At 35.8% G+C, this 438,663-nt stretch overlaps 3 protein-coding genes and 1 long non-coding RNA gene across 6 annotated transcripts; 2 read left to right on the top strand and 2 right to left on the bottom strand.

Moving 5' to 3' along the window:
* Window positions 1–73,378: 73,378 nt before the first annotated feature.
* LOC128922089 (tigger transposable element-derived protein 1-like) lies at window positions 73,379–74,146 on the bottom strand. The gene has a single exon (XM_054231577.1). It carries the CDS (start codon window positions 74,144–74,146, stop codon window positions 73,379–73,381), a length of 768 nt encoding a protein of 255 aa, XP_054087552.1.
* Window positions 74,147–75,487: 1,341 nt separating this feature from the next.
* LOC114803656 (uncharacterized) lies at window positions 75,488–160,103 on the top strand. Of its 2 annotated transcripts, XR_008470649.1 has the most exons (6): window positions 75,488–76,136; window positions 76,196–76,364; window positions 112,225–113,166; window positions 154,653–154,725; window positions 158,192–158,956; window positions 159,117–160,103. It is a non-coding gene; the product is annotated as an uncharacterized LOC114803656 (long non-coding RNA). The 2 variants fall into 2 exon arrangements; XR_008470648.1 differs by lacking the exon at window positions 112,225–113,166 and having other exon boundaries at window positions 159,117–160,098.
* LOC105209507 (uncharacterized) lies at window positions 93,579–94,287 on the top strand. Its single transcript, XM_011179923.3, has one exon. The coding sequence runs from the start codon at window positions 93,717–93,719 to the stop codon at window positions 94,209–94,211; it is 495 nt and encodes a 164-aa protein (XP_011178225.2). The 5' UTR covers window positions 93,579–93,716; the 3' UTR covers window positions 94,212–94,287.
* On the bottom strand, window positions 99,229–328,235 carry LOC105209508 (limbic system-associated membrane protein). Of its 2 annotated transcripts, XM_054228208.1 has the most exons (11): window positions 326,949–328,235; window positions 279,849–281,321; window positions 149,975–150,112; window positions 128,718–128,918; window positions 127,385–127,506; window positions 119,182–119,332; window positions 116,924–117,021; window positions 113,407–113,528; window positions 108,518–108,698; window positions 103,104–103,277; window positions 99,229–102,656 (listed from the first exon to the last, which is right to left on the bottom strand). In XM_054228208.1, exons 2-11 carry the CDS (start codon window positions 280,306–280,308, stop codon window positions 102,423–102,425), a joined length of 1,881 nt encoding a protein of 626 aa, XP_054084183.1. In that variant the 5' UTR covers window positions 280,309–281,321; window positions 326,949–328,235; the 3' UTR covers window positions 99,229–102,422. The 2 variants fall into 2 exon arrangements, with proteins under 2 accessions (XP_054084183.1, XP_054084190.1); XM_054228215.1 differs by lacking the exons at window positions 279,849–281,321; window positions 326,949–328,235 and adding an exon at window positions 169,262–169,725.
* Between the last annotated feature and the right edge of the window lie 110,428 nt (window positions 328,236–438,663).

Here is a 438,663-nt window from a genome sequence, read left to right as displayed (position 1 = left end):
AACAGTGAAAAATTTCAAATATGAACAAGTTATACCCACAACCAAACGACTCAGTCACTAGGAGCCTCATGTCATGTTCGGTTATGCTATTATAAGAGGTTCTTACATCATAGGTTATAAAGATTAAATATCAAACCAGAACTGACCAAGTCTTAATCATAAGACTGTGAAAACCTTGCGAATTCTCATATTGTTCCATCGATTGGCTAAAACAGGGAAAATATAACTGTTCTACGTAGGAAGGTAGGAGTGCTGCTATATATTTTATGGGCTTAATTGGCACTAGATGGGCCATTTTGATGCACTAATCGTAGACCTTTTTTTACTGCTTATATGCTCTCGATGAACCGACTTCTGTCCGATATGCTTTTAGTAGACAACCATTCAAGGTTTGATGCCTGATGGAGCCCAAGCGTCCTGTGTCGCATTTTCGATAGGGCTGGGCATTCACAGAGAAAGTGGAAATTTGTGGTTCTTATTCCCTTCTAGTACACAACCGCAGCAAATGTTATTGTAGGGCATGCCTATTTTCAATGGATGTTCTCCAAATGGCCATTGCCCAGTTATTGTAGCTGTGAGTCTGAAAATACTTTTCCGGGACCTTTTTAATAAGACCCTAGTTCTTGTCTTATCATATTTCAGCCATATCGGTTTAGTTATTTTACATTTGGTTGGACTTTTCTATCTGTTCTCAGCAAATATCTCAAATTGTGAGTTGAGCGCTCTTCTGTTCGATCCTAGCGAGCATGGTATTGGCTTTGGATTCGTCTAGAAAGGTTCCTCGTTTTTACATACAAATCAAAAAGAAGCAAACTATTAAATTGCTATCCACCGAGGAAATGACCCATGATCAAAGAAAACCAATAAAGGAATTTACGGAATAAATTTTTACTGGACTTCACTCGAAATTACTCAAACAGTCATCCACAAGGAAAGTCCACATGATTACTTCTTAAAGCTTTACTCACAAATGTCTAACGTGGACATTTATCGTTATTAATGTTCAAAACAAAAACAAACAAGCAAATTAATCCCTCGATTTGTCGAATGGCTTTAATCTTATGCATTATCTTTAATTTGAGTAAACTATATTCGTAGTTCTTTGGCCCTTCAGCGTTGCCTTGAGTAGTAAAGAATACACAAACATTAATTCAACAACAATCAGCTGATGTATACCGCACTACTTCTTCTTTCTTAGCAAGACAGTCCTGATTGAACTATAGCATCCTCAATTATATTCTACCAGAATTCCCGATCCGCTACTAAACGCCACCACACACATGTGGAACTTTCATCTCTTTGAGGTCATCGATCACTGGATCTACCTATCTTTTCTTTGGTTTGTCCTTAGTTCGCTTTCCATATGTCTTTTTCTTGAATGCTTTTCTCGGTGGTTTATGATTCGACATTCTTTCCACTTGTCCAAGGGTATGTGTTATCTTTCAGCCTAATTGGACCGTATATTTCGAATGTTGCTATTGGTTCACGTCAATGGCTTTCATCTTTTGGTTTCTCGACAAGAGTTTGGACTTGAATAATTTGTTATGGCAATTGCTGTGTCATCTTTGGCACTAAGCACCATTCCAAGATACATAAATTCTTCTACAGATGTACTATACCACACTATTAATAATTTTTGTTTTGGCAGATCTGATTAAGGCCTATATAAACGAGCTATGGCTCCAGCAATACGACGTAAGATGCCATACAGGTGTCTTAGTGTCTTAAAATTTGGGTGTTGAAGTGCAGTTATCTATATCTGATCGTCTACTGAATTACTCAATATTGGAATTGAGACGTTTCTTGCAGTTTGTGATGACATTTGGTTGAGTCATCAACTATTGAACTGACCGCTTGGGTTGTTGTGATTAAAGCCGAAGTTATAATTTGTAATTTTCTTGAACTAGCTCGGAGTATATATCTATCAACTATGGCAAGTATCGTTATATATTCTTTTAAATGGAAAATAAATTTCGGGCGAAAAATAAGATAAACCAAATCTTGTAGAAAACTCGTAAAATATTTCAATCAAAATTGTAAGAAATGCAAGCGAGACAGCATCTCGCATTGGCAGAAGCCATTTCAGTGTAAAAGCTCAGTTCATTACGAGTAAATAAATGTGTTTGTATGTATTATGATTATACTACACTTTAAGATTTTGTAGCATATTCTAGGGTCTGTTGTTGCCAACTTTTGCAAAGCATTTACTGCTACGTAAATATGTTAATTTAGACACACACACACCCACACATACATTTACATATAAAAGTATGTATGTTTGTAGTTGAGTTGTGTTTTAAGTATTTTGTTTTTCGCTACAGCAACTTAGTTCCACACACCGTTTGACGGTGATGGGGAGTGAGGTCTTCGACGGGCCCCGCCAACCATTATTACTCATCCTGAGTGCGGCACTTAAGACAGCCACTTTGTTTAAGTGAAGTGCACAAATGGAAGCATTGAAAAAGTTTTTAACTTTTCAATTGTTTTCTTATTTTTTTGTTGTTGTTTTTATTTTTTGCCCTCGCATGTCTTCCAATTACTACAATTTTTATGATGGAAAAAATTATGTAATACATTTTTATTGGCAATACCGTGTTCGATTTGTACTTATTACACTTTTTATGCTTTCATTTCGCTTGTTCTCCGCACTTTATTTGCTTCTGTTGTTGTTTTGTTTTAGCAGCACAGTTATACGCTTAGCGGGTGGAAATATATTGGAATCAAAGTAAGCAGAGAGTGTGGAAAAGTACTCCACAACAATGATAATAAAGCCAGTACGAAACAATGCAAGCTTAGTGTCGGTGCGTAAAAATGCTCGAGAAATAAAGGCATTTGCCAGCTTGATAACGGCGTTGAACTTTTCTGCGTCGTAGCAGCGGCAACGGCGGCATTAATGTGCTCGGTTGTACCTGCAACAATTATTTAAGATTTCTTTTGTTTTCTTGTTTTCTTCATTTGGCGCGTAAGCGCACTCGTGAAGTTTTATGACTTTGGTTTTTTTGGTGTCAAGAGAACGTCTACAACAGAAAGAAAGAAGAAAGAAGACTTAAGTCTTAAATTTAAATGCAAAGTGTCTATACCCGCGTTTATAATCTTCACAAAAACGCATGCATCCTTTTTCGAAAAATACAAATTCTAAGAAGTAGAGTTTCAAAATTTGATATTTAGTGATGAGGAAACAGATATGTAGATGGATCATAAGTATTGTAGGGATCTACGGCACCCTCGTCATACTGACTATAAGCGCAAACATGACGGTGTATCTCTAATGATGTGGGCTGTTCTTAGCGCCAAAGAGAAGTCTCCCATTTGCCTTGTCCCGAATCGTATGAATGCAAAATATATAAGGAATTGCTCGTTCGCTGAGGCATATGATGGTGACAACTGGGTGTTCCACCAGGATAACGCGCTTATGCACGTCGCAGGGTATACTAAAGCCTTTTTGGAGTCGCGTAATATTTCCTAACTTCGGTGTCCGTCATTAAGTCTAGATCTGAATTAAGAGGATTTATGGGAAATACTTTCCGCAACATTTTTTTATTTTTTTTTTTTTTTGCTGAACAAAGCAGTACCATGGTAAATGTTTTCGTTTCTTTAAATACTACTTACTAACATCTAACCAAAAAAAAAATAATAATAAAATATGCAATGGTTAAATAAAAATTGAGAAAAATAACAGTGCACAAATATCAATTTTCCTAAGGTATATACGCATATGAGGGCTATGATATTTCCTGAATCGATTACACTAATTTTCGCCACAAATTCACTTTATTTTGTTAAAATATCTCCCATATAAAAGGTATATAGCCCACTGAATGTTCGAAACCCCAATCTGAGTGCAGCTCTTTCCTTCTTCTGTTTTAAATTTATGGCTTCTGTTGTTCTAATTTTGGGAAAAATTTACACTCTGTCGAAATTTTATTGCAACACAAAGCTTTTGTCCTAAATTGGAACTAATCTAAGCTAAAATCTAAAGCTGGTGATCGAAAGCCATATCGAATTGTCTACCTCAATTTCCTACTGGGTGTATTCATATCTCTCACACTTGTTTGTATTGCGTCGAAAGTAATTTTATTACAGCTGTCAGCTGTGAACGAATTCGATGACGTTTTATGACAATATTTGGACCCTAAAATTATACAACAAAAACAACAGGAAACTCACTGACTTTATCTTAACAAATATACGAAAATAAAACAAATAAAAACACTGTAGACAAACCATTCACATTGTTTTTGTTGCTTTTATTTTGACTACTTGTTCATAAGCTGTTGGATTAGTGTGGAAAAGTTCAGTTCGAATCTTCAGTGAACAACTTAAGGCCACTCGGCTAAGAATTGTGAATTTTTGGCAATTAAAATGATTTCGGATGCATTAGATACTCATTATCCTACTTAAGCGCTTGTTAATTGATGCCTTATGCATTAATTGCTATGCGCTTACAGTTATATAACGGCATATTATTTTAAGCTTGTAAATATTGCTGGCTTATCAGAGAATCGCCGGTAAACTTTTGGGTTTTAATTATAGATTCCAATTATTTTACACAATTTCTTTTGAAGAGTTGTTGTTGTAATTGCTGTATTGTTTTTCAGAAACATATTTTCGGAAGCAAATTAATTAAAATTATATTGCTCTGTTGACTGCAACTAAGCTGTGATGAAAACTTTTTATCATTTCCATTGTTGCTTATTCGCAATAAATTCGAAAATCACTTTTGATTTAACGGTATACAATTTTTAGGTAAACGGATTAGCATACTAATACTCATTTGCATTGAATATTAGAAGAGATATATACACACTCACAAAATCCCATTTTTCGCTTTGTCACAAATCACATGATTTTCAACATTTACTCACGGCTCTATGTGTAACGCTGACTTGCATTCAGAAATCGTCATTGCCATGCCACATCAAGGTGCCACTTTTATGCACTCATATTGTGTTGCACACGCATAGCCAACATAATTAACATCGTGTTGCAACATTGTGCACACATATTAGCCAAATATACACACACACACCCATAATACTATATGGTTGTTGTTGTTATTGCTGTTGGTTGCTGTTGCAGGCAAACGTCATCGCATTGCAACATTGTTAATATTGCCGTATATATTTCAATTAAATGCATGCCAATTTTGATTGATGCTCGGGACATTTGTGTTGACAGCTCAAATCTGTGCAATGACGGTGACGTTGAATACGGCATGCTTCATATGTATGTATGCATTTGGGTATGTATATGTTTACACACATAAATGTGGGAATACCCAGTAAGCCTTAGAGTTTCAAATAGTTTCACATTTTTTCATAATAATCCCCTCGTAGAAGCCCCCCTCCTTATTTGCGAAGAACTCGGACAGCCAGATTTCACCAAGGGCGTTCGCCATGCACAGGAACAGGTGGTAATCACTTGGCGCTATGTCCGGGCTATATGGTGGATGCAATAGAACCTCCCATCCGAACTCCTGTAGCTTCTGACGAGTCATCAATGAAGTGTGTGGTCTGACGTTGTCCTGGTGGAACACTACACCCTTCCCGTTGGCTAATTCTGGACGCTTCTGGTTGATCGCCCGCTTCAAGCGGTCCAGTTGTTCGCTGTAGATGTTAGAATTAAATGTCTGGTCATATGGGAACGGTTCATAGTGGATGATTCCCTTCCAATTCCACCAAACACACAGCAAAACCTTCCTGGCCGTCAATCCCGGCTTGGCCACTGTTTGGGACGATTCACCGTCATTCATATTGTCGTAAGTGATCTATTTTTCGTCGCCAGTCACCATCCGCTTCAAAAATGGGTCGAGTTCGTTCTGTTTCAGCAGCATATCGCAGGCGTTGATTCGGTCCAGAAGGTTTTTTTGAGTCAAAACATGCGGCACCCAAACATCAAGCTGTTTTGTGAATCCAGCCTTCTGCAGATTGTTTGGTGATTAACTCCCATCTCCTGGGCGATGACACGATATGCCACACGCCGGTCTAACACAATCTTTTCCATGATTTCATCTGTATTGGTCGTTACAGATCTTCCGACGGCTGGCTTATCCATGGTGTCATTTTCACACGCTCTGAATCGTCGAAACAATTCCTCCGCAGTTCGTAGTGTTAGAGTACCATCCCCCAAAACACCAGTAATCTCGCGGAACGTTTCTTTAGCGGATTTGCCTTTAACGAAGGAAAACTTTAAAATGGCGCGAATTTTGATGTTAGTGAACTCCATGTTTACATGTCTATAACTTTGGAACTGTTAATCATGCATAGTGTCGTTTTGTTGGTTATGTCAAGACCTTTCAAAGATGTATAGTATTGCTAGATACGAGCTCTGTAGCGCTTTATACATACCCGCGAAATTCCAAAGACAAAACGGAGGAAGGGAGATATTTGCCAACCTAAATAAAATATATAGACCAATCCAGTTTCCAACTCAAATAATATTACAATATTTAATATTTATTATTGGGTTTAAATGGAAGGTATATGAAAATTCATTGCTATACATAGAAATATCTGCAATAGGAACCACAATCCTATAATCTATCGTTAAAATATGGTAATCGAAATAATGAACAAAACCTAGATAATATCTGCAAAAATTATTGGGAAATATGCCTGATCTTTATTCTACTCTTTATGTAATACACTTCTCTAAAAGTTTTATCTCTTAGCGGTAATAGTAATCTGATTGATTCTCATTTTGTTGATTGGGTAATGCTTCAAACAGTTTATGCTACAGTAGTTTTATTGCAATAATTTGACACTGTGTATTGTAGTCATCAACTATCATGCCAAAAAAGCCACGCCAATGCTTCAAAGCGCTATGAAACATAATCTCACTATTGTCTTCCACTGGCAGTTATTCATGATGTTATTAATTCCGTACCAATTACTAAATAATATTCAAAATGAAATTGAAGCAATATTTTAGTGACTAATTAACGGCTAATTAATGAATTCATCTAGTTTTCACTTACCAATTTATTTGCCAATAAACCTTTTGATAAAACAATAAATACAATTTTTATTATTATGTTCAGTTGTCAAGATAATACAATTATTAGCCACTTGACAAGTTCACCTCCAAGTTCCTAATCCAATATACTATATAATTTTTTCTCTCTGTCTCTCCCTGAAATCCCCACATTTCTGAATGCAATTTAAGCAAAGAAAAGAAGATAGATAGATAGATAGACATAGAATTTCAGCGTCTAAAATTTCACGACATTCTATATATATGTAATATTTTTCGATTTCTACTCTGCTGCGTTTATCCATCAAACATCTGCTATTATGTTGCAACATTAATGCCTTTCTTAGTCAACCATTCTTACATTCACTCTTCGCTCGAGTCAACGACCAACAAAAGCGCATAAACAAGTATTTTTGCAGAGCAAGAGAGACAAACAGATTGTAGATAAAAATATTTGAATTAAGTGAGGACGTTGGACTACAATTAAAAGTTTATAAAGTGAATAATTCCTTTATTACCTTGAAGAGGTAATATATAAAAGCATATTACAATATATCTCTCAAATAAAGTTACTTGCTAATCAAATTTGGAATCCTTAAGATACTTGAGGAACCAATTTTTTGAAGCTCTCTTACAACAGAACATCTTCAACGCAGCGTGCAACAATTTCCGTTGTATACTTATACGCTATTCCTGAGGAAAGGTGTATATAATGATTCTACCAAGATACAGCCAGGTTTCGAATCCAAGATGCTCTAAATACAAGTTAAGACTCACACTATGAATTGCGCAAGGACTTAATTCGAAAATTTCACTGAGAATAGACTACGACAATTGTCTCTTCATAAATTTTAGTTATTAGATATTCAATATATTTTTGCAAATTCAATCAATACAGGGGGCATAAAATATCCGTGAATTTATTTATTGGAATATTAGCGAAGACAGAATTCAGAAATAAATACACCACGATCTGCCCGAACCTCAAGAACAACGTATTTGGATCTACTATATATCAGATATTCGGGTAAGACTTCTCTTGAATTGAGAAAGAAACAACTTTTTTCATTCAGAATTTACATTTATTGTTGTGTGTGGTGTCTAGCTTTCTTAGCAAGAGGCACTATTGGACAACACTTTTATGAAGATAAAAATAATATATATATAACATATATGGGGGATGGGGTCATATGTAGAAGTTCACGCAAGTGAGGAAAGTTTCTGATTGCCATTCACTTGGGAGTGGCCAGGAACGATTCTTTTGCATATGACTCAAGCAGCTCACGACTTCCGGTTTTAGACCAAGTATCCCCTGGGTAGCTAACAGACATCCGTTTGGAGGCGAGCTAAAGTGAGAAGGCGAAGCCCGCTTGTGCGGTTGTGCGTAGGGCTTGGGACCCACCACATAAAAAAATCTCCCCAATGAAAACAAACACCGAGCCTCGGATGAGAAACCCCCCTTTTGATGACGACCCCTGCAAACGTACTAAGGATCATGATTTGAGGGCATGCACCTGGAATGTCCGGACTCTTAATTGGGAAGGTGCCTCTGCCCAGCTGGTTGATGTCCTCATACAACTAAAGGCTGACATCACCGCCGTCCAAGAAGTGCGATGGACGGGACAAGGACGGAAGAAGGTGGGTCCTTGTGACATCTACTACAGCGGCCATATAAAGGAGCGCAAATTTGGTGTTGGATTTGTGGTGAGAGAGAGACTCCGTCGCCGAGTCCTGGCATTCACCCCGGTGGAAGAACGTCTAGCCACAATCCGCATAAAAGCGAGGTTCTTCAACATATCGCTGATTTGCGCCCACGCCCCAACGGAAGAGAAGGACGATGTGACCAAAGACGCTTTCTATGAGCGCCTAGAACGCACCTATGAGCGCTGCCCCCGCCACGATGTCAAAATCGTGCTTGGCGATTTTAACGCCAGGGTGGGTAAAGAAGGTGTCTTTGGCACAACAGTCGGAAAATTCAGCCTCCATGACGAAACATCGCCAAACGGCCTGAGGCTGATCGACTTCGCTGGGGCCCGAAATATGGTTGTCTGTAGTACCAGATTCCAGCATAAAAAAATTCATCAAGCAACGTGGCTGTCCCCTGATCGAAACACGCGCAACCAAATCGATCACGTTGTGATAGACGGAAGACATGTCTCCAGTGTTTTAGACGTGCGTACGCTCCGAGGACCAAACATTGACTCGGACCATTATCTAGTAGCAGCAAAGATACGCACTCGCCTCTGTGCAGCAAAGAACGCCCGTCAACAAACACAAGGAAGGTTCGCCGTCGAAAAGCTGCAATCACAACCGACAGCCGAACGATTTTCTACTCGACTTGCACTCCTGCTCTCTGAGAGCACTCATCAGCATCTCGATATAAGGGAGCTGTGGAACGGCATCTCAAACTCATTGCATACCGCTGCAGCCGAAACAATTGGTCTACGGCAACGCCAAAAAACCAGTTGGTACGATGAGAATTGTCGTTCCGCAGTGGAGAGAAAACAGACTGCCTACCTCGCAACGTTGCGATCGACCACAACACGTTCGGGGTGGGATAGATATCGAGAACTGAAGAGGGAAGCGAGACGCATTTGCAGACATAAAAAGAAAGAGGCCGAAATGCGTGAGTATGAAAAGCTTGAAAAGCTGGCCGACATGGGTAATGCTCGAAAATTTTATGAAAAGATGAGGCGATTAACAGAAGGTTTCAAGACCGGAGCATTATCATGTAGGGACCGAGAAGGTAATCTGGTAGCGGATGTCCAGAGCACACTGGGATTATGGAGGGAACACTTCTCCGACCTGCTCAATGGCAGTGAAAGTACAACACCAGGAGATGGCGAACCCGATTCCCCAATCGATGACGATGGAATAGATGTTCCATTACCCGACCATGAAGAAATTCGAATAGCAATTACCCGCTTGAAGAACAACAAAGCGGCGGGGGCCGATGGATTACCGGCCGAGCTATTCAAATACGGCGGCGAAGAACTGATAAGGTGCATGCATCAGCTTCTTTGTAGAATATGGTCGGAAGAAAGCATGCCTGACGATTGGAATCTTAGTGTGCTCTGCCCAATCCATAAGAAGGGAGACCCCACAATCTGCGCCAACTACCGTGGTATAAGTCTCCTCAATATCGCATATAAGGTTTTGTCGAGCGTATTGTGTGAAAGACTAAAGCCCACCGTCAACGAACTGATTGGACCTTATCAGTGTGGCTTTAGACCTGGAAAATCCACAATGGACCAGATATTCACCATGCGCCAAATCTTGGAAAAGACCCGAGAGAGAAGAATCGATACTCACCATCTTTTTATCGATTTTAAAGCTGCCTTCGATAGCACGAAAAGGAGCTGCCTTTATGCCGCGATGTCTGAATTTGGTATCCCTGCAAAACTAATACGGCTATGTAAGCTGACGTTGAGCAACACCAAAAGCTCCGTCAGGATCGGGAAGGACCTCTCCGAGCCGTTCGATACCAAACGAGGCTTCAGACAGGGTGACTCACTATCGTGCGACTTCTTCAATCTATTGCTGGAAAAAATAATACGAGCTGCAGAACTAAATAGAGAGGGTACAATCTTCTACAAGAGTGTACAGCTCCTGGCGTATGCCGATGATATTGATATCATCGGAAGCAACAACCGCGCCGTTTGTTCTGCGTTTTCCAGACTAGATAAAGAAGCGAAGCGTATGGGTCTGGTGGTGAATGAGGACAAGACGAAATATCTCCTGTCATCAAACAAACAGTCGGCGCACTCGCGTCTTGGCTCCCACGTCACTGTTGACAGTCATAACTTTGAAGTTGTAGATAATTTCGTTTATCTGGGAACCAGCATTAACAACACCAACAATGTCAGCCTTGAAATCCAACGCAGAATCACTCTTGCCAACAGGTGCTACTTTGGACTGAGTAGGCAATTGAAAAGTAAAGTCCTCTCTCGACGAACCAAAATCAAACTCTAGAAGTCTCTCATCATTCCCGTCCTACTTTACGGTGCAGAAGCGTGGACGATGTCAACATCCGATGAGACGACTCTTGGGGTTTTCGAGAGAAAGGTTTTGCGCAAGATTTTTGGTCCTCTAAACATTGGCAACGGCGAATACCGCAGGCGATGGAACGATGAGCTGTACGATTTATACGACGACATTGACATAGTTCAGCGAATAAAAAGACAGCGGCTACGCTGGCTAGGTCATGTTGTACGGATGGAAGAAAACACTCCAGCTCTGAAAGTATTCGATGCAGTACCCGCTGGAGGAAGCCGCGGAAGAGGACGACCTCCACTCCGGTGGAAAGACCAAGTGCAAAGTGACCTGGCTTCACTTGGTGTTTCCAATTGGCGCCAAAAAGCAAAAAGGAGGAATGAGTGGCGCGCTCTGGTGGATTCGGCTATAATCGCTTAAAGCGGTTCCTACGCCAAATATATATATATATAACATATGTTGACACAGTAAATAAAACGCTGCGCACTGACGCTCAAAAGGACATTCCTTCAGCGCTTGATGACACAGACACACACAATTTTTTTTTTGTATGACCTGGGGGTCTTACAAAGTGTGTTAAATGTTTTTGGGGTCGTTGAATCCGAATCTGAGGTCCATTCAACCCCATCAGAACAGGGTTTTAACATAAACCCAGAAAACCAATACGGCGGACAGAGTATTTAACTTCATCGGATTTGCTTGAAACTCGTCGTTCGAGTGGTTTTCGGCCTCGCTGATTACGAATCCTGAATCTACATTTCAAAATTCAAAATGGCGGATCCTATACGGCGAACGCTATTTTTAAAACTTCATTAGATTCACCCGAAACTTGTCGCTGATTACGAATCCGGTGTTGGTTTTTGAAAATTCAAATGGCGGTTGCAATATGGCGAATTTTTAAAATGTGTTCACCATATTGGTACGCTATTTTAAATTTTTGAAAAGTAACGTCAAATATGTAATATGCAACGTAATTATAATTAGTAGTCTTATCCTACATGTGATCTTGGGTTTACAAACGAAGCAAATCTGACGAAATTGTCCACGTCCCAGTTAAGTTTTATTTCTAACGCACGTCTCTATACTATCAATACCTCAGCATATTACAACCCTCTCTACTCGCTAATCCTCAGGAATGTACAAAAATACGGAAATTAATTTGAATCTGGGTGTGAAAGTGTCTTCGTATTCCTTCCACTCTGTGATTGATTTTAATTATGTTTTACTCTCTCTGCTACTATCGTGTTCATTTCTCAGCTATATTTTTAAAGGCCAAGGCTTGAAAGTTTATAAACTATAATAGCTAACCTGTTCACTTACTTTTTACTATTTTTTAAATGCTTTAAATACAGTCTTGCCTTCACCGCACCAACCCATTTGATCAGCTATGGAGTTGAGCGCATATTTCCAAAGCGATTAACACTCGCATTTTTCGTTTTTTCAAGTTTTTCTCGTATTTAACCTTCGGCGCTGTTAAGCCAGTCGCTAGTTGTCATCGTCAACTCGACGGTGAACTGCATACAAAATGTAAAATGGCTATCTAGCTTTATTGTTGTTGCAATTTCTTTAGTTTTTTGTTGCTGTATTGTCATAGTTACCGTTATTATTGTGCTTTGACTTTTGCATTTTGCATAAAAGCTTTATGGTTGCGGGGAGTATGCGTCGTAGCCATGCCTAACGGAAAGTAGTTGCGAGGTAACTGTGAATTAGTGGAATTAAAATTGTTGCATAAAAACGACAATGGAAAATTGCTAACATAGGAAATTCTAATTTTTTATGGCGCTCATAACGGTGCATTTATTAAATGGCAAGTCAGGAAATCTGAATGAATTTCAGTTTTTTTTTTTGCTGATAGTTCGTATGCAATTAATTCTAAGCGAAAAGCGCTGAAAGCAGAGTGAATGAATTTGCCACAAAATTTAAAGTAATTTTTCAATTCACTCTAAAATAATGTATCTCAGTTGTTTTATAGATAACCTTAAATAGTACAATATTTAAGAGTTTTAGTTAACGTATCAAAGTAAAATTATTAATTTTCCAAATCAAGTACTCGATATAAAGGGTCCAGTATAAAGTTTGAATCAGTTTAATAATTTTTGATAACAAATTAGAGTATGCTAATCTAAACATAGCGATTTAATTATATAAATACTCGTATATTCACAACGTGAGCGAGAAACCTGGTTTTCAGTACACCGGAGCGATGAAAATCTATATACGGTACATGAGACCTAAGGTAGGTTAGGTTGTAAGGCTGTTCCCCATAGGAAAATACACGTAGACTCTGAAAAACAGTTCTTTGTGAAGCCAGAATCCCCCCAGTTTAGGTATTAGACGTCAACAAAGCGCATTGAACCTACTACAAATCTGTTTGTTCGCAAAAGTGAGAACCGATAAATATTTTTACTGATCTTCCAAAGGCGGGACATTCCCGAAGATAGTGATGAGATGATTCCACCTCGTTTTCCTCCATACAGCTTCTACAGCTAGCATCCGGTTAGATTTTTAACCTAACAGCTAGGATCGTGATGGGACAATGGCCAGTAAGAAGCGCTACGACTAAGAAGAGGTAAGCTTTACGAAGAGCTCGTTAAACCTTGGTACCTTATATTGTGAAATTTGAGATTCCGAGATCTTCATATTCGGTATAAGGGTGTAAGATAATGTATGTATGGGCATGAAAGCAGTCTGAATTAAACCAGTTTTGACAATAGGACGATTATTACTAATCAAAAGGAGGATATACTTCCTTTTTGTCCAATTTTCAAACAAATCTGCAGAGTTGTTAATTTCAAATGGTTAACGGGAGATGAGCGTGGTCAGTTTACGATTTCATACTAGTGAAATGTCATATAGTAGTGAAAATGAGTAAAAAACAAACTTTGAGAATGTTCAATAGTCAGTTAACCTCTAAGAGTATATCTAAAGACTCCCAGAAACCCATGTGAAGCCTAAGTGTGAAATATTCAAAAGGAGATTATGAAACTACTTCAGAAACTGCTTGTCTATTGCCAAAGATGTCTGGAACTACTTAAAGACTACCTAAAAACTGGCAGTAAGGATGAAGAAGAATGTGTTTTCCGGCACCTTACAGTCGAATCCTGTCAGCAAGATCTTTTAAAGAAGCTGTATCGAATCACCTCATTAAAGAGGAATTGTAGTGCTAGGTAGGCTATTTTCAAACAAGACATTGTTTCAACCAACTCCTGTGTTATTTATTGGATACCATAGATTTATTTTAATTAACTACTGATTGTCAACTTTTAGATAGGAAATGTATTTTCGAACAACAAATTAATTAATTAACAAATTTAATGGAGAAAGATGTTTTTGAATCAATAAATCTCTCTGCGATATTTAAGATTAAGTTTCAAGTACTCTCCAGTAAATCACCAAAGTATATCTCAAAACCTAAGGTTTGCTTAAGTACATAGATTCATTACCGCCGGTTTTCATAATTCATAACTCGTATACTTTACTTCCGCCAAACCACTTCGAACAAAAGAGTGTCAACAAACTCAATGTGACCCACACCTTCCGCCGCAATACAACAAAACACAACTAGCCATATTAATTAAGCCATAAATTCCACACACAAAACCAAAAAAAAAACCTAATAACAGTAATTCAGCAAAAGTCGAATGAAAGTGACGCAGCGGCGTGTGAAGGCGAGAAACCACAAAGCCACAAACCGCAAATAACAATTAAATTTGATTGAAACATAAATTTCAGTGAATTTTCACATGAATTCGTTGATTAACATAGAAATTTATGTGAAAAGGAAATGCTGCAACGCGGCGGCATACGCAAAAGTCAATGCAAATAAAGCAAACATACGCTTTTATTTAAAAACGCGCACATAAACACACACACACACACACGCAACCGCAAGAAGCCACAAAAATATTATAATATAACTTGGCGAACTACACTACACTAGTTTGACTGACTGCGAGTTATGCCAATAAAAGTGAACGAATCAAAAGAGAACAACAACAACAACAACAGCAATAGCACAAATAAGCAACAACAAAAGCAATTAGTATGACAAAAGGCCATAAGCAAATAAAGGCAGGCGAAAAGTCAAGTAAACAGCAAGTTTGAAGCACACCAGGGCGTATGAGTAACCGCTGATGGCATATGGAAAAAAGCCAGTAACATTAATGAAGCAATGCCGCTCAAACAGTGGGCTGAATGCGAAATGTGCACATGTCACGTGATGATTGTCATGCACGCGTACAACAACAACAATTACTGCGTGACTCGATGGCGACGGCAGAGAGAGGACAGCAGTGTGGGAGTTTTCCATAGCGCGTACTTGCAGAGGCGTTGAAGCGCAATCTTAGCTACAAGGCGTTTCATAATTATCATTTTCGCCACTTTTTCGACGGCATCTCCATTTTCGATGACTGAGTGATACACCAAAGCGAGCCTGGCTTCTTAATATCACTTCAATTAGTGCACTCACTGGTCGCAGTTGTCATTTGCGTGGCAGCAGCACTGACTTGACATTTGTTGACTGACTGTTGTCGCCATCAGCCATTGCTCGTTTATCACTCATCGCTTTGTTGTCGCCTCACCACACACATACACAACTCAAATTGTGTATTAAACGGTTTCAATGAACGCTCAAGTGGTGGCAGTGGCAGAGTGTGGCACTTGAGCGGTCTTGTTGTGTAGTTACTTCCATTCTCATAACTTTTATTGCTTTGTTTATCCTATTATTTTCGGTTTTTATTTCGGCTATCGGCAAACATTCAAATGCAACAGTCTAGTCGCTTTGTTCCAATACAGTTTCCCATTTTTACTTTGCTCGTGTTAATGACTTATGTTTTATGACTTAGTTAGTTGTTGTAATTAGCAGTAATTTCTTGTAATTGAAATAACTGTTATTTTTGGCTCGTTTTATTGTTTATGCGCGCGTTGTTGTGACTTATTGTATTATTGCTTTTGTTGTTTTTGCAAATATGTACTTTTTGGGTGTGTAAATTGGCTAGGTGTGACAAGGCCAACTCAATTAGGGCAGCGATAGAAATTACTTATCACTGGGAGCGCCATTGTTGAAAGTTGTCAGAGTTTTCCGTTACTCAATTAGTGTAAAATATTTTGTCATATAGTTCGTTCAATAAAATATTTGGTTAGTAGTTGGGAAGTAAGTTGAGGTTATGTATGAAACTAAAAGCTTGTTAAATCGTTCTGATCAATATAGAAGACGTGACTATGATTTTGTAAGCTTTCGTGACCTCTGATCGGCGATCCGTGAACCAAGAGTTCCTTTAGCTCTTTCAGAATATTTTTGTCCAAAACAATGTAACATGTTGTCTGAGGTTCTCAAAAGTATTCGCAGCTAAAGAAGAGGGGTTCTGTTTGGACTGCAAGCAATGCAAACTCATTAGCCTTCCAGTTTCCCGATACATCTTAGAACCGAATCTGTTGCTGATATGTAGACCCGACTATCGTGGGATCGTAACTAGCAGAACTTTGCAGAACCTCTTCAAAATGCTTAATACCAGCGCCACAGAAGTCTAATGATTTCTTCAATCAAATAATAAAGAACATTATTTTGGTAGTCCAATTAACTCGCTAAGTTTCAGTCTTTTGAAAAAAGTGATATAAAGCAAAATTTGCTCTAGAGGTAAATAAGGTTTCAAACATCGTCGTCCCGTCCCTGTGAACAGTCAGAAATTCCAAATTGTAAAATGTTTAGATTGGAAAGAGTACTTTAATTTATTAGAAGATTATCCAATATTTAAGGTAGATCCGCTTTTGTCGTTCAGGTTTATGTTTCAGATAAAGATCTATCTCGTCGAACAAGAGAAAGAAAATGAAAATGAAAGCATTTATTTATTGAAATAATCCATCTATCATATAAGGTTTTGTCGAGCGAATTGTGTGAGAGACTAAAGCCCACCGTCAACGAACTGACCTTATCAGTGTGGCTTTAGACCTGGAAAATCGACGATGGACCAGATATTCATCATGCGCCAAATCTTGGAAAAGACCCGAGGGAGAAGAATCGACAGTCACCATCTTTTCATCGATTTTAAAGCTGCCTTCGATAACATGAAAAGGAGCTGCCTTTATGCCGCGATGTCTGAATTTGGTATCCCTGCAAAACTAATACGACTATGTAAACTGACGTTGAGAAACACCAAAAGCTCCGTCAGGATCGGGAAGGACCTCTCCGAGCCGTTCGATACCAAACGAGGCTTCAGACAGGGTGACTCACTATCGCGCGACTTCTTCAATCTATTACTGGAAAAAATAATACTAGCTGCAGAGCTAAATAGAGAAGGTACAATATTCTACAAGAGTGTACAACTGCTGGTGTATGCCGATGATATTGATATCATCGGAAGCAACAACCGAGCGTGGACAATGGCAACATCCGATGAGACGACTCTTGGGGTTTTCGAGAGAAAGGTTTTGCGCAAGATTTATGGTCCTCTAAACATTGGCAACGGCGAATACCGCAGACGATGGAACGATGAGCTGTACAATTTATACGACGACAATGACATAGTTCAGCGAATAAAAAGACAGCGGCTTTGCTGGCTACGTCATGTTGTTCGAATGGATGAAAACACTCCAGCTCTGAAAGTGTTCGATGCAGAACACGCTGGAGGAAGCCGCAGAAGAGGACGACCTCCACTCCGGTGGAAAGCCCAAGTGCAAAGTGACCTGGCTTCACTTGGTGTCTCCAGTTGGCGCCAAAAAGCAAACAGGAGGAACGAGTGGCGCGCTCTGGTGGATTCGGCTATAATCGCTTAAAGCGGTTTCAACGCCAAATATATATATATATATATATAATCCACCTAGACATCTCATTGCATTGGTAACTTGTCTGCTTCGCGACAGATTAAATTTAATTAACTCTTAGAAATATGTGATTATTTTTGGACTTTTCGCTCTCGCTCTTGTTCTGTCTCTCTCCCTCGGTGACTTCATTTCATTCACATTTTTCCTGCTTCTAATAGAAACCTCTAGCTATAATAAGCACTCATCAATACATAAATTTCCCTACAAATTTATCTCCGACCAACTAGCACTCGCGCCGCTTTAGAAATTAGCCGCAGGCACAGTTATTTAGAAAAACGTATAATTTCAAACTATCACAGCTCCGTTGCAAACTTTTGCGTGGCAATCAATTATGCGGCATTTGACAAGTTGTCAACACTGTGGCTTATGGCGCTCAATCGATTTGCCAGCACTGACAATATGAACTTTTCTATTCAATTAATTACGAACAGAAACAGTTGACAAGTACCGCTAATCTAGCAAACAGTCGTTGACTATTAATTGCTGTATTAATGGGCAAACAATGGGCAATTAAACGCCTAAACGTCGAGCGAATAAATAATGCTAAACAACAACAAAAAATAATGTTCATTAATTATAAAGCATTTATGAAAACGCTTAGAAAATAATAGCTAAGCCCTGATTGAAAAGTAGTTTAAAAGCGTTTAAAAACTTGAATTTGTTTATTTTGAGACTAACTGTTCAAAGTGTCAATTTTGTTGTGGAAATGTGTACTTCATCAGTTGTGTTTCAAGAAGAGAGGAACTGTTGATATTGTTGTAATAGCAGAAAACTTTCCACAAATAATTTATAGAGTGCACCCTGTTGGCAAACCTTGGTTGGATAAAAATAAGGATCCTTTCCCGTTTTGTAGAACCGACTGTTATGGGAATGAAACCATGTATATTTCTCTCATAACAATCCTCAGAGTAGACCCGCCTTCGTATGGCTATTTATCGACGTTTTCAAGTAGGAGATAGAAATTTTTTCCCACAAGTTCATAACCCTACCAACCAGACTTAATATAAAACATTATATCGATGTCGGAAGATGATATCTCAAACTTTCCAATACTTTGTATGAGAAAATTTAAAGAAGAATTTGGCTCCGCTCGTATTTTACACTCCTTATTTTTCCGAGAATATAGTTCTACGGAGTAATCTGCAATAATTATGGAATTAAACTGGGATTATGATTTACAAAAACCGTGGTCCACGACAAAACAATAAAAATAATTAAATAAAGTAACTGTTTATGCGCTCAATCGACATATGCCATTACTCACCAGGTCATCCCCACAACACTAAGCCCACGCTTTGTCATCTAACCGTTTTTACAGTTATTTTGTTACTATCAGCGTAATTTATACTCTCATTACTCGCAATCTGCCATTCAACACATTGAATGATGTTCTGCAGCTTTTGTTACAGTGATAATTTTCTCATTCTTCAACAAATCTTCAGCGCTTGTCTGCTGGACGACATTGCTTCCAGTTGGATATTTGTCATTCATTTACAGTTACTTTCGCAACTTTAACTTAACTTCTTCACTCTTTTATATTCCTAAGAGCTTTAAGCCACTCAAAGTTGGTTTAATTCCCACGAATGCTATGACGAACTGCGTCGCAATTGATGCGAGGCAGTGAAATGGCATTGTTTGATGGGTGGACGTAGTCGAAGGGACTGGTTATTGAAGGCGGGATGATAGCTAACTGGGTGAAAGTAAATTAGGGTTATTCAGAGAGTAGTTTATTTCCTTACATACTAATAATAATTATTACTTTTATTTTTGTCAGAATTAGGTTATATTGTTTCAAACCCATTGATATTTCTCGAATTATCTTTTTTAAAAAACTCCTTCTGTCTTCTTGGCTGTCTTTTCGTCTTTTTGGTGATTAGACAGATGTTCTTCTATACTATAAGGTTGAGTACATATTATTTTAGTGAAAGCTCAAAAAGCTCTTTAGTATGCTTTTAGCAAAGTAAGATTCGATCCCGCTTTTAAGTTCACAACACGCCAAAACTTTTTTTCCCGCATATGATTGTCAAAACATTTAAACTAGCCTGTAGCTTTCGAAATAAAGCTTAGTGAAAGTTTTAGAAAGAAAAATCACTCACATTACTATTTAACCAAATACTTCTTTAAGTCTCAGTTTAATAAAAAACATTTCAAGCCTTCCTCTCTAATGGTGACCTATTAAGAGTTGCTATCTTGGAATATATTTAGTATCTCCAGCAGTATAGAAAAGTAGTGAAAGCTTTCTCAAACACTTTCACAACTGTATCTAAGTATGTTTTAACAACCTTAACCACAATATTCGCTAGCTAAAATATGTTTCGATTAATTTCACTGTTTCCAAAAGGCTCTCCTTAGTCTCTCATAAAGTTTAGAGACTTTAGAGCTTACTTCCAACGTTTAGTAGATTCTTTCAAATCGTATCACTGCGTGAATCACCCTAAAATTATAAATATATTTTGACATACACTCGCTTATATTTGTGATCCGTTCGCCTTCCTCTAAGACAGCTTCAAATAACTGCTAAGGGTGGTGCCCGCATTGTGTCAGTAACTGCGAAATATTGATACATCCGTCGGAAATATTGTGAAATGTTTGTGATGAGTTTAACGCTTGCGGCATTTTAACACAGACGAATATATTTATATAGAAATACATAATATAAATAATATATATATAGCAAATAGCGTGGGTAAGCGCTTGAGGCTCACAGCGAAATTCGACAGTTAATTATTTGCTAGTTACTCTAGTTTAATCACTCATAAATTACGTGAAAAGTAGCGCATTGAAGTGCTTTTCAAGTTCTACGGCCACTTCAGGTTGTTAAGTAACACAAAGTTGAGTGGCAAGTTTTCAAGTGCGCTGCCCCATATATATATATGTATGTGTATATAGAAAGTTGTATTTCTTCGGAGGAGAAAGCAGTACGGTCAGTATATTGACAATATTCATATCTATAAATTTATATATCTAGATATTATATACAATTTTAGTACATTTAATAATATGACGTAATGAATTGTTTTTCTTTTGGGAAATTTATTTCATTTCATGCTCAACTTATCGTTGCACAGAAGTATTTACTAAGCACTGAATATATAGTTATATAAATCATTTTAAATATACTTACTATATACTACAAGTAAACTATATATCCACATACAGAAATAAATGTGTTTATTGTTGTTGTTGCTAACTGTTCTACACAGCTTTTGAATATTTAATTAGCAGACCTGGCCATGCGCCATGTGGCAGGTATTGTACGTAAATAGAAATCGAAATTTAATCTTCTTGCTATTAATAAGAATATTAAATAAGCACGTTTGCATTGTGCAGTGAAAATTTCGAAATATTTCCGATAAGTAATTTGCCAGCATTTGCCATGTGAATATGGATTATTATTAAATTGTCTGTTTGTCTATGCAGTAAAATAGCAAATGTATGCTCTTTATTGTTATCATAGTCATTAGGCTAAAGATTTTTCAATTATTTTCATTAACTAATATCTTATATGTCAAAATTTCTATTTGAATATAATAAGGAATTTTAGCTTCTAAAGATTTTATAATAATATTGTCAAATAATTTAATTTAAAAATTATCTTTAAGAATTTATTTTAAATAATTGGCACACAAATTAGTTTTAATTCTTATCCGACTTCACTAATTTTCCATAAATCTACAACATATCGGAGATTAAATTTTAACTTAATTTTCTCAAGATTATCTCACATATTACACGATATATACGGAATAAAGACCACCGGAAGTTAGAAAGTATTTATATTAGGTATATAGGGGCTAGATGAAGTTATGTCCCGGTTTTTCAACTTCTTACCACAGTCACATTTTAACACGAAAAATATTTCCTCTGAATCTTTATAAAATTTCTGAGAGATTTCAGTAAAAAAATAAGCAACAACCTTGAAATGCTATAGTCCATTTTCGACATCAAAATATCAAGGAAATAATATTTACAAAATTTACTTGCAATTGGTCCAATAGTTCCTGAGATATGGTTTTTGACCTATCAATGGGAGACACTATGTCTATTTTTTATACCAATATGAGTCGAGCTTTTCTGTACCCCCTTTATAATAAATTAGATGATGAAAAAACCTTCTTCTGAAACGGAACGAACTCGACCCATTTTTGAAGCGGATGGTGACTAGCGACGAAAAATGGATCGCATACGTCAATATCAAGCGAAAACGGTCGTAGTCGAAGACCGGTCAATCGGCCCAAACAGTGACCATGGCGGGATTGACGGCCAGAAAGGTTTGCTGTGTGTTTGGTGGGATTGGAAGGGAATCATCCACTATGAACTGCTTCCATGTGGCCAGACGCTTTATTCTATCACCTACTGCGAACAATTGGACCGCTTGAAGCAGGCAATCGACCAGAAGCGTCCAGAATTGGTCAACAGGAAGGGTGTAGTGTTCCACCAGGACAACGCCAGACCACACACTTCGTTGATGACTCGTCAGAAGCTATGGGAGCTCGAATGGGAGGTTTTTATCGCTACCACCATATAGCCCGCACATAGCGCCAAGTCCATGGCGAACGCCCTTGGTGGAGTAAAGTTGAATTCTAAAGAGGCTTGTGAAAAGTGGCTGTCCGAGTTCTTCGCAAATATGGAGGGGGCTTCAACGAGGGGTATATTATGAAGTTGCCGTCTAGATAAAAACAGATTATCGAACGAAACGGCGATTATTTGAACTAAATCCGATCACTGTAACACTTTTTTTAAATCATTGAATACAGACCAAAAAATGTGTGCTGCGTTATGTTAGTTTGAAGTGAAACTAAGCGCCGTAGAAAACTCCTCCAAACATGCTGCTCCGTGTATTTCAATATATATATATATACATAGGATAAATGGATATTTTAGGCAACAAAATGTATTTTAGTGCTGTGAACGAGATTTTATGCTACTTGCTTTATTATTGCCATAAAATATACTTAATGTGAGTTCAACAAGGCTTTTCAATAGATAACATGTTAGAGACCTAAGTTCAGAAATCATCTGCGCCGGTGCTATCGGTACTAGACTTTTGGCTTCTTTGCTTAGATGAGACCAAAAGACAAATAGTATAAGAACAATACATTAGTGGCTCAGCCTCTCAGCTTTCAGATTGTGTTCTACTAAACCATTCTTTAGATCAAGACATAAATCATGGTTGTATGGGTCTTTGAACACAGTACTTAGTAGTCACTGTCGACACTAACTACGAGTATATAGAAAAAATCTTTTGACTAAACCGAATTTCTAGAACCATTGCTACTTGCGGAATTCTTTTCATATTATTTCCTTTCCAAATATACACATATTATAAACAGAAAAATTTACGCAACACATTTTAAAGCGCTTCAAAAAGTCTAAACTTCAGCATTCTGAGTTTTATTGCGTCGAGTATGTAGTAAAAATAAACACTTCAAAGTGTATAATAGAGACTAAACTCGACGTAAATACGCACCATTGTAAAGTCGTTAAGTCACATGCGGAGCTGAGGCAACTGCAATAAAGCTACAAGGGTGTACAAGTACAAAGCAGCAGCAAGAGAAATATGGCTGGCGACTAACTTATGGTGTTAAAGTGAAAAAGGGGAGATAAAGAAAGAATTGGCAGCAGCACTTACATATTTGCTTTAGACATGTGTACATGTAAGATTTTACAAAAACAAAAACAGGAACTGTCTAAATTTACCGTATCAATTCATTTGGAAGTGAGAAATAGTGTTGGCGTCGCCAACTCGAACATCCGCCATTACTCGTAGATTTACGCACAATTCAGCGTAATTTACGCTTTCAAAGGAATTATAAAACAAAAAACGAACAACAGAAGTAAACTCAATAAAGTCCGGGCAGAAACTGTCTTGAGTTGCTGGAACTTTGGGCCAAGTTTAGGAAACCAACTCTTATCTTATAAGTGGCTTTGGATCTTTTACTTGGATCATCTCGTTCTCGTTGTAGAGGCCATTTTTTAGCTTTCATTATAACGGTAAAATATCGTTGCTCTTGTAAGTCGTACGAACTGCTGTCGGAGTTTTGGGAAATTCATGTGTTTGGGTTTCTGTCCTCTTTGTAGGTATACTCTGGTTTACTTTCCTCCTCATTAAACCTAACCTGTCTCCTCTTTTCGTTATTTTCGTTGCGTTTCTACAGCTTCTGAGACTAGTAGGATCGAGTAATTGCCGAGTGCTTTCAGTTGTGATTCAAACTTTATGATTTTAAAATTTCCTTATATTAAATACTATACCGACTCTTTAATGGAATGAGTGTTCTAATCAATTTTTTTTCTATGGAGATTTTATTGGCAATATAGAAACCAAACTAAGAGACTTCTTGGTTTGTCCTCTGGTGTATAAGAAATGGTGTTTCAAAATTCGATGAAATCGTTCAACCATCTCTGTTTCCAATTACTTCATCCTGATCTCGAAATGAACTTCGCTTTAAATTTTATTAATAAAAAATTGTATCTTCCAAATACATTGTCTTCGCACAAGTGCCGTTATCGTCTGCTGGTGTCTCTTATTTTTATGAAAACATTTGCCTTGATTTCGAGCACTTCCTCGCCGCGTATTTGAATTTACATTGCACTATTTGCGCACTTTGTTCATAGATCGACGCAAACAGTGCTTCGAATGTCTCCTTGCAATGGATATTGTTTACTAAAACAACAGCAGTCGTCTCAGCAGCAGCAAGCTTCCGTCGTTTCCTTATTTTTTCAGACAACAACTTTCTTTATTTCACAAATGTTGTCTTTGCGATTTTTTGCTGCCTTCACATGCGTTGTTTCTTCCCTCCTCTACTACTTTTTGCTCACACAAGCATTTGTGTAAAACAATCGCTACAACAACTACTATCACCATTACAAACACACGCTCGTTTCCGCTAGTTTATTTGTTGTAGCTATTTGCACTAGCACACTGGGTGTATTTGTGTTGTTTTTCCATCGAATTTCCTTATTGTTTTCTTAGTTGGCTGCGAAAACACAAGTTCAAACTCCGGCAGCATTTTATGTGCTCACACAGCATTGCCTAAATGTTGTTGTGAATGTACTAGCGTGCATGTGTGTGTGTGTGTTTGCAGAAAGTTTAAAACGTTGTTATTTTCAGTTTATTTATCTATGTGTGGTTGTTGTGCGCGTGTGGGCGTGTATGCAAGCAATGTGAGGTAAGCTCAGCGCTGAAACTCAAATTTCGTATATGAGTATATGAGTATATTTATGTGTATGTGAGCTGTGCAAATGAAATGGCACGTGAAGTGCAACAATGATATTTCCCCGTAAAGTATGCATCAGTTGTTGTTGTTGTAGCAGCTGCACTCGAAATTTATGCGCGATTGTTTTAATTATCTACTTATTTGATTTGAGAAAAAATCATATGCTATTCATAAGTAAAAACATGTTTTTTTAAACACATATGTATACTTAAATTAACAGTACGATTATTTGTAACGGTTTAATATAAAATTGCGTTTATCTCGTTTGCTAATAAATCCAATTATTATTCATTATGTAGGAAAAATATAATTATTGAGGTTGAATGGCAAAAAATCGTTTGCAATTTGTATAAAAATAACACTGAGTATTTAAAATTCCACGAATATCTCATTTTATATTGTTATTTAAACTTAAAAAATCGCTTCTTATTTTGAAAAAAGCACATAGAAAAAAATGGAGAGTTTTGTGGTCTGGATTGACAATCATGCCTCCTCTCTTTAAGGTTGTTTCCACAGAATTCTAATTGTATAAACAGAATAGTTTCATTCGCAGTATACCGGCAACATTTGAAACCTTTCCCAATTTTTTGAGGGCAGACATATTGAATCACCATCCATCAGTATCAATTTCCATGGAATTTATCGATTTTTTTTATTATGGAAGGTTATGACTTAAACGTGGGTCGAAGGAGTCACCTTCGAGTATTACAGTGGCATTTTGTTGATCTAGGTGTTAATAATCAGAATTGTACTGAATTGTATGTATGTATATATGTGATTAGCGTGGAAACCGTTTAGCTGGTTATTGCCGAATCGATGATAGCGCGCCACTGCTCTCCTTCCCTCGCAGTTCGGCGCCAGTTGGAGATGCCAAGTGTAATCAAATCGCTCTCCACCTGGTCCCTCCAACGGAGTGGAGGCCTTCCCCTTCCTCGGCTTCCTCCGGCGGGTACTGTATGGAACACTTTCCGAGCTGGAGTGTTTTCGTCCATTCGGACCAGTGTAGCCACTGTCTTTTAATTCGCTGAACTATGTCAATATCGTTGTATAAATCGTACAGCTCATCGTTCCATCATCTGCGGTATTCACCGTTGCCAATGTTCGCAAGACCATAAATCTTGCGCAAAATTTTCCTCTCGAACACCCTAAGAGTCGTCTCATCGGATGTTGTCATCGTCCACGCTTCTGCGCCATATATCAGGACGGGAATAATAAGCGACTTGTAGAGTTTGATTTTGGTTCGTCGAGAGAGGACTTTTCTTTTCAATTGCCTACTCAGTCCAAAGTAGCATCTGTTAGCAAGAGTGATTCTGCGCTTGTTTTCGAGGCTGACATTGTTGGTGTTGTAGATGCTAGTTCCCAGGTATACGAAATTATCTACGACGTCGAAGTTATGACCAAGAAGCGAATGCGCCGACTGTTTGTTTGATGACATGAGATATTTCGTCTTGTCGTCGTTCACCTTCATACCCATTCGCTTCGCTTCCTTATCCAGGCGGGAAAAAGCAGAACTAACGGCGCGGTTGCTACTTCCGATGATATCAATATCATCGGCGTATGTCAGGAGCTGTACACTCTTGTAGAAGATTGTACCTTCTCGGTTTAGCTCTGCAGCTCTTATTATTTTTTCCAGCATCAAGTTAAAGAAGCCACACGATAGTGAGTCGCCTTGTCTGAAACCTCATTTGGTATCGATCGGCTCGGAGAGGTCCTTCCCAATCATGACGGAGCATTTGGTGTTGCTCAACGTCAATTTACACAGCCGTATTAGTTTTGCGGGGATACCAAATTTCGACATCGCGGCAGCTCCTTTTTGTGCTGTCGAAAGCAGCTTTAAAATCGACAAAAATATCTGGTCAATTATGGATTTTCCAGGTCTAAAGCCACACTGATAAAGTCCAGTCAGTTTGTTGACGGTGGGCTTTAGTTTTTCACACAGTACGCTCGATAGAACCTTATAGGCGATATTTAGGAGGCTTATTCCACGGTAATTGGCGTAGATTGTGGGATCTCCGTTTTTATGGATTGGGCAGAGCACACTGAGATTCCAATGGACGGGCATGCTTTCTTCCAACCATATTCTGCCAAGAAGTTGATGAATGCACCTTATCAGCACTTCGCCGCCGTATTTGATTAGCTCGGCCGATAATCCATCGGCCCTTGTTGTTCTTCAAGCGGGTAAATAAAAAAAACAAAGCGAAAGCAATAGCATCTATTTGCTCATATTAAAGATTACTAATTTCATAGAAATATAAATATGATGATCATTAGAAAGTCAATAGCCGCCAAAATGAACATGACAGCTCCACTTCATAAAATTTTGTTTCATGGCAATACATATGTCTATAATGACTGGCCATGCTTTCCTATGGATACTGGAGATACCTACAATCCAAACTTCGTTGAAATTCATATAAACAATTCCCATTTTTCAATGTAAGTAAAAACTTTAACCCAGCTGGCAACTCTGCTCTTTATTGGATTTCATTGTTATAAACAATCCTTGTAGTGTCCTTGTACAACCACATCATGTCACGGAAAAATATTCATACTTTGACAGATATGCATAATAATTTGAAAAGGCTGTAGCATGCCACTGACGCAAGTCCGATATTGATGCAAGGGTGTACACACATACAAATATTTGTATATATGTATGCAGATGTTATACCAAATGGTTTTATTGCGAAACGAAAGCGATGAGGCTCAATATGGACTGACAGCGAAACACCGTTATGGCTGATCGCCATCGTTCGATTGATGTAGCAATTTAACAACAAACACAGAGGGCGACGAGGGGAGTGTTGCCAATAGCCATGGCACTTGTAGCACACTTTCGCTTATTGGCTCTGCTCGGATGGCGTTGGGGTACATAACATTTTCAATTGCCTCAAGGCCATGATGCCTACAAAACGACGGCTGTTTCTCTGTTACTGGCGAAAATGTATAACAAATACAAAAACAATAAGAAATGCATGGTAAAATGGGAATATACTGACGCATATAAAGTAAAGAACAACAGTAGGCTGCGAATGATTAAAAACAAGACGAGTTCATTTGTAGCGCACAGTTCAAAGAAATTGCGAATTGCGAATAGTAAGGAGAATACAAATACATACACTTTTATCTACGTATATACATACATACAGGCGTCTGTGCAATGAAAGCAAACGAAAGAGAAATTGTATTGACGACATCAAAGGGCGAGTCGATGAAGGCCATTTGAAGGTAAACAGCAATCGATGTGCAGCTGTGTTTGGGTGTTGGTGTGGGTGTATGTGTGCTGTCACTGTTGTGTAAATAAAATGAAGCGAACACAATACAAATGTAAACAGCTCGGAAATGTAAACAAACTGATCGATAGAGTCAATAAGGAGTAAAATAAAATATATTGCAGTTATTTGTAACAACAAAAAAGCAAAGTAAATATATAGAGTACGTAGTAAGTTAATAATATTAAATCCTGAAATATCATTTAGTTATTAAAAATGGTGAAAATTTGGCGTAATTTGCGCAAATTTAAGTTTTAATTTGCGGTTTTGTTTGAACTTCATTGCTGTTGACTAAATAGTTTTTAAAATTTTGAGCTGAAATCCCACAAAAAAACTACTTCATTGATAGGAGTCTACTTTACATGAAGACTGTGGCTACAGGATTCAAAACTACGCTTCTGATTTCACATATTTTATATATATATATATATCTTGGGACTAGCTGATTAAAACCGTAGCTGATACCATACATTCACCAGATCCACAAACATATATGTATAGGCCTTGGCTCTTATGAAAAAGTTGCGAAGTTGAGTAAATATGGTGGTACAGAAGAAGCGACGAGAAGTTTCATATACATAGATCCATCTCTTTGAAATTAATCGAAAAGATGCCTTCCATCCAGAAGCGATCACCAGTTCAGAGCCATTACAAATTTAGAAACTCTGCTTGCAAGATTAACGTGTTTCAACCAAAACACAAATGTCCCTCACATAGGCCAAAAATAAAAAAAAAAATTAATCTCACTCATCTCCGATTGTCCAAACTTCTCATTTGTAAATTTATTTCAATCTCTGCACGGCTTACTAGAGGATAGCATCATGGTTTTGGGAGCAATAAGAGCAGCACCGTAAGATATCTAAGGGTTATCGATGGTTTAATGGACAACAACGTTTATAAAAGTTTTTTGGAAAAACATATGCAGTCTTCATTGGATTGCTGGCATCTCGGAGGCTCTTAGATATACCAACAAGACGACGACCCTAGGCATACGGCGGCTTAGTGAAGGAATTCCTCTTGTATTTTGCTTTTCCTCAGCTGTGCTATGTAAGTGACATTGGCACGGAATATTTATTATGTATCTTCACCTAGCAAACAATCCTTGAAAGAAGCTCTGAAAAAGTAGTGGTCTATATTTTGCCTTCGGATATAGAAAATATGGTTCTATCTAAAAGTAGTTATTGAAGAAGGAGGTAGACCAATAAAATACTAAATTTATTTTATTCCCTTTATATATACATATACGTTTATATATTACGTTTTTTATGAATTTGTTTCGTGGGTTCAATAAATCTTTTTTTTGCTATTATTTTCTACAACATCTTAAGAATGTTATCCTAAATATCTGAATAATAGTTTCGGAGATCCAGCCTTTGGAAACAAACTTTAAAGGCGTTTTTCTCGGAACCGTGTTTTCTAAGTCGATTGTCAAATGTTCACGAAAACTACTCAACCGAAGGTTTTTTTCGTTTTTCAATTATAACTATTTTAAAGAAACAAAATGTCAAAATTTTTTATGAAAATTTCAAAAATTATTCTTTAAATGTTATTTGTATGTATCTATAAGACAGAAAAAAGTTTGAATTGAATAAATAATTGTTTACATAGAAAAAAATATTGAAAATATGCCTTTTTTACCCAGCCATGTAACCTGTTAAGCAATTATTTTCTTCTAAATGTTGCTGAAGCGAAAATAGTAAAACAAGATGTTAAAACTCATCAAAAAATTGTTATATTTTCGATTTTCTTATGTTTGCTACTGCAACGACGACGATTGGTCCACTCGTGAACCGCGATCACATGCCGTTTCATGCTTTTACTGGGACCAAGTTTAATTCTTAAAGTAAAATGGAACAATAAATTGCCAAGAAAATAATGGAAAACTGGAATAACGGTCTATTCTTATTTCATCTTTCGAGATTTGTACGAATTTATTTATTTATTACAAATTTTATTTTTCTCTTTTTACTAAACATAATTCACATTTTACTATATTACAAGCAAAATATATTATTTTTTATTTTTATTTTATTCATTTCAATTTTTGTTTTGCCAAAAGCTAAAGCAACATTGCTTTGGGAATGGTAGACTCTGAACTAAACGTCATATTTGTTTTGCAATACAGCAACTTCACCGCCACTTCGCACGTTCTCTAGACTAAATGAAGACCAAATAACGCGAAGAAATGTAACGGACATTGTTTATTGTCTGAATTTCACTTGTTCGGCTGCTTTTTCAAATATTTTCGTTCACAAGACCGCAGGCTATTAAATTTAGATGCTCATCATGCTGTTGTTTCTATAGCGAAGAATAAGCAATTGGCCGAAAAAATAATTTTTGTAACTGTGTAAATTGTGACTCGTTGCTGGAGGCGAAAGGTGAGGAAAGTATGGCTATAATTGCGGCTGCTCGAACATTTGTGTTTGAAAATTCGCTGACTTTTTTTAAATCGTATATTTAAAGTATATAGTACGAATAAGAAATATACTTTTTTAAGAACTCACCACTTTCAATTCTCTCCAGCTTTAAAAATATCTTCTTAGTTCATCCCTCTCGCTCTCTCCTTGCAACACACAAAATTCTTGGAATTCTTTAAGTTGTATGGGCACTTCTCTGTGATTCTTTAAATCCCATTACCATATCACATTTTGTTGTTATTATTGTCCGCTGTTGACCATTACGGGCAGCTAAAATCGTCCAACTTGACAGCAGACAAAGTTCACTCCAGAAAGCTTTAATTTTTCGCATTTTTTTGTGAGTAGAGTCAAAAAATATTTAAAGGCAAAGTATGTGTGTGTGTGTGTGTGAGCGAGTGCTGCGCATTCTTTGCATATGCACTTTAGATTCTATTGTATATATTATGTATATACGCGTGTGTGTGCGTGTTATCGCATGCATATATTTGCATTAGAAACGCTGCTTAGTCCCTCAAATCACTGAACTGGTTGAGTGACTGCAGTCAAAGAGCACTGAGTGGCATTCCAAATGCAATTTACTTAGTTTTCAGGCGAATTTCCAGCTTTTTTTTAGTTAGCATGTTGCAAGCTTATTATATGCGCTACAAGTGCACATGGTGAAATATTCTGTATTAGGGTGGTGCTCAAGAATTGTTCTCGTTTCCGACACTCAACTCAGTCGAAAAAAAAAATTAGAAAAATTACCCTAGGGGATCAAAATTTATTTAAGGTATTTTCAACTATTTTTCTTTTAGTTGATGAAAACATTAAATAAAAGAGAAATAAATAATTAGAAAAAAAAATTACCCTGTGGGGATCAAAAAATATTTATGGTATTTTCAATTATTTTCTTTTTAATTGATGAAAACATGAATAAAACAGATAAATAAATAGTTAGAAACAAATTACCCCATGGGGATTAAAATTTATGTATAATAAATACATACATACATACATAAATATTTTTCTGATTTTTTTATTTTATGAAAACATGTTCTTTCGTAGTTTAAGGTCAACCCTAATATGAAAATGTTTTCAAAAATTTTTTCGACTAAATACTTAAGAAAAATGCATTTAAAAAGTGTGTTCCCACATTTAAGGACCACCCTAATATAAAATGTAAAGCACATACAAATATGCTTAGAATTGTAGCAAATATAGTATAAGAGTAGTTCTGCGTGCTGCAATGGAACTACGCAAAATTGCGAAGGAATAAAATTAAAAAAAAAAGAATAGAAATAGAAACAGCAACAACAACAAATTGCAATAGGAATAAAATTCCGAAAAGAAGTCTAGTCTATTATTCACTGACCAATGTCCATACTGAAATTCAACTGACTAACATGCTCAACTGAGCGTATGTATGTATGTATGTGTGTGTGCATGCCTAGCGAACTGTTTATGCATAGCGTCCGTCTGTGTGTGCGACGGAAGCGTCTTTCACATGCATGTGCGTCATTGCAGTGGCGATTTTGTTGCAAAAGCAAACGACTTCCGCTAACCTATACTCGTAACTACGAGCACACATGCCACATGCTACATATTGCATTGTATTTGTGTATGCCGCTCGTTATTGCTTTGAGCCTCCAATTGCATTGTTGCAACTGTAAAAGTACGACACACAAAAGCTTCGTTACATCAGTGCAACCGACAATTTTTGTTCTCCACATGCTCGGTATATTTCTAATTTCAGCTTTACTTCCTCGTTGCATTTTTATGCATGCAACGTGATACATTCACAATGCCACTGGCGTACGACGAACACATTCGTGTAGCCGAAAACATGCCTCAATTGCTACGAGTTATTACTAATCTTCGGTCTGCTTTTTTTTTGCTCTAACTTCTCATTCATTTTTAGCAATTTATCAGCAACAGTCGGCATTAGGCCATCTAACGGTTTTTTTTCTGTGGGTTTATTACTTTTCATTCCGTTTGAGGGTTATTCATATGTGTGTATAGTTCTAAGACTTTATGAATTTAATAATAAATTGCTGAAGAAATGGTCAGCTTAAATGTTATTAGTTTTAAAAATCTTAAATTCGAAAATCTCGGCTTATTGAAGAGTGCGTAGCTATCTTGATTTTATTCTTCGTAGCCTTTTAAAGCCGACTCCGAACAGCTGATAAGTGTTCTTCGAAGATTTATCGGAAAAGCATTATTCTTAAGTGGTAGTAACCTCTAGACTGGACTTGTACGTATATTTAATTCAATTTTTCATAAAATATTTTGAAGGATTTTATTCGAAAAATTTAATAATTCTACAAACTGAATGCTTTCTCTCAATGACTGAATGATTTTAGGGGAATAGTTTTACCACCCGTATTTAAAAGAGCTACGATAATCATTAGGATGAGACCTAAAAAATGGCAAATGTGAGGCACAGACCCTCAGTTAGAGTCTGTCAAAGAGTCTCCAGATTCTTTAGAGATCTTTCAGATATATCGAATTTTGAGATCGATGGTTTGATTACTTAAGAAAATCTTCTTGTATCGACAAAACGTCTTATATTTCTCAAAAAACTGTTGCAGGCGATTGATTTCCACCAAGACAGTGCCAACGGCTAATCTTCATCTCGAAAAATCGGCTGACGTTAAGCAACACTAAAAACTCCGTCAGGGTCGGGAAGGACCACTCCGAGGCGTACGATACCAAATGAAGTTTCAGACAGGGTGACCCACTATCGTGTAACTTTTTGCTGATGCTGGAAAAAACAATACGAGCTGCAAAGCTAAACAGAGATGGTACATTCTGGCATACGCCGATGATATTGATATCTTCGGAAGCAACAACCGCGCCTTTTGTTCTGCTTTTTCCAGACTGGATAAGGAAGTGAAGTGAATAGGTCTGGAGGTGAATGAGGACCAGAGGAAATATCTCCTGTCAACAAACAAACAGTCAGCGCACTCGCGTCTTGGCTCCCAATGTCACTTTTGACAGTCATAACATTGCCTGCCTTGAAATCCAATGCAGAACCACTCTTGCTAACAGGTGCTACTATGGACTGAGAGTAAAGTAAAGTCCTCTTTCGACGAACCAAAATCAAACTCTACAAGTCGCTTATTATTCCCGTCCTGATATATGGTGGAGAAGCGAGGACTTTAGCTCGCATCCAAACGGATGCTTGTTGGCTACCCAGGGAATTGTTTTGAAACCGGAAGTCGTGAGCTACTTGAGTCATATGCAAAAGAATTCTTCCTGGCTACTCCCAAGTGAGTGGCAATCAGAACCTTCCCTCACTTACGTAAACTTCTACTTATGACCCTATCTCCCGCGCAAGATTTATGGTCCTTTGAATATTGGCGGCGGCGAAAACCGTAGACCGATGAGCTATACGAGTATACGACTACATAGACAGCGCATAAAAAGACAGTGGTTTCCTGGGTAGGTCATGTTGTCCAAATGGACCAGCTTTGGAAGTGTTCGATGCAGTACCCGCCGGTGGAAATAGAGGAAGAGAAATCCCATCACTACGTTGGAAAGATCAGGTGGAGAGCCACTTGATTTCACTAGGGATTTCCAATTGGCGCCGATTTGCGAAAAAAATACCTGAATGACGCGCTGTAATTCATTAGACTATAATCGAATGGTTCCTACGCCAATTACATACATACACAAGGTTCTAAGACAGTGTGGTCCAACAGAAGGACCAGCAGACTTTTGCGTAGTCACATTAAAGACAAAGAAGGCTTCTGGATACCCTGTTAAATCCAGCAATATCTAAAATACCTAATTTTCAATATCAAAAGTGAACATTTAAGTTTTCCAGGTCATGGTTAAAACTCTTAAATAAGCAAACCCAAAATAGTTATTTTAGCAAAGTCCATTTATTAATAAGCGCCCGGCCACTTCTCATCAAAAGGAATGAAGAAAAATGTAAACGTTTTAGCAAACTTAAAGGTAAAAGTGTGTCTACACACACATATGACTGATAAATATGCACTTTTGCAGCAATGCAGAGCTCACAATTTCATATGTAATGCCATTTTCGATAGTTGCAAACATGCACTTTGTTGTTGTTACTATGTTTTTGGTACTTTCATTGCAATGGGACCGCAGTCGTTTACGAAAAAGTTACGAAAGCACGTTTCACGTGGAATTAACAAAACTTTATGGAATTTTACTTAGCGATGCATGGCAAAGTTTCGTTGCATGAAATTTGGTATAAAGCAACAATAACAACAACGTTGGCTACGACGGACGCCGTTGAAGACGAACAAACGAAGATAACAAATATCGAAGACTGCACTGAACTTGAAAGACACGGCCAACGCCGAGGCATTTGTATGCACGTGACTGCATTGGGCACGCCCATAAGTGAGCGGGTGGCACAAAGAGTCCACATATAGGCAGATAGATGTTTGTGTGTGTATTTGTGAGTTTGGTCGTTTGCCATTGGCGTGGTCTTCAATTTAGTTCACTTCAGCTGTGGCCCCATTTAAAAAAATACCTTCTGTTTGTTTGTTTGTGAGTGTGCCCGTGTTCGTGTTTGAGGGTCGTGGTAGTCGTACTTTTGCTGAATTTGCATAGTTAAATGCGCACACGTAAGTGCTCTCCAAGGGTATCAGACCTTTGCACCGTCATACGCGGCTACCTCTTTTGGCCATGGCAGTCCATGGCGGATGCGTAACTTTTCATTAAGTTGTGAGTGTTTGAATGTCTCTGTGTGGGTATATAACATTTAAGATGTGGGCTTTGACATGCAAATGGTTGGTGATATTTTTTGTGGAATTCAGTATATAGAAGATTTCTGAAAAATTTCGTTACTCTATCGATTTTTCGTTCTTAATTTTACATGGTTTTACCATTTTTGATTGGCTTAAAAGCAGTTTGAAGTGGAAAGCGTCATGTAATTCTTGTCTTGGAAGTTAAGTGCATTCGAGAATGAGACAGCTTTATATATATTGGATACAATTTCTTCTAAAAAATATCTCAAGAGTCCTAGAAGGTGTTCCAGTGGTAGCGGTAGTAATTCTTGTAGAAAAATATGAAGAATTCTCTGAGTACACCGAATAAAAAAACTTATCTTTTGTAATTTAAATAATAACCTGGATGTAATCCATGTAAGTGGATGACTCAAATAGCACAGCTTTAAATTCCATCTGATTCGTTCACTGAACAATACATAAATTAAGAACCAAAGAAGACGTAACTTCATGACTTCATGTGAAAAATGTCAAAGCCCTAGATACCGGACTTTTGGAACTATTTAGAAAGTTGAATCTCTCTCGGCAATCTCAACTGTAAAACATCGGTTGGTCACACCCATCTCCTTTACTTCATTAGGGTACAGTTCAAAAACACTAAAAGTACAAAGAACTTCTTTAGGAATATTGCCATAAATGCTAAACAAGAATGACAAAGAAGACCGTCTTATGAATCAGTCAAATCGGTTAAATTAGCTGGACAATGAGCGTGGCAATCCATATTCTTAGGGGATATTTGGTAGGTAGGTAAGTATAGTATATGTCAGATGACGCACCCAGGCTTTTAGGAGGCTCCTTGTGAATCCACTAGGTCTAGAATCCCCTTACATTACAATGTCCTCTTTGTACAACTCTGTGGCCCTTATGTAATTGAATAGCTCAAAAAGTTCGATCTGTGTAACCTCCGAGTTGTCGTCAAGAAAACCGAGTCCGATTGTTGCGATTTCTTTTCCTTGCTTCGCATTCGCATCGAAGATGTACAACCGTCTTTTCTTCTTTTATTTCTTGCCAGCACCTACAGTATCCCTTCTATGGTATCCCCAGTCTGTCGGCGTGTCTTCCTATCAGACAATGAGCTGTTAGTACTTTTATTAGAGTTCTTATGTCCTTCCTTTTAAATTTCAATAGCCGTTACGTACGATCTTTATACCAATCAGGCCACGTTTATCTGCTTGTTGAGCAAATCATAAATTCTTTCCACCGGGACTCAGCCCAATCAGTGACCTGTTTATCGATCAAAGGTCTACAAGTGGTACATGGCATGTACATATATATCCCCTTTTTTGGTATCCAATTGCAAGGTTGCGCCTAATCTGACTAGTTCATCTGCTTCGCAGTTACCTGGAAAGTAAATATGGGATAATGATATGACTCGAAAACTGGAAGCGAACCCTGTTTCTAACTGGCATTTACGAGTGTAGTGTCCATCTTCAAACGCTAACCACTGCTCAAATTTATTTAAACATTTATATAAATAAAATTTCTCTCACTTTAACTTGAATTCGAATTTAATTTTCTTCTCACTCCCTCACTGCACTTAATATTCTCCAGGTCTCAGCGGCGCTGCAATGCAACTCACTCGTTTTCGAGTGTTTTAATTTTCATTTCGATTGCTTTCACACCGACTTCTCGCTGATAATTTGTTGCATTACTTTGGCAATGCGCTTTTCTACTTTCATTTGCGTTTTAATATTTTCACTTTTGGCGTTGTTGTTATTGTTATTAGTGTTGTTGTTGTTGTTGTTGCCTATGTAGTAGTTGCGAAAGTTTCTTGGGTGTCCGAGCGCATTTTATTTATGGTCAATTCGTTTGCATGCAAAATACGAAATGCGAAAAAGCGAAGCGCGGCTTTCAAGAATCTGAAAAACGAAAAGAGTGTCTGATACGGCTAAATTCGGCAGTCAGGAGTATATAAAGGTGTGCGTGAGTGAATTGAGTGTGTTTGCATTTTATGGTGCAGCAAAGTTAATTTTCATAAATTTAAGAGTAAAGTTGCTCAGTATTTAGCTGTCAAAGAATGGAGGCGTGTATATTTTTAAAGTACTGCTGACTAACTGTTTTTGCTTTGCATTAAAGCTATTTGCTTTCTTTAGTACAAAATTCGATTTAAATACAATTGAATATTGACTCAGTGAATGCAAATGACGCAGCAAATCTATTTTAATTTAAATTCCCCAGCGATTAGCGGCAATTTGTCGCGGATAAAAGTATTTTCGCGTATTTGTTATTGTTGCGGCTTTTCGTTTAGCAATAAAAATATTTTTAAAATGCCATTTCAATTAAGTATTGTTATGGTAGCTGCGCCAAAATAAGTAATCCGTGACCCAACTCAATGCGTAAAAATGCAAAATTTTTATTTATACGCTACTAAAATCTATGTACATATAGAGCTCACCGCCACCACAAGTCAGCCAAAACTGTCAGTTGTTATCCGTTATCCTTTATCCATTTAGCCGCAACTACGCTTGCAACCCGCCGCTCAATCAACTGCATAAATTATGCAAATCTATTGCGCGCAAAATGCTTTGAGGGGTATAAAAAAATAAAACAACAACAACAAATCAACTGTCAAAGTATTGGCAGAAGATACAGAGCTGCGGCAAAAATGCAAAAAGTCAAAGAGTCGCTGAGAAAATAAAACAAAAACAATTTTTTAAGACACTGTGCGCTAAAAGTCTAACAGTCAGTTGGCGGAAGTATGTATAACGGTGTTGTGGTGTCTTAAGCGCCACCAAATCGTTTGATGAAGAAAATTTGAAAATGATTAGGGTTTGGTGTGTTATCCATTTCATTTCTTTTGCAGTGTTCGATTCCCTCTTTGTGTGCTTGTTTCTTGGTGTTTACTTAGACATTTTCGCAACTCGTTTGCATTTTGACATTCTACTGACGGCCCACTTAGGGTAAAGTTTGACAATGCTACTTTTGGTTACTCATACGCCATGTGTTACTTCAGGTATGTGCATAGCAAGGTCTTTGGAGGTTGTTAGTAAGAAAAGTTAGGGTAATCTCATTAATATTTTCGTGTTGTTAATACGATCCCTCTTGAAACAAGTCCAATCGTGTTTTAAGAACGAAAAAAAATTATGTTGAAATAGCAATAACCATATGAAAGGATCGTATAACATACCTAACAGAAATAGTCTTTAGTTTTCATGGGTTACTTTAAATCTTAACCCTTGTCTGAATGCCTTAACCTTTTTTTCAATTTAGACAAAAATGTATATTTAGTATTCTAATATAATATTAGGTTATTAAATATCGCCTGTTTATCTTTTAAATTTCGCTATGTAAAAAGCGCTACAGAGCTTGTATCTGGCAATACCATACATCTTTGAAAGGTCTTGACATAACCTACAAAACGACGCTATCCATGATTAGTTTGGATCTAGCGTTCAATAGTTAGAGACGTGGAAACATGGAGTTCACTAACGCCGAAATTCGCGCTATTTTAAAGTTTTCCTTTGTTAAAGGCAAATCCGCTAGAGAAACGTTCCGTGAGATAAATGGTGTTTTGGGGGATGGTACTCTATCACTTCGAACTGCGGAAGACCTGTTACGACGAATACCGATCAAATCATGGATTACATCGGGTTAGACTGGCATGTGGCTTCTCGTGACATCGCCCAGAGTATGGGAGTTAATCACGAAATCATTTTAAACCTTCTACAGAAGGCTGGATACACAAAAAAGGTTGATGTTTGGGTGCCGCATGATTTGACGCAAAAACATCTTCTGGACCGAATCAACGCCTGCGATATGCTGCTGAAACGGAACGAACTCTACCCATTTTTGAAGCGACGAAAAATGGATCACATACGCCAATATCAAGCGAAAACGGTCGTGGTCGAAGGCCGGTGAATCGTCCCAAACAGTGACCAAGTCGGGATTGACGACCAGGAAAGTTTTGCTGTGTGTTTGGTGGGATTGGAAGGGAATCATCCACTATGAGCTGCTGACATATGGCCAGACGAGTAACTCTACCATCTTCTGCGAACAACTGGACTGCTTGAAGCAAGCGATCGACCAGAAGCGTCCCGAATTGGCCAACAGGAAGGGAGTAGTGTTCCACCAGAACAACGCCAGACCACACACTTCGTTGATGTCTAGTCAGAAGCTACGGGAGCTCGGATGGGAGGTTTTATCGCATCCACCATATAGCCCCGACATAGCGCCAAGTGATTACCACCGGTTCCTGTACATGACGAACGCGCTTGGTGGTGTAAACGTTGAACTCAAAAGAGGCTTGTGGAAAGTTGCTGTCTGAGTTCATCGCAAATAAGGAGGGGGGTATTATGAATTTGCCGAAAAGATGGAAACAGATTATCGAACGAAACGGCGCATCTTTGAACTAAATCCGATCACTGAAAAATTTTTTATGAAGCATTGAATAAAGAGCAAAAAATGAGATATTTGACAATCTAATATAATTCCTTAACTCAAATTTGTCTCCCTACCTTTAACCACCCTAATAAACGCATAAAAAATCAGATTGCCACTAAAAAGTAGTGTTTTCGAAATTGGCAACTTTCTAGCTTTACAGAACTTATCAACAAGCAATATTCAATTCTTAAATTTCACAAAATTTGTATGTCCTTACGCCTCGAATTTGTTGTCATGTATAAGGTACGGTAGAAATAACGGCTCGACAACGCCGCCGCATGTGCAATAAATTATGCAAATACAAGAGTTCGGAAAATACAAAATCCATTAGGTTAAAAGGAGTCGAACACACAATGAGCTTTGCGCCGACCTTTCTAATAGCTGACGCCGCCAATCATATATCATGAGCGAAATTTATATAGTCATTAGTTTGAATGAAACCCTCGAAAGCAAAAGCGCTGAACTGCTAAAGTATTTTTTTTTATATTTTATTATTTTTTATTATTTTATTTTATTTTTTATTCTTTTTATTTGAATAAAAATATGTAAGTCGCTGACTCGTACAAACTAAGGCCCCAAAAGCGTGCTTTTGTTTCAGTAAAGCATATGTTAATGACATACACACATGCGTATGGTTGCCATAGTTTTATTTTTTACGCATTTCGTAGCGCTCTTTCCACATAATAAAATTGGCCTACGTTGATCTCCACTTGAAATCACATAAACCAAAATAACAACAACAATCAACTATAATATATTCAGGCAATTTTTAAGCCCCATTCAATGTGTGTTTTTATATATTTTCGCATTTTCGCCGTTTTTCCCCCCAATTTATTTACGCAATTTCGCCCGTTTTTTATTGGCATATTTCGCATATTTTCGCAAGGCAAATTGTATTGTGTTAAATGTTGACGCAATTAGGGTGATTTGTTGTGTTATCTGTGTTGTTGTCCGAGCGTGAAAGGATTTGCGTGCGAAAGTTGGGGTTAGTGATTTAATGGTTTTTATGCTCACATTAAGTTTACGGATGTTTGTGTTCGTGTGCGTGTATGTGTGAAATGATAAAATGTTAATGTCGAGAATTTAAATAAAGTTTTGTTAAACTTGCTTACTTAACTATCTATGCTAATGTGATGCATTTGTGTTATTAGTATAATGCTGTCACATAATTTAGCAAAATAAATATTGGCAAAGGTAATGGATTCCTAATGACGAGGTTATGCGCTGCTTTAATTAAAAAGCAATGCAGAAATATGATTTATATTTAGAATAAAAATAATAATATTTATAAAATAATTTAATAAAAAATAATTTTTTTTTTATTTTTCTTATAAATAAATCCATCTGAAAACAAAAGTTTCTAATACGCAGTCATGTGAAAAGAAACTTCCATACATTGCGCACCAGCTGTTATGTGAATATGCAAACAATGAATGACTTAGATTTACGAATTACTTATAATTTACTTCGTGAACTTCGTAAGTAGGAACAAATATATTGAATGGGTTGGAAATATTTAGGAAACCTTAATCAGGTACCATTCTTATACCGAACAGCTTGACATCAAAATAACGCATTGGAATGCATTAAATGATAGACGAGGCTCGAGGAGCATTTATAAGTAAATTACTCTTATATTTGGGAAAGTGAAGTGAATATTCGAGATTTATGAAAAGCCATTAAATGTTCGAAAAGTAACTGTTTGAGCTGACATTTGCGTCAAATCCCTCTTTGGATCACATTTTCAAGCAAAACAGTCGATGAAATTCGTTATCGATAGATGGTGGCTCACTATATCTGCGGAAAATGAGTGAAACAGGTGAAACTAGATTAAGCAATGCAGTTTCAGATGGCAATTTGATTCAAATACCACTGAAGAAAAATCATAACGATTTGCTTAAGTTGTATTCAAAAATATTCTAGTAAATTCCCACTTTAAGGTTGAGTAAGTTCGCTATTCATAACTGTATTCGCATACAATTTTTTCTTGTATAGATAATGCTATAAAGAGTTGATTTGCATCAGTATAATATCAATTGGGTTTGTGAAAAGTTTGTGAGAGAGCAGTTGTATAAAAATATGCCAAAACGACGACCAATCACTGATGTCACAAAATGGCAAATATTAGCCTTAACGCAGACTCAGAAGGGCTGAATTTAATGACCGACATCCTTCAAAAAACCCGTTTTGGAGTCAACAAATGTGGAAATGGCGGTATTTAAAGGCGAAGGAGTGTGGAAATTGAGTGGATCAATTGTAGACCGAAATTTTCTCGGATGAATACAAGTTTAATATCTATGGTATCCACCATGTATGGGGAAAGTCATGCAAACGGTTCAGCGGAGAATGCCTACAAGTAAAAGTAAAGCTCGAAAATTTTACGAAAAGATCCGGCGACTAACTGAAGGTTTCAAGACCGGAGCACACTTCTGTAGGACCTCCAGCGGTGATCTAGTGGTTGATGACCAGAGTATACTGTGTTTGTGGAGGGAACACTTCTCCAGCCTGCTGAATGGCAGTGAAAGTACAACACCAGGAGATGGCGAACCCGATTCCCCAATCGACGACGATGGAACAGATGTTCCATTGCCCGACCGTGAAGAAATTAGAATAGCAATTACCCGCTTGAAGAACAACAAGGCGGCGGGGGCCGATGGATTGCCGGCCGAGCTATTCAAATACGGCAGCGAAGAGCTGATAAGGTGCATGCATCAGCTTCTTTGCGAAATATGGTCGGAAGAAAGCATGCCCGACGATTGGAATCTCAGTGTACTCTGCCCAATCCACAAAAAGGGAGACCCCACAATCTGCGCCAACTATCGTGGGATAAGCCTCCTTAACAACGCTTATAAGGTTCTATCGAGCGTACTGTGTGAAAGACTAAAGCCCACCGTCAACAAACTGATTGGACCTTATCAGTGTGGCTTTAGACCTGGAAAAACAACAACTGACCAGATATTCACCATGCGCCAAATCTTGGAGAAGACCCGTGAAAAAAGGATCGACACACACCATCTATTTGTCGACTTTAAAGCTGCTTTCGACAGCACGAAAAGGAGCTGCCTTTATGCCGCGATGTCTGAATTTGGTATCCCCGCAAAACTAATACGGCTGTGTAAGTTGACGTTGAGCAACACCAAAAGCTCCGTCAGGATCGGGAAGGACCTCTCCGAGCCGTTCGATACCAAACGAGGTTTCAGACAAGGTGACTCGCTATCGTGCGACTTCTTTAACTTGATGCTGGAGAAAATTATAAGAGCTGCAGAGCTAAATAGAGAAGGTACAATCTTCTACAAGAGTGTACAGCTACTGGCGTACGCCGATGATATCGATATCATTGGAAACAACACCCGCGCCGTTAGTTCTGCTTTTTCCCGCCTGGATAAGGAAGCGAAGCGAATAGGTCTGGTGGTGAACGAGGACAAGACGAAATATCTCCTGTCATCAAACAAACAGTCAGCGCATTCGCGTCTTGGCTCCCACGTCACTGTTGACAGTCATAACTTTGAAGTTGTAGATAATTTCGTATACCTAGGAACCAACATTAACACCGATAATAATGTCAGCCTTGAAATCCAACGCAGAATCACTCTTGCCAACAGGTGCTACTATGGACTGAGTAGGCAATTGAAAAGTAAAGTCCTCTCTCGACGAACAAAAACTAAACTCTACAAGTCCCTCATCATTCCCGTCCTACTTTACGGTGCAGAAGCGTGGACGATGTCAACATCCGATGAGACGGCACTAGGAGTTTTCGAGAGAAAGGTTTTGCGGAAGATTTACGGTCCCTTAAACATTGGCAACGGCGAATACCGCAGAAGATGGAATGATGAGCTGTATGTGTTGTTCGACGACATAGACATAGTCCAACGAAGAAAAAGACAGCAGCTACGCTGGCTGGGTCATGTTGTTCGAATGGATGAAAGTGCCCCAGCTCTAAAAGTGTTCGATGCATTACCCGCTGGTGGAAGCCGAGGAAGAGGGAGACCTCCACTCCGGTGGAAGGACCAGGTGGAGAAGGACCTGTCTTCACTTGGTATTACCAATTGGCGCCAAACCGCCAAAAGGAGAGATGCGTGGCGCACTGTTGTGGACTCGGCTATAACCGCGTAAGCGGTTTCTACGCCAGTTAAGAAGAAGAAGAAGAAGAAGAAAAGTACACTACCTAGTAAGCTGTGGCTGTTTTTCTTATAATGGACTAAAAGGGATTCACTTAATTGAAGGTAGAGTCAATGATGAGGCATATACAAAAATTCTGGAAGCCAATTTTTAACCTCCATCGAAGAGCTGTATCAACACCAAAACGAGGTCATCTTTCAGAACGTTTTTGTGTCATGTAATTGGGCCAAGATTGTAAGTATTTTTTTTTTTAAATTATACTACCTGTGAATTATATTGATAATAGATTATTTATAACTAATTTTGAGCTTCTTCCTTACTTTTTTTTGCAAGTTAGCGATTTTTTGACTAAAATGGGAACAAATCAGTTGATGTGGCCTGGAAAAAGTCCGATCTAAGCCCAATTGAAAACCTGTGGATGATCATGAAGGTACTGGTAGCAGAAGAACCAAAAAGAACTGGATTACGCCCTTTTGAAGAGGTGATAGTGCTATTTTAAAAATTTTGTGATCAATTTTGTAGAATATTTCTAATTTTAATGTTTCGAAGAATTTCCCTCCAAGGCGGTTTTCTCAGACGCTTAATGATGTAATCAATCAGTAAGGGAAATATATACAGTAGAACTTCTTTAACTCGAGTCACCATAATCCACAAAAAAACTTCGAGTTAGAGAGACTTCGAGTTATACAATTTTCATTAAAACATACAAAATTTCAAAACGCTTAAAAATATCGATTTATACACAGTATGATTTATTTACTTCGCAAAAAGTTTTATGTACATACTTCAAAACATGTTTTCTGTAATTTTGTTTGTAGCTGTTTGCTATTGTTTGGCTCTTGACGTCTGTATCCCATGCCTTTGTTACATGATTTTAAATTTTGTATTCGGCCCTGGTCGAAAAGTTCGATTTATGAAAGGAAATTTGTATGAAATTCTACTTCTATTGCCAATTCGAGTTCGAGTTATCGAGAACTTCGATAGAAGTTCGAGTTATGGAAGTTCCACTGTATCTAAGAGCTAAGAGAGAGAAGTGGCCATAATAAAGAACTATTTATTCCGAGACAAAGCTTACATCACCATGAATTATATACTTGAACGTTACCAGAACTAGTGCAGATATACATATATCTTAGAAACAAACTATCAGAGAGTTTACTACTCTCGAAAAGTATTTCACGTCGGGATTTTTGTTGATAAAAAAAATAATTTGTTTCCGAAAAGCTTATATTTATAATTTTTGTAGAGGAATTTTCTACACATTGTCGCTTTAGGGACTTAAAGTAAATTGTGTTTTAAAATGAATAAAGTCACTTGGGCATGGAACTAAGAAAAATCGCAAATATTTCAAAAAGTATCGGAGAAAAAAAATATTTTGTTAATTTAGATAGTCTCAGAGAATCTGAATATTTTGTAGAAACCTAAACCCCGTAGATAATTTTTTTCAAGGTGTTTCAGGTGATTTAAAACATCGACTGATTTTCTAATCTGCTCATTATACTATAAATATACATAAAGATTTTACCCTTATCATATATGTATATACCGATTTTTCCAATATCTACTCCCTAACATTTCAATTCTTTAAATTTATAGTTTATAGTTTTCTTTTCTCTAGCCTTTAGTTCGCTTGTCCAACGAGGCACATCTTCAAAGTTGTTGCAGCGTAAAATTGAATTAATTTCCATCAAACTTTTCGATTCATTTAAATGTGCACAAAATTATAATTGTAAAAGTTTCAGCTCATTTTCGCACGCATTGAGGGCGCAGTTTGACACTTTTGCATAGAGAATTTGGTGGTGGTCGTTGGCACCGAAGTGCCTTCGGCATATTTGCTATTAATACAATATACTTATTTGCACAAAAGTATTCGCTGGCTTTTAATTAGCTCATTATTCAGTTAGCCGTGGGTGATCGTATCGCTCACCAACTTTCGCACAATTCATTTTCATTATTTCCATTATTCATCAACTCGTATACCCGTTGTACGCCATTCTTTTGTACTCCACCATTGAATTAATTATAAAGTTTGATTTCGATTTTTTTCATCTCTAAATCTCTAAATGGATGGCTAAAATTCGATAGCATTATGTATTTAGTTGGACAATGCTGCGCTTGTTTAAAGTGATTTCAGCGTAGAGTTTTGATTTAAATGTGTGTTTTGTTAGTATTTATAGCTTAGAGCTTTCTTTTTAGTATATACTATACTTAGTATTTCTTTTAAACAATAAAAAATTACTTAAGCAACAAATTTGAGATCCCAGAGTATGAGAATTCGTCACTTTTATTTCCCAAATTATGTTTAATCTGAAAATGCATCGAATTAAGGATTTCATCTACTAACGGAAATCTTTATATTTCGATATGAAGATATTCGGTAGAAACGGTAATCGACAGTGGTCAAAACTTCTTAGAAATTTTTATATAAAATTTGTTATACAACTTAAGGAAGTATTCGTTTACTCTCTAGTGTCGAATTCAACTCTCTAATCTTAAAGAAAACAACATTCACCAAAGGAAACTAAGGTAACCAACATGGACCCTATGAGTGGTTTTCACCTTACCAGTGGATACATTTGAAGAATTTGATAGTAACCATCATCGATTAGTTTTTTTTACCACTTTAAGTAGTCATATAAAGGGTTTTTCAAATCGGACGCTACAAAAGGAGGAATGATATACGATCCAACAACGAGCCGAAGTCAGTGGACTCAACTTTAAGAGCGCTACGTCCAATTTATGGTCGTCATAATCATCCTGTCTGACCGCTCAATGATAACCGACTATTTTTGGATCGAATTGTATGTTATGGACTTGGAAAATGTGCGGTTCCAAACGGGAGGGCGCCACAACCCATACAATTAATGTCAAAATCGATTTATAGAAAACCAAGTTTAGTGAGCTTGTTATCTCATGAAAATTGGGTTCAGAATTTCATTGATCTCCCAAATCGTTTTTGTTTTATTTAAAATCTTGTGTAGCACTCTTATTGAAAAACCCCTTTATATACCCTCTCAATCTTTTTTCCTAATTATTTTCTCAATAAAAAAAACTTTCTCAACATCTTTAGCTTCATGGAATATGAGCACAATATAAAATATTTAACTTTGTTCGTCCAACTGATTGGATTTCAACCCTCAACTGATTGTCTAACATAAACCGTGGTCTTTAAGCCGCTATCAAATTAGATGTGATAAGAAATGCGATCTCGTCTCACTTGATAACAAAAGACATGCTGAATCAACTGAAGGAAGCCAGTACAAATGGAAGTATTTATATCATCGTAAAGAATAGTTAGAGATTTTAGGTCTTCGCATTGATTCCAGTGCCCCAAGTGTAAGTTTTCCCCAAAAATAAAGAATTCACGTTAAAATCTCGAGGAATTTGACCTAATTCTGCTGAAGCGTTATATCGCCAGTTGCTTTTCAAAAAAAGTAATTTATTTCCCCTTTACATAGTGTTCTCTCCTAACTTCAAGTTGAAAAGCTATCTCCACTCCACACGCGCATACATACAGCTCTGTCTTGCTATTGAAATTCAAATGAGGCTTTATACTTTTTGCTGGTAATTCGAGGAAACGAAGAAAGTGCACAACGAAAGTTGCGCGAATACCATCTGCTGCACAGTTAATGGGCTAAGACTGATGAATAGAGGTGGGAAAGGAATTTTTTTGTTGTTGTTGAAATATTCTCCTTCATAGCAGCCACCGAATTGTATTACAAGCATTATTTTGCTCTTTCACTTTTACCTGTTATTCGCTGTTGCTCAACAATTCCATTTTGCATTTTCGCAACCGCACAATTGCAAACTATTTTGAATTTCTAATGTTTTGACTATCGTGCTTAACACCGCTGAATAGACTCAGCATATTCTATGGTGGCAAAGAAATCTTACAAAAATGCGCTTGGCGATTGAGAAATTCTTGGTATAGTTGTATAACTTGCATAGAAATGGTATCTTGGAATATAATGCATTTGATATTGAATTTTTTCTCCTCTCTTTCTCGCTTTTCGCGTCACATTATGTTACGGCGTTTATGCAAGTTTGCATGGAAAATAAGCAAAAAAGCTTAAAGTTCAGCTAAATAAAAGTTTATATCAACGCTTTGTTTGCATACAACGCGCTGTTCGCTGTGATTTAGAAGCGAAAAAAGAAAAGTAAATTTCAAATAATAATAACAAAGGACTTGAGGCGCACAAAAAATCTACGCAGCATTCTCAACAATGAAACGCAGGAGTAGAACAACTGGCATTTTTACCTCGCATATTGTGTAAAAGTTACTCCAATCATCGTCATTGTGCTCGTATTGCCTCAGTTCGCTCCTTTGTTTTTGCTTACGCCAGCATGCGAGTCGCTTCAACTCGCTCCGCACCGCCGCCGACCAGAACTTCGCAGTGACTCCATTCATTTTCGTGTAATTGCTGTCAATTCCCCACATTTATCGTCGCACTCTCTTCACTCCCAGTCAACTCTTGCTCACCTCTATCCGCGCTTTGCCACCTTTTCTTGTTTTTTGCCCCACCTTGTCTACTTAGCGAACTTGCGAATTGGCATCGCGCTGCATTGTCGAGTTTCACCGCAAAGTTTCGTCAATGCGGGAATAACAATAAGGATAATAATCATAACTGTGACACGAAATGGATGCGCACAATAAGTTAAAATAGCATAAAAATTGAAATAAATTAGTATCCTGCGTCTACTTATACTTTCTACTTTGCTGCAACTTTTTGCCAATTATTTACTTTTCACTCGCACCGTTGAGTCGTTGTGCGAGTAAACATAGACAAAAAGAAGCGGAGCTAATTAAAATGCAACATTTCAGTTGTTCCACTCGAATTAAACGCGCTTCTTGCGTTTGGGGTACCGGTGACTTTTGAAGGAAAGCGAAAATTGAGTTCGGAAACTTTGAGTTATGGAAGTGAAATTTTAAAATTTGACTACAGACGGCAAATACATACATTTCACTTAGTCGAGTTGCATACCACATCACAAATTATTGGAGAATAACACTTAAGTTGATGAGAAGTTGATTGAAGTTGTGTTTTACAAGCAGATTTAGTTAAATGATATGATTATGGTCCTTTCCTATAAAGTAAATTTCTATATAATTCTAATATACGCCAGAGAAATTGAAAATTTGTTAAATTAAAACTTAGCAAAGTCGCGCACCCAAAACAAAATCAACTAGATGAATCGGGCTGCTATATATATTTCTGGCCTAGGCAACACTAAGTGTAAATTAACTCGTGAACATTTTCGTGCGATCATTTTTCACAACTTTCGACGTGGATTATCGCGACAAGAGTGCATCGATGAACTAAAATCTTTGTATGGCTCTGAAGCACCATCCTATAGCACTGTGAAAAGCTGGTACAACGAATTCAATCGTGGCCGACGCTCGCTCAAAGACGAATTCCGTGAAGGTCGTCCAAAAAAAGCCGTTGTGCCAGAAAACATCGATGCCGTACGTGAACTGATAATGCAAGACCGTCATGTAACATGCCTTCAGATAGAGGCATGCCTATGCATTTCTCCCACCAGCATACAATCGATATTGCATGCACACCTGGCCGTAAAAAAGGTTTGTTCTCGTTGGATCCCGCACAATTTGACAATCGCTCAAAAAAAGGCTCGTGTGGATTGGTGTAAAGAAATGTTGGAAAAATACGATCGCGGTGCTTCAAAAGACGTTTATAAGATCGTCACGTGTGATCTATCTTGGATCTATGCGTATAAGCATACAAAACTGCAATCGACCGTGTGGGTCTTCCAAGACGAGTCAAATCCAACGAAAGTATTTCATGGAAGAAGCACTTCGAAGCAAATGGTCGCCTGTTTCTTCGGCAAAACTGGTCATGTGGCGACTGTTCCGCTTGAGCAACGTAGGACGGTCAATTTTGAGTGGTACAACACCATTTGTTTACCTGAAGTCTTCGGAGAAATTCGAAAAATGAACGAGAGAAGACGAATCATTGTGCACCATAACAATGCGAGCTCTCACATATCGGCTCAAACCAGCGCCTTTTAGACCGGCCAAAACGTCGAATTGATGGGTCATCCGCCGTACAGCCCTGACTTGGCACCCAATGACTTCTTTTTATTCCCACACATCAAGAAAATAATGCGTGATCAACGGTTTTCGTCGCCAGAAGAAAACCAAGCTTTGGAGGTGTCTCAATCGGAGTGGAAAAAGTGCTTCGAAAATTGGTTTGAGCGCATGTAAAAGTGTATAAATCTTGATGGAGAATATTTTGAAAAACAATAAACCCATTTTCGTTGATAAATATTCCTAATTTCATTATTAGGCCAGAAATATAAATAGCAGCCATCGTAGAGAGAGCTCTACTGAGAAATAAATTATGTTCAATGTAATAACCCAAAGCAAAAGGAATGTGGTCCTGTACCATATGTTACGATAATCGGTTCGATAAGCAGATGTTCGAAAATGAACTTTTTAGACAATAAAAATTGAGTTCAGAGCAATTAGATTTAACATTAGTCAGATATTCACTAATCGTCACATATTTAAAACGAGTATTGAGATCTCTCACGTTTTTCCAGTTTATAAAATTACTCTTTATGTCTAAGTATCCTATCCTTACACAACTTAAATTACTTATGAGTTCTGAGGGAGGGTGACTCTTCTAAAGAAAAAGCATTAGCCTACTTGATAAAGCCCTTTGCATTGCCCTATCTCAACAAGGTCCCTCTCACCGCAATAATAGGAGTACTGTTCAGTAAGCACGCATGCGGTGAATCTGAAGATTTTGTCAAGTAGAATCTTCTAGACGCTTTCTCTTCCAATATCCAGCTTTTGTCAGACTGAGGTCGAAGCAATTCGGTAAGCATTCCTCCGGCGAACCCAGCGAACTGGCTGGTATTGATATTAGGCGACATAATAAATTTGTTAAAGACTCTAAGTGCTTTGTCGGTACGTGAGAGTCGCCTTGATCCTTAGATAGGCATGTTTTTGTTGGCAACACAAAGAAGAAACATTTACAGCTGTCCAAGTGGGATTCGCTGCGATCTCAAATGTAAGGATCAGCTTTCTAACCTAACCTAATCTACCTTGAAACTATCTAATTAAAATGTGAAAGCAATATTAAATCGGTTTAGGTTACGTTAGGTTAGTCTGGTGGGCCAACAGACCCCGCATAGACCAGTTATGACCCTTAGCGATACCAGACGGAGTCCCGTCACGTGTTCCCTGTGTAGTAGTCATCTGATAGTATAGCCACCGCTTAACGCGAATTTTAAGAGATGATGAGGCCTCACTAATGATATTTCCTCCAACTTATAGTACTATACCTGAAGTGTTGTCTTGGTAGTGCAGGACAAATGCACAAGAGTTGCTCCACTGTTTCCTTGGTGCCCTGCTCTTGACATTTCCTGCATTCCTCCCGATCTGAAAGCCCCATCTTATAAGTGAACGCTGCTAGCAGACTGTGACCAGTAAGTATGCTAACCATGGTCCTACAGTCCCTTCTGCACAGTGCTAGTAGGAAACTTGTATATTTCTGATCCACCGCTTTGCACATGACCTTTGCGCTATTGCACCCCGGTGGATTCTTCCATCGCGCTTTGACTCATCCTGCATCTATCTATTTCATCGTAAAGACAATGCACGGATTTTCCAATGTCGATTATGTTTTCGGGTGACAGCTGTAAATCGGTTTAACTCTGAGTTTCAAACTTATGTGAGTTTGTTAATGAGCAGAAATTTTAAAATGTTTGAAGACATTCATAATTGTTTAGATTCGCCAGTTACATCAAACTCTTTATAAGAGCTACTCTGTTGATTGACTAATAACCAGTTGTTTATGATTTTACAAATCTTAATTCTCTTTAATCACGATTACCATCCTCCAAACTAACAGCAAATAAAAGAAACATGCTAACCTTTTGCCCAAGTTGCATATTGTGCGGAATTTTAATCGCCAACGTTATTCGAACAAAAGTCGTGTCACATCGTTAACCAACAGTAATTACAAGCTACATATCTGGAACTACCCATTCGTGAACACGCGAACTGCGCCCGCATTGGCTGTGCCATGTTGTTGTCAAACAATGTTTCTATTTCAAATATCTCACTCTCTTCGAAAAAAATGTACAGAAATAGCGAATTTACAAGCCCATTTAAGTGGCTAATAACTGGTTGTAAGGCGACGCGTAAATTTTCACTTTTCAAATACAACTACACGACACCATGAAACCATAAATTAAAAAGGTCATCACTGTATGTACAAACGGTGTTGCGCGTCCTATAGCGGTGTATAGTAGTCGCTGGTAGAGGGTATTGATGTAATGCTTAGAGAAGTTAAATGTGAGGGTAGTTTGGTAAGTAGAGACTACTTGAAGAACGGATTTTTTCATTGTAGACTTATTTGTTTCCCAATTTGGACTACATTTCTAATTGATTGATAATTTTTCAGAGCTTTTCATGACAACTTCGGTTCTCCCTAGTCTTATTTCGTTTGAAGATATACATTTTTTTAACGGATCTAGGGAATACTAAGTCTCAAAGTCCCTACAGCATAATGAAGGATGGATACACTTGATTTACGCTTCCTTCATGTAAGATCTCTTGGAAACTATATTGTTTTGAAAGTTCTCGAGGGTAAAGTTATGGATAACCCGACTCATCTTGACTATTCTTGATTTAGTGTTCGACTGAAGAAATCCAGCATATTAACAGCGTCTAAGATCAATAGGACATGCTTATGAACTTAGTATAGTTAGGTAGTATATTAACCACTTTAGTTGCACAAATAATGTAAACCGGATTGACTGGATAGCGATCATCATCGAAACAATTAATGTGGACCCTGTACTTTCTCAAGATTATTCCTCAATATCCTCATAATTCTGAAGAAAAACTCAAATATCGCGAGCTTTAAAGCTAACCGCGTATTATCTCTAATTCGCAAACACTAAAACCCCTCCCCTTCTCACACTCATCTAAGCCTTATACTAAATTGTCGAATTTATCACAATTCGAGCAATAATTATTGCGCTTTATATAGGGATTATTTAATTTGGAAGTTTTGATTTATGTAACTTTCACCCATCACTTTTCAAAGGGAAAACATTTGCTTATTGCCAGGACCAACAACAAATAATACACAGACTAGTAGTTTGTGCCAATTTTCATCGCCTGTTTGTGACTCATTTGTCGTGAAAGAGGCAAAGTGCAGCGCTGTTGGAGGCTTTACGTGAGCTGCATTTATGCAACACTGCAGGTGTATGTATGTATGGTGTGTGCGTTTGTTCGAGGCGAAATTGCATGCGTTGCATTGTGTTGTTGAACAAAGTTCGCTTATCAGGCGAGAACATGAACTGCTGGAATTTCATTAGGCTTAGGTCATGTCAACCTAGTCGAATGGTCATATGTCACGTTTACCCCACGAACTATTGCCCCCTCGATTTAGCTGCAGTAAAGGGCGTTTTAATTTTAAAATTTCCAAGTGAAAGGACTTCAGTAATCTTCAAAATCATGGTTCGGTTGAAAATTTAATACAAAAGTTGTTGTTTAAATTTTGTTGTAGAGTCTTTATCTATATTTAAATTTCCAATGTACCTCACAAAGTTCACTATATTTTGGCTCATCGAATGGTAAAGAGGGCTTTCCTACTCTCCACAGACAAGAAACCGAACATTTTATTTCGATTTTTGGCAACAATATTCCTTTCAACGGACGAAAAAGCCAAGAAAATTCGAAGGAAGAAGAGGGCGAAATTGAAACAATTTGGGATGGTTCTACCATTCGATCATCCATCTCAACCATCTCCGAATCCTGTTATAATATAGAAACATCTTGAATCCAGCATGTTGAAAACATTCAATCCAGAATGTATATGTAACCAAGGAGAGAAAGGTTGCAAGAAAACAGAACCCAAGTTGTTTAAGTGACTGGTCTTTGAACAGCGGTTTGGTGTTGGAAACCCATTATCTTCTAGTTGTTCTTTATTATGTAACCGTCACATCCTTGCAATGGTCAACAGATTGAGTTTTTTTGGCGTATTGATATAAGTTACTTTTGATTTTCCGCCTCTTCTCCATTAATATAATCTACCAATGGTTTTCAATATATATTTTTTTGATGATCTGTTCCACTTAATAGAACTACAACTAAACATATATACATACATACAATTATAGTTTATTGTTTACTCACCTGGTCACAAAACTTCTCACAAATGCGTGCTAATTTTATGCCCAACTCGGTCTAATAAACAGAGAAACAATGTATGAAACTCCAATAAAACAACCACAAAAAGAGCAAAAATCCCTGAAACTAACCGCTTTAACTGTACATACCACTGCTGGAGTACCACTATAAATGAATTTTAGCATAAATTACCCACAAAGGAATACACGGAAGTTCATTTATTTGTTTGGTTTTGCTTTCTTCATATAAAGGGTGGCTCAATAAAAGCTACGGTGACTTATATAGAAAATATGATATGAACTGCATATGGAAAAGAGTTAGTACAAACATAATGGTTAGTATATACAATTTCCGATGGGTTAATATGCATCATTAATAAATCTCTTTTCGAGAGATGTTTGACTTTAGATTTAGAGTGTAAGACTATTCTTTTTTATCAAGAAGTTGTTATGCTGATTTTTATTTTTAAAATACTTTGGTGTCAGCGAAATTCCTTCAAAAGTCTCCTCTACCGATAACTCTACTATTTGAGAGACATAAAGCTTTTAGAGGGCTTCGTGAGATGGTATAAAACTCTCCTTATTTTAGTTTTGCCAACAAATTCTTCTATAAGTTATGCAAAATGAATGAAAATTAAACTTCAGTCGCACGCCCTCTCTTGGTTCGAGATTGCATAGTTCGTTTAAAGCCGAGCGTCCTTGTGTGACTCGTACCAAAAGACCTATAAAAGAATCTAGTTGAGAAGTCCCAAAACCAACCAACTTATTCGCCTACTACTGATACTAGAAACTAAAATATTCTCTTCGGAGAACGAGCGTTAAAGACATACAATGAGATTTAATAGATAAACTAAAGAACATCCCGGTAGCCTGTGAGAAATGTATGGAAAATAGGGTTAATCGGGATACTTAATACTATAAAGATGTTTCTGGAATTAGTCTCTTCTCCCTGCTCAGTGTTTTCAGAGGTAATTGACGAGTCTGAATCTTTCAAACAAAAGATCAAGCGAACTTCAAAAATCGCTGGAACTGTTATTTTTGAGGTTAGCTCAGAGCTCAGAGCTCGGGTCTCCCGGTTTTAAACCAAGTATCTTAGAGTTCCAATTCCCAAATCTTCATGATAAACAAAATATTTATTCAGAATGAAAATAAAATCCATAAAAATTTAAAGAACTCATAAACCAAATTACGAATCTCTAACTAAAGCACCCTTTATCCATATGAAAATGGCAAAATAGTTTGTTTTTTTTTCAATCCGGAATTGTGTAGATTACATCATGGCTACAAATACACATTTAAATACTTATGTAAGTCGAATGTAATCACTCAAGTTTAAATTAACATTTCCCGCCGACGATTATTTTAATTGAGGGACAAACAGAGTCGGAGCGTAAAACGTCAAAAAAGGACATGCAAATCGTAGGCAATGAATTGCAAAGCATTTTTATGAGTACACATGGGGTGGTATATGCGTGTAGCATTTCGAAATGTTTAATAAATGCAATTTTTCATACTCAAAATGGACAAGAAACAAAAAAAAAAATAATAAATGAACTGGCAGTGCAGGGGACCTGTAAATCCTTACCAGCGCGCTGACAGGCAGTTCAGTCGGTACCTTGTTCGCAAGGGCTTTGGAATTTCGAAAATTAACATTTCATACAAATAACAAAGCATTTCGATTTTTATGCAAACAATTTGTAAAGGCAACATAAAAACCGTGTCATAAATGGAAAAATAAATGAAAAAGAAACAAGAAAAAATGAGAGCTATAAAAAAAAAGAAACTTTCACGAGCGATTCGCGTGTAAGTCGCACTAAGCTGCTGGCGGTGGTGGTGGTATCGGTGTGGCATGCCACATGTAGCGAGTCGAAAAATCAGTCAGCTTTCCCGCCGCCAGGCACATGCAACCTGATGTCGCTAAGACACGAGCAGCAACGAAATAATGCACAATTAATCACCGCAGCGACTCGCAGGCAAACAGCCAACGGCACAATTGCCAATGAGAATAGTGGCGTTGTTGCTTAAGTGCGCACACAGCTGTGTACACCCGCCCGACTGAGTGAATAATTAAAATTTTAACTGCCGCAAAATAAGTGGAGCCGAATTGGCTAATTCGTCCTTGGCGCCCAAAATGTGATGCGCACTTGTCTCTGGGGTGATCTCAGGCTGGAGCGCGTAGCTCACAGCTTTTGGCTGCTGCTGCTCGGCGACATCAACGTAAACAGCAATAATTAGCGGAACAACAACAATGATGGCATCAACAGTCGCATATTTGCACACTTAGCAGCAGCTGACAGGCGCTCTCTCAAGGTGTACTTGTTGGTAAATAATTAAGACGAGAAGTGTGTTATATACACGTTTATTCACTTGACAATTACTCGGTCCGCACATCGGTGTTTCCCGGTCGCCATGCGCACATCTTATCTAAATTGCGCTCGAATGCGATTTAAATTAAGTTTATCACGCTTCAAAATGTACAAAATGTACTACAGATTTGCCCAAGGGGGCAAGCAATTAGCGAGTGAAAGTGGAGCAGGCGTAAAATGTGTATGAGTGGTAGATTTTGTGTTGTGATAACGATAAGAATTGATGAAATATATAGATGGTGGAGTCAAAAAGAAATACTAAAAATTCAAAATTTAGTTTAAAAAGGTGTTGGATACACGGTATGGACTTGTCTGTCGCCAGTTAAGAAACACTACTATGCTCACAGTTTCAATCAGTACTCGCTATACGATTCATTACGTACAATTAAAATCTTTGACTTCTAAAACTGTGAGGCCAAAATTAATAAAAACGCCTTAGAAACCAGTAACCCTCCCTCTCTGTACTTTCGGAATTTCGTCATCTTATAATTCATATGATGATATCGGACACTGTCGCAGTTGTAAGAGAGTAATTAATCTTATAAAATCGGGTGAAAGTGTTCGACGACAGTCTCATCGAGCTGAGAGGCTTAGTAGAGAGAGACTTCATCGCTTCCCCGCTCTTGATTGGCGGAATAGGACCCTTGTTACTTGGTAACTGCCTCCGAATGTTGGAACTTTAACCAATTTTTACTAAGTAGATCGAGCGAGATAGTGCAATTTACTGCTATGAGCTATTTATGTCCGATATGCTTTTAGTGGACATCCATTCAAGGTTTTATGCCTGATGGATTCCAAGTGTCCTGTGTCGGATCTGCGATAGGGCTGAACATTCACAGAGAAAGTGGAAAACTGTTTCCTTATTCCCCTCTAGTTCACAGCCTTGGCAAATGTTATTTTAGGGCATGCCCATTTTCATTGCGTGTTCTCCAAATGGCCAAGGACCCGTCATAGTAGCCGTAAGTCTGAACATGCTTTTCCTGGAGATCTCGTCTTATCATATTTTGGCCATATCTGTTTAGTTGTTTAATATTTTGTTGAATTTTCCATCTGTTCTCAGCTAATTGTTTGAATTTTAAGTTGAGCTCTCTTCTGATCGATCCTAGCGTCAATAGCATGGACTCAGCATCGGATTCGTCTAGAGCGGCTCCTGCCCTTCCGTTACCGAAAATGGTCCTGTGGCCGGGAACCCAGACCGAGTCTAATTGTACTTGGCAATACTATACATCTTTCAAAGGTCTTGACATAACCTACAAAACGATGCTATGCGACGGATTCGTCTAGAACGGCTTCTGCCCTTTCGTTACCGCAAATGTTCCTGTGACCGGGAACCCAGACCAAGTCTAATTGTACTTTGTCTTCTAGGGTGCTCAATGCCGAAGACAAGGCCAGGAGCGCCGCCTGACTATCTGTAAATATTATTGCTTTGTGTATCCTCTCGTAGTTAGCCAATAGAGCTTCACAGACCTTCTCTATCCCAGTACTTCCGCTTGGAAGATGCTAGCCAAGTTCTTTAGACGGAAGGAGCGAGAAATCTTAAGGTCATCAATAGTTTTTCTGGTTCCATCCACCTAACTCCTTAATTCTTATAGTAGAACATGCTGCTATTTTATGGATATAGATGGCTATGGGTAGTTGATGTAGAAACACATTAAGTGCATTGGTCGGGCAGGACCTAATAGCACCTGTAACCCTTACGCAGGCTGCTCTCTGTATTCCATATCAACTAGGTAATCAAAGCAAATTATTTTAATGGCATTAGACTGTTTCGATTTGTGTATCCTAACCCCGAACTTAAAAATTGAATGCTAACTTCAGTGATGGAATCACATTTCGTATACCAGTTAGTCTTCCAAATAGCGACTTAGAGGATTTCAATGTTCACTGCCTGAATGTTACCGAAAACAAGGATACCACATTAAAAATGCTCTCATCTTAAAGTTGAGCGTAACCACAAGCGTCATGTAATTGAAAAGGGTAACATACATATATAAACCCCCCCCACCCACAACACACACACTCACAAGGAGAACAACTACAATTATTCGTTCCAACTTAAAACAAAATAGCAATTTACATATTTTTTGCACAACAAGGAAGCAATAAATTTCGTTTTCGGGTTGAAAAAGCCAACAATTTCAGCATAAAGATTAACATGGCATGTCGGGAACAAAGAGAGAGCAAATGCAAAATGTGCTACCATAAGATAAATGAAAAATTCTAATTATTTTCTTCAGCGTACATTTTAGAATTTTCCACGCTCATTGTTGTTGTTGGTTGTGTTTTTTATTTTCGTTGTTGTGCGCTTTGACATGGCTGAACCATTGGCTATTTCGAGCTTATTACCAGGCGGCACAAAAGGCGGAAACATTTTTCAAATTCCACTTAAAAAATAGGAGACGACAACAAGGCGAATTGTCGCTCAACTCACAACTCCACCTCCTCTCTTTCATCACCACGAAAGCAGAATGAAATTATAAGGACTGGACAGCGAACGTAGTAGGCGAACGTCAACAACAACACAATAACAACAAGATGGACGTACGAGAGAGCAACAGCCGCAGGCGGACACAAAACAAAGCATCAACACACACACACACACACATGCATCGCAAGTGTGGACGCCAGCCAGCCAGGCAGTGACAGCGACAGTGACAACGACGACTACAACAGCAACTTGTCATGTTAAGTGGAAATTATGTGACTAAGCACATGCAAGCGCCAAGCCGGTTGTTGGTTAGGGCAGGGCAGGGCCTGCGGGGCACAGATAAGAAGCGGTTTGGTGTCGGTATGACGAGGTCATGGCTAAGCTGCAGCTGCTAACTACAAAGCGGACCAAACAAAGCGTACGGTGTTGTACAAAGCACATGGCAATTGGCGGCGAGTGACCCGGTAAATTAAAATTTTAACAGCCGGACACAATGCGCCGAAATGTATGCTAGCATTTGAGATAGTACACATAGGCGGTCTCAAAACAGCATATTACAGCAGAGTTGACCTTACATGCGTGGTATGCTGTGGATAGAAGAAGATATTCGAGATATACAGCACATATGGGAAGATGGAAAGGGGTTCTCAAGTAGGCCTATGAAGTTCTTTATATAAAAACCAGAGTATCTGCATCAACTGTCGGCTGATCAAATCTAGTAGAGGTATACAGGGTTGAATTATATTACACAGAAGATAACGGAAGGAACTGAGTTCCAAAGATTCAAGTTTTGAATTAATTTACCTGACCACATTGATTTTCCAGACGTCCGCTCTCCTATTAACTTTGAGTTCATACGGAAGACCTGTGACAACGAATCACAGATCATGGAAAACATCGAGTGAGACCGGCAGTGTGGCATCTCGTGACATCGCACAGGAGATGGGAGTTAGTCACCCCATGATTTGGCGCAAATGGTGACTGGCGACGAAAAATGAATCACATACGACAATATCAAGCGAAAACGGTCGTTGTCGAATGCCGGTGAATCGTCCCAAACAGTGGCCAAGCTGGGAATGACGGCCAGGAAGGTTATGCTGTGTGTTTTGTGGGATTGGAAGGGAATCATCCCCTATGAGCTGCTCCCATATGGCCAGACGATTAATTCTACCATCTACTGCGAACAACTGGACCGCTTGAAGCAGGCGATCGGCCAGAAGCATCCAGAATTGGCCAACAGGAAGGGTGTAGTGTTCCATCAGGACAACGCCAGACCACACACTTCGTTCGTATGAGAGGTTGTATTGCATCCACCATATAGCCCGGACATAGCGCCACCCCTTGGTGGTGTAAGGTTGAACTCAAAACAGGCTTGTGAAAAGTGGCTGTCCGAGTTCCTCGCAAATAAGGGAGAATAAGGGAGCTTCTACGAGGGGCGTATTATGAAGTTGCCGTCTATATTGAAGCAGATTAGCGATTACAGATTGGAAATAATTCCGCATAATTCTGAAGGTTCTACATCGAGTCGATGTTGTTGTAGTTGGTGAAAATATTATCAAAATAGTTTTGAAAAATACTGTCGAGTTAACAGCCCTCGACCCAACGGCGATCGTACCGGTTACGTAGACCCGAGTGCCTTGGGAACTCCAGTCAGACGACATGTAGCGTAAAGTTCGGCGAGTAACTATCATTCACCAGATATTAATATCATTTAGACTGTTCCAGCTGCTTAAAAGCAGTCATATTAAAAGACATATGTACAGCATTCCTTTCCTCGCTTGTAAACATAATCAACAATATTTTAACGATGATGTTCTCCAATTTACAAGTTCGTTCTCGTATTTTCAACGAACCTGACGTCCCTTTTGTACAATAACTATGAAAGACCAAGACCAAAATTCCATCAAAGAATACTAAACTCAGGACATGCCATTTGGAAAACCCTGCGTATTATGAGATATTTCACTCGAAGCATAACCTGCTTGGGTTTTGGCACATAAAAGCTATGATTATCACTACCACCAACACCCTCCCGCAACAGAATAACACAAACGCACACACATATATACATACAAGCATAAATGAGCAAATGAGCTGGTCAGCCAAACGTTGTCTTAGAAGAGGCGACGCAAGCCTTAAGCGCTGGGAATTAACAGTAGCGCCAAACACTTGCCCTTCCTGCGCACTCAGCGTCGCTGGCAACGCATTAACGACCAGCTTTTCACACTCCACAGCCGAGTAAGAGCGCTGGGCCGGCGCTGCCATGATTATTTGGGCGTTTTCATACAGATTTATGTGCACATTTATGCATGTGTGTTTACGCTGTGTTCTACATAAGTACATTTAAATGCGTATTTATGAGATTTTCTGAGAGTGTGTGTATGTGTACGTGTGTTGGTGTGTGCTGGCCATATTGTTTGCGGCATTATTGTCCTGCCAGCGCATTGTGGCATAAGTGGCAGCGGCGACAATGACATGAAGCATAATGCTTCAGCGGCGTCAAACAGTAAGCGAATATGACAGTGAAAAATAACCCACGCAATGTATGCATGTACTAAGACTGTTGTTGTCGCTGTTGTTGTGAGCCTATAAAATCACTTTCAACTCGTCAGCGCTGGCAAGTGGCGCGTTTGCGTGTGTAACCTGAATGCGGAAATGTAGAGCGAGGGGAAATGAACGAAAGGAAAGCGTTTATGTACAATGACTACAGTAAGTTGTAAAATTAATCGCGTCATAGTAAATGTAACACTTTATAAGATGTATATCTGCAAAATTTGTACTTTTATCCACCAAGTAGTGGTGATAGACTCAACTGAATTCAAATCTTTTGTAGATAATTTTAGTCGTAGATAATTTCGTTCACCTGGGAAGCAGCATCAACAACACCTACAATGTCAGCCTCGAAATCCTCTCTCGACGTACCCAAATAAAACTCTACAAGTTGCTCATTTTTCCCGTTCTAGTTTATGGCAAAGAAGCGTGGACAATGACAACTTCCGATAAGACGACTCTTGGGGTTTTCGAGTGGAAAATTTTGCGCAAGATTTATGGTCCTCAGAACATTGGCAACGGCGAATACCGCAGACGATGGAAGGATGAGCTGTACGAGCTATACGACGACATTGACATAGTTCGGCGAATAAAAAGACAGCGGCTACGCTGGCTAGGTCATGATGTCCGAATGGACGAAAACACTCCAGCTCTGAAAGTGTTCGATGCAGTACCCGCCGGAGGATGCCGACGAAGGGGAAGGCCTCCACTCCGTTGGAGAGATCAGGTGGAGAGCGACGTGGTTACACTTGAGATCTCCAACTGGCGCCGAACTTCGAGGGAGGAGGAAGAGAGGCGCGCTATCATCGATTCGGCTATAACCTGCTAAACGGTTTCCACGCCAATTATAATGTAATTACATACATACATACAAACTTTTGGCGAAAATTCTAACGACAAAATTTGACAGGTTTTACAATGATGCTAATAAGGTCTCAAAAATTTATTTTTGTTTTGAAAGCTCCAAATCTTAACTAAAGTATCCAGGAAAAAATCTAACGAAAGACATAGAGCAACTGAGTAACATAATCTCAAGTTTTTAGGAAATATGTACAATCTACCGTCGGGTTATTTTAAGGAACTTTATTTGATTGGACTCCAAGCAGAATTGTTTAGAAAGTTCCGCGTTTGATATAAGATTGGTCGGAAGGTCATCATAACTCTGTAATCGTTTGCAGTATCCATCCCATTGATGGTTTAAGAAAGAGTAGAGGGATCTACAATTGATCAAATGAGGTCTAAAGTTTTTACAAATGATCGAGACAACTTCAAAGGTAGAATAACTGTATTAAAATAAGTAAGAAATGCTTTTGATATCTCTGAAATGACTCCCACCGTAATTTACTGAAACGATTTATTTGACGATGTGGTCTAAATGAGTTGTACATTTTTCACAACTTTCGACGTGGGTTATCGCGACAAGAATGCATCGATGAACTAAAATCTTTGTATGGCTATGAAGTACCATCCTATAGCACTGTGAAAAACTGGTACAACGAATTAAATCGTGGCCGACGCTCGCTCAAAGACGAATTCCGTGAAGGTCGTCCAAAAACAGCCGTTGTGCCAGAAAACATCGATGCCGTACGTGAACTGATAATGCAAGACCGTCATGTAACATACCTTCAGATAGAGGCATGCCTATGCATTTCTCCCACCACCATACATTCGATATTGCATGAACACCTGGCCGTAAAAAAGGTTTGTTCTCGTTGGATCCCGCACAATTTGACAATCGCTCAAAAAAAGGCTCAAAAAAAGGCTCAAAAAAAGGCTCAAAAAAAGGCTCAAAAAAAGGCTCAAAAAAGTGCTTCGAAAATTGGTTTGAGCGCATGCAAAAGTGTATAAATCTTGATGGAGAATATTTTGAAAAACAATAAAACCATTTTCGTTGATAAATATTCCTATTTTCATTATTAGGACAGAAATATATATAGCAGCCCTCGTATAAGAATTAAGTTCTTTATCTTTCTAAAGATGATGCCCTAGAGTAGGATGTAATAGTACTGTTGTAATCTAGCTTTAGAAGACTGGACTGTGACTGGACGGTGACCTTGACATATAAAATATGTAAATTATATCGGTAGACTATATAGGGATTGCTTTGCTTTAATTTTAATGAACAAAATTAGGAGACAGATCTGGTCTCTTAGAAAATGTTTGTAATTTTTATATATTTTTTGAGAGTCACTGTAACAACTTCCACATATATATACAAATGTACATTATATATCAACATTACATATGAATTGCTTTCCTTTACACTCGCCCTCGCATCCGTCCTTCCTTCCTTCCTGACTGTCGCTACTGTCCTGTGTCGCGTCATCGTCTCATAGCTGCCGCTGCCGCTACCACAGAATTGTGGGTTAATATGATTTATGAAAATTGTCAGATTAACATATTTAAACATGGAATTACACAAACAAGCAACAACAGCAATGCCAGCACTATATTGGATGGTGTCATATCAACGTTGTCTGGGCAGTTTGCGAAGCGCATTGGCTCATTTGTCCATCAACTCAATGCGTACGCTTTAACTTGCTTATGTTAAATTGATGAGTCAAGTGAGGGATGGCGTGAAGGCGGAAAGCAAAAGCACTATGATTTGTGTTGCGGCTCAAAAGCCACTTAACGTAAGGATTTACACTCGCATACATATACGTGTACATGAGCAGGTGACACTTTTGTAACCAAATTCAATTTTTTCTCAACCTTTAATGCGGTTGCCTCAGTCAACTTTCACTAAAAATATATACTTCTTGATATTTACAGTTCTACATAAGTACATATATGTACATACATGTGCCCTCGTCCCTTTTTGAATTTGTCATTTCATTTCTTTTAATTTTTTATTTCGTTTTTTTTTTTCAAACTTTATCCGCCTACTCTCTGCTGTTTTCCTCATTTTCAGTTGTGGATTCAAGCGTATTCAGCGGGTCAACGGGAGTGCAAAGTTGAGGTTACAATGTCACATGTCCTGTATACATTTCATATTATCATTGATGTGACATTTATTGTGGAGTCCTTTTGTGTCGCATGAAAAACGACAGTTGTCATTACACTTCTTATTTATCCATAACACACACACACATTCACTTGTTTGTTGTCCTTTTTATGTTCTACTATTTACCGTTATGTAAATAGGGAAAAGTCAACAGAAGCAAAGTTGAAAGTGTCTCATGTGGAATAAATGCAGGTACTTTTGGGCAAACACAAACGCACGCATTTTAAGTACCGTTATTATCACAACATACTCACATACATATATTTAAATATTTTTGAGATTTCTATATGTAATATATATTTTGTATATATAGAGATAACTACGCATATTTATTTTTATCAAATGTTTCATATCATCACTGCAATCATGTTCACATTCACATTGTACAACAACAAATGCACATATCACCGCATAAAGGTCATCTTGTGTAATGTGTTATTAAATTTTTTTTCATTTGAGTGTTGTTGTTACATACATTGCTTTGTGTGTGCATATGTTTGCCGCTTTGCCCAAATAATTCATCAACTCTGTTGAACTTTTGTGAAAGTGTGATATCGGATTTCCTTTGTGTCAACAGATTTGGGTCAAAGATACTTATTTCATCTCACATCTAACAAGTACTGTAAGGCTATGTTCAGAGTATGGCCACGATCAAAGCTACTTATATCAGAATGGAAGATTTATAGTGGCTCAATTTGTAGAGCAGCTAATATAAAAACATAAATACTTTAGGAATATCAAAATATGTATATCTGTTTTAGGGGTATGGAATATTGTTAAAGTGACGACTATTTTGTTTAATTAAACCCAATAACGCTCAAATCAAATCTGAAAACGATAATCATATTCTGTCCTAGAACTTATTTTCATCATTTCTTTTATGGATATAAATGGACACCTTTTTGCTCTATTATCTCGCATTGTACCAGTAGCTTAGTAACTCAATTGTTTTAGACCACCAAGTGGTCCACCAGTTTTCCCATTATAAACTGTTTTGCAGGATTATCCACTGAATGTGTTTCGTAAAGAACTCCCCATTGGCTTAAAATTCTCTTGATGTGATTTCATAAAAGTCTTACCTTAAACATTTTTTCAGTTTAATACATGTTTATTTCGATTTCTAACAACCTCTTTCGACTTATTACATTTATAACAATTGGAACACAAAGATCGCCATATTAGCAGTCATTATAATAACATCGATGTCAATATTTTTTTTTAAACAAATACGTAGGGGTCTGATTGTTTATTATATCAACTAAGCTATCTACTCGTTTTTGAACCAAATCAGTGGAGTGATATTTCATACTATAATTAGTTGAAACCTGTCTCCAAACTGGTTCGCCACATTTTCCTCGATCGAATTTTTTGCCCTTAGCAAAGCATGCAAGTGGCTCTTCACCACTTGCATTCCAATCGGAATTATCTAAAACTAACTAAATTCTTCCAGTTACATCATTCGGCATACCAGAGCCTACCAAATCGTCTTCATTTACCACCCCATTATGCACATATTCAGAATCATCACCTTCTTCTCTATTATCCAATCAACGGCCGCATTAAATAATGTTATTAAATCATTCTTAAAACCCTTCCTGTATGCCGTAATTATGCTTGTGGAAATCACCTAAAAACGTTGGTAATTGTTAATGGTTATGACCATTGTCCCCAATTGTGGACATCACTTTTGAATGTTATTTTGTTATTTTTCAACAAAATACCACTTCCAAACGCTTGTGCACTCTTCACTTAATATATTAGTCCAATCCTTTAGTTTAGTTTCACAATATATTCGTAAATATACATATTTGCAATACATACTAAACAAAAGTTATGTTGCCAAAATGTCTAATTTTGAAACGCTAGAAATTTCATTTTATTGACACAATCCTCACAAGTTTTTGTTTGCATATACTACTCGTGTCGTCTATATATTATAATTGTAGTAACATTATAATTTTTTGATGTTCAAGATATAGATATCGCAAATTGAAGAGGTGTCCTCGTATGGGGAAAGAGAGCGGTAATGGGTTAAATCGGAAAAACCTATCAAATATTATTTTGAATCGATCGATCTTAGGATATACCGCATAGACTTGAAGTAGCTGTTCAAAAAATTTGTCGAGATCAAGTCATTTAATATTAGAGGTAAATTCATAGGCCCATTAATACTATACATACTAGGCTGTACTTTTCCTCTATTTATTATGTAGAGTGCTCAATTTTTTTAATGTTTATTTCTCTTACATATTTTTCTGATCCGTAATATTTTGCTTCTAGCTTAAGAAATCATATTTTAGCTAGTTCTGAAGTGAGAATTTCGAGGAAATAAGTTGGTTATCACTTCAATCTCATTTGAATATCCTCTGACCCGTTAATCTTTTAGAACTATATGTTTTATATAATCTAACAAGATACCGTATATAACCAAAATCAAAACCGGTATTTTAAATGTTCACATATCAGAGAGCTAGTAGAACTAACTCTCCTTACAATCAACTGCCTTTATTAACAGAACATATTTAAAAACGGTGTTAATGAATACAAATCGTACAGAATGTTGCCATAAGTTCGACTGACTATGTTTTCTTAGGATTGGATAACTGGGTACAAAAACTGTATAAAAGTGTGTAAAGAACATGAAAAATTCTCTGTACCACCACATAATTAGCTAAAACAAAGTTTTTATCTCAAATTGTTCACATTAAAATATTTAAAATGTGATATTAAAAATAATTGACCGATCAAACAGCTATGATACATATAGCTTTAAAGCATATCTGAATGATAAATGCATAAAATGCATAGTTCGACAGTTTTCACAAACTCAATCTTCCTTAACCTCAAAAAGAGTCAATTTAGAAAGATTTTTCAATCAAATTCCACAAGTTTTACTTTTTGACCTTGAAATATACCGTAAAATATAGCACAACATAGTATTTCTGTCATTGTATAAAAGAAAAACATTGCATTAAAATTCATGTACGTACTTAGCAACCTCTCCACATATGTACAGTTAGCTACAAGGTATAATTATAAATCAAGTTTCTAGTCACATTTTCGGACCAAGGTGATAAATCAACGCACATTTTTCGTATGTGTGAACAGTTCACACAAAAGTGACATATTTCTATCAGACAGTGACGTGGATTACATAGCAATAACGGTAAAACTGTTCGGACGGCCACGTGTTGTTCACATCGTTAGGAAATCAAGTTTAATGAATTTATTGACTTATATGTTTCTATGTGTTACATTGGGTCTATTAAATAATTCCAACAACTACTATTCACCTTTGCGGTGGTAGGAGAATACGATAAACTGAGAGAGCGACCAGTTTTCTTTTACGAAATATGTTTATACCACTTTTACCTTGGTTTTTTATAAATATAAGGGTATAAATGTTTTTAAGCCCTAATGCCCTGACTGGCATCATTTCTAGAATTCAACAGCAGAATTATCTGAAAATGTTCGACGAAAGTATTTTTAGTGTCTGTCGGGATTTGAGGTCAAATATATAGACTTTTTACTGGAAGTCAACTCTTGTTCTTTGTTAGACTTGTTTTGTTTTTAATTCTGTATTTGGCACTATACCACAAAGACCGTGTTTTGACTACACCAGCAATTATTTTTTTCTGTATATATATGTATGTATATCTAAGCCACTGTTGTCACGCTTTACTCAAATAAGTTAAATAAACAAACAGTTATGTAAACAATGTGAGTGAGTTTATCACCGGCAAATACGTTCCATGTATTTGTGATGTCAACAAAGCCAAAACGGAAGTGTCAAAGCTTTTGATTAGAGGTATTCGTGCAAACACAGACGCGTCTTCCATCATTAAATATAATAAACTTAGATATGTACATATGTACAGAAGGATGTGACTGAGTTAAAGTCTTTGCTTAAAATATTAGAAAAAGTATCGAATTTTTTTTTTAGCTTTTAATAAATTACAGAAACAACAAATTATAGATTATAGAAATATTTGAATGAGTTTTTCTGTTGTTATAGCCCTTTGTCACATTAAATTATTATCCTCAACAAATTTACAAACAAACTTAATTGGAAAATCCTTTAAAATTTTCGTTTAAGCCAATTATAAGTTTTGAATTTCTTCTACTTTTATTCACATTTATTATACTCTCGCAACAAAGTAACGAGAGTATTAAGCTTTTGTTCACATAACGGTTGTTTATGTCACCAAGAATTAAAGGGGGTAGATATGGGGTTATATATACATATATAAATGATCAGCATGACGAGTGGAGTTGATCCGGATGTATGTCCGTGCAAGCGATAACTTGAGTAAAAATTGAGATATGTAAATCGGACCATTGTCACGCCCACAAAATGACGAAAACCGAAAACATATAAAGTGTCATAACTAAGTCATAAATAAAGTTTTAGAAGTAAAATTTCGTACTAAGGATCGCACTAGGAAGGGGCATATCCGGATTTAATTTTTTTGGGGAAGTGGGAGTGGCCCCGCCCCAAAATGGGTTTTTTGTACATATCTTGTAAACTACTAAAGCTATATCACCCAAACTCTCTATAGTAATTTCTTTTAGGTACTACCTTATATAGTCCAAAAATAGAGGAAATCAGATTATAACCACGTCCACCTCCCATACAAAAGTTATGTTGAAAACCTCTAAAAATGCTTTCATTCAGTAAAGAAAGACACAAGAAAACTTTAATTTTATCATAAAGTAAGTACAGAAAGGCTGCATTCAAAATGGTATACAAAAGTTTGAATGGGCGTGGCTCCGCCCACTTATGGGTCAAAAACGATATTTCCGACCAATTTCAGTGATATTCGGTTTTTTAATAGTTTCCTTGCATCCCAATGATATTTTGTGAAACTAGGTCAAATTGGTTCACAACCACTCCTACTTCCTAATACCAGAACTTTGAAGTCAATCTGAATCGTTTACTTTACAATATATAAAGTAAGCACTAGTGAAGATAACGGAACAGAACTTTGTTTAAATACTGCATTTATAGTGTGGCACTCCCTTTCTAAAAATCGCCGAAATCGGACCATAAGTTTTCAAGGACCCACATATAGAAAATAAGGACCTCAGTGCTTCTAATCTTTTTTTCCGAAAATATTGGTAAGTCTTTTAGATATTTTGAAGAAATTCAGAGCGAATATGTTTCTTCTAGTAATACGTCTCTGTGCCAAAAATGCTGAAATCGGGTAATAACTTTAAATAGCTCCCAAATACCTAATATAAGGGTTTTCAACTTTCAATGGACTTTATACCTTATGTATGACGAAATTGTGTATTATATTAATAAAATTAAATAAGTAAATTGCGACAGTATAAAATGTTCGGTCACAACCGAACTTAGTCCTTCCTTACTCGTTTTTATTGTGAATTCTTTGATATTTATAAATACTGATTTAGCACAAAGTAACTGAGAATATTTGAAATTTGAGCCAATAAAAGGGCAATTCCACTTTTAGCATTCAAATGATTTCTTTGAAATTGTTATTGCTGTCAGTTGCATGTACACTTTTAATGATTGCGCTACAAATAACTGTGAAATAAGTTATTATTAGTACAATGCTTGCTACTGATTTTGCATTTTGTTCGCACTTCAAATTTGTGTATCGTAGTGAAGAGTTTCTACAAAAGTGTAGTTTATTATAACTACTTGCGAGTAACAACAAAATAAAGTTTTTATATAAGTGTGCTTTAGAGTTTATTTTATAATGCAATGTCAGCTTTTTGTGAGAAAAAATAAAATATTCTGTTCGTTAACTTTTCAAAGATATCAGAATTTTTCAAAGTACTTTTTACTCAGTAGTCATTAATTTGCTTGCTTCGATTACAATGCACTTGCAATTACACCTCGTATATTCGTTGGTAGTGATGCTTCGGTAATCATTAATCATTTGCCTGATGCTTAAAATTGTAAAATGTAAAAAATACGAAACCAATGTACTTAGTGTTGGTTGTATTTTTTGTTGTAATGTTTAGCATTTCGTTTTTCCACAAAGATTAATTGCTGTGTAATGAGTTGAATTTCTGTTAAGTATTATGCTGTTTAGGCATACTAATTATATAAGTAAGTTAATAATTGATTTTTACGTAAAAATTTCTACATATTTTACATGCTATGATTATACTTATATATATAATATATATGCACATATAAATACTTATATAATATATTATTCATAAGAAAATTATTTTCCTAAATTTACAAAGTAAATTCTGACATTCGGGACCTTAGCTATTTTAAACAAAAAATTAAATTTGAATAGTCATTTAAAAGCGGGTGTATTTTACTTGCTTTATCTATTAGCTTTCATTTATGGGTATATAAATACTTTAAACACAATAAAACTGGATAGGTACAATATATTATGTTAATATCATTTCCATTTAATTAAATTGCTTATAATTATTATTCGTTCCAATCCGAATCCAATCTTTGACTGATTGAGCCTTGTCAATTTGGTTTTTTCTTATCAAAATAACAAAGCACCTACAACTACAGCTGTTATGATCACAAACATCCATTAGCTTCAAAATAGCAGTCATGCATAACAAACAGTTTTGAAGCTTACTATAACAGCCAAAGCAGCGCAGTCGACGCTGTCGCTGGTAGGTCGAGACTTTTCTGGCCTTTAGTTCTTGGTGTAAATATTACATATATGCGAATTTTTTAAAAGACTCACCTTTAACGACGTTATGTTGGCTTCTATACGTTGAAACAGCAATACTTCTGTAACTCTAGTAACACACAAACAGTCATTTAACTAACAAAAATGTCTCTCTTTGCCTGCGCAGCGCACTCACATACAATTTGATAGACTTCTGCGCAAAAATTTTTTTTTAAATGTTTATTACACTTTAATTTTCACTTAATACACACACTACAACAATATTTAATTAAAAAAACTTGTTTTTATTTAATATTTCCGGCAATAAACACTATTTTCATAGATATTTCGCGAGCGCGACTAAGCTTGCTGTTTGACAATTGAAATGGCGGCGGATACTGGAATATAAGTGCATAGAGTTGCATTTGCTTTGATAAAATCGCACTTGTGGTATTCATAATGTGTATTAATAATGCATGAATTTTAAATGTGATTTTAATAAATATATAAAAAAAAATAATAATAATAAATGTAGTGCATAAGGACTCGTATTGGCAATATATTGTGTGAATATGTATATCTGATTTATCGTCTTCGATCTTTGACTACTGATTTGAGATATAGTGGAACTTCTCTAACTCAAATCATCATAATCCACAAAAAAAACTTCGAGTTAGAGAGACTTCCGAGTTACAGAAGGTAATTTGTATGAATTTTGACTTCTATTGCCAATTCAATAGTTCGAATTATGGAGAACTTTGAGTTAGAGCCGTTCGAGTTATGGAAGTTCAACTGTAGTTTTATATAAATGATTAAAAATATTGTAACAATTTTCACAGCATCCAGCAGCTTTTTACTTCAATTCTGTTTGTATAAATCAGCAATTTAGAGTATTTAAATATTTTATTGACATTAGTTACAAATAATAAAAATGTATTTATAATACTCTCTGAGTTTCCAAGATTTTTCAACTAATTTACAAATATGAAATCATAAGAATTTTATGGTTTTCAAAGAATCAATATACATTTAGGTAATAATATATACATATATATATATATAAATATATATAAACAATTTAACAAATCAGTTATATATTCCTGCTTATTTCAGATTTTTGCCGTAAAAACGTTGATGTCATACGAAATGAATACACTTAATTAAATTCTCAGCACACGGTATCCAACAATAGATGGCACTATAATTTGAGCAGCATCCTGGAAGATATTTAAAAAGCTAGTGTTGCCAGATTGGTCAAAATTTAAATAATAAAAATTCATTTATGATCAATTCTACATTTTGTATTTGCTGATTCCATTAAATTTAATATTGCTTTAAATATATTAATCTTTATTTTTAACAAATTTCAGATGTAGCAATGCTGAGAAATTTAAAACATAAATACTAACGAAATGTTGCTCGTTTTTTATCCTAACTATGGAAATAAAAAAATCAGAATTTATTTTCAAAAAACACTTTTTTGTGACTTTTATAAAATTTAAATTTCTAAACTTTTTTTCTATATGTGGCAACGCTGGCTTTCCAACAGGCTGTCGAGTTCCGCCGCCATTTCAAATGTCTCACATTTGATTCCAAATCGCCTATAAAGTAGTGCACTTTTTATTAAGAAAAGTATTTATTAAAGAGCTCTTAAGTGAAAATAAGTGTTCAGTGATACAAATAATGAAAAAAAATCATAAAGTCAGTATAACTGGAAAACGGTAAGTTTTTAATTATTGGTAGAAAATATTTGCCGCACATGAACATATTATACACATATATATGTACAGGATCCATAAATATGAGAACTGCACGTAACTTGGAAAGAGAGCCACCTTTTATAGCATTTTGTTGTTGTTAGCGGTGGAGAGTCATTTTATAGCAACAAAATTATAGTTCCAAGTGAAGGCAGCATTATAGTGTTGCATACTTTTCGGCGGTCAGTAACAACTGTTATACAGGCACGCAGTATGTGATCACTCATGTAACAGTTTGAGAGCTCAGGCAATTGGAGTAAGACAATTTGGTAAATTAACTACACTGGGGCCCCGGTTTGCGTCGTTAATGGGGACCGTAGAGACGCGACGCAAAACGAAACGACGCAAATCGAAACACATTTCCTCATATACTTACTGCAAAATATTTTTAATTTGTTCCTGAGTTAAAAAAAAAATGCAACTTTTTAAGAAGGCATTTACATAGCATACAAAACATTTATTTTAATCTATATATATGTTTATATCTATAAAAACAAACTCACATTTTTAAAGCAAAACAGCAATTTAAAAAAGAAATGCGATGAAATTAAAACCTTAGTCGTCCAAAATTTCTTCGGGCTGAGTTACATTTTTGCATAAAAATGCGTCCAAAGTTTGTTGTATAAAAACTGCTTTTTTCTCCATGTAAACATTTTTGTAGCATTGTATGGCGTCGGAAAGAGATTGACTTGCCTTGGCACTACGATTTTCATTGGGATCATTGTTGCAAAAAATTTCAATCGCCTGTTCTACCAGTTCCATCTCTTTTGCAATTTGCGCAGTTGTTAGCTTTTTTGGTTCTGTTTGGATAACGGTCGGATCAGTTTCATCATCCAATGTATGTTCAGTACCAAAAGTTAATAACATTTCGTTTGTGAGCTCTTCATCCTGTAAGTTTAACAGTTCGTTGATATCCTCAATCCCCATTCCTTCAATATTATTTTCCCTAGCCAGATTAGCAATTTCTTCCCGAACAGTTGGTATATCGTTAATCGGAACATTGTTTTTAAGCAAGCACTCTGGCCATATATTTCCCCAACTTCCATTCATACAAGTCACTTTAACTTCTTTCCATGCAAAACCAATATTTTCGACAGCCATCTTGATATTGTAATCCTTCCAAAACTGCGGTATGGTTAATTTATCTGCTTTATCAGTTGCTTCTATAAGTTGAGAAAATGTTCGCCGTAGATAGTAAGAGCCTTGATCCATCGGCTGTATGATAGTGGTGGTGTTAGGAGGCATAAAAACAATTTTTATATTTTCAGAAATATCATCTGAATATATGGGATGTCCTAGAGCATTGTCCATCAGTAACAGCATTTTAAAATCAATCTTTTGAGAGCAACAATAATCTTTTAGTTCGGGAACAGCGCAATTTTTAATCCAATCTGTAAATAGCGTGGCAGTCATCCATGCTTTCTTATTAGCATGCCAGTGAACCGGAAGATCACTTCTTTTCACATTTTTAAGTGCTCTTGGATTCTCAGACTGGTAAATAAGAAATGGCTTGAATTTAAAATCCCCTTCTACGTTTCCACCTAGAAGAAGGGTAAGTCGATCTTTAGAGGCTTTATACCCAGGAGCAGATTTTTCGGCCTTGGAAATGTAGGTTTTTTTAGGCAACCGCTTCCAATACAAGCCAGTTTCATCGACATTCAAGACCTGCTTGCGAGAATATCCCCCTTCTTTGACAATAGCTTGTAGTTCAAGCTTAAATTTTTCCGCAGCAGGCTTATCAGCGCTAGCCGATTCTCCTTTTAGAGAGATATTATGCAAATTTGCCCTAGATTTAAAGCGTTGGAACCAACCGTTACTTGCTTCAAATTTTTCGGAACTTCCACTGCTTGTTGATGGAGTATCATTCTGTAGATCATGAAAGATGCTGATGGCCTTATTTTGAATAATCATTTTGCTCAGGGGCACTTTTCTTTGGTTCTCATTTTCAATCCAAACCGACAGAAGAGCTTCCATTTTAATCAACAGCGAACTTCTTACTTTGACTTGTTGTGACTGTAGCGAGGTAGCAGTTTTTGCAAATTTTGTGATTTGGTCAGCATCTCGGTTGCAAATTGTCCTTACAGTAGACGAAGCTAAGTTAATATGTTTTGCGATGTCAATGGCTTTTTCACCCGACTTAAAACGTTTTAGTATGTCTAATTTCAATTCGACACTGATTTGTTTGCGCTTTTGACTCATTTTTTCGCGTGATTAATAGCCAACTGAAACCGCAACTCCGACGGAAATTCTCTGCCGAAATTCATATTTCTATGTGCAGCACTTGCATATATGCCGATAATTGGGAATCCCCTTTTTACGGAAAAAATGTTTTTTGTAACTGAATATGTATGTATATACATATGTACATTGCTGCATACGTAGGCATTCAAACGACCGAAACTGAAATTAACGACGCAAATTGAAAACATTGTACAATACATATGTATGTACTAGAGGTCTCTAGTATGTACATACATATTTTGCGACGCAAATCTAAACGACGCAAATCGGGTCGACGCAAACCGGGGCCCCAGTGTACTAGGAAAAGATAAAATTATTGATAATAAATTATTTTAGATTAAAGAAATTAAAGGAGTGCAAGGTTTGTAATAAAATATTAATAAATTAAAATTAAATATATTAAATAAATATTCAATATAAATAAATTATATTGACAGGTTAATGCACCAAATGAAAGAATAAACTCATACATATTCATGTCGATAAAACTGTCAACAGTTTTGAAATTAAAATTAAATGATTTTCGATTGATATACGATCTTGCCTTTAATAAATCGTGTAATGAAACATTTTTTCGATAAAAAAAAAAATTACCAATTCAATTTACTCAGTTCATCTACTCTAAAGTCATAAAAAAGCTCTTTCAACAACCAATCGAGCAATCAACAAGCTAACATTGTGAGCTATGAATTAAGCGACAATTTTTTCAAACTTTTCAATATTTTTATATTGTATAAGTATAATAAAGTAAATTTCGACAACAACAATGCTTTTAATCACGCCTACACAGACATGCACAAAAAATTAGCAATGCGCTCAGCCCACTGTGGCGTATGCAGATTTCGGAAATAAAATTTATCGTTACATTGATAAGAAATTTTAATTAAACTCCAAACAAAAAAGCAAACATCGCACATCAGTCGATGCGAACAGATTGAATGGTGAAAATCAAGGCGGTGCTTAAAAGGGATGACACAGTGCCATGTTGGTGCGGGGCGGTAAATGGCAGACACGGCGTGCAATTGAACAGCAGTCGGTGGCAGTTAACTCATATGTGGACATATGCATGTATGTGAGTAGGTGTGTGAGAAGTTGCATGCAGACCGGTCACCTTTTGAATTCTCTTAATAGGTTGGCGCTACCGTTGATGAAATTCATTGAATGAACTTCAATTTATCGAAAATTTCATATCGGGCCAGAGAAAGCGCAGACAATTACGGAGATACAAGTCAAAAGCAGTGGACGCATTGATGCAAGCACTTTGTTGCATTTAACGGTGTGTGGTGTGTGGCAGCATCAGGTGAGTTCTTTGAATTAAATAAATTGGTTTATAGCTTAACACAATTGGGCATATGCAAACGCGTATATTTGTATGTATAGATTCATCCTTATTTTTTAATGTTGGTTTTTTGAAGCTTCAAGCTCTCATTATTAGCGGCTTTGGTATCGTATTTAATAAATATTTATTTAAATTACCGTTATTTATAAGTGGAAAATGCTTTTCGCAGGACCTTCACTTCTCCATAGGCTTACCATTAGAGAATCCTTAGCACCTTTAAAATTATCTATAATTCATGCTTATATAACTCTACTGATTTCGGTTGAGTTCCACGGAGTGGTTTCCACAATATTCTATTTATTTAAATGTTCGATGATATTTGCCTAGTCAAAGTCCACCTTAACTCTGCAGTCGGATCTTTGTTTTGTTCCATGTCAATCCTCTTCCAATATTCTCATGATCCAAGCTTATTCATCGTATATTAAGGGATTAGATCAAGTTTTTTAATATTGAGTTTCCTTAGCCGGAAGAATATTTCATTGCAAACTGAATCAAAATTGCCCACTGCTTGTGGATAGGGATTCTTCATAGATTTCAAAGAAATGATGAAATTGATTCTATATGTCGAGAAATTCTATGCAGTTTCAAAAACTGTTACCATTGGGACCCGAAATGGTAGAAGAGAGATAGATATTTTCTCTTGTTTACGTTCCTCACCAGATTCATTCATCTCGACCTTATAAACAGGCTGCCTAATATTGCTATAAATCGAAATAGTAATAGCGACCGATTACAACGATCTTAACTACTCTCTATTTTTGAATGAAATGAAATTTTTGGAGAAATGTTCCCTCCGTTTATCTATTTGGTTCTTTGATCCAAAGACAATAATGTATCTTTTGAGATAGAACGCGAAATATAGTACCATTAATGTCGATCTCAGTTAATTATAATGATTGGCGATTTTATAAACATGACGACAGAGATAAAGAGACAAAGAATTTGACTAAGTTTAGTAATATCATTTTTTCTCCAGTGGTTGATACTCGACTTGATCTTATGGCAAGAAAAGTTATCAAGAGATATAATACTTTCCACAAATATCCAGTTTATCAACTTTTACACACACCTTTGCAAATTCCAAATTGGCATGCCATTTTTTTACAGAAAAAAATCTAAAAAAATTTCAAAAATAGTTTAGGTTAGCCTTCAGCGGTAAATGTCAATATACAATAGACGAAATAACAAAAGCAGACCATACAAACATTGACCCAAAGGCTACACTACACAATTTCTTGTTTCCATTTTAACGGTAAAATTGCTATTGTCTTGATGCATTCTGCTGTTGCAACAATCGACCTCAACCCATTATGCTATATATTCATTTGACCGGTTCGGCTTTCAAACCAAATACTCAAATACTCAAAAGGACAAATAATCGATATGCCAAAAAATAAAACTCAAAATAACATTTGAATGGAAAACAACAAGCATGGCACGCCGCTGATTGCAATTGCAAATGTGCGGTTCAAGGTATCGCAGTTGCAACAGTTAGTGGAACAAATGAAAAGCAAGTAAAGCATACACTAAGTTCAGGTGCAGCCGTACATTATATATTCTCACAATTTGCAAGAATCAAATGCAAGCAAATGCTTCTTAGCAAAACTTATAGAATATAGGCCATTATTATTCTTCTTAGCCTCCCGTCATCTGTAGACTTGGAAAGCTGTAGTTCGATTCCGACCATTGAGATGATAGTTGAAGCGAGATCAAGTGAAGTCTATGATATTTAACTTGGAAGTCAATGATCTCTAACGAGATCGCGGGTGTTCAATGGTACTTTGTGGGAGGATCAAACTAGGAGTCACTCGAAATCATTATAAATATCAAGCTACATATTGCACGCGGGTATACAAAATATTGTATTGATCGTCGCAAACAGCCCTGGCTACGGTGACAGGTGTGAACAATAAATTTTAATAATCACGAATAACAAAACGAGCAAATATAAAAGGAAATAACAACAACAACATGTTGCAGTTCAACGTTGCCATTCGCAATAAAAATAAGTTTTATTTAAAACTTTTGAATTTCTCGAACAGCAATCAGCGATGGACAGCGGAAAAAGAACAACATAAGCGTATTATTGTCAACAGAAAGAATTAAAGACTTCTTCTGCCACCATTCTGCATTTTCGTTGTCTCCGCTGCCATTTTATTTTTCCATTTCACATAACTTTGTAGCAACTAAACAAATTTATTTTTAGTTTTTCCAATTTAAGACATGCTATATGCATATTTATAGTTCTAGAAATGTGAAAATAGTTAAAGTCCTTAAAATTGTATTTTCTCTTATAAAAAAAAATAATTTATTTTTAATTTATGAATTTGTAGTATTTCGAAAATGTATAAAATGTAGATTTGAAAGAAGAGTTACTCATTATTATTATGGAAAAAACGTCTTTGACTAATATCCTCATACAAATATTTATATGTGCATTTTTGTTATTGATTACACTGGATCACAAATTTGAATTTGTTTTTTGTTCCACGGATGCCACTATTCAATTTGGATGTGAAATGGCTCGCTGATTTCGAAAATCGAGTAAATTTTTTTTTATGGATACGTTTTTGAGATATTTGCAATTTACCGTTATTCGACCAAAAAATAAAGGTGTCTTCATTTAATCATGTATATCTCACTGACCAGTTGAGCAATCTCACTGCAAATTATAGAAAATAAAAGTAAATGAAATTTCCTAAAAATATTGTCTCTCCATTTTTCCATAGGCCTTATAATTTCTGAGAAATTGATTAATCACTTCGTGTTTTTAAATTTTTTTATGAAAAAATTAAAAAAAAAAATAAACTTTGGCAAGAAAAAAATTTTAAAACAAAATATATTTTTTAACTTTTTGTTTATTTTATATGAAGTCCTGTTCCTTTATAAAAAAATAAGCTACCAACGAACAAAATCCATGTATAAATAGGAAAGTTGTACATGATCAAATAAAAATATCCAAGTCGCGCAAAGTTAATGTATACGTATATGCGTATTGTTTTCGAATATCATTAGAATAAACTAATAACGCTATTCGTTTAAAAAAATCAAATAATATCTTGGTAAATATATCTTGGTAAATTCATTAATATTTTTAAGGCCAACGTCAACAGCAGGTAGTATTTTCTTTTCCCTGCTCGTTAATATGAAGGAACTTTTTTGTTAAGGTAGGTTTTGCCTTTTTTTATTTTTTCGCGATCAAGCTATATATAAGGATAAATGCCCCTTAAAAGTTCATAATATCTGTAAGGCTCGCAGGGTTCCAGTTTATAATTACAATATAAAAAACCGTGAGCTATTTTTAAAAATAAAATGAGTAAACGTACGCGAGAATTTGAGTGTACCAACGATCCGGATATGTTCTGTTACATATGCGGTGAATATACTCTTGTACGGCATCGGAGGCAGTTTAGAGATTCGATCCAATCTATATATTCAAAATATTTTGGTATTGATCCTAAAAATATTGATAAACCATGGACTCCGAATATTTTGTGTTCCTTGTGTCGAATAATATTGGTTCAAAGGGAATCAGGATCAACAAAATACGTATTAAAATTATGAAACTATGCATCTTTTTATTTAATAGTAGAAATTTAATGTACCAATGATATGGCGAGAACCTACATGCCACTCAGAAGATTGTTATATTTGTATGACAAAAGTACTTGGCTTTGGAAAATAAAGAAAAGTGATTTATGCTAACGTACCTACCGTTTCATTGCCAGTTCCACATTCAGCTGAAGTTGCGTTGTCAACAGCAGTATCTTAAGGATCATCTGAATATGGGAAATCAAGTTGTAATGAATTTTTAATGGAAAACGAGACAAACGTTCTATCATAAGCGCAACTAAACGATTGGATTAGAGATTTGGAATTATCCAAGGAAAAGCTGAGCTACACGTCTTTCGTATGCAACAATTTCAATTCGTGTCACCCCATGTTAAGGTGACATATTATAGAAATCGTCACGAACCATTTGCCAAACACTATACGAAGGAAGATAATATATGCTATTGCAAAGGCATTCCGGGATTATTCAAAGAGTTTGGTCAACCATAGAATTCCGAGGATTGGCGATTGTTCATAGACAGCAATAAACTGAGCTTGAAGGCCGTATAAATGCATAATGGCAACAAAAAGCCCTCGATCCCGATCGCGCAGAAGAATCGATACCAAGGTTTCTGGGACGTCGGTATGATGGGTGACTACTGTTGGTTTCTCATAAGAGAAACCGATCCTAAACTAAATAAACGACAAAACAAAACACATAATCACTTCGACTATAATGTAAGAACATCAACTTAAGACAAAAATAACACATTGTTTTAATATATAAATAAATGAGTTTATAAAAACTAAAAAACGACATGAAAATTGACTTTTTACTTAACAGAAACAGCGCATAGCTAGATATCCCACCCCTACTTTACACACTACATACGCATATACGTATACATTGACTTTGCGCGACTTGGATATTTTTATTTGATCATGTACAACTTTCCTATTTATCCATGGATTTTGTTCGTTGGTAGCTTATTTTTTTATAAAGAAACAGGACTTCATATAAAATAAAAAAAAAATTAAAAAATATCTTTTGTTTTAAAATTTTTTTCTTGCCAAAGTTTATTTTTTTTTAATTTTTTTGTGGCACAAACCACAATCTCTTACAATATTAAATTGTTATTAATCTTTATATTATATTTATCGATTTGGCAACATCATTCCAGTAAGTCAGCAATTCATGCGCACTTCCAGGAATGCTGACACGAACATAGCATAAAAGGAAATAACTAATAAATAAGTAACAGTTAGGTATGCAAGCACCTGCTGGTATAAAACTTAGTGCATAAGCCTAATTATGTCCTTTTTTTAACTTAGCAGCGACTACGTGCGCATCGTGCAAAATATATTATTAAATTAATTCTAACCAACGCGTTTTATTTCGGGAACCACAATAATCACCACATTTTTCATAAAAAAATTTTAAAACACGAAGTGATTAATCAATTTCTCAGAAATTATAAGGCCTATGAAAAAATGGAGTAGACAATATTTTTAGGAAATTTCATTCACTTTTATTTTCTATAATTTGCAGTAAGATTGCTCAACTGGTCACTGAGATATACATGATTAAATGAAGACACCTTTATTTTTTGGTCGAATAACGGTAAATTGCAAATATCTCAAAAACGTATCCATAAAAAAAAAAATTATTCGATTTTCGAAATCAGCGAGCGATTCCACATACAAATTGGATTATTGCTGTAAACCAGTGTTATTTTCCTTGTTTAATGTAATACTTTGAATTTCGGTAAATGTGGAACAAAAGCTTGATATGGAGCTGTTACTCTGCAACGAAATTTCGTTCATACTTTTTGTTCGTTCGTTGTACCGTTACTTTAAGAATGTACTTGTGAATTGGGTATTGCATAGTAAATATTTATATGTGCAAAATCAGTTAGCTGATCTTTGCTGATAGTGTAGCGGCAAAATCTTTTGTCGTTAAAATTTGTTTGCAAAATTCTTGTGGGTGTATTAACTTAATGAATTATTAAAGAGTTGATCATATTCATTTAACATTAAGTCTAAAATACCTCGTGGTATATCAGACAAGGAACAAGGAATAATCATAGGAATGCATGGAAGCGGCTCCAAAATGCATCTAGACCAAAGCGACATCGAAAATATATATCAAAATTTCTTTAAAACTCCACTAATTATGGTATAGGGCGACGCAGCGGACGAAAAGCAACATTGATGATCGGTGTAAAAGGATGATTCGACGGCTAGTAGTTGCGGACTTGATAAGCAGCGGTCAAATAAGGATCTAGTTAAGACTGCAAATAACTAGAAATATAACTTTTCTAATTATACATAAAAATCAGTCTCTCAAACACACCTCCATGGTACCTAAACCAACGCTGAAGAAGGGTACAATAAAGCACATTTTAGGTTTGCAAAGAAATACCAATTCTGTGCCGATGAGTGATAGAATATAGTCTTTAGTGACGAAAAAAAATTAAATTTGGTCGGCCCAGATCATTGGTCGAAATGACGATCCTGCTACAAGCGATATTTTGGCAGCGGTACCTTGGTTTCATAAGGCTGCATTTTGCTGCTGTGGAAAGCTATCTACATGTTTTATATTCACTCAAATGAATGCTAGTATTTATGTAGATCTTTTGGACAGAGAGTTTATAAAATTTGCAGGCAATATTTTTGTCCTGTAACAGGACATATCAGCAGGACAAGGCTTCATTGCACACGAAGAAATCTTTACCGGCCGGAAAATTCTCTTATTACAATGGGATCGCTGGGGGATCTTCTCTGCTGCTGTTTTCCAAAACGGAAAGCAGTTTAAGACACTACGTCACCTTAAATGAGACATAAAGCAAGAATTGACCAATATTTACATAACTATTCTTCAATCATTTGTTAATTCTATGATAAAGCGGCTTAATTTAGTTTTAACATATAAGGACACTGCTAAAGACTATTAAAATAAACATATCTTTCAGTTAAACTCCAATGTATAGGATTTACTGGTACAAATAGTAAAATGCACATATAAATATTTACTATTAGCTTAAACTTAAATTCTGTTTTATAGTTAAAAAAAAAAAAAAAAATTGCAATTTGTTAATTTTTTATTTTTTATATCGTATGCATTAATAATACCAAACCTGCATAGACAGAAATATTTTGCAATTTTGTAATCTTTTAATTTTTTGTGCAAAAATTCATGCAAAACCGTATTTTGCAGTAGCCCCAACCAAGCTAACATTCGCTTTTATCTAGTCTTGTTCGGTGTGGGTTGTAACTAGGGATGGCAACGATTAATCATTTGATTAAATTAATCGATTATTTTCATTCAATTTACGATTTAATTGCATCGAAACACCTTTTCTAATTACTCGACTATTACTCGAGTAATTGCAAAATAATCGCAAACAGCATTTTGAAATTTAATACATTTTATGCTCATCTAAGTTAGCGTACAAGGGTCGAAATTGGTCGCATCAGTCATTAATGACTGGAAACGGTGTAAATATAGTTAAATTCTAATATGTCAACGTAGTTTAAACGCATTTACGTTCAGTTGTTTGAAGAGCAATGACGCCAGTAAACGCGAAGTGTGGAAATTTTTTGAATAAAATAAGCAATAACTACGTTAAATGTCAACTTTGTAGCAAAAATTTAAAATTTTCTAATAACACATCAAATATGTTGCAGTATTTAAAATTAAAGCATGCAACAGTAGCCTGCAAATTGGTGGTAAGTTGGAGCAATCGTTATTACATTTTAAATTTCTTCTAGTTGTATATAAATATATGTATACAAATTAGACTCTGAAATCTAGGAGTAAAGACAATGTTTCCCTAAGTGATGATGACACTGACACCATGATTGAAATGCCGAGTTGCAGCAGCAAAATACATTAATGAAAGCCCTTCAGCTTCGAAACACTATTGATGCTTGGGAAGAAATGAAAACCGTACGGACTTTCAAAAAAGTATTGTCATCTACTTGGTACCTCAGTACCAGCTGAGCGGCTTTTCCCAAAAGCGGGCGCAACTGCGACCGAAAAAAGCAATCGTTTGACAACAAAACGTTTATCGAAATTGCTTTTTCTTCAAACTTGGTTGAACAGAGAATAAAATTTCTTGACTTCAATGAATATAATTTCATTTATGCTAAGACAAATGAATTTTTAATACGATATTTTAATTTTATTTCCGTTTTTGTTTTTGTGTATATACCAACATAATTTGAATGTCTGAAATAAGAATATAGTCTCCTATATTTTATTGGTTTTATTTTTACGCAAAGTTGCAAAACATAAGGTCCAGACCCAATGCTGGCTGGCTTTACTTGCTTTGCTGTGAGAACTGTCAACACTGAATAGAACTATACTAGAGCATATGAAAAGAGACCAAATGGAGCTTTGCTTCAAGCGCTTGAAGTTACGAATAGATCTATGCTCTATTTGCCAGCGCTTCCTGGGCTCTTGACATTTGATATTGTAACTAGAGTTACCAGTTTGGGCGAAATGTACCAATTTCAATAATTTTTTTGATGCTACATTAACACGCAAATATTTATCACATATGCGTTTGCCAGTACAAATAGTTAAAATGTAGAATATTTAAAATATTTGATATATGTATGTAGAAATTTACAAAGAGTTTATAATAATATAACATTTAACATGAAACTATTACCAAGTTTTGATTGACTTTTAGATTTACATAAAATTAAGTGTGTGGCAACAGTGATTGTGACATTATTTTGAAAGCGTTCAAAGCGCTCATTTGGTCATACAAGCATTCAAAGTACGCAAAGTCAAAGAGGCAATTCTTTTACTTTAAGATTGCTGTACATATTTTGAAAAATTTAATACCATTGTGCTACTTAACTTCAAATATAGGCCATTTTCTCTTTTAGGATATGTCTGGGACTCTGTGATAGAGCATTATAATACAAAATTCGGCGCTGAAACCTGGTGGTGGTCTTTATGCAATTTAGTATTATTTGAAAACATTGGAATTAATCGATTAATCGATTTTTTTTACATTAATTGCAATTATTTTTTTTATATCTTGCAATTAATCATTTGATTATTTAATCGATTAAAAAAATTTTTTTGCCATCCCTAGTTGTAACATATGAAGCTATGGGATGTTGTCGTATCATACAAGAAAAGACGTCTTGACTAATCCTGTGTGTGTTGCGCCTAAATTCTGACTAAAAAGGCTTTTGATAGGTATTAATCGGCGTAGATCGCTGATAGTCTTTATTACTTTCCATTTGTCGGCTAGCATCAATCATATCTGGAGGTTTTGAAGCACTGTTATGTTGTAAATTATTTTGGGAGAGTACTCTTATTTGCTTTTACAAATTTATAGAACAACTCAAGTACCTAAGGTATTATGTTAACTGAACAGTTTGTGTTTTCCTTAAGGATTTGTTTTCTAAAGTCATAAAATATCTGTAGTGTATTTCCTCACAAAAGTGTGTATGTTTAATGCCCTATAGGGACATAACCGTATTATTATGCTGTTACCAATATTTATAGTTTTTTTCTTTTCTCAATGTTTTTCACCTTGCGTTATTGCCATTCGCAATATTAGTTTCCTATTTCATTTGACATTTCCGATTGCGAAATATCAATTTCTCTTTGAATTCATACGACAAAAGGGTTGCCCTCCAAGGTATGTGTGTGTTTAGTGTTCAGTGTTCGTACAATCGCTGGTGCCAAAGTAAATGAGTATGACCAAATGACATGCCAAGTCGACGATAATAAAGCTGAAACACTTCAAATAACTACTTCTACATTTGGACGATAAAAATTGACAGCAAAAAAAGCCATTTTCGAAGATATAAAAAATGTCTAGCGACAACACACGAAATATTGACAAAACAAGAAACTACAAGGAGACAAGGCGTAGAAGAACAAGAAGAAGAAGCGTCTATTTTTTGCCGCAAATCGCATGTCTTTCTCACATTTCACTTCATTGTCCTACAACGGCTTGTGACTGCGGAGAGCCGGGGAGATCGGAGCTGTGAGTAAAGTAAAGTCTTTCGCATTTTTGTCGATCGTTCATTTGCAGCGCATTTCCGTTTGTGCTTGCCACAGTGGCTGAGAACATTAAACTGCAATGAAACAAATAGCAATTTTGGCATCGATATCAATGAGAGTTGCAATGCAATGCCGGGTGCAGCGGGTGGGAGCGCGAGGTGCTGTCGGTTGGCAATGTCTGTGTCCTTTGACAGGTGTTTGTTGAAATTGTTTTCTGTTATTGACAATTTTCTATTTTCATACACGCTGTTGTTGTTGCTGGTGTTGCAAACTTTATTACGCAATTGCTTTGGTCCTTGTGCATAAATTGTAAGTGGTCGGGTGTAATTCATATTCGCATATGAAGTATTAAGCGCATTTCTCTAGAAATAAAGTTGACAAAGTCAAAAGTTTGAATGTTAAGATACAGTTAAAATATTGATTACAATTTAAAATTGGATGACTAAATTTTTATGGAAAAAGTGAATACAGAGAACACCTTGCTTAAAGTAGCAAGACACTTGATCCTGGACTGAACAATACAATCCTTCGTTCTAAGGTATGATCTTCGGATGTGAAACGGACGCAGTTTTATAACCAACCAATGGGTATCAACACGGAAACATTACCTATTTTGTAAAATCAAGAGAGCTGCGAAAATTACACTGAAAACCGTATAATCATGATTAATCAAATTTATACTAACGTCAAGGTAAAAGGTTGACAAATATCTCCCTTCCGCCTTTTTGTCTTTTGAATTTCGCGGCTATATATAAAGCGCTACAGAACTCGTATCTGGCAATACCATACATCTTTGAAAGGTCTTGACATAACCTAAAAAACGACGATATGCATGATTAGTTTGGATATTGCGTTCAACAGTTATAGACGTGTAAACATGGAGTTCACTAACGCCGTAATTCGCGCTATTTTAAAGTTTTCCTTCGTTAAAGGCAAATCCGCTAGAGAAACGTTCAGTGAATTTAATGGCGTTTTGGAGGATGGTACTCTATCACTTCGTACTGCCGAGGAATAGTTTCGACGATTCAGAGCTGGTGAAAACGACACCATTGATAAGCCAGTTGTCGAAAGACCTGTAACGACGAATACCGGTCAAATCATGGAAAACATCGAGTTAGACCGGCATGTGGCATATCGTGACAGAATTTGGTCAACAGAAAGGGTGTAGTGTTCCACCAGGACAACGCCAGACTACACACTTCGTTGATGACTCGTCAGAAGCTACGGGAGCTCCAAACTAATATGTACGCAATATGTATAAGCAAGAAATCTTATTAAGAAACCTTAAGATAAATGTTTGTGAAAGTCAGACAAGCTCGAAAACATTTCTGCATTCCATTTGCTACTCTTAAAATACCCACTGTTCAGCGCAAATTGAGCCTTTCTCTTAAGGAGTTATTTTAACAAGAATCGGAACCAACCTATAGCTCAAGAAGAGTTCAGGTATCGAGCGTCACATTTAAGATAGTCAAAAAGTTAGGTCGATTTCGGTTGAACTCAGATCTTGGATAAAATTAGCATTTCACTGAGAACTGGTTAGACTAGAAATGTATTCTTTTGCTGTAGGCCCTAAGGCGTAGGACCTCTAGAACTGTCAAAAGTGCTGCTTTTGAAGCTGAATGTTTAAATCTCTTCAAAAAAAGAGTAACTGTAGATTGAGCAGGCTCTGGATAGTCACTAGCACCTGCTCTGTCGCAAGATCATTCTGGCCCAAAGTGAATCGCAAGAGGTCAAGATAATTCTTTGCCCTAAACAAAGTAAATCTTTCTCAAGTTATAGGAGTTCTAACTGGCCATTGCCCCATCGTGATTCACGCGGTCAAATAAAAAAGTTTACCGGATGCTAGCTGCAGAAGCTGCTTAGAAGAAGATAAAGTATAATCCTCCCAGCATTTCCTTTTGGAATGCCCGGCCTTTGCGAGATCTAGACAAAAAAATTTGGATCTCACTTTTTTGGGCACCTTTGCGAATTAGCGGATACAGAAGTTAAAAACCTTTGAAAATTTGAGGGGGTTGAATTGTATGACATCACAAAGGACTGCTCTTGATAGTCTAAGTGGGTTCCCCTTTTTTTAAGAAACCTAACCCTAACCTAACTGTATATTAAGTATAGTAGTAGTACGGTAAATAATTCATATTTACGTGATGTAGACTAAGAGACTATCCAGTAGGGCGTCAAAAAGAAGCGTATCAGCTCTGATTCGAAATTCGTCGATCTATCTTTGGAAACCGGGATAACTTACCGATTAAACTTATCAATAAATCTTAAAAATAACTACACAGCACTAAATTAAGGAATACAAAAAATAAAATAAAATAAACTCAATCAAAACCGCTTTTTATTGATACGAATACAAACTACTTTGAAAAAGTGAAATCGTAAATAAAAAATAAACTTCAATTTGCAAGTAATTTATTCATATAATTATACTAACAATGTTTAATGATTGTATCCGAATTAAATTTATTGCAGCATATCAAATTTATTACCCAGCCAGATTAAGCAAACAAATTTGTGAATTAATTCAATGCAAATTAAGTGTAAAAGAAACAAAATTTCAAATAAATAAAATAAAATAAAGCCAATAATTTGTGAAATATAAATTGTGAAAACCCATTCATGGCTGTAGTTGCATGGACATCTATGTGAATGCAATTGTATGCGTGTTTATATTATTTATTTGACATGCTGTTGATAACGGCGCTTACCTGTTTGCAACAAAACAGATATACATTGCACGGCAGTTTGTGATATCACACTGATTTTGAAGCTGCTGTATATGGAGAGCTTTTGAGAAGATTTCGAAAGCTTTTGACGCTTTCACAAAACTTTTGACATAGTTCTTGGACTAAGAGATTGCTTCATGGAGAAGATATTTTCGAGTTCTATGTTGTCTCTACATATTCAAATAAAGAAAAGAACGAGATCATATGAAGTATAAGAATCTCGATCTGAACTGAAACCTGTAGCTTAACTAGTTTGACTTTCTCTTATAGAAAGTTGATCACAAAATATGTTTATGTTATAGTCGAGTCAGTTTTTTAATCTTTTTAATTAACACTCTTCTATTATTTTCAAAAAGACCTTTCCTTAGCATTCTATCCACAATCGAGTCAATCTGAAGCTCATTGTTGTATTCTATCGACCCCTTGAAAACAGATAACTTAGATAAATGACTTAACTTAAATGAAAATAATGTTTTCGAATATATTTAGTAAAGTGTTTAGTATATTGGACTTAGTGTGGACTTATTTAGTATTAACTTTTTTAGAAGACCTGTCTTACGTTTAAAAAAGGGAACTTTGTCGTCAAGTAAAGAAAATTTTCTGCTGAGTTTGAAGTTACAGCTAAAGTCAAGCACTCTCCTGAGCATGATTTGAAGATTGACAATGTTAGAAGTCTCTAGACTATGTATGTTCCCAGAGAACATAACCTCAAAGTTTCAACAATTAAAAATGTGTTCTGTTTCCATATCGATAGAATAAACCCAGCATGTGTATTCGTATATGTAAGAGAGAGGTTTCCCCTTTCCAATAATTTACCACAACACGGAGTGTCCCACATTTAGCTGTCCACAATATGCCATGAATCCATGGACAACTGAATGACAGTGATACAACAACAACAAGCTTCCACTCCTACAACGGCTGTCACTAAAATGTGTTCACAATGCGCGAACTCATTTCCTAATTTACATATTTATTAAAAATCTACAATTTTTAATTACACGCGCTGCGGTTGCTGTGGACTATGTACTCGTAGATGGCTCTGGGCGCGGTGCAGCCACATTTGAGCATATGCTGGTAATCAACTCATTTGCATTACATTATGTTAATAAAATTGATATTAACAATATATTACGCATAATTTGACGGCAACTAAACAGAATGATTGTCTAAATATGATTTTTGCCGAAATACACATTTGATATATTTTGAATTTTAATTCCATTTATGTATGGGAGTGTTGGGTCAAAAATTATAAAACCCATGCATAATTTACATATAAACTGGTATGATGGAGTTGGGTGCATAAATTTAATTTAAATTTTATTCTTAATAACATTAATTGCAGTTTGAAATAACCAGTGGACTAATATGTAATGACCACCGCGTATCAGTCAGGTTACACAGTAACTTTGGGTATTCACAAGTCTGGAACTATAGTTTAATACTCAAAAGGTCATCTAAATGTAAAACGGTATGTTTCAGTGTCTTTCAAATAATTCATTATCCGACTGCAGAAGTCTTCAGATCTTACTTCATAAAGTTTTACCTGCTATTTGTGGACTTCTTGGTTAATATTCGTTTTCTTCGACCGTAAAAGTACTTCTTGTAATGATCGCAGATCTCTTTATTCACCACTTCGAATCCGGAATACCAGATACTATAGACGAGTATTTCTGCACTTGAACATTATACAGTGGAACTTCCTTAACTCGAAATTATCCATAACTCGAACTCTTGAATTGGCAATAGAAGTCACATTTCATACAAATCTCCTTCGATCGAACTTTTCGACCAGGGCATAATACAAAATTTAAATCTTTACTATCGAGACAGAATTTTAAAACAGTCCCTCTATATCGTATAAATCTATATATTACAGGTTTTTGAAACATTTATGTTTTAATGAAAATATCTATAACTCAAAGTCTCTCTAACACGAAGTTTTTTTGTGGAATATGGTAGTTCGAGTTAGAGATATATTCGGACAGGATTCTTAAAACATCAAAGTTCGTCGAAAATTATTTCACAGGTGAACTCCAAATATTTTTCACTTCCAAAATCCGCATTATGAACCTCGTTTGGTTTTTGAGTCTGCAAAGCCTTTACAAACAAACAACCAACAACAATTAGCGATTATTCGTTGGCAATTTACTGTGGTTACGCCAAAATAATTTGATTATATGCATACGCCCCGTAAATGCTCTGAATTAATGCACAGTTTTATGCACCCAAACTATCACACATGCGTACAAATTTGTAGAAATGATGGACTGCAGTTACCCAATATAGTTTCGCTAATCAAATTCAGTTAATTACGCGCACAATATTGACCACAAAATAGCAAATGGATTTGTTTATTTATTGGCACGTTTTTACGAAAATCTGCATGCGGTTTCGCTTATCGCACCGGACAAATGAAAATCACGACGTTAACTGGGGCGGGTATAGAATATTTAAGTGCAGTAGCTTTTGAGGATTGTTAGTGAAATGGTGCAGTGATGCTTAAATTGAATTGTTTGAAATTAATAATTTTATTTATGGTTAACGTTTGTTGGCAATGCGATTATTCTATTATATGGCACTTTATAAGGGCTGTTCCTTAATGAGAAAAAATTCAAGTTTACTTGGAGCTTCATTTATGATTATATAGAACCGAGTGAAAGAAAATAAATTCAAATATTGGACTAAAGTTTGTTAAAACGAAGATGTGTAGACAGTCGGCATTTAAAAGTATCAAAGGAACATGTTGGACAAGTCGTTCTAGAATATTCAGTAAACCGATTAAAAAATATCTTTAGTTATCAGGACTCGCCCTCTTTCTATTCACAGACAGTAGAACTCCGATTATCCGGAGCAAATAAAACCAGGGCTCTTTCGGATAATCGAAAATCCAGTTAATCGATTTCAAACCAAATCAAACAATATTTTAATTATAATAATTTTTTTTTATGTCATGAGCTTTACATGAGCTAGATCGACAGAATTCCTCTCAGCTGTACCCTCCGCGCGGGTGTCGAATGGACAATGGGAGGCGTTGTTTGTACTGTGGTGGTCTTAAGCTGCCCTAGGGCGGGCAATACAGCAGGCGTCACCTAGCTAAGGCTGGTGGACTCCCTCTTTCATTCCCTTATGGTGTTCGGTTTGACATGCAGCCCCACAGGGAGGTGGATGGGGGACTGCACTGACCAATGCTAAAGAGGTAACTGGCGATAAGTTTAAAACGCCAGGGGTAGAGACCCCCGAATCTGAAAACTCATAATGGAGGAAGGCGCTGTTAGTAGAAACGCAGAAAAGGAAGAAGAGCTTATTCGTTCTCCTGTACAGTCGACCGTGGGTACCAACTCTGGCAACAAGAGAGGGCCCCGGAAGAGGCCAAGCAGGAAGGAATTGAAGGCTAAAGCGCGATGTGAGTCGGCAGTCGGAATAAGTAACCGATTTGAGGGCAAGTCCAACCTGAAGGAAGAGGTGCAACGCCTCAGATCCAACGTTTGCAAATCGTATTGAGCAGATATCGCTGAAAAGAGGCAGCGGACGACCAGCCGACAACATCCAAAGCAGCGGCGGCAGCCAGTGAGGTTGCGAACCGACATTTGATCGTCACGCTCATTGACTGCAGCAACCCGCTGGGGCAGATGTCACAGGAGCGGGAAGCAGTGGAAATTAAACTGTTGGAAGCCCCATTCGCGAGGATGAACGCCAATCCAAGTGTACCCATGCCAACATTTTATGGAGCGGTGTGGCTTGGCGTGGTCAAAATTCTGAAATGCTAGGATGACACGTCATTGACATAGGTGAAGGAAGCTGTCACAACGCTTCTGAACCTATGGAAAAACGCGAAACTTGAGGTGGTAGACCGCAGTTGCTTTCTTTCGGTGCCCAAAGCTGCAATTATCATACCTAGAGTGGTAGACCCGAGGCACGCTATGCGACAGCCGGAACGACAAAACCAGGAGTGCCGAATAGCGACTGGAAGATATTAAGCGTGGCGAAATCGACAAATGAAGATGGAGGCCAAAGCTATATCCTTCAGATGGACAAAGCGGCGGATGACATTTTGTACGCAAGTTTTCGGGAAGATGGAGTCTCATCATCATCTTCTCTCTTTTTACTGTTCAAATCGCAATGATTTCTTCATCAGAATAAACTTCTTATTTTTAAAAGATTGGCAAATGATATGCCAATAAATTTTCTCTGTGTAAACTGCCTTAGGAAGGCGTCATGATAATGTAATATACCAAATATGATTCAAGGCATTATTGTCAAAAAAAGTTATTGCAAAGTCAGTTTAGTAGTCTCAAACATAACCTTATATGATAAGTGGTCGTTGTTGAAGGGCGTCTAACCAAATTTATAGATCGTGGTATGAAGTTGTCATTTTTCAATTCAATGAAAATCAATCTCTCTCCGTGATACCCTGTGTCAACATAGAGTTTCGCGAAGTAATTATAGACTGAGTTGTAATACTACTTTTGTCTATGGCGTAATGGTCGTATTTGTGCTAGGGAATAGGTGTACCAAGTCTCATGAACATATCTCAATTATAACTCAATTTATTGTTGTCACGAACAGATGAGCAGATAAGAAATCCAGAGATCAATTTCTCTTGATCGAACAAAACTGTTATAATTGTGCGGATAATCATGCCGTTTAATCAATCTAAATTAAAAATATAAAAGCTTAATTGCTTCATTAAAAAAAAATTTGTTTCTGTTTTTATGAAATCATTGTCTGCCATATGTCTTCCAGCTTCTTAACGCGTACACTCACAAAAATTCAGCGCCTAATCTCGTAGCAAACTAATGGACAAAGGTTATCGCGCTATGTTTAGAGCACAATTTGAGCTTACAGCTGCGGAAGCTACTTGTCGCTTCGACAATTTCAGTTGCAAACGAAATATCAGCGAGATTAGTGTGTTATGCAGTGTTTTTGAAAAACTGAATTAAATTTTTTTCAAATCGAACATAACAACAACAAATTCTACCACAAGCAACTAACAACATGCGTAGACTGTCGTTGCTACACTTGACCTTGGGCATTTTACTCTGCCTGCTGGTGACTTATAAACCCGCTGCTGCACTACGCATCAATATCGGGCGTACTACTACACCAGCAGCAGCAGCAGCAACAACAACTAATATTGTGGAATCGAGCACCCCAGCTTATCGTCCAATCTATATCAACAACAACATACCGAATATCGATGCCAGCTGTATTGTACGCTATAAGTGTGCAGCTAAATTGAAGGGCGTCAACGTGTCGCCGCGGCCTTGCACTAAATATTGCGTGAAATTCATTGAATGCCCGAATGTGGAGAAGGTGGCCGGTTCACCCGGTCACTGCTTTGAGTTGGATGCGGATGCACTGCGCCAACATTATGAGAACCTTTCTAGAAGAGGCGGTATAGTGCCGCTCATGGAAGTAGCTATGATAGATTTTCCATGCCGTCCCGGTTTTCTACCCGACGATTTGGGCCGCTGCCGTGAGGTTTGGTGAGGAGTGTGGTTTTGTGTTTGCTTCAACTATGTATGAAAAATGTGCACGAAATAAAGCCGTGGTGAAAACTTAATAATTGTGTTTTAATTTTTAATTGAAATACATACGTACGAGCATATTTATAGGTATAAATGTTCCTAGATTACTTTTTGCTACTCATCAAAAGGTTGTTCAAGTGTTATCGCGTCTACGTTTTGAAAAAATAAGCTCAAAATCAAGCTGCTGATTTTGAGACACTAAAAACATTCGAAAAAACAAAAGCTATTATTTATTTTAATTAATGTTAGACGAAAGAGGAGGTCATAAATTGATTAAGATGTGTAATAAAGTGTGAAATAAACCAAATAGTATAGTTCAACAAATCTTTAAATTATATTTCAGCGACTAAAGAGAAATACTTTAAAAAATGTTAAAGAAAAAGTAATGGTATTCTTTCAGTGAACAAAAATTTTGCTTAAAATAGTGCACGGTTTACTACTTAAACTGAATCGTTAGTCAGGTCATTTCATCTGTAGATTAGGCTTAAACGAAGAGTGAGAGAACAATTACACATCTACTGCACCTTAGGCCATAATTCGCTCACTTGGACGTTGGATAGGATTTAGTGGAGGGCAATATAGCGTGCTAGTGTTATTGTCCTGGAGCCATTTGTGAGTTGCCGTTGCAGTGTGTTTCGGATCATTGACCAGTTGGATGACAATGTCTGATCTATTTTCAGCTAAGTCATTTACAGTGCCAAATGACTGCGTAGAATCTCAATATAAGACTCTGCCATCATTCGTTCTTCAATTCTCGCCAACCATTGGTCGTCATGCATCCCCATACCATAATGGAGCCTCTTTCAACCTCCAGCATCCATGGCTCTCCATGTGCATTAGCACCCATCCGACCCCAAACGGTTCATTTTGGTTCATATTGGTAACGGTACCTTAAACACCAACCACCAAAAGTATTTAGTTGGTTTTGTATTTGACTGCGTATGTAAGACGGAATGAAAGAAGAAATGACTATTCTACGCAAGGGTCTTACTAGAGAACTAGAACTTACTGTCGAACTAGAGAACTTCTTCTTGATGAGAGAAAAACTTGACGAAATTTCTATCTCGCACTGGTACAAAAATTTTTTAGGGGTTTAGCGTATATATAGGGTTATATATATATATATATATATATATATAAATGATCAGGATGATGAGTAAAGTTGAAATTCAGATGTCTGTCCGTCTGTCCGTGCAAGCGACAACTTAAGTAAAAATTTGGATATTTTAATGAAACTTGGAACACATATTCCTTGGCTCCTGAGCAGGTTGCAAAATCGGACCACTGCCACGTCCACAAAATGGCGAAAACCGAAAACACATAAGGTGTCATAACTAAGCCATAATTAAAGCTATGGAAATAAAATTTGGTACAAAGGATCGCATTAGGGAGGATGTAATTTTTTTTAAGTGGGCGTGGCCCCGCCCTTAAAACTTTTTGCAGTCGTTTCTTTTAGCCTTTTCCTTATATAGTCCCAAAATGAAAGAAATCGACAATTCAAAGGTTATTTTGAAAATTACTAAAAGTGAGTTAACTCACTAACGAAAAACGTCATAAACACTAAATTTTACATAAGAAATGGCAGATGGAAGCTGCACTCATATTTTTTTACAAAATGGACAATGGGCGTGCTTTGAAAAATTGCAGTGTAAAGGCTTACATAAGATCAGTAATTCGGTTATGTGTGACAAATGAGACGAATTTATTTCCTAAAAAGTACATAAATATGAAAAATCATCGTAAGTTGTTAAAGTGCGAACAAATCCGAAGGGGCTTTCCATACTCTTTTTTGCATTCAGAAAAATCGTTTTTTACTTTTTTATTTAGTTTTAATTCTTCTAATTTCTGTACTTTATTTGAAATAAAAGTTCAATGTCACGCAAATAACACCTTTCATAGCATCTGTGTATTCGAAAATCTTCCAGTACCTATCTATCTATGGCCGACAAAATTATACATTAAACCATTTTTCGACTTCTGCTTTACTGTTGATGTACGAGAAATGCTTTCAATTTCACAAGCTGTTAATTCACTTACCCAATGATTAATTACCAGATGGAACCGAGCAACAAATAATAAAAGCGCTTCATTTTGTTTACATCTAATGTGTTCTCTTTTATTCATGTATTTATTCATCATTTATACATACATATGCATTAATATATATATATATAGATAGATATATACTGTATATAGTATATAGCTTAAGTTTTTTTTATTTATTTTTATCCGTATTGATGCTTACTTACACATACACATACATATTTATGTCATAATAGTATTAATTATAATAATAACGCAATAATTTTAATATTTAAATGTAATTACTTTACTCGCTTCATTTTATACTTATTTATTAATCAATTAAATTTTCTTTTCATTACATTTAATCAATCATTTCTATCTGTATGTATGTATGTAATTTTGTATGTGCTGCAATATGTGGTATAAGTTGGGTAAGACAACAAATTTGTTTGCTTGATTTGTTGCTGGCGCTGCTTGTAGCGTCACAGACGGGAATATTTCATACGCACACATATTTATATACATACATATTTTTTATAGAATATATAATTTTGCCATATTTTATTTACTTATAAAATACAGTAATTATGCGCCATATGTATATGTAATTATGCAAATGTCAATGTAATTACATTTTACCGTATGTGTGTGTGTTAGTACTCGGCAGTTATTGGGTGGGGTCTCAGTGTATAAAGAGGGGCGAAGTTGTATACTTTTCTGCTGCAAAATTTGTGTCGTGTTAATTTAAATAAATTTTATTTACAGTTATTCCTTTCAAGTTATAATTTTATTTAATTGCAAGCGCGTTAATTGAAATGTTTAAAATTCAAATTAGAAACATTTGTTAACCAAAAATAATATGTTTATATAAGAACATGGAAAGCAATATGACAAAATTTTTTAAGCGTTAAGTAATATAAATTTTTATAAATTCTCTTTTTGTTTTATTTATTTATTTTTTATTATTTTATATCATATTATTTTTATTTTGGCGCTTTTAGTAAATTTTTTTATTTATTCAAATTTTTAATTTATTTTTGTTGCATGTATCTCTTCTTGATATTTAATTAGTTTCAATATGCGACGATTCTCTTTGTACCATTGCTGCGAGGACAGTTTTGATGATACGGAAGGCATTTACTACCTCCTCTCCCGCGAAAAAGAAATATATTATTTTTATTTAATATTATTAAATTTTATTTCATTTAACATGTTTTAATTATTTATTTACTTTTCATTTAATTTACACGAATTTTCCAATTTTTTTATTATCAATATTTATTGTATTTATTTATTATTGTATTTCATTCAATTAAATTTTTAAATTAATTTTATATATATTTTTTATATTTACATTATTTAATATATTTTAATTTTAATCATCATTTATACGTTAATTTAATTTAATATAATTTTATTTTATTTTATTTTTTTTATATAATTTAATTTAATTTATTTTAATTTAATTTAATTTAATTTACTTTTTTTATTTATTTTATTTTATTTTATTTTATTTTATTTTATTTTATTTTTTTTATTTATTTTATTTTATTTTATTTTATTTTATTTTATTTTATTTTATTTCATTTTACTTAAATTTAATTTATTTTTATTTAATTTAATTTAATTTACTTTTTTTATTTATTTTATTTTACTTTATTTTATTTTATTTTACTTTATTTTATTTTATTTTATTTTATTTTATTTTATTTTATTTTATTTTATTTTATTTTATTTTATTTTATTTTATTTTATTTTATTTTATTTTATTTTATTTTATTTTATTTTATTTTATTTTATTTTATTTTATTTTATTTTATTTTATTTTATTTTATTTTATTTTATTTTATTTTATTTTATTTTATTTTATTTTATTTTATTTTATTTTATTTTATTTTATTTTATTTTATTTTACTTAAATTTAATTTATTTTAATTTAATTTAATTTAATTTAAATTAATTTTATTTTATTTTATTTTATATTTTTAATTTTATTTTATTTTTTTATATTTTATTTTATTTTATTTTATTTATTTATTATTTAATTTAATTTTATTTTATTTAATAGTATTTTACTTTATTTTATTTATTTATTATTTAATTTAATTTAATTTAATTTTATTTAATAGTAGTTTATTTTATTTTATTTTAATTAAATTATAATTCAATTCATTTTAATCAAAATTAAAATTTATTTAATTTTTTATTTAGCAATTAGGTATTATTTAATCAAATAAAATCATTTATCAGTAAAGTTGTTAAAAAATTAAAAAGTAAATGAAAATTCTTCACTTCAAATTATTTGAATATTTAAAATATATATATTTTTTAATCAACAATAACGTCAACTAATTCCAGCTTTATTTTTGCTCATTGCGGCATTAATTACCTTAATTACTGTTTTTCGACGCGTGTGCTTACCTTTCTGATTAGTTTTTTATACAAATTTGTCTATGTTTAATTATTTATTTTAATTTTACTTTTTTTCATAATTTTTTCATTTCATCTTTGGTTTCTTTGCTTTGTCTATTTCTATATTCACTAGTCTAAGCTGCATTTATTACGATTTCAATATTTATAAATTGTTTCTGTTGTCCTTTTTTATGCACTTAATCAATGCAAATGTTTTTGAAAAATTTCTAAAGTGCATTTTAATCAAAGTGAAATGATTTTTTCTATTTTCACACATTAAATTAGTCGGCGTTCTCTTGTGCCCAAGCAAAAACACACACCACAGTTGCAATTTCACTTGATTTTATTTAATATAACGCTTTTAGGTTTACACTAAGCTTTGCTTTTGTTGTTTTTTTATTTTTGTTGTTGTCTATAAGTATGCGTCGAAATTCACATTTAGTTATTTGCCATTTTCACCATTTCTTCCTTGCTTTTTTGGTTTTTGTCTGCGTGGTGTTTGCTTACAATTACAAATTTACCGTTTATTTTGTATGTATGTGTGTATCTGTGTGTGTGTGTGTTAATTACTTACAAACTAGCCGCAAATATACAATAATACATTAATAATTATGAGCTTTGAATGACCTCAAATGTGCCATCGCCGTTATGTTACTACATACATAAATAAATATAATATTTATTATTTTCATTTAAGTTTTTTAATATATTTTTTATAAAAGTATTTTTTTTTTGTTGGTTTATGTTTTTGTTGATGTGACTTAAAATGCTATTTACAGTGTTTATTCAAATAAATTACTAACTTTGAGAGTAAAAACTATTTCAAAGTTCATTAAATTTGCGTTTACAAGCGGAAAATACTCCCATTTGCTACTTTCATATCAATAAAACTTTATTTTCATTTGCTGGTGGTATGCTTTTTATCTAACTCTACACACACAAACACCAATACATATGCATATATATGTGTGTGTGTGACGAGCATTTCAACTTCATCTCACTAATATATATATATATTATATACTTTATACTTATATGTATATGTAAGTGGTGTTCTTTTAATTGTAAAAAGTCGTGTGCATGTGTGCGAAAATTGAAATTCCCAATTCTATTTGAATAATCTCTGTGTTCTTAGCTCTATGAAATATGCTTTATTTTAAAATTTAATTTATTTACATGTTTCTACTAACTAATTTTCTGTTTTTTTTTTTACTTAAATCAACACTCTGTATTTACAATTTATGTTGCTTACTTATTGGGGCTGCAGACAATGGCTTAATTGAGTCAATTAGTAATATTGTGCTATGCGCAATAGTGTAGACAATTTAGTAATTGACTTAATTAAGTGGATGTCTGAATTGCCTTGTAGCATTAAAATATATGTTGTCGCATGTGATAAAAATTAACTTAAGACAGAAAAAACTCAAATTGTTTCAATTTGGTTACAATTAGTTGAAATCGGTGATATTGTAAGCACAAGTTTAGTCTCGTTGCGGGTTTTGCTGTTGTGGACCCCAAGAATAAATTTTTAGAGAGAAAAATTCGTTATGTCTTTAATAATCTCCAATTTAGATAAGTAAATTTTGCATTGAAAATTTTCCATTCTCACCATCTTGCAGCATTCGTGCTCTTGAAACAGCTATCAAATCGTTTATGTCTCAATATTTGTGCGAAGTCTGTAGGTTAGGTTAGGATAGGTTTGTAGGCAGATCTCTGCAAAAACACAGAAGATCTCACTTAGACAGCTTAGAGCGCTGTCCATTGTGATACCAGTAAAACTCCCTATGGATCAAAAACCCTTAAGATTCAGCAAAACGTTTAGAACCTGTTACGAATATCTTTAGACGGCTAATGTCGATTCTAGCCAATTCGCTGGGATCGCCGAAAAATAGCCTTCCGAGGTGTTTCAACCTCAGTCTGGCAAAAGCTGGTCAAAAGAGAGGGAAATGCTTGGATGGTTCCACCTCGAATTCCTCCATACAGCTTTGACAACTTGCATCTGCCACGATGCCAAGTCTCAACGCATGGCTACCCATTGGGCAATGTCCAGTAAGCACACCAGTCAAATTCTGTAACTATAAGCATTTTTATTCCTCAATTCAAATGCTTCCTCTTGTTTAATTTTGGTAGATTCACACATAGTCAGCTAGTGAGACAATTCTATGAAAAGATATAGACATTTTTTCCGTAGTTTGTATGGAAAATACCAGTTTTGGTAGTACGAGACACTCTTTTGTTGGCCACTCGGTTCTAAAAATAATTAAATATGGCATTGGAAGACCAAAAACTAAGGCCAGAATTCTGTAGGGGTTCTTTTAAATTGTATATGTTTACTAAAAGTGACTGAGGCTTTAATGAATCACTTTGCAAATTTTAGGCTAAGAAAGCTGTTCTCCAAACCTGTAAGAATACGTTGAAAGTGTGTCTTACCGACAAAGAAAATTATTATGTGGCATTGAATAAACATTTCATTTTATTCGACTAGGCAGACGTCACAGCGTTGTATTTAAGTTGGATACATATTGGCAATTAGTTAATTCTTCATCACTAAGTCTTAAATTGCTGATATATTCTTGTTTGGTAATTAACTAAATTATCAATTAAAGCGGCTCTTGAAGGGAAGTATATTCAATCACTCTTTATTATACAGTTTTCGGAGTATATCTTGAGAGCTTACAATTTCATTGTCAAATATGGTAGTTGTAATTATGTATATTAGATTTCTTGCAAATTAAAGGTTAAATTACTGGAATATGCTTATTTGGCAATTAAGACTCCATATTAAGAAGAATATAAGCGGTTTGACATTTAAAATATTTTTGGCGCTAGAGGGGTTTTAAAGAAAAACTGCTTCAGCCTAATTAAGTCAATTAACAAATTTTCTAAATTAATAGCATTTTTAGACATCCAAATTAAATGTTTTTGTTTTTGCTTTTCATAAGAAGTTGGTAAGTTTTATCAGCTCATTAATATTTTTAGCGGCGACATCTACCGTAGCTTTTTTTTAATAAAAAAATCCAGCCAATCGCAAAGAACGTATATCGTACGTCTTTGTCGCAGAGTTGCATTTGATTTTCAAGTCGATTAAAATTCAATCAAAAATTAATGTAGATTTTATTCTGTATGGTAAATCGATTTTAATAAGCGTTTTAATCGAGCAGATGCCGGTTAATTGATCAATTAATTAGCTGTCTGTTAGGTATTTAATGAGACTTCAGTTAATTTACATACGCAATTAAATCAGGCAATAGGTAATTCTATGTATCTAGACTAGTTAAAAATTGAATATTAAAGAAATGCTAAAACCCGTTAGCCGCTAAACTTTTTGCTCTCTTATTTAAAGTCCAGCTTACTTGTTCACCTTTCGCCGACTTGCTTGTTATTTAATACAAAATTAATTATAAAGCAAATTAAGTAAAGATTTGATACGCAAAGGATACTGTAATTGCGTTTTTAAATTTAATACTTTTTTCTGATGCTGATACTTTCAATCATGTTGCGGTTTTTCTGCTTATCGCAGTAAATTTGTTTTCTTACTTTATCTTAATCTACATGTTCCACGTTTTTGGTATATTTTTTGCTCTCGCATTTTTTTTTTTTTTGCTTGACCCTTGGCTTATCACTTAAATTGAAAATAAATAATCAACAAAAGCATCGAATTACATTTCTTACGTTAAATTAATTTGCCGCCTTCGTAGCTGCTGCATTAAGACGCGCGCCTGTTCGTTTCGCTCGCTTATCCCACGTTGAGGCAAATTTGTCGCTGATGCCGGCGTTGCAGCAGGCAACTCGCCGCGATGGCGAAGAGCGCACACCATGCCATGGTGTGTCTATGCGTTAGCGTTGGCAATTGCGTGCTGCCCGTGGCGGCGGAATTGCTGCGCGACTTGGAGCTGGCCACCACTTCGGCGTCCTCCGGCGGTATGTCCATGGTATTGCTAGCGACGATAAATTGAAAGATATCGCTGACCTGCAATCACAAACGAAACAGTAATGAAGCAAATGGACCATGCGTGTGAGTAAGACTGAAATAATTAATCGCTACTGTAAGAAAAGTAAGTGAAGTATGCTGAGAATATACAGCGCAAGTCAGGAAAAGCGGCGCGCAATACCCATGTCATTGCTATGTGGCATGGTGGAAGCTGAGATTTGTAGCGCCACGAGTCGAAGTCGGTGCGTGCTGGCGCAAGTCGCCAGATTGAGATAAAGTGTTTGAGTGAAGTTTACGATGTGCGTAAATAAAATTTATGCTTTGTTAGCAGCTGCGGTGCGGACCGGCAACCCACGCAAGGCGATATCTCTGACTACTCTGAAGGAGTAGTGAGTCTAAAGCAGCTGAGTACAAGTACTCTACTCTTTACTGCATATACAATTATTTATTTCCTATAAATCTATGTTTGTATGTATGTGCGCTCACCTCATTCCAACCGTAGCTATTTTTCGCCTGCACTATCGCTTCGTAGTAAGCGCCAGGATGTAGATTCTTTATGGTATACGACATGATGTGTGTAAGTGGCTCCGATGCGGGACGATGTTCAGGTGTCAGTATAAAGTCATGCCATCTTCCTGGTTGCTGGAATGTGTCATTCATCTGCAAAGAGACGCAATAAAATGTGAAATCATCATATATATATTGTTGGGAGTGTAGATCAGAGTAAATTTAATTTATTATATCTAGAAGTTGAGACATATTTTATTATAAATTCAGACACATTTGGGTTGTCCTTAAAAAATCTTATTGTAACGATTATTAACTTATTTGCATTGAGCTCAAACTTACTTCAAACGTCTATTAATTAGTTTATTAACTTGTGTGTTCAATCTCTTATGTCTAATGTAATTTGGACCTAGTACTCCTTAACTTGAAAGTAGGTGCTAATACGGACATTTCAGTGAAGATCCAGAAGAGGCTTATATATTTCACTGCTATACAAATTTTATACCGCAATGGATATTCTCAGAGCAGAGCGTTCGAATATAACTTTCAGAGCTTTTAAAGCTTCTTATAGCAACTCTGTTTCTATCACGTAATAGTTCGAAAATCTCACGGAGAAAGTTTATTTCAAAAAACTTGTACAAAGTGTGTACTTATATTAAGTTTAAATCATCACGAATAGAGAACTCTAATGTTCATAAAGGCTCTTTCTACTATGCGAAGAGTTATTACGTTTTGTATTTCAAGGCTGAAACTCATTTGATATTTTTGATATCACTTAGAGATCTTTTCCATTACCGGAGCCATTCGTCTTGCTTTCTGGGGTTACACCTAAGGGCGGTATTACTAGAAGTTCAGACTTGTTTTTGGAATCTACTTTTCATGGATGAAAGAGGCGACATGGCAAACATTTTGTTAAATATCGAGTGGTTATGAGAGGTCTTTCGCATTTCTGATAGATCTGAGGCATTGGTATTGCAATGAATCCGAGAATTTATGGTCTCAACATTATGGAAAGAAATTCTTACTAACTTTTATTATTTATTTAGTATATTTCATCTATAAACGAATTGTTTTGAAAAGTGTTAGAGGTTTGGAGGTTATGAGGCTATGACAGATTCTATATTGCATACAATCAATGGATAGTTTTTCTTTAGTAAACTAACTAAATTCTTATTCTACTATATTCTTAGGCTATTTAATCATCCTCTTTCGCAGTCCAGGGGACCAAATTACGACGATTTTGCAGTGGAGGCGTGCAAGCACTAGCTAGAGTAGATATTTAAGGAAATATGGGGGTACTTTGTATTCTTATGACTTTACAACTTCTTGTGTTCTTGAGAGCCGACTTCTATGAAATAAAAAAATTATATTGATCATCTCGTGACGCTTTAAATAGCAACAACTTTAATGAACCTATTATACCATTAATATTACTTTCAGAAAAAACCGCGACAAATTAAGTTTCCAAAAAGTAAACACTACTCGATTTATTTGTATTACCGACGACCTTAAAAGTAATTTGTTGGCGCGATTATTGAAAAAAATATATAATAATTAATATTACAGTAGTGGGAAATTTTTTAAAAAAAATTTTTTTTTTTATTTTGTTCGCTGGCGTGTAAAGCCCTCAGGCAGCTGTCAACGATGAAAAAAAATACACACACACATGCTGTCCTGAATAATTGTCGAGCATTAATGAAGTATGTGATTAAAATTGTATTAAAACAGCGCCTGTAAGCTTAAATGTAAACCAACGCAAGCAAACACACACACGAACACACACAGAAACAAATTACACGCGAGTGTAAGCGATTTTGTGCCAGCAATATATCAACGCTCTTACAACAAAAAAGAGATTTACGCAATCGGCAAAAGCTGCGAGCGTTCGTTGCTTGACTGCTTGCGTGCCTGTGTGTGTGTGTGTGTGTGAAAGAAGCACCTGTATGTGCGTATAACGGTGAAAATTGCACTTAATTATTAAATGAAAAAAAAAAAAATATGAAAAGCATATGTAGCATATTTGTGCCAACGGTGCTTTCTCTGTTGTTGTTTTTGTGCACGGCAATATGGAAATTAATAACAAAATGTAAAAGAAATTAATGAGATTTTCTTTTTAAAAAGTGTGGCAGCACACACAGTGTTGTTGCTTGTGTCAAGCTGCATATCACTAGAAACCCATATATTCGCTTGTATATTTGTATGTTTGTACTTAATTGGAAATTCATAAAAGAGTTGCAATATAATTGGAAAAACACATACATATCTACAGTTATTAAAATTTGCCTTAACACCCTATTGATAGAGTTATAAACAAATCCATCACTCTGCAAGTGAGTGAGTGGCTCGTTAATAGCCAACATTTTGCTTTACAAATAAGTAAAATCTTCATCCGCATCTACTTGCTGCTTGACTTTCTGCTCATTAATTTGTGGCGTTGGAGATTACTTTAAATAAGAATAATGTAAGCAATCAATGCATTTCTCTCAATTAACGTGGTTTTAGTAATGAGTAAACCACTTGAAATCTACGACTTCATTGGTTTATGCAAAATCTAACGGCCCATCGCCTGTTTTATAACGGTGAAAATAATTTCAATTTCTTTATTTTTTTTTTTCAATATCTTTACGATTTTAATGGGACTTCATTAATGATTTCCATGCAATGCAATTAAGTAAAATATTACTTTTAATGACTCGACTTCAAATATTTCATAGTAACACAGCATAAATGTGACACAAATTGTTAACGGTACTTAGTAAAATATAACTGAGTGTAAAATGTATACAATTACGGTAAAGAAAATTATGCCAGATATTGCAAATTACATCATTAGAGCTTAATTATGCTTAATTAATGAGATTTCTTTTATATTTGTTCTCAAAGTTTGAGTAAGTAAATAGGTACTTGTGCTCGTCAGGGCAAATGAAGCTTCGAGAGCTTTTTCAAAGCTTTCCAATTATTGCCTTTGTGAATTGACTAAATTATAAGACTGTTGAACTACATACGATTCAGTTTCATATTAAGCAGCTATTTTTTGGATAAGTGTAAAGAGAATTCAAGGAATAAATATAGAAGCTTGGAGTAATTAGTAGTTCAGTGTGTAATTAACGATTTTTATAACCTTTTCACACAGGAGCTAATTGATCAATTAACCGTACTCTACTCGATTATAACGCTGATTAAGAACGATTTACCAAACAAAAATAATAAAAATCTACACCAATTTTTAATTAAATTTTAATCGACTTGAAAATGGAATGCAACTCTGTGGCAAATACCATACTTGAAATTATATACACGTTCTTTGTCTGTGAGTTGTTGTTCACGCTACACGATGGTAGATGTCGCTGCTGAAAAATAGCAATCAGCTGATGAAACTTACCAACTTCTAATGAAAAGCAAAAACAAAAATGTATAACAGCTGATCGGTTATGGAGTAGCCGGCAGTGTGAAGGCCAAAAACTGGTTTCTCAATCAAAATATTAATTGATCTATTACTTTGGCTGTGTGAAAAAGGCTATTAGTAAATTATCTAATTTTATATCATATTAACAAATAAAGTTTAAAAACATGCTTGCTCTAACTTTTCTTAGCGGTCTGTCAAGCATTTTATTTTTGGTGATGTTAATTGAAAAATAAATTTTCAGCTTGATTTTTAATCAAATAATAACCTTTTCGCATTGCAGTTAATTGATTAATTAACCGACCCTTGCTCGATTAATGCGCTGATTTAGTTCGATTTACCATACTAAAAAAAATTCTTATTTTACTACATCACTTTTTAATCGAATACAAATCGAGTTGAAGCAGTAATGCAGCTCAGCTACTTGTTGTTTACACTGTAAATTTGGTTGTGGATATAGATAACACAGCAAACAGCTGATGAAACTGGCCAACTTCTAAGAAACAACAAACACAAAAATGCCTAACAACTAATCGTTAATCGTTCTCAATTGTAATCTCAATGCATTAAATTATTTTGGCTGTGCGAAAAGGCTATAAGCAAGGATATTAGCATTTTTAGGAATGAGACAGCTTGATTGAGGCTAATTTAAATTATTATACTCCTTCTTCTTTCTTGTGTAACTAGTTATAACTCAAACACTTGAAGTCTAAACACACACTTTTTTAAGTTTTTAATACAGTTTTACTTTTTTCCAAAGGTGGCAACGCCTTCAAAAAGAAAATAGTTTGTGTATAAACTTCAGCAAATATTTTTATGTCTGGCACATATTTTATAATATTTGAGTACATTAAAATTTTTGAGACAGGTGGCAACTCCTTTTTTTTAACATATCGAAATAATTTTTTTTTTCAAATATTTTGCAATTTTGTATTATTTTGAGCCAATTTAGTTCTCCAAAAACGATATTTAACTTAACGAACTTTTCAAGAATCTCAATCCGGAATTTGGTCCAGTTAGCCTCAACCTTAGCGATGAGTAAACAAACAATTCCTATTTCAATGAATATTTTAACGACCCACAATTGCAATGACATTATTTTTTATGCATTTATTATTATTTTTATGTTAAAAAAATCCACAATTTGTTAAACAAACATCGTAACCCACTTAATTACTACCATAAATCTGCATAATAAATAAACACTCAAAACCAGCTTATGGTTAGGAGACCAACACACAGGCACATATACACACACATATCCATGCATTTGAGCGTCGTGCTGGCATTGCAACGAGGTGAAACTAAGCTCTGCCATAAAAATGAAATCGAAAAATAACTGTACTGTGGTTAAGAGCAATATTTGCTTTAACAAATGCATAACGGTACAAATTACATAAGAATAAGTCACAAAAAGAAAGCGACGTGAAATAAAAATCGCGAAACTAGAAATATATTTCAAATGTTCGGCATTTTTCGATTTGCCAATATAACTGTGTGTTTTCGCTTTTACTCGAACGCTTGGTTTGTTTTTGTTTTTTTTTTACTTTTTTATAACCGAACCAATAAAATATTGAGAAATAAATGGGTCAACGGCGTTGCTGTCAATACTTTTGTTTTATTTTTTGTTTTTGGTGAATTGTAGCTACAATATTTGCAATTTACAGTTACCCGGTGTATGGGTGTGTTTGTGTTTGCATATACTTCTATACAGTGCTCGTCGCTATGCTTTATCTTTGCACAGAATTTATTTATTTGTTGTACAAATTTACACTCACACACACAGACATACACTTGCAAATATTGCAACAATTTCACTTTAGTTGCACTTTTCTATGCCAACCATTTCGCGTTTGTTTACTTTCATTTTCTAGGTTCATTTTCTTTTTTTTACCCTTTATTTGCATCCTTTTTATGTATACGTTTTTTAGTTAGTTTTCGTTTATGCCATATACAAATACAACAACTATATCACATTGAATACACTCACCAATACACGGCGGTAGAGCAGACGCACCTCCTGCAGCGGTGGATAGCTATCTATTTTCCATGTCAGATTGTAGCTGTCCGATGAGCGACCCCATTTCGGTGAGTAGAATTCAGCTGGGCCTGGGCGTCCAGACAGCTCCATGTACTTGCGCGAGCGTCCGAGTGAGTTATCGGCAACACAGCTGCAATGGGTAATTGGTATTTATTATTTATTTGTTATTATTGTTGTTATTGTTATTGTTGTGAGCGTTGAGTGGATTAAAAGTATAAATAAAATGGTGCAATGAAAAGGGGAATTAAGCGTAGAGCGCACAATAAGCAACTAATGTTAATAAATTTCAAGTGGACATATAGATATATGTATATATATAAGTACTATATATATATATGTATAAATATTATATACCAACATTCTTAACGCAAAATATTTTTTTACCAACCAAAGTTTATAGTACTTTTTTTTACTTTCTCCCATACATACTTTGGTCCTACTTTTTTAACTGTCGTCCCCATTAATGTTTTTGGGGACAGTAATGGCGCCGTCAGGTGTGTGTGTGTAAATCACGAAAATGTGCTTTTGATTTCATTTTTTTTATGTACACGTGGAAAAGGGTCAGCGCTTGCCATAATAAATTATGGTTGGAAAATTGTTTTTGACCACATTAAAGTTATTTGCTTTATTTGCTAAAGCAGTAGCACGCACAATATAACTGTAGGTAACAGTACTTAAGGTTGCGAAGGAGTGTTGTATATAAAAATAATGAATTTTTCGACAAATTTTGCTTTACGATCGAAAGTTTCTTCCTGAGTTACTTCAATAGTATCATTCTTCATTAGAAAACAACTAGTCCAAAATCATATATTGCCTACTGCATGTTCAAGTTATATAAACTTAGGTATCTTAAAGATTATATACGAAAAGTACTTTATCGGATGCACATTGAGTAGCATTCTTGTTATATTCTCCCATCGAAATCGATGGTGGTCGCAATATATCGAGGGAATTATGCTGCTTTTCAAATGCATGTACTTTCTTCTTATTTTCTTTGGGATCTACATATATTAGGATTTTCTACCAAAACCTGTTCCCCACAAGAAAAAGAATACACTCAGACCTTACAGTGTATAGTCCTTTGTGAACTCAGAAAAACCCTAAATAGATATTAGGACTCGTCAATGCGCCGTGAATCGACTACAAAACTGCATATGTTTTTTACTTCTAAATCCGGAAATTCACAAGGTAGTTAAAAAACAAAGATTCAAGCAATTTTAGTATCGATCTCGCATAGGTGGAACATTCTTCTTCTAGAAAACTTCTGCAACTAGCATCCGGTAAAATTTTTAATGGAACAATGACCCCTTCAAATAATAATGTATTATTGAGAGCTAGACGTCTCACGATTTTCTTTGGGTCAACAGGCTCTTGCGACTGACTAGAGTTCAGCTGGAGCCTGACTGTCTAGTAAAATATCACAAAAGAATAGGTAGTCCTCCTACTTGCTCCCATTCTACAGTAGTTAGTACAAACGTACCTAGCCTTGAAAGCTAATTATCAGCCTTACAGTCTTAGTCTGGTATTCCTCTGTGGCCTGGCACCCAAACTAGTCAAATCGGTATCGTCTGAATGTGACGGTAGCCATTTCCTTACCAGCCTCGAGCTCTAACTACTAGAGAGAATCGTCACTTAACGAAGGATGCTACCTTCGAAACAATAGATCCGTTGCTACCTTTAAGCATCTACTTGCGCTTTAAAAAACGCTAAAATAGTCGTGAAGCGTTTTGAAGTCTGCACCACACAAGGATCCCACCGTATATTAGTTTAACTTTAGTTTTGTATAGCCAAAGGGCTACTTAGTATAACGTAGACCCTTGGTTCATATTAAAAAAATTGTTAATATTGATTAAATTGTTAATATTTATGCTTGTTCCCTGCAATTGATTTTGTGAACAAATTTTACTGTTTCATATGAACAAAATTTCATTTACAATAAGGGAAAATTTTCGAATATGAGAGATTTTCCCCATGTGAAATTCAAGTTACAAAAAACACAAATGTGTGAGTTTTTTGATTGGGAATGTCATTCACATGAAATTAAGGCAATACAATAAGGCTGAATATATCATCCATATGAAATGAAGACATTCCAAAAGCTACGAACAGACAATCATTTGTCTCAAATAACAATTGAGAGGCTCGTTTCAATATGCTGGATCTAATATTTTCAGCAAATGTATCGAAAGTCAAAAAATATTGCAATTTATGGGGTCATCACGCTACGTAAAATTTTGTCAGAGGCTATTATTATATTTTTCTGAAATATTATTTTGGTACCCAGTTTTTAACGTATAGAAGGAATCGAAAATGCCAATAAGATGAACAGGTCTTGGAACTCAATCAATATAAGCCAGATGATGAGCACTCCAAAAGCGTTATATTTTTAAGAAAGAAAAAATTCAGATCTCAACTATCGAAATATGGAAGGGTTCATCTCACATCTATTAAGTAGATCGTCATTTATTCCTAGTACTCTAATCTAAAGCGTTGGTGGCAGTGTTCGTATTCAAATTTTGTGTGTGTCACGTTTTGTTCGACCAAATTGTAAATTTTCTATCTTGCATGTGTTCTGGAGAACAAATTCGACAGTGGATGGCAGTGTTTGCACGAAAATCCATATGAAAAATTGGATTCGAATGAAAACGCTTAAACGAAATGTTTACACGTTTCTACACATGTTGTTCGCAAGAAATGTTTGTACTCGTTGGTGGGCAAATTAAATTCTTGTTTGACACACAGTACGACAAAAAATTTGAGTGTAGGTGGGCCGCTTAAATAAAAAACTCATGACATTTTGTCGAGTCTCTCGAACTGAGGCATGTTTCCTTGGAAGATATTGGGAGACACAATAATTCAAATTTAACTAATAGCTCAAACTGAACTTCAATGCCTGTGCAGAACTCCGATTGGCCGATCATGAAACAGATAGTTAAATCTTTGAAATATCTTGAAAAGGATAGGGTTCCTTCATGATCTAATCATTTGAAATATACTCCGCGTTAATTTTTTTTCAGTATATGTATTTGAATAATCTGGGACATGATCGATCCGAATATGCTGTTATTTAATGGACGAAATAAGTTTAAGAAAATGGTTAGTTTCACATAAAAACTATTTCTATAATTTTTTAATGAAGAATTGAAGCAATTTTCAGTGAATGAGTTCACTTTTGCCTATTTGAAAAATTAAACTCTTATTCCATATTGAAGAAACACTGTGTATGTGAACTCGTATGTAATTTCTGCGATGAAATTTAATACAAAAATATTTAATATGCACTTATGATGTTCGTTTGAGCTACTAGATGGCGTTACTAGTAGTTATATTAATGAGAGAATTGTGTAAAAAGTACCTCATTGCCAAATATATACTTGTAAGTAGCAATTAATTGAAAACGACCACTCCATCAATTTCATATACTGTAATCATTCTATGCTATATGTACGCCTTATATCTCGTAAACTCTTTAGTACATTGCAGCATACAAGTTCATGTGTGCACATACATTTAAGTTGATAATTAATTTATTGCTTTCCTCACGGGCTTATCCAACAGCAGATACACCAGATTACTGCATTGAGAGGACTTTACACATACTCAACTAAAAACTAATTTCATAGCGAAAATGTAATTTCCTTTTCGATTTGGCACAGACAGTCAAAGCAGACGTCGCACAGCACCAACCCCGTTGCACACAAAATTACTCAAAAGCCAGCGGAGTCAATGCAGAGACAACGGATAGCGGACAACGCCCGCACAGGTACACATATGTTACCAATTAAGCTCACAGACACACATATATCTTTGGAAATAGATGCATATATATGTACACTCATCCACATATACTACATATATGTCAATCAGCGCATTGGCGTGTCAGAGATTTAACTTGAACTTCACATCACTTCACTAATCTCGATGCCGTCGTCATCGGCGTCGTCGACGTCTAACTTTCATGCGAAATACTTAGCAGCAGCCAATATGGCAACTTCCGTTGGACTTTCAACTTTGCCGCTTTGTTGTTCGTCTGATTTGTGTGGTGTTGCTTTTCCATTATTTTCTACCCAACATTTTTTTCTTCACATTTTGTCTTTCGTTATTATGCTTTTGAGGCAGACAGTTTGACATTGATGTGAAAAAGTTACGCTGCCCACACATGCATGACGTGAGCACGCACACATACACATCTATAAATAACTGCAAACACACACATATATGTATAAAAGAGCACACGCTCGTGGTATCACCTGGCGGCATTGACTTGCGCTGACGAGTGGCGCAAGTATGAGTGGCAAGTAAATGGAAAGTCAGATGACAGTATCCATGATTTGACTGCGAAAACTTTGTCCTGCTGTTGGAGGACGGACAAAGGCAGGTATATAACAACACAAAAAAAAGTACCAAAAGCAAAGCCAACAAGTACCAAAGCAAAAAAACAAAAAAAAAATGTATTGAACAAAACAAAAAAGTACTAACTCGATTGACTAAATCAGCGCCACAAGCGGCAACAAGCAAATAAGCGAACGGACCAGAGCATGAACAATGATTTGTTGCAAAGCAAAGAGTCAACGCTGCACATCCAGCGCCAGTGGCAAGTAACTATATATATTTTAGTTGTTTTGTTTCCATTTCTTTTGACTTCCTTCTATCCTAAGTCTTACTGTTATCAGCAGCTTGCCTTTGTCTCGCTCACTCTTTGCATTTATTTATTTTATTTTTTGTTTTTTGATTTTCTTTATTTTAGTTGCTGTATTTTGTGTCTTCTTTTTGCACTCCTCCTCACTTTTATTTACTTTTCTATTTATTTATACGAGTTTGTCCAACTCATCACTCACCTGTAGTTGCCAAAGTCCTCCTGCTGTATGTGGCGTATGGTGAGCGTGTGTCGATTGCCTCTTGTTGACATAATTCGCCTATCGGTCGTTTGTATCGGAAATGAGTTTTGGTACCAGGACACCTGTGATGAAGTAAAAAAAAGCAAAAAAAAGTTAGGTTAGGTGGCATGTTCAACAACAGTGATTTCATAAGTATGTTTATAATATGTGTAATGTTAGGTTAGAAAGCGTTGAGAAAGAAAGAATTTTGCTTAAGTATACTAGATTAGTGCATGAAGAGCAAGTTTTTTACGCTGCTAATATAACAAGAATTTCAACTAAATTTACTAAAATTATTTAAAAAGGTCTATAGTAGAACTCTTGGTATTCGACTAATCGACTAACCGAATAGGGCATAATAATATTCGAATAATAATATTCGAATAATAATATTCGAATAATAATATTCGGTTTGCACTATTCGAATAATCGTTAGTCATCGACTATTCGATTAACCGCTAATTTTCGACTATTTTCAAACAATTTTCATTTATTCAAATGCTCCCAGCGGAGCAACTATTAGAATAGTCGCAGCAGAACAACTATTCGAATAACCATAGTAGAACGATTTTTCAAATAGTCGTAACATTGCGACTAATCGAATAGTACTAACCGGTTAATATTCGTACGAACGGTTACAAACCGGATATTCGAATAATCGGTTTTCAGGTTAATCGAATAATTTTAAGAGCCCTTGTCTATAGTCCCTCAAAAATAAAAAATGTGTACGAATTGCGGTCCAAATCTGTTGAGTCGCACTGTGCGTGTTCATACATACACACATATATATGTCTCTCTTGGTGTGCTCAAGCAAAACAGACTAATGATATTAAGCTCGTAAAAGTAATTGACGTGTAAGGAAGAAGTTTTAATGGAAAATTGTTGAATATACAAAAACCAAAAAATAAAAAACTTCGAAAATACGGAAGGTCCATAACTGAATTGAACTCAACGGGTAATTAAGCTTGACTCTTTTGGAATGAAATATTCGATTTTTATTATATTTTGTAGTTTTATTTATATTATTACTGAGATCGGAAGGACGGTGATTTCATCCAACTGCATGTTGAAAAAATAGTTTTTCTTATTGCGTTAGACCATAGGTGTGGAAATTTTGAATGTGTAGAAATGCGGTGGGAGACAAATTTTTGGTGCGATAATGTAAGTTGTGGATATGTAGAAGTTAAACTTCCTCCAAGATACAGAAATAGCTGTTGACTTCCTGATTTTCAATTATTACACCCATCACACCAGATCTTGAAATTCTCTCGAGTGCATAAAATATAACCGTTAATATTAACCTACTGTTGTATTTTAAAAAATCCTTTCTGTTACATAAACTTAATAAAGTTCGAAAATTTATCTAAAAAAATCCAAGATTTTCTAAATATCCAAGATTTCACTAGGTTAGACGCATCCGTACTTACAATAGTATTCAGCGTAGAACTTTTATTTTGGATACAATTAAATAATGGTTGATATGCAAAATCCATGGTTATTCAATGATATATCAGGGATAATATTCTAAATATTTTAAAAACTAAAAAAATTGTGTTTTTCAAACATTAAGAAAATTTAAAAAAAGACCATATTTTTTTAGTCACTAGAATAGAGGCACTTCAAATAATTGTATATATTGTAATAATTGTATAAAGTGTACTACTTAATTTGTTGGCAATAACTTCATATATCTGTTTCGTCCTTGAATGATACAGAGAGTCTATGTAATTTAGCGAATTCCTACTTCAAGCAAGTTTTATTGCTACGATTAAAGGTTCTTTATCTTCGTATTGTTTTCCTCCTTCATAAACTTTACATGAAGGCCAACTCCAAATGTTTTCAAACAAGTTAGGATCCGGAGAATATGGTGGTCAAGTTATGATATTAACGTCTTTACCCGAATAAGTGACTAATCGAGCGTTATGAATCTTGTTGAAAAATCCATGAGATAGATCTTTTAATAATTGAAAAAACTGACTCTAATGTTGTTTTGAACCGCTCAATTTTCGTTTTCTGATCAATAAACACCCTTCTTCTTTGCATAAATCATGAAACGTAAAACAATTTATCACCGATCCATGAGTCTTGTGTCGGAATGAACACTCCAAGTAACTACTCTTCCTCAAATAGAAGCCGTTTTTCTTTATGAATGGTATCCAGAAGTGGATATTTATTCATTTTGAGACGCTAAAGATGTTTTCCATTTCTGATTGCACGTGGAATGGTTGACAAGTTTTTGTTTACTAAGGTTTATTAACTGATCTTAAATGCCGACTTATTGGAACTGTAACCAATTCTAACAATTTTATGATCCGATCGTGTTGTTTTCGCTGTTTAAATTTTTTTTATATTCCTCTGGATCTTTTAAACATCTATCAACAGTTCTGGAACGGCACTTTATTTGTTTTTCAATATTTCGATTCAATAGCCTTTGTGAGTGAAAGAAGTATATTTTTAGGCGTTTCAATAGGTTTAAAACATTACCTTTTTCTATTGTTTTTTTTTCAAATATTGCTAAAAAACAATTGATATCTTAATATTACGTCTTTTATTCATGAAAATAATTACTTATTTTTATACAAGACAAAAAAAAAACCGTTAAGTGCGTCTAATTCAATGACCAACTGAAAGCGCATGTGGATTCATCGAAGTTTCTAAAGTATTGAAATCACAGTTATGCTTGCACAAGCCAAGCAACTATGAGCGTGATTTTTTATCGAACACGGTTTGAACTTTCATAAGAAAAAGGTTTTACTCATCTAAAACATACTTGGTAGTAAATATAACGGGTTCTTTAAGGAAAAAATGGGTGCGTCTAACCTATGACCAGCAGGGTGTGTAAAAGCAATGATCCATGGCGTATGCGTAATATTAGATCTTAGTTTAAAGAGTCGTTTTTTGAGGAGAAAAAAATCATTCCATTGCTATATATTCTAATATATTAATAAAAAAAATGTATATTTAAAATGAAAACAAAAATTTTTTGCTTGAAGTAGAGTTTGTAGTAAAACCCAATCCAAGAGAAAAAGATAAAGTCTATATAAGTTGCCAAAAGAGTTTTAGATTTTATTAAACCTTTAGTTTAATTGAAGTTGTATGTGTATTTTTAAATTAAAAAAGGAAAATTTTCTTTAAAATGCTATTAATTTTTATTAATTTGTAATAATGTATATAAAAGGACACCATGTCCTTGTACAATTAAGACGCACTTTTAGAATGACGTCACAGCAACGAGGCCTCTGGACAGTTTAATTTATACAAAACTCTTTAATTTATCTAATCTAGTTGTATATATTGCAATAAAGTAAACAGAGTCTTTAAATTAACAGTTCATGGGTCTACTGTAATATTGCGGGCCAAAAAGTGTGCGCCACGTCGTATGAGTAACTTTTGAGTAAAAAATAAAAAAAATGTTTTAAACAAGAAAAATTTCATAATAAATCGAAACTTATTTACATTAATACTGCTGAAAACTCACCGTGGCTACCGGATCAGCGTAGACTATGCATACCAGTTTTGCTTCGAAACCTTCACCAGAATGTATCCATGACTTCTCCACTTGTATATCGGGCGGATCTACACGAAAAAATTATGAGAAAAAAGTTTGTTAAAACGCATATATTTCAGCAAAAATAATTTAATTGGCAGGATAATAAAAGCAATGTAATAATTGTCAAATTATCTCAGCATTTTTCGCCAAACCAAGCGGCAAGCACATGCGCTATACAGTTATATGGTAGTATAGCACGTAAAAAGGGCGTAATAAGAAGACGTAAGAAATCATTTATCTGCACATGAGAGACTCGTTAAGCGCTGAAATTGCAACGTGCGCTTATAAACTATTTTTTTCCTTGCAACAAAAAGTAGTAATATGCTCAGAATTTCTTATATTATGAGAGCGCTGCATACAATTACCGCTGAAACGGCATAAAAAAACCGACAGAAAATATGTATTGTTCGCATGTGAGAATTCATGAAATTTCCAACTGATTTATCAAATATAAGTTTCCACTTTTCAATTTGAATGAGGCATGCAGCGTAGCGAATTGTTCGCCGGAATGAATGTGCAGAGTGCGATATGTGGCGTTGCATGAGCAAAGTGAATGCACACACACACACACATTGAGACGTTTCTATTGCTTACTGTACGTTAAACATATATTTTCACAAGCCTTCATGCTTCGTTTTAGTTGATTTTTTTTTTTTTTTTGTGTTTTGTGGACTCCTCAAACTCCGTTCGCAAACGACCTGCTCTGGCTTTTTAGCATTTTCGTCTGCGTTTTGGCGTCGTTTTTTATCGCTTTACGGCAAGTTATTTGCATATCGCGCAATGCTGCCACTTAAAATTTTTTAGCTATTTCTGCGCTCGCACTCCAGATCGGCTCCTTCGCCACGTTGCAACATACGAGTATTCCTCGAAGAAATTTCTCATGCCACTCAAGTCTAAAGTGTTGTGCGTGGGAAAAGCGAGTTGCAAGCACACACACACATACAAAATCATATGTGTGTTGCGTGTGTCTTTCGCTTCTTCTCCTACTCCTGCTTCTTCTTCTTCTCTTTGCTTCAGCTTTTTCCCGCTGCCTTAAATTATTTGTACATTTATCTTCCGAAGCGCATAATCATTCCAGAAAGTCGTCGCACTAGTTGACGGGCACATTGTGAAAAAAGCAACAACAAAAAAAGTGAATTTTTGAAAGTCTCAACGCGCTTTTGATGAATGGTGAAATGTCGGTAACAAAAAGCGTTGAAGACTGCGAACATAACTAAATCGAATTGTGGCAGTGGATTTGGTTGCTTGCCGCAAGGAGTAGTCTTCATATTTTTACTTTTCATGGAATACGAAATTTTGTTGCAAATGTGTGCAGAAGATAGTTGACAGGTAATGCAATGAACCAGATTTGTAGGTTTCTTTTTTTTTCAAGGGAATGTTTCTTTTTACGATAATTAAGGAATTGAAGGATTTCTTTAAAAGCTTAAATGAATTTGGTTAGTGTCTTTAGCGAAGTAGTACTCTAACAGGGCCTTTCAGCTGGCGGAACCCTGTCACCGTGTTTACTTGAAAATGGTTCCCATAATCCGAATGGACCTGGAACTGTATCTGAGATCTGTCACTTCGGCAATAGGTAGGTCCCAGAAATCAAACTCAAACAAATGAACTGAATTCGCCGTCACTTAGCTCGGTTTCCACTTGAAGAAAAATTCAACAGTAATAAATCAAATTCTTAATCGTATTTAGAAAGAAATTAGCAAAGGCATTACTGAGAAAGCTTTTAGGCAACATTATACTGGAAGACTTGTTTTTAAAAATTCTACATACTCGTCACCTTTGTAACAGTACTTACAGTCACTTGAAAATCTTCTAATTTATTTTCAAAAATGCAAAGGCGACTTTTATGAGCTTTAAGCTATTCGAGCAACGAATTTAGGAAGCTTTTGAGCTTTTAAGCTTTCGTGAAAAATACAGAAATCTCTGCAGTTCTCAAAACGCCTTCAATTAAGCTAACATACATTAAACTAAATTTACTTTAATTTTAACAAAGAACCTTTAATAATATACAAAAAGGAGCATTATACTTCATTTGTCTGTTTTTTAAATCTATTAAGTTCCTTTTTCATTTGTACACTCAACCATATGTATAACAAAAGAAAATGTAATTTGTTCAAAATTTACACTTGAATGCCTAATGTCCGGCTGTAATTGAAAAAAAAAAAAACAAATTACTCAAATACACTTACATAGAACATCCAAACGCATGTCGACTGTGACCGGTTCACCGACTCCATTGTCTGCGGTGCATTGATAGACTCCAGCCTGTTGACGCTCGAGTTTCTCCAGTGTCAAAATTGGACCGTCGCCAATGCGAGCTGATGACTTGCCAGCGCCACTCTATGAAAGTGCAAACAAATGAAAAGTGATTTATTTTTTTATTTTCTTCGCAATCAAAGATTTATTATATGCATATTGATATTTATAGAGTAGATAATTGTACTATTTTCTATTCATATTAATTTAAATACTCGAATTTAGTTGTTTTTTACACGCTTGTTTCGTAGGTTGAATTCCAACATTTCATTGAAGTTATTATGTGATCACAATAATATATGATGCGATTGCTTAGAAGATAATGCCAGTGACAATACTATTGTCTTTAAAATGCTTAAATTAAACAAAGTTTTGAGCAGTTGGAATAATTTATTTTTCCAAATGCTATATATTTATACTCTCGCAACATAATTGCTAAAAAGAGTATTATAGTTTTGTTCACATATCGGTTGTTTGTGTCACCCAGAAATAAAAGAATTGGATATGGGATTATATATATATAAATAATCAGCATGACGAGTGGATTTGAAATTCGGATGTCTGTCCGTCTGCCCATGCAAGCGACAACTTGAGTAAAAATTTAGATATCTTACTGAAACTTGGTAAATTCAATAGCACCCTGAGGTATTGAAAATGGTCGAAATCGGACCATTGCCACGTCCACAAAATGGCGGAAACCGAAAACATTTAAAGTGTCATAACTAAGCCATAAATAAAGTTATAAAAGTAAAATTTTGTATAAAAGATCGCACTAGGAAGGGGAATCTATATTTGGATGTAATTTTATTGAGTAAGTGGGCGTGGCCCGTCCCCAAATATATTTTTTGTATATATCTCGCAAACCAATAAAGCTATGTAGACCAAACTTTCTGTAGTCGGTTCCCTTACGTACTCCAGCACACACCATGAATATAGTTGAAATCGGATAATAACCACGCCCACCTCCCATACAAAGGTTATGTTAAAAGTGCGTTAACTCACTAACGGAAAACAACAGAACACTAAATTTTACAGAAGAAATGGCAGAAGGAAGTTGCATTCAGATTTTTTTACAAAATGGAAAATGGGCGTGGCGTCGCCCACTTATTGGCCAAAAACCATATCTCAGGAAATTTTCGACAGATTTCAATGAAATTCGGTATATAATATTTTCTTGACATCCTGATGACACGTGTGGAAAATGGGCGAAATCGGCTGACAATCACGACTACTTCCCATATAACTCAATTTTGAATTCCATATCATTCCTTTACTTTATAATATACATATAAGGAACTAATGAAGATAGCAGAAGAAAAATTTACACAAATAGTGCATATCATCTCTGGCTTCACTTGCGAAAAAATTGTCGAAAACGGATCATAACTTTTCAATGCCCCAGATATCGAACATGTTGAACTCAGCGCCTAAGGATAAATTTTAACCGAAAATATGGGTAAATCTCCCAGATAATTTAATGTAATTCAGAGGAAAATGTTTTCTTATAACATATCCTAGCTCCAATATATCTAATTATAGGTTTTTCAAAAATACGGTGGCCTTTATTCCGCATATATGTATTGGTTAATATGTGAGAAATTACAAATTAGGCGATATAATGTACCTTGCTGGTGAAAATGCATGAAATCGGTTCAGGAATTACCTAAGCCCTCATATAATATAAACATATGACGATTTTCGTTTTTCTATTCAACTTTATGCCGAATTTATGGGTTAATTTGTATGTTATCTTAATAAAATTTCTTCAATAAATTGCGAGAGTATAAAACGTTCAGTTGCACCCGAACTTAGCCTTTCCTTACATGTTTTAGGTTAATGTTGACACAAATGTCCAAGATCGATATAAAAAAAAAATCGATTTAATCGACCAGTGCTTGACCCTAGAGACATCTATTGGAAAATGGCGAAAGCAAAGTAGTAGACCCAATAATGAAATGGAGTAGCCTCTATTAGTCGGAAAGTCGAACCATTAGATTTCTTGTTTTTGTGAAGCTTTGAGTTCGAACGAGTTTTGTGTAGTAATACTGCGGGTCATGTGGATTCACATTCAATAAATACCTGAATAATTTACCAGTACAGTACAGTACAGCAATGGTATGTGGTTCAATTACAAAATTTCAATGCAATAAGAGTCCACAGGCAGAGAATATGAAGATGTATACATTTAAGTTGAAGGCAGACAAAGTACTCAATATATTATAATGCAGTTAGAACCAGACGCGGATGCTTTACCATTCAAACTGGGATAGTGAAGAATGCAAACGAAATTGGAGACAAAAAATTTCTTGTTTGAAAAAAGACAGAATCGGAAGCAAATGAAAAAGATTGGAGGGAGACGCAGAGTTTTCACAAATCGAAAAGTTGCTGGTAGTACCACTTCTCATATATTTTGAAAAATATAGAGTGTTTTTATTCATACTATACTTATACTCGTATATATGTATATGATCCCCTGCAATTGGTAGTACGCTAAAGCCTGTTGAAAGCGCCAGTGAACAAACGACGCGCACTCTTACACTCTCTCTCACACGCGCAACTGCTGAAATGTTAAGCTCAGCAAGACTGTCAACTGGTACTCCTGCCACACCCCAGCCATGCTACACTACTACTCACACACATTATGCTACGTGTATCATATGGATGTGAACGTGCGCGTACAAGGTGAGGCGCTCGAGCCACTCTTGAGATGGACGACAGCTTATCGCTGCGTTGACGTGGAATGAATGCAAATAAATCGAAAGGAAATACCGTTGGCGAGAAACGTAAAAATAGCATAGCCTCAGACAACATGTGGCATGCCACAAAAGCAGCAGTGACTTAGTGGCGCTTGGTTGGTTGTTGGAGCAAGAGTCTCAGTACTGATTGCATATAGCTTCGAAGCAGGTATTTGGCTTTCGATTGAATGTGGAAGTATTTGCATGCAAAGGCATGTGTGTGTGTGTATATGTTTGTGAAAAACACATTGCAACGCCATGCTGCTGCACTTCATCACCTGTGAAGGCAAAATATAGACGAAAAATTAGAAAATCAGTAATCCTCAACAGCTGTCGCTGGCAAGCCGTGTGAATGTGTGTGTGTGAGTTTCTGTTATTTTCTATGTTCCTGTGTAGCTCCTTGGACTCACATTAATTACAATTTGGCAGTTGCTTTGTTTATTGTTGTTGCACCAACTGCTGCTGCCGCCTGTCAGTCCGCTGTTGCCAGTATTTTTCACTTATTTCTACACTTTCTACTCTCCATACTCAAACACCCTCCTTTCCGTAGCTATTTGTCTTGTGTTTTCGGTTTGGCTGTTTGTCGCTTACTAACCTCAGCTCAGCTCAGGTGAGTGCAACGCTTTGTCCAGCCACAGCGTCGAGCATTCGTAGTACATACATCATTTGCCACTGCCACAAGTCAGCTGGTGTTATGAGCGTGTATGGATGTGTTGTTGCAATATTTGCCTCGACTTCTTTGCTTTTGCGTTTTGCGAACGTGGCAAAGTGTATGACATATTGACTTCATTGACATTTTTGAACCAGTTTATGCCTGACAGTGATTTAGTGTACTAAGTGCGGCATTATATTGTCGTATTGGTAAACAATATGCCTGTGTGTTAGCCAGTACATTACGCTCTTTGTGGCAGTGTGGCACTCTACATGAAGACGTATGTGTCGGCAGACACACAACTGCTATTCGTGTTTCACTTTGTGTCGGCCGTAATGGAGTTGGCATTTTTCTCTGATAGCTTGACAAAGTAAAACGTTGAACTGTGCCAAATTGAAAAATTTCTTAGGCGCAAAGGAATTGAAGTATACACGAATTTCCATGCCGTGAAGATTGTATGTGTGATCACAAAGAAAAGTAAGTCGAAATTCTTTTGCTGAATTTTTCAAAAGGCTTAAGCATTTTTCGTGTGAACGGCGTAATAATTAGGAAATACAAAATCCTAATGATTGAGGCTGCTTGTGAGGACGATTATTAGTTTTTAATAGTTTTTCAATAGCTCGAAAGCAAACATGCCTCTCAAGCGAGCTTTAGAATTACCGTCTAATAAAAGATATTTATATATCCGACCCGATCGAAACAATTTTTTTAACAATACGTTAATTTATACGAAGAGGGTACGCCATCTTAATTGAGAAAAGTGATTTTCATAATTGAAATTTCTGAATCTAGATATACATATCTTGAGAATCCGCCTGCCTTAACTGTTTCCAACATTTACGTCAAATTCTTCTCTGTAATTTTCTATTCAATTTACGTAGGACCCTCCGCTTTAACTTGCTAATAGGCTTTTCGCACAGCCAAATTAATTGTTCAATTAAAATTTTAATTGAGAAACCAGTTTTTGCCCTTCGCACTGCCGGCTATTCGATAATCGAACAGCTCTTTTAAATTTTTTTTTTTTGCTTTTCATAAGAAGTTGGAACAGCTGGTTGCTATTTGCTCAATAACCACAACCATTATTTCCAGCAGCGACATCTACCGTCGAGTGGTATTACTGCTACTGGACAACAACTCCCATTCTTTGCGCAGAGTTGCATTTCATTTTCAACTCGATTTAAATATAGAAAAATTAAATTTTCATTTTGTATTTTAAATCGATCCAAATCAGTTCTTCAATCGAGCAAATGCCGGTTAATTGATCAATTAGCTCCTGTGTAAAAAGGCTTTGACTTAACATAAGTTATTAAACTCAATTTCAATTCACTCGTACTTAAAATTTCGAAATATTTTCGTGTTTTACATTTCGGCAGTATTAAATTTTTGCAATATCATCCTCTACCCCCACTGACATACATACATATGAGATCTCGATTGAGTAATGTCAAAACAATGAACACACAATGAGCTAATGTTGCAATGCACCCTGCTGACCTCTGCTGTGAACAGGCTAGCCAAACAAGATCTCTTTGTGGCAACTCAATTTCAATGTCGTTGCACATTGCCCAGACGTATAATTTTTCGTTAGTCCATAGCTATTCATTGTCCATCATGGTCTGATTTCCAAGAATCGATTGCTTAGCTAAGGGTATTTCTACGTTTCATTTGGTCGAAACCAATTGCGTGTGCTTCTTGTTGTCGTTTTCAGGTTTGATTTAATTGAAATTACCCGAGTCGGTATTGGCTTTCCAGTAAAAGTGACTGACTTTGCGATTGTATCACATCAAGTGAGATATGTGATGCTTTCATTCGCCTCTTTGTAATCATTTGGCCAGTGCTAATGAGTGTGCAGCAATACACGAACACTGTGCAACACTACTTAGTTGTTGTTGTAGACACAGTTACTTGTAGCAGAGATGACGTTGAAATGTTCAAGGAAAGCTTAGTGTTAGACACAATAATGGAGTAGCTTTGGGGTACACATTCATTAGGTTAATGTGGTGTTAAAAGCAGAGTTTAGTTGAAGGGTTGGTTGTGTTTCTAGATGAAAACGAATGTATCGGATTTGATTTCAAGAGCTCACAAATATGTTAAGAGAAACATCGTCTCTTAGATCTCTTTAAAGAAAGTAGCACGTTTTTAACAAAATGGAAATTATAGTAAACTCCTATCGGTAGCGATAAGAAAGCCTTTCATATTGGCAAATTCCCTTCTTGGTCTTTCTTAAAGAGAATAGCGCTCACATGTATCCATTCAGCAACCACATTATTATCATTTCTTTCACCAATCTACAAGAATTCCACCTGGTACTGGAGATACTTGGACGAATGATATTTGCTATTTTTTTTTTTTTTTCGTTTTCATAAACAGTAGCTTAAAGGAACTTCATAGATCCTTTTCAAGACTTGTGGCACCACGATTTGTTTACATAATATGTCTGTTCTTCTGCCTGGAGGATCAGAATCAATAACTCTTGCCTAACGTCACTCCGATTCTAAAATTGTATCACTTATAGTATGAAAGTGAGTTGAGATGTCTTTCTCGTCTAGACTGTTGTAAAGTTAAAAGTCGTTGGTGGGATAATAAACCGGGTCCATAATAATTCCGTAAATTTGAAATTTAAACATGGTGACATAGATATAACTTCAGATTATCATACTGTTTATAGTGGACTTAAAGTGGTATTCAATCCTCCATACTATGGATAGCATTTAAAGCATGCTCAACGAACTCCATGTCGGCTAATGTGAAAAGCTTAATCCGTTTGATTTGCAAGTCACTTATGATCTCATATGTAGCTGGTTATTTGTTCAATAATTTTGCTCTCCGCTAGATAGTCAACATCGAATGTCTAGTTCAGTTTTATCAATGAAAGTTAAAGTTAAACGTTTTCTACAGACACTTCGAGCTTTCGAGGGTTTCTTATATATAAAGATAACATTTCACACCAAATAATATTTTTCGATTCGTAACTACTAAGGCTCAACCCACACCGTATAAGTCAGAGATATCTTTGACTAATAAGACACAAAAACGTATTTTGCTTTAACCCACACTAAGCAAACATGCGTTTTTGTTTCGTCTTATTCGTTGCGGGTTGTCACATATGAAGCTATGGGCTGATGTCGTATAAGAAAAGACGCCTTGACTAATCCGGTGTTAGTTGAGCCTAAGTGTCAATGCTTCATTGAGAGTATCATTACAACCTAACTTTATTTCGGTCCAACTGAATAAATATCAAATTGCATGGTAGTGGCAGACTCTCACCATAAAGCAGTCGGTGCCGACGAAGTCTCAATGAAGAGGAAATATAACATACCTTCCGCTGGAGACAGGTTCTTAACTTAGCTATAACTATAGCTGTAATTATCGCTATAATCGAAACTATTTGCACTCCATTATTCGAGAATATTTAAAGCAAACTCTAATATGAAGCTGCAGTGAAATCTTTAAATCCAACAACCTTATAAAACAAAGTACTTGAATCTTCAAAAACAATTCCAAATAAACTGTAATTTAGTGCAATTTTAAACATTTATGTTCAACAGCATTTTACAACGTAAGTCGTTTAAGCCCCAAAAGCCCTTGCGAAAAGGACTTGCAAATACATTGTTGTAACAAAAGCGTTCATATGCAATTTACAAGCATTAATGCACAACCATGGAAAACCATGGAAAACCAAATCGCATAATTATAACGATCTGCACAACACACACACGCATAAACTGGCACACTCAATGCGCACTCAACCCAAACCGAAGCCAGCCAACCCACATATGCAAACTTCAATTCAAGCACGCATAAAACCCATCAAGGATTTGTGGTTGTCTTTATTATTGTTTTGCGTGTCTCGACTATAGTGAAGCTTTGGACCACAATGGCTTGGAACCAAGCACACTCAAGTTCGAGTGTGTATATGAGTGCTATGGCAAGACCGAGGCGTTTATGTATGCCGACCACATTAATATATGCATAAACCAGCAAACGAGGGGCATAGAAACATTCACACTCACATAGATACATACACGGAGTTTGCACCAATGCATGCATTACCTACATATGTATAGGTGCTCATATCTATCTGGCAGTTGTTGCTGCCAGGAACTGCAATCCCGATAGAAATTACAATATTATTTTGGGCGTATGAAGCACACACTCTTACATGTATGTATGTATAAGTACATACACCACAATATTGATGTGCTGCTTGTTGTTGCCTCAAGTGTGATAGTTACTAGAAGTGTGTTTTGTTTTTGGCTTTAAGTGTGTTCGTGTCTGTATTTGTGGTCATTCGACGTTTGCTTACACACGTAAAATGCTTAAGTGATTACGTTATTACATTGTCTTTTGGTTGTGAACTAAGTCAACAGTGTCCTACTTGAGTGTTCATATCCCGGCTCATGCAGATACGCTCACTCACTCACGTGCGCTTACATAAATGTCCATCAATGTATGTGCTTTTGTGGCATTTCGATCGCAGTAAATTCAATGAAATCATTGAGGTGCATTAGTTCGAGTTGAGCGCGCTGCTGTGCATATATTCAGTAACCGTTATATTTAATATATGCACTAAGTTATTTCGTATATAACTCCACATACATTTTGGGTTTTGAAATTCTCGATAAAATTTTTAATGGTTCAAAATGTAATATTCTAGTCTTTTCCTTAAGAAACCTTCTAAATTTGTAAATTCCTTGCTTCATAAATTATAAACATAACAGTTTTTTAATATTAAGACACACCACTCACCTTCTTTGTCCAATAAATGGATGGTACAGGATTTCCAGATCCTTTGCACTCCAAAGTGATTGGGCCCCCTTTGCGTGCCTGCAACTGACCAGAGGTGGGTATAGCGCGCACGCTCGGTGGTACTGAAAAATTTGTAGAATTTAATTGAATATATGTTTTTGATATGGCAACTCTACTTATAAAGAATTATTTCATTTTTTAAATTTTTAATGAATTCCCTCTATTTTAATATATATCTTTTTTAATTAGGTTATTTTTTTTTTTTTAATTAAAATTAGTATTCAGGTGGCAACCCTATTAATTTTTTTTTTCAAACAAATCTTGGTGTACACACACTTCGCAATTTTTCTCAATATTATTATTTTTTGATTCAAATTTGCAAGCAGGTGGCAACGCTATACAGAATTTTCTTTTAATTTTACAAGCTCTTTAATTTTATACACACATTGATATGTTTATTAATAATTTTATTTGTTTTTTGGCCTAAAATTTTCTAACACGTGGCAACCCTTTTCTGATTTTTTTTTTTTTTTGCAAAAATTCTCTTCAGTTTTGTATACACCTTGCAATGTTTCTCAATAATATTTTCTTAGTTTTGACTTAAAAATTTTAAACAGGTGGCAACCCTATTTCTATTTTTTCTAATTCTTACTACAGCTTCAGTTTCATACACCCATTTTTAATATTATTTTCTTACTTTTGGCCTAAAATTTGAAACATGTGGCAGCTCTAAAAATTTGTATTTAAATTATCCAATATTATATCGAAATCTAATTTACCCTCATTGTAATTTACACAATATGATCCAACTTACTAACGTGCCTACTTCCTCTTCAAAAAAATATTTAATTCATTATAAAGAAGTTTAACAACTCCACTTGCAATTTTCACATTAATTTTCTTACTAATTAAATCTAGGGGAAATTAAATGAGCAAAAAACTGTTTAATACTCAAATCTCTGACTAAATAAATATCACCTTGCCTCCATGAATGGCAAAATACTTTGTTAAGGTCAAATGAAACCACAAAAACGAATGTTCAAGCGCTAACTCACTCCTCTGTTTGTTGTATGCGATGGCATTAGAGATAGCACTACAACAACACGTTATTACTTGAACACACCATAACAATGGGCAATTGTGTATGTTGTTGTAACAGATTGCTCACACAATGCTCGCATGCGATATTATATGACATTGTAGTTGTTGCTTATATTGCCACTGGGCATAATGTTCATACCCACTAGAAAAATATGTGTATGTACTCATATATGTATATGTATGTTTGTGTGTAGCGAATAAGTAAGTGGCTGTCCATTGTGCTCTGACTTACCCAATATTTCCACAGTGTGCACTTGATCACGATTTATTTTGTCACTGATTTGACATACATAATCCCCAGCATCTTGTGGCTCTAAATCTGATATCTCTAAATTATAACCGTCTATCAGTCTTATGCGCTCATCCCTTGTCACCATTATATTGGAGGCAGTGAGCACGTTGATGCCGCGTCGCCACAATAAAACGAAATTTCCTGCAATGACACGAAAGAGAGGCGAAAAAACACGAAATTTAGTGAATAAGTAAATAAATGATTATTATGTATATGTACTTGTGCAATAGGGTGGCACTTAAAGGTAGGTAGAGAATATAGTGAATATATTATTTATTAATCTTAATCCCTTGGTGAATGCTGTTATGGCTGAAATTATTATAGCTACGTTCAAAATAATAGAAACAGGAAATATATAAATACATTATTATTTTTACATGTACAATAGGGTGGTACTAAGGTGGATACGATTTTTTTTTACTGTAGAATGGTAATGAAAGTTTTCTTCTCGAATTTCGAAAAGAGATTTCTACGATGCTTAAAGTAGTTCCCATGTTTTTTTTATTTTTCAAAGTGGGGTTCATAAATGTCAAAAATATGTCATTACTTTGACAGCTAGTTTGACAGCTATCACTGAGAACAATGTATTTATTTATACCACTAAAAGTACACCCTATAAAAACAAAATCTATACATATATATGTTTACTTATGTAAATAGGAATCTAAATATTTATACGACAGTCCATAAGTGAGGCTTACAAACCGCTTCGCTTTGGCAGAAAAAGCAAAAAATTATTTTTGTAGAAGAAAAAGTTAAAAATTGTTTTTGTACAAATATGAAACGTCTGCTTCAAGTGCACACACACAAAAAAGGCCAAAGCAAATTTAAGCAGCTACAAAAGCTCATTCATAAATACAAAGGCGCAAGTGAACACTGTCAAAACGGAAGTATGATAAATTCGCGCATTAGCCAGGGGATGGGGGCCGTTGAGGAAATGAAATGCTGAAATATGCCCATTGAAAAGTGACGTTGATGAGCGCGTTGTGTACAAAAAGCGCTAAAGAAAAGCTGTTTTCAAATTGTTGCTGCTACCATTATGACTTCCTCACCGCAGTGCTGTTGTTGCCCTGCCGCGCAGTTCTGCTTTACACTTCACATCACTCTCTACATACATACATAAGTAACGGTTTAACTGTCGCTTTGCGGCATTACACTTGCTTTTAGTTTTCTTCTTTGACGCTTTATTTGCGTCGGAACTAAAGCTTTTGCTCTAACTGCTTGACAAACTAACCGCGCGATTGTGGCTTGCAAATGTGTTTTTCACATGTGATTTCTGCCGTCAAGTTGGTGTGTGTGTGTGTTTAAATAAAATTTTCATGTGTGTATATGTTTTTATGAATGGAAAATTGTCGCATAAACACAAATGTTGATTTGCTGATGTTTACTGGTTTGTGTTTATTTCGCATAAAGCAAATGATTTACACATATGTGTATATTTATATAATATTTTTTAGTAGATATTCTGCTTTAATACCTCTTCTTTTTTTGTAATTCCATCACGCATAAAATATGTATATAATTTGAGGATAGAGTTTAATGTAGCGTGTTTCAGATTGTATAAAAAAGAAAATAATACTCAGTTTAACTGTAGTCTCAGTATAGCCTTCGACTGTGATTGGGCCAAATTCTTGACATTCAAGTATTAATCTGAAAATATGTTCACAGTATATTTATCATAGATCCTCCGGCATCATTATGCATGAAAATTTGGCTTAAATTACCTATCTATTACTCCCTTTCATATTAGCATTTCTATAACCACTATTTATTTTAACCACTATCTATTTAGATTTTGTGCATAAAAGTAATCAGAACACATTTTAAAGAGTTTTTCGCTTGTATTTGAATTTAGCAGCGCCCTATGTATGTTAAACACTGCACTACTATAGAATATACTAAGTGTAAAAGCCGACTCTGCCGTAAGAGTTTTACTCTCTACTCGAACAATACATGATTGCGTCGGATAACATATCTTCTTAATAGTTCCAATATTCCATACAGTAATATATTAGGTTGTCAATCGCCAACATCAATATTTCCCTTCCGCCTTTTTGTCTTTTGAAATTCGCGACTATGTATAAAGCGCTACAGAGCTCATATCTGGCAATACTATACTATATATCTTTCAAAGGTCTTGACATAACCTACAAAACGACGCTATGTACAACGCTGTAAACAAGGAGTTCACTAATGCCGAAATTCGCGCTATTTTAAAGATTTCCTTCGTTAAAGGCAAATCCGCTAGAGAAACGTTCCGTGAGATTAATGGTGTTTTGTTTCTAGTCATGGAATACATCGAGTTAGAACGGCATGTGGCATCTCGTAACATCGACCAGGAGATGGGAGTTAGTCACCAAACCATTTTCAACCATCTCCAGAAGGCTGGATACACAAAAGAGCTTGATGTTTGGGTGCCGCATGATTTGACGCAAAAAACCCTTCTGGACTGCTGAAACGGAACGAACTCGACCCATTTTTGAAGCGGATGGTGACCGGCGACGAAAAATGGATCACATACGTCAATATCAAGCGAAAACTGTCGTGGTCGAAGGCCAGTGAATCGTCCCAAACAGTGGCCAAGTCGGGATTGATGGCCTGGAAGGTTTTACTCTGTGTTTGGTGGGATTGGAAGGGAATCATCCACTATGAGCTGCTCCCATATGACCAGTTTAATTCTACCATTTACTGCGAACAACTGGACCGCTTGAAACAGGCGATCGACCATAAGCGTAAAGAATTAGCCAACAGGAAGGGTGTAGTGTACCACCAGGACAGCGCCAGATCACACACTTCATTGATGACTTGTCAGAAGCTACGGGAGCTCGGATGGGAGGTTTTATCGCATCCACCATATAGCCCGGACATAGCGCCAAGTGATCTCCACCTGCTCCTGTCCATGGCGAACGCCCTTGGCGGTGTAAAGTTGAACTCAAAAGAAGCTTGTGAAAAGTGGCTGTTCGAGTTCGTCGCAAATAAGGAGGGGGGATTCTACGAGGGGGGTATTATGAGCTTGCTGTCTAGATGAAAACAGATTATCGAACGAAACGGCGCATATTTTAATTGGAGCAAAAAAGCCGAAGGGAGATATTTGACAACTAATATGTCCTATTACATTACATATTATGTCTATGGGCTCAAAAGGAAAAAAGGCTTTCTAAACTGCTTCTTTACTTTCCTTCTCCTGGACAATTGTTTTTTTTTTTTTTAAGTAGATTCATAAGTATTCATTACTATTCCAGGATTAGTCTATGCCGGAATTTATCACTTCTCTTTAAATAATATCAAGGCTTTTCTTCTCTCATTGTCATTCTCTTTATTCTATATTTTTGTGTCCAATCTGTATGTTTCAATAACCTCTCATTTACTTAGCTCACTAAACTCGGCACTCCCTTCAGATGATTATGGAGAGATCGTTTAATATCGGTTGCAGAGAGTAGAAACACTATCGATTGCTCTCTTCAATTCAGATATTAAGATTTCTTTTATTCTTCATACTATTAATTTACTATATCAGGTATTTAATTCAATCAGTCAATCAGTCGCTGGGTAAATTTCTGGGTGAATATAATTATTTATACATATTTTCGATAATATAATACAGAAATTTTTAGATACGATTTGATATCTCTTTGGTGACAATATTTCATTGCCTCACAACTCATTTGTTTTGGCTCTTGTATATTGACTGCATGAATTTAAAATGATGATAAGTATATTAACGTTAACACAAATTATACCGTTTCCTAATTTACTCAATATATATACTATTTCATAAGCTGAACTGTACTCGAATATACTTAGATCCTAACTTTTGACATATTTAGCGCTCTTATGTGGATTTCAGTACGCTTTCTCTTTACTACCACTCTTATAAACCAACACCGGAAACCACAAATGTCTAAATGTAACTGAGCTACTCACATTTCCAACTTAAACTAAATATGTGTCACAAAAATCCCGGAAAATTGTAGGGACATTTCAGAATATTTAATTACAGCAATGTACGAAAGTGAAGGAACATGTCACAAAATTGGGCGCTGTCCGAACTTGCCACAGCACTTAAGACCAATTAAAGTTTACTGCCAAGCAAAACTCTGAAACCTCCATTATGGCAATCCCTGTTAATCCGAAAATTTCCAAATAAATATTTTATTACACGAATATCAAATCGTTAGTTTAAGCTGCTTTAAGTTGCCGGTGTATTATTATATTAAGTCGATTTTAGGTTGTGAGCGCCGTATAAAGTGCTTAAAGTGGGTTTAGTAGGGAATAAAGCAACCTTTTTGAATTACCTGCCTGCCAGCAACTCATAAAAAATCATTTACAAAAAATATATAAATATGCTGTGACCGCAAAAGGGAGGCACGAACGCACACATAAGAACAACAACGACAACAACTTGCAGACGCACAACACTTGTACAGCAAATTTCCAACTCAATGAGCAGGAGAGGAGCCGAAAAAAATATGTAGTTAAGGCAGAAAAACAATGTGGCAGCGCCTTTTTGACTGTTCATAATGCCCAGTGTACAGGTTATACGGGGCGTATACGTGATCTGCCTGCACGACATGTATCAAAGCAACAGAAAGCGAGTGTTTGTGTGTGTGTGTGTGTGTGACTCATATGAGTATGTTATGTTATATGGGGTGTGCCACACCGAGCTCAAGCGTTGATATCCTTGATATCCCTACATACAACTGTATATGGGTGTATGTGTGTGCATGCCAATATGTTTATTTTGCCAGTGCAGTGTATATATTTTTATTGTTTTCGATTATTATTGAATGTTTATCATCGTAAAATAAATTTTTATTTTGTTTTTATATTTATCTGCGCTTGTTTCGTATTACTGGCGTTGTAAATATTTTCATTCGCTCTCGCCTTCCGTCACATATATGTGTATGGATACTTGTATTTATTCTTCTGTCGTTTTGTTGCTGCGTTAAGTGCACTCCATTTCACTTGACTTCTTTTCAATTCATACGTTTGCACACATATTCATACATACATATATACATATGTGTGGCGTAAGTCATCTCTATTAGCCATAAAAAGCGCTCAATTTTATTGCTCAATTATTATTATTTTCTTCGCATAACAGCCACTCGCCATATGAACGCCAGACTGTTTAATGCTTAAGTTTGCAATTTGAATGATTTCCGGTATGTTTGCGAATTTTTAATATGCGTTTATTTGTTATTGTTATTAAATGAATTATTCTATTTGTGGGCAATCGAAATTGTTTATGAGTGTAGTATATGTGTCAGCGAGCACATCTACTTGCGTGGGGGTTAAAAGCAAATAATTTGCTTATGATTGCTTATATATTTTGCTTCTACAAACAGAGTTTAGTGAACAATTATTTGAAAAACAATAAATTCACTAATAGCGTTGAAAGGAATTTAGGTTTATTGTATACAGAAACTTTTAAAATTCACTGTGGCATATTAAGGAAAACAAGTAAGAAAAGGTTAAGTTTGTTTTATACACTCGGAATTTATTGATAACACAATTTGACCTATATATTCGGTATAAAGTCCGCTAGAATAACGAAAATCTTCATATATGAGGGTGCAAAGTTTTATTCTGCAATCTTCATCGGTTCCTTTTGTATACATTATAAAGTGAATGAATCAGATGGAATTCGAAATTAAGTTATATGGGAAATAGTCGTGATTGTGAACCGATTACGCTCGTTTTCATCATGGTGTCAAAAAAATATTATGTACCGAATTTCAATAAAATCGGTGGAGTAGTTTTTGAGATATGGATTTTGACCCATAAGTGGGCGATGCCACTCCCATATTTCATTTGAGTGCAGCACTTCTCTGCCATTTCTTATGTAAAATCTGTGTTTCTGATGTTTTCCATTAGTGAGTTAACGTACTTTTAGTAGTATTCAACCTAACCTTTTTATGGGAGGTGAGCGTGGTTATTATCCGATAATATTAACCTACTCTCCTACGATCCCAAGGAACATTAGTTAGAACCAAGTTTCGTCAAGATATCTTAATTTTTACTCAAGTTATACTTTGCACGGACAGACAGACTTCCGGATTTCAACTCGTTTCGTCATCCTGATCATTTTAACATATATAACTCCATATATGTTACTCGTTACTTTTATGACTTACAACCAACCGTGATGTGAACAAAACTATAAAAATGTAGGTTTTGCTATCTGGCACTTCAGTAGGCCTTTGATATGTAATCTATAAATTTCTATGTCGTTTATAATGCTTTTGAAACTACAACTGCGATAATCGCTAACTTCAAATTTCATAATAACTCATAATTCGGAAAATGTTGTATATTAACATTTCAGAGACTTGTTATCAATATCGAAAAAGCTCTAAAAACCGAGAATCCAGTGGCTGCACTGAAGATCGATAACATTTTTGAACAGTTTGCAACGTTTTTGTTTGGGATCGCGTATAACCTTGAATATAAAAAAATATTTTATCTGACTTTCTCAACATGTCATCAGAATATATTTATCTTCGAATATTGGTAATTTGTCTGTAAAAACCTCAGTGTGATGGGCTCAAAAATTTGATTTTTCTATCATATATTGCTTTCTTAACATGCCAGAAGAAGGAGCTGTACGAAGCGCTAAGTTGGCCGCAATAATTTTCCAAATGTCTACCAAAAGAAAATTTTTTGTATATTCAAAAAAAAATCATAGTGAGGAACAAGGATGCATTTAAAGAGAGCTAGTTTTTAATAGAACAACACTGTTAAATACTGTCGTTGCTCGTCTTGAATACTTTTGAAAAAGCCAAGACAGATGTCGCAATACATATTCTACATGGATGATTTCAATTTCTAGTTAACTCTCCTCGAAAAAGTGGAAACCGATAGCTACACCATAGGAAAGGTTTGTTTTTTTCAGAAAATCTCCTGATGCCTTTACATTTTTATGTTTTCATAACTGAATCTGAAACCCTGATTCGAAGCTTATTTTTCAAGTTCGTCTGGCCTTCAGATTTAATGTACATATTTCGTAAATTAGGTATGTGCACATTACTTTTGTATCTAGTCAGTTACTTTAACTTTAGAAAAGCTAATTCAAGCGTTATGAAGTTATAAATTCAATACTTTGCACCTCTCATGTGGTAACAGTATTCCAAAATTATCGAAATCGGTAAATACCTCGGTAACATACCAAGAATGTAGAGAAATGGTTATCATTATCCTTTGATCCTTATATATCCTATATAAATATTTTCGATCCGTTTGGCTCTTTGAACTTTATACCAAGCATATTAATTGGTAAAAGTGAGTAATATCGATCAATAATTCCTCACTACTAGAGCTCTTCTACAAAATGTATTTAATTCTTACTAATTGAGAGAAGCTAATGTTCTGAAAGGCACCGTAAGTGCTCTTTACCTGTTACAAGTAACTTCATTCATGTCAACCTACGACTTTCAGCTTAACATTCTCTGCATAATGAGAACGCCACTATCATTTTTAAAATGAGGTGAGCTTTACCACTAATAACAACAACGAATAGCTCATTTATTAGCACAACTATTTTTTGTTAAGGTTAACTAGTGAAGAAGCCCTCCACTAATTACACGATTGGTCTCGCTTTGGCATTAGTGCTGCTTTGCTTTCAATGTTCATTCGCCTAGCAATAGTCACGTAATCACAGTGATGAGGCAAAATAAAAATAACAAAAAATAAAAACTTTTCTGCAAAAATTGCAAGAAAACTACGGTTATAAATTGCTAATAGTAAATGCTGGCAGCAAAGCAAACTTGCAACTAAATACAATTAGCAGCAGCGCCTGAAGAAGCGTGTAAATAAATGCTTACTTTTTCATATATTTTTCTATGTGTGTGTGTGTGTGTGTGCGCCTGCTTACACCACCATTAACAACCGGCATGACAAGTGAAACAGCAATAAAATGTAATTAATCTGCAATAATAAATCCCTGCAGCCGGCGCGCCGGAGAGCGGAGCAGAGAGCAACGATGCATTATAGGGAGCTAACGGAAAGCCGCTAGTTAAGCTGGCGCAAAAAAAGGGTGAATTAACAGTGGAAAATAAAAATAAAAATTAAAATGCAAGAACGGTATTTTTCAAACAATAAAATATGAAAAGAAAATGTGTGCCTCCGAGGAGAGGTGGTGGTTGGAGGTAAAAAGTGAAAAGGAAGCCTTGCAGCTGCGCGATTAAATATCATTAAATTCCAATTTATAAATGGTCAACGGCCAGTGGGAGGGAGGGCTTGGGGGGGTGCCCGCCCACCGAAGGGAGTCCATAGTAAATAGTGCATTGTTTACTAATTTGCGCTGCAGTTACAATTGTTGTTGTTGCTGTTGTTTTTGCAGAATGTGTTTTTCTTTGATTTGCTCGCTCCGCTTTTTGCCGTCTGTTTACAAATCGTATCAGCAATCAATCTGCGTGGAGTGTAAATAAAATCACGCAAACACCCATACACACACAGCACACACACATGCAACGGTGCCTGTGTGGCAAATGGTGGCGTCGCCTGCCAGTTGGAAGTGTAGTTTTTTGCACGTAATTTCATTTATTGGATTAACTGTGTTCGGCAGCAAAGCACAATAGCATACAATAACACAATTGTTTTTTTTTTTAGTTTTGTGTGAATTTTCGCTCAAATTGCCAGACAATGCGTTGATTTTTACGAGGGTGAGCTGTGAAGTCTGTGAAGTTATGTTTAAAAGCTTTCTTTCGGTAAATTAAAACCATTTCGTCGTATTACAATTGTTCGGTTTTATTCCATGAATTTCCAATAATATTTTTTCTCCGCTGTCGAATATTTTTCTAGTTTCTTCAATATTTCGAAAACCGAAGATTTTAAAATTTTCAACGCCTTTGACATGAAACTGTTAACGAGGAAACCAAGTTATACCAAGTGAAGCCAGGTCCCTCTGCACCTGGGTCTTCCACCGGAGTGGAGGTCTCCCTTTTCCTCGGTTTCCACCAGCGGGTACCGCCATACTCTTATCATACGTTTAGTTTTCCTTGTCGGAAAACTCTTGAAGAAAGATAAATAACTAGGAAATATAAGCGGCTAAGTACGTATACTTGCTACGAAAATAGATCCTACGATCTTGAATTTCTCGTTTGCGACCCTGAAGAAAAGGTTAAACATCACTGAATCCTGAGTGGAAGTGACCTAAAAGTAAGAATTTTTATCTAACGTGTCTGGAACAGATATATCAAAATGTGATTCACTATCTTCGATACAAAGTGGATAGTATATGATTCGATGCTTTCAAAACTTAGTCGATATCATATGATTTGATAGTTATGATCCATAGTTAATAGCAAGTGATTTGATGATTCGAAACTTATACTCGTACTTATGTATGTATTCAGCGATATTTCGTCTTAAAGCAAACTGTATCAATATATTTATAAAGTACCAAGCTGTTTCATGTACTTTGTTTTGGAAAAATTGTATATTGGCTTCTTCGGAGATAGATTAATTATTGACTCAGACTTGTCATTGTGCGCTCTGATTTTATTCGATACTATAGTAAGTTCTATATAGCTTAATTTTGTCTTAACTCTCCAGTCTCTTTGGGAAATAAAGAAACGTCGTAGAAACATACCTTGAAAAGCTAGAAAATAAAAAGTTAGTTGGGAAGGCTTTGTCTGTTACTTTGAAAACATTATTAAATTTCTCAAAAAAAAAAAAAAAACAGAATAAATTGCTTGTAGTAACCATTTATAACCAACACATATTTTATCAAGACCGATGAGAAGAACTATATTTTCCAAAACTTGTTGTTATTCTGTGGCATGTGGATCACTTTCTGGTGATTTTAAAGGTCATAATCTATATGGTGTGTACAGAGGCTAGAATTTGTTTGAAATAAAAATTTGTCATTAATATATTTTTTGAAATTGCAAGTACATAATTTCTTTTTAAAAAATGATGTCCAAATCTTCGATATTTTATACAAAATACAAATTTCATTTAAACTCAAAATTTATGACATTCCATATTGTTTTACTTATCACACCGGCCTAGTAAGTATTTAATATTTTTTTCACTAATGATAATAGCCGACGCCATTCACGCATAAACTGCAGTGCTTTATTCCTCGCTACAATTGTTGTTCTTCTTTATAGACTGCAAATGTTGTACACTTTTTTCCTATCAGACGTTAAATTATTGCATTTTTCGTTTAACTATAATAAAGTTTGCTTGTATTACTCATTTCTTGTCCTACATATACATATCTATACACACAAATCATATAATTTATCGCTAATTTTCTATTCCGTGCATTTTCTTGGCATTAAATATAGCTTAGCACTGTTTTTGAAGTGTTTATAAACGCTTGCTTACTCAAGTAGTGTACTTTTATAGCCTGAAAACCACTTTTATTGCACACGCATGCTTGGATGTATGGGTGAATGTGTTTATGGCGCGGTAATTAAATTCCTATTTTAGTTGCACTTCTCGGATTTATTTTTAATTTAATTGAAGAAAAATGGTCAGGCGTCATAAAGCCGATTTATTTTTTACTCAATTCTTTTATCATTTTCAATGAGCGCATACGAGTACAATTATGTATGTATGTACATATGTGCATCGAGTTAAGCTTTTGATGAGTGCTCTAAGTGCACTTTTATGGCTTTTCATTGAACTCAACAGGATTTACTGGTCAGTCTTAAAAGCACATAGGTGAGTGTTCTCTCTATTTAATTAAAAATTAAATTAAAATAGCTTTTTAATGGGTAGGATGGAAATGGACTCTCATTTGAGGTATTTAAATATATTTCTATGCATACGTACCGTTTATGATGGGCAATAATAATTATGAGTATATTTTTAAAATGCTTAAAAGCTTTATATCTACTAATAGATTTTCAGAGTCTAAGCCAAGATAATTGAATGGCTAAGTGATTGTTAATCCCATTATATTTGATTAACATACTTTTTTGGTATATAATATGAGTATTAATATTCATGTATTAAAATAAAAAATAATTTAGGAGATTCTTAAACAACTAATAGAGGGAATATCAAGACTTACAGCTGCTTCTTGTGTCCCATACGTTTGATTAAAGTTATAACTTCGCTTCATTGACTTGAACGATGGTATTAAAGAAGCAGTTTTTCAAGCACTGGAAATGTCATTCCTAAGCTCTTCTTACTACTGAATATTTCCCAATAGTTAACAATAGCATTTTTAAATTCATCTTCATTGCCTGCCCATATGACTTATCACATTCTACCCACTCAAGCGCTAACTCACACAGCAAGTATTTAAAATGAAAATATATAAAACACAAATAAGAAAAACACTTTTACCACAAACACAGATTAGGCGGCTTAGCATATTTGATCACTTACATGAACTATTATACAGTTTGAGCCAGAGTCAAGCGCACACAAATCTTACGACCAAATCTACACAATCCGCAAAGTTGCAGCTAATGAATTATTTATAGATTTGCATACGATATTGGCTGACTCTGACGGCCGGATATGCAGGATTTACTGCTAATTTCGAATGCTGCCAGTGTGTGTGTATGAGCGCACAGGGACTTGCATAAGCATAAATAAAGCTTTATACCTATATATATATATATATGAATGTGTGTGTGATTTGGGTTAATATTATAGGCACAATGACATTCAATTTCCGCTGAGGCAGTAAAGTAAACCAAAGAAATGTCACAACAACAATAGCAATATTTTGACAAGCAGTCATGCACAAAACTATATATGCATATTATATATATATATATATTTACATATTACGTAAGCAATTTGGTGCACGTGGCGCCACCTGCTGAGCTAAATAATACCAATAAGGAATTGACATTTATTGGTAGGCAATAAATAACAAAAAATATTTGTATATATTTATATTGTGCAATATGCAAGGTTGTAATGAGAGAATTGGACATTTGAAAAGAATTTATGTATTATGAGAATTTTATACTAATAATTTTGAGATCTTAAGAGCTTTAGTGTCAGCTCAAATCTAAAAATGGATTTATTTTTTGAACTTTTAGTATCCAGTATAGGTGATCCATAAGTGACCCCGATTTTGCTCAAATGCTGGATATAGATTATTTTTGAAACTTTGCTAGAACACCATGCCGAGGAAGAGAACGAGTTGAAATGCGTATTGAAAGTTTTTGTGATATCGATTTTCAATCAAAGGAGTTAGGAAGCTGCAATCTAACTTTCTAAAAAAATGGGTTGCCCACTTATGGGTCAAAAACCTTATCGCAGAAACTACTCAACCGATTTCAATGAAATTTGGTGTATAATATTTTATTGACACCCTGATAACACGGATGAAAAATGGGCGGAATCGGTTCACTACCACGTCGACTTCCCATATAACTGATTCGTTCATATTATAATATATATATTAAGAATCGATAAAGATGGCGGAATAAAACTTTACACAAATACTGTATTTGAACTGTGGCATCACTTGTGAAAACATTTTCGAAATCGACTATAACTTTTAAAGACCTCTTTATCGAACATAAAGAATTTAGTCCCCAAAGGTAATTTTTCCCCGAATATATCGTTAAATCTCTTAATTTAATACAGAGCAAATCTTTTTCTTCTAATAGTGCGTCTCTGTACCAAAAAATGGTTCAAATCGGGTCATAACTTCCCCTAGCTCCCATATTGCTTATATTCGGATTATCAAACTTCCGGTGGGCTTTATACCGCATATATGGGTTAATATGTCAGATATCTTAGCAAAATTCAGTGAGCATATAGTCTTAGATATAGTGTACATTGGTGGTGAAAATGAGTGATATCGGTTCAAGAATTACCTCAGCCCTCACATACTATATATGATGATTTTCGTTATTCTATTCTATTGGACTTTATGCGGAATATATGGGTCAAATTGTTATTATTAAAAAAGTTATCTTAATAAAACTATAGCAATAAATTGCGAGAGTATAAAATGTTCGGTTGCGCCCGAACTCTTTACCTTTCCTTACTTGTTATCTATTTTTTTCTGGTTTTTTCAGTACGACTTTTTTAACAGACGGAGTTGTTGAAAAAAATAGTTACATATTTCTAGTTTTTCAGCTGTGAAATATGAGTTAGCTTATGATCTAGTAATTATCATGAGTTCTGCATATATAAGCCAAGGATTTTTTTGTTGAATATTACATATTTTTAAGAGTAACCATGCAGCAATACCAATAATGTCATATGTAGACCACTCACACATACACTCTACACTCTCCAACCTCTCACCACATCATTATCAATATATGTAAGTACAATTTACCGCCAACAGCTACAATGAAATAATTCTTGTAATAATGAAAATGCTTGTGAATCACCTGAACCCTTCCCCCCACTTTTCCAGTAGCCCAGCAATTGCTCATTTCATTAATTTTCATTTGTAGTACGAGTATATTTAACGGTCTTTCATAAAGCATCATGTTATCAATATAAATTTTATATTTGTACTTAACACAATTACCAATTAATTGCGAATGGCTTTTCAATAAAGCGCCGCCGACTAAGTGTCCTCGCATCGCGTGACACAGAAAGGATGATAATTTGTGGCAGCCTGCAGCAAGAAAAACGCTTACAGCGAACAACAACAACTACAACAAAGAGAGCAACAGAGAATGCAATAAAATTGAAATGGGTTGAAATTAAAAAATTAATCAGCAATATGATGACAATATGAGCACACGCACACACACACACACGCATACGAGGCAGAGACAGAGGCATATAAGCTGCATTAAAGTGGCTTCCCGCACATCATACATACATACACAAGTATATGAGTGTGTGTTCCGTTACAAAAGGCACTTAATACTTATTGAAAACTCTATAATGCGCACGTCAATTATGGAAATTAAGTTTCACAGATTTTCTTTCAACGCTCAATGTTGGCGGCAGTTTGATAGAAATGTCGCAGTAATAAAATAATAAAGATTTTTCCGGGAATCGATTGGTTTGTCCATGAACTGATGAGGCTAATTGGTATTACATATATAATAAATACAATTGAGTTGAGTTGAAAGGGATCTCTTTGGATCGAACCCTGAAATCGCATATGTTTTCTGTATTCTCTAGCCAACAGATTTTTCGCAAATTTTCCTTATTTTTGTTTCGTACTAATGGCTATCAAATCAATTTGAACGAAACCGTTATATTTCATTATACGATTTTCTCTTATTTGAAACTATTACTGATGATTTTGCGGAACGATTTTCGTTTTTGAGTTGTACTTTTTAGTTATTTATTGTGTGGGTACCTATATACAGGAGTATCTCTTGTGCGTCTGTCCTGCGTTAGCGAGACATTAATTGGTCTATCGCGAGGAACCATAAGTGGTCTATGCGTGGCCTGCAGGCCTACTCCGGACCAAACCTCTAACAGGAACGATTTTAAATTTAAACGTGTTTCATTCCAACTTGTTTAAAAATGTACTTCCAAGTCGAAATTGGAAAAATGATCTAGATGGCCTTGTCGTAGTTTCTGCTACATTTATACCATCTTCTAAGGTTAAGGGGTGAGAAATTGGATAATTTTTAAATTACTCTAGTTATAAATACAACAAAATATTCGCGTTCGTTCTAACAAAGCCATTACATGATATTAATGACGTTTTGAAAGCTTTCAAAAATAGATATTTGTTCTTCAAGGTATTACAGTAAGTTAGATATAAAGGTCTCTCTCAATCGCGTTGTGATTGTTAATGGTAAATGAAAAAGTATGTATGACGTCATGCCGCTGATGTGATTCGACTTGGTCGTCTTTGACTCAAGGTCCTATTTTTTGAGAATTAAATATTTTGGGAACTCAGTTAAATAGTTTTTCGAGAAGTACTTAAGTCATTAAAAACTATTTTTCATCCATTCTTCAAAAAGGCGTTGGATTTTACCCTATATTAGGTGTATTAAAGTATTACCTCTAGTCTAGCACCAAGTCCAAAGGGGTGTCACTATACATTTAAATCGCTTTTAACCTCGATTGATCGCAATCTAATTCCATAATAATAATATCACGCTACTATATAAGTTTTGAGTTTCGAAAATTACCTCTATATGAACAAGTAAGGAAGGGCTAAGTTCGGGTGTAACCGAACATTTTATACTCTCGCAATTTATTTAACTTTATTAATATTATATAATACACAATTTGACCCACATATTCGTCATGTATATTGTATAAAGTCCATTGAAAGTTGCAAACCCTAATATTAGGATAGAAGCACCGAGGTCGTCATGTTCGATATATGGGGCATTGAAAACCTATGGTCCGATTTAGAATGGGGCTGCCACACTATAAACGTAGTATTTGTGCAAAGTTCTGTATCGATATCTTCACTAGTGCTTTCTTTATATATTGTAAAGTAAGTAATTCAGATTGTCTTCAAAGTTCTGGTATATAGGAAGTAGGCGTGGTTGTGAAGCGATTTGGCCTATTTTCACAACAGATCATTGCGATTTAGGGAAACTATTACAAACCAAGTTTCGTTGAAAGTCGAGTAGTTCCTGAGATATGGTTTTTGACCCATTAGTTGGCGATGCCATGCCCATTTTCCATTTTGTAAAAAAATCTGAGTGCAACCATACGACATTTCTTATGGGAAATTTAGTGTTTCTGGCGTTTTTCGTTAGTGAGTTAACTTTTAACTTTTAGTAGTTTTCAACATAGCTTTTGTATGAGAGGTGGGCGTGGTTTTAATCCGATTTCCTCCATTTTTGGACTGTATAAGGTAGTACCTAAAAGAAACGACTCTAGAAAGTTTTCTTGATATAGCTTTAGTAGTGTATATGTATATGCCTCTTCATAGTGCGATCCTTCATCTCCTTCTTCAACTCTCGTAGCAACTTTGTTGCGAGAGTATAAATATAAATATTTATATCAAATAACCAAACAAATATTTTTGAAAGTGGCACATTTGCCTAGAATCAACTACCGCAATGCATTTTAAAACGCAGCAAAATTGCTCATTTTCTTTTTACAACATTTGCATTCACATTAGCAAACTGTCCTTTTAGTTGCTTTCTCCTTTTTTTATGGTGCCACATATATGAAAATATAAAGGGTGATTTTTTAAGAGCTTGATAACTTTTTTAAAAAAAAAAACGCATAAAATTTGCTTTATTTGAAACGTTAGATTGGTTCATGACATTTACTTTTTGAAGATAATTTCATTTAAATGTTGACCGCGGCTGCGTCTTAGGTGGTCCATTCGGAAAGTCCAATTTTGGGCAACTTTTTCGAGCATTTCGGCCGGAATAGCCCGAATTTCTTCGGAAATGTTGTCTTCCAAAGCTGGAATAGTTGCTGGCTTATTTCTGTAGACTTTAGACTTGACGTAGCCCCACCAAAAATAGTCTAAAGGCGTTAAATCGCATGATCTTGGTGGCCAACTTACGGGTCCATTTCTTGAGATGAATTGTTCTCCGAAGTTTTCCCTCAAAATGGCCATAGAATCGCGAGCTGTGTGGCATGTAGCGCCATCTTGTTGAAACCACATGTCAACCAAGTTCAGTTCTTCCATTTTTGGCAACAAAAAGTTTGTTAGCATCGAACGATAGCGATCGCCATTCACCGTAACGTTGCGTCCAACAGCATCTTTGAAAAAATACGGTCCAATGATTCCACCAGCGTACAAACCACACCAAACAGTGCATTTTTCGGGATGCATGGGCAGTTCTTGAACGGCTTCTGGTTGCTCTTCACCCCAAATGCGGCAATTTTGCTTATTTAAGTAGCCATTCAACCAGAAATGAGCCTCATCGCTGAACAAAATTTGTCGATTTGTCGATTTTTCGATTTGTCGAACCGAACACTGATTTTGGTAATAAAACTCAATGATTTGCAAGCGTTGCTCGTTAGTAAGTCTATTCATGATGAAATGTCAAAGCATACTGAGCATCTTTCTCTTTGACACCATGTCTGAAATCCCACGTGATCTGTCAAATACTAATGCATGAAAATCCTAACCTCAAAAAAATCACCCGTTATCTGTATATACGAATGCACCGTGTAAGTGAGTCGCCCATTAGACTGAACGTTCTGTATGCGTCCGCACCACTTTCATCACATTTGCACTCAAATTACACTGCAAACATAACGGTGCAACAGTAATGCCACTAGCGCAGACCGAAAGTGGACGTCACGACGAAGTGGAGAAGACAGTCTGTCACTGCCAAGCACATCAAGCACTAGCTAGCCTTTGTGGTCCTCTTCACATTCACACACATTCGCACATTCTACACTCGCCCATCATTTGATGTGATATGAGCTATGAACTAATGGAGTTACTTATTGCACGAATTATTTATATGAACGACTAGCAAGGAAGGTGTGAAAAAATACTCGTATATGTGCGTATATGTGTGGAGATGTATACTTATGTGTGAGTGCGCATGTGTGTTTATGTAGCAAGTTAATGTAGATAGAGTCTCGAGTAAATTGCTTGCACAATGTGTAATTTATACGCTCTATTATCTACTTAGTGAAGCTGTTGCATGCAACAAAATGCATTGCAGCGCGTTGACAAGTGTCCTCGCTGCACTTGCCTGCCTTACTCTCTCACATGTCCTTTTGTCTATTACACTCTAATGCCATTTATGTCTGTTATGACTGTCGTTGTCGTTGTCGACGTCGTCTACTCTTTAGCCTTTTTTGGTTACCTTATACTCTTATACTTGTCTCCACCCATTCGTGTAACTTGCAACATACTTTACTACCGACGAGTATGCAACAAAGCATTACATCTTGCCACTCCTTTAAGTAAATTTCTTTACTGTCCACATTTGTTGCAGTTCTTTCGTTTGCGCTTGAATGCACACACTTGAACATGCCACACACATAGACACAAACAATATAAGCATACAAATGCATATGTGTTTGTTGGTGTATTACGATTTTCATATCCTCTTATATTCTTGCTTCGTCTGACATGTTAGCACACATTTATTTGACATTTTCTAAAGCTGTCCATCACACGTCGCTACACACATACATACAAGTGGCTATGAATATATATGTTTATGTGTGTTCATATGCATAACGCATATATTAGATAAGTGCACCGTAATGGGCAATTAGTGGATGTTGCTGTCTCACCTAACACTGCAAAGCTCGCACATACTCATATACATACATATATATAAACTCTTTCTCATAAAGTCTTATAATGTAGCCTCAGCTGCTCGTACTTTCTAAGTGACAGGTGCGCCAGTCCTTGGCTAGCTAGCTGTCATATAGATGACGTTCTGCAAATATCTTTTACGCTGCCAATAGCTAATGGAACAGCGAGTGGCGAATGCCGAGTGAGTGACAGGCAGCTAATTGAGATATATAACACTTTTACGGTTGAGCATGGTGTATAAATTAGCATTTATTGACCCAGATGTCTAAATTATCTTAGTGAAATCGTGAGTATTCGACCATAGAATGATATATTTTTTAGAAAAAACTGAAATTTTCTAACAAATATATATATTTCGCGAATAACAGCCTTGTGTCGTGAATACTGCTGCTGGGTTGACAGTTCTGGGCGGAGTATTATACATTAGCTTCTCTTCTGGTTATGTAGATACCCAGTACAGAGAGCTTGGTAAAAAAAGATATGTTCATAAATTGTAAAACCTTTAAAGCATATTCCAGAATGGAATAATTGGTTCACTCTGAAAAATTTTCAGCACTCTCAAAGTAAAATAATTCCATAGACCAAAGTCCAAAACAGCAAAAAAGTACTAAATTAATAAATAGACTACATGTTGGTAAATTTACGAAGAACACAGCATACAAATGCTTCAATCGTCAACTGGAGTTATATCGTTAGTGATCTGAAGAAAACCAACCTTTATAAGTTTGTATAAATCTAAGTCCTTACTTTAAGATATGATTTGAGAAATCATACAAATTATATTCCGGAAAATAGGCAAGTTTTTTATATGTAGTGGGCCCAAACCCTACGCACAACATCAGAAGCGGGCTTCATCTTTTCACTTAGTTCGCCTCCCAACAATCCTCTGTTGGCTACCCAGAGGATACTTGGTCTAAGACCGAAAATCGTGAGCTGCTTCAGTCATATGCAAAAGAATCATTCCTGACCACTCCCAAGTGAATGGCAGTTAGGAATTTTCCTCATTTATGTGAATCACATGATCCCAACTCCCGAACGGCTGGTGGAAGCCGAGGAAGAGGAAGGACTCCATTGGAAAAACCAAGTAGAGCAGGATCTGGCTGCATTTGGTATCACCAATTGGCACCAAACAGCGAAAAGGAAAAACGAATGGCGCCAAAACGAACCAGTAAAGGAGAAGAATTGATGGGAATTGTTCAGATCTGATTTTTATACTCTGGCAACATGTTGCACAGATTATTATAGTTTTGTTCACATAACGGTTGTTTGAATCACCCAGAAGTAAAAGTGTTAGATATGGGGTTATAACTATATATATAAATGATCAGGATGGCGAGTGAAGTTGAAATCCGGATGCCTGTCCGTCTGTCCGTGTCCGTGCAAGCGATAACTTGAGTAAAATTGAGATATCTTAAATAACTTGAAACACATAACACATACACAACTTGGCACCCTGAGGAGGTTGGTATTGAAAATGAGCGAAATCGGACCATTGCTACGACCACAAAATGAAAAAACCGAAAACCTATACAGTGTCATAACTAAGCCATAAATAAAGTTATGAAAGAAAAATTTGGTACAAAGAATCGCATTAGGGAGGGGCACATTGGGATGTAATTTTTTTTTAGTGGGCGTGGCTCCGCTCCCAAATTGGTTTTTTGTATATATCTTGCAAACCAAAAAAAACTGTATAAACCAAACTTTCTGCAGTCGTTTCTTTTAGCCATTTCCTTATACAGACCAATATTGAAATAAATCGGATAATAACCACGCCCACCTCTCATAAGAATTATTAAAAGTGAGTTAACTCACTAACGAAAAACGTCAGAAACACCAAATTTTACTGAAGAAATTGCAGAAGGAAGCTGCACTCAGATTCAATTACAAAAAGGAAAATGGGAGTGGCGTCGCCCATTGATGGGTTAAAAATAATATCTCAGGAACTACCCGACTGGTTTCAATGAAATTCGGTATATAATACTTTCTTGACACCCTGACAACACGGATGAAAAATGGGCAAAATCGGTTCAAAAGCACGCCTACTTCCCATAACCTAATTTTGAATTCCATCTGATTCGTTCACTTTATAATATATACATTAGGAACCAATGAAGATAGCGGAATAAAACTTTACACAAATACTGTATTTGAGCTGTGACATCACTTGTGGAAAAATTGTCAAAATTGGACAAAAGTCATGGGCCCTGATATCGAACATGAAGAACTCAGTGCCTAAGAGTAATTTTTCACCGAAAATATAGGTAAATCTCTCAGATATTTTAATGTAATTCAGAGGACTTTTTTTCTTATAACAGTTTGTCTCTGTAGTTAAAATCGGGTCATAACTTCCCCTAGATCCCATATATTTAATTATAGGTAATATAAAATTAATTCGATTCGGCTATAACCGGCTAAACGGTTGCAACGCCAATCACATACATACATACAATATAAAATTAAGTGAGCGTGGAGACTTCGATATATATGTATGTATCTTGGTGGTGAAAAGGAGTGAAATCAGTTCAGGAATTACCTCAGCCCCAAATATATGGTTCGAATTGTTTTATCCTTATAAAATTACATCAATAAATTGCGAGAGTATAAATTGTAAATAACTTTGCCTTTCCTTACTTGTTCATTTTGGAGTCAGTCAATAATCTAAAACCTCCCCACATTTTTACCGAAAATGTGTTTTATTGCTTGTTTTAGCTCAGTTCTATATTTAGTTAAGTAACTTAAAACTAAATATGAACCGAGGGAGAGTGTTCCATTGTCACAATATTATCAATAAATCATAAAAATAATAACAACAACAAAAAAAACAACGGTAACTACAACGGAATTATGCAATTGAAAAGCATACCGATTTTGTTATTGGTTTCGCAATTTGCCACAAACATAAATTTATTGTTATGATTAAAAAATGCTGTTTTTGTAGTTGTAAATTGTTTACAGTTGTTTGCAGCGCAGTAATACACAGTTCAATCAACATTTCACCAAGGGATTAAATTTTCATGCGCCAACAACAACCCAAAAATAAGAGCAAAAATAAAACGGAAACAAAATGCAACAACAAACTTACCCAAATTCTCAACTTGACACGGCAGCACCAGAGTGTCGCCCACCACGGCGCGATATGTGTGGCCGCGCGAGAGAAAATGCGGTTGCACACCCGACATGGATGACGTCTGCGAAGTGCTCATGGGGCGTGTGTTGGTGCCTGAAATATTGAGAACATAGTGAAGTTTAGACATACAGTTATAGAAATATATACAATAGTAGATATAACAGTTATTTATCTGTGTTTGCAAACTCTGCTTTATACATTCATTTAGTGTTGAAATTTTTATTATTTTGCGGTTTTCGGTGGCAATGTGCAACAACAAATTGCGATTACCCAACCGAATGTGATGGCATAAAAAAGTACAGAGCAACGCTGAGAATAGCTAAAACAAAAGGTGTTAAGTGCTTGCATTGGATTTGTTGGTTTTTGTGCACGCGCACTAACATAAACTTTTTGGTGAAAAAGCCTTCGCCACACTTTTTTCTGTCTAATTTCCACTACAATTTTCGCTGAGACTCGCACACACTTTATTTGGTTGTTGCTAAAACTCGTTTTTATTACACAGAAAAAATTCAGCTGCTGCGAGCCAATTGTATTATTCCCGGCACGTGTGCGCCATAAAAATCATATTATTCACAGTTCGTGGAGCACACCTGCGATTTCTTAAAATTTTTATTCGTTTTTTTTTTTGCATTTTTTCCCATTTTTTTTTTAATTTTTTTTTTTCAATTTTTCGTTCTTTTTTTCGCTTTAGTTATTTTGCTTTTGCGAAAGCGCCGCTAGTGAAGCAGTTATTTGTGCGAAATTAGCCGATAACCTGCTGCTGTCACGGTCGCACAAATAACTCCGCTGCACAACACTGGCAGGCGCGCAAATAGCACGAGCAACGCGAGCAGCGGAAACAGACGCCAGCAATGAACTGGCAGCCTTTATAACGTTGCGTTGGCAACTTAGGCGCAAAACACACACACACTCACACTCATATGGCCAACACAAAATGTGGAAATACACGCCGAAATATCATATTTAGCCGAGAGCAGTGTGCACTAATGCAATGGGTTTGTTTGCCCCAACTTCAAGCGGAAACGGATGTGTGCAAAGTTTTGGAAAATAATGTTTGCGATTTTTCTCTTTTTTCATATGGCAGCCAATGCGCTCGCAGCGCAAATCAATTTGTGTAGTTCGCTTAAATTTAGTTTTTGGTTTAAATGGAATAGTGCTAAAAAATACTGTTTTAAAAGAACTTGAAGATTAGTTTTAAATAGAGTTGGAATTTGCTTTAATTTATTTCATTGGAGAAGAATTTTTAAAAATTGTTGACAATAAATGGAACATCTCAAATAACTATTAAGTTTCCAAGCCCACTTTCAGAAGGTAGAGAGTTACATAATTGAAGGTTATTCGCTTGATTTTGTTCTAATTAAAGCTTGGCTTTACATATGATGTTCCATAGAAGTGATTTTTGGTTTAACCGCTAAAAATGTTCTGTCCTCATCTAATGGAAGTTCGATCGATATCGCAATTTGAATTGAAAAATAACCATGAAAGTATTGCAGATTATTGGATAGATTTAAGAAAGCTTCCTCTACATCGTTTTATTCCTTCATACTTTCAGAAAACGTATGCTTAGGACAACAAAAACTTTGGAGCAATATATTTTATTTACTGTGGCGATATGTGTTTAATGGATTATTTAATATTCCTTCTATGTTTGATTAACTTTAGATAATTAGGCTTTATTTTAAGATATATATTCTATACTAGCTTTTTACCCGCGGCTTCGCCTGCAGTGGAGTCATTAAATAAGTATGAGAGATAAAGGGTAAGGGTATAATAATAGAAATGAGTCAATATGATAACTAAACTTGATTGTTTGGCTGAGATCAACAATTTTTAAAAATTACTACAGACAGAAGTTTCAACACTTTAATATATGCCAATTGAAATGCAACAACAAATGTTAAAATATATTTCACCGTCACACAAATAAATAATTGTGAATTCTAACAATTTAAAAAAATAAAATACAAAGTATTAATTTAAGATATTTTTGTAGACAATGTTATAAGTTTTCCTGTCGCGTGCAGATATGTGTAAATTCCTGGCATTAGATACACGTGAACAGGCTACATAAAGCTGACCATGAGAGAAGCATGGGTTTTCTAAATGCACTCCTGATACCTGTAATATTTGTCCTTGTGCCTTGTTTATAGTAACAGCAAAGCTAAGCTTGACGGGAATCTGAATCCTTTTAAATTGGAATGGAAAGTCAGTGGGAATAATTGGTATCCGAGGTATTATAACACTATTTCCTTTACCGACACCTGTTAAAATAGTAGCACCAAGTATGTTTTGTCCCAATTTTGTTATCCCAAGCTTTGTTCCATTACATAGCCTAGGAGCATCTAGATTTCTCATAAGCATTACTGGTACATTTAGTTTCAATTGAAGTTTATGTGACGGTACACCCGATAGTTCAAGTGAATTTAAAAACTCCACAGGATGTGAAGTACTTAGTTCCGTATCCATAATTGTATCCATTGACAAATATTCCTTCATTTCTCCCTGAACCTCGTTTAAAATGTCAGTGTTGATCCTATTAACGATTTCATTTCTTGGTGCTAATATTGCTCTTGCACACAACCACTGATCACTACACAAATTTTGTTTTAATTCCTTAAAAACATTAGCAATGAGATCCACTTCACTTTTTACTAAATTACAAAATTCTCTTGACAGTCCATCACCAATTTTCAACAACATTTCTGCCATTATGAAAATGCACCCCACTAAAGAAATTAAGTTCAAATCTCTTTTGTATACATTTTATCTTTAGTATAATTAACTGTACGGATATTGCCAGCTGGCAACATTCCGGTTTTTCGGCACTCTAAATGTCTTTGGCATAACAATTTGGACTACCTTCGATCTAGACGTCCAATAGATCTAATGATGATTGAATGAAATTAAATAAAATTTTGGCATTATTCTACTAAAGTTATAGTTTTTCTGTTTGTGATCATCTCTCGGTCAGAATTAAATTTTCATCGGCCTGGTACCATTTCACATCATCATGCTATTCGTAGAGTGCTAATCATTGGCCGGTTACATTGCCCGAGTTTTCAGCAACTTATAAGCAAGGTGAGCGAATTTAAGTGACTTTCATTTATTAAGGTGCATATAACGGTTGTTTGTAACACCTAAAACTAAAAGAGTTAGATATCGAGTTATATATACCAAAGTAATCAAGGTGTCGAGTAGATTTGAAATCCGGATGTCTGTCCGTCTGTGCAAGCTGTAACTTGAATAAAAATTGATATATCTTGATGAAACTTGGTACGAGTGTTTCTTGGCACCATGGGAAGGTTGCTTTCGAAGATGGGCAAAATCGGACCACTGCCACACCCGAAAACCGAAAACACATAAAGTGCCGCAACTAAGTCATAAATAAAGTTATAAAAGTAAAATTACAATTACAAAGAATCGCATTAGGGAGGGGAATATTTGGATGCAATTCTCGTAAACTAATACAGCTGTATCAACCAAACATTCTAGAGTCTTTTCATTTATATAATGCCTTATATAGTCCAAAAATGGAGGAAATCGGATTATAACCACGCCCTCCTCCCATACAAAGGTTATGTTCAAAACTACTAACAATGCTTTAATTCAGTTAGGAAAAATACTAGAAACCATAAATTTCATTATAAAGATACAAAATTTTAAATGGGTCTGGTTCCGCCCACTTATGGGTCAAAAACCATATCTCCGAAGCTACTCGACCAATTTCAAAGAAATTCGATTCGAAATATTTCACAACCACGCCTACTTCCCATATACAAAGCTTTCAAGTCGATCTGAATCGTTTACTTTACAATATGTAAAGTAAGAACTAGTGAAGATATCGGAACAGAACTTTGCAGAAATACTGCATTTATAGTGTGGCACCGCTCTTCTAAATATCATCGAAATCGAACCATAATTCTTTAAGACACCATATATCGAACATGAGGATCTCAGCGCTTCAAATAAATTTTGTTATTGAAAATATAGTAAGTCTCTCAAATATTTTGAAGAAGTTCAGAGGGAATATTTTTCTTCCAATAATATGTCTCCGTGCCAAAAATTTGTGAAATCGGGTCATAATTTCCCCTAGCTCCCTTATACCTAATGTTGGGGTTCAAAAACTTTCAAATGCTTTTGTCCGCCTGTGTACTTACTATATTGAATAACTTTGGATAAGGCAAAAATTTTGGACGAAATATGAATACGTTTATTAAATATACTTTTATATAAGACCTATTGTGGTACCACTTCATACCTAATATACATATAACTTAACCTTACAATTTCAAAAAGATTTTGAGGATTACACTAATAACTAGGACTGAGAAAACTTAAATGATTTGTAGTTAAATATATTTATATATTTATAATAAAGCTTCTAGTTTTACAGAATAATCTCTATTTCTCTCTAAAATTGATTAATTTTACTCAAGAATTCTGCCCTTAAATTTCAATATGAAATTCGTATAAGAATTGCCAACAATATTTACATAACTACATTGAAATCCATACGCTATTAACGATATTATTTTTCCCCAATTCAATCGACAACCAAAACATTGGCATTCATACGCCTCACTAATTTCCTTATGGCAACGATGAATGGATATGAATTTTATTGCACGAATAGTGGCCGAGCTGAGATCAATGGGAGCGCACAGAGGAAACGGAATTACATAAAACACAGAAGCCTGAATTTTATGGTTTGTAAATACTAATGCATGCTTAGCTATATATAATATATGTATGTATATGGGTGTATATATGTATGGGTGTATAAACAGTAACAATGTAGCTTAAATATACATACACATTTAAACAATAGCAGATTTGCAGAAGAGGAATAGAAGAAGTGAAGTGCAAGTTTCTTCAACTGATTGTTAGTTTGTGAATACAAACTCATTTATGGTCGCTTGGGGAATTCAAGCGATAAACCCAGAAGCTAGAAACTGCGTGGACTACGAAGAAAATCAATAGATAGGACAATGTAGGCGTCATTCACGCTTGCTATGCGCCAGATAAAATTATCGAGCAGTTGGCAGCAGTGAGCTTCATACAAATGTTAATGTGGTTGTATGAGCGTACGCCGTTTCTTAAACTCAAAAGCAACAGTCTACTTTCAAGCTATGCCTTCACAAACACTTTTAGCTATAATGAAATGTATGGGTGTGTGTGTGTGTGTGTATATATGTAATTCGTGTTCGTGTGCCTGTGCCAAGCATAGCAAATGAATGAGCGACATTTTTATGCTAATTGAAAGCAATTCGTATGGAAACAAATTGCCATCGATATGCCAGTTCGCATACTAATATTGTGACGCCGCTCAAAAGCACACACACACATACACACACCCACAACTAGAGGCTTTCATATACACTCACACAACCATAAACGGTTATATAAGCGCTTGTGCCAGCACAGCAAGTGACAAGTGCTCGATTGTAGAGTGGCTGTGGTCATGTGCATGCGTCTATTGGCTGCCTTGGTAACGGAAGTGGGCGGAAACGGAAACTCAGCGCTAAGCCATGAAGTGGTTATATGATAATAATCGTTTTTTTCTTCTCACGCTCCTATGCAAAAATGAAATGCCAACATTTGAAAGTGATAAGTGCGAGTGTATGTGTGTATATGCGTGTAATTGTTGTATGTGAATAGGTGTGGGTTTGCATTATAACGGTACATGGTCATAAAAGATAATCAAATCGCATACAAATTGCTGAGATTGGGTATTGAACTTGATTGTGACATAAAGGACACGCGACGGTCAATGAAGAGCAAATGCATAAACAAACACTTATTAGCGGCAAGGACACACAGAGACACACACCCACACATATGTATTTATGTAAATTCTTACTTTGTATATGTTTTCTTAGAAATTCTAATATTGAGGTATATACATAACAAGTTCTATGCAAAATAGTAGCCTGCAAAAGGCTGGCACGTGTTAGTGTTGTTATTATGCAAAACTTTTATATAAAGAGTTGACCGTAATCAAACGCAAGTTGCTAATAAATGCAAATAGAAATGATTCGACGTCTTAAGATTACAAATTTTTAATACGCCTGCCATTAATGGCAAAGACTTCACGACGCTTGAGCACATAAAATTAAATTATATGATTTAGCATTTTATAGCAAGATAGTATAGTGATTTTTTAATCGAGAACTGAGCAGAAGACTATAGAATGGAGAAGTGTGTGCATTTTGGTTATTCGACATCGGAATAATACGTTTTAGCCATGACCACCGAGCGAATTATTACCGTTTTCCATATGTTACCATATTCGTAGAGCTGTGTTTTTCTGGTCAAATATTTCTTGTACAGTTCCCACTAATTGACAGTTCTCTAAGCAGTTATGTCTCAGCAATGGAAACGGACACGTATTTTTTATTCAATCAGGGGTCATCATCATTTCAGTACACTTCTGTCAAATATTTTGAGCATTTTCTGCCGCTCAACAACAATAATTATATTTCAGGCAAGAAAACTTCAAACAATAGGAGAGTTTAGTTCAGAATATGGCTCCTTGAGAATATTATTTGACAAAAGTAATAATATGGCATTATTAAACAATGTTTTGAATTGAAGTCACGAAAATTAAATAAAAATAATAATTTATAATTTCCAAAGTTATAGCTGTTTGTGTTGACCCAGTTCCAAAACGAGAAAAAACGTTAACTTCGACTGTACCGAAGCTAATATACCCATATACATAGGTGCATTTCTTTTAGTAACTATGTGTTTAAGCAAATCAAAAGACGTAAGAAAAAGTAAGAAACAAACAGAAAAAAAAGAAAACATTTTACTAATTCTTTTTAGCCGCGTCGTTTGCTAAAAACATTAAGGTTATATAGTTAACCGATCTGAACAATTTCTTCGGAGATTATATTATTACCTTAAGCAGTAATCCATGTCAAATTTCGTGAAGATACGACGTCAAATGCGAAATTTTTTCATACAAGCAGGCAGCTATATACTATAGTGAACCGATCTAAACAATTTTTTCGGAGATTAAATTATTTCTATGAGCAATAACTCACACCAAATTTCGTGAAGATATGTAGTAAAATGCGGAAGTTTTCCATACAAGCCCTTGATTCCGATCGTTCAGTTTGTATGGCAGCTATATGATATAGTGGTATAGTGGATATCCGCAGTTCCGACATATGAACAGCTTCTTGAATAGAAAAGAACATCTGCAAAATTTCAAAACGATATCTTAAAAACTGAAGGACTAGTTCGTATATAAACAGACAGACGGACGGACGGACAGACAGATGGACATGGCTAAATCGGCTCAGTACAACATACTGATTATTTATATATATACTTTATAGGGCCGCCTAATATAATCTGTTCAGGGTATAAAAAGGTCCCTGCGGTGACAATCATAAGTCCTTGGAGATGCTTCTAAAATCAATCGGATAAGAAAAACTAGTTTTATAAATAGATAATAATGGACCTGATCGATGTTTTTTTGTTTTTTTTCATAAAAAATTGATTTTTTGAAAATCCTGACTTCCTCTAACCCCTTAATAGTTAATACAGTTACTTCTGTAGCAATTGTTTTGGCTAATTATATTTAAAAATGGAGAGGAACACCTCCTTAGCGCTAACAGGTTTTAAAATAATTTTACGTTCGTGGTTGTGGACCTTCTGCCACATCCATTTCGACATTATTAAATTCCTAGATGGAAGATTAAACACTATTAATTGCATAACAGTTAGAATTCAAACACTCTGCAATCCGTAAATTAACCAATTAAAATGAGTAAAAGATATTTAAAACAAATTTTTACTGGGTCTAAGGATGTCCATGCACCATGCCGTGTATATACTGTCTCTCACTGTATGAACTATACTCTAGTTATCTATGAAGGGTCAACTAAGTCGAACTTTTGTTCTATATATTAACTGCATACTTCTTTATTGTTTAACCCATTCGATCCCATGGTACTCACTTGGACACAGAAAAAATATTGATTTTTAATCACTTGGGTACATAAAAATATATTGTGATCGAATGGGTTTTCTGTACCATTTTTTTCTGTATTCAAGCGAGTACAATGGGATAGAATGGGTTAATTCACACTCTTCTGAAATTTTGAACTTCCTACTTTCTTCTTTATATTTCTTTTCCTCTCTTCCTTCCTCTTCATTTAAAAGCAACAAATTGGAAGCCGAAGTTAAATTTCGTAAAGATATTAAAAAACGTCTCGATATCGACTTCACTCAACAGCGAAGTCTTCTCAGCTTTCAATATATTTTTGCCCACAACTTCCAGCAGTTTTCTTATCTTTGCCGTGCAAGTATTTTCAATTAAATTACGCATAAATTTTGAATGACAATGTTTTGTAGCAGAAAGCTGCAAAGAAGCTTTAGAAGTCACGCAAGGTCCACACCAACAACAACAGCTATGCCAGAGAAAGAGTGGTATTGTCAAGTGAGTTATGTTGTAAACTTGAATTCCCAAAAATGGATGTGGACAGTAAAACAAGATTTTGTGAATAAATAACACTGCAATTTGCGCCAAAAACCGAGAAAAAAAACAAACCAAAATCAAACACGAAAAGTGCTTTAAAAAGCGAGCGAAACGACGAGGGCGAAGGGAGCAACGTGCAGATGTAACAATTGCGTCTGGTATTGGAATGAAACAAATTAAAGTGTGGCTAAAGTATTTGACAGGCAGCCACTATAACGGTAATGCAAACATGTTAACTAAATCAAGTTAACTAAAACAGAATGAAAAGGAAGATGGAAAATAAAAGCAAAAACAAAATATTACAATGAAATTCATGCAACTTGGCTGGAGCTTACTTGATGTGGGTTGGAATGAAAAAGAAATGCGATTAGGATAAAAGGATTTGCTTTGATCATCTTAAAATAATATGTGAAATTAAAAGATAGCCCTGCGAAGCCGCAGCAAATAATGTACGTGTAATGCATTATTCAATCATTTAATGAATAAATAAGTGGATTTGCCAAAAGCCGTTTCGTTGGGCTTAAGCAGTGTTGTTTTTGGTATTTTTTTGCTCCTAATACAACGTTAATAGTATATTCGTAATGTGGACATTTCTCTTACTTGAAACAGATACAAAACATTTAACCGTTCTTGACAAAAAAATATTGCTTGGAACTTGAAATAGAAACCTCTGCAGGTGAGCAAAATGAAGCCTTTTAAGAGAACTAGAGACAGTCTAGGAGTCCCGAAGAATTCAGTGTCGATTTTATAAAGATCGTAATTCTAAGAAACTGGTCTCAACCTCGGAACCACTTCAGTATAGAATTCAGACCAGATTCCATGAACAGAGAAATCTAAAGTAAACACTTCTGCAGTAGAATAAAACGAGATACCAATAACAGTGTGGGAGTCCCAAAGAATACTGTGTCAATTTCTATAAAGACCATAATTCATCTGGTATCAATCTCGGAACCACTTCAGTATAGAATTCAGATCAGATTCCGTGAATAACGGAGAAATGTAAAGTAAACACTTCTGCAGTAGAACAAAACGAGATACCAATAACAGTGTGGGAGTCCCAAAGATACCTGTGTCAATTTCTATCAAGACCATAATTCATCTGGAAAACACTTCAGTACAGAATTCAGACCAAATTCCATAACAGAGAAAGCTAAAATGCATAGATGGGTATAACCAACATTGTCCTTTATCTATACCAATGGTTCTTCGAATATTTTCACCTAGATGCCTATGGAAGTGAACGAAACACAAAGTCTCTGTGTCTGTAAAATATACAAAATCTGAAATAGAATCGAAAAATTATAATAAAGATTGTATAAAAATTGGTTTCCATGACAGGTGGGCATACATAACCGGAATGGGCCCATATTGATGTATATGCTACCAAGAACTTTCAACTCGGCAGAACTCCTCCTGGTTTTTAGTAGTTTTCTTCTCTTGTTTCAACAACAACATTTATTTGTCGTGAACAATTTAACATATAACTTTATGTTAAATGGGGATAATTGGTAAATAATTCTTAATTGAAACTTTTTGGGAACCACCGCTAAACTGTAGTTATATAGCAAATAAAGTCGTAATTTCAAGCCAAAACTGATAGAATATGACTGCAATTTATGAACTTTGGTTTAATCAGAAAATAAGTAGCAATTTTTAATAACAAAAATAGGTCCCAGTTGTATTTCCTTCATAATTAAAAGATTTGCAATTAATCTTACTGGTAAAAAAATTAAATATAAAACTCGTTAACGCTTCAAATATATCACATTCTTACTCCATTAAAAAGAAAGGAGATTTTAAATTTCCTTTTGCGCTTTTCCACATTTTATCGCCCAAGTGCCACAGTGCTTGAGAACATGGAATGAAAACTAAACTCCACTAAGCCAAATACCTGTAATGGTCGCTATGCGTCATTTTATTACCGCAATGAGATAACAGAAATACTTGAATCGCAGCTTAGAGAAATGCGCAAAACTACATTGCAAAGAAAAGAAGTGAAATGAAAAGAAAAAAAATCGAAATAAGAAAAGGAAAATGATAATAAGAAAAGAAAAAGAAAATTCTAAAAAAATTATAAACAAAATACGAAATGGAATTAAAATAAAGTACAGTGAAGTTAAGCGAGCGAATTGCGATCACACAAAGGCACCCACCACACAGCCACACCCACACAAAGGTATACACCCCTGTACGGACTTCGGATACTCAGGTGCACAATCTACCTGCAGTCTTCCTGCGTTCTTATCTTCCACGCTTTTGTTGCTCGCCTCAACTTCTCCATTCATTCACTGCGGCATTATGGTCATTCGTGTCAAATTCAACGTGCAAATGATAAAAATGCATTGGTAATAAAATAAAATATAGACGAGTGACTACGAATGCCCCTGAACGGGGGAGGGGGGTCCCGCGGCGGAGATGTGGAAAAAAGTGCAGCGAAAAATAAAATGAAAATACAAGCAGAGACAACTAATAACAGTGCGAATGAAAAAATGCGAAAAAAATAAATTTTTATTTTACCGTTATAAAATGATGATCTGTGAAAATGTCTTTTCACGCTTGTTGCACATAAAGGAGTTCCTATGAAAATTTATTTACTTTTTTAGTGCACGCTTTTTTCGCAGCGCTGCAGATAAGTAAGCAAAATATAAGTGGTGGCTAAGAAATGCAACAACAATAGTATAACAACAACAACAGAGTTGGTCAAAATGGCGCAAAATCATGGTTGGAGCTGCATGTGTAACTTGTAAGAATTGTCCAAGCGTGCAATGAGCAGGACCTAGCAGCCAAGGAAGTGCAACGCCAACGCGCTACAACAGTACACAACAACAACAACAAACAAGTGTTGTATAGCGTAGAGCAATAGTGGAAATACAGCAAAACAGCATGAATTACACTGTCAGTGGCAGCAACTTGCGTGAAGTCTCTACTATCTTCCGGCGCTGCAGGTACAAGGACTCGCGCTGTTGCTTGGTTGGCTTTGTCATTGTCTTTCCTGAGCTGGTTTGTTGTTGCTGGTTTTGTTGTTTTTGCTTCTTATAGTTGCTTTTGTTGTTTCCACTGTTGTTTTTGTTGTGGTTCAAATTGTTGTTGTTACATTTGTTGTTGTAAATATTATTTTTATTATTGTTGTTTTTTTGCTATTTATGTTTGTTGTTGTTACTACATCATTGTTGCTGACGTTGGCGTTTCACCTTTTATTGTTGCAACAACAACAACACGCCCACACAAGTGTCATTCTATAACTTGTTTATTTCGCTGTTAAAATTTAAAAGTTAAGTGCAACGGCAGAAATACATACATATACATATACTTACATATACACTCTTATATACATACTATATACTACATAGCTAGTGTGAGTGTGCGTTTATAAAAATTGTCTTTCTGCTGGTCACACCCAAAACGGATGCACCCCGTTGCACTCATTTGCTGCTTCGCTGCATGTGAAAATGCACAAAAGTTCGGTCAGCAATTGCGCTGCGTCCGTCCGTAAGTCCGCCTGTTCGTGGTGAACTCTCCACAGGGAAAACTTTTAGCAAACGCATTGTTATTGCCTTGCCGCTGGGCAGTTACGCCAACAACAACGCCAGCAGTACAGTTGTAGTGTTGCGCTGTTGTTGTGTTGTTATTTCTATTGTTGTCGCTCTGGTGGTGGTGAAGGCGTGGAAATTGCTGTTATAAGTTGTATTGCTGCAACTGACAATCTTGGCTAATAAGCTATGCCAGTTGGCCATTTACTCGTGAAATCAAAATGTTAGCAGGCGAGAGGAAGAAGTAGCAGCAGCGGCCGCAGAAGAAGTAGTAATAGAAGTAGAAGATGTGGAAGAATCATTATAAACCGTAATCATAAAGTCGTTGGTGAAAAAGTTTACTGCGGATGTAGAATTTGCCATCAAATGCAGTTGGAAGCGATAAAAATGTGAAATAATGGCCAATTGTGCGCTTTAGTGGGACTTGCGTTCGAGTGATTGCGGCAAATCGGAAATCGATAAGCGCGCTATCTGCGAGCTCATTGTGTGCTTAGCATTGCAATGGGTGTTTATGAAGAGGCAGGCGGTTGGTAATTATAATAAGTAAAGTCAACTGCAGCTTTCTTAAGAGGAAAAGTCAAGAGTTTTGCGACTGAGCACAGGAAAATTAAAGATAACAATGATTTTCAATTCCCTTTAAAATACTACTCACTTGTAATATAGAGGATCGGGTTGGTAGCATAGAACTTGACGAATAAAATCTAGGGTCTAACTATAGAAGACCGTCCGTCCCTTAGAATAACGCAAAATAAAAGAAATCAAGGAGACTCCATTACTAAACTGGTTATTTAAGTTACCGTTCTCTTACCGAGCAGATGATCCAAAATGAATGGCATTTCTACTTCAAGAGTGTCTCGAGTCTGAAGAGAGTCCGTAGATATGTATGTATATGATTGGCGTAGGAACCGTTTAACCGGTAATAGCCGAATCGATGATAGCGTGCCACTCCTCTCTTTCCCTCGCAGTTCGACGCCAGTTGGAGATCCCAAGTGTAACCAGGTCGCTCTCCACCTGGTCCCTCCAAAGGAGTGGAGGCCTTCCACGTCCTCGACTTCCTCCGGCGGGTACTGCATCGAACACTTTCAGAGTTGGAGTGTTTTCGTCCATTCGAACAACATGACCTTGCCAGCGTAGCCGCTGTCTTTTCATTCGCTGAACTATGTCAATGTCGTCGTATAACTCGTACAGCTCATCGTAGATATGGAGGGAATTAAATTAACTGATTCATTTAAATAAGCCTGCCTGAGCTCCAAAATCTTGGAAGCAATAACCGAATCCGAATATGCAACCGCTTGTTGAAACTAACTAAAGATGCTCAGAGCTTTAATGATCTTCCGCAAAAAAAAAAACACTCAACTACTGAAGTAATGCCGGAAAATTTCTGTTATTGACTATTTATTGGTTTATTTTCCAATTTTCTAATATTTATTCTCTATTCTCCGTGTCTTGCTAAAACAGTTCTTAGCTATTTTTCCAATTCTCAGTGCCAGCATAAACACAATCTTCACTAAATTGAAACCAAAATAAGAATCGATGCACAAAATAGATGTGGCACAATGCCCATTAATGCAATACTCGCAGCTAAAATTTGCACCTGAAGTGTAGGAAAAAAAGCTAACAGCAGCTAAATAACCAAACAAGCAGCGAGCAACTAAGTGCAAGGCAAAGCAATTTGGTTAAAATGTGCATAAAACGTACTCAGTTGGGTGGTGGTGTGGAGAACCCCAGCAGGAAAGTCGAAGATGGTGAACTACTGGTGAATATTTATTTTACTAAAATAAAAAGTTTTGGAGTTAGGTGTAAGGTTGGTTCGTACTTTGCGTTGCTACAAAGAAGGGAGCATTTGGTTTTCTCCGAGAAATGTTCCTTCGATTTTATAAAATTACCCCGAAGATGAACTAGCAATTGAGATGAAATATTGTATACAACAGACTCCGACTCATGGAACATGGAATAGATGACAGAATGAACAGGGCTTCAGAGGCGTATAGGTCTTGCATCATCAAACCAGTGACACTTGTTTAGCTGATTTTCTAGTCAATTGACTCCTCACGAATAATTTTTACCCCTCTAATTATAAGTTTTTTTATCTTTAGTCCAACTGTTTTTCCCTGCTGATCTGCATAGAACATTCTTATACATTATAATGATTAGTTGGACATTCAATCCGTTAACTATTCGGGTAAACCGTATACTCAATCACATGGAACACTAAATTTGCATATTCAGATATCTGGATATAATGTATGAATATTCGGGAAACAGAAATTAACGATTCGAAAACTAACTAATATTTTAAAAATCTTCAAAACGAATTGTCATAAATCCGGATATTCGTATAGTTGCACTAACGAATAGTAAGCGGAAATCTGGATCCGTATCTACCGGTATCGTGGATACGGCATTGGCCGAATATCCGGATACCATTAAGAGTTAATGGATTCCAACGAACAATCATAATGGATATCCGGATTATCGAAACGGACAATCTCATCGCTAACAGTGAGAGTTTCCTCAACCATTTTGGAGCAGCGTCCTTTCATGGAACACACTCCAATAGAAGGAAAAGTAAGTTTCTTTAAACCACTTGATCTCTTGATCTTTCAATATTCCTGCCGTCTACTTTTAATGGAATGCTCACACGTTGATATCCAATTTACGTATGTATATGTGTTCGTACTCATGTTTGTCATCAAATCCAAAATGTGTAGTTGTTGTTGCAACTGTTGATGTGCAACAAAATGGTGCATGGAGATTTGCTTTGCAAATAATGATATGCAAATGATATGTGCATAAGAATGCGTCGGTGTGAAAATACAACAGCCAAAAAAGGAAGTGAGTGCACAGAAAAGCACACACACATACACACTCGCGAGTGCCACACTTGGCAGCTCTGCACAAATTCACACCAAAAGGATGAGCTTGATGGCAGAAGAGCCACAGAGAAATTGAGAAAAAAGACAGCAGCAAATAAAAGCATATGTAGAAATAAGTGCACTTGTTGTTGTTGTTAAAATGCATATGCAAGCGCTCACACACACACACACATAGTCATGAGCACCTGAGTGTAGTGCAACGCTTCAAGTAGCGACGATGAGGAAAAGTGGCGAAGCAAAGAAGGAACGCGGAGCAAAAGTGTAAGCGCAAGTGCACTTGGTATATTTCGGTATTTTGGCAAATCCATTGAGGGTTACAGATGAATAGATTGTCTATCGACAGGCGGCAGCAACACTGACAGGCGACATAAGCCAAATACATGTCAATGGCAGTCGCAGTCGCAGTCGCAATCGTGGTGGCACAACGCAATCTCTATAAGCTGCCAAGCGACCCAACGACCGATATTGAAATGAGCAAAATCAGCATGCCAGCGCTGAGAGCAAAACGAAATGCAAGCGTTAACAGGCTTTGGCGTATACGAACGCGAGGTGGCGCAGTGTGGTGGGGGGTATCTGCCGTCAAGGTGCCGATTGGCAGGAAATTGCTGATAGCAAGAGCTGATTCTCCAAAGTGTTATAGCATGTGCATACAGAGATACTTTGGAGCATCTACCTGCTGTGCATATAAAGCATTATTTGCATATGAACATATTTGAGAATCAAATCTATTGCAGCAAGCAACCGGATATTTGCACGTAAAGAAATATCTATTTGCATTTTCGGTGTGAAAACTAAAAACTATTTGTATACAGAGTTGCACAACGATGCACAGTGAGACTTGTGCAAAACAAACGAGCGTACAGAATTTCTTAGTTCCACATTTTTTTTGTTTAGTAGGGTGGCACTTAGAGGGGGGAATAATTTTAATAATAAATTACTCAACTTTAATTGAATATTTCACAGTCGAAGGCAACATACTTGTATGCAGGTACTAAGTAGAAATGGATCTGGTTGACTACTGAACTTGTGAAACACTTAGACTTTCAACTTTCTAATAGTATCGATCTTTGGTTGTAGAAAGAAAGAATTTGTGAGACTTAATAGTTCATTTGGAACTTTAACCACCATGAAATACTACCTAACCTCGACTAATTTATGACAAAAAGCTAAGTAAAAAGTTACAATAGGTATGAAGAAAATCCTATTTTTCAACAAAACTCGGTATAAGCTTTTCGGTATTGTACTCAGAAGAACCGATTAGAGCTATTTTCTAACATTTCAATACCATTTTTTATCACAATTTGTCTTTTGATTCCAAAGTGGCCTTAATCTCGACAAATACCACTTTACTGTGTATAATTTTTTCAACAAATATTCTCTTGAGTTCTGAGAAAGTCGTGAAGAGCCAGAACTGGAAAATGCGGAAGCCGTGGAAGCACTATTCACAGCCTAGAAATTTTATTATCGTCTTCCTTGATTTGTAAGACGGTGCTTCCGAAACTGCGAGCTCACGCGGCGTCCACTTTACATAGGGATTTCGTAAACCTAAATGTTCATGAATGATATTTTCCGCCTACATCTTTGATATCTTTAGAGTTTCGGTTATCTCTGTTAACATGATTTTACGATCTTCCTCAGCCATGTTTTGGAATTTTTGAGGTTTTCGGAGGTGTTATTCTCTTTGGTTACCCAGTGCGTCCATCGTCTCGGGAGCTCATTTGACTTGATAGGAATTAGAAAGTCATTATACACACTTGCTTCGTATGGCTCAGAGCCCGAAGCCACTTATTGGTACTAGGAGGAACCTTTTATCAAAAAATAATGTTCCATTAAGTCACGAAAATCTTTTCCATTCATTTTTTCGAGTTCGTCACTCAAACTAAGAAATCTAACGGCAGTTTTGAAACTTATACAGTGGGTCTTTTGAAAGTTAGGTCTTCTATATGTGGTAGATATAGGAATTCAAAAGTGGACCTCACTCAAAGAAATCATACTGGCCTATCCTCCTAGATGTGAACTTTCAAAGTCCACCCTAATGAGCATAGGTACATGTTGCCACCACACCCACATCTATCCATGTAGTTCCTCAAACTTTCCCTGCCACACCAGCCAAGATGAATGTGGCGCAAAGCAAATAAATGGTTTTACGATTGTGGAACTTTCGTCAGTTCAGCCAACTGCAGCTGTGCTCCAAAAGTAGATTTTGATAAATGTACTAATATACTCCGTATAGGATGCTGGTGGTGCGATACGACATTGGCAGCTGCAGGATAGTTGCCTGCCTTGCTTCAGCGCATAGCTAACTGTATACACTGACTTACTGTCGCACGGCGGTTGGGCGCTGGCGCTATGGCCTTGGATTGTGTTAAACACAAAACTCCATACGAAATTGTGAATTGTTAAATTGTAGAGTATGCAAAGCGTAGAACAGATTTGATGAGTGCTGTGTAGATTTTGATGAAAGAGCGTTTGCTTTTCGTCCCCCTCCCCGCCACTACAAAAGATAACAGCAGCGATTGTACTTTCAAATATAAACAAACTCTAGTGAAGTGTTCTCTGTATGGGTGTGTGTAGTTGTAGTTGTAGTTGAGTTGTGGCAGCAGGCAGTGCATATGTTATGCTCTCATCTGCGTAGATTTAAGGAAAACAAAGGCAAATATGCTTGGTACAGATTTCTTTATATTTTCTTAATTTTTTGTTAGATTTTTTGCTGATCTAGTGTGGCTACCATTAGTTAAAACAATATGAAAACTTGCAACTGAGAGCTATGAGTTTGCATATTATTTTTTAAACTTTTTAGAAAGTAATAGACACCAAACTTCGTTCGTTTTTTTGTAATTTTAAGCTACTCTTAAAACTAGTGTTAGTTTATCGTCTGTTACAGTTATCAAATTTGTGATTTTACACAAATTTTTATATGAAGGAAATATATTTTTTTACTTTTGTGAATTAAATAAAAAAATTTACTCTACTGAAACGAACATTGTATGGCAACACTGGCAACGGCAACGCATTCATGAACAATCTGAAACTTGTTATACATTTCAACAGCTAGCTGGAAGTACTCCAACACGTTTCTACTGCCTTGCGGACATAAATATACACAACGACGAGATTATTGAATGAATAATTGAAGCGCAAGCAAAGGAAGCGTTGTACTGCAACAGAGGCGATGTACCGGAAACAACATGAATATTTCAAATTTTCAACGGATTACAAGACGTAAAGTGAATAGCCGCAGTTATGTGTGGCAAGACACGCAGCAGATAGTTGGGAACTATGATAGTAGGAAACTATGTAAAGTATGGTAGAGAAGCAGATGACTTGAGTTGGAAGTGAGAACTGCGTGTAAACTCGCGAAAATAGTTCACAAATATTTCTTGATACAAACATACGTATGTACACAAATACAGTTATTTCGAAATAAATTGTAGCAAATATACAAATTAAAGCCATAGAGCAGTAAAAATATGATTAATTTACTAAACAGAAATAAAAACTTCATTAAATAAAAAACTAAACATTTAAAACCTGCTCAGTATAACTTCTCAATATCCACTACTAACTACTTGTGTTGCATCTTCAGCCAAACCACTACTGCTGCGTTGTAATGTACAAAAACATTGTATACCACCACCAACATGCGCCATCCTCCAATTTATTTGCAACTTTTGTTTATTGAACGGATATGAGAAAATGCTCGAAGCGAAAGTGATGGATGCAACCAGATGTGGCATGGTTAATGGCGTGCTGCATGCACCTTCTCCACATTTACATAGCATATATGTATATGAGCGCGTGTATGGGTGTGAATTAATACCAGCGGCGGCACGTAGCGTGTGCAGCTAAGTGAAAGTGCGAAAGTGCTAAAAGTGGCGACGAAAACAGCAGCAGGTGTTGCGCAAAAAACGCGTAAACAACTGCAGGAAATTATGTATTTAGCTACTATGCATAGTTGCTATTGTTGTAAATTGAATTTTGCGCAAAGTTTGCACATTTCAATATGAGGTGAGGTTTGAGGCAATAAGTTGCACCAGTAAACTGGGAAGAGATATATAAAACAAATAGTTTTTGAGGAATTTTACTTGAATTGTTCTGTAAAAAGTTATTTTAATATAATAATATTAGTTTTCAATCACATATTTTTTATTACACAAGCTATTATTATTAAATTATTCACTTTTGGATCCACTTTTAATTATTATTTTTTAATTATAAATAATAATTTAATTAATTAATTAATTATAAATAATAATTAAATGATAAATAATATTTAAAAATAAAGATATAATTCAAATTACAAAAATATCATTTATCAACAAAAATCAATTTAGTTTCACAAAAATACCTGAGCTTCCAAATGTTTCACTCAAATGTAAAAGCAAACTGTTATGAAGCCAACTGAGAAGCGAAGCAGCGCTGTCGTCAATGCGGTTCAGCGTCGAGAGATCCAATCGTGTATGGTTTTAGAGCATTAATTAAAACTTTTCAGACCAGCTCACCTTCCCCCAAGATTTTGTTGAAATTCTTACAAGGAAACTGTAACTATTTCAATTTCGATCAAATTTTGTTTGCTTTTGTAGTCAAAAGCGGCGTCACAAACTTTTCTCTGCCTGCGCAGAGTACTCACTTTCGCTTTGCAAACCTTTTGGAGTGTTTATTTTGATATAAAAGGGTTTTAATATTATATATTCAATAAGCGTACACTCTGCACACAATAATTGCCTTGAAACACTTGGCTTCTTTTGATTTTTAATGTAAAAACACAATTTTTCACGAATTTTGGCGTAAGACACCAGAGACTGCGGCACAATAATTGATATGTGAAAGAAAAGAGCAAAAGAAAAATGAGTTTCACTCCCCTACGATAGGTGGCACTATATCACTTTCCAGGAATATTGTGAAAATAAAGTGATGCCAGATGGTTGCAAACGACAGATTATAAGTTGATCATGCGATAAAAAAAAATAATCTTATTTAACTAAATAGAGTTCAAGCAAATATGTATCTATAATGGCCTCCTTCGTTATTTATATTCTCTTGATTCATTTTATAGATTAACAAAACTTTTATTATAATTTAGTTAAAAAAAATTGTAATTAAAAATAAAATTATAAAAATATTTTTGTTCAATATGAAATTTTTTGGAAATAAATTTTCGATATACGCTCTAAATATTTGCGCGTTTATTATTAAATTATAATAATATCGTATACACTGAAATATTTTAGATTTTTTTTGCAATTTATTGACCCAAAATGGCGTGTTGGTTATGCTAAATTTGCTTTGTGCAATAATATAATAGTGGTACTCATTTAACGTCGCAAATGTTTGGCAATATCGTAAAACAGCTGTTCATTTTTACATGCATTTTATTATAACACAATCTTGCAAATATGCGAGACTATTTTCACAATCAGCTGTTATTGCCACATTACTGCCAAAGAGCGCTCATTTAACTTGTATTGCTATATTGCCAATTTGCCATTTTTATATAATTGCGACGTTAAATGAGTACCACTAATGAGAATCGCCTTACAAAACTGTATTTTTTAAATTTCTTTAATTGATTTTAATTGAAATTAGTTAATTTTGTGCAAGTTGGCAACTCTGTTTACCACTATACTCCTGAAAATTATTTTTCAAAATTTTTGTAATAAAACTCAAATTAGTTATCCTCATTATATTATTAATTTTATTTTATAGTATTTTCTTAAGTAGTCCTATCATAATCATAGCAACAGTTTTTCATAAATTAATAACATTTTTCAAATATCCTTAAACTTTATTTATTTATATAGCAATCTATTACTATTACTATCTATTCCATATCATATACATAAACCTCACGTACTGGCAACTCTGTTGCTACAGCTGTTTCTTCCAGTTTCCGCCGCCATTTCAAACGCCGTGCAAACGTTTCCGATTCGCGTCTGAGAAATTCGTGAAAAAGTAGTGCAAATAATTGGAATAAAAAGTTGAATTTAATTTAAAATTGTTGCTAAAGGCTTCAAGTTGAAAATAAGTAGCAAATTTGCACAATTAATGTGTTAAACTAAAGAATATTCATAAGTTGCAGTATGAAGCCAGCTCGTGTTCTCGCGTAGTTAAGTCAAGCGTTCGTGTTTCGGTTTCGGTTTTTAAGCTAACGTGTTATTAGAACATTATGTGATTACAGATATATTATTGGAACTTTCAGGAGAGCACTGCAACAACATTCAATATCACTAAGGTAAATCATAATTATATTATAAAATATACATACATATATAAATATAACTATATACGGTAGTACCTATCATACATACGTACAGCAAAAAGTTTAGTGGGATAGGGGTACTCAGCCTTTCTAGCTTTGTGAGAGTTGCTTTCTCACCTGTTATATTTTGTTACTGCGTGAGAGAGGAGCAGCAAGTGTCATAATTATAGTAAAGCAATCTGTTATATAATTTTGGCATAATTACAATATTTACAGCATATTTTTACGCGATCATTGATGTGATACTTCGCTTTAGGTATATTGTAGTAGAAGGAACAAAAGTGGAAGAATTATGAGAGAAAGATGATTGTTAATTATTTATTATATTTATTTAATTATATAACAATCTATTACTATTCCATCTCTTACATATCATCCACACGTACTGGCAACTCCCTTTCTCCAGCTGTTTCTTCCAGTTTCCGCCGCCTTTTCAAACGCCGTGCAAACGTTTCCGATTCGCGTCTGAGAACTTAGTGAAAAAGTAGTGCAAATAATTGTAATAAAATGTTGAATTTAATTTAAAATTGTTGCTAAAGGCTTCAAATTGAAAATAAGTAGCAAATTTGCTCAATGAAGCAAGCTCGTGTTCTCGCGTAGTTAAGTCAAGCGTTCGTGTTTCGGTTTCGGTTTTTTAAGCAAATGTGTTATTAGAACATTACGTGATTACAGCTATATTATTGGAACTTTCAGGAAAGCACTGCAACAACAAACAACATTCCGAAGGTAAATCATAATTTAATATATAATATTATAAATTATGTCAATGTAAATATACGGTAATACCTATGAATGTACATACGGCAAAAAGTAGAGTGGGAGAGAGAGTACTCTGCCTTTCTAGCTCTCTGTGAGAGATGCTTGCTCACCTGTCATATTTTGTTGCTGCATGAGAGAGGAGCAGCAAGTGTTATAATTATAGTAAAACAATCTGTTATATAATTCTTGCATAATTACAATCATTGCAGCATGCTTTTAGGCGATCATTGGTGTGATTCTTTGCTTTAGGTATATTGTAGTAGAAGGAACAAAAGTGGAAGAGTGGAGTCACACATCATCAAAGAACATATAATAATTATTAATAATTTATTTATTTATAATTTATTTATTTATAATTATTAATAATTATTATACGTTCTTTGACATCATTTGAGTCTTTCATTTATATTAGAATGTTCTCTGATCGTAACCTTTGCAATACACATACAACAGTTTTAGAGCTCATGTTATTTGGTTGCTTCCATATATGTACATATTATATGAGAGAAAACTGATTGTAGAATATTTGTTATATTTATTTATAATATTTGTTATTAATTATATTTTAAATGAAATAGTAAGTTTAAGCTTTTTGACAAATATAGTCTAATTTGAAATAACCAGTTTCTTCTTCGCTGTTTAATGTTCTATAAAATTTTATTTTAAAGAATATTTTTTGGTATTTAAAAAAACTTGTATTCAATGATTTATCATTAAAAAGGAAATAAAACAATATAATATTTTTTAAAGGTTGTAAAAATCAAGTGTTGCGTGCCAAAGCACTTATATAAATTTAAAAATATTTAATTTTTAATACATTTTTTATATATTATTTTTTCATAAATAATTTTTTATTAAAAAAATATATATATGTATATATGCGAAATTGCACAATAACTCACCACAAAGTGTGGCAAGTTTCAAAAAAGTTGTATTTGAATTACATTTCAGCACATAAATTACAAGAGTCTACTTCAAGTAACTCATATTGCACTTGAATATAATTTAATGCGCAGCGAAGTAAACATATATTTCTACAACAACACGAAAGTAATATATGTATATATGTATATGTATATGCACACTAACACTTAGAATGAGTTATTTTTAATTTATTTGAAAAGCACTCGACGCAATCATCAAGTCTCACTTTAAGTGCCACGGCCATGTGACCAAGTGTCTGTGTGTGAGCTTGTATGTGAGATATCTTCACAGACAAATGGCAAATTTTCACTTCGACTTAATGGGCAGGAGAGTTGTAACATTAAATTGACGGCGTTTTGTAATAAAATTGCAAGAAAAGAAAACGAGTGAAGTGTGTGAAGGGCTAAACACTTTTGCAGCCGCCAACGAAATACAATGCAGACAGAGAGCTATAAATTTATAAAATACCTACACTGACGCATATAGAGAGACACATACTATATAAAAATATAATTTAATTTTTTTTCAGATTTTTAGCTGTGGTTATTACAGCCGCATGTGGGCTAAGGTGAGGTTAACTACATATATGCATACATACATACATATATGTATATGTATGAGTGTGTTTAATATATTGTTTACATTTCGTGTTGAGCACATAAATTATTTAATAAACTGCGCAAAGTATTGCAGCAAACAGTGAAATAAAAAAGATTTTTTCGCTGTTTCACATAATCACATAAAATACGTAGGAGCTTTGCTATAAGAGCCTTTCGCACATAACCTCAATTCGCTATTATAAGCGTTGGTTTTAAAACCTTCCAGAGTATAACTTTTTAGTAAAAAATACATTTTACCGAAAATATTTTTATTAAGTTCTCAAATTGTTTAATTTTCCAGCAGAAACTTGCAATTTAACAATTTTAGTTTGAGGTTAGGTTAATTTTGGCTTTTGAAATTTGTAAATTTTCCGCAGTTTTCAACCTCCTCGCGCTTAGTAAATAAATGAAATCGACGTTTTTTGGTATTTTAAAAATCATTTACTAATATTTATTCATACAAATTCATAAAATTCAAATAACTCGAAAAAATTTGCATTTCACTGATAACTAAAATCGGGAGAGCAAAAACAAAAAAAAAAATAAATAAATAAATAAAAGAAGAATAACAGTATATGCGCACAGCATAACTTTAAGTTCATTTTACAGTCTAATTTCTCTCTACACACACATACATAGTTTGCTCTGCAGCATTGTGTCTGTGCTTGACATGAACGTGTATATAAATTATTAAATTTTATGCATTTTATTATCAACGAGTAGCAAGTAAATGTCAAAATAACTGTGCGTGTAGATTTTGAGGGTGAATTTGCATGAGTTACAAGGCAAAAAATGCAGAGAGAGCTATTATACTGTATTTACATGCAGTTTTACACCGAAAAATGTGTACAAACATATTTATGGCAAACTATAAATAAAACATGTAAGGTTGAACTAGATGCGGGCGGAAGCGCAACAAAGGTTGATTTTAGAACTATGAAAAAAAAAAAATTTTGGAAATTTTTTTTTCATTTTGAGGTTATATTCGCAAATTTGAATTGAAATTTTTATTACAAAAACTTTAAAAACCTTTTTCATTTATATAATTCTGATTAAGTGAGTATTCGTAGTTTTTTAATGCAATACTCGTTACAATCCCTCCATCACAAGACTGAGTACAAAGTCGAAATGCTTTTATGCAACGCATCGTACTTGACTATAATTCCATATAAACTTTTGTGTTGTCTTTAAAGACAAAGTGAGTGCACAAAGTGTTTACATTGAGATATTTTATGCATTTCATACAAAACAAAATATTTTTATGCATGTGCTTAACGACTTCTGTTTGTAATTTATGTGCGAAAAACTTTAACAAAAGCTTGAGAATTTAGTATAGGGTTTGCTTTGCATTTTTCTAACCAGCCATAAATACGAATTTACACATGAATATGGATATGTGCCAAGTAAAGAAGTTATTTTAAATTTTTTTTAATACTTTACAATTTCTATATAGCATTTCTGTACAAATACTTGTTAAAAAACTTAAACTCTCAAATATCTGTTATTATAATACTTTATTAAAAAGAGGGGGAAAAAATGATATTTTTGACATCTCTGAATTTTTTGCAGAAAAAAATAAAATAACTTTTAGTGTCCTGCCTGTGTAAAATAATATATAAATCAGAGTGATCTAGAAATCCTTATAAAATTCTCCTTGGTTTGTTGCTTAAGCTTTATATATATGTACAATCAATCTAACATGAAACCTTCTCTAATCTTAAATTTTTTGTATGCAGTTGAACTTTTTTCACTCGAATCACCATAATCCACAAAAAAAATTCCGAGTTAGAGAGACTTTTAAGTTACGGAAGGAAATTTGTGTAGAATTTGACTTCTATTGCCAATTCAAGAGCTCTAATTATGGAGAACTTCGAGTTATAGCAGTTTGAGTTATGGAAGTTTAACTGTATGTTAATTGTGGAGCAAAAAAAACTTTATTTGATGGCTTAAGGATCGTGTTTGGCCGCTTTTATAACATAACCTATAAATTAAATTTTGCTGGATAGTTGTCTAATGTGTAGTATCTATTTTTGTGTAGCTTCAGAGAGATAAGTCATAATTATATTCCCCAGATAAATTTTTTAACCATCTAAATTAGATATTAAGCATTTTTTCGTATATTTTCTGCTGAGAATAATTTTGTTGGTTAGTGATTTCTGAATCCAATCCTCATTGAGTCTTTTGAGTCCATGCAATTTATTTTAATTTTATTTTTATGTATTTTAAATTCATACCAATATTGGAATTTAGTTAAATAAAAATTTAAAATTGGTGGCAATGCTCTTAAAAAAAAATTCCGACAGGTAACTGTCAGAAATCATAATCTTATTTTATATTAATTTCATTAATTAAATTTAATAAAAAATTAAACAGCTGGCAACGCTGGTTTGTGTTTTATGAAATATGCGATTAATGAAATATTGAACTCATAAAAATTATTTTCATGCACAGCAATTATTTCTTAAATATCTCGAATTTCATACCAATATTGCAATTTATAACTAAAAAAATAAAAAATTAAATTTAGTAAATAAATGGGGCAACACTTTAAAAAACAAATTCTAAAAATTATCTTCAATCTGTTACTAAGCGCATTATATTATTTTATAAATTTTTAATTAATTTAATTTAGTAAAAAATCTAAACATCCGGCAACGCTGTTAAAAAACCACACAAATTCTTGTTAAATTTATTTATTTATACATAGTAAAATTATTTTAAAATTGGTCAACTTTTATTGATTCAAGATTGTTTAATTAATTAAAAAAAAATTAAACAGGTGGCAACGATGTTCAAAATATAATCATTATAATTCTTGTTAAATTCATTTAGTTAAACATATTGTAATAATTCAAATTTTAGTAAATTTTTAATAAATTATTTTTTTTTTAATAGCTGGCAACACTCAACGAAATATGGAAATATGCCACTGTAAGTACCAATTTTTTTTAATTTTTTTAGTACACTGAACGATTAAAAAAAGTATTTCAAACGGTTTAGTTTTCATTACTGTAGCTTGTTACACAATTTCGTTGCAGTCGTTAGTTTTTATTACAATATCTAAGTGTAGTTTCAGAATACAAAAATTTAATTTGCAACAGTAAATTCTTTGGAATAGATTATTCTCTATTATCATACTCAAAAATATTTCATTTCACATAATTTAATTGCGCATATTTTTCTCTCTGTTGCGTTCTATATTGTCTAACTAGAATTTCGTATTTAGTACTTTAGTTAACACATACACATAGGTATGTATGAGCTGTGTGTATACAAATTTACATGCCCCAAACATTGTGGGTTCACACAAGTGTTCAATGAATGACAAAATATGTGCTGCTGATGAAATTTACAAATACAAATTTATCATGAAAATATGCCTGTATGTATTGTATTGTATCAAAATCAAAATTTCATGTTTTTTCCGTATCTTAATAATATTTATTATGCAAAATATGGGAATTTCATGATTTCATACATACATACAAATATTTTTCATATTTTAATATTTAAAAATATTTTCTTTCACACTTGCCGATGTAGAGTTTTTGTGTGCTAGAAATAATAAAGTGGAAAATATTTTTATTTCAAGCGAATTTTTTGTAATTCATTTAAAGAAAAATAGTGAATTCGAGTGTACTGTGACGAAAAAATTTGTGTCTATATATAGTAAATGCCGTTGGGCTTACAAGCATATGCTGTTGTTGTTATTTTTACACACAATTTTATTCATTTGCATTTAAATGCATGAAATGCTCTGCTAACTATTTGATTGCATAATTGTTTGGCTTGCAGACATATCAAAGCTCACTAATACATCCGTAATTTATGCATTTAAATAAAAATTTATTCATACGCTAGTGGTCAGACGCCACAACAAGTAAATAAAAAAATATGAAAATTTTCTAAAAAATATTTTTTCAACCGAAAAATGTATTATTTATTTTAGTTTTACGGCCAGCTAAAGCGTAATGAATTGCTCAACAATATAACAGGGACATATCTATATATATATATATATTATATTTATTATTTATTGCAGCACAACTATATCCAACTAGTTGAAAATTTGTTTCAAAACCAATGAGCGGAAATTTTCAAAGAATAATACAAATAAATTTACAAACAGTTGAAACCTAAATTAAATTATGGCCTAGAGTGGAGTAGAGTATATATTTCTTTGTTACATTAGTTTGTATTTTGCTTAAAAACGTATTTCTGCCAATTTTTTCACTAAAATAGTAAAATGAATTCGCTAAACTAGAAAAATATCAACTCGTTTCAATTACAGCGTATCGATTTTATTGACATTTTTACTAGGAAGGGTAAATTTTTTGTAAACGGCGTAATTAGGCAATTAAAATTACTTAGAAAAAGAGTTACCAGATTGTAAAAAAATACATTTATATGAATTGAAAACAACGAATTTTTTCACAAAGCCTACTGAGGTGTAACTGCTGGACATTGAATTCGAAAAATAAATACTCTTTGTGCTTGCAGAGCATAATTATTTTAAGCTCTCATCGATTGATAATCATAAATTTACGATTATCGAGCATTTCTGGTATATATTTTGTCTCTAGTGAGTCAGCTTATGATAAAAACAGCCGTTATGAGGATATAAAACCTCCCCAATGAGCTTTGAGAATGAGCATTTCGAGAATTCTCTCGAGGTTAAGTTTTTTAAAAGCGGTTTATCTTATTGATGGGGTTTCAGTCAAGACTCCAACACTTTGTAGCTACTTCTGTTTCGCTGCCTCCTTCTTGTTTTCTTCCTTGTAAGTATATATAACTTTATAGACCGACTTATATGTAAATCCATTATTGAACCGTAGCTGTAGTGTTACAGCTTTTGTATAACTTCTCAGAAGAATTATGGTATTTAAGACCTTGACCAAGACCAAAACCTACTGCGTGGTCCTCGGCCTTCTACGATTCGGGGGCGTTTCAATGATGAGAGAAAGGCATTGCTAACCCGGTTAGGTAATGATCCTTGGTTGGGGTTTTACTAGACGATCTGTTAAAAGTCAGTTATAGTTATATTGACCGTTATTGCAATTAACTATATCAATCTTATACGGTCTTTGTTAACATTTCGTTATTATACTCTCGCAACCTTTTGCACAGAGTATTATAGTTTTGTTCACATAACGGTTGTTTGTGTCACCAAGAAATAAAAGAGTTAGATATGGGGTTATGTATATATAAATGATCAGGATGACGAGTGGAGTTGAAATCCGGATGTCTGTCCGTCCGTCCGTCTGTCCGTCCGTCCAGCTGTAACTTGAGTAAAAATTGAGATATCTTAATGATACTTGGAACACATGTTCCTTGGGACCATGAAAGGGTTGCTTTCGAAAATGAGCAAAATCGGTCCACTGCCACAAAATGGCGAAAACCAAAAACACATAAAGTGTCATAACTAAGCCATAAATAAAGTTATAACAGTAAAATTTGGAATAAAGGATCGCACTAGGAAGGAGCATATTTGGATGTATTTTTTTTTTGGCGAAGTGGGCGTGGCCCCGCCCCCAAATCGGTTATTTGTATATATCTCGTAAACCAATGAAGCTTTATAAACCAAACTTTCTGCAGTCGATTCTCTTATGTACCCCACCACACACCATGAAAATAGTTGAAATCGGATAATAACCACGCCCACCTCCCAAACAAAGGTTCGGTTGAAAAGTACTAAAAGTGGGTTAACTCACTAACGAAAAACGTCAGAAACACTAAATTTCACATAAGAATTGGCAGATGGAAGCTGCACTTAGATTTTTTTTACAAAATGGAAAATGGGCGTGGCGTCGCCCACTTATGGGTCAAAAACCATATCTCAGGAACTACTCAACCGATTTCAATGAAACTAGGTTTGTAATAGTTTCCCTACCTCCCAATAATATGTTGTGAAAATAGGCCAAATCGCTTCACAACCACACCTACTTCCTATAACCAGAACTTTGAAGACGATCTGAATTGTTTACTTTACAATATATAAACTAAGCACTAGTGAAGATATCGGTGCAGAACTTTGCACAAATACTACGTTTATAGCGTGGCAGCCCCATTCTAAAAATCGCCAAAATCGGACCATATGTTTTCAAGGCTCCATATATCGAACATGAGGACCTCGGTGCTTCTAACCTAATATTAGGGTTTCCAACTTTCAATGAACTTTCTACAATATATACGACGAATATGTGGGTCAAATTGTGTATTATATAATATTAATAAAGTTAAATAAATAAATTGCGAGAGTATAAAATGTTCGGTTACACCCGAACTTAGCCCTTCCTTACTTGTTTTTATTTTATCGTCGTCAAATCGCGGGCACAAGTCGCCTGAACAACTTTAAATGAATTTGATGAGGTAAATAATTGATAATTTCTTCAGGAGGATGAATAACTTGTCTGAGCAGTATTGCCATTTATTTTTTCTGATATCGATAACATAAATTATTGAAACTCTCCCCTCCTTTAAGATGATAGAGTGCAAATCTAGACATAATTCGATACTCTAAGAGAACTGAAAATGGTGGAGTTGAATTATGAAGTAGCGGTAAACTAATGAGCATAGCTGAAACATCTCAAGAACCTCGTCATAAAATAGAAGTGGACATAGTACTTACTAAAGAAAGACTACAAGTAAGAAAAAATGAAAGAAGGGATGCATACATATGTATGTCTTCGGGGAAAAGCACACCTGATGTGATAAAGCTTTGTAGTGAAAGCTTTTAACTCAGCAAATATACCATATTTTCATCAAACTTCGAAAAACAAAAAAAAAAAACTCCCCTCAGCCACTTTAACTCATTGCAACTTTCGCAGCTATCATCAGTATTTGCACCGTTAGTCGGAAATAACAGCAAGGGCTGTGAAAGTCATAAAACCATTCAACACATGCCAACTTTTCCTTCAACTAATAGCCAATAAATTTATTTTTTTTTGACATATGAAACGTCAGCAGGAAAAGGATTATAAAATAGGAAAATGCGAAAAGTTTCACAAGCCAATTTCGCAAATAAATAAATAAATAAACAGAATACGGCGCGGTGGCATTCGGCGTGCCGAGGTACCGAGTGTCACAACATATAAATCACACACGATTTTTGACAGCTAAGCAAAAGTTATGGCAACGAGTGTGTGCGGATGAGCATTTTTTGCAAATAATTGCCAATAGCGGCGAACAGCTGCGCGGTAAAAGCTCGCCATAATAGGCAATAATGATGGCGAAACTATGCATTCGAGACGAGTGTGCGAGTACATCATACAATTAAGTACATATTTACATACATATACACGTAATTTTGGCATAAATTTTGTTCGCCACAAAGGTGCTGATGAAGGATTCACTCCTACTGCTGGCGTTTAGACTTTCCTAGTCGAACTTTTTGCGGTTTTCATATTTATTGCCTGTCATTTATTTGGCATTTAATGGTAGTTTGTTTGAAGTTTATTTTTCTTTTGTCTTACAAACCGTTGATTTTTTTCACTTTTCCGCTCACTTATTTAGACATATAGAGGGGGTGTCGAGCCGCTATGAGTTTCCATGCGAAGCTATGTCATACCTTTTGTTAGGAACTCTATACAATGTCCAAAAAACTTACTTTCAATTAAACATCTTTATTGGGGAGTCTTTTTATGGCAAGTCTTATGTCCTCTTGGGTAGTATAAAATTTGCTCTAAATAATGGGAAGTCAGAATCCCATTCAAAAAACTCGTACTCCAGTATTTATGTATTATGTCAAAGAAGATAAGCTTTAAGTTGTCTCTACCACATATTTCTAAGTTTAGGTTTAAGTTGAGCTATAGGGGTAGGTTTTTGATATTTGTTAGCAAGAAATCTGATCATCAAGTTTGACTCGGTTTCGTTCAAGTTCTAGGTGGTTTGGTCTATTTTCCAATTACTGAATCATGAATTGGGTAGATAGTGGACTCATTTATGACTGAATATTCATACTCTTAGGCTTCTAAGTGTTGTCAAACGACTTCATTATCTTATTGGATAAGTGGAACAGCAGTTATTTGGGTGGATGACTGTTCGTTTTGCATCTGATCACAAAAATCCTGTATATTTTACTTTAAAATTTCATACGCTTTGCCCTTCAAGTGCACTCTGTAACATCTTATCACTTATAAAATAGATATAATGATAACAAAATATTTAAAGCAAAAAAGTTGAAGGAAAAAAAATTGAACATCCGCTTTTAGAGCTAGCGCCTGCAATTTATGTCACTTTCTAAGCCTACATGACCATTAAAAGCATTTTTGCTTTATGATTTCATTAAATCCTCGACATTTTTTTTCGCTTCCAAATTAAATACTTACAACTCGCACGTCTGTTGCGCTACGCGTGTCCTTTAAGTCACTTACTGATTTAATCTTAATGTGTTTAATGTCCCGTAACCGCATTACGGCAAAAAGCAAAGACAACAACAGTCACAATAACCACGACGTTAAGCGCACATTGCCGACCATTGCTGAAGTAGACAACACAATGACAATTACACGGAAGCGACGAAATGTCTACGGAAATGGGAACTTCAACGCACGCGCCGCCATTTAAGCGAAAGCCACATTAATTGTGTGTGCGTGTGTGTGTGTGTGTGTGTGCGTGCTCCACAACCGCAATGGCTCGTAAAATGTCGCACATAAGGCACACAGAAAAAAAATCTGAAAAATAATGGAAAAGAATTAATTTCTCTAAAATATGTTGAGTGTCAGTGCATGGCCACTGTGGGGCGCGCTTGATGGCCGCTGGTCATGAAAGGCGCAAATTTAAATTGCATTATTTACAACAAAAAGCAATAGCTATTTCCATGAAACATTAAGCGATATATATATGTTTTCCCCCTAAAAAGAATGCGCGTCGCATCTTTCAATAATATTTTTTAAATTGCGTCGCGCATATTTGGCTTCGGCAGTCAACGTGCAGAAACTTTTCGCGCCTATTCCAAGTAATAGCGCACTAATTATAAGCTATCTAGAGGAGAAAGAATGAAATGAAATAAAGTAGTTTTTCTTCTTCTTCTCCGCTTCGATTAGTGTCACTCGCGGTGCGCCAAGTCGCCAGCGCGCTTCCTCATTTGCCGCATTCTCGACATAACGAATGCGCCGCGTTTGGCCTACCTACCAAGCGCAAAGGCGTTACTTCAGCCCCAACTAATCGCCGGGCATTGTCGTTGTCTTTGGGGATTGTGCGCGCGCGCTCTGCTGGGCATTTACATAGCGCGCATATTTGTGGCGCCAAGCGGGCCTTACGCCGTTTTCCGCTTGCATTGCAGTGACTTTATAACGCGCGCCGCGTCCTTTTGCATTATGTATTTATGTATAATATGCCAGCAATTCGCACAACTTTTACTTACTTCTTTATTTTTATTTGCGGTTAACGCCATTCTTTGCCAATAACGTGCATAATGCTTTTTCATGCAACTTTCGAAATCATTTTGCGCGCTACTTTTTTCCTTTTGGCGGTATAACTTTATCTGCCTTAGCAAATTATTGTGATGTACTTTTTTATCCCAACTCACTGCGCTGCTGTCGGCATTATTGTCTTTGGCTGCAATTGAATTTTTCACATTGTGTTGGTATTCATTGCATATCCGTAGGCGCTGGCGCCATGCTGCGCAGCCAGTTGTTCGTTGTGCGGTTCCGCTCGGTTTGGTGGCGCGAAAGTTCGCATAACTCGATATTCAAAGCGCGTTCGAATTGGTTTTTGCTGCTGTTCTCTTTTTTTGCAGCGTCACGATGCTGGCAATGCGCCGCGTTTCAGCGCCATTCGCTGCTAGGATACCGGCTTCTGTCTCTATGTTAGCGCTGTCAGTGCGCTCTACTTTTTTGTTGCTGCTTCACTTCTTTATACCAGCTCAATCTACAATTTATATTATTCATGACGTTCTTTTGTTTTTGCCTTTGCATTTCAACCGCCATTCAAAGCCAACTACAAACGCGCTGTCACACCAAAGCGGCGAACAAAAATGTCGGCCGCATAGTTTGTTCAATGAACGAATTATTTTCTCTTGAATTGATAAAATAATTATGTGCCATTAGGGATAATGTTGGCGTGATCCTTTTAAGCTGACGCTATGTCTTCGTGGCAAACATGCGCTCATCTCTGCGCTTCGTCGATGTGTTATCCATTACATTCGTTGTGGACTTGGTTGGTGTTGCTGTCGATGGTTGGCATTAGTTTAGCATAAATTTCTTCGAATCTCTTGTGCGTTTGCTTCTTCTGTGCGGAACGTTTGTGAGTGTGCTGGGCTTATCTGTGGTAGGGCTTAAGCGTGTTCCTTAATTGCTTGACATTTGCTTTTGACAAGAAGGAGTTAACTGCCAGTAATTTCTTCTGACCGTTGTAAAAAAGCTTTGTGTTTTAAGCCAGCATTCATAATTGAATATTTAAATTATTTAATTTTTTTTTATTTTAATTTCTGTAATCGACCTCCAAATCAAAAATAACTACTTCGTACTTTAAATCGATTAAATAAGTAATGATTGAAAATATTATATTTGGCAATTGGCATTTTTAATTTTTCTCTTTGTATATGTCGGCGTAACACCGCTCCATACAAAGTTTTTTGTACATACATATCTCGTTAACTACTAAAGCTAGAACAACGAAACTTTTTAGATTCGAGTTTTTAGGTACTACCTTATACGGCCCAGAAATGAAGGAAATCGGATTATAACCAACCTCCCATACAAAGGTTATGTTGAAATTCAATTCAGTAAGGAAAACCACCAACCTTAAATCTCATTATAAAGATGGTAGCAAAGAACTGCACTCAAAAAGGTATACATACAAATTTTAAATGGGAGTGTCTCCGCCTACTTATGAGTATAAAACCCATACCTTAGAAACTACTAGACCAATTTCAATGAAATTCGGTTCATAATATTTTCCTGGCAGAACTTTGAAGACTATCTGAATCATTTACTTTACAATATATAAATTAAACAATAGTGAATAAATCGCTACAGAACTTTGCACAAATACTGCATTTACAGTGTGGCATCGTCTTTCTAAAAATCGCCGAAATCAGACCATACGTTTTCAAGGTCCCATATATGAGGACCTCAGTGCTTCTAATAATTTTTTTTCCGATAATATCGTAACTTCTCCCAGCTCCCATATATCTAATATTAGGGTTTCCTACTATCAAGGAATATGTACCATACACATACATGAAGAATTTGTGGGTCAAATTGAGTGTTATATTAATAAAATCACATAAATAAATTGTGAGAGTATAAAATCTTCGGTTATTTAGATACTAGCGGACTCCGCAGTCGTTGCACTGCGTGAAATTATTTGTTTTGAAAATAAAGTTGAATTTGTATAGTGTTGGAAAACATTTATTTGCGATTTTTCTAAATTTTTTTTCAATGTAACTCAGCTTAATAAACAACATTTTTTGTTTTCTGTTCCGGTGAGTAAATGTACAGAGAAGATGGTTTTTCAACTCGTGAATGAAATTTATGCCACACACCTCCAGCGACTGTCTTTGAGACCTGTTGATTGTCATCCCAAATGCAAGTCTCATTGGAAACTGAATACGTTTGAACTGAAATGGCAAATCGTTGGAACTCAAAGAAATTCGTAGAATCAAGCATTCTGCCCCCTTGTAAGTCCCTTTAAAAAATTCTTGCAACTATTACATTATTCGATAGCTGCTTGAAGATTGCGAAACATAATAAATGACAAAGCATTATAATGACAAAGAATTTAGAAACGTCACTGGATAATTCACAGCTTCGTCTTCATTTTCAACATGATCGATCGATGTGTATGAAGACAAATAACCCGGAAGTTGACTTTAAGTCGTATAGATTAAGTCATCGACATCGGTATTTTTGACAGTTAAAAATCTGGGTGCACTCAACCAATCGTAGTTACGATAAATTTGGCTAATGTTCGGTTTGATATCAAACCATTAGAAGTATTAACCGGAATTTGCCCAGTTCTTTGCAGATCTTCTGCGGTGCTATACTGTTGCAGGAACACACGCATATTCATGGTCAATCATATGGTTTTCGCGTGCCGCCACAAGTACGATGACTTGGGACATGCGTTCAATTCCTCCGCCGCTGTTGATTTCGAAATAACAGAATGTGTTTGTCAATAACAGTATCATTACGCCACCAAAGCGACGATTATTATTCCACAGATCTTTCATTGTTCTGTCAAGTGCTTCTAGAAAATTGCGCTCATCTCATATATGTTTCATAGATTTGCATGTTTAACTGAAGCTACAGTGTCGTATGTGCCGTTCTTCCAACTTCAAGTAGCGTTGCTGCAATTCCAGTAGAAGCAAGAGCCAACGTAATGCCATTTTGAGATCGAATTGTTGCCAAAATCCCGTTTTTTACACATTTACCACTGTTTCTTCGCTCCTATTGGTTGTGATGCTATATAGCCTATAGCCTTCCTCGATAAATGGACTATCCAACACAAAAAGAATTATTCAATTCGAAGCAGTAGTTTCGGAGATTAGCGCGTTCAAACAAACAAACAAACTCTTCAGCTTTATAATATTAGTATAGATTTCAAAATGATGGCAACTCTGTTCCACTTTATATGGAATATCAAACGTTTGGAAACTCTTAAAGCTTTGTGTTATCATTATAATATACATTAAGTTTTGAACAACTATATTTGAAAGGAGAATTAGCTAATGTCTGTGAGTTCTTATTAGAGTCTGACCTATTAATCAGCCTTGTCATCGACATCGGCCAGTACCGGCCAAACAATTCAGCATCGGTGTCGGCCATATTTGGCGAATTTTTCGAAAGCAACATCATTCGGCATAGACAGGAGCTTGGTGCCAGAATCGAACTATAAGGGGGTCGCAAAAAACCAAAGCTTGAAAACATGCTCTCGGAGCTTCTATCGAGTCACTAACGGCGTTTGAATTAATTTTGGCCGTAGTGGGATAGCTCAAAGTAAATAATTCTCTGCCAAACCCATCATATACAAAGAAAACCCTTCATGACCGTCAACCCTGGCTGAACCACCGTTTGCGCAGTATCACAACCGTTTTTGCTTGACATTTTCATTAATGAATGACATCAAATTAAATCAATGTTAGACGGATATTTTTGGCTACAAAGGGCAAGTACCTGGATAAACCTTTAAAGCTCTTCTCTCAACGATTGTGTATATGACTCTTAGCTCTATCAATCAAATAAAAATCAATCAAGCAGTCAATCAATAGGCCAACTTCTATAATTTGGAGCTACCAGCTTCTTCTGACATGCCGAGGATTGGTGAAATGGTGACTAGATAAAATATTCTTTTAAATACCATTCTAAGGAAAATCGTAGTGAACTTTCTATATATAAGAAGTAGTTAGAAACAATATGCTATGTATAGTAATATACTGTTCAGGCTTCTAGTATATTTATCTATATCGCCTGGATATTATACGCCTAATCATTAAAAGGACGAAAGTTATTTTTATACTACCGAGCAGGTATACTCGTATATGATAGTAGTAGTTCTAGCTTTAGTATAGACCTTTATTGATCAAATATTCTGGAGAAAACTTTTTCTTTATATTAGAATAATTGAGATAAGGTTTCTTTTTCTCAGGGATATTTCTTTGCAATCTAAGGGAGGACCCTAATATTTCATCTATTGGTTGTGGAAGCGACTGTAGATCTCTTCAATTTTTAATTTAATTAAGTTTTTGTTTTTTGTATTCTGCAAAAAAAAATATTTTAAGTCATACTTTTCGTGAGAATAAGTATTCCCAATCGACAAATAAGATTTTTTAACATCGAATGTTATAGAGTTGCCAATTATTTATATTCAAAAGAGCCGTTTTTGGTATGATATTCCGTAAATTTTTCAAAAAATTTACACAGAGAGAGATCTTATAGATGATGCCTGCATGTTACGATTTTTATTTGATTGCTAAAATATGAAAATTTACTTCCTCTGGGAGCTGGTATTCGAAAACTAAAATTTAGATTAAATTTAGTGCCTTCTAGCAACTATGCATTAAATGCTGGAATTTCAACGTTTCCGCTTTGACCTACATATCAGCAACATTAAGAAAAAATTAAAGAAAGCACAATCAAATAAAACAAAAAGAACGGCGAAAAAGGATCAAATTGCGCTGGCAAAATAAGCGAAGTAGAAAGAGAAAATCATTACGCTCGAACGCGCCAACAAACAAGACATGACATTCATTTATTGTAACTAACCAACAAATACAACAAATAGTATAGTAAACAACCGTTTTGGCCAGATACAAGCATACCGTTTGAATGTGCAAGTGTGAGTATGTGTCTATGGCAGCTGTGTAACAACTCAACAACACACTAAGCAGCAAATTTAAACGGCTATCAGCTCGATTGTACACACATTCATTCATTCAACGAGCCAAACATTCGTTAGCAGCATTCATTCATCTTCGAATTGACCTTTGCTGATTTGAACTGACTAAGGCGAAAGCGAAGCTTTGTGTTGTTGCATAGATATTTGATTTTGTTGTTGCTTGTGTGTAGTTCATATGGCAGCCTTTCTTTTTGATTTCACAGTAACCCCCCGTACCACACAGCACCGCCTTAGGTGCTGTCTTCAACAATGTCCAGCGAAGAGAGTTAATCAGTTTAATTAGAAAGGCCACAAGGGTTAGACAGCGGCGGATAGGGTCATCGTCGAAGGCGTTGAGTTGGTAACTGGAAAATTGGATTGGATTCGGAAATGTGTATATGGATATATGTAGTAATGGTGCACAAGTATACATATATATATTTAAGTCAATATATATTTACTGTAGTTGTAATTCAGTACCCTTTAAGCAGTTTGATTGCCTCAAGAAGCATTTTAATTCAGCTACGTTTCGCTACTGCAATAATTTGCTGTTGCTCTTCTTCTTACTGCCGAGTATGCTTGAAAAGCTTCAAGCAAAAAACTTAAAGACCTTTAATTAGTTGCTGAGTAAATATTACGTTTATATTTAATTGATTAAAGCTAATTAGCTGTCTGTGTATGTATTATTTTTGTATGTGTAATTAAATAGGACTTCTAAGGCTATAATTAATATAATTATGTTGCTGCATAACATTAAGTCCACAAAGTAATAGCATTTCTATGAGCTTAAAAGAGCTTTTTTTTCCTACATTCATGGCTTAATCTGCGCAGCGCAGCGCATAATTGCATGTGAAGAAAGAAGCAGCAGCAGCTGCAAGCGTGCTTTAAAACTTAGAAAATAACTGACGCTGAATTATTGAAATGCCGCTGAGCTTTAAGCTGTTGCAGCTGCTGTGGCGGCGCCGAAAGGTATGCAAAGCATGTGAGCGCACGTGATTTGGTGAAATTCATGATGGCGTTGCGTAAAATCACGTGAGCTCAACACATGAAAATGTGGTTATGCCACGTGATGCCGTAAGAAGTGCAGAAAGCTAAGAAAATGCCACACGCATGTGTGCTTATGTATGAGTAAATGTATATATGTGTGTATATATGCATCTTTCAATATTTTTATATACTGCCGAGTGTGAGCGCCATAAAGTATGCTTCGTTCTACTACGTGCATGAAAAGTTTGAGAATTTATTTAATTCCACACGCCTGCATAATCGTAAGCTCTGCATACGCACACAGGTGTACTCATACAGCCACAATCACCGAAGACAAATGACAAAAATTTAATACCAAACATTATTTGACAAGTTTTCTCGGTTTGCACTCACTTGCTCTATGCATATAAGTAAGTAAACTTATGCTTGTGTGCGCCGCCATACAAATTCCCAGACTTCACACACACATATACACATGTGCGCACATGTGGTCTGGCTTTGCCAATGACTTGCAATCACCTTTCTACGCTTTAAGTTGTCTAATTTTTCCAAGAGTTTGTAACTTAACCCCACAATTTCGTGAAGGAACTTCCCTCCCACTAACAACTAACGAACAACAATTGCGTTGCACATGTGTGTGTCGAAATATTGAAATTGAATAGCAATAGTAAAGGTGTGCGTGTCTCTCTATATACATATACATACTTTGAAATTTCTTTAGCCAAGCGTTTGTGCATGACTTTTACTCTTTGGCGCTTAAATCCTATTATTTTATTATAATAGAGCGTGTTATGGGGGGCGTAGGCGTCTTTGTCGGTTGCTTTGGAATTGAAAAAGTTTGGTTAGGTTGGAAAATTTATAAGTAACTTAGACGTGCACAATCAAATATACAGTTGTATATGATTTTATAGGAATATATGTATATTTGGCTTACAGCTTAACGATCGAGAGGCCCAACTTCCTCTTCGAGATTTGTTATGCTATCAGCTGACCCGTTAAGTCTAGGTTATTGATAACAAAAGTAGTTTTGTCTACTTTAGTTACCGTGTGTCTTGCTGAAATCATTAATATCTATAATCTCTTGCTGCGTCTGTGTTTTGAACTCACGCTCAATGAGCTAGTAGTCACACACTCATTGTATCTATGCTACTGCAGTTGATGCAATAGTCTTAATCACTTCGAGTCGCTTATCACACATACTCAAGAGATATTAAATAACCTTGGCCACATATTCTTCCTATATCCCTCCTTAAAATAAAATGTGTTAGCTCTACAGTAAAAAGGTAATGTTAGTAAGTAATCCAGGTAATGGATAACGGATAAAAATCAATTGAAATACTTCAAAGTGCGTTTCGTATAGTAAATTTTATTAAAACAGTTATAAAGATTTGTTAAGTAGGCGAGCTAGTTGTGTTCGAAACGCTTCGCTAAATGACTGAAATTAATTAAGACATTTAGTTTGGTTAGGTTACTTAATGAAGTAGACTGGACGCTGTTCAGGTACTCGGCTTTCGCCAACTCAATATGGTAGATTATCAGTGGGTTAGGTTCAGAGTCTGGCCCTAGTGAGAAGTGTCGCAAAGAATCCGACTTGGACAGCTAAAGATGCTTTTCTATTGTGATACCAAAAGACTCCTAAGTATGGGAATATGGCAAAGAAGACCCTTATATAATATATCACCAAAACGCTTTGATCGTAATACAAATTTTATGAGGCGACTAATTTCCATTGCAGTCAGTTCGCCTGGTTCGCCAAAGCTATCGCTATCGAGATGTTGCAACCTCCGTTTGGCGAATACTGGAGGTGGAAAAGATTTTATATATCCACCTCGCCTTTCTAACCTCATCACATGAATAACCATTCCGCAGTGTCCAGTGAGTACACTTACTATTGCGATAAGGTGAACTTTCTTAAGAGGAAATAGATCGACCGACCGCTTGCGTTTCACTTTGGGCCAAATGGATTAACCAGCGTTACCGAGAGGTCCATTGATCCAGGGCCAGAATGTAGAAGGGTAGCAGAGACCCGGCTTATTCCCAGCCTGATGAAATAGGGTATTCCTTGGGAGATCATCAGCTTTGCAGTTCCAAGAGTCAGAAAGAGAAATAGCTTGGCTGTTGATAATAAGTTGAATCAGTCCTTAACTAGCTTTGAGTTTTGTATATGAGTATGAATAAATGATTATAAAAAACAAAATCATATCGATTCTAAATGATTAGAGATCAATATTGTTAGAAGGGAAGAAATTCAGAATGTCAGGCAAGAAACCCTAATCAACTCACCTCATCACAATGACAATATGGACACAGTTCCTACAATCATTTCTAACCGAAAGCACCAACAGACACATTTTGCATATCACCAAACCAACCTCACCTTCTTCTATGCCCTCGTATGTGTAGGCATGTATTTTCTGCACAGCAAAAGTTTTTCGTAAATTCTAATATTGTGGGTGTAATAGATAATTATGGGATTTATATATGCTATAATGACGACTAACGTTATGTGAGCTTACATACACATATACATATGTATACTTTTATACGAACATATATGTCCTTGCATGAGTTCGTCTCTGGCTACGGCAAATACTTTAATAAAAGTTTGACTCAACTAAGGTCGTTTAAGTGTAAATAGTTTGAATTTTCATGGCTTTTGGTCTCGTCACCTTTTGGCGACTGCTGCTTTCGTGCGATAACCGTAATGTATGTGTGTGTATATGCACACAGTTAGTTTAAGTGAAGAGTGTTAGTAAAGGAAATCAGCAAACAATTTTATGCGTTTGTGTGGTTTCACATCAACTCGCATTTATTAAATATTTTCATAAACTCAAGCATCAAAACTTAAACCTCATGAGTGGAGCATGTTTAAATAATGACTTGTAATTACGGTTTGGACTTTGTTGCACAAAAAAACAACAACTAAAACGAAAATTTTCAGACGAATTAAAAATGTGGTTGCAAGAGTTGTAGAGCTTTAAAGTGTGGTTAGTTTAGTGAAGTTGAAACTTGGCTAGAGCGCTAGAGTACAAAAATTATTACTGTAGAAATCCGGGTCTGGCTGTTATGTGGTTGATTATGATGAGATTAGTGATAAATAAAAAGTCGTGTCTACCCAATCTGTACGGATTTTCAAAGATTCTTCAAAATTATTTTGAAAATGTTTCATTGTGCCACAACAACAATAAACATTTGAAATTATTTTAATACCAAAACTATGTGTTGGTTCCTTTCTAGTGTGGAAGAACTTCTATGATGGAACAAAATATATCAGAATCATCTATAAGCTCGAGTTCTCTACCCATCTGATCGAGCAAAATACCCTAGAATTATTTGCCAGCCCCATGCTTGATTTTCTAGAAAATAAACCCTTTATATGGCATCCTGTGTTATCCTCACGATTTCAATGTTCAAGACAGGAAAGGACTTAAGCTCCAGTAAAAGAAATATGAGATATATTTAATTAATATTTAATTTATAATAATTTATATATAATTCCCATAATAATTTTTTAGTGAAAAAAAAAAAAAAAAATATATCACTGAGGTTAATGAATTCTCTTTAAGGGGCTATACCCGTGTGACATTTTCGAGTGTGACAAATCGATTTTGTTATTTTTTACTTATTCGATAGTTTATACTTTCAAAAATATCCTGTGAAAGCGTTAAGATCTAAGAATAGTTTTTGAATGGCAGCGTTCTAAAATGCGAGTCGAAATGCGTTTTTCTCGAAACGACATTACTCAAAATTGCTCTCATCATAACTCAACGAGAAATTGATATAAATTTGTATAGGAAATACCTTCAACTTGAATACCCTTTTTGATTTTTTTTGTTTCAGATACTCATTCGGCTGGAATCATGTCAGCAGTTAGGGAACCTTTGTTTTGGCACCTCCGAAGACAGCATATAACTCCGTTATTTTTAAATATTTTCGTAAAGAAAATATTTGGAAAGATAGCTGAAAATATACCTTATTATGTCCAAAAAACTTCGAAAGATTCGATCGAGTACTTTCTTAAACAATTTTTTACGAAAATCGCCCAATTTTTAATGATATCCACTTAAAGCAAATACACCTATAATTACTAAATATAAGATTCATGAATAATTCAATAATGAGTATGAATGAAATTACTGATAATCATTACACACACATTACATAAGCGTCCATATAGTATATACATAGCCGTAGGTCCCACAAAGTACATATATAAATACACAACAACGTTGGCATGTTTACTACATGCTTAGTCAACCGCATGCTAGTACGAGAGCCAAGCCACTCGAATATTACTATTTTCACCATTAGAGCAGACTGTTGCTATGTAAATGGCTAATTAAGAGCATTTAATCACTTTTGGCACACAACTAGGGTAATGTATGTGAGTGCGTACAGCTGGAGTCAGCTACGAGCTACGAGCAGTTTGTTTATAACCAATAGCTCCCCAGTGCCGTTAGGGTAACACTTTGCTTGTACATTTTGTATATTTAGTATAAAAGTTGTTTGTATATTTTGTCGTTTTTATGTCGATGTAGAGGCGTGCGCTGCTTTTGAATTCACATTTTCATGCTCCACACACAAAGAGTGTCATATAAACTTATAAATTTATTTTACGTGCCGCGACACATAATTTTACAACTTTAAGCTTTGTATGTAACACTATCTTTACGATTTTTTGGCTTAAACGCCCATAACTATGCTACATAATTTTACAATTACGCTGCCAAGTGGCAAGGTGGCAGCGATAAGACGAATCAACTATAACTTTTCACTATGATAACAGCCAATCTGCATACAAAACACACACAATGAATGATATTTTTTACTTAATGTGCCACATTTAGTGGCATGCATAAGTGTGTTTGTGTGTAGTTAATAGTGAGCGTGCTTTTTGTGTGACTCTTTCTTTCGCTCTCTGGCTAACTAGTTATTTTACTTACACAATTCGCCCAAAAAATGTGCACAAAAAAGAATGAATTAATGGGAAAATAAAATGGTAGTAGCTCTTAAATTTAATGCGCCCCAAAATAGCTGGCGGCATTGGCGCGGCTACAACGACTCTTTTAAAAAGCACGCGGCGCAGAGGGTGCGCTGCTGCAGCCACAAATAGCGAGTTTATGGTCACAGAGATTGATGCGGAGGCGGAGGTTACATGGCGGGTGGATCACTATTTTTATAATTTTTTGTTGCTGGGGTGCAAGCATATCTGAGCATTTATTTCAGCGCTTTTGCTTATTATACTTTGTGCCATAGTAAAGTAAGCAGCGACGTCAGCAGTACAGCAACAAATTTTCGCTTGCTTTCATTGCTTTCACTTTTCACGCCACCCTTTACTCGGTGTTTTGCGGAAAGTTGGCAGCCAAGTAGAGTAGCCACAAATTTGTGGATGGGGGCGAATGTTGGAAGCTAAAGTGTTGCCGAGCGTAAACTACTTTTTAAATAGCCACACTCATTTGTATAGTGTCGAAATGGATTTTTGAGGGTTTTATGCTTGCTACAATGGCAACTGAGTAGTGGTGGAGGCATGCTCACAGTTTATAGCCGTCTAGCTTATACATTTGGACTGTTTGGTCATTAGCAAATATATGTATATATATATATATATACGATATATAACCATCATTCATTCCTCCGCTCATTCTATTTATCTGCTGGCAACCATTTTGCCTAACAAATCAGCTGGAACTCGTTGCATTCATTGCTTAGCAAGTCTTTTTGTTTTTGCTTTCAATTTGTTTATGGCAACAATTAAAAGTTAACTGAAATGCCTTTAGATAGATATTCCAAAGTATAAAGGAGACAACAGAGAAATATACACGGAATTTTCGACTTTAGAAGTTTGAATATATACATAAACTGGTTGAGAATTCTAAATAAATTAAAGAAAACTTGAGTTTTGAAGGCTAAAATTCGAGGCTTCAAACTTTTAGTCCATATTACGATGAACTTTTTTAAGTTTAAGAAAGCTCCAGAGTATACTTAATTTATAAAAATTGACACAAAATTGATTATAATGGACCCTTTTTGAAAATGTTATAAGACATATCCAGGTAGAAGCCGATTGAATGATATAGAATTTATCTTTACATAATGACTTGCAAATCGAAAAACTCTCAGATGGATGACAGAAATAATTGGTTTCAAAAATTGCTGACCGATTTTCGTGTTTTAACCAAACTTGAAAGGGAAATTGGATTTGTAGACATGCATAGTGCTGGAATCTCAGAAAATGAAAGCAAATGAGTCGATAAATTACACTATTTATGAAGATCTCGACATAAAGAGTTTCAGCATTTATATAATCCCTTCGAGTTACTCTGCTGAGGTGTTTCCTGTTGATCCAGTATACATCTTTGCTATCATCAAACTAAATTTGGTTTTTAGTATAAAATTTACTAGTTCACTGCTCTTACTATTTATATTATATAAATTAGAAAATTACTTTTCATAAAAAAATAAAATAAAATATTGACTCTTTACGATATTGGAATTCCTGCAAAATTGATATTTTTTCATTTGAGCAAACTGAATTCATTTCGAAAAGCTCTTAAATTTATCATCAACCATTCCACACACAATTAAATAAACTGCAAAGCGTCTTCCGTTATTTTAATTAAAGCTACTGCTTTCCCAGCACTCATTCAATGCATATACATCAATTTAGCTTACAGTACAAATACCAAAAACAAAAGCAAAAACAAATAAATGCTAACATTCTCCATTCAATTATCAACTGCTTAAACTAAAATTTATTTGAATTTCAACAGAATTCCACAGGAAATTCCACAGCAATCCACGCAAAGCTTTGCTTATTTTTGCGGCAAATAGAGAAAAATAAAATAAAAATTCCAAAAAAAACACAAACAACAACAATAAACCAAAAAAAGAGAGGCAAGATTTAATGCAAAAGCGAAGTGGAATAAAGTAAAAAACAAATGAAATTGCAATGACATGAAAGTTCTCTGCTAACCATAAAATATGTTGAGAAATTTATTTGCGCTACAAATACTTAACCGCAACAATAAAAGTAACAACAACAGCAAAATGTGTGCACACACACTTGTGAGACGAGGACTTACGAGACAGAGAGACGCACGCACAGAGACAATATGACAATAGCAAAAACAAAAACAAGAGCAATACATAATGAAAGCAGCAGTAAACAAGCATAAAATGAAGGCAAACGCTGCAAAAACTTCAAAACTTGCACTTGCAACAACAACGCACACGCACACACAGACAAATGCATATTTTAATGTAGTTGTATACGCTTCCAAGCATATTTATACAAATGTGCTGCAATTGTAAGAAATTTCAATTGTTTTTGCTTGTCAACTTGCTTCGGTTGTCATTTGAACCCAGAACCCAGAAGTCGGTGAGTTTTAGCTGCTACAAATAGAATTTAAAGATATTTATGTGCAAAGGGTGTGCCATTTTTTTAATAGACGATGTAATAAAATATATAATTTGATATGTAGATGCTTTCACGTCAACCCTTACACAATATTTTGTGTTATTTTTTGGTAAGAAGAAGTATTGCAATATATTTAACTGTATGACAGAATTGCTTCAGATATCCAAAAATTTAATATTCAACTATTTATCCATACTGGTTAATTTAAAACTAGTTAAAATGAATTTAGCTTAAAGTTCTGCTCTTGTCTATGTCCACAACTTACCTACCTAACCTTCGAATCTTCATTGAGAATACTATTGAGCATACTGAACACCCTTTACTATTGCTTAGAGTAGATTTCTCTCAATTGTTAGCACCAACATACACAGCATACGTATAAAGGATTACTAAGAGACAGAGCAAATTGTGCAAAATATATTTTAATTTTATTGTCTTCGTTTTCTTGAGCTTGATCCCTTTTGGCTATGCACTTCTACAGCAATCATTCGCACTCTTAAGCACTATTAAAGCAAATTGTGGTTGTATTTAGTTTTAAGTTGAAAATTTCCAATTGAAGCAAGATTGTCGTCTGAAACTACAATAAATTAGTAAGCAACAGAATTCTGGAGAAACATATTTTGTAAAATAAACGCTCGTTTATTGTTTATGTATATGGGAATAAAATTCAAAGAATTTGGTTGAGAAAACTGTAAGGTGAACATAAAAAAATTATAACTATTTGATTCGTATTTTACTTTAAAATATACCTTTTATATCATATATGATCTATAACATCTGCAATGAGGCACGATATATCATTTTGAAGGTTGTGGAGCGAAAATTTTATAAATTCATTTAGGAAGATCGTTCTAATATGGAGATCTTTCCAATAAGTATTTTTGAAGATTGTGGAAATTACATCAAAACAAGTAAGGAAGGACTAAGTTCTGGTGTAACCGAACATTTTATACTCTCGCAATTTATTCATGTAGTTTTATTAATATAACATACAATTTGACCCACATATTCGGAAAAAATAACATAGGTATATCGCATAAAGTCCATCGAACGTTTGAAACCCCTAATATCAGTTATATGGGAGCTAGGGAAAGTTATGAGCCGATTTCACACATTTTTGAAACGGAGACATATTATTAGAAGCACTGAGGTCCCTATGTTTGATATATGGGGCCTTAAAGAATTATGGTCTGATTTCAGTGATATTTAGAAGATGCCACACTATAAATGCAGTATCCGTGCAAAATTCTGTTACGATATCTTCACTAGTGCTTACTTTATACATTGTAAAGTAAACGATTCAGATTGACTTTTCTGGTATATGGGATGTAGGCGTGGTTGTCAACCGATTCGGCCTATTTTCACAACATATTATTGGGATCGCAGGAAAATATTAGGAACCGAATTTCATTGAAATTGGTCAAGTAGTTTCTGAAATATGGGGTTTGACCCATAAGTGGGCGGAGCCACGCCCATTTGTTTTAGTAAAATTTTGTGTTACATTTTGAGTGCAATTCTTCTGTACCATCTTTATAATGAAATTTGAGGTTTCTGGTGTTTTTCCTTACTGAATTAAAGCATTTTTATTAATTTTTTGTATGGGAGGTAGGCGTGGATTTTCTCCATTTTTGGACTGTATAAAGTAGTATCTAAAAGAAACGACTCTATAGAGTTTAATTGATGATATAGCTCTAGTAGTTTACAAGATATGTACAAAAAACTTAGTAGAGCGCGGGGCCACGCCCACTTTTCCAAAAATATTGCATCCAAATATTCCCCTTCATAGTGCGATCCCTCATACCAAATTTTATTTCCATAGCTTTATTTATGGTTTAGTTATGGCACTTTATGTGTTTTCGGTTTTCGCCATTTTGTGAGCGTGGCAGTGGCCCGATTTCGCTCATCTTCGAAAACAACTTTCCTATGGCCAAGAATCACGTGCACCATCAAGATATCTCAATTTTTACTCAAGTTACAGTTTGCACAGACGGACAGACGAACGGACGGACAAACATCCGGATTTCAAATCTACTCGTCCTGATCGCATTGCAATATATGACTCTATATCTAATTCTTTTAGTTTTTGGTATTAAAAACAACCGTTATGTGAACAAAATTATTATACTCTCTTAGCAACTTTGTTACGAGAGTATAATTATTCGCTTTATTAGCCAATTAGGTCTTTATGACTCAGCAGACTGGTGGAGCCTTCAGATTCAGGTTTAAAATGAGTACGAACCAATAATATGTTCGGCGGAAAACCCTCCAGAAGAATTTTTACTATATGAAAGTGAGTCTGGAAAGCCTCTTCAGTATTGCTATATTATAAATGTCAAACACTTGTGTTTATTTTGACAAGAGGTTTGACAGCTGTCAAACTAAAACCTCTCAAATATGTTTTTATATATAAAAATTTGTGATTATCGAATACCCGCTGCTAATTAAATATATTAGATTTACAATAAATTGTAAAATTATTAAAAAATTATATATTACGTTTTTTCATTACTAAATTGTGAATATGAATCACCCTGTTTAAGTATGTAATATGATAACTAATAGAAATTGTATTTATATAAATAAATTAAATTTACTAAGAAATCAATTTAATTATATTTATATTTATATTAGCAGCTGCTCTAAATACCCAAGCTTTACACAGAATTTACAGGAAATTAATTCAAATACTTATTAGACGCTTTGTAACTTTGATTTTTTTTTTTTTGAAGCAAAAAGGAAATAGAAACCTTCAAATTATTCATAGCCCAACATAGCTTTGATGCTGTAAATTCTAGGAATTTTTAGAATTTATTCATTTAGAAAAATACGCCAATTCGCAAATAATTTCAAGAAAACCTAATCGGCTACAATTTAAAATTCTCATGCTCGACTAAGCGTTATTTATTTGAAGAAATGTTGGAAAATCACCGAAAGTGAGAACTTTAAGTTGCTAAGGCAACCGAATAGTGTGACATTTTAAATGGAAATATTTAGGAGTTGGAAGTATGTATATATATATATAATATAATAATATGACTATGAAAAGACTCAACACACTCAGAGCTTCCGCAGCTGATTACTTGTATCTCTAAATCAAATATATTTCCATTAACATACAAGTGTGTATTCTGCCGACAAGTGCTTGCTCACAGTTACAGTGAGACATTTGTAATAAATATATACACACATATATGTAAGTAGACAACATCCTGTGTGTGTCAATATATATATCTGCAAGTTCAACACCACGCCTCAGTGGCCAGCTGCTGAGTGCCGTTGTTTTGCATTGCTTTTGTTGTTATTGCCACAACTACTGTTCTTTTTGTTGTTGTTGCCGTTGCTGATTGTCCTTCTTGTTGTCCTTGTGCCCACTCATATCTTTAGCATATTTTATACGCATATGATAATATTGTGCAAAAATATTTTTATAGTGTAATGCCGCATAAATTAAGTTGACGCAAACTTAATGGACCCCAAACCGTTAAGCCATGCAAAATGTATCTCACTGCCTGATAACCATCTAAGTGTCGCCTATATGTACATGCTCAAACATAAATTTTTAGTAGCCTCATGGCAGCGCATATACATACATACTCGTATGTATGAATTTGTCTGATTGTTGTTGCAGCATATTTTGTCAACGCTTTGCGCGCTGATGCTAGGAAGCGGATGTGGCAAGTGGCATGTGACAAGTTGTTAGTTGCTGTTATGCAAGCTCATAATTTTATATTCGCCCATTAGGTGTTAGTGTTTATTTATTTATGCATATATTTGTTGTTGTTATGTTTGATATTCATACCACTTCATTAAATTACCCATTTGATTATTTTTTTATTTTATTTGCGCATATTTATCACGACTTTTATGTAATTGGCGTACTTAACAGTTTCGCTGAGTGCAGTGTCATATGGATTGAAGTGGGAAGATGAAGATAAATATTGATTAAGACAGAAAGTTAAGGGAGAACTAAAATAATATTTTTCAGAATTCTCAAGCTAGATTAAGTAATTAAGATAGCAATGGAAGATAATAGCTTTAGATGTTGGAACGCAGTGTAATATTTGATTTTTTAATTAACAAAATATATATAAATGTTTCTATACCGCTCTCAATTATTTCTCTCTAATTGTCAGCAAAAGAAGGCTTGGCAGAAAGCTAAATTTATTTTTTCACTGGAATTTCATGTACTTCTGATGTTCTCGCGAAACTGTCCTCACTCACTGCTGTAATATGATAAGGTTGAAAAAGGAATGAATGTGTTGTGACATTCAATAATATTCTTTAAGAGCAGTACCGATAAAAAACCGAACATTTTGTACTAGCGCAATTTATTGATGTGATTTTATTAAGATAACACAATTTGACCTATATATTCGGCATAAAGTTCACTAGAATCACGAAAATCCTCATATATACTTCGTAGTATATGAGGGCTGAGGTAATTCTTGAACCGATTTCACTCATTTTCACAACCAAGGTACACTATATCCAAGACTAACTTAATTTTGCAAAAATATATTACATATTACCCATATACTATATGCCCATCGTATTTTTGAAAAACCTATAGTTCGGTATATGCTGAGGGAAGTTATGAACCTATGTTAACTATTTTTGGTACAGAGACACACTATTAGAAGAAAAAAATTTCCTCTGAATTCCATTTAAATATCTGAGAGATTTAACAATATTGTCGGTGAAAAATTACCCAAAGGCACTGTGTTCTTCATGTTCTATATCCGGGACCTTGAAAAGTTATAGTCACATTTCGAAAGTTTTCACACTAGTGAAGCCACAGAGATATACAGCATTTGTGTAGAGTTTTATTCCGCTATCTTCATCGGTTCGTTATGTAGATCTACATTATAAAGTGAAGGAATCAGAAGAATTCAAAATTGAGTTATATGGGAAGTAGTCGTGGTTGTGAACCGATTTCGCTCATTTTCTATCACCGATCCGATCAGGATGTCAAAAAAATATAAATTGAATTTGGTCGAGTAGGTCCTGAGATATGGTTTTTGAGCCACAAGTGGGGACGGCACGCCCATTTACCATTAAAAAAATGAGTGCAACATCTTTCTGCTATTTCTTCTGTAAACTAGTGTTTCTGACGTTTTTCTTTAGTGAGTTAACGCACTTTTAGTAATTTTCAACTTATTTTATATTTTATATTTTATATTTTATATTTTATATTTTATATTTTATATTTTTTATTTTTTATTTTTTATTTTATATTTTATATTTTATATTTTATATTTTATATTTCATATTTTGTATTTTATATTTAAATTTTTTTTGTTTTATATTTTATGTTTTATGTTTTATATTTTAAATTTTAAATTTTAAATTTTATATTTTACATTTTATATTTTATATTTTATATTTTATATTTTATATTTTATATTTTATATTTTATATTTTATATTTTATATTTTATATTTTATATTTTATATTTTATATTTTACATTTTATATTTTATATTTTACATTTTATATTTTAATTTTACATTTTACATTTTATATTTTATTTTTAATTTTTTATATTTTATATTTTATACTTTATATTTTATATTATATATTTTATATTTTGTATTTCATATTTTATATTTTATATTTTATATTTTATATTTTATATTTAAATTTTATATTTTATATTTTATATTTTATATTTTATATTTTATATTTTATATTTTATATTTTATATTTTACATTTTATATTTTATATTTTACATTTTATATTTTAATTTTACATTTTACATTTTATATTTTATTTTTAATTTTTTATATTTTATATTTTATACTTTATATTTTATATTATATATTTTATATTTTGTATTTCATATTTTATATTTTATATTTTATATTTTATATTTTATATTTTATATTTTATATTTTATATTTTATATTTTATATTTTATATTTTATATTTTATATTTTATATTTTATATTTTATATTTTATATTTTATATTTTATATTTTATATTTTATATTTTATATTTTATATTTTATATTTTATATTTTATACTTTATACTTTATATTTTATATTTTTTATTTTATATTTTATATTTTATATTTTATATTTTATATTTTATACTTTATATTTTATACTTTATATTTTATATTTTTTATTTTATATTTTATATTTTATATTTCATATTTTATATTTTATCTTTATCTTTATTTTTATCTTCATATTCATCTTTTTGTCTCAAATAACTATCGATTCCGCATTAAATTTGGCATAAAGCTTTACGCTCTTCTTTGACATAGTTCCTCAAAGAATCAGGTCAAGAATGCAACGTCAACACACTCCATTCATTGCTTTAATTACATTAGTCAGTCAACGAAATAATAAAATCAAGTCAATGGTTATTAAACGAGTTTTGTGGTAGAATTGAATTGAATGCCATAAATAGTGGCATCAATGTAAGCGCTGACTGCTATAAAAAGCAAATGTAACTGTAATTGCAATAACAACACTACTTGCAACATCACTATGAAACTAGCAGCCAGTGAGTAGAGTTGCAATAAATTTCAATTTGATTGTAATTTCAAATAAAATTTATAATGTAGGCCAAGAACCTGCACACAGACACACACATGCACAGAAGAGTTCTACAACTTGAAGTGTTGTGGTTGTTGTTGCATACTTACAGACAGATGTAGCACAGCAGCGCTTGGAATTGAAATAAATTTGATGTGAAGTCATAGCGGCAGTGACGCGGAAGTGCGTCACAAGTAGCTGTGCGGGGAGAGAGAGAAAGTGAGCAGCAGAGCGGTTGCATGAAAGAGAGTGCAAGTGAAATCTGTGATAGCGGGCGGCGGAGGCGGTGCAGTAAGCTGCTGGATGTACAAGTCGCTTATTGATGTGCTCGGTGCAATGTGTTTTAAGTGAAATGTACATTTGCAGCTGATTCATTCGAGCGCATCCCAGCGTAAATGTGCTGTGTGGCATGTACATATATATCTACTGTTGTGTATATGTGGCATGACTGCAGCTGGCGTCTGCTTGCGCATAGCTTTCGTTGCAAATCGAAATTGAAGTGGCAGTGCAAGTGCAACATATACATACATATATATGTATATATCAATAGACATATAGATTGCTAATATATAGCTGTGACACTATACTTTCGATCTGTCTAGCTTGCAAGCTATGCATTTTCTTCGTATATATTTATATGCACAGCTACTTATGCTGTGTGTCGTTGTCTTCTACTATTGATTTCTACGACTTGCAACATTACTGTTGTTGCCACATATTTTATCTTTGCTTTATTTCGCACACGCATCCTTATGGCTTTAGTTCACTTTTTAACTACTATTTTGTATTTATATTTTCATTTGTTGTTGTTGTTTTTGTTTTCGCTCTGCTGATTTTCTGCATTTCTACTTCAGTTTCAAGGACTTGCAAGAATTCCCTTTGCAACTGCGAATATATATTTTTTTCTGCATAAAACCACTTGCCGTTGCTTTATCTATATACGCTTGTTCCCGCTCGCATTTGTTGTTGTCTGCAAGTGTAACGCAGGCGAAAGTTGCAAATTATGTCACATACTTCGCATAGATTCTTTGTTACGTTAACTTTAATTTGTTGTTGTAAGTTGTTGTAAATTGTTACAATTTGTTGTTGTTATTTTTGTTGTATGTGTTTGTATATTGTTGTATATTTTTGCATGTTGTTGTTGCCGTCGGTCCGCTCTTTGACCAGCACAATATCTGCGAAAGCAATGAATGGGGCCACTAAACTTGCTTGCAACATTTAACTGCTAGCTGCATGTTGCATGCCACACCCCCTCCGTCATCCGCAAACTATACCTGTTAGCCTACTTTCGCAATGCTTGTGCATTTTATTTCCTTTACACAGCTGTGATTCCACGTTGTTATTTAACCATGCTCTTGTTTTATTTACTGTTAGCTCAGTGCTTAGTTTGCTCGCTCTTCACATGTGTGCCACACACACATGCATTGTTTGTTTGTTGCTTTAACTACGCACTGCTGATATTTTATTTAAAAAAGACTAGCTTCTTGCCTTCACTCCCCTCTTTCTTCATACTGCACGCTTTCCTTCCTCTCTCTCTCTTTGTCTAGCTGCTATTTCAATGGCTCTCCACTACTGTTTGTTTTATGAGTATCCAGTGAGTGAGTTTTACGTTGGTCCATAACGGAGCGTGCACATGTGGCAACATATTATATAACTAAGCTTCCACTTAAATAAATACCACATATCTACACTCTTATATATGCATATATATATGTGTGTGTGTGTCTGCTCTTATGTTGTAATATAATATATCATTTTCCGTTTGCGTGCGTTTTTGCTGTGCTTCTCTTGAACTGTTGAGTAAATATGCGCATTTTGTTCGCCCATTTATTTAATCATTCAATGTAGTGATTAAATGTAGCACTCAAGCGCGCATTCGCACTCACACACACACACTCAAATACTCAAAGAGTCAAGCTGCGCAAACAGTTTAATATCTAACTCACTGCAAATGCATACTTAATTGGAATTCTTGTTGAAATAGGTAAATATTTGCGCGCATACTTCACTATAATATTGATAAGCACACACACACAGAATGCCCATCAGATGAACTGTAAATTGTCTAATAATATTTACTCCACTACACACCATTAGCTGTAGTTTTATGTGCGATTAGCGCAATTATTTGTCTTTGTTGCAGCACTCGAAATTAACGCGGTTTGATAAGGAGCATGCAAAATTTATTGAATTCTATATTATGTATGAGTGTGCTGAGATGGGTTGGCCTAACAAATGGCGGAAGCTTGTAAAGTGTGTGTATGGAACTAAGTGTTTTCCACTATTAATATAAAAATCTAATATTTTTTTAAGTATTTGCATAGCCGTCAGACACCCTCATAAACTCAGAAACCTCCGAAGAATATAAAAAAAAAATTATCAATACGGCTTTATGGAAACATGGACTATCGCTAGATGATACTGCAAAACGACGCTATGCATGATTAGTTTGGATATAGCGTTCAAGAGTTATAGACGTGTAAACATGGGGTTGACTAACGCCGAAATTCGCGTTATTTTAAAATGTTCCTTCGTTAAAGGCAAATCCCCTAGAGAAACGTTCAAATGGTGTTTTGGGAGATGGTACTCTATCACTTCGAACTGCGGAGGAATAGTTTCGACGATTCAGAGCGCGTGAAAACGACACCATGGATAAGTCAGCCGGTAGAAGACCTGTGACGGCAAATACCGATCAAATCATGGAAAACATCGAGTTAGAACGGCAGGTGGCATCTCGTGACATCGCCCAGAAGATGGGAGTTAGTCACCCAACCATTTTAAACCATCTGAAGAAAGCTGGATACACAAAAAAGCTTGATGTTTGGGTGCTGCATGATTTGAAAAATGGATTACATACGACAATATCAAGCGAAAACGGTCGTTTTCGAAGGCCAGTGAATCACCCCAAACAGTGGCCAAGCCGGGATTGATGGCCAGGAAGGTTTTGCTGTGTGTTTGCTGGAATTGAAAGGGAATCATCCACTATGAGATGATCCCATATGGCCAGACGCTTAATTCTACCATCTACTGCGAACAACTGGACCGCTTAAAGCAGGCGATCGATCAGAAGGGTCGAGAATTGGCCAACAGAAAGGGAGGAGTGTTCCACCAGCACAATGCCAGACCACACACTTCGTTGATGAGTCGTTAGAAGCTGCGGGAGCTCGGATGGGAGGTTTTATCCCATCCACCATATAGCCCGGACATAGCGCCAAGTGATTACGTCCTGTCCCTGTCCATGGCGAACGCCCTTGATGGTGTAAAGTTGAACTCAAAAGAGGCTTGTGAAAAGTGACTGTCCGAGTTCTTCGCACATAAGGAGGGGAGCTTCTACGAGGGGATATTATGAAGTTGCCGTCTAGATGGAAACAGATTATCAAACGAAACGACGCATATTTGAACTAAATCCGATCACTGTAACACTTTTCATAAAGCGTTGACTAACGAGCAAAAAAGCGGAAGGAATATTATTAGAATAAAACTTTGCACAAATACCACATTGGAGGTGTGGCATCGCTCATCTAACAATTTTCGAAATCAGACTTTAACTTTTCAAGGCACCAGATACCGAACTTGAACTGAGTGCTTCATGTGGCTGATTAGCAAAAATATCTATTTATATTCTATTGAAAGATAGATGGAGAATTTTCCTTAGAATAGTGTGACTCTGTTCCAAAAATTGCTGAAATCTGGTAATTACTTCTCATAGGATTTTTAAATATCCGGTGAGCTTTATATCATATAAGATTATGTTAATATTTCATTTATAAAGATATGTTACTCATACGCCACGACGGATTTGTACTAAACACGATTGAGAATGCTATTTCAAAGTGATTTAGCAAAACATTATTTGTTTCCTTTTACAGTGTGATTCCTTTTTTCATAAACAATTATAACTATATTACTTGAAAATAAATGTGAAATAAACTGCTTTAAAAGCAAAAAATTCGAGGGACATGTTACTCATACGCCATGTATGCCGTACTTAAAACTTCTGTTTGGTGCTTTACTTTACTATTAAGAAATGCAATTTTAAGGTGATGAATACTGAAAAAATAAAGCTAAAATCTAAATGTTAATGTCAAACTTTATGCTTTTCGAATAAGCACCGCAGTTCCTAAACAAAAAATTGTAACAATTTCTGCATAAAGTACTCTGTAGCAATTTTCTACTTTTGGTAAATAAATTCTACGCTTAATAACTTAGTCTTCATTTTGATTAATTTTTTATCACCATTTCTTATAATATTGTTTTCATCACCTTAACAAAGATAAGTAATTTAGCAAAAAAAAATCTTTAAGATTATCAAGCAATCCGATATAAATCGTCAAGTGACACATATTATGTGTACATGTGCAGACAGCTGAAGAAGATTAATAAGTTAAGCAGAATAAAGAAAATAAAAAAAGAAAATAAAGAAACAAGCAAGACATTACGTGTATGTGTCTGCACTAAGGCTTCCAAAGTGATGCCAGTGAGCAAACAAATACAAAACATGAAAAGCTGCTTTCAGCTTAACGAGATTAAAATGCGAAAAATAACTTAAAACGCTTTTAAATAAGAAAATATGAAAAAAAATATTACACAACATATAGTATATGTGTGCGCTAGCGACACATATATATTTGTAAATACAACACATTACGAGAGACAAAGCAACTCATTTATTTTAAGCTGTATTTTAAGCATAAATTCCTTTCTATAGCACATCTATGTGCGTACACAAGTGCCTTGACAAACGCAAATCAACCGCTTTGATAGCCTTGATAATGCGCTGTGTCATTTGCAGCAGATACAGAAATTGAGATCTCGACTGTGGCAAATGTCATTAAACTCGTAGAGTTGGAAAGCCGCGGAATTCAAGCCGCCAAATGCAAATTAACAAGAATGCGCCGAGACAATTTCTACAATTTAAATTTACCACACATAATCACATATATTTGTATATACATATGTATGTAGACTACTTTAGCAAGTGTCTTCCATTCGGCAGGAATTTCGTTGAAAGCGAAAATTTGCGGTTGAAGCGCTGCCATTGGTAGCACAGCAACGTACTTGCCACAAATACGCTTCTGCCGCACCGACGGGTGACACGACACGCACCTAGATACAAGCTGAAGCCAACAACAAGGCATGGCGCGCTAAGTATGCCGCGAGTGCAACAACAATAAGCATGAGTGACTGTTACCGCAGCAGCCGCAAGATTTTGTGTGGAAAATTGTTGGTTTTGCGCCTAGGAAGCAGCACCTTTTCTTTTTAGTTTTTTTTCTCGCTGTCTTTTACGCGTCAAGGCTGGCAGACTTTGCCGCGAAACCCCAAACGACGTTGTGTTTATAAATAAAATGCGCTAAAATATAAATGTCAGTATGACGTGTGCCCGTGTGTGTGTTTGTTAGTTTGTGGCAGCGCGCTTCATTGACTGACATGCCCTTCGGTTGTCTTGTGTTGTGCTGTCTAACGTAACCTTAGTTAATGTCTTTGACAGCGATGACTGCTGAAAGATATTCGTGGATACAGGGTGTGGATGTTGAGATAACTTGTGCAGATGTGGCAGAAAAATTGGAAATTCTAGTGTTGTCACGGACGGATCCAGGACAGCAGTTGGTATGGTATGGTCGGCATGTTCTTGGCAGCCGATTACAAGAAGAGGAATTGGCAAGCAGGAATCGGCCGCATATGAAGGGACTTTGCCACTTCAAATTGTTTCTCGGAGGATACAATCTGAAAAGATTCAACATGCGCTCCCCAGGAACAAACTGCGACAATGGCACTCTATACCGGCCACTGCAGATTAAGGTGTCATCTGCACAATCTGGAAATCTACTCGTCGGATTTTTGCTGGTTCTGCAATTTTTTAGCGGAGACATCAGAGCACTTACTCCTGCACTGCCCGGCGATCGCGCAAAAAAGGGGTCAGACAATTCGAGCTCTGTATCCCCAAAGCCCTGGAACACTGTTAAGGTTTCTTATCGTGACGGAGTTAGAAGGATTACTGTGATAACTGGGATTACAAAGATAACTGGAGAGGGCACAATAGAAACCTCTGATTCTGATAAAATTTTCGTGGTAATTGTCATCAATTTTAACCCGATAATTCTTCCTAACGTTCAAGCAGCGCGTTCTGCTTTATCTTCAGAAGGCTATATAAATATCAACCAATGTAATGTGATATTCTTATCCTTGATCTTGAATTGTTGGCTCTTAACATTTGTCGAACGATGGAGAAAATAGTAAAAAAAATATGCGAGAATGGAACCTATATCTTTCTTGGTAATGATGTGGAGTATTAGATATGAACTGTGGATAGCTCAGCTCTAGATAAACATCTGATAGTCTGTTTAATTTTCTCATAATTATTCTGACTGTCTGAGATACCATTTTCGAAAAATGCAAAGGAGAGAAAATATTTGTTTGAAATTTTAATATATTTGAGTTGTCACCTATCTGGAACAATAAAACTGAGCTATTTATATAAATACTTAACTCGTTTATACAAAATGTATGAGATTGTTGAAAATATTAAAATTCTGAGGAATTTTGGTATAGAGTTGCCGCCGCTCGGAATGATATAATTCTGGAGAAATAAATTGTTCAACTGAGATGTCACTTTTCGAAAAATGTGAAGCAATGAAATTTTGTTTTAAATATTAATTTATTTGGGATAGAGTTGCCACCTATCCGGAAATATAAAATTTAACTATTCAAGGCAAATACTGCGCTAATTTATATGAAATATATGGTATCCTAAGTATTTCAGAAAATATTCGAGATTGTTAAAATTTTGTTGTAATTCGGGATAGAGTTGCCGCCGCTCGGAATGAGATAATTCTGAACAAATGAATTGTTTAAATGAGATGTAATTTTTCGTAAAATTTGAAACATAATTTCTTTAAATTGTGATATATTTGGCATAGAGTTACCATCTATCGGAAAAATCATATTTTAGAATAGAGTTGCCGCCGCTGATATACGAAAAAATAAGAAACTTGAAAAATGTATTTTACATTTCAATAATGTGGGTTAGAGTTTCCACCTATTCGGAAATATAATACTGATCTAATTTATGCAAAATGTATGACAGCGTAAGTAATATTCGAGCGGCTTGTAAATTTAAACAAAACACCTTTCATTTAAATTATGAGCATACTTTAATTCAATATGCCTCGGCGTAAATCGTAAAGCGTTAGTAATGGCTGCTAAATTAATGTCAGAGCTTTTAATATTTTATACTTCCGCTTTTATTAGTTCATTTTTCTATCATTAATTTCAGCTTTTAGATTGCAGCGCCACGCATATTCCAAACGCCTCAGGTACACACATTTTTTTGTTCAACTTTACGATTATGATGGTTAATAAAAAATCACTTGCTTTTTACAATTATTATAATTTTTTGCCGCAATTTCTACTTACACACAGAGGCAGATATATGAAGGCAGCTACCGAGTATCCGCATATGAACTTACCTGCAAAAAAATAATGAAAAAAGGTTGAAAATATAATATTTAGCATGAAAGTCAGTGGTGCTTATAGTGTTTAAAAGAAATGAAGTTAATTAGTTTACATTTGGCTAAGGGCGTTTTACGCAACCAAACACTGATGACTGACTGACGCACACACACACACAGATTATTTTTTACTGGCGTTGTTTTTGTTGTTGGTGTGCTGCAGACAGAGGTGATTGTACTCACGTAAGCAGGTCAGTTGATTTAATATTGTCATAAACCAAAGTCCAGCACTTAAATCATAAAAAGCGTCAAGTAAATTGCAGCGAAGGATATTATAAATACACTATTAACGGCGGCGGATGCATTAAAACTTTAAACCACAATAAATTTCCATTAAGAAGTGTATAATTTAATTCATTACGTTTTTTTGTTGCTTTTTTTGTGGAATAATGATGCTGAAGTTCTAGAAAGGGTTAGCTGGCTGCCGGCATGACATAAAAGGGTCAAACAGGTAATCAAGCCGCGCGTAATCGCTTATGGAACGCTTGTGTGCGCTTGATTAGCGTGTGTCGCACCACCACAAGGCATTTGTTTAGTCGATTTATTTTCAAAATATTTCACTTCCTGCGTGTAACTCACTCATGGTGTAAGCAAAAAATGCAAAAAAAGAGAGAGAAATACCAACAACAATACACGTAATTAATTTTCTGCTAGTAGTGTTGGTGACACGCACGTATTAGGTGCAAACACAAGCCAGCTTATGACTCGCGTCTAACTAGGCCTTGCAGCGCTTGCAAGTTGACGCTGTAAGTGTTGTTTCCATTTGTTGGTCCTGCGCTGTTATAAATTATAAGCTTTAAGCATGCAAAACTAATTTGAAAAATGAAATTTTGCATGTCACCGCACCGCCAGCAACAACAAACAGCAAATACAACAACAAAAAATAGTTATTTATATACACAAACATACAACAAATGCAAACACGCACTATTTTACTTAACGCACACAAACAACAGAAAACTTTCATGGTAAATGAGTATGAGTATGCACAAACATAACCATCAAAAGCACATCAAGCCATAGCTAGCCTAGGAGAGGAGCAGAGGAGTAGCGGAGAACCAACTGCGTGGCTCCAGGCAACCAACGCAATGTTACAATGTCATTTATCAAAATTAATCGCTGTCGTTGTGTGTACGGAAGAGTTAAAGTGCGTCACAATAAGGTAGAAAAAAAAATCACAGCAAAAGCTTGTCACAAGCGCCCGGTGAGCCACGCATGTGTTGGCAACCAGCTTGGAAGCAAAGCCGTTGGTTGAACTCTACTACAACAACAAAACAAACGCAATTACCAACACAATGACACCGCATTCCACCTGTTTATACACATAAACCTTACCGCATAGTCGTCATGTCCTTCGGCACCCTGTTCGTGCTGCGTTCGCTATTATAGCGTACAACGCAACCAGATGACAACGAACTTCGCCACTGCTTTGCCGCTGCGCCTATGTTTAATTATTGTTGTTTTCTGTTAACGCACGTGGCCTCTCAGTGCTTGTGTTTGCTGAGTCAGTGTCCTTGTGTGCTAGCGACCAAGTTGGCTCGCAATGCAGCTCCTGTGGCTAATAATTGCTGTATGTCGATTAATTAAATCGCATTGCATTCAAGCGGCCTTCTGTAAACATACAATTTACCACTAGTTTCCGTTACTCACTACAACAACAACAATAATACAGCACAATGTGACTGAGGGAACCTCCTGAAAGCAACTACTGTATTGTCCTACTTGACTGTGCAAACATTCAGAAGAGAAGGAGTGAGAAAAGGGTAAGAGAGTTATGATTTGATAACATTCCAAAAAAATGTTAAATGTTAAATGTTAAATGTTAAATGTTAAATGTTAAATGTTAAATGTTAAATGTTAAATGTTAAACGTTAAATGTTAAATGTTAAATGTTAAATGTTAAATGTTAAATGTTAAATGTTAAATGTTAAATGTTAAATGTTAAATGTTAAATGTTAAATGTTAAATGTTAAATGTTAAATGTTAAATGTTAAATGTTAAATGTTAAATGTTAAATGTTAAATGTTAAATGTTAAATGTTAAATGTTAAATGTTAAATGTTAAATGTTAAATGTTAAATGTTAAATGTTAAATGTTAAATGTTAAATGTTAAATGTTAAATGTTAAATGTTAAATGTTAAATGTTAAATGTTAAATGTTAAATGTTAAATGTTAAATGTTAAATGTTAAATGTTAAATGTCAAATGTCAAATGTTAAATGTTAAATGTTAAATGTTAAATATTAAATGTTAAATGTTAAATGTTAAATGTTAAATGTTAAATGTTAAATGTTAAATGTTAAATGTTAAATGTTAAATGTTAAATGTTAAATGTTAAATGTTAAATGTTAAATGTTAAATGTTAAATGTTAAATGTTAAATGTTAAATGTTAAATGTTAAATGTTAAATGTTAAATGTTAAATGTTAAATGTTAAATGTTAAATGTTAAATGTTAAATGTTAAATGTTAAATGTTAAATGTTAAATGTTAAATGTTAAATGTTAAATGTTAAATGTTAAATGTTAAATGTTAAATGTTAAATGTTAAATGTTAAATGTTAAATGTTAAATGTTAAATGTTAAATGTTAAATGTTAAATGTTAAATGTTAAATGTTAAATGTTAAATGTTAAATGTTAAATGTTAAATGTTAAACGTTAAATGTTAAATGTTAAATGTTAAATGTTAAATGTTAAATGTTAAATGTTAAATGTTAAATGTTAAATGTTAAATGTTAAATGTTAAATGTTAAATGTTAAATGTTAAATGTTAAATGTTAAATGTTAAATGTTAAATGTTAAATGTTAAATGTTAAATGTTAAATGTTAAATGTTAAATGTTAAATGTTAAATGTTAAATGTTAAATGTTAAATGTTAAATGTTAAATGTTAAATGTTAAATGTTAAATGTTAAATGTTAAATGTTAAATGTTAAATGTTAAATGTTAAATGTTAAATGTTAAATGTTAAATGTTAAATGTTAAATGTTAAATGTTAAATGTTAAATGTTAAATGTTAAATGTTAAATGTTAAATGTTAAATGTTAAATGTTAAATGTTAAATGTTAAATGTTAAATGTTAAATGTTAAATGTTAAATGTTAAATGTTAAATGTTAAATGTTAAATGTTAAATGTTAAATGTTAAATGTTAAATGTTAAATGTTAAATGTTAAATGTTAAATGTTAAATGTTAACTAAAGAGTTTTTGCAGCAAACGACATTTGCTATTTACAATAATAACAACAACAAAGTATATTTAATGCTTGTCGTCATTGAAGTTGTTGCTTTGCATCCTACTATATGCACTAACCTATTGAATTATAACTGGACTGTGTACGCTACTTTAAGGCGAAATAATAATAATGCAAGCCGGTTAGCTGCCACTGGGAACGCTGTAAGTGTATATGAGCAATAAGAAACAAAAATAAAAATCATGAAATATAAGCAGCTAAGTGAGTGAGCTGAGCAGAAGTAAAACTTGTTACAACATATCAACAGCAAGGGCTTGAAGGATAAGCAGCACAACTGAAGTGTTGGCGCAACAAAAGTAGGAGTGAGGAGAGATGAGGAGTGAATTTTTGGTGTACAACAAATGCGGTGTACAAGCAATTTAACAAGAAATGCTGTTGGACTTTCAACCAAACGCCAGCGGGCACTTGACCATTGGGGCTAAACGAATAGTTGAATTGACTGGCTGCCAGATATGAAATGGGAGACATACACATACCAAATAACGGAAGTGTATATATGTATGTCTACATATGTGTAATTGCTTGTAAACACAAGTGTAAGCAGCAAGCGTATTAAGTAGCTTGTAGTGAATGCTCAAAATGTAGAAATGGGAGAAAATATTATCGAACAACAAACGTAAATTCCCAAAACGAATGAGTAGACATACGAAAATAAATTATAAATTTGCGCTTCGTGTGCACAGCAGCAGCAGCAGTACAACTGAGCCAACTGAGAGTAAAGTAAAACAGAAAAAAAGAAGAAATAAAGTAAAGCTAGCAATCAGTACACACATACACATCCCTACATGTAATCATAGTATATTGCTACTGGCTGCCGTTGTTCGAAGTGCAATCAATGTTACTCATACGCCCCGCAGACCACAAATATGCTCCGTGCATGCCTTGAACGAGTTGAAAGTGCTCGTTGGATTTGAAGTGGGTCGGAAGTGGTATGACAGCTTTACGACGCATACGTGAGCGTAAACACACACACATTTCACAATGTTTTGCTGTTGTTGTTGTTGTATTCGTTTATTTCTTATTTTCGCTCGTAAGTACAGGTATTACAACAACGTTGCCAGAAGGGATAAAAATTGATAGCTCAAACACAAAAAATGACTGAAAACCGCAAACAAATCCTTTTCGTGTGAGCTCTGTTGCACAGGTGCGGCGCAACCTGTCGTGTTACAGTTGAGCGCAAAAAAAAAAAGCTTCGAAAATTGCTGGCTAGCGAAAAAATGATGGCAGCGTACGTTTATTTTGGTAGCTAAATCGTCTGCTCAGTGCATATGCTGCAATGTGTAGTTGTATGTCATTGCAACAACAACTGAAAATGCAACAAAGAACAGTTGTATACATTTTAGTTAAAGCCTTAACAGTTGTATAGTGTAGAGTATTGATTTGAGTATTGTATTTGTACACACACACACACAAAATCCCTGCAATACAAAAATGAGTAATCACAATAGCGGACACATCTCAGCTTAACTACAATACCGCTATGCACTGCGGTGCCGCTGCAGCGTTAGCGGAAACGAAAATTGACAAGCTGACAAGTGTGCAACTCCTGGGTGTTTGTCTTCAATTTCGTAAATTGCCACATTTTAGTGATTCCACATGCCGCCGCTGTCCACCTGCCTTCGCTGCTTTCTGCTAGCATTCATTTCCGTTAATCCTTTTGTTCATAGCGAAAAATGAGAAAAATTTCAAATAGCAGCACACTAGACACTCTTCGTTTGGCAAGTCGCTGTGAACTCCCTGTAGCATTGCATTGCATTGCCTTGCCTTGCAGCAGTCTACATAAAGCACAGCATTTGTGCTGCTGGCTAGCCAAACCTTGCTATTTCGATTATTTATGTGCATTGCTACATTTCCGATTTTACTTTGAATCATTTCGAATTTATAAATTCTTAGTTTGTGCATGCAAGTTGTCTATCTACCTGGGAGAAATCGAGTTACTCTATTATTTATTATTTACTATTTACGTGTAAAAAATCGAACAGTTTTTGCTTGTGCTTGTGAGGATTTGCTACTAAAGCACAGTGGAGATTATTAGTATTTTCCAGCAAAATTCAAAATTGCAAGTCTATCACTACATAGTATTTGGATTAATATTTTCATTTTCTCTAACTATGGGCTTTAATTAAAAACTTGCTGTAATAAAGTAAGAGAAGAATGATAGATCCCAAAATATATGTCTAAGGAAATCCTACATGCAATAGGAATAATTTTTGAAGACTGAACATACATTTTTGATTATTCAGAGTATCTTTTTAACAAATAACAAATTTTTAGCGAGCTCAAAATACCATTTAATATGTGTTCGATTCACCACTTGTTCACTCGCTAAGCTTGAGCATTACACTCTCGTCAAAAAGTCGATAGAATTTAATACAAGAGAATTTATAGTTACCACGCCAGATTTAATTGATTATACCAGTCCGATGAATTTATACCAGTGGTTTATCGTTTGAAATCGTCTTTGATATTTAGTCTATATTTAATTATACGAGTTCGATGAATTTATTTTAAAATTTGGTTCGATATTATGTCTGTATTTGATTATACCAGTCCGATGAATTTATACCAGTTGCTCGGTATTTCTAATATTAATAAAACTATCGCTTTCCGTTGCTTAAAATATTTGTAAAATATACCAGCAAGCTCCATTATCGATGAAAAAATTCCCCACTGTTGCCTAGCTTACCTCCTTTTAAGATACTTAAAAATTATTACGAATTTTTCGACGAAAAAAATGCGCACAAACACATACACACATTATAGTTGTGTGCTTGCTCGATTGAATTTCGTTTCTCTATCGGAAACAAATCGAAAACAAGCAAATCCATTTAAGCTGACGCATGCAACTGGTTAGTCCTTGGATTCGCCAAAATCTACAATAAAACTATGAATACTCCTATATACACTTGCATGTGCACTTATAAATGTATATGGTTGTGTGGCAGCAGCTGTTGCACACAGCCGTTTGCGCCGCACATTTCAAAGCATATTGCAACATCGACAAATATGCATAGCCGGGCACAGCTAGTGGCATGTAGGCAAAATAGCGCAGCGGAGCGCTGATAACTTGCCTGACACAAATGCTGTGCAATTGAAAACATATGTCGGCTTAAAAACGTTATGTCTGTCGAATATAAAGGGATTTGTTGCAATGGATTGCAAGTGAATTTTTTGGAGTATAAAATTTAGTGAAGCTAATTTGGCCTTCTGAAAGAGGCGAGCACTTTATGACAAAGAAAGAGAAAGGAGTTGGTATTGTATTCAAATTTCTTGTTAATGATGCGATTAGGAATTGATTTTAGTTTTGTTGCTTCGTCTCGGTTTAAACACGATAATGTTGTTTGTGAGCACCAGTTAGCTAGCCTTACATTCAACTTTTTTTAGAAATAACTGCAAATAATTCTTCATCTCTTTGAGATATGTTCTTTGATGAGGTAAGTTAAAAATCAGTAGAAAGAAAGGAATTTCCTTGGCTTAGTAAGGTTTTGTCGAAAAGTGCTAGATTCTAGACAATACTTACTATTCGATTTGCAATACATTATGCCAGTCGGTAGCATTTATAGTGAGTGCGGTGAGTCCAAAGCAGCTGAAATTTGTCAAATATACAAACTTTGAAACCAAGGTCATCAAAAAAGAAAGAATATTCTAAGGATATGGAAGAATGTGAAATTGTTCTTCGATAGACCCTGAAGTATTACCCTTCGAAGACATATATTCCCCGAAATTGTTCTTCGATAGACCCTGAATTATTATACTTCGAAGACAAATATTCTCCGAAATTATTCTTCGATAGACCCTTAAGTATTATCCTTCGAAGACAAATATTTTCCTAAATTATTCTTCGATAGACCCTGAAGTATTACCCTTCGAAGACATATATTCCCCGAAATTGTTCTTCGATAGACCCTGAATTATTATACTTCGAAGACAAATATTCTCCGAAATTATTCTTCGATAGACCCTTAAGTATTATCCTTCGAAGACAAATATTTTCCTAAATTATTCTTCGATAGACCCTGAAGTATTACCCTTCGAAGACATATATTCCCCGAAATTGTTCTTCGATAGACCCTGAATTATTATACTTCGAAGACAAATATTCTCCGAAATTATTCTTCGATAGACCCTTAAGTATTATCCTTCGAAGACAAATATTTTCCTAAATTATTCTTCGATAGACCCTGAAGTATTACCCTTCGAAGACATATATTCCCCGAAATTGTTCTTCGATAGACCCTGAATTATTATACTTCGAAGACAAATATTCTCCGAAATTATTCTTCGATAGACCCTGAAGTATTACCCTTCGAAGACATATATTCCCCGAAATTGTTCTTCGATAGACCCTGAAGTATTATACTTCGAAGACAAATATTCTCATAGATACTCATCAGTTGTAATGAGTTGATTTAACCCCTGGATTGTGGGTTGTACATATCTACATAGCTGGAACGGTCTCAGATTTTTATCCAACAATATATTCAGAAATATTTTATACTACTGAGAGTGGTGAAAAACTTTGTAGAAAAAATATTTTTTTTTAATATTTCTAGTGATTAGTGAAATTTTTTTCCATGCATGTATCAAATATGGGTCAAATATTTTCCAATATGCGATTTATATTAAATTATTTAAGCTACAGTTACATGCATAATTGATGCCAGCATACTTTTCTGATACTTATGAGCGCGCTATAACATTTAATGAAACTATTGACGCAGCGCATATGACTCGAGGGAGTGCTCGTGGGCTGCGTGTCAATTAATTTGCGGAAGTTGTTTGCCAAAAAAAGAAAAAAATATTATATGTTTGCTAATTTTTTCAGCGCGCTAGTATTTGACTGCAAATATACCAACAAATATAGAAACAGTTATTTAAGTATATTTGTATATGTATATACATATATACAGTTATGCGAAGACAAAGTTATAAATATCTAAAGCTAATATATCAACGCCGCCGATGAAGTCATTGACAACTGGCAACTTTTCGCTGACATGTCAACTAACTGCCAGCTTGCTTGCCAGCTGGCAATATTTTCCAATACATTTGAGAATTGAGTGGAGAGTACAAATATAGATGCTTATAAATATTTGTATATAGTTATTTATATTTATATATGTATGTATAGATGTGCTGACATATTTTCTTTCATTGCAGTTTCCTATTAATTTGATGAGAAACATTAAGTGGCAAATACACATAGAGCTATAGATATTTGCTTGTGTTTATTGATTCGCCTCATTTCAGCGGTTTTCGTGTACAAATTAGAAAAGTTCTTAGGTGAAACTTTTACTTTGGCCTCAAATATTGACAATGACAACAATTTCTCAACGGGTAAAGTTGCACTGCCGTCGTCGCTGTTTGACTTGTGCAAAGTTTTGGAAGACACTCGCACACTTTGTTTTTGTATTTGTTGCCATCTATTTTTTCTTTTTGTATTTATAAGCCACTTCTTTTTTATTTCACACAATTTGTTGTTATTGTTTCTTTACTAAGCGCCACATTTTGTTGTTCGTTTCTTGAGAGCACTTCATCTACGCCTTCGGGCTGCTTCGGGCGAGAAAAGAAGAAGCAGAGCAGTGTGTAGCAAACGACTTTTCGGTTCAATTACATTTTGGCCGCAATTTAAGTTTGATAGATTCTCCACGCCTTTGCCACACTTGGCTTATGTTACGTGTGTGGCATGAGTTTTGTTTTTGTTTTTGTATTACTTAAAATACAATGTTTGTCTGTATCGAGCGGTTACTTTCATCATGTTCGTGTTACATTTACCATTTCAACTTGTTTCATTTCTGCTGATCGAATCAATAAAAGCGGCCGCCAACACACACACATAAAGCGCGTACAACGAACACCCGCATCCTTTGCTCTCGTACTTCGCAATTTATTTCTGTCCGTGTTGGCTGACAGCAAATGTCTTTTAATCAATGTGCATCGCCCATAAAAACCATTTCGCAATGGTCATAATCGTATTGAGCGAAGGCTTATTTACGCCAAAGTAAAACTTTTTTATGACCGTAATTCATTGCATTCGTACTTTTTGATGAGACTGTTATGCTTTCTTACACTTCTTTTGAACACGGTGCTATTGCATGGCATCGCTATTCAAGTGAATAAATTTTGCAGCCTAAAAGAAGTTGTGTGCGTTTACTAAAAATATACTATATAGAGCTGGACCAATTCCCTACAAAAAGAAAGCAAAATTATAGAATTGCAGCACATTTTTATGAGTTTTGTTCTATAAAAAAGTTAGTTGTAAATTAAATTTATTCTCCGCGGACATGTGACCCAGACTAGGCATACAAAGTTATAAAAACTTATTTTATTCACCGAAGTAACTTTTGTGTGAGTTGTGTTTAACGTTGAGTGAGATTGATTACGAAAAATATATTGGGTCTAAACTTCCAACCGAAAGTGTGTACGAGAAACAGAAAGTTTAGACTACACAACTGCAATAAAAAGAATTTTCATAATTCAGCAGAAAAGGTATCAACTTTTCACTCTGTTCTCCTGGCATAGAGAGTAGAAAATCTAAACTATTCTGACATATGTATATGAGACTAATCGAGAACCCAAATATTATGGAAACATAGTAGGATACGAAGAGATTCACACGATGAATATTAAAATATCTAGAAAGAAAGTGCTTTGGATTATGATACTAACGGCATAAGATTTATAAAAGCATGCTTCTCTTGATAAATTTCAAATCCCTAGAGCTTTTAAACCGCCGTAATACATATATTTCAATTATCAGCTTTCAATTGTCAGCCCTAATACATATAACGATAGTCAAAAAACAATCGTAGAGCTATTTATTGATCATATATCCCCCTTCAAGTGCTGTCTTATTATGTTGTCAAGAAAGAGTTGTGTTAATCTTGTAACAGTTAAGATCATGAAAATTATCAACTTCCTGTCAAGTTATACAAATAAATTTGCGTTAGAAGAAATTATTGTGTTTATTTCAAATTCCATCAGAGCAGCTCTTTGAGACATTTGACTGTATCATTGTCACCCGACAGCAAACATATGAAAATCATCGTTTATCTAACTATCTTCTGACAGCATTCATCGGACAGTATTCATTTGGCGTAGATTTTGAGTCCGACCAGTCTAAAGATTGTTTCTGTCAATTATCTACTGTCAAAAAATGCCTGTCATATGAGGCCTGTCAGATGACTATATCAAATTACTTGTCAGATTAATACTGTCCGTAGACAGTATGTCTTTTCACATACTTTTAAGTCTACAACTATTGAATAAAATTAAATATTTTTGGAACGTAATTTTACTCAACAACAAAAATAACATTATTTTACACTTTTTTGAATCTAAGGGATCCTGATAACGAGTGATTTTTTGTAACAACGTCTAGTCAATACCAATTTTTTTATTCGAAGATCTTAATGGGTAAAAAAAAAATAAAGAAAAGGTTTTTTAAATATTCTTAGCTGTAAAGAATTAAAATACTCAGGCTCATTTTTAGTTGAAAGCTCCCGAAGAAAGTTTAGTATACTATTAGAATATATATGTACATACATAGGCATATACATATGTATTATTTATATATAATGAATTTTCAAAATCCTAAATTCCATTTGAATTGAAATAAAAAATATTCGTTTACCATGACAATTGAAATGCTATATACACCTACATACGAATTATCACTTTTTAATATATAAATGCTAATTAATACTTCACAATTGTATAAACGAAGCAGCTTAAAAGTTATAAATGGAATTCCGCAAAAAAAAAATTTGGATTTAGAAATATTTCGCAGCTCAATAGCAACAAAAAAATATTCAAATCAAAAGTTCAAAACAAAGTCTTAAGGCTTTAATACACGTTAATTAGACAAAGAAAGACGCCCGGGAAGGTTTGAGTGCGCAGCAACATGCTTTTAGGCGCATAAGCAAACAGATGATGATATGCCTACACACACCCAAGCGCAAATAAGCGTTGAAGTGGCCAAATAGTAAAACGAGAAGAAATAACGGTGTATTAACTCAAAGAGACTATGCATAAATTTAAAATTTTCAACAAAGCGTTGGAGAAGGTGAAATTGTAGCGCGGGTATTTAAAGGTACTAGTGTACTTTCTGTGCCTCCAGAAGTTATAGCCCTGCTTATATTTTCAATTAGCAGAGACGAACAAGTGACGACGCTCATCTACGGTATTGTTTCATCAACTAAGAAGAACATCAGGTGTATTTTATGGCAGACGACAGACAATGTCAACAATAGAATTTCAAGATAAGACCCAAAAAGTATTGAAAACAATAACGCTAAGGAAAAGTGGAGGCGATGTAGTGTGAGTAGAAAGAAGAAAGTCGGACAAAATGTGTGCTAAGAGAGGGTGGCTTGCCAGCAAACGTTTAAAAGTAATTGCTTAGAAGCCAAACACAAGCGCTGGACTTGTGTAAACAACAGCTGGAAATAATGGTAAAGGTGTGTGTGAGAGTGTATGTGTGTTAGGAAAAGTGACAAGTGCCTAAAATGAATATTGGTTACTTGGCATATCAAGTAAATATATATGTAAAATTGTTTGTATGTATCAATATTATTCAAACAAATATTTAGAAAGCGTAAAAGGCAACAACAATATTTACAACAAACTATTTACAGTGCTTGAAATTTAAACTCAACCTGCCAAAAAGTTTGAATTTCTCAGCAAATACTTATAAGTGTGTATATGTATGTATGTGCATATATATGTATATAAATTTAACTGTAATTCCAGCTATACCGTTATTTAGTGTATTGCTGCCACTTGCCGTGAATTAACAATGGCATGTAGTATGCTATGCTTTGTTGAATTTCTTGCAGGTGTCATTCTTGACGCCGGTCGCTGGGATACTATCGCATACATACATATATACATTATATATATACACAAACACATGTCTTCCATAACTCAAACCCACTCTAAATTAACACAGCTATGACAAATATGTGCGCTGTTAGCTTTCAAAAACAACAACAAAAAAAATGGCAAGCGAACCTTTATAATAAAAGTGAGAAGAAAACAACAACTTTTGTTTTGAAAGCGCACCTTGACAGGACGCTGAAGTTTTACAAAACATATGCGGCTGCAAAAACAACAAACGAGTACTTAGCCCTAAGCGTCAGCACTTTTCGTGTATTCTCAACCGCCTTTTCATATGTTGTTTACCACCTGAGTCAGTCATATCTGCAACTTGCGACGTTTAATGAATGCCTCAAAGGCTCAAAAATGTCTGCTTTAGACAAACTCACACACACGTACAGGTGCCAATGGGAGTGAGTGGGTGTGTGTGTGTGTGTAGAGAAACAGCAAACACCTCGAGGCGCTAACAAACAGGTGCCTTTGTTTGATTGTGACAAGCGCCAGCAGAGCGAAATGTAAATGAAATAAAATCAAATGAAATGCATGTAAAGAAAGGAAAGCCCACACAGCAGTTTGTTGTTTTTGTTTGTTTGGTTGCTAAGTAGAATCAAGTACTATATGTGTGTGGCGTGGCGTGGTTGCTTAACAAAGCGCCTATTTAAAGTATTGCGTGGCGCAATAATACATGCTGCACAACAACAATGGCAACAACAAAGCCTACAGTACGTATCTGTACATGTGAAACAATTAAAAGTAAACAATTAAACAACAAAGCATACGCTCGCACACACACATTCAAACCCACACAGTGTCTCCTTATAAGCATGCCGTTTCGTCCATTGTTTGTAGAATACCTCAACTGGCAGGTAAACGTTGCCGCAGGTGTTAAATTCGATACAATAAAATAAACACAATAAATATGTAAATGAATTTGCTCAATTGTTGAAATCTTCTGTTTTATATTTGAAGCTTGAAAGCGGAGAAATTTCGAATTTTATGGTTTAAAATACAAAATTAACTAATGTAGATGCTTTTAAAGCCTAAAAGCTCCGATGAAATGAAAGTTTAATACTCAAAGGTAGAGTAGAAAGTTAAGAGATTTATTTAAAGATCTTTCTCCCTAAAAGTAAGTATTTAATTGTAATTGCTTCAATTAACAACTTATGTCAAGCAATTTCGGCATGATTAAATGCCAGCGTTGTATTTCCGTGATATAAAAACGCTTTCGACTATAACATTTTCATGTTTAAAGTCGAGAGTATCTAGATGTACTGTAATATTAACCTGCTGATATCGTTGATAACACAAATCTTGAAGGAAGTTGTCCTATAAACTCAAAAAGTTAGTTTCTCCGATGTGTTTTTCCTTATAACAATTTATTGGCATTATCGACGCTGTATTGTGAGAGACTAATTTTTTAACCATAGACTGCCCCGAATCGAGATGGGCGCGGAGTGGCATATCTTTGACATTAAGGACAACCCGTATGATACACTATCTTGATTACAGACACTCTCACTGTCACTTATGTCGATTGTATGTATGCAATTGGCGTATAAACCGTTTAGCCGATAATAGCCGAATCAATAATAGCGCCCACTCTTCTCTTTCTTTCAAGTGTAACCAATTCAGTCTCCATCTGATCTTCCCAACGATGTGGAGGCCTCTTCCCACTTATGTTGATTAGACCAGTGAAATCACCAAAATCGAAATGAGAGAGAGAGATCTCCAATAAAATTGCTGAAGTATTTCTTCTCTTTAGCTAATAATAGTTATAAAATTATCGAAATACTAGGAGCGTTCAAACTCCCCAAACAGGAATGTTATCATTAGTGTTTTAACCTTGATAAATGAATACTTGACGAACCATTTAGTTCCTTAGGTTAATTTTGAATCGAAACTATATTTGAACTAAAAAAATCCGAATTTATATTCCGATAAAATATTCTATCTCATTTTGTTTTGAAACATCTCGTTATGAGTCATGTGACTTGCCAAGGCTAAATACATATACAACAACATAATTAAGTTCTATATAAGTATATATAAGTTCACTTGGGCTGGGGTTACAGCGGTCAATTCTTCATATCGTTCAATAAACCAGAAACTAAAACAGCCAACTAATTATAACGAAATATAAAACATTTTCAGCATAAATAATTGCTTTACTCATAGCAACTAATTAGGTATAAATTTATTACTGTTATAATGATAAATATTTCAGCTTTGGCTTCGACTACCACCTGTTCGCCAGAAGGGCTTATATAAATATATTACAACATCACTAGTGATTGATTAGTATATTAAGGTGAATCAATTATACTTAATTTGATGGCATATATTGGATAGAGAAGCAACAACAGTGTGATACTATATACATGAATGGTAGATCAACATGTAGCTTGAATGATACGCAACACGAGTCGGTCGCAACTAAGAGTCGGTTCTATAAATATATGTATATGTACGATAAATCACTGAAGTATTTTTGCATATATTTCAAATGACGATAAAGCCATAAAAATGTAAGGAATATATAGGAAATGTTGCTGGAAGAATGGAGTGCAGAATGATTCTTTTGGTACCTAAGAACCCTTATAAGTTTAAAAAAGTTTTTTTGAAGAATTTCTCGCAACTTGGATTGCGTTATGATTTTCGATGTCATTTCCTAATCTTTACCTTTCTAAACAAAATATTTTAGAGCAAAGTGTAAACCGATTGGATAAGAAGATTTAGTAGATTACATAGTCCATTACAAATATAAGAATATAGCCAGCAATTTCTAGAGATTAGGCCGTTCGTAAACAAGCAGTTCAGATCAAGAACCTTGAGCAATTTTTTCGGTTAGTATTCGAAAGGTCTTTAATTTAGATAAATATTTTCGAAGATCGATAAAATTTCTACTGTGCGATAAAAATTAAGTTGAGAGAAAAGAATTGAAATCCTTCGAAAAAAATGTTTTAAGAGGCCCAATTAAACAAATATTGAACAGATTTGACAAATATCAAAATTTTGAAAAACCGAAAATCATCGGATAGTATTTGGCTGTGAACATAATTTAGACTAGAGTTGCCAACAATCGATTTATTTTTTTTCTTAGAAAAACTGATTATTATTATTATTGGAATAGAGATTTTTTTGATTAAACGTAAGTAACTTAAAAAAGTTTATCGATAAAAAATATACATATGTCCAACAATTAATTAATAAATAAATATTTCTATTTTGTAGGTTAACCAGTCGGACTACAGTGGTGAGTGCATCTTATACAAATTATCAAGAATACTATTTATTTTACTTACAATTATATAAAAGTATTTACTCTTTTTATGTTTTAATTTTCCACTTTACTACACTACATTTCATACTAAAATGCTTGAAATGGTAAATAAAATATGCTAATGGCAATTTAAATTCATTGTTTTTCTACAAGAATTTGCCATCGAAATTTTGAAATGAATACACAAAAAAAAATGCCAATAACTTTAACCCACTACACTTCAAGAAAGACTGTCTAACATGAATATTAATTGGCATTTATGCGCCACTTCCGCCGCACCGGCAAGTAAGCCACCCTTCCATCAGCAGCTTTTGTAATAACTTTCAATGGCAATCAGTGCGTTTCTTTCATTATCCACAAGCTGCCGGCGGCTATATAAGCAAGACACACGTTCAAACAGGCAGCCGGAGTTGGCAATAAAAATTGATGCCCAGGCTGGCATTGCATAAGGTCTTTAAGGTCCGCGCGCTTCACTTGGAAAGACAATGCTATTATTTTAAACAGCAACTACTCGGCACACTAATCCTGTCCACAGTCTCTATTTCAAGCCGGCTGCGTCTTCGTGCCAGTCTCCCTGCTCATTTACAGTACGCCGGCATGGCGGTATGACAACAAGCCACTAACTTCGCTATGAATGCTGGCCCTTTGTGTTGTTGTTGTTGTGGCGACTTCATCATATCACAGTTTCAAATCTCTTATTGCGACAAATTTGCGCTTTATCTGCAATCTTCGTATTATACGCTGCTGCTGCCAGCGTGCGTCCGTCCATATTCTGAGCAAGCTGACTGAGACTTGATTTCACGCGCCGTGCCAATGGCAAGCCGAGACAAGCTAAGCAGTTCGACAGCCAAAGCGAGATGAGCTGAAATGTCTTCAATATTTCCGTGACGGCTGGCAGTAAGTCTATATATGTATTTGTGTATGTGTATGCTGTCAGTCTTATTTACATTGTTGTTACAACAAACTTTGTCTTATATAGAGATAGTGCGCGCTCCCTCTCTTCTCCTTCTTGATATACGGGAAATTTAGCACACCTCACCAAGCCTACCCACTTCCCAAGCGGCTATCAGTGAGCTCGCGCGTGCTCTCCTTCTCCCTCTGCATCAGTGTCAGCTGCTAACAGCGTCATGGCGTTTGTCATCCACTATGCTGGGCTTTCAAGTCCCCGAAAGGTACTTAGCATCTTTGCAACTTAATTTTTTTGAAATTTCCACTTTTTGTTCCTGTTGTTTTTTATGTTTTCCATGCAATCCCGCTTTGTTTTTATCTCCCCTCGCATTGCTTATGCGCCCTCTTGACTGACATGGCTCGCTGCTGCTCGTTGGCGCACGCTTCCTGCGAGCCGATAACAAGTAATGTTGATATTCCCTGCGGAAAACTTAGATTTACAATGGCTGACGTGCAGCAAACTGTGGCCGGATTGGCTTGGCTTGGCTGCTTAATAAAGTATCTATGGCAGTAAAGTAGACTTGCTGTATGAATAGCGTGAAGGAGGTAGTGTAAATATGAGAAGAGTACGTGTGTATCAGCATAACGGTCATTGACAGTCATTCATTTTTTCGCTCCACCTCATTTAATTACAACAGCGGCGCCAGTTCATATCTACACTTGCTGCTTCGCTGAGTCTTCCGTCTTGGGCCTCAACCTCTGTTGAAAACATCAATAGCTACCTGAGTGGCCCAGTTCATGTGACCTTATTATGTACTCATACTCATATTTATTACGGTCCCTTGTATATACGAGTATAAGGCAAGTATATACCAAAATATTTCTCCTATCTGGCAGACACGTGCCAATTCTGCATGTCTATTTGTCTTCTACTCGCGCTCCAATGATATTTTTTAGTGAATTATAGCTGCTGGGCATTTTATTTACTGCCGTTAAATTTACAAATAAATTTTATAACCTTAAATATGGTTATGTTAAATTCTCTTTTATGTCTTCTAGAAACACATACATACACATAAACATCAGTGGTTTAATATGCCATTTTTTCGTTTCAAAAGCGTCACGTGTCTTCGTTTGACGCAAATTTAATTTAAGCAATTTGCTATTTTTATTTCGGCTGTCAATCGTGTCACGTGTATTAGATACGAGCGATATCTTAATATTCCTCTCTTTATTTGTTTAACTGTCGGAAAAATATATACTAAATATTTTGTGAATTTTCAAACTGTCGCTTGGGGCACTTGTTGAACGAGATAACTCACGATTTGACTTATTCGCTGGAAATACCTCAGGGCATTGTATAGACAGAATTTTTAATAGCAAAAGTATAATATATTGAACAATTTATCTGTTTATGTCTTTAGACACAGATACTATTTTTTTGGCTCCAAACAAAATTCTTTTTATCGATTTTGTATATTTTGGGAGAAGCAAATTGAAATGTAAAGAGAATTTGTTTTTGTTTTTAAATAATACTTAAAACACAGGAAAGTGACTTTATTTGCTCGAATAATCTAATGTTGGAACAGAATTTCGGCTACATGGTGACCGTGATTGTGTCTTACTAAAGTTATAGGCACAGTTTGTCATCGTTGTTTCTTTCATATTCGATTTTATCTCGCTAACAATAATTAACAACATAGACCACTGAATTACCGTACCCTCAAAGAGTAATTTAACTCATCTGAGTATTGCACCAAACTAATCTTTTCCGGGAAATTGAATTATTCAATTTTCGAAGTTAGCCTCAAAAATCGAAATATTTGGATTCGAAGTTCGAAATAAAATACTTAAAAAAATATAGCTTATAAGATTAGATTTCTTATAAGATCGATCGCTAGCTAGTTGTGTAACTCTAAGCCGGCAAGTTCTGACTACTAAAGTCTACGAGCTGTCATTACAATTTTTTTATTTTATATAAGAAACAATAATCTATATCCATTAAACCAATAGAATTATTTTTGAAATGAAAATCATCCAGCTTTAAAGTCAGATTTTATAGCTTGAGTTAAACTTTTATTAATACTTGCTTAGACTTTGAGTATAGATAAGAATAAATACATAAATGATGTATACTTCTATTCAAGGTTATTTTCCATTTGTTTTTAATTTTTATCAAAAACAAGATAATAATATAACCTTCACAGGTGATTTCGTGAAGAAACCACGTCAAATGCGAAAATTTTCCATACAAGCCATTGATTCCGATCGTTCGGTTTGTATGGCAGCAATATGCTATAGTGCACCGATCTGAACAATTTTTTCGGAGATTAAATTATATCTATAAACAATAACTCACACCAAATTTCGTGAAGATATGTAGTAAACTGCGGAAGTTTTCCATACAAGCCCTTGATTCCGATCGTTCAGTTTGTATGGCAGCTATATGATATAGTGGTCCGATATCAGCAGTTCCGACAAATGAGCAGCTTCTTGAAGAGAAAATAACATCTGCAAAATTTCAAAACGTTATCTTAAAATCTTAAGGACTAGTTCGTATATATACAGACAGACGGACATGGCTAAATCGACTCAGTTCAACATACTGATCATTTATATATATACTTTATAGGGCCTCCGACGCTTCCTTCTGGGTGTTACAAACTTCGTGACAAACTTAATATACCCTGTTCAGGGTATAATTAATACCAATAAATATTTCAGAACCAAAATGAGTACATTGAGTATTCCAGAATTAGAATGAGTACATTGAGTATTCCAGAATTTGAATGAGTACTTTGAGTATTTCAGCATCAGAATGAGTACTTTAAGTATTGGAGAATCATAATGAAAACTTTTAATGAGTAATCTGAGTATACCATATTCTGAGTACTTTTTATGAGTACTTTAAGTATTCTAGCATCAGAATGAGTACTTTTAATATCATACCCACTTTAGTATAACTAAAATATATTAATTTGATATTGCATTGAAATCAATTATTTCTACCCCCAAAATAAGTGCCGCAATCACTCAATGTCCGAAAATTTTCATAAATTTCTTGAGTTTCAATGTAAAATGTTAAAAGTCGTGAAAACTTTACACTTTCCACTTTTAACTTTCCGCTTTTAGTTTGCATTTTGCAGTTGACGCCTTTCAATGATTCAATGCAAAAACTTTGCGACAACTCGTCGCGCTCATGCGCATTTGGTCGCGTCGAAATTAATGTTTCATTAAAAAGTGCATTTTCTCAATAATACCGAAAAGCGCCATTAGCAATGAATAGTGCTGCCAGCCAATGGCGCGTTAACGCAAAGTTTTTGCCAAGAATTGAGCTTTTGCAGCGAGCGATGAACAATGCGCCGAGCGTCACCGCTGCATTGGCGGTGGCACGAAAAAAAGGCGCATAACGGATTTCTTGACAGCTCCACTAATTGGTTTGTTTTTTGCCAGTGACACTAATTAAAAAATTCTATTCCACGACATTTTCGAAGTTTTGATGGTGCGTTTTTTCTGTTATTTAGCATGTTTTCGCTGCAAACAATCGATGTACCCGGTGGTGGCGCTGGGTCTAGGGAAGAGCGCAGATTATTTGTGACCTTAATTGAGGGTACAAGCACATATATACTCACTGGTGGATTGCATGCGAAATGAGGAGCATTTGTACAGACTGCGCTGTGGTTGGTATGGGTTCCGGGAAATGTTGGCACATTTGTTGTTTGTGTTGTTAGTGAAAATATGGCAACCATAAATATAGCGCAAAAACATTCACAAATATTACAGCGATTTTGGCATAAACGCGATTGGAGCCGCTGGCTTTCACCCATACACAAACTAAAGCGAATGCGTGTAGGCGGCAGATATGAGCTTTTTCTTAAATTTAGATATAAATTATGGTAATATGGTTGAGAAAAAACTAAATGACATTATTATTAGAAGTCGTTAGGCCGCATTTTTTTTGGCGCGCGTTACAAACACAATTTTTTCAGCGCACATTTAGGCGCACAAGCGCCCAGCTGACTGCTTAGCACTTATGCCAACGCTTTGTTTGCAGTAAAAGTGAACGACCTTTTCGTAACTCGCCTTTATGCTCTCAATTCCACGAAAAAAATGAACTTCTATAAATCAAAGTAGATAAGTTCGCAAGCATAAAAGTCTAAAAGCCTACCTACCACGTGCCCTCTGCCGCCCGCACGGCGTCGATACTTTGCACGTAATGTCGTTTAAATTTTATGTTGCTTAATTAAAAACGCAAATAAGTTAACGTTGTGAGTTTTTTTTTTTTAAGAATTGGGGTGCGAGACACAAAACGACGGCGAGTAAAGCCGCAGGCGATTAGCCGACGCTTTGGCTTTCCAACAACAAGTTCAGTGTTTGCACAGCTACAACCCATATTTAATGGGAAGAAAAAATTAGTAAAACGAAGTTTGCATAAACCCTTGCGCCCAGCTTAGCCGCTAACGGTCAGTGTTTTAAAGAAATCGCATTGTTTTTGTGTTTAATTAAAAACAAACGGCTAGTGACTGTGGGCAAAAATTTAACTAAAAAAATTGAGAAAAAATGTGTTTTATATAGCCATTATGCCACGGGCATAAACAATGCGCTGTCCCCTCTGTAAACGTAGCATACAATCAGGCGCTGCTTACTTGAAAAAATAAATTAAGAAAAAATGACAGGCAAACAACCGGGCGGCTGAAATCCTCTTTTAATGACGCAAATATTAGCACTGGCGGTCAGCGACGACAATCTTTCCGCCACCACTACCGCTACAGCGTGTTGGTTGTGCATGAAGCCAAGCAGCTAAAACTATGCTTGTGGTTGGATTGAGCTCATTTCGCAATCTGCTCGCTGGCACACGCCGTTTATAAAGTCATCAACAAGCAGGGTTGCTTAAAGCGCTACATATTTTATTCCAGGAATACAGGCATAACGGTTGTAGAAAGAAAAAAAAACGAAAAATTTAAATAATTTTCAATAATGAGTAGAATGACGTAGGTTGGTTATTTTGGTTGAAAAAAATGTACGAAAAAATATGAGTTTAAAATAATTATGTCATCGCACAATCACAAATGACACTTGGATTTTGTTTCGAAACAGCTTTATTGTCTTAAATATTTGCTATAAATAAACTGTGCTCTCTTTCCACTCTAATGAATGCTTACGCTTCTCCATTTTTATTATTTTACCCTACCTTTGTCTGCTTCTTACTCGGTCGCCTTATTTATTATTTGCTTAAATATTCTATTGTGCTTTGAGAAACTTTTAGTGCGCACTTTTATAATTATTTACCTTTGGCTTTTGTTTGTGTTTTTTCGGTTTTTATTGCTCAACTAGTCGACTTCGGAGACCCGTTAATTCACTGTAGTTTGACAGTGAAATAATTTCTTAAAATTGCAGAATGTTATAGTAGTAAAATGGCGTATAACTTGCTATGTAAACAACACTATATATGTGCATTTGATCAATTGATATGCTAGGGATCTACTTTAGTGTCTTACAGTGTTCAGAGATAATTCAGTAAATGTTTTAGAGATATAATTATGCTTCATGTACTTCAAATATTTTTTTACAAAACGAACGTCATTGTATCCTATCTTAATCTATAATATAATTATGCCAATTTAGCTGGTAAACCTAAGATATTTGTTCGTTCAGAGTCGATGGCTTTAAATAATGCAATTGAATTGATTCAGCATTGCTTATAATTCTCAAACGGCTTATTGAATATAGATTTTTATCCGACCATCTAATTGAATTCTGTTAAAAGTACGATCAAACTGGGTGTATAATCCATATTATACGGCTTTAAGCTGTATTATTCTTTATTTCTGTACCATATACCTAAGAAACTGTAACATATAACGCAGGGTTGATTTCGTTTTGTGGTGTTAGAAAATCGAAACTTTCCAAGTTCGAATGTTGGTGAGAAAAAGGAAACCAGGTTCGCTGTCTGTTAACACCGTTTACTGGAGCTCTTTACTTCGCTAATATGAACTAAATTCAAATCGATACAAATGTACCATCATCGGCTATCAACTTCTATTGAATCATCGGCTATCAACTTCATCCAACTGGGTTACCTCTATTGAGATATCTATTCGATAATGAATACATTGAAGACGCTCGATTTTCTCCATTTAAAAGAAAATTCTAGTAAGAGGTAGTTTTTAAAGCGAATATGGGTTCCGTTCTGCAGTAATTTATCACAGTTCTTCATAGTACGGCGGAAGCAAACATTTTCTGGAACAATGGATGTCTAAGTCACACAAATTACATATCTCCAGCTTATAAATCTGTCAAACTCGATTTTTTACCAACATTTCCAATTACTGACTACAAAAGTCTCGCTTCTATTTCAGGGCTTCCTTTAATATCCCAGAAGTATTTGAATTATTGTATGAAAATATACTTCTTCTCATAGTGTACTAATACATATAACAATATCATTGATATATTGAACTTGATACTTGACACTTTGTCAAAGATGCCACCTTTTTATTTTCAACGAGGAATCATCGGTCATGTGGTTTTAAAGTTATCGGTTCCTGATCAGTTCAGCAGACAAACGAGAGTTGGATGAGCAGAGAGACAAAAGATGAATATAGGAAATGAGAATAGATCGATGATTGATATCGATGACAAATATTGTAATTATACCAGCAACAATTACATTACAATTTTCAATATAAACTAACAATAATTCGCTTACAAACAAATCGAACGCAAATAGTAAAAGTAGAACAACAACCCGCTTTCGCTTACTAACCGAACTGATATCAGAAATTTCGCACAAGGCACGAAGTAGCCAACTAAACTCTCGTATCCTCGTATCTGCTGTTAGTAAAACTTATTTCCAAAACCAACAAAATGAATTACCTTATAAATTTGTGCATAGAAAGCGAGAAGCAGAGCACATGCACTTTATTCACTCGATAAACTAACTGAAAAAGTGCGCAAAGAAATTTTCTTCAAAGTTTCAACAGCAACAAAAAGAGGAAGCCAGTGCTTTTTACAACAGCAACAACAACAACAATGACAGCAAGTTTTCTTTTTTTTGGCACACAATAGATCAGCGGCAAAGCAGAGTTTTTGGCGAAAATAAATTGAGCCAGCATTGATTATACTTTAAGTTTGTATTTTGCCATTGAAGCGCAAAAAGTTCACTATTTTCTATTTAAACTTTGTGCGAAATTTACTTTTCAACAAAAATGAATATTTTCTTTTCCATAAAAAAAGTGAAAGTGAAAGAATAGTGGATATAAATTAGCTTTATTTGTTAGCGCACTTGAGGGAAAAACAGCAGCGGTGGTATGAAGAAGGTAGAATGCGCAACTGTCAATAACAGTAAAGTGAGAGTTTGTGTGAAGAGGAGATGCAAGTGTGTGTGTGTTTGGCAAGTGTCAGCTAATAAGTAAACTATTTGGTGCCAGCAGATTGGCAACAGCGCGTTTGCAAATGTAACAAAACCAAGATTGTGCGAAGAAAATTACTTCAACTTTTACTGCTTTGCAACAATAACAACAACACGTGTGCACGCGGTCATTTTGGACACTATGCGGTGACATTTCTTGGCTGCGTAGTGTACTTTTTTCAGCACGAAGACAAACTTTCCTCCAACTTTATTACGCTCGCGCTGACTTTTCTTCGTGTGTTTTATGCCTTTTTGCTTTGATAAAAGTTCGCCACACTTGCATTACTTCGGCTGACAAATACGCGCTCCATTAAATGCTAATTTTTCTTAGCAGATAAACTGCGCGTCTGTGCCATGATCAATTTATTAGCCATACACATGGCTTTAATGAAGATAGTATATAGTTTCTTAGAAAGCACGACTCTATAGTAAATAATTGTTGAAAGTTGCACGCAACAGCTGTTGTTCTCGTGAAAGCGCACATTAACCAATTTGTCTCAACGAGCTTCAATTCTATTTACCCAATGACAAGTGTGCGCCGGAATATTTTAATTTATTATTTATTTATGCGCGCACTACTAGCGTGTAGCGTGAAGAGGCGGAAGAGGGAGTGTGGTATAAATATAAAAATAAACCACCAAAAACTTGCACTTCGTCTGTCCATTTCGTGTTGTGTTACTTAATTTTTTTGTTGCGTTTTTGTCTTTCCAAGTTTACTGCTATGTAATTAACTTAATTTCCTACAATTACTTCAATCATGGTCAATCATTTAGTTGCACGTTAGTATCGTGATTGCGCTGTCTGTTTTTACTTCGCTTACATTACAGTTACGCGTTTAGTCTCTTCTCTCTCTATTTCTCTTTTTCTCTAAACTTACATGGCTTATTGAATCAATTCGTTGTGTATGCTGAGGTTGCGTATACGCACCGTACAACGCAAAATTCTTAAAATAACGCTGTGAATAGTTTCTAAATACGTTGTAAGCAATTCAAGTTCTTTCTTGCTGTTACAAAAATATATTAATTATTCATTTATACATCTTCCAAAAAACAAATGTTGATTAAAACCCTAATTTTGAGAGGTTTCAAAATGTTTAACTTATAAGATTCTCTTCGATTTCAAAACAATTTTCTGATATTTTCAGTAACAGTTAAGCACTGATTTTTGTTATTGATATATTTTTAAGTCCGCATTCAACCATATAGTTGGGCTGTTCGTTAACTTCAAGACATGTCATTAACTCAAGAATTATTACTGAAACTTAAGGGGTTAAAGGTAGTCAGAGACACGGAAAAATTACAATTTTCAGAATATTTTTTTTTGTTATTAAATCATGTTATTTTAGAAAAGACACAATGTTTTGACTTGAAGTCGAAAAAATTAAAAAAATATTATAATTTTCAAAGGTTTAGCTGTTTGTGTTGATCTAGTTCAAAACAAGGACCTTGTGGTAGGTTAGGTTAGGTTAAGTGGCTGTCAAACGACGCACCTAGGCCTTTGGGAGGCCCATTGTGATACCACTGGGACTGAGATCCCTCACATTATCGAGTCCTCATTGAACCACTCTGTGGTCCTGATAACGTGAAAAAGCTCACCCAATTTGACATGAGCAACTTCGCCCACATCCTCGAGAAAACCGCGTCCAATAGTTGCGATTCTTTTTCTGTACAGAGCCTTGCATCCACAGAGAAGGTGTGTAATCGTTTCTTCTTCTTCTTCTTGGCAGCACCTGCAGTAATCATTGAAAGGTAACCCCAGTCTACTGGGGTGTCTCCCAATCAGTCAGTGTCCCGTTAACACCCCTACAAGGGTTCTTGTTTCATTCCTCTTAAATTTCATAAATCTTGTGTTAACAATCATAAGTTCTAGGACATTCATCTAAAATCAATCGAATAAGAAAAATTAGTTTTATAAATAGATAATTCTAGGCCTGATCGAAGCTTTTTTGTTTTTTCAAAAATTTTTGGGAAAAAATTAACAGTTAATCAGTCAGTCTTAAAAAATCGAAAAACCAGAAAATCTTCGATCAGGCCCAGGATTATTATGTATTCTAAAACTGTAGCAATTCCATTAAAATCATTGAGCGGTTTTTGAGTGACAACTACCAGTTCAAAAACCATAGTTTGAGAAACACGCATTTAAAGTTTCACACTAGCGTTCCGGAGTGCCCGAGCGCTCTTTGTTACTCGTCGAACAACTCGAAAAGTAATTATCGGGCCAACTTCAAATTTTCAAAGAATATACACTTAACGAAAATACAAAAAAAAAAAACAAAAATTGATTTTTTGAAATTCGTGACTACCCTAACCCTTTAAAAATATTAATTTATTTTCTGGACATCATTTGTTTATGATGGAATATATGATGGAATGAAATCTTTTAAGTTTAGTGAAGGGATGTTCATATTTTCCATTTTATATTTGGTAGTATTCAAGTAGTATCTCAAATAAGTATATAAAAGTAAATGAGAGCAAAAAGGCATAAAATCAAATTTTATAGATCAGTGTTTACAAAATAAAATTCGTTTTATTCTTTTATATGAGATGAATATTTACCTAAACCTAGCAATTTCTCAATTTTCCTTTTGATTTGGTGCTTTGAAAATTCATAACCTCAAGGGTAGGATAGAAAATTTCGGTATCTAAGAACTCTTTCTTAAATCAAACTTTCTTAGTAATAGGTTCTCTCCACAATCAATAAGCCTGTTTGATCCATGAAGTCAGCTTTTACTTTCATATATCAACCCCGGCTTTAATTCAGCGAAAAAATTATGCATAAAATATAACTGAAGGTTTAATACCAGAATTTTGAGATGGTTCCAATTTATGGTAATAATGGAAGTTAGGATCTAGAGATTTAATTTTTTTTTCATAAGTCAGAAGATGTAAATTTTGAACTTAGCTACACTATTTTAGAACGAGAAAAATGTTAGTTACTGAAAATTAGCTTCAAAATAAATGAAGATACATTACTCATGTCTCAAATGCATTTGAGAGGAACTAAAAGCTTATTTACAACAGTAGCATTAAACTTAAAGTAATTTTCTTCAAAAAACAAAAACTTCAATTCATGCGAAATAAAAACTCCGCATTTTGCTTATTTCACTTTTATAGCTTTTCTAGGCTAATTAAAGCCGCACAGAGCGACTACAAATCGCAACCGCAAACTTGAACGCAACCGAGTAAGGTTTGCGAACGCAGATTAACCGTAAAAAAAATAAGCAAACCGACGAGCAAACCAAATTGCGTTTTTAAATATTTACAGGGTACACTTTATTATGCTTATGGATTACGGTTTTTATAGTCGCTGACCCAGTAAGCAAGTGAGCAGCAAAGAAAACGCAAAGCAAAGGTCAGACAGCGGCAAACATTGGCGGCCACACACAACAACAACAACAAAGTGGATTTTGTGTTTTTGTTAGCGACTGCGTCTGAAATCAAGACGTTTAATATACAAACATGACTAACGGATTTTGCTTGCTTTAAATTGTTGTAATACTGGCGGACTTTCTACGTAAGCATGTAAATAACAAACTTACCGAATGCTGAAATCAGCTTAGAAGACAGGCAGACATTTTGCAGTTTTTTGTTTAATTTTGCGTTAGCTTGTGTATTTTTGTTTAAGAAATTCGCAAAAAAAAATCTAAAATAAATAAAAAAAAGCTTTGCTTACGCAAATTCACCGCTTTGCCGACCCTTGAGCAAGGTTGCCATTCAATTTTGCCCTCCAAACAACCACTTGTAATGTGCATTTGTAAGATTTAATATTCATTGTATGCGGCAGCAAGCTATCAACAGCACACATACACACATATACATGCAAATATATGTATGTATGTGCTTAAGAGTTGCGCACGTAGTAATAAGAAGCCACAACCGCAATCTAGGTAAACATATGTAACCACTGTAAACAAGTCTTCGACCCTTTTCTTTTCATATAAAAATCCTTTTTTTCTCTTTCCTCACACACAGCCAACCAGCCAAAGCGCCCAAGGCCAATATGGCGATAATAGTGCTTCAACTTGTTGGCAAAACATATCACGTACGAATACTTTAAAATCCGTCCGTTGCCGCTTTTGTGCGCCGTTTAGCTGTATTTGTGTTTATATTTACAGTTAGCCAGCCCCTTTGCAATGCCTCAGCGTATCGCTTTGTTGGAAAATTTGTTAAAACTTAATTTGTTTATGGCAGATTTGGGCTTATCACAACATGCCTAAGGCAATCTATTGAATATTGGCTGTGTCTGTACAAACATATGTTTTGCTTTTGTTGGTTAATGTTGATATATTGTATGCATTGAATTGCTTTGTAGAGTCAACATTGGCTGCAGTAAGTTGGAGCGCATTTAAATTACTTTAGTTGGGTTTTGCTTCAAGAAAATTAAAATTTTTATATTTTTTAAAGTAAATTGCATAATTGGGGAGCAATTTTAAGATTTGTTTTAAGTATATTGACTTAGTTTGTTATCAAAACTATGTCGAAAGCTTCTTTAAGTTCAAAAAAAATTATTTTTATACTCTCGCAAAATGTTGCAAAGAGAGTAATATATTTTTGTTCACATAACGGTTGTATGTAACACCCAAAACTAAACGAGTTAGATATAGAGTTATTTAACCAAAGTCGTCACCCTGATCAGTGGAGTTCAATTCCTTGATAGCTGTAACTTGAGTGAAAATTAAGACATCTTGATGAAATTTGGTACACGTGTTTCTTGACTCCATAGGAATGTCGCTTTCGAAGATGGGTGAAGTCGGACTACCACGCCCATAAAATGGCGAAAACCGAAAACACAAATTTGGTAAAAAGGATCGTTCTAGGAAGGAGCATATTTGGATGTATTTTTTTTGGAAAAGTGGGTATGACCCCACACCTTACTAAGTTTTTTTGTACATATCTCGCAAACTACCAAAGCTATATCAACGAAACTCTCAGGAGTTGTTTGTGGGTCAAAAACCATATCTCCGAAACTACTCGACCAATTTCAATGAAATTTGGATCATAATTCTTGATGCATTTCAAAGATATGCTGTGAAAATAGGCCAATTCGGTTCACAACCACGCCTACTTCCTATTTACCACAACTTTGAAATCGATTTCATTCGTTTACTCTACAATATATAAAGTAAGCATATATATATAAAGCAAACATATCTTCACTATCAGAACCGAACTTTCCATATGTACTATGTGTGGCATCACCCTTCTAAAAATCGTCGAAATCGAACCATAGGTTTTCAAGGCCCCTTATATCGAATATGTGGATCTCAGTGCTTCTAATCTTTTTTGTACCGAAAATATATGTATGTCTCTCAGATTTTTTGAAAAAAATTTATAGGGAATATTTTTTTTCTAATAATCTGTCTCCGTACCAAAAATGGGTGAAGTCGGGACATAACTTCACCTAACTCCCATATATCTAAAATGAGGGTTTCCAACTTTCAATGGACTTGATACCATATACATATATGACGAATATGTGAGTCAAATTGTTTTTTATATTAATAAAATTAAATAAATAAATTGCGAGAGTATTAAATGCTCGGTCACACCAAAACTTAGCCCTTCCTTATTTGTATTTTCTATATTTAATTACTAAAGTGGTGCTTTAATGTACGAAAAATTAGAAAATTTAAAATTTTTATAAAATAATTTGATTGAGAAAGTGACACCTACTGATAAATACTGTAGAGTATGGTTGAAAGGTGCACATTGGAGAATCCACAAGTTATCGGTCTAAAAAGCGAAATAACATAAAAAGAAAGGAATTTTTCGTTCTTAAATTCGAACTTAAGCTTTCTAAAGCGGCTTAATATATAATCGTATTTGCTGTAAATTATTCGAAAATTTATAAACTTCCACAAACAGCACAGAATAAAATGCTTGCTAGAAAATTACTCATACGCCGTGCACATCTGAGAAATATTGCAATTCAAAGAATATATACTTAAGTTATTTAAAAATGAAGAAATATTCTGCAAAGATTTTATAATAAATTTATAATAATTGATTGGAATAGCGAATTTTAATAATTAAAAACTTTTATCTTTAGATTTTATTTTACTACAAACATTCACACAAACTTATATATTACATAAGTACTTTTAAATATATGCCACTTAACTCTGAGTCCACTAAAATTGCTTTTCTTAATACTGTCCCTTTTCGGTATCGCTTAAAAGTACTTAAAAATACATTATAATCACAGTTTTGTTGCTAACAAGTGTAATAGTCACTCACTTCTTACGCAAAAGGGACGCTCGAAATATTAAATAGCTCAGCGTTTGTCGCCGTACATAAAAATATTTCTCTTTAGACTCTACACGATACAAGCTATTGAGCCTTATTAATGCAATAGAAATACCGAAAATAAAAAGGAGCAGTCGTTTAGTCCGAAAAAAGCTGACGAAAATCACAACAATCACAATAACCAATAAAGAAAGCCAGACGGGTATATGAAAGCACACACATTAAGCTGCTTAGAAAACATTTAAGAACTACATGGAACACAATAAAAACAACGATAAACATGTAAGCGTGTAGTAGATATAAAAAAACATGCAACTAAGCTGACACGTGTATCGCATAACCAAGTAAGCGAACTTGTGGGGTTTGTGGAAGCTGGAGAATTTTATAGAGGTGTGCGAAAATTCGAATTTTTTTTTTGGTTTCGTGGAAAGATTTTGTTAATTTTTTTTTTGGAAAGTTTATAGAAAATATTTTTTTTTTAATTTTTAGATACCGTTAATTATTTTTTACGAATTTATTATTTAGTGCTTGTATATGTTTGGAAACTATTGTGGGAGATTTATCGTAAAACAGAGAAAAAGCGAATGTAAAAAGTTTCAAAATTTTATATAATTTTCGATTTCGAAAACTCACAAATGTACGCTTACATAACGGTTCCACGTTTTGGAACGTAAACAGTACCGTTATGTTATATTGGTTTAAATCAGTTAGGAATAGTGTTTTTACGCACTATGTTGTATGTATAATTTTTTGTATCTGCTGACAGTTGAATAGCTTTTCTTGTTAGTCCAAGTAAGTAGAAGAAATCAAGTGCTGCTTAAGTGCATATGAGAGTATATTACGATAGCTTTTATTACATATATTTTTATCTATATATATACTCTTATACACATACATACATATATCTCAGCCTACATATGTGTTTCGTGTTGTTCAACAGCTGCTTAGTAGCTTGACAAAAACAACTACACTATTACTACGACAATAACTATTACTAGTAAACCGAAGGACATGACAACTTGACACAATTCCATGCATTACACAAACATCGTCACATCGATATATGTATGTGTGTACATATTAAATTGGTATACCATTCAATTGTACAGCAATCATCTGCCTTCGACCGTCTATTTGGACAATCAAACCATTGGTTATTACTTCATAATTACATAACATACAAAATTTCCATGTTGTTAAGTTCAATATTTTACTGTTACAACAATGAGTACTATTTGGTGTTTAGATGATAAGCGCTTATGTAATATTAATAAGACATTATTTAACAGTTGGCACGCACATTCTGGGTTTATTTATATAACGGGAAATAATACACGTAATCGAAATTAATTGAAATATGTTACAGTGTGTGATTGGACTGACTGTTGGTGAGTATATGGGCATAATTTAGTGATTTTATGTTTGATTGCGATAAATATATATTTTTAGTCTACTGTCGAATATTTATAGTTCAAGCAACTAACTAAATTTGTTGTTATTACAAATAACGAATAATTTTATTTGTGTATGGGAGCAGTGGTACTATTAATATGTTTGTCTACTGTATATTTTGTTTGATTGCGATAAATATATATTTTTAGTCTACTGTCGAATATTTATAGTTCAAGCAACTAACTAAATTTGTTGTTATTACAAATAACGAATAATTTTATTTGTGTATGGGAGCAGTGGTACTATTAATATGTTTGTCTACTGTATATTTTTGTTGGTTAAAAATAATCAATGCGAAAGCAAACTAATGTTGAGATTTTATTAGCACATATAACGCCGTTTTTATGTCTGTTATATCGAAATATATCGACTTTATAGTGCAAGTAGACGACATAAGAAAGTCTGCTCAACAGACTTTAAAATTATATGTAGCATACCTAAGGGCGTCTCAAAAATCAAAACATCCAAACAAAAACACAACAAAATATTATATCATGCATACTTCAAGGCGCTTTACGAACCCACACCAGCCTTAAAGCCGCTTTGCGGTGTGCAGCTTTTAAACATCGTAAGCTTGACTAATATGCAGATTATGCTTCCCTGTGTGCGACTTTAATTAATTAATTTTATAATGAAATCCACGCACACAAAAGCATGCAACGCATGCCTACACAAATTTCTATATGAATAACTAACATTAATTTGCGTTGAAACGTTTTATAATATTTTATTTTCTATTTTCACTGTGATGAGCACATAATCGCTCAACAAATCACTGCGATGAACACAAAAATTTAATAAAATATCACATAAAATTTACAAAACATTAATCAAAGTCATTGAAGTGTGTGGCGACTGAGCGGAGAGTGCTTTCTGTGTTTGCCACAACATATGCGGCATAAAAGTAATATCTCGGCTGTCGAAAGTTAAATGGAGCTCATTAAATGCTTAAAGTAATAAATGAGTTACACGCATGCATACATATTTACATATACAAATATAGTATATATGATTTTTTAATTGACTAACACACATATGCCACGCATGGTTTTTGGGTTAGTAGGAAGTAGGCGTTAAAATAGCTGTACAGTGGGGCAAAAAGTTTACAAAGTGTTGACAAATAAAATTGTATTTAATCTAGTGTATATATGTACTTATGGTGATATGGTTCTAAATTATGTAAAATACAAATTTTTATCCAAAAAAAATTGCCTACATTTAGGCGCTATAATGAATAAAAAAGTTGTGGCTTACGTTACACTAAAAAGAAAGCAGACAAATATTTTTTCCCATCAAAAATGGTTTTTATGAAAAAAAAAATTGAAAGCTCAAAAAAGCTTAAAAGCTCTCAAAGCCAAAGTTAAAAAAAGGCTTACGTTGCACTAAAAAGAAAGCAGACAAATATTTTTTTCCATCAAAAATGGTTTTTATGAAAAAAAAAGTTGAAAGCTCAAAAAAGCTTAAAAGCTCTCAAAGCCAAAGGTAAAAAAAGTTTACAAAAATAATGAAATTTTAGTTAATTTTAAAGAGTCTGAAACTAATAAAATATTTTTCAATATTACAAATCAATGTTAATAGCAGAATCCTTTCCAAACAGTAACCTACATAGTTCGAAAGCTCAGCTGATTTGTTAATTTCGAAAAATAAGCTTTTGACCTCACTCACTTTTGTTACGTTTGTTCTCACTTGCTGTTGCTATTTTTAACCTCTGGCCCCAACCACTGTGCGCGCTTGTGGCACATTAAAACTTTTCTAATATCAAACTTTCAAAAACCGAGGCGGCAACCGAACGCCAGACTACGCCAAACAACAGTTAACTGCGGCCAGAAAAGTGGCAACGAAGGCGCTGCGCTACAAAACTTTAAGTATTCTTGTGAGGGAAACAACAAAAATTTGTTCAAGAAAAAGTAGCCGAGGTTTTACTTACATCTATTGTTGTTGTTGTTTGGTAAAACAAGTGTGTAGTGTGAGTAAGACAAACAATGTGTTGGCCCGCTTGCGAGCGATAATATTTAACGGCATGCCAAACTTGGTCAACTTTAAACTCAGTCAAATAGTTAGCACAGCAGCAACAATAACAACTATATTGACGGTAACAACAACAACAGCAGTGCACGCTTAACACTAACCAGCCATTGCTGTAATGAGACATTGCCACCAACAAGGCCACAAGGCGTTACTTACAGCCAGCCGCAAGCACAAACTACAATACAAGTTGAGTTGGTGTATCCGAAAAAACATGCCAGCACACACACACACACACACAACATTTTTTGACTTGGAAAAATCGAAATACACAGCACTGCAGCAAAACAATAACACTGTGAGGCGACCCGCTCGCCTGCTTGCCTCGACGTCTGGCGATTACTTTTATATTGCCGATGAGCCCAATAATGACGACGATAATGTTGTTGTTAATGAAGGTTTATATTTTTAGATTTCACTGTTATTAAATACCCGTGATGGGTTAAGCAAACAAAATTCAATGAAAAATGATGCAAACACACATTGGTTGTGGGTGTTTGTGTGTTTGTGGGAATAAAAGCGAAAGGCTGTAGTTGCACATGCTGGCATAATAACATGTTTGTAATAACAATAACAAAAACGTGAATACGTCAAGCGACCCGTGTGGCAATCGTTCAGCAAAATTAAAGTTTTTATATGTGAAAGTTAAGTTATGAATGGTCACACATGAGTGTATCTAGGATTAGATTTAGAACCTCAACAAGGCTTTAAAAAATCCTTCAAAAAATATAGTACATAAATTGAAGTTGTCTTTTCGGCGGATTTTGAATTAATAAAATAATTCAATAACGACTTGAAAAAATTATAGTTATTTAAGAAAAAATGCTGATTGAGTCAACAGGTGGCGCTGTGGTAATAGCGTTTTTAGACAGCCAAATAAATTGATCAATTTAAATTTTTATTGAGAAACCCTATTTTGCCCTTCACACTGCCGGCTACTTGATAACCCATCAGCTGTTATACATTTTTGTTTTTGCTTTTCATAAGAAGTTGGTAAGATTCTTCAGCTGATTAATATTTTTCAGCAGCGACGTCTACCGTAGTTTTTTTTCAACAAAAAATTCAGCCAATCGCAGACATAGGCGTACGATAGCCTTTGTCGCAGAGTTGCATTTGATTTTCAAGTCGATTTAAATTCAATTAAAAATAAATGTAAATTTTATTTTGTATGGTAAATCGATCTTGATAAGCGTTTTAATCGAGCAGAGGCCGGTAAATTGATCAATTATCTCCTATCTAAAAACGCTGTAATAGTATTTCAAAAAGTGATATATTTTCCGGCTTAAATTCATAAGGTATATTTGACAAAAAGAAAGAAGCCGAAATGCGTGAGTACGAAGAGCTTGAGAAGCTGGCAGACAGAGGGAATGCTCGAAAATTTTATGAAAAAATGAAGCGACTTAACAAAGGTTTCAAGACCGGATCATCCTCATGTAGAGACCAAGGTGGTAATCTGGTAACCGATGTCCAGGGCATACTGGGATTATGGAGGGAACACTTCTCCGACCTGCTGAATGGCAGTGAGAGCACAACACCAGGAGATGGCGAACCCGATCCCCCAATCGATGACGATGTAACAGATGTTCCATTACCCGACCATGAAGAAATTCGAATAGCAATTACCCGCTTGAATAACAACAAAGCAGCGGGGGCCGATAGATTATCGGCAGAACTATTCAAATACGGCGGCGAAGAACTGATAAGGTGCATGCATCAGCTTCTTTGCAGAATATGGTCGGAAGAAAGCATGCCTGACGATTGGAATCTCAGTGTGCTCAGCCTCCTAAATATCGCATACAAGGTTCTATCGAGCGTACTGTGTGAAAGACTAAAGCCCACCGTCAACAAACTGATTGGACCTTATCAGTGTGGCTTTAGACCTGGAAAATCAACAACAGACCAGATATTCACCATGCGCCAAATTTTGGAGAAGACCCGTGAAAAGAGGATCGACACACACCACCTTTTTGTCGATTTTAAAGCTGCTTTCGACAGCACGAAAAGGAGCTGCCTTTACGCCGCGATGTCTGAATTCGGTATCCCCGCAAAACTAATACGGCTGTGTAAATTGACGTTGAGCAACACCAAAAGCTCCGTCATGATTGGGAAGGACCTCTCCGAGCCGTTCGATACCAAACGAGGTTTCAGACAAGGTGACTCACTATCGTGCGACTTCTTTAACCTGATGCTGGAAAAAATTATAAGAGCTGCAGAGCTAAACCGAGAAGGTACAATCTTCTACAAGAGTGTACAGCTCCTGGCGTACGCCGATGATATTGATATCATCGGAAGCAACAACCGCGCCGTTTGTTCTGCTTTTTCCCGCATGGATAAGGAGGCGAAGCGAATGGGTCTGGAGGTGAATGAGGACAAGACGAAATATCTCCTGTCATCAAGCAAACAGTCGGCGCATTCGCGTCTTGGCTCCCACGTCACAGTTGACAGTCATAACTTCGAGGTCGTAGATAATTTCGTATACCTGGGAACCAGCATCAACAACACGAACAATGTCAGCCTCGAAATCCAGCGCAGAATAACTCTTGCCAACAGGTGCTACTTTGGACTGAGTAGGCAATTGAACAGTAAAGTCCTCTCTCGACGAACCAAAATCAAGCTCTACAAGTCGCTTATCATTCCCGTCCTGCTTTACGGTGCAGAAGCTTGGACGATGTCAACATCAGATGAGACGACACTAGGAGTTTTCGACAGGAAAATTTTGCGCAAGATTTATGGTCCTCAGAACATTGGCAACGGCGAATACCGCAGACGATGGAACGATGAGCTGTACGAGTTATACGACGACATTGACATAGTTCAGCGAATAAAAAGACAGCGGCTACGCTGGCTAAATCATGTTGTCCGAATGGACGAAAACACTCCAGCCCTGAAAGTGTTCGATGTAGTACCCGCCGGAGGAAGCCGAGGAAGGGGAAGGCCTCCACTCCATTGGAGGGACCAGGTGGAGAGCGACCTGGTTACACTTGGGATCTCCAACTGGCGCCGAACTGCGAAGGAGAGAGAGAGGTGGCGCACTATCGTCGATTCGGCTATAACCGGCTAAACGGTCTAGCTCTTTCCTTTAGCTGAGACTCTGTCGTCAACAGTACTGAATATACCAGTCGGTTTTTGAAGGCAAAAGCTCCGAACAGAGTCTTCTAGCTGTATGTAGAAATCTTATAGTTTATCCACTTTGATATGCAGACTGTTGTAAGGAACCAGAGCAAACTTATGAAGAGAAGCTCTGAAATTACATATTTTATGAAGATCATATTCACTGATGGCATTTAAATATAAACTGAAACTTTCTAAACGATAAAAAAAGTCGATTGAATGCGTCCCTCAACCCATTATACTTAGAAGAAATAGTGTCCCAACCACAAAATATCTCTCGAAACTTTCCAAGAAAATTTAAATTTCATTTAAGAACATAAAAGCAACATTAACTATGTTCGGACCGACATTGAAAACATGTTTTCATAGAAAAATGGGTTTTCGTTCGAAATCACGAAATCACAGTTTTCGCTGAACTCATAATAATCGATGAATGCCTAGTTTATTCGATATAATTGGAAGACATATTTTGCCAACCCCAAATTGTCAGTTAATATTTGTTTACATTTTCAAAAGAATGGAGAAAAAGACAAAAGTACAAAAAAAGGAAGTTCGTGGGGTGAGAGGGAGGAAGCGCTCCTAATTGAATTGTGGCAAAATAAGGTATGTGCTCTACGCGGTCCCCGAAAAAATAGCCATTAAAATAAGTATTAAACGTTGTTTATTCAACTCTTTTCTATCTTTTTTGCAAGGCCAAGGTACTGGACAGTAACAGTCTCTATCAATTCTTTTGAAAAATCATTCTCAGAAGAATCGTTTCTGAAATTTAAACAAACAAATACATTTCTGAACTGTCATTGAAAACGCATCGAAAACACATGATGTCTGTCAGAACGACTTTAGTTCCACAATCCACAAATTGTGTTTTCAAGATGTTTTCAATGTCGGTCCAAACGTAGTATAAGAGTAACTCAATGAAGTCGACTTGATAGAGGAAATGCCTAAAAAAATCCTTTTCAGTAATTTTTGTACCAAACTTTTCCTACAAGCCATGCGATTATTTAATACATCTATCAAATCTTCGAAGTATATACTTATGTTTCAATGTAACACTTTTAATGCCCCAGTGCGCGTCATGCATCAACTTAAACAACATGTTAAGTACGCAACTAAGCGACGCACATGGCGTGTACGTAACGCAATACTCGGAAGTATACACACATAGGAAAGCTATATACACACACACATACACCCACATGCACTAGGGGCTGCTTAAGCGTAAGATATTGAAAGTAAGTGTGTGTTTATATATATACATATGTATGGTTATATACGTATATATGCATGTGTGTGTGCCAACGGATTTTACAAAATTACAACATCAAATTGAAGTACGAACGGCGGCAGACGTGCATAAAACATTAAAATACCGTAATGTATGAAATCATAAAAGGCAAGAGCAACACCAACAACAACACCAACAACAACAACAACACTAACAAAAGCGAGAACCGCCAAACAGCTAAGACGGCGACTCAGATTGATGTGCGTAAAGGCGCGTTGGGCAGCCGCCATAATGCGCGTATCTATGGCAAACATAAAGTTTATTGTATTTGTTGTGCGCTTCAGTTTTTTGTTGTTCGTCTATATGACACATATGTTTAAACTTGGTTGATTTTTTCACTTTGTGTATATTATATTTGACATGCTGCTCGTCTTCTGCCACTTTTTTTCTCAATGATTTGCTTCTTTTTATGTTGTTGCTGTAGCTGTTGTTTTTTTTTTTTTGCGCCCATAGAAAGTGTAGCGCTCGGGGATTTACTTAACTTTATTAGAGCGACTTTAAAGCCAATTTAGGCCAACTCATGTCACTTTCACTTAGTCAACGGCGTGTGCAGGCAAGCAAGCGCGCAAAATGCTGCTAAATTATAACCGTTATATATATTGTGCATTAACTGTGCGTGAAATTTTAAACTTGCGTTAAGTGTCTAAGTGTGTCATGAAAGTGGCTGGGCATATACAGTTATTAAATCACATTTTTGATTGGTTGTTAAAGTTCTAATAAACTTGGTTGATATAATATGAAAAGAATTTTCAATTTATTGATTTAAAGCGCGTAAGATGTGCGTAAATTTCTATTACAAAGCTGTTAGAGGCTCAATAAGTTAGCGATATGGCGTGGTTACAGTTAATGTTTTCTGCTTTAAGGAGTAAGCCATAAATTTCGTTATCAGATTTTATATTTTTTTGTCTTCAAAGTAACTCCGTCAGTAAATGCAGAGGTTTGTTGAGTTAAAAAAGAGTAAGTGAAGTTTCTTAGTCTCATGTGCATTGTTCTAAAAAAGTATATATATCTAATAAAATTTGAAATTGCAATTTTTATAATAAAACAGTAAGAATTTGTCTTTCAAAAGCACGTCGCAAGCAATTTTACCCATGTTACTTGTGTTAAGATTTGGTTTATTCTTTGATTTATTAATATTTTAGAACTATTTGTAGAGTATTTTAATAAAGTAATGGACCTATACTTAACACATCCCACCAATACGATTCGGACCAACTCATTCATAACATTCGAATTAAACTATAGTCATTTGAGTTTTAAGGAAATTGCTGGTTGAACCAACAGGTGGCGCTGTACTGTTTCAGAATGTTACATTCATCCTTCAATCTGGCTCAAAATTAAATAAATTATAACATAATTGTACGAAAAGGTAATTTATTTTGATAAAATGGGGACAAAACAAGTAAGGAAGGGCTAAGTTAGAGTGTCACCGAACATTTTATACTCTCGCTATTTATTTATTTAATTTTATTAATATAACCCACAATTTGACTCACATATTCGGCATGGCATAATATTCATCGAAAGTTGGAAACCCTAATGTTAGTTATATGGAAGATATGGAAGTTATGTCCCGATTTCACTTATTTTTGGCACAGACACATATTATTAGAAGAAACATATTACCCTCTGAATTTCTTCAAAATAACTGTTATTTGTTAGGAGCACGGATGTCCTCATATTCGATATATAGGGTCTTGAAAACTTATGGACCGATTTCGACGACTTATAGAAAGGCGATGCCACTCTTTAAATGCAGTATTTTTCAAAGTTCGATATCTTCACTAGTAGTTACTTTATATATTGTAAAGCAAACGATTCAGATCGACTTCAAAGTTCTGGTATATAAGAAGTAGGCGTGGTTGTGAACCGACTTAGACTATTTTCACAACATATCATTGGGAAGCAAGGAAGATATTATGAACAGAATTTCATTGAAATTGGTCCAGTAGTTTCGGAGATATGGTTTTTGACCCATAAGTGGGCGGAACCACGCCCATTTAAAATTTTGTATACCATTTTGAGTGCAGCTCTTCAGTTAGGGTTTAAATAGGGTTTCTGGAGGTTTTCCTTACTGAATTAAATCATTTTTAGTAGTTTTCAACATAACCTTTGTATGGGAGGTAGGCGTGGTTATTATCCGATTTTTTCCATTTTTGGAATATGTAAGGTAGTGCCTTAAAAAAAACTCTTGAACGTTTGTTGTTCGTTGTTCTGGCTTAAATAGTTAACGAGATATGTAGAAAAAGTTTAGTAGGGGACGGTGCCACGCTCACTTCTCCAAAAAAAATTACATACACATTATTTTTTTTTACTTCAATAGCTCAATTTGTTGCCATTTTATGGTCGTGGCAGTGGTCCGATTACGCCCATCTTCGAACTTAACCTTCTTATGGTGCCAAGAAATACGTCTTCCAAGTTTCATCTCCATTTTTACTCAAGTTAAAGCATGCACGAACGGACGGACAGACAGAAATCCGGATTTGAACTATACTCGTCACCCTGATCATTTTGATATACATAACCCTATATCTAACTATTTATATGGAGAAGGAAGAGAATAAAGTGATCGTTTGTAGAAGTTAGTAAATAAGAATCTACTGTGTTACTGTTCGATTCGCAACTCGTTTACTGATTAATTAATCGAAAAAAACTGCAATTGGTTAATTTATTTGAAATTGGTTTATTTTAATATATATGTATTTTATATTTAAAAGCAGTTCTTTTTTGTAGCAAAAACTTTAAAATCAAATTCATTTTTATTTCAAATTTAAATTATCATTTTTCAATGCCTTGCTTTTCATGTAAAAGAACACACAGATGTCTACTTCACTCCATCTTCATTCACCATCAATTAATTCATATTTCTTTATTTTTTTTCTTTCCGGCCAAACGAAGCCTGTGATTTATTTTGCATTTATTTTATCTACTCCCATTGCATTTGGTATTTGCTTTGTGGCAAACGGCATGTCACCCGTGTATAACAGGTAACCTGAAATTACTTTGCAAATATTTTCACATATTCTTTGCTCTTTCGCTCTCTCTCTCGGCAAATGAAATTCATACAATTTCAAAACTATTACCATATCGATGGCATATAACGCCTGCAAGCAGCAACTATGCGAGCATTTGCCCCACAGCGGTGGCAAGTAAGTTTTGTGCAAACATACAGTTATGCTGTATGGACACTTTATAGCACACATCCAAACATATACAGATGTAGTTATGGTAGGTTGTGCCATATTCGACCTCTTCGAGGTAATTCGTTGCACTCACTGGTGCCATCTTTATTGACCCGCAACGGATAGTGAAATGCATAAAAAGAGCAAAGAAATGAAAAAAATGAAATGAAATAGACACAGTCAGCCGGAAATACACTCACAAATACAGGAATACATAAGTTCATACATTCACAGTTATGCTCAGGTGTGTGTTTTGTAGTTGTTTGCAATTCATGCACTTTCAACAGCCATTTGCTATTTGCCAGCCAATTCCTTTTCCAGCAGTTCGCTGATTTTGGTTTTTGCATACCTTCTTCTCCCTTCTTTTTCCTCTCCTTTTTTCTGCAGCACCTACGAGTGTGGGTGGAGAGCTTGGCTTATAAATTGCGAGATACCGGCTCATACAACCGCATACCCGCTCCACTGCACTGTAGCCATGCAAGTTCGCTCTCGTCCTGCTTTGAAGGCGAGGCCATTTTCTGTTGTTTGCCTGTCTGCTGCACTGCATCCAGCCTAGGTGCTGTTCTATTTCTATTATTTATTTATTTCATTTTTGCACGTTTTAGTTGCCATTCTGACACAGTTTTGCAGACAATTCTACTCTACTTGAATTTGTTTTTGCTTTTTGTGTTTGTCTAAGTTGCTTTGTGTGCATTTGCATGGCAGTGATTTGGCTGAAATTCCCCAAAAGATTCAAATTACTTATTATTTGAGATGTTCTGCAATTATTTAAGCATTTCAATTGATTTGTGTAGCTTGCAGATATTGCTAATGATTAAGCAGAGCGGAGAGAAGATATTTAGTTTTGTGCGATAATTGGATTTATTTAAGTTTTGTGTATTTTATTTAGTTAAGGGTATGTATATCATTGGTCTTAAAGAGAGCAATTAGTGTGATTAATTGGTTGTGAATTTGACAAATATAGAGAGTTTTCTAACATGAAGTACCGGTAGTCATATACCTAGTACCTTGAGGCACTTAAGCGGGATTCATTTGAGTGCTTTTCCCGCTTAAAGTCTAGCATGTGAAGAAAGGATGTATTGCTTATAACTTATGACTCAGTATGCAGAGAAAATCAATCTCAAGGCACATAAAAGCCATTATAATCTCCGTTACTTGTGTTAAGGGAGGTAAGGTTTGACAACTTTTTTTTCATTATTTTTTTTCTGAACCAGCAACATCTCAAGAATATTGTGTTAAAATTTTGGGTCATTCGGAGAAAAACTAACGAAGTTACAGCTGTTTGAATAACAGTACCTCCAGCTGCCTGCGCTGAGTGTATAAAACTTTGAATCGATTTTCCCAAATATGTCATTTTTAAAGTCGGTGACCACCCTACAGAAAAAACTACTGCATCGATCGTTTTGAAATTTTGAACAAATATTCTACATATATATAGCTCTCGAATGACGTCGAATGATTTTTTCCAAAAATTTTAATTACTAACAATTTTACAATAACAAATAGGTAGATTTTTTCGTCTAAAATCGTCATTTTGGCTTGAAGATGGTACCAAAAATTTAAAAATTGAAAGATTAAAAAAAAACTCGACGTCAATTGAAAGATAAACTAATAAACTAAAGAAAGTATTTTGATTTTTTGGTTTCGGATGATCCAGTGATGCTGTAGGCTGGTCACCGCACAAACACTTTTTTTCGAGGTACCTGCAGAGATCGACGATAAATCCGTTATTCCTCGCTATTTTTCGATAAAACTTTTTTTAAGAATCCTTCAAATGTTGTACTTTCATATAATAATAAGTAAAACAAACCTACAGCAATATTTTTTTCTAAAAAAATTCATGAAGAAAGGTCTTTTTTCGACGAAACAAACCTTACCCCGCCCTTAAGCTACTTCTTTACTAATATTTGGGAATTATTTGTAATAATTGAATGATTCTACTCTAGACACTGATCATTCTTTTTAAAGAAAACTACCTCCGGCGACCACTAAGTACAACTCATTTATAAAAGTATTTAAAACCGTAGGGATTAACGACTTAAAATTATAGTCTATTGAGTTTTAATTGCTGGTTGAGTCAACAGGTGGCGCTGTGGTAATAATGTTTCAAAATGTCATATTTTTGGTATAACACGACTCTGATTCAAGGTTATATTAGACATAATTGTAAAAAAAAAGGTATCTAATTTGATAAGAGCTCTTCCTGATGGCTGAACTTTAAAGAAAATCTGATTTAGAGAACCGCTTAGCATATTGGTTAATGTTTATATGGAGAAGGAAGAAAATAAATGTGGAAATCGATCACTTATAGCAGATCGGATATGAGAATTTAAATCACCTATATTTATATGAATTTATAATATATCTCAGTACAAACATATGACATTTCTGAAAAAATTGTTTTACATATCCGATAATTGCGAAAGGTTGACCTTGCATCGGACTTTTTAGTTAGGAAATATTTATATGAGTGAGCAGTACTATATTTAATGAGGAACCCATTTATTATTTTTATACACCGAACCTCATATGACAACTGCGTGAGATTTTTATGAAAGAAGACTGTACAGTAGACTACTATGATGAGATCGAGGGAAATGTTTTACAACCAGGTGGTGGTATATTTCTATAACCACTTTATTATGTACAGCAATTTCATATATACTTTACACTTTCGAATCCATAGTAGCACTCCACATTGTCTAACCATTATTACAAAATTCTTTAAAAAAGAATGCCTTAAATAAAATTAATTTTTGAACTACTCAAAGCATGCCTTCGTAAATATAATTTTTAAACCTAACTGCTGACAGTGTCTGCAACAGCATAACAACAGCAACAACAAATATGCCGAGCAAAGCATAGAACTTCTTTAAGATGAAGACAACTTGCAACACATGCATACGAGTATATTTAATGTTAGTTGCCGACAGCCAAGTAATGTTGTAGTAGTTGACAAAGACGTGCGAATTCCGGCTTTGTAGAGCATAAGAAACCAATGTAAGAGCATATGTTGCCGAACACTATGCCAGGCATGGTGCATGCAACATGCAGCGTGCAACACTTGAAACATGCGCTTGTATTGCATGTGTGTGAGTGTGTGAGTTCAGGCAGTTAGACATATATACACACACATACCTAAATGCACAGAGATACAAGAGCATATGAGCGCACGCCTAAGCTTACTAGCTACTACATTAAGGTATGGTATACTATATGCTTTGTGCGGCCGAGGGAGTATGGCTAAACTTGCAAGCGCATGTTGTTGTTGTGGCAGCAAACTTTTATGACAATAAAATTGAATATAAAATGCGAAATGCATGAGCTGAGCATGTAAAAGTAGTGCAAGTTCTTTAACTTTAGCACAGAGTTTATATGAAGAGTTATGGTGGCACATAAATATGAGTGTGTGTGTGAGGCAACTAGTTACTTCCAGGAAGTAGCGAGATGCTAAACTAAAATTTGAAATTTTTTATGAAGTGCATACGAGGCATGTGCCACAGTGGTAGTGGTAGTGACAGTGGCAGCAGCATGTTGCAAGTACAACTAACAACAGTGAACTTGTGGCATTATGAGCATGAGATTTTCAATTGCTAGCAAGTTCACATTAACACTAGCTGAAAGCCGCTTTTTTGCGTAGTTATAAGTATACTTGTAAGTACTTGCAACACTGCGCTGAGCTGCTTATTATATAAGTATATATACTTATATACATATGTATATCTATTTATGTATGAGGAAATTTTTGACTTAAGGTCAGTAAGTTTGCAACGCTCTTTCAAATTTACTTTCTCAAAATTTTTTCTGGAAGTTTTACTTTATTTAATATTTTTGGTTCTTTTCGGTTTCCTAGTACTCGCATTATCTACAAAAGTCTTCTTCTTTCGGTTGTTGTTTATTCTTTTCGACAAAGTTTTGCTAACGAATTTTCTCCTCTGTTGCGTCCATATGCCACATTGGCCCTCGTGCGCCGCCGCATCTACTTCACTGACGCTGGTGACCTTTCACGCTCCCGCGTATTTAACTTTGGCCACAAATACGAAACTGCACTTACTTGCTATCGCCGGCTGTGGCCTGCGCTTAAGTATGCGGGCACTGCATGAAGCTTGTTCGTTTGTATATGTAGTTCTATGCTGGTATGAGTTAGTACTGAAAAGTTTTAGTCAAATATTTTTCTGTATTAAATTTAGCAGTTTCTTATTCTCTCTAGCTTTTGCCGGCCAGCAAGTCATATGGCTGCATTTAAGCATGACCTCATGTCATTTTTTTTACTTCCGACTTAAATTGACATGGCTTTAAAGTTTGTTGGGGTCTTTAAGGCTGAATTGTGCTTTTAAAAGTTTACAATTTTTTGTCCAATATTGACCTTTTAGCATTAGTTTAAGTACTAAATATAAGTTACTTACGTTATTGATTTGTGTAAGAATTATATTAAAACATACCTGAAAATAAAAATTTTAATTAATTAATTAAAGTTTGATAAACAATTTAAGTATTCAATTCTTTTATACCAAAGAAAAAGTTAGGTTATGATATATGCATGTAAAATATTTATACGATATGTCAGCTAGCATTATTGGTCATAATGGAAAATATTATTTAGAACTTTGGACTAATCAACTCCAGAACTACATTATTTGAATTCACCAATTCAGCTGTGAAAAAATCGTGGAGATTTGTTCCAAGGATGATTAGATAAGTAGGTTAATGAAATATTTATTCAGAACATATATAGACAGTCATAATATAAAGCTACAGTTATGAGTGTATCTCTCTTAAATTACTGCCATGTCCGTGAAGGCTTCAGTAATAAGTAGTGATTGGACAAGAAGACAAGAATTTTCACTTAGGGAATGTATTTTAAAATAACATTAGTCCAGAATAACAATTATTTTCAGGGCTGTATTTGCCTGAAGGATATATTGCCATTCTAATGATGTTTTACGAGAGCTTACAGAAGTTTTCTTATACAAAATTAAGTATACATTTCAATAAAGTAGTATAAATATTTGCTTTTCTATGTCTATGCGATTATACCAGTCTTTAGCATTTATACCAGTTGGTTGTTCGATACACCACTTTCCAAAACTTGCTCAAAAACAAAGATAGACATTATCATTATCCTCGCACACTTCGACTTCATCTCGAGGTTATGGGATCATCTCCATGCCGCTGAGCATAGCCTTGGCAACAACTTCTCTGCCAGGGACATTTGGGCGAGAAGGCTGGTGGGTGGGTGATTTACACTCGGGAGCTTCGCATCAACCTTAGTTTCAGGCTACCCAATTATAGTAGCGTAAGTGGCTACTATTAAGGCAGCAACATTTAGGGAGGTGACGATCCACTCGGATAGTAGAGCGGCGATACTAGCCCTGAGTTCAATGACTATGCGCTCAAGGTTCGTTAAGGAATGCCTATATTCACTGTCGGTGGCATCGTTATACTTTTCAATTAGATTAATCTGGGTTCTTGGCCACTGCTATTAGAAGCATAGAAGCATAGAAGCATCTAAAAGCACCGTTGTCTTATTGCGGTTTGCTAATGAACAGATGGGCCTCGACTGAGCTGGTCAGTTACCAACACATGCGTTGCCAAAAGATCTTTCTGGCCTAAGGTAAACCGCGGTAGGTCTAACGAACTTTTCGCCCCAGTAAACCTTACCTCTCCTTAGTCGTAGGGGTTCTTACTGGCCATTGTCCCATCGGGATCCACGCTGTAAGGTTATGGAGGAGGATGAGGTGGAATCGTCTCATCACTTTCTTCTGGAATGTCCCGCTTTTACGCGATCAAGAAAGAGATTTCTTGGTCCCACTTTTTCGAGCAGGCTCGCGAGTTAAAAATCTCCGCAGATTTGTAGTAGGTTCAGGGCGCTTTGTCGACTATTAATTGTTAATCTAGGGGGATCCAGGCTTCACAAAGGACTGTATTTTAAAGTATACGTTTGTTTTCCTTTGGGAAACAGCCTTAAAACCTAACCTAACCTAACCAAATATCATTATAACGCTTGGTCGATTTTCGATCATCATAATTAGTTAATAATTTTTGATGGTATTTTTATCTTAAAAAGAAATATTTCATTAAAAAGTGAATTAGCTATTTCCATGAATTTAACTTAAATATTATACGAAAATATGCTCCTCAACATATTTCCATTTTTTCTATCAAGAATTATTTTGTATTCCACCTTATTTCAGCAGCTTTAATGTGTGTGTGCACATCATTTTCATTATTTCTGCGTCATTGCAGTCGGTTAACCAAAGGAGCTGCGCTCAGTCATTTTTTGTTTTGTCGGAGCTTAGTAACACAAGACACCACACGCCCCTACTACCTACCCAAACCAACCCACTTGATGTGCTGCTAAGCGATGATACGCCCCTTCCACGTTCGCCTATTTGGCACTCCTCCCTCCTCTCAAAATCCTACCCACGCGTGCTTCCACGCTAAAATACATGCGTGTACCTACAAATTTCTTGTTTGCAAACTTTTCCATCAATTGGCAGGCATTTGTTACGGGCCTATCGAATTATTTACAAATATATGCACACACGTATGCCTGTAAGTGTGAGTGTTTGTGAGTAGAGAGAAAAAATTTGACAGCCGCGGCTTTGAATTTTTAGCTTAAAGCGGAGCGTGTGCATTTTCCTCTTCCACTACAAGCAATCTTTACTACGAAATTCTCAGTATCTTCAAGCTGTCATGTGCTTCTTCCTTTATACAAGCTTCGGCTTTGCAGCAATATTTATGTGGAATTTATTGAAATGAGTTTTCATTTCACTCACAATTTGACAGTTTTGTTGTTGAGTTTGCATTTCATTGCTTTATGCAAATAGCACGCTTCGTTGTTGTTGTTGTTGTTGTCGTGTACGGTGAAAACGTTATTCTGCAAGGCTTAAATGAATTCATGACAATTTAACTGTAATTCTAATGCAAATACTCGTACTCGTTCGTTATGTATGTATGTTATTTGAATGTCGCGAGTTCGTGAAAATTACGCGGAAATTCTCCATAACCTCAGAGTGTGCTCGAAAATGTGTCATCTGCTTAAGGGCTTAATTTCCGCTTTGTATTGCAAATTTTATGGAAATGGGGTGCGTTTTCATTATGTTATATATGTACACATATTTTAATCGAAAAATGTTTTTTTTTTATATATAGTTGAGTAGATGCCTGAATTTTCAGATCATTATTGAATTTATATTTGTCATAAAAAATGTTACATTTATAATGAGCAGGGGAAAATATATTATGGATTTTCGAAAACCTTATAGACTTGTACGAGAAATGGTATTTCGAAAGACAATCTGCTGAAAGTTTCGTAAAATTTGCAAAAGAAAAGTTTTTAAATTTTTTTAGAAAATCGTTTTGAGTAACATTTTGAGACCCTAAGTTCTAAACCATCGCTTTATCCAGAAAAAAACACGTTTAAAATCATATAATGATTTCTTGACATATTCAGGAAGGGTATTATATTTTCTAGTAAGAATATTTTTCGAATTATTTTATTTAAAATAAGAAACTACCAGCAAATACTTATAAAGCTTATTTCAATGCTTAAAAGCTCTGTAAGTTACAATATTGAAGTAAAAAAAGGGTTTTAACTAAAAGCTTGATATGATTTTGCCACCCGTAGTTCGTCCAACCAAAGTGCTAGTTTTAGGTTGCGCTAGGCTTTTTCCACGAACTTTTTTATATTTATACGATTCATATTCACATGGCGATTCTAATAGTTCCGAATCAAAAAGTTGCGAATCATTTCTCTGTAGTAGTTTGAAAGTGTGGTATGGACCAAGAATATCTTCAGCATGCTACCCATTCCAAACAGGATTTTTTTCTGAACCTGAAAAGTTTATTCTAAAATTCCACAAGCAAAAATATTTAAAACTTTATAAGAACTACTAAAGTAAAGTTCTTAAGGGCTTTTAAGAGCACTTTTGGAGCTTTTTCATAAGTGCTAATCTATCGGTTTCTCCAAATTTTTTTTTAACAAATATTGAATTCTTGACCAATTCTTTTCTAGTTAGAATAATTCACGAATCATTTGCTTGCAGTAGTTTGAAAGTTTAGATCAATAATACCTTCGGCATGCAACCAATTCCAATTTGAAATGAAATTATCTGAAGCGATTTTTCTAAAACTCCACGAGCGCCCATTGACCTCTGAGCTGTGTTCATCAAGTTGCTCGGCCTATAGTGGAACTTTGGATATTAATTTCTATATATTAAAATATTTTCTGTCGTCGAGAATGTCAAATTACGAGTGTTTACGTTGACAGCTGTCTTTAAACGAAATTATATTCTTCTACAAATATACCCTATACATCAAGCCTTTGCAAATGAGTTTTAACTCAAATTATCTTATAGAATTGTTGACCATTGATATTACAGGGTTAAAGAAACATCTGAGACTATGATAAAAAGCTCTTAGAGAGATTTTAAAAATTTTCATTTACTTTTGGTTTTGTTTTCGAGTTCTTCGATATTTTTTTAATACGTATAACTTTTCAAAATATAGAAACACAACAATATTAAGTACAATTAAATATCTGAGAGTTAATGCTGTATTAAACTTAAATTGAATTCACAATATCTAAACAAAAGCTCTCAAAAAGCTCGAAAAAGCTCACAGAAATCCCGAAACAGCAGAAATTAGTAAATTTTAAACTTGAATCGACTTTAAAGACACATTTTTGAAAATATCTCTTCAATCAATATTTAATAAATTCCTCAAATAATCAGTTAAAATTGTACAAAATATCTGGAATAGTGTCAGAAATAATATTAATATTATATTACATTTAACATTTATCTGAGGTAATTATCAAAAAATTTATATATTTTAATATAAAAAAAAAATAAATTTCACCAGAAAAATACAACTCTGCTGTCTCTAAAAAACTACTTCAACAACCACATAAAAATTTATGTTTTATGTGGCAGCGAGAAAAAAATATAAATACCAACATCAAGTACAAAACTTTAAGCTCATCATCTTTAATTAATAAATATTTAATATTTAAGTTAATTTAAATTTTTTATTTACCGTTATAATACACGCAGCAAAACAAGATAAACAGAAATCAAGTGTAACGTTTTTCACAAAAAAAAAAAACGAAAAACAAAAAAACATTTCCCCAGTTTAATACGCACACACACACACACCGCAGCACACATGTTTTTCACAATTTAACCGTTATGTGAACAAAAAAAAAATACAACCGTACCACAGGCGCTTCAATGGAATATAAAATTATAATGATAATAATAATTTTTACGCCACAACGCTTTTTATTATTTTTGCTGCTTTCGTAACATTACGCTGCTGTTGTTGTTGCTGCTCTTGTTGTTGTTGTCGACGTTGTTTTTTTCACTATTTATGTAATACAACAACAACCGCCAAATGCCGTCGAGGTTAAGTATACGCCAGGGAGTCGTGCTATTTCGCTGACTGGTGCAAATATGCAAATAGGGAAATGTACAATAACAACAACAAAGACAAGTGAAAAAAAAAATAATAATTTACAGGTATTACTTATGCAGCAATATCAGTCAAGGCTAACGTGTTGCGGTTCATGATATTTGCGGCACTTGGCGTGCAAATGTGTTGAAACTCACCACCTGGCCCACTCGCCACTCTTTGCCATGGCAGTCAACGCGCAAAACAAGCGTTGTTGTTGTTGCTGGTTGTTAGGTTTTTGCGTTTCTTTTGCGACAATTCATATCCGCGCTCATTGTTTTTGTTGTTGCCGTGCCGTTGTTTGCCACGTTGAATGAAATTGAATTTTTGAATGAGCCACAAAAGGAAAATATGACAAAGTAGCAATACAAGTGACACCACAAACAAAAAAGTACAAAAAAAAAGCAAATGAAAAGAAAAGAAAGTAGAAACGGTACAATATTGAGCAGCGAGCGGAAATGAAACGAAAAGTAATGTGGAATGAAAAACAACAACAACAACACTAAGCGCTAATGTGAAGACACACGCTGCTGGGGTGGCGTGTTGCATGCCACATAATACAAGCCAGCGAATGAATGGAGAATGGCAAAAACAGCAATTGAAATGTAAAATGGTTTGTACTTGCGGCACACGCGCACTCACAAACACACAAACACATTTGCATATCATTATATTCACATACATACACACACACACCCCGTTGCATATTGTGGCAGTTAGGTTTCACAATGGCGTCGCTGCTTCCGAAATGAAATGTAATGAAATTCAACGGGATTTTATAAAAAAGCAAGCGCGCCAAAAGCATCTTGGGAAAATTACCACAAGAATATGTGTTGATAAGCGCATATTTGAAATTCCATGCAATACAAACATATATACATATATACAAACATTTCTGTGCGCTGAAAACATAATCATTTTTTAATGAATCCAAGGCAGCGAAGCAGGCGGTGAGTCTTGTGCGCAAAAATTAAGTGGAAAAGCCAAAACAATGAAGCGCCGCTAATGGCTACCCTGGCTGGGGCTTGTGCCGCAACCGCTTCTTCTTACAGTATTCTTATAAAATATACATTTCGTACAAAACACTGCGGTTGCCAATAGGAAGTCATGCGGTCTGCTTGTACTCGTGTCGAGTAACGGTATAATGGCAACCACCAAAAATTCCGTCTATTGTTCGCCGGTAAAATGCGCGCCAGCATTGTCAGTTGCTAATGACCGCGTTAATATCTGTTGGTTGTGTGTGTGTGTGTGCGCTTTGCCAGCGGCTACTCTGTGCGCGCATAACGGTAAATGCAATATTTTCTTTATATTACTTATATTTACTTTAAATTTTGCCGCTTTGCATTGGCTTAGGCAAATATATTCGTTGTAGTGTAAAGTTGAATAATAATAATGAAAATATTTTAATAAATTAATTCTTTATTATTTCATATTTTTTTAAAGCTTCGCTCATCAAATCAAAATGACAAATATTAAATAAAAGATATAGAAAAGTGTATCAGTCAAATGAAATTCCCTTTCTAAAATTTTGCTCTGATTTATTTGAAATGTGACGGGAATTTCAATTTATTATGATTTTCTCATATTTTAATGGGAGTATTATTTTATGTGAACTTTTGAGATGTCGTATTACATCGATGGTCCCTAATTCGAGAAATATAAAAAAATTCAAATTATTATGGTCAATAGTGCAATAAAATATTCTCCAAAAGCAGTACGCAGTAGATTTATGAGGATCTTCGCAATCATAAACTGGCGGTTTATGCAACATTCTGGAAGTCATCTCATATCATAGTTGACATCCAGTTATATTTGTATATTTTAATGCTCTCAATTCTGTCTCATGAAATAATTACTTCAGGACAGTAATGTTTAGTATTCCAGCGAATAAAATTAAAAAACCTGCTGGTTTTTAGAAAACGATTACCCTCCCTAGATTCTATCTATCCATATAAATTATGACTTGCTGAGCTGAGCATGCTCTCCAATATCTATAGACGATAGAAGATATGAATTTTGATATATTTTCAAGATTTGGAAATCAAAGTAAATTCTTTGGAAATACAAAAGTGAAGAGGATTCAATCCACTCAATTAAAAAAAATTCAAAATCGTATACCTTTAAAGCCTAAGCTCCTTAAGATAAGCGGGGCAGATAGATATATTTATATATAATAATATTCCCCTTCTGAAAACCTTGACATTTCTCCCGCGCCCACAGAAAGTCTTACTACATTAGATCAAACAAATAGGCAATTAATAGACTAGCCGGAGAAAACTCAGTTAATATAAACTGTGTACCTGGTCATATAGGCATAGAAGAAAATGAAAAGGTGGATGAATAGGAGTGCTCAGTGGCAGACGGGAACCCAAATTGCTTAAATTTTCCTACACCTTTCAGATTACTCAAGCACTGCCTAAAGCAGGCTAGGGAAACATCTCAGGTCTTGGAGGGATCATCACTGCGCACTTAACTTTAAGAGGCCACCTGCAGAGACTTGGTATAGTAGAATCGAGGGCGAATGCAGAGCGTGCACGGAGAATTAAGAGACCTTAGAACATTATTTTTGCGATTGCGCAGTCTTCATTCGGTTAAGAATTGATACTTTCCAAGGCTCCCAATACTCTAACCTAAGAGATATTGGGCAGCTGGGATGGACAAAACATAGAAGTTTTGTCAAATCGACCGAGTTGTGTAGGTGACGCTTATCAGAGTACCTCTGGGGAGCACATTAGGTCCAACTATGGCCTAAGTGCGGTCAGGATCACTCAACAACCAACCAAACCCAACAGATCTTTTGAATTTCATCGAAAAACACTTTCTGCATCTTGTGAATTTATCCACAAACTTTTTTGTAGGTGATTTGTTAGTTTGAGAATAGTCTCACATGGTCAAAGATCTTAATCAGAAACTATCTATGCTCTTCTTTGAAATCCATATATGTATAAGGCTTGCGAATGTAATTAAGCTGACTGTTCCGACAGCTTATTAGAGTCGGCGGACATCTAAGCTCATTTGTCTCCATTCCTTTCTTACTATGTATACCGTAATAGTAATAGTAGTTATTCTATCAGTTTGAAAGAAGAAATCTGAAAAAAACTCTGGTTGATGACTCAGAGTCAATATGTGAGCCATATGTAATTTTCTCATTCGTAAGCTAGCGTTTAGATCAATCTTATCTTATACTTCATCATTCTGTTTGATTTCGATGGCGTTATACCAGCAATTGAAGACGTATCTAATCTTAAGATTCTAGGACAATTATTTGATAAAAAAAATACAGCCATCTTAAGCACAAAATCTACCAAGTACTGACTCATAAACTTGTGAACATAAATATTTAAAGACAAAATTTAAGCTTACTGTAGCTTATAAGTACCTAAGTGTACCTAGTGTAGGTGAGCATTTGCACTGTGAAAGACGTAAATCTACTTTGCTGAGCTAATGCAAATTTACAAAGAATGCTACGACAGTTATTCACCCACTTACACATACACACATATGCGCATGCACATCTCGTACATTGTGGCGATTGACTTTTGTTACGACAAAAACAGTTTTTTATTGCACCATCTATACTACGTCTCGTCTATAAATTGCGTGTATGTGCATGTGGCCCAGGGTAAGGGATTGCCATAAAAAGTTATTGCCAAGGTGCACATTTGACTTCATAGCGAAGTCGATATTCTGCGCAGACACTTCTGGAGTTGCTTTCTTTTTGTATATTTTTTTTTTTGAACATATAAAGTAGTGATGGCAATAAAATGAAATAAGCCACAATAAATATTTATGGTGTAGTTTATTTTCTGTTTCTATAGATGGCAGGTAGTGAATTTTCGCCTTTTTTATCATTTTCTTTTCAACCAACAAAATGGCGTTCAATAAAAAGTGCAGGACTTTTTGACTGGTTATCGTTTATGCATAAATGTGTGTAAGTAACACATAGTATTTTTCTGTTATTTTAGTGGTATAATCCACGAGAATTTTGTATTTTTAAGAATGTAAATTCGTTTGCAGAATATGCAAAATATCACTAAAATTTTAGTATAACCTGATCTTTATGGTACTGATGTTAGTTTAGTTAGATTAGTAACGTTCAAATAAATGTGTTTCGAGCGCTTCACTCAACTTATGGCATACTATTCACAACACAATCATTATTGGATAATATTTGACTGAATAGACCACGTCCAGAACGCAGTGATGAAAATATAGCAGCCATAGTTGAGAGTGTACACGAAGATCGTGTACAGTCGATTATGCACCGTTCGCAGCAACTTGATCTAATGTATGGAACGTCTTGGCCTATTTTACGTCGAGATCTTAAATTGAAAGCGTACAAAGCAGCTCGACCTTCCCAAGCGATATCTCTTCGCTCTATGGGCTCTTGAAAAGTTCCAAGAAGATCCGACGTTCGAAATTCTGTTTGGCGATTAGGACCATTACTGGTTCAATGACTAGTTCAATGACAAGAGATTCTAGAACTGCCATTTTATCCAGAAAAAAAAAAACGGTTTGGTGTGATTTGTGGACCGAAGCGATCATCGGCCCATATGTCTTCAAAAATAACGCCGGTGAGAACATAACCGTCAATGGCGACTGTTATCGGACCTGACCTGAAATTGATGCTCGTGATCTCGGCGACATTTGGTTTCGACGGCACCACTTCCCGCACATCATATCAATCAATAGATTTTTTGAGAGTACTCTTCGGTGAACAGATAATTTCACACTTTGGGCCGGTCGATCGGCCACCAAGATCGTGTCATATCACACCGTTAGACTTTTTCTTGGGGGATATATAAAGTCTACAGTATATGCGGACAATTCCGCTTCGATTCAGGCCTTGGAGCAAAACATTATGCGTGTCATTCGCTGAAATGCTCCATACCATATGAGACGTAGCCGCGGCCTACATTTGAAAGAGACAATCTTCAAAAAATAGATGACTCGAATAAATTCCAAAGAATGTTCTTTCGAAGGACAATAAACATTCGACGTTAAATTTGAGTTTTCTGTGTTTTTTTTATTAGGGAACCTAGAAATGGATCACCCTTTAGTATAATAAACAGACTGAAGGCATTTTTTAAATGTTGGAACCGTAAAGTCCTAACAATGATATACAGAATTTACGCGGTTTATGTTGCAAACGGCGAGTAGCTGAAGAGAGTAGAGAATCCAAAGAGAAGTAGGGTTTTTTTAATTTTTTTTTCTAATTTTTGGCGCTCTGCAATTGATTGATATCAACGAATGGTTCAAGTACTAAATCGCTGTCTCTACAACTCCTTCCATCGAACTGTTAATAAAAATGTGATACATTTTTTATCTCGACTCCATTTGGATTAAAATTGTTGGTGTGACTTGTTAAATTGTAGTTTTTTTTTTGAAATTCATATACCATTATTTAACTTAATTTACCCGCAATCAATATCATTAATGTAGTTTTACATGATGTCAAAAATCGAATAAGAGCTTCCATATCATTTTTTAAACAGCAACCAACAGAAGTCAATATATGCTTTACGCTCCATTTTAAAACTGTAAACAAATTTGAGTGTTTGCTTACAAGAAGCAGTTTGTGTCGAGTGCTTGTATGTGTGTGTGTGTGCTGATTTCCCTCTCATTCATATTGCTGTACAAAACTGCAACTCCATTAGATTTTCAATAATCATCTAACCAACAACAACAACAACAACGACGACGAGAGATTGCTTTCACTCTATTTGCGCTCATTTACCGACAACAAAAATTACAAAAACAAAGTGAAATTTATAATGCATACGCGCACATACACATACATACTCACACATATATATATATGTGTGTGTGTGTGCCTTCCACATAATGTGGAACATGAAAAGTTTTGTTGAATCAAAGGATTGCCAGTGTAGAGTTTTGTGCAAAGTCATGAATTTAAATGCGCTGCTCGCTGGTGTTGACCTCAAAGCGAACTCGGTTGAAATGAGCGAATCAACAAATGAGGCAAAGCGTTACACTAACGGCACTCCATATACCAACACACACACACACATGTATACATATATGACAAATTAACGAGGATGAGTGTTGCCAGTTGCGCTCTGGTTAGCATGTGTGTGTGTTTGTTGCTTTGGTAATGGTTTTTAAGTTTTCTAATTACAAGTGCACTTGTGCTACTTTTTATCACTTTTTTCTACTTCGAAATACATACAGTTTGTGGCAAGTAATAAATGCTTTTACTCGTTGCTTTTATTAATAGAATGTGGGGGTGTCACTTTAGCCAAATGCTGCCCCATTTTTCGATATTCGAGTCTTACTTTTTCGCCATTTTCTGCACTTCAGCGCGAGTGTGTTAAACAAAGTGTAGATGGCAGCTATTGACACCAAATATTTAGTGTTAGTTACTCATAATTTGCGATAGAGAAATGTCATAGATACGTACTTATATAACTGGTATAGCACAAAAATTAGGTTATGTTTTAAATATATATCACAACAACAAACTACTTATGAAGTCGCGAACCAACGATGTTCGTGCCAACATAGCCATCCATTGTCGTCTATGTTCGCTCGAACACAACCAATTTGGAATCATTTATCTTTTTCTCGAACAAAATGTCAACAACACAAATTTGAACATGAACACTAACACCAACGGTGAAAATTTCATCGAACCGAATACGTTCGTCGAACAAATTCTGCTGTGGATGGTCTACTTCTCATATAAAAATTTTAGAATTAAAAACGAAATAGTTGGTACTGAGAAGAGAGTTCTGCAAGATTCTAAATTTAATGAAACCCAATTAGTTGAAATCTGGACTATTGGCTCCAAGAAGCAAATAGGCATGCTTGATGTAGAACTCAGTTCTCTAAAATGTGAGACTCAGTTCAGTCGAATATCTTAGAAAATTACCATCGATATGAATATTATAAAAATTCTTAGGCATTCGGCTAAGTACTCCCAATTCGTTTGTATTAGTTCGGATTAAGATATCAACCCTGGTCATCGAGACTAGGTTAGGTAAGGTTTGTAGGCAGATCTCTGCATATACAGAAGATTTCACTTAGACAGCTTAGCGCGCTGTCAATTGTGTCTAGAAAACTCCCGAAGAATCCCGAAAACCCTTAAAATTCAGCAAAACGCTTGGAATCTGTTACGAACTTCTTTAGTCGGCTAATGTCGATTCTAAAGCTAAAATAGAGCTAATTACTTCAATAAACAATGCGCGGAATGGAAAATTGGTAGAATGTTCCCGATTTATCGTCAGAAGTATATAACGATACATTCTAGGGCGAGCTCTTCCTTCTTTTGCATGAAATAGAGGATTCCAGAAGTTTTTTGGTGAGGAATGGTGAGTGGGGTATTGAGGAAGCCTTTTCCATGCCTCTCGCAGGTTTTTCGCTAACCACTAAGCTATTGGGTAAACCTCTCTGGGGTTTATATGGCGTCTACACTCTGCAAAGGACATCTTTTCTATTAGAAAAAAAAAAGGAATATTAATATGATAGTTGAAAATAGGATTATATTTGGATTCGAAAGTCAAAATTTTCACGTGGTATCTGTATCGGAAGAGTGAGGATATTTAATGGCATCTAACGAGAATGTGAAAAAAATATAAGCGTTGAACGGATTTCAGATATAAGTATTCCAGGACGACTCATCTAATCTGTCTGTCTGTAATATTTGTGTGTTTTGACACAAGATACAAGGTTACCAATAACAGGACACAAGAATTAATTAATCTCTGCTTCCAATAAATACTAAAATGATGCTTGTCAAGTGTGTTTTAAGATCTCCGCCATAAATCTAAAGTGTTTAAAGTGTCAAAACTGTTAAGCTGAAAGTGAATTTTATGCACAAAGGATACTATCATTGTACTTTAGCTATAGAGTTTGACTACCTTTCGCAATAAAAACACATGACTATGTAATAACTGACAGTGAAGAATCTTTATCCCAGTCACATACAACGGTTAAGCGCTCAGCTTAAGACATAAACGATTGTATGTAGTAAATTTTACTAGCGGCTTAAGTGCAGCCTTCACTAATACCTCCAAGGCTCCACACACACACACACTCTCACAAGCTGCGTAGCGAATCGAATGTGCTCAAAGTGCTTAAAATTGCTTACGCAGCTTATATTAGCAAACGAGAACAGTAAATATATGACAACAAAAACATTTAACAACAAGCAACCAACTAAAATCACTGAAGCTTAGAAAGCAGCCATTACAACAAAGACGAGTGAGCCGCTCAATAACAACAATAAAAGAGAAGAGAATCGTAAGGTATTATGTCTGTGTAGACATAGTATAGCAACAAATAGTTAATGAATAACCGTTAGCTGCCAGCAGCAAAGCGTGTAAAATTGCTTTTCTTTGTTTGTTGTCAGAGCAACTTTTCAAAAACATTTCCACTCAATTAAATCGCTGAAAACCGAAATTTATTAATTACGCGCGACTAAAAGCGGCAACGATGGCAACATGGTGCGGTGGTTGCCACATGCATGCAATATATATAAGTATATATAAATATATAAAGAGCTATATGCCAGTAGTTGTTAGCTATTTAGTTTAGTAGAATGGCAAAACTTGATGGCAGAACAAAGAAAATCAATTTCGGCTGACTTTTGTGCGATGTTATGCTGCAACATTAAGTGGCAACTAGCAATTTGCGATCGTCATAAACAAAAATCACTGCAATAACAACAAAAAAAGTTGAATAACATGTTTGTAAATGTAGATAAGACATAATTAAAACATTCACGACGACTGGGTACAGCAATTACAACTGCTTAGAAGTTGAAAGAATTATTAGAAAAGCAGCTAACCCAACTCAAAGCGGCAAGCAGCGCTGCAAAAACGTAAGAATTAAACAAGCAAGTATATCTGACACAAATGACACAGCAGACAATTCCCACGAAAGTAATTGGCAAATCTCTGCCAGAATCTCACAGTTCCACAAACCCACAAACCCACCGACCCACTAACAACACATCCGCCGCGCTGCCGATAAAAAGTCGCCGCCGCCGCCAAATGTTGCTGCTAATTTATAATGTTTCCCGAATGCGCACACAAATTCGGTTTCGGCTTTTCTGCATCAGCTGTCACAAGCGGCGAAAATCACCGCTGCAAATATTACTACATTGTTGTGGATTTAAATACAAGCATTTTGTTGCTATTTATGCGGCATATTAATCTGTTTGTCGGTATGTAGAAGCGTTTCATTGGCGCGTGCACTATTTTAGCGTGGAGGTTGGGACGGCGGGCCTAAATAACTTTCGGCTCGTTTGCGCCAAATCAATTGCGTACTCAAAGGGAAATGAAATATTCGCTTAGTTGAAGAGTTTCAAAGTTGTAATTATGTTTGACAGCGAGACGCGTTTAATTTCTCTGTGCTTTGTAGCTGAAGAGGTGTGCACTGGGTTTGGGTAGGCCTGTAGAGTATTGTTTTCCTTTTTTGTAATAAAATATGAAAATTGGAGAGCATAGCCTTAGACATAAGTGAGACAAAAGATTAATTAAAAACTGCTCCCGCTACTGCTTTTAAGTTTCAAACACACCAGTGAGTTCGTGGGTACAATTTAGACAAGTCTTATTGATATGACTTAATAATACATTCATATATAATCGTAATCGAGTACATTCGTGACGTAAAAAAATATTTTCCCAATAAATATGGACAATCAGCTGGAATTAATAACTTTTGAATATATGAAGTTTGAAGGAGCTTCATATAAGGTTATAACGGGTGATTTTTTTGAGGTTAGGATTTTCATGCATTAGTATTTGACAGATCACGTGGGATTTCAGACATGGTGTCAAAGAGAAAGATGCTCAGTATGCTTTGACATTTCATCATGAATAGACTTACTAACGAGCAACGCTTGCAAATCATTGAATTTTATTACCAAAATCAGTGTTCGGTTCGAAATGTGTTTCGCGCTTTACGTCCGATTTATGGTCTACATAATCGACCAAGTGAGCAAACAATTAATGCGATTGTGACCAAGTTTCGCACTCAGTTTACTTTATTGGACATTAAACCAACCACACGAATGCGTACAGTGCGTACAGAAGAGAATATTGCGTCTGTTTCTGAGAGTGTGGCTGAAGACCGTGAAATGTCGATTCGTCGCCGTTCGCAGCAATTGGGTTTGTGTTATTCGACCACATGGAAGATTTTACGCAAAGATCTTGGTGTAAAACCGTATAAAATACAGCTCGTGCAAGAACTGAAGCCGAACGATCTGCCACAACGTCGAATTTTCAGTGAATGGGCCCTAGAAAAGTTGGCAGAAAATCCGCTTTTTTATCGACAAATTTTGTTCAGCGATGAGGCTCATTTCTGGTTGAATGGCTACGTAAATAAGCAAAATTGCCGCATTTGGGGTGAAGAGCAACCAGAAGCCGTTCAAGAACTGCCCATGCATCCCGAAAAATGCACTGTTTGGTGTGGTTTGTACGCTGGTGGAATCATTGGACCGTATTTTTTCAAAGATGCTGTTGGACGCAACGTTACGGTGAATGGCGATCGCTATCGTTCGATGCTAACAAACTTTTTGTTGCCAAAAATGGAAGAACTGAACTTGGTTGACATGTGGTTTCAACAAGATGGCGCTACATGCCACACAGCTCGCGATTCTATGGCCATTTTGAGGGAAAACTTCGGAGAACAATTCATCTCAAGAAATGGACCCGTAAGTTGGCCACCAAGATCATGCGATTTAACGCCTTTAGACTATTTTTTGTGGGGCTACGTCAAGTCTAAAGTCTACAGAAATAAGCCAGCAACTATTCCAGCTTTGGAAGACAACATTTCCGAAGAAATTCGGGCTATTCCGGCCGAAATGCTCGAAAAAGTTGCCCAAAATTGGACTTTCCGAATGGACCACCTAAGACGCAGCCGCGGTCAACATTTAAATGAAATTATCTTCAAAAAGTAAATGTCATGAACCAATCTAACGTTTCAAATAAAGAACCGATGAGATTTTGCAAATTTTATGCGTTTTTTTTTTTTTAAAAAGTTATCAAGCTCTTAAAAAATCACCCTTTATTAAGCCTTCAGTGTAGGGCTTTTAAAATTATTCGATTAACCTGAAAACCAATTATTCGAATATCCGGTTTGTAACCGCTCGTACGAATATTAACCGGTTAGCACTATTCGATAAGTCGCAATGTTACGACTATTCGAATAGTCGTTCTACTGCGGTTATTCGAATAGTTATACTGTCACTATTCGAATAAATGAAAATTGTTTAAAATCCAAGCAGCCTTTGATTTTTGTTTGTTTTTACTTGTGAAAATATCAATTGTGCGCATTTTTCCTGTGTTTCACATTTTTCAATAAAAGTAGAAATTCAAGGGGTTATATACAGTTAGACGGCCGAAAAAAAGTGAATTTTCTAGAATTTTTTCTGAGAAAACTTTTTAATTTATTGATCCAAAAATTTATACACATATTATGGTATCTTTTAACTGTATTTTAAGACTTAGTACTAGTAAAAATATTTATTTCAAAAAGAGCTACAGCTGATCTCCAGGAGCTCCTCTCAAAAAGACGTTTTGCGGTGACCACTATATCTCGGAACTGGATCATATGAAATTAAAAAACCAAGCAGATTTTGTTAAAATAATGTTAAATCTAGTAATTAATCGAAGGAATAAGCAAAATAAATTTTTTTGACAAAATGGCGGTTTCTCAAAAAAAAAATCGATTCTTCACCGAAATTTCGGCCTTAAATTGTTTATAAAAAAAAAATATTTATCGGAGAGAAAAAATCTTCGATTAATTACTAAAAAATATATTTAAGAAGGTCGTGTTAAAATTTCAGACTAATCGGTCTAGCCGTTTTCGAGTAATGTTGGTCACCGACTTTGAAAACACCATTTTGATAAAAATGCGCTGCCGCTCGGACTTTGTACTTCCAAGCACTCTGAAACGCCTTTTCAAATTTGCTTGTAACTTTGAAAATATATATATATGTATATAACCCCTTAATGAACTTACACTATTGGAGTCCCACATAAAAATCTAAACAAATCGGAACCCCTTCGGCTACGTAGATCTGACAAAAAGTGGAATGATTGGAACCCTGTTCTATAGATAATTGCTTTGCTGAAACCCTGCAGCAAATAAAGGAGTTTCATTAAAAAAAATGGAATGTATGATCTAAAACATTTAGAATATAAAGCAACCTAGATTATTTTCTATTATGCCTAAGACAGGGTGACTCACTATCGTGCGACTTCTTCAATCTATTGCTGGAAAAAATAATACGAGCTGCAGAACTAAATAGAGAGGGTACAATCTTCTACAAGAGTGTACAGCTCCTGGCGTATGCCGATGATATTGATATCATCGGAAGCAACAACCGCGCCGTTTGTTCTGCGTTTTCCAGACTAGATAAAGAAGCGAAGCGTATGGGTCTGGTGGTGAATGAGGACAAGACGAAATATCTCCTGTCATCAAACAAACAGTCAGCGCACTCGCGTCTTGGCTCCCACGTCACTGTTGACAGTCATAACTTTGAAGTTGTAGATAATTTCTTTTATCTGGGAACCAGCATTAACAACACCAACAATGTCAGCCTTGAAATCCAACGCAGAATCACTCTTGCCAACAGGTGCTACTTTGGACTGAGTAGGCAATTGAAAAGTAAAGTCCTCTCTCGACGAACCAAAATCAAACTCTATAAGTCGCTCATTATTCCCGTCCTGATGTATGGCGCTGAAGCGTGGACGATGACAACATCCGATGAGACGACTCTTGGGGTTTTCGAGAGAAAGGTTTTGCGCAAGATTTATGGTCCTCTAAACATTGGCAATGGCGAATACCGCAGACGATGGAACGATGAGCTGTACGATTTATACGACGACATTGACATAGTTCAGCGAATAAAAAGACAGCGGCTACGCTGGCTAGGTCATGTTGTACGGATGGAAGAAAACACTCCAGCTCTGAAAGTATTCGATGCAGTACCCGCTGGAGGAAACCGCGGAAGAGGACGACCTCCACTCCGGTGGAAAGACCAAGTGCAAAGTGACCTGGCTTCACTTGGTGTTTCCAGTTGGCGCCAAAAAGCAAAAAGGAGGAATGAGTGGCGCGCTCTGGTGGATTCGGCTATAATCGCTTAAAGCGGTTCCTACGCCAAATATATATATATATATATAAGACAGACATATGGTTTCAGTACTACGATATGTACTACAATAAAAGCTCAAGAAACCATATACCAGCATAGTGGCACACATGTAGTATTGTACTATGTTTACATCCATCAGCTGATGCAAATAAATTCAAGCAAAATATAATTATGAATAACAGGCAGAAAAATTGATCCTGACTTAGTTACTAAACAATCTTAAAAAATTATTGTCCATTATAATTATTACATATTTTTCACATAATTTTTTTCAAATTTTGTTTTTTGATTTCAATTTATTTTGAATTTAATTTATTTTCTGTATGTCAAAATGTCAGAAAACATATGATTGTGGCAGAAGAGCTTAAAGCTTTCCGTGTGTTCAATGCAATCCATTGTAGTACATTTCACGACACCACAAAATTTCAATGGTTTCTAGAACTCTATTGTAGTACGGAACACCATTTGCTTTCAAACAAAATCGGAATACCGGTGATACACATATGGTTTCTGAAGCATTGCTTGTTCGCTTGACTACCAAAAAGCAAATATTTGTATAATCACAAGTTAAGATGGGATTAGCGGATTTAGAAGGCTTATCGATTACAAAAGCAAAAACAAAATAAATCTTCTGCTATAGTAAATGCAAATTTTAGTGGAGCGATCAAAATAAATGATCCCACCCCCATCTGAACTAGTTAACAGAATCTCTTTTGGACTTATATGTGATCGTTCAATGTATTAAACAGCTTGGCGCATATTTTACCTAGACAGCAATTAATTTTCACAAAGTATAGCGGATTTTAATTATTCCTTATTTAAGGTAATGTTTTCCTGTTCGCCGTAAATTATTTAGAAATTAATGAAACTTTTCCATTATCTTTTCTGTTTACATCTTACTCACTTTGTTTGTGATATTTACGTCTACCAGAAGAAGAAGAATAGTGCAACGGTACATCTAATCTACACTTAAATTTTGGTTTAAAATATATTCAGTTAATTGGATGCACGAAAACTTTCGTTAGCTTCAGGTCTCCAGTTGAAGCAGCCGACAGACAAAGAGGTAACATAGCTACACGACTACAAAAGATCAGTTACAAGATTTGTACAATATACATAATATACAAAAATAATAGTCTCTCTTCCAATCTACATGGCTATATACTACTTGAAGCTTTCATTCCAGCAGCTGTAACACTGTGCAGTTGAACTTAATTAAATTTGCAACAATTTTCGAACGCTTATGCAAGCGCACTAAATTGGGGCACTGTTACATACATATGTACATATCTGAGTGCCAAAATGCAACGATATACGTGCAATTGAAAACTCTGGTGAGGCAAAAAGAAATAATCGTTTGCCTTTAACCGGAATTCCAAGATGTTGCTATCGCTTAGCTTCCGGCGTACCGTGTGTACTACTTTTGGCATGGCGAATTTTAGAGTTTGCTTTGACCCGGCAATGGTATACATATGCGTTGCAAGTATAGCAAGGATGTGCTTTGTTCTAGCTGAACTTTGTATTTGTATTTGCATTTGTATTGTAGGAGTTTGTATATACTTTTGTGTATGAGGGCAAAGAGACTCATCTCTATGGAATATGAGCTTAGCCAACTGCTGTCTGTGATATGAATTGTACAAATTGTATGAGGAAATTTATTTGAAAAACTGAATGTACACAGTGCCTTTGGTTTCCAAGCAAAATTTCACTATGATACTGCCTTACAATGTTACTTTAAAGCACTGTTCCACAAGTTCATAAATATTAGAAAGCCTTTTGGCAACTCCATTAGTCTGGTTGTCTATCGGCACTAAATTTTTGCTATACTTTTGGACTAAATATTCATGAACTTTAGCTAATTTATAGTCGAAATTAATAAATTGTTCATAAAAGAGCTTTGTTTCAAAATAGACCAGCGAATATATGCTCCAGCGGGGCGTATGAGTGACATTCCTGAAATTATGAATACAGTTCTCAGCTCTCATTGTAACAACAAGAAAATCATTTCAGGAAGAAGCTTAAGTTACTGCAAAAGTACAAACACTAATGTTAAGTAGATCAACGTAAAACTTCCTGCACTTCGGCAAACGTACGAAAGTGCGCAAGTAACCTAAAAACCAAAAAATAACGGTAATAAAAGTAAAGCGGCTGCAATGAAAGTGCACACTCGCACAGTTTTCTTTGCGCAAGAATTTAAGTATTTTGCCACGCGTTGCCATACAGATAACTTTTTAATTGTCTCTACTGCTTGTTGTAGTTGTTTTGATATTTACTTCCTCAGGTTGTGCCGCTCACGACTGAGTTTGTGTGGCGCCAGCATGTATACGTGTCAAGTTAAAAGTTAAACAACAGGCAACCAGCGCACGTAGTTCGGCGCAGTGATTCCGGCAGGGCGACACGGAAGGGAAAAAGTGAACGAAACGCAAACTGCATTTTAAGAATATTGTGGAAGAAGAGAGGGAAAAATAGGAAACCGGCGCAAAGTGCGTAATGCATAAAAAATCAAGTCGCCACACAGATGCGGAGGAAGTGAGAGAGAGCTGCGTTTGCGCACCGAAGCTTTTGCAGTTAGTTGCGCCACAGACTACCGCTACACACACCCATATGTACGTAAAGCTTTTAATGTAGTTGTGGCAGGAATAAAAACAAGCTTTGCAAAATTGTTGTTGCCGCTGAAAGTGAGTGCACAACGCAGAGAAAAATAGACTGCTTCAAAATGTGGCGGTATTTAAGCTCATTTCCGCAATGTAATTTACCTGTGAGGCTAAAAGTATTTACTTTGCAACATGGCGCACGCCTTACGCCTAGCATTCTACATAAATATGGCATAAATATTTACGTGAGCGTTGCACCGTATAATATAGTAGAGCACAACATAGCATAGCACAACACAAGACAACATAGCACAACAGAACACCACACAGCACACAACCAACCACATCGTCCCACTACCGCTGTCGACTGTGCAGTAACTATTAGCAACCGCCTGTAGACGCGCGGCATGTTTAAACCACCTTCAACTCAAATACATACTTACTTGCAACAAACCCTTTAGCGACTGGCTAAAAATTTGTTGTTGAGTGCGTTGCGGTGGCGCATTGAGTTAATGTTGCCCGCTTAATTGTTGCCATTTGCAGCTTGCGCTTGCTGCTGTGCTGTGGTCGCAGCTTAGATCCCTGTAACGGCAAGTGAGGCATTGTCGGAGCTTTAATGCACTTGAAGAAACGTTCATATGATTATCTTCGAACAGTATTTGGAAGGTTCAATAGACTTATTTTCCATTTAAACCGCTCTAGCGCAGCTGAGAACGGAAGACCTTTTGGCGGCTTTAAGTGTTGCATGGGGGAACACCTCAGGTCTTGGAAGATAGAGCGTACGATAAAATTATTTTGGCTAGTGGAAAGTAATCTTTACGTGGGTATTGCTCTTGAGACCTCCGGTTCTGTAGTTTGGAAACCCAGAACAGCTATACCTTTGCGAATGCCTAACCTTCTATCGACTGAGTCGGGATAACTTCAAAGACTAGTGTTGTTCTCATCTAAAAGAAATTGTGTAGTTAGGTCGGAAAAAGTTAAGGAATAGTATTATATCAACCGTGCCAAGCTTACTTGAGACTCATTTAGGAACACCATGAGCTCAATGATAGTGACTCAAGTGTCACCGATTGCAGTCAGACATTTTGCAACATCTCCAGTCAACAAACGCACCATCCAAATGAACAACTTGCGAGTTCTATATGTATAGATATATGTACATCCGTTAGATATTTAGTTTCTGAAATACACTCAGTGTTTATACATTATGTCCAAGGGTGTCCACTGCCAAAAAAGCTTCCATTTTTACCAAGATCAGTATTTGAAACCCCGAACCACGAGCTTTGTGTTTGGCTTAACAGAAAATATAATTTTTCGTATATCAGGCTAAAAGCACAGATGTGAGTATATCTCGCTCCTGAATTCTTATCTTTAATACCAAATCTTTCATGCTTCTAAGTATATTCTTTAACCCTTTACTACATTATATATGTATATTAGGTATGGTTAGGTTAAGTTAAAGGTCTAATCCAATGGATCTCACTTGGCCAGCTATAGTCGCCAATCCTTTGCGATACCGTGAACTCCTAAATATATATAACTCAGACATTCCAGAGTCGACGAAGCGCTTTGAGTCTGCTAGGAATTTGTCGGGCTAATTAACGTGGTTTGCTGAATCTTGTGCTACCGAGATATTCCAACCTCAGTGAGGCAAAAGCTGTACAGGAATGAAGAAAGTGTTTAGATATTTCAATCTCGTCTTGCTCCATACAACATCGTCTCATGGCAAGTGAGCCTATTTGAAAGTGTCCAGTAAGGGTTCCTATCATTACATAGCGCTGAATCTAGCTGAGAGCAAGTAGTTTAGTGGACCTCATACGTTCCACTATGAGCCAAAAGGATCTCGCAGTCGCTCAGTTACTGGTCATTAACATCGCCTACCGAACTCATGCGAGGTTCCCAGATCCAAAGCAGAACTTAAAGGAATACCCTAGCACCAGCTAGTTGCCAGTCTGATAAGATTGTGCCTCGAACTCCCGCATTTGCAAGCTCATCAGTTTTGCAGTTCCTAGCAATTACGCTGACACCCGCCACCCGGCAGATGAGTCTAATACTGAAGTAGTCTGTAGTAGTCCCAAGCCAATATTGTCACTCTGCTATATATAGTTAAAAACGACTTAATTTTATATTGGCCACTGAAGGGCAAGGTTAAGAATAGTTTAGGAGTTTGGTTTCGAAGATTTATGCTCTTTCTTAATCTATGTGTAGTCTTCGTAATATATCCATTTAAGAGATTTGGTGAGAAAAAAATATTGAATTTATATTCTGAAATTCTTAAAATTCAATACTTGAATATAGTACAGTTTTCGAAGTGGATGAAATTGTATGAATAAATTTCAAGTGTATGCGCCACACAGCGTCAAAGCGGGATTTGAACTTTCGAGTGGTTTTTGGTGTTTATCTGCGCGCATTGTGGTTGCGAGTGTAACTCTCTGTGCGGGTGTGTGTGTGGTATTTGTGTAAATGCGTTTTAGAAGTAAGCAGTCGTGACTTGCAGCTACTTGCTATGCCAGGCGGATGCACGGCGAAGTGAACCGGCGGCGTGGCAAGCGTGGCTTACGGAACCTATTTCGCCGACGACTAGGATTTAAGCATTTACGAGTGTAAACAAAGGAAACTGCAAAATAAAGCTAGTGGGGGGTAAAAAATGCAAAAAAAGTTAAGAATTTATATCTGAGGCAGTGTGTGTATGTGTGTATTAGAGTGGATGCAAAGCAGATTCAAAGCTGAAGGTTGTTGAATAAAGTAAGGCAGGAAGTAAATGGAAAAAATGTGGAAGGCAACGCTTAAATGGAGCGGATTTAAGCAATAGATGTGTGGCATATATATGAAAATATATGTGTGTATATGTATCTACCATTATATTATCCACTGAGTGCTCTTACTACTCTATATGCATGATATAGTAGCATTGTAGTGTATTATTTACAGCCACACACTTTTTCGCACTTTTGTTTAAGCGTTTTTCGCTTGTTTTTTGCTTCTTTTTGCGGTTTCATAAATGAAGACACTTACGCGCGCATTGAAAAGCGCGTTTTATGCGACTTTAGCAGTTGTCTGATTTCATTTTTCACGCGCCACAGTCGCAAAATAAACATTTCAGCGTAGTGTATGTGTCAAGCAAAAACTAAAAATATGCAAAATCCAAAGTTTTGTTTCAAAATCTGGGACAGTGCTACAACTAAAGCGCTAAATTTGCATGGAAATTGAAGAATTTGCGCGTCTACTCAGCGAAATTCCTATAAATAATGGCAATTTTGCTAGTGAATTCAAATGCGTTGCATACCTCAAGGCGCTGGCTGAGTATTTACGCAGACACACACACACTTTATCAACACTTTTTCGCTTTTTGCTTACACAAAATTTATTTTCTTCATTGTTTAATTAAATTCTTTTGAACATACATACATATACGCGCTATCACGGGGCATAAGTGTGCGGTACTTACCTCGATTTGAGATTGCTGCACTTGCGCCATGCCACAGCAGACCGGCATGCAGGATACAAGCGAGGCTAATTACAATTAAAATGGGGCAATTCATGCTGAATTGTGCAGCGTAGGAGCGACGACGTGGCTTGGCTGTAGTTGATAGCGTCTGCGACATCGACTGCATTGGCCGTTGTGTAGCTAACGTAGTAGTTGTGGACGCGTTGGCAGCTGGCAATGTGTGTGGCACAGCTAATGGCGACGCGTCAACGGACCGTGTGGCGGCCTGGCGTTGCTGCTTGTGTGACGTAGCGTTTGCAAATATTTTGGTGGCTTGTGACTGCTTCATAGCGGTGGAATTGGTGGCTGACAATACGTTGGTGGTGGTGGGGTGTGCAGCACTGTTTTTAATTATTGTATGCGTTGCGCTGGCAGCATAAGCTTGCGCGCCGCAACGTATGCTATGCGAAATGATGCGCATTGTTACGAAAATGGCCGCACTTGTGTATATAAGTAACTGTGTTTGTTGTTGTTGTTCTTGTTGTACACTGCTTAATTATTTTTTGTGTGCTTTATTAACGTACGACTGCTTTGTTTTTGCAGCTTCTTTTATATTCCCTTTTTCAACGTCAATTTTATACTTGCTTTATACGCGCTTTTTGTTGCCACTTCCGTTGCCGTTGCCTTTGCCCATTCAAAACAAAAACAAAGCGGCTTAAGCTAAGTGGCTTTGTTATTTAATTTTACGCTTTTATAGAAGATTGTTTCTTCAGTGCTTTTACTTTTTTGCTGCGGTGCTTTGACTGCGCATTTTCATAAGCCGCGTTTCCACGAATTTCCTGTCTTTTATAATTTACTTTATTTCCGCCGCCACTTAGTTTGCCTTAAATGCTCTTATTGTTGTGTTGCCGTACAACGTTTCACTGCTTAAGCGCTGCAAATGCTCGGTCGGTCACAATTCATTGCATATGCACAGGCGCTGTAGGTCGGTTTCTCATATACGCCGTTGCCGCAACAAAAACAAACGCGAATGCACTTATTTATGCGGTTATGCATTTGTTAATTTGTTACCGCTATTAATCAATTACGCTCTGTTGTTTTTTTCGAAAAATTATTTTTTCTCTTTTAAAACTCAAATAAATAAATAAACGCATAAATTTCGCATTAAGTATGCGTTGAAAGTCGGGAATTTCAACAATTGTGACGCGCTATAATTTATTGCCTACTTTTTGGCGTTGCAACCTGCATATGCCGGCAAATATTTACTCTGTCAACACGAAATATTTGCTATTTATGCAAATTAATTTTTAACACGTTCACGCCACAAAATGACACACAAATGCGCACGGAGACACGCACACGAGCGCATGTGAGCCGCGGCTGCTCTGCAGGTGGGCTGTTGCAGTCGCACACTCGGGAGTTGCGTTGACAAGCTTTGATTTATTGCGATTGTTTACTGACACACTGCTTAACGAGGATTGATGCTGGCGCAGTCTGAAAATTAATTTCGAAAAAACAGAAATGTTTATTAAAATTTTACAAAAACGGTAAATACCTGTTTGTGTGCAGGTGTGCAAGCATATTATTTAAATATTTATATGCAATAGTTGAGTCTAAAAAATAATTTTCATTTTATTTTGTTTTACGCGGCGCATAAATATTATGCAAATTGCTTATTTTGATTATTTACGCGTTGTTTATGCTGGCAAATTAAAGTAATAAATTAGTGATAAATAAATCTAATTTACGTCATCGACTGATGCCTGAAGCGAACGGTTGTGTTTGGTGCTATTAGTGAGTTTCTTTTGCTCTTTCACTCCCTCTCTCTGAACTATATTTAAAGTGTCATATTTTTCATTTAAAACACGTGTTATAGAGTGCTAATATATAATCACTGTTTACTACAAGAAATATGCCCCAAAGGGGACACTCTCTTGGTGATAACAGGTTTGCCCTGTTATCATCAAGTCCCAAACCAAAAAGAAAAAAAACCCAATCATTTCCCATTAACGATTTCCCAAATCTCCCTCCAACAACAAAAGACAATCCGAAATACCTAGTGTTAAGTGCAATAAATTCACAAAAGCCGATAAGCAAATATTCGTGTTTTGCTGTACATAGAGCATTAAAGATCATTAGCAGTGAAATAATTAATATATCAGAACTAAGAGACGGGAATCTTCTATTATTAGTTAAAAACCAACAAATAGCCAGAAAATTCATAATTACAAAAACATTACATGGCATTTGCGATGTAGATATAAAACTCCACAATAACCTTAACTATACAAAAGGAACAATTTACGCACCATGCCTTAACGAAATTGCAGAAGATGAAATCATAGAACATTTAAAAGAACAGGGTGTGGTGTCAATTTTTAAATTCCCCAAGTATATTAACCAAAAGTCGGTTCCTAGTGGTGTTGTTCTACTCACTTTCGATAAATATCACCTACCGGAAAAGATCGAAGTGTCTTGGTACACAACCAAGGTAAGGCCATATTATCCAAATCCCATGAGGTGTAAAAGCTGTCAAGTTTTGGGCCACACAACCAAAAGATGCACTAAAGCCCCTGTTTGTGACACGTGTGCTCTCCCCCCTCACCAACCTATCGCTTGCTCTCGAACCTCTTGCGTTAATTGCTCAGGTAATCACCCCTCTTCTGACAAAACATGTCCCAAATTCTTACAAATGAAACAAATAATAACAATAAAAACAGACAAAAAATGTTCCATGCGTGAAGCAATAAAAATACATAAATCCTACTCATCTCCTCCTCTCTTTGAAAACTCCACTACATTTGCCAACATAACTAAAAATAATTCTAACAACTCTCAAGAAAACAACAAAAACACCCAAATAACCTCTACAGAACTCATTCACTCATTTACAAATAATGAAGGTATCACTAAAAATAATGAAAAAGAAACAAAAGAAACCAACGAAAACAATTACACCACAGCAAATGCTACAACAAACACAACAGCAGCATCAGTCGATGACTCTCAAACACAAGCAATGATCTCCTCGTTGCTCTCTCACCTTACATCTCCAGCACTAACATCTTCTGCAATTTTCACTCCACTACCTACAGTATTCTCCCCTCCGTCAACAAATAATGAAATGATAGAGTAAATTATGCGAATTTTGCAATGGAACATAAACGGTCTACTTAATAACTACCCTGATTTAAATATTCTTATTAATGAATTTGGACCAGAAATTATATCACTTCAAGAAACTCATAAACCTATTCATAAAAAGATTTACCCTCCTAATAAATACTTTAGTTATTTTCACAATAGCTCTCAACATACATGCGCTAAACAAGGTATCGCAATATTTATTAAAAAATCAGTAAATCATAAGCAAATTCCTGTCAACAGCAACATCTCTTGCTTAGCCATAGAAATCGAAATCGGATTTAAATTCACTATTATTAACTGTTACATTCCACCTCATCAGAATTTTTCTTATATAGAACTTTCTAATATTTTAAATTCATTCACTACACCAATTATTATTTTGGGAGATTTTAACGCATGGAGTCCACTTTGGGGATCCTTGACTGTGAATAAAAGGGGTGAAATCATTGAAGATATAATTCTTTCACATGACCTTATCGTTTTGAATGATGGGCTCCCAACACACTTCTCTACACATGGCACTTTTACCCATCCAGACATTATCCTAGCCTCATCCCTTATAGCACCAAAACTTTCTTCACATACAATAGATGATCTTCACAACAGCGATCACTTTCCAATAGTCACTTCCCTCTCCATTCCTAAATCTTACAATATCAAACCAAGGTCTAAATTTTTGACTGATAAGGCTGACTGGACAAAGTTCTGTAATATTTCAACATATTTATCTAATACTAGGCGCCCTTGTGAAAATGTAAATGCTGAAGCATTTGCCATTAAAACAATTATTCGATCTGCAGCTCATTTTGCCATACCCTCAAATAACACCAAAATGTTCTCAACAAAGCTGCCTTATTGGACAAATATACTTTCAACTCTTAGAAACAAGAAAAAATATATGTGGAAAAAATTTAAACTTAACAGAACTGACCCTAATCTGATTGAATATAAAAAGGCTAACGCGATTTTTAGAAAGGAGTTAAAATTGGCTAAAAGGCAATCATTAGAAGAGTTAACAGCCAACATAAACCCAACTTCGAATCCTAAAAAAATATGGTCAGACATAAAAATGCTAACAGGGTCCTCACAAAAATTTAATATATCCCATATTAACACACAATTTGGACCTGTTTATATGTCTCAAGAAATCGCAGAAAAATTTGCAGAAACGTGGTCATCATACTCTTCCGATCCAAATTTCCCCCCTAACTTTAACTCATTGAAAGCTCAAAGCGAGAATGAAACATATACTAACCCAACACCTTCATCAAAAGCGCTTCAAATTGAAGCTGATATTACGCTTAATGAATTCGAAACTACAATCTCAACGCTAAGAGGAAAAACCCCTGGTTCTGATAAAATATCGTATCCCATCCTAAAAAATATCCCATACTCCCTCAAATATAGACTTGTCATACTATATAATAAAATACTAAACTCTGGTGTATACCCTCAACAATGGAAGATTTCCACAATCATTCCCGTTCCTAAACCCAATAAACCAAGTTCCTACATTGAGAATTACCGACCAATTTCCCTTTTACCTTGTATATCTAAGACTTTAGAAAAAATCATCTCTACCCGACTAATGTGGTTCGCTAAAGCAAATGGACTCATAAGCCAGCACCAATTCGGATTTCAAAAAGGGTTGGGAGTTATAGACCCCCTACTACATTTCGAACATTTCGTATCCACAAACTTGGCAACCCGTAACCACGCTTCGGTACTTAGCCTAGATTTCGAGAAAGCGTTTGATAGAGTCGGAGCTCACATGGTACTCAGTGAACTTAAGCGCTGGAAAATTGGCATCAAAATGTTTAACGTTGTAAAATCGTTTTTATGTAATCGAAAATTTACCGTATGTGTCAATAAATGCACTTCACAAGTTTTTAAATTATACAATGGTATACCTCAAGGTTCACCGCTCTCCGTTACGCTTTTCATAATAGCATTTAATAAAGTCAGCACCATTATAAGTTCCAACCCTCGAACGCATCACTTTATTTACGCAGACGATGTTGTGGTTTTTACAAAAATTAAAGATCTGAATCAAGTTAAACGTATATTTCTAAAGATACTAAATGATATCAATAAATGGTCCGAAATATCCGGCGCGAAGATATCATTAAACAAAAGCTCCACATTTCATATTTGTAGAAAACACAACTGCTCCTTTCCTATTCTATCAATGTCTAATATCCAAATCCCACATACCCAAAGTTTAAAAATACTAGGTATTATATTTGATAAAACTCTTTCTTATAAAGAACATTGTAAATATATCCGATCAAACTTATTTCTTAGACTAAATATCATTAAATTTTTATCATCGAAACATTGTTTATGTCACACAAACACGCTCATTAATGTCACAAGAGCCTTAATATTATCAAAAATTGACTATGGACTTGCTATTTACGGACACAGTGCCAAAACCAATATCAAACTCTTAAAAGCACCTTATCATGCAGCAGCTAGAAGGAGTATACGTGCTTTCCCAACATCACCGATCAAAGCAATTTTAGCAGAATCCGGATTACCAGATATATCCCAGAGAATCTCATATAACACTATGTTGCTCATCCCAAAGTTGCTTCTGTGTCGAAATGAGTTAATACTTAAGGACGTAAATAGCGCTATCCAAAGTTCACGCACGTACCACAAACCTTCAACCATCGTACGCTGTCTCATGACTTCTAAACAAATAGGATTATTTACGTACCCTTCATTGATTCAATCACCATTAACTCCACCATCGCTGACATTATCGTCGTGTCGCATTAACGACATACAACAGCACCAGAAGAATTCCACCAGCAACACCGAATATATACAACTATATAATGAAAGTATAGGACCATATAGCGATGAGTGGGATTTTATTTTTACAGACGGATCTAAAAGTGATACCTCTACCACGTTTGCTGTGACAAATAAGGTCGGTGCCACAATAGCTGCCTTTGTTTTGCCATCATACTGCTCAATATTTACAGCTGAAACAGCTGCCATATTAGAAGCTGTACTCTTTGCTTTGAATAGTGGAAATAAAACCATTATCTGCAGTGATAGTAAATCCGCCATAGATGCCATTTTCAACCAATTAAACGATTGCCCTATGGTCACTAAAATTCGAAACCTCATATATAAATGTAATAACAAAATCAAAATTATGTGGGTTCCTGGACACGTTGGAATCAAAGGAAATGAAATGGCCGACATATGTGCAAAAGCAGCTAGCAAAGAACCACTACATACGTCACCTTATTTTACCATGAAAGATATTAAGCAGTATGTCAAACAACACATCAACGACTGTTTTCAAAACGATTGGATAAGCTACAACCATCATTACAAACTTGCAAATCCATTAGGGAAAACACCACATTATTCAAATAACAACACGTGCAAGAATATAAAAACATTTATTCGCATCAGGATTGGACATACACTTGCCACACATGGACACCTTTTGAATGGTACAAACAAACCTAATTGCCCTTTATGTGGCTTTGGAGATTTCACAATAAACCATATCCTCGACAGATGCTCACCTCTTCAACAGCTCAGAGTTCTGATTTTTGGCAACATGAAACCCTCGGACTTACTTAATCGTACAGACGACAATAACGTTAACCTTTTTGTAAAATTCTTAAAGTCTAGCAAGTTAAATATTTAAATTTTAAGTAATCGTATATATAATTCTTAACACACTATTAACTATTTGAATTGTAATCGTATTAATTTTATACCTTAGATTTATGATTATTCAAGCCGAAGGCCTTGGCAGCCAGTGCTTTGTATATATAAGTGGAGTAATTATTTATAATTATTTCTCTTCTAAATAAATAAATAAATAAAAAAAAATCTAATTTAAATGAAAAGTGAAATTTTAGCGCGCAAGTGGAAAATTGCTATTTTTTTTTAATAAAATTTGAGGCTTCCAATTTCCGTGAAATGTGAAAATTAACACTAAAAAGACTTTATTTTTATGCAGAACATTTTATTATATACTGGTAATATAATTTAGTGTTGTATTTTCATATAAAATTATTTTTTTTTTTCATGCAATTTTATTGGAATAATTTATGCCACTTGATTATATCAATAGCAAACTTATTAATAATAACAAAAATAAAATGAACTCTTTAATTAAACTATCGCAGAAAAAATATTTTTCATTGGTTTAATTGACGTAATTGGCCCTCATAAAATACTCGCTTAGTAAGTGGATCTTAGCTTGTGTTAGATAGGTAGGTATAGTGGTTGTAAAATGATGCACATAGGCCTTTAGGAGGTCCATTGTGAAACCACCGAGACTAGGAATCACTCACATCCACACACACTACTCTGTCTTCCGTCATCTATACAGTGGCTTTGATAAAGTTATTCAATTCAAAAAGTTTTCAAACATAGTGCATAGTACTGTCGGGAACTCCGCTTCAATCTTACATAGCTTCAGACTTCCCGACTATTGCATCGTTGTTTAAGCGGAAGGCGCTGTTAGGCAGTAGCGGATATATTGCTTCGAATCGCAGCAACCTTTAGGAAGGAGCCTGACTATCCGCTCAAAGTTCATTAAGGAATTCCTATCTTGCTCTGGGTTACTGGTCATAACGGAATCGCGAGAAATTGTAAGGCTGAGCAATCAGGCCTTGCAATCAGGAACGTCAGTCTCACAATTAGTAGCATGGAGACATGTGGAGCACCGTTGTCTTATTACGGTTTACTACTGGACAGATGGAGATCAGGAGCAGGTCAGTCACTAGCACTCGCGCAATCGCCAGATCCTTCTGGTCTAAGCTGAACAGCAGGAGGCCTCCAGATCTCTTCGCCCTCAGTAAAGTTTACCGCTCCTTAGTCGTAGGGGTTCTTACTGGCCATTGTCCCATCGGGATCCACGCTGTAAGGTTAAAAATCTTACCGCATGTTAGCTGTAGAAGCTGCATGGAGGGGGAGGACGAGGTGGAATCATCTCATCACTTTCTTCTGTAATATCCCGCCTATGCGAGATTAAGAAAAAGATTTCTCGTACCTCATTTTTTCGAACAAACGAAATAGCCAACATAGAAGTGATAACCTCTGCAGATTTGTGGTAGGTTCAGAGCGCTTTATCGACTCCTAGCAACTAATCTAGGGAGGATCCAGGCTACACAAAGGACTCTCTTTTACAGTCTACATGTGTTTCCCTTTGGGAAACAGCCTTTCAACCTAACCTAGTGCAAGAAATAATTTTAAAATTTTGATAGATGGCAACCCTATTCGAAAACATTTTTCTTTAACGTCTTCCATTGGCACTAATTGTACAAAATTTCATTCCAATTTTATTAAAATTTTGCACAAATAAACATTTTTTTAAAATATGGCAACCACGCTCCAAAAGGTAATAGACATTTCAGTGTGTTCTTCAATTTCTGAAAATCCCTTCATTTTACTAGTATCAAACTTCTTTATACAGCTAAATTATTAATTTATTTTCAGTTTTAATAGTTTCAGTGGATGGCAACTCTATAAACAACATTTCAACCAGAGTTTCTTTGAATAGGTTTTGGCAGGCTTTCTGGCATCCCTTGTGTTTGACAACAATTATTCAATATTTTGTCCGTTATTTAAAATATTTTTCACAGTTTTATCTTTTCCAAAGGTGGCAACTCTAAGTAAAAAGATAATATATTTTATAGATAAATCGCAGAATTTCGTAAAATCTTAAACACCTCACATCTGGTATTTTTTTATTTTGAATTTTATTTCCCATTATGTGGCAATACAAAATATCTTTCAATCAAAATACTGTCTAGAAAGCTATTTTCAGCGCCTTATATTGTTATTTTTATTTTATTTGGCTTACATATATTTTATAATAATTTTCACAGATGGCAACTCTGTTTTAAAATTCGACATTGAAACTTATTAATGGCTTTCTTAAAGTTTTGTGTGTGCCTTGATAGTTTTAGTGTTAATCTTAATAAGTGGCTACTCTATTCGGAGTAATTTCCCTTTTATACCAGAATTTTTGCTATAAGTGGGATCAGGGGCATTCCCGTATAGCTCGACAAATTTTCATAGTTTCCTGTTGTGTTTATACCTTCACTTAGACCCTTACTGTATATTATTTTTATTAAAATTGTTTTTCTTTCACATATTATCATTATAGTACCTCAGTGATCCTCTGAAGTGCAAAAATTTAATTTTCCAACCAGAAAGGACACCACGATGTGCAATTAGCAAATATTCAATTATCAAACTTTCGAAAATGTTTTCCGTTTTATGGTTGTAGTATGTGAGAGTTGACAAACACACATTTATACTAAAAATATTTGGCACAGCAAGAGGAATGAAAATGTAGCTATATATATAGAGAGTGAGAGAGAGAAATGTCATCCCAATACATATTAACAGTTAGTTATTTAAAAAAGTCGCTTCATGTACGAAAATCTTGTTGTCGTATGGCCTACAAACAAAAACTGAAATTATTTCATTATCACGTGCCACAAAATGACAGTAACAACAACAACACTTTGCCGAAAATAAAACGACCAAATCTGGGTTAGGTGGCATTACCAGCGCATTATATGCAGTTAAGCAAGTTGACTGGGTACATATTAACTCTGGCAGACAGCGGACGCTGTACCAAGGGCGAGAGACACGCGACGCTCGACATTCAATGGCAAAAAAATTAAGTTATAAATTTAGATTAACCGCAAAGTTGCGACAGTAGCGCATGTAGCACATACACATACACATGTTTAGCAAGCAAACACAGGCACTAGATACGTGTACTCACACACACACACACACACACATTCATTTAAAAGTATATATGCAGATAAAGCAAACTTGGCAGCCAGCGTTGGGCAGTCAACAAGCCAACAACTCGGCAAGCCATTAAAAGTCGCTACAAAAGTCGTCCGATGCTAATAATTATCGTTTGCATTATGAGCGAACAAGCACACACACACATACACAGACAGGGAGATGCAAGCACTCAGCCAGGAGTCGCTCTACTAATAGCCGCTGTGTTAGGGACTTTGCGGATCAGCGCTAACGGTGGTGTGATTTTACTTTCATTTTGCCTACAACAAAGGCGACAGCGCTGGCTCATTCATATCCTGAAGGTGCAATAAAATGTTGTTGTAATTGTTCTTTTTTGTTGCTTTTTGTTTTCAAAGTGGCGCACAGTGGTGTTAGGTGGTAAAAAATCGATTTTTTGAATATTGAATTTGTAACATTACCTTTAATGAAAAAAAAAACAAAAATTAGTACTTCCATTTTCGAAATCAATTTATTGATTTTTTTAATATATTTTTATTAAAACCAAAAAATAAGGAAGGGCTAAATTCGGGTGTAATGGAATAGTTTATACTTTTGTAATTTATTCATTTAGTTTCATAAATATTTGGAATAAAGTCCACTAGAATAACAAAAAAACGAAATATCTCCTGTCATCAAACAAACAGTCAGCGCATTCGCGTCTTGGCTTACACGTCACTGTTGACAGTCATTACTTTGAAGTTGTTGATAATTTCGTATACCTAGGCACCAGCATCAACACCGATAATAATGACAGCCTTGAAATGCAACACACAATCACTCTTACCAAGAGGTGCTACTTTGGACTGAGTAGGCAATTGAAAAGTAAAGTCCTCTCTCGACGAACAAAAACTAAACTCTACAAGTCCCTCATCATTCCCGTCCTACTTTATGGTGCAGAAGTGTGGACGATGTCAACATCAGATGAGACGACACTAGGAGTTTTTGAGAGAAAGGTTTTGCGGAAAATTTATGGTCCCTTAAACATTGGCAACGGCGAATACCGCAGAAGATGGAACGTTGAACTGTATGTGCTATTCGACGACATAGAAATAAGCCAGCGAATAAAAAGACAGCGGCTACGCTGGCTAGGTCATGTTGTTCGAATGGACGAAAGTATCCCAGCTCTGAAAGTTTTCGATGCAGTACCCGCTGGTGGAAGCCGAGGAAGAGGGAGGCCTTCACTCCGATGGAAGGACCAGGTGGAGAAGGACATGTCTTCACTTGGTATTACCAATTGGCGCCAAACTGCCAAAAGGAGAGATGCGTGGCGCGCTGTTGTGGACTCGGCTATAACCGCGTAAGCAGTGTCTACGGCAGTCAAGATGAAAAATAACAAAAATCATTATATATAGTAAGGGGTCTGAGGTACTTTCTGTATCGATATCACAAAGTTATGACTCCAAGTTACCTTATATCCAAGGCTATACATTCACGAAGTTTTGCTAAGATATCTCATATATGATGCGATATATACGGTACAAAGTGCACTGTAAGTTAAGAAATCCTAATATTAGGTATATAGAAGCTGAGGGAAGTAATGACAAAATTTTTCCCATTTTTGGCACTTGGACTCACTATAAGAGGAAAAAAATTCCCTATGAAATTCTATAAAATGTCTGAAATATTTCCTCATGTCCGGTATATAAGGGCTTGAAATGTCAAGGAAAATCAGACAATAGATTTAAAGAATTTTTATATGGACAATGGGCCACTGTGCCACCGCTATCTGCATGTGCATATATGTATGTATGTATATCTAACAAGGAGCTCCGTTGCTGGCTGCTCGCCCCGTTAGCATACAAGTCCGCTGCAAAAGTAATTACTCAAAAAGTTACTCCCCAATGGAGTGCTTTATGGCCAAGATAGCAAGTAAAATATCTAAGCGGGCATGCGCCAAAGCGTGTAAATCAGCGCGCGCTTAGATATGCATACTTCCCTCACTATATGTACATATATATTACAGATGTCGGTAATATTGCCTGCAAGGTAAGCTCGACTCCTTGCACAGGATAACACATGGAGGAGCACAGGATAACACCAGCTGAATTAGTCAGCGTAAATGGCGGCGCGCTCTACAGCCCGCTCGCTCCAGTGGCGCAATCAAAGAGAAGCATAAATATTTTAAAATTTATCTGCATATATCCTCATCATAGGTCCACACACACACACACATATGTTTATGAGCTCACATGCCAACAGCAGGTCCACTTAGTCAGCACCCACACACACACCTACATAAACATGCAAGGACATGGTTACTTTTTGGTTATCAGCGAGGTTATCGCCTTTTATGTGCTTTTACGGATTTTTATGTTTACACTCGCCACCTTTGAGGCGCTCGGTCAATATCTTTTTTATGGCGTTGGCGCTCGGAAACAATGTCGCTGCGTGTTTATTTGTATTTAAGAACCGTAGCATGTTTTAGTGCTTAGAGATATGAGCTCGCCTCGCTTGGCAAAACGTTTTCACCTTTTGTTCGTTCGCATTTTTTCCATTTTTTCCTTCTTTTTCCGCACACAATTTGTTTCACTTTGTTGTTGTTGGTTTTTTCGCTTTTTGTTGTGCTTTTTATTTTTGTTTTTGTTTTTGGCGCTCAGCGATTTTTGATTATATTTATGGCCCCACAGCCGGTCATTTGATAACCCTGGCTCGCTCGTTCGCTGGCAAATGGCGGAATTATGTTTTTACTCGCTTATTATTGGCATAAAAATTACAGTTAGCGCATTTTAAATGACATTTTGTAATTTTGACGCCCCTCAAATGCATATACTCTACTCTTCCTGAATGACCGTTAAGTGGTGCCCACTGGCTGTGGCGCTTGTGTGGGTGCTAACGCGACTGGCCGTAGATAAAAATTGAAATGTGTTAACGTGGGAATAATGAGAGGGTCATATACATGATTATCCGATTAAAAAGTATATGTTTTTTTTACGATGTTGTTGTTGAACATAGTTTGTTGCTTGCAATGAGTGAAATAACGGTAATTTGTTATGCATGCAAGTCAAGGGGTTGCGGAGAGACACTGACTGGTCCTTACTTCAATTAGAACAACTTTTTTTTTCATTGCATATAATAAAGAGGCTTTCAAAAGGTACGCTACAAATGTAGACCTATAGGAACAGTAACGACGCCATATTTTTTTTACTTTTGACATTTCTCTTCAGTGAGGTTTGCCATTTCATAATGGAAAGATATACGATCCAACAATGAGTCGAAATTATTAAAATTTACTACCGAAATTCGGAGTCAGTGGACTCAACTTTAACAGCGCTTCGTTCAATTTATGGTCGTCATAATCGTCCTGTCAGATCAACAATTGAGCGTCTAGTGGAAAAATTTGAATTCAAAGCCACAGGACAAAGTGTTGCCGTGCCGGTGAGACAAAGAGTAGAGTCCGACCGATAGCCAATTTATGGCCGAAGTCGATGCCGATTATTCGGTGGGACTATACAAAGAAGTACATGTAGTATGGAGAATATTGGTGCCGCAAGCGCATCAATTAAGGAAGACGCAAATCAGTCTCTCACACGTCGCTCTCAAGTCGCTTGACCACCAGAATCGAGGTTTGTTCGTGAATTGGGCTGAGCAACAACTTGAAAACTGAATTTCATCGAAAAACCCTCTTCAGTGATGAGGCTCAATTCTGGCTGAATGGCTTCGTCAATAAGCAAAATATGCGTTATTGGCATCCCGTAAAAATTACGGTTTGGTGCGGTTTATGTGCCGGGGTCGTCATTGGGCCGTACTTCTTCCGTGATGATCATGATCGACACCTTACTGTGAATAGGAATCGCTACCGCTCAATGATAACCGAATATTATTGGCGTGAATTGGATAATATGGACTTGGACAATATGTGGTTCTAACAGAACGGCGCCACATGGCACACAGCGAATGTCACAACCAATTGTGTTCAAGCCACAATTGTCCACCAGTGAAGAGCATTATGGAAATTCTCAACTGGTAGTAGCTTCGGCTACAAGGTCTTACCAGAGACTTTAACCTGGTACCACTGGGAGCAGGAGCCCAGGAAGCTTCACTTCTAACATGCTCAATGGGTTGGCCCTTCGGAGAATTTCGTGGTAGCTGTGGGTTCAAAACATAAATGCAGGCAGAGAGCCTTTGGTTACTCGGTGTGGAGTTGCATGGCAACCGGGTGCCAGACCCAAAGCACGGCAGAGGTTTTAAATGGGCCTCGGCCCTACCAAGGTGGCATAAGGTGTGTCCATACCACACGCCAATTGTTACTGAAGGTACTCACGTAAATCAAACTCACTAGTTGTCTCTTGATAGTTTGGAAAATTACTGACTTTGATCCATCGTATATTCCTTACCTCTAATTATTACAAATACTTCGAAGTAAAATATTTACAGCCTATTACCTCCCTTGGAAGAACAGATATTGAGAAAAGTTATTAAGCAGAGACATATACCCCTGTAATATACCTATCTTGCAGCTATTCACATATTTTAATAAAAAACCTTCTTTCTCCAAATGCATTAGCATACACATCAATCATATCTCTTATACATAATTAACAATAATAACAACAGCGATGACGTCCAGCCACTCAAGAGAAAGCGATGAAGATAAGTGACAGAGCTGTAAGCGACAAATTTCAAATATTTATTTTTAATGAAACCCAATTCACTCATTTGTACGCCAATTGCCAGTGAGACAACATTTTAATTTTTCGTTCCTTTTTTAATTTGTTTATTTACAAAGCATCAGCTGCTTGTCATAATGTTTAAGTGACAGTTAAGTGAAGGCTCTCGGCGACAATCAATAAGCAGACAGTTAATCTGTCAAGTGCGTAGACGTATGAATAAAAGCAGAAAATAAAAAATAATAATTTTAAATTTAAATAATTTAATGAAATGTTAGGTGGCATAAAAGGAAAAGGGAATTGTATTGGTAGTAAGTAAGTTAAATTTGAGAAAGTAAGCTAGACTTTGTTATAATCAGATTTCACTCTGTTTATACGTATGAAAAAAATTATATAATCCTTTACCACTGCACTCCACACTGCTGTGCCATTTTGCTTCAACTTCAATTGAAAACTTTCTACTCCACGCGCTGAGACACGTGCGCCAACATACGTTGCTGTTGTGTAAGGGTTGCACATGAGTATGCACTGTATTTGCTTTCTTTGTTTGCAATATTACAAGTAAATTTTGCAACGCAAGACTTGTTGCATATGCCAACAACTTAAACTTATGAACTTCAACCCATCGTCTGCAATTGTACTACATATAGAATACTTGCAACAATGTTGCAATGCAATCTTACTTCGTTCTTGCTTGCCATCTTTGTTGTCATGCATTTGTTTTGTAGAAGTTCGTTATCGCATGGTTTGCTCGTTGAGTTGTTGACAATAAAAGCAAATTTACGGAAAATTGCAGAGAGTTGTATTGCATGGTTTATATGGGGGACTGCCTTGCTACATGCTTTGTTGCAGCTCAGAGATTTCCTTCTTTACATTTCAAGTAGAATAAAATTATAAGCGGTTTTTGATTAAGATGTGCATGAAAATGAAGTGAGAAGATTTTTAAAGAGTTATACGGCGTAGAACGCTTAACAGAAAAAAGTTAAAATTAAAATTAAAATAAAATAAAAAAATTAAAATTAAAATTAAAATTAAAATTAAAATTAAAATTAAAATTAAAATTAAAATAAAATAAAAAAATTAAAATTAAAATTAAAATTAAAATTAAAATTAAAATTAAAATTAAAATTAAAATTAAAATTAAAATTAAAATTAAAATTAAAATTAAAATTAAAATTAAAATTAAAATTAAAATTAAAATTAAAATTAAAATTAAAATTAAAATTAAAATTAAAATTAAAATTAAAATTAAAATTAAAATTAAAATTAAAATTAAAATTAAAATTAAAATTAAAATTAAAATTAAAATTAAAATTAAAATTAAAATTAAAATTAAAATTAAAATTAAAATTAAAATTAAAATTAAAATTAAAATTAAAATTAAAATTAAAATTAAAATTAAAATTAAAATTAAAATTAAAATTAAAATTGAAATTAAAATTAAAATTAAAATTAAAATTAAATGAAAACAACTAAGGTACTTGCCTCAAAACCAATACAATTTTGTTCATAATACTATTTGATAATATATCTGCAAGTATAATTATATCAAACTACGTATGGTATATTTGTGTACTATATTCAACTTGTAAGTTAGTAGAAGCACAGACTCCTTTGCCTACCAATGCACGCCAACACACGCCTGTTTTGCATCTTGATACATGTATATCTATTCAGAAAAACAGAAAACACTTTATGCGATCCCATAAACATCCGTTTTTTCCCCAATTACTGCTTTACATGCCAACACAGGACACACGTATGAGCATGCTACACACTCATAAGCATTTTACATATTTTTTTTTTATTGCGCTGTAATGGATAATCTCTTCAATAAAGTAAGCTCTACGGCTGGTTGTCTGCCTGGACTTAAGTATGTAAATATGTTTGTATTTGTATGTGTGTTGAAGTTATGAATTGCTGATGGCGCTGCTATTTTTGTGCGCAAAAACTTTCCATAGCACTTGTTTGCTTACCTACAAGCAAAACATGCCGAGCTGACTTGTTTATCAACAGCAGCAGCGCACAACCACAACAGTGGGGGAAAAATGCATGTATTTGTATGGGAGTGTGTGTGAGCATGTCTACTCTTCGCATCATTATTATCAATCGAGTTGTGAGCTCACTCTTTTATACAAACTCATATTCATATTCATAGATCGAAATACATATACATATTATATCTTCAACTCCTCTAACCAGTTATGTTTGACACTGGCACTTAAGCAGTGTTGCCAGCATGTCTCATATTGCCTGACGCTCGCAGTTTACTATGTTCTCATAAGCATCATATTCTCTACCCAATAGCACGGATTTTTCATACTCTATACTTTAAGTACTGCATGCTGCTGTAACTTAACGCACACACACAGAGACACACTCAAGCATATATTATGAGTTGAATCTCTATGCGCTTTCCATACTAACAACAGCGATCTTGTATTACAGACTAGGCACTAGGTATTACTTGAAAAAACACACTTACACACATATATACACATTCGAGTATACAAACTCTCATGCAACAGCTCCCCGCTAGACTTCCTGCCTTGCAACCTAACAATTTCTTCCGTGCCGTGGCATAGGCTTGACTTTCTTGCATATTCCACTCTAGTGTACATGCTGTCTCTCCTCTCCCCCTCTGCAACTACAGCTTCGGCAAATATGCAACAGAAATCTGATTTGCTCTGCCGTTGCGCCCGGATACATTATTATTATGAATTGTAATTGATATGGAAATTCTTTTTTGCATATTTTGCCTAGGGAAAATGCATAGAAAATTGCGCCAGCTTACAGTATTTAGTGCAAACACACACACACACACACGGCTCACACTACTTTCGGCTGATGGTATACAAGCCGGCGGCAGCGGCAGATACACGTATTCTTGTGTGTGCCTAAGCGCCTGCACGTATGCCTTGCTGTGGCGCACTTATGTGCTTATATGAGAGGCTGTATATATACTATATGTATGCGTAATGAATATGTGCCTTCTATACCACCTCAGGTCGCATGTAAATCTGTGTACGCACTTTCGTAGAAAAAATGTCTTGCTGCATATTTTCCTGTGTTACGTACGTGCCGCTCGACATAGCTATGCAGCGGCAGCAATGTGTTGTTATTATTGCTATTATATTGAAGTGTTATGCATATGCATATATATATGTGTGTTTTCGCCTGTATTGATATCGCTTTTGTTTGCATTTTTCCACATAAAACGGTTTTTTTTTCAACTTTTTCCTCCACTCTTTGCTTCGTGTTTTGTGTTTGCTTCACATGCTTGTGCCACATGTGGATGCAACGTGCATTGTCGTGTAAAATATTTGCGCATCCTTTATGCACTTCTATGAAATATTATATTTCTACTGAAATTTCCTGGAAATTCCTAAAATATATAATTGAAATGGTTGGCAGCGCCTGTGCATAGGCAAAGCTTTCAGTTTGGCAGCTCGGAATATTGCAACTCTTATGGACATTTGGGTAATAAATTATAATGGTTGCTTCCATGGTGCTTTAGTTAGTCTGAAAATATACTATATTCCCATACAAATACTAACAAGTAGCATAAGCAAATATTAACAAGTAAATATTGTATTACAAAGTATTTGCACGCACGCACACACACAAACACTGATACAAGAGCAAATATTTACGCTGTATACTGCTTCTGCAACCCACATAACGTAATTTTAATATTTTTCGGAATTCACTGCAGTGCCACTCGAGTGCTTGCAACTAAAATAGTTAGCATAGAAAGCTCAGTTTGTGCCTGTATGCAACTGTGTGGCAAGTGCATTTTGGGCAATTACGCACTTAAGGGATTTGGCTTGCCATGCAATTACGGTGTTTTTTGCAAAATGTCTCTTCCTCTTTTAGGAAAACAAATCTTGATGTTTTATATGCGGCAACTTAACCCGTGCTGGTTGAAAGCACATAAATCTTTTAATTAGGCATTTCGAGCTGGTATGCTTGAAGTTTTATTATATTTATGTGGAGGTTAATAGAGAATGGGAGTGAGTGGTATTGAGAGAGTTATAATCGTAATAGTAGCAGGATTGAGATTTATGTTTGAATATCTTACTTATTAATAGGAAGGAATTTAAGAGAAATATATTAGAAAATATATTATAAAGTGCATTGAGAAGTGAAAGAGCCTGACTTTTAGTATTAATTTTATAAAAACAGTATTTGTTTTGAGCTTTACACATATATACTTATTTTTGTAAAAGTTTTTTTTTTTTTAAAGATCGGCTTTTTTTGCTCTAAATTATAAATTTTTGGAGAATATAATATATGCTTTAAATTAATAGCTATCTCCTGTACAACTCTTTTCTTTCCATATGTGATTCCACATGATAGACTGATAAGATTGTCGAAAAAGCTAAAACTAAACGCATTCGTTCTCTAGATGATGCATGTGATCAAGTTAGATTCCGAATTTCCATTGTTATACCTAAAATGTCCTCGTAAACGCCTCCAGTATTTATCTTTCTTAATTTGAAGGAATTTCACGTGAACTTCTGGATGTATAAATGGAATCTGATAATGAATATAGGTTTTGTTGATTTTATGAGGTTAATTTCAGAGGCTGATTATAGCGACAAGTGTAGTGAAGGGACCCCAAGCTAAAAGCACCGATGGTGCCAAAAGTATATCGAAAGGATTCTAAGACGGCTAACATCTATTCCAGCGAGTTCTCTTGGTTCACCAAAGGTACAGCTACCGATACTATTCAACCTCTGTCTTACGATGTCTGTACTAATTGTATTTACTTTTTATTGTAAAACAAGTTTTAATTTTTGGACAAAATTAATCCCCTCCTTACTTGCGAAGAACTCGGACTGCTACTTTTCACAAGCCTCTTTTGAGTTCAGTTTTACACCACCACAGGCGTTTGCTATGGACAGGAACAGGTGGTAATCACTTGGCGCTATGTCCAGGCTATATGGTGGATGCGATAAAACCTCTCATCCGAGCTCCTGTAGCTTCTGATGAGTCATCAACGAAGTGTGTGGTCTGGCGTTGTCTTTGTGAAACAATACGCCCTTCCTGTTAGCCAATTCTGGACGCTTCTGGTCGATCGCCTGCTTCAAGCGGTCCAGTTGTTCGCAGCAGATGGTAGAATTAAGCGACTGGCCATATGGAAGCAGCCAATAGTGGATGATTTTTTTTCAATCCCACCAAACACACAACAAGACCTTCCTTGCCGTCAATCCCACCTTGACCACTGTTTGGGACGATTCACCGGCATTCGCTTGATATTGTTGTATGTGATCCATTTTTCGTCGCCAGTCTCCATCCGCTTCAAAAATGGGTCAAGTTCTTTCCGTTTCAGTAGCATATCGCAAGCACCCAAACATCAAGCTTTTTGGGGTATCCAGCCTTCTGCAGATGGTTTAAAATGTTAACTTACTCCCATCTCCTGGTCGATGCCACGAGATGCCACATGCCGGTCTAATTCGATGGTTTCCATGACTTGATCGGTATTCGTCGTCACAGGTTTTCTGCCGGCTGGCTTATCCATGGTGTCGTTTTCACCCGCTCTGAATCGTCGAAACCATTCCTCAGCAGTTCGAAGTGATAGAGTACCATTCCTCAAAAACATCATTAATCTCAAAGAAGAGGGTTTTTATTTTTATTAATTTAAAAGTATCTAATAATTTTGAGTATTTTTTTACATTTACCATCCTCAGAAATCTTAATTTACATGTCGAATGTAGAAAGCTCATATTTATATATAATGAGTAACTTTGAGTGTCCCACATTTACACAATTTTAATTCACTTGGACCAATATCAAAGTCAGAGAGTGGAAAATTAACTCTAAAATAGCCTTGGTATCAATTTCGCCCAATTTGAATTATTTTTTTTTTTCAGAAATTTTTACAATAATTGACAACAGTGATGCCCATTAAAGATTTATATGCTTTCGTAATAATCTCTAGAAATAATGCAGTTTTGCTTTAATTGACAGCAAAAGCATGCTATTTGCTTTCGCACAACTTCGACTTATATAATGCCTGTTACGAGCTTGAAAATATTTATTTATGCAATATGCAATATAGTGGAGAGTAGAAATATATACTACTACATGTGTATATATATGTACTTATTAATTTTTATAATACTCTATATTATATAAGTAAATGCCTATGTATATATGAAATCGAACACTGATTTTCGCACTTACAAATCACATGGAGTAAATTGGAACTTGTAGAAACACTACTTTTTGCCACCTCCCTTAGTTGTACTCTCTTTCTCCATCCACCTACCGCGCCGCTGTTGGCTAGCGAAAAACTTATTAAATATTAATTTTCCATAAATCTTCATGCATCTGTGCACGCATATCCATAAATCACTTTTAATAAAAACGATATAGAAAATGTCACTGCGGTGTGGACAACAACATAAAACCAAAACAAAAAAGGAAAGAGAGAAAGAGTGGGAAACAGAAAAAAAGTACGCCGAAAGGAGGTTACCAGTGGCGCAAGTTTCGCTGAAGCTGAACGACATATTGACATCGGAATGCGAACATACATATATATATATACAAATATATGCGAACAGTCAAAGCACGGAACGCAGCAAATAAAATGCCAACACAACAGTGAAATGTACAATCGGAATGCTTTGCATTTTCATTGGAATGGAACGACAAAAATGACGGCGACGGAATGTTATGCATAAAAATTTGGACGAAAATTTCGCAGGCCAAAAAAAAATCAGAAACTAGCGAAAAGAGTGCAAAACAGCAAAAGCAATCAACGATGAATGTGACACGAGCAAATGCGTTGTGTTTTTTATTGTGAACAACAAAGAAAGGGGAGTTTTCAAATGTTATAAAAATATTATTAAACTTCAAAAGGTAGCACAGAGACGCTTTAAAAGCACTTGATTTAATGTGGAAAAGTGCGCATGGTTGCGTGCAAATACTTTGGCGCCTGCATGTATGCTACAAAATGTATATCTTTAAACTGAAATGATGTGGCAATGGTACGGGGGCTGAGTTGCAAGCGGGAAATATAATAGATATAATAAAAAATCCCAAAAAAATATAAAGAACATATTAAACAGAATAGACATGCATAAATAAATAATGTTTATAAGTATGTAAGTTAGGGTAGTACTTAATATAAAATTATGTATTTTTGTCAGCAAAATCGATTTTTTTAATATAAAATTTGCACCTAAAGTAGTTTAACCCAATTAAAATCGCTTGAGTTTGTTTTTCATAATAATGGCACACCCTAATGTTATTTCTTAACTAGAAAAACTCCAAAAACACATGTTGAAGTGTTCACAAATGGCGACCAGGGAAACGCAATCGAATTGAAATCAATGTGTGTAAAATAAAAAACATATTACTAAACATAAAACAAAAGAAAAAACAAAAGCAGCAAAAAACTGAAAGAAGACCAAGTAGAAAATATAGAAAAAATATAATATTACAGCAAAATGCGCGCTGAGTTGTCATGAAAGCTTACACGCAGCTGGCTTTACCGCACACACGAGCACGCATTCAATCACACTTTGCACCCTTCACACACACACACACACCGCAAGCGATTGAGAAAGGTTGGCAGTTCGGTTATATTGTATTAGCCACCTATAGATATCAATAAATAAAATTATATGCATACATATGTATGTACACGCAGCTTTACTGCCAACAATCAATTCAGCGTAGCATACTGTAAGGCGCTCACGCGTGTTAAGCAACAAAATAAAAAGAAAAAGAGTGAGAGTGAGTAACAGAAAGCTGCTTAAGTTGTGGGCGGCGAAAAGAAAAGCTGAAAAAAATACAAAAAACAACAACAACAAAGCTAAACGACGACAAGTAACCGCAGTCAATACAAACAGGGTTTCACTTAACGAAACAATAGTACCAGCTGCTTGCAGCATTCATTGCGGCTTTCACTGTCGATATACGATATATATAGATATATATATATATATTCATATATATATATATATTCATATATATATATATATCCTATATACACACACAACCACATTTCTTCACATGTGTATAACGCGGCATATCAGTAGCCTACTTTTTAATACAATAATATGTTTTGTTGTTGTTGTTGTTGTGACACTCATGCCGCTGTCGCCAGGATATTTCTTGCGGCGCGTTGTCACAATGGGAAATGACAAAGTGTGATAAATGCGGCTGATCGCATAAGCAGATAGTTGTTGGCGGAGCGGCAAGGCAGCAGCTCACGAAGACGCTTTTTAATAAACGCTTGGTGGGTTGTGGAAGAAGGTAGACATAAAGATGAACGGAACCTGAAAGGAATATTCATGGCAATATATGCAGTAGAGTTTAAGGTTTTCCAGCGAAAATGATCTCATGCTGTAAACGATATTTAATTTTTCTGCTTGTGAAAATTTTAAGCTTTTTAAAGCTTTGAGGACGTATATATCCTTATCAAAGGATGACCTATACAATCGACTTAAAGAACAATAAAATTTAAAGTGAAACAGTTATAATTAAAATGGATTGATCTGTTTTGAAAGCAGTATGGGTATTATTTACCTAAGGACAGCTATAAAACTAACTAAAATTGTAACACAGCGCCATCTAGTTTAAGCTTTAGGTGATTAAAAGCGAAAAATATATTTTTAAGCCTATCAAAATTTTAAAATTTTCAGAATAATTTCAACGGTTAACAGATTTTTATTAGTCAGATACATACTGTGACAATGAGGGAAATGTGTCTGACTTTTGATGAAAGAGCTTTCTCGAGCAAAACTTTAAATAAAAATATTTTCGAGGAAACATATGCTGAACCAGAAATAAACAAAATTCTTAATGTCATTCAATAGAAGGGACTATAGCAGCATTGTTGGAATTTTCACTTTGACATATCGAGATGACTACAGGAGATGTCAAGAGCAATGTACTAAAGAAACAATGGAACAACTCTTATGCGCTTGATCTGCATTGTCAAGGCATCGGCTCCATCATTTGGGGGCCTCACAGTACGAAAATCTGGAAGAGGTATCTACATATAGTAAAATCACATAACCTTTTAAAATTTACTACGCGACGGCACTCTATCTGGTATCTCAAAGGACCAAAACTGGTCTATGTGTGGGTTATTAGCCTATCAGACTAATATAACATAACATTAAAAGCTTGGTTATGGCTATTCCCGGATCGAAATCTGTTTTCTGGTCTGGTCTGGTCTCATCATTACAAGGGAAATTGATTGAGAAAAAAATTTATTGAGATTGAGTGAAAAATTGCTGGAATAAACTTTCTCTTCTAAAAAAAATAAGCTCAAATTCAAAACTTTTCAATATTTTTTCAAAATGTAACCGAGCTTTTGAGCTTTTAATTGATTTTCCAACTTCAGGTAGAAAGATTCATGAATATAGATGCTTGACTTTTTTCTAATAACTTCCTGACTAACATTCTGCTATTCTTTATACTCAATTGCTTATTTATTCACTTGTCCAACTAAACTTTTTCATTTCCATTAGCAGAGTGTTGACTTTTTTTCCTCCATAAATATTTTGCGCACAAATTCAATGACAATTCTCGCAGAGACACACAACAACAATGAAGAGCTACCAGCAGCTGTCAAGCAGCTGTCATTGTTATGTCAACATAAGCGCACAGTATTAACTAATCCAATTCAAAGTTAGCGGATCAGCCTTGTTGCGAGGTGGGTGGGAGAGGGAGCGAGTGCAGGCGAGCGCTTAGCTGAAGAGCTTTACGACAATGAATCAATTCTGACATTTCAATGACAGTCAGCAATTCAGGCATTGCGTTTAGCTGGCAGTAGACGGCCAATGCGCTCATTAATTTCGTTGACAACGTCAATGCGCTGCGCTGAGCATGAGAATGAGTGAGTGACAAGTTCGTTCGGCAATTGCGTGAATTAAGTGCGACCACACACAAATTTAGACTTGAGAAGGAGGGAAGGGAAGAATTAGAGAGTGAGCGGCGCATAAATAAAGCTATAACGGAAATAAATAATTGAAAGCATGAACATTACGAGAGAAATGTGTCTGCGGTTGATGACAGAAGCAACAAGCCAGAAAAAAAATCCACAAAATTGCTGGATAGGCAAATTAGCTGGGTAAATAAGGCGTGCAGGTAAAGAGAGCGAACGCCATTAATGACTTGTCGGCGGCGACGTAGGCGAAATAACTGACAGTTGACAAATTGTTTAAACAAATAAATGCCGTATTTTGTGTGTGTCAACAACAACCGGCAAATAAAGGAAATAAATTGCTTTGAAGTGCGGCCGTACGATGAAGAAAAGAAGAAGAAGAAGAGTGAGTAGCAAAAGTAGCGTTCCGAACGCAAATGAAAAATAATTATTTATATTTACTAACTCTTGCTGCACATTAATCCCGATTTTGCTAGACAATATTTGTTCCGCCAAATTGTTTATACCACAAACAATGAAGATCGATGCATAGTTTTAGGCGCATACACAAATTCATACAAACACTTCTGTGAGTCTATATGCTCTAGGCGTGCGACATTGCACGCGTGTTTTGTACGTGATTGCTCATCATAGTGTGTTGGGCAACTCACGCGTGCGTATCCGTTTCCGTTTATTTGATTGCCGCCTACACATGTGCATACCCGTGTCGCGTTAAACAACAACAAAGGCATGTGTACCGTTATGTAATCGTTGTAAAATCAATTATATTTGTATTTATGCGCATAAATATATATTTGAGTTCCGTTGAACTGTCCCAAATATTGCTGAAGGCAATACATGCGTCGTATACGTGTCATTGCGCCTGCTGGTATGCTACGCTTAAGTTGTTTAGTGTTTTTGGTGAGTTCGTTACGCAACTGGCGGTAGATTCACAAACCACTTGTGGTGCCTATTTCAGTGTAAGATACACATAAGAGGATCTTTTCAGTACGTAGCCTTACATGTAGTATTTCGAATGGATGTGTTATTTGGTTCAAGATATTTTTCCACATATCTAAGTTCTTAGAGAAGACTTCATACAGTAAATTACGGACTTTTTAAGTTTAATATTATAATTATCAAAGTATTAGAATATGAAAGTATTATAAGGTATCTTTAAGATTTCTTTAACTTTTAAGCGTTTGCCATTCTATCAGTGTTCTTAACTTCTTCGAACAACTTTTGGGTAATTTACAGAAAATAAAATATTTCTAAAAACATCATTATGTTCAATCATTCTCTAACATGTACTCTCTGCTATATATTTATAGTATACACTGAACTAACTGTATTAATTTATTTTATTTTCAGATTGAAGTGCAACCCGAAAATGTATGTAAGTATTCAAAATTTTTGAAATTTTCGTTCAATTAATTTGGCATAAAGCTGCCAATACTACACACAGCTATATCAAGAGCAACTCGTTGTATAAAAGCGTATTTTATCTCAAGCAATATAAACTTATTGTTACTGGTAATTGCTGCAATTTCCTAAACAACCAACAGTCGCACATACAACTTAACCTTTATTTTGCAAACTTTTTTATTTTGTGTTGTAAGGGGGTCAGAGAAAAGTAACGGTAAAAGTGTCCCAATATTCAATTAAAACTTTTCTTTTGGCAATTTCATTGACTACGTGTTGGAGAGTTGATTTTTGGGCAACTTTTTATTGCACATTATTATTAGAATCTAAATATTTTTATATATATTTATGCTATTTATTTTCTATGATGTTCCTTATGATTATTTAATTGGGTGTATTAAGTGCCTGTATTTATTACAACTTCTATGTTTTGTTCATCTTTACTTTGATAATATTACATAACTATATAAGGATAAACTATCGTTTTATCACAAAAAACCCAAAATTGAGAGAACAATTGAGTCAATTAACTAGTATTTATTTTACATTATAACAACTTGTCGAATCCGCAGTTTTGAGTTCGAATACATAGCGAGATCGTTGAACTTTCATCGATCTGCTCTCGAAAGCACATTTCGTCGTTGCTAAAGTTTATCAATAGATGGCGCGCATAGTAAATAGTATGTAATTTGAACTTGAATTAAAACTAACAGTAAATACAGTTATAACAAATACTATACTCTCGGAAATTTAATACTCGCGCAATTTATTGCTATATTTTTATTAAGATAACACACAATTTGACCCATATATTCGCCATAAAGTTCAATAGAAAAACGAAAATCATCATATATAGTATATATAGGCTGAGGTAATTCCTGGACCGATTTCACTAATTTTCACCACCAATATATTATATCTAAGATTATATGCTCACTAAATTTGGCTAAGATATTTCATATATTAACCGATTTATAAGCTTTTAAGCCCATCGTATTTTTGAAAATCCTATAATTGGCTTTGAAAGCTAGGGAAAGTTATGACCCGATTTTAACCATTTCTGGTACAGAGACACACTATTAGAAAAAAAAGATTTCCTCTGAATTAAATTAAAATATCTGAGAGATTTACCGATATTTTCGGTGGAAAATTACCCTGAGGCGCGGAGTTCTTCATATTCGATATCCGTGGCACTGAGAAGTTATAGTCCGATTTCGACCATTTTTTCACAAGTGATGCAGTATTTGTGTATACAGTATTTGTGTAAAGTTTTATTTCGCTATCCTCATTGGTTCCTTATGTATATATTATAAAGTTAAGGAATCAGATGGAATTCAAAATTGAGTTATATGACATTGTTGTCGTGGTTGTGAACCGATTTCATTCATTTTCCGTGTCATCAGGGTCCGAAGAAAATATTATATACCGAATTTCTTTGAAATCGGTCGAGTAGTTCCTGAGATATGGTTTTTTACCCATAAGTGGGAAATGCCACGCCCATTTTCCATTTTGTATAAAGATCTGAGTGCAGCTTCTTTCTGCCATTTATTCTGTAAAATTTAGTGTTTCTGATTTTATTCGTTCGTGAGTTAACGCACTTTTAGTAATTTTCAACTTAACCTTTGTATGGAAGATGGACGTGGTTATTAACCGAGTTCAACTATTTTCATGGTGTGTGGTGGGGTCGTTAGGGAACCGACTGCAGAAAGTTTGGTTTATATAGCTTAATTGGTTTGCGAGATATACAAAAAACCTATTTGGGGCCACGCCCATTCACCTCAAAAAAATTATATCAAAATATGGCCGATCCTTTGTATGGACATATGTTCATCACAAATCTTTCCAAATAAGCAATGAAAATATTTAAAAGCGCTTCAAAAATTTAATAATTTTAACAATGTTTGCGGTATTTCAAATGTATTTTGTTCACTGCGCCACCTATCGTCTAATTTTTGTGTGACAAAAATAATTATTTCTCTCTCGTGCGCTAGTACAAACAAAAATAATTTTGCTCGTCTCCTTTTCAAGGACTATATATCTATCTGAATATCTAATTTGCATTAAAAATGTTTGATTGAAAGCACAAGGGTATACTCAAAAACCATCGAAAACTACCCAACCATGTAGAAAATACCCGCTTATCATATCCTACTACACTGTATGTGTTTTCCGATTATCTGGCAACCGCAAACCGCGTTCGTGCCAAACTTACATTGGCAGCTAATCGATTTCACCATAACTCATTATATTTAATTGAAACTCTCTAAACACGTAGAATACCCTACACCCCAACACATAAGTATGAAATTTTAATTTCGCATATGTGTGAGTGACTGTGTGTGTGTGTGAGAGGAGAAATAAATGTTTGCAAATACGAATATATTTCGAAGATTGACAGCGTACTATATACTCAAGGCATGTGTTTGTACGCTTAAGCTCATATGTGTATTTATAACTAACGGTTTTGGAAAGCAGTAGTGGTTGTCTGTGTGTGTGTGTGCATTCTTGACACACATATTTCGTCAAGGCAAACGCGGCAGCAATATTAAGCAACTGCCGCCGCTTGCTTAACTGCTGATTACACCAGCATATTACAGCATATACAATAAAGTACCGTTATATGTATGAAGCAGCAGGCGCTAACAAGGGCGTGGCTGAATATTATATATAAGAATATGAATACGCGTATGTGTTTAAGCATAAGTGTGCTCATTTGAGTTTATTGTATATATGTATTTATACTTATAGAACACCTAACCTCACATTTTGGCACTACATGAAGCCTCCAGCCGCTTTGCTAAAGCGTCAGAAATTAATTTCTATGCGCGCAGCGTTCACTTGAAACTAAAGTTATGACTTAAATAAATACACACGTAAGCAAACATGCACACGCTAATTCCGACTATACTCGTATACTAATATGCCACACATATACACGCACCGAAAATATACGCGGTTGTTAGCAAGCGCACCTCACACACTTCTTTATATATATGTATGTGTGTGTGTGTTTGATTGTGCGCTTGCAAACACCGGGCAATTTGGTGCCTTAACTAATTATAGTAATTACCGTTTTACTCAAATTAAATATAAGTACAATAAATAGCGCAGCGTGCAAATGAAAAGCGCGCACACACACACACACAACTACAAATACAGGTATATACATACATATATGCATACAAGCGCCACCTGCTTGGCACAGTTCCTCGTTTGCACTTTCATTTTCACTGTTGGCGCTTTCACTTTCACCAAAACCATTTCACTCAAGCACAAAGTTTACGCTATAACTGTACATCTGTATGTATATTTGTATATGCATGTATGTGTGTGTGTGTTGGTTGTGTTGTAATCCGCACCTGTGTGCTACAATTTTAATGAGTACAAAGACAAATTCAAGCACTTTAAATGGAAATGCAAACAATTGAGCAAAGGAGCGAGCACACCAACACACGCGCACACACACGCCAATCGGTTGACATGCCGCACAAGTGACACACATAGTCAACACTACACTCACACATATATACACAAAGAGATATAGAAGAGCGTAGCTCCCACATTTCACACATTTTTCGGCTCGCGTTTGGCAAACGAAAGAGAAATGCGCTCACTTTGTCTACATGAATACACAGGCAACTAATACACAAGCAGCAACAACTAATGGCATGCAGCTTCGCGCGCACGCCTAACGGTAGTCTGTTGCTAATACGCGCCTAATACTGGCTAATACTTTTCAATTTAGCATAGCATGTTGTAGTGCAGATGCGCGTTGTTGTTGGTGTTGCTTGTTTGTTGGCGGCTACTAGGTTGGCGTTTGTAATAGTAGCCTACATTTAGGCTGCTACCTGTTTGTTTATTTTCCCCCAATTTCACGCCTAACAGCACCGTTACAATGCTGCTGTGCCAAATATTTTGTAATACAAGCTGATTCTGTTGTTTTTGTTGTTGTTGTTCTAGTGTATTTCATGTACCAGCACCATTCCATTAAGAGCTGCGTGTGGCTACGCGCTTAAAGTTCGGCATTAAATTCGCTTTGGCGTTGCTGTTTGCATGCGGTGATTTCTGTGTGCGGCTATTTTAATTGTGTGTTGCTTCTGGATAGTATATACGCAAATCTAATTAGTGTTTCAGTTTTCAAGGTGAAATGAGGTGATGCTCCGAATATTTAAATACAATTTGGTTGAGTCTTTAATAGCCGGATAACGCTTGAGTTTATTTGGAAATAAGCGAGGATGAGTAGAAAGAAATGTTGCAAAAGTCGGAAGAAACAATGAAAAGTATCCAAGAACTGTTAATCGGCCGAGAGTTGTTTATGATCTACTTAAATTCTTGCTAGACCATATCCGTGGATTTTAGGAATGAACTTAGTGAGAGAGAATTGTTCTGAGTTTTGCTAAGGTTGAAGAGAGGTGTTGGTCTTCTAAAGAGCTTTTATAAATTATAGTTTTATATATAAATTATAGTGCCTTTATCTATCTATCTAATACAATTTATCACAACTGGACAACTCCAGTCAGAACTCGGTCGAAAACAGAGAGCTCTGGTTTGATTGCCTTGGAATCCCATATTATTACAAATATGTTGTATTCAGTTCAACCTCCATCGAAGCACATTATAAATATAGCAGGAGTTGCCATTTAACGACCTTCGCTAATAGCTGTAATAGACCATGTTCTTACTACTGCACTATATGTGGTTACTCTTTTCAACTCAACGATTGCTATATACTACGTTTATGCTTCAATTCTACTCGGTTATATTATACACGGGTAAGTTCAACCCACATGCATAAACACTTTTTCACCACGAGTTAATTGATGTACTCGGATAGAATATACACATTTTCATTACGTATGTAGACGAGTTAACTCGGATAAACGGATTTAGAGTTAAGTTGAACGTCAAATCAGTTGATTTTTTGTGCCGGTGTATATTGTTTTGACAAATTGCAAATACAGGGTTCCCGTATTGTCAATTTTTCGCTGAAAACCACTACCCCACTTACTACCGAATTTTTGTTATTGGTTACTTTTTGGCATCAGTTTTTTTGTGGCCCACCCGTGGCACAGTGGGTAGTCGGATGGTGTAGCTAAAACCGGTTTTTTGCAAAAACTCCGACGAGTGGGTAGTCGGTTTTCGTATAAAAACCGGTTTTTTGGGTCGGTCAGTATTCGGTTTTGCTCGTGCATTTCTGCCCGAATACTTCTTAACCGATTTATGCCGCACACCCCTTATATCTGGAAAATACGGACATTTATCTGTTTTTGGACTCAGCAGCGGTGTATATTGTTTTGACAAATTGCATATATAGAGTTCTCGTATTGCCAATTTTTCGCTAAAAATTTAATTATTTACCAAAAATTCTATCAAAATTTATAATACGTGGCAGCCCTCAATTTAATTCAATTCAGAATTTACCTTGAGTAGAGTATTTGCCGTTTATGCTTACAGGCTTTACCCTTGTAGAATATAACCGAGTAGAAATGAGGCATAAACGTAGTAATAGCTAGAGTACCACACCATTAATTCAAAGGCTTTGCTGTCTTGGAATCATAATTAGTCTGATGAGCCAAAATACAGCTATTCCGGAAGTATCAGTAACTGTATACGATTTAATTTTTGTCTGATAGTCAGAGTAAGTAAATATCTCTTGACTTACCTTTATTAATCCACAGTTTAAAATACTCTGTAGTAAACACTGTAGCTAAATTATACGGTACTTCGATTCAATGGGAGATTGCCTTTTTGATGTTCAGCTTCGTATTGAAAGTTAGACAAAGAGTCAGCTGAATGTATTCTTCCAAAAATACAGGTTACCGTTATATGTCGAATTGGTCATTCAGTGCCACTGAAAACAGTGGAGCATAGGTTCACATCTAGACTCACACCACAAATAGAAGTGGAAGCCAAGTGGCGGGTAAACCATAAGATTTAACATTTTCCAATATTATTTTGAATGGAGAACCGAAATTAGAATTAGATAACTTACTGGAGTAATAATATTTTCCGTAAAAATTACTTAAACTCCCATTAAATACAGCACTTTCTAAATTCAAAATTGCTTCAAAAAACAGCTTTTCCAAAAATGTTGTAGTTCATATGGGAAAATATGACCTCCCCAGATACAGTTAAATCAAAATTTATTCCACTAATTGCTTTTAAGTTCCGCTACAACACAACAACCCAACTCTACCAACAACAAAACTCTATCTGTGCACATTTGGAATTCAACACCCCGTTACATGTCTGTTTGTATTAGACAAATATTATGGTTTTCAGTTACGTAATTGGGTTTGAGTTACAACTCCACTGCATGAACTAGCATAAGAGCACCCTTAACCCCAAATTGTTAGTTATACACACAGACACGCATACCTACAAACACATGAGCTCTGGTTCGGGCTTTGAAAACACTCGTATTACACAAGCTTTCGAATATTACTTCAAAATCATATCTATGTGTCTGTGCACGCTTGGAAACTAACACAAGCACACATTTTCCAAATCAAATATGCGGTTACGTGCAACTGCAACTGAATATTAGCACATTGAGCCGCTGCAACCGCGAACGCATTCGCTAATTTGGTGCATAATTTTTCCAAAATTTCGGTATTAGCAGAATTTCAGGTTGAAATCGACAAATTTGTTATGAAAAATAATGGCGTTTTGCATTTTTAATTTCGGTGTCTATTGAGCTCATTTGCCCTTCACTCAATTAATTCATGTCCTGCACTCGCGAGTTATTAGCAGCGCTCTTATTACCGTTTCCAGGTATGCTTAATATGTTTTTGTTGTTGCTTAAGTGCAATGTTAAACTCAGCCGAGTTCGTAACCTGTCTCGTGTTTTCCTTTGTTAAGTTACTTAATTAGAAATTACTCATATTACTTTAAGTTCAAAGTGATTAATATTCAGATATCATATTTAGAGAGTTCAAGTTGTATTAGCAAATAATAGAAGTAGAATTAAGAGAGGAGACGTATAGTCTATTAGAGAAATGGTGTCAGACTTTCAACACACGCTTTAAGTAATTAAAGGCACTGAAGCCGTTTGTTGCAGAAAGATGAAGTAATCATATAGCCAGTTATACTTATAGAAAAGAGTTTAGGTCCTTTGAATAAGGCTCCTACTGCTTAGCATAAAATCAGTTCCGCAGTTCTAAATGCAACCCTGTATTGAGATATCATCTCCAGAAGTTATTATTTGATTTAAAAATAGACCAGCTGTGATGATCCGAAACCTCTTTAAGCACACAACTAATGAAACAGGCTTAAGAGCCTCTCTCAGAGCATGGAATCTTGGAGCTTTATAAAGAAAAAAAAAATATATATATATTATAAGAAATATTCACGCAGAACACTTCCCTAACTTCATCATCCACAATTGACCAAATTCCTTCTTCAAAGTATAATAAACGAGTGTAGACGCACCTGCCTCCTGATGTTATCAATACATTGGAGAAGCCTGCGGAACATTAAATCCAAACTGAAACACTCTTCCATTAATCTAGGTTGGAGAAATTATTGCAAATCATCGTGTTAAAAGAAAGTTAAAAAATACCGTCGATTCCTTATCTTAACCAATAGTCTGATTTATAATAATCATTTCCGTTTGAAATCAACCCTTTCTCACTTACCGCGTATTTACCTGCTAAATCATTTATTTAATTTATCACACGCTAAATCAACACAAACCATTAACTTAATCAAACACAAAGCGGCTTGTAAACCAAAGCCAAAGTGGAGTAACTAACACCACCTTAAGTCAATAATAATATAATAAGAGCCTTTTAAGCAGATAAGAGATGCGACAACAACACAATAAGAATATAAAAAATGATTTAAAGCATTTCAAAATACGCACTAAAACCATTTACATTTTCTTAACTTGAAGAAAAGAAAATCTCACAAATACGATTAGAATTTACAAAGAAAAGCACAGCGACGAAAACAAGCACGCTTGGCTGCCACAAAAAGGACATTCAATCATTTTTACAAACACTCAAAAGTGGTAAGCTTTGTGAGAGAGATACCCCTGCTAAGGCTATATGTTAAGCAGGCAACTTTACCTGGCGGATATAGCACAAATAAAGGGATATAAAACACTTTTTTGAGTGAAAAAGATTAAAGAAATATAAAAAACGTTGCATACATTTAGGGGCACGGACTATTTTTTAAACACAGCACTTTGTAAGCAACTCTTTTCTTCGCTGCCTTGATTATATAACCTTTTCGCTTACTATCTTTTTGCTGTCGCTCGTCGTGTGTGCGCCTAAATAAATTGTTTTTGCGTGATTGAGGTTTTCCGGTGCGCCTTTCAGCCTTACCTTTTATCTGGTTTTTAACATTTTTAACTTTCTTTTTTACTTGCCCACACGCTAGCCAAATTTCGCTTTGTGTGATATTTTTAATGTTGCCATTTTTTTATTTCTTGCTTTATTCTTATTTTTTTACTTACGGTACTTCCTACTCGCTTGTTTCTTTTCGTTGGTTGCTCATTTAAGGTAAGCTTTTATTTATGACTTAACAATCAATGTGGTTTAATGTGCCCAAGTGGAGGGAGGCCGCAGAATATATATATTTTTTCTTTATAGCAGGTGAAAAAAGAGAAATGCCTGTTCCTTAGTCTATGAAATAGCGTGTGGGAGGTTGAAAAGAACATCGTTTTTTCTGTAGCCACGTAAACGTACATGGCGTGTGTACTTAATATTGAAGAAACGCTTTTTGGCAGTTATGATGTCGATTTTTTAGAAATCTTCTGTATTGCTTTTGCTTTCTGAATAAACCTGAATTTGTGATGTGTTCGAATTTTTCTCTCATTGGTCATTCAAAGTGACAAATATAGACTTTCTTCTCTTCTTTTAAGTAAATTGTTTTCACTAGTGAGCTATCAAATAAAATAGCGAGCAATTCAAATTTCCCTGATCAGCACATTTTCCAAAACATACAAAATTGGTAAGTTTGAGTTTGTTTGAAGAAATAAATTCGAGATCCAGTGACTCCAAACTAGAAAAAACTATTAATGGAAGTAATGTATTGAAGTGAATAAAGCGTATGCTATTCAAATTAAATGGTAAGCTCATCAGGTTCAGATCTGATAAGAGCTTGCCTACAGATCCAATCTAGGTGGGATTCAATCAGTTAGACCAGTGATTTCTCATTTGGTTCCAATAGTCTCTAAATGATCTTTAACGAATTTAGTTTATAAAGAGAGTGAGAGAGAGTGAGTGAGACCGAGAGAGAGAGATACGGATATTAGTGACAGTTTCATGATCTTTAAAAATTTCTTCATTACCATTCATTTGATAATATTAATATATTTTCTTTGTTTTTAATTTTCCAACCGATGGCAACTCTTCCAATATTTTTCGACAAAAATCTCGCCTGAACCTTTTGAGTTTGTTTGATGTTCATTTTTAAATTTTACATATAGTTTTCCGTTTAAATTATAATCAGATTATTTTTAAACAGGTGGCAACCCTCCTTAACTTTCCTTAAAATATGCAATGCCACTCAAACCTCTATACTTTTATCTCATATTTTAATAAACCGTTTTTCATACAAATCGTGTAAAAGTATAATTTCGAACAGGTGGCAACCCCGCTCAAAACAATATTTTCACTGTAAGTTCTCTCAAAATTTTCCTAAATTTTGTGCCAATGCTTAACATTTGCCATATATCATTAAAAAAATATATAAATTTTCAATGTATGGCAACCCTGCTTCGAAATTTGTATAGTTGTAAGCCCTCTCAATTTTCTTTATTGTGACCTATATTTTAGTAGTTCTTTTAATATATAAATTTTAGTATAATATAATTAAATTAAATAGCTGGCAACTCTACTTAGAACATATTGTCTAAATTTAAGCTTTAAGTTCTCTTAAACCCTTTACTACTTTCATATGTGCAAGGAACTGTTCCAAACTTCAACTACTTAAAATTAATGTCTATGTTCTACGATAAAACGCTTAAATTTTGCAGCATCTTTAATACACTTTAACATTTGTATTTTTTATCTCTCACTACTAGTTTTCTAACTATATATTTATGTACAGCCGTATCAACTCCATCTCCCATTGAGCTCATATCAATCAAATAAGCAAATGTCAAAGGATTTCACACACTTTTTTCAATATACAGTTATTTTTTTCTCACTTTCTTTGCCACAACATTCTTTTTCTTCTGCTTTCCTTCACAAAATTTGATTAACCGAAATTTTAAGTGTTTCTTGGGGTTTCATCTCATGGATTTTCAAACATTTCGCAAAACTTTGTTGTTGCGGTTTGATTTGCTTTCATATTTCATTTATATTATAATTTGATTAGGTGTGTGTGTTTGGATAGGATTGTCTGTTCATTTGATGTTGTTGTAGTAGCAGTGCAGAGAATTTTACATATTTTGTCTCTTGCGTACTTTCCTCGCACATGTGTTGGCTTGGATATATGCTTGGATATATTCTCGTTGTTATTTTTTTTTTGTTCTAGTGTGTATGTATGTGCTTTCCTTTGTGGTTTTCAACTGTTGACTTTTCAAATTGAAATAGAAAGTTGGCCAAACCGAAAAAAATGGTTCAAACGTAGGTGAGAGCATGTAGCGCCCACTTGCCTACATATTTTTGTGTAATTTTTGAAGCAAATAGTGAAACCTCGACCCTACAATTTCGTTTGTGGGCGTGAGAAATTGTTTTTTATATGATTTGGTTTTGTCTGAAAGATGATGTCTTCTTTCTTTAAATTTTAACCTAAGTTAGTGGTTCATGTGGCCTAAAACTTTACTTTCAATTATTGTGTGGTAATTTATATATAAAGAGTTGTGGTTAGATATTCCGCCCATACTTTGTTTATTAAAATTATGTAAAAATTGTTGTGGATAATGATGAATGTTTAACTTACAGCTTACAGCTAGGCTTTTCTATTGAAAATTAAACTAGTCAGTAAGGCATAAGGTATACATGAATTTACTTGGCAGCTGGTTGAGAAGAAAAGCTCAGTTAACTCAACAAAATAATTTTCGCCATAAAAACACGAATGACCTGATCACTACAAATTATAATTGTTTCAGAGGAAGAAATTTAATTGAATTAAATATATTTCCTTTTCGCACAGCCAAATTAATTTAATACATTAAGATTATAATTGAGAAAGATTTTGCCTTTCGCACAGCCGGCTTACTCGATTAACGATCAGCTATTCTACATTTTTGTTTTTGCTGTTCATAAAAATTTGCTATGTTTCATAATTTCATGTTTATGGTAAACCTATCTAAACTAAAGCTTTAATCGAGCAAAGTTCGGTTAATTGATCAATTAACTCCTGTGTGAAAAGGTTATAAAGTGCGCGGAAGCAAAAGCGAGCGCAATTTAAGGAAAAACAAACTAAATGTGACTTCAATGTTGCGGACGGAAGCAAAAATGGCGGTGGAGAGGGATCGAACGTTTGAACCGACATTTAAAATTAAATTTTCGCCAACGTACGAAACTATTTTATGGGGATTTCGATATAGACCGAGGACTCGATATGCGTTATGAAATTGTATTTTTAAAGTTCCTTGTAATCTTAAATATATTAATTTTTTATATCAATATAGGTTGAACTTCCCTAACTCGAATCACCATAATCCGAAAAAAAAACTTCGAGTTAGAGAGCCTTCCGAGATACGGAAGGTAAATTTATTTCAATTGCCAATTCAAGAGATCAAGTTTTTTTTGTATATAAACGGTTACAAATGCCGATGAGCCTCAGCCGCACTTTTCTTGAAATTAAAAAATAAAAGCAAAATTTCCCGCAAATGTCGAGAATTCGGCTCAAAAAGTGACATTTTCAGTAGAGAATAAGTTTGGAATTCAAACAGATCTCTGCAAATATTTTGTTGGGTTAATGTCCAAGATCGATATAAAACGATTTAATCGATTTAATCGACCAGTGCTCATCTTTAACCCAGGGACGTCTTTGGAAAACGGCAAAGTTGTAGACCTAATACTTTTTAACTCTTACCTGAGCCAAAATGAGCTAAAACGAAATTGATGCCTAAATATCTGAATATACTCTTCAATTAAAGTCAAAGTGAAAAAATTTTCATATTTGTCATTGCTTAAATATTTTAACCTAAAAAAATATTTTTTCTTTAAAATTCCTTTAAAAAAATTTCTGTTCACCATCACCCCCGCCTTTGATCTTCTGACAACCCTGCCAACATATTTATCATGCAATTTATATCAATAAAAAATATATAAATAATTTACACATCTCATTTTATGCAACGATTAGCGAAAGTAACAATATGTTTATAAATTAATGCAATATTCTCTGCATGACAAACAAGTGCATAATTTATTTTAGCACAATATAGACCATTATATTATTAAATATTTAATTGTTGGACCAAAACAAAAAATAAAAACACTAGAGCTCAGCATTATTTTGCAGGTTAATGTACAACGGAAGTGATTTTATTATGCTGATGAATTGATTTAAACACAATTATAATTACAATATAAACATAGCATACATTTAGGCGTAAAACAAATTAAATCACTGAATTGAATCAAATTGATCAATGTCGTGTGAATTTTTGCGGTTTGCAAATGAAATAAATACGACACCAAGCGTTAGATGTAATTTATTAATTATGATTAAATTCAATAAGTTTCAACTTAATTACTGTTTTTGTGGGCAAACACACTAAAATATGTTGCAAACAAAAATTATGAAAGCTAATGTGTTATTAAAAACTATTTTTTTTTTTGTTTGGCGTGGAAAACTAATTAGATATTTTTTTTGGGATTTTTTATTTATATTTTTTTTTGATATAATAAATGTTTTTTTTTATTGATTTAAAAATTAAATATTATATATTACATTTATATTAAGTATGTAATTGTAATCTTTTTACCTCATGCGCAAACTAATTTCGTATTTTGTATCACTCGAATCGATATTTTAAATATTTATCATATCGCTACTTCGACATTCAAATTGCCATTACTAACAATTAGTGCGCTAATTACTTAATTTTTAATTTTATTAATTGCAAATACTACAGGCGTGCAATTATTTGTGCGCTTTTTTTGCACCGTTACATTTTATCACTTTATTTATATGCCACGCGCATTCTTACAAATAATTACATAAAACATTTGTTGTTTGTGGTTGTTGTTGTTGTGTTTTATAGCTGCTGCACTTTAAATGACTCGCAATGTAATTAACTGCTGTTGCGGAAGGAAAGTAGCAAAACAAATAGATTTAACTGCAATTGAAACCACAATAACGGTACGTACGTGTAAGGGATGCAATTAATGCTTGATTTATTTTCTATGACGTGTTGGTAATGAAAATTGTGCACCAAAAAATAACGCTGTTTTTGTTTTTAGTTTGCGCTTTAATTACTTAAATATTACATATCTACTATTGTAATGAAAATTACAAAGTGAGATAGAGTTCGAAAAAATACAGTTAATTAATGTTTTATTGTTAAGTGTTATGAGAATAGACATTGAAACTGTAAATATACAGTCAAGTAAATATATGCCAAGGTTCAAATATTTTTCATTCAAATTATCATTATCAGTTTCATATAAATTTAAGTCAGCGCCATCTAGCGGCTATACACTCTGTAAAAATTCTTTTTAAGTCCATATTTAGAAAAAGCCAATCGTTAATTAAGTAAGAGATTTTAAGATATTTTGAGTTCAGTATTTTAACTTTCAGAATTGAATGAGACTGCAGCGTTTTGTAAAAGAGTATATGGAGTAAGTGGAGACCAATCAATTAATAAAGCATAATTCAAAATTCGATCAAGATCGGTGCGATTTTTTTATGCTATTTTTCAGAAGTAGAAAAATTAAGAAAATATGAAAGAATTTAAGTTCTGAACCAGTAAAAGATCTTTCCATACATATTCATTGCATACTTTGTCTGTAACAGCTACTAAGGTTAGCCGTATTTTTATGAGCTTGGCGATTTTCTCTTAAGGCAGTAGTCTGCTTTCAAGGCTTCAAAAAATCGATTTTCTTGTTTTGTTTTAAATTTCTTCCAAAATTATCCAAGAATATGTCTTTAAAATTCCAGAGGCCAATTCGATATATATTTTCGAAGCTAGAGCAGTTTAGGTGGCCGAGCGTCGAGCAGGTGCGAATACTCTGACAGACCTTTAAAGCGGGTTTTCTCGAGTTTTCATTTTCACAAGTTTTAGAAAACGGTGCCGGCGATAGCAAAAAGAATATATTTCCGATCAAAAAAAACCAAAGTGATCTAGCTTCAGTATAAATTATCTTCTATTTGAACTAAAAAAGTTGGACAAAAGTATTATTTAAACTACTTGTTTTGCAGCTTAAAGTCAATTTTTTTTCTTAAAAAAGTGAATTTTTTTTCAAACTTCGAAAAAATTTGGAATTTTATAACTTCTTCGGTATTTTTTAGTTCAAAGAGAAAAGAAACTTATAAAAATATGGTTCGACTGTTTCAGATGCATCGCACGACCTCCTTCACCGGCACCGATTTACAAGTGCAGACTCCAGGCGCTCCAGAAAAATACTTACAACTTTGAAAACATTTCAATATTTTTTAATAATTATTATTGTTTTTTAAGCCTTAAATATAGTACACTATCGTTTACCGCAATCATTTCCTTCCCTTTAAAAAAAAATTGCTAAAAAAACGCTAAACGAAAGCAGACTACTGCCTTAAGAAGAGCCTTAAAGGAGGGCCTTCGTTTTACGAGCAAACGAGAAATCGCTGGAACAGCCAAAGGCTATCCCAAAAATCTAGTTTGAGTGGTGTTTCGACGATCGGAAGAAGCGCTGGTATAAATGCATAATATCGAAATTGGACTATTTCGAAGGCTACAACAATAATGTGGACAATTGAAAAAATCTTTTTTTTAATAAAAATTACAGTTATTATTTGTGTTGCGGTTAGAAATAAACGAGACTTCAGTGTTTCCTAGAAGCGTATTTGGCGCATGTAGAGACCTATTACTTAATAAATGATAATCGAAAATTCGATTGAGGTCGGTTTGTTTGTGGTTATGACGATTTTCAGCTGTAGAGAAATTAAGAAAGTTCAAGTTCTGAGCCAGAAACAGCCCTTTCCATACATATAAAGGAGTAAGGGTAGACTTAAAGCTTGTAGAAGCGCTGGATTCTTAAATCATATGTATGTTTACAAAAGACTCTGTCCCTAAATTGGTTAGTATTTTGACTTGAGAAATATATTTATTAGAGTCTCGTGCAGTATGTTACCTGATTTAGAAAAAACTCCTTTCTATGCAATTTGAAATAAAATGTTTTTCCTTTAATCATTTAAGAATTGTATTTTAGTTTTTTAGAACTCAGAACTCTATTAAGTATTATTATAAGTTTAAATAACCAAGGGCGACAAAGCAAGCAGTAACGGTTACTTTGCCATATAAAAAGAGAGCGAGATAGAGAAAGAGTATAAAGAAATCAACTTCTTATCTAGAATAATTTCACTCCTCCAAATAAACCTATAACTACAATATTAAAATTACTTTAAAGACTTACATGCAATAATACGAGCTGCAACAACACCAACAACCATCAAATCAACAACGCCTGCGAAAAGTCAGCATATATTAATAAATAAGCGAGTCGATATAGAATTTAATTAAAAACTTGAAAACAACAACAAAGAACACAACCGCAACGAGACCAACACGACGCCGAAACCACCAACCACACTGTTTACTTGGCGGAACTCCTTTAGAGGTTGGCTTGAAATAAATAAATAAATGAAAAGAAGCCGGTCTCGCCCGAATATGTTGTCTACTTCGAGGTGAACTTTGCTGGTGCTATTGCTGTTGTTGTACGTACGAGCATAACGACTGCACGCTCCTCCACAGTCGGTGGGTTTAAGTGCTCGGTATGGGTATGCTCTGACATATCCTAACGCTGCCAAGACAGAGTCATATTGACTGTGTATAAGTAACGGCACATTCTATATACATATGTATATACCGATATGAGGCATTAAAACCGCCTCTGTAATGCCATGGAAAAGCACAAAATAAAATCGTTAACCTTGAAGCAATTGCAGCGATATTTCGACTAAAGCAACAAAACAACTTGCACACAACTACTTCCATAAGCGAGCGTACCAAATATAACAGTATAACATAACACAAATGGCTATGGCAGCAAGGAAAATGGTCTTTAAAATTCAAAAATATTCGTTTGGCAACAGAAAACTAATTACAAATTCAAATGAGTCATTCTTCCAGCGTCGTGACTTTCAACATTTCGCCGAGCAGAACAGTGAGTTTAATATTTCCAAGTACACATTCACTCAAACACTCGCACTTTACTGTGTAATATTAAATGTAGCTTTTCTTGTATTTATGCCTACAAGCGCTGGCATCATTAACGTACCCTTTCGGGAGATGGACAAATGGCTTTTCTAATGATTCAGATACACTTATATTCACTTGCTAAGGCCTTCATTTGTTTGCCTTAAACGCTTCTATTTGAGTGTCTTTTGTCTCAAGTTGGAATATTTGCGCCAAGTAAGTGAGCTCAGACGAAATATGATAAAGGACTTCTTTGCAACATGCCTATTATATATATTTACGTTTTAAGCTGCTGTTTGCCTTGTTCAGGTAGTTCTGATTAGATAAATATTTATTTTCGACAAAGTTTGAATAATTAGAAAAATAATTTATTTCATAGAAATTGTTCTTTGAGCTTCTTTTCCTATTTATTTCACTATTTAAACGAAGAAGTGTGTTGAGCCACCTCCCATACACATATGGTATTTAAAAATATTAAAATTGATTTAAATCACTAATGTAATATACCAGAAACACTAAATCTTATAGTGAAAAGTGTACATGAAATGTGCACAAATATTTGTATAACAATTTCAGCATGGGCGTGTCACCGCGCACTTCAGGGTCTCAGCAATAATTCGCCCAATTTCAAGTGAAGATATTAGAAAAAAGACTTTGTATTATTACAGCACTGGAAGTGTGGGATCGCTCATCAAAACATTAGGACTATAACTTTTCAAGGCCCCTGATATCGAACTTGTGTTTTGATGTATTTTTTTTTCGAAATATCTTTCATATATTATATAGAAAGTCTGAGGGAACGGTTTCCTTATAATTTTGTGCGTCTGCTATAAAAATGGATAAAATCGGGTCATTACTTCACCAAGCTTCCATATATATAAATTAGGTTTTTTACACATCCGGTAGGCTTTATACCGTATATATCGGTTAATATGAGATATATCTTAGTAAAATGAAATGTAATATAATTAGTTAAGTTAGATCGTTAATTTAGGTAGTATAATTTATTTTAATACTAAAATGTTCGAATAAATTTTAGCTTAATTTTAAATTTCTTGCCAAGGCACAAGAAGATCTGTATGATCATTAGGTATATTGAAAATTATAAGTTTCTGAGGTAGTATAAAAAGGGAAAGTGTTCGAATCAAGGTTATACCTGAGACAGACATGTAGTATATATTGTAGTATGCTTCAGAAACCATATGTGTATCACCGGTTTTCCGAATTTTGTTTGAAAGCAAATGGTGTTCCGTACTACAATAGAGTTCTAGAAACCATTGAAATTTTGTGCTGTTGTGAAATGTACTACAATGGATTGCATTGAGCACACCGAAAGCTTTAAGCTCATCTGTCACAATCATATGTTTTCTGACATTTTGGCATACAGAAAATAAATTTAAAAAAAGAAAAATTATGTGAAAAATATGTAATATGTAATAATTATAATGGACAATAATTTTTTAAGATTGCTTGGAGTTGTAACTAAGTCAGGATCAATTTTCCTGCCTGTTATTCATAATTATATTTTGCTTAAATTTATTTGCATCAGCTGTTGATAATATAGATCAGCATAATTTCCATCTAAATCTAATTTCAGTAGGTTAGTTGAATATAAGATTGTAACAAGTGTTTCAAGCATGACATTTCCTGTCAGCAGAGCTCCTATATAACTTTTTTGGAAGGAGTTTAGATTAGATACTTAGTGAGTTTATCTGAGATTTAGAGTCCCTCCGTGGTCACGTTAGCTTTACATTTGAATATGTTTTGAATGAACTTTAAGTTCTCAATTTCGTTCGTAGTTATTTAAGTCATACCGTGAAAAAAAAATATTAAACTCCCTTGAAAGTTTTTTCAAACGTCAATTGGAGATCCTGATATTTGGTTTAAATAGCAACTATGACAAATGTATATAAAAAGATCCGTGTAGCATCTATAGCTCATGTTTTCAAACACTAGTCGAATGGCTGATAACACCTCAATTATTTTCATCTAAAGAGTCTTTGATGAGCGAATTTTCATCTCTCAGACCACTCATTAAAGGTTTAAACTTTCTTGGAATAAAAATTTCATTTAATAATTATATAATATAATCAAGAGATTACCAAAATGAAGAGAGCGTACGAATTTGTATACGATAAATTGAGGGTTATATTAAAGCCACTGAATATCTGATGATTTCTAATGATTGTTTTTCCTTAACAAAAACATCAATCGTGAAATAAAATTATTGAAAAAAATATTTATATTTCATTTAGAGGCTTTAAAGTTCTTGAGCAAGTATCTATCTGATTCAGAAAAACAATGGCCTTATAAAAAAAATGTCTGTATTAACTAAGAAGTACAAAAGTTCAGTTAGTGCTTTTTGTGCTTGCTAATATAAGAAGCCTACCAAGCAGCATAATTAACACATAATACATTTTCCATATTCCTTTTATTTATTAGAAAAACATACAAAATTTCGACCTTGAGGATACTCAACAGTACATTGATTTCAAAGTACACTCGGCTTACTTGAGCGATAAGCGATGAGCGATGAGTTTAGACAGAAACAATAGCAATATGTAAGCTTATTGTTATATACAAAATTAATAAGCTGCTATTGACTATATACACACATACAGACGTGGATACAATACTGTATTCAAAATGATAATGCATTCCTTGTTTAACTGTAATTACAATACTATAAAACCTCGAGTGGAAAATCTCCTGGCAATATTGATGACAAGCAGTATACACTTATTCACCTACATATGTATATGCAATATATAGCTTATGTATGTGTTTGTGTATGAGGCTAAGTACGTTGTCAGCAATGAATTCATTTAAGAGATAGATGCTATCGCCACACACGTGCTTTCGTAATATCAATACTCGTACAATTCAATTTAGCTGGCTCAATACATTTGTTGCTTATAATAAGCTCAAATACATGCGCTTCTCTATATGTATGTGTATATGGTATATGTGTATGTGTGTGCGTGTGTCAGCACACATGCTCATTTATAAACAACACCGTTAACGCCGCTGATGGGCTAGCATACATTATGCTGTCTACACGGTGTATTATATGCAGCACACGACGAAAGTATCAATCAATCTTAATTTAATCCAATTACAACAAATAATAACATTAGTATTGCACCAGCAACAACAACAACAACCAAGCGGAAACAAAGTTGTACGAAACTAGTGGAAGAGAGAGACGAAGAAATGGAGAGTAAAGCAAACAAAGCGAAAGTTCAATGCGCTGCATTTGCTATTGAAGAAGATAATATAAATAAATAAAATAAATTAAATTAAACAAAAGAGAATTAGAAGAAAAACAGTTGACTGCAAAAAACCGTTAGCAAAATTTACTAAACCGTTTTAATGTGGCAACGACACTTGTGGCATAAAATTGATGTACACCCTGATGACAAGATGCTACAGCTGTGTGAGCGGCAGCAGGCTTATAAAAACCTAGACAAGTATGAAAAAAATATATACATCAACAACAAAAACAACTATCAACAAGGACAAGCGATTTGGGCAATCGGTATTAATACGCTGGTAGTCAACTTAAATGGCATCATATGCCACTAATCTGACCGCAAAAACAACAAAAATCAACAACAACAAGGAGCACATAGAGTTATAGCGTAGCTCACTGAAATCCCATCAATTGATTATCAATCAAGTGAGAAAAGTGCTGCCACAGTTTTAGTTGTTGTTATTGTAAGTGATATAACCGCCATTAGCCTTTGGTTGACGCGCTGTGCCCAGCTTGAAGTGGTTATAGCACAGACCCACATACACATTACTCTATTCAAAGCATACATTTAGGCGCACCCACCCAAGCGAAAGCTGTGCGCTCCACAAGGGATAAGTGAATGAGTGAACGAATGGCAAGCAAAGAAAGACATCCTAATGGAATTTAAGTTGTCAATTTCTGGTGAAATGGTTGACAACATTAAACCAACACAAAATGAAATGGGCAAAAGAAACTCACCCAAAACAAAAAAAAAAAAACAAAAAACGAAAATCGTGAAAAATTTAAGTGAAAACAAGCAATGGGCGTTACAGAAATAAATTGAAATGGCATAAACAAAAATGCGGACCAGCGGCGTGGCATACAATTTTAGGGATATATAACGGCTGCTGGCGCAGAAACTGTGGCGGTAGTCAAGTTAAGATGGGGTCAGCTTTGAACTGTTCACTGTCAATCCCAATTGTTGAGGTTATGTACCGTACAGTTAGAGATTTTTAGTAGAGCAGCTTTGAAAGGGCAGGAGTGATAAAGGGAGGAGGAAATAAAGGGTGATGTATAAAATTATATATGCCAATATGATATTTTTTTAACATACAGACAGACTTGAACTTGAACAAGGGACCCTAAAATCACAGAATCACTAATTTCAGTGACAATAAATTTATCATCGTTATAATTGTATCAATATAAGAGATTGCTAAGATCGTTTTTTACAAGAATGCTGTCCAGTCCGGAATGAATTCGAGGCTTTCGTATAACCTGGAACCATTATTGATACATTGCCATTGTTTTCGACCTAACTTTCGAGTCTTTCTTTCAATAATACCGCAGAGAACTCAAATTGACATATAGCAATCTTAGCAATTATTCGAAAAAATGTGATTTTTATTCATAAAAATTTCTTAAAAATAACAAACATCTGCATTTTCAACACCCTTAAAATTTCTCAACACCAAATTGTTATGGTTCTAGAATATAGTTCTTCATTTAAGATAATGGACAAACACAAAAGTTCATTTGTTTCTAAAAAATACGCCAAACTTTTCTTGGCAATTACTTTTTACACTTAATTAAAATATATTTATTAGCATAAAAGGCAAATGATACAATTTTGTTGCACTCCTAAAGGTATGCTACATTTAATATCAACAGCCAATGTGGCCTGTTGTCCTAACACAACTTGCTATTTACTTACTTTTACAGCACAGCCCAAAATAGAAGAAAGTTTTCACTGTTCTTTCGCTGCCAGCTTCTTGGCCCAAATTTTAATGCACACCGTGGCGTATACTTTTGGGCGCTAAAGCACAATATATAGCTGAGGTGTTAGCCTGTTTATTTGTAGCGCGCGCACACACACACACAACGTTAACTCGGTACGTGTAGACTGGGATTTCTTATAAATGAACGAAGTACACGACACTCCCGGGTGTACAAGACATGTAACTGTGTACACACGGTGTTAGGTTAGCAGCTGAGTGAGGTTATGTGTGTGCCTTCTTTTTCGAAAATGTAAATTAGCTTGATTTGATTTCTTGACTCATCAGTTATTCACTTAAGGTGCATTACACTTACACTTTCTACAAATGAGATTCGATTTTCAATTTGTGCTTGCCACACACATTCCATTGGTGGCAGGTATTGGCAACAAAATTTATTGATTGTTTGTTTGTATAAGCTTTGTAATCGTTCCACTTGCTGTCTTACTGATCTTCTTGTACACTAAGCTTAAACCCGTATTAGCTGCAACGTTGAAGCTTGAGGGCGTTTACGCTAACAAAATGGCTGAGTAAGAGTAAGCGATATAAATGAGACTTAGCTATGTCTGTTGCTAAATAAATACCGTTAACCGTTTGAATTACTTTTTAGATAGAGGCTTCTGCGCCTAAATGTATGTTGAATGTAAATAGGCGCGTAAATTTGAAATACAAATTCAAACTTGTTTCGTAAATTAGTCTGCGCCGTTACGTAAATTATTTTTCAACAATTGTACACAAAACTATATGCTTTCAATAATTACTTGCCACATTAACTTCATTAAGAATTGGTTCAGAATTTCCCTTAGTTTAACACACACACGTCTATGCGCCCAAATGTGTGCTTCACTAATGTGTTATGCGCTCCAAAAAACGAACTACAATTATCCAGCACGTGTTTATGATCGCACAACAATACTTTTAGCACACACTGTTCAATTGTATTATTTATTTTAAATTTTTGTTTATTTAAATAAAGTTTCACTCCCGTTCTTTTGCAAAAATTATAAATTTTATTTGCCTCTCGTCATTTATAAATATTTTTCACAACAAAATCTGACTACAACAACTTGCTGCTGCTGCTACTTCAAATATCAAATCTGTCCATATACCGTTACAGCGTTAACGCGTTAAACATGTCAACATTGCCGAATAGTTCACTTCAAACTAAACGTTTTTGCTTTTACTCCTTCAAACCAACTGAAATTCCAACTAGACGAACTTCGTCAATTCCGCCGTATACACACTTCGTGTATGCACTCGCTTCTTGAACAACACATAGCGGTATATGATGCCTCGCTACCACCGTTGCCCACGTCGTTATTGCTATCTGCTTGTTCGTTTACCGGGCTTTCGCTGAGGTTCGCCAATCTATTCGTGAATTCGCCGAAATGCCCTCTTTGCTGTGAGGTGCTGTCGTCAGTATTATGAAAGGGGTCGTGTACCAGTAAATTGATAAGTAGAACGTGCAGCAATAAATTTTGACCGCGCTCAACAGACGACCTCACGAAGTGTGGCTCTCCTAATGCGGCGAATTTAATTAAACATTTTTGAGAGTTGCTTAATATAAGAGTATGTACCGTTAATCAGTTAAGAGTTCACTGAATTAGATAATTGTTTGGGTATTTTCATGTGAACAAACAGGTCTTCGTTCTGATTAGAAGGCTTATCAAATACTGGTTGAATTTCCAAATGTTAACAAGTGGCCGGATTGAAGTAATATTTTTTTATAATCTATTAGTTTTTAGATTTATCCCAAACCTTCCAGTAGAGACTGAAGAATATAATTTTTTCAGTGTTTTCCGTCTTCATATTACCAAGAAACAGAAGTACAAGGTTTGAATGTGAGAACCTTAAGATTAGACACAAGCTTAAAGTTAAGATCTGCCTAGAGTATATGAGAATGGATATGGGCTGTAGTCAAAGTTAGCTAGGTACTTTTGGCTTTTACTAGTTCAAAGTTTGAGGTCTTCGTTAAAGAGATCATATAAAAGATTATTTCTTTAAGGTCAGGAAAGGTAAAATGACAAGTAACTATGAACACATTGGTACTCCGGCGCCAACAAGTGCTTTAAGGACTAATATTTATGCTTTCAGCCCACTTTTAGGCTACAGGTATAACAAAATAATTAATGATCAGAAAAGTTACGTATATATTAAACATAGCAATATTTTAATATTATTTTTTCAATCAAAAAAATAATTTATTTATAATTTCATGAACTTCAAATTCCAATTGGAGGCGCGAAAATTCAAAATCTTCACACACATACCAAATCATTATCACTGCATCACACTCAATGCTCTTTATTTTATTGTACAAACCCACTCTCTAACTTGCTCTCTCTTTTATGCTCACCTCAATCGCTCATTAACTCATTTGAATGTGTGCGCAAGCGCTAACTACCCCTAAAATTCGCCGCAAATACCCCTTAGCAACATACACGATTGATTCCTAAAAAGTGGTGAGTTCTATCAATAAACATTAATTCGCTTTCGCTCAATGTTGCTGAAACATTGTTGCCAGTTTGTCGCTCAACATTTAGTATCCATTCAGGCGTAAAACGCGTGCACATATGCTCGTGCCCTTACATACCCATGTACATGAAGGCTTGCAGCTACAAAAATTTATTTTCTGTGTCATTCGCTGTTCGATAGCGAAAGTGAACGCTACTTGCGGCGAATTGCGCGAAGCCGAGTGTGAGCCTACACATTTTTGGCAAGTCCTTTTCGTGCAGCCTGTTGGCTGCCCGGCTTCTGTGTCACTAATGTGTTGAGGATTTTATGTACATTCGTGTTTTTGGTATTTTGCCAAACATATGTAGGAGCGAGTTTAGTGAATTTGAATTTGCTCGTTTTTTTATATACTATTTGATTTTATTTTTCGGTAGAAAAGTAAGTTTGCTCCTCTAATATAATTTCTTTATACCTATTTATCCATGGAGGATAACATAGCAAAATTTGCCTACCTTTCGGCACTGAGACGAAAATTATAAGATTATGGTACAATTTTCTTAGGTATTTTTCAGGTACTCATTTTTCAGGGTCTCATGCTTATCACTACTCTCTTTAGAACTTTTATCTAAAATATTATACGCAATAAAAATATGTCTCTCTCTAAATATATACATTTATATTTTATGTAAAGTTGGGCCGATTCTAACACATTATACAGACCTTCAAGAAGCTTTGATTGCCGTATTGTTTAAGAAGTTACGTATTTTTCAACGAACTCTACTATCAATATCCTACCATTTACTTCCTTTTCGACATCTGTTCGACCTGCTCTTGATACTCGATTTGAAACAATAAGTGAATAATCCTTCAATTCGAACCATTGATCTCTGAATGTGATTTGTTAAATACGGAAGTACCATATTCTTAGATAACCTATTGGTGATTGTTACTTTAATTTCTCTGGAGATGTGTTCCAAAGTAGTGCGAGATGCTTAGTCAAAGGTTTCTAAGTTAATGGTAGGTTCAGTGCTCTGTAGTCTATATTTCCAAGCGTTTGATGCTATTCGGAAAATAAGGACGTACTAATTTGGGCTGAGCCAGATTAGCTTCATAGACCGTAAAACCTAACTTCCATAGAGGGCTACTAATGTCATAGCCCACAAGTTAGTATTTTCGGAAACCTCGTTTACAAACAATATTTGCCTTTATGGCTGTCTCTTTTTACTATTTCAATTTAGAATACCGTTATTAATCGCCGATTCTATAATACCAGATTCAGTTAAATAAAAATTAATAAGAGGAATAATAAACCCCTCGATAACATAATAACCTAATCACATGCTTTTATCTTTAAGATCCGACCAACTGTCTTGTCATAACTTCGATTTTTTTTCTATACTATTCCCTCTCATTCGTGCAATACAAACACTCACTGATACATACAATATATATAATTTTTAAAACATTCAACATAACCTACAAACTACATACATATATTCAACACATTTAAGAACGAAAATTCCCAGAACAAATAAAAAATAAACCTGGTGCGGCTAGACAGCTGGTGAGTGAAAATAAATGTCAAAATATTAAGTCATAATCCACATCAGACAAAGGCACAGCCGAACATGTCAAACACGCCAAACACGAAGAGTCAAATATGGGGTGAGGTTAGCGGAATTAATTGAAAGTCGACAGACAAATGGACGGAGTCAAATTGGTTTTTACCACGTGGCCGTCGCCAAGCAGGAGGTCGGCTATTCTAATCATTTGAAAAATTATGCGTCAGAAAATTAGACGAAAAGCCAGTCAAAGGTGTATAAATGTGCGCTTGAAAAGCAGAACTAATCAGAAAGTCAGTTGGAAAATTAGCGGACAGGAAATGCAACGTCATCACGAATGCATACGAAATTTGTTCTGTAGAAATGTACTGTTGTGCTGTAGAGAAGGACCTTTTTTCTTTGGTTTTGATCCACACTTTGTGGGGTGTGTTTTATGATTTATTAATGTGCAAGTTTAATTTCGAAAACATAATCAGATTAGAGCGACTGGTATGACAGCGCACAGACACACACACTTATACATACATAAATACAAATATACTTAGATGAAAGGATAACAGAAAAAGCCAAAAGGAAAAAAAGTTGAACGAGCGTGTCAAAGCGGCGGCATTAAACTGGACTAAACAGCTAATAAATGGTAAAAAAATAATCTCTTTGTCTGCCTTTGTTGTTGCAAAGTGTGAAAATGTGTGTAAAATGAGTGAATCGGACATTTATGAAAAACAAGAAACAAACAATAATGGTTATAGCATACAGGACAAAAAAACATTAATTAAAATACCGAAAAAGTAAATTGTGAATTATAAATTAAAGAAAATAGAGCATAAATTTGCCTCGGTATGAAATACACTGAATTTAAATGAATTATGTATTTTAGAGTTAAATGGTGGATGAAATATGCTTTGAAACAGATCAGCTCGAGCTGATTTTTAAGTATGCTATGGATTTTAGCTAGGTAAGAAAATTTAGTTGGATCTTTTTTGCTGAAATAGGTTCATAACGCTGATAGCCTATGGTCATCTATAGTTAGCTAGAAATAATATTTAATTTTCCAAAAGACTAACTAAAACAATATCGGTAATCGGAATAAGCTATCATATACATATATTAGCTATACGGAATAAACAAGGTCCCAGAAGTAGAGATGCTAAATATCGATTGGGTTATATCCTAGGGGATCTGCGCGAAATCCAGCTAAAAGAAAACCACACCTTTAATATAGGACCGCACAATACTGATAATTTCATATTTTGGCCCGGTCGATTGGCCACCAAGATCGTCTGATATCCCACCGTTAGACTTTTTCTGTGGGGATATGTAAAGTCTAAAGGCTATGCGAACAATCCTACTTCGATTTCAGGAATGAAATAATCTTTAAAAAATAAATATCAACGAATGTTCTTTTGAATGATAATAAATATTCCCCATTTAATGTGAATTTTCCGTGTTTCTTTTTTAAAAAAGTAGGGAACCTCGAATCAACATTTACGTCTTCTTCCTTTGGAGAATAATCGACCTTAATATTGGTCTCAAACTGGTTAATCGGAACTCATTGGACTTCTTATTCTTCTTTACTGGCGTAGACACCGTTTACGCGGTTATAGCCGAGTCCACAACAGCGCGCCACGCATATCTTCTTTTGGCAGTTTGGCGCCAATTGGTTATATAAAGTGAAGCCAGGTCCTACTCCAACTAGTTCTTCCATCGGAGTGGAGGTCTCTCATCCTCTCATCATCGTACACTTTCAGAGCTGGAACACTCTCGTCCATTCGAACAACATGACATTATTGGACTGGACTCCACAAAAGGTAGTCCAATAGAGTAAAAACATACACTGGTTACATAGGTGAGACCAATTCATCAAAAATCCATATCTATAATATGATTTTGATACGATGACTTATACGTCTTGATGATGCTCACAATTTTATACATTTGTTCTCGACATTAGAAGATTTTTAATGTGGGTTTCTGATTTTTGTGTGAGTTTCGAAAATAAATGTCCCCGATTATCGGGTCTATGTCTTTGCTTGGTAATTTGCTGAAAAATATTGAGTGTCAGCAAACAGTTTGACAGTTATTTTGAGTGCTCTCCCTCTATTAGATTTCAGATCTCTGAGAAATATTTCCTAAATTATGTTGTAGAAAAATAATGTCTACTAAAAATTCTAACTTGCATACTGTCTAATAAAAATTAATCTAAAAAGCGGGCCAATTGTATTGTAAGATAAATTACAGGCATCTCTCCCTGATCCTGAGGTTAAAATCTAAGCAGACTTAATCAGTTCTTGTAGATCACTACATATCTGTATATGTCTATAAGCGCGGTCCATGGTCAAACCAAGCCGTAAACAAGCTTTTCCAACACAAAGAACAATGATGATGCGGTGAACACCCATATTAACAAAGAGTGTCAGCATCCTTGCTTCAATCTGTACCAACTGTCCACACAGAGCTTGGGCTTAACTTACAACGGTAAAACACGAGTGTCTGCACCGCTTGAATGCAACATTGAAATGCTGCATTGGCATTTAACATTAACATGCGAATAAATAATTGAAAGAAATTTTGTTGAACACAACAACGAGCGCCGAGCACCGAGCAGCCAGCAGCAATCAGGCAACGCTTGGCTGGTGGACATACAAAATAAAAAAAACAGGACGAAGGATGCGAAATGGCATAGTGAGTGAATGAAATTCCGTAATGGAATACAAGAGCAAGCGAATGTTGTTGCATGAATACGAAGGCAATAATAATAACAACAGCACGGAAAGCAGCACAAATGTCCAGGCAGTGAGTGCTTGTGGGCGTCAGGTAGAAGTAGACACACAAACACATACACATGCACAGCGTGAATAATCAGACAGCGAAGCGTCTGCTGACTGTCAACACGGCCAAGCGAGACTGTCATTAACTGGGTGTCGGTGCTTCAAACGGACGATGGATTGCCAGCGCTCGTGTGAGTGTATGTGTGTGTAAGCCACTGTGTACCTTTGGCAACGGTATGCGCACCCATGTGCTTAAGCCACCCACCAACAACAAGGGCGCAAAGCGAGCAAATAATCATTGAGTCATCCGCAGTGTGCAATTTAAAATCCAAAGTTAAAACTCAAAAGTATGCTGGTGACTCTGTCGCCCTGCATCGTTACTACGCCTCTCCACCGCTTCACTGCTTTAGGGGCTCACCTTTTACCGTTATTCGCCCACAGTCATGCTGTTCGGGCGCGGCACGTTGCAATCCTGCTGCTGGCCATTTAAATCGGATATAAATGCCACAAATCATGTTTTACGTTGATGGCTTTCAAACTTGTGGTGGCCGCTGGCATTAATGGTGCTGTTGTTGTTGTTGCTACAGCTGTCAATATGGCTGCTGCTCTTACTTTACTCCACATACATACCGACTCGTACAAATTGTATTGCTCTTTGTTGTTTTTGCTGCTGTTGCTTCATTTGTTCGCCGCTTGTTGGCAGTTATTTTTGATGTTCGACATTCAATCATTCTTCACTGCTTGTTTAGTACAAGTGCTCGTAGATCTCTGTGGGTGAACTTCTCGAACTGATTGATTTTCGTTGTTTTTGTTGTTGCTGCTTTGCTTTCGTTATATTTAATATTAACTTTTGATAAAATGTGTTTAGTAGAAGTTGAAATTTTACTTTGTGTGGTGTATTGTGTTGAATGAAACTCTGCAATTTTAACTTTAAACTACCGTTATGTTTTGGTTTAGGCGAGGACTTATTTAGTGGACTGCATTTGGCTAGCTGTTTTTTCTGTTTATGCTTGAAATTCTGGTCTAATCATCGACCGTACCTCTGCTGGTGCCTTGATAGCATTCACGGGGAGTGAGTTTGAGAAGGCTTTCATTGACACTTTGTGTGGAATTTTTGACTACTTTTGGAGAGTCACTGTGTTTGCTGTGCGTAATCTTTGGAGTTATTGAAGATATAAAAGTCATTTCAGTTGTTTCTGAGGGGTGGTTCTCTTTTAAACAATGACTGCTGACAGAGTGACAGTATGCATTTTATAAGTGAAGTGGAGACTTCATTGCTAAAGGATGAAGATTTGAAAGCATTATTACCCGAGTATAAGAATCGAACCCGCTAAATCCGGATACTCGAGTTACTATTGTATACTATTTCGTCTGAAAGTGTAATGGAAATAGGGACTTCATTCCAAGAGGACAAAGAATTGAAAGTGTTACTCCGTGAGTGTGAGAATCCAACTCATTAAACTCTCCTATCAATGTACGGATACCGGCATTACGACGGTAAACAATTTTGGTTGAAGATTGTTTAAAGTTTAGTAGATCTCACTATAACCATATCAGAAGCTTCTTCTTCTCTAATGTGGTGACCTTGCTGGGCTTGCGAAGTTTAGGACTGAGCGATATATTCGTTTGTTAGTGAGTAGGAATAGAGAAGTACAGATTACCGATTGTAATGACGCTAGGGTTCTTATGAGTTATTAGGCTTCATCAACTTACATATTGAAAGATACGTTTTTCTTAGACCCGTAGGATAAGAGCACAGGAGTAGAAGCGAATATATGTATGAGGAAGTTTGGAATGGAAGATGGTTACTTTAAGGGTATTTGTATAATAAGGAACTCAGCAAATGTCCCTCTGTTAATTGAATGTTCTTGTGCTAGAACTTGAGAAAACTAGGGAATGTACACTAGTCCAGATTTGAGTTCACGGAATATAGAGAAGGTCGTCGTCTTAGAGTTTGCCATTTCTTAGTATTCTGGAAAGCTTGAGATGTTATATTTGACCACTATGGATCGATTTTAATTAAATAAATTCAGAGGACAAGACAAAATATCTCCTGCCATCAAACAAACAGTCAGCGCTCTCGCGTCTCGGCTCCAACGTCACTGTTGACAGTCACTTACTTTGGACTGAGTGGGCAATTGAAAAGTTAAGTTCTCTCTCGACGAACAAAAACTAAACTCCACAAGTTCCTCATTATTCCCGTCCTGCTTTATGGTGCAGAAGCATGGACGATGACAACATCCGATGAGACGACTCTTGGGGTTACCGAGAGAAAAGTTTTGCACAAGATTTATGTTTCTCAGAACATTGGCAACGGCTAATACCGCACACGATGGAACGAAACTTTATGAGTTATTCGACGACATTTACATAGCTTAAGGAGTAAAAAGACAGCGACCCCACCGGCACTGGACGAAAGTGCTTCAGCTTTGAAAGTGTTCGTTGCAGTTCCCGCTGGTGGTAGCCGAGAAAGAGGAAGACTACACTTCCGTTGGAAAGACCAGGGGAGAAGGACCTGGCAGCACTTGGGAGTTCCAATTGGCGCCAAACTGTCAAAAGGAGGAAGGAATGGCCTGCACTAATCGCGATGGTAAACAGGCCTTATTAGATTAAGGTGAATGGTGGTGACTAAACTAAACTGACAGAGTTTTGTTGGAACGGAAAAAATGATATAAATATTATAATATGAAAACAACTACAACACCAACAACTCAGATTATAATAATAAAAGTTTCACCAAACTAAAAAAGAGATCAAGCAGTCACATATTCATCCATACATATACATATATTTACAGCAAAAGAGGGACTAAATATGACAATTCATAGTATACTCATGTATATATGTATGTATGTAAGTCTGTCTGATTGTGTATTTTCTTAAGAGCCAATTTGTTGTGGTAATTTGCTTACGATGCGGTTTGCAGCCAAACAAGCATGGCACTCGTTGAATGGTTGTTGCAGTTGTTGTTGTTATTATTATCAATATTACCAACTGACTTATTGTTGTTGTTGCTAAGTAATACATGCTGTGCATGAGCAACAGCGACGCATTGGGATCAAACGACATTTGCAAATATATAAACAAACAATAATCGCAGCAGTTGTTGTTGTTATATCTGGTATTTTGTTGTTGTAGTTATAGTTGTTGCTGGTCTGGTTTGAACAATTGTGCAAATATGTGTAAAAGTGCACACGTGCAACATGCAAACACTCATTGCCATGCCAAGCCAGGCCACAATGATTGTGTCCAACACTGTCATCGTCATTACAATTGTCAATTGCCAATACGAACTCGAACCGTGTAACGGTGCATACATGCATACGAATATATGATGTGAATGTGTGCATGTGTGTTGTGTAGTGAGTGCGCCATTCGTGGTTGCAGCGGTTTTCCAGGAGCACAAGCACAACGGTTGTTAATCCATACAAAAGCGCCAACACGAACGCAAACAAACACACACACATACATATATATCTACAATACATACATATATATATATATTTATATAGAGGAACAATTGTCTGCATGTGTGTGTGTATCCACAATAATCGCACTTGGGCAGTCTAGCTTAGCGAATTGGCTCGATTCGGAAGGTGAGGGGAAATTGTTGCAGGTATTTGGGCGTCAGGCAATATCTCTATATATACATATATAAGCTTGTAAGTGCCCGCCTGTGTGTCGGGCGTTAGTGTGGCCGCAGTGGCAAGTAGTTATCGACCGATTGCCCGCAGTGTTTATGGTGTTGGTGACATAATAACAACAACCACTACTCGCAGCGCGCGCACAGCAACCTTTATTTACCGTACACTCGCTCATTTCGCTTTTTAATGTCGCCATCGACCAACCGACCGCCGGACCGCTGACTGCTGAGCCAAGTCCAACTGATTTTCCACAACCAAAACTGCCATTCATGGATGTTGCATGCAGCATGCTGTTGCAACCAGGTTATATTGTTTTTTCCTATTTTTTTGGTGTGGGTTTTGTTTTTGTTATTGCTAGCATTGTTGTTCTCACCAGCACCGCAGCCACCGCGATCAACTGTAGTTCGGGGTTTACCTTGCCACTGCCGCTGCTGTGATTGTTGACTATGAAAATTGCAGTGCAAATGTGGCAAGTACAAATAAAATCCGTAATAACGGTGCAATGCAACCAATGACAAAGCCAACAATAACAATTACCCGCACAACAACAAAAAAAAATAAACACTTACAACAACCAAACAAATGGCAGCGTGGTAGTTACTTGCAACAGTAGTGATGTCACACTACTATTTGTAGTTGTTTTCTGTTTTTTTTTTTTTTGTTTTTTTTTTTGTCTTTCCCAAAACATAAGTCAGCATTGTTTTTCTTCATTGCATACAAAATGTTTTGATTTCATTTATTTTGCGTCAACAACAACATAAATTACGGAGCGCATCCTTCTTCTTTTTTTTTTGCTCTTTTGTGGCATGCATTTCCTGGCATTTGGCTAATAACGGTGAATTTGGGCATTAAGTGCGCACCGCACCACCACGCAGTGTTTATTGTTAGTTTTGCAGTTTTTTTTTTCTGTTTGTGTTGCACGTCCCGCCTGCTCATCGCTCGCTGCGTATCCTCATAAGCCGCTTTGCGCGCTGCAACCAAATGTGTCCGGCACACACACAAAAACAACAATAAGGATAACATGCGCTCGCTATCATTTATGGTTTTGTTATTTTGATTGCATTTCCGTGGTACTTTTGATGTTTCCTCCACTGTCATCATTATTGTATTAGCATTTGATGCACACACATTCACACTCACTATCTCTCTTTCTCAAACACACACACCTTCAGATATCTATAAACCAGCGTGCTGACAATGCATTGTTGATGGCACTTTACCGTTACTATTGTTAAATTTCGCCGACAATGTGCTAAAAGCCTATAAATTATGACCTAACGGTGCGCTTCTGTTATGTTACTGTGTAGATTTTATTGGATTTACTCAAATGTGTTACCACATTTTAGTTGCGTTTCTGGTAAACATATGGTTTCTTTTGTTGTTTTTACGCAGAGCTTTGAGGGTTGCTAATAGATATGAAGAAAACGTCCGCAAAAATGCACCGTAATAATAATATATGCATTATTCAATCAAGATCAGAATATGCGTGCAAAGAATTCCTGAAAAAATCAATTTCGTGTCTTTAAAGCAGCGAAATTTGTTAAGCTCAGTAAAACCATCTTTATGTTTTGATATTTTTGGAGTTCTGATACCGTTAATCAACTGCAAATAATACATTGGGATCTGTAAGTCGTCTATTCTTGAGGTGGTGCTGAGTTAATCACAAATAGATCTGTATATATCAAGGAAGTTAAGGAATAAACCATTGAAGTTGCCTATTGAAATTTCGAATTCTACAGGAGACCACTTGAACAATGGCACTCAATGTCATAATGACAAAGCCAGTAGGTGTCTGCTATCATAGTCAGAATTGAGTGTCAAAACCAACTTGACGATGAATTCCATTTCATTTCATTTCAGTACTGCTAAGGTGGTAGATTCCAAGGGGTGATCCATTTCGAGGTTCCCTACTTTCTTAATGGAAAGAAACACAGAAAATTCAAATTTAAGGAGGAATGTTTATTATCATTCTAAAGAACATTCTTTGGTTTTTATTTCTTAAAGATTATCTCTTTCAAATGTTGGCCGCAGCTACGTCTCAGATGGTTCACCCGTTTAGTACAATTTTCAATGACTCGTTCGAGCATTTCGACTAGTAACTGGCGAATGACACGCATGATGTTTTGCTACGAAGCCTGCATCGAAGCGGGATTGTCCGTATAGACTTTTGATTTTACAAATCCCCACAGAAAAAGAGTCAAACGGTATCATAGCACATGATCTCGGTGGCCAAAACGAGAAATTATCTGCTCACCGAAGTATTCTCTCAATAAATCCATTGATTGATGCGATGTGTGGGAAGTGGCGCCGTCTTGTTGATACCAAATTAAGTCGACATCACGAACATCAAATAGTTGGTTATGATGGCGCGATAACGGTCGCTATTGACGGTTACGTTCTCACCGGCATCTTTTTGAAGAAATATCGACCGATGATTCCACCACACCAAACAGTGTTTTTTATGGATGAAATGGCAGCTCTTGAATCTGTTCAGGTTGCTCTTCGTCCCAAATGCGGCAATTTTGGGACGGCATATGGAGCTCATGGCTGTACAGAATTAGGCTCTAAAACGTCGGATCTTCTTGGAACTTTTCAAGAGCCCATAGAGTGAAGCAATGTGGCTAGAGAAGGTCGAGAACGGCGCCGAATCGACTCTCCACAGTCCACGTGTTAGCGGCTGCTATATTTTCTTCACTGCGTGCTGGACGTGTTCTATGCGTTGTGTGATGCTGTTGCGAATAGTACGCTCAGTAGACCGATTATATTGACCATAAATTGAGCGAAGTGCGCGAAATTCATACTTTACAGAAAGTGAATTTTCGTAATATAGTTGAAGAATTTGTAAACGTTGTTTAGGCGTAATTACGTAAGTCTTTCAATTATAAAATGCCAAAGAATATTGAACAAAAATAATATGACAGCTTGACACGTCTCACGCGTGAACTGTCAAAATGAGGCTATTGAAAAAAGTTCCTCTACTGGATCCCCCGTAAAGTCTATTCTTCATTTACTACTCCGATGCACAACACCTTTCAGAGTTGTGAACTGACCTTGAGCTCAATGACCATGGACTGGAAATTAGTTATTGAAAGTATATTCGTACTACCAATAACATCGATGAGCTTACAACGAAAGACACTTCTGTTTCTATATCAGCCGTAAGGGAAGATGTCGAAGCTTCTCTGTGTTTTTGCGACTTCCTACAAGATAGCTTTGTTTCACATGAGCTTTCAGTAACGTGGACTTGCTAGGTTGAGAAAAAAACAAAAAATGTCTGTCTCCTCGTACTCCACCAAGTTCATGTTTTTTAATTGTAGAGATATTAAATGACTATTATCCAGCCTTCTATGCTTAAGTTGAAAATCTTTCCGGGTGTAAATTGTTGAAGTTTTTGGACCCCCGTTTTTGCAAGTTAAAGGCTAAAACACCATAGCTCTCACAACTTGAATAAGACGAAATCGCCTAAGCAGATTTGTGACTACTTCAAAGCGCTTTGTTGATATATGAGATCAGCTTTCCAAGTATGACCTCCAACTCGACAAACAGCCTTAGACCAACAGCCGCAACTTTGAGTCAGCAGTATGAAAGTTAGAGTCGGAATCATATATTAGACTCTAATAGCAAAGTCGGTCCCACACATTAATAAACGATACATAATTCAAATAAGCAACAACAAAACAAAAGATTTCTCCAAATATTTATTATTGCAGTTATATAACAAACTTAAGCCATTAGCATAACATACATAATATCATTTCTCTAACGGCAATTATTGTGTTTATGTGCATTAGAAAGCAATTAAGCGAAATATCCAAAAGTAATTAAAATAATACTCAAAGGCGGAATTGCGGAAATTACAATAATTAAAAGCCAAATGTCTCAATTCACATATTTCAGATGAAAACTTTTGCTTTCTAGAACACAAAAACACAATTCGCATATGCAATTCCAAACTTCAAGCGAACTCATTTCCTGGCAAACATTTGCACTAGCTAACATTCCATTAACCAGAGAATTCATAAATAATTACAAAGTAATTCTACGAAATTCATATGATTTGCACTCAAATTGCATACAATTACGCATGTATGCAAACACACACACAGATACACACGGATATAACGGTGCATATTTATGTAAATAGGAAAATTGCAAATTACGCATTAACAAATTCCTTAAGCAAATATTTATTAATAATAACCAATTTTATGTTTTGTCTCTTGCCAATACGCTTGGCAGAGGCAGTTGGGGTGAGTCAGGAAAGAGAGACACCCGTCATAATAGGGTAACAAATAAATTAATTGCTTTAATATTGCATGGGGCGACACTGAAGGGAAAGCAATAGCAGATGAAACTGGTATAATCTCAAGCAAGTATTAGGGTGGTCATTAAATAAAAAATAATAATTTAATTAGATTAATCTGCAACGCTTTGAAGGTTATAATAGAATAGTTTTTTATTTTATATATTTTTCAAAACATCTTAGGTGGTTCTGAAATTGTTTGAAAAAGTGTTTCCTTAATTTCAATTCTTTTGAAAGTACTACTATATTCGTAAATATTATATTTTAAGATTTTTCGGAAGAACCATACATACATTAGGGTGGTTATGAAATGTTTAAAATTTATTAAAATCCATATAGGTTAAAATTAATTGTATAGCCTTTTCACACAGTCAAATTAATTGATCAATTATAAATTTAATTGAGAAACCAGTTTTTGCCCTTCACACTGCTGGCTACTCATAACCGATCAGCTGTTATACATATATGTTTTTGCTTTTCATAAGAAGTTGGTAAGTTTCATCAGCTGATTGATATTTTGCGACACCTAACGTCATGTAGCGTGAACAACAAGTCGCAAAAAAAGAACGTTTATATAATTACAAATATGGTCTTTATCGCATAGTTTCATTTCATTTTCAAGTCGTTTAAAATTCAATTGAAAAGTAATGTATAGTGTTATTTTGTATGGTAAATCGATTCTAATCAGTGTTTTAATCGAGCAGAGTCCGTTTAATTGATCAATGAGCTCCTGTGGGAAAGGGCTATTAGAAGGTAATTTAAAAAAATTGGTATTTTTGGATATTTTTGTAAACATCATAGACATATGGACATCCCTAGTATGAATGGCTGAAATTTATATTTTTTAAATTTCGTCCTCCCAATCGTGTTCATAGTAGTAATTAATCTATAAAATTTGCTTTTTATTGGAGACTAGCAGACCCGGCCACACGTTTTGAGGCTAAGATATACAATCAATCTTGGCTTCGATGACGATACAAAGTCCATCACAAAGTCGAGGTCAAATTATTGGGATAATTGGCTACGTCATCCTAATTTGTATCTGTGTCAGCTCTCCTGTAACGAAATTCTAAATTGTCGCATTGACATCGACGACATCTTTGTTTTTTTGCGACCAATATTGGTCGCTCACTCAGCCAATTATGGGTATTATATTGTTGTTTTATGTCCGGAAAAGGACAGAAGAGACAGAAATCTGTTTGAAATGTTATTAATCCATCGAGGTGTCGACCTTACCAATTCCAATATCTAGCAACTGCTTCTACAATCGCAGTTTGATCTTGTTGGAATTACCACGGTCCTCATATACAATATATGATGATTTTCGTTATTCTATTCTTTCTTTCTTTATGAATATATGGGTCAGTATTGTGTGTTATCTTAATAAAATTACATCACTAAATTGCGAGAGTATAAAATGTTCGGTTGCACCAAAACTTAGCCTTTCCTTACTTGTTACAAATTGTTTTGGGCTATCCAACCTTATACAATTGAAAAATGGCAAAAATATTTTAACAAAGCAACAATGACTACCTTCAAAATATTATTGTTTTTTGTTTTCTATTTTTTTTTTATTTTGTTGTCAACCCATATAAAGTTCTGTTATTGCAATCTTCCGCGCAATTTTTCTTATTTACTTACTTTGTAAACCTTTCTTGGCCATGCTCGAATATTTCAGTTCTCGATTTTTATATTTATAGAATACAAATTGTTTGTATGGGAGATTAGAAAAATGTGAATTTTAGACATCTTCAGGCAATTTTTCTCCGTAAGAACCAACGTCAATCCCCCTCGAATACGCACAAAAAAGAATTAGTGAAATCGGTCCATCCGTTTAGGAGGAGTTCAATGACTAACACATGTACATAAGATTTATATATATAAAGATTAAATGTATATTTTTCAAATTTTCTGAGAGATTTTCTTAATATTTTTTTTCCGTAAGAACCTTGTACAGAGTATTAGAAAACTACAAAAAAAATCATCCAAATATTTATATTTATTTATATATATAAAAGATATTAGGTTCCTGTCTGTCCAAATATAGGGGTTAGAAATGCGAATATACATATCTTTAAGAGTAAGAAGTTACTATTCTTTCATATATAATACAATCCAATAAATAACGTTGGAATTCTTTTTCAAAATTACTCATGACAGTACTACAAATTCCGCAAAAAATTATAAAGGAGTTGAAAAAATTTATTGTTTAAATATTCTTCGATCATTTAAGTACCACCCTAATACTAAACACATTTACTAATGGCATACTTATGAATCACATGATCGAAGGATTAGCCAAAATAAAATTCATAAATTTCAAATATTTCCCAGAGCTACTTTGGCAATTGGCAAACCAACTGAGAAATCATACAAGCAATTACCAATGTGTAACGGTAAAATTAATTAAAAGTTAATGCAGAAATATATCAAACTGCTATACTTTCTGGCATGCACCGGCACATTTGCTTGCATAAATTTTGTATTAACAACGAAAACAACAAAGAAATGGTAGTAATTATGTAACGTTGTCACACCGTAGGCTCGTGTCACACACTTATTTAGATATGAGTAAATATATATATATACCGCATTGAGGTCGCAAGCATCGAGAGTCTAGAGACATGCATATATATATATATATAGATATTCATAGTGCGTTCACTTTCAACACATATGGATAGTATAATTTAACAACCCACTCACACACACACATACGGAAGAGTATCTCCAGAGCATCGGCAAATAACAATGTGACACCCTCATCAGTAGAAAACCACAACCAGCACCTGAGTCTTGCATGTCTCTTCGTACGTTTGTATGTATTGCCATATTGGGGGTGTGCGAAATTACTCTTACTTAGCGCGCTTAGCATGCTTTCAGGCGCATATGCATTGCCAGTTGTATATGGAAGGTAAGCAAAAACATATACATACATGTGGGTGTTGTTGTTGTTGCAAATGTATGTTGTTTTATTATTTATGATAATGTTGTGCCATTCGTTTGGTTTATTGTGCTAATGTGCCGCAATTAAGATTAAGAAGATGATTTTCCTGCCGCTTTCCTAGCAAACCAAATAAACACACATTGAATATATATATACAACTAGAAATATAAATACATGTGTATGTATGTATGTATATCTGAAAATAAATACATGTGTGAGCATAAACTATTAAATACATATGCACATGAGCAACACTCTTGTGCTTTTAGCTGCATATACTATTAGGTAGAACAACAAAGAAGATTTGTTGCTCGGTTGTCTTCATATATGTATGTATGTGCATGTGTGTGCTGTTTTGCTGTGCCCTGCGGAAATGGACAAATGAATGTATTTACAGTGGCATAAAAATATTATTAGCAACATTTGACCAACAATTACAGTGTGGCCTTGCTTGGTTTGTTGGTGCTAGGCAGCATTTCGAATTGAGGTTAGCAAATAACGTTTGGTGAGACAAAAAAATTTAGAATACTTCGTTAGCATTCCAAATAAGTGAGAGGTGAAATTAATTTGTACTAAAATTCTGAGAATTTCTTGTTGGAATTTACAAAGAAATTTGTGTTATTTTTAATTTTTTTTTTAATAAAGTGTCTAAATTAAGATACCACCAAGCGTAAATTTTCGCAATCAATCAGCAGAATGCATGTCATCCATCTTTACTTGCGTACTTTTAATATGTGGGAGTCTCTTTGTGAGCGCCTTAAATTTGAATTTCCATTAAAACAATTAAAAATCATTTATTTATTTCATGAGACACATTATTTGGTCTTCTGTTTAAAAATATTATTTCGGAATAATTTACCTAGAGGTCTCTGTCAAGTATCTTATATGTGCTAAATATTTTTGAATATCTTTAATGTCCAAAACATGAGGAACATCGCTGGCTGCTGTGGATATTGTTCCACAAATCGAGTCCGTATGGTTCGTCTAGCGAATTATGATATATTTCGTCTCCCTAGGTTGGAGAAAAAATACTAATATTTTCTTTAACCATTCTTAGCCAAATATTAATATCGCCAATTCAAGCTTCGGTTGATCAAACTCTGTAAGTTGGTTGCGGATTACCAATAAATGCTTTTCGGTCTACATTTTCGAAAATTATAACCTACCGTTCTAAATTGATTTCTAATATTTTGAATATATCCGTTACTCGCACTACTTTTAAAACACTTGTCTGCGTTGGAAACGAATCCAATGGTCAGTTAGGGTTACCATCTCTTTTAGTATAAATGCTCACGGGTTCAAATCTAGTTTCAAAAAGTAGCTTTCTTAAACAAGAAAAACCAGTATACGATCTCTTCGTATGTGTCAGAATCTCGTTGAGCGTTGGAAAATTTATATTTTACTTCGAACATTAAAATCAAAACAATCTGCAAAGAAAAAATTGTATTTAGGGTTGCCACCTAGGTATAAAAATTATAAAAAAACTTACAGTTATGTACAAATAACGTTAAGGTTTCGAGAAAAAATTGTTTTGAAATTTTTAATTACACTCTGAGTTGTCATATAACTTATTGTTTTCAGTTTATAAATTATAGTATTTCTGTATGGGTGTAGATTCATTCATTTCTACTTTTTTTTTTAAGTTTCTATAAAAATTAAAAATTTGAAAAATACAAAAAAATTAAAAAAATATTAAAAAATAAAAAAAAAACAAAAAGGGATTAAATATCTGCAACGTCCACGTCGTTAATCCTGGGTTACGCTAAATTCTGATAATAATAGTGCATAAATCAATGATTTTTCATCATGTTCTGAGTTGGTTTTTTATTTGTAGCTCATACCAATATTGCTGTCCCAAAATTCCCTTTGGGGGGTAAAAAGGTGATGAAATGATAAGAAACATTTTAAGATATTTTCGAAAAAAATCGAAGGGGGCGCAAATTGTCAAAAATTCCGAAAAAAAATTTGCTTCATTTTTTGCTATGAAATATTAATTTTAAAAATTTTTACGATATACAGTTTCAAAGTTTGGGAAATTCTGTACAAAAAAGTCACATGGTGTTTTAAAATCTGTTCATTAGTTTTAAAGTTATGGCGGTTCGAAAATTTTTGTACAAAAAACTTTGGCCCCTTATAATATGGCAACCCCGCGTTACACAGACCTAAAACCATATGTTTTATTTTAGGTTTTACATGTACTATAAGATATATCATTGCCAAAGAAAATAAAGAACTTTTTTTTTCAAGTGGCTTTTTTTCCAGAGAATGCCCCATATTTGAAAATTTTCGACATTCGCTATAGAAAAAAATTAAATTATTTTTTATTTTATTTTTTTTTACCAAAACTTTTGACCTACAAGAAAATCAGACTACTTTAGCTTTAATGAAAAACCTTAGACAACAACAACTCTCTTCAACAACATAACACATAATTGCATTTGTAATTTTATTTTCAAAAAAAGAGCACACAACATATTGTCTTCATAAAAAAGTCACACACCCGTCTCTGACTCAAGTGTACCCACACTTTTATTTCGCTTTGTTATATTATTTTATGATTTTTCGGCTTTTATACGCTTCTATATTATCTTGTTTTATTTTTATTTACCCGCTTTTGAATTCGCAGGCTTTTGCGTTATTCAGCGTATGTGTGTGCTAAATCGTGAAAATCTGGCATTAACACTTCGTTGATGCGATGCTGGGGCGTTTAGCACTTTTGGTGATAGCTAAAACAAACACAGGCACATATGAGAATGCGTAGCTCCATTTATGACTAAATACATACATACACATACAACTGTTCATATGTATAATATGTGTGTGGGTGTGTGTGTGCATACATTAATATTATTGTACCTTTAATGGGCAGAAGATGAAAGTGAAGTAAAAACGCACACAGACATACAGATACAGACAAATAAGATTATATTAGCCAATTTACAGCGTTGGTCATTGAAATGGAGATGATACTATTGGTTATTATGTTTTTTGAGTTAGGTTAGGTTAGATTAAGTGGCTGTCAGTCGACGCACCTGGTCCTTTGGGAGGCCCATTGTGACACCACCGGGACTGTGATCCCTCACATTATTGAGTCATCTTTGAACCACCTTGTGGTCTTGATAAAGTGAAATAGTTGATATGTGCCACTTCGCTCACATTATCGAGGAAACCTCGTCCAATAGTTGCGATTCTTTTCCTATACAGAACCTTACACCTGCAAAGAAGGTGTGTTATCGTTTCTTCTTCTTTTTCTTCTTGGCAGTTTCAGCAGTAATCATTGAAAGGTATCCCCAGTCTGCTGGCGTGTCTTCCAATCAGACACTGACTCGTTAAGACTCGTTAAGGGTTATTATGTTATTCCTCTTAAATTTCAATACGCGGCAGGTGCGGGTCTTATTCCACTCAGGCTACGTTTGCTTGCTTATTGAGCATGTCGTTGATTGTTTTCATTCTGATTCAACTGTATCTACAGCAAATTGGGCTGGTGGTGCCCAATCTGGCTAGTTCAACTGCTATACAGTTTCCAGGAATATCACTATGTCCTAGGACCCATTCCAGGTATATCGTGAAATACGATATCGTTGTCACTAATAAATCCAAACATTCTTTCACCATCTTTGCAGATATTATATGAGTCTATTGTGATTTTAAAACTGCTTGGCTATCCGAGAATATAAATATCTGTCTGGGCGTTAGTACTCTTTTTGACAGAACCCTTTCTTTAATTGCAGTGATCTCTGCTTGAAAGACACTGCAATGATCCGGCAGCCAGAAGGCTATTCTGGTATCCAGTTTATTGAAAATATCCCACCTCCTACTCGTTTGTCTATTTTTGATCCGTCTGAGTGGATACTTTTCTCTGAATCTTTGTCCCACTGCTCTCTGTGGATCTGTGTTTAGATTCATCTCTATCGGATTACGAAAGGATTTTTTGAGTTACAATGAGTATTATTTTTATGATTGAATCCCCGCCGCTTAGAACTTTCATGGAGTCTGTCTTCTCAGCATTATCCACAAAGTACAATCGCAGGTGTAGAATGTCGGGTTTCCACTTTGGTCTGTAGTGCCTTGTACTCCTCCCTCTTAATAGCGTCTCATTTTATGGCAGTGTCAAAATTCAATACTACGAATCTGAGGATTATTCCATCTTCCATTTTAAGTTATAAATGTTGTTTTAGAAGGAGATCTCCATCTTAATGCTGATGACTGTAGTCCACAGTATGTGTATGTATATTAGCTCATTACAACTGAGACAAATAAAGGTGCCGCTAACATATTGCCACTGCTGATGATGGTCAATCCTATGGAAAAAAGGCAATGTTTGGGGATATCACCAGCATAATGGTGATAAATGAGAGTAAATATGCGTTGCTGTACAAAAACAAAGACACACACATGAACGCACTTACAGCTCTATATCACCTATATATTATACTCTCACATATGTATCTACACATGTGTTAATATGAAGCACAAAGCAAATAGACTAATAAATGTATTTTTGTGTTAAGTGCGTGTGTGTGTATGTAATTGTGTGGTTTTCTTATTTTACATGTACCCAACATAAATACCTTAACGTTTGTACGCCTCTCCACTTGTATTTGCTGTGCTTCATACTCATTTAACTAACCACTTTAACAATCCACAGCCTTCTATGCCGAGGTGCTTTAATAATATTTCATACACACATATACCAATACATATGTATATGCATGTATATATATAAAGCAAAATGTTAACCAAAAATAAAACGAATGAGCAAGTAAATTGCAAATAAACTGCGATAACCACAAAACAAAAAGACTGCTCCAACCAAATGACAAAAACAACATGCTCATTTAGCAATTACAAGACGAAATGTGTCCTACTGCGATTCATCAAAATTATGCGGCACGCACGCACACTAAAGCAAAAACACATACACATATACATACATAAAGGTATATATTCACTTTTATTTGCGAGAGCTTATTACATGCATGACGAGTACAACAATAACAAGCGGACACACAGTAATACTTCATTTATGGCTTACATACATATATACATATACAAATATATATGTATGTATGTATGTTAGTATTATTCATTTACTTATTTATGAAATATTGTAATTGTGTCATTTGTTTGTGTTTGTGTGGTAATACCTGTATGACAGCAGGTTTTTAAAACGTTGATTTGTTGCTCGGTGAATTTTGATTTGTTATGTGGTTTCTGATGGTAGTCATGCACGCTATGCGTGGCTGCTTGATCTATGTGCCTACAAGCTAGCTATCAATATTATGATTTAATAGCAGGTTTAAGCAGTCTTGTGATCGCCTGTGCTAAGGTGAGCGCTTTGATAAATTAATTTAAAAAACAATGTCGATATAGGAAACTCAATTAACATACTTTGTGGTTTTCTTCTTAAATTTGGCGTAACTGATGGCATGCTAAATTTTTCTATATACACGATATATTTGAATTCGTATCTGAATTATAGCAAGCGTAGGTCTGCAGATTTACTTCATAAATATGAGCAGCCTTCAACTCGACAAGTGTTAGAGAGTAGCTAATCGAACAAACTGCACGAGCTGTTCATCAAACTGGTTGCACTTGCCGTGCAACTTTGCGCTGACATACACCTAACAGTAAGTACAGTAAGCGGTTTGTTACTTTATTTTAATGCAAGCCTTTAGGGATCACGGCTTCAAATAATCGATTTATTATGTTGTCTTATTAAATTCTATAACTTCACTGGAATATGGTTCTAAAATTTCTAAAGATAACCATTTTTAAAGATAGAGCGCTCCAACGTACCTTTATTCTTACTCAAAACTTTAAACGTATTTTTTCAAAACTATGTTCTCAAAGTCGGCACTTGTCAAGATTTCTAGAGCACTACTCTACTGATCTTCATGATATGTATTAAAAAAAATCGAAATTTTAAAAATATTTTTTTTTAATTTTCGAAATTTTGTTTCGAAAAAATTTGTCAAAAATTTAAAATTTAAAATAATAAGTTAATGTTGTTTGTCTCTGCATTTTAACTCTCAGAATTTCATTGACTACCTTTTCATGAAAATTACAAACTTGAATTTTATCTTATTCTGTATTATTATCAGGGCTCTACAAATAGTTCAGCAATGCTCTGGATGCATGAATAGCTTCCTTCAAAGCTCAATTATCCACAACTGCACAAATGTAAACTGTATCAAACTAACTCTCTATAGTCGTTCTTTTTTAGCTACTTCCTTATATATTTAAAAAATGGAAGATATCTGATCATAACTACGCTTACCTCCCATACTTAGGTTATGTTGAAAACTACTAAAAATGCTTTAATTCAGTTAAACAGTAGAAACCTTAAATTACATGGTAAAGATGGTACAGAAGAGCTACATTCAAAGTGGTAAACAAAATTTGAAATCCACTTATGGGTCAAAAATCATATCTCCGAAACTGCTCCACCAATTTCAATAAAATTCGGTTGGTAATATTTTCCTAGCATTTTAATGATACGTTGTGAAAATAGGTGAAATCGGTTGACAACCACGCCTACTTTACATATACCAGAACCATGACGTCGATCTGAATCGTTTACTGTACAATATATGAAGTAAGCACTAGTGAAGATATCGGAACAAAACTTTGCACAAATACTACATTTATATTGGGGCATCGCCCTTCTAAAAACCATCGAAATCGGACCATAAGTTTTCAAGGCCCCATTTATCGAACATAAGGACCTCAGTTCTTCTAATATATTTTTTATCGAAAATATAAGTAAGTCTCTTAGATATTTTTAAGAAATCGAGAGGGAACATTTTTCTTTTAATAATATGTCTCCATGCCAAAAATGAGTGAAATCGGGTGATAACTCCCCCTAGCTCCCATAGACCTAATATTTGGGGTTTCAAACTTTCATTGTACTTTTTACCATATATATCGGTTAGTATGTGAGGTATATAAGCAAAATTTAGTGAGCATATAATATTGGATAGAATGTAGGTAGGTGGCAAAAATAGTTGAAATCGGTCCATATATTACCCAGCCCCCTATATAGTATATATACCGATTTTTCTTTGCTAATGAACTTTATGCCGAATATATGGCTAAAATTGTGTGTTATATTAATAAAATTAAATAAGTAAATTGCAAGAGTATAAAATGTTGAACTTAGTCCTTCCTTACTTGTTTTATAATCAAACCAAAATATACTCTATCATATAGCAAGAGATATTTAGTATAAAGACAATTCGAGAACGAAGATTCTTAAATACCTCATATGTGGGCTAGAAGAATGTATGTAGACGAATTTCGATTTTTTACTTTTAGAATTAGTTTTATATATATTCTTATGTGGGAAGGGAGTGTAGTTATTTATTACCGACCTCAAATATTTTCACTTTGTGAAAGAAACGGTGTTGATAACCTAATTTTTACTTAAGCTCTAGTTTGCCTCAAAAAACACATTCCCATCAAAAATCATAAAATTTTAAAGCTATTTCTCTGATTTGCAATAATATTACAATATGCCACTCAAACAATAACCTAACATTGTTCTACAATTCGATATCTTCAATAGCCAATTTGGTTGATATTTACACATATGAGAGTTTTCACACACATAAGTATATATACTCGTATATATATGTAAGTTTTCATATATGTAACTATTACTTTTGCCTTCAACAAGGATATATGAACATATGTTGTTGAAATGAACTGCCTTTTTGCACAAATTGTCGGCTCAGCGGCACCATAGCCACGCTTTTTAAGTGCAACACGCGCAAAAGCTCGACTATGAACGAGTAATGGATTGAGATAACGGTAAATAAAACAAAAATGCAAGTGAAATACAACAAAATCCAATAAATAAATAAATAATAATAAAAGAGACGGCACAGTTTGCAATAAAAATTGGTGACTGAAAATGTATTGATTTTACGAGCAACGCGGATTCGACAACACAGCTGGAATTGCTCTTTTGGAACAGTCAAAGCGATTCGTACAGAGAGATGCATGTATATATGAGTGTGGGTAGGCAACAACACCATTGCAACTGAAAGTGGAACAACAACTGTTGAACAATATCAACTGGCAAGCGCGTTTCGCGAAATTCGCGGAGTGGACATCCCGGCTTCAGCAATCAGACAACACGAGCCGGTGCTGTCACAAATGAAAGACGAACTAAATGTTTCGCATGTAAAGTATGCCATTTTACGAAGAGGAAACGTACAACTGCAGCAGCTATGAAAAGACGCGCGAGCTTGTGGCAAGGTGTTGGCTGTGTGGGTGGGAGTGAGACGAAGGAAATAAAGATATTAAGTTATATAAATTATCTGGTTTTGTAGCGCAATTGGAAACTATTGAAGATGTTAAGCGCCATATTGAACACAAAGTGTAGAATATTACCTAATGGTGTTACGGAATTTGGTCTTTTTTCATACAAAATCAGTGAAAGAACCGAAGAAGGTGGGTGGTTAGATTAGAACATTTTTGTATAGTCTTGAGTCTGACATTGTCGTATTTCTCTTGGCATTTCCTATATAGAAGAAACCTCCCGGTTTGTTTCCATCAGCTGGTCATTTTCAGAGCAAATTGAGAACTATTATATATAACAAGCTCGCTCATCTTCGTATTGGTCTACAACTTTGCTTCCGCCGTTTTTTTTTTGTATAAAAACGGTTACAAATGTCGATGAGCCTCAGCTGCACTTTTCTTGGAATTAAAAAAGAAAAGCAAAATTTCCTGCAAATGTCGAGAATTCGGCTCAAAAAGTGACATTTTCAGTTGAAAATAAGTTTGGGATGCAAACAGATCTCTACAAATATTTTGTTGGATTGTCAACATTAACCCTAATGCCCAAGATCGATATAAAAAAATCGATTTAATCGAACAGTGCTTGACTCTAGAGACATCTATTGGAAACGAACCCGAATTTATACTCTGATAAAAGACCTCAGTGTCATAAACATACCCTTGTGAAAATTATAGAATATTTCATAATAATACGAAAACAATAACAGCCGGCAGCATGCTTTCCACTGCCCTTATTCTAATTAACTAGATTATCTAAGTCAAAGAACCGTTATTACTAAAAAACTTCTGCAGCATAACGGTGTTTATAAAGACTTCACTTGTAGTAGAGAGCTTCGGGTAGACGGGACCATCCAAGGCACTTGTAGTAGGGAGCTTCGGGTAGACGGGACCATCCAATGATCTGAGGCAGTCATTGACATTCAAGACCTTCCTGATACCGAGAAAACCATGAGTTAAATCTACTAAGGTAGTTAATTTCGGATTCGGTTAGTTCACCAAAAAGTATAAGACCTCATATTTTCAGCCTTAGTCTCGAAAAAGCGACAATATCAAAAGGAATTTGAGAGTGTAATGTCTCCGGCCTACATCATTGACGTTTTTCTTTCGAAAGTGGTTCTAATGTAACTTCCCATCTTTCTGTTAAGATCATTCCTTCAGCATATTCTTATGAAGTCTACTATTAATAAAGGAAATTCATGAAATTATGCAAAGACTAATAATTTAAATTAAATGAAACTCAGCTTGAGTTCTGCAATATTTACCAACGCTTCTCTTTTGTCTCTTTATTGCCACTGATAGTTGCCGTCGAACGAAATTCATATTGAGCATTCATGAGCAGAGTGCGCATATTGTGATTGACAGATGACCGTTGCCATTGAGCTCGATTTGACAGCACTTCACATTTGTTGTAAAAGCACCTTAAACAACAACAACAGCAGCAATCAGCGTTAACAAAATAAAATCAATACGCGAAATGGAATTCTACAAAAGCGTGAAACGTAAGGGACTCCACATGTTCACCGTTTCTTTTTTTCGCAGTTGCAAGTATTTTTTTCATACCGTTACAGCAAAAAAAATACGCAAAAATCTGAAAAACGGATATCAGCAAGGATATGCGTAATCTCTGCTTCTGTCCATAACTTTTACACTCACACGTACACACACACATGAGACTTGTTTTTACCACTGATGACTGCAGTCATAGTAAATCCAAGTGCTTCCTGTGGAGTTGAAAACTAGTTGCTTTTAGGCAGGTACTGGTCCACATAAGAGTCCAATGTGAGCCAATAAGTGTAAGGAATACGAAATGTGGATGAAATATCAGCTATTTTTTTGGAAATAATATTCTTCGGGATCTATGTAATATTAGAGTTTCAAACGGAATTACTCGGAACACTAATGTTAATATCAAAGAGAACGAGTACCTCATTCACTGCCACATCCTGCCTTTACCCATAGGTGGTAAAACATTATTCCTCGACTATTTTTCTCAGGAGACTGTTTCGTCTTTTGCTTCTGCGTTACTCAATTCATTTCTTTGGCAGCGTGATAAATGATTGTCATAAATAAAACGATACGACTTTGCGCCGTCAAGGATAAGTACGCATATTTGTACCTATGCACTCACGTATTTATGTATGTTTACCTATAAGCACGCACGCATTGGCCTTCACAGTGTACAGAAGCGAGGAAAGAAAGTGAACTCCTAAAGTCCTGCACTAAATGTAAATGTATTATTAGTCCTAAGGCTTCAGAATCTATCCGTACTTATAACCAAGGGAGAGTATTTTCTTCTTATCCTTCAGCATCTTAAAAACAGAAATAATCTCCAGATTTTTTTAAATCATTTAACCCACCAGGATTCAAAGTATTGTCTTAAAATCGATTCCGACATGATAATGTGCGAGTACTTCCAGATATTAAGTTCCGGCCTTTAGTTCAAGAATGTTGTTATAAAAGTGATAGGAATTAGAAAACTGAATTTCGTGGAACTTATCTCAAGATTATAACTATGTCAAGTTGTTATCATATTTCGACAGAGGCAAGGAAGAGGCTTTTAAAAATAAATTTCTTTAGAATGGGTAAAAAATCGATGGAGAGACTGAAACAACAATACGTAGCAAATCTGAGAAAGCACCAAAAATCTTATATTTGAAAATATTTTCAGATAAATGTTGCCACCTGTTTGAAACATTTGTTTTTAATGAAATTCTTGGATACTGAGTTTGACATATTTTCGAAAGTTGTGGTAGATCTCCTTAACTTCTTCAAGAGAACCATTCTTTACAAGTGGAACTTCTTATTTTGAACTAAATTTCTTACTTTTTCATCATCGTTAGTCGTCATTATTGTCGTAATTACTCCCAAAATTGCGAGACACTCCTTTCGTTGTTGTAACTACTCCCAACCGAGTTTATATAGTCATATTTATCTTAACACAATGTCGTAATTTTTAATCTTAAATCGTTGGTAGTGCTAATTGTACCGTCTCCTAGGCAATGAGGTTAGTCTGCATCTCAAAATTGTAATATTCGTTAATTCTAAATCCCATTCTTTGCTCCTAAGCGCCAATATTTAGTCCCTCACATACTTGTTTAAATATTTATTTATAATTTGAATAAATATTTTATTTTATATCTTAAGATCGATCTGGCATCTCTTTTAAAAGGAATCCACAAGTGTTTAAAGACATAAAGAGATGTTCCTAAAAAATGGCGGAACACAAACCATCCACTTTTCAGGGTTTCGTTACACCAATTGTAGACCGAAAGTCTTCAGTACAACGATGTAATATTCCGCGGAAGTATTCTTAGCTGTTATATACATTATATCTTCTTTGAAATTTTTTTGGGAAGGTCTTTAAAGGGATCCGGCAAATTCAGAAGTGTTCTTAGATGTTATATATATTATGTTTTGTATACTTTTTTAGGGAAGATCTATAGAGGAACCATAGTTTCATCCTCTAACGTATTGTATGTTTTTTTTTATCGAAATCCAGTAAATCTACAATAATCGCCAATATTTTTCACAACACTGTACTATGCACGCATATATCTATCTGCAATCCTTTGGCAACTTACACATGTGCATTCTGAGAAACTTTCATGAACTCGCAAACAAACCGACATTCATCGGTGCGTCGGTGTAAGCCAAAGGAAAATCCTTTTATCGTTGATTTTAAAAAATCATTAATCAAAATTCGATCTTACGCTTTCACAGTGTTCGACAGACGCCAGCGCGCGAGCGAGTAGTCATTGCAAAGCACCAGCACCAGCAATCCGATTGATGCGAAAGAGTTACCGTAAATTTACGAAAGTTGTACGATTGGTTGTAAACTTCTTGACTTTTACTGTTTCTATGACTCGAATCCGTTTACACACTTTGCTTTCTGCCGTAAACTTTTCCTGTTATTAAATTTATGCTTCCTCCAATTCATACCTTCCAATGATGGCTGGCAATATTTTTATTTGTCTGTTGAATGAGAATGAATGAACGAAATTGATGCCGCACAAGTACAGTTGGAAATTTATTGTTGTCAGTTATTCGCAGGACACCAGAATTTATAACGCACTGAATTGGTTGTGCGCAAATAAGTTCTTAAAGATATTGCTTTAGACGCTTGTTTACGATATTATAATTTTGGGAATTGGTTGTAATAAACTTAAATGGTTTAAATATTTAGTGATAACTAATGCAGGAAACAACTGATGGAATCATATTAGGTCGGAGCGAATATGAGTACGCTAGTTAAGAATATAAACAAATATGAAAAAAAGCATGAACAACCTGTAAGGTCGTTGAATAAAAATAATAGAAACGAAGTTCTTCTTCTTCCGATTGGTAAACAATTTTCAGGGGTTTCATGATTCTCAGTTGTGAGAACATTTTTAACGGTATTGCTATTGCCGTGATTAATGTTTTTACTCAACTTTGGATTCTCAGAACCAAATATATTTTCAAATTTGTACGTACTGTGGAGGTAGGGTTGAGATATATGGCAACGGAGCATATTTGGACTTCGTCTTAGATGTTCTCTCGTTGAATAATAAAGCCTTTATGAGATGTAATTTTTAGTAGATTTACTTATGACTAGAATTTCAGCTAACTGAGAGAATGCTAAATAAATTTACAATCATCTGCTTTGGTAGAGAGCGCTTTCAATTATACGGTTACAAGTAACTTCTTTCTCGAATATATGTATTTGGTGTTCTACCCTGAGAACTCAAAGAATAAAATACCTTTAAACACCAGGATTGCTGATAAAGAGCGCAATTTTTCGATTTAATATAATCAAGGTTACAGCTCTTTTTGTAAGACTAGACGGTGGCAAGGGGTTTTTTCGAAGTGTAGAAACTACAGTTCTTGAAGGTCTATGGTGGATCGTATGCGGCATAAAGCGAAAATGCGATTGAAAAACCTTTTAGCTCGCTGAAAATACATATCGCATGCAGTTCAAATAAACGCCGTTTCATTCGATAATCTGTTTCCATCTAGACGAACCTCGTACAAGCAAACCCCCCCCTCCCCCCCTTATTTGCGAAGAACTCGAAGAGCCACTTTTTACAAGCCTCTTTTGAGTTCAACTTTACACCACCAAGGGCTATCGCCATGAACAGGAACAGGTGGTAATCACTTGGCGCTATTGCGGGCTATATGGTGGATGCGATACAACCTCCCATCCGAGATCCCGTAGCTTCTGACGAGTCATCAAAGAAGTGTGTGGTCTGGCGTTGTCCTGGTGGAACCCTACACCCTTCCTATTGGCCAATTCTGGACGCTTCTGGTCGATCGCCTGCTTCAAGCGGTCCAGTTGTTCGCAGTAGATGGTAGAATTAAACGTCTGGCCACATAGGAGTAGCCCTTCCAATCCCACCAAACACACAGCAAAACCTGCCTGGCCGTCAATCCCGGCGTGGTCACTGTTTGGGACGATTCACCGGCCTTCGACCACGTCCATTTTCGTATTGTCGTATGTGATCCATTCATTTTTCATTTCTCGTCGCCAGTCACCATCTGCTTCAAAATTGGTCGAGTTCGTTCCGTTTAAGCAGCATATCGCAGGCGTTGATTCTGTTCAGAAGATTTTTTTCCGTCAAATCATGCGGCACCCAAACAGCAAGCTTTTTTGTGTATACTGTCTTCTGCAGAGGATTTAAAACGGTTTGGTGACTAACTCCCATCTCCTGGGCGATGTCACGAGATGCCACATGCCGGTCTAACTCGATGTTTTCCATGATTTGATCGGTATTCGTTGTCACAGGTCTTCCGCCGGCTGGCTTATCCATGGTGTCGAATTCACCCGCTCTGAATCGTTGAAACCATTCCTCCGCAGTTAGAAGTGATAAAGTCCCATCCCCCCAAAACACAATTAATCCCACGGAACGTTTCTCTAGCGGATTTGCCTTTAAGGAAGGACAACTTTAAAATAGCGTGAATTTCGGCGTTAGTGAACTCCATGTTTACACATATATAACTGTTGAACGCAATATCCAAACTAATCATTCATAACATATCGTTTTGTAGGTTATGTCAAAACCTTTCAAAGTTGTATGACATTGTCGGATACGAGCTCTGTAGCACCCCATACATTTATTTATAGCCGCGAAATTCAAAAGACAAAAAGGCGAAATGGAGATATTTGCCAACCTAACATTTGTAAAGTACAATAAAAGTTTTTTTTTTTGCATCTCTACACTCTCTTTAAAATCTTCTCCCAAACATTAGCCAAGCGCCACCCTCAGCGTGCATATTTAAAACATGCATCTTCTTCTACTTTTTCTCCGCTTTGAAGCAGAATTCCAAGCACATGAGTATTTTACTAATGTTCGGCACGTGAATTGCATAGAGAAGTACATTGCCAATTGCTACAACGACAATAACAAATTTTAATACATATCTATACACACCCAGTGGAATACATATTTACTAACAAAATCCACATGTTTATGCATACAGATGGAAAATAAAACTGCAACATGTAAAAATGCACACAAAAATTTAGCAAAACACATATGTACATACAGTCATTTACATATACAAATATACATTCATATGAGTAAAGGACATTCGTGTGAGTAAAGGATATAAAAACGAGCATAAAGCAAAATAAAAGCTACCAAATGCCGTAGACAACAGCCAAGCGGCAAAGAGGCGTGCGGCATTGTCCTCTGCGAAGCGCTCGCTTAACAATACAGCGACATCTAAATATCAGTTTTAAAATTGAGATTTAAAATGCAGAAAGTCCAGAATAAAATGCTTAGTGAAATGTACGCTGCGGTCACTGCAGAGCTTGACTGCTGGTGGCTTTACCAGGCAAATCAGTTGCGGACAAGTATATGTGTGTGTATGAGCAAGAGAGGGAGAGGATAAGCAAATGTGAACAAGAATCCTTTATTTGGCTTCTTTTGGAGGGAACAGCTTAAAGTCATGTGTGTAAATGTGAAATTTTAGAGGTTGGTCCGGTAGATCCGTGTTTTTCTAAAGTTTTTTAATGAAACACTGTCAGTTACCACTGAAGTATTGTGAGAACTAAGAAAACTTTGAGATCAGAAATTCATTTTCATATTAAAATGACTATAAAATCGACTGTTCTGTTACTCCTATAGCTATTGAGATTTGGCTACCGTTTTAGATGAAATAATTATGAAAATTAATAATACATATTTAAAGAAATTAAGATGAACTTCACGAAGTAACTTAGTTTGTCTTCAGATCATCCAAAAGGTCCATGAATGAAAGCATTAGATGATGATAAAGGACTATAGAACATACAAATGTTTCAAGCTAGTTCAATGGATTAAGACTAATCTGTAAGTATTTATCCCGAATCTAAGAGTGAGACAGAGATAGGGAGACGATGAAAGCAAGATCAAAAATAAATTCCAGCAAACGAAGGGTTTACTCAACCCAGTCCAATCTCTATCATTTACTAATGCTGCCACGTCAAAAAACTTGGGGCTGAGTATTACGAGATTTATTTAAAATTGTCTTTATTTTATTATTTTAGCTTAAGGGGTTACATGGGTTTTGTCGGGAAGGAATGGCCTATTTTCAACATATATATTTTTTTTGTAAAAAGTTATTTATTTAATTCAAACTTTATTTTTAATCCACGAAACCCAAGTAACCCGAACAACAAATTTTCAAAATAAACTGTATTCTTAAACGTCTCTCGTCGAACACTCTAAAAGTACAGTTCTTCTCCACTAAAAGAAACGAAACTGTGCACGAATGCAACAACAACAACGAAAAGTTAACGCGAAGTTGAAGTGTATATAATAAAGTGACTAACTGCAAATAAAATGGAGAAGCTTGAAGTTAGCGCAAAATGCGAAGAGCACTTCAGCACTTCAGCCTACTACTTTTCGCTCCTTTGCACGCCCACATCACTCAGGTACGTGTAAGTACTTTTGCTCTTCATCGTATACACTTTATATAATTAATGGGCGCAGACAGTGTCATTAGCGTAAATGTTGCATATTCGCTGCGAGTGCAACCGCAAAAAAAAAAATATATATAACTAGTTGCGATGTGTCATTTTGGAGCATAAAAAAATTGAATGTGTTTTACAAGAGTACATATGGAGATATTTAAAGTGAAAAAGTTTATGAAAATGACTCAGGCGGCAGTTTGAGTAGAAAATATATGGACTCATAATATGATTTAGTCATATTCGAAGGGTTATTTATGGATCCATAGTCAATTGATTCTACCATACTCAATCGTATATTCAACTAACCTTAACATTACTACTTTTGGTATACCATTCAAAGCTGACTATAATCGAAAGTCATCGACAATGCCTGTCGGTCGTGTACCATCATTAGCAGTAACTTTTGCTGTGACTCTAGACAGTGCTACAGCTCCAGTTCAGTGAATGCAACTAAAAGTCCCGGGTGTTATTCAAGTACTCAATATTCTCTCCTACGTCATTTCAATAAGAACTGAACTTTTAAAAGATATTTTTAATTAAAATCATGAGCTACTTGGCATATAGTCAACATAAGTAAACTCATCTTGCCCACGAAACAACCGCTCAGTTATCTGCTGTAAGCTGCATATCCTTTGTCACTTCTATATTCCTTACTCTCTCTACTTCACCTTAGCATTACGAAGTTTAAAGTCACCATAATTAATAAACATCACAGCTGGGGCATATTCAATACACCCAAAAATTACTGCGAAGTATTAAAATTCACTTTTCTCAATTTTGCTGAGCGCAATAAACGAAAACAGCAAAACATTGTACGTGTAATCAGTGCACACACCGGGGCGCCTTCAAAGACAGTTCATAAGCAAAGGCTGGATGGCAATATTTGCAATGGGAATACAGTAAGTGGGAATTGAATTAAGACTTATAATTCGATTTTTTGTTGTGTTTATATATCAGATGCATCACAAAATCGTAAGAGAAGTGATCTAATCGATAACTATGAATAGAATTTAGAATTATATAGTTTTGAGTTAGTTGAAATGGTCAAATTTTGCTTTCACCCAAGCCCTCAAACGATTCGGTTTTTATTGATATTGACGACGCTGCTCGAAACAAAGATTTTTTGAAATTCTCCAAATTACTGTGAGGTATTCGACAAGACATATTCAACTCTGAACACCAGCTTTAGTCCAATGTATTCAAATCTTGATTTCGGACGACCAATCATCTGCAGCTTTAACCCAAGAATATTGCTTTAAAGCCACTGGTGTATGGTTTTTGCCTTATGTGCTGGAGCAGAATCTTGCTGGAAGATGGAATGTTCTCCATTGAAGAGAGTATTGCTTAACTGATTTACCATACCTTCTAAAATATCTTGCCATCTTTTTACCCATTTTTTTACAGAGAGGAAGTGTTGTAACGCCTTTACAGAACACTCCATACCAAACCATTACAGTACTGACATAGCTGTAAACCTTGGAATAACACTTTTTGTGTCTCATTTGCTTCAAACGAGTTGTCTGCAGATGACCAGTTGACCGATGGTAGACTTTTATGCGAATATCATCTCGAATAACTCTTGACATTGATCTGGTCGATGTATTCATTTCCCTTAACATAATTTTCTGTTATTTAAAGGGTTTCTTAAAGGAATTTCTGGAATCTCTAATTTATAAGGTTAGGAATAGTTTTCTAGAGGATAAACTTTGAAAGTAGCTCGTATACGCAAAGAGAGAAAAGAAGAGATAAACAAGTAAGGAAGGGCTAAGTTCGGGTGTAACCGAACATTTTATACTCTCGCAATTTATTTATTTAACTTTTTTTATATTATATAATACACAATTTGACCCACATATTCGTCATATATGTATATTGTATAAGGTCCATTGAAAGTTGGAAACCATAATAATAGGTTAGAAGCACCGAGGTCCTCGTGTTCGATATATGGGGCCTTAAAAACCTATGGTCCGATTTCGGTGATTTTTAGAATGGGGCTGGCACAGTATTAGCAGAGTATTTGTGCAAAGTTCCGCACCGATATCTTCACTAGTACTTACTTTATATATTGTAAAGTAAACGATTCAGATTGTCTTCAAAGTTGTGGTATATAGGAAGTAGGCGTGGTTGTGAAGCAATTTGGCCTATTTTCACAACATATCATTGGGATGTAAGGAAACTATTACAAACCAAGTTTCATTGAAATCGGTCGAGTAGTTCCTGAGGCCCATAAGTGGGCGACGCCACGCCAATTTTCTATTTTGTAAAAAAAATCTGAGTGCAGCTTTCATCTGCCATTTCTTATGTGAAATTTAGTGTTTCTGACGTTCATAGTTAGTGAGTTAACCCACTTTTTGTAATTTTCAACCTAACTTTTGTATGGGAGGTGGGCGTGGTTATGATCCGATTTCTTTCATTTTTGGACTGTATTAGGAAATTGCTAAACAAAACGATTGCAGAAAGTTTGGTTTATATAGCTCTATTGGTTTGCGAGATATGTGTAAAAAACTTAGAAGGGGCGGGCCACGCCCACTTCCCCAAAAAAATTACATCCCAATACGCCCCTTCATAGTGCGATCCTTCATACCAAATTTTATTTCCATACCTTTATTTATGGCTTAGTTATGGCACTTTATGTGTTTTCGGTTTTCGCCATTTTGTGGGCGTGGCAGTGGTCCGATTTTGCAACCTTCCTATGGTGCCAAGAAATAAGTGTGCCGAGTTTCATCAAGATATCTTAATTTTTACTCAAGTTACAGCTTGCACAGACGGACGGACGGACGGACGGACAGACAGACATTCGGATTTGAACTCCACTCTTCACCCTAATCACTTTGGTATATATAACCCTATATCTAACTCATTTAGTTTTGGGTGTTACAAACAACCGTTATGTGAACAAAACTATCTTTAGCAACATTTGTTGCGAGAGTATAAAAAGTAGAAAAAAGAGAGAACGGACGGTAACTGTTTTATGGAGTGCAGCTATCTCTCTTTCTAGGGAAATTATACATCTTATTTCTCCAATGCTAACATTATATCTAGCAAGGACATTATCATGTAGGTCTATAGGAAAGGCTTAAGGATTTTATGAAATACTCTCATTGATTTCATATTGTCGGAGTAGATCCAAAGGGATCCACTCTAAAAATCGACCTAAGAACTTTTGAAGAAATTAATTTTGCGTTAAAAAAGGATCAATTCTTTAGTGCAGTCAAGCCCAAAATGACGGGTTCTTTATCATAGCTTAAGATATCTACTCAAAAATTAATTTCGGATTTCTCGCAGCGGTCATAATTATATGGTCCAATGCTGCATAAGCTGATCTATAGTTGTATGTATGCGTCGATTTACTGTAATAACTGACTCTTTGCTGCACTTGCTTACACTCAAACCAAAAATATTGTTGTTGTTATTTTTGTTGTTTGTTGCTGTTGCAACGGCCTTTATGCATTGTTCATTTTAAAGCGATTGTGAGCAAAGGCAAATGTTTAAGTAAGCACTCACAGTGCGCAGCTAGTGTCAATGCGAAACAATAAGGCCAACACAACAACAGCAACAGCAATTAGAGTAGCTGCCGTCAGCAGCAGCAGCAGAGTAAATAATAATAATAACAACATAAGCGATTACAATGATGACAAGCTTTGCAGCGATGGTGGCAGGAGCAAAGACGAACAGCAACAATAATAATAATAATAACAACAACAACAACTATAATATAATACAGACCACATCAAAGGCGTTTGCTGTCGTTGCACTGGATGCTGCATTATTACCGTGGTTATTAATGTTCATATTTTTTGTTGTTGTTGTTTTAGTATTTTCATTTTTTTTTTTTTGTGTGTTCCTTCACTTGCTATTCATTTTGTGCACTGCTGTGCCGCTTATTATAATCATTATTGTTAATGTTTTTGTCATTTTATTGGGCGTTGCTGGCGACTGCATGAAGAACGCTTTGCCGTTGCTGGCCTTCGCTGGTGAAAAATTCTGCGAAAAAAACACGAAAAATATGAAAGCAAAGCAAGTGCGAGAATAAATATAAATAAAAATAGCGCCACATCGCAAGCGGCAAGCGCCAGCACGATAATGTGCAACGTTGTGAAATGTCATTGCCGGATATGAAATGAATTTTCACGGATTTACGGGTAATAAAATAAAAATCAGCTTACTTACATAAATACTCCGCGCGCGCGTCGTTTCACTTCATTCTTTTCCTTCGACTTAATTTTGCGTTGACCGCACGCCATGCCGCACCGCGACTCCTTAATGGCGGCTTGGCTTTCTTCATTGTTTGCGTAGCGCGCATTGTTTTTCACCAATTTTGTTTTGCTGTAAAAATTTAACTTTTTACTGTTGGTTTAAAGCACACACACATCGAAGCGTTTGCTTGCTGCGAAGGTCCTTTATGCATATGTGAGTGCATTTGAGTAAGCTCGCCGCGCGCTTTTGCTGCCCAACTGGGCAGCGTGCCAACACTGTCCATGCGGTCAGCGGATGAACCATGAATTAATTTACGGTTAAAAATGAAATCCTTACTTCTACAAACACGCACGTCAGCGCTGCCACACTTGAGGTAGTGTCTGCTTGTAACGCTTAAGTGGGGCGTCTGGTCACCGATGTGTGCACACGACAGCGCCGCGGACCGCGTCAATCGATACGGTCTATTTGGCGTACTGTTGTTGACTTTCTGTTCATTAAATCTTTAACGCGCAATTTTTATTTACAGCCATTCTTTTCTGCATTTACGCCGCATGCGTTGCTAGGCTTCAGTGAAATGTTTCATTTTTTTCTTGTATTTTCAAGTGAAAAACAATTTGCGTAAATATTTATATATTTAACGGTAAAAATAAATACCAGTAAGCTTTTTACGCTTTCTTGGTAGGAAATAACAAAAACATTTTCATTTAATGTCATTAAATGCAGTATTGAAATATAAGCCAGGCTCAGCTTACCTTGATTTGCATTTATCTGACATTAAACTGCTGTCCAATTACGCGCTTAGAGACAAGTTTTTTCATATGGAGCTAAAAAAACATTCTGTCACGAGTTGGCAACCCTAGCAAGTCTCTGAAGATATCAATATAATGTGTATAACATATCATATATGATGTATCGGATACCTGAAAGTGAAAGCTCTGAATTTACTTTCCATTAATAAACCTTATAATAGGTTAACCGATATCCGCTCTTTCTCATGTAGAATCTCACCACTATCTCCAAGTTTATTGAGAGTCACTAATAATATATTCTTAAAAGAAAATGGGTATGGTTCGGGCATGTTCTAAGACGAGATCTTGAAACAATCACCCGGAACGCTATCGACTGGAATCCACAAGGCAACCGGCTCAAAGGTCAATCCGGTCTAAGCTGGCGTTGATTTTTCCATATCTAAGGTCCAAAAGAGTTAGGGTCAAGTCAAGAGGCAAGCACAAGATCGATCCTTCTCTCTTTCCCTAAAATCACAGTACTTAGTTGGGAGTTAGTTTTAGAACAGTAGAGTCTTTTTGAATCTTTGGTTGTGGAAATGCTTCGATCATATAAACTATTTAGCTGTGTCAATACCTGGGACATCTATTTTATAATTCCTTTACAGCTTCCCATATTTTGTTCAAAGTAATCTATTAGGTTGTCAAATATCTCCCTTTCGCTTCTCTGCTCTTTATTCAATGTGTTACAGAGATCGGATTAGTTCAAATAAGCGCTGTTTCGTTCGATAATATGTTTCCATCTAGACGGCAACTTCATAATATCCCCTCGCAGAAGCCCCCCTTCTTATTTGCGAAGAACTCGGACAGCCACTTTGCACAAGCCACTTTTGAGTTCGACTTTACACCACCAAGTGCGTTCGCCATGGAATGGAACAGGTGGTAATCAATTGCCGCTATGTCCGGGATATATGGTGGATGCGATAAAACCCCCAATCCGAGCTCCCGTAGTTTCTGACGAGTCATTAACAAAGTGTGTGGTCTGGCGTTGTCCTGGTGGAACACTACACCCCTCCTGTTGGCCAATTCTGGACGCTTCTGGTCGATCGCATACTTCAAGGGGTCCAGTTGTCCGCAGTAGATGGAAGAATTAAGCGTCTGGCCATATGGGAGCAGCTCATAGCGGATGATTCCCTTCCAATCCACTAAACACACAGCAAAACCTTCTTGGCCGTCAATTCCGACTTGGCCACAGTTTGGGACACTTCACCGGCCTTCAACCACGACCATTTTCATTTGATATTATCGTATGTGATCCATTTTTCGTCGCCAGTCACCATCTGCTACAAAAGTGGGTCAAGTTCAAAACTCATGCATATCTAGCCTTCTACAGAAGATTTAAAATGGCTTGGTGACTAACTCCCATCACCTGGGCGATGCCACATGCCGGTCTAACTCGATGTTTTCCATGATTTGATCGGTATTCGTCATCACAGGTCTTCCGCTTAAGTCATGTCGTTTTCACCCGCTCTGTATCGTCGAAACCATTCGTCCGCAGTTCGAAGTGATAGAGTACCATCCCCAAAACACCATTAACCTCACGCAAAGTTTCTCTAGCGGATTTGCCTTTACCGAAGGAAATCTTTAAAGCAGCGCGAATATCGGCGTTAGTGAACTCCATGTTTACAAGTCTATAACTAATCATGCATAGCGGCGTTTTGTAGTTTATGTCAAGACCTTTCAAAGATGTATAGTATTGCCAGATACGAGCTCTGTAGCGCTTTATATATAGCCGCGAAATTGAAAAGACAAAAATCCGGAAGGGAGATATTTGCCGACCTAATATTTATAAGAGGACTTGAATCTTTGAATTTCCAATGCCAATACCTGGGTCTCCTATGTCATATTTCCTTTATAGCTTCCCTTATTTTGTTCACAGTAATCTATAATAAATTCTACACAGCAGTTACCATACAAAAAATACTCTCCCCAATTCGTTATCAACAGTTATGAGCGATTATAAATTTTTTCCCAATCCATTAAAAGTATATATGCGCTACATTTCCCATTACTGTGATGGCTCAAAATAACTCCGAAGCGCATTTAGTAGTTTTGGAAAAACAATTACAAATAAAATACGAACAAAATAGGAATGCTTAGGCATAAACCAATAGCATCGGCCAAATGTAAAGAGTAGAAGTGTGCAAATGAAATTCCATGAAATATGAACAAATTGTTAGGCAAACAAAATATGCATAACTATTTATGTAATAAATCGAAAAAGTTGTAACGGCTAAAATAAAATGTACCGAGTTTTGCTTTTATTTCGTAATAGAAAACAAATTTTATTGCATGAATATCGAAAATATATTTAGATGTGTTGTACATGTGTTCAATATATTGTTAATTGCTGGACTACAACTTGTTTGGCATTGAAAATGTTTAGATGAACAGTGGTGTGCAATATTATAGCAATCACATGGATACAGGGTGGGTCAGCGTATATACAACGTATGAAGAATCAATGAAAAAATGTTAAAGAAAAAAAAGAAAAAAAAGGAGAACCACTATTAGTATTCAGTACTAATAATCTAAAGGATCGCATTATCAATTAACATTTGTCGATTTACAATTTCAAATTTGAATTCAAAAATTCCTTTATAGAGGTGCATTTTTTCCCAGCCGCCCTGTATACATGCAGTATACGCACGCCCTGCATGCCGGACATAGAGAATAACTGCTTACATAAAACGTTTCACCATTCGCAATCGTTAGACGCAATCACTTCAGTGGCCATAATTGCTTACGAAATCTCCAAAGTATTACAACGCTGATTAGAAACATAAACTAAATGAATATCAGCAATTTTCAAAATCCAATTCAATACAACCAATTTAATAGTCAACTGAGAAAAAGGCGAACGAAGTAAGTGAGAGAGTGAGTTCGCTCCGACCACCACTTGCCGCTTGTTCTTTGCATAAACCATTAAATCGTGTGATTGTGTGTACGGTCCTATAGACGCCTGCACATAGCAAGTATACCGTTATTCGTTCTGCTGCTTGTGGGATTGCATTGAAAGGCATCAAATCGAACTGAAATGTGCTTGGCATCGTGTACTGAAGCATAGCTAAATTGCAGCGGCATGGCGGGGAGTCGAAGTGCGCTGGCAAAGGCGAAGTCGAAAACAATTCCCATAACTCAATTCTAATGCAAAACGCACAAGCAGGCCAACAAACTCTTTCTGCGATGGCGGTGTGCGAAGGTAATAACGGTAGTGCATAGTCAATTTGTGAAGGAGTCGTTGTGCCAACGCAGCGCTTGTTACAGTGCGGAGCAAAATTGCGCTTAATATAATAGAATATTAGATGTTTGAGTCCGTTTTTTTCATAAAAAGGTGTAAAGAAAATATTGAAATAATTGAAATATAAAATTGAATTGAATTGAATTGAAATATAAATCAGAAGCGGAACTAACAAGAGAGAGCTATATACACATTCTGAACAAATTGCTTAAACCATATGGAAATCTATAACCCATATACACTGTACAGCCACCATAACAGGGCATTAACCATTTGGAGAACATGCGTTGGCCAATATACATGTGTCATTCCAGCAAAATAGAAGGGAACAAGGAAACGGTATTTCACTTTCTTTGAGAACGTCCGGCCCTAAACAAACCAGACATAGAAATTCATCAGCCACCAAACCTTGAATGGTTGGCCACAAAAAGAATAACGGATATAATTAGTTTCATTGAGAATACCAAATGGTTCCAACGTAGTGATGAAACGTGACAGCCGGATTACTAAGGTGCTAGAGTAGTGTAGCAAATAGCGGGTCTAGCGCTAATTGAGTTCGGAAAGCGTGCACTTTTACCGCCTACCTATCTTTTACATCTTTCTGTATTAATTTTTATAAGACTTTTGAGCCTGACAATCATTGCACTTACACTGTCAGAACATCTAATTCAGGTTTACGTCTGACGTTCTCTGCAATATTTCTCTTACTTTTATTTCTGTCGTGCCCATCATAGACCCTTAAATATCTTTCTAATTACCGAGCCGATTTTTAAATATTAAATATCTCATTTCCGAGTTTATTTGTTAATAAAACAGTGTAGTACAACTATTATTATTGAAGGGTGGTACGACGATAGCCACCAGATACAGTTTAGTCCAGAGTCCCAGTCGTTTATCTGGTCATAAGACTGTTCATGTGTATCATTCTCTCAAAATATTTTGAAATAACGTTCAACTTGAGGAGGACATGAACCAAATATGGCATGGTTAATCATATGGACGTTAAATATATATAAATAATTCGAAAAGAATTTACAGCACCAACTATATCTAGGATCTAACACTACTAACATCGGAATAAAACACTAATAGCATTGTTTTCATCGTTTATATAAAAATTGTGCAAACTATACTATACATTTTCAAGGCCTCAGATATTGAAAATGAAGGCTTCAACATTAGGATAATTTTTTACCGACAATAACCGTACATCTCTCAAATATTTGATATAAATTCAGACATAATCTTTTTTTTTTTTAATAATGTGAAGAAATGAGTGAAGTCGGTTTGATATTTTAGAGGACTGAATTGCGAGAGTATAAAATGTTCGGTGACACCCGATTTTAGTGAGCTTTTCCATCTAACATCGGTATGAGGTTTTCAAAACCGAAATCGGTTAATACTTTAGCTTTTCTACATTTGTGACCTGGTCTACGGAAAGGGAGCTTAGGTGTCAAAAGATCAATTTTCACTTTTTAGTTGATTCGGATGGACGAAACGAGTTGTTTATTTTTAACAGCTGTTGCCCAGAAAACTAGTTTTCGCACGTTAGCTCCCTTTTCGTAGACCAGGTCACATTTATAAAACGAAGATTTGGTTTCAGATTTCATTTAACTTATTCATGTAAATATGTTGAGTCTAAAGTTTTTGACCAACTCTAGAAGTTATTTGAAAGAAGACGATGCATATTCGTCTTGTCTCTTTTCCCTGGAACACCGAATTTACGCAAGATTAATGTTAAAGCAACTTGAATCGTATACCTTTAGGCATCTAGGTGGAATATCTGGCGGCTAAATCAACCGTCTTAACTGTTTTATGCTGGTCTCAGGATCACTTTGTGAATAAGTGAGACATTTAAATTTTTTTTTTTACATTTTGGTAGCACAAAGGACCAACATCTTCTCAATTATTGTTTCACACGACAGAAGTAGCTTTCGTAACTATCCTTACCTCACGATAGATGTCTCTGGGGTTAATATGAGTCCATATTTGAAAAGAAGCGCGGCGTTTCCTAATGCCGAATGGTTTAGTTAATGAAATCATTTAAATGTTACAATTTCTTGACTTAAATTTTTCTCTTTCTAATCTTCATTCTATGAATGTCTTTCTCTACCTAAAAATCTTTCTTCTATAAAATCTCTCTTTCATTCTCTAAATATTTTATTTTCAGTACTTATTATTATATTTCGTAATAAAGCCTTGTAAGCAAACCTTAATATGTGCAGAGTAACCAGCCAAAATGTCTACAGTCTACAGTCTGAGTTATCATACTTCATTCTTAATGGTTCATTCTGCAATCTCCCTTCAAATATTTTCTACTGTTCAAGCTCCGCCAGAACAGAGCTTATCTTACTTGTTTTAAGCAAATTTTGAATGGAAAAACGCATTGATCAATTCAGTGATTTACCAAACCAAAAAAGGAACACTCAAATGGACAGTCAATATTTGCACAAACCCACACTTTCCGAATCGACTGTTATGTAATTAAATTCAATAGTTTTAACTTCTAAATCCGCTGATTTGAAGCAAAGGTAGCTTCAGCTCGGCAACCGCAGCAAAAAAGCACAAAATTGAATTGATACAATTGAATTTGTAGAGAAATCTCGAATTCCATGCGCAAGTGTTAGTAAATTCAACGCGTGCCACTAACATAACAACAAATACATTGAATTCGTGCAACACGCAACGTGTGAGCAACGAGCAATGTGAGACACACAGACACGCCGCAGCTGTGAAAACCACATGCACTCATATATACATACATAAGTATATGCGAGTCCCAGTTGTGAATATGTGTGTGTGTGAGTGAAGAGAATATTTGCGAAAGCTTAGACGCACACAAACAAATGACGGACAAGCGGCCATAATCCCTTTACAATCTGCAGCAAATTCTGGTCCATTAACCGAACGTGCTAAAATGCCAAACATTGACATTTTGGTCAACCGAACGTGCAAGCGCACACGAACACCAACCAGCACACACCTATGCACCAACACAAGCGCAACGGCCATTTAAGGGCGCTCAACACATGATGGCGGCGCTGGTGATGGCGTCGGTGCAAATCGCTTGGTTTAGAATTTGCATACGCAAATACCCAAACAAAAACACAGTGCGGCACCACAGCAACACACACACAAGTACGTGCGCTTCGGAGAGTATATTGGTAGCTCCGGGTGCTTTTGAGGCGCTACCTGAAAGCTATTTAAAGCGCTCAGCTTGCAACAAATACCCACACACACACACGCGACGACAGAAAATCAGTAAAAATGATTGTACTGGGCTGGAGTTCATATTTCAGCACATTTACAACAACAACTACAGCAAAATTTGTCTATTGATTTGCCAGTGCCTGCCGTTGCAACATGAAGCATATGAAGTGGAGTTGCTTGTTGTTGCAACAGTGGCAATTCACCTGCTAAGCGCATACAATCAGCAAGTCAGCGGGTCTCATGCCATGTTCAAATAATGGCAGCGTTTAAATGCGCCTATGTAAACGAAACAGTGCGACGTTGCATGCAATATGACTAGAGAAGAGCGATGTTACCACTTGATTACGCACGCGACTGACATGTTCGTATGCCACCACATTTGCGAGTACTACATAATTTTATGCAGCCACAAACACAGAACGCCACATATACTCTTGCCACACATACATGCCACACATACATGCCACATATGCTTGCCACTCGAACTACGCGCTATTCACTATAGGCATGCGCTGCTTTCGGCGCTAAGCAACCGGAATGCCAATGATACTCCAGATAGAATACAGTTACATGCCGTTACCAATGTTGCAACATGCAACATATTTGATATATACATACATATATACGAACTATATTTCCATTTCTCTGTGTGTGTGTGTACCCATTTGTAGTCATTAAAAATTGCCGCGGCGTTAATTATACACATTCGCTACACTCAGCTGTCCTGCAAATCATTAATTATTAATGCCTCCTGTCTATCGCATTGAGTGACCTATAAACTTTGTGCGCCGCGTTCGTGTTAGTTTGCGTATTTTTGCATTTCTCGAAAGCAATTAGGTGAGTGCACACTAAAAATTATCGAAAATTATTTACCAACTCATTAGTGTGTTCGTGGAATTGCGAGTAATTTGCGCGCTCTATCTCTGCTTCTTCTTTTTGATTGCCGTTGCAACCTATTGATTTTGGACGAGTTCACATTTACATAAGAGGCATTGGCTTGAGCTAGTTGACGCTGTCAATAGGTTATATCCGTTATCCGTTATCCAAATTTAGTTCGAGATCTCCCGATCCACCGCACTTGCTGACAAGAAAGCAAGAGTGGGACATAATAGAAGCCCATTGCCTATAGAGTGACACTTCGTATCGAGTAGTTTGGGAACTCCATTCATATTTGACAACATTTTCTTCATAAAATATGAAGTTGAGAAAAAAATTTCGCAGATCCATATCCTCACAGACTCTTCTTCTTCTCCTTATGGACTGGCGTATACACCGCTTACGCGGTTATAGCCTTGTCCACAACAGCACGCCACGCATCTCTCCTTCTGGCAGTTTGGCGCCAATCAGTTATACCAAGCGAAGACAGGTCCTGCTCCACTTGGTTCCTCCATCGGAGTGGAGGTCTCCTTCTTCCACGGCTTACACCAGCGGGTACTGCATCGAACATTTTCAGAGCTGGAGCACTTTCGTTCATTCGAATAACATGACCTAGCCAGCGTAGCCGCTGTCTTTTTATTCACTGAACTATGTCTATGTCGTCGAACAACACATCCAGCTGAGCTCATCATTCCATCTTCTGCGGTATTCGCCGTTGCCAATGTTTAAGGGACTATAAATCTTCCGCAAAACCTTTCTCTCGAAAACTCCTAGTGCCGTCTCATCGGATGTTGACATCGTCCACGCTTCTGCACCGTAAAATAGGACCGAAATGATGAGAGACTTGTAGAGTTTGGTTTTTGTTCATCGAGTGAGGACTTTACTTTTCAATTGCCTACTCAGTCCATAGTAGCACCTGTTGGCAAAAGTGATTCTGCGCTGGATTCCCAGATAAACGAAATTATCTACAACTTCAAAGTTATGACTGTCAACAGTGACGTGGGAGCCAAGACGCGAGTGCGCTGACTGATTGTTTGACGACAGGAGATATTTCGTCTTGTCCTCGTTCACCACCAGACCCATACGCTTCGTTTCTTTATCCAGTCTGGAAAGAGCAGAACAAACGGCGCGGGTGTTGTTTCCAATGATGTCGATTTCATCGGCGTACGCCAGTACCTGTACACTCTTATAGAATATTGTACCTTCTCTATTTAGCTTTTCAGCTCGTATTATTTTCTCCAGAATCAGGTTAAAATCACACGATAGTGAGTCACCTTGTCTGAAACCTCGTTTGGTATCGAACGGTTCGGAGAGGTCCATCCTCACAGACTAGTATAAGTATATTCAGTTTTAAAGCAAGTTCCAATTTCAATTTGTATGGTGGATTATTCTTTTATTTGAGTTAAAGCACATATACTTTTCTACCGGCAGTTTTGAATTTGTCTTACTAAATATTGTGGTTTCGAATTTCTAATATATTCATATTTGAGTGACTCAGTACTTCAATAATGAGACAGAATTTTCATTAATAAAGACTATAATACTCTATCCTTCCCTCGATCACTCTATCTATCTAGAATTCACTATATCTTTCTCTCGATCACTCTCTCTCTCCGTCTGTCTTTCCTTCTCTCACTCTTTTATATTTTCCTTTCCGTGTACTATTTTTTACAGAAAAATTTGCAAATTATTTTATATTAACGTTGTGTGTTTCGCTTAATTGTCAACCAATATACGATGACCGTTGACAACCAATTGTCAGTGAACCGGAAGCAATATCCGTCGCGCGCCGACAACGTGAAACGAATTCTATGCAGAGCGCTTCTTGTTGTCATGGAAGGTGCGTTGCCTTCAATTGAAATGAAATTGCCTAACAGAAAATTGATTCCCAAAAACATTGGTGAATTTACATGTGTAGGCTGATTGATGATATTGCATGCAAAATACAGTGGAGAAAGCAACATCTCAGTAGGTTATAAATTAAGGACAGGTAGAGGTACAAATATCCACAAATTGTTTTGGTTGAAAATGTACATATTTCTTAAAGAATTCGTCGATTAATTTATTCGAAAATTACAATAGATACTATTGGGGGTTAAGAGTGAAGTAATCTGATTTATTGAAAAACAGTGTGTTTAAAATTGGTCACGAGGAGTCCCTTAGGAAGACTACGAAAAATGAGTTAACCCACTAACACCCAGAAACACTAAACTTTATAGATAAAATCTGCACACAAATCGGTACAAAAAATGTAAAATGGGCTTGACATCGCCCACTTTATGGCCAAAAACCATATCTCAGGAACTCCTCGACCATTTTCAATGAAATTCGGTACATAATATTTTTTCGATATCCTGATGATAACCACGACTACTTCTCATATATTAAATTTTTGAATTCTATTTGGTTCGTTCACTTTATAATATATACTTCGATAAGATATGGGAATAAGATTTTTTTGATGACGGATAGAAAAATATTTTTCTTCACCCATAAGACTAACCACCACAAACTAATTTTTGAAAAATAACAAAAAAACTCAAAACTACATTACTTAAGAATGTTGACATGTTATACCGTTATTAAAAATAATTCAACATTTCAGCAATTTCTTCAAAACATGCATATATCTTTGGCGCATATTTGTACAAATTAATTAAACAATTAAGCGAAAACTAATTAAAGCGACAGCATGCGAATATATTCAAATATGACTAAACATCTGCATATGTGTATGTGTGTGTGTGTCGATGAGAGTGTTAACGACAACAGATTCAATTATCCCGAAAACATGTGTCTACAAAAGCCGAAACATGCCAACACCCACACACATACATACGCCGAAGCGCCTACCTATATGGAATTACATAATCAGATTAACAGAACCCTTATCCACCTTAGTGCATACACACATACAAACAGAGCTGAGAGCTTAAGTGACTACACACACATACAACACTACTTAGTTATGCAAAAACCAAACCGCTCTTGACTCATCGGACACTAATTCACTGATTTAATCATCGAATAGTTTACGAAAATCCAACAAATACAACAACACATATACACCCACACCAACATCTAGACAAACACTAACGATCCCATAAACAACAACTACTATAAGTATCATTAAGACAGCATCAACAGCATAACGAACGATAATAGCAGTGGCAACAACAACAACAACAAGAAACAACAAACACCAAACATGAAACATCGATGGATAATCTCGACGCATCAACAACACTATCAGCGGCAATTAATTCAAATGAATGTGAAGGAATGACGAAAGGGACAACACAGCGTCAAGCAATGGCCGGTGGAAGGATGTTGGAATCCATTATGTACATATATGTATGTATGTGTTCGCAGTGGATGCAAATGGTTTAATTTAGAAGTTTGCCGTTACATAGTTGTTTGTATGTGTGTGTGGGTGTATGTGTGCCTCGTTCTGATCCCGGAGTTGGGACAACAAATCAAGCTCGACAACGCACATACACAAACACACAAGCAAACTCACATTCACATACACGCTTGCAACTAATATATGTATGCTAAAAGCTCGTGTGGCATGCAGCAGCATGGCTCGTGTGGGTGCAGGGGGTGTCGCCGGTAGGTGTGTTGATTTGGGGATTGAAATAATTATGTGTTTAACAACAATAACATCAAATGCCACTAAGTGATTAATAATGCGACAAACACACACACGCACACACCGACAGCTGTCTAATCTTTATTAACGGTAAATTCAGCGGTAACGGTAACGGTAACAACAACGACTAACTGATTAATATCACCGCACACAACTGCAATTTCACGCCCATTCATTAAGCCAAACCAAGAGTTTGCCGGCAATTGATTGATAGCGGTGTAAATGGCGCAACGGCACACACACACACGCTGAGATTTATGTACTGCCACACACACACACACACACACATACACATGAACAGTTGAGGCTTTATAAATAATGTACACAAGATATTGGCAAATTAGGCGCTCGGCCTCATTTGTAACGGATGCCGGCATTCGATATGCAAATTCACCGTTAATATTGTCAAAGACAAACAACAAATCCTTAGCCAGCGTTGCCATATGTCATGTGCAAAATTTGCACGCTAGAAATGTACGAGTATGTATGTTAGCTGGTGGCTGCTATAAGTTTGCCAAATACCTGTATTTAAATTTGCATTTATTTGGCTCACAGCATAGATTTACGGTTTATAGCGTGTTTGCTGGGCACGACAGTGATTAGTAGACCTAAAACACGAACATATACATACATACATACATTTATATGCATTTATAAATGAGACAGAGGCCACACATTAGCTTTCAGTTTTACATATATAAATGTTTTGACTTTCATGCGCTCATACAGACACTCGCACTCAACTGTTCTGCTGCAGTCATTCATTCATAGTTCAATTGGTTATTTTGCATTGCATCGATTGTTATAGCGTGTGTGCTTTCAGGCGCTGGAGCTAGAGTATGTGTATTTTGGGTTTCTATTATATTTCGATTTGAATGTTGTATGTACTTTTGTACTCCAGCAAGCGTTAAGGTAGGAGAACTAATGGTTTTATTTATAGAGTTTCGAAATTTTAGATTTTCACGGTGATAGATTTTACAGAGAATTTCGAGAACTTTCTTTACGAAATTTTCAATTAGTTGAGTATAGTATGGTTTCTTGTGAGAACTGTGATTTAATAAGCCTTATTGTGCTACACACAGTTTCTTTAAGTACAAACATTACTGTATCTATGGCTTTTCCTTAGTAGATCACATGATATTTTCAGCCTTATTGTAAATTTCATGTGAATAAATCATTCCAATGAATATTTTTATGCACACGAAAGAAAATTTCGTATCGTGAATTTCGCGTGAATGAAAACTTATATTCGATTTAATATTTTTGTTTTGATTTTTTGTTCATTCGTATTGGGGCTACAAATGAAGATTCCATTTATAAAGCCAATTGCGCGACTATTTGAGCAAAAAAAGATAAATTATCAACAGAAAAATGTTCAGTGCTGGCTCGAATTACGTTCTCCACCACGAAAAAGGAAGTAATAGCATATTTGAAGGGATAACGCAATAAATCCAGTTGAACGGACGCACAAGCGCTGTGAACCTTACGATTTTCCTTGGGTAAGAAGGATCTTGTGACTGAACAGCGCATGCCCAGCTCATTGAAAGTCCAGTTGTTCAGTAGATCACAAGAGTTAAAAGTTATATTACCTAGAATTCTTCTGTGGCCAGGCACCCAAACTAGTCTAATCGTGAAGATCTAACTGGTATCAACTGAAAGTGAGGGTAGACATTTATTTACCACTCTCAGGCGCATAGTCAGTGAGCACTTAATACCAGACTGAATCGTCACTTCATTGAAAGACGAATGTGAAGATGTGAGATTTTGCCCGGGGAAAATTCATATTTCAAAAAACACAAATGTGTGAGTTTTTTCATTGGGAATGTCGTTCACATGATATTTACAATAAGTCTGATTATATATTGTGAATCTATATTCCATAGTTCCATCCTGCGGGTGGGAATCTACATATATTTAATGTATTTTTTTGTTCATCTGAAGCTGATCTCCTATAAAAAGAAATGTCGAGCAGTTTGCTCTCTCAAGATCTTAGCTATGTTTCTCCAGCTATTAACTCTCCAGCTTCGAATGATTATTGCATTATTATTGCTCCACATGTAAAAATTGTTTATCAGTGCTTAAAAGGTTACCATGCGTGACTCTATTTTATGGTGATCCCCTTTTCTGATCTTTTTACCAAAAATTAGAATCTTCAACCTCTCAATCATCTAAAACCTCAATTTATTTCCATATACTTAATCCTCTCTTGAGAGGACCCCCCATTCTCGGATTAAAATTTTGACGGTATTCAATGGGCTGGTAAATTAACATAAATTATTTTTTAGGGTTGTAACTTTGCATACATTTATTTGAAGACTTAAAAAAGAAGAAAATAGTTTTACTTATTTTTTGTTGTTGTGTTTTGTGATCAAACAAAAGCCCTTCTTTTCGGCAGCGCATGTGATTTCCGCTCACTGGAACATATGAAACCAAAAATTCCAACGAGATTAGAGAGTGTACATATTTGGCTCTGGTATGAACTAGGATTATTAATTTCGCACAAAAACGAACAAAATGGCGCAAATGAAAACAGCCTTTTCAGCCACAAACCAAGTTGAAAAGAAAAGAAGATCTTCACCGGTTTGATTTATCCTAGCTCATATCATAGCTTTATATATATAGAATAAAGTATTAAAATTTGGAACCGTTTGGATTATTAGGTTTTGAGTACTGTCTCGAGAAAAACGCGTTTAAACGCGCTCTAAAATTTTAAAGGAACATTCTTGAATAGTTCGAATTAAATAAAAAAAAATCGATTTTTAGAAACTGAGATTGAGGGAGGGGGTTTTGTTAGCAAAACCTCTCTCCGCTTTCGGGACATTAGTGCGTTTCAGTTATAGTTCAGGAACTCTCTTTGACTAATAAGTCGTTAAAAACGAAACACAGTTGTCGGAAACATTTTATAGCCACTTATATGAAATCTTGTTGACTAATCTATGGGAAACCCATCAAGAATTTTGCACGATTTTTTCGGAGATTAAATTATTTCTACGAACAATAACTCACACCAAATTTCGTGAAGATATGTAGTAAAATGCGGAAGTTTTCCATACAAAGCCTTGATTCCGATCGTTCGGTTTGTATGGCAGCTATATGCTATAGTGAACCGATCTGAACAATTTTTTCGGAGATTAAATTATTTCTACGAACAATAACTCACACCAAATTTCGTGAAGATATGTAGTAAAATGCGGAAGTTTTCCATACAAAGCCTTGATTCCGATCGTTCAGTTTGTATGGCAGCTATATGCTATAGTGAACCGATCTGAACAATTTTTTCGGAGATTAAATTATTTCTACGAACAATAACTCACACCAACTTTCGTGAAGATATGTAGTAAAATGCGGAAGTTTTCCATACAAGCCATTGATTCCGATCGTTCAGTTTGTATGGCAGCTAACTGGTATGATATAGTGATACCCTGTCTTTTTAGGGTATAAAAATGCTTTTATAATTTTATCTTTCGGTATCCCTGATAGGTTAACTTCTATGCTCTTTGCATCTCATAAATTGAACCAGTCGGAAATCAGACTTATAATACTAATTGTTGGGCAAGTTGGTTCAGAAGTGAGTTGGAGAAGTGGACGATCAGTAGCTTCCTGATAAACGACTTATAAGCAAAATGTAATAGAATTTAAAAGTGTTCTAGAGAATTGATATTAAACTAGGCCATTATGTAGCTGTTTTGAACCAGTACGGAAACCAGTAAATTTATGTCTCAAAACTGCCCTCTGCAATGCCGTAGGATATTATTATATAAAACATAGCTGTGGCTTGCGCAGAAAATAGGCACTTGACATACTAGTTGTGAAGTGGTTTATCAGGTTTATAAAGACATCACCGCTAAGTATACATATATAATTGTTTATTTTCCAATTGCTCAGAGAGTTCAGCCTTCTTCCTCAATGGTGGCCACTGCAAATAGTCATATAAGCAACCAGATAAACAAATGCATTTTTGCATAACCGCATTTTAGGCTAATTTGCATTTGCACTGTACCACCACCAACAAAAACAGTAACAACAACAAAGTAAATACTCGATACGAGTATGCAAATCACTTTGACCTGCCCTTGTTGTCGTTGTAAGTGTTTGCCGCTTGATTTCATGCCAAATTAGTTTGGTCAAATTCAATTCAATACTTAATTACATGTATTCCGATAAATGGTCATTCATCTAATTATACGATTGCATTGTGGCATGTTTTGTATCTATTTAATTAAATTGCGCCCATTTACATAGCACAAATGTATGTTCATTTGTATGAACAGACTGAATCGTCACTTCATTGAAAGACGAATGTGAAGATGTGAGATTTTGCCCGGGGAAAATTCATATTTCAAAAAACACAAATGTGTGAGTTTTTTCATTGGGAATGTCGTTCACATGATATTTACAATAAGTCTGATTATATATTGTGAATCTATATTCCATAGTTCCATCCTGCGGGTGGGAATCTACATATATTTAATGTATTTTTTTGTTCATCTGAAGCTGATCTCCTATAAAAAGAAATGTCGAGCAGTTTGCTCTCTCAAGATCTTAGCTATGTTTCTCCAGCTATTAACTCTCCAGCTTCGAATGATTATTGCATTATTATTGCTCCACATGTAAAAATTGTTTATCAGTGCTTAAAAGGTTACCATGCGTGACTCTATTTTATGGTGATCCCCTTTTCTGATCTTTTTACCAAAAATTAGAATCTTCAACCTCTCAATCATCTAAAACCTCAATTTATTTCCATATACTTAATCCTCTCTTGAGAGGACCCCCCATTCTCGGATTAAAATTTTGACGGTATTCAATGGGCTGGTAAATTAACATAAATTATTTTTTAGGGTTGTAACTTTGCATACATTTATTTGAAGACTTAAAAAAGAAGAAAATAGTTTTACTTATTTTTTGTTGTTGTGTTTTGTGATCAAACAAAAGCCCTTCTTTTCGGCAGCGCATGTGATTTCCGCTCACTGGAACATATGAAACCAAAAATTCCAACGAGATTAGAGAGTGTACATATTTGGCTCTGGTATGAACTAGGATTATTAATTTCGCACAAAAACGAACAAAATGGCGCAAATGAAAACAGCCTTTTCAGCCACAAACCAAGTTGAAAAGAAAAGAAGATCTTCACCGGTTTGATTTATCCTAGCTCATATCATAGCTTTATATATATAGAATAAAGTATTAAAATTTGGAACCGTTTGGATTATTAGGTTTTGAGTACTGTCTCGAGAAAAACGCGTTTAAACGCGCTCTAAAATTTTAAAGGAACATTCTTGAATAGTTCGAATTAAATAAAAAAAAATCGATTTTTAGAAACTGAGATTGAGGGAGGGGGTTTTGTTAGCAAAACCTCTCTCCGCTTTCGGGACATTAGTGCGTTTCAGTTATAGTTCAGGAACTCTCTTTGACTAATAAGTCGTTAAAAACGAAACACAGTTGTCGGAAACATTTTATAGCCACTTATATGAAATCTTGTTGACTAATCTATGGGAAACCCATCAAGAATTTTGCACGATTTTTTCGGAGATTAAATTATTTCTACGAACAATAACTCACACCAAATTTCGTGAAGATATGTAGTAAAATGCGGAAGTTTTCCATACAAAGCCTTGATTCCGATCGTTCGGTTTGTATGGCAGCTATATGCTATAGTGAACCGATCTGAACAATTTTTTCGGAGATTAAATTATTTCTACGAACAATAACTCACACCAAATTTCGTGAAGATATGTAGTAAAATGCGGAAGTTTTCCATACAAAGCCTTGATTCCGATCGTTCAGTTTGTATGGCAGCTATATGCTATAGTGAACCGATCTGAACAATTTTTTCGGAGATTAAATTATTTCTACGAACAATAACTCACACCAACTTTCGTGAAGATATGTAGTAAAATGCGGAAGTTTTCCATACAAGCCATTGATTCCGATCGTTCAGTTTGTATGGCAGCTAACTGGTATGATATAGTGATACCCTGTCTTTTTAGGGTATAAAAATGCTTTTATAATTTTATCTTTCGGTATCCCTGATAGGTTAACTTCTATGCTCTTTGCATCTCATAAATTGAACCAGTCGGAAATCAGACTTATAATACTAATTGTTGGGCAAGTTGGTTCAGAAGTGAGTTGGAGAAGTGGACGATCAGTAGCTTCCTGATAAACGACTTATAAGCAAAATGTAATAGAATTTAAAAGTGTTCTAGAGAATTGATATTAAACTAGGCCATTATGTAGCTGTTTTGAACCAGTACGGAAACCAGTAAATTTATGTCTCAAAACTGCCCTCTGCAATGCCGTAGGATATTATTATATAAAACATAGCTGTGGCTTGCGCAGAAAATAGGCACTTGACATACTAGTTGTGAAGTGGTTTATCAGGTTTATAAAGACATCACCGCTAAGTATACATATATAATTGTTTATTTTCCAATTGCTCAGAGAGTTCAGCCTTCTTCCTCAATGGTGGCCACTGCAAATAGTCATATAAGCAACCAGATAAACAAATGCATTTTTGCATAACCGCATTTTAGGCTAATTTGCATTTGCACTGTACCACCACCAACAAAAACAGTAACAACAACAAAGTAAATACTCGATACGAGTATGCAAATCACTTTGACCTGCCCTTGTTGTCGTTGTAAGTGTTTGCCGCTTGATTTCATGCCAAATTAGTTTGGTCAAATTCAATTCAATACTTAATTACATGTATTCCGATAAATGGTCATTCATCTAATTATACGATTGCATTGTGGCATGTTTTGTATCTATTTAATTAAATTGCGCCCATTTACATAGCACAAATGTATGTTCATTTGTATCTATCATAATTCACTCATATGTATGTGTGTACTGCACAATCAGTAGGTCTGCTAAGTGCCCTGCTTGGCTGACTTCCCTCAGGACCTGCTTTAATTTGCATTAATCAATTGATGAATGTCCATTTACATTTATGTCCAATAAACTCACAATGCCAGCAAAAATCATTGACTTCTCTGTGTGCTGCCTCTTTGTTGATTATGTGGTTATAAATGTGTGTTATAAGACGTTCGTCATTAATATAATTAGTTGCAACTTATTGGCGGACATCCGTAGGTACAAATGGGTGTACGAAGGTGAGTTAGTACACATCTAGATATTCTAGGGGAAAGAAAGGCGAGTTTATTTGTTTTAGTAACATTCATTAATTATAATAAGCTCTGAAGGCGGTATAGTCTAAGTTCGAAGCTTAGCTGCATCAAAAGTAGTCATGGAATGTTGTGACTGGAAATACGAGGAGAGTTAGATTTATCTCATAGTTCTTGATCACCTAAATGTCGAAATGTTCCATAATTATATAAACATAATCTACTGTCTACCTATAGCTCCTCGAAGCAAAAATATATCAAGGAATATTTAACCTAATTTGCTATATGGACGATGAATCTTTTTAGCTATTATATATAGGGTTAGAGATTGCCCGGGAAACCTGGAAATATTCTCAAATCTGCGGTACTAACCCGTTTTCAGTAAAATAGTATCGACTACACAGAACTTGTTGTAGGATTAAGCAACGAACCAGAATATATAGTATATCATTATAAAACTGCGTACGAAACGCAATCCCATATAACTATGATAGATATATAGTTAGTTATAGACCGCTGCAGATAAAGTTTTATGTGAGTAACAAGAAAGACCGAACATTTTCTTACTACAAGATGATTAATAGGATTTGCAAGGAGATCACAGCGAATCTTATTATTATACGAGTATCTAAGTAGATCCCAAAAATACCGATACAGGTCTTAACGAAAAAGTGAAAATAAAAGTCGAAAAAGTCAAAACATTGAGAATGCAGTACAGTTATGTACAATACCTAATAGTATTGATATGATCGGCGGAGTCTGTATATAGTAAAAAAAAAGTAGTTCTGGAAACTAATTGCACTACCCTCGTATCTTTGTTAAAGCTCTTTTCTCGCAGCCAAATATTTAGTAAGCGAATAAATATATATACAAGTATCGTATGTATATATATATATATATATATATATATACATTTGTATGTTTTCACTTCATATATGTAAAGTTATATAGTAAAATCGTTTCCAACATTATCATTCATATACATAGTGTGTGGTAGTGCCATGGGCATTTGAAAGGCGTAATGCGTAACGCAAAATGAATTAATTAAATACTGTTGTGATCTATGAGACACAAAAGCCATTGCCTCAATAATATTAACTGGTTTAATATTCGATAGATTTTACCAATTTCCATTAAAAAAATAAATATGTGACCAGGTCTACGGAAAGGGGGCAAAGGTGTCAAAAAATCAATTTTCACTTTTTTATTTATTCGGATGGAAGATGAAAACTAGTTTTCGAACGTTAGCTCCATTTTCGTAGACCAGGTCACATATATATATTCACTCTTAACGACGATACTCATGAATGATCATCTACGAATTCTTTTTACGATTCCTCGAAGCTATTTAAGTAATAAGTCAAATAAACTTGATTTATAAATCCCTGCTTCCGGACAGTTTCGGACATTTTAGGCGTGTGCGATTTATCCCGTGAACCTATTAACCCTCTTCCAACAGAACGGCAAGATTGGTCTTTTTAGATCATTATTGAGTTACTTCCACGTCGTTTCGTCAGATTACAAGTTTTTACGGTAAGATCAACCTCTTGGAATCCTTTTTTCTAAAAAAAAATGCTCCTTGATTTAGTCCGCAAAGAATAAATAGTACCACCATGTTCTCATCACGGGCATGACCTCTTCAAATACTATACTACTTCTCAGGGTTTTATATTTGCCTTACAACAGATAACATATAATTCTCAAGGTTTTTGCCCCTTCAGAAAATGAAGTTAAGGAATATTTTCTACACTTCAACCAAGCTCTATCTATATGCTCCTTTTAATGAGTTCCGCTCCTATGATTGACTTTATGAGAACATAGTACAAGTATACCCATTAGCTAGATGGATATCTGTCCTATAACCCAGATATAATTTTTATGTTTATCATAAGGTGGTTTTAAGGCCAAATTGTATGAAATCGGTTACCTTACAAGGTATGTGTATTTATATATCACTTATCAAACGATATCTCTTATTTAAATTAGACACGCAATTTATACCATAAATTGTAATATTAAAGCATTTGTTTTATAACGACTATAGCTGAAAACAGAGAACTCATAGCTGTAAATAAGTAAAGCAGAGAGAAAACAACGAGTCATATTCATATGGGAAAAACTAAGTCCTTCCAGGAGACACACGCGTTACGTCTGTGTGTTGCAACACTCATGAATAAATATAGCAATTTATATACAAATATATGTATATACATATATATTTTAATATCTAACTTTTTGCAAATCATCTCACTGCAGCAAAGCCGTGAACGTAATGATGGTTGGAACCACACGGTGGAGATGGTGCAACACTGGAGAGGGGGTGAGTAGCCATATAGTTGCTATGTTGTTGCTGATAAGTCCGTAATAATGCAGGAGAAACTAAGCAGGGAGATTAAAGTAGTGGGAAATTAAGGCAAAAAGCACACGACTGCGCTGAAATAACAAAAATGAGTCGACACTTTTTTCCAAAGGTTTGATGACAACACAAAAAACCAAAATAATAGTAATATATGGAAACACCGTTGCAAAATAGTGCAATCGAGGTATATTTAACATACCAGGAAAACTGCTCATAGTAGGCGTGAGTAGTTAGAGGTTGGCGGGCAAAAAAGAAACACATTTGAGATTCTTGATAGCCATGTGAGAGCAGTGCGCGTGTGTAGGTAACTCTTCGGTTGTCTCATATGCGTTTTTAGTCAGACGTGTGTCGCATATATATTATTTACCAAAACCACAATAAAGCAGGTGAACTTTGGCTTGGAAACTAAAAAAACTGAAAGCAGTAAGCAATAAGACTAAATATCTATTTTTATACATCTATTTACATATACACCCAGCAGACGCCGAACAGTTTAAGCGGCAAATGACAGGCATAAAATCATTCAATGCAATTCAAAGCTTTAATTTTTATAAAAAATAAATAAGGAGATTTGTTGCGTTCAACTTGGGAGTGGGAAGAATTGAATGTCAGGTAAAATAATCATAAATAATATATTAGACTATGCGCTGGAGTTAAATGAGAAGCTACGAAACTGTAAGCACTGCACAGTGACACATTCGTTTAATGCTTGGGATCAAATATAAATAATAATTTTATATTAATATGGAAAAATGAAATTTATTAATAGTATGGAAATGAAAATTATATAATATTTTCACAGTTTGATAGAAATTGACCGATTTCATTATTACCCTATACAATTAAATGCTATGCAAAATAACCCCATTATTTTAGGTTGGCAAATATCTTTCTTCCGCTTTTTTGCTCTTTATTTAATGAAATTATAAAAAGTGTTACAGTGTTCGGATTTAGTTCAGATATGCACCGTTTCGTTTGATAATCTGTTTCCATCTAGATGGCAACTTCATAATATCCCCTTCGCAGAAGCCCCCCTCCTTATTTGAGAAGAACTCGGACAGCCACTTTTCATAAGCCTCTTTTGAGTTCAACTTGACACCACCAAGGGCGATCGCCATGGATAGTAACAGGTGGTAATCACTTGGCATACATAGCCGGCTTAATTCAAAAGGCGGAAGGGAGATATTTGTCAACCTAATATATCCAAATTTTTGATTTTTTAGTAACTACTTTACCCTGTAATTAATAAAATTTTTTTAAAAGCCTTTTTTCGAATTTCGAAGGCAAATATTTCGATTTTGGATGCGTTTTTACGTTTTTGAATCTCCCGAATAAAGTATGTTTGGTCCAATTTGGTCCCTTAAGCTATTAAAATCTTATTTTACTCTTCTCTACAATCTTTTATTTGATTCACATTGAAGTTATTTGTAAAATCTAAAACTATTCGAGACGAGAAGACCATCGTTTTCTCATTTCATGGTACAAAAAAAATTCTCAAAGATCGAATACTTTCAGAACTACTGTCATGAGATAATTGTCTAATGAAAAAGTCACAAATATTAGTTAACTATAGTTCATTTTCTCCAATCTTAATTTAAGATTTTCGAATCAATAAATATGCGAAACTTAGTTAGTGTTATCAGAAAATTGATGTTTTTCTTCACTTTTGTCCCACTGTGCGGCATTACTAGCAACAATAGTTCGCATTTCAAATGCGTTTATGTTGTTTTTGTGAAATATTTGGTTTTGTTTTTCAATCAATATTGGTTGCTTTTTTTAATCGTACATATTTGATGTACTAAAGAGTTGTTGTTGTTGTAAATTTTTGCAACATCTACTTTTACAGACTGATTTCACAACTACAATAGTCGACAGTGAACCGAAGTAGACGGTCAGTAAATAAATACGAAATCATAATATCAAATGTACAAGTGCAAGTGTATACGACAAGCGACCCCAAGTCCACAAGTGGTCCTCTACACTGCGCTGCGTATGCAAATCCCGGCAAAAATGCAATAACAATGAAAGAAGAAGACTTATAAGTTTGTATGTGTGTGTGTGTATAGATGTGTGGAGACCAGTGCGGAAGCGAGCTAACAAGAAAGTCTGCTCTCCAGAGACTCATTACGCTGTGGATGGGATATGGCAGACAAACAATTGCAGACAATTGTCAACTACAGTTATAAGCAGTCGACCATCATTCCTCTCACCCTTTTCTTTATCTAAAGTTTTTGCTGTTCTTATTTATTTTGCTATTTATTTCGATATACACTGTTATATCGAGTATTGTCGACTAGCTTTCTCGCTCATTAAGTGTCGCCTGTTGGGGCATTGTGTGCTGTGTGCAACTCAAGTGGCATGTTCGTCCCCTAACTGCATCGATGTGATCAATAAATGTTGAGTATTGACTTCCCCCTTTTTGTTGCGGTTTTATTTGATTCCATTTTGCGAGTTTAAATGCTGACACGACGTTTTTATGCAAACTCACACTTTTTATTTCGTGTTTCGGGTTTTAAATAAACTTGCAACACTGGGGTTTCGCTGTCAAGTGAGGTCGTTATTTCTATACACAGTTTTTCTTACTTGGATTTAATGGAGTCGCACACAACTGCTGGACTTCATTTAAACGGATTTCATGTGATTAGAGCTTGCTGTTTTATTGATTCAATATTATTGAATTGTTGTTGGTAGAATTGTATGTGAATATTCTCTTATAAATAGTGTTTGATCCAAACTTTTATTTTTATTCTCGAAAATTTCAATAGAAAATTTCATTACAGTACATAGATTCGAAAAGTTTAGAGGATGATCTCCAGGTCCCATAGTATTCAGAAAGTTACTGATTGGTGGGTTTAATACGTCATTGGTCCATAATATTCCAAAACAGTAGAGGGAGTCAACGTTGTTATCAATGAGGGTCTCATCTTCTAAAACTATCTCTTCATTCCAATAAAATAATATAAAACCTGATTCTAAGCTAGAAGTCATCTTTACCGTAGATTTCAGTCTTCGATTGGCTACTTTAGACTGCGTAGGCAATCGAAAAGTAAAGTCCTCTCTCGACGAACAAACATCAAACTCTATAAGTCGCTTATTATTCCCGTCCTCATGTATGGCGCTGAAGCTTGGATGATGACAACATCCGATGAGACGACTCTTAGGGTTTTCGACAGAATGGTTCTACTCAAGAATTATGGTCCTCAGAACATTGGCAACGGCGAATACGGCAGACGATGGAACGATGAGCTGTACGATTTATACGACAACATTGACATAGTTCAGCGAATAGAAAGACAGCGGCTACGCTGGCTAGGTCATGTTGTCCGAATGGACGAAAACACTCCAGCTATGCAAGTGTTTGATGCAGTACCCGCTGGAGGAAGCCGCGAAAGAGGACGACCTCCACTCCGATGGAAAGACCAAGTGGAAAGTGACTTGGTGTTGGCACCAAAAAGCAAGAAGAAGGAATGAGTGGCGCGCTCTGGTAGATTCGGCTATAATCGGTTCCTACGCCAAATATATATTTATATATATGTTGAATCAAGCAGAACCCTGTTGAATCTCAGACAGTAGATACCTTATAACTCATTAATAACTCCGACAACCCTAATTTGCCTTTCGAACCTTAAATTTTTGAAGTTATCTTAAAAATGCTCGTATTTGAAATTAATGAGAAATACTCTTCCAATAACAAATCCCTTGTCTATTCCTGCCACTGTTTAAGAGCTATTTTTGGTATACCCGTTACTAGAGAAAATTAATTTCTTGCTCAATACTCTCGAAAATATCGTAAATACTATATGTAAGAGAGTTCGTTCGACATGTCTCTTGTAAAATATTTATGTGGGACATTTTTTCACGGAAGTAAATAATTGAAGTTCCACGCATAAATATTTCCCCCCCTTTCCCAAAACTTGCTCTACTTCAAATTTCATACGAGCTTATACATACTTGACCGAGTTAAGCTGTGAAATTCACTTTTTTTTTCACACAAGGGTGTTCGAAAAGGATTACGAAGTGTGCAAAACTCGATTAACACAACACTTGCACCGAAAATAATTCCATCATAAACTATGGAATTTCGCAAAAAAACGCAAGCATAACAATAACAATAATAATAACTATAAATTTGCTCGAAGGAGACCGCAAATAAAAATGCTCTTGAGATTATTTTCTGGGCGAAAGTGAACAAAAAAAACTTATTTTCTCGCAATGGGTGTATGCAATTACCTTTCCTCCCTCACATGTGGGTGGTTTTATTCGCATCCCAGCGCTTATCTCCGGACACCGAAATGCACACACGTACACGATTTTAATAATAAAGCACATAAATAGTGGAGCAGGCTAAGAGAATAGTGGAGTTATGCTAAGCCTCTTGGTCAGACGAGCACTGGCTGATTAGTACCCATGATGAACCCCATTGAAATGAAGCTTAGCACAATAAAAGTGTAAGTGGAATGTATTTATTTGTAGCAAACCATGAAAGCCATTTACTTGCAGACTCAGTTATGTTGCTAGACAGCCAGATGGTGCTCTTAACCTATTTGGATAAAAATATGCGTATTTTTTAATATGGAAGTTATAGTAAGCTATAAAATGTATTTTATATAAATCTTAAAAAAGTATAAAAGTTAATAGTAATAAAATTTAATACGATGTCTTATGCCATTTAATAACTGCTTGATTTGTTGAGTTGCACTTTGGAAACCTCAGATGATCCAGCTAAGACTACCCAGAACTATTTAAAAAAATAATGTCGAGAAGATGTTAATATTGTAAGAAATGCGGTAGATAGCCTTTTACCGGATAAGGATCCGGGCTCGTTCCGGCTTCGTTAACCGCACTTTCATGGGACGAATGCCAAAATATATTGTGATATTGACAGAACACCCTGATCGAACTCCTTCTTTTGATATCAATATTCGAACTCAATATATCCGCATCAAAGCGAGGTTCTTCAACATATCGCTGATTTGCACCCACGCCCCAACGGAAGAGACAGACGATGTGACCAAAGATGCTTTCTATGAGCGCCTAGAACGCACCTATGAGCGCTGCCCCCGCCACGATGTAAAAGTCGTGCTTGGCGATTTTAACGCCAGGGTGGGTAAAGAAGGTGTCTTTGGCACAACAGTCGGAAAATTCAGCCTCCATGACGAAACATCGCCAAACGGCCTGAGGCTGATCGACTTCGCTGGGGCCCGAAATATGGTCGTCTGTAGTACCAGATTCCAGCATAAGAAAATACATCAAGCTACTTGGCTGTCTCCTGATCGAAACACGCGGAACCAAATCGATCACGTTGTGATAGACGGAAGACATGTCTCCTGTGTTTTAGACGTGCGTACGCTCCGAGGACCAAATATAGACACGGACCATTATCTGGTCGCAGCGAAGATACGCACCCGCCTCTGGCAGCAAAGAATGCCCGTCAATAAACACAAGGAAGGTTCGACGTCGAAAAGCTGCAATCGCAACAGACAGCCACGAAATACTCTACTCGACTTGCACTCCTGCTCTCTGAGAGCACTCATCAGCATCTCGGTATAAGGGAACTGTGGAACGGCATCTCAAACTCACTGCGTACCGCTGCAGTCGAAACAATTGGTTTTCGGCAACGACAAAAAACAAGCTGGTACGATGAGGAGTGCCGTTTTGTAGCGGAGAGAAAACAGACTGCCTACCTCGCAACGTTGCAAACGACCACTACACGTGCGGAATGGGATAGATACCGAGAGCTGAAGAGGGAAGCGAGACGCATCTGCAGACAAAAAAAGAAAGAGGCCGAAATGCGTGAGTACGAAGAGCTTGAGAAGCTGGCAGACAGAGGGAATGCTCGAAAATTTTATGAAAAAATGAAGCGACTTAACGAAGGTTTCAAGACCGGAGCTTCCTCATGTAGAGACCAAGGTGGTAATCTGGTAACCGATGTCCAGGGCATACTGGGATTATGGAGGGAACACTTCTCCGACCTGCTGAAGTGAGAGTACAACACCAGAAGATGGCGAACCCGATCCTCCAATCGATGACGATGGAACAGATGTTCCATTACCCGACCATGAAGAAATTCGAATAGCAATTACCCGCTGAAGAACTGATAAGGTGCATGCATCAGCTTCTTTGCAGAATATGGTCGGAAGAAAGCATGCCTGACGATTGGAATCTCAGTGTGCTCTGCCCAATCCATAAAAAGGGAGATCCCACAATCTGCGCCAATTACCGTGGAATCAGCCTCCTAAATATCGCATACAAGGTTCTATCGAGCGTACTGTGTGAAAAACTAAAGCCCACCGTCAACAAACTGATTGGACCTTATCAGTGTGGCTTTAGACCTGGAAAATCGACAACTGACCAGATATTCACCATGCGCCAAATTTTGGAGAAGACCCGTGAAAAGAGGATCGACACACACCACCTTTTTGTCGATTTTAAAGCTGCTTTCGACAGCACGAAAAGGAGTTGCCTTTACGCCGCGATGTCTGAATTTGGTATCCCGCAAAACTAATACGGCTGTGTAAATTGACGTGGAGCAACACCAAAAGCTCCGTCATGATTGGAAAGGACCTCTCCGAGCCGCCAAACGAGGTTTCAGACAAGGTGACTCACTATCGTGCGACTTCTTTAACCTGATGCTGGAAAAAATTATAAGAGCTGCAGAGCTAAACCGAGAAGGTACAATCTTCTACAAGAGTGTACAGCTCCTGGCGTACGCCGATGATATTGATATCATCGGAAGCAACAACCGCGCCGTTTGTTCTGCTTTTTCCCGCATGGATAAGGAGGCGAAGCGAATGGGTCTGGAGGTGAATGAGGACAAGACGAAATATCTCCTGTCATCAAACAAACAGTCGGCGCATTCGCGTCTTGGCTCCCACGTCACTGTTGACAGTCATAACTTCGAGGTCGTATAATTTAATTTCGTATACCTGGGAACCAGCATCAACAACACGAACAATGTCAGGCTCGAAATCCAGCGCAGAATAACTCTTGCCAACAGGTGCTACTTTGGACTGAGTAGGCAATTGAACAGTAAAGTCCTCTCTCGACGAACCAAAATCAAGCTCTACAAGTCGCTTATCATTCCCGTCCTGCTTTACGGTGCAGAAGCTTGGACGATGTCAACATCAGATGAGACGACACTAGGAGTTTTCGAGAGGAAAATTTTGCGCAAGATTTATGGTCCTCAGAACATTGGCAACGGCGAATACCGCAGACGATGGAACGATGAGCTGTACGAGTTATACGACGAGATTGACATAGTTCAGCGAATAAAAAGACAGCGGCTACGCTGGCTAGGTCATGTTGTCCGAATGGACGAAAACACTCCAGCCCTGAAAGTGTTCGATGGGGAAGGCCTCCACTCCGTTGGAGGGACCAGGTGGAGAGCGACCTGGTTACACTTGGGATCTCCAACTGGCGCCGAACTGCGAAGGAGAGAGAGAGGTGGCGCACTATCGTCGATTCGGCTATAACCGGCTAAACGGTTGCAACGCCAATCACATACATTCGAACTCAACAAAGAATCCTCACAAAGAAAATTTCGGAAGATGGACTTCATCGAAAAAAACTTCTACTTCGAGACTTATTTTAAAATTTAAAAACTTGAAGGTTATCCCATCCAAATTCCTTTCACCATAATTTTTATATAAATATTAGTTTAAGATTTCTTTTGGAGCGGAAACTGTCAATCAAAGAAACACAATATTTCTGAAAGAACGTATACAACTTTTGACATCTTTCCAAATATATATCAAGCACATAAACATCTTGAAATGCACAAAAAAACACAAATATCTGCGATCGAAGTTAAGACTATATGAGTAAGTCACTTTCGTCTCTTCAGCAAAGCGCCGAATTTAATAGCTGTCACTACAGTCTTGATATATATGGGTACTATTAGCCAATAAATTTGTACCAAACAATTACTTTACCTACACTTACGCCCTTCGTGACAGCACGACGGCCAAAACGAAAGCATTCTAAGTGGAAAACTCGCATTTTCATTATTACTACAATTCTTAACGGTTTGTGTTGGACGGTTAAATTATAGTTGATAATAATTTTTAGTTAACCTCCAAGTGGTATCACACAAAAGGAGATAAAGAAATTGCTTTTGAATGCGAGTGTAAGCCAATTGAATACGATGGCATAAGAAATGAAAGAAATCCGCGAAAGGTGTAATCTTTATCTGAAATTTATTGAATTTTATGGCATGAACTCGAAAAATATGTACGTTTCTCGAACACACTGCAGTATCTCAGTGATTCTTGTAAATTGATTTAATGAATTATTTTAGAAAATAGATTTTACATTAGGGTGGTGTAAAATATTTCTCTTAATTTTGGCTTCGATATTATTATTCGAAATCGGAACTGAGTCTTCTATTGAATTTATATTCTTTGGAAATTCGAACACTACTTTTGCTTTCCAACATAAATTATTATGAAAGCAGTAGTTCGATGAATTTTGAAAAGAGAATAATATGATAGATAATGAGATAAAAATATTTAGCTCCAGCTGTCAGTTTGACAGTTCTTGTCCAGTTATAAGTCCGGATTGGTTCCATATACAAAACCCGAACGTGGGTACGAAATACTCTCTATCAGTATGTTTTTTGACGAACGTCTCATTGATACTACAGAAATTTAAGGTTAGGATTTTCTAGAACCCAAAAACTGTAATTATGGAGAATATTATTAAAAAAATTTAAATAGATTTATCGAAAATTTAGTTAAAGGGCCGTTCATTAAAGTTTTGGTATACATTAGGACTAAAACTCTGGAACACGATTTTCCATAGAGATCACTTCTTCGCGGATGTTGAGTACTCAGTTTACCGGATATCACCAATAATCACAACTGAAAAAGATAAGAAGCTACTATATTGTACGAGTACATATATATATATATATATATATTTGGCGTAGGAACCGCTTTAAGCGATTATAGCCGAATCCACCAGAGCGCGCCACTCATTCCTCCTTTTTGCTTTTTGGCGCCAACTGGAAACACCAAGTGAAGCCAGGTCACTTTGCAATTGGTCTTTCCACCGGAGTGGAGGTCGTCCTCTTCCGCGGCTTCCTCCAGCGGTTACTGCATCGAATACTTTCAGAGCTGGAGTGTTTTCTTCCATCCGTACAACATGACCTAGCCAGCGTAGCCGCTGTCTTTTTATTCGCTGAACTATGTCAATGTCGTCGTATAAATCGTACAGCTCATCGTTCCATCGTCTGCGGTATTCGCCGTTGCCAATGTTTAGAGGACCATAAATCTTGCGCAAAACCTTTCTCTCGAAAACCCCAAGAGTCGTCTCATCGGATGTTGTCATTGTCCACGCTTCAGCGCCATACATCAGGACGGGAATAATGAGCGACTTATAGAGTTTGATTTTGGTTCGTCGAGAGAGGACTTTACTTTTCAATTGCCTACTCAGTCCAAAGTAGCATATGTTGGCAAGAGTGATTCTGCGTTGGATTTCAAGGCTGACATTGTTGGTGTTGTTAATGCTGGTTCCCAGATAAACGAAATTATCTACAACTTCAAAGTTATGACTGTCAACAGTGACGTGGGAGCCAAGACGCGAGTGCGCTGACTGTTTGTTTGATGACAGGAGATATTTCGTCTTGTCCTCATTCACCACCAGACCCATACGCTTCGCTTCTTTATCTAGTCTGGAAAACGCAGAACAAACGGCGCGGTTGTTGCTTCCGATGACATCAATATCATCGGCATACGCCAGGAGCTGTACACTCTTGTAGAAGATTGTACCCTCTCTATTTAGTTCTGCAGCTCGTATTATTTTTTCCAGCAATAGATTGAAGAAGTCGCACGATAGTGAGTCACCCTGTCTGAAGCTTCGTTTGGTATCGAACGGCTCGGAGAGGTCCTTCCCGATCCTGACGGAGCTTTTGGTGTTGCTCAACGTCAGCTTACATAGCCGTATTAGTTTTGCAGGGATACCAAATTCAGACATCGCGGCATAAAGGCAGCTCCTTTTCGTGCTATCGAAAGCAGCTTTAAAATCGATAAAAAGATGGTGAGTATCGATTCTTCTCTCTCGGGTCTTTTCCAAGATTTGGCGCATGGTGAATATCTGGTCCATTGTAAATTTTCCAGGTCTAAAGCCACACTGATAAGGTCCAATCAGTTCGTTGACGGCGGGCTTTAGTCTTTCACACAATACGCTCGACAAAACCTTATATGCGATATTGAGGAGACTTATACCACGGTAGTTGGCGCAGATTGTGGGGTCTCCCTTCTTATGGATTGGGCAGAGCACACTAAGATTCCAATCGTCAGGCATGCTTTTCTTCCGACCATATTCTACAAAGAAGCTGATGCATGCACCTTATCAGTTCTTCGCCGCCGTATTTGTACATATATACACTATTAAATTAATTCACTGAATTTTTTAGCAGATACCTACAAATAATTAAAATAAATGCTTACAATATTTTAATCTTAAGATTTTTAAACCCCTGGCAGCAAAAGCACAAACCACTTATTCTCATGCTGCTTTCGTTTTTCGATTCATAACAAAATTTGAGAGCACTTGTTTATGTCTCTACACTTCCGTTTGAGTCATCTTGACATCTTAATTCTAAAAACAGCATAACTAGAAAACGAAAGTAGCTTGAAGAATGACAGATTTTGCTGTAAACGCTACTAAAAAATAATCTAAATATGTAAGCAAGCTAGAAAATATACAACGAAAGTAAAAGTTATTATTATTTTATAGCACAATCTGAAAAACAACCCAAAAATTATGAAAATTTTACATAAAACGTATTTTTGAGTTAACTCACTTTTTGTATATACTAAGCGACACTTGCTTGCACTTGCAAATTTTGTCAAGTAATGCCGTTTTATTTTTGAACTGTTTTCACTTCCGCAGTTGTTATTCATATTTTTCTAACTTTTCTTACTTCCGCTGCCGATGGCCTTTTTTCATATTTTCGAAAACTTTCGTCAACAAAAACAAAGTCAGTAAATGAAGTAACCTTAAAGAAGTTTTCGAGTGTTCCATGTTTAATTTCAGTGATGTCCTTCTCTTGGTGGACGTGGTTTACGTTGAAAACTTTTCATGTACAGAAGCTGAGTTGCAGTTTTGGGGTTTTTGATAGAAGCAGCAGTGATTTCTTTTCTCCTCAGTTATTTTTTGGAGTGCCGCATCACTGCTCTCTTGATTTGTGTATGAAGTTTCTAAGTACAATTAAATACATTAGTATAGCCGAACTGTTGTTTTTTTGGTTGTTTCCAAAGCCACTTTCGCAGACGCATACATACATTCATGCATTATTGTAAAATTTTCACTTGGCCTCTCAAAATGACATGCAAAAACTTTGCAAGTTCTCATTTCTAACGGTGTAAATGGTCAAAGTTTCGTGTTCATACCATTGTGTCCTTTGTATTCTCGTGTGTCCTTGCGTCCTTGTGCTAATTTTTGCTTAATTTTTTGGCAATAAATTACTACAAATAAATTGTCGTAAGAAATATGTAGCCATATTTTAATGGCTTTTGGTTGACCAAGCTCTCATATATCAAAGTAAATAAGTGTAATTTAGACCAAATACACATTTGAAACTTATTCTTTGCGGGTATATGTATGTGTGCGCGTAGGGCGACTTCTATCATGCACTGTACGATTTTCTGTGTGGTGTGCACAAAGTATTTCATAGTAATGTGGTAAGTGGACAAAGATTTTTGGTTAGACGACAGACACAATTTCTTTATATTCAAGCATATGTGTGGGACGGAGGAGTACTAAGAGAAAATGTGGTAAAATAATATATATAATATATAGCTGTTAATAACTTAAATTAAATTTTTTCACTTTGGCAAAACTGCATACTTGTGAAAGGACTAGTGGACTAAAATGCATTGGGGCTAAACATTCTGACGAATGCAAGTTGCCAATATGGCATGGTGGAAGACGAGATTGAAATATCTAAGCACCTTCTCTTTCACTGTACAGTTTTTACCAGACTGAACCTGAAACATCTCGGTGAACCAGCTGAATTGGTCCGAATACATATTAGTTGCCTCAACAAATTTGCGACAGGCTCAAAGCGCTTTGTCGACTATTGAGTGTCTGTGATATCCATATTTATGAGTTTTCGGTATTACAAAAGACTGTCATTTTCAATTGTCCATCCTTTAAATCAGCGCTTTAACATAACCTAATCGAACCCAACTTAACCTGACAGATGATACATCAAGCTTGTTAGTCTTGCGATAGCTAGAATCCAAACATCCATTGTTCCCCACTTTTCTTTAAACTAAAGTTCGTTGAAAACTTAATCGATTCGTATTTTTCAAATGAAAATAGAGACAACGAACCGAGCTCGAATAGAGTAGGCCGAGATACCAGCTATAGCAGATTTTAAGGATGTAAAGAGTCCTGTAGGAATATGGAATGAAATATTTGCTACATTCTCCTAGACAGCTGCTGTGCGGAGTTAATCGAACTCGTAGTTTCGGGACGAGCTACGGCCAGATGATCCGGAAACGAATACCTTGGAGGTTAAGGTGTAGATCTCGATCCCCACTAACTCATAGTGACTGGCTGCCGTTGAAAGATGTGCTATCTCAGTCGTCATCACAAAGAACTGTATAGATCAGATTCTGTAACAATATTGGGCACCAGTTCAATCCCCATTAACTCATAGTGACTGTCTGCCGTTGCAAGATGTGCTATCTTAGTCGTCATCACAAATAATTGTATAGGTCAGATTCTGTAACAAATGTTGGGCACCAGTTCAATGTGTGCCGAGCCCCAACAACAAGCGAGGTCACTTCAAACGCAATAAGGATCCACTAGTACACACTAGAGGTTAAGGTACCGACGAAACCGTGAACTACACAGTGAACCGGGTTCAAAGAAGACGGAGACTGGCCTATCGACCGGAAAGGTGATGATCACCGTCTTTTGTGTCTCACAAGATATGATCTACATCGACTACCTGGTGAAAAATAAAACTGTCACAGGGTCTACTAGGCCAAATTATTGGAAAATTTATCTTTTCCGCCATGACAACGCATACAAACATACATAATAAACATATCTCCATCCCAACATAAATAAATATTTAGGTGAGTGAAAAACTATTGGCGTAAACAAAATATCAATCAACATATTTACGTGGAAAATTAATAGATAAGCGCACATATATAAACTTACCGTTAGTTAGTAATTATAAAAAATGTGCACACTTTACCTGAATGCCAGATCGCATTTATCAAATGCCAAACATTACACATTTATGCAAAACGCAAAGCTAAACAGGCGACCAACACACCGTCGCTACTGGCAGGACGAAGGACGCAGGACACGAATGGGGAAAAAGTCAAAAAAGCAAAATTAATTAATTAAAAGCCGGCAGTGAAATGACTTTTATGAGCACAACACCACCACCGCAAATGCAACGGTAAATGCGAGTGTGGCAATCATTAGCTACCACCACCGAAGTGGCCACCCGCCGCTGAATGTGCTGCCCAGCTCGTCGTGGTCTATACCTATAGTACGCGCAGTGGTAGCGCAGCGGTGACATGGATTTTCGGAATGCATGTCAAAAACACCGAAAAGCAAATATAAAACTTAATGAAAACAAATTACGATTTTATATGCGCCACACCACAACAACAAACACACCAAGCGCCTCCCATACACTAACCGACACACAAACAGCGCACGCCTGGCGATCACATTGTCGCATGCATGCACGTAACGGTGCTTCCGAAATAGTTAACACACACAAATAGCGGTATGCACGAACACATTAATATAAAGTCGTACTCAACGTAGTGAACTCGCGCCGTCATCGGTGCTCCAATAAACCGCAATCGACAGCAAACCGCGCGAACGTCATGTGTGCCACCAATCAGACGGACCATCGTGTTGCACGGCGGACCGAGCGAGTGAGCGAGATGACAGACGCGTGACACGTGTCGTCGATTCGAGCTTTCAGCGCCACAGACACACACACTTATACCCGCACTCATACGAGTGCATGAACTGTGCACTTCACCGTTAATTTGCAGTGCAAATGTGAAACGAAAGTGACAGTTTAAAAAATGAACTTAAAAAATTTGCTCAACACACAGCTGCAGTTAACTCCATTTGGATTTTGGTTTGGTTGTGGGGTGGCATGGATCGGTGCAGATATATATGAATTTGTGTTGTGTACATTCGTCATCGGTCACCGTTGGCAATCGCATGACTGTGGCTTTAATTAATCTGTTAACGAATCAACATTTGACATTAAAATTGGTAATCGTTGAAAATCAAATGTCATTGTCATACACACAATACACGAGTAGGGGGAAAGCAATGCGAATAAAGCGAAACAGTTTCTGCTTTGATGTGGAAATATGGAGATTTCTAGCTGTGTATGTATGTATGTGCAAGAAAATATGAGAAATAATTTATTGTTTTGCTGACGAGAAGCATAAGGTCATAATGATTGAACTTTGATAAGCACATGTTTCATATACAGAGACTTATTCATTTTGTTTAAAAAACAAACGTTTTTTATTATGTAATATTTTTTATTATTTTATTTCATAGACTTTTGAGATATGGATATTGAGATCTGGTAATCTAACTCTTTCGAATTAGCGAATACCCAATACCATATATGACCTTGTTAACTGCTTGACTACGCACCTTTGGGCAGATAGTTTGTTCAAACGTTCCTAAATCCTGATAAAGAATTTTTTTTTTTTACCTAAAGATATCGAGTTGGTAGGTAGATCCAAAGAAAACAGCTTTGATCAAATATTCAAAATACATTAAATTACTCTAAAGATGTTTAACTTACATTTTTTCTTTGAAAAACAATGGGTTATTTTACTGGATGTTGCTTTGTGTACAAATATCGTGTGATCCAAGTATAGTTACTTTTTTCAATAGCCTTAGAAAAGGTCGTTTATGAGTCGTGCCAAGCTGTTATATTATTTTTGTTCAGTATTGTTTGACATTTCATCATGGAAAGCCTTACGCCTGAACAACGTTTACAAATTCTTCAACTATATTACGAAAATTCACGTTCTGTAAAGTATGAGTTTCGCGCGCTTCGCTCAAATTATGGTGAACATAATCGGCCTATTCGCAACACCATCATCAATATAGAGATCCAGCATTCATTATTGAATAATATTCGACCGAATAGATCAGTACGCAGTGAAGATATAGATATAACAGACGTAGTTGGGAGTGTACACGAAGACTGTGGAGAGTCGATTTTACGGCAAGATCTAAAATTGAAAGCTTACAAAATACAGCTTGTGCAAGAACTGAAGCCGTTCGACCTTCCCAAGCGACATCGCTTTGCTCTATGGGTTCTTGAAAAGTGAAGAAGACACAACGGTTTAGTGGGGTTTGTAGGCCGGTGGAATCACCGTATTTCTTCAAAAAATGATGCCGGCGAGAACGTAACCGTCAATGGCGACCGTTATCATGACAAGATAGTCGACTATTTGATACCTGAAATTGTAATTCGGGATTTCGGCGCCACTTCCCACACATCGCATCAATCAATGGATTCGATTAGCCACCAAGACCACGCCATTGGAGTCTAATGTGGGGATACATAGGGCTATGCGGACAATACCACTTTTTAATATTCTCATAAGGTTATTTAAATGTCAGCAGAAGGGTACTGTGAACCGAAATTGGGACTTTAAAAGAGAAATTACAGTAATTCTTACATAACTAAGACTACTGTAAAGACTTCAATACTCGATTACGAAATTTAATGAAGTGACAGATTCACTTCCAATCCAATAGACTTAAGGATCAACTGTTAGTACTATCGCCAATAATTACAGTGAACAATAAGAATTGGGAGCGTTTTGAAAGGGTAGAGTGCTCTCACGTCTTCTGAACTTCTTTTTGATATCAAAAAAGAATTTCAGAATATGGCTATATACAGCACTGTTCTTTTTATTGTTGAATCCAAGATTGTGTTCTAAGAATAATGTATGAACACTACCAAACTAAAGCCCCGCGTTACACACAACAATTTAAATTCTTTAACACAGTTAACGCCTACTGAGATCCAACTGACGCAAGTCTAACATTTTAATATGTCGGCTTTGCGCTATACTCATTCTAAGGATTTATCTGTCAAATGCCAACATGAATGAAATTTATTTATTAACGCAGAATGAAGCGTAGGTGTTCGTAAATAACAGCATATGCTATGCATTTAGAGCTGTTTGTGTGTGTGTGTGTGAGTGTATTTGTTGGTTGCACAATTTGCGCTGAACTACGCTAAGTGTCGCTAAATTAATCCTTGTATCCTTCAAGTTGCCACAGCAGCGCAGAGCTGCCGTCACAGCTGACTTACGGGGAAAGACACAGTGACAAACGGGAAATAAGCAACAAAAAAGTAGATAGAAATAAACACATGCCTTTACAACTCAGCTGTAGTTAAATGTTGTCTAACATTAGGCTGGTTCTTAAGGAAAAAATGAACTAGGTATTATATTAGGGTCATGCTTTGAGTTGGGACAAAAAATTATTGATTTATTTTTTAACCAAAATGTGCTTCCTATGGAAATGTAAGCGAGGTATTATAAAAGACTTTCCGCTGATTGGAGGCGTTAAGGGTGTGACACGCAAGGGTTAATATGCAGATTGGTTCTTGAAGACTCAATTGGTCCCGAATACCAAGGATTAATATGCAGATTGGTTCTTGGAGACTCAATTTTAACCAAATACTAAGTAATATGCAGATTGGTACTTGAATACTCAATTGGTACAGAACACCAAGGGTTAATATGCAGATTGGTTCTTGGAGACTCAATTGGTACCGAATACCAAGGGTTAATATGCAGATTGGTTCTTGCAGACTCATTTTGTGCTGAATACCAAGAGTCAATATGGAAATGAAGCCTTAGAGGCTCAATTGGAACCAAATACTAAGGGTTAATATGCAGATTAGTCCATGCAGACTCAATTTGTACCGAAAGCCAAAGGTTAATATGTACTTGGGTCCGTGGATACTCAATACACTTAATATACAAACCAAACTGCCGAATACTACTGTCTTCTTGCCGATTATAATTTCGTAGACTCCGTTAGGGTGAACCGAAGAATTGAATTTTAGTTTTTTATGACAACCCTAATGTCTACAAATATATATGAATATGGGTGCATGTGCGCTCCAAATCCACTCGGCAAGCACGCACTCAACACATGTGCATTCACAGTCCATATGTGCGAGTTGATTCAATTTCAGCCGAGTTGGCGAACGTGTGTTTACGTCGTGTTTGCTGGGAATTAGCTGCATGCGCTAAATTTTCTTCTTTGTCGCGGCTGAATTAGATAATACTTACTGCTAACAGATACGCCATGTTAACACATGCTTGCGCTCAATGCAACGCACACATGAGAGGAAGCGGAGTGGGCTCCTCCACATCGAAATGCCTGCAGTCGCGGTCCGTTTCCGCTTGCCGTTTCTCATTTCACGCTTTCGCAAGTTTTTCGCGCGCGCGTTTCAACTTGACTTGCATTCACGCCAAAACTCTAAATCACACACAAACACACACGAAGGCGCACATTGACACACACTCACTCACTAACATGGCTTTCTCCCGCCAATTCAGAGTCGTCGGCGCTTGCCGGTGCCGTAAGTAAGCCGGCGTTTTAATGTCAGACTTCAGCCAAATGCTGGCAGTCTCTGGAGCATCGCAAATAAATTAACATAATGCGCGTGTATATGTGACAGCCGACTTCCGGTTTTTATTTCGTCGCAATTTATGTTCGTGCCAACAAACAGTAGCTCACACTCACGCTCACACGCTCTCCTTCAAGCGTACACTCAGTTCAAGCGCACATGTGCACAAGCGAATGCATTCACATGTCATTGAGTTGACACACATGCGATTCAGTCGCCGTTTTTCAAGCTTCGCCTGCTCTCTGTATGTGTGTGTGCATGTTTGTGTATTCAGCTTGCTTGAAGCGCGCTAGTTCAGCTGTCGCCTAAATGTATGCTTGATTACTTGCACAGTAGCACAAAGCATGATTTGGCGTGAATTGTGCCATCAAGTGGCGTGCCACACTGGAAGGAAGTTGCAAAATTTTCTTAGCGCTTCTGGCATTTAATTGTGTATTCGCTACAGTTGCTTTCATTTGGCATGCGCTTTATTTCTATTTCATTTTTTTTTTTTTAATTTTCATACACCTTCTGTTAATTGCACCCAAGCACACCATATTGGCACAAGAACACTTTATGCGGCTAACGGTGAAGCGTATGTTAAGCTAAGCTCTATTAGATTTCATTGCAGAGCCCCGGTAACTCTGTTAATATTAGTAAGAGTTTCTAGTCTTATTATTTAAGGATTTTTCAATGTTATTTACCTTGACTTGTTAAGTGTACTTTGACTTAAGATGGTAAATTAATTTGAAATGGCTTGGAGACTTACTTTAGGTAGAAATCTCAACATAAATCTCCTCACAATGAAATAACGCGGTGAAATAGTGACTGGAATTCTCATTGAATATAGTCGTTGACATAGGCAGCAAATTTCTTTGAAAGAAGGTCTCCATCTCACTTTGTTTTGTAGTATTTATTAGCAAAAATATCCATACCTGCACGAAATACCATTGCATGACTACAAAGCAACTATCTGAGCTATCGCTTCTAGCTAAGTTATCATGTTTCATATTTAATTTTCCTGGACGTCAAGTGTCAAAAAGAGTGTGAAGAAGTGAGGGGCCACTGGCTACCACAGGCTTTATTTTGAGGCGATTTTAAAAAGCGAAGTGTGTACTATCGATCCTCGGACCTCAAAGCAAACACTTGAAGTATTAATTTCGGTCGAAATCTCACCATAAATCGCATCATACAAAAATATACTCTATGAAATAATGATGGAAGCACCCATTGAACAAAGTCATTGAAATTAGAAACAAATTACAGATGCAATGAAATGTTCCATTTCTCATTATTTTGCGGTGCTTTTACGTGGGAATCGGTATATACATCCAAGGTCCATCAAATCCCATTGCATTCCTGAACAGGGGCAACTATAGCTATTATTTGTATTAAAACCATCATGTTTCTTCAAAAAAAAAACAAAAAAGTATATGGAAATCGATGAACGTTTGCTCATTATGCTCGCCACCAAATGTATGAGAAAGGTTTCCATACTTACTGGTGTCAACAAGATGACGCGCCGCCTCACACTGCCTTTCGTACTGTTCAGTTTTCCTGGACATCAGGTGTCGAAGTGCAGTGACTACTGCCGGCTCTGTTCTGTGCAGTTTTTTTTTAAAGCAAAGTATGTCCTAGCAATACTCGGAGCTAAAAACGATCGATTAATATAAAATAAGCAATTAGGACGTCTGAAGATCAGATTTTAAAAAATATATAATAATGATAATATCCACTTTATATATTGGTAGCAGAATTCACCTGCAATTGCAGCTGAGGGCTTGACATAAGGCTTTATTCACTTGGAATTTCGCATCTTTTCTTAAATAAGGTATAACTGATTACCAGATTAATATCATTATAAAACAAGCTAAGTTCGGGTGTAACCGAACATTTGATATTATCGCAATTTATTTGTTTAATTTTATTAAAATAACACAGAATACATAAACACCTAATATTAGATATAGGAGAGCTAGGGGAAGTTATGACACGATTTCACACTTTGGCACGGAAACATATTATTAGAAGAAAAATATTCCCTCTGAATTTCTTCAAAATATATGAGAGACACTTACCTATATTTTCGGTAAATGTTCGATATATGGGGACTTGAAAACTTATGGTCCGATTTCGGTGATGCCACACTATAAAAGCAATATTTGTGCACATTTTTGTTCCGATACTTTCACTAGTGCTTGATTTATAGATTGCTAAATGGACGAATCAGATGGGCTTCAAAGTTCTGGTATATGGAAAATAGGTGTGGTTGTCAACCGATTTCACATATTTTCACAACGTATCATAAAAATGCAAGGGAAATATTACAAACCGGATTTTTTGTTGAAATTGGTGGAGCAGTTTCGGAGATATGATGAAATTTAAGTTTCTACTGTTTTTTCTTATTGAATTAAAGCATTTTTAATCGTTTTCAACATAACCTAAGTATGGGAGGTAAGCGTGGTTATAATCAGATTTCTTCCATTTTTGAGCTGTATAAGGTAGTAGCTAAAAAAGAACGACCATAGAGAGTTAATTTGATACAGCTTTAATATGATATTTATGAAATATGTACAAAAAGCTTAATAGGGGACGGTGTCACGCCCACTTTCACAAAAAAATACATCCAAATATGCACCTTCCTAGTACGATCCCTAGTACCAAAAAATTAAAATTAAGCTATCCAATGATTAAAATGAATGATCATAGAAATGTGAAGCTTTTTTATTTGTATTGAAAGTATGTACACTGACAAAAAGGGCAATGATTCAAGTCATATTTTCGTAATTTTAACGCAAATGCGCTTGATGAAACTATTACGAAATGAATAACTTACTTACTTATAACTTCTTAGGAATCTGACTACGGTCGACGCTAGATTTATCTTTGGATATCTTCTGGTTCTGATAAAAAGAAAATGAACTTCTGTTTTTAGTGTATGCAAATCTCAAAGGGGTTAGGTGAGTTTCAAACTTTCTAAATTTGATTTTTTATCTTATTAAAGAGTGGAAGATGTTTAAAATATTATTCAAAAATATCAAATCAATCCGAGAATTATAAATATATATAAATTATAAAGCGATTTCGTTTAGTTTGAAATCTAGTTAATGAAAGAAGGATTTATTTTTATTTATATAAATACTTTTTAAGCCAATATATGGCAAAAATTATACAAAAAAAAGTGAGTTATTGGTTTAAATTTTATTAAAAATTCAAATTTGTTTTCCTTCGTTCAGTAACTAGACTTATCCATGTACTATTGAAATATTTTTGGTATATTGTTTTTGGATGCACCAATCGTGAGTTGTGATGTCCACGGCAAGAGCTTTTTTTGGACATGTCATCGTAGATGAGGTACGAGGTGAGGCTGAGTTTACGGAATTTCTAAATAAAAATTTCCCAAAATACTGTTTAAATATGATCTATGATATGTTAAATTGTTCAAATTGTTTGTAGCATCTGAAACACACCTAACAGTTTAAGACACATCTCTCAGCAATTAAGAACGCTCACTATTTATTATACAATTCGTTTTAGCTCAGTTCTTCAGCTATTTTGTAAACTGTACTCTACATAGAACATGGAAATGAACAAATCAACAATATGACAACAACTGCTGCAGGGAAAAAGAAAGAAATATCATTGTTTATGTAAAGAGTAATAGATTATAAGATCACAACACTGTATGCACGTATGAAACGAACTTTCAAATGTTCCTAATAATTTTAAAATAAAGCCTTTATTCGTTCATGACTTCACAAATTAGCTTAATTTTCACTCAAACGTACTTCAAAACGAAACGACTTTAATGCCTATTTGTTATCATTAGATTTATGTAATTATGCTGGAGCATCAGTGGGGTGTTAAGAAGAAGATATCCAAAAAACGTGAGGGGGATAGTGGTATACATTGAAACTAACGGTAGTTGTACCTCGGCAGCCAATATCACAACCTCCTTATATACATACTTCACTCATTACTAATCTTCTGATTATAATTTATAAAGCGGTCGGAGAATGGATTCTTCCTGCTCTATTTTCATATACTATAAATCAAGAATCAGCTCGAAGCAGTAATGAACTTAGTAATATGTATGTATATACACTATATATAAATTTTCTAAATAAACTTTAACACATTGGATTATTTATATTGGATCTCTAAGTTATCGAAATCCTAGCCACATAAATTTCCCACGCGGCTGAATGATTAAAGAGTCAATCATTCGACCACAAAAACCGCGAGGATTATGAAATTATTAGCCAAATCGATGGCGCATAAATCATTCAAGTAAAGAATACAGAGATAACTCATACCCCACATCCCAGCGGTATTGAAGGCATTGAAACACACAAGACTGCGCCTAAACTGTTTGCACGCCAAATACTCACACACATACATAAATCGCCATGCAGAAATTGGCACACAAAAGCCGCCGTTTGTCTAAGCCATTTCGTATGCAGACTGTGTGCGCCCAGGTGCCAATCTGCAACTACGCTTCGAACTTGGCCAATCATTTCCGTTTGCGCCGTGCAACTTAAGTGCCTGCATCCTCCCCCCACTAGCAACACGAAGCTCAATTGTTGCAAAGCGATTTTAATATTCAGCAATCACAGACAATTTGCGTGTGTGTGTATGCGATGACTACACGCCACTGACTGACACATTGCCGCATTGTTTGCGCCGCCTATTAAGACAACCAGCGCCTTGTTGGTGGAGATAGTGGCCAGCGTGGCAAGCGTAGCACCACTGATTATCGCAGATAAGCGCGCAGTGGCGCAGCAAACATATCAACGCCAACACTCAACACCTTCGCCAAGCTGAGCAGCTAAATGAAAGCGAACGGAAAATGCAGAAAGAAAGCTGTGGATAAGATAACGGCGGCGCTGGAGTGTCTTTAATGCAACAACAACACTGTTATTTCACACATACTTTATAATATGTGTATGTAGTTGTTGTTGTTGTTGCAACGTTTTTATCTGTGCTTATTTAATTTATTACTTTTATTTATTTATTTATTTTCGCTCTTCATAAATTTACGCCATTTTGTTTTTGTGCTTTGGCATTTGAGCGCTGTCTTCACCGCACGCTTAGCAAATACATTTAAATTTATATATGCAAATACAATAAAATACCGTTATGCACATACATACATACCAATGCAGCAAGCCATCTTGTCACACACACACGTTGCTTATACGCCATGTCAGTCTTACCTTTGACTTCGTGCGCTTACTCGCGCTCTCTCGCTTTGTGATTAACATAAATTTATACACTTCCGTTTCCGCTGTGGCGTTGTTGGCCTCGACTTTTGCGTTTGTCTGCAGACGATTTGCATTGCATATGCGTTTAGCGTGCGCCATTCATCGCAAACAAACATACACACACACAATACACATTCATCTATCCACACTCACTCAAGTTGCTCGCAGTCTACGCCGCGCAAATCCACCGTTATTATGAGTCAGAAATTTTTATTAAAATTGATCCTTGCAGTTGCTCTCTTGCGTTTGAGACGCCATCATCAACTGCCAATTGCGTCTGGCTTTTGCTTTTGCGCCTACCACCTGCTTGCGTGTGCGCCGAGCGCCCTCAGCTTTATTGCCAGCAGTCATGAGTCGTTGCTAGCTGCCTTGCCACTTGCACCTAGCTGTCTATGTTCGCTATTTATGCGAGTGGATTACTAGCAGTAATAGACGTGCATATGATTGCCGATGTGCGCCTATGTTTATAAATCATTATTTTAATCTACAGTTTGTGAATTGTTTTCGCAATGAACTTATATTCTCCATATTATTCATATGCCTTTATGTGCATGCATTTGTATCACTATTCGTGTGTCATTCCATGCGGCATTTGTGTACATATTAAATTAGGTTTGGTGCTCTTTATTTGTTCAAGGTGAAAGGCCTTAACATCCTTCATTTCGTTTCTATCAAATTTTAGTGCTAAGATCATGTATGCAAAGGAAGATTGTATAATGTATGACACTAGCAGCATAGTTGTCAAATCAGCCGTCAAAATGAGCACATGCCTTTGACGAATTCATCATAAATTAAATTTTAATTACTTCGAAAAGTCTCCAATCTCAGAAATTGGCTTGGTTTGAGGGTGAGCAATTCTGAACAGATCCTTCAGACGGCTTTGGCTCCGAAATTAGCTTGTTTTGTTGACGAACATTCTGAGTAGATCCCTCAGACTGCTTTGCAACTAAAGAAAAGGTATTGCCTGGTGCGATTGGCATGTTAAAAGCTGATGATGAGTCACAAATTATCGCCAGTACTGAGCGCTTGTTGGTTCTGTAAATATCACTTCTAAATGGTTACAGTAGGATGAGGTATAAAGCAAGTGAAGCTGCCCCCTCTTATAATTATGAACTTGTCTGGTCCTTTAAGTCATATAATTTGGCTCTATTAGACTTGTCATGGCAATGAACTACATAGGTGGTCAAACCAAATATGTCTGATCAGTTGGATATCAAATTTTAAATTAATTTCTCTTATATTTAAAGCTCGATGGTTAAATAAAAACCTATTAGATCTCCTGAAAACATTTTGAAAACTCTAGTCATAAGAACCGTTAGTTAGTCTAATTGTATGTTTATCTATCTTTAAAAAACTTAGGCATGATTTCTAAGGCAATCTCCTCACTCGACAATTTAAACTTAACTCGCTAACGGTTAAGGGTATCTCAGTATATCCTTAGAAAGAAGTATATCAAGGAAGTTTTGTTTCTCTCCACAGTTCTCTATCTCTTTTGCTATCTCTATCTTTATCTCTATCTCTATCTCTATCTCTATCTCTATCTCTACCTCTATCTCTATCTCTATCTCTATCTCTATCTCTATCTCTATCTCTATCTCTATCTCTATCTCTATCTCTATCTCTATCTCTATCTCTATCTCTATCTCTATCTCTATCTCTATCTCTATCTCTATCTCTATCTCTATCTCTGTCTCTATCTCTATCTCTATCTCTATCTCTATCTCTATCTCTATCTCTATCTCTATCTCTATCTCTATCTCTATCTCTATCTCTATATCTATTTCTATCTCTATCTCTATCTCTATCTCTATCTCTATCTCTATCTCTATCTCTATCTCTATCTCTATCTCTATCTCTATATCTATTTCTATCTCTATCTCTATCTCTATCTCTATCTCTATCTCTATCTCTATCTCTATCTCTATCTCTATCTCTATCGCTATCTCTATCCCTATCTCTATCTCTATCTCTATCTCTATATACATCTCTATCTATATCCATATCTTTATATGTATATATCTACATCTATATCTTTTTTGTTTTTGTTCCAGAGTTTTATAACATCACAATCGATCATTGATGAGAAATTGGTGAGTTTATTTACAGGATTGATAAAGTTATATAATTCAAATGTCCTCCTAAAATGTATACTTTTTCTTGCATATCTGTTTTCTTTGTTATAAATGTTCATTTTCATTATCTGAAAATTCTTGGTAAACAAGAAATTTCTCCGCTTTTCAATATTCAAAATGTACAAAGTTATGTGAATCTCTCATCGACTTCATCTCTTAAGTCACTAAGATACAAACAAATTTAACTCCAAGCTTTGCACGCGCCTTAAGATTTCGCTTCAAATCTCATAAATTCCTGCCACTATTTCCGCTCAATCATAATAATAATAATTTTTCATATTCATTACAAACTCAAGTACTAGTCGCATATACACGTCGCTGGTGCGCCATTATCGCTGACGATTATGCATGTAAGGTAATGTAATGCAATAAAAATAACACATCAAATAAATTTTAATTTCATTTGAATATCACCCGCGGCGTTGAGATATGCGCGCATATAAAATGTGAACAACGCAACGGGTGGCAACTCGCTGATATGCCCAAGGCAAATGTCAAAAACAATAACAAAGCGCGCGCGCACTGAAGCTATAAATCTCAGCGAGTGAAGCGAAATATGGCATATACAACCACTCAGCAAACGAAAGGAACTTAAAAGTAAGAACAACAACAACAATAAGTGAATGCAAAAAAACAATGGAATTGTGAGCGGAAGTGTAGCAGCCGACTGACGGAGCACACCAGCAAATCGCAAGCCACCGGAGAGATGAATATCGAAATAATGAAATATAGGTGAGCAGGCGAACATACAAAAAAAAATAATAAAAATAACAACAACACGAGCCACGCGTGCAACACGCATTTGGAAAATCTCACACACGCTTATAGCTCACAGCTGAGCGCGATTGGAGTGCGCGATAGGCGTGCTTAGAAAAAACAACGCTGCAAATTAAAGAAAACAAATTCACCAACTGTTAAAAATCAGATTTTCAAAATTTTGTGTGTCATCAACTCTTAACCACTTTTGATGGAATACGAACATCTAACAACCCCTTCCAACACTCCTGTGCCTTTGATTCATACTGCTTTTGTTGTTGTCGCTCATAATTGAGATGTCTGTGTTGTAGTCTGTTGATCTCATAAAACCCGACGACCGCCTGCATTGCGTCCTTCGCCGTTGAGCAGACAGCGAAGTTAATAAATGATTTCGGACAAAGCCAGTCTCTCGTGTGCGTGTTCGCTGCGAACGATTGACGGCATATAATCCGTTTAAGCGCATCCGAGTGCTTTCGTATAATGGAATTATCACTATCAGGATTTATGTTCACGCAGCAGACGTCTAAATTGTTAAATAATCTCAGCTAAACAATAAGCGGTGAGTGTGGGAATAATAAGTTCACATATGTGTGGGATATGCTTAAACACAATTTATTGATGAAGCTGTGGCTCAAATTTGGTACGAGAATAGATCTTGCATGTTACTTAGACAACATTTTGTTATTGTCATATTAAATGCTACAATATCTCTAGAATAGTGTCCTAATATTGTGAATCCGGAGAAGATCCGTTTTTCCCGTTATTTTGTGATATCTTGTGAGTCACTATCTGAAGCATAAGGGAGCTAGAGCATGATCTGTACCAACTTCATTGTTGTTTAACTCTAACCGATACTTTGGAAACAAAGACAGAAATGAGTGCGGAGTTCCTCATCTTCAGTATCCGGGGATTTGAAAGATATACATTTATTTCGATCGTTTTAAAGTGGAAGTTATATGAACCATTGAAGTCCTAGTTCATTTCGTTAGTTCAACAAACATTACTTATGCTCAGTTATGCTATAAAGAGTCAGAACCGTTATTAGCTTAGTAGTACTATTGGCAAAAGCAAGATCGATTCGAAGGTTGACTGTAAGTTCTGTTTTGTTGTTGGTCCCAAGATAGACAAATTATGTTAAAGCGAAAATGCAAACGTTCTGATTGTTAGATGACATTTTATCTTGTCCAGACCCATTCGCTTGGGTGGAAACGCGCACTCTCCCGACAAATCCGCAATAGTTTTTATTTCCATCTTGAAGACCCCAAAAGTTAGGTACCTTTTGCTACTGTTATTTGCCGCTTGGAATCGATCGCTATTTTTTGTATCGTGCTGTGAAGATGTGTGAGTATATTTTGTGGAGTACAAGACCAAAGATCCGACCGTTCGCACACTAGGAGAACTTCGGCAGGGATCTAGTCCGTGAAGAAACGAATCAACACACGAGTACAAGCGGCATATTGCATTAAAGGAAAAACGGAAGCGAAAATCGAAAGCGTTGCTCAGACGGTATCTGACGAGAAAATATTCACCAATACAAAAATCGTTAAATTATCCAGATAACCATCCCAACTCATTCCGACTGTTCAAAGATGCCACCATTCCACGTCTGTAATGGCATAGTATCGAGTGAGCGATCGAGTATGGCGATTTTTAGAAGAACTTAGTGAAAACATTGACAAAAGTATATCAACCGACCGTCTTGGAACCAATTACGAAGCCTTTGACTATCCAGCAAAACTATGTTCATGCTCACAAGCCAAACACAATTAAAGTGTGGCTCAAAAACCACGTTCTTCAACATCATATCAACGGAAGATTAGACAGCCGGTAATCCAGACCTCAACTTATTGGATTACAAGTTGTCCTCGTCCGTGCTTGACAACTTCGCTGAGTGGCCAGACTATCTCAAGTTGTGCTGGAAGGCAAACGGAAGTCATTTCGAATAAGAAATAGTTAGTTGCAACGAGTTATTTTGATCTCAAGTTCTATACTTATGTACATAATCCCACGAATTAAAAAAAAAATAATAAAAAGCCTTTCACCATCTTTTTTTCGCCTAACCTCTTTTGATGACTGTTGCTGCAATTAAATTTGGAATGCTTCCAAAGCGCCAACCCAGCGCACAAACAGCCACAATCTACACCCAGTGATACAGTAATGGGCATAAATCATTTTCGTTTTTATTGAAATTTATATTTATTATGTGTTTGCGCCACTGAGCACAAATATTTTATGCAAGTATGAATATATCTATAGTAGAGATATATCTCCTTGTATACACTCATGCGTGTTTTTTTGTGGAATTGTAAACATGGTTGAATAATATTTGAGGAGAAGACACAAGCGCTTTTGCTATCGCCGAGCTTTCATCGCATTTTATTGAATTACGCTTTCATAAATAAGTATGTGTGTATGTATGTTGCTTGAGATCCATGGTGTATGGCAAAGAAAGTTGTCGGAAAAGTTGGCTCACAAGTCTACACTTTTGTTTTGTCGGCATCTTTAAGACTTCCGCTTACACACTTCCGTTAATACGTTCACACATATTTCACACACATAATGGTTGTGGCGCTTTTGCTTTTGTTGTTGTAAATTTGATATACGATTGTAACTCTTTTCGACATTTTCGAATTACTTACGCCGACAGCATTCTCTTTAAGCTGATTTCGTAGATAGGCACAGTGGATTAGACTTTGTAGAAATTTGGTTTAATTTGGTTTCATTAAAGACGATGGAAGTTTTTCGAGGGACATTCTACAACAGCTCGAGCCTAAATTTTGAAATATGATGAACTAAGAAACAAGCTCTCTACAGTTAGTGACATAGAAAAAGATGACTAAAGCGGGTATATCACGAGATCAAGGCAAGGAATATATGTATGTGATTACATTCGGTTATAGCCGAATCGATGATAGCACGCCACTCCTCTCTTTCCTTCGCAGTTCGGCGCCAGTTGGAGATCCAAAGTGTACCCAGGTCGCTCTCCACCTGGTACCTCCAACGGAATAGAGGCCTTCCCCTTCCACGGCTTCCTCCGGCGGGTACTGCATCAAACACTTTCCGAGCTGGAGTGTTTTCGTCCATTCGGACAATATGACCTAGTCAGCGTAGCCGCTGTCTTTTTATTCGCTGGCTTATTTCTATGTCGTCGAATAACACATACAGTTCAACGTTCCATCGTCTGCGTTATTCGCCGTTGCCAATGTTCTGAGCACCATAAATCTTGCGCAAAATTTCCCTCTCGAAAACTCCTAGTGTCGTCTCATCTGATGTTGACATCGTCCAAGCTTCTACACCATAAAGCAGGACTGGAATGATAAGCGACTTGTAGAGTTTGATTTTGGTTCGTCGAGAGAGGATTTTACTGTTCAATTGCCTACTCAGTCCAAAGTAGCACCTGTTGGCAAGAGTTTTTCTGTGCTGGATTTCGAGTCTGACATTGTTGGTGTTGTTGATGCTGTTTCCAGGTATACGAAATTATCTACGACTTTGAAGTTATGGCTGTCAACAGTGACGTAGGAGCCAAGCCGCGAATGCGCTGACTGTTTGTTTGATGACAGGAGATATTTCGTCTTATCCTCGTTCACCACTAGACCCATTCGCTTCGCTTCCTTATCCAGGCGGGAAGACGCAGAACAAACGGCGCGGTTGTTGCATCCGATGGCGTACGCCAACAGCTGTACACTCTTTTAAAAGATATATAGAGCCAAGGTATAGAGGTTTCTTAAAATACTATCTGTGACAACATCCTACGATCGTTAATGCGATGGGCACCGATAATTTGATTAGCTTAGTCTTATACTTCAAAAAAGAAATTTTTGTGAAAATTTCCACAACAAAGCAAGGTTTCAAGATACTAGATATTGAAGAATGGCAAATCGTAGAAGCAACTGGTATAAATACAACTGACTAGTATAAACCAATAAGGATAAAATAGGAAATGACTCAAAGCCGACGTGTAATACAGAAAAAGTTATAGAAAAACTTCTGTACAGAACTATTTTCCTTAATTATCTTACTAAAATTTTCACTGTACGTAAAAGTAACATTTACGCTGCCATCTCTCCTCTCCTATTCTTTATCCACCTTCAAAAAGTCAGAAGGCAAGAAAACTTTCGCCAAATTGCACGGTAGCATAGACAAATAAATCTTGACTCGACAGAAATTATTGATTAAAATTTATGAGAAACTGATTATTGTCTCAGCAGTGGATAGATAGTAACGGTACATGTAGATACTCACATAAATTGTAGAGAACTCAAACCCGCGCGCTAATGTGTTTCTAAATATAAACGCTTATCCACGCCTTTCGAGACAGCTTCGGAGCGAATGCCGCGCCGCGGTGACCAATGGCGCGTCAAATTTCGCCGTTATACGAGATACCCATACTGGAACATAGATATATTCATATGTATGTACACATGCAGTGGCAGATAACGAAGCTGCGGCTACACACGTGTCTGTCGTGTGGCAACGCTTGAGATTACAACACAAAAATTGTCGATAAATTTCGCTCCCACGTACACTGGCGGCTGAAGACACACAAGTACCGAATAGAAACAATAAAATTGTGTATATGCAGTCGCATAGTGGGTAGGCCGCAGCCGGCGACGGAGTCTATTGAAAGGTCAAACAAATTATGGTGACCTCGGCGCACAAATGTATGCAACAATTTAGGCGGCCACAAGATATACGAGTTATTTGAATACAATATTTTTGGCGGCTGCCGTTGTAATTGTGATTTGTTATTGTTTTTGTTGCTGCTCCGGTCGTTGCTATTGTTTTTGTTTATATGTTGCCATATTTTGTTCGAAAAGCACTCAGCAGCAGCTCGTCCATACATTAGACGCGTGGCCTACAGTCCGACCACCAGAAATCGTATGTAAAATTACAATAAAAACAACAACAACGTAATGTAGTCGGAGTAAGAAAAACAATTACGCGAAATAGCCGCATGCGGCATACCAAAATACGCACTCACACCGTGGCAAACCCGCTCTCAGAACGTATGCGTTCGGGCGACAATTTAATGCAACCCTTTGTTGCCTGCCGCAGCCGAAATTTTTTGCTCACAGCGTTTGGGTGCAAATTTGAAATTGATATTGTGCGCGCCGGGAAACCGAGCTCGGCGCCCAGCTTGTGCGCATCGTTGCTTGCTTCCGGCACATCAGCGAGCAATGCCATCGATGAGCAGCACCACTCGCCACCAAATTTGCTGGCAACATTATCGCCTGCTCAGCGCCACAACAGTAATGTGTATGGACTTACATATAAGCATAAGGATGGTACTTAAATTTAGCGGGACTTTTCCGGTTTTCAGGACTTTCGTTTTTACTAAGCCGCCAAATATCAAAAAATAGAGAAAGACATTTATATATCAGATATAATTGTTAATAAATCGATCCTTAACCTCAATAATTGGATGTTTACGAAAAATGTAAAATTAACGTTAATATAGTATTAAGGACCACCTTAACGTCGAGTTTGATTAATATATTTCTGCTTTTCAGAAGTTATCTTCTTTGAAAGTAGTTTCGAAGGCAAAGGGTCTGAAAATCTCGCACTTTTGATTTCTTTAGAACCACCCTAAACACACTAGTACGCACTTTTCTTTTATTATGGCGAGCCATCATCATACGAAACAAAGCTCAGTAGTAGTTGGGTGGCCTGCTGCGCTTAGCAGCTGTAAGTCGTCGACCCCCCGAAAATGTTTGTTGACGCCAAAACAAGGAAACACACGTCGGCCCGGCCGTTCGACCGCCTTTTATGGTCGTGATTTATTGAATTACATAAATAAGAATGGCAATGCAATCATGTGGCTGAAAACATCAACCGAGCACCCTCAAAGCAAGTGACCGCTCCGACGAATTTAGTACGCACTTGCTACCCCGCTGCCTTCGTGGAGTTTGCGGTGTAGCGAAGTTTACAATATTTTCGACTCCATTTCGTTAGAAAGTCATTAGAGTGTTTTTTCTTCAGCTGGAACCCATTGTTGTTGAACAGTTAGCCATTTCTTTAGCTGATTTCAGCACCCCAAATCGCATTATGTGTGTTGCTCCACTCGCCCGTCCCTCTTTGTTGGAGTTGCGGAAATGGATATCGCTCTTCAGCGCACTTTTTTGTTGTTGTGCGTCAACTGTAAATGTCCTGTAAAATTATTTTACGCTTACACGAACTCCCTTTGTGTATATAAATCAAAAATGGATTTTTTTTAACTTCCGACCTCGTGCGCTCAACTCCAACACATCCACCAATGGAGCTGGCCAGTTCCCAAATGGCGACTGACATTTGTTTTCGCATTCTTTACACCATTTCCTCCGCATTGTCTTCAGCCAAGCACAGTGCCTTTCATGTTCTTTCAATTTTGCTCTGACTTAGAGTGTCTCATATGCTTATTGCTGATTATTACTCCTTCGGTTTTTTTCTTCCTTTTGGCCTTTCGCAGTTGTTGCGCGTGAATGACGCCGCCTAAGCGTCGGGCGATTTGTAGAATTCCGCACAAAAAATGGTTGAACATGAGCTTTCTTTATGAAAAGTATCTCTCACTTCAAATATCCCTTAACGTTTACCCTTTTATTCACTTTCAAATACTTTTCAATGCTCTTCATATTCTCGGCACTCGTCGACTCATTTTATGTTTGTATGTATGTACTCAAAGGCCATAAGCGACATTGTCCACAGTAAATGAAAAAATAACTGTCTCCTAAAAAAGACAATCGGAAAAGGTTAAAACGAGACCCAGCGCAAAGAGTTGTGGCGCTTCTTGTAAACATAAACGGTTCACAGCTTTCAAAAGATCCCCACACGTTGTCTTGTATCCCCCAGCGGCGGCTTGCCACTCTTGGCTTGTTTCACTTTGTCCAAGTTCGCGTTGTTGTCGCCACAAGTTATGCATCTTTGGAGACTTTGGGACTATTGGTGCTCATTGGCTCATTCGCCGCTCGGGCGTTCGTTGTCATTTTTGCTGTTGACTTTCTACAACTTGCCGGTCTTGTTTGTGATATCGATAGTGCAAAGTTGCAAAAGTTTTTGGGTTTAATGTTGCGGAATGTCTTCCTGCAAGCCATTAAAGTGCGACTGCAGGTTTTCTCCAACATAAGTTCTGTACGTTTCGCTTAACCTTTGCAGTAAATAAAATTTTTTGTGTATTTTTCAGTCAATTATTTATATTTTAGAGGAGACTGTCAAAGAAATGCGAAGAAAAGAAATTGTTAGGTAACGCATAGAGGGTTCTTACGAATTTGTTTATTCCTTTATCTTTATTTAGAACCCAAAAAATATTTTTACAGATATTGTGGAAACTATACCACTCCTGCTTGATTTCTATGATTGTAGTCTTGAGAATTAAACTCTTTAAGTTGAGATATGATTATGACGCATATAATATCTTTGAGTGTACCCCTTGACCTAACATAAATTGTGATAACTATCCTCCATGTTTTCGACTGAAATATGTCTTGCTTAATAAATAAACTTATAGATATCTACCGATCTGGATTCGTGTTCGAAGCTCATATATACCAACAAATACCAAGATTAAGTTCAAGACAGGTTTCATCACTATATCCTGTGGAATCAGCAACATCGTATCTTGAATAGTTTTTGAATGACAGTGTTCTAAAGACTGACCGCTCATAGGTATAAACTAGGGCTCTTAAAATTATTCGATTAACCTGAAAACCGATTATTCGAATATCCGGTTTGTAACCGTTCGTACGAATATTAACCGGTTAGTACTATTCGATTAGTCGCAATGTTTTGACTATTCGAATAGTCAGTAGTTCTACTGCGGTTATTCGTATAGTTATACTGTCACTATTCGAATAAATGAAAATTGTTTGAAAATCAAGCAGCCTTTGATTTTTGTTTGTTTTTACTTGTGAAAATGTCAGTTGTGCGCATTTTTTCTGTGTTTCACTTTTTTCAATAAAAATGGAAATTGAATGAACCTACACTATTCGATTAGTCGACAACGAACGGTTAACCGGATAGTTGGAAATGAGCGGTTAATCGAATAGTCGAAGACTGACGACTATCCGAATAGTGCAAACCGAATATTATTATTCGAATAATGCCCTATTCGGTTAATTCGGTTAGTCGATTAGTCGATTAGTCGCATACCAAGAGCTCTAGTATAAACCGTTATAGTTGCATTATAGGTTTAAACACGTGACTTCAAATTGAAACTGAGTATTCCTGAATATATTTACTTACTTAAAAAACCTACGATTTTGGCATTAAAAAACTAAAATTTGTTTCCTAAAAAACGACTCTTATTTCAGAACTACGTCATTTTGTTAATTTTTGATATCTTTCAAAATACGGAGGTAATTGTTTAGGAAATATCTTCTAATTTAATAAAATTTTTGAAATTTCGAAAAATTTTATTTCAGCTACTCATTCGGCCGGAATCATGTCAGCAGTTGGGGAACTTTTTTTGGCACCTCCGAAAAGCACATAACTCCGTTATTATTCAATATTTTTTCTAATATTTCTTCAAAAAAAAATCCACGAAAATCGCCTAAGTTTTCATTGGTTACACTGCTTAAGGGATTACATGGGTTCAAAAAATTATTTTTTTTTTTATTTTTAATTTATCCTAAATTTTCAAATCGATCCGAATAATAGTTTCGGAGATACAGCCTTTGGAAGGTGTGCGCTCCAAGTCAGGTTTGGGTAACAAAAAGACTACGTGATGGAGAATCTTAATCAGAAACTGAAAATCGTCTTGCAAATCATTCTCTTCGCATGCCAATCGCATGCCAGTGAGTCGAGTAGCAAGCGCTCACAGCTGGTTGCTGAACAAAATTTCAAAACCTCCCAAGTACGAAGAACAAAATATTAGAAATACACAAGTTCGTACTAGGTCGTCGAACTCTCAGCCTTCCCAACGCCTGCATAATAAGAGAGATAGACAACGGACACCAAAGAGTTTTAGCTCATTGCAAAAAAAATATAATTTCATGATCGAATTTTCCTCATTTTACTTCTTTAAAATGAACCTACGCAAGAAACGTCAAAGTACATACATATGTATGGGAGAGTCTGTAAGTGTATGTAAAAATTTATAACTTCTGAAATATTTGTTTAAACCCGTGCGAAGCCGGAGCGGACTGCTAGTCTCTTATAAATAAAAAACACCATATTACCTGCTTGTCTTCACCATGGTGCACGCAATTTCCCACCGCTAAAAACCGCTAAGCTGTTGCATTCATTAAAATTAATGAGTGTGCTGTATTGATTTCGTGAAGAATTTCTTAAAAGAATCCCACACCAAAATATCGCAACTTTATTCAGCTGCAGCAAACGTGATTATAAAATTTTGTGAAGACTAAACAACAACAATTTGCATATGCCGGCGCTCGTCCGCTATTCGCGAGGTAAGCTTATAAGCTGAAAAGCTAGCTGGGTAGATAGGTGAATGGATATCCCGCTATTGTTGCCGGTATTTGTAACTTATCAAATTTCACTTGTAGTGAGCATCACGTGCCGCTCATTAACCACATCACTTGAAATTGAAAAATCAGCGCAGCAGCAAAAGTTGCGTTCGTATGTATGAGTGTGGCTGGGAAAATGGCGAGCAGCTGCTGAGCACAGCAGCACACAATAGCTGTTAAAAGTGCAGACATAATAACTGCAAACATTACAACAATAGCGCTAGTATGTGTAAGGCAAGCTAAGAGAGTGCGCGCTTTCACCACACAAAACACGACTTTGCTACAAGAACCGTGCACCGGCAAACACTCAAGCCCATTGCCTATAGTAACTTAGATGTAAGTTATAAGTATACTCCTGAGTATCTATGTGTGTGTGTGTGTTCGTTTGCGACAAGTCCCGTTTAGAAAAAGTGCCGCCGTCGCTGCGCTGCAAAGAGACGTGTGCGCCAACTCAGTGCGCAATCTTGAAAAGCGTTGAGCATAAATTAATTAGTCCAATTAAGGAGCGTAATTAAGTTGTTGCGTGTCTGCTTGACTGCCAGCGCGCCGGCGAGCAGGTCGTTTGCTACAACAACAACAGCCCTGCACTGTCAAAACAACCCGTTTGCTGACGGTGTGGCAAGCGCTGCTTGTCGGTTGCACCCAGTTTTTGCTACTCCAATCTTTCGACTGCTGACTTGCCTTTTACCTATTCCATTCGCCACACTTGGAGTTGCCAACTTTTTTCCATTCATCCTGTCCATCTTTCTGGTAATGTTTTGTAGTTGTTTTTTTTTTTTTGCTGGCATTCATTTTCTTGATTTACTTCGTGTGTATTAGAGGATGCTGCGCACTTTCTCTTTGAAGGAATTACAGGTTTTTATGCTAAGGTAATATGTTGCTAAGAGTTTAATTGCTTTTCTCGCTTAAAGGTTATATATCTATCTATCTTAAAGGTCTTTCTTCGAAAATAAGTACTTTTATATATCATAGATCAGTCAACATGTTTATATGTTCAAGATCTAGTTCATATATATCAAGAAGACACTCGAATGTACATAGAATATATATGCAGTATGGCTCCGCGGGAAGTAAAGAGCCACTGTCGTTTCTTATAATGGGTTTAACAAAGCAGAGGACACGCCGCGAAGATGAGGTTGTTGAGGTTGATCGGATGATCCCCCGATTATAACATCGGTTTATTTGAAGCAGAAACTCACTGCAGCTTCTACTTCTGACAACGACTAGTTAATAAGGTCCTTCTCTACCTATTTTTGAGGATCTTGAAATATCCCTGCACCCTTAACTCTTTCAAAGTGTTTCGAGACCACAAATGCACATTTCCACCGGCACCCAGCACCACCTTATTCATTTTGATTTCTTTACTACATTCTTCTCACTCTTTGTTGTTCTTAAGCTTTTTTTTGTGTTTCCCATTCGCTTTGATTTTATCGCTTTCGCTTTTTGCTTTGGCATTTTCAGTCATTTTCCAAATTATTTGCTCACAATCAATTTGTGTTGCTTTGCAATTGTTATCCAGTCATTGCCACAGCACCTTGTCTCCTTGAGGTTATGTGTGTATAGCGCACTCCGGGTTTGATGCATGGCTTGGCACGCTGCTTCAGCATAAATAGTCGTATCTGCAATTGTAGCACGTCTCACATCTTTACGCTTTATTTCGCGCCATTTCCACGATGCTTTCAAGCGTTTTTATTGTAATCAACGCGCACGCATGCAGCTCGAGCTAGAGCCCTTTTGTCTTTTGTTTGTGTTTTTTTTTGGTTGGTGGTTACTGCTCGCCCACAGACCCGCAGTATTCCGTTGAAAATCCATTCACTTTCCACCATTGTGTTCGCATTCTATGATCTGTCTTCCGTGTTGTTCTAATAACCGCATCAACGCCTCGGCAAAAGGGTTTCAAATCTCAAGCCGCGTTCACTCCTTTTTCTGCCGCCGTGCGGCACCTAACTCGTATTCGGTTGTTGTTGTTGCTGTTGTCAGAATTTGGCTAATTGCTACGAATTTGTTCCGTGTCGTTGCGTACGCTTTTGACTTTGACTGCGCCGATTTGTTTTAACGGTACTACCAACTCGCTTCGCCGCAGCCAAGAATGCTTTCGATTGCTACCATTACAAGTATGGTAGTCTCTAAGTATGTATTCAAGCAGTGTTGGTATGTAATTTTATTGTTACTGTTATTTTGTTAAACACAACAAAAGTCAGTTTTAATTAAGGGCTTTCAAGAGCTTTCAGGCATGACACATAAACAGGTGTTAGAAATACTGAACCCACCAATGAAAGCCTTCATGAAATCCATTACTATGAAGGAAGATTCTTTGTAAAAACGAAAGTGGAAACGATAAAAGGTAATTGAAATCACGGAAAACTGTTTTAGGTAATTATATAGAAAGTGTTTACCAAGCATACTGTTTAGAGACCTGTGATTGAATCCAATCTTATGATATTTGTTATATATCCGGTGCTTTTATAAAGTAATAAAAAGGTGCATGGTGTGAAAGTACCGAAGAAATATTTTGAATTTTCTCACTCCATTGGAAAACACCGATAGCTATGACGAGCAATATCGAGAAGAATATGATTATGGTTATTTATAGACATCTTAATTGGAAAGTCGGTACTGAAGATAATACCTCTGTTGTGGATCTCTATACATCATGTTGGGTTGATTATACTGCTCTCGTTACTATTCGATACGTTTGAATTGCGAAATTCATAAGATCAAGTTGGAGTTCGACTGCGCAATGGGTTCGGTGGTAAAACAATGATACAAGCAACTGTTTCTAAAAATTTATAATAACTTATTTCTTTCCAATAAAACCTATAAACAACTCGACAAGTTTTATTTCAAAAATATGTTGTTTTCTATCTACCCAGCTTCTAGTCAATTCATTTAGCATTTCAACTCAATATACAAATAAAACTGCGTCATGTAAAATCTTTGGTGGTGGGTACTGCATTGAATATTTTCAAAGCTGGAGTGTTGTTGTCGATACGAACAACATGAGCTAGCCAGTGTAGCCGCTGTCCTTTTTTGCTGATCTATGTCTACGTCGTCGAATAACACATACCGCTCATCATCTATCATCTATCGTATGCGTATATCTAATGCCAATGTTTAAGGGACCATAAATCTTTTGCAAAAGCTTCCTCTCGAAAACTCCTAGTGCCGTCTCATCGGATGTTGACACTGTCCACGCTTCTGCACCATAAAGTAGGACGGGAATGATGAGGGACTTGTAGAGTTTGATTTTGGTTCGTCGAGAGAGGACTTTACTTTTCAATTGCCTACTCAGTCCATAGTAGCAACTGTTGGCAAGAACGGTTCTGCGGTATCGAACGGCTCGGAGAGGTTCTTCCCGATCCTGACGGAGCTTTTGGTGTTGCTCAACGTCAGCTTACACAGCCGTATTAGTTTTGCGGGGATAACAAATTCAGACATCGCTGCATAAAGGCAGCTCCTTTTCGTGCTGTCGAAAGCAGCTTTAAAGTCGACAAATAGATGGTGTGTGTCGATCCTCTTTTCACGAGCCTTGTCCAAGATTTGACACATGGTGAATATCTGGTCAGTTGTTGATTTTCCAGGTCTAAAGCCACACTGATAAGGTCCAATCAGTTTGTTGACGGTGGGCTTTAGTCTTTCACGCTCGATATAACCTTATAAGCGATGTTAAGGAGGCTTATCCCACGATAGTTGGCACAGATTGTGGGGTCTCCCTTTTTGTGGATTGGGCAGAGTACACTGATATTACAATCTTCGGGCATGCTTTCTTCCGACCATATTCCGCAAAGAAGCTGATGCATGCACCTTATCATTTTTTCGCCGCCGTATTTGAATAGCTCGGCCGGCAATCCATCGGCCCCCGCCGCCTTATTGTTCTTCAAGCGGATAATTGCTATTCTAATTTCTTCACGGTCGGGCAATGGAACATCTGCTCCATCGTCGTCGATTGGGGAATCGGGTTCGCCATCTCCTGGTGTTGTAATTTCACTGCCATTCAGCAGGCTGGAGAAGTGTTCCCTGTTATTATCAGTGTTATATATGATAAATCTGATAAAAAATTATTGGATCCATACTCCTAAACACCATATACCGAATACAATAAATTTCGTGCTTGAATTGAAATTGAACTACAAAGAGCGCAAATTATTCAGTTATAATTCTCAGTAACCCAATATTGTTAGTAATGATATCTCTTTAAACAGTGCGTGCAAAAAGTATGCTTATTTTCTTACAATCTAATTTCAAATTGAATTGCATTCCTACGAGTGCTTAACGTTTATGAAACTTTTACGACTGAAATCGACGAAATTGCAAAATAATTTTGAATATACTTGCACTTAAGCCAATAAGTGTGATTGCCCAAGAAAAGCTAGTCGAAAGACATAAATATAGCATAAGTATGTAAGGGCCATACAACTAGCCGATTGGTAATTCGATATTTTTTGTGAAATCTACAGTAATGTATCTAGACCCCTTTGGCAATTTTTTTTTTGCCGTTAGATGCAATTTACCAATGCGGACACAAAACATTTCAATAAATTTGCAACAAACTGAGGCAGAAGTCTAACGACCGCCGAGCGCGCACCCGCCTTCAATCAGGGCAATTGCAACAAACATGAATTTTTATGCAAGTAAATTGAGCAAGATGACTTAGTCAACGGTAACTTAAGACTTTGAAGATGGCGGCAGAAGGGTTGAGTGTAGACGCGCAAGAAATCACGTGTGTTTGTATGTGAGTTTGCAAAAGTTTCATCACATTAAGTGAATAGCAAGGTTCAATAACCATAAGCACACACACACACACACACACACACACACACACACACACACGAAAACAAGCTCATGTCTCTCTGTGTAGGTGAGTCAGCCTCAATATGATGATCACAGCACCGTAGTAGCGGTCCAAATTTATAGAATATAAATCAAAGCCTAGACTATAACGGGAAGTACGACGCGCAGCAGCAAATAGCGGACGCTCACCCCATCCTCTCCCACGACGAACACTTAGAAATTGCATTGGTTTGCATTTGCAATTGCTTTCTGCCTTCATCTTGGCCCGACTTCATTTTATTCTATTTTATTTTATTCACAGTTTTGTTTTATTTGCGTCCCTTTGCCAGGCAATAATTTTCCACACACTCAAGTGCACAATTTCTGGCGCTGCTGAAATGTTGAACGGCCAAAATAACGGCGGCGGGACGTGAGGTCGAAATGCTCGCATTTCATTTGCTTTATTATGTTGAAGTAAAATGTGGGAGCTTTTCTGATAGCGAATGGGGAGGCAAGAAAACAGCACCCGACGTGATATTCAACGAAATGAGCGAACGCAACAACAACAACAACACTGTAGTGTGTGTGCAAGATGCGGAAGTCAAGAAACCACTGCGAATAATGCGCATAATGGAAGAAAAACAATTTCCATAAACTTGAAATTATTAGCGAATGTCTAAAAGGGCTAAAAAAATAAAGCTTACAAAAAACATAAATATTAGGGTGGTACCGAAAAAATGCGATGCATGATTTTTGGAGTCCTATTATGTCGGATATTTTAAATCCAATTAATTTTTATCCCCAATTGCCATTAAATATAACCAAAAGATGATGTAGGCGTTGAGAATATTTAACATTAAAGAACCACCTTAATATATATTTTTTCCCAATGTCCCTAGGAGGAACACAGGGGCTCAATGAACAAATTGCAATTCGATTTATATAAAGCTGAAGTTCAAGAGGACGCATACTCAAACTTGCAACCGAGAAAAGTGGGTGTTCCCCAGGGAAGCGTGTTGGTTCCTGTGCTTTACTTGATTTTTACAAGTTATATCCCCACTGACTCAAGTTATGTGACAGCCACATTTGCGGATGACACAGTCCTGTTAGCATCAGGAGAGCCAACCTCAGTATCTACCCTGACTTCACTTTTAAAAAAACATTATACCATCCCCTTTATATAAATGGTACTCCTATTCCGCATCACAATAATGCTAAGTACCTAGGAATCAGCCTAGATGCTAAGCTTCGCTGGAAAGAGCATGTCAAGAAAAAAGGGGTGAGCTTGATATAAATTTTGCTAAGTTGTACCATCTAGTCTTTAGGAGATCCACGCTTTCAATCGAAGAGAAGCTGTTTATATATAATCAAGTACTAAAGCCAATTTGGGCCTATGGAGCTCAACTATGGGGTTGGTCAAGTCAAAGCTGTACTGCCTGCATTCAGCACTTCCAAAATAAGGTACTAAGAAGTATAGTTAATGCTTCTTGGTGTGTTAGATCTTCTGACCTTTACAGTGATCTTGGTGTGGATCCGGTAGTAAATGAAATAACCAAACTTGCAAAGTCTCACGAAATGAGGCTTAGACAGCATGTAAGCATCCAGACTCATCGGAACTGCTGAACGAGAAAACCTACCGAAATGTAAGAGGCCTTCAGACTTAGCAAGACAACTGTACAATTGTAAAAAAAAAACTGAAATATGGTTTGTTTCCAGGAACGGCCTGATTTTTTCGCTTCTGCTGCAACTTAGCGCCTCCACGTCTGGCCTCTCTCGGCTGCGACTCTCTTGAGAATTTCACTCTACTGCTGTTCTTGTGATGTCTTCTAGGGACCGAAATCGTCGACTAGAAGCGTATCGTTGTAAGAGTTCACTTTTAAGAACCACCGTAATGAATATTAAGGTGACATAATTGCTTTTAAAATGGGTGAAGAGTACTATAGTGGTCTTAATGTAGAAATTTTAGTTAAATAAACGTTTTGCCACCATTATATTTCCATATTTAAGGACAACCTTAAAATAGTTATTATATTTTTCCGACATCTCAAAACAGAGTAAAAATTAATACGCGATATTATCAACCTAAAAAGTATCCGTATTATGTTTAATTATGCGGATAAATATTCCCCACATTTAAGAACCACCCTTATGTATATACATAATTACAAGTAAATAAATAAAAAACCAAGTAAGCGAGCTAGAAAAATGTCGGTGGAACAGAAAGTGATGATTTAGAAGCGGCGAAAGGGTCGTCGGTTGGTAGTATGCGTCTACTTTCGCGGAAAAGCTAAACAAGCACAGAGGCTCAACCAAGCATATATATAAATAAGCAACAACAACAATGTTTGAAAACATATAAGCCCACTCTTTATAAAAAATATAGCTGAAATTTACACACACTTAAACAAATTCATGTGCATAAAAGGGGGCCACGCATACATGCATATGTTTTTTACTCTTCATTTGAGTTGGCCTCGCGTTCATAACGGTACATTTGGCAAGTGTGTGCGTGTATGTGCGTGCATATGTGAAGTCCTTACAAATTATTAAACATATTCGCATTTCCCGTTGGCATATTATTTCATACTTCTCAGCCATTCAGCTAGACCGCTTAGCCAACGCACACAGGGGTCCCCCCTCCTCAGCTACAACACTCCATTGCACGAAGTTGGCAACTTTCCACTACCCACTTGTTATTCCTTATTTTTCGGCGTTTTGTTTATGTTTGTTTGTGCATATTCGTATTTTATTTGTTTCGCCCTCGTACAAATCGCCCCGCATATGAGCACACACATTATTCGCAGGCACTTTTCAGGCAATTCAATTCAACGATGCGGCAAGTCTAAGAGCCTCTTAAGATACTATGCGAGGAGGAACATACTACATATCATACACTCGTATGAGTACGTGGGCACATGACTTCCTTTAAGGATATGCGTGTGTTTGCTATGCTTCTTGGTGGGGTGCCACTGGCTGGCTGGTTAGCCCGTTCGAAAATTTTGAACTACATAAATAATGTAAAAAAATTACGTAAATTATGTAGCATATTTTCTGGCGCATAATCTGGTGCACTGTGGAAATTATGTTTCAAAAATGTAGCAATAGCACTGAAATAGAATTTTCCTTATTTCCTAAATAATACAGTTGAACATAAGTCGAAGATCTCCATAACTCCGAACTTTTGGATTGGCAATATCTCGAAGTCTCTCTAACTCGAGGTTTTTTTGTGGATTATGGTGATTCGAGTTAGGAAAGTTCAATTGTATTTCTCATTCCTTTTTATTTTTTCGAGAAGCCTACAACTGTCGTCTTAAATGAATACAGCGATGGAGATTAAACATCTGCAATAGGCTCGATCTCAGAACAGAACTTGAATCAATCCAGTAGTTATTTCAATCATATTTTTTGGTTACGTAGCTTCATACTTGAAGCTTTATCAAAATTTCAAAAAAGAGGGACAATTACAGTAATAATATCTCTTATTGGGCTAGGTTTCTATAGCTATGAGCTCGAAGCTCTCAATTTGTTTCAAAAACATTTTTTTTCCATTAACTCAACGGGAAATATTAGATCTCCCACAATGCTTCTTCTTCTATTGACCGGAGTAGACACCGCTAACGGGGTTAAAGCCGAGTTCACAACAGCGCGCCACGCATCTCTCCTTTTGGCAGTTCCGCGCCAATTGGTAATACCAAGAGAAGGCAGGTCCTTCTCCAACTGGTCCTTCCATCGAAGTGGATGCCTCCCTCTTCCTCGGCTTCCACCAGCGGTTACTGCATCGAACACTTTCAGTGCTAGAGCACTTTCATCCATTCGATCAACATGACCTAGCCAGCGTAGCCGCTGTCTTCTTATTCGCTGGACTATGTCTATGTCGTCGAATAACACATACAGCTCCTTATTCCATCTTCTGCGGTATTCGTGGTTGCCAATGTTTACAGGACCATAAGGGACCGCAAACCCTTTCTCTCAAAAACTCCTAGTGCCGTCTCATCACTTCTGCAGCATAAAGTAGGACGGGAATGATGAGGGACTTGCAGAGTTTAGTTTTTGTTCGTTGAGAGAGGACTTTACTCAGTCCATAGTAGCACCTGTTGGCAATAGTGATTCTGCGTTGGATTTCCAGGCTGACATTATTATTGATGCTGATGCTGGTGCCTAGGTATACGAAATTATCCACATATCTATATCCATATCTAACTTCATAACGAAATCTTGACTGTATAGAATTGGATCATCAGATTCACTCTGTATATACCTTCATTGACCGGATTAATATCTGGGTCCGTTCCCGCTATTTTACCGAACTATCATGGTTTGTGTTTTATGAGGAATCATATAGATATACCGAGGAGGCTAAATAGTTGGAATCGTCTTAAATCACTTGAGTTCTTAGAACATGAAAAAGTCACTGAGACTAGGTGGTCCTTATAAAAGTGGTATTTTTTCTGCTTCAGAAAGATCCGCTATATCATACTCGCTGATGATGATTTTTATGATAATTGATAATTATTACATGTGCATCCGAAAATATGAACATCATAACTTTTAAAGCCGACTTAATAGATCTTCTCTCCAAATTTGTATAATGAGTCTTAAAAGCGTGTCAGAAATGACGAACCCTTCTGTCTCTTGGCTAACTAAATTTTATGACCGACTTGTGTATGCCAAAAACGCTATAATGGATAATTCACACCACCAATTGAGTCATGACCGCCACTTCAAGAAATAATCAGTTTATAACACAGCTTTTCCGCGACCAGTATACAAATTCACGCCCCTGCCACTAAGCGATACTCACACCCCACCCATATGATCATGATGGTCAAAATGATAATTTATTACGAAATTAATTGAATTCTGTGACTTTTCCCCATTCACCATGCAACTACACGCACACACGCGCTGGTTCGGAAATTTTTTACGGTGTCTCGCTCCGTAATGTCTAACCCTTTTTAAATCCGCCAACCACATATTTCAATATTCACATTGTCTCTATGCGCGGCTCTAACCCTTTATGAATATGAATAAATGACGACAAACAGTCGGATGTTTTCATGCTCCGTTATGGACGTTAATGTGTGCGCCTATGTATGTATGAGTGTGTGTGTGTGTGTGGATGTGCCACAATGTCTGGTACGCTGGTGGACGCTGCAATGTTTTTAATAAAATTATACAAATCCACGCGGTCGGCGGCTGGCACGCGTTGCTATTCGCCGACTCGTCACTAAATGTCTACGCAATTTTCTATTCAATTTGCATTGCTTTGGTGGAATTTTAAAACAATTTAAAATTGAATAAAACTCACACACAACCAAAACAGACGCAACTTACATAACAACACGGACACACATACATACATATAACTTTTTATATGCGAATATCTCTAACTGACATGGCGAAAGGGTTGTTGCTCCGCAGATGGATCTATGTGTGTATGTATTTATGTGTGTACTTTCCTATTTCATAGAGACTGAGCGCAGCAAAACATGAGAATTATCGTTAAGGCACACTTGACGGCTTACCGCGCTTTGATCTTGGCAATGGTGCTGAAAATTGTTTTCAAAACATCAACACGTTTCCATGCAAATAGTTGAGCAAGTAAGATATGCCAAACTAGGCGATGCCTGTTTGAAGTGGCAATAGGATGGATATAAAGATTTACCTAGCTTTGGAAATGGAATATGAGTGGATTATAGTGGGTAAGGAGGAGGAAGAAGTGAGGAGTTAAGTCATATCCATTTGCTTAAAAATTGCTTTGGGTCTGATTGTACTTATAGATATTTCGAATATTTTAAAGAAGAGGGAATATATAAAGAGAAGAGAGGTGAATTTTTTGGAACATGGATGAAAAGTTTCGAAGCTAAAAAACGCTTATAATATCAATTGCATCTAAGTATATCTTAGAGTAAATTTTAAATAATAAATGTTCAATCCAGCATCTTGCAGAAATGTAAGCTCCAATTTTCATCCATAAAACTCATTAAGCTTCTTCCTTCAGCTTGAAATTATTATCAGTCTTCTAAAACGTCGATTTCCATCAGACTTTGAGTTTGAATTATTGATAATATATATTTTATGAAGGATTACTGAATCCTTCTTACTTTATTTGCTATAAATTATATATAGTATATGAGGTGTGGAATAATTGGTGAACCGATTTCACTCATTTTCGCCACCAAGCTACATTATATCCAAGATTTTACGTTAACTTAATTTTGCTAGATATCTCACATATTAACACAATCTTATATGATATAAAGCTCACCGGAGTAATTACCAGATTTGAGCAATTTTTGGAACAGAGTCACACTATTCTAAGGAAAAAATTTAATCTGCGTTTCAATATAATATAAATAGATATTTTTGCTAATTAGGCACATGAGGCACTCAGTCTCATGTTCGGTATCTGGTGTCTTGAAAAGTTATAGTCTGATTTCGAATATTGTTGGATGGTGGATGCCACACCTCCAATGTGTTTTATTCTAATAATATCTCTTTTCCGTTGTTTTGCATTTCATTGCTTTATTAAAAGTGTTACAGTGATCGGATTTAGTTCAAATATGCGCCGTTTCGTTCGATAATCTGTTTCCATTTAGACGGCAACTTCATAAGACCCCCCTCGAAGAAGCCCCCCTCCTTATTTGCGAAGAACTCTGACAGCCACTTTTCACAAGCCTCTTCTGAGTTCAACTCTACAACCACCAAGGGCGTTCGCCATGGACAGGAACTGTTGGTAATCACTTGGCGATTTGTCCGGGCTATATGGTGGATGCGATAAAACCTCCCATCCAACCTCCAGTAGCTTCTGACGAGTCATCAACGAAGCATGTGGACTGGCGTTGTCCTGGTGGAACACTACATCCTTCCTGTTGGCCAATTCTATTGATGAGTTCTTGCTTCTGGTGGATCGCCTGCTTGAAGTGGTCCAGTCGTTCGCAGTAGATGGTAGAATTACGCGTCTGGTTATATGGGAGCAGCTTATAGTGGATGATTCCCTTCCAATCCCACTAAACACACAGCAAAACCATCCAGGCCACATGCCGTTCTAACTAGGTGTTTTCCATGATTTGATCGGTATTCGTCGTCACAGATCTTTCGTTGGCTGGCTTATCCATTCCTCCCCAGTTCGAAGGGATAGAGTACCATCCCCAAAACACAATTAATTTCACGGAACGATTCTCTAGCGAATTTGCCTTTAACGAATGAAAATAAAATAGCGCGAATTTCGGCGTTAGTGAACTCCATGTTTACACATCTATAACTGTTGAACGCAATATCCAAACTAATCATGCATAGCGTCATTTTGTAGGTTATGTCAAGACCTTTCAAAGATGTATAGTAGGGGAGGGAGATATTTCCCAACCTAATATTTTCAATGGAAATATATATTCTGAACTGAAAAATTTCAAAATTGTGTTATATGTGGTTGTGAAGCGATTGCGCCCATTTTAAATGTATGTCATTTGTTGATATGTGTATAATAACATCATGATTTCGATAAAATACAAAAAACCACATTTAGTTGAAATTGTTGGAGTGGATCCTGTAATATGGCTTTTCGGTTACCGCCAGTTTGTAGTCGTGGCAATGATCCGATTGCACCCATCGACAATATCAACCATAGCGCCAAGCGCTTTTCATCAATATATTTAATATTTCCTCAAGTTATTGCGTGCATGGACAAACGGACTGACCGATATCCAGATCTCAACTCTACTCGTCACTCTGATCATTTAGGTATACATATATAAGACTGATATTCATTCTTACTTGTCATGTATTGACTCATTAAGTAGCATTACTTTCTAATGTCTTTATTGTAGTAATCAATTTAAGACTCACATCCACCGTTTAGTGGACTTGGAACTACAACCCCACTATCCCACAAAAATTTTAACCACGCACATTTATCAAATTATCCCTTCATATTCCCCCTAATTCATGCAATTTGTAATAAAAATACCACAGAAAGTTCCTGCCACATTTCATATGATTTTTTTTTTTGTTTTTGGTTAACGGAGTAAGCTTTTGACTTCTTGACCATAACAGTATGGCCGGCGTTTACACACAGCAAGTGAGCAGGAGGCGAGCATGTGTTTTTCGAAATTATTAAAATCCTTAATAGGAACATAAATAAAACTTAAACCGAGCGAGACCCCTCGGTTGCATTAAACCAACCAGGGCATGCACACTTACATACATACATATATGATAGAAGAGAGTTAGCCAGTGATACCCACAGATACCCGCTGATATTAGCAGTGTCATTAGCGTGTATATCCCTCGGAGTTTTCTCACTTCGCTTGCGCTGCAGTCAGGGGCCACAAATGCCACAAAGCAGACGGACACACACACACACTGTTAATCTAACGCTTTGAAAACACACACTCACAGCTGTTCAGCCGCTCTAAGCCGACTATCCCTAAATATTTCATCCCCTACGCGCCCGAGTGGCACCAAAAGGATAATAGACGTTCACTCGAAACTCGGCAGAAGACAAAAGTCAGACTAAAGTAACTGGTGACTCTATGATTTTCCACTGCTTTTGTGTAGATCTGTGTGCGTGTGTGTGTAGTTTCATTGCCGCCTGCTGTGAGATAAATATCGCATGCGTACATTTGTTTATCGTCTGCTGGTCATCTCAATGGCACTCCAAACAAAGAGGGGGGGACCTTTCTACTTTTATTGTACTTTAACTAATTTTTCTGCTGTTTTATTTGGCGTTAATGTCGTGCGTACAGCACATCTATTAAAATTACGTAACAGCATAACAATAGCAACAATAACAATATATATTTTCGTATATTTGTTTGAACTCAATGAAAGTAGTGAAGGTCCTTTACACACTGAAATAATTACATATATGTCCTCAACATACATAGATACACACACAGACACTCAAAATGATATCCAGCCATACAAAAATTGCATAACCAACTACTCATGACCCCTCAAGCACACTCTCTGCCGCATTCCGCTTTTTGCGCTGCATTTATCATTGTTGCATTGCATTGCTTCAGCTTGCCCTCGCCATTTAACGCTAAATTATTTCAATATTTTGACAGTCCCCGCTCTGCAGCGGTTCTCACAACATTTAAGCGTGTGCACTTTAGAGCATTTAGGACCGCTTCGTCCTTTGGCATCCTTTAATTTGTGCGATTTTTCGAGTTTTTCACTTTTATTTCGCTTTGCTTTCGGCACAATTCGCTCGTCTACTCGCCACTGTTGGCGGCGTCGCAACTATTTCGAGGGTTGAAATTAATTCTAAGTAGGTGGACAGCGTTTGGCCGCAATAATTCTTAGCGCGGGAATTTTTCGGGCGAAAATTTATGGCGCTTGCCACCCCTGCTCGTGTTGCAGTTGATAATGAATTTTTATTATGCAGCGGAAGCGTATGATGCAAAGTGATATGCAACAACAAGCATACATAAGCTCACAATTGTTGTTGCAACCCCGATAACTGGCGCTTGCAATGCATTCTATGGACTTGCAATAACACTAATGCGCTCAATTGTGTAATTATATATGTGTGTATGACTTATTTGTTATTGTATCGCATCACAAGCGCTTGTAATATATTTTCCAGTAAATATTAAAAGTTGGAAAAACAAATTTATTGCATAAACTTTAATTTTATACTCGGTTGAAAAAAATATTATTATCGCTCCCTTAATTTTGAGCTTTTAATAATAATAATTTGCAGAAACTTTCATTCAGTGAAAGTTTGAGTGAAATACAACTATAAATAACTTTTTACTGTTAGTAGCGAAGCTCAGGTGTTTTTTTCACTTTTCCTTCACTCATCATACCCTCAAAACTCTCGCCGCACACTAAATGGATTAATAATTCAACTTTACAACAAAACTCCGAAAGAATTTCGGATATGAGAAAGCTATAAATCCATCTAATATCCATCTGCTGTTTTGAGGCTGCATAACACATTTTGGAATCTTTAATTGTAGGAAAACATCAAAGAGCTTACAGCTGAGTAGCTGAAGAAAGCTTGACCTGATATCCAGGATAACTTGAAGCAACTATATTATGGATGCGATCCCACGGTCATAACCTCCAGATTTTATATGACCTTAAAGCTTCGAAGGTACTAAAATCACAATAAGTCAGTTAATATTAACGTCCAAATTTGAGGGTTGTGAACTTTTCTTATAGCAAAATATTTCAGAAAAGAAAACTTACCAAACAAGAGTGACATACTGGATTACGTTAGCCAAAACCTTATAAACGAATAATCAAGATCTGCTTAAAACCACAACTCTGAAGTATACCATGAATTTTCGTGAACTCTCGTTCGGTATACTTTTGTTCTTAACAAATCAAACATTAACGAGGCGTCCTAAGCAATCTAACCACCTGAAATGTACTGTACTTCAACAATTAGGCGTAAATTACTCACACTTAGAGGTGCAGTAGTCTAAAGAACAGTAGTTTTGTGCTGGTAAACATCTAAATTGAAAATAACTGTACAAAATCGTCTCGTGTATTGCGAACCATTTGTAAACTCTTCAGTTGAACATTGGGTGTGAAGTGGATGATTGAAGCCAACCAATTTGTCCATTGTAGGAAAATATGAGTATGAGTATTGTTCTTTTGCCTTTTTGTGACTACAACCCTCTATAGATTTTCTAAGGCGGGCCTCTATATCTGAGTTCTTAATAGGCATATTCCATATATTCGGCATAAAGTCCAATGAAAAAACGAAAATCATCATATATAGTGTAATTCCTGAACCGATTTCACATATTTTCACCATCAAGGTACACTATATCCAGGACTATACGCTCACTTAATTTCCCTAAGATATCTCACATATTAACCACTATATGCGGAATAAAGCCCACCGTATTTTTGAAAAACTTATAATTAGGTATATGGGATGTAGAAGATGTTATGACCCGATTTTAATAATTTTTGGAACAGAGACACACGATTAGACGAAAAAAAATTCTCCTGAATTACATTAAATTATCTGAGAGATTTACCCATATTTTCGATTAAAAATAAACCTTGGGTCTCAGTGCAGCTTCATTATGCTATTCTTTCTGTGAAATTTAGTGTTTCTGACGTTTTTCGTTAGTGACCCACTTTTAGTAATTTTCAACCTAACCTTTGTATGGGAGGTGGGCGTGGTTATTATCCGATTCCAACTATTTTCATAGTGTGTGGTGGTGTACGTAAGAGGACCGACTGCAGGAAGTTTGGTTCATATAGCTTTATTGGTTTACGAGATATATACAAAAAACTTATTTGTGGGCGGGGCCACGTCCACTTCCGCAAAAAATTAATTTCACATAAATATGCCCCTGCCTAATGTGACCCTCTGTACCAATTTTTACTTTCATAACTTTATTTATGTCTAAGTTATGCCACTTTATAGGTTTACGGTTTTCGCCATTTTGTGGGCGTGGCAGTGGACCGATTTTGCCCATTTTCAATACTATTATACTCTCTTTCTCTCTCTTACTTTTGTTGCGAGAGTATAAAAATAGTAAGAACCGATTGTTTTAGCTTTACTTAGCGCGTAGAGGTGTTTAAAAGGATCGAATCAACTTTCATTTTTTCTGACTACTGGCAATGTAAGAAATATGCAGCTGGAAGAGATTGTGATTGAGAGAAGTTCCGGCGAACAAAAACCTTTCCACGTCTTCGAATCGTCAGAGAGTAATTTTAAGTCCCTGACAATAAATGAAGTTTCTATGGAGTACCGCTATCAGCAAGCTCGTATGCATTGTGGTTCCTAAAATTTTTTTGGTAGTTTGTTTTGTTACCACATTTCATAAATCTTTAGTAGTAACAGACAAAATAATAGTTTGCAATAGACTGGACGTTTTAAGACGACCAGGGAATATCAGGGAGGAAATCATTATTTTGCTCTCTAGAGCTCTAGGACTAAATTTAATGAAATGATAATGAAATTATCCGATAAGGTCTTATATAGATTAAATAATGTTAGAAACCTTATTTCGATTTTAGAATATTATTTGTCCTCCTTTGAATCTACCATCTTCGGTCGGAATTACACGACCCTCCAGTTGTTTATCTCGCATTCTATCAAAGCAGATATAGCTGCAATGGCTCCATCGGTACTATTCAACTGACCAGTTTCTAAGCTCTAACTTTTAAGATAATACTAGGAGAAGAGATGACAGCAGTGAAATTCAGTCAGACTGTGATAAGTCACACACTTATCCTTTTTAAAATCTAGCTTAAATGACATGACAATTTCAATTCAACATCTAAAACTTTTTTATTCTTAGGA

Source organism: Zeugodacus cucurbitae, chromosome 2, assembly GCF_028554725.1.
Source record: "Zeugodacus cucurbitae isolate PBARC_wt_2022May chromosome 2, idZeuCucr1.2, whole genome shotgun sequence".
Taxonomy (NCBI): domain Eukaryota; kingdom Metazoa; phylum Arthropoda; class Insecta; order Diptera; family Tephritidae; genus Zeugodacus; species Zeugodacus cucurbitae.
The sequence above is the reverse complement of the archived record's forward strand: the minus strand, read 5'-3'. Positions and strand labels throughout refer to the sequence as shown.

Coding starts and splice junctions, on each gene's coding strand:
- LOC128922089 (XM_054231577.1), bottom strand. CDS start 74,146: ATGCTGTTACTGATGGACAATGCTCTAGGACATCCCATATATTCAGAT.
- LOC105209507 (XM_011179923.3), top strand. CDS start 93,717: ATGCGTAGACTGTCGTTGCTACACTTGACCTTGGGCATTTTACTCTGC.
- LOC105209508 (XM_054228208.1), bottom strand. CDS start 280,308: ATGCGCATCATTTCGCATAGCATACGTTGCGGCGCGCAAGCTTATGCT. Junction 108,699..113,406: donor GAGGACTTTGGCAACTACAG/GTGAGTGATGAG, acceptor TACCCATTGCAG/CTGTGTTGCCGATAACTCAC. Junction 102,657..103,103: donor ATAGCTACGGTTGGAATGAG/GTGAGCGCACAT, acceptor TTGTGATTGCAG/GTCAGCGATATCTTTCAATT.